The sequence below is a fragment of the Lepisma saccharinum genome, chromosome 8 (assembly GCF_977018435.1).
Source record: "Lepisma saccharinum chromosome 8, izLepSacc3.1, whole genome shotgun sequence".
Taxonomy (NCBI): Eukaryota; Metazoa; Arthropoda; class Insecta; order Zygentoma; family Lepismatidae; genus Lepisma; species Lepisma saccharinum.
In genome coordinates, this window is record NC_139236.1 from 80,855,897 (window position 1) to 81,432,612 (window position 576,716).

General features: G+C 37.2%; 6 protein-coding genes and 1 long non-coding RNA gene across 38 annotated transcripts; all 7 read right to left on the minus strand.

Moving 5' to 3' along the window:
- Nucleotides 1-842: 842 nt before the first annotated feature.
- LOC145991202 (uncharacterized) lies at nt 843-73,013 on the minus strand. Of its 6 annotated transcripts, none has more exons than XM_083127098.1 (26): nt 72,859-73,013; nt 69,322-69,400; nt 59,989-60,030; nt 52,275-52,295; nt 50,543-50,566; nt 48,406-48,447; nt 47,789-47,821; nt 42,124-42,153; nt 40,245-40,268; nt 34,562-34,585; nt 31,993-32,301; nt 22,136-22,162; nt 21,078-21,158; nt 19,614-19,679; nt 18,776-18,826; nt 18,410-18,460; nt 16,599-16,640; nt 14,300-14,344; nt 13,428-13,475; nt 11,830-11,895; nt 10,995-11,021; nt 7,782-7,841; nt 5,784-5,849; nt 2,419-2,469; nt 1,605-1,671; nt 843-1,053 (listed from the first exon to the last, which is right to left on the minus strand). In XM_083127098.1, exons 1-25 carry the CDS (start codon nt 72,898-72,900, stop codon nt 1,649-1,651), a joined length of 1,374 nt encoding a protein of 457 aa, XP_082983224.1. In that variant the 5' UTR covers nt 72,901-73,013; the 3' UTR covers nt 843-1,053; nt 1,605-1,648. The 6 variants fall into 6 exon arrangements, with proteins under 6 accessions (XP_082983224.1, XP_082983223.1, XP_082983227.1 ...); XM_083127097.1 differs by having other exon boundaries at nt 1,602-1,671; XM_083127101.1 differs by lacking the exon at nt 72,859-73,013 and adding an exon at nt 72,505-72,614 and having other exon boundaries at nt 1,602-1,671.
- Nucleotides 73,014-86,304: 13,291 nt separating this feature from the next.
- Nucleotides 86,305-203,349, minus strand: LOC145991582 (uncharacterized). Of its 3 annotated transcripts, none has more exons than XM_083127632.1 (21): nt 203,211-203,349; nt 199,267-199,342; nt 195,793-195,840; nt 185,158-185,211; nt 177,637-177,663; nt 158,459-158,473; nt 157,818-157,841; nt 156,216-156,260; nt 155,836-155,907; nt 154,398-154,427; nt 150,504-150,557; nt 148,826-148,870; nt 148,349-148,390; nt 146,188-146,238; nt 142,360-142,392; nt 125,050-125,094; nt 122,728-122,799; nt 118,577-118,600; nt 89,333-89,575; nt 87,409-87,540; nt 86,305-86,455 (listed from the first exon to the last, which is right to left on the minus strand). In XM_083127632.1, the coding sequence occupies exons 1-20, from the start codon at nt 203,244-203,246 to the stop codon at nt 87,464-87,466; spliced, it is 1,113 nt and encodes a 370-aa protein (XP_082983758.1). In that variant the 5' UTR covers nt 203,247-203,349; the 3' UTR covers nt 86,305-86,455; nt 87,409-87,463. The 3 variants fall into 3 exon arrangements, with proteins under 3 accessions (XP_082983758.1, XP_082983756.1, XP_082983757.1); XM_083127630.1 differs by having other exon boundaries at nt 89,300-89,575; XM_083127631.1 differs by lacking the exon at nt 158,459-158,473 and having other exon boundaries at nt 89,300-89,575.
- A 1,632-nt stretch (nt 203,350-204,981) lies between these two features.
- On the minus strand, nt 204,982-257,085 carry LOC145991584 (uncharacterized). 2 transcript variants are annotated; one of them, XM_083127634.1, is made up of 25 exons: nt 256,960-257,085; nt 255,596-255,680; nt 241,423-241,470; nt 239,462-239,494; nt 239,111-239,143; nt 237,893-237,910; nt 236,689-236,712; nt 236,407-236,442; nt 235,664-235,732; nt 233,216-233,251; nt 227,557-227,610; nt 227,176-227,229; nt 225,999-226,043; nt 224,838-224,879; nt 222,903-222,944; nt 222,076-222,105; nt 221,376-221,423; nt 213,110-213,166; nt 211,591-211,614; nt 211,031-211,072; nt 210,442-210,474; nt 209,074-209,145; nt 207,699-207,776; nt 205,983-206,018; nt 204,982-205,184 (listed from the first exon to the last, which is right to left on the minus strand). In XM_083127634.1, the coding sequence occupies exons 1-25, from the start codon at nt 257,005-257,007 to the stop codon at nt 205,105-205,107; spliced, it is 1,167 nt and encodes a 388-aa protein (XP_082983760.1). In that variant the 5' UTR covers nt 257,008-257,085; the 3' UTR covers nt 204,982-205,104. The 2 variants fall into 2 exon arrangements, with proteins under 2 accessions (XP_082983760.1, XP_082983759.1); XM_083127633.1 differs by having other exon boundaries at nt 210,442-210,477.
- A 4,547-nt stretch (nt 257,086-261,632) lies between these two features.
- On the minus strand, nt 261,633-337,158 carry LOC145991205 (uncharacterized). 20 transcript variants are annotated; one of them, XM_083127114.1, is made up of 32 exons: nt 336,944-337,158; nt 321,149-321,251; nt 319,706-319,738; nt 318,797-318,826; nt 317,256-317,282; nt 314,549-314,590; nt 313,880-313,936; nt 312,785-312,829; nt 312,277-312,327; nt 311,793-311,849; nt 310,610-310,639; nt 309,516-309,563; nt 308,057-308,209; nt 305,705-305,749; nt 303,543-303,587; nt 295,717-296,163; nt 294,604-294,639; nt 290,243-290,278; nt 286,879-286,905; nt 284,382-284,426; nt 283,897-283,917; nt 280,736-280,756; nt 279,704-279,736; nt 279,158-279,217; nt 277,273-277,317; nt 271,433-271,492; nt 269,350-269,367; nt 267,102-267,134; nt 265,083-265,109; nt 264,082-264,114; nt 263,875-263,901; nt 261,633-261,857 (listed from the first exon to the last, which is right to left on the minus strand). In XM_083127114.1, the coding sequence occupies exons 1-32, from the start codon at nt 336,968-336,970 to the stop codon at nt 261,793-261,795; spliced, it is 1,827 nt and encodes a 608-aa protein (XP_082983240.1). In that variant the 5' UTR covers nt 336,971-337,158; the 3' UTR covers nt 261,633-261,792. The 20 variants fall into 20 exon arrangements, with proteins under 20 accessions (XP_082983240.1, XP_082983234.1, XP_082983233.1 ...); XM_083127108.1 differs by lacking the exon at nt 336,944-337,158 and adding an exon at nt 336,800-336,937; XM_083127107.1 differs by lacking the exon at nt 336,944-337,158 and adding an exon at nt 336,316-336,483 and having other exon boundaries at nt 318,797-318,823.
- Nucleotides 337,159-338,808: 1,650 nt separating this feature from the next.
- On the minus strand, nt 338,809-374,104 carry LOC145991204 (uncharacterized). 4 transcript variants are annotated; one of them, XR_014442014.1, is made up of 20 exons: nt 373,949-374,104; nt 372,000-372,093; nt 370,956-371,042; nt 368,161-368,196; nt 366,497-366,598; nt 364,954-365,025; nt 356,083-356,247; nt 354,588-354,695; nt 353,339-353,371; nt 351,446-352,450; nt 350,214-350,249; nt 349,406-349,564; nt 346,815-346,862; nt 346,382-346,453; nt 344,771-344,854; nt 342,839-342,886; nt 342,349-342,382; nt 341,890-341,985; nt 341,018-341,056; nt 338,809-338,897 (listed from the first exon to the last, which is right to left on the minus strand). XR_014442014.1 is itself a non-coding variant. In XM_083127103.1 (20 exons), the coding sequence occupies exons 1-19, from the start codon at nt 373,982-373,984 to the stop codon at nt 341,052-341,054; spliced, it is 2,325 nt and encodes a 774-aa protein (XP_082983229.1). In that variant the 5' UTR covers nt 373,985-374,104; the 3' UTR covers nt 338,809-338,897; nt 341,018-341,051. The 4 variants fall into 4 exon arrangements, 3 of the variants coding, with proteins under 3 accessions (XP_082983229.1, XP_082983230.1, XP_082983231.1); XM_083127103.1 differs by having other exon boundaries at nt 342,349-342,387; XM_083127104.1 differs by having other exon boundaries at nt 342,349-342,387; nt 372,000-372,090; nt 373,949-374,088.
- Nucleotides 374,105-381,006: 6,902 nt separating this feature from the next.
- LOC145991585 (uncharacterized) lies at nt 381,007-399,441 on the minus strand. 2 transcript variants are annotated; one of them, XM_083127637.1, is made up of 16 exons: nt 399,315-399,441; nt 394,487-394,580; nt 393,827-393,913; nt 392,654-392,756; nt 392,202-392,279; nt 391,555-391,629; nt 389,108-389,185; nt 388,049-388,111; nt 387,427-387,504; nt 386,965-387,042; nt 386,472-386,549; nt 386,025-386,075; nt 383,644-383,712; nt 382,954-382,983; nt 382,025-382,057; nt 381,007-381,251 (listed from the first exon to the last, which is right to left on the minus strand). In XM_083127637.1, the coding sequence occupies exons 4-16, from the start codon at nt 392,664-392,666 to the stop codon at nt 381,214-381,216; spliced, it is 762 nt and encodes a 253-aa protein (XP_082983763.1). In that variant the 5' UTR covers nt 392,667-392,756; nt 393,827-393,913; nt 394,487-394,580; nt 399,315-399,441; the 3' UTR covers nt 381,007-381,213. The 2 variants fall into 2 exon arrangements, with proteins under 2 accessions (XP_082983763.1, XP_082983762.1); XM_083127636.1 differs by lacking the exon at nt 392,654-392,756 and having other exon boundaries at nt 399,290-399,433.
- Nucleotides 399,442-415,845: 16,404 nt separating this feature from the next.
- LOC145991586 (uncharacterized) lies at nt 415,846-424,328 on the minus strand. Its single transcript, XR_014442074.1, has 3 exons — nt 423,611-424,328; nt 416,419-416,442; nt 415,846-415,982 (listed from the first exon to the last, which is right to left on the minus strand). It is a non-coding gene; the product is annotated as an uncharacterized LOC145991586 (long non-coding RNA).
- Nucleotides 424,329-576,716: the final 152,388 nt, after the last annotated feature.

Here is a 576,716-nt window from a genome sequence, read left to right on the forward strand (position 1 = left end):
AACAACAATCAGTTTTGGGGCGTCCATTCAAAAACTGTTGAAAAACAACATATTTTTGCCACGAATTCTGTTCGAAACCTATGAAACGAGGTGTCACCATTTTACCCTTAAAATGTTTGAGTTACCTTGCAAGAAGGGAAAACCACATATGATCGAAAATATCACCCATCGACTATCACCCATCGACCCATGCATTTTGGTAAATTGACGTTGCCAGATTCTGAACTTCATGCACTCACGAACCTTTAGCCGCACGCTGTGTTTTGAAGTCTCCATGACAACGAATGATGAAGAGAATCTCTCAACTTACCGAGAGTTAACGTCGCTTATTTTTTTCAATGACTGAAGTGAAAGAAAGCATTCTCTCGGGTTATTGAACAGATAAATTCATGAGAATATTTCGATCTTTGAAGAGACCAAGAAATTTCGACTTCAGAAACTTGCTCTCTATGCTAAGAGGAGTGAAATATTTACAGAACTCACGCCTTTACCAAAATACATAACCGAGCAAAACAAAACTGCATTGATTACTGATTTTTTTATTAAACGCAACATACAGGGTGGGCACAAAGTCGCTTTCCCCAATACATGATGAAATCTTGTTTTGGGAAAAGCGACTTTGTGCCCACCCTGTGTTATGACAAACACTACTTTTTTTCAAATAACAGAAAAAATCATTTATTTATTCAATAACTCATTTATTAATCTTTCTTTGTTTATTATTAGTGACAATGTGTGTCCGCCAGCGCTAAACACAATGAATCAAATGATTTATTAAAATTATGTATGAAAAATACAAATGTAACATAGAAGGATATATGTAAGCAGTAAAGTTCACAGGAAATAATTAAATAAAATTTATTTGTAGCAGACTTAAGAAGTAAACTTAAGAATATAATCAAATTCAGATTCAGGGAGAGATATTTTGTATTTTCAAAACTAAAAGCCACTTTTTACTAGAAAAGTATTATATTAATATGAAACCAACATGTTAATTTCTCGTCTGCGGAGCCAATTCTACACTCTCCTCTTGCACGAATGTCTATGTAATCCCTGAAAAAAATATTACATTATATAATTAGATTTATATAAATATACACTTAGATTACGTTTTTGCTTGTGGTGCAAGACAAAGCCATAAATATAAAGGTGAAGAAATAGATATACTACTAACATATTTAAAAAATTACGTAGATTGTTTTTCCTGTTTTTTTGACAGTTTCAAAATATTGAAAATGTGATTAAATTTTCAACAACAGTGTGCAGTCTTTCTTTTCATTGAATTTCAGTCAACAGATTTGGTGTCAATAACCGCGATTGACTAAAATACTCCTGATAACCAAGAGGTTAACTTTATCTCCTTGTAATCAAAGAATTCCAGATGCGTTTCCCAGTGAGAGCACAATACAGTGATTCGGTTCCCACAATTTATTAGAAGCTGCTTTACAAAGAGAAGACTTAAGTGAACACTTTATTTCTTGTTAATAAAATATTGAAATCATAAAATATATAGCCAAACACGTAATTGATGAATAGAGATTAATGATTACTTAAATTGAAATATATATTGTTGTTTGATGTAAATAATAATTTACACTTACTACCTTCAATTTTCGTGTTATTTCGTAACACATTTTCCACTATTCACCTATCTTGAAAATTCATTTGGATCTGAAAAAAATATGTTTTATTACAACTCAATTGAAATTATTGAAAAATATTTTACAAACTTTATTTCAGAAAGGATGGAAGTAATTGTATATTATACATGCACAACCAACATCAAGGTTTCTCGTTACCATGCATGCATGCCTGCTTTCACATCGTGTAGAAGAAATACTGTACACATTTCGTTGAGTTATACCGAAATTTCTGCAACAGGATTAGATGTGTTTCTTTGTTTCGCTATTGTGAAGTTACAGAGATACATTTTGCATATGCTAACGTGCAAAATGAACTAGGAGAACATTACTAGTTAAAATAAATTCAAAGTTTAAAGTTAAGTCATGTGCATTAGGTCCGATGATGTTTGCCATTGAATGGATATGTCTTGGTTATGTGTTATCCTCCATGGAGGTGTGGTTAGTGTAATACTCTACGTTCTAGGGCCCCTCAGTTTGAATCCTTTGTAAGGCATTTTACCACGTCATCACTAATCTCTTTCGTGGTGATTATGCAAGATGGATATCAGTGCTACGTAAATTAACCAAAATAGGATGAGCAGCAGTCTCTACCTAACTCACTTACACCTTACATTACATTACATTATGGTGGTTTAAAAAATATACTACCATCCCCGAGTTAATAATTTCAAATTTTGTATGAAGATAAATACCTTCTACAACATGTGTATATTAATACATTCACCACAAGTATCCAAACATTATAAAATTTAATCATTATGAGAGAAACACGTACCTTGAAAATTGTCGAATTCGTTGAAGCCCTTCTGAATATCATTCCATATATCTGTGGATATGAAAGAAATATTTTTACTTAACTTAGAATCTGTTTGGGCGAACTAGAAATTGAGATTGTATCTCTACACCCACCCCATATGGTTTCATAGTATGTTGCAATGAGCAACGGCAGTACATGAAGTTATACTATTCAAATGACCAAGTATTATATATACGTATGTATACGTATGTATCAGCCCTGGCCCATATCCATGGTTGAAGTTTTTGCTTGCGATGACGTGTAACCGGCCAAGTGAATGCATCACTTCAATGTGAAGTCACGTGAAATGACAGAACGACAGTGCTGCAGTATGCAGACATTAAACACCAGAACAAGAACACTGTCTAGATGAGGATGTGTACTGCAGGTTGTGGAAAAGGAGACACGATAGCCACTAACGCCGTCAAACGGTTGGGCGGGAACTTTACGTCTCATACCATGAAGAAGTAATAGGGTCTGAGCTGATTATGTCCTTTGCGATTAGTTCACTCAGAATTAATTCACTTCATCAAATGATTTACTAAATCTCATCAATTTACATTGTCGAGTTCATTATTTGTGTTCTTCTTGGTTTAGGTTCAACATCTTCTCCGAAGAGAAAATTATGATAATTTCTTTGTTTTCCTTGTCCCTGTACAACCAGGGTCAAGAAAGTCAGTAATAAGGTGTGTTATATACAGTGTACACCTATAGATTGAATTGTATCTTCTTCAAGTATGATGTATAAAGAAAAAAATCTGCCGGAGAACTAAGTGAGGTGAGTGTACATTTTCATATTACTTTTATACTGAAAACAGAAGCAAAGAAACCTGCGCAGACTCGCGACTCCTGTGCACCGTACTCCAGTGTGGAGGGCAGGGGGAGAGTGGAGCATGCTCTCTTATAGCCCGAGTTGAACGGAAGAGGAGGAAGGTGCGCGGGGACTTTTCGACGAAGGTTCTTTTCCTTGTGGTCGCTCTTATAAGTAAGGGGAACTGTGATTGGTCATTCATCTATTTTATCACTTCCTCATCATCTCAATTTACTTAAATGGCCGGAAGAGCAAAGTAAATTTATCAAATATAAATGCAAACACGTACAGTTTAATAAATAACCAAAATAGAATGAAAAATTAGCAGTTTGTATTTTTATTGCTTTATGTGAATATGTAGGGAAAAACGAGAGAGAATTGTACACCAATGCCAAAAGAAATGGTAGGCGAATTGCCCATCACCATTTTCCTCCAGTCTGTTTTCCCCAATCTGGTGATCACAAATTGAAAGAAGCAGAGGACAACATCTGCTTTCCATTATTTAAAACAACACAGGATGTAGAACAAGAAAAATGAAAATAGCGATGGACAATTTGCCTACTATTATCTATCTCTTCAAGAATAAAAATATATCTAAATTTAGAACCACACTAAGGAGCTTGCTAATGTAATATTTGTTTTATAGAAGATTATTTGTGTCACATTTTCCATTAATGGACATTAACTTTAAAACTTTTCTTTTATTACAAAATACACTACATTACTTCTTAACTTTCTTAAATTATTGTTTTTTTTACTAATTTAATAGATATAACTAGACTTTAGGTTAATTTCCTTGTATTCGAAATTAGACATTAATATTATTGACATATCCCATATCAAACTTCGTGTATATTTTGTGCTTACAAAATATCGACACGAAAGTTGTATTAATCATTTTACACATAGGTAAATTTCTACTGCAGATAGGTAGAAAGGTGGAAAAAATGTGCCCTTGTATTTTAACCTGAGACAGCAGTGGCGTGCCCAGGATTTTTCGCAAGGGAGGGGTTACGTACACTATTTTTGGTAGTCATCCCTCATTTTGCCATATTTTCCTACATTTGACGTTCTTTTTTTTAGGGATACTGGGCCAAAGTGGGGGGGGGGTTATAACCTCCACCAACTCCCCCTTGGGCACGCCACTGCCTGAGAGAATGAAATATTACATCATGCCAAGTTTGCGTGAAAGCAAAGTTGAACAGTATTACATTTCATGTTAGGCAGACTTTGATATATTCGCGGAAACATGTTGTGCACTGAAGAAAAAATACAAGTGCATAGCCTAGTGTAAATATAGCGTACATAAATGCTCATTTGAACTTTTCTTTTCTGGTATGCACAGTATATTATGTTCAACGTACTTGGAAGATGTATCTTGTGCTGAACTAAAATAAATAATAATAACAAGTGGTGTGCGGTATCTCGAAAAGTCGGGACCGGGATCGGAAAGAAAAATTCAGTCCCGATCCCGACTTCAGCAAATGAATTTCCCTACTTTTCTGGATCCCGAGCAGTCGGGAAATACCGAATGGTCATTTTAAAACGATATTAATTCTTGACGTTTGCTACATTGCAATTGTCTGGAACTTACCGGAAATTGTTAGTTTTCATTCCAGAAATGCAAAGACAATCACTTAAGGTGAAAATAACGTGTAGAACTTGAAATTTCCAGAGCCTCGGGAAATTTCCGAAATTTTCCGTCCAGAAAATTTCCCGACTAGTCGAGAAATTGCGAATATTTCCCGTCCCGAATGTCGGGATTTAAAAAAATTACCGTTCCGATCAATAATATTCTGTCCTGCATAACAATAAGTACCCATCGATATTTATTTTCAATTTGTCTGAAGCCACAAAATGTAAATGGGCTTAAATGCTCGTTTCTGGCATGGTTTCCTATCTGCATAGTGCAACACTAGCGCATAGATCTGGAATTCATTTCATGGATAAATTCACCTCTTACAGTCGTTTTCATCACGAGTAAACAACAACGGAGTAAGCTGGTCTAAATGCAGCAAAATTTGGTTGAATTTGACTTTCTAAATAATGAAGTGGAAGGAAATGTATTTCTAAATAAGTAACCTTTATTGGTTTTGACTTTCTACATAAGGAAATGTAAATAAATTTGTTTCTTAATAAGTAAGATAAGTTGATTGTGACTTTCTAAATAATTAAGTGTGTGGAAATTTGTTTCTAAATGTGTAACTTTTGTTGATTCTGACTTTCTAAATAATGAAGTATATAGAAATGTGTTTCTAAATAAGTAACTTCGGTTGAATTTTGACTTTCTAAAAATGAAGTGTAAGGAAATTTGTTTCTAAATACGTTACCTGGTTGATCTTCATTTCTAAATAATGATGTGTAAGGAAATTAGTTTCTTAATAAGTAACGTTGGCTGAATTTCTATATAATGATGAGTAAGTGTAAGGAAATTAGTTTCTAAATAAGTAACCTTTGTTTGAATTTGATTTAATAATGAAGTGTATGGAAATTGGTTTCTAAATAAGAAACCTTTCTTGATTTTGCAACTCACCTTTTAGATCATATTCGTACACGACATAATCATATTCGTCGTCACCTTCTGGTGGTGCTCCTCCTCCTAGAAATAGGGTACAATATTAGTAAGCAAAATATAGGAGGAACCACTTTTAACATTCATTCACTCAACAACCAAGATAGTACATACAGTAAGCTTGCGTCAAGGTTGCAACAAGCTTTTCATGGAAAGTGAAAAGCTTGCATCACGCTTGTATCTAGCTTGCCGTAAACATATCTACAACGTGTTCGAGTACCTTGAAATAAAAAGGGGTCCTGGGTTCGATTCCCGGTGGAGGCACATAGTGATTCGGATCCCACTTTGAACTGTAAGTCCAATCCCGATTAGGCCTTACTGTGCACAAAGTGGACTTAAAACCAAATCAATCAATTAAACACCTTGAAATCAATGAATCTCGGGTTTGATCGTCGATGTAGGCACATTCTACATTAATTCGGAACTCAGTTGAAACTGTTTGGTTTAAGTTGATGTTTTAAGTCCACTCTGTGCACAGTAAGGCTAATCCGGACTGGACGTACAGGTTAAAGTGGAATCCGAACCACTATGTGCCTCCACCGGGTATCGAACCCGGGACCCCTTGATTACAGTTGAAACTGTGCACCGAATCCAAATTAGTCTGTCTGAACAAGAAGTGAATTTAAAACGAATTTCTTTTGTCGTTCTAATTTGATGACAATCATAAGAGGATAAAAAATAATGATTCAGTAAATTATCTATTTGTCGGTTAATGGATGTTTAATTTAGTAAAATTTTATTGTTTACTAACGATGTAACAACTCTATTTAAGAATTAGTAGTTATATGTCCCAAAAAATATTTTAGGAACATGGAAAGTATGATTTTATTTGTTGTTAGAAAGTATTTTGATAAACATTCTCTGGAATTCGAATGAAAAAGATGTTCGATTATCTATCCAATGCAAATAAAGATATTAAAGATATTTCTATATTCCATTAAGTAAATGTAGATGAACAATATGTATTATGGACGTATAAGTTAAGAACAAACAACGGTTGTTCTTTCAATTTAGTTTCTGTAATCTGAAAGAAAGCTGAGAGAATTGACAGTGACCCTTCTGGCCCAGATATGTGAAAATTATCTCTGCCAAATAAGAAAGGAACTGTAGTACCGTCCATTTATGGTCATCTATATCTATCCTCATTAAATTTGTACATTTATTTACATTACATTACATCTCACGCAGCACCAAATTGTGTTATACTTCGTACTACATTACGTATATTTTAGTACTCTACAGGGTGGCTCAAAAAGTCACTTAACACACCCGGTACAAGGCCTCTGCAGCGCGCAACGTGGAAATGGTGATGACCAATCGTTATCAGGCCAAGGGGGAACCACATTGATGCCACCCGCGCAGTTTGCGGCCATCTTGATGGCCGCCATCTTGAATTCAACTTCAGAATTTTAAATTGAAAGGGGGTGATATGATATATCAAATCAGGCTAGAATTTCACGAGAAATGCAATGGTGAAGGTTTTTTCGACGTATCTTTAACCAGTAAAAAGTTATGACTGAATTCTTGTACCAATTTGCTCCTTTTCGAGGTGTTAGAAAAATGCCTTAAAATTTGTTTAGCGCATCGGTAATGCATCGAGATCAAAGTGATGTCTAGGGAGAGAAGTTCACATGCCATTGCACACGATTTTAATCGGATACATCCACGAAGAGCTGCGCATTATGAATGGTTGTCACGAACAATTTACAGTGTGAAGCTTCCATTGAATTAAAAGTCCTTCACAGTGACAAGGCTAATGTTTATGTTCATAAGGAAGTTCCCCCTTGGCCTGGCAACGATTGGTCATCACCATTTCCACGTTGCGCACTGCAGTGGCCTTGTACCGAGAGTGTTAAGTGACTTTTTGAGCCACCCTGTATATACTCCAGGCAAAGAAATGAAAACATATGTTGGAATATTGAGAAACGACATATTGCCAATTTGAATTATTGCACTTACCACCTATCCAGCTCGGGGTACTTGGACCACTACCTCGAGACGCTGATCGCATACCTGATCCTACCGAAAATAATAAATAAGAATAAATATTGACAATGAAAACAGTTATTACACAGAAAAGAAAACTGCACCAAGTTTGATTTATGCATTTTGAATGCGCCTACTTATACAACTCTACGTGAATTCTTGGTTTCAAGGTTATTAGTTGATCAAAACTTCTCACTTGATGTATTTTTAATGTCCTTTCCATTGCATCATTTCTTCATACAACTAGTTTACTTGCCACGTATTATTACCTGCTTATTAATTGATTTCTTCTTGCTAAAAATCTTGAAAACAAATTCTCTCAGGTAGTAATTTCATAATGACAGACACGGAATACATTGCTCCATTTCCCCCACAAGGGAAACATTCTTAACAACAAGATTGACTAATTGTATAATAAGAATTTATATGAACTTAGTTTTGTCTGGTAGAAAGTTTATAAAATATTGAATTTTACTGCATATTCAATACACCTAGACCTTTCTTGAGATCATAGCTTTTATACCATTGTTGCGTTAATTTATGTGTGTACATTGGCAATGTTCTAGGTTTTTTAATGTCAAGACGCATAGCTAATTTATAATCATAATAAGTTATTATTTCATATAAAAGTCCTAAAAATATTGCATTTGTAATTTAATTTCATTAACGTTCATTAAATTATGCATTCACTCTCACTAGAGAAAAATCTTATGAACGGTTTCGTGAAAAACATTGTACTTCATTGATGGAAACTTATACAAAATAATGAAAGCTTGACTGATTTATATTTGCATGTCTTATTTAAACATAACGTAATTTACAACAATATTTCTATCTTAATATAGCTTTCGTAATAATTAATTCTTAATTTTTAACTAAAACACAATTGTAAATATCATAAAAGCAAATTATGCAAACAAACTATTCTTCATCTTATTATTAGTAGTAGTAGTAGTAAAATGTTGCTGAATGTTGCTGGTATTAGTATGTATTCGCATGCCGGGAATTTTTCACCACAAAAATTTTTATCCCGACAGAAGATATAAAATTTCATCCCTGCCAGGAATGTTTTTATCCCCGCCAAAGAAAATAGAATTGAAAATATATGCGTAGTGTACCATTTCTTAACTGGGACAAACACCCCTGAGAAATCATTCAGGAAAACAGTTAATTAACCTTTGAAACAATTGTATCCTGCTTCGCGCCTGAAGTTTTCTGTCCATTGCCAAATAAAGTACAAAGGTCTACCGCAATGGCAAGAGTTGGAGGTACGTACATCACATTTCTTGCCGTACGCCGTCATTGAGTTGAAAACGCAATGGATATTCGGTCAAATTTTCTCGGCGTTACTAGTTCAAGAGCTCTTCTTGTGTGTGGGTTTTTTTTTTTAGAACGTAAATATAGGCGAGTGTGTGACAAGTGAGACCCCTTAAGAAAAGTAAGGTTATTGTGTGAACATTATTTATTTGAGAAGAAACAAACTTTTAGCAGTGTACACGTAGATCAGTTATGAACATTTCCATCTAGCTCAAATGCAAAAAAAAAAAAAAAAAATTATTAGCTTATTGTTAAAAATTTGAAACAAATCAAGTCAGCATGTGGACGCACATGCCACACCGTGTGGAGCAAATGAGATCAGCCAGATACAGAAACTGAACACTGAAACTTGGCAAATAACTTTCACCAGACAAACGTTCTAAATAACTTAAACCATGTGTCCAGATTAATGGAAATATAACTGTCAGGTAACTTTTGTAGGGAGCTCTGGGGGGGGGGGGGGGATGCTGGGGAGTCCATCCGGCAGCAAAATTAAGTGGCAAGAGGAATGAGTGGGCATTCCCCACGACGAAAAGTTTAGCACGCATACTGCTCAATACACATGGAGGAATTACTAACGGTAGTAAAGCAACGAAAAATAACCTACCAGAGAATCGATCAACCTTGGAACAAGTGGAACCGTCTAAGATTCAAGGGGGATGCTTTTATCCCACCTGACAGGTTTTATTTACTCGACCCCTGTATACGAGTCTAACACCGTATGTCAGTATGAGGTTAATAAAGAGATATACAGGGTGAGCATAAAGTCTTTCCCTGATTATGAATATTTATATCTCAACTTCCACGATAGATAGACAAATACAACCTATGGCAATACATCAAGTTTTTTTTTCCATTTCTTTGTTTCGTCTGATTCTTATTCTGATTCCCATATCGTGGCCACCGCGTTCGCCGGACATAACCCCTCTTGACTTCTTTTATGGGGTTACGTTAAGGACACAGTGTTTAGTTCACCAGTTCCTGATATGCAAACTCTTCAGACACGAATACGGGATGCTATAGAGACGGTGACGGAAGAGATGTTGGCAAAGACGTGAAGATAAATTGAGTATCGCCTAGACGTTCTAATGGCAACAAAGGGAAGTGTACTGATGACAAAACATTATGAGTTAAGCTACCATTTCCAACAAACCGCATATCTGTATCTAGCATAGTTCTTAAGCAATAAAAGTTTGTAATCAGGGTAAGACTTTATGCTCACCCTGTATTATGTAATAAATATATTACAAGTTTTAAAAATTATTGACGAAATGGTATGCAGGCTTCTCAATACACCATAATCCTTATAAAGATAGCACATAATATATATATATATATATATATATATATATATATATACACATACACACATCATAATCCTTATAAAGATAGCACATAATATATATATATATATATATATATATACATACCTATAAAATCGTCAATATTCAAAGGAGCGTACAACTGCTTCACACACAGCCTCTCCAGCTTCCATGACTCAAACCAGCTTCTCGCGGCATCGTTCCCTGTCGTGGTCTACAATTTAGCTAGGGTGGACGCACTTGCCAAACCTGCCTCACTTGCCCCACCCTCCCCTACTGTTTCTAAATTACGTCTAAATGCTATCATAAGATTTAATGCCCTTAATACAGTAGAGTTTACTAACTGGAAAAATACAAATTTGCATTCCAAAAAAACCTACCCCTAACCCCCGGAAAAGAAATCACAAATATGACACTGATTGGGGGCATCCCCCACCAAAGCAAAAAGCTCAATTTGCACGCTGGTTTAATCTAATCATCTGGAATCCTTATCGTTGCCAAAAGTAGTAGGAAAACCACATAAAATAACAAAACCACAGTAGCTTACCTGGTCCTTTCTTCGATTTCCCTTTAGCTTCATTTGGTAAAAATAAATAAAATCAAGCATTAGTAATGCAATAGCAATATATTAACACATTGAAATAATTTAATAAAAATTCAGTTATTTCTATTTCTATTATTAATTATGGCTTCAAGCATAAATAAACAATTGTTTATTATGATTTTTGGATGACGTCAGTTTTTCTCGAGCGGGTTCCATTACATTGTAACAGACATATATCATAATTGACATTATTATATTTTTTGGCCCAATCTACCAACATTTCGTCGTACCAATTTCCAGCTCGAGTGGATTTATCTGTTTCTTTGTTACCCAGAGACAGTGTATATTTTGTTTTCACATTCCGATTTGTGTGAATAACATTTTCATGTAATGTTTTCCAAATGGCGTATTAGTTTCTACGGTGCGTTCAGTTTGAGTCGGGGCCGAGATGGCCCGTGACAGCAGACGGCGAGGCATGGCGCAGATGCCGCCTTTTTCGATCCATAACGTCCAGCTAATTTTTAGACACATATCTATAGCATGCAGACAGTTATATTTATATTGCATAACGAGTTGTAAAAGTTGTTCAGATTGGTTAAATTACTTAAAGATAAGGATAGTAATAAGTATAATTTATAGTAACTTGAAACAATTATCATGGATTAAACACATACGAAACTTTCTCCTTTAGTTGGTCAAATTAATTTTTAATTAATTAAAAAAAGGGTTGATTTACTATGTTCTAATTTTTTAACATTATGTTTTTTTTCTACTTCTGATATTCTTAATTGTACTATATTTTGGAGACTTAAAGCTATTCAAGGTTAGCATTACTTACATTGTTCGTCCATTTCTTCTGCGTACAGAACTATCTCCGGATTGTTCATTTCGTCTTCTGATATTCCTGCAAAATAGAAAAGTTATGTTTTGAATTTAATTATAAATCTTAAGATTAGCTACAATGAGTTTGCACTGTACGTTATATTATGAAACTTATTCGAAAATCGCTATAAAAATGTCAAATACCAGTTTGTAATGAATCTAGAGGTTAACACTGGGAGTTAACCCGATTCAAAATTGAAATTAGATTTCAGAGCCAAGGGATACTTGAAGTGCGACAAATCGTATTTTGACCAGCGTAGTGTGTGGCATCTCCGTAATTAGAAACGATGCAAGTGAATTGTTCATTACCAACTCAGGGTGTCTACTGGTCAAGAAAAATCAAGAAATCAACAGGTAGGTCAAAAAGTCAAGAATTTTTGCTATATTTTTTACAGTATAATGAATTTACATTGTTATATACCTGTACTGAGATTTGATAAAATTGAATATTTGGAAATCTGAAATTGAATTGAGTTGTGGTTAAGATTTGTTCACTTTGTTTCTTAAGAATTACATTCTTATGTGGTGTGTGAAGTTTTGTAAAAATATTAAGTAATGTGGCCATTCCCCATCCAGGACGAAGTCTAAAGCATTAATTTTTACATGCATTAATAATTAAAGCAAGTCTGAATCTCTTGCTAAAGTACAGCTTTAGTTTTCATCTCAACCAGCCTTGTGGTAGGGGTTTTCCATTGAATAGAAATAGATATTTTATTAAATTCCAACTATACCTAAATAGGGGGCGATTAAATACACGTTCGAAAAACGTCAAGAGAAAGGAATGAGAGGTCAAGAAAAAGTCATGAAAAAGTCACGAATTTTCGAGACACGCAACTGAAAAGTTTCGCTTGTCTCCATTAACAGTGAAGTAAAATGTAGAACAGATCTCTGTTACATCAGCTGCGCATATCTTTAGGATATAAGGAATAGAAGTATCAGAGAGCTTTAATCTCCATACTTATAATGGTAAAGGAGGAATATGTATAGGGGCAGACTGCGCACATATAGACAAGTTACTACCTAGTTATAGAGGATTAAATCAACAATTCATACGCAAAATACTCATCAGCCTGAACCATTCAGATTCCAGTATGCTGAGTTTTGTTTCAGTCCACTTAATGCACAGTAAGGGCAATTGGAACTGGACCTACAGTTTTAAGTGGAATCGGAACCAATCCGTACTTCTACTGGGTATCGAATCCGGGACTCCTTGATTACGAGACGACGATGTAACCACTACGCCGTCGGAGAGGTCCTTATGTACCACGTGAAAGAGATTGGCAGGAAATGTCATCGCTTACACACACTTTCACTTCTTGAATAATGGGTGCAATTTGATGCTGCAATCCATGGAGGAGTGTTCGTCCTAACGCGCTACGACACCAGAAGTTGCGGGTCAGAGCCCTGGTTAGGCAAGCTTCTGCCAATGTGCTTATCTATTTCTTCAGTTCATCATCCATTTACCTCCTCGCAATTAATCCAAAGGGGTAGAAAAGCGACGTATAGTATGCAGGTAGAAATATCTAGGTGATAATAAATTGTGATCATACTCACCAGTTAGGTCCTTGAAGAAACGGGCCTCAATGGGAGGGCTCTTGTCAACTGTAAGGGAGAGAAATATGCATCAAATTACAACACAGGATGAAGAGAGAAACATGAAGTGTAAATTACTAAATTCAGCCACGGCTACATTGCAATTTACCTTGCTACACTACCATATATGGGTAGAACTAAAATAAGAGTGTGTAAGTCAAGGGATGATCACCAGTCAGTCAATACGAGTCAAGACTTGACCTTGTCCAGTACAACGCCCTATCCATGGCAAATAAAAGCAGGAATATGTTTTGTGGACAACTTGCCTGTAAGATAATAATTAAAATATACATCACTAACCTCTATGTTGCTATTTACGAATGCTAACGTGATGAATTTTATTAATTGAAATCAGAATTAAATACTAATAAATTATTATACCAGTTCCTCTCATTATCAATTTCTTAAAAATAGATAACAAATAAAACAGTGGATAATCTCTGCTGTGTTCAACGAGACAGTACTGCTTTGTTTATTTGCCTTTTGTTTCCTTACCAACCAGTGTGCCAGAAACAACCAGCAAACTTTCACTATCAGTGATACCAACCAATGCCACTACTAAAATACTGGCGCTAAATTATAAGCCTTGATTTCATGGCTTTACTACGTTACATATATCTTTTTGGAGTGTAAAGTGACGCTAGCGCCACGTTATATTTTACTCGTTAATTGAATGGATGAAAGCACACTTGTAGAGTGCTAATTGCATTTCTTATTCTAAAATGATATACGTGATAAGATTTAAATAGTGCGTATAACTTTATTGTGGACAGGGTGTTCAATAATAGTTCATTTCAGTCCCTAAGTCTAACGAATAATTATATTAAACTCACCTCCAGGCATAACCTTTCCATTGTTGATGTCGTAGACCTCATTATCTGCAAAATTATTGTAAAATAATAATATTTGTCATATTTGAAGCAAGTGCATTAGAAAAATAAAACACGTTATGGAAAATAGCAGTCGCTTCTTTAGGCCCACTGAAAATTTGAAATCACCATGTTTTCTGTGATATTGTTTTAATGACATTATGCCTCATGATCTATTAGCATGTTTGTATTTGTCTGTAGACTTGATTGCGAAAAAAGTTGTTGCTTTTCATCTAAAGCGAAAAGAACATTATACCGGTACATATAGCCTATAGCAAAACTACACTCAACTATTGAACATTGTACTACTTCAAGATGTAACATAGCTTACAGCAAGCTGTGACGAGGAAAGTACATGTAAATCTGATAATTCATGTTGGAGAACTATTGTAACTTTTATTTCCACAGAGTGTACTTACAATTGAATAGCGTATACACCTTACGAAGACGAAACTGTTCTCCTTGTAATGGTCCTTTATTGGGACATTCCAGCGTTACAAGTGTGACATTTTACACACAAAATGTAAGGTTCTAGACATGATATTGGATTAAAATATTCATAATGAACTGATTTCATAGAATTATAAAGTACACTTTGTAGCGTATCCTAACAAATGCAAAAAACTTGAACAATGGCATAGGCTGAATGCATGAAAAACATTAACAAAAGTGTGTTACGTGTGTGGCACTTTACAAATGTAGCAAATATTGATTTCATTTGTCTGTGAAGCATTTAGGTAGTAACTTTTACTGGTGAAATGTGCAAATTAAACATCTAAACCATAATGCAATTAAAGACAATAATACGTTCCAAATTAATTCATTTTATTATTATTAACATAGAGTAGGACCACGTTTCGTAGAATGCTCCTTTTGTATATGCCTTGTAAGGTTAAATGCTTATTTTTTTCACCATTTATTGATTTGATTTAATTGTTGTTTAAAATCCACTTTGTGCACATAAAGGCTAATCGGGGACTGGACCTACAGTTTAACGTGGGATCCGAACCACTATGTGCCTCCACCGGGTATCGAACCCCGGACCCCTTGATTACAAGGCGACGACGCACCGGGGAGGCCACATTTATTTTGCAATATAACCGCCAACAATTCTTATACGGGTTGAATAAATTAACACACATCTGCAGAGATGATTATATAAATCATGTCAATGTTCTTATACTTGCATCAACCAACAGATGGAAGTTTTCATTGGTTGGAGTATTTTGAAAAGCGATCCTACGTGAATGTTAAGGAAAGATTTAATTGTAAATAATTGAATTTGGAGGGCAAACTGTTCATTACATTTTGTTTTATGCGTAATGAATACTTTCTTTAAAACCCACTTTTAGGGTTCAATTGTTTTCTATGTTGAATGAGAATGGGGGTATATATAAGTAATATCCGCTTCTTGGTCTAATTAGTACGTTACTTCTGGGTCTTCGGGCGGTTGATCAAGCTATTTCTTTCGAAGTAAGTTTGGTTTTAATTCTATTTACTTTTTGAATGCACCTCATCAATAGATCACCATAATTAAGAATGTTTCTTCAAGTAGATATCAGTCTTTGGGCTACCTTATTCCAATTACGTTCAGCATATCTGCTTTGTTGTTAATTAGGCTGATAGATCAAAAACAGAAATAATTACTATGTGTACTGAACCGTATATCCCATGAGGTATAACTATGATATCGTCCCACCAAGCATTGATACGTGAGTCAATTGGCCAATCAGCATCACTTATCCATTCCTGGTTGGCTCTTACGCAGACATCTTTGCTGCTGAAGAGAGATAGGCGGTAAAACCTTCTAATAACCTTGGGTAAAACAAACAGTGTGATGGACTGCAGTAAATACCAGCTAATTTTGTATCAATGTACGAGCCATAATGCAATTAAAACAATACATCATATGTTCAGTACGTATGCAGCTTCTACCTTATACACTATTAGCACGAGAAATATCATAAAGTGTTGAGTTATTATGGTAAATGTTACATTGTTTCTCGGAATGTGTACATTAAAGTCCACCTTTTCTACACATCATTTGTAGTGTGTAGTATGTTGAGCGTAGTTACATGGTGCAAAACTGTAGAGTAATTGTTGCGTAGGGTTAGTCTTGATGAACGTACATCGAGAACCTTTTTGTAATTTGTATCTGTATGTAAAATTATTATGTTTAAATTGTCACCACTTAATGCAATTTTGTTGAACAATTAATTTGGTGTTTATGTTGTTGTGTACAAGTCCTAGCCTTAATACTTACTTCCTTCTGCATCATGTTTCTGGAGAGCGATGAATTTATGTTCTGAAAGAGAGAAAAAGTATATATTAAATTAGGCAACTGTTCCGATCATTTTATGATTTTTTTTCAAATTATCCTAGCAGAAAGACTAATTATCATAGAAGTTTGGAAATCATTGTCACACGAAATTTGAACCTTCCTTAAAGTAATGAGTACTGTTTGGATTTCGAAAAAAAGTTATTTATGTTTAAAAAAACAACTTAAAAATTACCTTATGCAAAGCATGCGTGCTTCCCATGGACAATGTATTTTCCATTGACAAGCGACTGTAAGTATAGTAGACTAGTGGGAATTAATGTAGAAGTAAATCGAAATCTTAGTAGAATTCATTTAGGGATTTTATTTTAATGCTAAGAGAACCAAACCTGGGCTGTATAACCTAACTACGAAAACATATATTGAACAAAATCTTAAGTAATCGCAAAAACTCCGCAATATGTGTTAACAGAAGTAAATCGAAATCGAACCAGGTTAAAATTGCATTCGTAACATGATGAAATCGCAATAGAACAAAAGGAACTTGGGCCTTAAATTAATTTTAAATTAACAAGGTTTTTAAGTTGCCATAATCTTAAGTTAAAACCAAGTATATATCCCTATCACAGTCCAATAAATGTATCTATACGCTGTCTGTGTTTGTAACAATGTCGCACACATCTTACTGTGAATATAGAGCCTCCCCGATGGTGTAGTGGTAACGTCGACGCCTTATAGTCAAAGGGACCCAGGTTCTATACCCGGTCGATTCACATTGAACAGTGGTTCGGATCCCACATTAAACTGTAGATCCAGTATTAGAGTGGACTTAAAACTACAATTCAACATTTACTGTGAATGTAATCTGGATTAAGGCGTCTGAATTTTTCTTGACAGATCTTTTAACAGAAGTACCAAATAGTTTTTTTTGGAACAGATTGCTTCTTCAGAGCAGTGGAAAAATTCTGAGGATAGCATGGAAATCTGTTAAAACAACAAGTCTAGCGTGAATGATGTGATAATTGAAATGATTAATAAAATTAATTTTCTAACGATAGAGTGAATGAAGACTGACTGAAAATATTTTTCTTCAGCAGACATGAACTATTTCGACCGCAGTTCATTTTACACATCCTTCATCCTTTTGTCTGTATATTTCACTTCTCTCTATCTCTCTCTGTCTTTCATTCTTTCTTCACCTCTCTCATCCTGTACTCTGTCACTATCATTTCTTTATGACTGTCACACTCTCTGTCTTTCTGTTCTCTTCCTTCCTCTTTGCCTCTCTGTTTTTCTGTCCCTTTTCTTTCTCTCATCTCTCTCACACACACAAACACAAACTCTCTCTCTCTCTCTCTCTCTCTCTCCCTCCCTCCCCTCACACGTTTCTTTACAGCTGTCGTTTTCTGTCTCAGTTTATCCTCTCTCACCCTCTATCGCTATCACTCTCTCTTTGTGTGTGTGTCTTGTCTCCTTCACCACTCACTTTTCTCCTATCTTATCAGTTTTTCTCTCGTAGGACATTATGTTTTATTCATTTAATACGTAAATTCTTCTCAGCTAAAAATTTTATTGTATTGCTGAAAGTTTTAACATCACATGTTTTGTGCAACTTGTAACTCGGCTCTGAAAATAGTTTTACGTTTTCTCAACACAGCTTAGTAACAAATATTCTTAATTTTAATCTCAAATTGATTGAAAATAGTAAAGATGAGTGTGTCTGTCACTAGTTACTTTCCACCCGTTCTAGTAACTATATGTTTTTATTATTGATTATAAATTATTAAATTACTTACTTTTGGTATCGTTAGGTGTCCCGATAAACGTTGTTATCTTCTTTGGATCATCTGCCAATAATAAAATAACATCAGGGACAGACTATAAAAAGTTTTGGTACATAATAATATGCATGATCTTTAAATTAGCAAAACCGATTACAGCTAATACAGTAATAAACATAGTATTCTGCTAGTTAGCATTGTAACGTTTTGTAACAAGCTCATATATTTATCTGTAAATATTTTGTATAAAATTCAACAGAAATGACGCATTTAGATCTGTTCTTGAGAATGATTTCTAAAACAAATTGCAAAGTTAGGGATTCTGAATGTTATAATAGTAATAAATTAACATTAGTTAATTAATAATAACTAATATCTTACCAAGTTTTTCCTTCTTCTTCTTTACAACCGTACGAATCTTTACAGATTTATCTGTAAATACAAACAACGTTAAAAATATTACAAATTGTTCAATTACAATAAATTCTCAGTAGCGTACGATATCTTTGATCATTCTTTGACTTCGAAATTTATCACTTATGTAGATTACTTCATACTTTACCGAACTTTCATTTAACTAACTAACTAACTCTCTAGCCTTCTTAAACCCGAAGGTTCATGGCTGCAGCAACACAGGCCTTCCATCTGTCCCTATCTTGAGCAAGATCTATATACTCTTTTCCATCCCTATTAATTTCCTTTAAATTCAAAGCAGTCCCCACCCGGAGATCCGAATGGGGGACTATTTTACCTCCGGAATATTTTACCTTGGGAACATCCATGGCCTCATACTGCTGTTTCTTGACATGTCTTTTTACAGTGCAGAGTTATCAGCTCTACGCATAACCCCCAATATGAATGGAGGACCGCACCTGTCGTTGGTCAGCGGATCCCTCGGATCTAGCTGGGAGGATCACATTGTAGTCCACCAACCATACCCCACTTCTGCCGATTTTGGGACGCTCATAGAGCCATGACAGGACAGCTCTGTAAATCCCAATAGAGCAAAATGTTGACCATTTCACTCTGTTGGTTGACTAACTGCAGTAAACAAGTCACTGGGCGATGAGGTCGTCACATCCCTACGCACAACTTGTGAGTGTTGAACTTTCATTTACAATGTTGATAACCATATCAAAATATATATAGAAACGATTCAAAATATAGACACGTGAAATATGGAGTTTTGATATAGATAGGAAGATGAATGACAACTTACTTGATTTCGCAGGATCATATTGATCTATAAATCTGTGCAGTCCAGGAATATTTTTAATTGCTTCAACTGGAACAGAAGAACTTTCTGTATTATTTCACACATTGGGAAAATATGAATAAGATACCTAACACACATGAATCCTTACATTTCTATGATTTAAAAAAAAAAAGTGTTATAAAATTATGACGAAAGAGCTAAATATTGTATCAATAAGTTAAATGTGCGAACACATTACACATAAATATACATAAATATTCATATTCTCAGAACGGCAGTGTGATAAAATAGCATGATTTACAAAAGAAATGAGAATTTGAAGAGTTAATCCAACGCAACTGTATATAAACTAAATTTGAGAAAATGAACGTAGTGTAATAGAAGTTACACATTAGCAGGCCTGCGCAGTATAATGCTTAGCAGAAGTTGCTGCTCAGTTCTGCACTCTATTTCGTCATCTCATTACATAAACACAATGAGAGTTGAGTTAATAAATATAAAAGGAAAACGGTGCATAACAGTACACCTTTGTTAGAAATGTATTATTTTCTAAATGAAGATTAATATAATAAGGATAATAATGTAATTAAAACCCCAAAAATATTGCTGATTTAATAATTATATGCGAAGTAAAATAAACCAAATCTATCAATCAAAATTATGTATCCCCTAGAATGTAGTAATTGTCAAATTACGTTGCAATTTCCTTTGAAGTAACGGTAAATGAGTTATTTTTCGCAAGTATAACTGAGTTACTCTGAGTAAAGTAATTCAAGTATATCATGCATCAAGACATTATATTTATTTCGTAGTGTGCTTTTGCTTATAAGCTTACGTTATACTTTTATTCATGTGTGTAATTTTTCTTGGTAATTCTTTCATATTTTCTTAAACAATTTAACATTCCCCTTTATGCAATACTTAATGTAGATGTAAACACGGTTAAGTGGAAGTAAAGGCTCCACAGCATTAATTATGAATGAAATACAAGGCGAAACAAATAAATTAATATTATTACTTCACGTTCCAAATATAATGTTTCTCAAGACTAACCCCATGTCTAATGATATAAACCCATGATGTGTTGATTCTAGCAATTACATTCTTCGTTCTTAAACTCTACAAGTGATAACTTAAGTATATCTTGTAGAGAGTGATTTTGTGAATCTATTAAAATACATACATAAAATGCGAATCATATTGTGAGGACTTTATACGTATTAGATATTTCTATGAACGTTTACATTTTAGAAATGTGTAACTTGCAGGGTAAAACTATCTATGAGTGAAAAAAAGAACTTTCGCCATCTCTGAAAAATTTATATTTCTTATAACGAACAAATATTCCGCATCAACTATAATTTGTAACTATGAACTGTTATTTACAAGAAATAGCTGTCCCTGATAACGCTATTAAAATTTTCTTACTGACAATCTCTCCAATGTTAAAATCCCATCCATACTTACCTAATTGTTCTGTACTGACTGTGGCTGTAAGATTTGCTGTTACGTTCGTGTTGATATCCACACGGAAAGGCTGTTCTGGGCCTGTAAATATAAACATAATTAATTACTACACAAAATCTTACTTATTTTGAATTAGTTTGTCACAAAATTTCAGTAATGCGTCTCACATGCAAGTGCCCGTGTGGTTGTCGCTCATATTTACAGAAGACTGGTTTAGTTGTGTTATAGAAAATAAGATATGTGGCCCAATTTGACTATACATGGCGGAAAAAGAGGGTAGGGATGTGTATGGATGAAGAGCATGGATGTCGAGGAAAGAGAAAACGAGACAGGGAACCTTTTCTGCTAGTTGTACATTAAGCATCTACATAACAGAAAACATCAATATGCTGACCAAGGCAGAAATTATTTTATTAAAACATAAACTAAACTTTACGTTTCAACCTTCTAGTAAGGTCTTCTTCAGACTCTACTAAATAAAAATAATAAAATAAATTCTGCCTTGCTCAGCATATTGAGTTTTTGGTTATCATGGAAACAAGGCGTATAATAACAGAAAACATCTTCAGAATTTTGCATGAATTTGTATTTGTTGCAGTTGAGGCAACTCAGCCTCTCACGCCATTCCCCACAAAGTCTCAAAGCCGTTGAGATGAAGTCGGACTTACGCAGGTAAAACATAAAGTAGGGGTGGGGGCAACTACCCCTATACGCAGGCCTACGATAAAGGATTGAAACAGTAGGAATACTTTTCTAGTCTCTTATGCTAGCATAATGTGTAAAAGTTTCCTTTGTTATCACGAAATCCCTAATCTTCATTACCTTATGTGTATAGTGGTTTTAACAAACAAACATTCTATCCTGGTAGTGTGCCAGATAGCAAATATTAAGTTACTTGTTGAAGCAAAAGTGTACGAACAACAGAAAAAAGCATTTATTATATTTACCAATTAATAACAAGTTCAAATTTGCTACTCTATTATTGAAATAGCAACAATGTTTCAAAATCCTGTCCACAATATCGAATGAATTTTGGAATTTATTTAGAGATAACTTACCATAAGGGCCTGGTGGATACCCGTAACCTGAAATGAAAAATAAATGAGAAAACATGTTTTGGTAGTTTTTTAATGTTTCTGTAGGCCGTACACAATGCTGTTAGTTTCTTAGAATAATAAATAAATCTATTAAATGAATTATGATAAATTAATAATAATACTGAGTTTTAAACTGATGTCCGAAATATTTTATACATTGAACAAAGATGACATTGATGTTATTGCTATTTTTTTAAAACAAGAACCTGAAGTTAGTTACTGCAAGTTTATTAATCACTAAGATTTTGAATTAAAAACAGTAGCGAAATTACTCCTGCTTAGAAATCAAACGTCCTGCATCAGCATGTAAATTGCACATTTTAAAATAGATTCCACGGCATCATATTTAAAATTGTGCTTCATAAGTATGAGAGCTTCAATGATCGACATATAATGGTTTGTTAAATGCATCGTCCACTAAACTTGGAATACGAAATTGAACCTTTCCTGTATTATATTCTAGGTTTCAATTTCTAAATAAGTTAACAAGATCATCCACATTCCGTGGCGTACTCAAAGCTGATGCTACCGGGCTTGAGCTCCTCTGGAAATATCAAAGAACCGTGAAGTTTTTGGCTATAATAATTTTGCTGACGCACAAATTCAAATTTTGTGAATCTTTTTGAACGCATACCTCCCCCTTAAAGTCGAATTGGGAATTGTTTTTTAAAAAATTAATTTATACATTTAATACGTAAAAAATATGTGTACGGTCATCAGCAATGAAAGTAGGGCACCTGCATCCCGAAATGCTCGCTTATCTCCAATGCGTCTTGTGTGTTGCCTAACTCTAGGGCGATGGCGAAAGTATGACCATTTTAAAAGTATTAAACGCTATAGCATAGTTAACCTAACCTAACCTAAGTAATCTTCATGCGCACAGTGGTCCAGATGCATGGAAAACCTGGTCAATATTCACTTTTTGGTCTGTGACCTCAGAATGCAGATTTTTTTCACATATTCTATCATTTTAGGGAAGGAACACAATATTGGACAGTATTATGATATTTTAATGCTAATTGTACTCACAATACAGTAAACCACGACTTATGTGTTGTTCAACGTATTTGCAATTTCCATCTTGATCGGTTTCAACATCAGCCAGTGACTGAAGGGAACGTTTACGAAAGTCTAATACGGTCTATCTCAGACTGCTCTGTGGAGATGACTGGATTTAAGGAGTAGACGGATTACATGCATCATATCCCCCCCCCCACCCGCCGCCGCTACCCTAGAATTGGCCCGAGTATGGTGTTACGAATAATAGCGACTTCCTTTCATGCTTGTTTCCGGCATCTTGAGCAGCCGAAATAATCTCTGGACCATGGACAAGTATCTTCTGAATGGAGCTGGCATGTTGATAGAGCGGGAAGTGCTGCTCAATTTTCTGCTTGGTTCCCATCTCAAATTTCACCACGTCTAGGTCCAGTCCACGAGATAGTGCATATAGGATAATGGCCTATAGGAAAGTGCCTAAGCTCATATGACACTTTTCTGTGAGAGCCGTGGTTTCGTTTTTTGATTGCATAACATCCCAGCTTGATATCGTGTATAATCTTGCACAAACTTATCCTAACTTGCCCAGACCTGTACTTGGATTTTGTTGACAAAGGCGTTTTGTCACAGGAAGTGGCGGGACGGCTTACCTTGAGAGAGAGGAGGGAAGGTGAAGCATAAGTGACAAAAGCAAAGGCAAGGGGCCTTTTGTTTGATGATCGCTAACAGGTGCAACGTCCGCGCGCCGGAGCACTGCACACTACACCACGGAGCGGTGCAAAAGTGTACCCATATATGCTAGCTTGTAGCCAGCCGAAGACATGGACTCAAAGTATCTCAGGGCTTGCGGGGTTTAGTATGGAAAGGTCAAAGGTCAACTTGTAAAAGTTTATTTATATTTATACACGCATGTAAATAACCAGTTTAGCACATACGCTCTTAAATCCTCCTCAGTGAGGTACCTGGGCAGTATTAGTATTCTTATCTAATTTAGGGGGGAACCAACTAGTACAGGTAACCAATAGGAACCTGGGTAGCCGTCACGTGCCACGCCGTCTGGGGACAACATGCGAAAGCGTCAATAGCGAGGGACGGGCCAAGGGGCCCGCGGTTTCACAAAGGTGTTGGTGTGAAAGGACGCCGCAAAGTCAATCCAGCTACGACAAGGGAACGGTTCGGTCCCTTGGCATGTCCAGTCAGTAGCAAGAGACGGCAAGGTACAAAGGGTAGGTCTGGAAGCACCCAGGAGACTTGGGCTTGGGCCGCCACGACCCAAGGGTAGCACATCAAGCTCTTATGGGGCAGACCAGGTAGGTAGGAAAACTGCTTTTCTTTTCTCCTCCTTCCTTCTCAAGGAAGCTATTGGATCCTGGTAGGGGAAACTTCCAGACTAGATCTGGGAACCAGGTCTTTCGCAGTCGGCATCTGGCAGTCGACTGAGCTCCGGGCCTCGCTGCTTTGTTTATATACTGTTTGGTGGCAGCACTGAGGCGGGTGGAGAAGATCGGAACTAAGCCGGCTGCAGCGTTGCAAACTCCCTTCAATTCACGAGATGCAACTCGTGCGTTATAAAATATCAAGTTTAGCATTGTAAAAACCACTAGCATGTGGCGATATAAACTTAACACTTGTGTGCTAAACTGAACACGTTACATTAAAGAAATTACAAGATAAAGAGATTCGACAATGCAAGTTACAAATTAAACAACAATTACTGCACAAAAGATAACTGAATGCGTAAACCACGCAGGGTATTTAGCATGCTTTCTTTAACCAAAACGTGTGTGCCATAACAATATATGCTTCATGCTTAACAACAATGCACTCAAAATTAGATAAAAGATACATCAAAAGCGTAACCCTCGCAGGGCATTTCTCAAGCATTAATAATTATATATTAAAGAATATGGCTATCACGCAGGATAGCTACATGTGATGACCACGCAGGGTCGTTACATATGCCCCTCTCTCGGGCAAAAATTTTGAGGAAAATTAAAAAGTTTAAATTTTCAGAAAATTTTTTGGTAAACCAGAGTCTATATCTCTTTTACTTTTTCAATCACTAAGTCTTTTCTTCATTCACTATTTGTCTTCTCCGTTCGGGGGAACACCTGAAGAGACGAAGGTTGTCAAAATTCACTCGGTCGACTGGGTTCTTGGTCGTCGGGTTCAACAGCAGGGCAGTGTTGCTTCGAACATCCGAGGCGACATAGGGGCCAATGTATACCTCAAACAATTTGGCGATAGTCCTGTTCTTAACTTGTGATTCCTGACAAGAACCAAGTCACCTTCTTCTAATTGAAGAGCGTTTCCTTTTTACTTTTATTCTTCTGTATCAACAATTGTTGAGCCTTGCTAGAGTGTTTAGATATGGCTTCGTCGTAGAGATGGTGAAGTAGTCCAGAACTTCATTAGACAGGGATACACGGAATAGCAACCCAAGAGGAAAACACTTTGAAATATCTGAGACAGGGTGCATGGCAAGTTAATCAGCGAACTCATAACCAATAAATTCATAATGAGACACAATATTTGCTGGACGAAGTTCCAAATCTTCCAATCTTCATTCTCCAGTAAAGCCATCAGGAAAAACGGTAAAGAATGCGACTCGTAAAGAACTGTCTCGGCACACTGCTTATATCCAACATCCTTCAATGGTACGAGCTTCTCAAGAATAATCTTCAAATTGCGTCTCAGCACATTTAGGAACTCCTGCTTATGGGAATCAGTCAAAATATCTAATACCTCTACCTTCCTTGAGAGGTCAGCGGATTTATACATCTCAGCCTTCTCTACCTGGGCTACATGGATGTACCGCACAGCTTCAATATCCAGAGGATTCCCTTCCTCATGTTCAGGAGTCTTAACGAAAAACAACTCTGCTGAGTGCATGACTTCAAGAAGATTCGCAACATATTTCTTCAACATAAAAACTGCAGTACTAAAAGATATTCCGCCGAATTCTAGCTCTACTCGCCAACTTCCAAAAACTCGCTTTCTGTGGGTACCAGAGAAATCAACTAATCTTATTTCTGGAACATTTTGTACCTGAATGCCTGGTATTTGATCCTTTAGTTTAGTCCAGACCTTATGACTTAGAATTGAACATTCGCTTCCGGTATCAATTATACAGTTTATCGGTATTTCCATTAATTTGGCAGACACTGCTGGTGATTTATAACTAGTCTTAGATGCTCGTGCTGATTTCAGATCACTTTGCAAATTTATTTCCTCTGTTTCGGACAATTGAAAATTTACTTTTAATTCCTGGATACATCTTAGTGGTCGCTCCTCCGAGGCCCCTTGCCTAAATGGGAACGAAGCACCTAGACAAGGCTCTAGTTTGTTTGACTAGACTGTGACCTTTGGTTATGCAAGAAGTCCCGGGTTGTCTCTAGGGCTTCCTCCTGCTCAGAGGTCAAGTCTTCTCTGGTTGGTGACTGCCTTCTAGTCTGTTCTGCATCTCGAGGTGAGTATCGTCTAGGGGAACTCCCATCCTGATAATTCCTCATATCAGGGAAGCTTCGACCTCTTTCTGGATAAGGTCGATTAAAGTTCCTCTGACAATCCTGTTGGCTGCGGTCCGCTCCTCTCCAGTTTTGTCTTCTATAAAACTTTGGATTCCTCGCAGCATTCCTTTCTCTACCGCTGGTTCTGGTCTCGATGTTGCGGACTTTGAAGCTCTTATTATTGATTCCAGGCTCTTTACTCTTGGGGTCTTCCTTATTTCTCCAGGCATCGGGATCGTCATAGATGTCGAAGTCCTTGAGAAAACTGGTCAATTCATCAACTGATCTCGGAGCATGCGCAAGGCAGAGGTTCCGGATACGATACGGCAGCTGTCCTATTATTAGATTCAGCACTTCACTTTCGCTGAAATTGTCACTCAAGTTTCGATAGGCAGCGTAGATGCTCCAAGCGAAGCTCTCCATATTCTCGTGGACTGGGCGAAAATATCGTCGATTTCTCACAGCAGTTAACTGTCTCTGTTTGGCTTTCTCAGAGGCAAACTCCTCCTTAAATCTTAGGCAAAAGTCGGCATAGTTGACAAAACTATCTATGTTTCCCGCCAGCCAATGTTCAGCCTTGCCTGCAAATACTCTAGAAAGTAACTCAAGTCTATAGTGCTCAGGTATCTGCATAAGCTCGAAACTGACATTGAGCTCTCTAAGGTACTTCTCTGCCGATTGGGCCTCGATATCGCCTTTGAATTTTGGTATGTGGGCGATATCAGCCATCCTAGGCATCTTGAAATCGGCTCTACGTCGAGGAGGAGATCCATCAGAACTGTCTCCCTCTCTAGGTCGCTTGCCTCTATCTGTTCGAACTGTTCTTTCGACGCAGTAGGGACTTTGCACTACTCTAGGAGGTTCAAAGGTGACCGCTTCCGGGTTTAAGCTTCCACCCCGTTCAATAGAATCCGGGAGTACATCTGAAGTGGCTTCGGTTTGCAACTGCAGTCTTTGAAACTTATCCTGCAGCTCACCTACTTTTCTAATTATAGTTCCAGTTTGTTCATGGATCTCTCTTCGAAGGGACACTTCCAGTCTCTTGGTCTCTTCACGGAGAGAGTTCACTTTTTCTCCAGCAGTTGTTACAACTTCTTCCCGGAGATTCCGCATCAATGCGTCAGCAGCCTCCTTCTGCTTTCGTACAGTTTTTTCCATCTGCTCGGTCCTTTCCCCAAGGGTTTTTACCACTGAACTCATTGCTTCGACAGAGGCCTCTATATGTTTAACCCTCTCGGGATCTTCATTAGTAGCTTCCCCTCTAGACTGGACCAGCTCTAAGCAGGTATCTAGATTCCTCTTCATCTGCTCATGCTCTCTTTCTATCTCTCCACGCCACTCAGCTAAGGGCTCTAGTTGTTCTTCTACTACCCTTACTACCTCCTGTTGGCAAGAGATCCGGATTTTCTCCAACTCTTCTCTAACACTATCTCGTTGGTCAACCTTAAGCTGAGAGAAAAGCGTTCGTAACTCCTCTCTACCTTTCTCGGCTTCTAGCTGCCTTCTTTCTTCCTCTTCTTCCTTTTCTTTCTTTCTCTTTTCCTCCTGACTTTCCACCAGGACACGGAGAACTTCTAACTCCCTTTCTCTTTTCTCTTCAGCTTCTCTCTTCTCTACCTCTCTTTTCTCTTCAGCTTCTCTCTTCTCCACCTCTCTTTTCTCTTCAAGAGACTTTATCAGAGTCCTAAACTCCTGTACCTCTTCTTTTCTTTTAGCTTCTTCTTCTGCTTTCTCTCTTGCCCTTTTAGCTTCTTCTTCTGCTTTCTCTCTTGCCCTTTTAGCTTCTTCTTCTGCTTTCTCTCTTGCTCTTTTAGCTTCTTCTTCTGCTTTCTCCTCTTTAATACGGGCTATCTCCTCTTCCTTCTCAAGGAGTCTCCTCTCCTCCATGGATTCGACCACCTGTCTCAGCTCTATCAACTCTTTCTTACGACTTTTCTCTAATTGAGCAGTTTCCCTCTTCCTTTGCCTTTCATCAATCTGTCTACGCTCTTCCTCTTCTTTCTTACGTTCCTCTTTATCTTTCATTAACCACTCCAGCAGCCAATGGTCTGATTGGGTCTTACTTGGAAGACTTGGTTCAAGCAGGGACGCTACCAAGGGTGCTGATAAGCATGTTTTACACCTAGCCTCTGCATCAGTCTCTGAGGTCTCTTCTTGCCCCTCACATCTCAAATGGAAATTCTTGAGACACTGGAAACACTGGAAGGACTCCATCTCGGCTCCAGAATCATCACAGCATGCGAACCCAGTCTCACCTTCTATGGTTTTTCTCCCTCTGCTCCGTAGACTCATTCCGGACGTTTCTCTTTCCATTTTGTCACACGCGAATATGTCACAACACTTTACCTTCGTGAATTCTGTATGGTTATCCCAAACCACTTTACCTTCACTACCTTCGTGAATTCAATAGACGAACACTGTCACTATCACTTGCACTTCAACCAGTGAGCCACTTCTAGTCCATATACGGCTTCACTATGTAACCAATCCGACCCCACGTTTTTACAAGTCGAGTCCTGTGTTTTTGCAAATTCGGGCCCCACGTTGGGCGCCAAAAACTTTTGCAACGTCCGCGCGCCGGAGCACTGCACACTACACCACGGAGCGGTGCAAAAGTGTACCCATATATGCTAGCTTGTAGCCAGCCGAAGACATGGACTCAAAGTATCTCAGGGCTTGCGGGGTTTAGTATGGAAAGGTCAAAGGTCAACTTGTAAAAGTTTATTTATATTTATACACGCATGTAAATAACCAGTTTAGCACATACGCTCTTAAATCCTCCTCAGTGAGGTACCTGGGCAGTATTAGTATTCTTATCTAATTTAGGGGGGAACCAACTAGTACAGGTAACCAATAGGAACCTGGGTAGCCGTCACGTGCCACGCCGTCTGGGGACAACATGCGAAAGCGTCAATAGCGAGGGACGGGCCAAGGGGCCCGCGGTTTCACAAAGGTGTTGGTGTGAAAGGACGCCGCAAAGTCAATCCAGCTACGACAAGGGAACGGTTCGGTCCCTTGGCATGTCCAGTCAGTAGCAAGAGACGGCAAGGTACAAAGGGTAGGTCTGGAAGCACCCAGGAGACTTGGGCTTGGGCCGCCACGACCCAAGGGTAGCACATCAAGCTCTTATGGGGCAGACCAGGTAGGTAGGAAAACTGCTTTTCTTTTCTCCTCCTTCCTTCTCAAGGAAGCTATTGGATCCTGGTAGGGGAAACTTCCAGACTAGATCTGGGAACCAGGTCTTTCGCAGTCGGCATCTGGCAGTCGACTGAGCTCCGGGCCTCGCTGCTTTGTTTATATACTGTTTGGTGGCAGCACTGAGGCGGGTGGAGAAGATCGGAACTAAGCCGGCTGCAGCGTTGCAAACTCCCTTCAATTCACGAGATGCAACTCGTGCGTTATAAAATATCAAGTTTAGCATTGTAAAAACCACTAGCATGTGGCGATATAAACTTAACACTTGTGTGCTAAACTGAACACGTTACATTAAAGAAATTACAAGATAAAGAGATTCGACAATGCAAGTTACAAATTAAACAACAATTACTGCACAAAAGATAACTGAATGCGTAAACCACGCAGGGTATTTAGCATGCTTTCTTTAACCAAAACGTGTGTGCCATAACAATATATGCTTCATGCTTAACAACAATGCACTCAAAATTAGATAAAAGATACATCAAAAGCGTAACCCTCGCAGGGCATTTCTCAAGCATTAATAATTATATATTAAAGAATATGGCTATCACGCAGGATAGCTACATGTGATGACCACGCAGGGTCGTTACACAGGTGAAGACGAGGGTAGAGAAATGCTGCACGATATCGAGCTGGGATGTTACGATTGAAGCCTGTTCGGCCAGCAAAATCTTGGAAGGTCAAAGATTTTGTCAAAAGCAACTTTTCCTAGTTTCTTACATTTATAGTGTATCTTAAGCTGCACTAGGGATGCTAAAAAATGTCTGTGTCTTAAAATCCCTCTTCCTTGACCCTCTGCTTACATTGAAATTGCCCAGATGCCCATCACAACCCAACTTAAGAAGACTGAAGATCTCGCGTATCCAATTGCATTTTACGACTATTTTTGAAAAGGGGCAAGAACGTGCAAAACTACTTTTCGATCCTGAAACTAGAAACATTATTCTAACATAAGATGGTTGAATCTTAACTTGAGCTTGTTTGAGTCGATTTGTATATCAACGAGAAGTATCGAAAGAGAAGAAATCTGTGGCTTCTTGCACTAACTTGAGTTCCTTCACATTAACAATTGAATACTTGGTTAAACCAGATGACAAAATTTTATCCTCATAATTAAAGCTTAAAAATAACAAAAAATAAGTTTCAAACCGAAATTGGCATCCAATAAATGTTTATAATGACACAAAACTAACTACGTGGAAAAGTCCTTTATGCAACAAACTAACCAAGATCATATCATACCCACACTTCAAGTGTTCCTAGCCAACTGAGAGCGACACTTATTGTGTAACATCAGGTAGTTTTCAATAAAATGGACATTTACTCTAGAATTATAAGAGTACCAAACCTACTATTGCAATTTCAATTTTGGAATTTTGGCCAGGTTTTGCAGTCACTTGGACCACTGTGATGCGTGATAAAATATTAAAATTAAAATAAAACAAACGGCTGTGTCCCGCTTTAGTGAATTAACAGGAAAACCGTTAAAATTTGTTAGAATATTTTAAATTCTACTGCATATTCCACCAGTGCATATGTATTCCTCATTTAAGTGAGCACGTGAAAGTTAGTACAATGTAAGCGCTTCTGGGCCTCACCAAATACCTGTGTTATTTGGTGTAACAGAACTCTCCATGTAGTGTTAATGCTTAATTAGAATTGTCGTTCAGCACCATCTCTAGTGTCTTGTTGCACCATTGGCTGTCAAACAACACCAAGTAGAGAGGACTTTAATAGGCGATGTGTTACACCAGTGCCACCAATTTTTTGTGGTGATTCAGTAGTATATGTTTTAGAGTATGGGGATGGCATTATCAGTGACATCACGATAGTGTAGTGGCTAACGTAATTGCTGTGTAATCAAGGAGTTCTGGGTTTCATTTCCGGTGGAGGTACGTAGTCAGTGGTTCGAATGCAGCTAAACTGTAGGTCTTGTATATCTAAGAACATCGTAGACTCAAAACACACTTTGCCAACACAGTGGAGAGTGGTGTTGATCATATCTTCAGTACCAATAAATAGCTTTTCTTAGAATTTAAATGTAGCAATAGTTTGAAGTTTTAAACAAGAAAATGTACAAAACAAATCAGACTCCAATTCTTAGCGAAAGTTTACCTGGTGGTGGATACCCTTCTGGTGGTGGTGGATACCCTTCTGGTGGTGGTGGATAACCTTCTGGCGGTGGTGGATAACCTCCTGGTGGCGGCTGTGGATATCCTCCTGGTGGTGGTGGTGGATATCCGCCTTGCGGTGGTGGTGGATACCCTTCTGGCGGTGGTGGATATCCTCCTGGTGGTGGTGGTGGATATCCTCCTGGTGGTGGTGGTGGATATCCTCCTGGTGGTGGTGGTGGATAATATCCTGGAGGTGGTGGCGGATAATTTCCACCTGGTGGATAGTTACCTCCTTGTTGAGGATAATTTTCTGCAAGGTATGCACGTTGATATTATAAATCCATGATTTCAACAAAAAAATCTTAATTCATCTGATTACACTTTACTATATCGTATGTGTTTGACGCTGTTGTAGCCTGTGTATATGTGGATATTGTACTTAACGTATGGTTCCACAATGCCGGGATCCCAGGTTCGAGTCATCGGCAAAACAGGGATGTGTTTAAAAACATTCTCTCGGGCCAGTGGAGGCTTGTGGTCTGGCTCTATGGGTGTGCACTTTAGTCTCGCGTCCAGAAGTGTTATAACACCCCTGTCAAATACTTGCACCCGTCTTTGAGCACATATTGATGCTTAATATATTGGCAACCCAAGTTTTGATCAACTTTCACTGAAAATGAGGCTATGCTAGTTATATTTCATGATTTTTTTTAAAACTGATTTTATACAAATTTCAAATATTTCGGAAATTATCGAGCCAAACACAAGAAGAGCGATGTTATTGTGCAATATCTAATTCAGCATTCGATATTCTGACAAAATCACTCAATACATAAAAATAACGATCTACAATATCAATACTATTGTCGATTTGCAAAATATTTCATAAAAACTTCCTCCTCCGCTCCGCTGATATTAATGAACAAGGAGAATAACAACATTGGCGTACACCAAAGAAGCCGATCCAACTACCACGTGGAGGAAATCAATTGTAATCTATCTAGCTGTTGTTTTTTTCTAATGACAGACTGATCGAACCAAGCAAATCAAGCGAAATCAAGGGAATAATAAATCTTAAAGAAAATTACAGTACTCACTCAGTTCACACTGCCCTGCTTCGTACTTCAGAATTTTTCCTTTCCTTCCGGCGTATCTGTATATTGCTGCAGTTGCTACAGGCTTTGTAGCTAACTTCCCTCCCAAAATTCAACAACGTTAAATATTAAGTCTCTGCCTTCGATATGTACAGTTTCTCTATTCATCATGAAATCAGTTTGCACTGAAAGAGGTACGAGCTTTTGACAGCGCTAAACAATTTTGCAACTCAGTAACAGAAACACACAATGCAAAACAGCTGGCTCATGGATGTACGCTCCCTCCGCGTTGATAATTCGGCTACTGCGCCACAGAGATCGTTTAATTTGGCCAAGATGCACTAAGCAAAGGCAATATCAGGTACGTTTAAAACACCCGTCTCTATTTCAGTTGTCCTCCTCACCTTCCCCCTTTTCTGTACGGGGGACACAATCGGAGGGACAATCGAAATTTCCCTTTTCTAGAAAAAATCCCTCAATTTGCAATGATGTATGGGTTGGCTCGACTCTGTCACACGATCTCTAATGGAATGGGTTTGCAACACTACATTTGCTCGCACAACGATCGCTGCGTTCAGAGCTTCCGTAAATGATTCAACCTCCCCTCGCACGGCGCTCAAGCCAAAACACCCAATCAGCGTCCTCTACGCGACTGCTTCAACAGCGTCATAGGGAGCGAAACTAACTTTGCGTTCAAGCCCCAAGCGCGCTGCTCGCTCTGTCGTTGCGGTTGATATCACTGATAGCACGTTTCTCCACCATCTCTCGACCAGCCTGGTCGATAGCTCGAGAGAATCTTTTCATTATTAGTCGTCAAGAAAGTTTCAAGTTTTACTTACTATCAAGGATGTGTTGCCCAAAGTAAGCTTGACCAGTTCATCATTCATCCTCATTGTCTCAATTAATTTAGAGAGGTACTTGATCTAAGCAGCAATAAACTAATTTTATATTTAACAGTTTTCAATTCAACATCGGTTTACGAAATGTATTTTTACCAACTAACGTCTCGTTTCCACATACGTTTAATGGTTCACACACACACACACACACACACACACACACACACACACACACACACACACACACACACACACACACACACACACACACACACACAAACATATATATTGATAATCTGAGTTCTCAATCATAATAATATATCCATCCCCTAACACAATCAAACGCAACAGATTTTCTGTACCTATCTTAAAATCTCTCAAAAACATTTTTTTAATGGTTCTGAAGCTTTATTTACGTTGAGATCCTCTTTAAAATGTTATTACACTATCAAAGATGTAACGTTCTAGGATAGTCTCTGCTTGTTCATGCAATTAGACTTTCATATGCATGCAAGTCTAATTTAACAGAAGTATAAACGTTCAAAAATGAAGACGAATAAGGGAAAGCATTCTCTAAGTATTGTAAAATATGAATAATTATAGTATTTGAAAAAAAGAATGAAGGAGAAATACTTACCAGCAGGCTTCTCTGGATTGTAACCTGCATAAGAAAACTGATTTTTAAGTCTCAGTTGTGCAAATACAGGGAATTACAGAATGCAGATAGACCTGAAGCACTTTAGTAAATTTTAGAAAAGAATTAAGTGATATTTTGTAATTGTTTCAAGATTGAAGTAAACATAGTTTAATATACAGTGTGTACAAAAAAGAATATCCTAGTTTTAAATTGTTATAACTTCTTGTAGAATACGTGAACAGTGTTCATCCAGTGTTCATCCATGACTTGAATGTTTGAAATTTTGTTGGTGTTCATTAGTTCTCCGTTTGAGCAGAAGTCCTTCTGTGTTCTGAACTTTGCAATACGTGAATCAGTGATATCTGTGCAGCGTGCTTTCCGTGCGAAGTTCCATGTTGAAGCTCCACTTGCGAAGAACATAAGACGTTGATATAAGCAATTTGAAACTAATACGAACAGCTGTAACCTTAATCACTACAGACATGCTTGTTAGAGTGTGGGAAGAGCTGTCTTATCGTTTGGATGTGTGCCGGGTCAGAAAAGGGTCACACATTGAACATTTGTGAACCAAAAAAACTGTGAGTGTTACTCTTTCGTTTAATATATACATCATTGTCGTACGCCAAATATGTATGAAATAACAGATGTTCAAAACTAGGACATTCTTTTTTGTACACCCGGTACTATACAAGTAATACATTCGGAAAATAAGAATCACTTATGATCAGCAGTTGTAGAGTGAAACTCATAAGTATTACCTAGCAAATTGTCCATCTTCATGTTTATTCTGCTTGTTTTACTTAAGTAAAACAAGCAGAATAAACATGAAGATGGACAATTTGCTTGGTAATACTTATGACAGCTTCAAGAATTGAAGTAATGAAATATTATGTGAAACAAGTTCCTGACAACTATGCACCAGTCCAATTTCTTGCCTTACAAGCATGTTGGATGCAAGAGAACAATTAATGAAATCAGTAATGGACAATTTGCAGAGCAACACTATACTAGCTGTTTGTTCAGAGTAGGACATATTTTGAAACAGAAATCAAGTGTTTGTGAGTAGATTTGTTTCCTACGATAGCACGTAAAATACCATGAAGTGTTCAAAAAATGTACGTGATGCCGAAAACTTGTCAATTTTCTCAGTTTTAAGTATATATTCCAGATAGTGGGGTCGGAACGCCGGAAAATATTTCAATTTCGGCGGAGAACGTGCCCTTTGGGCTACATAAATTATCGAACCTAAAACGTCCCAGTTTTAACCTTTAGCCCTTGTTTGTCTGTAATGGCGTCTTCAAAATGGCGGTCATGACGAAGATTCTATATCTGAAACCTGTTAGTTTATTGCAGTTATTTATCAATCATTACATCTTCTTTTCAATTTTGCAGTTTATAACTGTATTATGATAATAAGAAATTAAAATGACCCACTTTATCAAATAATATTAGATATGGCGCCCAATATGACAGCGAAAAGTCTAAAAATTACGCTTTCAGCTATTTGATCATGTTTTGGATCAAACCTTATGTTGTGGATGTGCCAGAACTCAACAGTAGAATACAAAATAGTGTCAGACTAAGCCAATGAAATAATAGTAGTTCAATTTTTGACAATCTGTATATGTACAAGGTGTTTCAAAAGTCTGACACCATAGGACAACTTCGTTATTGGCAAAAAAAGAAAGAGAGGAAATGCATAACAAACTGAGAGAACTTGGGAGAAGTTAAGACACGAGAATTGTAGTTCCAGCGGATGAAACAGTTTCGGAAGAAAGTGGAGTCATTTTAAACGGCTACAGAGAGGAGATTTTTTTACACTTCGTCATGCAAACTTGAGGACTATACAAAGTGCCAGAGTGCCGTGAAAATTCTGAAAATAGAGTGTGACTTCTTACAAGATCAGATATCCAAGAGACTGCTGCACATGATAGGAACAAACGCTAAGACCATCCAGAAGAACTTGATGAACTGCAAGGCATCGTGAGAGAGAAACAAAGGACTTTAAAATACGTGTCAACAAGGTACTCCTATTTATCAACCGCAAGTAACTTCTTAGGACGTCTAGGAAGTCACTGCCATTTCGGACGATGAAGGTGTAGATGATCCACACTACGTTCCCTCTACGCGGAGAAGACAAAATAGAAACCAAAATTGTTGCGGCGGCGAGGGAGGTCCCATGTACTGCATCCGCAACATTGCCACAGAGCCGTCGTGACAGCAGCGCTATACCGGACAGTGACGGTGGTAGACACCTCAAAGGTAGTTGAGAGAAGCAAGGTGTGGTGACACGGAAAGGCAGCAGAGGTTAAGGTCCCCAGTTGCCCAGAGTATCGCCAAAAGTAGGTCTAAAGATTGGATATGGATATCGACGTCCTCCATGCGTGCCACTGACCCTTTGTCTGTGCGCCAGAGGCTTCTGGAGGAGAAACAGCGTGATGACGAAAGATAGTAACCAGTAACACACGAATCATTTCATTTTTTATATCTTTTTTTTCTGCTGGTTGTGGTCCACTCCACTGCTTCCTTCCTTTTGATGAACGGTACCAGATATCTTTACTTATTCATTGAGACACACAACTTACTCGATACAGCTAACCTAGGGCACTGAAAGCGAAGTCTGCGTGAACCGTTACCCTCTTAATCGTCATTATCGTTGGCATTTCCGATTTGCGCCAACAGAAGATGTTGACTGAGCGCAAATATATTTTAGTGGGGATCTACCTTGATTAGAAAGGGGAAAAATTATGACCCCTTTCGTTTCGATTTTTTTCCCTTTGTTCATATTACTATGCCCTAATGAACAACCTCTATTTCAGATAACATTAGCCACAATTACAGGTTTTGTAGTTGTGTGCTTGCGCGTATGTGTGAGTGTGAGTGTGTGTTTCTGTATACACACACAAACAACACACACACTTCTTATTTGTCTGTAATTTTGCGTCATCATTCTCAATTTACCGAGTACAGTACGGTGTTGCGATAACGTAAATGCCCCCTTAAGGACGAAGCATGTTGCAACAAGGCAATGTAAGTTCTCACTGAGGCTCGTACCAGCGAACAGTCTCAACGGTGCATGCTACGTTGAATTTCCAAGCCCATTATATTTAAAACCTCATATTTCCAACAACTTTCCTCTCTTTCTTTTTTTTACCATCTGCACTAATAACGAAGTTGTCCTATGGTGTCAGACTTTTGAAACACATTGTACATATACAGATCGTCAATAATTGAACGATTTTTATTTTATGGGCTTAGTCTGACACTATTTTGGATTCTATCGCTGAGTTCTGACACATCCGAAACATAACGTTTGTTTCAGAACATGATGAAATAGCTGAAAGCGTTATTTTTAGTATTTTCGCTGTCATATTGGCCGCCATATCTAATATTATTTGATAAAGTGGGTCCTTTTATAATATAATATATATATAATATGAAAATTAGGTGAAAATAAGAAATCATGAATGATAAATAACTACAATAAACTAACAGGTTTCAGGTATATAATCTTCGTCATGACTGCCATTTTGAAGACGCCATTACAGGCAAACGAGTGCTTAAAAACGTGGAGTCTGGGGCTTTTTTAGGTTCGGGAACTTATGTAGAATCCGCCCCCCAAAGGGCACGTTCTCCGCCGGAAGTGAAATATTGTTCCACTTTTCCTTGCTTTCCAACCGCCCCAAGAAGGATAATCAAAGTTCCAGTACATTTCAATGTAAATGTCGTAAAATGACTCTACTCTGCTGAAATTTGTGTTCAGGAAAATACTGTATTTCACAATTTCATCTGCATTACCTATACCAGTTGCTTAAGTGCACGCCCATACTCCAATAAATGAAGGACTCGGGTGTAAAACATGTTAAGTGACATTTTGGCCATTTCTGAGTACAATAAGAAATAAGGTTTCTAGAAGCTATGTAACCGATCTTGACGCACCCCTATAAAAGTTGACCCGCCCTCGCTGGGGGAAAAAAGGGCGGCAAGAGACGTTAACGTCTTTTCTGGTGAACGGTTGATGTGCGTTGCAGAGAAGACAGTCCGAGTCAAGCATTGATACGGTTAAGATCCGTGTTACGTTGGTTATTGGTTTCGCGGGCTGTGAAAAACTGTAATTGAACTAACGGCCATAATCTCAGCCGGAAAGAGATGTAGTGTCTAAAGAATAAACTGTGAGTGAACTATCGGCCTGTGCAGTATATCTACCAGAACCTGAGAAAAGATTACTAAAGAAGAGAGGCTACATGTTTATTATGAACCAACGACAGGAGGATTAGAAGATTGAAGACATCGAGCTCGGTATCAGCTAGATTTGTGCTTTCCCCCCAACTCCCCCTAAGTGTTCAACGTTAGTGTTTTTCAGCGTGTTTATCGCCAAGTGAAGTAAATACCGAAGTAGTTACATCGAAGACATAAGTACTCAGTGAAGTAACCACTAAGTTTGGTCTAATATCTCAACAAATTCACACCGGAAGCTGACTAATGTGTGTATTCCGGAGTCGTTTGTAAACCACAGACGTCAGATGCCTGGGCCTTTAATAAATATTAATACTGTATTTTGTGGTGTATGAATACTTAGATAGTTAAATGTAAAAATTCACTGCTGATCTCATTTTGTGTTGTTGACGTTGTTCGACGGCAGAATAAAACTAGTACTAGTAAAAGCAAAAGCGAAGAAAAAACGATATAGCTATACTGTAGATAAATTGTTTTTGTGTTGTGTTTACCAATTTCACAAGGCTTTACTGAGTCTAATACAAATTGTATGGCATGGCAATTTCACTTGAAAATTGAAGGATGTCACATTTTACTTTGTAACTCAAAAATTACCAAAATGTCACTTACCATGTTTTAAACCCGAGCCCTTCAACTAAAATTGTAATTATCAGCTGCATTAAGTAGTCATGATATGGTGTATAATGCCTTTGTGTAGTATAGTAGTAGATCACCAACGTTCATTGACAATCCCACTTCACAGTGTCAATTTATGCCTCTGACTTAACAGTACCCTATTTCTAAGTTGATTTGAATAAAGAAAAACAACATTCTACCAAACGTGAATGAAAAGTATAAATTTGAAAATAGTTGTTACATTCTACCAAGTTTCATGTTACATTTTTAATATGCAAAGCATAAATTAAAACTCTCACACAATTCAATACAAGGGAGTTTGCCACATGTTAAAGCACAGCCTACCATGTGTATAGTGCTAACCTAATCTACATATCACATGCAAAAGTTCAGTCATATTTTAAAAAAGTTACTGCTTGGTCGTTGTTCGCAAACCCATGGATAAAAAAGAAATATAACTCTATATCTTTAAGTAATAAACTAGAATTTAGTAAATGTATATCGTAAAGAACAAAGGCCAAATTCTGTGCTATAAATTATGTTATTCACCACTTAAAGAATCGACGTTATTTTTTTTATGTAGATATATCTGAATGAAGGCTATATTCAGGTTGCAAAGAAAGATACGTCATAAACAAGCACATAACACCATGTGATAGAACGCCATCCTTCCGGTGATCGGTAACACCTCTGATTACACATCTCTCTCACCATACATGTCAAATACGAGATAACGAATGTTGGCGAAACTTGTATGCTTCATTGCTTTCTTTCCAACCTGATAAATACGTATATTTGAAATGAATATATCCTTTTCCTTTAGTATACTTACTATATGGTTGCCTAGGAGGACCACCTGCAAGAAAGATTGTTGTTGTTGTTTATTAAATAATTTCTGTATTCTTGCTTATTAATAAAGTGTTGCATGTGTGTGGTTTTATTGAATTCATTTTTGAAATAATCATTTCATACACATGTAGAACACCAAAATAGTAAGTACAACTTGAGACTTTTTTTAAACGTTTTGTAAAATCTTTAATACTAAAATCTTAAATAAAATTATGTCGTGATTTCAAAACATAATTTGCTGGACTCAACTGTAAAAAAACAAATAGAAAAAGTATCATGCGAAGGAAATCTTGCAATGTGGAAAACGCTTCTGCGATGAAGCAGACGACGGTAGTGAATGGGAAACTCTGGCCATGTGACTAAAGTTTTCAGTTTTATATGGAACATACTGCAATGAGCGTTTTTTGATAGTTCTTCCGCTCGAGCGAAAAACGGCCGAACGAGCGAAATACACTCGAACTCTCGAACCCAATTAGTAGACGTATTTCCGTAATTTGTCTATGGTAGTGGGCCCTCAAATATGGATCGTGAAGTAAAAGACGAAGTGAAATTGTAAAATAAGCGAACATATCCATCATCTCCATGTTATAATGCAGTTTTGTGTATTTTACCGAGATATGTGTGAAAATGAAATAGATGATTATGGGCTGAAACTACCTAGACTGACATTTTATGTTTCTACGATTATTTTCACATTGAGATGATGTTCGATTAAATGTTATAACTTCATTTTATTATTTCGCAGAATATTATTATCCTTTCCGGTAAGTGAAAAATTATGTACCTGTACTTCTTGCACCGTGATACGATATTTGTAATTGCTTAGGCAGGTCTCTCAGCATGTGTATCCACTTTACGTTTCAGTCTGTAGATATTGCATATTTTTATATGTGCTGTATTTGAGTGTTACATAATATACGAAATTATTATTTAGAATTGTAATTGCATAGAGTGGTTTCCTTCCATATGTGGGTTTTATGTTGATAGTGCTGCTCATTAGGATCTGAAATACGGGACGTTGCCGATCATTCCACTACGAGTGCGGTACGTTCGAGCGTGGGAGATTCGAACGAGTTTGAGAAAGCGAAAGTGGCCCGATGCAGTACTCTAGACATAGGCGTAACTTGGCGGGGGCAAGGAGGGCACTTGCCCCCCTAAAATTTTTAGGTTACCAAATTTAAAAGTTAATGATACTTTTGTTAACCTCTTGGCATGTATTGAAGTGTATTTTTCTTATGATTGTGCAAATATAAGCAAAATAGTTCTGGACTTTATTTTCATGGGATGGAAAACTTATAAATTCTGCCCCCACCTCAACGTCACGTCTCTAGTTTGATTCTGCCCCCCCAAAGTTAAGTCCCAATTGGGTTCTACCCCTTCCCCACAAAGTTACGCCCCAAGTACGATTTGCTCCCCCCCCCCCAAAGTTAGGTCCCAAGTTACGCCCATGACTCTAGAACATACGTACAGCAAATAAACATGAAAATATTTCACATGTTCACTTGAGCATTCACTTTGGCAACAACAAAGGTTATAATACAATGAAAAGTAAGTAATGTAAGCAAATGGTACACACCTTTGCCTACCATTGTGCCGATCCACGTGTACAATTTTTTTTCATGTACGCAGGTGACGCAAGTTATATTAGTTCAACATGAAAAACATGTCTGCTTGCAAATATTTCTACTCGCTTGTCTGGCAGAAAATCATGAACTTCGTTTACTGAATTTAATAGACTTCAAATTTCTTCATTCCACAAAGTAGCATGCTTGTATAAAATTTCTAAGATTTTCTAAAAACGCGATTTCCTAGTATTTTTCGCTTAGTACTGCCAATTAGTATTTTTAGAGTAATATGCTTACCATACTGTTGATCCGGGGTTACACCCGCTCCTAAAAAAATAAATGTCGATAAATTTACAATTTGTAGTAGAGATATAAGAAAGTAACGTTTAAAAATAATGTAAAAATACAGAGGATAAAAATATGTTAATATATGATAATTACAATAATGAAAAATCAATTCTTATAGTTATGATATCATCAAGACAATTTACTGACAACAAAGCAATCTTTATAAAACATTATTGGCAAGACATTTTGCGACATTAACATTATTAATATAACTAGAGATCTATAGATTTCAGTAATTTGAACATGTAATGGAAGAATCTCACATAGTGCAAAATGAACATTTTTTGTATTCTCCTTCTGTAAAAAATAAGGTTCGAGATATTTTTTTCCATAGCAGCTGCCACGAAATAATGCGACTGGGCAGGTGTGCGTTGTTGCCACATATGGTGAAGCCAAAGCGAGCGAGAGCCAAAAATCTCTTGCCCCCAAGTACGATATGGCAATGTTCACAATGAGCGTTGCTTAGTTCAAGCGTCAACCTCGCACCGTAGGCAACAAGATTGTTGTCACCCTGGTCATTTCAACAAGTACTGATATCACAGATAACGAACACTAACTGCAGAGAGAGAACACATATTTTAGAACTCCGAGCAAATGTAGTTGTGAACATGTCCTCCCGCAACGATGTATCAAGAAAATGGCAGCCGCCAAATTTCATGTGCATGAGATTAGCTTCACAACTCAATATTCTACAATATATTGCTTATCTATGTTATGTATCTAAATACGTCATATATTAAAGTTTCCATAGCTAAGTGTAAAATTTTTACATGTAAGGAAAATTCGCTGTTGACATAAATGTAATGCAGATTTTCTTTTTTTTAGGGATGCTTACCTTCTAATGTAACGTAAGTACTGAATCTTTACTTTGTTTTTAGTAAAAATATGTTTATTTTTGTAAAAAATTATTTGAAGCTGAAAATTTAGTCAGCAAATAGATTTGGCAAAGACGTGCGGGAGAATCACGCCCTTATTTTTCTAGCTAGTTTTTCAAGCTGATGATTTTCAAAGAAGTCTCAAGAATTTTTTGCCATGTGCACAAAAAAATATTGTATACATGATCCCATGTAAATATCACTTCCCACACTGACAAATTATTGTAGTAAGTGGGTCTGAGAGTCAGGCTCAGTTGCCTTCTTTAAAAGTACTATGGAAAGTTACTATTAGTGTCTGGTTAGACAATAAGGTTCCGAGACTGTCTAAAATTAATCTGGGAAATTTCTTTGGTGAGTAGGTTAGGCAATCTGGTGCAGTGGTTCTCTCTAGAAGCAATCTGGGAAATTGCTATGATTTGTAGGTTATGCAGTTAAGTTAACCTTTGAACTACTTTGCTGAGTAGGTGAGGCAATCAAGTTTAAGGACTCCCTCTAAATGCAATCTGGGGAATTTCAATTGAGAGTGAGTTAGGCAGTCAGGTTCAATGGACTAATATGGGGAATTTTTATGGTGAGTGGGTTAGGCAGCGAGATTCACTGGCTCGCTCAAAAAATAATGTGGGATATTTCTGTGGTGATCAGGTTAGGCAATCAACTGTAATGTAAATCTCTCTAGAAGCAAAAAAAGGAAAATTACATTTTTGAGTAGATTAGGCAAACAGATTCATTAGCTCACACTTTGAAAGTAATCTGGGAAAATATTACTGTGAGTAGGTTAGCCAATCAGGAGTAGTGGCTGTCTAAAAGTAAGTTGCTATAGTGAGTAGATTAGGCAATCAGGAGTAGTGGCTCTATAAAGGTAATCTGGGAAGTTACTATAGTGAGTAGATTAGGCAATCAGGTGTAATGGCTCTCTAAAAGTAATCTCACAAGTTACTATATTGAGTAGATTAGGCAATCAGGTGTAATGGCTCTCTAAAAGTAATCTGACAAGTTACTATAGTGAGTAGATTAGGCAATCAGGTGTAATGGCTCTCTAAAAGTAATCTCACAAGTTACTATAGTGAGTAGATTAGGCAATCAGCTGTAATGGCTCTCTAAAAGTAATCAGGGAAGTTACTATAGTGAGTAGATTAGGCAATCAGGAGTAGTGGCTCTCTAAAAGTAATCTGGGAAGTTACTATATTGGGTAGATTAGGCAATCAAGAGTAATGGCTGTCTAAAAGTAATCTGGGAAGTTACTATAGTGCAATCAGGAAAGTTACTATTTTGGGTGTGAATGGGGCTCCTCTCTAGAAACAGATACAGGGTGGTCCTTGAATTCCGGGAATTATGCGTGAATTATTGACTCCGGGAATTATGCGTGAATTCTACTTGAATTTTTCTCCGTAGACGTGAAAAATTACAACTTTTTCGAATCCAAATCCTATTCACATTTTATGCAAATAAAAATTATTTCCGTAAAATTTTCTTGCTCGCTTCGCTCGCAATGCCTCCTTTTCTTAGCCTTATCAAGTTCAGAACCGTAGCTAGGTAGCAGCGGCAGTCGGCCCTGGGCGCCGAATGATCTAAATGAAAATAAGTTGTAAGATTGGTTGATTTGTGGTTTTAAGTCCACTTTATGCACAGAAAGGCTAATCGGGACTGGACCTACAGTTTGAAGTGGGATCCGAACTACTGTGCCGTGTGGAGAAATAATAATTGAAATAGTTTGTTCGAACACTAATACTTTAGCACCAACTTCTACCCCCTTTTTGCATAATTTACGAAGATAATAAAGTCATTGATACTACAAGTACTACTACTACTACTACTAATAATAATAATAACAATAATGTTGGTCCCGGCGGGTTCAAATCCTGGCTTGGGCATGGATGTTTGTGACTGTCCATCAGTGACGGCGGCAGGGAAAAGTGACTGGGGGGGCGGAAGGGGGGCGACAAATATTGTTGGGGGCGGGCAGTCGCATTGAAACGCCCTAAAACACTATATATATATATATATATATATATAAATATAAATATATATATATAAAATACTTATATTATTATTAATATCTAATAAAAATAATAACTATTATTATTAGCTATATTCATTATGGTGTTTGTGATTGTCCTTTATTCAGAGTGGGCGTTTACTGCCTAAATAAATTCTTGATTACGAGTTTATCTTTATATGATTCGCTTTAATAAAGGCATTAATTCTTTCTTTTATTCTGTGGACCTACCACAAGTTGTGTTGTGTCTAATGTCCTATTTCAGCATTGAAAGACATTTATAATTTTATAATTCATCGTCTTTCTTGAGATGAAACTACTGATAAATATTCATGTTATAAGATAGGTAATAATATAAATTACGTAAAAAAAAAATTGGAAGAGTTTAATTTTCTTGCAAAATAAAAGTAGGTAACGTTGGAAGAAACTAATCTTCAAGTATTTAAATAACGAAAGTCACTTAGTGAAGTGCAATTCTCCTGTAGGAGAATTCTGCTTTATGGGCTTTGGAGAACACATTGCCCACCTTCGGTACGTCCAAGACTTGACATTTCTTCTCAATAGCAAGGACAGCCGGCATCCGGCATCTTGTTTCGAGCAAATAATTTCAAAGGTTTCAAACACGAAAAGGTTCTTTCACATGCTGCAACTAGAGTGTGAGCCTTGTGAAATGCCAATTTATACTTTCCTAGGATTTCGAAGAAATCTAAATCCATTAAGTGGAGTACTTTCGTTCCATCTTCGTAACGCTGAAGAGTTTCGGGCAAAATCTGCGTTTCATCTTTCAGGGAAATGTTATCACAGAAATAAAAATCTCAAAAGGGTTACGTTTATCTCATAATTCGAGAAATATTCTGACCCTGGTGTACCTCTCACTCTACCACTCCAATGTATGTTTATGCTACACAATTACATGTACCTATGGAGTTCTTGGGGAAGAAGTTCTTCGATTTTGATATATACGAGAAAAAGCGAACCTGCTTCTTTCTAATGATTGAAGAGTGGCAAATCCTAAAAAGTTCTTTTACCTGCCCGCGATACAAATATCTTACTTGTTTCTATCTCGCAATATATTTGGTTTCATCTGACATCTGTGCGAATACTCTCACCTTATCCACTTCTTGGCTTATTTTGCTGAGAATAAATGTGGACATTACGCAGATAAATTTGTTTTGAATATAATTTTGAGTGTAATTTGCATTTTAAGGTTCAATTCTCTTTGGTAATGTTTGCCTAAGACTCATCATCTTGAAAATCAAGTCCCTGAATAGTAAGAAACCGCGAGGCATCCACAAGAACTGACATGCAGTGTCGGCTTTCTTGGATCATTTTTGGTCCCACATTCGATACCCGGTGGAGGCACTTTAAACTGTAGGTCCAGTCCCGATAAGCCTTAATGTGCATAAAGTGGACTAAAAACACCAAATCAACCAACCAACCAAATCTTGAATCACCTTTCAATATATTTTACTAAATAGCGTTGTCACTAACGAGCCACGATTAGAATAGTTTGCCCGTACTACAGATGTGTTTTGTGGTCCTCAGAATGTTCGTGATGTTTCAAAATCATCCACATTCAACGCTGTTTTCCAGTTCTTAAAATTGGTTAAAACTTAGGTTAATCGCGACGATTACTGGACATAAATGAATGAGAAATAGCCTACGGCCAGGTCGGCGCTCGAATCTTGAACGAAAGTCCAAACACACACACACACATACGTGTATATATATATATATATATATATACGAAAACAAATTAATATTTGTTAGTCAAGTTGGTATTATAAGCAGGAAAAGTGATATCATGCAGAATACACCACTTTGAAAAGGTGAAAATCGTCATACTCTTAGAAATGAACTCTCTTATTATTCGATATTTCATTAACTTCAGTTGGGGGGCGGACGGGGGGCGGAGTGTCTGACTGGGGGTGGGCGCCCGCCCCCTGCCCCCTTTGGCGTCGTCACTGCTGTCTACATCAATTTCATCATATCACTCATCCCTATCTTTGCAAATTAGCCAAACGTGGCACAAAAAGCGAAGTAAAATAAAACAAATCAATAATAATAATAATAATAATAATAATAATAATAATAATAATAACAAATGTTATATTATTATTATTATTATTATTATTATTATTATTATTATTAGTATTAGTATTAGTACGTTTATCCTGGCGCTTTCTCCCCGCCCGCTCAGACAAAAATTCGTGGTTGCGCCTCTGATTGTAATAAGAAACTCAGCACCTTAAATTATATATTTTAATTATATTACGTATACCGTTTAATTGAATTATAATTTTTGGATGTTGGAATCGCATAGACCCTTTATATTATTAAGATATTTGTGTGTGGATGTTAAGAGGCGGTAATACGTAAGGTTGAAATAGAGGAAACATCTGCTTGAATTTTTGGAAAGTTCGCCTTGGAAACCGGGAATTATACTTGCATTTTATCATGGTCCTAGAGTAGCCACCCTGAGATATGTATAATATGTCCATTGACGTACGCGTATATTTTACGGTCCCATGTGATTTAAGTTACAAAACAGTGTCTATGAAATTTTAGCGAAAATGTAGTATATCAAAATTCCGAAATGTCACACCCCTGTTGTAGAAACCTAACATTACTGAGTTGCGGCTATATATGTTTTTGTGTTTCCGAAATCCAAATGAAGACAATCCCATAACTAAGTTGTAGATATACTTACTTTCTTTTTAATGTAATTTCAAGCTATACATACCCATATGGTGTGGAGGTGGTGCCGGAGGATATCCTGAAGGAAAGTGAAAAAAAAAATAATAATAATACATTCGTTTTGGTTTTATTATACAATTTTTTTTCACTTCCTACTATTGATCACAAAAAATTTATTGAAAATATGAAAAATCTAAAATACTCACAGAGAACCACATTGGACGTATCTATAATATACTTATAAGGTTAGCTATGTTTGAATAAATTGACGTATCTGAGAATTAGTTTCAATTGGAACTAAATATATGTTTACCTAAATTCGCTTGACTTAATTTTCTTTTAATTTTATATATAGACCTATATATATGTCTATAACCGCGACGAACCAGTGGATACGGCGTCTGGCTGGCAAGCGATAGGCCAGAGTTCGATTCTCAAGGTGTGAATTTTCCCTGCAATATTGCTGCATGAAGTGGCTTTGGGGTTTTACCAGTCTTCCAATAAATTGGTTACGTCATGTGCAAGGGTAGATTTACCTTATGTATGTACGTATATGCATACACATAGACTCAGTTTGGTATTTTCACTTGAAATAGGAAATAAATTGTGAGATTGCACTTAGGTTAATTTACATTATATTTGAAATGAGAAATCGTGTCTTACCACCGTAAAGAGGCTGTTGCGCCAATCCAGCCGGGGGACCACCTGCAAATAGAAACAATAGTGAATTCCTTATATATTGTTGATTCCCAATATGAAACCACAGTCTACCTATAAGATTTTCTTCCAAATTTTAATTCACCATTTTTCCTATTTTCTATGGAAAGCACTCTTTCATATATATGTTTAGGAATGCAGAATTATATGTAAACAAATTATAAATATAGTTTTAAATAATAGACACATAAATAAATGAAATGACTGACAAGTAGTCGTCACGTTAAGTACACTCGTTTACCAGTACTCTTATTTTATGTGATTGTAGACGTGTAAATTATATTGCATAGTAAATAATATTTAAATTTCTTTGAATATTGATAAGATTCTTGCGGATACCTCTAGATATTCACCGAATTATTTTTACGGTTTACAATGAAACGCAATTAAATAAATATCGTAAAAGAATAATCCTGCATTAAAAGAAAATAGACACACACTTCTGTTTTTAATACTATGTAGAAAATACTTGCCATAAGACCCAGGTGGGCCTTTTCCTGAGACGAAAAGAAATTAAGTGTATGAGAAAAATATATTTGTTAACAGTAAAAAACACTATGTAGAATTTATTCTTTCTCGAGGTTTTACTGCTAACAAACGTATTTCTTTTGAAATTATTCAGTTTGTAACAGTGAAAAATTTTTCAGTGCATTGAAGGAATATTAAAATGGTAAGCAAATGGTACTTAGCAAAGTATCTGTCTACAGTTCTTTTGTTTGTGATAACTGATAAGCATTAAAAGTTACAGCAGTTGGGCGTAGTGCTGTTGCAAAATAATTAATATGTACAGTGGGATCCATGAGTATTACCGTGCAAATTGTCCATCTCCATGTTCGTGCACTTTATTTGACCCAATAAGAGCTTCAAGAATTAAAAGAAAACTCAAAACAAACTGTTGGCAACTTCTGCACCAGCATACATAAAAATCCATCGCTTAAAAACACACAGGATGTAAGAGAAAAATTAATGAAAATAGTCATGGACAATTTGCACGGTAATACTTATGGATCCCACTGTACAACGTTAGTACGCGTGCCCGATTCGTTTATCACCCAAATATAATATTTTTATGGCATTTCCAGTGTATTATTATAAATTTAAAATACATTAATAATCTTTCCTACCATATTGTCTAGGAACGGGGACGTTCCCTGTAATAAGATAGTAATTTATTATGTATTGATTAATCGCATTAAACACAGGCATAAGTTGGATGAAATGGGTAATAAAGATGCACACATATAAATCCACAATTTTAGTTTAGAAACGGAAATTTCTTTTGCTAGAGGTATTTTGTGATCTAATGTAGGAAAGATATTCTTGATAATGTTCGTAACTGATTTTCATTTCATGCTGTAGGTTTTAGTGGTGAAAACTAATGTGAGTTGGTACTAACTTCATCCCCGATATGAAGTGCAACCCGTTCATCAACGTACTGATACCAGGGTTCCCAGACGTCCTGGGTTGTAAGGGGTGGTCCCGTATTTAAGTAACATGTCTCGCGTTCCGTGATAACCCTACCCGGGACGTCAATTATTCCGTATTTAGCATGTGCGTAGAAACGCGGCAACAGAATTTCTGTGGAAATGTTCCCTTGGATGTACCTCCCAATGCCCTTTCGTGTAATTCCGCGTCTCTTCGATTAACTCCGGCAAGAGTCATGCTCGGCCCCGCTGCAGCCGAGCATGAAAAATGTTCCCCGGACTGCCCTCGGATGGAATTTTCCATTCGGAGATTCGGGGTGGCGAAAAAAGCTTTTGAAAATCATATTTTCTCTCTCGGCTGCATGCACGTTCCTGAACAACTGACAAACTTTTTCGTTGCCTGTGGTGGTACATTAAATCCTATGAATCTGGACTTTCTGAGTCAAAGTTAGTGAAATAATACTTGATGGAATTTTTTACAGGCAAATTTTAGAGTATAGAAACGTATGTATTGTATATTCGCAATCTAAAGATGTTCTCCTTTAAAGCAATGTGCAGCACATTCCTCTTCACTGATATGTAATTTTGACCATCAAAGTTGGCATTTTTAAGGAATTGCTCATGTAAGGCTAATTTACATCTCTAAAATTAATACTCACCGTAAGGCTGTTCCGCGGAGTACTCTGTAAGAAATAGAATATTACATATTAGAAGTTTCACAACCTTCAATGAAAATGCTTAATTGAGCAGTTCCTATGATACGAAGATTAAACCAAAGTTATATGTTGCGTAGTGTGTTCGCTCCTGTGTTGTGCAAACCATACATTGTCGGGAATTATCTTTCCTTGTAAAACCGTTTCGTTGTTGGTCAGAATAGAAAAAAAGGACGTTTGAGAACATGGACGATACGTATAATACCGTGCGTCCATTTCGATCTGCAGCCGAGAGATCGGGAGAAGCGTGGCGGGCAGCACTGACGGAGATGCCGACATTTGCGGCCTGAAATGCCCGCTTATTTTTATGGACATATGCAGACATTTATATAAATATTGCAAAACGAGCACTAACCTGTGTTATAAGAGTATGGTTTTAATTTTAGTAGCTTAGTGACTGTATGTGCCGATGATTTTGACACGCCCACCTCTTGTGAAACACGGTGTAGAGGTTTGTTTGGAGAACGTTCTAACGCTGCACCAATATCATCGAGTTTTGCTTCGGTTAGAATCCGTCGTTTTTGTTTAGGTGTTTTAAAATTTAACGATACAGTTTCTCGTAATTTAAGGACAAGATGTCTAACCGTATCTCTGTGTGGAGTTGAAACGCATGGGAATTTCTGTACAAATTACCTACACACGTCTCGACACGAGTTTGTTTTCACGTAGGTACGTGTCATACATAAAAAAATCTTTGTTCTAACGTGAATCTTGCGGCTGGCATTCCAATCGTCTCACTGACACGTCACACATACACACTACAATAACACAAACAAGTAACTGCAAGTAACCAAGAATAACACTCTTGCGCACAGTACGAAATTAACACGCTCTTGGTTTACATTGCTCGCCACTATATTTACAACTCTGTCTTCATCTAGTCGCGAAGGAACAAAAAACTCGAGTTCGGAGATTTCGGATTGCAAGGAAGCTCACGAACACTATTGACTTTTAACGGTTTCTTCTACAGCGTAATCTTGATACAGTGTTGCACATTCAAAACCTCCAAACGATCCCCATCGGCACAAAACTCTTTCAAGGATATAAACTTAAGCAGGACGTTACTGGTCAAAACTATGATTAAAATGTTTTATTATCTGTGGCTCTTAACATCGTTTCTAAAGCGTATTTTTTTGCGTATATAAGAGCAGAACTTGGATGAATTACAGAAGAACTTTTGCGTGTTATAACACAGGTTAGTGATCGTTTTGCAATATTTATATAAATGTCTGCATATGTCTATAAAAATCAGCGGGTATTACAGGCCGCAAATGTCGGCATTTCCGTCAGCGCCGCCCGCCACGCTTCTCCCGATCTCTCGGCTGCAGATCGAAATGAACGCACGGTATTTATGATATTAGTGTATTGAGCACTATCCCACCCCACAATCAATAATCCAAAGGTAATTAATTTCTCTGAATTTGAAAACCTCAAATACAAACTTCGTCCAAAAGGGGTCAAACTTACAGTACCTAAAAATTAAGCTTTTCTTATACGAATAGAGGGAACATTTGAAAAAATATATTTAGCAAATAATCCTATTTTTGTAAAACAAATGTTTTTGTTGAAGTTTAAAATGCATGTCAATTAAGATTTAGTGCACAAAAGAAAATGCAAGTACTGAAATAAGTCAGTAAGCGTTGACTGAACGATAGAAAGATAAGCAGTGAATACTTACGTAACTTAGATGGGGTGACACCTGTAAGCAAGAGAGTAAGTTCAGGATTGTTAAAGGCAAGAATAACTAAAAGGAATGACTTTTAAGCACGAAAGATGGCCTCGTCGCAAAATAGTGTGCAATTAAAGATATTTCGTGGCAAAAGCTTGTAGTAAAGATACTAAACCAAAAGAACATATGTAGAATTTACTTTAGCAATAAAGAGTGTGTATAGAAAAGCTCTAGCGAGGAGATACATGAAACGATCGTAGAACAATCAGCATATGTCGAGCACAATAGCTAACGTCAAGGCAATATCTTAAAGCCATAGCGGGCCTTGCTTAAAATCACCGAGATCAACATTTGTTTCAATAATTTTCGGTTGCAGTGTATTCGTAACTGCATAGTTGTTCATAATATATAACCAACTGTTTGAAATTAACTAGTTACTTATTGAGGAATTCTAACTGTAACTAGTTACTTTTGAAACTAAGTAATAGAATTACATTTTTGCTGTAAAAATATCAACAGTTACTTTTATAGTCTCTTTACGACACTTAAAAAGTAAACTTGAAAATTTGTAACATAGAGAAGAGTCAAATTTGGCAAGTCTGTTTCTAACTGTGTGACTTCTTTGGATGCTAAGGTGAAAGGATGTTCGTGGCATTTGCTAAACTCAAGAAGTTGTTTGCAATTCGCTATTTTCGGTAGATTGCTGTATTTGGAACGTGATAGTCAACCTAGAAAAAAAAGCATTATCGAAATAGTGGATATTGTTAAGCTTGGAATGGAATTAGCTTTAATCATTGAAAATAATTTAACTTTTCTAAAAATGAGGTAAAGGTATGTGACTATATACATAGTGAGTAAAAGAAAATTAAATTCCATTCAAGCAAAACAGACTCCTTGTCCAAAATGTTATTTGTAATATTAAAAATAAATTTATAAATAAGTATACAAATAAGTATATGAAGACTTAGAGCCTGCATTACGTGCCATAAACCTGAATTAAACACATATAATTCTTCATATGTTTATTTTATTACAATAAATTGTCATTGATTGCAAGAAAATATCCTATTTTAACACTTTGGGGGTGGCATTTCTTACGTCAATGCAGATTAATGTTTTCTTAATTCTTGCGTTTCACATAGTTATTTAGGTAATCTTCACTCCCGTTATGTACACTTTTACTTAGTTTCTTATCTCTTTGTGCTTATTTTGGTGTCGACACTTTCCCGATTAATGGATTACTTGTAGTTTCTACGCGAGTATTGATAACATTTCGTCGTTTGAGAACCAGACGGACATAACCTTAATTTATGAAATTATAGTCTCTCAACAACATATAAAATATTATCTAACATTCTTTTAGCAAAGACTAACCCCACATGCTAATGAAATTATAGGCGATTATCAATGTGGATTTAAACGTAACAGATCAACTACAGATCAAATGTTTTACATCAGACACGCACTTGAGAAAAAGTGGGAATATAATCAAAATATCCATCAGCTATTCATTAATTTAAAAAAAAAACATATGATTCAGTCAAAATAAATAAATTATACTATAGGCTAATATATTAGTCGAGTTTCGAATACCTAAGAAGCTTGTTAATATGATAAAAGTATGCAGCAGTGAAACAGAAAGTAAAATTCGTGTGGGTATTAATATGTCTGACAAATTTACAATTCATGATAAGTTAAAACAAGGAGATGCATTATCTCCATTGCTCTTTAATTTTGCCTTAGAGTACGCTGTTAGGAAGGTAAAAGAAACTAACGAAGGACTAAAATTAGACGGTGTGACTCAGCTGTTAGCATATGCAGATGATGTAGACTTTCGGTGGATGATGTAAATACAATTAAGAATAATGCTAAGATATTTTTCAAACCAAATAAAGATATTGGTTTGGAAGTTAACAAAGAGAAAACTAAAGATATGTTTACAGGCCAAAACCAAGTGTTAGGTAATAATCAAAATCTAATTATTGATAACAACTTGTTTGAACCAGTTTCCAAATTCAAGTACTTGGAGTAATACTAACATGAAAATTATATTAATGAGGAAATAAAAAGTAGGTTTAATTCAGGAAATGCATGTTACTTTTCTCTTCATAAATTTTTGTCTTCTCGTTTAATATCTAAGAAACTAAAAGTTAAAATATACAAAACAGTAATTTTGCCTGTAATATTAAATGGATGCGAAACTTGGTCCCTTACATTGAAAGAGGAACATAAATTGAGAGTATTTGAAAATAAGATCCTTAGGAAAATATTTGGGCCTAAAAGAGATGAGGAGACAGGTGAGTGGAGAAGGTTCCATAATTTAGAACTACATAATTTGTATTCATTTCCAGATATTATTAGAATGATTAAATCAAGAAGACTTAGGTGGACAGACCATGTGGCACGAATGGTAGAGGAAAGAAGAGTTTACAGGATTCTTGTTGGGAAACCTGATGGCAAGAGACCAGTAGGAAGACCACGACGAAGATGGAGGGATAACGTTGAGATGGACCTACAGGAAATTGGTAGGGATGGAGATGAGTATACAGGGTGATTCTAAAGGTATAGTACAAACGAAAACCACAGATACCTCCCATGAAATAGAGACGAAAGTTCCCCTTCCACTTTGCCGAGAGATGCCTCCGTGAGGAGCTAGACAACGCCGAAAACGTGTGAAAATGAACTTCACACCTCCGTACAGCCAGTACCAGTGAAGATAGAAAGGCGGAACAAACGAAGTCAAAAGGAACACCAAAGTCGCCCATCCGAAAAACACTAGGCGGCAGCTGCGCAACGCATGCGCATGGGGTTCCACAAAGGAAATAGGAGTGTCCCGCAAGACAAGTGAAGGGAAAGAGTAGCGATCGACAACGGTAGGGACAAAAGATGCAATGAAGCATGAAGTAACAATTGCACAGCGGGAAACAAACACATGCAGCGCGTGGGGAGTCCCCAAACACAGTGGGGAGACACCGCAGCAAGAACAAAGCACGGTTCAACAAAAGAGAAAGAGGATCGGACGGGGAATGGTACCTGTCAAGGAGACAACAAATGCGGGACGAGGGATTCCCCGTAGCAGCACCGAGGGGATGTCACCCAGAGGTCGTGCGCCAGAAGGACAAACACAGCAACTACGGGCACAGGAGGTTTATTGCCACGCAAAGGTGCACTTGCAGATAGGAATAGTACGTAGTACGTAGTCGTACCCCGGACTGACGTTGTTACAAAAGTTGCTCAAATTGACGACCACCACATTCAATGCAGGCATTGCAGCGTCGCAGGAAATTCTGGCGAACCCTATCAAAAATCCCTGGCATGGTACACACCTCGGCCGATGCTGCAAGTATCCGCGCTACCAATGTTTCCTTGTCAGGCACCGGGGTCTCGTAGACGAGTGTTTTCACATGGCCCCACAAGAAGAAATCCATTGGTGTGAGGTCAGGCGAACGGGCGGGCCAGGGGACGGGGCCCTCTCTGCCGATCCAGCGCTGTGGGTAGGTACGGTGCAAAAGGGTTCGCACTGTTCCATCAAAATGTGCAGGCGCTCCATCCAATTGAAACCACATACGATGTCGCACGTTGAGGGGTACATCTTCTAGCAGCTCTGGAAGGACTGATGCAAGAAAGGTGCGATAGAGGCGGCCATTTAAACGTGGTGGCAGCAGGTATGGACCGATAATCTGTTCATCGATGATACCTGCCCAGATATTCACTGCAAACTGGGTCTGATGGTGCACCTCGACTGCTGCATGTTGATTTTCATAATCCCACACATGGCTGTTTCGGGAATTGAAGATGCCCTCACGGGTGAATGTTGCCTCGTCCGTGAAAAGCATATGGCGCCAAAAACGGGGATCGTCGGTACAAAACTGCAACAGTCGTTGACAGAATTCCACACGTCGTGGGTAATCCCCAGCCTGCAACGTGTGGACTCGCTGTGGATGATAGGGATACAGCAGATCATCATGAAGGACACGCCACACTGTCGTCTGTGATACTCCCACTGCACGTGCAATGCTACGGGTGCTAGTGGACGGTGTGTCGTCCACGCGAGGAAGTACGTCCTCCTCGACCGCCGCGGTGCGCACATGTCCTGGGTGACCGACATGATGGCCTGCACGTAACACACCCGATTCACCAAGGGTACGGTGCACGTTCGAAAACAACCTGCTGTCGGGTTGTCGCCTCTCCGGATACCGTCCGCAATAAAGGCGTGCAGCTGCTCGGCCATTGCCATCTACAAGGCCGTAGACAAAATGCATGTCCCTCAGTTCTACAAATGTGTAACGTTCCATGGTACGGTGAGGACAGTGCCAATTATGGAATATTGTACTGCAGTGCACAGGTAGCACACACACACACACTGGTCACAACGGCTTCGAAACAACGTACTCAATTGTCGTACGTCAAGCACACCACCACCGCACCGGCTCTTTCACTGACACGCTCCCTGACGCTGCACTTCCAATCAGCCCACACGTCCGCACGGCGCTGTGGTACAATCAGCTGATGTTCCTGAGCCACCCGTGCCTGTGCTCTTCACTACCTGACCACTGCCGTCAGGTGGGGCCATGTACTCTGGGGCCTTGTCATCGTGGAACACATGTAGCGTCCTTCATTCTTGCCCCATTCACCCACAACACGTACTTCGTCCGTCTTGCTCGAGCCGACGGGGAGCACTACGTACGATCGTGTGGTGTCTGTGTACACCAATGTGGGGTAAGCCAGCAGTTGAACAGACGTGCATACCCCCACGTAGCTTCATTACACGATTGTCCCACGCAGTTTATCTGTTCAGCCTTGCTCGGCCCGGTCTCACATCCACGCGGCAGTGTGCGGCTGCGGTGGTGTGAGGCCACGCTTGGTTTCGGAGCGGAAGGCTGCGGCCGAGGAGGGACTCGAGTTGTTCGGCTGGGGTTGCGCTCGGAAGCAAGCAGTCGCGTCAGGTCTGGGAACGGTGGACCTGGTGATCGGGATGGAAACATTCCGACCTCGTCCATTAGTGTCGTCCACCGTACGGAGTGGTGGGGTTCGTACGACACTCCAGCAGCCTTTCGCCCGCTCCCACCCAGCGATGTGCCTCCGGCTTCATTTGTAAGAGGCTGATTGGGCCCCATCACGACGTTTGTTACAACCTCAGTACGGGGTACGTGGTCCTATCTGTACGTGCACCTTTCATTAGCAATAACCTCCTGTGCCCGTAGTTGCTGTGTTTGTCCTGCTGGCGCACGGCCTCTGTGTGACATCCCCTCGGTGCTGCTGCGGGGAATCCCTCGTCCTGCATTTGTTGTCTCCTTGACAGGTACCACCACTCCGCGGTGGCTCAGTCGGTAACGCGTCTGACTACCATGCTCAAGGTCCCGGGTTCGATCCCCGGCCGGTTCAAATCCGGGAACTTTTCTAACGGTGGAAGCGGCCCCGGCGCCTTCCCAGCGTCGAATAACATGGGTACCTGGGGGAAACCCTGGGGGGTAAAGGCGGTCAGGGGCGTGATACTGATCACATCACCCCCACTCACGACCGGATCAAGAAAGTGTGAGGCGTTACCCCCACACCCCCTATGGCGTGGTGCTATGCACAGGGGAACACTTTTTTATACGTCAATATTAATATTATGAAAAAATCTAAAAATGATAAATACAATTGTTACATTTGGTGACGATATTAAAGAGGATAAAGGTGTTGGGAGAGATATTCCTTTCTTTATTAGATTCTTGAATAACATCTCCCTTTGAGTGGTATAAAGTGGACATTGAAATATAACATGATGAGCATCTTCCTGATCTAGATTGCACTTGCACATAGGTGAATTAACTAAATTAATTTTATGTAAATGGTGATTTAAACGTATGTAACCTGATCTCAATCTTAGTATTAAAACTAAAAACTTTTTGGGTATATTAAATGTATAAAACCACGGAGTCTTATTGTTTAAATTTAGTACATTTTTATATGAATGACCCATATACGTAAATTTTGTTTAACCCATATCTCCCAGCTTTCTTGAATATTGTTCTTAACTCTTGGTAACATATCTGTACGTGTATATTCGTTCTGTGATCCATAATTCTTGCTTCTTTATACACTAGCTAAATCATTCACTTTAAATTAACTTACATCAGCCATCAAAATCAATATTTCACATCCCCTAGCAACGAAAACTGAAATCTTAAGGTTAGTAAATGACCATTATAAAGCATTACAAACTTGTCATACAAAACAGAAGTATTTTTAATAATTACCATACACTGAATTAGTGAATTATGTGGGCGCGTAACATTGTAGATAGGAAGTAATGTATTCTTAGGTCTGGCTCTTGAAAAGAGTCAGTACATTCATGGGCGTCAGGGAGGGGGGGAAAGGGGGGCCGTGCCCCCCCCCCTCTCTGGAAAATGACAGTCAACCAAACATTATGCATTTCACAGATATAATTTCATTTTAGCCACAATAATGTGTGTTAATTATTGCATGAACATCATAAATTCAAATGTAAGCAATGTTTTTTTTAGGGAACAACACTTTTTTGGGGAAAATGTGCGGACGTCCATTAGTACATTGGAGATGCGACTCTACCTTACTGCTAAGTATTAGAAATGGACATACGTCGGTCTGACTCCAAATAGAGGAGTTCATTCAAACGAAACTGAAAACCGTATTTTTGGATTAACGTTGCTGTGATTCTCATACGACGATTCTTAATCACATAGTTAATAAGTGGAATGTCTGTCTTCTGTGAAAGCATAGTGAAACCACGCGCAAAAGAACCTGCGCAGATTCGCGTGGCTTCCTTAAATCATATCGCCTACTGAGACGCGGAGAAACGCGGAAACAGTCTTCTATTGGAATCAAATGGTGTAACGCCCACTTCAGCGAAATACGCGGAACCGAAGCGAGGAATTTCCGTGCCAGAAGTCTGCAGCTTTCTAGGGTGGAAATTTTCCGTGGAACCGCGTCTACAACTGCACCCTCGTGTAATTCCGCGTCTCTTCGTTTAGCTCCGGCAAGCGTCATGCTCTGTCCCGCTGTAGCCGAGCATGGAAAATGTTCCACACGGCAGCGTGGTTCGGCGCGGTACGTGAGCGGACTGCCCTCGGAAAGACGCGCGGAATTTTCCACTCGGAGGTTCGGGGTGACGTGTTTCCGGCGTCTCATTGGGCGATAACCTTTATGGCCTGAGTTGAACGGATGGAGGGGAAGATGCGCGATGGCTTCTGACCGAAGTTTCTTTACTTTGTGGTCGCTCTACTTGAACCTAGCAACATGAAAGTGTTCGGAAAGACTTTTTTGAGGGAAATATTCGCTCACTGCCGTAGTGAACCTGATTGGAACTGCGGAAGTCAGAACTACTGATAGAAGAGAAAAATACTGAGCAGTGTTCGGAAGAGAGTCAGATCAGGAAAACCTACAGAAGAAAGGAGATGCGTGTTCCAGGTGAGAGAAGATTGGTTGCAAGATTGTACACGCCTGTTTGCATAAAATGGCACATTTTATAAGGTTGGTCCGTTGAAGTATGTGCCACTTTATCTAAACAGGAGTGTATGTGCTCGTGCAGAAAAGTTCCATCTGCGCATTCTCGAAAGCAAAGTAGTATCGGACTCTTTGTCAAATATATAGTTTTTTATCATGGAAAATTTAGGTCCCGAATTCATAATTACTCGTACCTGGATATAAATATAGGGAGTTCATGCAAGCGAGTGTCGCCTTTCATATGTTTATTGCTTACCGTCAGGGTATGATGGTCCATTGTAATCATAGTCTCCAGTAGCTGAAAAAATAACGAAAAATGTAATTATTAACATATTATTACTTTACATGAAGTCAGGCACATGGGGGCTGAATACCCCCCCCCCCCCAGAAATCCAAATGTTTAGTTGGAAATGGTGTATATTATATAGTAGTAATTTTGTTTACCTCCTCAGCAGGATTAAACGTCTTGTATAATAAGTTGTAATGTACTGAGAAAAATTCAGGGCTTATACCCCCACTTTTTCGCCTTTAGATGGCGCCCCGAAATACAATTCTGGCTACTGACCTGCATGAAGCTAAGTAAACAAGTGGAAAGCCAAGAGCATGGTGCAGAAATAGCGTGTGAGTATTTTACGTAATCAATCATATACAACATATAGTTGTATTCTACTTACGATTCGCCTTGAAATGAACTTCCTATGTTCCAGAATAAGGTACATAAAGTTGTCACAATATCCAATGACGTGTAAATCACTGTTCAATATTTTCTGATATTGCTGTAAGGCGAGATATTTGGTTTTGCCATTTGGGTAGTTCATAAGTATCTGTTGTGAAAATGAAATTCGAGCAAGACAACGAGAGTTGGGGAACAGGTTCTGGATCACGGCAATGATCGTCAACAAGGTTCATTTTTTACGTTGCACCTGTACGAATATCGACCTTATGAAATATCTCCGTTTCCCGTCGGCGGATCTACACGAAATTTGGACCACCGAAGCGGCACGGTATAAATGATATCTGGATTTTAATTTCATTGAGATCAACTGAGTATCCACGACGTAAGGGCGAATTGGTTTTTAATAGGCGATTCATGGATCGCCTACGAAACCCCAAGCCTGACGGCAAAGAGGCGAGGATTTAATCCTCCTGCACCTGCTTGAAGACACGTCTTGACCGCGTTGAAACACAATAGGCTCAAGATAAATGTACCCTCCTGGAAGAGAAGCGACGCTCGTCTTAACGTCTTTCAAACTGAAATTTTCGAATCTGGTGTAAAACTGTGGGACTCCGAATTTTCAACACAGTTTGTCGCGAATCTCGTTGCGAGTGCACCTCTGTGCTGTAGCTCCATCTACAGTGGACTTCGTGTTTCTCGAGGTCCATCAGCGTGTGGCTACCAGTGAGTCGCGATACGTGTACTTCCATCAATCACTAGAGGACGTCGAAGTGAGACGGTGGTTCGGTGAGACCATACGCAGTTACTTTGTTTTGTGAAAAGAGGACTATCAAAAACTATGGCCGGCTAGACGGATAAGAGAAGGAGGGACGTCCCGAGGTCCCAACGCCGCTGTCACTACCAGCCGACGCCAACACTAACGTACCATGCCATGGAAGCCAACGCCGACGCCAAACTCCATCCACCACGACGCTACAGCCCGAACATCCAACGCCAAACTGTAACGACGGCGAGACACCCCGACGCCCGAGAGAGAGGATTCCAAACCGACGTTTGGGAGATGCCCGCCAGAGGATGCAGTGGACCGGAGAGAGAGGCGCCCGAGAACAACCTGAGGGACGCACAACGTGTGAAAGCGACAAGTCAAGAGCGCTACCCGAGGAACGAAAGAGGCTAGCATGACCGACGAACGCCCATCGCCGCGGTTGCTCACCGAAGGAACGTTTCTCGTCACAATAAAACCAAGTGTGATTAACCATACCAAGGAAAGATGCGACATCCGACGACGTAGCAGAGTCTGGTATAGTATACTTCTGTCGATTCACATCCACGTGCGAATGTATTGTTTTCTGTCGACGCCCTACCACAAAAGGCAAAATCGTATTGATTTGAGATTCTCAACGTGACTCAGGATTCCAAACCTAACTTTCGTGTCTTGCATTTCAATAATTGTTAAAAAACTGGTCGTTCCATGTTTAGCCATAATCTTTTAATTGTCTGCATTTAAAGATAAAGCTCCTTTTATTACGTTAATTTTCATGTAATTTGTCAAAGTGTGCTCCATTGTAGTGTTACTACCCGCCCAGTCGTTTCAATAACTCGTCGAAGGTCGACCGTTCACTTTAGTCTTTTATTTGTTGAATATGTATGTTAAATTGCTCAGGTCGTGCAAGTGAGGTATTCTCTATTGTATAGTGATATTGTAATTTTTGCTGGCGCCGATGGTTAATTGAAGTATTCCGGCAGCTGGAGCCTAATTAAGTATTGCATCACTCTGTAGAGGTGTAATTGTTTTCAAAGGACGAGAGAGGCTTGTTGTAATACCCCGTCCTAGAAATTTGGCAATTGTCATACTTGCGGTATAGATGCGTATGTTCATGTGAACAAAAGGTTCAACGACGCCGACCTATCATTCTGATAATTGTTTTTCGAGGGCTGGCGCGTTTTGAACGCACTGAGCACAGGAGCACAGATTAACGACCTAATTCAATGTCAACAAAGGAAAGAGTACGTTGATGAATACGAACCTTGTACGTGTATCTTTCATGTGAGATACCACATGAGAATGAATGAGCGACGTGAATGAAAGAATGAGTGAGGGGGACCTGTATTATGTTCGTTGTGTAAATAATTTTTGATTCCAATACATATATTTTTACCGTTTGTACGAGTTGTCATTTATGTTTACAGGTACCAGGTGTATCAGGTACAATGCTATTTGTGTTTTTATTATTGGAGCCGACAGGTCGCAGGTAAAATTAAAGTGTTATATATCAAGATATTTCATACCGTTCAAGACACGAACTCAACCTGGATCGTTCGCAATTGCACAATCGGCATTTTTGCCACTTGTGACGGTTGAGTTAAAGCAGTTCAGCGCATAAGATTATTGTTCTTGTGCTGATGATTTAATAGTGGCCTTTGATAATACATTGTACCATTGAACGGACGTGACTGTTACTAATGTACAGTCACCAGCAATAAAAATTGGAGATCTAGATCCTGAACTACTATTTTTCCTGCAAGGCGTTGTGTGTGTGTGTTGTCTAACCTTACGGCGATAAGTGGATTTTCATAGCAAATTTTCAATGGCAACTTCATCCAACGCCGTATAATGCTAGGCAACACACATAATCAAAAGTCAATAAGAGTTTCAAAATTAAATTGAAAGAAATGCTTCTATAGGAACAGCAACAGAACATACTAGAATTAAACTGGCACTCAACAAATGACAAAACACTTATATTCTTTAACTGCAACTATTGGATTTTTATTACTATTTAAAGACAACCTTATGTTAACATTCACATTTGTATTTTTTCCTCAGTATTTCTCTACTTATATATATGTATATTTATTACATTTGTATTTTTAATATTTTTTGTTCTTTCACATTTATATTATTTTATGACTAGTATTACTGTAATGAGTATAGCTATTCATAATTGCAGGTATATCGGAAATTCTTTATTTCTCTTTAGTTTAATCATTCATTCCATCTGTATTCATATATTATCATATAAAGAGACTTCCTGGAGTTCTGCTCACAGGTAAACAGGTTGTAATTTTGCTAAGATATAGGAAGTCAAAAAATTGACTAATCAGCGTGGAGGAAGTCTCCACTGGCAACAGGGACAGAAGGGAAAGGTAGAGGGATCACTCTTTGGATTCTTGGAGAATAGTCAACAGCTCTTCGATTTTGTCTGCGAAGAAAGTCAGTGTTACTGACTTAGCCTGACAAGCAAGCCTTCAGTACAGGCTTACACTTCGTTCTATAACTTCATCTCAACTTGATCATCAGACTTCACATTAGACAGGCAATTAGCCTACTCTACCATGTATGATTCAGGTTCGAAGGTTTTATAATCAAAGTGTTAACTGTTTGCCATTTCTAGTTACTTCTAGTTCTTGGTTAGTGTATCTTATTACTTTAGTACCTCTAGCTCCTTACCATCGAGCTCACAATGAGCAGCTTGCTCTACCATCAAGGATAAATGATCGAGTGAGCTACATTCCCATTAAGATCCCTCATACCTAAGGGTATGATACGGTAGCTGCAACCACGTTTTCCCTTCAATACACTCACGTGTTCATTGCTCGAACACTCTCAAGTCACTACTTGCGAAGAGGACTTGTTTTCCTTCGCTTGCTCCAAAGTTTACCGGGACAGGGTGTAGAAAGTCCAAGACTCAACTCTTGCATACTATATATTTTCAAACAAAACCAATGATATATTTCTGTGCTTTCGTTTCGGAATATGTTGCATATCTGTACGACAGAAATGACAGGTTTTCATATAGTTTGGAATGGAGATAGTCATTTTGAAAGAGAAGTGATAACTACAACTTTTCTGTTCATCATATTTATCACATAGGTATGAAGAATAAAAATTAGTGCGATGTGTCTTTTCGATAAAATAATTTATATTGTATATGTATATACATCACAGACAGCAACAGAGAGTCATAACTTACAACAAAGTTTCAAAACACACCAAGAATATTGCAGAATGTATTATTCAAGTGGTAGATATTATGACTTTGATCGTAAACCACGATAGCAGATTGGAAACCAATGATCTCTTGTAAAGATTATGGTAAAAATGTCACCGAGTTTCTCAAGTCAAGAAGAAAGACAATTGAAGACGCTGATGGAAAAGCGGTATATCCCATTTCGCAGCCGAAACAGATATAATGCTGATATCTGATAGGCAGCGTCATCTCTGATCGCAGGATAGAACTAGCAGTGAGTGGAATACGCCTTGCTTGCCACAAACAAGTATCAGGGGCGCCGACTTGTCAAAATTATTGGGGGGGCTCTGATCACTGAAATAAATGAATGAATGACTCACCCTCTCCCTTTTTTAAAAATAAAAATTACGTCTTCGTATAGCAGTTTTTAAGCAGCTAGTATATTCCTCATGCAAATGAAATGTAACATGAAAAACGTTTAGAAAATGTTTCAAAGTCCCTTCATGTCTTCTGTGTCTGTTCATTTGTTTTTTAGATAACAATTAACATTTTTCTTGAAAAGTATCTATTTACATTAAGAGACCAACCTAACAGTTTTATCCCGGCCTCGGTAGCCGAGCGTGTTGGGTGGTCGACTCGACTCGTTTTGATCCAGAGGTCTCGGGTTCGAATCCCGGAGAGAGCATGGGTGTGTTTTAATGTCCGCAACAGACATGTGATGGGTAGTAAATGACCTTAGTGTTGACGTACCCATAAAATAACGAATATTTACAATATTTAACAGTTTTATTTAATTATTTACATAAATGCTAACACAAATCGCAGGGAAATAGTTTTACTTTTTTGTTCTTGCTACAATATTTTACTTTTTAAATTTAATTTTGCAATAATAGAAAAATAGTATGTACACTAAGATATAAAGTGACATACGCAACAAAAACATGTAAACATGATTTAAAAATAAAGCAAAGTTGCTCTACGCAGTGGGTTATTTTTTTATGAACTCATTAACGAGCGGTCTGAGGTCCAAATTATCAAGCACAGTTTGATGTATGTGGAGTACCGCTAATCTGCTTAGTCTCTTCTGCCTCATTGTAGATCTCAAATATGTCTTTAGTCGGCGAATAGCACTGAATGACCTTTCGGCTGTGGCTGTCGTCACTGGCACAGCGCGGAGGACCATTATGAATTTGGCAACTTCAGGCAGAAGCTCCTGGAGGATACTGTCTTCCAAAAGAAACTTCCTCATGTCACGTATGGTAGTTAGAAACACTTTCTTCTGTTTGGCGATATCACCAAGCATGGACATGTGTAAGGAGAGCCTATCGGCATCCAAATCTTGGTGAAAGAATTCTCGCGTTTGCTGAAAGTTTGTTGTGCAACTGTTCACAGTTGAGATGCATTCTTTCTCTACGGCTGTTATTTTTTGTAGTCCTGTAGATCCATGTCCTTGTTTAACACATGATTTTGCTGTGTCACACGTTAGTGTATATTGATTTATAATACTATTTTGGAGTGTAGAACTTGTGGTGTTTGGCAGCATCAGGATTTTCAAGTCTCTTAGGGACGTGACGTTGCCGGGGCAGTTCTGGCTCATCAACATTCTGGCTCATCCCAAACAGTCTTTAACAAGTCGTTGGCTAAATTCATTATGGCTGTAATTAATATATGTATAATAGTAAATAATAATTATATACTTAGTATATAGTAATAAGTCATGTGTTTTGCTGTCTCCGGTCATAGCACCCCCAAAGTTGATGGTTTAGCGGTCTCAGCCCCCCAAAGTTGATGGTCTAGAACATTTCAAATGTGTATTTAAAGTTAAGTTCATGTGCCACAATTCAGAGTAAACTTTACAAGAGAAGAAAAATAATACATTAGATCCTCTTAAGCAAAATTATTTGGGGGGCTCTGCCCCCACATCATTAACATTGGGGGGGCTCGAGCGCCTCTAAGCCCCATGGAGTCGGCGCCTATGACAAGTATACAGAATATGGGTAGAAAAGATTCATCATTTGAAGCATGGGAGAAAAGCACTTTCCACTCTGACCCGAACTAAAGTCTTACTCGTATTTTGTGACTAGTGCTTGTTTTGCGTCTCCACCAATAGGAGAAACCATAGCGGCAGGTGTTGTAGTCCAGTGATAGTTAAACTGAAGAAAAGAAAACGAAAAGTGACACAGAGGCGTAGAAGAATGGAACAGACTTCAATGAAAACAAATGAAAAGAATTGAGAAATATGGAAAAGTAATACATTTCTTGCAAAAGAGTACTGGAGTGTAAAGCGCGTGAAATAATACAACAGGTTGTAGTACTGGTGTTCGCAGGATTTTCTTCGGGAGGGGCTGGAATTATAAACGTTGCTATACTCTACCCCGGGGAGCAAGTTCGCGCAGAAGGTTAGGAAGGAGGTGGGAGGAGCGAAGCAGTACACGCTGATACAAACAGCTGGGAGCTGCAGTCGCTTTCCCCCTCCACGCAATCCCGTTTCCTCGCATGCGTTCATTGGTCGAGCCCCCTCTAGTCACTACTTGCGCAGAGACTTGCTTTCGTTCGGTCGCTCCAGACAATTCCAGGGGCAGAGTGTAGTGCATGGCTGTTTTCTAGGCAGCGGCATACAGAATGGGATATTTCGTATATTAAAAACTTTCCACTCTCAAAAATTGCAATCGGGGGGGGGGGGGGTCATTTAACGAGTGTGCATTTTTTACTGTGGTTTTTGCCGAGTTCTTCACTGTTTTTATTTGAAAATGTTTAATTTGCAAAATTTCGGAGCGGGCTGTAGGCCCTTCAGCACCCTCTGTGCGTACGCCATGTATTGCAGTTTTTATAGGCCAGTATGTCATGCAAGAATGTCCGAAGAAGGCTGCTGAGTTGGGCACCACATAGTGACTGTTATAGAGAATCATATAACTACTATTTTAAACTTTACATGGTGTTATTATTTCGTCGTAAGCCTATTTCCTCTCTTGCAAATAACAAAAAGTGGTTCTGTTTGTGTCTTTATTGTTCTAGCGTACAGAACGTTCGATTATGCCTCTTCAAATTTGGCAAGAATCAACATCAACTGCCACTGCCCGCATTCCACCTGGTGGCCAATATTTGCACTATTTTTTCCGTCATCACTCGCTTCCCCATGGTCTACATAGCCTATGGAAGTTTTAATTCTAAGCACATCGTATGTGTTATCTAACTCTTACGCTACAGTAGCAAATCTTCAGTTCAGTTATCGCCGTAGAGGAAGGCAACACTCACATAACACCGTGTAGGAAGCGAGTGTTTCATGATCTACGTGTCGCATTTTTTTTGCCGGTGGCTTTACATGATCACAGCTCTTCAACCGTAGCGGAGGAAAAATTCAACGCGCTCTTCTCTTTTTATGGTGCTTACACTGTAGCACTCTTTAGTTAAGGATCTATTGTTCCATGAGAAGGAAGATACAAGGTGGAAACGTGTGACAAGATTGAATGCATTTCAAAGCATGAGAAGGTAGTTTCCATTAACGCTTCCTGAGAAATCACGATTTCAAATCGGAAATTTTGCTCTTTGTAGAATATCCTTGAAGGAAAACCTGTACTGTACGCTCCTTCGTAGCGGAGCTTTTAGTACAGACCGCTACCACACCAGCGTGTCCCAGGTTCGATTCCAGGTCAGGGTGTTACTTGTCAGTTCTTTGCGAGTTCGATTTCATCTTCATCTCATCCTCACCGTCGCGACGAGCCAAAATTAGCTGAAAATCGACGCTAAATAACAAGAATCAAATCACCACAACTTCCATCAACGTTAACAACAAGTTTAAATTCAGGCTTGGACATTCCTTTGCCTTTACTCTCGGCATCACGATCATTGGAAGTTCCAATAAGCAGGATGTGGAAATTTTTACTTCGTTCTGTGCTCATAGTAAGTGGTGCGCAACGCGCGAGTGAACTTAGCAGAATTGGCGAACTTTAGGAACACGACAAAGCAGAATAATTGATATTTCAAGATTTATTTTGGTGATATTCTTGCATGCGTAAAGAATATTTTACTTGCATGGTTTGATGAACAAGTGAACTCAAATTATATGGAGCAGGTGAGTTTTGGAGAGCTTACTTTAGTTTTATCTTCAGGATCTTCTTCACTTTTAACACCGAAAGCCTAGAATCGTCCCCAAAATATCGTCTTTCGCCTCAGGGAATCTTCATGTTGTGTTCAATGACAGTCTTTTAAAACATAACAAATTCAAAGTATTACATGACTTCCAATACACAAATGTTTGGAAACAAGGTAGTCTATTTTACATGCAAGCTTATACTCTTCTCTGTTGTGAAATATATTTAAATTAGCTGATTTTATCTGTCCAAAATAATAAACAAATCTCACCCTTTATACGGAATTAATAAAGCTAGGTAACTTGTAGGTATTTTAATTATTAAAGTAGAAGTAAAATGGGAATGATTGTGTATTTTACAAACTTTATGCAGTGACATCTGTTTGAAATAGCTTCAACTATTTAATTATCTTATATTTCATAATTGATTCTATGGATTAAATTTGATTCTTGCAACAATTCTCATTCAAACATGATTGAGCAAGTGGTTGACTTTCGACATTAACGCCGAAGTTCTCAGGTTCGCCCATCAATTTCCTTTAATCGTCACTCATACTTATCGTATCAATTATGCGAAAATGACAAGAAATACAAATACATATGCCCTATCCCAGGAGTCTGTGTAGCAAGCGAACGAAAACAAGTCCTCTGCGCAAGTAGTGACTTGAGAGTGCTCGGCCAGTGAACGCGTGAAGGAGGAAACGCAGCTGAGTCTGCCAGCCATTTGCAGCGGCGCGCACTGATTTGCTCCGCCCACTCTCTTTTTCCTCTGTCATAAGGACGTAGTATAGTTCACCATACTAATAGCAATTATTATTTTCTTTTTTGTAATATTAGTTGCTTCGTACTTACGTTCTGTCGACCGTTGACCAGAAGGACTCGAATTCTTGTCAATTATAGAGATCTGGGTCGCATCAGTGAGGAATATCATCTGGTGATACAGAAAATATTTTTCAGTACAAATATGTTTATTTTAGAATGAAATTGAAATACAAGCATTCTGATTTGACACGCTGTAACGTGTACTATAACTACAACATAAACTCTCTTATTTGTTGAAATGTTGCCGTCCCAAGGATCTGGTGGCGCAGGCATGGGTGGACTGTAGGTACTTCTCAAATTTTGGATGAGGTACAGTGCCTTCCTGAATATGTAAATCCAATTTTTAGCCCCCTCAAATGATTTGACAGACGCAAGTTTCTGCTGTTATTTTCTAATAGCTTAACACACAAGTTTGTATTGTTTATAAACATTATCTTCCTTTGCAAAATAATTCAAACCACTGTAAACTCTACGTATTTGTTCACTTGATCTGTGCTCTTTGAAACAGCTTTCAAGGGGATAACAATTGTTTAAAACAAGTGTGAAACGATGGAATAAGATGAAGTTTAGTTTGAGGAAACCAGGCTGAAAGCTAATGCCTGCCTGCAAAGAATGTTACAATTTAATAAGGAAGTAGTCCATTCGAGTTACGATGTAAATATACTTCAGAAGAGTATACCACAAACCTTCTCCCTTTCAAAATTTTCAAATGGATTTTTTTAAAACTAAATACTGTCACAATTGTCACAAAAGAATTTGTCGAAATTTTACTACTTTTGAAATTATACAAATTACAAAACCATAAGCAGAACTTATATTTTTTACCATTTTATGCACAAATAATTGCATTGAAAATGTCATATTATCAGATAAATTACGTATTTCAATTATTCTGTGATCCTACACAGCCAATTTTATTTTTAACTTGGTATCATGAAAATTATTATTCTTAGGTTTTTTTTAAGGGTCTGAAACGTATCACTAAATGCGCCTCAAATTTAATTAGAACGAAAACGTCAATTTTTTAGAAACGCAAAATAACTAAACGACGGATTGAAATACTCCCATCGATATATGTCACAGAAGGTTATTTCTTCAGTTTTTTACCGAGAGAGCAACACAGATTATTTTCAGAACTTTGTCAGAGTGTTCGGTAAACTATATTTAAACCACCATTCCCCCTCTCTCTCCAGATGGTCTTCTAAAATTCTAGACGAGAACACAAGGTCCTCCGAGACTTGTTGAGACGAGACCGAGATAGATCTCTGTAACGTCAAAACGAGACGATACGTAATGTCCAAAGCATTTGATCTTGATCGAAACTTTGCTACTTAAAATGAATTTACATTACTATGAAACTTATTAAGACATGCCAAGCTAATATCTTGTTGATTTTTTTTTCAAATAAGTCGTATATTTGAATATATATTCTTTACATGACTTCAATATATCCACATTTAAAGGACAGCTTTTAGATTTCGATCCCTCCCGCCATACGGAATTTTCTGCAGATGCCCATGCTTCAAGGGAAAGACACGACATCACAGAGGCCATGCAGAATTAGTCTTTGTCGATTCTGAATACTATCGAGCAGTTTTCCGCGATTTCAATGCGGCTATAAACTATCTAACGATAGTTCCTTCTTGCAGACCGCACTTAGTGTCCGAGCACGTTCTACAACTCATGCATGGCGCCTCTGCTGAACGAAGTGCGCATTGTTTGGTTCAATTATGCGGATATGCAGATGTTTGTTAAATGCTAAGACTGCGATAAAGAAGATCATTGGATGCGTAGGAATTCCAACAGATATATTATTTGCAGTTTCGGACGTTGCAATTTTGTAATATAATTATCAAAGAATCGAAGGTTAATGCCTTGAACTAGGAATTGTTCTGTTACAATAAGCGGTGACATGCTGATTAATATTGCATCATACATTTATAGCCAGGTTCTATTCGGTTTGACGAGAGGAAATAAAAATAAAACTCCGTAGTGTATTGTTTGCAAGAAAGCTATGTAATGAAACCCAGACTATATGCTTTATCCATTAATTGTACGATTTAATGCTCAACAATTGTGAAAGTACGATTTCATTTCGATTACAACCCACTTTTGCTGCTGGCATTATATGATAATTTTTACAACAAACTTTGAATATGTTTCATGAAATTATCTAAAGGGTTAATTTCTGTATTCCTGATTATATCGGGCCTCAGCGCCTTGTAATTAAGAGACTCTGGGTTCGATTTCTGGTGTGTGGACATTTCAGCGGATCAAATTTAAGTAGTAGGTCAAGTCCTAGTTAGTCTATCTCAGCTTACATTACTGACATGGAACGCCAGAGATTTTTTTTTAAATGTACGGTCCGTTGAGGGACTTCGACATATAGCTATGTTTAGTAAGATTTTGGTAGCCCAAGGTGTCTACCAGTCAAGGAAAAAGTCAAGAAAGTAAAAAAAGTCAAGAAATAATGCTGGTTCTCAAGAATTTTTGCTATTTTTTACATTATAGTGAATTTACATTCTTACATACCTGCACTAGGATTTGTTAAAATTGATTATTTGGAAATCTAAAATTGTATTGAGTTGTGGTTAAGATTTGTTCACCTTGTTTCTTAAGAATTGCATTTTTATGTGTGTGAAGTTTTGTAAAAATATTAAATAAAGTAATGTGGCCATCCAGGATGAAGTCTGAAGCATTCATTTTTACATATATTAATAATTAAAGCAAGTCTAAATCTCTTGTTAAAGTACAGCTTCAGTTTTCCTTGTGGTAGGGGTTGTTCATTGAATGCAAATACTATCTATTTTCCTAATTTTGCAACTATACCTAAGTAGGGGGCGATTAAATAAATGTTAAGAAAAAGGAAACGAAGATCAAGAAAAAGGAAGGAAAGTTCAAGAGAAAGTCAAGAATTTGGGATTTGTTATTTTGGTATACACCCTGTAGCCAGAATACTTCCATTCCCGTGACTGATAAAATGCGACAACAATACATTGAGGCACATTATTGTCATCGGCAACTATTTGCATTACACAGGTTTTGATATTCTTGTATTTTAGAATATATTAAACTTCAGAAGATGGTAATTTCAAATATGGGCAATGCCCAACGTTGTATTAAAAGATTTAGTCTTGTTTTCGTAACTATGGCACTTACAAACAGCTAATTCCATCCGCCAATATTAGAGTAACAAGTCTGACTCATATTTACCTTTGTGCACAAGTACCAAATCAGTTAGTTGTTGCTTGGAAGTTGAAGGCACACTTTAGTTCAATCAATATGTTCAAAACGATAGCTCACGTGATGTAGAGTAAGCTCATATCAGCAGCCACTGCGTAAAAAAGGCTATGAATTGACCACCAATGATGGAAAACATACATGTTTTCATTATGGTTCTTCTGCACAGCTTTACACCATACTTAAAACATTGTTACACCTTGATACTTTGTTGTTTCTTTACTCACCTGCGCTTATTTCGTACTTCGCTTCGTTTGTAATGAACCTTAGCACCCATACAATTTCCTATTAAAGCAGCTTATGTACAATAAAGCACTGATCCCTTACCTGCGAGAGAGCCAAGAAGCAACGCATCCATGTTTGCTTCATGTTAGTGCCCTGCTATCACACTGACAAAGAAAGGATATGAGACGACGTTGTCTTTACTTAGGTCATTCAGTGATGGCCATGTGTAACCTTGTCATGCAACACTTGAGTTTATTTTAATGAAAATCTACTTGAAGAACAATAGCTGAAACATTACTTCCAGATCGTAAAGTTCCCATGTTGAACCTTTTGTGTCCACTGTCATTTCTTTTATTGGGCCATAAACTGGCTGCATTGTACAAAACCTGTTTACACTACTTCGCTTATACATCCTGAACATGGTTGTAAAAAATGTGACATCTTCGTGCTAGCTTTAGCACAGAAAAATGTATACATTACAGAAATCCCATTGACTTGTTTTCAAGCAATACTTCTTCAAAGAATTAATAAAGAAAGCGTTTAAACCTTTAGTAGTCTCTGAATAGTTTATGTTCAGTAATACGTCTTTTACTGCCAATTTCTTTAGGGTTCTTTGGGAGTTTTCACAAAAGAAGTTTTTGAAAGGGCATTTTTAAAAAAGCACAATGCAAATAGGTCTTGTTACGTTTGATTTTAAGCTTATTGCACATAAATTTAGTATTAAATTCTTCAAATAACACGCGGTTTATTCTGCAGCAGCAGTAGGTATGTGGACTTTGAATGGACCGTAATGGTAAAATGGAAAATCAGGTAAATAAATGCTCATTGTAAACAAAGTATAATTTTACTGCAAGTACTGAAGTTGGAAAGGACAATTTACCTCGGTGGTAGTACCAGAAATGGCCGTCATTTAGTGCGTACTTCAAAAGGTTGTAACATTTCAGATACTTTGCCTGTAGAAGTCTTTCATACTTTGTGTTGATCATTCAGCAATCGTGTTGTTACAAGGTATCAAAGTTGCTATTGTTCAATTTCGCCTTGAAACTAGAGGAGTGTTAACGTACGTCATTCCTGAGCATTTGAATACTTTCTCTCTGCACTATTATACACTACACTACACTTTTTACAGGAGGTATAATTTAATAACTAATTTGTGAGAATCAAAACAAATGCTTTTCTACAAGAACTACGGGTATATTGATGTAGTGGTGTTAATAAGTGACAAGTGAGGTTGAACGTTGCCCGTTCAATAATGGTCTTATTGTCCTCTACGTGTAACATGCAGTGAAGTAAGTGGGTACTGTACTGGTAGCCTGTTATCGTTTTCAATTGTTTCTTCCATCAGCTTAGTGTTGCCGTTAATATTACAGTTTAAATATTCTAATTTAAGCTGACGCAATGCTAAGAACAATTCTATATCAATCGTCGTAATGTTAAAGAGGTTCTCTCGGCTTATAGACCAGGTGAGTTCTGTTGAAAATACAGAGCTCTCGAGAGCTAACGTCATTCTTATCTTCAGGGAATGAAGTGACGTTTTCACCCGAAAAATTCGGAACCTTCACCAGAGCTCACCTGGTCGATAACCCGACAAAAACCTAATCAGGCGAGTTTCAAGATGTACTTCAGTCATCTTAAGTGGTGAAATACGAAGCGTGCGCGGCTCGGAGTTCAGTTATCGATGAAACCTGCAATGTTACTTCTGCTATGTCTTCTGCATGGTGAAGAATTGTGACCCCATTATCTGCATTATAATGGATTTCGATGCAAGAATATTTCCTATGTTTATCCAAAGTGGTTACGTTCCTGAACTACATCTAATGGCTCATAAATATTTAATACATCATATGTTAGTTCATATTACGAATACTAGAAAGACTATGACAGTGAGTGTTTTTCTGTGTGTGTTTTGACAAAGATAAACGTTGGTTATTGTTTGCTTTGTTTGCGGTGTGAACAGTTGCCATACCGAAGCAACGAAATGTAGAGGATTTACGTTCTTGTAATTTACATGTGGATGTGTTTACAACAAAGGTGCAATCAAAGCTAGTACGTATATACAACAATACTGTGCAAAAGTTATATTCCGATGACATTCAAAATATCTTGACATTTCATGAAGCCTATATGAACAGTGGAGAATAATACTGCCATAATCTTCATATCATAACTTTCTTCCAATAGTCTTCCCGATTGAACATTGACCAATGGTCTCCTCTTTACAGTTGTAATTAATGGGGCAAGTCCCTATCACGGCAATTTAACATCGGTGGCAATTTACAATTGCTTCGAAATTGATTATGTTGCAGACATCATTATCAGAAAAACAAACTATTAATTAAAATTTCAATTTATGCCTCAATTAGAGCCACAACGTTTTGTTGGTGACGCCATATTTCCTTCTTGCAATGTCAGGCAATTGAACTAACCTGAATAGCTACATATGTTAAAATATACAAAACGGTAATTTTGCCTGTAGCATTAGATGGTTGCGAAACTTGGTCCCTTGTAAGGGAGTATTTGAAAAAAAATCCTTAGAAAAATATTTGGACCTAAAAGGAATGAGGAGACAGGTGAGTGTGTAATTTATATTCCTCTCCAGATATTATTAGAATAATTAAATCAAGAAGACTTAGGTGCGCAGGCCATGTGGCACGAATGGGAGAGGAAAGGCGAGTTTATAGGATTCTTGTTGGAGAACCTGATGTGTAGGAAGGCCAAGACGAAGATGGAGGGATAACGTTGAGATGGACCTAAAAGAAATCGGTAAGGATGTAAAAGATTGGATTGATCTTGCTCAGGATTGGAACAGTGTTGCTGCAGCCATAAACCTTCGGCTTTAAGAAGGCTAGAGAGTTAGTTAGTTAGAATTAATCTGCCTAACGAGGCTGAAAAAAAATAAAGTTATCAACAAAATGACGGTTTGACACTGAAACTGAAGTACAGTGATTTCGTATGGAAAGTTTCGTGTCTCATGTTAACTTCCATCGTTACATGTGACTGTGCTTGGGTTTTTGTTATTGTAATTGAAGTATCACGATACAAGAATCGTCCTTTTCATCTCTTCATGTCTTCACTGCCTAAATTAAAGGCAAGTATGTATTTCTTAAGCTATATACGAGAGTTGAACCTATTGCAAATTGAGTCCTCTTGTTCACAGCTGGAGGAGTAAGGGTAATTTTCCGATGACACAAGGGTTCTACTGTCAAATATGTAACTATTAAGTTGAGAAAGAGCCAATATATTTACAAATCTACCAAGATATCTGTAGTTCTTGACCTTGAAGCAGTATCGCTGGTGTCGAATGGAAACCCTCGGTTGTGATTACAGCTTATTTTATTGAAAGTCAAATCAGGACTTTGCATGTTAGGAAGTGGTTGTGTTATCGGAACGTTTAGATGTCTGACACAAATAACTATAATGTGTATGGACACAAGAACGTCCACAGATCGATAAAACAACAAGGAAGTGGAACGTTACTTTACTGAAATATTTAATAAAGAGGGCCTCACTGAAACAGACATTATTGAGATAAAAACAAAAGATGTTCTGGACTGGATCATTAAGGAGAGGGCTGGAATACCACAATCGTGACACGACAAATTGTACAGCCGTTGGAGATCTCTAAAAAATCTCTGAGGAAACTGTCGGCTGAACTTGGAAGCCCAAAGACTACCATGCTGACTCATGAAAACAGACTACATCTGAAGTTCTCTAGCCCCGTGTTTGTCAGTGAGCTTATTGATGTTGAACATCCGGAGAGCCACATACAGACCTTGTGGATCGGTACCTTCGTAAATTCTCATTCTCAAGACATTCGGAGCAATCTAAGGTTGAAAGAAAAGGGCATGTAATCAATCCTTCAGTTTGCACATCGTGCCAGTGCAGAAGTGTTTTGGTGGCATAGTGGTGCACCTCGTGTACTGAGATCAAAGGCTCTGGAATTATGCGACAATCCCCCGCCTTTCCATCAATAAACTCCAGAATTACAACCGGTGCACTTCGATTTTCTTTTTATGGGAGATTTCCTTCACGGTAGATTTACACCAGAAGCAAGAGTTTAAAAGGAAAACACGCTTAATTTACAAGGAAACGGCAGATACGGCACGCACCGTTATTCACAACAATAAGCGAAACATTTCTAATGACTGACAAACAGGCATGTGTGTGTTCGTTTGAGAGCCTGCATGCTATTGTTCTTTTGTCGAATGATTTCCAATAAACTGTGACAATTCTCTCTATTATGTGGAAAATAATGGCAACGTGTTTATTTGAATGCTTTGGAACGGGAAATGGAAGCATAAAAAGTAATAGCGGGAATATTTATAAACACGTATGGAGAGTAAAATTTGGCCACATAATACTAAATAGAAATAATCTCAGTGTACAGAGTGTCAGAGAAGTCCCCCTACCTCTAGATAATATCACATAGTACATATTATCCCTAGATATATGTAACATGGTTATCTATTATAACCTATGTACAGTCACGGACACTTCTGGGTTGTAACGATACCATTAGTTTTAATGGGCTTGTTACAACCCAGCAGTCTCTGTGAGTGTACATATTTAATATTTACATTATAACATACTTGCGAGATTTATATTACGTTACAGCATCGGCGGCGCCAGGATTAATCATTTAGGGGTGCTGAGGGGGTGGTGCGGAAAGAAATTTAGAGGTTGCGATGTTGAAAGTAAATAAAACATGAAATATGCATGCATGTTTTGGCCACTAAATCAAATATAAATCATCTGTTAGGCATTTATGATAATATGCCAATGAAACTGAAGAATATGAATGACTTACTTCATTTTTGCTTGATTTTAGCACAACAGCGGCATGTTTGGAAGTTCAAGGAAGACCAGTGACATACATGGACGACCGAAGGATTTTTTTTCCACGGAGAGACATGCAAGGCATTTTTCCGCTGGGAAAGGGGGAAGGGGGAAAGGCAAACGTGGCATATTTTTCTCCCTGATAGCGTTGCTCTCTAGGTTAAAGAAACACTTCTTCAATGTGAAGTTATCTTATTCTTGCAACGGTCTCATAATAATTAACATAAATTACTGTCAAATGAAATTATATGTGTCAAACATATACTTTTAGAGTTACAATCATTTACCAGGAGAGGCCGTAGCCCCCACCACTTGCCTCCCCTTCTGGACGTCCATTATGACATCTGTATTACGTCTTACACCTCCAAGTAAGTGGACATAGAATGTAAACATTCAGACACACGTTACAGTCTTATAAAATACAAAATATTTTTTTCTTTGACTGTAAAAACACTTTTTGTGAGCCTTTGCAATACATTCTAAGAGTTAGTATTTTCGGTTGAGCATAGGTTTTGAAGGGGGGTGCGAGAGAAAATTAAGAGGTGCGCATACACCCCTTCGCGCCCCCCTAGCGCCGCCCCTGTGTTACAGTATAATAGCAGATCTCCGTGGCTGAGTGGTTATCACCACTACGTCACCAGCGGTCCAAAGTTCGAATCCCGGCCTATGCATGTGTGTTCTTTGTAAGTGTCCTTTCATCATATCATCATTCATCCTCATCTTCGCAATTAGCTAAAAGTAACAGGAAAGCGAAGTAAAATAAACGAAATCAATCAATCTAATAATGTCAAGTGGTGGTAAACGAAACTATCTATTTAATCTTAATGCAGTAGAGACTTTTTAATTCGAACTCCAAGGGGGCACGAAAAATGTCAAAATTATCCAAAATTCGAATTACAGTAAAACCTCGTTAATCCGGACTAATGGCGGATAAGTTGACCGGCTTAACGAAAGTCCGGATTAACTGAAATAACCCTAAAGAACAGTAGAAAGTGCATTAAAACTCCGTTCATAGCAACAAAACACGTTTATTATGGTGTATTTAAAGGGTATAGGCCTAAATACACTATACAGTACAGAACAAAGTCTGCAGGAAACATAATTTCATCAGTGATTAACTGCCTTTTCTTTGGGAAGTTCTCTTGTTGACTTCTAGACATATTTAAAATCTAGCATTCTGTTTTTTGCCTTTTTGCCTGTCCGGATTAAGCGGAGTCCGGAATAACGAGATTTTACTTGAATAAAAACATCACGTCATTAAAGATGATTTCAAGGGGAATAAAAGTGTGTTCGAATTACTGAGTAATTCGAACTATGGAAGTTCGAACTAAAGAGAGTACACTGTATAAGGTTTATTCCTTGCATACACAGTCACAACATTTTTTACAATATTAAGAAAATATGGTTAAATGTAAGTGTCAGAATTTTCCTCGAATTCTTCCCTATTCTCTCAATGAGAAGACAAGACATGCATATTGCCACACTATTGATTATTTTCAAATCTCATTGCAATTTTGACATCTACAAGTTAGTCCATTCACTTGTCCTTCTGATACTGGTTGTCTGCGACACGCTAAAAGGGTTGTTGAAGGTCCAGGAGTTTTAGATAAATTCAATTCCGGTCCAGGAGAGAAAATCAGCAAGCGGAAATGGGTTCTGGACCGTAAAGAACCTTTTCATATTTAAAGCATTTCAATTCGGTCCAGGAACCATTTTTCAATTAAACAATACGCAACTTGGACCGAATTTGTGCGAGAAATAAGGTTCCGGTCCTGTAGCGGAAGCCATTAAAATTTATGGGTTTCTGGACCTTTAACAACCCTGCACACTAAATAGTTGACAATATACAAAATGGACGAACTGAAAGTTCCAAAGATAATTAACACAGAACCTTAATATAATGATAAGGGCTTAAGGGTTAAAGTGTCGCTAGTAAGTGAAATGGATTTTACATTTCTGTGTTCTACGCGTAAATAAACCTGATGTAGTAACAATAACAATACATTTGTACAGATTTCATTATTAAATGTCACCATTCATTGAATTATACAAATGCTTCTTCATACATTAAAGTACCATTAAACTAAAATAATGTATTGGTATTTACACTTGATGCATTTCGAGAATTACAAGATCATGTGGTACACGTAGCGTTGTTATGTAAATGACTTTAACCTTCGTTGTAATTTTGTCATGTGCTACATGTTACCGCTGGTAAACCAACTATTATTTCAAATATTTATATACATTTAGCTTTAATGTGGGTAATTACTCATTATACAGTATTGGCCAAATTATTGGACTCATTGTAAAAAAGAAGCAGATTTCCTTGTTTTGAAAGTGTTCTAACTAAATATATTTGACGATTGTTGTAACTTTTTATGGGATTAAACTGTTTGTATGCTTCGATATAATCTTGTTTCCCACAATCTTTTATTGTGGCCCAAGTATAGATGGCAGCACCATTCTTCGCACATTCGCAAAAATGTCTGGAACAATACGTAGGATTGTTTACCGTGTTATTTACACTATTTGTTTGGTTGTGACAAAGGAAATATTAATTCTGATTGTTGTAAAAGTGTCTTTTATTTGTATCTCAGGAGCAATATGTAATTTCATGAACCACGTGGTTCGAAGTTTCGAAATAAGAATCATAAAGGAATTGTACACAAGCAATGATTAAAATGGGCTCGAAAAGAGCCAAAGATTTATTCCAAAGTACTGACAGTATTTGCAGTGTGTATAACCAGTGGCGGATCCAGAGGGGGCACAGGGGCACGTGCCCCACCCCCCAAATGCTCGAGCAAATTATACTCGTAATATGTAATATACAAAATTAATTTAAAAAAATTGTTATTAAATATGTGTACACTTTTGAAAAGTGGTACACCCCATATATCATTAAAAATTGCTGAGTGCCGAACATCGTTTGAAGTTGGTTCCCCCTGTGCATTGTTGAAAGTTTAAAACGTATTATCCTACCCAACAATATATGCAGGTGGTGCGATCAGAACTAAGCTCCCACTTATTCAACAATGTTCTCATCTTTACTTTACATTGTTTACTCATCTCTATTGGATATAAGAAAGAACAGTTCTCAAGAGTTTGATAAAGTCTTTCACGAAAGTAAAGCACTTGATGAAGAGCTGAATGTTGGTGTATGAGATGAGTCTGAAAATTCCAATATTTCTGAAGAACAATTGCCCCCCCCCCCCCTCCTTCCTGGACAACAAAGTACAAGGCATTGTGAAAATACACATGGAAATGATCGCAGGCATGTTTTGAACAAGAAAATAATTGCACTATTATCATATGAGCAATAGAACACGACTTGTACACCTCCCAAACGACATGTCTGTACGCCACTGACTCAAGCCTCAGATTTCAGCGAAATGCAAGTTACCTTGAAATGACTGTATATTGGAGGCTAATTTCCCTAGACGGATGAATCAAGTACCGATATACGCGGAGTGAACCATAGATTCGGGCTATATACAATTTATGCACATGAGTGTATCTATGGGAACTTTTCCCAACTCCAAGTATTATTATCGTGGAACAAACATTCCGGCCTTTATTGTGCACAAAAATGCTTTTTTTTCTCAAAGAAAGCCGCCATTTCCTGCTTTTTTTATGGATTAACAATAAATTTCCAGTCCTTACGTCGACATATATGTGTTAACAATAATATTTTAAAAAAATCGCAATTCCAGCGAATAATAGCGACATTATGACGTAAAAACTACGAACGTGACAACGTATCTATGTACAGATACGGAGTCCCGGGTTCTCTACCCGGTGGAGGCTCATAGTGGTTCGGATCCCACTTTAAACTGTAGGTCCGGTCCCGATTAGCCTTACTGTGCATAAAGTGGACTTTAAACACCAAATCAGCCAACTATGTATAGATACGTGAGATAACTAAAAGGAATCTGTCAATTTTCTCTACATAAAGTGAGTTTATCTGTGTTTCATTTTTCAACTAATGAGTCCAATAATTTGGCCAATACTGTATATTATGCAAACTATTCAAACGAGCTTCTAAACTAGCATTTAAATAAATTACTTTAAGAACTTAAAGTGTAGTACAGGTACGCCATTGATAATTCTCCATCCCGCCCTTCTGACAACCAGGAGTGTGAGGGAGCCAATGGAAACAGGGTGGTGGGAGAACGATGCTTGTTCCTTTCTGCTTTCTGCGCCGCACTTGGCAGAGACAGTGTTGCTACATTAAGGGAAATTTTCCTTGCTGCAGAGAAATGCAGGTCCAGTTTAGGTAGAAGGGGAAATTTTATGAAATATACAGAAATTGCGTCTGACATTTTACACGCAAAATTTAAGATTCTAGACATGAGATTGGAATAAAATATTCATAATGAACTGATTTAATAGAATAATGAAGTACTTTGTGGTGACTGCTAACAAATTTAAAAAAAACTTGAGTATGATTGCATAGGCTATATGCATGAAAAGCAATAACAAGCGTGCGTTACGTGTGTGACACTAAAAATGTAGCATATTTTGACTTCATTTGTGTGTGAAGCATATAGGCTGCAGATGATAGTAACTTGTATTGGTAAAATATGCAAATTATATGCATTCACAAACATCTAACCCTATATGCAATGAAACACAATAATAATTTCCTTAATTCATTTTGTTATTTACATGGTGTAGCACCACTTTTCGTGAAATGCCCCTATATCTAATAATCTACATGGGGTATATAATGAAAATGTACAATGAATAAGAATTGTTCCGATAAACCAGGTCCCATATTCAGAATACGCCACTGGCGTGCTGTTTGTGTGTTAGTCATTGAGAAAAGTTGGGAACAAATTCCTCTAGTTTTCCTTATCTCACACATCATGAGTGTAACATTTTTTATCACCGTTTGTACGATCTTCATCAGGCACTAAACAGACAGTAAGATGGCGGACATCAAAGTTCCTGACGTTCAGTTTTAGTGGTTGTGTCTTTCAAGGGCATTAAGCAAACACTTATGTTTGGTTCCGCCAATTATGTTTACAGGAGATTTACCACAATGCAAAGACTGTTCGTCCTAGAAGTGAGCAACGCGTTCTGTTTTCACAATGATACTTTGGAGGATGCCAGCAAGAGACAATAGCCGCCATTTTATGGAATTATAAATTGTCCCTGTTGTCACGTGTTGTTAAATTATATAGTTCGTGTTGTGGGAAGCGTAAAGGTCAAAGTTATCATAATTTTCAAGTATATTTATTCTGTAATGAAAATGTTTTGAGCCAATGTAAAAAAAGAACACATGTTATGGTGGCTGTGATTTTGGAATGAATGAATTGGTGTTTAAGTCCACTTTATGCACAGTAAGGCTAATCGTTACTGGACCTACGGTTTAAAGTGGGATCCGAACCACTGTGCCATGTGCCTCCACCGGGTATCGAACCCGGGACCCCTTGATTACAAGGCGACGACGCTACCACTGCGCCATCGGGGAGCCCCTCTGTGATTTTGGGTGTGCCATATGTAATCTCCGATTTTAGTGGGAAAAAAAGTCGAACGACCTTATAGGTGCCAGAAAGAAAATGTTTATCTTAAAAGTACAATTCATTATGTTCTGTAGACTTAAGTCGTCTTTGTGTCTCGTTGTGAATTCCTTGGTGATGCGAGTCCTTGGGCCGGCATAGACTTATATTTAAAGCTATCGGATGTCCTGGTATTAAGGGTATGCCATTGACTGAAAAGTATTATTCCTAATAGCGTAAAATCTGGATAGGCTTCTTTGTAGCACTTGTATGAGCTGTTAGGGCACTGGCGCACGCAGGATTTTTGTTCGAAGGGGGCTGGAATATTAAAGCTGGTGTAGTATGTCTCCAAATTTAATCACGGCAGTATGTATCCACATTTTCGACATACGAAAATCGGAAGGACTGATCCTTTGTACGTATGTTTTCTTTATTTTACTTTAACGTAGGTAAGGTTAGGTTATGTTAGGAATGTTCACTGGTGATAATTAGTCATGTTCTTTGCAAACTTCAGTCACTTTTCTGATTTGCAGTGTTCGCTGAACACTCCTAACCTAACCTAACCTAAACTACGTGAAAGCAAAGTAAAGAAAACATATAAAATTGAAGAACTTCCTACCTATTCAAATGTGGAGACATACTACAGTTATTGTCTTTCTTCTTCTTCCAATTTGGAGATATACTACACCTATACGGATATTATATAGGTGCGTTAGAAAGATGGGGCGGGGCACACTTTAAAAATATTTCATGATTAAAATTTTTAACCTTCGTCTTAAAGGCTTCGTTTTCGCCAAAGACAAAAAATGTAATCGAGGGTAATTTTAAGTTCCAGTTACCATTTTGGTTTTTCCCGAATTCCTTGCTGCTTTCATTTGAAAATTTTGTTTTTCTCAAAATTTCGGGAGTTACTACAGCCCCTCTCTGTGTACCCCAGTGTGTTAGGGCATGCTCCAACAGAGCATATCCGGCATGTCACTCTTGATTCTACGAGTTATTTTATGTCTGTTAGCAACTCGAAAATAAAGGCCCTATGGTTATTCGTGTGACTGTAATTGTCGTTAACATAAGCATATACATCTAAGACTTGAAGATCGGTACGAATAATTTCTTCAATGTAGACGTGTTTAGCAAAATAATCGTAAAGAAAGGGTCTGAGGCTGTCTTAGACCACATAGGATTGATTGATTTGCTTTATTCTACTTCGTTTCTTGTGCCACTTTTGGCTAATTTGGACGAGTTTGATGAAACTGATGAATGAACACTCACAAACATTCATGCCCAGGCCAGGAATCGAACCCAGGACACCTGGCGTGGTAGCGCGACGTGCCACATAGGATTGATGAAATTGTCGATATAGTTTTTGTGTTCCCGAAGTGTCCAACGCCCTATAGTGCTATTAGAACGTTTGTAATGAAAACTGTAACCAGCATGAAATTAGATTTGTTACAGATGAGTTGCAGCATAACTTAAATTTTGATTTCTACACTAGAAAGAAATTATGGGGTAATCTCTAGATCTTTTAATCTGTTATCGTAAGAACTTATCAGTTTTGCATTACTCTCATTGTTAAAAGTTCACTGTATTTGCTGGGATGATGGAGAATGCAATGATTGTGAATTAAAAATATGTAAATATGCATTCAAACTGAGTGAGAAGCCGTTGTACTGAGCCAATATTTCCAGTCAACGCATCACGTGACATCTGTGCGATCAATAATAATACCACAGCAATAAAAATGCAAATGTGCATTTATAAACTGTAATTTCATCCTGTACCTCTTGCTGCAAGATACGGGCCATAATCCAAAAATCGGATTACCCGATTGGAAGTTCCAGAAAGCAAATCGCAGTTGCCATTGTAATGATTTCTGTCGAACAATCGTTTTAGTTTCTCCTACATGTTTATTGTTGTCAAGTTATTATTATCGAAACTCAGAAAGTCGATAATTGCAGGACATTAAAAGTGATTGTTGTATAGTCTCGGGGGCTTTTTATGACGTAGTTTTCTTTCAAGATTGCCAGACCATGATGGTTTGTGATTTTTGAATGGTCGGTATGCTTTTTACGCAGCTGTAATTTGATTTATCTCGCAGTTTTCTTGCGGGAGAAAACGTGCAGAGCAGATCTTTTTTCTGTCCTGGTATAGTGTTTTGCTTCTTAGAGCGAGTCTTTCATGTAAATAAGGCAAGCTTACACTAGCTAATCAGAATAGTGAATACAGGTTCGGGGAATGTAATGAAAAAGTCCAAAGAAAGGAAACAGTTCGAAAAATGGCAGATAATGTCTGAACTGAATAAATTAATATTTAACGAAACAATTATCATGGAAAATAGGACAATCAAAGACATATAATTCTCTTGTAGTACTCCAGTCCAGTATCGATGACTACCCACTTCCCAATTCTTCGCTTTTCTTCCATGAATATTATGCAGAGTTTTCTTATGTTTTCCCAGATTGTGGATTTAAAGGATGGGTTAATCCCTCCCACTTCTTCAAAACTTCTGGCAAGTTGGATTACTGCAAGTTCAGGAACCAAATTCGGTAACTCATTTCCAAAAACGTATTCAAAACTTTTACAAAAGTAAAGTGGAAGACAATGCTCAGAGAACCTTTTCATCTGATCAGAACTTTCAAACATCTAGGATTCCTGATTCCTAGGGTTGGTGGTGGTCAAAACCCCCTTTGGCGAGTTTGCCTAAAAAATAACTCCAAACGCAGGAAAGATGTCAAAATGAGGATTGACTACTAAAATAAATAAACTTAACCCCTCTTCCCCTTTTGAAAATCCTGGGCACGTCACTGCCTGAGACGTGTGCGAAATAAGTTATATTCTTGGAAAAACAGTTCACCGTGACCCTATAACGTTCACTTCTGCCCGTTCTGTATTCAGTATTGTTTCTGGTTAAGACCCAAAATTCCCTTCCTGGCAATTAAATTCCCTGTGTTGTTGGATAATGTTTCATTTCCATTTGACAAGAGTTCAAACCAGGGTCCTCTGGCTCCGTAGCGGGTTACGTCCGCCGTCTCCTCACATATGTGGATTTAACGTACAATCGTTTCCATAAAACGTATGCTTCTGCAGTGCAGGTGACTGTTAAATATAGAATCAATTATGGACGAACCACCCCCCCCCCCCGAATGAAATAAACACAGCCAAAACACAACTCAAATTGTTTTATGTTTATCATAAAATAAAACACATATGGAAGGGTTAAAACTTTTTAAAATAAAGAATTTGATTATCACCTTTATTATTTAAAAACACAATGATACAGTCTACACTCTAGTTGACAAAATAATATCGCTTTTTTCACAAGGGTGCGATTTTACTATTCATATAGCCATTCCGAGATAAATCTGTAAAGAGGAGAAGTGAAGAATATTGTTAAACAATGTTTGTTAGATTAGGTACTGACTGTTGTAGAATATCACATAATTTTCAACGGTTTTATTAAAACGCAGGAAAATGGTATACGTATAAGAGCAACATTGCTAATAAATCATAGGGATTAAATTTCCAATCAAATTGTTGCTTTAAAATTAGCATACTAGTTTTCGCGGTTAAGTGGCGACGATTTTTTCCGCTTTTGCTTACGCACTATACTAAACCTTATATACCAAGTAAAAGTAACCTGTCCTTGCCCCCCCCCAAAGTTTTGCCACCTTGCATCCCCCCCATCTGTTTCGAAACACAATCGCCGCCAATGGTTACAGATAGTGCGCAGAAAAACATATGTTTTAGAATAAAATGGGATCACTTGAAATGTTTCAAGCTACAGCGTATCAGCAACTAGAGAGCGAGTTACACTGTCTTGAGCATCCAATTACAACGCATACGTTCTGGAAGACGATGACGTCAATCCAAAGCAGTATCAATCCTATATCCTCTTAATTGTGGATATAACGATTACTAGGCTCGCTAACTATCTTCACTGGATCATAAGTGCGTGATTTTTAATTATATTGATATTTTTAGTGCTAATTTGTCGCGCATAGCGTTACTTTCATTGATGATCTTGTCATTTCCTTTCTTGATGTACATAAATCTTGTACTTTTATGCAAGACAAGGCTCAGAATGATGAAGAGATTCTCTCGGACTATCGACCAGGTAAGTTCTGGAAAGGTTACCGAGCTTTCGAGAGATGACGTCACTTTTATCTTCAGGTTATAAGTTTCCAGAACTTACTTGGTCGATAACCAGATAGAATCTGTTCATCATTCGTAGCTAGGAAAGTTTCAAGCCTTACTTTAAAATATCATTTGACTGTATAACATCATACATTAACATAAGAAGGAAACTAAGAGATACCTTTATCCTCGGCTCCTATATCTTGACCGCACTGACTTTAAGATTTTGAATTTTCTCAACTTCTTGCTCCTGTTCTAACATGCCTTGGCGTCTGCTCAAAGGTATTCGGTGCAGTCCCTCCGCTACGAATACCTGTGACGTAAGCAATAGTGTACAAATGAGAAAATCTTAGATACTAACATTTTACACTAAGATTTCTGATACAGGACCTAATAACATAGAAAAGAGTTCTCACACGAGCATCAAAGCTTCTTGATTTCTGTTTCTAATAACAATAGGCGATGATTGGTGAAACTAGATCATGTAGTACAATATAATTTTGACAATATCAAGCTCATTATTTATTTATTCGGCGTTTTTTTAGTCAAAAAATATTTCCCTGTTGTGCATTGTACATACAGTAAAACCTCAATAATCCGTACCCCGATAAGCCGGACTTCGCTTAAACCGGACAGGCAAAAGGCAATAAAAAAAGCAGAATGCTGTCACGTACCCGCGTCCGGTTCCTTGGACACCTCATGTATCGTTACCTTCTATATCGGACTCTTTGTAAGGCTAAGGTAACACCTAGTCCGTTGCCAGCGATACAGGTCGGAATTTATCTGTTCTGTCCTCGAACAGATTGTGTTGATATTATCTGATTATATTACGATGATAATTTTGCTGTCTTTTCTAATCTGATCTGGATATCATCAGCTCATGTAATACCGCTATTCCAAGAATGAGGTTTGTGTGGATCTTGACGTTGCTTGATCCTGTGGAAATACTAAAAATCTCGTTAGCGATGAGAATTAGGTACTCCTGGGTGAAGACCCTGGGTCGCCTTATTGCTGACTCTTGCAGATGATTATCAAACGAATGGTCCTGGTCGGGTTTAGGTGAAGACCTCGTCCCCCTTTCAGGTTTCCGAAGTGATCCTCAGACAGCTAAGTCTACGTCTCGAGGGTGAAGACTCTGTTGACGGGACTGTTGGGCAGAGAGCACACGGGGTGAAGACCCTATATGTCTCTGGCTAGCTGTCGAAATTGTCTCGCTTTTATACCCGAGCTTGTTGATATGGTAACTAAGGTGTCTTCAACTGTCTGAGGGTTGCTATGTTGATAATTTAGTCTTCTGCCTCTCTAGCTTTCCATAATTTGTAAGTAAGAGATAATTATTATTCTTTAATTTCTAGCAATCTTCTGAAATCATCATTTTCTTTAACATTTGCAGTATTATTAAATTAACAAAATATAATTTATCTGCGTTTCCAACCAAATCCACAAAATGTCCATTTGGGAAAGAGGCCGTTATATAGGAGCGTCCTGCTTCTTGGAAAACAATAAAGTAACGTTCCTATAGGAGAATCCTTGTTTTACCTATGACAGGAATGTCGAACTTACAGAGAGGTACCTGTCAATGCAAGGTTTTAAATGTGACTAGAAGTCAACAAGAGAACTTCCCAAAGAAAAGGCAGTCAACCACTCATGAAATTCTGTTTCCCGCAGACTTTGTACTGTACTGTATAGTGTATTCAGGCCTATGCCCTTTAAATACACCATAAGAAACGTGTTTTGTTGCTATAAACGGAGTTTTAATGCACTTTCTACTGTTCTTTTAGGTTATTTCAGTTAATCCGGACTTTCGTTAAACCGGTTAACTTATCCCGCCCATTAGTTCGGATTTACGAGGTTTTACTGTATAACAAAGTAGCAATATAAATATAATACCTGCTACAACTAATACCACTGCCCAGGCCAGGATTCGAACCCGATGTTCCAGTCGTGGTAGCGTGCTGTGCTAACCACTCCGCCACAGAGGTCGGCATTGTTGAATTACGAAATGCATAGAAAACAATATACAAATTAACACACACAGTGCAACAACAACTTTCCAGTGCTGGACGCTTAACCTGAATTATGGCTGTGTGACCGAATGAACGCACTTCTCTTTCCGCCGAATCTCGCATAAGGATTTAGTTTTCGAAGATAGGATCCGGCGTTCCGAGCTCCGTATGGTCCCTGCATCCCTCCGTATGTCGCAGGCCGCTGTGTCGAGGTGAACTGCACTGCGTCATGCATGAAGCCGGGATCCGGTGGGTGAGCTAGGGCTTGGGGTGGGCCTCCTACTGGCCCTGGAACGGGCCCCTGGAGTTCACCCATTGGTACATCTCTGCCCCCGTATGAATCTAAGTGAGAGTGGTAGGAAAATGTTGTGATTTATTAATTTGTCCAATTTGTACAAACTATTTCACATATAAACATGGTTTCGTTTGAGCTTACCTTTATCCACACAAGGGGTCCTGGGTTCGATACCCGCTGGAGGCACATAGTGGTTCGGATCCCACTTTAAACTGTAGGTCCAGTCCCGATTAGCCTTACTGTGCATAAAGTGGACTTAAAACACCAAATCAACCAACCAAATCGTTTGAGTTTACCTTTATCCACACAAGGGGTCCTGGGTTCGATACCCGCTGGAAGCACATAGTGGTTCGGATCCCACTTTAAACTGTAGGTCCAGTCCCGATTAGCCTTACTGTACATAAAGTGGACTTATAACACCAACCCAATCAATCAAACACTTGATCCACAGACAGGCTGATTTGGACTGGACCTACAGTATAAAGTGGGACCCGAACCACTATGTGCTTCCACCCAGAATTCCTTGGTTACAAGGTGACGACTTTACCACTACATCAGGAAGGCAAAATGGTATAGTACAGGATATTGAAACATACTACACTCAATTTATTAATTACCAATGTATGGCCAATCTATTCTACAGATACACAGAGGTAACACAACTAAGGAATAAAGTATGTGGAAGTGTTAACAAGAAATCTGCTAGAGAACGAACTGGGGTAGTTCAATTACAGGGTGATTCTAAAGGTACAGTACAAACGAAAACCACAGATACCTCCCATGAAATAGAGACGAAAGTTCCCCTTCCACTTTGCCGAGAGATGCCTCCGTGAGGAGCTAGACAACGCCGAAAACGTGTGAAAATGAACTTCACACCTCTGTACAGCCAGTACCAGTGAAGATAGAAAGGCGGAACAAACGAAGTCAAAAGGAACACCAAAGTCGCCCATCCGAAAAACACTAGGCGGCAGCTGCGCAACGCATGCGCATGGGGTTCCACAAAGGAAATAGGAGTGTCCCGCAAGACAAGTGAAGGGAAAGGGTAGCGATCGACAACGGTAGGGAGAAAAGAAGCAATGAAGCATGAAGTAACAATTGCACAGCGGGAAACAAACACATGCAGCGCGTGGGGAGTCCCCAAACACAGTGGGGAGACACCGCAGCCAGAACAAAGCACGGTTCAACAAAAGAGAAAGAGGATCGGACGGGGAATGGTACCTGTCAAGGAGACAACAAATGCGGGACGAGGGATTCCCCGTAGCAGCACCGAGGGGATGTCACACAGAGGTCGTGCGCCAGCAGGACAAACACAGCAACTACGGGCACAGGAGGTTTATTACCACGCAAAGGTGCACTTACAGATAGGAATAGTACGTAGTACGTAGTCGTACCCCGGACTGACGTTGTTACAAAAGTTGCTCAAATTGACGACCACCACATTCAATGCAGGCATTGCAGCGTCGCAGGAAATTCTGGCGAACCCTATCAAAAGTCCCTGGCATGGTACACACCTCGGCCGATGCTGCAAGTATACGCGCTACCAATGTTTCCTTGTCAGGCACCGGGGTCTCGTAGACGAGTGTTTCCACATGGCCCCACAAGAAGAAATCCATTGGTGTGAGGTCAGGCGAACGGGCGGGCCAGGGGACGGGGCCCTCTCTGCCGATCCAGCGCTGTGGGTAGGTATGGTGCAAAAGGGTTCGCACTGTGCCATCAAAATGTGCAGGCGCTCCATCCAATTGAAACCACATACGATGTCGCACGTTGAGGGGTACATCTTCTAGCAGCTCTGGAAGGACTGATGCAAGAAAGGTGCGATAGAGGCGGCCATTTAAACGTGGTGGCAGCAGGTATGGACCGATAATCTGTTCATCGATGATACCTGCCCAGATATTCACTGCAAACTGGGTCTGATGGTGCACCTCGACTGCTGCATGTGTATTTTCATAATCCCACACATGGCTGTTTCGGCAATTGAAGATGCCCTCACGGGTGAATGTTGACTAATCAAACGTGAAAAGCACATGGCGCAAAAAACGGGGATCGTCGGTACAAAACTGCAACAGTCGTTGACAGAATTCCACACGTCGTGGGTAATCCCCAGCCTGCAACGCGTGGACTCGCTGTGGATGATAGGGATACAGCAGATCATCATGAAGGACACGCCACACTGTCGACTGTGATACTCCCACTGCACGTGCAATGCTACGGGTGCTAGTGGACGGTGTGTCGTCCACGCGAGCAAGTACGTCCTCGTCGACCGCCGCGGTGCGCACATGTCTTGGGTGACCGACATGATGGCCTGCACGTAACACACCCGATTCACCAAGGGTACGGTGCACCTTCGAAAACAACCTGCTGTCGGGTTGTCGCCTCTCCGGATACCGTCCGCGATAAAGGCGTGCAGCTGCTCGGCCATTCCCATTTCCAAGGCCGTAGAAAAAATGCATGTCCCTCAGTTCTACAAATGTGTAGCGTTCCATGGTACACACAAATTCGAAAGAAACGCCCTCCCTTACGGTTATGCAACCCGGAATTTTATATCGTCTAGTTTCGCCTGGTAGAGTAGTTCCCGAGAAGAGCAGTGTTTCCAAACCTATAACTGTAGTGTTTCCAACCCTGTATTGGATGGTTGGTTGTTGATTTGGTGCTTTAACTCCACAATACACAGTATGACTAATCGGGACTGGACCTACAGTTTAAAGTGGGATCCGAACCCCTTTGTGCCTCCACCGGGACCCCTTGATTACAAGGCGACGACGTCACCACTGCGCCATCCAAGCCTGTATTGCTTCGTAGAAGACGAAACCTTCACGTAAACTTCTTCATTCGTGAGTTACATTTGGTTTACAGACTCACATTACAGGACACTCTTTTCCTGCATTGCATGTGTTTTGGAGCATTTATTTTTCCTTCTGCGGAGAAAATTCTGTTATTATTTTACATCTTATTTTTCGTAGCTTCTCTACCATTTATTTGCTAATCGCAACAATGAGGATGAATGATGACTCCATGAAATTGATAAGAGGACAGTCATAAAGAAACCGTGGGGGCTAGATTCATATTATTATTATTACTATTATTATCTTTCTTTTTTTTTACTTTACTTTTGGCTAATCGCAACGATGAGGATTAGTGTATGATAAAATGCATGAAGGAACACTCATAAACAATCATACCCAGGCCGGGACTCCAACCCGGGAATTTCGGCAGCGAGATCAAAAGCCGACGGCTTATCACGCTCGGGCACAGCGGCGGCCAATTATTATTAGTGATATTGTCTTTAGTAGTGTATTTTTCCACCATATTCTTTCATACAATCATGAAACGGATGAAAATTAAAATGTTAAAATACCTGCCTACGTTTTTTTTTCCCTTCCTTTTTTGCAATATAAACACCTACTGCACGAAGCCAAATTGTGGGAATACGAAACAGAACCAAGTTAACATATCTTGACAGTGGAAAGTGTTAATGCAAAATCTAGAAAAGAGTCATTTAACAGTAGCCTGATTGCTTTTCCACTTATTGTATGGGGAGAATTGTGTGCAATGTGTGCGTAGTGGCAGGCAAAAGAGAATACAAAAATCGAATAGAGAGGCAACACTGTCACTGTTCTGCACTGCACAGACAACGCGTCTCGTCAAGTGGGCGGGGCACTGTGGGTGCGAGCGAGCTGCTGTTGCTTCTGCAAATAGAACACTCGCAAACAACTGAATGACGCTCCGCTTAAAATCTAGTCAATCGAGAAATAATTTGTTGAGGAAGTGAATTGAAATATAAACGCCAGAATTTGGTCTAAGCCACCTCCCTTCTCCCACCTTAAAAATTCTTGGGTGAGAGGCTACAAACTATACTAAAACTGAATTACATACAATATTTTAAGACTCAAAGTGACGTGACCTAGAACGTAGTGAAAAATCACTGGTGCAAAATTCAACATAATGACGATAAAATGAAGGTAGGAAAATGGATGTGCTAGAAAGTTTTACATACACACACACACATAGTTAGTTCCGTGTAGAAGATATTTCTTCACATTTTTCTCACCTTGGCTTCCTTGAATTCACGAAACTGTAAAGCCATGAGCTCGTTAATACCCTATAATCACGGAGTTCCAGGTTCGATTCCTGATGGAGACACAACTGCCTAGTGGTTCGGATCCAACTTTCAACTGTAGGTCCCACTTCGGGTAGTCTTTTTGAGCATGAAATGGAATTAAAACAAAATTGGAACACGGCAAACCTTCACAACACACGCGCAGAGGCCGTTGAACTTAATGACTGACAACTATTATATACATCGAACTTTCAGCGAAGCTGGAATAAGGTCTATTTGCCATGCCAAATAGTGTGAATTTTCAGTCTCGTGGTGCCTTCTATACGAAGTGCACGCAAGTTATCTAAAAAAAAAAATCAAATGTGAGGGTGAGTCGAACTATGTTTCATTCAATAAGACTCTTAACTTCAAACATATTTTGCTCTATAGCTGTCGATTTGGAATGGGCATCTAAGATTGGTTGCTTAGCGGACCGGATTTGGAAAAAAATCACGGACTGTCATAGTTCCAATCACACTACAGACATAGAAAAAAATGTTCGCATGAACATGAGAGAAGAGGTGATCTCTTCAAATGTCTCGAAATATATAGATAGAATATATAGTCAATCAAAACGAAAAACAATGGATAATGTCCAATTAAGTCGAAACGCTGTTTGAACCGGTGTTCATTCACAGAGCAGAAGGGTTATTTTGACAAAATTCTGTTTCCCTGCTGGCTGCTTCGGGTAGAAGGGCTTTGTAACGTTGCCGCTTCTTGCCCAAGCGGTAGGCCTAATTCGTTGTTTGGCCACGAGTTCCTTCATAGGTAAACGCGGCTACAGAGGATCACTGCCATAAAGGTGGTTCCCGCGCCGGCTGAAAGAGCGACGGGAATTTAAAGAACCATTGTCACTAACTTCAGACAAACATCTAATAATTTCCTTAGGTTTCGAAGCTGATCCGAAGGGACAACAAATACCAGAAAAACGACATGAATTAAATGATCGGTTGATCGTCCTTCTGTTGATGGATGGCAATTCATATTAACAATAATAATCGTAAGCTTATCATTAGTCAACAATCAAAGCTAATACGCATCTATTGATCAGAAATTACTAGAGTGTTAAAGTTGTTTTTGTACCTTTTGTTATTTTAAGTCGCTCTTCTGCCACTTTCGGCTAATGAGGATGAGTGACGATTAGATTAGATTGATACCATGATAGCAATACTGAAGCCGTGGCTCGAACCCGGAAATTTCGTGGCATCGGAAGTGGACCATTTAACGCGCTTGGCCACCAAAGAGAACCGGCTCTGAGGCCAAGCGCGGTTAGTGGTGGACTAACGATCCAGACACAGAATGTTCCGGGTTCGAGTCCCGGCCGGACCTTTGTCAATTTCTTAATCTTCAGAAATCCCTTCGCAATCTAAGACATAACACTTTATCAAAACTTAATTTCCCTCCCCTCCACCTCAAATTTCATACTCAATCTTCCCAACAAAATTTCCATGCCAATTTTAGACATCCAGTTGATATTGCTCCCTCCAGAAAAGCAATCTAAGACGTAATAGTAATACACAAGAGTTGGGATTCCCTGCCCCCCAAAATAATTATCAATCCCGCTACCTGAAAATACCACTAACTTCATTAATTGCCCACCATAATTTCCCTATCAATCTAAGACCTAATATGTAAGAGTTGGATATCGCCCCCCCCCCAATCAATATTACTTATTACCCGTAACAATTCCCCTGACAATCTACAAATTACTATTTGTATAACAGCAATGGCTAATTGATAACGTAATTGAACTTGTGCCCTGTTTACTCAGTCAAACTTCCATCACAGTCTGCGCCATAATGCCCCTCCCCCTGGGCACCACTGATTTAGAACTGTGACAACGTGAGAGGTGTAATGTAACTAATAGTTAAGTGTTAGGAATGGGTGCATGTGTGCTGCGCATTTGAATTTCATGTGAATCAAATCTGTCAATAATGTGAATATTAATGTTATAGAATATAATATAATGGTGCAGGTGTGTGAAAAAGTAACCATGAGCACCAAGGTATCAATAAGAAAGAATTGGAAAGATAAGTTGCATATGAAGATGTGTGTAATTAGTTTTGTTCTGGGATGTGGCAAAGAACATTGGTTAAACCGTGCGGGGTATCATGGTCAATACTGTGTCCACCCGCCGTTGGATTCAAGCACTGCATCTAGTCGACGAAGCAAGGATTGGCCGAGCAGATGTTTGGTCTTCTTAAACTCTCCCAAACATCAAACACGTGAGCCAGTATAGCTTCCATTGTTCTCAGCTGTCTAGGTTCCCACTCGCTCACCATCAACGCCCAAATGTTTTATATTGGGAGATTTCGCTGGCCAATCTACTCTTGATATTCCTGGGTGCTGATTAGTGTTGCCCACGGGACGAGACGGGAAAGGCTTTTAAAAATTCGAGACGAGACGAGATTGATCATGTGTCCCGAGACAGCATTTCACAGCCTTTCCACGAGACGAGACAGGCCAAAGTCTCGTCTCGTGGGCAACACTAGTGCTGATTAAACCAGATGGTGGTCGCTTTCGATGTATGGACGCTGCTGTTGTCTTGATCGAAACTCACGTGCGGAATCTCATCTTCAAGGTGTCTCTCTCGCACGCTGGGAAGCATGTTGTTTTCCAGCACTGCGACGTATTCCTGCAAATTCATTCTCGAGGACACTTCCACCAATCCATCTACTCCAGACGAACTGATCCATCCCCACACCGCCACGGATATCCTGCCACTCCTAGCATGGGTAGAAATGTTCTCGGGGTCATAGCGAGTGTTGTCGCGCCTCCAAACATAAACCTGACCATTTTCGTCAGACGAAAATACATTCTCGTCGCTCAAAATTACGATCTGCCAAAATTCTTGAGGAGCTGGTAAATATTGTAAAGCAAAACTGATCCGTGCTGCGTGATGGAAATACATCATTGCTTCTTTCTTTGCCGCTCGACGGTGCCGAACTGTTGCAGCATGGCACTCCAGTTTCAAATCTTGGCGAATCTTCGTTGAAGCCATGAAGGGGTTGCCCTCGCTCATCTCAATGATGCCTGCATCTTCTTCCCTGGTTGTCTTTCTCGGCGGCCTTTGTTGGGTCGTGACTTCATTCCTTGGTCCCCTTCTTCCTCGTAACACCGAATGCAACGCCTGACGCATGAATCGTCCACACCAAGGGTCGTAGCAATATGTTGTGCAGCAGATCCGCCGCACAAGAACATGCGGACTATCTTCTCTCTTGTAAATTCCGAAGTGTAAGGCATGATGAAATGATATCGTAAAGGAACATTCGGACCGAAGGGACATGCTGCACGTGGCACATGCCTCTTCAAAACACCTTATCATTGGTGCATGTAGAGTTTCACGCCCATTCCGGTGCAGAAAGTTTCATTTTATTGGTTCCGTTGCAAGTGACATGCTCAAGGCATAGATACGAGTAAAACTGCTGCAGGATCTCGAACGAAGCACCCACCCGGGCTCGAATTAGAGCCAAAGCGTGCTGGCAAAAGGCAACCGTGAAGTTACTGCATCTGAGATTTACGTCAAGCAGGACCTGCGTGGTGTGTGCAAAGAAACTCACGCTTGCTTTAGGAAATAAGGATACTATTGAATCAATGCAATATAAAAGAGTATATACCATAAAATATACATTATTATTGACTCATGCATTCCCTGAAAAAGAATGCATTGTTTTCTCGCACATTTCTGCCTGCAATGAATATAAATGTATAATCTATTAAATTAAGCAGTTGCATGCAGATTTAAAAATATTGATAAGATGATTGAATTGAATTGTTGTTTTTTAAGTCCACTTTGTGCACAGAAAGGCTAATTGGGACTGGACCTACAGTTTATAGTGGGTTCCGAACCACTATGTTCCTCCATCGGGTATCGAACCCGGGACCCCTTGATTAAAAGGTGACGAATCTACGATTGCGCCATCGGGGAGGCCCTAGTCCTCTTACGGAGATAATTCGTTCGGAGCAATAGAAATGCCCTATCAAAACAATTGGGGAATATTATTTTCAATGTGGATATTCTTCAGAAAATATGTTTCTAACAACATAGTGGGGACGTGGGATGAGAGATAGGGACGGAGTTGGAAGAGAGAGAGGGAAAGCACACAATTTTCTGTTCAGTGCGAACCTTTGGGATTGCTTTTTCATAGCGCACCAAAAACACAATACGTATAACCCAAATACAACCCAAACCTTCAATGGCGAAATTGTGAGTCAATCACTCAACTGGAATAAAAAGTACGGATTTAAATCTAGCAGGCCAGAATATAGTTATTGCGCTACCATGTGCTAATCCACTTTTCCCGCGAGAATTGTCATGCCTGAGTGATATGTAGTTTACGTTAGTTGTGAGAGTTGCTTCAATTCCATTGCCGGCCAAGAATAATGATAGCGCTGAAAGCATAAAATACAGAAATGTGCATGTTTGGCGAGCTATGAGGAAAGCAGATCCTTGTGTTTTCTTTTCGAAATTTGCTCATTTTATGTCAACTTTCACATATAGCCAATGGCGACAGAGGATGAATGATGCTTCAGGGAAATTTATGAAGATTGAAGAAACAACGAAAAAGAAAAACTCATAATTATCAGAGGCTAGGACCCAAGAACCCTGGCTACGCAGCATGTTATGATATTTAAGTATATCACGGATTGCTGCTAAATCCATTCCTAGATATTTGTAATGAATGAACCCCCTCCCCCGCTACGAGAAAAAAAAAAGACTATGAAAGACTACAGGATAGTAGTGTAATTGATGATACAACCAGGACCGGAAAGTATGAACCCCCCTCTGGCAGATTTGTCTACACTTAAAACTTGCTCAACATGCCCATATGAGCTTTTTGCTCAAGTGTGGAACCCCGTCTAATCCAAGATTTTTGTAAAAATGCCCTCGGGAATTTCCCGGGAAAGTATGACCCCCCTCAGATTGATTTGCCTACACTTACAAAAGGCACTTCTGTGAGATTGTTGTCTATAATCCTGTCAAAAATATGCCCCTCTTGATATTTTTGGCCACACCTAAAACTACGCCAAACGTATTAACACACACACACCCCCCCCACACACACACACATATTTACTTCCGGTTTAAGTTCAGTTGGGCACCAGGCTCAACTTGTATATCTAGTATTAAGATAATATAATTTTTCTAGAATTGCTCTGTGACTCTCTCATTTCTTACATCATAAACATATGATTTTTCACCTATGAGAATAACACTACATATAGTGTCATCAGGGAGTGTATCGTGGAATTCACAGATAATTTTAATGTTTGTCCTGTCATTAACCACAACTTGTTTTCTTTTTGAAGTGTTGATGACAAACATGGGTCTCTGTGCTTTGAATTCATCTGGTGTGTAATACATGTCAGTATTGCCAGTACTGACCCTTTCGTATGCTGTAAATGCTTCATATAATTTAAGGAAATCATCCTTGGACATGTCTAAATTATAATTTTCTCTAGGAAATACCTCATTTCTGCCATTTTTAAGATATATGTTCTTGATGTTGCAGTTATCAAATCTACTTGAATTTTTTTCCTGATTATTGTGTCTTCCAGTCTGAAACAGTACCACCACAAAATCCGGCATGTCATATTGTATACTGGAGAATGAATTTGTAGCATCAAACTAATAATAAGTACCAGCGGCAGGCTTCTGTACACATTGATATGTATAAAATTGTAAAGGTACTTGTGGATTTTTTATTATATCTGCTTTGTATTTAAGAGCATAACTGGCTTCATATTCAACAACTGGGATTCTTAGCTCCATAGTCTGAATAATGCATTTGCCTTCATCAGGTAGGGTATTGGGCAGAGCTTCCCCTGTAGAGTTTAATGTACTGTACCTCATCATAGCATTATTATCATTGGCAGCTCTTCTAAATGTGATTCTTAAACCACCCTTCCACATAATATCTTTGTAATCTGAGAAGAATCCTGGCAACAGGCGCATAGGGAACAGCACTGTGTGGCTCTTGGATAATATCTTATCACCAGCCTCAAATCCACCTATTTTGTAGTAAGAAGCCTCGGTTTTGGATAATTTTAGTGTGGCCAAAGCTGTGGAGGTAATGCCGGGATAATCCACTCTGTTTATAACAACACCATGCTTTCTGATCTCAATTTCAGAGAACAGATGCGGCACAAAATTGTCTACCAATCTTATATTTGAATTTGCCGGATAATCTGTTCCATCGAGCTTTACAACATCAAATTTGATGTATAGATCTGCTCTGTGGGGGTGTATAAAGCCATCCCCTACATCAAGATCAACCTCAATTTCTGTGTTGGGTTGATTTAAATTTGCAAATGTCCTCCTGTTTGGGGGGAATGATTGTAGCTCATAACTCTCAATATTTTCCATTTTTTTGTATGTATTTTTATTTAAATATTAATCTCCATGATTGCAGTTGTTGTGGCTCCAGCAAAATCAACTAATTCTTCTTTTTCATTAGTGACCATCAATTCAATATTATCTATTCTGTTATGGCACACAGGAAAATATAATGTTGGGGATGGAGTGTAGATGATTGGCTCCATAAATTCAGAATTAGGTTTGAATGTTGCAATGATGCCAGTTTGTTTGTGAGTGCCTATGCCATTTGATTTGGTGATCATACCCTCGGCCACATTACAGTGAATATTCAGAGTCTCTATGGCTAAGAATTTAGGTATATTAATAGCAGTGTGTTTGATGGCTGGTTCAAGTTTTGTGTTGTTCTCAAAGCCTAACAGCTCTTCTATAGTACCCAGATCCACTGTTTCTGTAGCAGATACAATCTCTACTCTGTGAGTGACAGAATTTTGAGTTAATACTATACCTCTGGGTAATTGAGCATTTAGAGTGGACAGATTATATTGCCCTGGAGTGATGACAATTTTTTGATCACCAACTGCAATTTTGTTGTTGTGGTGTGTAATATTAGGGATCAAGTACATGCCATAAAATGCTCTGAGAGCTATTGTTTTGGGATACACAATATCATCATGTAATCTAAGTTTCAATATTGAATTTTGGCTGGTGAGATGGAATACCCCCATGATGTTTTAAATACCACAAGACTTTTTGAAAATTTTCAATTGATGGTTTATTTATTTGAGACATATATCTAAGAACAGATAAACACAAATGTCCACAATTAACATCTTTGAAGTTTTGAACACGGGCATTATTGTAATAAAGATTAGCTGATTTTAGATATTTTACTAAATTTTCAGGTGGAACACCTCCAAATGAATCAAACACAAATGCCTCATTGTTTAAATATTTAAGATAACAAATCCAGTGAGTGCCCTGATTTTTGTACTTATCCAAATTAACAATGCCACACTCTTAGTTGAGTGGTTGTTCTGGTAAAGAATCAGACATGTACACACCTCTAAAAGTTTTGATGCCCAGTGGCTTGATTAAAGCTTCAATATCTTGGTTTGTAAGCGGCTCTTGTTTTTTTTAAACTTATTCATGGCTCTCTTAACACCTTTGCCCTGTTTTTTCATGGCCAGGTTATGGCGCTTCAATTCATCTAATTCTGCCCTATTTTTCTTGGCATCTATTACTGTTTTTGCTATGGCAGCTGATCCACCAGCCAAGCTCCCAACAGCCCCAAGTGCTGCTAAGATGGCCGGGATAGTAAATATGAAACCCCCCACATGTGATTTTTTCCTGGATTGTTGTAATTTTTTTAATTGGGGGGTACTAAGCAACAATTTCATACCATGGCCCTTGGCAATAGAAGAGCTTTTTTTCTTGCGCTGCTTTTTGGTTAAAAGACTATCAATAGTTTTAAGAGATTTAAGACCTGCATAAGGTATTTGATACATAACACCCTTGGCCTTCATTCTAGGTTTATTATATACATATTCACAGCCCCCACCCCAGTTTTTGTTTGGTGTTCATAGCTATGGTGGTCCCCAATGCTGCAATTCTCTCACTCAAAGAAGCATCTTTGCTTACAAATATACCAAATGCAGCCTCTTCTAATTCCTTGTCTGCAACATGTCTCTTGTCAAGATCAGAATGTGTGTTATATGCTATGTCATGGTCTCTACAAGCAGCATCTAGGGGATTAACACCAGGATCACCTCTGTTTAATCTATGGTCCAATTTTGTACCGGGACCACAATACTGATAGCCTGGAATATGTAGTTCAAATGGCAGCTTGTTTATAATGTCATTAACCAACCCCCGGCCCTCAGAAATATTCCAAAATTTAGGTGGTAGAGTATTAATAATTTTTATAAGATATCCAATCCCCTTAGTGTCATTCACTATAAAATTAGACAATTTTGTGCTTATCATGTCCATAATTCCAACCTTTTCATTGTAAAAATTGTGGTTGCCAGCATTTTCCTCCCCAGCTATCACCAATAACCTGTCTACAAGTTTCCTGACATCATCAACCCACACAAATTCTTTAGGCAGGGTGTTGTATTGTTTGATTCCACTACCTGTCTTGATTTGTGACCATATGGGCTTGATTAAATTGTTGTATTTTGCTGCACTGCTAGACTTGACTCTTTTTTGTGTGGGATCATTGTTCTGGTATAGAGCATCTGATTTTATTAATATTTCTTTGTAATGTTCATAATCTTGATCTGTATAGGTGCCAGGCCTTTTCCTAGTCGTCAGTTCCCACAACCCAGGTGTGCCGGGATATTTAACAAAACCACCTCTTTGTCCAAGATGAGATTCTGAATATACAATTATATCATCTCCCATAAATGTTACTCTGAAATTGCCAATTCTATGTATGATGCTACCATCACGCTCTGTGTCAGCATATAAGCCAAAAACCTCATCTTTGTTGTCTTTAGGTGTGCTTAAATATTTTTGAGCAAGAAGACCCAATTCAATAGGATCCAGAGTAGCTTCAATTCTTCGAGGAGCAACAGGACTAGGTGTATGAATACTGGAAAGTGGGGTGATTGGATAATCTTATATGTTCCTTGCAGCTACAGGTACAAGCTCTGTGATTAAATTTTGATTTTGCTCTGCAACAGTTTTAATATTTTTGCCTAATTCACTAATAGCATCAATAATAGGCTGTTCTGTTTGTTTGTGTTGTTCATAAATGCCTTTCTTGTTGTTGGCTGGTATCTAGGATAATAAACAGTTCTGATCAATTTTTGCTCATCAGATGAAGTTACTTCAGAGGGTTTCATGTTGATTGTGGAATGGACCGAATTGTTATATTTATGTAGAAGTTCTGGAAGAATATTAAGCAATTTATAATTACCTTGAAGTGTAAATTGTTTATACATAAGATTTTTTAGGGTTTTGTTGAATCTCTCTACAATTGAGGCCTTGAGATCACTGTAACTCGAATAATGTTTTATTTCCTGGCTTTTAATAAATTGTTGGAACACAGAATTATAAAATTCTTTGCCATTATCTGTTTGCAAATAGCGCGGTGATCTTCCACTCTGATTGATGATTGTCCTGAAGGCTTCTGTAACACATTTTTCAGTATTGGATTTGAGTGGCACAGCCCAGGCAAATTTTGAAAATGTGTCTATGACAGTGAGTAGATACTTGTAGCCCTTGTTGATCTTGTCTAAGTTTTTCAGCTGTCCACTTGCCATCTCAATCAAGTCGCTCTGCTATAAATCATCTATGCCTTTTGTGACTACTGGCAGTCTCTTATAATTATGTCTGGCTTGTCTGTGTAATTCATCAACAATAATTTGTCTAGACATAATATGAAAACAAGAATATTGCAACTATGGGGTGTTCAGCAGCTGATACTGCAGGATTTTCTAAATACAGTTTGTCTCCTATTTGTATATTAAATTCCAGAGATCCATCATCTTCAGCATAAGCTGTTTCTAATGTATTGGGGTCTGTAAAATCCTCTAACTCTACACTGGTGATTTTTGCTTTGTTATCAGCATTTGTTATTGATGAGGTGGGGTAGTGGTGTGCCTGTGGTTGAAACCAATATTTGATCTTGATTGGTCTCAGTGTGCCCCCAACAAAAAACTGGTAATAAAATTGTGCAGGGGACAGCATATATATTTTGCCACCTGGTGTAAATGGTGAATCATATTCTTTGTTGGGGATGCTGTACAATTCAAGAATTATTGTATGTTTAGGATTCTCGATTATGCCTGTTATTTCTTTTTCTGCTGTAAGCAATCTGCTTGTTACAGATTCAAGGTGCTCATTGATAGTCCTAACAATCTCATCGTGCCCAGGCTTGATTCTTATGTCCACAGCAAGTTTCTTGTATTGCTGCACAATCTCTTGAAGCTGGGTGGCAAAAACAGACAGAGCATTTGCTTGATTGGATTCCATGGTCCCTAGCTGTTGCTTGATATTAGCTACAATTGTTGCAAATTTTCAATAACTGCCAATTTTGAATTTTGAGCAGTAAGATCATGGACTTGTCTTCTGATATCCTCAAACAGGGCATGCAGTTCATTAATATGTTGATTAGTTGGTAGAGTGGCCACTGTCTGAGTGAGTTGTTTGATCTCTGTCTGGATATTCTTAATATCTTCTGATTTCAATATGCGATTCACAGCTCTCTTAATATTTTTAAGTTCCTGTGATGTAGGCAGATTTGATACAGTATTTTGCAAAGATTCAAGTGCCAATTTCACATTATTTAATTCAGAAGCATCAGCCACATTTTGCATAGCATTTTGGAGCAGGGCTATATCTGCCTGAGTGGGTGTTGATTGTTGTAAAATTTCAAGCTTTGTTTGGATATCATCGATCAAGTGATGAAAATGAGATAGCTCAGATTCAGTGTTGAGGTTTTCAAGCTTTGTGATCTGTTGCTGGACACTGACAAGTGTGTCTACAATACCAGGCAGGCGGGATTCTAGAGATTCTTGTACATTTGTCAAATCACTTTGCACTGCTGCTATTGTACCCTCAAGATGGGTTATGGTACTTTGAATTTTTCCAAAATCTTCATATGTTTCAAGTTGCAGCTTAATATCGGCAACACTCTGAGTTATTGCACTCAAAGCATCAGAAGATGGCAAGTTGTTCATAAAATTTTCAAGTGTCTCAATTTTTTCTTTAACCTCGGCTATGGCATTGTTCAAGGGGTCCAGATTAGGTATTTGGAGTGATTGAATCTGTTCTTTTAGAGTGGAAATCACTAGATCAAAATCTTCTTGTGATTTTATGCTTTTGACAATTGTTTGGAGCTGTGTCTGGACATTATTTATTTGCTCTTCCAATTGCTGTTTCAATTGCTCAGAGTTGGTGGCCTGGGTCTTAAATTTGGCTTGAAGAGCTGCTACAGCCTCTTCTAAACTTTGAAAATTATCTAATGTGGCCAAATCAGTATATTTCTGAAGCAGCACTTTGAGTTCAGAATCAATTTTAAGAAGAGGGTCCATGCATTGTGATTGTAAATTTGTAATTTCTAATTGAAGACTGGCATTCAGTGTGGTTTGTAAAGCTTGTAAATCACTTCTTAATTTCTTGACTCTGACATCAAGCATCAGAATCTCATCACTGTGATCTTCATGTCTTGTATGGCCAAATATATCATTAGGCATTTTTGTTTTAGTGGTTATTTATTATTGAATATCTGATTCTTAATTCTATAAAAAAGGTATAAGCTTGTCATATGACCCAGGGACCTCAATATATAAGCAGTCACCAGCAGAAACAGTATAAACAGTGCCAGAAATCATGTTTGAGTGCTTAATTCTATAAATATTTCTCCCTACTGAAATCTTGACATTACCCTCAGGGGTTGTAATAAATTGCAATTGACCACCTACAGGTAATTGGTAAAGATTTAAATTATTGTTAAATATGTACAATGTTTTACCTGTTTCATCATCAACATCTGTAAGTATGCTGTTCAGATGAATAATTAACAAAGCACTTAGTTTAGATATTATATCAGAAGAGGGTTGCGGTGTTGGCAGGTCCATAATAGCCTGTTTTTTGAACCCAAATAAGTTCATAGGCATGTTTATTTATTTCAAATCATGCTCTGTAATTGTGCATTGATTGCCATTTTTCAAATCACAATGACCCCATGGTAGAGTATGTATTCCACATGATAAAATGCATCTCTTATCATCATGTGGGTCCAGAGCCACTTTTCTTACAATATTGCTAGTCAATAAGTGATCCACACTCTGAATTCTATTTTCTGATGTTCTGATTGTGCTACATGATTTGAGGCAATTTTTGTAATCCTCAAATTCAAGCTCTTTGTCAACAGTCACTCTGCCAATGCCCTTGGCCTTTTTGGCAACAGCGCCACTACATGTTTCAAAGCTGTACATCTTGGCTCTTAACCCAGCAAATGCCACAATATCATCACCAAGTGTCTCATCTTTTAACTTGCCAGGCACCTTTTTGTTGTGGGGTTTAATTTTTGAATGTTCAGTGGTATCAAAATATTTAAACAATTCAGGCTGTGTTATATCTTGATAAACATCTTCCGTTTGAATATCAAGAACAAAACTATCTGTGTCCATGTACATCAGTTTTACACGATCCTTATAAATAGGCTTCAACACATCATAATACAATTTTAACATGTGTAATTTGGCCAATTCCAATATCACAGCCCCCACATAAATAGGCTTATCAAACTTAAGCTTTGTTTTTTTTCATGTTGAAAAGTGCCATATTCTCATCATAAATTCTTCTGTAATTGAAGTTGGGCTTTGCAATCAATTTTTTGCTCCGGCTGGGGTCAGTAATTATTTTAACATCAATATGTTTTCTGACATTTTCTATTGTTTTGCCATACACAGAATTGACCATCAATTTAAACAAGGTCTTGTCAAATTGGCTCATTGCAGATGTTCGAAGCTCTGTGTTTGTATCAATATATGGCTTCAACCATCTTGAGTGCCTGAACCTCAAAACTTTTCCAACTTTGGTCACTTGAACACCATGATTCATCAGGAACTGGAGGTTTTTGTAATATATGACATAATCCTGTTTCGGCTCTAGAGTCATCATCAATTTCTTCTGTTTAGAGCCAGGTGAACACTTAACCTCAGGAATTGGGGGCAGATCAGAAAATGTGTTGTGTAAATTATCTGGAATTGTCAGATCAACCTCTAAGAACAGGCCATAGTTACTGTCATCAAAATCTTTAAGATCTTCAATATTGAAATTTTCAACCCACTCAAGCCCTGCATATGGCAGTTTATCCATCATAGCATAACCATAGAGGCTGTTGGCATCTACATACAGTATATAATTTGATGGCAGTGCTGGATCATAATCAGGAATATATTTGTTATTTGCTCTGGCATATCTCTGAGAACATTGCACCATGCCTCCTCTTATACATTGTTCCATAAACAGATACATATCTTGATCCTGGATCAGATCCAATTGCATTTTAGTGTTTAAAAACATTGCAGACCATGCTAGGCCCGGAGCACTGTAAAAATACATTGGATCCAGCTTATAATTTTCCATGGAAGATTTTCTGAATGCCTGCAGTATATCAGCTAAGAGGGTCACATCAAGTTTTAAATATGCCTTGTGATAATCACCAAATGTCGCATTTTAAATTGTTCCACATCAATTGGGCATGGTGATAATCATCATCAGTGATTCCAGATGCTCTGATTTTGCTGTAAAACTCTTGTTGTGGTGGCAGAGAACACTCATCAAATTTAGAAAAATCTGTAACATAATCATATGGATATACACCCTTCCGCCTAATTAATTTCAGGTCCTGATTTGGAAACAAAGCACATGTGATTTTGAATTGATCATCAGATAATTGAGTGGCCAGTGTAGCCAGGCTAGCCGATAAAATTCTGTAGGAATCAAGAAATCTTAAGTGAATAGAAACACCATTAACTTTAATTATTTTGTTAATGGCAATATATTTCTCATTATTTTCAGCTAAAATATTTAAATTCTGCTTGTCAAACCCCTCGTACCTGATCAAATGATGAAAATCATAATTGGATGCACCATGACAAAATATAGGAACAAATTTTGGTCTCTGGATCTGAATATTGCAGCTATTACACAGGGCCATTAAGAATTTACCATCTGTATGAGAATGGTGTTTCACCTTGATATTTGCATCTGAAAATTCAGAATCACATACCGGGCATTTTTCTGCATTGTTGAAATCTTCAATCTGATCCTCTGTTAAAGGCAACATAGGTTTTGATTTTAATAAAATATTAGATGCTATGTCATGGCACTCATTTTCTATTCTATGTGCAAATTCTTTGATGGCATCTGCTCCCATGTATAAATATTCTTTACTAACAACCCCATCCTGTACAACCACATAATAAAAACTGGAAGGTTCATGTAGCTGGTATGGTGTAATTGAAGATTCATCAGGATCTGGGCTACAGAATGCAAGAGGTTTGAGATTTGATTCAAAATCACAGACTATATATGCTGGGTGTTTCAACAAGGCTTCAAACGTTTTGAATTTTGCATTTTCACTTGGCATTGGCATCTCCATATGAACAGGTTTATGGTTGCCACAGTATTTCAGATGCTCAATTAACTTGTTTTTAGCAATTTCTGCATTCTCTTCCCGAACCCCTTTCACCATTTTTTGACCATCAAATACAGACAAACATCTTCTGCACAACTTGAATATTCTATGAGTTTTGTCTAGTTGTGTTCTGACTAAAGCTTCAAGATTATGTATCAGAGTGTAATGATTTGTGCCATCCTTTTCAATTAAGAGCAGATCAATCGGAATAGCAGAATCATCATCAAATGTACTGATTCTGAGAGGTGCTATCAAGCAATTGCCACGGCCAGTAGAACAAATAAATACATTAATAGATAATTGTTTACCATTAATATCCCTGGCCTTTTTTTCAAATTTATCAATATTCTGAACAAGCATTGGATATTCTAAACCCTCCATTGCCTCATCAAAATCATTTTCATGTTGTTTATAATAAGTTATTCTCTCAGGATGCCTTGAAACTGGATACAAAGCAGCTAAAATACACCACAAAAAACATTTCTCGTCATTATTTTTTATATTAACCACGGCTGTTTTGTTTTTGATATTGGCAGGTAATGGCACATAAGTGGAACCTTGTAATGGGTTGAATTCAGAAATATTAACATATAACTTGTGAAGATCCGCATAGGCTCCATCCAGACTCTTTTGCTGCAAATTCAGAGTGTTTAATATTCAATTGATCTATCAAACTGCTTATTATTTTGTCTGAATTTGCATTTGAATATACCGGTACAGTTTCTGTTATGTGGGGCTGTGTAAATTTTGTGCCATTTGGCTTCTTATATTGTGTAAACAATTTGAGAGATAGCTTATAAGAGCCATTTTGTGCATTTAGAATTGCCTGCACATTAGGATTTACACTGTTCAAAAAATTCTTAATACCACATCTTGGCTCTGATACAAACCGGTAATCCCTTAATTGGCCATTAAAACTGCTATGGATGGGTTCATAGCGTGGCTGCTTTGCCGGTGAAGCATTAACAGGTGTTTCATGCTTCCTTTTCAGACCAGATGTAGATGGTTGAGGGGGCAATGTTGATAACTGTGCAGAGCAAGTACCTTTATGTGTATATGTGAAGTATTGCATGCTATATTCTCTATGGCATTTAGGGCATATTTTTGTGGGAGTTCTGCATTTGTCTGGATTACAAATCTTTTGATGCTTAGCCCAATTGGGGCTGGATATATTCTTATTGCATTGATTACAATATTTTTGATTTGGCATTTTTGTTGTTGTTTATTATATAAGATTTCCTGGGGTCCAAATCAAAATTCTATGCTTAATAAAAAATATCAGTTGGGTTCAGCAGTGTGATTTGTATGTGTGTATGTGTATGTGTGTGTGTTAATATTTTTGGCTTTGGTATTTTTGTTGTTTGTTTATTATATAAAATTTCTTGGGGTTCAAATCAAAATTCTATGCTTAATAAAAAATATCAGTTGGTTTCAGTGCAGACCAAAAAAACTGCATAACTCTATGTCAATTAGTTCTTGAGATATTAATTATTTTGTATTTAGGAACCACTTTGGCCCCCCTGCCAAAAATTGGCTTTTATTGTATCAGTGTATATTGTTTCTATGACCTTACTTGGGTTATTCCGCCAAATTATATGCTTCAAGTCTCCTATACTTTGGTGGAGCCTGTTCAGGTTCTATCCCCCGCGATGTGGGTTCCACTGCCGATCCAGCAATGGTGAAGAATCTGCACTGTGCTCTGGCTTATATAGATTTATAGAGCCAATAGAAACCCTGCTTATTTAAACCAATCAGAAAACACCACATCATCACATTATGTCATAACAAATTAATCAGAAAACAACACATGCCTAATAATTTATTCCATAATATTAGGTAATAATTTGTTGCAAAACATGATGCAATAGAAATAAACCAGAAATAGGCCACAAGTGGACCGGAAGTGGACCGGAAGTGGGCAGAAATGGGTAGAAATAGCCGAAAATAGACAGGAAGTTGACCGGAAGTGGGCAGAAATGGGTAGAAATAGCCGAAAATAGACCGGAAGTGGACCGGAAGTGGGCAGAAATGGGTAGAAATAGCCGAAAATAGACCGGAAGTGGACCGGAAGTGGGCAGAAATGGGTAGAAATGGCCGAAAATAGACCGGAAGTGGACCGGAAGTGGGCAGAAATGGGTAGAAATGGCCGAAAATATACCGGAAGTGGACCGGAAGTGGGCAGAAATGGCCAGAAATAAACCAGAAGTGGACCGGAAGTAAATATGTGTGTATGTGTGTGTGTGGGTGTGTGTGTGTTAATACGTTTGGCGTAGTTTTAGGTGTGGCCAAAAAAATATCAAGAGGGGCATATTTTTGACAGGATTATGGACAACAATCTCACAGAAGTGCCTTTTGTAAGTGTAGGCAAATCAATCTGAGGGGGGTCATACTTTCCCGGGAAATTCCCGAGGGCATTTTTACAAAAATCTTGGATTAGACGGGGTTCCACACTTGAGCAAAAAGCTCATATGGGCATGTTGAGCAAGTTTTAAGTGTAGACAAATCTGCCAGAGGGGGGTTCATACTTTCCGGTCCTGGTTGTATCATCAATTACACTACTCAGGATGTGAAACATTCACAATGTAATTGCATTACTTTACATCGCTCTTGGCTGTATTCCAAATGTAGTAAGAGTAGTAGGGTTTTTTTGTTTTTTTTGCCAAGGTATAAGTGTATTTGAGCGCAAGGGCTACCTATTTCATCATTTATAAAGAGTTAACTTCGTCGTTACACTAGCACCAGGCACAAGTGCGTCAATTTCTATTTCGGTTATTTTATATCACTCTTCTGCCTCTTGAGTTAATCGCGATAATACGGATGAATTATCAATTTATAAAATTGTGACGGGACAAACTCAGTGATACATTCATGCCTGACCAGAGTTCGAATCTGGAACATATGACCTCGCTTCGCTAAAAAGGCTGGCAGAAATGTATCGGAAAAGTATAGGACCACCAAGAACCGGTTTCAAGCAGCACAGACGATGAAATCATTTACAGCGACTCGCTGTGGCAGTGTTGCTCGTCACCCCCTCCCCCTCGCTCGCAGATAGCCTAGCCTTCTCTGCACCCCACCTGCTGATTCGTTTCAGGCATATTCCGTCTGGAAAGTTTCTGGCACCCCTCCGCCTCCCCCCTTCCAACCGTGGTTAATAAATGAGACCCTTGCACTTTCAAAACCCTTATCGCAAGAAAAAGCTGGCATCCATTTTACACCACCATACAATAAGATTTACACGGGAAACATTTCCTAACATATTTTCTTGATTCGGACTAAGGGCAAATTAAAAATAGTCAAAGGAATTATACACAAGAGAATTAAATTACTGAAAATATGGAAAAGCGCGATACCGAAATCTGTAATGAGTGCGAGTGGAAAATCGAGAAAAAAAAGTATGAAAATATTCGAATAACTAGATTAAGAGAGAAAGTTATCACGGCTCGAACAATGCAAATGAAAAAAAAAACGGGAATACGAATTGAAATATACGACAATCGGAAGTAGGCTGAAGGAAGCAAATTTTAATAAACGTGGAAAGAAAACATAATCAATGGAGCGCTGGTTCGATTCGCGACGGAAGCTCATATTTGTTGTTCGAATCCCACTCTACACTGTTTGTCCAGATGCATTTACACTTAAAACAAACTTCGTGGAACTTTTTCCAAATCACATGTCGCCAAAAATTTAAAAACAAAAAGAATAACTGTGAAGGAAAAATGCCGAAAGCGTTATTGCAAAATGAAAAAAAAAATCTTTACATATTCGTTCGGAAGTGGTAAAAGAATAATAAAAAACTCAAGCATAAATGTTAATAACACTTGTTATTATTACCAGAGACATTCTCAAAATAAACTTGTTGTCCGTTGAAATCAAATCAAGAGGAAAGCAAGATCTCCACCCGGTCGCTTGAATCTCTGGCTAGATTCAAGAGTTGGAAACACTACGCTTCTCGCGAGCTGCTCTTCCTGGCGAAACTAGATGATATAAAATTCCGGGTTGCATAACCGTAAGGGGGGCGTTTCATTCGATTTCGAGTGTACGGTGAGGATAGTGCCAATTATGGAATACTGTACTGCAGTGCACAGGTGGCACACACACACACACTGGTCACAACGGCTTCGAAACAACGTACTCAATTGTCGTACGTCAAGCACACCACCACCGCACCGGCTCTTTCACTGACACGCTCCCTGACGCTGCACTTCCAATCAGCCCACACGTCCGCACGGCGCTGTGGTACAATCAGCTGACGTTCCTGAGCCACCCGTGCCTGTGCTCTTCACTACCTGACCACTGCCGTCAGGTGGGGCCATGTACTCTGGGGCCTTGTCATCGTGGAACACATGTAGCGTCCTTCATTCTTGCCCCATTCACCCACAACACGTATTTCGTCCGTCTTGCTCGAACCGACGGGGAGCACTACGTACGATCGTGTGGTGTCTGTGTACACCAATGTGGGGTAACCCAGCAGTTGAACAGACGTGCATCCTTTTGACTTCGTTTGTTCCGCCTTTCTATCTTCACTGGTACTGGCTGTACAGAGGTGTAAAGTTCATTTTCACACGTTTTCGGCGTTGTCTAGCTCCTCACGGAGGCATCTCTCGGCAAAGTGGAAGGGGAACTTTCGTCTCTATTTCATGGGAGGTATCTGTGGTTTTCGTTTGTACTATACCTTTAGAATCACCCTGTATATAGGAAATAATGAACTCCCTTCCCCTCCCTAGTTGCTTGTAACTTTCGTCGGCTTGAAAATACTTCATTTTCCTTTCAGAGCATAATATTATTAAATAACGGTTATAAAGATTCCCCCACTAAATTTTAAAGTGAGAGTATTAGAGGGGAAACTGCCCCCTCTTGACCCCCCGTGCGCACGCCTATGCAGACAAGTCAAATTTTGTTACACTTTTAAAACGTTGCACATTTCATGCATTCATGATATGTCATCACACTCAAGTATTTTTTTTTTTTGTTAGCAGATGCCACAAAGTACTTCTTAATTCTATGAAATCTCTATTATTTTAATCTAATTGAATGTCTAGAACCTCACATTATATTTGTGAATGTCGCTCACGTAACGCTGGAATGCCACCTTGCCTTTAATATAAATTTATATTCATTTTTGGCAAACAATCCAGATAACACTAAAAACCAAAAGGCAATGCACAATACAATTATATTTTTCAGGGTACCGTGTAAGTTGTAGGTATTTTAGCATGTTTCAGATTAAGCCGCTAAATTATTAATAGTAGTACAGTACAAGAGTACATGCAAAAGTGGAGAAAGAGGAGATGACGCAAAGGGGATATTACTTTCCTTCAATGAGACATGTACAACTAAGCTCTTAATTACAGGTTAGGCAAGATATCCCCTGTGATGCATCGTGCAATGGAGGCATGTAGGAGGTGAGGAGGTACGGCTCCACACATTCTTGATCAGTCGAGGTAATTTCATAGCCTTAACTTCTCAACTACTTGCTGGGTAGAAGACATTAAGCATAGCTTTAATTTCCTGGGAACCAGTGTCCGTCGTTTTCATATGCCTTTGAAGTCGTCCGAATCTGCATGCTACCTTGCAATGTAGCACAGTTGAGGAACACTGTTCTAGGCGAGAGCAGCTGCCTATTCGGACATGACCTGAGTGCTACGTCACTTGGACGCTGAATGAAATTGGCTCGCATCGTCTGCTTCACTTGCTTAGGAGCCATTCCATGTGAAAGTGGACAAACAAGGTTAATTTATTTTTATTCAAAGTATCACTCATTATTTGTGAAATTAAAGGGAAAATTATCCAGAATTTTGAGTTCTTAATACAAGCATGAGTTTTAAATAGCATATGGTTTCAAAATTATTACTTTTTATAGTAGGATTGGGATTTTGTGTATAGTGTCTTCACGTAATTAGCTTCATTACCATAAGAAAGCAAAATTAATTTTAATTCCATTCTAGTTTTCTCATTGATTGTTTAAGCTCTGAAGTATCATACTTCATTTCTGAAACATACCTTAGTTTGAAGAATCTATTTGTGATAATTTTCATAGCCTTTGCATTATTCCATAATTCTACAAAGTTTGCATGGTGTCACACCCGCCACAGTAATATTTTTTAGAAACTAAAAGCAACCAAATGTCGAGTGAAGTTTGCTTTGTAATTTTTTTCCCCAAGTAAACCCCTATATTTCACAGAGTTTTCTGAAAGACTGCGAAAATACCTAAAGCCATGTCTGAGAAGTGTCACCCGTCAAAATTACAAAGAGTGTATTTTCTGTAGCTGAATATTAAGATGGGGAGAAGTTTTCTGAAATTAAATAAAGTTCATCAAGGAAAATGAAAATTCATGAATTCATAGAGTTACATATTTGAAGGTACTAAGAAAACAATTAACTAATGGAAGTAAATTTCTCTGAATGTCACACCCGTCACAATGGAATTGCTTTTAAGCGAGAAAGCTGATGCCAACGCACTCGTCTCTTCTATTTCACCGGAAGATGATTCTGGCGACATTGACCCTGTCAATAGGGTGCACAAGGGTCGACACAAAATTCCCGTACTGTTGTCTGAAATTGTAACGCGATATTGTAAGGCTGATTTATTCAGTGGTTTTGTCGGAAAGATCTCTATCCTGGGATAACTTCCAGCGGGAATCGAACCTGGGTTTCCTTTGTGGAAGAAATGAACACTACCGATTTTTTGTCTTGGCTCTATAGAAAATCCATGGGTACTAATTTGTCATCTTCTTCCTCTTTTTGTGCCTAAAATTGTCCCCTAAATATCAACTCTAAAATGTAATTCACCACTTTGTCTGAAAGTATCAACAAATCTTCACTGAGACTAGTAGATTTCATTAGATACTTTAGCTACATACATTTACAACGAACAAGTACCCCAAGAACGAGTTGGAACGAACGAGTTGGAGTTTTAAGTCCACTTTATGCACAGTAAGGCTAATCGGGACTGGACCTACAGTTTAAAGTGGGATCCGAACCACTTGTGCCTCCACCGGGTATCGAACCCGGGACCCCTTGATTACAAGGCAATGACGCTACCACTGCGCCATGGGGGAGGCCCAAGTACCCCAAGAGAAACATACATATGGTCAATCGACATTTTTTAAAAAAATAATTGTTTGTGTATAGTTCAAATCGGATAACTTTGTTGGTTTAAAAACTGTGGCTATCTTTCCATCATGGCGACAGTGAATTTTAGGTTTGCACAACTTTACGCTACAGCGCCTAGAATAACGTAGTGTGGAAAACGGCATGCTTCTGCGCTCTCTGGCTGGTTCCACTCGAAAATGATCCGCTAGAGGCGCTGGTGTTGACCCCGGTGCTTGGTGTTCGGCTGCTTATAATGGAAGTAAATGGAGTTTTCGCTGCAACGTCTGATTCTTTTACATGAAGCATTTCTATGAATGTGATAATTGCTATGATATTTGGTACAGTGGTCGCGAAGATATTAACGAACATTCTAGACAGTCGACCACGTCCTGTTATCCTCACACTTTCGTTAATAATACGGGAGAAAGAAATACGCGTGGAATGTTCTTGGCAACTAAATTTTTGTGTATGAATTAGGTTCATTATTATTATTATTATCATCATCATCATTTCTTTTAAAGATATACACACTGAAGCATTTGTATTTTTGATATTTACTGTCTCTTTTCTTCCGCTTTAAACTAATCGCGGCGATGATGATAATGATGATTGCATGAAACGACAAGGGGAACCCCACAAAACTTTCTTAGTGCCATCGACATGAGTGTAAGGCAACTTTTAAATCAATGGGACAAGCGACACGAGATGTTCACACTGTCACACTAGTGACACACACTTCCAGACTGTAAAATAGCATTCATTGCACATGAGGGTCCAAACAGCAAACGACGCGTTCATATGGCGTATTCGCGTGCTACTTGTTACTTCGGTCGGAAAGCTCCTTAAAGGAAGGGTGCTCAGACCGAAGCGACGCGCTACAGGGAGAGTTCCCAACTAAGTGACAAGCGACATGGTGCCTTCAGTCTATTAGCAAGCGTTGCTTGCGAACAACAGATAGGCGACACGATAAACCGCACATTACAACAACAGATCTGGGCAACCCGATAAGCCACACGTGTCGCTTTGTCGCTTCTGCGTCGCTCAAACTGGGCCATTTCCTCAATACCTTGCAAAATGTTGCCGTTGTTTGTTGTTCGCACATACGCAATACAATGAGTGTCTTGCTTTAGTGAGATTGCTCACCAAAGCGACAAGCGGCACGCGACATTTATCGCTTGAGGATTTCACCAACCGAACGCTGGCCTGTGCTTCCCGTTATGCCGCTACGATGTGAAATGTTGCTCTTGATTGGCTCCTTTCCAAGCAACAAGTGTCACTTCGGTATGAAAGTTGCCTTGGACCGAATGACCCGTGTCGCTTTGGTGTGAAATCCTCGTATCGTTTGTCGCGTGTCGCTTTGGTGTAAAATCTCCTTGAGGAAACGGTGCAGTCAGAGCTTTTGCCACTACGGTTCGAAAGGCTGCATTGATTTCCGACTGCTCGCTTTCAAGCGACATTTGTGGTTTGTCGCCTCGGTATGAAATATCTCTCAGGATACTATTTATATTCTAATAAATAACATAGAAAAATAAACTCTAATACACAGTCCAAGACCTGACGTCCGGAATCACATTGCGATGTTTCTTCTTTTGTTACGCACGCATGCTATTTATTTATTAATTTTATTTTACTTTTCTTTCCAAATTAATGCCATTTCGTGACTGCAAATCACTCCACAAATATAACTGTTTCCATCAATTCACTTATCGCCTTTCTAGAGAAACAAATCTACACAATATATTCCAAAAACTAACTAAGCCGCATTACTTTCATAACAAAATTAGCACCTGGGTCGATCGCACTGCCATCTACTTGTCATCGTCTCGGGGAACCAGTTTCTTGGGTCGTTTTCCACACTACGTTATTCAAGACGCTGTATTTACGCTATCATCAAGATCTATGAAAGGGAAATGGCTAGACACTTCAAATAAAGCTCGTTCTCAGCTCATTTTGGATTACACTTCATGTTGTTTTAGCAATTTCTGTAAATCTCTTCATATAATTACATAATTGAGTATAAACAGTCACGTGCTGTTATTAAATAAGCACTTCTGAAAGCATCCTTACCAAACGTTACGGGTTAATTCTAAGAAAACCTTTAACTTTTTTGCTGTAAAGTCTATGATGATAAGCTCTAGGATTTACTAATAGATGTAAGTGTAATTAACATTACAGTACAGTTAATATTACTGCTTTGCGTGCAAATTATTTAATAACCGTTGTACTTAAAGGCCTAGTAATTAGAAAAATATATTTAATTTTTGAATCGTGGTTAGGGGTGTTTAAATTTCCTAGATTCTTTTACAATTGGATCAACTCGGGTACAAGATACATGGTGTAATAATCAAATAAATGTTAAATGAAACTAGTATATAAAAAAATTACAAATCTGGACGTGAAGCCAGCCAATACTGTTCATTGTAATATACAATTATTTTATGTAGCACGTTATCAGAAAATTGATTGTAAATTCCATATTGAATTAATAAGCTAAAGTAAAACTCCCAAAAGCGCCATTCGAGAATATTACTCAGAACTTCTCGAAACAGTTACACTTTAAAATGTGATAGGTTCAGTCTAATAGACAGTCATAATCTATATTGTTCATTTTATTATTTATTGGTAACCATGAGCATTGTACTATTTGTTTCCTTTCAATTATTCTTCACTAGTTGCATGTTGGATCCTCAATTCCAGCTTTCTTGCTAAACAACATAATTTTCTTAAAATTGCATTCCATGTTCAGGAATTGTACTTTATCGCTTCGAATAAATGGAATTGCAAGTAACGTTACGAGGAACTATCATTAACTACTGATAGTTCAATACTTTCAACGTGATTATTGATATTGTGAGGAAATGTGACTGTCATTCTCATGTAATATACCTCCAGGTCAATAAATTAATTGCGTCTCATGGAAATAACCGAAATTCTATTTAAAGAACCTTATAAAATTTGTTTCGAAACCCATACTTCAATAAGATAAGGCGAATGTAGGCATCCTAAACCGTCATATGTACTTCAGGACAAACTTAAATAAACTGTGACCTTGTCTCTATTGCAATCTTTCCAATTCTTGTCAGGACACCCTGTGTGTTGGCTGCATATATCTTCACAACTCGTCAAGATTGTAAACAAGATAAGATTCGGGTGTGTGTCTGTTTGTCCGGAGCTGTACAGAACAGATGCAATAAACAAAACCCACGTCTAGACTTGTAAAAAAAGAATGATTTAAGTACATGTCAAAAAAAAATTTCAATAAACAAATTACATAAAGCAAATCTGAAAGAGAAAAACTTAGATTTTAAATTTGAAAACAAGATGTTGACAATTTGTTTGTTTTATGGGCTAGTAATTAACAAAAGTAATACATAATTTTGTCATACCTGGTTCATTATCTTGCAAAACACCTGTAAAAATAAGTACATATACATCATTAAATTTAATTACAAATAATATGAAAATTTTAGAAATGAAACGAACTTGAAAAAATATAACATTCCTTCCATGAGTACGAAATGTAATTCAATAAATATGATAAGAAAGATGGTCGCTAAGAAGCAGTCTATTTAGAAATAGACAAAAGACGAGATTATATTATTGTACCTGTATTATTTACTAATCATGCCTGTTATATATTTATGTTTTGTGTATTATATTAACGATTATTTACTAATCATGCCTGTTATATATTTATGTTTTGTGTATTATATTAACGATTATTTACTAGTCATGCCTGTTATATATTTATGTTTTGTGTATTATATTAACGATTATTTACTAATCATGCCTGTTATATATTTATGTTTTGTGTATTATATTAACGATTATTTACTAATCATGCCTGTTATATATTTATGTTTTGTGTATTATATTAACGACTCGCGCACTTTGGACGTGGCCACGTCTCGTGCGCTCGCCGACTTGGTTCCCTTATTTGAAATTTTTTGAACGTAACGTTATGTGTGTACAAATATTCAAAATATTCAAAATGTATTTTGTTCGCCGACGTGCTTCGCTTATTTGGAAAGTTTTAAACGTAACGTTACATGTGTACGGGCTCTAATATGGAATAAATTTTCAAAATATTATTGCCAATTCTTCTAATAATAAAGTGAGTAAGTAATAACAGTTTCAAGATAGTTAGATTTCTTGTATAAACGAATTCAATAGCGACACTAAATTGAAAAAGCAATATTTACGTCTTTTGTAATTTTCACATTTGTAAATGTAATTGAAAAAAAATGTTTTCCCCCATTCCCCATCAAATTCCTACCTCTCCTCTGTAATAAATTCTAATGCTCATGTTTTGAAATTCGTTACAGTAGTTTTCCGATTGAAAATAAACTTTCTTTAAGTTCCCTAGCAACGTCCGTTTCCATGGACAACAACAAGAACGACAAGCTCTAAAGAATTGTTCGTTATTATACCCCTAAACATTTAGTTAAAACAAGCACGATGTAGATATTTACCCATTGAGTATAACAATATATACGTAATTGTATCTGGACTGAATCTTCTTCTTACGTCTCCCTTGTTTCAGGCACCTTCTGAAAACTATGAGTTCATTAATCTGTGTGCTATTGATCTGTGAGAAATATAATGTAGCTAGACAATTAAGAATTGAAAGAAACAATGTCTTCTGCAAAAAATGCCCGTGTCAACGGTTGCTAAAGACGTGAAAAAAGGGCATTTTCACCCTTAAAGAAGGGCAAAGTCAGCGATTTCTTAATTTTCTGGGCGTTTTGGAACAATTTCATGGGGGGTCGTAATCGGGCATTTTTCGCCTCTGGGGCTTCCTTCATGGAGAACATTTATGTCAGTGAGTCAGTCAGTCAGTCAGTGGTGGGATTGGGGCTTTATAGTTATTGGATAAAGTGTATCAGTTTTATCCTTCTTTTGTTATCGTTGCTCAAAATTATGGGACATTGATAAAATATTTATGAATACTGTACTATATGTAGAATTATAAAAATATGAAAAGTATGAGATCACATTCAGCTAAAACAGACTTACATAAAATAAATCAAAGCAAATTCATTATTAGGTTAGATTATACAGGGTGTTACTAAAGTTCGTTTCCAACGCTTAGGAGGTGATTCTACAACTGAAAATAAACACAAAAGTTCATGTGATGAAATGACGAAAACGGTACCCATTCGGAGTTATTGTAGTGGGGAAAAGTGTGGAAATTGTATGGTTACAATGAAATATTGGCACAACGGCCAAACATATGACCGCGGTGAAGGGCGTTCCACAAAGAAATGCTCTATTCAAGAAAGGACATGGCAGATGTGTGAAGATGATGCGCAAGGTATTCCCCAAAGGAAGCGAATGGGTCTGTTGAAGTCAAGGGGGTAGGGAAGGGTTTAGCGAGATGTGTTATCCACGGAAAGTGATATGTGGAGACCGACAACTAAGAAGAAAGCGAATATCCGTAGTGGACATCACCATTACGTAGAAAAAGAAAGATGGTGGTGGTGCTGTGCTAGGTTGCATATGTGTCGACATGTTGACTGTGTGCAGAGTGGAGGTGCCGAAGGAACCACATCACAGACGATGTTTCACGAAGAGATGACAACGCCGAATCATCGATTGTCTAGTGCGAGCAAACAACCCCGCGGTGTCTGCTATCGTCGCTGCGGCAACATTAATGCGTGCAACGAGATCCTCGACCGACACGACAGGTGTTTCGTATACAAGGCGTTCCATCTCTCCCTACAGAAAGAAGTCCAGGGGAGTGATGTCCGGCGATCTTGCTGCCGAAGGGCGTTCAACAAAGAAATGCGGCATGCTCTGTCCAAAAAAGCACATCTCAGATATGTGAAGTTACGGTGTTAAATTCTGTCAGGGATCCCATGTTAATGTGTGGCGCGTCCTATCCGAAGAGGGAATGTACCCTTTCAAACTCCAAAAGGTACAAGACCTTTTACCTCAGGACTTTGACCCACGTGAGGTGTTTTGCCAATGGTTTTTTGCATCAAATGGAAACTATCAGGAATTTTGTGAAAAGGGTGTTGTGGACCGATGAAGCAATGTTCACCAAAACGGGCGTGTTCAATAGTAAAAACAGTTACGTTTGGGATTTTGCAAATCCACATGCAATTCTCGTGGCACACCATCAGCACAGGTTTGCGGTTAAAGTGTGGTGTGGGATAGTGCATGACCATTTGATTGGGCCGTACATTTTCCCTGTTCGCCTGTGTGGTGGTAAATATCATGCATTTCTTCGTGATGTTTTGCCTGAACTGTTGGAGGACGTGCCGTTGGCACTGAGGCAAGGACTATGGTTCCAACACGATGGTGCACCACCACATTTCGACCAAAATGTGCGTCATTTACTCAATGGCTTGTTCCACAATCGGTGTATTGGTAGGGGTGGGCCTGTGCCGTGGCCAGCAAGATCGCCGGACATCACTCCCCTGGACTTCTTTCTGTGGGGAGAGATGGAACGCCTTGTATACGAAACACCTGTCGTGTCGGTCGAGGATCTCGTTGCACGCATTAATGTTGCCGCAGCGACGATAGCAGACACCGCGGGGTTGTTTGCTCGCACTAGACAATCGATGATTCGGCGTTGTCATCTCTTCGTGAAACTTAATGGCAGACAGTTTGAACATCGTCTGTGATGTGGTTCCTTCGGCACCTCCACTCTGCACACAGTCAACATGTCGACACATATGCAACCTAGCACAGCACCACCACCATCTTTCTTTTTCTACGTAATGGTGATGTCCACTACGGATATTCGCTTTCTTCTTAGTTGTCGGTCTCCACATATCACTTTCCGTGGATAACACATCTCGCTAAACCCTTCCCTACCCCCTTGACTTCAACAGACCCATTCGCTTCCTTTGGGGAATACCTTGCGCATCATCTTCACACATCTGCCATGTCCTTTTTTGAATAGAGCATTTCTTTGTGGAACGCCCTTCATCGCGGTCATATGTTTGGCCGTTGTGCCAATATTTCATTGTAACCATACAATTTCCACACTTTTCCCCACTACAATAACTCCGAATGGGTACCGTTTTCGTCATTTCATCACATGAACTTTTGTGTTTATTTTCAGTTGTAGAATCACCTCCTAAGCGTTGGAAACGAACTTTAGTAACACCCTGTATATGTTATATAATTATGAAGTATATTAGTTTTTATCGTTCCTTTTTATTATGGGAACTTGATGGTATATTTATAAATGATGTGGAATAAAAAAATGGAAAATATGAAAATTGAGCGTAACATTCAATCTGTTTTGATGTATATTATGTAAGTATTTTTCCGTTGCGTCTGATAAAATCTCTTTAGAAACACGTCTCCTCAACTTTCCTAAGTTGCTAAGCAAGTCTCATTTCTACTATATACGTAGAACAATGTAACTCGACCTCAATAGAAAATCGAATTAGTTGTCATATTTCCTACTAAGTGAAAAGAAAGCGCACATGGAGAAAAACAAAGGTTTACTAAATATATTTTTCATGCCAAAATATACATTTCTAAACAACGGAAATAATAAAAATTAAAGCTACACTCTTACGTGGGGCCTCATAGTCATACACTATGTAATCATAGTTCTTGTTTTCCCCTAGATGTTGTCCTCCTTTGTCACCTGTAACAAATTATAATAATAAGTGTCAATATTTGTAGTGTTGCTAAAATATTCAAGTCTTTTCAACGTAAGAAGTTCTTAGCAATGTATTCAAGACCTTTGGTATGCACATCTTCATACTATGCAAGACGACGCATGTAGAGATTTTAATAATATTAATTTCTTAGAATAATATTTGTGATTAATTATAATGGTGACATTTACTGCTGTATCAAGAAGACAAAAAACCTCTGTCACTGCCGAATCTTCAACCTTAAGTGGTCGTGGGTGATGTAAGCAGCTGCTTCCATGTAATACTGCCCCTGTGTTGCCAAAACGCGTCGATAGTTTGTGTCATCGTTAAGGCGAATACCGTACACAGCAAGAGCAGCGATGTAATATTTAATGTTGCTGAATTGCATGGCAGCGAAGGGAAGGAGGGAATTTTTTAATATACCAACACGGGGGCACAAACGATGGGGAACATTTTCATCTGGGGTGTATACGAGAGGAGTAAATGACTGTTGACTTTATTTCCCGAGTTGGATGGGGTCTCTCTCTCTTCTTGGTACGACTGTTTACTTGAATTTTGGGTTTTAATTATTACAATGAAAATGAATGGTGAAAAGATGAAGAAGCAGATAAAATGAAACCCTTATTCCTTACCCAGGATTCGAACACTGGACCATGAACATCTTACAGCCCGTAAATAGTCATTGCCTCCACGATGGCGTAATGGTTACGTTATTGCCTTGAAATCAAGGGATTCAGAGTTCGATATCCGGTGGAGTACACGATTAGCATATCTGTTCATAAAATGAACTTAAATATCAAATTAGAGTACGTAATGTGCCACGACAGCTAATTGTACTGAAACAAAATTAATAATAATATATTAGAAAGCATAGTGACATATATAGTGATTGTTTCCTTAAGTTTTATTGCAGATACCTAATAGCCATGACGTAAAATTACATTTCAGTAAAATTATGTACTACAATATTGATAGAAATGTATAAATTCATTGTTGTAGAAATTAACCTAAGGGATCTAAGATTAAACTAGGTGCAATCATATACAGTTGCTGCAGAGTGTATTTAAAAACATTCTCTTCCCACTAGCCTTCGTGACGTACTGCTTCGTGTAAAGAATCAATGGATTATTAACCTGTAATCCTGGGGAAGGATGGATAAATATTTGAGAGAAAAGCTTCCTCTTTTTACATATATTTTTTATATTTCTAACCTCGAACTTTCTTCACACACTTAGTACAATATAAGCATTTTGAAACCAGAAGAGATTTTCTCTGGTTTTTGACTATGCTTGAATAGGTTTTCGAGCTTTCGAGAAGTGAAGTCAGTCACATTCAGAGACTAGTTAACACGACCAATGTGGTGTGAAGAACCTTGCGTTTGATAGATGGAGAGCGAATCGGTTGCAGCGTCTTCTTGGCAGTCCGCGCTTTTCTGTTTATAATACAGCACGGTTAGTTTAGCGACTTGTAGATGAGAAAAAATTAAAATAAACTTTCGTTCTCAGTCTGACTAAATAGGTTGCTAGGTTTATGGACTTACATAGTTATCATTACTTCCTGGAGAGAAGTAAGTATAAAGTAAGTCAGTGTATGTGAAGATGCGGTACGTATTTCGTGATAACCTGTTTTTTCTTGGATGAGATTGACTGTGTGGTGCACAAACTTTGGGGATGCCCAAGAGAACACTATAATCCAACTGTATTGGAATTGACAACCCGCACGGTTGTTCGTTGCAAAAGGATATCGGTTGCAAGTCTCTTCGTACTTGCAGAGGAGACCTGTGACATGCTGGGAGAGTTGAGTGTGAGTGCCAATATACACTTTACTACCGCGAGAATAGGGCAAAAGCCTTTTTGAGGATGACGAGAGTAGGCATTTTACAATTAACTATAGCACCTTAATGCACACAACTATAAGCCAGAGGTCGACAGCCACAGATGCATCACACCTCTGGCTTCTTCAACAATATCGTCTGTGGTTTCACAAAGGTCTACAATGACTTCACACGGTCTACTGACTATTCTACGTCGGAGACATCAATGTCTTGATCCTTTCTACCACATTTCAGGTCCAGACATGCGAGTGACGTCAGCTCTCGAATTTTCGGGGCCTATTCAAAACTCAACCTGGTCGGTAAATTGAGGGAACCTCTTCAACATTCACTGACAGTGAAAGTTCAAGATGTATTTTGAAACCAGATTTTTCCCGCCTTGTGGATGCAGAATACTAGCTATTACCTTTTGGGCTGTCATAAATCACCAAATCTGGTTGTTTCACGGGGGCTGCAAAGAAAATTAATAATATCAGTGAGAGTGCTTTACTCAATTCATTGTTGTAGTTACGAGTGCTCCGTGCAATATAATGAGAAATAGATTAGAAAAAGATACAAATAACAGATTCGAACTTTTAAAACAAGGCAAACCTACCCTCTGCACACTGCAACATGCCCTGAAGGCATCTTGAGGAGGATGTAAAAGTAGGACTCCCCATATTCATAATCTAAGTCATTTTGTGGAGATAATGTGATCAGCACCACGCTCAAACCGCCTTTATCCCCTTCTCCCAGGTTCCGATTTATTGGGTGAACACTGTGGCTCGAAAGTAGTTGTATTGACTGTACAACCAGGACCGAAAAGTATGAACCCCCCTCAAGCAGATTTGGCTATACTTAAAAAAAGCTCAACATGCCCATATGAGCTTTTTGCTCAAGTGTGGAACCCCGTCTAATCCAAGATTTTTGTAAAAATGCCCTCGGGAATTTCCTGAGAAAGTATGACCCCCCTCAGATTGATTTGTCTATACTTACAAAAGGCACTTCTGTGAGATTGTTGTCCATAAACCTGTCAAAAATATGCCCCTCTTGATATTTTTTTAGCCATACTTAAAACTAGGCCAAGCTGCTTATAAGAGCCACCTATACACACACCCATACATATTTACTTCTGGTTTAAGTTCAATTGGATACCAGCTTCAATTTGTTTATTAAAAAAATGCAATATGCAGAGACCCTCTAGAATTGCTCCGTGACTCTCTCATTTCTTACATCATAAACATATGATTTTTCACCTATGATAATAACACTACATATGGTGTCATCAGGTAATGCCTCATGGAATTCACAGATAATTTTAATGTTTGTCCTGTCATTCACCACAACTTGTTTTCTTTTTGAAGTGTTGATTACAAACATGGGTCTCTGTGCTTTGAATTCATCTGGTGTGTAATACATGTCAGTATTGCCAGTAGTGACCCTTTTGAATGCCGAAAATGCCTCATATAATTTGAGGAAATCATTCTTGGACATGTCTAAATTGTAATTTTCTCTAGGAAATACCTCATTTCTGCCATTTTTAAGATATATGTTCTTGATGTTGCAGTTATCAAATCTACTTGAATTTTTTTCCTGATTATTGTGTCTCCCAGTCTGAAACAATACCACCACAAAATCAGGCATGTCATATTGTATACTGGAGAATGAATTTGTAGCATCAAACTCATAATAAGAACCAGTTGCGGGCTTCTGTACACATTGATATGTATAAAATTGCAGAGGAATCTGTGGATTTTTTATTATATCAGCTTTGTATTTAAGAGCATAACTGGCCTCATATTCAACAACAGGGATTCTTAGCTCCATAGTCTGAATAATGCACTTGCCTGCATCAGGTAGGGTATTGGGCAAAGCTTCCCCTGTAGAGTTTAATGTGCTGTACCTCATCAAAGCATTATTATCATTGGCAGCTCTTCTAAATGTAATTCTTAAACCACCCTTCCACATAATATCTTTGAAATCTGAGAAGAATCCTGGCAACAGGCGCATGGGGAACAATACAGTATGGTTCTTAGATAATATTTTCTCACCAGCCTCAAATCCACCTATTTTGTAGTAAGAAGCCTCGGTTTTGGATAATTTTAGAGTGGCCAAAGCTGTGGAGGTAATGCCGGGATAATCCACTCTGTTTATAACAACACCATGCTTTCTGATCTCAATTTCAGAGAACAGATGCGGCACAAAATTGTCCACCAATCTTATATTTGAATTTGCCGGATAATCTGTTCCATCGAGCTTTACAACATCAAATTTGATGTATAGTTCTGCTCTGTGGGGGTGTATAAAGCCATCCCCTACATCAAGATCAACCTCAATCTCTGTGTTGGGTTGATTTAAATTTGCAAATGTCCTCCTGTTTGGGGGGAATGATTGTAGCTCATAACTCTCAATATTTTCCATTTTTTTCTTGTATGTATTTTTATTTAAATATTAATCTCTATGATAGCAGTTGTTGTGGCTCCAGCAAAATCAACTAATTCTTCTTTTTCATTAGTGACCATCAATTCAATATAATCTATTCTATTATGGCACACAGGAAAATATAATGTTGGGGATGGATTGTAGATGATTGGCTCCATAAATTCAGAATTAGGTTTGAATGTTGCAATGATGCCAGTTTGTTTGTGAGTGCCTATGCCATTTGATTTGGTGATCATACCCTCAGCCACATTACAGTGAATATTCAGAGTCTCTATGGCTAAGAATTTGGGTATATTCATAGCAGTGTGTTTGATGCCTGCTTCAAGTTTTGTGTTGTTCTCAAAGCCTAACAGCTCTCCTATAGTACCCAGATCCACTGTTTCTGTAGCAGATACAATCTCCACTCTGTGAGTGACAGAATTTTGAGTTAATACTACACCTCTGGGTAATTGAGCATTTAGAGTGGACAGATTATACTGCCCTGGAGTGATGACAATTTTTTGATCCCCTACTGCAATTTTGTTGTTGTGGTGTGTAATATTAGGGATCAAGTACATGCCGTAAAATGCTCTGAGAGCTATTGTTTTGGGATACACTATATCATCATGCAATTTGAGTTTCAATATTGAATTTTGGCTGGTGAGATGGAATACCCCCATGATGTTTTAAATACCACAAGGCTTTTTGAAAATCTTCAATTGATGGTTTATTTATTTGAGACATATATCTAAGAACAGATAAACACAAATGTCCGCAATTAACATCTTTGAAGTTTTGAACACGGGCATTATTGTAATAAAGATTAGCTGAGTTTAGATATTTTACTAAATTTTCAGGTGGATCACCTCCAAATGAATCAAACACAAATGCCTCATTTTTTAAATATTTAAGATAACAAATCCAGTGAGTGCCCTGATTTTTGTACTTATCCAAATTAACAATGCCACACTCTTTGTTGAGTGGTTGTTCTGGTAAAGAATCAGACATGTACACACCCCTAAAATGTTTGATGCCCAGTGGCTTGATTAAAGCTTCAATATCTTGGTTTGTAAGCGGCTCTTGTTTTTTTTAAACTTATTCATGGCTCTCTTAACACCTTTGCCTTTTTTCTCCATGACCAGGTTATGGCGCCTCTGCTCATCTAATTCTGCCCTATTTTTCTTGGCATCTATTACTGTTTTTGCTATGGCAGCTGATCCCCCAGCCAAGCTCCCAACAGCCCCGAGAGCAGCTAAGATGGCAGGGATGGTAAATATAAATCCCCCCACATGTGATTTTTTTCTAGATTGCTGTAATTTTTTTAATTGGGGGGTGCTAAGCAACAATTTCATACCATGGCCCTTTGCAATACAAGAATTTTTTTTCTTGCGCTGCTTTTTGGTCAAAAGGCTATCAATAGTTTTAAGAGATTTGAGACCTGCATAAGGTATTTGATACATAACACCCTTGGCCTTCATTCTAGGTTTATTATATACATATTCACAACCCCCACCCCAGTTTTTGTTTGGTGCTCATAGCTATGGTGGTTCCCAATGCTGCTATTTTTTCACTCAAAGAAGCATCTTTGCTTACAAATCTACCAAATGCAGCCTCTTCTAATTTCTTGTCTGCAACATGTCTCTTCTCAAGATCAGAATGTGTGTTGTATGCTATGTCATGGTCTCTACGAGCAGCATCTAGGGGATTTACACCAGGATCCCCTCTGTTTAATCTATGGTCCAATTTTGTACCGGGACCACAATACTGATAGCCTGGAATATGTAGTTCAAATGGCAGCTTGTTTATAATGTCATTAACCAAACCCCGACCCTCAGAAATATTCCAAAATTTAGGTGGTAGAGTATTAATAATTTTTATAAGATATCCAATCCCCTTAGTGTCATTCACTATAAAATTAGATAATTTGGTGCTTATCATGTCCATAATTCCAACTTTTTCATTGTAAAAATTGTGGTTGCCAGCATTTTCCTCCCCAGCTATCACCAATAACCTATCCACAAGTTTCCTGACATCATCAACCCACACAAATTCTTTAGGCAGGGTGTTGTATTGTTTGATTCCACTGCCAGTCTTGATCTGTGACCATATGGGCTTGATTAAATTATTGTATTTTGCCCCACTGCTCGACTTGACTCTTTTTTGTGTGGGATCATTGTTCTGGTATAGAGCATCTGATTTTATTAATATTTCTTTGTAATATTCATAATCTTGATCTGTATAGCTGCCAGGCCTTTTCCTAGTCATCAGTTCCCACAACCCAGGTGTTCCGGGGTACTTAACAAAAGCACCTTTTTCTCCGAGACGAGATTCTGAATAAACAATCAGATCATCTCCCATAAATGTTACTCTGAAATTGCCAATTCTATGTATGATGCTACCATCAAGCTCTGTGTCAGCATATAAGCCAAAAACCTCATCTTTATTGTCTTTAGGTGTGGTTAAATATTTTTGAGCAAGAAGACCCAATTCAATAGGATCCTGAGTAGCTTCAATTCTTCTAGGAGCAATAGGACTAGGTGTATGAATACTGGAAAGTGGGGTGATTGGATAATCTAATATGTTCCTTGCAGCTACAGGTACAAGCTCTGTGATCAAATTTTGATTTTGCTCTGTAACAGTTTTGATATTTTTACCTAATTCACTAATAGCATCAATGATGGGCTGTTTTGTTTGTTTGTGTTTTTCATAAATTCCTCGGTTCTCTGATTTCCATCCCTTAAATCTTTTTACAAGATAATCTCTTAATTTAAGATCATCAATGATTGGCCTTTTCATGGTTATTTATTTATATTTCAATGTCTAGAAAATTGTTGATTTTATTTCTGTATTTGCCACTATTGGGTTTTCTTGTCATATCAATAGTGACAAACCCATAACTGTCCTGGTTCCAGCACCTACTGCAAAACTTGGAAAAATCATTGTAGCTCAAGTCCCCACCTACATATTCATCATGTATGTGTTTGAGGTTGGTATGATCTTGATGAAACACACATATAAAATTGCTGTTGTCTCGGATCAGTTGCTTCGGTATTTTAGAAAAAGTCTGTGCCAGGTAAAAGCAATCAATGTTTTTGTGTCGGCCCTGTGTAAAGAAATTTCTAACCTTGTTTTGATTATCCAGTATAATGTCATCAAACACAACAACAGAATTATCGAGACATTCATGAAGTGGCTTAACATCTGGTTCAAAAGTGGCTATATCCAATCCATCATATAGCTTCATCAGCTGCTGATATTTTAATTGTTCCAAGCTCTTAGAGAAGACATACAAGTGCCTGTTTTTCCAGTCTAACCAGTTGGGTGCCAATAAAAATTATCAACCATTAGTGTAGTTTTACCACAAGCAGATGGCCCAACAATAAGACACCTAATATGATCAGGCAGCAAGTTGCCATTTCTCTTATTCTGTTGTTCAGGTTCTGGCAGCCTTTTTATAACATCCCAGGTGCTCATATTATTATTTTGTTTGCATCGATCCAGCTGTTTTCCGGATGACCTAGCCATTTGACAAATAACTTGTTGCCTTTTCTGCGGATGATTTTTTCTATGAGATATGTGTCAGGCTGTTTAGTTTTGCTGAGTTCTTCTTCATAGAATCTGCCTTTGAGAATTTCTCCTCGGTGATCTTTTATTATATATATGTTAAGGGTCCCGGGTTTAACTTGAACCACTGTAAATAATTCAGTGCTCCAGTTTCTTGTAAAGCCTCTTTTGAATAAGTGCTTATATTTGCTGATTCTTACTTGATCCCCCACCCTGTATTTGGCCTTTCTTGTTGTTGGCTGGTATCTAGGATAATAAACAGTCCTGATCAATTTTTGCTCATCAGATGAAGTTACTTCAGAGGGTTTCATGTTGATTGTGGAATGGACCGAGTTGTTATATTTATGTAGAAGTTCTGGAAGAATATTAATCCATTTATAATTACCTTGAAGTGTAAATTGTTTATACATAAGATTTTTTAAGGTTCTGTTGAATCTCTCTACAATTGAGGCTTTGAGATCACTGTAACTCGAATAATGTTTTATTGCCTGGCTTTTAATAAATTGTTGAAACACTGAATTATAAAATTCTTTGCCATTATCTGTTTGCAAATAGCGCGGGGATCTTCCACTCTGATTGATGATTGTCCTGATGGCTTCTGTAACACATGTTCCAGTCTTGGATTTGAGTGGCACAGCCCAGGCAAATTTTGAAAATGTATCTATTACAGTGAGTAGATACTTGTAGCCCTTGTTGATTTTGTCTAAGTTTTTCAACTGTCCACTTGACAACTCAATCAAGTCCCCTTGCCATAAATCATCTATGCCCTTTGTGACTACTGGGAGCCTCTTAAAATTATGTCTGGCTTGTCTGTGTAATTCATCAACAATAATTTGTCTAGACATAATATGTAAACAAGAATATTGCAACTATAGGGTGTTCAGCAGCTGATACTACAGGATTTTCTAAATATAATTTGTCCCCTATTTGTATTTTAAATTCCAAAGTGCCATCATCTTCAGTATAGGCTGTTTCTAATGTATTGGGGTCTGTAAAATCCTCTAACTCTACACTGGTGATTTTCACTTTGTTCTCAGCATTTGTTATTGATAAGGTAGTTTAGTGGTGTGCCTGTGGTTGTAGCCAATATTTGATCTTGATTGGTCTCAATGTGCCCCCAACAAAAAACTGGTAATAAAATTGTGCAGGGGACAGCATATATATTTTGCCACCTGGTGTAAATGGAGAATCATATTCTTTGTTGGGGATGCTGTACAATTCAAGAATTACTGTATGTTTTGGATTCTCGATTATGCCTGTTATTTCCTTTTCTGCTGTGAGCAATCTGCTTGTTACAGATTCAAGATGCTCATTGATGGTCCTAACAACATCATCATGGCCTGGCTTGATTTTTATGTCCACAACAAGTTTTTTGTATTGTTGCACAATCTCTTGAAGCTGGGTGGCAAAAACAGACAGAGCATTTGCTTGATTGGATTCCATGGTCCCTAGCTGTTGCTTGATATTAGCTACAATTTGTTGCAAATTTTCAACAACTGCCAATTTTGAATTTTGAGCAGTAAGATCATGTACCTGTCTTCTGATATCCTCAAACAGGGCATGCAATTCATTAATATGTTGATTGGTTGGTAGAGTGGCCACTGTCTGAGTGAGATGTTTGATCTCTGCTTGGATATTCTTGATATCTTCTGATTTCAATATGCGATTCACTGCCCTCTTAATATTTTTAAGTTCCTGTGATGTAGGAAGATTTGATACTGTATTTTGCAAAAATTCAAGTGCCAGTTTTACATTGTTTAATTCAGAAGCATCAGCCACATTTTGCATAGCATTTTGGAGCAGGGTTATATCTGCCTGAGTGGGTGTGGATTGTTGTAAAATTTCAAGCTTTGTTTGAATATCATCGATCAAGTGATGAAAATGAGATAGTTCAGATTCAGTGTTGAGGTTTTCAAGCTTTGTGATTTGTTGCTGGACACTGACAAGAGTATCTACAATACCGGGCAGGCGAGATTCTAGTACATTTGCCAAATCACTTTGCACTGCTGCTATTGTACCTTCAAGATGGGTTATGGTACTTTGAATTTTTCCAAAATCTTCATATGTTTCAAGTTGCAGCTTAATATTTGCTACACTCCGAGTTATTGCATTCAAAGCATCAGAAGATGGCAAATTGTTCATAAAATTTTCAAGTGTCTCAATTTTTTCTTTAACCTCGGCTATGGCATTGTGCAGAGGATCCAGATTAGGTATTTGGAGTGATTGAATCTGTTCTTTTAGAGTGGAAATCACTAGATCAAAATCTTCTTGTGATTTTATGCTTTTGACAATTGTTTGGAGCTGTGCCTGGACATTATTTATTTGCTCTTCCAATTGTTGTTTCAATTGCTCAGAGTTGGTGGCCTGGGTCTTAAATTTGGCTTGAAGAGCTGCTACAGCTTCTTCTAAACTTTGAAAATTATCTAATGTTGCCAGATCAGTATATTTTTGAAGCAATAATTTGAGTTCAGAATCAATTTTAAGAAGAGGGTCCATGCATTGTGATTGTAAATTTGTAATTTCTAATTGAAGACTGGCATTGAGTGTGGTTTGTAAAGCTTGTAAATCACTTCTTAATTTCTTGACTCTGACATCAAGCATCAGAATCTCATCACTGTGATCTTCATGCCTTGTATGGCAAAATATATCATTAGGCATTTTTGTTTTAGTGGTTATTTATTATAGAGTATCTGATTCTTAATTCTATAAAAAAGGGTATAAGCTTGTCATATGATCCAGGGACCTCAATATATAAGCAGTCACCAGCAGAAACAGTATATACAGTGCCAGAAACCATGTTTGAGTGCTTAATTCTGTAAATATTTCTCCCTATTGAAATCTTGACATGACCCTCAGGGGTTGTAATAAATTGCAATTGCCCACCTACAGGTAATTGGTAATGATTTAAATTATTGTTAAATATGTACAATATTTTGCCTGTTTCATCATCAACATCTGTAAGTATGCTGTTCAGATGAATAATTAACAAGCCACTCAGTTTAGACAGCATATCAGAAGAGGGTTGTGGTGTTGGCAGCTCCATAATAGCCTGTTTTTTGAACCCAAATAAGTTCATAGGCATGTTTATTTATTTCAAATCATGCTCTGTAATTGGGCATTGATTCCCATTTTTCAAATCACAATGACCCCATGGTAGAGTATGTATGCCACATGATAAAATGCATCTCTTATCATCATGTGGGTCCAGGGCCACTTTTCTTACAATATTTGAAGTCAATAAGTGATCCACACTCTGAATTCTGGATTCTGATATTTTGATTAAACTCTGGGATTTGATGCAATTTTTATAATCTTCAAATTCAAGCTCTTGGTCTACAGTTACTTTGCCAATGCCCTTGGCCTTTTTGGCAACAGCGCCACTACATGTTTTAAAACTGTACATCTTGGCACTTAACCCAGCAAATTTCACAATAACATCACCAAGTGTCTCATCTTTTAACTTGCCAGGCACCTTTTTGTTGTGGTGGTGTTGAATCTTTGTATGTTCACTGGTATCAAAATATTTAAACAATTCAGGCTGTAACATATCTTGATAAACATCTTCTGTTTTAATATCAAGAATAAAACTATCCGTATCCATGTACATCAATTTTACATTATCACCATAAAAAGGTTTCAACACATCATAATACAATATTAACATATGTAATTTGGCCAATTCCAATATTACAGCCCCTACATAAATAGGTTTATCAAACTTAATTTTTGTTTTCTTCATGTTGAAAAGTGCCATATTTTCATCATAAATTCTTCTGTAATTGAAATTAGGCTTTCCAACCAATTTTTTGCTCAGGCTGGAGTCAGTAATTATTTTAACATCGGTATGTTTTCTGACATTTTCAATAGTTTTGCCATACACAGAATTAACCATCAATTTAAACAAGCCCTTATCAAATTGGCTCTTTGCAGATGTTCGAAGCTCTGTGTTTGTATCAATGTATGGTTTCAAACATTCTGAGTGCCTGAACCTCAAAACTTTTCCAATTTTGGTCACTTAGACACCATGTTTCATCAGGAACTGGAGGTTTTTGTAATATATGACATATCCTTGTTTCGGCTCCAGTGTCATCATGAGCTTCTTCTGTTTAGAGCCAGGTGAGCACTGAACCTCGGAAATTGGGGGCAGATCAGAAAATTTATTGTGCAAATCATCAGGAATTGTCAGATCAACCTCTAAGAAGAGGCCATAGTCACTGTCATCAAAATCCTTAAGATTCTCAATATTAAAATCTTCAACCCACTCAAGCCCTGCATATGGCAGTTTTTGCATCATGGCATGACCATAGAGGCTGTTTGCATCTACATACACTATATAATTTGATGGCCGTGCTGGATCATAACACTGGTCTACGTCCATTTTGCTGACTGGAGTCTGATGGTTGTTCTTTAGTAATTCGAGGGTGGTAAATCCAAAACCGAAATCCGTTTTTTTCTATCACGTCAGGTTTCGGAGGAAAAAAGAAAATTATCTAATATTAGGGATGTATATTTAGAGCAATGAAACAACGTAGTCCGTAAAGAGGTCACAAGATGGCAGCACATGGAACATTATAGTGATTATTATTTAAATCAGTTATTCGAACATTGTTAACCTCAAAACAAAGGACAAATATTACTAACTTAGTAAGGAAAGCGTATAGTGCATATTTCGGGATTAAATTGGGTGACCAAGATAAATCCTGGGCACCTCATAAAGTATGCAGGACCTGTGTAGAAAAGAAGGAAAGAAATATGTTAGCGTCTGGAACAACCTTCATGTATCTGGACAGAGATAGGCATGTATTAAGATATTTTCAAAGGGACGAAGAATATGTGTATTGTACAGATGTGAAGGGACTAATTGAAGCTATGGGATGTACGTATAATGCAGAAGAATGGAGGCTTTTTATTGATAGCAAGAGGAGTTTGAAGTGTGTGTTGATACATAATGGCAATAAGTTAGCATCCATTCCTGTTGGCCACTCCGTACATTTGAAGGAAAGCTACGAAACAATGAAAGAACTGCTTCGAAAGAAAAAAAGTATGCAAATGACAGTTGGCTTGTGTGTGAAGATCTCAAGGTCATTTCAATGTTACTTGGTCAACAAGCAGGTTTCACGAAATATCCATGCTTTTTGTATTTATGGGACAGTCGAGCAAGGAACGAACATCGGGCCTGTGGCCTGCCAGGAAAAGCTTTGAAGTCGGGGCGAAAAACATCCAGAACAAGCCGCTTGTTGATCCTAAGGAAGTGTTACTTGCTCCACTGCACATTAAGTTGGAATTAATGAAGCAGTATGTAAAAGCTCTGGATAAGAATGGGGCTTGCTTTAAATACATTTGCTCAAAATGTCCTGCATTGACGCATGAGAAAGTAAAAGCAGGTATTTTGATGGTCCTCAGATAAGGATGCTAATGGAAGATGAAGAATTCTTACAAACAATTAACCACACAAAGTAAGATGTATGCTGTGCATTTTCTGATGTCAATACAAACTTTCTTGGAAACTTCATGGCGCACAACTACGAGGTTCTAGTTGAAAATTTGTTGGTGACGTTTCAAAAGTTAGGAGTAAATATGAGTGTCAGGCTTCACTTCCTGCACAGCCGCTTAGATGTATTTCCGTCCAATCTTGGTGCCGTAAGTGAAGAACAGGGCGAAAGCTTCCACCAAGACATAAAAGCCACGGAGCACCGATATCAGAGGAGATGGAATGAAAACATGATGGCCGACTATTGCTGGTGCTTGCAGCGTGACGTTCCTGAGGCCACGTACTCCAGAAAATCAAAGAAACGAATAATTTTGCCTAAGTAGGTATGCATGTTGTGCTATTCTGTGGTGTATGTTAAGTTTAGCATAAGTACAGGCATCAGGTGCTGACTGTATGTGCTCGTGAAACAAATTGATCAATTTGCCGGAATTACCTAAACTTTTTGTTCATTAAGAACTCCCTATTGAGAAAATAGAAACGTATGTTTGTTAAACAACGTGACGTGATACTCTGATTGAACATCTGACTACTTCGCATTCTCTTTGCAAGTGCTGTTGGAATGTAGCCGGATATAATTTTCTGAAAATTTTGAAATGTGACTTGTCAAACAATGCAACTTAATACCTGTTATCAGCTCCGCCACCTTATGTATAGTCCTATAATTTCATTATGTGCAGATATCTATATGGAAAATTGTTGGAGTTTAACCCAGTATTATAATATTGTGAAAATTTTCAAATGTGATTTGTGAAAAATTGTGACGTGATACACTTTTTCTGACTACATATTTGGAATCAGCGACCTCAAATTATATAGAATCAGTTATAATATGTAAGTCAGCAGAAAAAGAAATTTCATTATGTGCAGATGCAGTTGGAGTTTAGCCCAGTATTATAATATTGTGAAAATTTTCAAAAGTGATTTGTGAAAAATTGTGACGTGATACACTTTTTCTGACTACATATTTGGAATCAGCGACCTCAAATTATATAGAATCAGTTATAATATGTAAGTCAGCAGAAAAAGAAATTTCATTATGTGCAGATGGAAAATTGTTGGAGTTTAGCCCAGTATTATAATATTGTGAAAATTTTCAAATGTGATTTGTGAAAAATTGTGACGTGATACACATTTTCCGACTACATATTTGGAATCAGCGACATCAAATTATATAGAATCAGTTAAAATATCTAAGTCAACAGAAAAAGAAATTTCATTATGTGCAGATATCTATATGAAAAATTGTTGGAGTTTAGCCCAGTATTATAATATTGTGAAAATTTTCAAATGTGATTTGTGAAAAATTGTGACGTGATACACATTTTCTGACTACATATTTGGAATCAGCGACCTCAAATTATATAGAATTAGTTAAAATATCTAAGTCAGCAGAAATCTTTTTTTCATATGTAGACCAGTGTAATCAGGCATATATTTGTTATTTGCTCTGGCATATCTCTGGGAACATTGCACCATCCCCCCTCTTATACATTTCTCCATAAACAGATACTTATCTTGATCGTGGATCAGATCCAAATGCATGTTAGTGTTCAAAAACGTTGCAGACCATGCTAGGCCCGGGGCACTGAAAAAATATATTGGATCTAGTTTATAATTTTGCATAGAAGATTTTCTGAATGCCTGCAATATATCAGCTAAGAGGGTCACATCAAGTTTTAAATATGCCATGTGATAATCACCAAATGTCTGGCAATTTAAATTGTTCCACATCAATTGGGCATGGTGATAATCTTCATCAGTGATTCCAGATCCTCTGATTTTGCTGTAAAACTCTTGTTGTGGTGGCAGAGAACACTCATCAAATTTAGAAAAATCTGTAACATAGTCATATGGATATACACCCTTCCGCCTAATTAATTTCAGGTCCTGATTTGGAAACAAGGCACGTGTGATTTTGAATTGATCATCAGATAATTGAGTGGCCAGTGTAGCCAGGCTAGCAGATAAAATTCTGTAAGAATCAAGAAATCTTATGTGAATAGGAACACCATTAACTTTAATTATCTTGCTAATAGATATATATTTCTCATCATTTTCAGCTAAAATATTTAAATTCTGTTTGTCAAAACCCTCGTACCTGATCAAATGATGAAAATCATAATTGGATGCTCCATGGCAAAATATGGGGACAAATCTTGGTCTCTTGATCTTAATATTACAGCTATTACACAGGGCCATTAAGAATTTACCATCTGTATGAGAATGGTGTTTCACCTTGATATTTGTATCTGAAAATTCAGAATCACATACCGGGCATTTTTCTGCATTGTTGAAATCTTCAATCTGTTTCTCTGTTAAAGGCAACATAGGCTTTGATTTTAATAAGATGTTAGATGCTAATTCACGGCACTCATTTTCTATTCTATGTGCAAATTCTTTGATGGCATTTGGTCCCATGTATAAGTGTGGCTCACTAGCTACACCATCCCGTATAACTATATAACAAAAGCTGGAAGGTTCATGTAGCTGGTATGGTGTAATTGAAGATTCTTCAGGATCTGGATTGCAGAATGCAAGAGGTTTGAGGTTTGATTCAAAATCACAGACAATATATGCTGGGTGTTCCGACAAGGCTTCAAACTTTTTGAATTTGCAATTTTCACTTGGATTGGGCATCACCATATGAACAGGTTTATGGTTGCCACAGTATTTCAGATGCTCAATTAACTTGTTTTTGGCAATTTCCGTACTCTCTTCCCGAACCCCCTTCACCATTTTTTGACCATAAAATACAGATAAACATCTTCTGCACAACTTGAATATTGTATGAGTTTTGTCTAGTTGTGTTCTCACTAAAGCTTCAAGATTATGTATCAGAGTGTAATGATATTTGCCATCCCCTTCAATTAAGAGCAGATCAATCGGAATTGCAGATTCATCATCAAGTGTACTGATTCTGAGAGGTGCTATCAAGCAATTGCCACGGCCAGTGGAACAAATAAATACATTAATAGATAATTGTTTGCCATTGATATGCTTGGCCCTTTTTTCAAATTTATCAATATTCTGAACAGACATTGGATATTCTAAACCCTCCATTGCCTCATCAAAATCATTTTCATGTTGTTTATAATAAGTTATTCTCTCAGGATTCCTTGAAACTGGAAACAAAGCAGCTAAAATACACCACAAAAAGCATTTCTGGTCGGTATTTTCAATATTGACCACGGCTCTTTTGTTTTTAATATTGGCAGGTAATGGCACATAAGTGGAACCTTGTAATGAGCTGAATTCAGAAATATTAACATATAATTTGTGTGATGAACCGCATAGGCTCCATCCTGACTCTTTTGCTGCAAATTCAGAGTGTTTAATATTCAATTGATCTATCAAACTGCTTATTATTTTGTCTGAATTTGTATTTGAATATACAGGTACAGTTTCTGTTATGTGGGGCTGTGTAAATTTTGTAGCGTTTGGCTTCTTATATTGTGTAAACAATTTGAGGGACAGCTTATAAGAGCCATTTTGTGCATTTAGAATTGCCTGCACATCAGGATTTACACTGTTCAAAAAATTCTTAATACCACATCTTGGCTCTGATACAAACCGATAATCTCTTAATTGGGCATTAAAACTGCTATGGATGGGTTCATAGCGTGGCTGCTTTGCTGCTCTAGCATTAACAGGTGCTTCATGCTTCCTTTTCAGACCAGAAGTAGATGGTTGTGAGGGCAATGTTGATAACTGTACAGAGCAAGTATCTTTATGTTTATATGTGAAGTATTGCATGCTATATTTTCTATTGCATTTGGGGCAAATTTTTGTGGGAGTTCTGTATTTGTCTGGGTCACAAATCTTTTGGTGCTTGGCCCAATTGGGGCTGGATATATTCTTATTGCATTGATTACAATATTTTTAACTTGGCATTTTTGTTGTTGTTCATTATATACAATTTCCTGGGATTCAAATCAAAACTCTATGCTGGATAAAAAATATCAGCTGGGTTCAACACTGTGCTTTGTATGTGTATGTATGTGTGTATGTGTGTATACACTTAATATTTTTGGCTTTGGTATTTATATACAATTTCTTGGGGTTCAAATCAAAATTCTATGCTGGATAAAAATATCAGTTGGGTTCAACACTGTGCTTTGTATGTGTATGTATGTGTGTATGTGTGTATACACTTAATATTTTTGGCTTTGGTATTTATATACAATTTCTTGGGGTTCAAATCAAAATTCTATGCTGGATAAAAATATCAGTTGGGTTCAACACTGTGCTTTGTATGTGTATGTATGTGTGTATGTGTGTATACACTTAATATTTTTGGCTTTGGTATTTATATACAATTTCTTGGGGTTCAAATCAAAATTCTATGCTGGATAAAAATATCAGTTGGGTTCAACACTGTGCTTTGTATGTGTGTATGTATATATGTGTGTGTGTGTATGTATGTGTGTGTGTGTGTATTAATATTTTTGGCTTTGGTATTTATATAAAATTTCCTGGGGTTCAAATCAAAACTCTATACTTAATAAAAAATATCAGTTGAGTTCAGTGCAGACAAAAAAACTGCATAGCTCTATGTCAATTAGTTCTTGAATTTTATATTTAAGAACCACTTTGGCGGGAATAAAACTGCCCGGGCGGTTTTATTCCCACAGCTCCGCGGGGCGAGAATCTGAGAAACTGCCCCGCGTATTGATCCGTGCAGAGGAACTGGCCGTGCCGCAGCTCCTCGGTGCGAGAATCTGAGAAAACTGCCCCGAGTATTGATCCGTGCAGAGGAACTGGCCGGCTGCAGGCTTTTTTTCAGCGGCCTTCAGAGGCACTGACCTAGCACAAATACCTGCACAGACATGCATGTCCCAGAAGGCACTGACCTAATGCCATGTATATTGATTTTATATAACAACTTGGACAGATATAGGCTTGATTTTAAATATGAATAGATTACAACAAGCAAGCTGGATGTAACAAATATCAGATTTTGTATAAAAAAATGCAAAATATCCCAGTTTCAATTCAATCCATTTATCTGAATCGAAGAAACCAACAATTCACATATCCCCATATCATTGTATGCTTGCCCTATTAGTACCTCTTTTGCTGTTGTGCTCAATTAATTTTCACTAATTGGCAATTTTCTTGAAGAGGCCTAATAGAACAAGATACGGCGGTATGAGAAATATGTGAATTAAAGATATTTTAGCAATATACGACGTCTTAAGAAAGGCATATTCGGCTCCAAAGTACTTTGTCTAATGCTTACTACCATTCCCTATTACTGGCAAAAAGAGTTAAAAATATTGACATGTTGAAAAAAATTGACTTGTTCCCAAGTGTTCACCGAGTTCAGACATTTGCACATAGATGGCCCTGTTGTTGTTGCTTATCAAATATATATTTTTTTTTGGAATATCTCTAAAGCAGGCAAATTTTGTTTACTGTTTTTTACAATTGGCAATACTGACATGTATTACACACCAGATGAATTCAAAGCACAGAGACCCATGTTTGTAATCAACACCTCAAAAAGAAAACAAGTTGTGGTGAATGACAGGACAAACATTAAAATTATCTGTGAATTCCATGAGGCATTACCTGATGACACCATATGTAGTGTTATTCTCATAGGTGAAAAATCATATGTTTATGATGTAAGAAATGAGAGAGTCACGGAGCAATTCTAGAGGGTCTCTGCATATTGCATTTTTTTAATAAACAAATTGAAGCTGGTATCCAATTGAACTTAAACCAGAAGTAAATATGTATGGGTGTGTGTATAGGTGGCTCTTATAAGCAGCTTGGCCTAGTTTTAAGTATGGCTAAAAAAATATCAAGAGGGGCATATTTTTGACAGGTTTATGGACAACAATCTCACAGAAGTGCCTTTTGTAAGTATAGACAAATCAATCTGAGGGGGGTCATACTTTCTCAGGAAATTCCCGAGGGCATTTTTACAAAAATCTTGGATTAGACGGGGTTCCACACTTGAGCAAAAAGCTCATATGGGCATGTTGAGCTTGTTTTAAGTATAGCCAAATCTGCTTGAGGGGGGTTCATACTTTCCGGTCCTGGTTGTACAGTCAATACAACTACTCTCGAATAATGGTAAGATGCGAAGAAGAAGATTCAAAATGCATTTTTTTTTAAAAAAAATTGAAAGTTAGTTTCAATTAGATAATGACAATTTGAAAGTTATCCTTAATTATCATCCAGATGACAGTATCTAATTTTTATCAAAGGTTATCGGATACTGTAATTTGACACCTTGTTAACTTATATACTCACTAGAAAGACTCAGAACAGCTCTTCCCTTTTTATCTGAAAAGCAAAATAGTCACTGAACATGTTTCTTTAGTGTATAGAGTGGTATACATTTAATGTGATGCTTGTAGTCACACTTTAAATAAGCATGTCAAGTTCATATGGAACTTCCAGTAATGTAGCTATAACACTAATTTCTTGCATTACAGAAATGAATGAATAAGTAATGCAAACCATTATATTTACCCGAAGAAATTGATGTACTTCGTTTTGCGAGTCTTTTATTAGTATGAACAATCTACAGTTGATGTAAGAGATGATTCAAAAAATAAACTAAAGTATGTTATTATGGGTTAAGGAACTCTGTGTTGAGACATGTAGCGGATAATTCAGATGTTTGCACTATTTCTTCACAGAGCCCTCTATGATTAATTAAATAATTATTTAATTAATTTATTTGCCATCTACAGAGAAATGATATCTTCAATTACGTAGGTATTAATATAATAGAAATAATGTAAGTATGAATATAATTGGGTTGCATAGAAATAACTATAGCATAACGTAACGTGATCAGGCAATCCAACAATTAATTGCACGTTCAGGAACTCGGGGCAGTCACATACCTCCATATGGAAATGCATGTTTTACTAAAAGAGCATTTACATATTTAGTTTCCCTTGTTTGCTGGGTGAGAGGGGGGACAACTGGCGTCCATTATAAAGGTCGCGTATGGAAGATAATGGTACGACCCTCTCTGTTGCCATTCCCACCTCTGAAATCCTGCAATATCACTTTAGCATTGTTGTTATCGTCGTGCCAGGCCGTGTATACTGTACCACATCAATCGAATTCGTGCCACCGCTTTCGAATTGCTGCCACAACTCATCTGGTCACTGGCGTACGCAGGATTTTATTTCGGAGGGGGCTGGAATTGTAAAGGTGATATTACATAGGTGCATTCTCGGGCGGGCCATTTCATAAGTATTGGGGATGAGTCGATACCACTTGCAGCCGATATCCACACAGATGCCGATACTCACACATATTCTCACCGATACCAATGCTTGAAAATTGTAATAATTAAGAAATATTGAACTACTTACAATTATATGCAACAGTTTATTATAGTTTTGCTTTAAAACATGCAAGAATTGCATCAGACTATCAAAATGCCTAGGGTACAGCTGGGCTATTCCGTCCACGGGGCTATTCCGTCCGAAATAAGAAATGTGCCCACAGCGCCATATCTTGGCACTCTGGAGTGCTTTTCTTTTTTTCAGTGTGAAGCGTGGTCTACTGACTGCCGCTCGTGTCCGTTGTTCCAGTGCTTTGTGTTATATTTTGGATGGGGACAAAAGTAGAATCTCATGAGGCAAGCGAAGTGCGATGCAATATTGACGTTGTTAAAGAATAGGGCATACGAACTTAAGGTGCGTCATGCACAATAACTGGAAATTTTAACTAATTTCTTTAAAGCTATTAGAACACATGTTATACATTGTACGTGTGCATAAATGTAGTTCGATTTCTTCGTTGCCACCCTGGTTGGGGCGTTATACACAATTGCTACAGGTAGGGATATTTCGCTCAGTAAATACGGGCCTATTCCGTTCAACAAAATTATTTACGTAAATGGTGGTGTAATGTGAAATCGTCAAACAGCATGTTTTAAGTTCTCATTTCAGATGGTTCGTACATGTAGCAGATAAATGCCCAGCCCTAAATGGCCCGAAGAGATGATGAATGGAGCAATAGAGTTGTCTAAGAGATGTGAATATGAGAGGAGCTGCTGAATTGTTTGGAATACCGTACTCCATACTTACAGATCGAGTAAAGGCTTCAGAATCTGGTCTGGCACTGGGAGAAAACACAGAACAGCCGGCCACCCAAGAGCGTTCAACGTCTAGTTTGAAACATTCAGATGGAAGAGAATTTGTCTGTACACCGAATCAAGTTCGTAGAGCAGCATTTACCTATGCATCAATAAATATATATATATTTGACATCCTTGGTGCATGGAAAGCATGGACTGCAGGTAAACACTGGTTTTCTTGATTCTTGAAAAGAAACGATGATATATATCTCTCAGAAACCCAGAAGGACTATCAAAATCGAGAGCTGAGGAAATGAATAAGCAGGCTGCCACTAAGTTCTTCGAGTTGTATGGGAATATGTGAGAGGAGATTGGCCTCACCTGAATGCTGACGTAACTGGTTTGTTCCTTAACAACACTCCTTCAAAAATAGTGGAAGCAAAAGCGTGCTGGGCGGAATAGCCCCTTGACTGGGCGAAATAGCCCCGCTGTTTTTGCGAATTCTGATTTCTGCACTCCTCAAATATATCTTTAATAAGAAAAGATGTATTACTTTTCTTACTTATTTATTTATGGTAATCTGTTCTTAAATAAGGTATCATTATTGTATTACAACTATCGATTTCTTGACAAACGTTTCAATTAATCTACTATGTGTTTAAAGTTGAAATCAGCGGAAGAGCCCTGCTGTACCCTATTATTTAATCACACAATACAGTTTTTTCACATGATATTGGTGAACGATTAACGGAATCTTGAAATTTTGCATAATTTCCAGGAGAATTACTCCGCGAAAGTGTGGCGCTGCATTTTAACGAGCTCCGCAAAATACTAAAGTGCCGGAAAAACTAACGGTCGGTGTCCGTATATATAAACCAACCGATACTTTCTGATACCGATGCGACCGGTTAAAAATTATAATTATTCAAAGACAAAAATGGTAACCGGGGATTGTTTCAAGGACGGGGTTTCAGTTACCACTTTCGTATCTAACGAGTTCTCAAAATTTCGGGAGGGGCTGTAGCTCGATCAGCCGCTCGCCCCCCCCCCACCCCTTGCGTACGCAAGTGCTGGTCCTTATACACCGTTATCTCACGACAAACCCGTAGAACTCACAGGAAATATGGACATGAACTCCATTCCAAGCATGCGCAAGACTTGCTGCGCTATCTACCAAGAGATGGCGGAAGACGTAACTTACTTTTTGAATGACTCTCCCGGTTAAGTTGAAACAAAGTTCTCTGCAATGTTATGGAAGAAAATTCAACTTTAAATATTTTCATTGAAAATTGGTTTGAATTTTGTCTAAGATAAAGTCGTACGCGACACAAGTCTGAATTTTTTTAGTTAGCTATTTCAAACAGACTACTACTTCTTTAAACTATTGATGACGGATATAAACACTTCACTTTCGACAGTCGTAAGTGACAAACCTCCTGACTCTTGACTATCCCGCCATGACAAATGACTAATGAATGTACGAATTATTGTGACACATACGAAGGCAGAGTCTTCTACAGACTGGAACTTCGAGAACTTCTATGAATCCGCCATGACCCAGGTATGCGAGGTAGGTATGCGAATACATAAAAATGTATTTCTTACATTTTGTATGTACGTTATGATTTTTCCTTGTTTTCTAGTTCAATGCTGTTACTAAAGCATCATTACTTTGCCAATAATAACAACAGAGGTATTGTCAGAGAGAAGGTGGTATTGTAGGGTCACCCTGTAGATTGATATGAAAGAATTTGCAATGGCTATTACACTCTTACCTAACTTTTAACATTCCAGAGAGAGTACAGCGAACCAGTGTATAGATTAGAACAATAACTTATCTTGAGTTTGTAAGGATCTATAAATATTTCTGCTCAAATATTCTATTATTGTGTTCACAAATTTGACTTTTGTATTTATATGTTCATCATCGCAAAACATATGCAATTAAAAATAACATTAAAAATAGTTAAAAAAATAATATTAACTAGTTTACGAAGCTGAACAAATTTTGATAGTAAGAAAAGTCTAATACGTACTTGTGACAGCAGGATCACTGAATTTTTTCTTGTATACTGTATTTTTTTCTTCTGAAAATATAAATAATTATAATAAAATGCTTTAAATATTATATTTTGAATTATAACAGTTGGGCTGAAAAGTTCGTAGGCTTACTCATAGATGGCGTTACTAGAATTAAATCCATGTGATTTTTACTTAGTACTAACTTTCAAAAGATATGTGTATAAATTTCACAGCTGCCGGATAATTAGTTCGTGAGATATAGCATTGTGAGTGAAGCAGCTTTTGTTATTGTGAAAAAATGGATAAAAACAGAATTTCGTGTGTTAATAAAGCATTGCTTTTTGGCGAAAAAAGATACTGTTGAAGCCAAGGCTTGGCTTGATAAACATTATTCGGACTCTGCACCAGGAAAATCAACCGTTGAGAAGTGGTTTGCTAAATTTAAACGAGGCGAAATGAGCATCGAAGACGATGCACGCAGTGGACGCCCCAAAGAGGCTGTTACCGACGAAAACATCAAAAAAGTCCACAAAATAATTTTAAATGATCGTAAAGTGAAGTTGATCGAGATAGCTGAGATTATTACATAGCGTTGTTGGAGCGTTTAAAGGATGAAATCACGAAAAAACGGCCCCATTTGAAGAAGGAAAAAGTGCTGTTTCATCAAGACAATGCACCTTGTCACAAATCAATGAAAACGATGGCAAAATTATGTGAATTAGACTACGAATTCCTTCCCCATCCACCATATTCTCCAGATCTGGCCCCCAGTGACTTTTTCCTGTTTGCAGACCTTAAAAGAATGCTCCCTGGAAAGAAATTTAGCACTGATGAAGAGGTAATCGCCGAAACTGAGGCCTATTTTGAGGCTAAAGAGAAATCGTACTATAAAAATGGCATCGAAAAATTGTATGACCGCTATAATCGTTGTATCGCCCTCGAAGGCAACTATATTGAATAATAAAATCGAATTTTGTCAAAAAAATATTTTTTACTATGTTAGCCTACGAACTTTTCAGCCCAACTGTTAAATTAAAATAAAACATGAAATCAAATTTGAAATTTTACACCGAAATCACAAAAAAATGTTAAAAGAAAGTAATATAAGAGAAAAAAAGAAAGTAAAAAGTGATATATTCAGTTGTTAAATTGTAACATTAGAGATAGTAATTTTGTCATTTTTTAAAGTTCTCAAATAAATTCGATGAAATAGTGCCGAGTTTAAATGTTTCTAATTACCATTAACTACTATAGACACAAGAGAACATCACCAAACAATTGTTGCCTGACTTCAATTTTCCCTTACCCTGGTTCTCTCTCTCTTTTTTTTCTTTGTCTGTTTCTCTCTCATACCATGTTGTTCCCACTCTCATTCTCGTCCTTTAATTCTATTTATCTTATTCTGCTTCTGACTCTCATTCTCTTATTTTCACTCTTTCTCTCCTTCCTTATTCTGTTTCCCACTCTCCTTATCCCATTTTTGCTTTCAATGCCTCTTACTCTGTTTCTCACTCTTCTTATCTTATTCCCGATCTTTCTTTCTTTCCTTCTGACACTGCATCTCTCGCTCGTTCTTTTATTCTTACTCTTTCTATCTGATTATCTTATTCTGCTTCTCTCTATCATTCTCTTATTTTCACTTTCTCTCTTTCCTTATTATTCTGTTTCTCACTCTCATTCTCTTAATCCCGCCCTCTCTTTCCTTCTGACCCTGCATGTCTCTCTCATTCTCTTATTCTCGCCCTTTTCTTTTTATTTATCTTATTCTGCTTCTCACTCTCATTCTCTTATTCCCGCTCTTTTCTCTTTCCTACTGATCCTGCATATCTCTCTCTCTCTCATTTCCTTATTCTTGCCATTTCCTTTTATTTTTCTTATTCTGCTTCTCACTCTCATTCTCTTATTCCCGCCCTCTCTTTCCTTCTGACCCTGCATCTCTCTCTCATTCTCTTATTCTTGCCATTTCGTTTTATTTATCTTATTCTGCTTGTCACTCTCATTTTCTTATTCCCGCTCTTTCTATCTTTCTTCTTACCGCTTTATTCTCTCCCTTTCTTTCTCTTTTACTCTGTTTCTCACTCTCATTCCGCTCTTTCTCTCTTACTGTTTATTTCATTTTCTCTTTCCCTGGTTTTTTCTCACCTATCTGCAGCTATAGAGTGTTTCTGTACGTACCTATTATCCCTTGCCCATCCTTTATCTGGACCACATCTTCCTCTGAAAACATAAGAATAATTGTTATTGTTGAGCAATTGCAACAGGCATCAACTATGGCGTAGTGAAAACTCTGTCGCCTTTCAACTAAGGATGACAGCGGTTCGATCCCCGGTGGAGGCACATTCCACAATTCGCCAAACCTCTTAAATGTTGTGACAATAAAATCGATAAAATGGCATTTCACACTAACTTATGCTTTCTAAAATATAATACAGGTGCGTTCTGTTAATGTGAATTTTTTATTTAAGTCCATCTTATGCAGTGATTTGACACATGAAATTTGGTGAAAGGAATTGTCATTCGAATGTGCTACGTCAAATAGAGGCAACGTATACTTTCCTGAAATAGCCAAAATGCTTTGTCGTTAGCATAGACCTCTCTTAATTTTAACACTCTACCGCAGTTGGAGCCAAATGTAAATTATAGATTACTTACTTCCTGTGTTCTTGTCGATTGATTTGGCCACAAGTTTATCGGAAACTGAAAAGAAATTAATGTTCACTAAATGATTTGCGAAATAATTTTGACTGCTAACGGTAGATTTTGTCGGGACAAGATCGGCATAAGCGATATTTTATATATAGGGTGTGGCCATACAAAAGCCACAAATTTTCAAACTTTCTATCCTGTGTGTATGGAGCCATGCGATACACTTTAACCCTTGCTTACTCATTATATTTCTCTGTCTATCTGTTTTTGTCATTTTCTGTTTTCCCGATCGGCGTGACATCTATTTTTAAGAAAATAATATAGCTGACTTTAATGTGTGCAAGTTTGCACACTTTCTAGAACATTCATAATATCAGCTTAGATATAGAGGGAGTGCAAAGCTGGAAGCGTGAGGGTAATGTGGAAACGTCTAATATCTGGCCTGCAGAGTGCTGCACTCCAGCGGGATGCCCGGGAAACAGTTGTAGAAGTTCCTATTTGTTACGGTAGAACACGAGCAGTCAGTCGGACAGTTGACATGGCGACAGTACGTCAAGTTATTATCCCGGATTTGTGAGGGCTCTTTTGAAGAAGTGGGATGTTGAAAACATGATGAAGGCTGTAACAGCTCTAAGGGGAAAAAAGATGGGATTAAGAGGAGCGGTAAAAACGTTCAAAGTGCCTCAGACGACACTGCAAAGATATGTGCATAGCGATATGTCGCCTGAAGATTGCGTTTCTTTAAGTGTAGGGCTTTCCCCTGTCCTTCCTGATAATGTTGAGAAACCCTTGGTGGAGTGTCTTGTTGAAATGGATAATCGCTTTTATGGCCATACTAGATTAGATGTCAAGAGGATGGCCTATCAACTAGTGCAAGGAAATAATATCCAGCATCCTTTTAGCTCAAATGCTGGAGGTAGGGCGGCACAAAAACAAAATCATGCTCCACAAGCCTACAGGGACCCCATTCTCGAGAGCAAACGGGTTCAACAAAGATGCCATAGACAAGTTTTTTGACAAGCTGGAAGCTGAGTATGACAAACACTCTTTTAGTGCTGATCGTGTATACAATGTCGAACGAAACCGGCCTCGGTGTCGTCCAAACCAAGATACCACATGAAGTTGGACTAAAAGGTAAACGTCAAGTAGGCGCCATCACAGCAGCAGAGCGAGGTTCCTTTGTCATAGCTGCATGAGCGCTGGTGGAACTTTTATACCACCAATGATGATCTTCCCCAGCAAGAACTGGACTGATACTCTAATGAAAGAGCATCCATCACCTGGAGCAATCGGAAAATGCCATCCTTCTGGTTGGATACAAACGGAGCTCTACTTACCATTCTAATTTTATAAAATAATGTTCTTATGTAATAGACACCTAATGTAACATAAAATAATTGCCAAACGTTTTATTTTTTTATTTAAAACATTTGATTTACCATAATTACCCGCACTTTTTGAAGTTTTCAAAAAAATGTAGTACAAGCACAAAATATTTATTTATTTATTACATACATACGTTTTGCAATTACTAGTATTAGTTTCATATTCAAAACATTATAAAGTAACTTTAGGTAATTTTTCAAGCTAAAACAACAATAAACAAGTTTTTTATATGCCAAAAACAAAGAGGGTTTCCACATTTTCACCCCCCCCCCTCTACTATATCATCACATATACTTACAACTTTCCTTTTTCGGGCGGCCTTCAATTCTTCTAACTCTCCCATGTCTATTGTCTGCAAGAATGAATTTTTATAGCAACGTAATATCAGTGTTAAATCTTCTATTTAGATCTAGTGCACATCATAGTATCATCATCTACTTGTGACTAACCTATTATGACGGTTCCAAAAATGGGTGCCTTGAACTCTGCAAAATGTCCGCCATTAACCCGCTATCACTTCTTAAGCCAACAATAGGATCATATCCTAAACCAAATCTTCTTCGAACTTTACATTTTTACAGAGACCGTCGTGCGCAGTAGTAGTAGTTATCGCTCTCAAGACTTATATATCATTGCAACGCAAACAGTACACTCCAAAATGAATGAATCATGTCTCAACATTAATCAACGGGCAATCCTTCTAAATCTCAACATGCAAAGAATTCCTTACAAATTATATCAATAAGTAATCTAAAATTTAATTATTCTGGTAGCGGTAGGTCATATTTATAAATTATGATCTTGAATAATGCTAATTAAGAGAGTCAAGGATAAGCAGATAACCTCTGAAATTGTTTATATTTATCTAAATTATAAACTATAATTTTTCTATATCTCTTAATCGTAGATGTTATTTAAATAGTATTTCTATACTTTGTCAAGTATATGTTTGGTATCAACTATATAATTCACAAATGTAAACAACCTATGAATGAAATATCATTTCAAGAATAAATTATGTTTCCAGGTTATATTCCAAAATTATTTCAACTTATTTTCCAAGACTAGGATGTTTATCTTTTCTGGCCTATATTGCAAATAATAAAGCTGAATATAACAGATATATTTTAATACAATCAGATAACCTTTATAATTGTCAAGATTTGCTGTTCACATAATTTAAGTTACTTATTTTCAATAGTTGTGCAATGGTATGAAACTATTTGAACAATGGAGTTATTTATATTATTATAGTAGGTATTCCCTATGAACCGATGGATAATTATCAATTCAAGCAATATGCACACATATCCCAATTATTTACTAACACATAACTTCTGATATACTGCAATAAACACATCATGTGTATTCAACACAGAAAGCAATATTTCTCTACCAACTTATCCAAATCATATTTTCAAATGTCACTTGACATATTTTAATATAATATTATGCACTTTCTTGTACTGCACCTTACGGTTCTACACTGTATTATACTGATAATACAATGTCACAAATCTCTGTATACAATAATTAATAAGAAATTTCGTAGCAGCAAGAATGTGGTAATAACTCTGTTCTTTACTGTTTCAAAAAAGTCTTTCAAAATTAGTAATAATTTTATAAAGTAGTATGTACTTGCAATGAAAAGCACATACAAATTTGTAATAACATGTCCATAATTGTGGTAGAATTACATGTTGTAAGCACTTCAGAGTACAAGTCTTTCTTACTTAAGTTGAGAATGAACTTCCAATTATCATCCACGACAAATATTCATGAAGTATGTTTATATGTTTTTATGCATATATATCATACGAGGGCCACTATTTATATTTTGAGCCTTGGCAACACTGATTGAAGTTAGGCGCGATTTGACGTTTGCACGGAATCGTCTGGCATTATTGACCATAACGTACTTTAAATGTTTTGTCAATAGCTTGATTTGTGTTGTTTATGTTGCCTTGGAGATTGCGCGACAACAATAAAATGGAATTAACTCGTGAACATTTTCGTGCAATGATTTTTTACGATTTTCGACGTGGATTATCAAGACAAGAGTGCATCGATCAACTTACTTCCACATTTGGCGATGAAGCCCCATCCTTTGCCACTGTGAAACGCTGGTATAACGAATTTAATCGTGGCCGCCATTCGCTCACCGACGAGATTCGCGAAGGTCGTCCAAAATCAGTTGTTGTTCAAGAAAACATTGATGCTGTGCAAAACCTAATACTGCAAGATCGTCATGTGACATACTGTGAGATTGAGGCAACCATAGGCATTAGTTCCACCAGCATATATAAAATATTACATGATCATTTAGCTGTGAGAAAGGTATGTTCTCGTTGGATCCCACACAATTTGACAAAAACTCAAAAAGACGCTCGCGTCAATTGGTGCAAACAAATGCTCAATAAATACAATCGTGGTGCTTCAAAAGACGTATAAGATTGTAACAGGTGACGAATCATGGATATATGCATGTGAGCCGGAACGTAAACAGCAGTCGACTATATGGGTGTTTCAAGATGAACCCAATCAAAAACAAGTTGTTCGCGCTCGAAGCACATCGAAACAAATGGTCGCCTGTTTTTTCGGGAAAACTGGTCATGTTGCAACTGTGCCTTTAGAGGAACGTAGAACGGTCAACTCTGAATGGTACACAACAATTTGTTTGCCAGAGGTCTTCGGTCAAATACGGAAAACAAACAAACGCCGTCGGATCATTCTTCATCAAGACAATGCCAGCTGTCACACATCTCGTCTAACAACCGACTTTATGAACAGTCAAAAAATCGACTTTATGGGTCATCCGCCGTACAGTCCTGATTTGGCACCCAATGACTTCTTCTTGTTCCCGAATGTCAAGAATAAATTGCGTGGACAACGATTTTCGTCGGCGGAAGACGCCGTTGATGAGTTCAAAAACCATATTATGGAGGTGTCTCAAGAAGATTGGAAAAACTGCTTTGACAAATGGTTCGAACGAATGCAAAAGTGTATTGACCATAAAGGAGAATACTTCGAAAAACAATAAAGCAGTTTTCAATGCCAAATTCCTGTTTTATCATTGTTAGGCTCAAAATATAGTGACCCTCGTAATGGTAAACAAACTACCAATTCAGTATGCATTCATATATGTATTAATATCCTCGAATGAAACGCGTATTTTACACATTCCTCGCAATTACATACATTTTGATGATAGGACTAATCATCTAGTAGTACAAAACTTCAAAAAATGAATATTGAAAAATATCACCTTCTTATTATGGCTCTTTGTTAGATCGATTCCTTATGACGCTATTCTCGCAGCCATGACAGTCCTGCAATTTTCACTGACGAAATTATCAGTGATATCGCACTTCTCGATCCAATATATCATAACACTTACGTGCACATGTGTGTCGATTCTCCATAATAAAAAACACTTCCAATATATCGATATTAAACACGCCAAAATCTCAAAAAATTGACGCCTCTTGCATAAAACGGAAGACCGGAAGCAGGAATCCACTCTCCTCCTTCCCTGGCGCTCTCATGAGCAATTCTACGTACTAGAGATCTTTCAATTTTAAAAATACAATTTGACAATTTTCTTATAAACAATAACAAGTAATGTATCGGATCATGCTAATTAGTCAATATCTAACCATTTTCTGCACTTTACATTAATTAAATATGTACAATGAAGACATAATTTGACAAATGTTTCCTGATAATTGGTGAATATTTTCAAGTTATTATGTAATATTGATCATAGATGTCGTCATACAAAATGTTACAATGCCATAGACATTTTACGTAGAAGTCTGTTCATGGAAAGGTAAAACATGATTCACATAAGTTGAACTACAATATACTTCTATGTTAGACAAAATATAAATAATACACCATAATTCGTTAACAAGTGAGTACCATATAACGGATACGTTATACTATTATCTTACTTCTGTAAATTATGAGCTTAAGTTTGACTCTGATTAATGAAGAAGATTACAATAACTTAACATTTTAAACTGCACTTGCTCTTTAAGATAATAGAGCTTACTGAACACTGTTTAATGTAAGTGAACAAGAATAAAAAATGTAGACTCCCGTCAAGAGGTGGTTCAAGAGACAGAAATTATTTATGCAATTATACTTCTGGAGCTACAGGCAACTGTAATTTTATAAGTTATGTTCTTACCAGATACAGGAATTTTCTTCACATGGCGAACTGAAAAATAGACGAATGCAATATGAAAGGTTAATTGTGGCATGCAACGTATGACCGGAATTATAAACATTGGTGTTGGTGTTTCAAATATACTTTATTTGTAGAATTGAATACCAGCTTAGAGTATAAATGTGTTAAAGCGCTGAAATGTGTCCTCAGCAAGAAGAATGTCCCACACTTTTTTAATGATCCGCATCTGTTAAACACCCACTTTATTGACAGCGCCAGTCCCTCTAACCAAGAAACCGATCTCATCCTCGAAGAGTGCGAAAGCTTCCTTACAACTACATTTACTGAAAACGGCGACACCTTCTTCTTTCGACCCGTCAAAGAAGTAGAAATTGCACAACTCGTGTCCAAAATCCGTTCCAATTCTTGTGGCACAGACGGCATAAACCTGAAAATGATAAAGCTAATTCTTCGACACATTCTTTCACCTCCGACTCACTTCATAAATTTCTCGTTATGTTATAGTAGTAATTGTATTTTGTTTGTTTTAGTGTACTAGATTTTGCGGGTTAAGTGGTAGAGCAGCCACAGGCTGAACTTCGGCCATGAATAAAGAATTTCTAATTTCTAATAACAACATATTGAATTCAAGGCAATAGTGTTCATCAACTCTATGCGATATAAACTAAACTTAAGTTAGGATGAGTTAAAGTAACGTAAAGTTACTGTGATCATATACATGGGAGCATGAGTTAGTCGCGAACTAACAAGTGGCTTGTTAACGTTAAGGAACTAGAAACTAAGGAAGCGGGTTCGGGAGTGTATTCGACGTAGAGGATATCATTTTGAGCAAGACTTGTGAACTAAATCCATTATTGCATACAAACTGTATTTTATTTAATTCTTCTTTCAATTTCCATTTCATAGTTGCTCTCTACCTGCCCCATTGTTGTTGAACTCTTTTCCAGGAATTTTTAATTTTTCTCTGAACATTAACACGTCATCGGACACCTGATAAAACAAGGAAGTCTTTCTATTAGTTTGTACGCTTAGTGTCTTATTGATTCTTTTTTAGATATTTGCTGTTTTTTGGAAGCAAGTTCATTGAAAATTTAAACATCAAATTAGTTTTGACTTGCTCTTTGAAAATGTTCGGCGCTTTTGACTGTTTGAACTGGAAATTGGGAGTTCTTCTACAAAATCAATAAAAGTGGAATATCTCGAAAATGGACACCCTTAATATAAGGCAATTTAGGGTTCAATTTGTTGTTGCACATTCGCTTTACTATCGTGCCTTCAAAGGAATACGTTGAATTTCAGGTAACCCTGTATATATATATATATATATATATATATATATATATGTGTGTGTGTGTGTGTGTGTGTGTGTGTGTATGTATGTATATATAGTTTGCTACTTATTACGCATACACACATATTAACTAAGTTTTGTACTTACCGGTAACGGGCTTGTTTCCATGGGTCATAACGTCATCAATAGCGTTTACAATTCTACGAGGCTCTGGTTTTACTGAAACAAAGTTCAGTTATTCTTTCAGTAATATTCATTTTTGAAATGAATGGAAACTGTCAACTTTTTGTGAAAATAAAGTTTAAAAAATTGTTTTTTCGCCTGCCATCAGAACAGCTGCGTTTAAACACATTTTGATGAATTAAATATATTCTAAGCTCATAAATGTAACTCCATCTATATTTCAAAAGTTACTTTTGAAGAGCCACATACAAAAACCTTCTTAGTAACATTTACTGACTTGACAAGTCAACATGAAAAATTGAAATAGAGACTAACTTTAGAACGTTAGTCCCATATGTACTTACACTTCTGATTATTCATGTACTGTTCGGTCTTTACAAGATAATTAACTGAAATATAAAGCAGTGCAACGTTATGGAAGGGTGTGGTTAAAAATATTAATTGTTAATAATAAAAACTGATTTTTATAAAATATTAATGCGCGGAAATGTATTTCTTGAGGCTAATGTCGACTAAACAAAGGTTAGTGTAACCCGCGAATTTGTAGGGGTGCACTGAGTGTTGGAGCAAATGTTGGGCTCGCGGTGATTGTGGCTAATAATATTCTTTCTTCTCTCTAACTTCCTCTGCCTCCTTCCTTCTCTTTCTACTCTTGTTTCTCTGTTTTTCACTTGTCTGTAACCCAGGCTTTATTTACATCCTCTGTATATCTTTCTTCTTCTGTTCTTCTCTTTCGCTATCTCTTCTACTCTTTTTCTCCTCTGCCTCTCTCTGTTCCTTTACTCCTTATTGCTTCCTTTCGTTCTGACTATCTCAGGCTCTTCTGTTCTCCTCTATTTCCCCTTTTCCTCCTCTGTTCTCTCTCTTTTTTCCTTCTCGGGATTCGATATAATTTCTTTTTGTCGTCTTCCTTTCTCTGTTTCTCCTAATATTGTTTCTCTTTATAACTTTCATTTCTTTCTCTATTCTTCTCTTTCGATATATTTCGTACTCTGTTACTCTTTTTACTCCACTGATTCTCTCTCTCTCTCACTTACTCTTGTAGTTTACTTTTTCGTTTTAACTCTTTCCTTCTCAATTTTCCCATTTTCTGCTCTGTTTCTCTCTTTTCTCCTCTATTTTGCTTTTTATCCTCTCATTCTCTCTCTTTTTCTCCCTCTCACTCTCTATGTTCTCCTCCATTTTTCTCGTACTCCTCTATCTCTCTTTTATCTTCCTCTTTTCGCCCTCTGTGTATTCTCTTTCTATCTTCTTTTCTTTTTATTTTCTTCCTTGCTCTGTTTTTCCTAACATTATTTTTCTTTATTTCTGTCCTTTATTCTTTTGATCTTCCCCTCTCTATCGCTGTTTCTCCCTTTCTGTCTGTGTGTAAGTGATTCTGAAAACCTTTCACGTGGACCATTTGTCTAGGCATGAAAGTGGGCCTAGACCATTCTACGGTGGACTACAGCCCATGAAGTGTGTTGAACAAGGATATCTAACATTTAGAAATCAATGTTCAGACGAGATCTAGAAGAAAAATTAAAATATTAAATAATATTGATCAAAACATGTTGTGTTTATGAAATTGCAAGTAAATCCTACTTTTACCCAAGTAAATTTTTAAACCAATAACCTAATTATGTATATGCATTTATACATAAAGAAACAAGGAAAGGACTGAACTTTTTCATTACCTAGTACAAAATCACAAAATGTCTATCATAATTATAACATATATCTAATATTTGTGTTGTGTTGAATATAGGTTAACCCTTAAAACTTTCAATTCTCATAAATAATAATCAGTGTCTGAAGAAAATCTTTAAAAGCTTGTTTTATTATTTATTTTCCATCATGAATTGTTAATGTATATTTGATTCGTAATATCAACATTAGAATGAAACGTTTAAATTCACGTCATATCTAATGTACTAGTATATTAATTGAAAGTCAACACTACTCACATGATGGTGCATCACAAATTGGAACTAAAAATAGTCAGGTAATATTAATAAATATTAATTAATAACACACAGACGTCTCTCTGTTTTTCTTTTCCCAAACTGCATCAAAATTTATTAGTTTCTTTTAATATGATTCATATTATAATTGGGTAAAGTCATCAACAAATCTCTTTAAGAATATATGAATATTATTCTCATATTTATTTCGTTTTTGAATGTAAAAATCGTAGTGATAATTGTTTACATGTATATTATGAAATCTATAACTTTATAAGACATTTAAAAATTAATGAATTACCTTACTTCTATAACAGATCACGTAACAAAGAGGAAATAATTATATTCCGTAAACATAATACTATGACTATTGAGACAGTGTAAGACAGTGTTTCTCATTATCTAAAACCCCATCTGTTGGAGGAAAATTAACCACATATTAAATTGAATATACTTAAATTAATTAAATTATATTAACTGTAGATTTGTGGCAAAATAGTGTAACATTCTAACATAACTAGCTAATTATTGCAAGGTTGGATTTGATAATAACACTCTTCTCCAAAGACTGGTAAAATGAATTGATTGAATGCAGTTATAGGTGATTTAAAGTTAAAAGCATGTAGTAAATAGAGAGAACGTACCGTTTCCACCTGCATCTGCAAAAACATTATGGAAACATAGAATGTAATATCTATGTATTTCCACTTCATATGTATTGTGTATTCCTGTTACTAGTTGAAAACCAGCTACGTTTTTTATTTTATATGAAGTTACTTAAGATACACAGCTCGCCAAAGGTAATAAGATTTAAAACGTACACTTTTACTCGTTGTATATATTTACAGAACGTCCCTTATGGTTTATTGGTAGCGCTGAACCCTTGAACAAGTTGTTCCTTGTTCGATCCACTGCAGAGGCACTTAACGGTTCGACCCCCGCAGCAAACTGTAGGCAGACTCCGCTTTAGCATGTCTGGGCATTTAGTGGCATAGAAACAATGTTTTACTTATATACCAAATTGATTAGAAGCGATTCAATCACCTATCTATCTGTAACGCAAGGTACGAGAAGACAAATAAATGAATGTTCTAACAAACACACACACACACACAATGTTTTCTAATTAGAGAAAATAATCACTTTTATACACTAGAGATAAATGTTGATGAACTTTCAAAGCAAACGAAATACGAAGGTAGGTGAGCAAAAGGTGCCAGTAGTTATGTACCCGCGTTGAAGTCGATAAATCAATTGATTGGAAAAGATCGATCAAAGATCAATTGATGATGTAGGTGTGTGGGCAAGCAAGTGTGGGTTTTTGCGTGATGACGTCATAAAAGGGGCGTGGCTTATTTTGTATGGAGGATTTTGATTGGTGCGTGGGCGGGGTTTTGTTTGGTGTGGAGGATTTTGATTGGTTGTTGGTGAGGAGGAAAAGTAGTGGCTTCCGGTGACGGTTTCTCGGAATTGGAGTACGTGTTTCCGGTGTCTGAGGAAAGATGGCGTTGATGAGTTTGAAATTCTGGGAATCGTGATACGTGTTTCCGTTGTTTGAGTTGGTTTCCTGTTGTTAATGAGGAGAGTGATAAGTGTTTCCGGTCGGGAGTTGATTAGGATTTTGATTGGTTGTTGGGGAGGAAAAGTAGTGGATTCCTGTGACGGTTGGTTTTCTCGGAATTGGAGTACGTGTTTCCGGTGTCTGAGGAAAGATGGCGTTGATGAGTTTGAAATTCTGGGAATCGTGATACGTGTTTCCGTTGTTTGAGGAGAGATGGCGTTGATGAGTTATTATGGGGAGAAGGGAACTGTTTATATCGGAATAGGGATTTTCCCTGATTAGCTGAGAGAATGGTGACGTCATAAATTGGGCGTGCGCTCCGTTTTTCTTCGAATTGTGATATGTGTTTCCTGTTTTTGAGGTGGCGTTGATGATTTTGAAATTCTGAGAATTGGGAGGGGGAATGAGATAAGAATGTGCGTTTAATTAGGGAAATAGGATGGTAATTGGCGTTGATGAAATTGTGGTGGGGGAAGTAGGAAATTCGGTGACGGTTGGTTGCTTGGAATTGTGATTTTTGTCGGTCGTTAATTGAAAAGGACGGGAAGGAGTGTTGTGGTGGAGATAGGGGTTTCCGATTGATATGGTATTCTTGGAACGGTTGAGTGATATGTGCGGCGTGTTTGTCGGGCTGAAGATATGGGTTTCCGGCTGTTAATGGGTCTATGACGGTTGAAGAAGAGAAGGGAAACGGTTGGGCGTAATCTTCTAGGAATTGTGCCTGTTTGAAATATGTTTAACGGAAAACGTGATATTGGAAAAAAAGGTACAAATAGAAAGAATAAAAGATAATAGGATCTGGTAACGGTTCTTGTGTGGGGAAATGTTTGTTAGTTTTTGTAGGTAAGAAATGTGGTATCTGTTGAAAATAAGGAGGATAAAAAGAGGAATAGGTGAAGATGGGGTTCGATAAGAGAGGAAAATAATATGTTCAAAAATATGAATTGTTTGTAGGAATCTCGAATGGGTTATGTAACACTCAGGATAAAAAGAATTGGAGGAATATTTACCATTACGGTTATATAAATATTGGGATAAAAGATAAGATGAATAAATGGGGGTGCGACAAGAAAATAATATATGAGGGTTGTTCACAAATGGGGGAATTGCTGTCAATATTATTATATAGTTGTGGAAGTAATTATTGAGGGATATACTACATTTTTGGAAAGGAGTTAAAGTTCAGGGGTATACCAAAAAATATTGGAAAAGGGCAAGGGTGTTATTGGTGGATTTAAAATATTGTGTGGCGGCGGAGATGTTTGAGAATGTTATGTGATATTGAGAGGTGTGTGGATATTAAACACCACCAAGTTTGAATTTGATGTTTTCCATGTGCACACACGATTTCGTAAGAATTATGCAATTCATTTAAGGACACAGCTATTTGACATATAAAAGGTGTCATAATAAATGTTTAAAGAGTCCCTGTTATATCCATAAAATGGTACGAAAATTTCCATAATATGTTCCAAACAGGAAACATCTTTTGTATATTCCAATAACACCCAGAAAATGTTAAAAAAAACAAGCTTTTATTCATATCTAAATCGTGTCCAGATAAGATCCAAATGTAGTCTAAAATGTATTTTTTGTATCCACACAATATCCAAAGTACGTACAAAAATGTGTAACTAAAGTATATTGTCAAGATAAAGTCTACTTGGTGTACAAAACATTCCAAATATGATCTCGAATTGCCCATAACACATCCAATTCTGGATATCCCCTGGGCCTGTCCCAATTACCCTATATGTGCATAAAACTGAAATTAAACAGCAATCGGTCCTAAAATAGACCCCGGTTCCAATCACCCTAAATATACATGAAGTGAAGGTGGACACATTGGTCAACATATTCAGCTTTATTATTGAAAGGAAAAGAAATGCGTCAGTATTCGGTGATTTTGTAGAAAACATACAGAGAGCGGAATATGTACGTTCGCATTTGTCGTTAAGAATTTGTTTCGCCTACCCACCTTTTGTCATTTGTGGCCCCGCACTATGCTAAACATCACCTGCAAGGGAAAAGTAAACTGTCTTTGCCCCTTAGTTTGGCACTTTGCCCCTCTAGTTTGGATGCCCTCCAGTTTTGGAACCTATTCGTCGCCACTGCGAAAAACCTATACTAAAGTACCCGTATTTTAACAAACAATGAGCAAAGTAATAAAAGAGTTTGTAGATGCAAGTAAATGTTATTATTGTATCGAAATAAATAGATGTAATATACGTACAAAATTATCTCCCTCCATCAATACAACACTGTACCAGTAAAGACGTTACGGAAGAATGAAAGCTTTGCAGTGATGGTCACAACACATACATATCAGTTCTGTGTAGGGTTCGGTCATTAACAGAACGGATGCAACTTCCTTGCTGATTATGCATGCCAGAGATAACCAACCACAACTTCCTTTTTGAGTCTGCGGGCAAGAGATAATTTTAATGTCGGTGTAGGGTTTAGACATTATCGGAACGGATGCAACTTCCTTGCTGGCCATGTACTGTTGAAGCGTCGCCAGAGAAGGAAAACTTTGTAATGGTTACAACACATATGTTCGATGTAGACTAATTAGCAGCGGTTATCGTTATCATATAACGATGTCCGTCAGGAATGCGAATTCGATAGAGGTCTATTCATAGAAGCACGACTTCCTTGTTACATCCTGCCACAGATTCACTGGTGTTAAAAATTAAACATTCACAACCGAAAAATGGAGAACGTGCCTGTGAAAACAATTTAGCTAACCGGGGGCTTTTAGTACAGGGCCTACAGTTTTAAAATGTGGTACCGAACACGCCCAAATCTGTAATTAGTTTTAGGATAGACAGGACCGGGGTCCCTTATCTGCAATTAGTTTTACTCGGGGACAAACAGAGTCGGAACAGGGGTTCTTTGAAACTTGAGTACGGGACCTACAGTTTTAGAAAGGGGTTCCAAACGTACAGATTCCGAATGTATAATTATTTTTGAGGCAAAGAGGATTGGAGCTGGGGCTTTATCTGCAGTAAGTTTTACTGTGGGCCAAACAAGGTCGGAAATGGGGGTTCTTTGAAACATGAGTACAGGGCCTACAGTCTTAAAAGTGGGGTATGTGTAGATTCCGAATGTACAATTACTTTACTCTGGGGCAGACAGGACCCTAACTGAGGACCCTTTGAAACTTGAGATCTGGGGAAAATAGAGTCGTAACTAAGGTTCCCTTTGAAACTTGAGGTCTAGGGCAAACAGGGCCGTAACTAAGGGACCCTTCGAAACTTGAGGTCCAGGGCAAACAGGGCCGTAACTGAGGGAACTCTTATTTCACTTTTTTAAAAATGTCGACTTTTTCCAAAAAATATCAACCTTTTTCCAAAAAAATTTCGACTTTTTTTAAAAAAATTCAACCTTTTTTTTAAAAAAAAAAAATCAACTTTTTCAAAAAAAAAATCAACTTTTTTTCAAAAAAAATCTGCTTTTTTTAAAAAAAATTTAAAACTTTTTTCAAAAAAATTTCAACTTTTTTCAAAATTTTTAAACTTTTTTAAAAAATAACTTTTTTAAAAATTCAACTTTTTGTCAAAAAAAATTAAACTTTTTTCAAAAATCTGGAGGCTTTACCGATTCCGGTCACGACGAACCGCGATCGATTGTAACTTCCGAATCTACAATTGCCTTCACTCTAGTTCAATTAGGACCGGCTGGACAGCCCTTTAAAAGTTTTCGGACAGGTTTTTGAACTTTTCAAATTTACCTACAACAACTAGCTGACAATAAACATCACCCACGATTACTATGTAATATTATACAAGTAATTGTCATCTCAGCTCGTCATGACAATGAGGGCCGCCATTTTGGCCGCCATGTTGGTTTTTGTTATTTTTACCGTAGACCACCGTCCATATACTCTATGGAAAGGTCTTGACGTACAGATTCCGAATCTACAATTGCCTTTCACTCTAGTTCATTTAGGGCCGGCTGGACAGCCCTTTAAAATTTTCCGGACAGGTTTTTTAACTTTTCAAAATTGCCTACAACAACGAGCTGACAATAAACATCACCCACGATTACTATGTAATATTATACAATTAATTGTCATCTCAGATCGTTATGACAATGGGGGCCGCCATCTTGGCCGCCATGTTGGTTTTTGTTATTTTTACCGTAGATCACCGTCCATATACTCTATGGAAAGGTCTTGACGTACGGATTCCGAATCTACAATTGCCTTTCACTCTAGTTCAATTAGGGCCGGCTGGACAGCCCTTTAAAGTGTTCCGGACAGGTTTTTCAACTTTTCAAATTTACCTACAACAACGAACTGAGCCCCCTGTACATGGTGTTTTTAAAAATTAAAATAACTGTTGGTAGTATGAATTGTAAATAAAGTAAAGTGTGTAAAATGTTCTGAATTTTGAATCTCTTATTTCACCGAATAAAATACATCATAATACTTATGGAGCCCATTGTACAAGATGTTTTTAAAATGGAAAAAAATATTGGTAGTATGTATTGTAAATTGAGTAAAATGTGTAAGTTTTTCTGAATTTTAAAGCTCTTATTCCGTCGAATAAAATACATCAAAATACTTATGGAGTCCACTGTACATGGTGTTCTTAAAATGAAAACAAATATTGGTAGTAGGTGTTGTCAATAGAGTAAAAGGTGTTAGCCGTGGCCAAGTAATAAATAGAGCGGTGTTTACATACAAAAGTAATGTTATTATTGCGTTGCACTCGGGTGTGGTCCTTTTAGCGTACAGTGAGAACCATGAGTATTACTCTTCAAATTGTCTATGAATATTGTAAGAAATAATGCTGATTTAGAAGCCGTTTTTAATTTTGGAGTTATTATTCGGTCGAATAAAATGCAGCATAATACTGATGGGCCCACTGTACATGGTGTTTTTAAAAATGAAAATAACTGTTGGTAGTATGAATTGTAAATAAAGTAAAGTGTGTAAAATGTTCTGAATTTTGAATCTCTTATTTCACCGAATAAAATACATCATAATACTTATGGAGCCCACTGTACAAGATGTTCTTAAAATGGAAACAAATATTGGTAGTATGTATTGTTAATTGAGTAAAATGTGTAAGTTTTTCTGAATTTTGAAGCTCTTATTCCGTCGAATAAAATACATCAAAATACTTATGGAGCTCCCTGTACATGGTGTTCTTAAAATGAAAACAAATATTGGTAGTATATTTGTGTGAGCCGTGGCCAAGTAATGTTATTATTGCGTTGCACTTGGGTGTGGTTCTTTTAGCGTACAGTGAGAACAGTGAGTATTACTCTTCAAATTGTCTATGAATATTGTAAAAAATAATGTTGATTTAGAAGCCGCTTTTAATTTTGGAGTTTTTATTTGGCCGAATAAAATGTAGCATAATACTGATGGACCCCACTGTACATGATGTTTTTAAAATGAAAATAACTATTGGTAGTATGAATTGTAAATAAAGTAAAATGTGTAAAATGTTTTGAATTTTGAATCTCTTATTTCACCGAATAAAATACAGCATAATATTTATGGAGCCCACTGTACAAGATGTTCTTAAAATTGAAACAAATGTTGGTAGTATGTATTGTAAATTGAGTAAAATGTGTAAGTTTTTCTGAATTTTGAAACTCTTATCGACTTATGCACAGATAGGTTATTCAGGACAGAATGAACTTTATAAACTGAGGTTATTCGCGAGCAGAATGTATCGAAGTAGATTCCGCTTTATGCACGGATAGATTAATCGGGACAGAATTCACTTTATGCAATTAGACTGATTGTGATACAAATATACGAGGCCATGGTAGAAATCAGGTTGTATAATAATAGCAATGGGTTAGGGCCTACATTCTTCAATTAGGATATCGATCAAACTTGGTGCATAAAACGGGTTACAAACATCAGTTCAATCAATCGATCAGCCATATTTTCTACCATGCCGTCGTATATTTCTGTACCGATTATCCTCGGTGCATAATCACGTATATTTCTGTATCGATCAGCTTCATTGCATAAAACTGCCGCGACGGTTGGTCGGGAGTTTCCGGTTTCTTAAAAAACAGATGACGTCGATGAGTCAGAAATTGAATGAGTGATTCTGGTGAGGAGCTGTTTTTTGCGGGCGGTTGTTGATGAGTTTGAAATTCCAGGAATTGGGTGCGGTTTTTTCAGCGTACAGTGAGAACCATGAGTATTACTCTTCAAATTGTCTATGAATATTGTAAGAAATAATGCTGATTTAGAAGCCGCTTTTAATTTTGGAGTTCTTATTTGGTCGAATAAAATGCAACATAATACTGATGGGCCCCCCTGTACATGGTGTTTTTAAAAATGAAAATAACTATTGGTAGTATGAATTGTAAATAAAGTAAAGTGTGTAAAATGTTCTGAATTTTGAATCTCTTATTTCACCGAATAAAATACATCATAATACTTATGGAGCCCACTGTACAAGATGTTTTTAAAATTGAATAATAAATAGAGTGGTGTTTACATACAAAAGTAATGTTATTATTATTGCGTTGCCCTATACTTAGGAAATTTTTCCCTCCATCTTTTCACTGTACTAATAAAGACATTACAGAAGAATAAAAACTCTGCAGTGATAGTCGGAACATATGCACATATTAGATACGTGTAGGGTTGAGTCATTAACGATACGGATGTAACTTCCTTGTAGGGTCTGCATGTCTGAGATAGCAAAACTTCCTCTCAGAGTTTCCTGCTACAGCAGGCATCAGAAAATTGAACAGTTGCAGCCGAAAGAATGGAGAAGGTGCCTGTGGAAATCTGGGTGCGGATTTTATCCATGGTTCCCCTGCAGGATAGTATTCCTTTAGCAGCAGTGAATAAAATTTTAAAAACTGCTGTGCAGATAGTGGTAGGCGATTACACTCATACCACGTATGGGTGTAGAGTAAAGAAGATAACAGATATTGCTAATTTTAGTCCCATGCTTAACGACGAGTTGGATTTTCTGGAAGAAAATCGCTTCCCTGGTATGTACCGGTGGAGTGATTCATGGCGCGAACATAATAGAAAAGTAGATGATGTGATAGACAAAATAATTCGCTCCACCGAACTGGAAACGGCATGCCGTAAATATGGAGTGTTCGATGTATGAATGTGTGTATTTTGTATAGTAAATAAAAGAGTGAATTAACTTTATGCACTGAGGCTATTAGGAAGTAGGATATAGGTAGTAATAGGTAGGTAGGTAATAGGTTAATCGGGAGCAGAATGTATCTATGCGGATTGAACCGATGTTTAAAGTCCGCTTTATGCACAGATAGGTTAATCAGGACAGAATCAACTATATACACTCATGTTATTCGCGAGCAGAATGTATCGAAGCGGATTCCGCTTTATGCACGGATAGATTAATCGGGACAGAATTTACTTTATGCAATTAGGCTGATCGAGACAGAAATATACGAGGCCATGGTAGAAATCAGATTGTATAATAATAGCAATGGGATAGGCCCTACATTCTTCAATTAAGATATCGATCAAACTTGGTGCATAAAACGGATTACAAACATCAGTTCAATCAATCGATCAGCCCCTAAGAGGATTCTACATTTAAATACCATGCCGTCGTATATTTCTGTACCGATTATCCTCGGTGCATAACCACGTATATTTCTGTATCGAGCAGCTTCGCTGCATAAAACGGTTCACTCTTGGTGCATAAAACAGGTTTCAAACATCATTTCAATCCATCACTCAATCACTACATAGGACAAATTATACCAAGCCCTCATATATTTCTGTATCGATCACCCTTGGTGCATAAAACGGATTACAAACATGAGTTCAATCAATCGATCAGCCCTTAAGAGGATTCCCACATTTTCTACCATGCCGTCGTATATTTCTGACGCGTTCGAGGCAATAAGAGAAAGCGAATTTTTAAGGCGCGTAGGCGGTTGTTTCCAACTTTTAAATGTTTATATTGCGCAAGGAATGTGCTATCAGACTAAAATGTGAAGGTACGTGCCAGCATTCCGATGAACAACGTGCACTTTCGGCGACTTGGGTCATCGCCGAAGTGCGTAAAGCTTGCATTTATCAACATTTGTGAATTTTCGGCCGCCATATTGGATCCGCCATTTTGTTTTTGGGAAAAATATTGTCAGATTCGTAATCAGCGGTCCCGAAAACCCCCGGGTACAGATTTTCATTAATATTTATCAACATTTGTGAATTTTTGGACGCCATATTGGATCCGCCATTTTGTTTTTGGTAAACATATTGTCAGATTCGTAATTAACGACCCCAAAAACCACCGAGTAACGATTATTGTCACGATTTTTCAATTCTGTCTCGAGTTATTTGATGATGACCACCTTTTTCGCATTTTTTCCCACTGTGCACCGGTACATACCAGGGATGCGATTTTCTTCCAGAAAATCCAACTCCTCGATAAGCATGGGGCTAAAATTAGACCGATGCTTTTATTTTCACAGCCTCTGAACTACACTTATTTTTGTGTAACCTTTTTCGGCCTCTGCAGAAATTAAAGAACGAACGTTACCATAAATTGCAACTCGAAATGGAGGCTTTTGTATATTGTATCAAGAAAAATATGGTTTCAGAAAAAAGAAGTCCCCAATTTAGTAAACTATTATTTTGAGTGAAGGTTTGAAATAATATTTGAAACCTGTTTTATGCACCAAGGATGAACCGTTTTATGCACCGAAGCTGGTCGATACAGAAATATACGTGGTTATGCACCGAGGGTAATCGGTACAGAAATATACGACGGCATGTTAGAAAATGTGGGAATCCTCTTAAGGGCTGATCGATTGATTGAACTCATGTTTGTAATCCATTTTATGCACCAAGGGTGATCAATACAGAAATATACAAGAGTTAGGTATAAGTTGTCAAATGTAGTGATTGAGTGACGGATTGAAATGATGTTTGAAACCTGTTTTATGCACCAAGAGTGAACCGTTTTATGCACCGAAGCTGGTCGATACAGAAATATACGTGGTTATGCACCGAGGGTAATCGGTACAGAAATATACGACGGCATGGTAGAAAATGTGGGAATCCTCTTAAGGGCTGATCGATTGATTGAACTCATGTTTGTAATCCGTTTTATGCACCAAGGGTGATCGATACAGAAATATATGAGGGCTTGGTATAATTTGTCCTATGTAGTGATTGAGTGATGGATTGAAATGATGTTTGAAACCTGTTTTATGCACCAAGAGTGAACCGTTTTATGCAGCGAAGCTGCTCGATACAGAAATATACGTGGTTATGCACCGAGGATAATCGGTACAGAAATATACGACGGCATGGTATTTAAATGTAGAATCCTCTTAGGGGCTGATCGATTGATTGAACTGATGTTTGTAATCCGTTTTATGCACCAAGTTTGATCGATATCTTAATTGAAGAATGTAGGGCCTATCCCATTGCTATTATTATACAATCTGATTTCTACCATGGCCTCGTATATTTCTGTCTCGATCAGCCTAATTGCATAAAGTAAATTCTGTCCCGATTAATCTATCCGTGCATAAAGCGGAATCCGCTTCGATACATTCTGCTCGCGAATAACATGAGTGTATATAGTTGATTCTGTCCTGATTAACCTATCTGTGCATAAAGCGGACTTTAAACATCGGTTCAATCCGCATAGATACATTCTGCTCCCGATTAACCTATTACCTACCTACCTATTACTACCTATATCCTACTTCCTAATAGCCTCAGTGCATAAAGTTAATTCACTCTTTTATTTACTATACAAAATACACACATTCATACATCGAACACTCCATATTTACGGCATGCCGTTTCCAGTTCGGTGGAGCGAATTATTTTGTCTATCACATCATCTACTTTTCTATTATGTTCGCGCCATGAATCACTCCACCGGTACATACCAGGGAAGCGATTTTCTTCCAGAAAATCCAACTCGTCGTTAAGCATGGGACTAAAATTAGCAATATCTGTTATCTTCTTTACTCTACACCCATACGTGGTATGAGTGTAATCGCCTACCACTATCTGCACAGCAGTTTTTAAAATTTTATTCACTGCTGCTAAAGGAATACTATCCTGCAGGGGAACCATGGATAAAATCCGCACCCAGATTTCCACAGGCACCTTCTCCATTCTTTCGGCTGCAACTGTTCAATTTTCTGATGCCTGCTGTAGCAGGAAACTCTGAGAGGAAGTTTTGCTATCTCAGACATGCAGACCCTACAAGGAAGTTACATCCGTATCGTTAATGACTCAACCCTACACGTATCTAATATGTGCATATGTTCCGACTATCACTGCAGAGTTTTTATTCTTCTGTAATGTCTTTATTAGTACAGTGAAAAGATGGAGGGAAAAATTTCCTAAGTATAGGGCAACGCAATAATAATAACATTACTTTTGTATGTAAACACCACTCTATTTATTATTCAATTTTAAAAACATCTTGTACAGTGGGCTCCATAAGTATTATGATGTATTTTATTCGGTGAAATAAGAGATTCAAAATTCAGAACATTTTACACACTTTACTTTATTTACAATTCATACTACCAATAGTTATTTTCATTTTTAAAAACACCATGTACAGGGGGGCCCATCAGTATTATGTTGCATTTTATTCGACCAAATAAGAACTCCAAAATTAAAAGCGGCTTCTAAATCAGCATTATTTCTTACAATATTCATAGACAATTTGAAGAGTAATACTCATGGTTCTCACTGTACGCTGAAAAAACCGCACCCAATTCCTGGAATTTCAAACTCATCAACAACCGCCCGCAAAAAACAGCTCCTCACCAGAATCACTCATTCAATTTCTGACTCATCGACGTCATCTGTTTTTTAAGAAACCGGAAACTCCCGACCAACCGTCGCGGCAGTTTTATGCAATGAAGCTGATCGATACAGAAATATACGTGATTATGCACCGAGGATAATCGGTACAGAAATATACGACGGCATGGTAGAAAATATGGCTGATCGATTGATTGAACTGATGTTTGTAACCCGTTTTATGCACCAAGTTTGATCGATATCCTAATTGAAGAATGTAGGCCCTAACCCATTGCTATTATTATACAACCTGATTTCTACCATGGCCTCGTATATTTGTATCACAATCAGTCTAATTGCATAAAGTGAATTCTGTCCCGATTAATCTATCCGTGCATAAAGCGGAATCTACTTCGATACATTCTGCTCGCGAATAACCTCAGTTTATAAAGTTCATTCTGTCCTGAATAACCTATCTGTGCATAAGTCGATAAGAGTTTCAAAATTCAGAAAAACTTACACATTTTACTCAATTTACAATACATACTACCAACATTTGTTTCAATTTTAAGAACATCTTGTACAGTGGGCTCCATAAATATTATGCTGTATTTTATTCGGTGAAATAAGAGATTCAAAATTCAAAACATTTTACACATTTTACTTTATTTACAATTCATACTACCAATAGTTATTTTCATTTTAAAAACATCATGTACAGTGGGGTCCATCAGTATTATGCTACATTTTATTCGGCCAAATAGAAACTCCAAAATTAAAAGCGGCTTCTAAATCAACATTATTTTTTACAATATTCATAGACAATTTGAAGAGTAATACTCACTGTTCTCACTGTACGCTAAAAGAACCACACCCAAGTGCAACGCAATAATAACATTACTTGGCCACGGCTCACACAAATATACTACCAATATTTGTTTTCATTTTAAGAACACCATGTACAGGGGGCTCCATAAGTATTTTGATGTATTTTATTCGACGGAATAAGAGCTTCAAAATTCAGAAAAACTTACACATTTTACTCAATTAACAATACATACTACCAATATTTGTTTCCATTTTAAGAACATCTTGTACAGTGGGCTCCATAAGTATTATGATGTATTTTATTCGGTGAAATAAGAGATTCAAAATTCAGAACATTTTACACACTTTACTTTATTTACAATTCATACTACCAACAGTTATTTTCATTTTTAAAAACACCATGTACAGTGGGCCCATCAGTATTATGCTGCATTTTATTCGACCGAATAATAACTCCAAAATTAAAAACGGCTTCTAAATCAGCATTATTTCTTACAATATTCATAGACAATTTGAAGAGTAATACTCATGGTTCTCACTGTACGCTAAAAGGACCACACCCGAGTGCAACGCAATAATAACATTACTTTTGTATGTAAACACCGCTCTATTTATTACTTGGCCACGGCTAACACCTTTTACTCTATTGACAACACCTACTACCAATATTTGTTTTCATTTTAAGAACACCATGTACAGTGGACTCCATAAGTATTTTGATGTATTTTATTCGACGGAATAAGAGCTTCAAAATTCAGAAAAACTTACACATTTTACTCAATTTACAATACATACTACCAATATTTTTTTCCATTTTAAAAACATCTTGTACAATGGGCTCCATAAGTATTATGATGTATTTTATTCGGTGAAATAAGAGATTCAAAATTCAGAACATTTTACACACTTTACTTTATTTACAATTCATACTACCAACAGTTATTTTAATTTTTAAAAACACCATGTACAGGGGGCTCAGTTCGTTGTTGTAGGTAAATTTGAAAAGTTGAAAAACCTGTCCGGAACACTTTAAAGGGCTGTCCAGCCGGCCCTAATTGAACTAGAGTGAAAGGCAATTGTAGATTCGGAATCCGTACGTCAAGACCTTTCCATAGAGTATATGGACGGTGATCTACGGTAAAAATAACAAAAACCAACATGGCGGCCAAGATGGCGGCCCCCATTGTCATAACGATCTGAGATGACAATTAATTGTATAATATTACATAGTAATCGTGGGTGATGTTTATTGTCAGCTCGTTGTTGTAGGCAATTTTGAAAAGTTAAAAAACCTGTCCGGAAAATTTTAAAGGGCTGTCCAGCCGGCCCTAAATGAACTAGAGTGAAAGGCAATTGTAGATTCGGAATCTGTACGTCAAGACCTTTCCATAGAGTATATGGACGGTGGTCTACGGTAAAAATAACAAAAACCAACATGGCGGCCAAAATGGCGGCCCTCATTGTCATGACGAGCTGAGATGACAATTACTTGTATAATATTACATAGTAATCGTGGGTGATGTTTATTGTCAGCTAGTTGTTGTAGGTAAATTTGAAAAGTTCAAAAACCTGTCCGAAAACTTTTAAAGGGCTGTCCAGCCGGTCCTAATTGAACTAGAGTGAAGGCAATTGTAGATTCGGAAGTTACAATCGATCGCGGTTCGTCGTGACCGGAATCGGTAAAGCCTCCAGATTTTTGAAAAAAGTTTAATTTTTTTTGACAAAAAGTTGAATTTTTAAAAAAGTTATTTTTTAAAAAAGTTTAAAAATTTTGAAAAAAGTTGAAATTTTTTTGAAAAAAGTTTTAAATTTTTTTTAAAAAAAGCAGATTTTTTTTGAAAAAAAGTTGATTTTTTTTTTTGAAAAAGTTGAATTTTTTTTTTTAAAAAAAAGGTTGAATTTTTTTAAAAAAAGTCGAAATTTTTTTGGAAAAAGGTTGATATTTTTTGGAAAAAGTCGACATTTTTAAAAAAGTGAAATAAGAGTTCCCTCAGTTACGGCCCTGTTTGCCCTGGACCTCAAGTTTCGAAGGGTCCCTTAGTTACGGCCCTGTTTGCCCTAGACCTCAAGTTTCAAAGGGAACCTTAGTTACGACTCTATTTTCCCCAGATCTCAAGTTTCAAAGGGTCCTCAGTTAGGGTCCTGTCTGCCCCAGAGTAAAGTAATTGTACATTCGGAATCTACACATACCCCACTTTTAAGACTGTAGGCCCTGTACTCATGTTTCAAAGAACCCCCATTTCCGACCTTGTTTGGCCCACAGTAAAACTTACTGCAGATAAAGCCCCAGCTCCAATCCTCTTTGCCTCAAAAATAATTATACATTCGGAATCTGTACGTTTGGAACCCCTTTCTAAAACTGTAGGTCCCGTACTCAAGTTTCAAAGAACCCCTGTTCCGACTCTGTTTGTCCCCGAGTAAAACTAATTGCAGATAAGGGACCCCGGTCCTGTCTATCCTAAAACTAATTACAGATTTGGGCGTGTTCGGTACCACATTTTAAAACTGTAGGCCCTGTACTAAAAGCCCCCGGTTAGCTAAATTGTTTTCACAGGCACGTTCTCCATTTTTCGGTTGTGAATGTTTAATTTTTAACACCAGTGAATCTGTGGCAGGATGTAACAAGGAAGTCGTGCTTCTATGAATAGACCTCTATCGAATTCGCATTCCTGACGGACATCGTTATATGATAACGATAACCGCTGCTAATTAGTCTACATCGAACATATGTGTTGTAACCATTACAAAGTTTTCCTTCTCTGGCGACGCTTCAACAGTACATGGCCAGCAAGGAAGTTGCATCCGTTCCGATAATGTCTAAACCCTACACCGACATTAAAATTATCTCTTGCCCGCAGACTCAAAAAGGAAGTTGTGGTTGGTTATCTCTGGCATGCATAATCAGCAAGGAAGTTGCATCCGTTCTGTTAATGACCGAACCCTACACAGAACTGATATGTATGTGTTGTGACCATCACTGCAAAGCTTTCATTCTTCCGTAACGTCTTTACTGGTACAGTGTTGTATTGATGGAGGGAGATAATTTTGTACGTATATTACATCTATTTATTTCGATACAATAATAACATTTACTTGCATCTACAAACTCTTTTATTACTTTGCTCATTGTTTGTTAAAATACGGGTACTTTAGTATAGGTTTTTCGCAGTGGCGACGAATAGGTTCCAAAACTGGAGGGCATCCAAACTAGAGGGGCAAAGTGCCAAACTAAGGGGCAAAGACAGTTTACTTTTCCCTTGCAGGTGATGTTTAGCATAGTGCGGGGCCACAAATGACAAAAGGTGGGTAGGCGAAACAAATTCTTAACGACAAATGCGAACGTACATATTCCGCTCTCTGTATGTTTTCTACAAAATCACCGAATACTGACGCATTTCTTTTCCTTTCAATAATAAAGCTGAATATGTTGACCAATGTGTCCACCTTCACTTCATGTATATTTAGGGTGATTGGAACCGGGGTCTATTTTAGGACCGATTGCTGTTTAATTTCAGTTTTATGCACATATAGGGTAATTGGGACAGGCCCAGGGGATATCCAGAATTGGATGTGTTATGGGCAATTCGAGATCATATTTGGAATGTTTTGTACACCAAGTAGACTTTATCTTGACAATATACTTTAGTTACACATTTTTGTACGTACTTTGGATATTGTGTGGATACAAAAAATACATTTTAGACTACATTTGGATCTTATCTGGACACGATTTAGATATGAATAAAAGCTTGTTTTTTTTAACATTTTCTGGGTGTTATTGGAATATACAAAAGATGTTTCCTGTTTGGAACATATTATGGAAATTTTCGTACCATTTTATGGATATAACAGGGACTCTTTAAACATTTATTATGACACCTTTTATATGTCAAATAGCTGTGTCCTTAAATGAATTGCATAATTCTTACGAAATCGTGTGTGCACATGGAAAACATCAAATTCAAACTTGGTGGTGTTTAATATCCACACACCTCTCAATATCACATAACATTCTCAAACATCTCCGCCGCCACACAATATTTTAAATCCACCAATAACACCCTTGCCCTTTTCCAATATTTTTTGGTATACCCCTGAACTTTAACTCCTTTCCAAAAATGTAGTATATCCCTCAATAATTACTTCCACAACTATATAATAATATTGACAGCAATTCCCCCATTTGTGAACAACCCTCATATATTATTTTCTTGTCGCACCCCCATTTATTCATCTTATCTTTTATCCCAATATTTATATAACCGTAATGGTAAATATTCCTCCAATTCTTTTTATCCTGAGTGTTACATAACCCATTCGAGATTCCTACAAACAATTCATATTTTTGAACATATTATTTTCCTCTCTTATCGAACCCCATCTTCACCTATTCCTCTTTTTATCCTCCTTATTTTCAACAGATACCACATTTCTTACCTACAAAAACTAACAAACATTTCCCCACACAAGAACCGTTACCAGATCCTATTATCTTTTATTCTTTCTATTTGTACCTTTTTTTCCAATATCACGTTTTCCGTTAAACATATTTCAAACAGGCACAATTCCTAGAAGATTACGCCCAACCGTTTCCCTTCTCTTCTTCAACCGTCATAGACCCATTAACAGCCGGAAACCCATATCTTCAGCCCGACAAACACGCCGCACATATCACTCAACCGTTCCAAGAATACCATATCAATCGGAAACCCCTATCTCCACCACAACACTCCTTCCCGTCCTTTTCAATTAACGACCGACAAAAATCACAATTCCAAGCAACCAACCGTCACCGAATTTCCTACTTCCCCCACCACAATTTCATCAACGCCAATTACCATCCTATTTCCCTAATTAAACGCACATTCTTATCTCATTCCCCCTCCCAATTCTCAGAATTTCAAAATCATCAACGCCACCTCAAAAACAGGAAACACATATCACAATTCGAAGAAAAACGGAGCGCACGCCCAATTTATGACGTCACAATTCTCTCAGCTAATCAGGGAAAATCCCTATTCCGATATAAACAGTTCCCTTCTCCCCATAATAACTCATCAACGCCATCTCTCCTCAAACAACGGAAACACGTATCACGATTCCCAGAATTTCAAACTCATCAACGCCATCTTTCCTCAGACACCGGAAACACGTACTCCAATTCCGAGAAACCGTCACCGGAAGCCACTACTTTTCCTCCTCACCAACAACCAATCAAAATCCTCCACACCAAACAAAACCCCGCCCACGCACCAATCAAAATCCTCCATACAAAATAAACCACGCCCCTTTTATGACGTCATCACGCAAAAACCCACACTTGCTTGCCCACACACCTACATCATCAATTGATCTTTGATCGATCTTTTCCAATCAATTGATTTATCGACTTCAACGCGGGTACATAACTACTGTGCCCATAGCTAAGCTTCTAGGGCAATTTACAAATATCCAATGAGAAATAAATTTATGAAATTTTAAGAAATAACTCTTATAACTAATTAACAACACGTATCTCATAAATATTTTGTAAAATTTCTTGTAACTTTTTTTACAAAAAGAATTACAAAACCGTTACATCTGTTCCCAAGATGGCCCATGGGTACCAAAGATGGCCGGCCCATTGCTTATAGTTTTGTAGAAAATGTTGCTTGTGCTCAAGAAAACATATTTATTCACGTTTATTCATTTTTTATATAATTTATTAGAGAAATTGTTAGTCTCAAATTTTTGATTGGTGACATGCATTATGTAGCTACAGTAACGACGCATAACCGACCTCCGTTCCGGAGTGGTTACTTATTGACCGAGCCTCGTATGTAGAATGATTTCCCCAAGCTTCCATCTCTTGCCATTTTGGATATGGGTTGTCCTAACATTTGGGAACATTCCTGGAAAAATATTTTCTGTAGTATTTAATTCCGGGTTGGAGAACAATTTAGCTAGTTCCACCCTACTAATTGTCTTCGAAATAAATAAAAGAAACACTTCCGCAAGAATGTTTATCACTGAAGCATTTAACATATAAACCCAACATATTAATAATATTTAGTGATTCATGAAAGTCTGTGCAAATTTAACATTATTAGGTAATCTTGAACAATAAAACGTATTTTAATTTTTAAAAAAGTGTAAATTCCAGAGGTGAGTGTAACCTGTTTTCAAGGTGACCCGCCATGGGCCAGCTTAGGACCACCTCTGGACTACGCTTTTCATCAAGAATAGGTATCGTTTGTTGCTTTGACGCAATAACAATTTTACAATGTAACTATGTGATCAAAAATATAATTAAACGAACTTTCAAAATATGTATAAAATATTAACATTCGTTAATTTCAAGGACGTACACACATACATTTCTTTTTAACATTAAAATGACAAAGATAACTAATCTGCTCAATCCCTGACACAATAACTTACATAAAATGGCTGCTGGCAGCCGGAGACATTCCGTTTTCTGCATGGTGCATCAGAGGGAGACTTGGTACATTGATGCAGTGCCATTTGTTATCTGTGTTAAATACTACGTAATATGATTTTCGTGAAGTGGGCCATCTTGGGAACTATGACCACCTTTGGCTCCCCTACCTTAGTTCTAGTTTATGAAAATGGATGTTATTATTTGAAGATTGTTACTTTATATGCATAAATAATGACATCGGTTTAAATCTTACTTGCATATTCTGCTGGAATATATTGTCCTGTAAATGAAATTAGAAAAATATTAATTATGCTATATCGTAGTAATTCGGCGGAAATTGTAAATGTATAAAGAACAACAAATTACTATATATACACATACATACATACATACACATTGAAATGAAATTGAAATTGAATTGAAATGTATTTATTTAAGTGTTGTGAATAGATTTAGGCTACGTCTTTATACAACACCGTGTATTTAACATACGTGCATAAATCTTTTACAGAGTAAGGTTGGCTACATAAAAGAGGCTTATAATAATATATATTCAGTTTGAAATTTAAAACAATATATAAATAAAAGCTTAAACATAATTGTTCTTAAAATATGCTGCATTGTTGTCGAATTTCATGTCTATCCACCGGGACATTTAACTCCACTAGTGTTACCAATTTGTCCACACAAGACTTAGAATTCAAGACTGTACTTGCAATTATTTCACACAAATTTTTTCCAGATTTGTTCTACTATCTATTACACCTGATAAGACATTTTGTATAAACTGATGGCAGAATATATTTCGTCTATATTCAAGGTTACATAATTTAAGATTTTTCTTAGGTTACTGTATTCATAATAGACATGATACATTTTAAAATTATTATACACAAATCAACAAAACGTGCAGGGCCTCCCCGATGGCGCAGTGGTAGCGTCGTCGCCTTGTAATCAAGGGGTCCTGGGTTCGATACCCGGTGGAGGCACAAGTGGTTCGGATCTCACTTTAAAAACTGTAGGTCCAGTCCCGATTAGCCTTACTGTGCATAAAGTGGACTTAAAACAACAAATCAACAAAACGTGCGTTGAATATTTTCAATTAGCGTTGTATTACTTTTGAAATTTAATGGATGCCATATTTGGAAAAGCATATTCTAAGGACGGGCTAACCATAATCGCATATATTAAGATGAAAAGTTCCAAATTACTGCTTGATTCCATTTTCGTGTCAGGTTTCCCATAATAGATCTTGCTTTTTTCACAATCATATTTATGTGTGGCTTAAATGTAAGCTTATTATCATATATAACAATTAGGTCTTTGATATTGTCTACATTCTGTACTGATACATTGTTAACCTTGTAATTATACAGGGTGGCTCAATAAGTCACTTAACACCCTCAGTACAAGGCCACTGCGGCATGGAATGTGAAAATGGCGATGACCAATCATTGCCTGGCCAAGGGCGAACCACATTGACATTGACGCCACCCACACGGTCGGCGGCCATCTTGATGTCCGCCATCTTGAATTCAACTTCAGAATTTTAAATGGGAAGGGTTGTCGTGCGACATATCAAAATGGGCTAGAATTTCACGAGAAATGCAATGGTGAAGGTTTTTTCGACGTATCTTTAACCAGTAAAAAGTTATGACTGAATTCTTGTACCAATTAGCTCCTTTTCGAGGTGTTAGAAAAATGCCTTCAAATTTGTTTAGCGCATCGGTAATGCATCGAGATCAAAGTAACGTCTAGGGAGAGACGTTCGCATGCCATTGCACATTATTTTAATCGGATACATCCATGAAGAGCTGCTCATTATGAATGGTTGTCGCGAACAATTTACAGTGTGACGCTTCCATTGAATTAAAAGTCCTTCACAGTGACAAGGCTAATGTTTATGTTCAGAAGGAAGTTTATAAACAGAATATGCGATGCTTTTTATCTGATAACCCATTTTCGACAGATCAAAGCTGAATGGTTAGTGTTGGTAAGTTAATGGTGTGGCGTGCTGTGTGGAACACGATTGGTTAGTCAATATTCCATCAATGGAACCTTAAATGCTTAGGGCTACTTGGATTTGTTAAATAAACAGTTATTTTCATCCTTGCTTATGGAAGAAGGTACTTTTTACAGAGTTTTTTCAATAGGGAAGAACACCAGAACACTTATGGGAACGTTATGAACCTGTTTTTGTCCAAAGTTGGTTATCAGATGACAAGGGTCACATATTCTGTTTATGAACTTCCTTCTGAACATAAACATTAGCCTTGTCACTGTGAAGGACTTTTAATTCAATGGAAGCGTCACACTGTAAATTGTTCGCGACAACCATTCATAATGAGCAGCTCTTCATGGATGTATCCGATTAAAATAATGTGCAATGGCATGCGAACGTCTCTCCCTAGACGTTACTATGATCTCGATGCATTACCGATGCGCTAAACAAATTTGAAGGCATTTTTCTAACACCTCGAAAAGGAGCTAATTGGTACAAGAATTCAGTCATAACTTTTTACTGGTTAAAGATACGTCGAAAAAACCTTCACCGTTGCATTTCTAGTGAAATTCTAGCCCATTTTGATATGTCGCACGACCCCCTTCCCATTTAAAATTCTGAAGTTGAATTCAAGATGGCGGACATCAAGATGGCCGCTGACCGTGTGGGTGGCGTCAATGTGGTTCTCCCTTGGCCAGGCAATGATTGGTCATCGCCATTTTCACATTCCATGCCGCAGTGGCCTTGTACTGAGGGTGTTAAGTGACTTATTGAGCCACCCTGTAGACTGTGTATTGTGTTTTCCTGGTATACCTTACAAATTTAGTTTTATTTACATTTAGTTGCAATCGATTGTTCTACATCTATTTGTTTATGTAATTCAAATCCTTCTGTAACAAATAACAATCATTAATAGAATTTATTTCTTTATACACCTTGGCATCGTCTGCATATAGTATGGGATTGCTACTTGAGACAGAATGCTCCATATCATTTATGAAGAGCAAGAACAATAGTGGTACTAGGGATGGCCCTTGCGGTCCACCACTCTTCATGTTGGCTATTTCTGAATAAGAATTGTTAATTTTAGCAAATAAACGTTCTGTCCAAGAGGTAGTTCCTAAACCATTTGCAATAACTATCTGCTAACCCAAGTTTATGAAGTATATATAATAATATCTCATTATAGCTAGGCTATACAGTATATGGTGTTCGAGAAAAGACACGTTAAGTCACAAACAGCGATTTTCTGATGCTTGCATCTAAGTCGCACTGAATCATTAAACAAAATATTATAAGTATAATTTTATATTGGGGAATGTGTAAAGATTCTAAATAGTGATGATCCAATATGTATACTACCAGGTCTGCAATGTTTGTTGTTAAAAGAATGAACATAAATAACGATTTGCTGATATTTTGCTCTTTCTTACAAATGTATAATAGTTCTTGATCGTAAAAAATTTAACATGTGCCCTTTAGTTGTTGCCTCAGCCTTTTAAAACTTTAAAAAGATAATCATAGTTACAAAAAATTCAATTATTTATATATATATATATATATTATATATATATATATATATATATATATATATATATATATATATATACAGGGTGTACCAAAAGTCCCATTACCCCCCATTTGAATTGTAGACAAACCTGCAAAATGTTATTTTAACAGCATGCGTATGATGAGAGGATGGTATGCCATTAAATAAGACCAATGACCACCATTTACTCCTGAGGATCTGTGTGCACACCGCCATTTTCATGGCACAGTATTATTCGCCTCCAGGTGCGATGTGAAATCCTCCGTAACATAAGATGTCAGATCTGGATTTCAGGTGGCCATTTTAAGAGAATACCTCAATGATGTGTTCAGAGACAAATGGATTGGACGTGAATCGCCAAATTTACCAGCACCTCTAAAATGGCCACCCCAAAGTCCAAATCTGACATCTTGTGATAATGCGCTATGGGGACACATCAAACAGAAAGTCGCCCATATAATCGTTATCAGACAACGGGGGAACTTCAAGAAGCTGTTCGCAATGCGTTTGCTTCCCTCACGACAACCATGGTACGGAGGATTTCACATCGCACGTGGAGGCGAATAATACTGTGCCATGAAAATGGCGGTGTGCACACAGATCCTCAGGAGTAAATGGTGGTCATTGGTCTGATTTAATGGCATACCATCCTCTCTCATGATATGCATGCTGTTAAAATAACATTTTACAGGTTTGTCTACAATTCAAAGGAGGTGGGGAGGGGGGTAATGGGACTTTTGGTACACCCTGTATACACACACACACACACATACACACACTATGTGGAAGAAAGTCAATGGACACCACATGTAAGCAGATACCATCAGTTCTATTGCAATCAATAGGAGGCCCGTCAGCCTTTGGCAGCGATAACAGCAGCCACTCGTCGTGGTAAACTGGCCACAAGGTATCTTGTAGTACACCGAGTGGGATATTTCCATACCTCTCCATGGTAGCGCTGGAAACATGACAAGTCGCATTACCGTCCTGTAACACACATTCTTCGTTTCCATAGAAACGCCACAACGTGGGGAGCTTGTAGTTGTCGAGAATATCTCGGTAGGACGCAGATGTCATGTGGCCATACACCGGTACCAGTGGACCCACGCCATGCCAGCTGAAACAACTCCAGAACATGATGCCGCCACCCCCATATTTCACTGTGGGCACTACACACTCGGGTAACAGACGTTCTCCGGGTCATCGCCATACCTACACTCTCCCATCTGATCGAAACAGTGTGAAGCGTGATTCATCGCTCCTTAGGACCTTCCGCCATTGCTCCACCATCCAGTTTCTTCGCTCTTTTCACCAGCTTAGTCTCTGCCGTTTATTGTTTTTTTGTTATCAGGGGTTTGTGGGCTGCGGCTCGACCATGATAACCGAGCGCATGGGCCTCCTTGCGAAGTGTCTTGGTCGAAACAGTCAAATTGGTCGCACTTTGAAACTCTTCTGCAATCGAATGCAAGGGACGGGTCCTGTTTTTTTCCGAATCTGCCTCTTCAGCACTCTCCTGTCCCGGTCGTCCAATTTCGTGGGTCTTCCAGTTTGTGGTGCATTGCTGCAAAATCCCTGCAAATTTTCCTTCCACTTCTTGATGACAAAGGCTACAGTTGATTTAGGGACCTGTCGGGCGTCAGCTATGCTACGTATACTCATGCCTCCTATGGAGCAGCCTACTATGATCCCTCTTTCAAACATGCTGAGCTCTTTCCTGTCCGTCATTTTACCAGCGAATGATCTGAGAAGCCTCCTGCTGCCATATATGTACTCTATGTGATCAAAAGTATCCGGACACCCACCTGAAAATAAAGTACAAGTTTGGGTAACCCTCCATCGGCAACACTGGCAGTCAATACAGTGTTGGCCCACCCTTAGCCTTGATAATAGCGTTCACTTTCACAGGCCTACTTTCAATCAGGTGCCGGAAGGTTTCATGAGGAATGGCAGCCCATTCCTCGCAGAGCACCAAAATGAGAAGAGGTACTGATGTGGACCGGTGTGGTCTAGCACGAAGTCGGTATTCCAAAACATCCGAGAGATGTTTTATGGGATTCAAATCAGGACTCTGCGCAAGCCAGTCCATTAGTGGGACGTTGTTGTCGTCAAACCACTCCCCCACAAGCCCTGGCGTATGGACGGGTGCTCGGTCGTGTTGAAAGACACAATGGTCATCCCCGAACTGGTCTTCGATGGTAGGCAGCATGAAAGCTGTTAAAATGCCAACGTAAGCTTGTGCTCTGACATTGCCATGTAAAGCAACAAGGGGGCCAAGCCCGCTCCAGCAGAAACATGATCACGCTCTAGCCCCGCCACCTCCGAATTTCACTGTAGGCACTATACAGGCTGGTAGATGTCTTCACCAGGCTTTCTCAACACATACACCCTACCATCGGATAGCCACATTGTGTACTGTGATTCATCACTCCACACAACGGTTTTCCGTTGTTCTACGGTCCAATTTCGACGCTCCTTGCACCACACGAAACGGCGTTTGGCATTTGTCTGTGTGATGTTCGACTTATGGGCAGCTGCTCGGCCATGGAAACCAAGTTGCCGCACCTTGCGCCAAACAGTAATGGTGGTTGGAGTAGATCCTGATGCAGTTCGGAATTCCTGTGTGATGGTGGCGATGGATGATTGACGATAATGCTGTACGACCCTCTTCAACACTCGATGGTCTCTGGAGGTCAACATGGGAGGTTGGCCTGCACGCTTTTGGGTTGTACACGTCCCTTCACTATAACATTGGAAACAGTGGACAGAGGGATGTTTTGGAGGGTGGAAATCTCACACACAGACTTCCTACACAAGTAGCACCCAACTAACTGATCACGTTGAAAGTCTGTGAGTTACTCAGACCATCCCATACTGCTGTCGCACACTGTCTGCAGACTACTGAGTTAGCTGCCTATGTGTTCCACGAGGTAGATGGCAGTACGGTGTCGCCCTCTATGATAAACACACGTTTCGCGGTGTGTCCGGATACTTTTGATCACATAGAGTATATAACGTGCGTCCATTTCGATCTTCAGCCGAGAGATCGGGAGAAGAGTGGCGGTTGGCGCCGACGAAGATGCCGATATTTGCGGCCTGTAATGCCCGCTTATTTTTATGGACGTATGCAGACATTTATATAAATATTGCAAAACGTGCACTAACCTGTGTTATAATTTATCATCTGTAATTCATCCAAGTTCTGCCCTTATATACACAAAAAATACGCTTTAGAAACGATGTTAAGAGCCACAGATAATAGAATATTTTAATCATAATTTTGACCAGTAACGTCCTGCTTAAGTTTATATCCTTGAAAGAGTTTTGTGCCGATGGGGATCGTTTGGAGGTTTCGAATGTGCAACACTGTATCAAGATTACGCTGTAGACGAAACCGTTAAAAGTGAATGGTTTTCGTGAGCTTCCTTGCAATCCGAAATATCCGAGCTCGAGTTTTTTTCTTCCTTCGCGACTAGATGAAGACAGAGCTGTGAATATAGTGGCGAGCAATGTAAACCAAGAGCGTGTTAATTTCGTACTGTGCGCAAGAGTGTTATTCTTGGTTACTTGCAGTTACTTGTTTGTGTTATTGCAGTGTGTATGTGTGTTGTGTCAGTTATACGATTGGAATGCCAGCCGCAAGGTTCACGTCAGAACAAAGATTTATTATGTATGACACGTACATGAAAACAGACTCGTGTCGAGACGTGTGTAGGCAATTTGTACAGAAATTCCCAGGCGTTTCAACTCCACACAGAGATACGGTTAGACATCTTGTCCTTAAATTACGAGAAACTGGATCGTTAAATTTTAAAACACCTAAGCAAAAACGACGGATTCTAACCGAAGCAAAACTCGATGATATTGGTGCAGCGTTATAACGTTCTCCAAACAAACCACTACGCCGTGTTTCACAAGAGGTGGGCGTATCAAAATCATCGGCACATACAGCCACTAAGCTACTAAAATTAAAACCGTAATCTTATAACACAGGTTAGTGCTCGTTTTCCAATATTTATATAAATGTTTGCATATGTCCATAAAAATAAGCGAGCATTACAGGCCGCAAATGTCGGCATCTCCGTCAGCGCCGCCCGCCACGCTTCTCCCGATCTCTCGGCTGAAGATCGAAATGGACGCACTGTATATACCCGTCTATACTATCGTTTCAGAGTTGAAACCGAGGTGTTCAATGACTTTCTTCCACATACTGTAGGAAAAATTACCTGCTTGTCGCTTGGCACGAAGAACTGCTTGTCGTTTGTAATAATTCTTACATTCTGAAAATAAATGCAGAGAAGAGTATTATTTGGTGTTAATGGTGAAAAGTCACACTGTTTAAGCTTCATATCATTAAAAAGTTTACTGGAAAAATGAACATTTGTAACAGTTAATTTTCAAGGCTGTCCAACTACTGTCTAATAAATGACCACAACCGTTTTTAAGCTATTAACGTCTCTACATAATTAACTGTAATTAGTGAAATTTGAATTGTCCCGTTGCTAAAAATACAGTATTTATAGTGCACACAACTGATATTTATAATCAGAGAAGATAAAGATATTCAAATTTAAATTTGAAAGTGTTTCCTTACATGCTGTAATGCTTTTCAAAAAGCGCATTTTACATGTACATTCACGTACAATAATGTATCATTCTGCGTCAGTGTTTAATATTCTAAGCGGTTACAAATGCCACGCTTACTTTTCCTTCAAGCCACAGCACAGGCGTGACGTCATGTACCCTCGAAAGGAAAGCTGTTACGTCACATTTTTGTAAACTAACAGGCAGTCTATTAGTTATCAACGACAGAGTATTATAAATTTTAAAGTAACTTCGGAGTTATTTTGGTTAACCATACGCATCCATAGATAGAAAATATTGTCAAGAGAGTTTACAATTATAGCAGTCAATGGCGTTAGTGCCTGTTATAATACTACACGTAATAGGTTCTTTAAGAATTCTAGGAAGTTTCATTATTTCGTGCATAAATCAAAATAAAAGAATCACTTTTAACTTGCGTCAAAACGTAGTAAATTATTATTATTTTCTCAAGAGCAGAGGTATTTCAAGAAGTACAAAAAATAATGTATTATATGTATTTAGAATGTAATTATATTTCAGTGTCATCTGTGTAACGATTTGTTGCAAGTAAATTAGCAAAAATCTTACAACTTCCAACTTTGTTGAAAAATAATGCTCCGCTCAAAATACGCGATGTATAATCGCTCATGATTTACGACAGACGGCGCTTATAATCACTTACGAGTCATCGAATCGTAAAAAACCACGCCCCCTAAATGAAGTGAAGGCAAGAGCAGCTGACATGTGCAGGTAGAGGCAACAGTCGTGTTTTGCTTTTGGTTCCGTCGACTACTTTTTCGATACGCTTTTAATGCATCATCGGTAACAAAACTTTGAACATTGACGTTCTATACCATGTTACTTATAACACGCGATGAATTGCAAGCGATCCATTAAATACAGTTCCGGAACATTTGTTGAAAAGACGGTAAGCGCTATTTCTTGAATTACGCTACGTGTTACTGTGTGGAAACGCGGATTGTGAAAAAAGGCCATTTTGACAGTCTGCACTTAGGAGTAAAATTGGCAATCAAAAAAATGTACTACGTTGGAACCCAAGCAAGGCGTACGCTGGTCTACTAGGATTTGACGACCCAAAAAAGGTGAAGGAAGTTGTGCACCCCTTTTTCCAGGACTACGAGAGAGGCAATGTGCAAAAACAAGGTAGGCAACAGTGGTTTTGTTATATTAGTGGTGAATTGATGTGCGATAGACAAAAAGCATGAATTCAATATTCGATGCACGATTCGCGTGAGTTGCTTACGAAGTGCGCCATATTACAGAAATAAAACTTTCCTTTGTCCAAAAAGACGAAAATACACGTAATTGAGAACTGAATACGGCATGTCGTAAAATAACTGTTCATCTCGATATCACGTTACCTGCCCCTCACTTTAAATAGATAAAAGGAAAACGCAAAATACGCGGGTGCAAAATAGTGTATCATATTGGTTATTCTGCAATGTGCTTGCATTCACATTTGTATTAACTGGAGCAACGGTTGGCCTTTTTTTGTAAGACACGTCGCAAAAAGGTACATTAGGTAATCGCGACGAAGTTTCCGCTAACGTCATTTCTCCTCACATTTCCCCCCCTTTTTGGTCCTTTAGACTTGGTTAAAACTTTGTTTGTAATTGAACGAGGCAATGTAACACTTAATTTGGGAATGAGCATCTAATGGGGTAGAACCTTTTGTACGTACCAATAAGATTTTGTTTGTAATTTCTTGGAGACGTTTGTTTCTTTTTCAAAAAGGTGGTTTTCGCCCATTTTTTATGAATCTGTGATCACGAACAATCAGTAGTTATTTATTATTAATGATGTAATGTACGTTTTTTGATTAAGATAAAAAAAATGAAATAAACTTAAAACTTGGACATATACGTGAGTTAAAATAAATTATATGCCTTTTTGACTTACTTTTGATGCATTGTCACTTTTGAATTTGTTGTTGAATTCATTGATTATTACTGAGCAGTTTACGCTTAAAAATCATTGTTGATTGTTAGAATGTCAAAAATGAGTTACACTATTGTTATTAAATTGTTAAAATTGAATCTTTGACTTTCTGTTGATACAATTTACTTTAAGTACCTTCCCAATTTACTACGGGCTAATACTTACTAGTACGTAAGAGCGTGTATGGTACAGTAGTTAGCGATTTGTAGATTGCTTGAAATTGTGTAGTAATAGTTTAGTGACATAATTATTTTGCAGGGTTTGCGCAACGCATTTTTGAAGACTTAATTGGGAATACTGTTTCATCCCTTGGATATTATATGCGTTAACAATTGTTTGGGAATACACTTATGCATGCTGTTACGCTCCCATCTTTAAATCACTCCCCCCCATTTAGATTTTGTGACGTATGCCGAGAAGCACATAATTTCGATCCACGACTCTAGGAAATTGTTGTAACAAAAGAGGTCCAGTTCGCCCCAATAGAATAAAAGCATCCGGCAACTTGCACGTTACAAAATTTCTGGCAGCAGAGCTACGGTTAAAAAATTTTTTTGGGGACAGACACCATAAATTTTTTTTTGAAAGTTGTCAATTATTTTTTTTTCCTTTTTTCAAAAAAAAAAAAAAGAGAACAGTTACAGTTTTGAGGATTTTGAAGTGGGGTTCTTGCCTTTGAAATTTTGTAACGTATTATTAATCGCCTTTTTCTCATTATTTTCTATTGGCTAAATTGTAAAACTTATAGTATCACTATACAGTCTTTAACATGTCTCTTCTAACCAATGTACAACAATGTAATTCACCGCTTTCTACACATTATGTTATGATTCCTCCTACTCCATTTATTAATCCACCTCCCATTCATAATAGTAATGAATTCATATTACCTCCAAATGAAAGTTTTCTCACCAACCACATTCGTTATAACACTGCAATGGATTTATTGCAGCATTTACCTTCTACCGATGGTTCCAATCCTGAACTACTTTTTCAATTTATGCTTATTATCCATAGAACTCTTAACTTACAGCTTTTGGATATTGAATCTTTACTCTTTATTGCATTTGCAAAAACTTTGGGACCATTTAGGGAAATCTGGTATGAGGCCTTATTGGAAAAATTTCCATGGCCTATGTTTCTTCGGCTTATTTGGCATAGATTGGTCCCTCCTACTTCAGTGAGAGTATTAATTGACAAATATCTCTTACGTGGTCAACATCCAAAAGAATTTCTTTCTTCTTACCTGCGTAACGTTTACGAAGCCTTTCATATTTTACCGATTGATTGGTCGGAGGACAGTTTATTATATTCTATTACTATGGGCCTACAATCGTCGACTCGTCTTCATTTGGTCGGGTATCAACGTCCTAGATCGATTCAGGAATTTATGCAGATGGCGAGAGAAATTTGGTCGATGGAACTACGTTCCTATGGTGAATTATATTCCACAGCCGCAATGACAGGCCTTGAAAAGGACGAAGAAACATCCCAATCTAGTTACCAGTCAGACATTGACGTTTCACCTTCTGATATACCGCTAACAAAATCTTCGGAACTACAATCATCTTCCTTTTCTTCAGATTTGAAGGACACCCATCAATCGCCTCAAGTTTTGTCCTCTCCTTTACCTGATATAACATCACTTCCTCAATGCCATTCCAGTTCCGACATTATCCATTTGGATCATCCGTTCTATATAAATGAAAAGTCGGTGCCAGTGATACAAGCTTTGATAAATTCTACTCCTTCCCGTGTACTACTCGATTCGGGTAGTTCTGTTTCTTTAATTGCTAGTGGCTTTTTATCCACTCTTCAGGTTCATCCCACTATTCTTCAAGATCTTAACAAAACGCTTCATACTGTGGATAGTAAACCTTTAACCTTGACTTCTCGTGTTTGTGTATCTGTCAAAATCAATACCTTATCTTGGAAATGGTATTTTTGGATTTCGGATGCCCTTCCGTTTCCAGTTATTATGGGTGCTGACTTTTTATCCCATTCACATGCTAGTATTTCTTTTGCAACCTCGACTCTTACTTTTCCCTTTTTTCGGGAACCTATTTCCTTTACTGGGAAACATCAAGTAAAGGAGATTACAAATATTTCATCTTCACCTCCTTTGGAGTCTTCTCTTGTCACTACACCTGAAGTTGTTCATTTATTGTTAAAGGAATTTCAGGATGTGGTTACAGAACGTGTTGGAGAATGCAAATTGGATCCAGTTTCCATTCCTATTATAACTGATGTACCATTCCGTACAAAACCTTTTCAGTTGAATCCTGCGCAAACAGCCATATTACGTGCTCAAATTGCTGATCTTTTATCACAAAACATTATTGAAGAATGTTCAAGTGCTTATTCATCGCCATGTTTTCTGGTGGATAAGAAGGATGGGGGACACCGCCTAGTTTGCTCTTATAAGCAATTAAATCGTTTAATAGCTTATGACAATTTTCCCCAGCCTAAGATTGAGTTAATTTTTCAGCACTTACAATCTGCGAGGGTTTTTTCATGCCTTGATTTATGTAAAAGTTTTCATCAAATTCGTTTGGATGAACCAAGCAAAAATCTAACATCTTTTGTTACTTCCTTTGGACAATATCGTTACACTCGAGTTCCTTTTGGAATAAATTTGGGCACACAGCTGTTAACACGGGCTTTGGATAAGATTTTGGGCAAATTCAAATACAAGTTTTTAATAAATTATGCTGATGATTTGCTAATTTACAGCCCTGATGAAAATACTCATCTTCAGCATCTTAGATTGGTATTACAAGCATTACGTGAAGCGGGTCTAACAGTAAACCCGTCCAAATCCAAATGGTTACAGACAGAAGTTAAATACCTTGGATATATTCTGCGTGAGGGCCAGCTTGTTTTGGACCCTGAACGTATTTCTGCCATTCAAGACCTCCCTCCCCCTAAGAACGTAAAAGCTCTTCAACGTATCTTGGGATTATTGGCGTATTACGCGAAATTCATACCTTCCTACGCAGACATTACCAGTTTTCTAACCGATAAAAAGAAAAAAGGGACCACCTTTGTTTGGACACATGATGATCAAATTCAATTTGACAAGCTAAAACAGGTGTTCTTGGATCATACGGTGTTGGCATTGCCCGATTTCTCCCGTGAATTTGTATTACAGTGTGACGCTTCTAGTTTGGCACTTGGGGCTACCCTCAATCAACGAGAGCCTGATGGTTCCTTGCGTCCCATTGCTTTCGCTTCTCGTAAGCGTACTGATTTGGAACGGCGCCAGTCAATTTATGAGGCTGAATGTTGCGCCATTGTTTTTGGTCTAAAGAAATTTGAAACATACCTAACGGCAAAGCCCTTCACACTACAAACCGACAACCAGGCCTTATCTTGGCTTCTTCGCCACCCGGAACAATACGGAAAATTCGGTCGATGGTTGTTATATTTGTCCCGCTTTTCTTACCTTGTGGAACACATTCCTTCCCGTCTCAATCCCGTTGCTGATTGCCTCTCCCGTATGTTTTGTCCAGAAGAATTCCAATCAGCTCAAATACCTATAACTTCTTTGGCTTGTGTAGCTCCAAAACTTCAAATTATTCCTTTTAGCAAAACTGATATTATCGATTTGCAACTAAAAGACACCCAGTTATCTCCCATTATTGAAACACTTAAGTCAGGTAGACAGGATAAATATTACGCCTTATACCAAGATCTTTTGGTGTGGCAACCGCCTCGTACGAATTCTTCGTTGGTGGTTGTTCCTCAGTCTTTACAGCATTTAATATGTCGCTATTATCACGACACACCTTGTGGTGGTTCACACCTGGGCGTTAATAAATGTACCAAAAAGATAAATTCTATATATTGGTGGCCTACATGTCGACAGGACATTAAGCAATATATTCGCACCTGCGATGTTTGTCAGAAGGCTAAATTGGCGATTCGTAAGCCCCCCGGCTTTTTGTCTTCGGAAGTTATTCGACACCCTTGGCGTCGCCTATATATAGACCTTGTCGGACCTTTGGTTCGTTCTTCCAGGGGGAATAATTTTATCTTGGTGGTAGTGGATGCATTTTCAAAATGGGTTTCATTGTACCCAATTCGTTCTGCTACATCTATTCAAGTTGTTGAAAAACTCCGTTCCTTGTTTCTTACCTTTGGTGCACCCTGTGAACTAGTTTCTGATAATGCTTCCTACTTTAGGTCTCGTCTTTTAAATAATTTTCTGTTCGAGTCGCAGGTTAAGCATATATACACAAGTGCCTATTACCCAAATCCATCTTTGGCTGAACGCTTTATTCGCAACCTCAAGGCATCACTTATCAGCTATCATTCTGAGGATCATACAAAATGGGATATTCATCTTCAGGCCATTGCCTTTGCATTTAATACTGCGGTTCATGATAGTATTCAGACCTCCCCTTCTCAAATAATATTCGGCCGCGACATTGACGGACCGATGAATTTTCATTGGGAGCTTCAAAGTGACTCAGAATTAGCGGGTCCTCCTTCCTCTGAACGTGCACGTTGTTGGGCACAGGCGTACCACCATTTACAGAAAGCATGGCATACTCGTAAGACGAAGTATGATCCTAACCGACAGGCATCTACATTCAAAGTTGGCGATTTGGTTCTTTTTCGAACTTTTCCTCAGAGTAATGCTCTACAAAAGGTTTCCGCCAAATTACAGGAACGTTGGTCGGGTCCTACAAAAATCTTTAAATTTTTGGGTCCTGTAACTGTATTACTAGTTGATCCTGATACTCAACTCTTTGTAAGAAAGGTTCATATTTCTCATATTAAGCACTACTATATTCGTGATCCACCTGCTTCTCCAGATATGACCCTCAAAGTTCCTATAGCTTCATTGTTTGTTCAAAATACCCCACCACCATCAAATAGCCCTCTTACTCCATTAATTTGTTCATTTTGCCATAAAACTGGACACAACGTAAAATTCTGTAGACTTAGAATTTCCAAAATGCGTATGCAACATTGATCTACTTAAGGGTACTGACTGTATTTGGAATATATGCAACTCATGTTTTGATAAGATATACATAAGAGTGTTATTGTTGTTAATATTGCATTCTACTTATAATAATTTTTTTGGCAAAATTAATGCTCTGTTTTTGATTATTTCAGTGTATTGATATGAGTTTTTCTATGAGAAAATTAGGATATTTATTGTGTAATGTGTACATGTGTTCTTTTTTCATTATATATATATGGTAGTGTCATTTTTATCATATGATTTATATTTACAATTTGCATAAAAAATCAATTTTCATTCCTTTGCATCTCATAATTGATAATATACTTGCTGGTTTTGACTTTAACATTAAAATTTACTTATGTTTGCATATATGTTTCACCGTGGCTTTAGTAACTTTGTAAAGACGCTCATTCCGTAAATGTCTCTGTAACATCAATATTTCCTCCTTCTTTCCTATCCCCTCTTCTTTTCAATATTTTAATTTCAGATTCTTTTTCTTTTCATGTATTTTTTTCGGAGGAAACATTCGTCAATATCTTTTTACCAAATCGATCCTTGGCATATTTTGGGACAACATACGATTATGACTCCATTTGCATCATTTTCTGGTCATCGTGTATGCAACACCTTTGTTATTATGAAGATTCTATAATGGAAGTATTTAAATAATGTATATTCTATGTCTTTTCTTGATTTTTTTTCCAGGACCAACAATCATAATTATTTATATATATATATTTATATTATTACAATGCAATTGTGTGATTTACCATTTATAAACGGGTTTATATAATCAATGTTTGATTTTTGCATCTAGTCATTTTTGAAATTGTAATTGCTTGTTTGGTGCATTTTGTGTATCGGTTATTAATTTTTCATCGTGTATATATGTAAGTGTTCTTATATTCATGTTTGTTGATAATTCCTAGGTTTTATATATATATATATACTATATATAATTTTATTACTATTGTATATTTGATTGTAAATAATTCTAATGCTTGCATATTTAAAATTCATCGTGTATGATTGATTGATACAAACAAGTAAGAGGTTCAAGTTTGTAAAGATGCTCAAGTGGGGGATTTTGTTTTTTTCCATTGCCAGTGGGGGGAGAATTTGTAACGATTTGTTGCAAGTAAATTAGCAAAAATCTTACAACTTCCAACTTTGTTGAAAAATAATGCTCCGCTCAAAATACGCGATGTATAATCGCTCATGATTTACGACAGACGGCGCTTATAATCACTTACGAGTCATCGAATCGTAAAAAACCACGCCCCCTAAATGAAGTGAAGGCAAGAGCAGCTGACATGTGCAGGTAGAGGCAACAGTCGTGTTTTGCTTTTGGTTCCGTCGACTACTTTTTCGATACGCTTTTAATGCATCATCGGTAACAAAACTTTGAACATTGACGTTCTATACCATGTTACTTATAACACGCGATGAATTGCAAGCGATCCATTAAATACAGTTCCGGAACATTTGTTGAAAAGACGGTAAGCGCTATTTCTTGAATTACGCTACGTGTTACTGTGTGGAAACGCGGATTGTGAAAAAAGGCCATTTTGACAGTCTGCACTTAGGAGTAAAATTGGCAATCAAAAAAATGTACTACGTTGGAACCCAAGCAAGGCGTACGCTGGTCTACTAGGATTTGACGACCCAAAAAAGGTGAAGGAAGTTGTGCACCCCTTTTTCCAGGACTACGAGAGAGGCAATGTGCAAAAACAAGGTAGGCAACAGTGGTTTTGTTATATTAGTGGTGAATTGATGTGCGATAGACAAAAAGCATGAATTCAATATTCGATGCACGATTCGCGTGAGTTGCTTACGAAGTGCGCCATATTACAGAAATAAAACTTTCCTTTGTCCAAAAAGACGAAAATACACGTAATTGAGAACTGAATACGGCATGTCGTAAAATAACTGTTCATCTCGATATCACGTTACCTGCCCCTCACTTTAAATAGATAAAAGGAAAACGCAAAATACGCGGGTGCAAAATAGTGTATCATATTGGTTATTCTGCAATGTGCTTGCATTCACATTTGTATTAACTGGAGCAACGGTTGGCCTTTTTTTGTAAGACACGTCGCAAAAAGGTACATTAGGTAATCGCGACGAAGTTTCCGCTAACGTCATTTCTCCTCACATTTCCCCCCCTTTTTGGTCCTTTAGACTTGGTTAAAACTTTGTTTGTAATTGAACGAGGCAATGTAACACTTAATTTGGGAATGAGCATCTAATGGGGTAGAACCTTTTGTACGTACCAATAAGATTTTGTTTGTAATTTCTTGGAGACGTTTGTTTCTTTTTCAAAAAGGTGGTTTTCGCCCATTTTTTATGAATCTGTGATCACGAACAATCAGTAGTTATTTATTATTAATGATGTAATGTACGTTTTTTGATTAAGATAAAAAAAAATGAAATAAACTTAAAACTTGGACATATACGTGAGTTAAAATAAATTATATGCCTTTTTGACTTACTTTTGATGCATTGTCACTTTTGAATTTGTTGTTGAATTCATTGATTATTACTGAGCAGTTTACGCTTAAAAATCATTGTTGATTGTTAGAATGTCAAAAATGAGTTACACTATTGTTATTAAATTGTTAAAATTGAATCTTTGACTTTCTGTTGATACAATTTACTTTAAGTACCTTCCCAATTTACTACGGGCTAATACTTACTAGTACGTAAGAGCGTGTATGGTACAGTAGTTAGCGATTTGTAGATTGCTTGAAATTGTGTAGTAATAGTTTAGTGACATAATTATTTTGCAGGGTTTGCGCAACGCATTTTTGAAGACTTAATTGGGAATACTGTTTCATCCCTTGGATATTATATGCGTTAACAATTGTTTGGGAATACACTTATGCATGCTGTTACGCTCCCATCTTTAAATCACTCCCCCCCCCATTTAGATTTTGTGACGTATGCCGAGAAGCACATAATTTCGATCCACGACTCTAGGAAATTGTTGTAACAAAAGAGGTCCAGTTCGCCCCAATAGAATAAAAGCATCCGGCAACTTGCACGTTACATCTGTTGGCGGATAAAGTACTTTCTCTGGGACGCCTCTTAACCAATTGGACAGAAGAGAAGGGTATTCCATAATTCACAGTTACATTCGCGTAGCTTACACAACAAAATGACAGATATTAAGTGACATGCCACCGGGAAATTAACCTTATGAAGCAAGTGAAACTTTTCGCAAGAGATTCAAGTGTTTACCTCATAAAATACAATACATATATAGATATAGTATTTTTCCAGGTAAATTCATGAATAAAAGATTCAATGTAAAAAGTTAGTAGGCTACATTACAACTTACGCGCAACAATTTTTCGAAGTTTGTCCAATTCTTCATAACCTTCGTTCACTGTAAGAAACGGTAAAGTTTCAAAATACAGTATATGCTGCTTATTAATGATCGCTTATGTATTTCGCATAAGCGTTTACACATATACAGGCTGTCATTTTAATGGCGCCCACGGACCACGGAAACGTATAAAGGACATCAAAACAAACAACTTTTTTCAATAACATTTTTCTCGTTGATGCATCGTTTCGTTCAGTCTTTCAAAAAAGCCCGTTTTGCCGCCTGAATGCTGCCAACCACACACAACATTTGATTGCATTTGTGACGTCATATCCCGTGGTGAAGCGATGCGTTCCAGGGTTGCCAGGAACACACACATTCTGTGAAAATGACATAGCTAAAATCAGCCACATTATGTACCGTAGAACAAAACGAGAAAACACGTTCTTTAACCTAACATGAAGTAAACAGACGATACGAAAAATAGTAGAAAGAAAATAGAATTCAAGTGGAAGTGGTCATATCGAATTTTCTCTCAGCTTACATGTCAAATATTTGCAAATCTAGTTACCAAGTTGGCATCTACAATTTAGTCTATCCACTTCGTCCTTCTGATACTAGTTCTCTGTGACACACTGAACAGATGACAAAATAGAAATGAAAGAACTCAAAATTCAAAAGGTAAGCAACACATAATATAATGTATATTCAGGGCATTATGAGGCAAGTGGCAAAAATGGTTGAAAATACATTGATATAAGTAGTAGTAATACAAGCTCTCCGATGACTGTGTTTATCTATGCACCGGATACACATGTAATGGTTTGCAAATGTGAACAGGGCAATATATTCGCTATTGATTCATCATTAGCTTGTTACTGTGTTGTACGTGTTTTAGCCGTATGTAGACAACAACGTGAACCTCGGATACTTCCGTTATCAGCACAAAAGTACCACAAGGCATCTGGACACAAATCTATAGACTCAACCTTGCAACGAGATTTGCAAATATTTGACATGTAGCTGGGCGTAAACAGCCACATGTAAGCTGCAAGTCCAATAAAATTTATTGTTGTTGATACTTGACATGTAGGCTGAGACAAAATCCGATACTAACACTTCATTTTGAATAAGTTTTTACCATTTCTCATATCGTTGGTTCACTTCCCCCTTCCCCTGAGATGACTGCTGATCTTCTGGCTTGCAGGCTATGATGTTCGGTGGACGCGTTTCTCGCTTCGTTTTACAGCTAATAATGTGGTAGTTTGTCATTTTTCACAAAATTTGTGTGTTCCTTGCAACTCTGCCGTGCGCTGTTTCTTCGCAGGAAATGACGTCACACATTGGATCAAACGTTGTGTTGAGTTACCAGCATACAGTAGGCAAAAGGGTCTTTTTTTGAACGGCTGTAGCGTCGAATCAACGCACCAACGAGAAAAATATTACTGAGAAAAGTTGTTTGTTTTGATGTCCTCTAGATGAATCTGTGGTTTGTGGGCGCCATTAAAATGACACCCTGTATAATAATTTGATGCTTATTTTAGGGAGTGCACCTATATAATAAAATAACTTGAATATTTCTCAGTTAAGTAATTGTACAGAGCCTTCGTTTTGGCTCTGTGCGGAGACAGCGCGTGAACAACTTTGAACAACTCTTACAACACAGGTTAGTACTCGTTATGCAATATAAGTATAATTGTCTACATGCTGAAGATATGTGCGTAAATAAGAGAGACGTTACGGAACAAAAATGCCGGAATCTGCGCCATGTCACGCGCAGGGTTGGCCCAGAGTCAAACGAACGCAATGTATATAATGCCTTAAACAAGTAAATGTCGATGTAGTATAATTGTCTCATTTCTCCGGCCCCTCCCATTTGACCTATTATCTCTCTCCCCCTCTTCCACTGTTCTTTGAGAGTTTTTTTACACCTATAAAATTGAATTTTATAAAGAATATTTAATTGAAAGTATCATAACATAATTATGTTAAATTACATAATTATATCTATATGATAATATTATCTCTCGATTAATTCCGGAACACTTGGTTGATTGCATCGTTACAAAATTTAAATATTGTGAAAATCTTGGAACAAGGTAAACTCCGAGCTCACGATTTATTCCCGATTGAGGATTCCCAACTCAGGAACCATGGAAATTCCAATGAAAATAGTGCCATTTTAGGAACTGGTCAATATCAGTTGGATATTTCAGTGAAATGTCTTACCAACTCAGGAACTGATCTTTACCAGTTGGATATTTCAGTGAAATGCCTTCCCAACTCAGGAACTGATCTTTACCAGTTGGATATTTCAGTGAAATGTCTTACCAACTCAGGAACTGATCTTTACCAGTTGGATATTTCAGTGAAATGCCTTCCCAACTCAGGAACTGATCTTTACCAGTTGGATATTTCAGTGAAATGCCTTCCCAACTCAGGAACTGATCTTTACCAGTTGGATATTTCAGTGAAATGCCTTCCCAACTCAGGAACTGATCTTTATCAGTTGGATATTTCAGTGAAATGCCTTCCCAACTCAGGAACTGATCTTTACCAGTTGGATATTTCAGTGAAATGCCTTCCCAACTCAGGAACTGATCTTTACCAGTTGGATATTTCAGTGAAATGCCTTCCCAACTCAGGAACTGATCTTTACCAGTTGGATATTTCAGTGAAATGCCTTCCCAACTCAGGAACTGATCTTTACCAGTTGGATATTTCAGTGAAATGCCTTCCCAACTCAGGAACTGATCTTTATCAGTTGGATATTTCAGTGAAATGCCTTCAAAACTCAGGAACTGATCTTTGCCAGTTTGATATTTCAGTGAAATGTCTTACCAACTCAGGAACTGATCTTTACCAGTTGGATATTTCAGTGAAATGTCTTCCCAACTCAGGAACTGATCTTTACCAGTTGGATATTTCAGTGAAATGCCTTCCCAACTCAGGAACCATGGAAATTCCAATGAAAAGCAGTTCCATTTTAGGAACTGGTATATACCAGTTGGATATTTCAGTGAAATATCTTCCCAACTCAGGAACTCATCGAAAAGCGAAGTACTTTTTCTGCAAATGGACATGCAGTATATGTACCCAGTATTTCAGGGTACCTTGCAGTAACGACGAGAACCTCTACCAAAATCGGTCCTTAACTCTCCCCCTTCCCTCCCGAGGCATCGGTTTCTGAGTTGGGAACTTCCCACGTGAAAATATAGGTTCCTTAATCGGAAACTTTCGCCATAGTTCCTGAATTTGGACTTACTAAGTTTGGACATTACCGAGCTGATTCATTTTAAACGGAAGAAGTAATGAAATTTGAAACTACCTACCAATGGATTGCAATATAGCTATCAGTTAATATCCAGAGATTCCTAAATTATTATTTTGAAGTTTCATAGGGGGAGACGGCCTTCTATTAAGGTGCAGTTATATTTTTTCTTACGTCACTATTTTCCATGATTTACCTTTATTTAATGAGCTAACCTGAATTTTCTGCGTTCGCAATGTGATTTTCATCACTACTTTGCTTTGTAGGAGCTGCTACGGAAGTGCCAATAATCTGAAATCAATAAACAGCGGCATTATTTCGAGTTCTTGTAAAAATATTAATAAATTTTTGATTATGCATATTAAGCGGAAGTTATATAATTGGTTATATATACATAAATCCAATAACAGTATGTTTTGAGAGAATTATATTTATTTCTTCGGATTTGAAACAATGCAGTGTTGACTGGTTAGTTACTGTCGTGTGTAATTTACATCAGGTTGTAACAGCCTTTACATAAGTGATGAATTGAAGGAGACTGGACTGTATTGATTATTGTGTCCTCGTGTGGATTACGAGTGTGTGCTTTTAGCATATGTGTGTGTGTGATATGACACAAATTATATTAATAACTTGCTGATTGCCTGGCGTTGCCCGGGCATTTATTTATCCCAATCTTGTATTAGACAGGAAAATAATGAATTCTAACTATAGTGAAAATGTAACTAATTTTACATGTGATCGGGATTGTCACCAATTAGCTTAGCGACTCCGAAAACTATGGATTCGACACTAATCTAGGTCATTTGTGGCATTTTATTTTTCATCCCCTCTCACCCCCCATGCGGATAGGTGATGAACTTGGAGTTGAACCGCATTGGGAGTGTCACGAAAACTATGGATTCCATTCGCAAGACAGCCTGAATGTTAGAGAAACACTATTGTTGTGCTGGATTCCATAGAGTCACAGATGTCTGTCTGTGCGGAATTTAATATCGGTCGTTCTTGATTATTTTTACATGCCACACCTTCCCACCCCACCCCACCCCTTGGAGAGCCAGGCGTGTCTTACCTCAAAAATATTCTTTCCAGATTGCAAGTGATACGTGTACCAAGTTTGGTTGAAATTGCTCCAGTTCTTCGAGAGTTATGCCGGAACAAACATATCCACACACACCCACACCCACACACATCCATCCATTTTTATATACTTATATAGACAGATAGTGTCTATGGTCATGCTTTTACCAAAGTTTGTAAGTAAATGTTATTTACGATCAACAAAGGGAGGGAGGGAGAGAGAGAGAGAGAGAGAGAGAGAGAGAGAGAGAGAGAGAGAGAGATAGATCCTACATAATAATATTACTCTTTACACATTTCCTCACAAAGCATTACCATTGCTGTGCCATAAACTAATATATAAACAAAGCATTGTTCGAATTGAAGGTAATGTGGGGGGGGACTTCAGAACTACCTATCAGTAGTGGCCACTAGGGGAGGGGTGTGGTGGCGCACTCCTCCTCCCTTATTTTGGCCTCGCACTATGGCTTCTTAATGCTATGCCTTGTCTACAAGGTAAAAATAAACTGGCCTTGCGCACTCCCCCCCCCCAATAAAGTTTTGGCACCCAATTGCCGTTACTGATTTCGACGTATAAATGACGCGTTGCAACATGGTGTCCTTCCTGTGGCCTCATTTCAGAAAATTGTGTCACAGGAAAATCGTCCCTGTATGTAGAGTTGAAAATTATCCAAAAATGCTTCTTTCGGGATGGGGGACAGCTTTTTTTGTTGGGCTTCTTCAGACTTTTTATCTTTGTTGCAAAATTTGGCATTAAGAACATCAAAACTCACAACTAAATCTGCAAGTGAAATAGGTTAGCCGAAGTTGTCAAGAAGCAAAAATATTAGTTAAAAAAAGAAATGGCATTTTATCACAAAAAAATCTTACATTAAAAAAATCCAGCTTGTTTGCAACTCTGTAGAGCCGTTCACAGCGACAAATAACAATGCTCGTACTGTTTCATTCTTCGTTCGTTCGTTCACACTCAGTCGCTGATTAGAATGGTCTGTAGTTTTGCAGAACATTCACTCAGCAAAGCACCTATCGAGCTAGTCTTCACGTTTTCTGCATTAGTTGCGAACTGAGCAGTCCCTTCCTATTATAACCCTACCACACAAGAAAGTGATTTCTTATCTGTAAGTCCATAAAGGAAATTCTTCTGAAAATATGATTTTTTTTCTCATCGGCTTCAGATGTTTCAGTTAGTGGTACACTCGTAAATGCTTCGTTTTCAGAAAGCTGAAATTCTACATCTTGACACTTTCTCCAGGGTGCTGTTTCATTGAATCCACGACTTTTGCGACACTAGGATTTCTGCCGTCATATGCGACACTGTATGGAAAATATATTCCATGACAGTTGCGACACCGTCATCTGCGACACAAAGTGTAAATAGCTCCCCTTCACACTTCATCCAGGCTTAGGACTGGCAGCATCGTGGAAGCTGGTGTGTTTTTGAAAACCTTTATTAGTTTTCCTTCACATTGGCATCATGGAAGCTGGGTGTTTAAAAGCTGGATGTATTTATCCTTTGTCAATGACGGATTTTTTAGATCCCTTGTCAGTATAGGAGCAGACTGCAATCCCTTGTCAATGTAGAAGTGTTTAACAGCTGGATGTAATAGTCTTTGAAATCTGATAATGCAATGCGTCGTTTCTCTTGTAGTTGAACCAACATCTTACTATTTTCATTCTAATTTCTGAATAGTGTTATTTTATTGGATTAGTTTAATGGATACCGGTGTATAATTGAACTCTCATTAAACAAAAGCTTGGATTAAACAAAAGCTACATTCACAGCACATTTTAAAATCTAGACAATTTAAAACTTGATACTTACTTTTCCTCTGGAGATTATGAATGACTATATCGTCAAATGTGCTTCCCCTGGAGATAATGTCGCTCATGTGAATGAAGGTGGATACTAAATCTTTTCGAGCAAGGCCTCATCTCCAGGAAGCTATCAACTCGCGGCAAGCCACGGCACCTAGCGACCTGTTGAGTGAGATGAGTCAAGGCAAAATGGATAATAAACCTTTTCCTGCTCCCACAAAAATAGGCAATAATTAGGCTGGAGAGTTCAATGAACTAACCGATCTCTAATTATACACAGGTGATGATCAGGCTGGAAAGTTCATACGAACCAACCGATCACTGATCAGTGCACTGGTCATGTGAATGAAGGTCGTTGTGAGGGTGGCTTTATATACTTACAGTTGCTTTGTAACCACCGAAACACGCTGAGACGAGCACCTGCGGGCCTTGAAGACTTGTGTGCAGAACTGCACGTACTCAAATGTCGATATTTCTGGTAAAGAAATTAGAAATCGTAGAGGAAAATCCAAGCAGTGTCGCTTATGATGGGAAAAAACAAGTTTTTGCTTTAGTGTCGCAAATGACGGTATCGAAAATGGAACTCCTGTTTCATTAGTTGGTTATTTTATCACCACAGTTATTTCCTGCCATGCAGAAATTATAATTACGCTAGCACTTTTTCTCTGTAGAATCAATGATAACTGTTTGAAATCTACATCATGGAAAAGATGACCACAAATAACTAAGATGGTACCTTTTTACCATTCTTTTGCATTTTCTATTTCTTTTCAACTGATGGCTGCATTGAGCTCAGGACTTGAAAAGAAATGAACGAAGGCTGGATAATTCTTTATTACTGCCGACACAGACTGATAAGATGTCACCCAACGGATGTCAAACATTTTGTTAAGCTCCATAAGTTTTGTTGCCACTGCTTGACCACTCTCGAAAAGATGCCTTTGATCTTTGGTGTTTTGACTAAAAGTAAAGTACATCCATAAAAGATTTAAAGTGCAATTATTGCATCTTTTTTCACAACATCGTGGGCAGCAAATTCGAATTCAGTGAATGACCGTTATGCTATCCCAAATAACAATAGAACACACATTCAGAGGTAGGGAATTTTCTTTCCCTGGCTGGGAATGAGAATACAAACGTAAAGCCTGTGGGGAAAAGTAGACGAGGGGGGAAATTCCCTGGCTCCTCCCTTTCAATTCGAACACTGAAACGAAGTATTACTTATAAACATGATAATTACCGATAAATACGATTTTATTATTACCTGAGAAATCAGTACAAATCCTAACAACATCTCCATTGGTACTGTGAAGTTGTTCTGTAAGAGAAAGAAATTAGAAATTCAGTAATACATTACCAAAGAAAAGCTGAAACGTACTAATTGTACTTGCACTTATAATCAGTTCTCAATTCTCTTAATTATATAATATCCTGTGGAGGTGTTTGAACATTTTCATAAATATTTGATGATGAAATTAGTTGCACTTCACGTATTCCATAAACACAATTGTTACGAATGAAAACTTCTGAAAGGCATGTTGAAAGACTTGTTAAATCTTACCTAAACGTACACATAACAGATAACAAATGGAAGATATGAATGTAATATAAAACTTGATCTGGAAAGCTCTGACTTTGTCGTTGCTAGTTTACGACTGAAATTAGAACTACTATATTATTGCCCTTTTATTGTTATTATTCAAGGATGTACTAGAGAATAACAATAGTTGCAGTGCTGTTAGATGTGACGTTCATAACCTGAGTTTGGAACTGATTCTAATATAATTGTGTTTGTTATGGTAGATTTCATTGATACTAGTTGTGACGTTGCTAGTAGTAAGGGGTTGAACTTAAAGCCCACTTTATGCTCATACAGGCTAATCGGGACTGGACCTACAGTTTAAAGTAGGGTCCTAACCATCGCGCAGTGTGCTCTTACCGTGGATATAACACATTGATTGCGAGCAGACAGCGTTACCACTAGGCCATCCGGGGTGCTCTACACGGGTGTACGATAAAGTGCTTCGTCACTTCCAACTTCGCACTCTCAACATTTACCTTAATAAAAAAAAATAACATTTATGCAAATTTAAGGTGGTAATAACTGTAATAAAGTACTTTGTGTTCAATGTTCAAGTGGACAGATATGACCAAACTATAAACCTGACCAAGATTGCCGACTGATCATAACTCTCTTTCTTCAATTCATTTCATGTAATTATTAAACAATTTTACAATTGTGTTATCCTGCGAATTTTATTCACAATGATGGGCAGGTATTTAAGTAAGGGAAACGTTCAGTCTTGAGTCACCCGAAAATGACAACAAATATATTATTTATTATTACATGTAGACTCGCATTCCTTTATTATGTATAGCTCCCCACACCGGGAAGCCTAGCACTAGGAAATCTAATATTTAGCAATGCACAATCAAATATGAATGTAAGCAGACACATATAAAACATATTAATTAAACCTTATACCTATTTGCTGGCCATCTGCTAATTAATACAATAAAAAAAGTAGTAGAGACCAATCCCGATCTTTACAATGCCAAAGAAGGTTAAAGAAAAATACTGTCTTAAACTGATCCCTTAAATTTCACCCCATGAGCTTTTTAATGTACTTTTTATTATATATTTTTTACGGGAGTAGGGGGCGGACTTGAAACAATAAATTATATCTGGAATGTTAAGCACTTGCAGTAGTATACTTAACAAGGAATTTACATAAAGGATATCTGAGTAATATCTGAATTAATCTGAAAATTTCTTAAGTTGGATACTCACTACTGAACCTCAATGACCCTACCTTTCATATGCATAAATTTTCTCTATTTGTGGACGAATTTCCCATGGCGTATAACTGTTTGACTACTAAAATCACTGCAAATATTTGTGAATAACTTGAAGATCCATTTGTGGACATTTACAATATTTCTAAGATATTAACCCGGAGAGGAGTTAATTTTTTGTATATGTTTATACAATTATCACAAGAATGTGAATTGAAATGAAACATTTAAAACAAAAATCAGTTTCACTGTTTGTTTATTCATTAACATTATTCTCTACATAAATATGTTTCTAAATTGTTTTACATACATTGTCTGAGCATGCATGTGTTTCATGTAACAAGTAATGTTTTACTTTATACTTAATTGCGTTTCTTAGTATATTCTTTGTATAAGTCTGACAACCGTGAGTTGCTGCTTAGTGGCTGAAGCTTAGCTGCACCTGAAGAATGAAATTGAACATAGAACATTAACAATGAATGGTAATTTCCTAAAATAAGAAAAGTAAATATTTAGTAGATATTTAATCTTAATAATGTCTGTATTCAGCATATGAGGTTCAATATATGCTCTTCTTCGAACAAGAACTTGTCAAGGTACAGATTAGATATATTTACAACGAATAGAATATAAATACAACTTTATAAAATTTGCATTTGTCAGAGGAGAATAAAGATTAAATATGTGTAGCACAGCAAATAAGAATTCAATTCAATAATTGGAATTAAACAAATGTTTTAACATAACTTGATTGTGGATTGTAATTTTTTTTAACGACATACACTGGGAATTAAAAGAAAAATTTGAAAGGAACTTTTCACATCAAAGTTGCGCGTCACGCACGACATGTCACATGGCGTGCCATTTGAAACCTAACATTAAATAAGTAGTATAGGCATAAGCAGTGTACCACATCACTCCGAAGTGAAAACTTTCTGTGTATCAAAGTTCACAATTAAGTTGACATACCAGATGACATGCCAACTGACTCCTTGCAGTTGCTTTATTTAAAAGTAACTCTGTTACCATTAGATGCTATTAGAAGTAAGTTTTACAGTTAATTTAAAAGTAAAGAGATATTTATGAACCAGCAAAACATATTGGATATTTTGAAGTGAAAATCAGCGAGATACTTGCAAGACAACTTGTAAGTACTTGAGTTTGTAAATTTTATGTGGAATAATTAATAGATTGTTCAAGATTTACAACTTTATACATTTCCACTTGTAATTTCTCTCACCTTCTTCTGGCTGTGTCACCATAGGATGATTGGAACCTGTCAAATTATAAGCATAGATTGCTGTTATTATATCCTGTGTGAATGCTTCACCTTGATCATTTTGTTTGATTGCTTTGCAATCATATTATAATAAGACAATTGAAATGAACATTAGCTAATATTGCGTCATGTAATAAATAATAGTGACATAAAATTACTTATAACTTTGAATTGCAGCATTTGAGTTTCCACTGACATCACAATACTCTATATGTTTCTTAACGTTCGTTTTTTGAGGACATTTACAAAGGAACACTCATAACACGACGATATCGTGACTCGACCACTCAACGCATTGGGCCACGCATATGTGTGCGTGTATGTAAATATTTGTATTTGTTAATATACAGTGTGTACAAATAAGAATGTCCTAGTTTTAAATTGTTATATCTTCTTGTAGAATACGTGAACAGTGTTCATTCAGTGTTCATTCGTGACTTGAATGTTTGAAATTTTGTTGGTGTTCATTAGTTCTCCGTTTTCCAGGTTGGCGGCGTTGGCGTAGCAAAGGAATAGAATAGGCGAGATGGCGAGCCCCGAGCAGAAGTCCTTCTGTTTTCTGAACTTTGCGAAATGTGAATCAGTGGTATCTGTGCAGCGTGCTTTCCGTGCGAAGTTCCATGTTGAAGCTCCACTTGCGAAGAACATAAGACGTTGGTATAAGCAATTTGAAACGAATACGAACAGCTGTAACCTCAATCACTACAGACATGTTTGTTAGAGTGTGGGAAGAACTGTCTTATCGTTTGGATGTGTGTCGGGTAACAAAAGGGTCACACATTGAACATTTCAGAACCAAAAAAAATGTGAGTGTTACTCTTTCGTTTAATATATATATATATCATTGTTGTACGCCAAATATGGATGAAATAACAGAGGTTCAAAACTAGGACATTCGTTTTTTGTACACCCGGTATGTTTCCAAATAATTTGACTATTATTACATATATTCATGTACTACTTTGGAAGTTTTATCTGTGTTTTCAAAGAGTTGCATTCTCGCTTCTCGAGGTTTTTCCTTAGTCTTACTCGTTTTGCCTGCAAAAATGATAAATATGCAATGGAGTTATGACATAGATTTTTTAAAACTGTCTCGAAGCTTTCCAAGCGTCGTACAAGAACTGGCATGTTCAGATTGTTGACAAGGAGCTGTTGAAAACTCATTCACTCCTATCACAATACAACCGTACAATCTTCAGCAATTTTAAACATTACTAACATAATGATGAAAGAGTGTTGGACTTAGTTAATTCTTGGTAGAAGTAATGCCACACGTTTCTCTTGCACGATGAAGTATACGTCTTAAGTTATAGTCAGTTGAGTTCAAAAAAGACTTTCATCCCTAACCTCTTCAGAACTCCTGCTCGATAACCCTAAAGAATCTCTTGACATCAGTCCATGAAGATGTAAGTCACATTACGTCAGAACTTTTTCCAGAACTCACCTGCTCGATAACCCTAAATACTGTTCAATTCAGGCACTGAAGATGAGAGTAACGTTAGCTCTTGGAAGCTCGGAATGTTATTCAGAAATCAATTGGTCAACAACGTCACAGAATACCTTCATTCTTGGTCACCAGGAAAGGTTGAGGACATATTTCTACTACATACATAGCCTAAGGTTTGTTTCTTTCATATTGCAAGAACTTTTAGATGAAAGCGTTAAGTAAATCTTTACCCAAAGCCTCTTGAATTCCTTCTGTGCTTCTTTTTACTTTATCTCCAGACTTGCCTTCCTCCTCCTCTGATTTTCCATCTGAAATAAACATAAGAATGATGCAACTAATACTTAATAATATACCTCCTATTTTCGCCGTAAAAGTTATGATTTTATTTTTATCTGCAAGATGGTGCGCTGACAGTGTAATTAAAAATTCACTGCCAGTAAAATTTTTGTAACAGGAGAAAGATATGTTTCATTACATCTATGTGCAAATGTTTTGATGTTCATATTGTGGTATTTATTTCTATATTTGCAGTGTTAAAAACTTCAACGTTTGCTTGTATTTGTACATACATGTATAAATGTGTATAGATTAGTTTTACTTTCGTGTTCTTTCGGAGAATATAATACAGAGCTAATTCAATGCTTGTTAACTTTTGTCTTTTGTGGGTTAATGTATTGGAATATAATCATTATAAGAGCTGTGGTTGTGAATAGAGAAGATTTAATGCTTATTCCATATGCGTAACCTCAAAAAATGTTTTGCAATATGTTACGTAAATGGCATTTTTGCACTCAACTTTTATAACACCATTAAGCCTTGTTTCCATGATTATGAAAAACTAAGTATGCTGACCAAGGCAGTAATTTATTTTATTAAAAACATAAACTAAACGTGACGTTTCAACCTTCTAGCAAGGTCTTAATCAGACTCTCTATCAAGTATCTGATGAAGACCTTGCTAGAAGGTTGAAACGTTACGTTTAGTTTATGTTTTTAATAAAATAAATTACTGCCTTGGTCAGCATACTTAGTTTTTCAACTTTTATCAGAATTTGTAGTCACAAAGACTTCTGGGTTGATAGTCAGTGGGATCATTAAATCGTAGAAATGTCTGTGACTGTATAATAAATGATTATTTGGTTATTCCAGACCCACCCTGCTCCATTTTATTGGTTTTAAAAGGTAGAGATGGCTTATATCCAATACTGACAAGAATATGAACGTCATATACGGTCAGGAGGGAAATACCGTTTTTACGATTACATTGAGAAAGTACGCTGAAATTCCTACAAATTCGCATACAACCTACATGGGATAAACAACCTTGGATTGTATATTGGCTCTTCATTTTTAGAATTATCTTGTCTGCCAAAAAAGAATTTAACTATTTTATGACGACAGAAATTTTCTTCTGTCTGCACAACTACAATACACACTAGCTTCTTCAACATGCATTAATGTGCACTTTAAAGCTTTACTAAAGTGTGCAAATAGAAATTAATATGTTTGTGTAAAGCGTAGCCTTGAAGTTTTATGAAGCAAAATAAATGTTTATGGATACAAAATTTAGCTTTCTATTAGTAACATATGAATTTTAAAATGTCACCTTCTAGCTTTTCCTTATCTTTATCGATGCTTCGACCATTTCGTCTGCCTGGCCATCCCATAAACCGTCGACCTATGAAAGAACCAATAGAATCTTCTTAGAAACTAGAAGAGATAAACTTTCATTACTCTACAGAAAAACATTGGAAATATATAGCATGTTCTACTTCCAATCTCTATTCGTGACAGTAAGAAAATCATGTTTATTTGATTTTCTACACAAAATACTTATTTCCAAATTTCATTAAAATGAATTGGAAATTCATATTCTCTGATAAATTGTGTACTTGTAAATAATCGCTTACTAGAAATACAGCAGTTTGTTTGCTTGGGAGGATGGTTTTCTATATTGCACGCTTATAACTACTCTACGGATTTTTCTTAATTATTTCATTAATCTGTGTTATCAAAACGTGTATATTTACACTTTCAATAATAAGATTAATGTGTTATTTAATACTGTATTTAATTCATAAGAAATCATTGTAATTGCAAATTTTACTGTAAATTGTAACAGTGCATGTATACTATATCTGCAAGGACAGGCCAGGACAAAATTCCTCATATTATTTTTTACTGTAATTATGAGCCTGTGATATATAAATAGTTATATCCAAGCCAAACGTTCAGCTTTCAATATTATCATTTTTTTTTTTTTTTTTTTTTGCAGCAGGCTGACTATTCACCGGAAATTCCTTGAATTCCGGGAATTGTGCGTGAATTCTGCTTGAAAATTTTTCTCCGTAGACGTGAAATATTGCAACTTTCTAATATCCCAATTCCATTGAATTTTATTTATTCATGTCCTGAGACAAGTTTTTCACAGTTTACATTTTATTTTTATTAAGGAAGGAAAAGAAAGCTGCGTGGAAAATAAAACACAATTCTCTCAATCCGTTTGCTTTGTTAGTGTCTTTTGCGGAACAATCTATCTGATGGATGGAAGATTATTGTAAGATAAAATATCTTGAAGTTGATTAGATAAATTTGAAATTCTTAAAGAATTAACAATTTTTCGCAGATTACTATTTCCCGTAACACCTTAAATTATATATATGTACCGTTCAATTGTATTGAATTAGAATTTTTGGATTCATTGGAATCGTATAGACCATATATTGTTAATATAAGTATTTGTGTCTGGGTGGTGAGAGACGGTAAAACCTTAGTTTGAATTTATAGAAAACACCTGCTTGTGCCCTTCAATTTTTGTAAAGTTTGCCTTGAAAACCGTGAATATTATACTTGAATTTTATTATGGTCCTAGAGTAGCCACCCTGTGGAGGTTTGAACCACCTTTTCTATCACGTCGTCATACGTGTAAATAAACAAAACATTTTATAATATCATCAGTGTTTACGTTTAATACCTGTTTGCTTTGAAGGACTACCTGATGGTCTGGCTGCTGAAAAAAATAGAAGATTATTTATTTTAATATTGAGACACTTCGCTGTATAAAGGAAATCTAAGCATGACATAGGAAGCAAATTATTCCATTGTTTAACAGACCCAATGTAATTTTCTTCAACAATTCTAGTTATTCTATGCTTAAAACATAATTTTGCTTCACCTGGAGATAAGTTTTAATTAATTACTTTTGGGCTTTGTTGTCCAGTTCTTCTCTGAATAACCCTGTATATTTTTGTGTCTATGATAGCCAAGAAAAGTTAAAAATCTTTGTATTTCTAGGATTTACATCTTCGTACTCGTCAAGTGGCATCATGACCTCATCTTTTAATCAAGGATTCCCGGGTTCGATACCCGGTGGAGGCGCATAGTGGTTCGGACCCCACTATAAACTGTAGGTCAAGTCCCGATTAACCTTATGTGCATAAAGTGAGCTCAAAAGCAAAGTCAACAGGAATACGTTCAGTGAAATCACTGCTACTTGGTTCGTCTCCAGCTCAGGAACCTTGGAATATATGCGCATTGCACTGTACTGCTACATTAATACTCACCTGAATTGATATATCCTGCTCTACTAGCACTTCTCATGCCCACTGTAATAGAGAAGATACGAATTCTGCATTGCACATTTGTTAATGAAAATAGTGTTAATTTTTTTTTTTTTTAAATAATTTTCATTCAATAGTAGAATTAAGTTTCAAATTGTCATTTTATTTATATTATTTACAAATCAATCAAATACAAAATTTGATGTTGGTTCCTTAACGTCGCTCTTATTTTCGTACAGTGAAAAGAATAAGTAGGCCTACACATAAAACTTAGAAAATGTAACATAATAAGTTTAAGTCGTGAAAATCATGGACAGACGTGAAATAAACAAATACATACAAATTAATGAAGAGAGCTAAATACATTTGAGTGTAATCTGAACATTTTGTTAAAAATTTCAAACTATAGATAAGTACCTATGGAGATAAAAATGAAATTTATTTGTATAAGAGCCCACACGCATTTGTATTACAATTTATATAAATTCAAAATGTAGGCCTAATGAATTTAGAAATATCTGCTTTCACTATAGTAGAACTAATATAATTATAATATGGCTTACTTGTGTCCACTGGCACTCCAATTACTGTGTAAAAGAGCATAATATATATTAATAATTCTTTTTATCTTAAGTACACAGTGTAAATTATTCTTGGTAGCGTCGACGCCTTGTAATCAAGGGGTCCCGGGTTCGATACGCGGTGGAGGCATATAGTGGTTCGGATTCCATTTTAAACTGTATAGTAGGTCCATTCCAGATTAGCCTTACTGTGCACAAAGTGGACTTAAAACACCAACTCAAAACAAAAGAGAAACTCAATTATTCTTATATGAAATGCCAACTTTTGATAATTGTGATAAAATATGCATTGTACGAACTCTCCCTGAGTTCTCTTCAATTGCCTTAATATTGTCACTACATGACTTGCAACTTAATAGTTCATTCATTGGATCTAATTAGATCAAACATGTTATGTGGTTTAAATGTTTTGAGAATTCCAACTATGTGATGAAAGCATGTAGTAAAAGTTTAATCAATTCTACGTGAATTATAAAGTGAACATACCTATTTCTTTGTAAATATCACACATGTATTCCCCGTACCAACCTCGGCGAGTGTGCTTTCCAAATTTTTGTGACAATAGATTTAAAGTCTTTCCGCTTGAAAGGATCTTCATCTAAGGCAGCAAAACCGGTGCACGGACCTCCTAGTGAGAATCGCCATTCGCAAGAAGTTCTGTAATAATCCGCTAAGAGGCGCTAAGAGCACCACTCGCATTTTTGCTTCCACTTCATCTACCAAACAGAACAAGAGATGGCACTGCTAAATTTCAACAGCCGTCAAGCCTGACTTCACAGGAACCATTGCCCTGAAGCGATGGATTGCGAGAAAACCTTCCACCTGCGAAGCCTCGGTTCTGCCTCAGTGCTTCGGCATTGAAAACTGACCGCGAAGGTGTGACTTTTACTAGCGGTTAGGAAACAATAGAATGATGTACATCCATGTAAAGAATAGATTCTGGAAAATATCTTGACTATTATACTCATTCCTAACAGATAAGAGATTACTGAAGAAACAACGTTATAGAAAAGAGTACTTTTTCAAGGAACACTAAAGCAATTTACCACAGATACCTATATTTATTTATGTGTGCTTTAACGGATTTCACTCAAATGCAAAACCACATCCAGAGGTATCTAACAGCAATGAAAATTTCAGGTCTCAAAATTCCCGTCTTTTGATTTACCTGAATTGCTCTCTCTCGAATTGTTATAATCGGTGGGCGTCTTCTATAGCGTAGTAGCTAACGTTGCTGTGTTGTAATCACAGAGTGCAGGGTTCAGTTCCACATGGTGTACATTGCATACTAGTTCGAATCCCAGTTCAAACTGTATATCCACCTCCGATTAGCCTATTTGAGCATAAAGTGAACTTTAAACGAACTTTAACATAATTGATAATGAACTTTCTTGACACCCCTAGCTTTATTTGAAGTTTTATTTAAGTTTATCAATCATGTATACCAAACTCATTACTTCTTTATTTTCTAAAAAGGATCTTAATTTCAAACGTGACGTACTTCCTTCTCCTTCCGGTTTCCACTGGGTAGCTCCCCTTGATGAAGCATCCCCTTCATCTGATCAGAAAAAAATAGAATAACATTTATTTAGTCATTTAATAATTATTTATTTCTAACATGTTTCAGCAGTGATAGATCTGAGGAAAAATGTAGTGGAGAAGTGGTAAAATGTTTTGTAAAAGTGTCTATCGTACGATCCTAGTTGGACACATCCCGACCATGGGCGTCGCCAGAAATTTTTGCAGGGGGGGGGGGGTTGGGCAAATGATAAAAGTTGAATAATAGATAAATAATAAGTATTATTACCACGTTTATAAATGTTATTATACAATATTAAATAATATAAACTGACAATAATATTTTTTTTCGAAATAATAATTATTATTATTATTATATAAACGGGGAGACTTGATCCACCAATCGAGTGAATACCAGCACAACTATTTTTCATTATTTCTTTTGCATTTTATGCAGTTAGTATCTGAAAGCATTTTGATATTAACCTTTGCACGTCTTGTTCAAGAAGAGGCTTTAAATTTTAGGGGGATTTACTTTTTATAGTGTGTTGCGTGACCTCTCGCCTACAACTGTAATTATTAGAATTTTGAAAAGTGTGAAATCATTTGTTCTTTGGATGGAATGGTAGAATATAACCTTGTTCCTGCATTTTTCACTCAATCTTTTGGATCCAATGCATTTTTACTTTGATTATTCTGTTCGAATACTAACTATACTGCTTTTCCGGATTCTCTGGAGTAGCGACGCGCAGAGGGGAAAGCTTGTGGGCGGGGCCAGACTAGGTGGGGAAGGGTGCGGGATGAAAGCAACGAAGTGCTGCGCGGTGTAATGGCCGTAAAGCAAAACGCTTTCTGCTGCCAATTTCTTATTTTATTCTTAACAATGGCCAGTGTATGGTTTTACACAAAGAACAAATATTATTGCACGTTTATTTGTCTTTTGATGATGCTACGAAGAACAGAAAAAATTAAAACAAATTTAACAAATAACCACAAACTATGAAACATCATGTATCAAAATGTGTTTTAAACAAGTCTGAAAAACATGTTACAAACACTTTGTTTTAAACATTTGTAAAAAAAACAAAGCCATGTGTTTTAAACTTTTCAAACAAGTTGTTCTCGAACACATTCAACACTATGAGGCGCTCTCCTGAATGCAGAGTTCCCCTAGACTTGCGAGCTGACATGTTTACTACGGAACTACTGGACCGCGAATGACCCCCCTCCTGTGGATGCCCCTCCCCTCCGCGCATTCATTGGACGAGGCGCACACCTTTCAACATGCGCACAGAACGCGTTCGCGTTCTCTTACTCCAGAGAATCCGGGAAAGGAATATAAATGTACTATTTTTCTGTTCTTGACAATAAGAGTAACAAACTTTCGGCTTTCTTGTATCTTTAAATGAACAATTTCAATTTCCAGGGGGGTCCACCGACCCGTGTGAACCCCTTCCCCTGACGCCCATGATCGCTACACACTTGCTTGTGTGCGTAATGCTAATGCGTTTTGTAGAGAATTAACCATATACCTACCTGCATACGTACATATGTATGTGTGTGTGTGTGTGTGTGTGAATTCTCTCTCTCTCTCTCTCTCCCCCCTCTCTCACACACACACACGCGCGCACGCGCTATTTAGGTGTTCGTGAGTACGCGTCTGCTTGTGTATGGCTATATCTATGCTGTGCATACATGCTCATTATTGAAATACAAATGTGTATACGACAGTGTAAGCTTTCCTGTAAATGGAGACATATTCTCTGTTGGAGGCAAATCAATATTTCAATATGTATATATATAGACACACACACACACACTTATACAGGGTAATCGGTAATTCAACCTATTTCTGGAAAGGGGTAATACTAGAGCACATTTACAACAAATTTGACCCTATGCACCGTGGGTCGGAAATCAATGGGTTTCGAGTTATTGCAGTTTCTAGATTTTCGTGACATATTCCGACTTGCGACCAAAAAACTACTAATTGTGAAAAAACTACTACACCCTGGACATTTAATCGATACGTTGCTAACAGCTGACGAATGAGTGACTAGTGGGGAAAAAATTCATGCCTAAAATTCTCATACTCACAGAAAGAAACAGTCATAGGTGCACACGTCATGAAGAAATTTGGAAATTATCGTTTAAATCGAAGAGGATTATTTAAAAAAATTGGTAACACACTTAGCGTAAAAATTACGGAAAAGACATCCTCGTTTCATAAGCTCTCCAAAAAGATACAAATGTTGTGAACTGGCACAAGGGTTGGGGAAAAAATTTGAATAAATAGCGGAGAAGGCGCGTTGTAGACCTCTTTGTAAAGTGAAAATAAGTTGTCGGTTGTGAGAAATAAAGGAACGAAAATGAATGAAGTATTAATGTTATTTGCCATTCTCATGATTCCAGGTTGTCGGAATGAACTGTTACAAAAACTACAAATCCTGTTAAAATTGCCTCTCCCCGGTTACGTATGCAAACACGCAGCCTGCGGCGTACTTCAGACACAGTTACTCGCGTTGACACTCTGTCCCTTATGTCTCAATTCTCTCTCTCAGCTCTTCTTGGGAATCCACTGGTGTACTGTAGACTAACTCTTTCATGTGGCCCCAAATGTAAAAGTCGCATGCTATTGAGGAGGGAGATCCTGTCAGAAGGATGATTTTTTGTCGTTCTTTACTACATACCGACACTGAAGACCCCCATCACCTGACAAGAATTCTGTGGACGGACGAATCCAAATTCGACCGCGATGGTATTACTAATTTTCATAATGCGCATTTTTGTGCCCCTAAGGGTCATAATCCAAGAAAATCTAAAGGAAATGCTCACCAGAGAAAATTCTCACTAAATGTGTGGATGCGAATCATCCTCAATCATGTGATCGGGCCATTCTTTCTGCCACAAAACCTAAACGGCATTACCTACGAAAACTTCCTAAGGGAAGAATTGACGATGCTGCTGGTGAATGTGCCGCTCGCTACAAGATGGGGTATGATTTACCGACATGATGGCTGCCCAGCCCACTATATCCGGGGTGTGCGACAGTGGCTGGACGACAATTATCCCATGCAATGGATTGGTCGAAGCGGCCGAAACCCTGGCCGGCGAGGAGTCCGGATTTGACGCCATGCGACTTTTGCATTTGGGGTCACATGAAAGAGTTAGTCTACAGTACACCAGTGGATTCCCAAGTAGATTTGAGAGAGAAAATTGAGACATAAGAGACAGTGTCAACGCGAGTGACTGTGTCTGAAGTATGCCGCAGGCTGCGTGCTGGAATACGTAACCGGGGAGGCAATTTTAATAGGATTTGTAGTTTTTGTAACAGTTAATTCTGACAACCTGGAATCATGTGAATAGAAAATAACATTATTATTTCACTAATTTTCGATCCTTTATTTCTCACAACCGACAACTTCATTTCATTTTACGGGGTGTAAGGGGTGATTTTCCACGTAGTACACCCAACTGTCAACCTCACTTCCACGTTAGTACACCCTGGGCTGCGTTTTGCAGACGAACGAGGCTCTGGCGACTGGCACTCTGGCCAGTATAATTTTGTGTGTGTTGTCCTGTTTTTTTGTCCTTGTGTGTGCTGAGGGCCCTTTACAGCATCAGCTTTTAACGGAAGTCAGAACATTTTAAGTTTTTAAGATTTTACTTATTCAACGTTAGAGTTGTTCTTTGTAAAGATAAGGGGCTGGACCCCGTATAATGTGACGGGTGCAAAATAGCCTAAGTGCTGACGCACCCAAAATTTTAACATCAAATCAAATCAAATCAAATCTTTTCATTTTACAAAGAGGTCTACAAACGCGCCTTCTCCGATTTTTATTCAATTTTTTTCCCCAACCGGTGTGCCAGTTCACAACATTTGTATCTTTTTTGAGAGCTTATGAAACGAGGAAGTTTTTCCGTAATTTTTACGCTAAGTGTGTTACCAATTTTTTTAAATAATCCTCTTCGATTTAAACGATAATTTCCAAATTTCTTCATGACGTGTGCACCTATGACTGTTTCTTTCTGTGGGTATGGGAATTGTGCGCATGATTTTTTTCCCACTAGTCACTCATTCGTCAGCTGTTAGCAACGTATCGATTAAGTGTCCAGGGTGTAGAAGTTTTTTCACAATTAGTAGTTTTTTGGTCGCAAGTCGGAATATGTCACGAAACTCTACAAACTGCAATAACTCGAAACCCATTGATTTCTAACCCCCGGTGCATAGGGTCAAATTTGTTCCAAATGTGCTCTAGTATTACCCCTTTCCAGGAATAGGTCGAATTATCAATCACCCTGTATATGGACTGTATCATGTATTTTTTTAGAATTACAATTTTTTTCTGTTAAAATGATTTAAAATAATAACAGTAAATTCAAGACAATAGTTACGACTCTATTAGAAGACAATTTCAATTGCTTGATTATATTAACATGAAGTACCTATAACATTGTAATAAATAGCAATATACGATATTTTTCTATTCATAAGCTGTTATCTTTCCATCATGTACAATGGAATGTAAAGGTTATGATAAACAGAAATGTCATTTTTGACTGTGATATTACAGACTTGAACATGGATTTTTACATTAAAAGGTAAACATAAATTAAGAATGTTTAAAAATTGTCATTAGGGCAAAATGGGCCTGAAAGAGATGAAGAAACATGAAAGTGGTCAAGGTTACATAAAGTTAATCTGCTTAATCTACAGGGTGACTCAAAAATAAAGATCACCAAAAATAGACAAATTACAGATTCTTCTAAGTATGTCCTCCTTCACGCTGAACATGTGTCCTCTAATGTTAACCTAAACTTGAAAAATTGTCGCAATTAATACTTAATAATAATAATAAATAACACATAATCATACCTATGTATACTGATATTATTGTTACGACAAAGAACTTTGCTAATATCTGCACATTCATGGCCTAATAATATCATTAAAAGGCTTTGGTGAGAGAAAATAGTTTACAAAGTCCTTGAGTAAACGTGCTTTCAAAGACAGTTATTGCAAGGATAATATTGAGATGAACATTGTCATAGGTTGCCACGTTTGGATTGAACTTACCCAGGACAAGGACAGATGGCATTTTGTGTCATTGCAGCAATAAATATTTGGATTTAGGAGTGTCCGACGTTTTCCTGGTTGATAACATTGATGTAATACGTGATATTTTCAGCGTAAATAAAAGAACTACTAGAAAAGAGTTCTGGATTACTGCTGGGCAAACATTCACACAAGCACCAAATTGCATGCTGAAAAAGAAAGGGCAAAATACCACTAAGGACTGTTGTCTTGGAAGGAGAAGACAACATGTATGTTTTTCGTGTGCTGTTTATAAGCCCTCGATCACATGTGTATATTTTTTTGATTTGTGGAAGTGTGCGAGTGTAAATAATAAATTTGGCAAAGGTGAGTGGACGTCAAGAGTGACGTCATTGAAGAGCGCTGATTGGTGGACGAGTTGGGGTGCACGTGTAGTTAAATATTTAAATGATTCGTTTGATCTTTATTGGTTTTTGTGCATAACTATTGATAGGTTTTGAACTGATTAGTTGATCATTCCAAAGAAAGTTAATTTAGTTGAAATTTCAAATTACCACTTTCGAGAAGGGAACTTCTCTCTCTCTCTCTCTCTCATGCGAGCTCTCCCACTCAATGTGTATACTTAAGTAAATGTTGAACCCAAAGTATGAAATTAAGTCACTTTTTGGTTTGAATAAATGTATTGATAGAATGAATTATGTTGTCGAATTTTGATTACTGAAAGTTGAGCTACTGTTTGACCGAGCTTTAAGGATCTCTTATGGGCTCAGATTCTGGTAGGAGTTAAGCTCCGAAAGGCGGTTGTATGTTCTAAAATTTCATGACCATGATTTTGTAATATATATTCTGAAAGCAAGACTTAAATTAATATCAACACAGAGTAAATCTCCGGAAATCAGATGAGTGTCGGAAAGATTTAGAGCCTTTAAGATCTACTGTCTCTGCCATTTTGCCTTATTATCCCGAGTAAATTCGGGCAGGTACTATAGAGCATTCCCTGACATTCGCTACGAGACTCGGCGGCAAGCGGTCCGGCGTCAGCGCTTGTCTTTCCCGGTGAACGGGGTCCGCGACAGTCGGTAGAGTCGGTTATTCAAATTACAGTTTTCATATTGTGTACTAACCTTGACTACAGAAGGTGTTGAAAATGATGTCCCTCTGCTACAACACATTCCTGGCATCTCCAAAGGAAATTGGCATTTACACGTGCAAGTTCGTCTACTGTAATTCTCCCGATTTCTCGTACAATACTCTTTTTTAACTCACGGATGGTGTGCGGATTGTCTTTGCATACTTTATTTTTTAGATTTCCCCATTTTTCGTTCGAAGTTTATTATAGTGGTCCTATGTGGAACGGGAACACCAGGAAATTTCGTTGCAAAACGTCGTCGCACTTCACAACTTCTCTTTCCGAAGTAACACTCGACAAGATAAATCCTTTGTTGAAATGTAAACTTTTGTGGTGCCATATTAAGCCACAATCTTCAACACACGACACAACACAACGTCCGAGGGAGGATTGTACTGGCGTCAGTCTGCAACGTCAACAGAAAGAGAAAGAGAGCGAAGGCAGGGAGAGCGAAAAAAAACAGACTGTAGCGGCGGACCCGTTCACCGGGAGAGACAAGCGCTGATGCCGGGCCGCTTGCCGTCGAGTCTCGTAGCGAATATCAGGGAATGCTCTGTAGGTGCACTTTTTATATTATTCGGAGTATAATCGATCCAAAATACTTTCTCTCGTTCATTTTTTTTATTCCGTGCAAACTCGTGAGAGGCGCTCTGCCGCGAAGTACAGTAAATGACCACTTAGATGCAGCATCTTAGATTGATTCTTGGAATATGTAGCAGACCGAGAGATGCGAGAAGCAAGAAGATTGGTAGTGACTCACGTTACTACTGCTCAGATTGCAATGTCCCCTTCTGTGTAAATCCATGCTTCAGAGTTCACCAAACTGTGCTGTGCCTATTTAATATCTAATAATATCGGAATCACAACTGCAATTTGTAGATTTTAAGAACATACCTACGACATGTAAAGGCAGTGTATTATGTTTACGGTTATTATGATCATAAAAATGTATAATAATGAAGAAATCAACAAAGACAGCGGTTAGTTGATTCAATTGTTAAGCTTTATGGCCCTTATTGCCTTCCGTTATTATTTAGTTATTTCTTGAAAATGTAATATACTCTACATTTGCAATAGACATATCGGATGTCCCAGAAGTCTTTCCCTGATTACAAACTTTATTCATATCCGCTATATGCAATATACAGATGTGAAAATGGTGCCAAAATGTTGGAAAACTAACCAAGTTTATTTGTTGCAGGTTTCAGTAATGTGGCTGCAGTGTAGCAGTGTCAGTGCCAAGGAATCCGGAATTAATGCTCTTGACATCGGGTGGCATCTTTCCATACAATGTTTCTTGGACTTGACAGGATTTGGGAATGAAGAAAAATTCCATTTTTTAAATACCAACTTATTGATGGCAGATATTCTAGACGAAATAATTCTGTACATTTGAAAGTTCCTCTGCACTGTTATTGGTGACCGAGTCTCGTGAAACCAGAGGACATGCTGAGCTTTTTCCTGATTTGTGAACATTTCCGGTTTTCTGGGCACTGACACTGCTACACTACAGCCACGTTACTCAAACCTGCAACAAAAAACCTTGGTTAGTTTTCCAACATTTTGGCACCACTTTCACATCTCTACCTTGCATATAGCGGATATGAATAAAGTTTGTAATCAGGAAAGACTTCTGGGACACCCTGTATAATAACAAAGAATTAACGTAATTTGGGTCACAATAATAATAATAATAATAATAATAATAATAATAATAATAATAATAATAATAATAATAATAATAATGTGCCAAAATGTAGGAAAAATGTAAGAACTCCTTCCTTCATCTACATACGTAGTATGTACTTTAAAATATCACACTCTAACTGTTGTAAATAATACATTGTGAATATAAATCCACAAATGAAGAAATACAGATTCATAGAAAATTTTTACACTTTATTACTAGGGGGCGATTCTTTTTTGCCGCGGAGTGTATCTTCATCATTCAAGACACATTTTGTATTTCATGCAGGAAAGTTAAAAATGCCTCATTCATTCCCATATGTAACAATCTTGTTGCGTGTAGAGATAGATTACGCGTACCTTATGACCACCTCTTACCTGTGTAATCATAGATGTCGTAATCGTAGTTACTCTTATTTCCAAATCCTGTGAAAAAAAAATATGTACGTAAGATATAATTTAATTTTTCGACAATATGAACAAACACAATTTTGTGTGGCATCGTATTCAAATATTGTATATCTGAAAAATGTATCGTAATTCTAGTTGCATGGGATCCAGAAGGAAAGGATATAAACATTGTGTACTCGTTCGCAAACGTCTTTCTTCTTCATACTTTGGTTACTGGTTATGGTCTACCATACAATAGTACTCAATAACACTGAAAGGGTTGTTCTGCACGGTCTTAAATGATCTAGTGAGTTAAGTTTTTGAGTGAACACAATTGCAATATTTTCGACAGTAGCCGAAATCATTATCCATCACCCAGGTCCAATGCAATCTTATGAAAGAAATATTTATGACTAAACTTATAAGGCAAATGGAAAACATTACAAAAACTACCTGCAAGTATTTTTTTCGATATTTTTCGTGCTTTTCTTTCTCTCTCTCCCACGGTGTCATTTTTAGGGAGATGAGGGTGGATTTGCCCTTCTAGATAATGAACCCTCACACTTTTGTAACAAAACTTTTAACTCTCTGTGGCATTGTTTACTATCTTTCGAATTAAGCTATGCTCTCGTTGCTGGGTACATAAAACACATGCATCTAAATTAGTGTTAAAATTCTTAGTACTTACCCAAGCTCTCCATCAAAGCACCACGACCCTCTGAAAAGCAACATAGGAAAGACTTAAACGGGGAGTGAGTAAGAGATGAAGGAATTTTTCTTCAAGTAAATTAGAAGTAAGCAAACTAAACATTTTTCGCTTATTACTTGAGATACTTCTGACGAAAATAGCTAGCTTAATTTCTGTCCGCCATTTTATCTAATGCCTTACTGCCTTAGAAATATCAATATAAAGACGGCGTCATCTATTAGCTACAATAACACTAACGTGCTGATTTCATCACAAATGTAAGGTAAGGTAAATGTACCCCTCTGCATGCGCACAGATGCAATGAAGGCATGTGTGGGTGATGTGAAGGTAGAGCTCCACATATTTTTGATCTCGTGATGTGATCAGCATCATGCCCGGCCTCCTTTACCCCCATTGATTTGAGGCTGGGTGAGCCCCAGAGCCGCTTTACGCGGGGACAAGGCCGGAAATATTCCTACCTTAGATCATTCACCCCTGGAATCGAACCCGAGTCTCTCGTATTTCTCTTTTTTTAATTTTATATTTTCTTTAAGACTCTGATAAAACGCGGTGTTATCATCATAAATGTTTGCCTTACAATTGAACGAGAAATCCGCCCTTTAAGATAATAGAAACGCTTTAATATTCATAACTTGTAAATATTTTCTTAAAAAGATGTAAACAATGTATCAGAATTCACTTTCCAACTTAAATATAATATTCAAAACAATGTTCTGTAGATTGTGTTTACAATTTTCAACAACACATTCGGACATTGACCGATTATTAACTATCAAATAGCGTAATACAAAATCAATAATACTTGCTTTTCTTGTCAGGCTCCGCATACATGACCAAATCAGTGTCATCTGCGAAAAGTTATTACAAATTAAAAAGAGATCCACAATTTTGTTACTATTGAATGATAGGCCCATACTGCCGCAAACGTTGAATTAAGTTAATTTACTCTGTAATTTCTCTAACATGCTAAAGATCCACAATTTTTAAGTCTCTTTTGTGTTGAGCTTCATTATTCTGTTGACTACCAATTCCTGATTTGATCGTGCAATAAGGCATTGCACAAAACGTGCTGGTAATATGTGAAGTAGTACACATCGAAAATTCGTCAACGCCTTGAAGCTCCGGGAATACCTGATGGAGGCACACTGACTGCACAGTGTTTCAACTCTAAACAGTAGGTTTAGTCGCGATTAGCCTATCCAGTGGCGGCGATTGGGTTCCAACACTGGTGGGGCAAGTACCTAGGTACAGTTTGCTTGCCCTTGGTATCGTCTCATACCCTACGGTATGGGGATCGAATTCTGGGATGCGTCGCTTAATACTACTTGCTTGGCTATTGAAGGCACTACTGGCCCTATACGAAATATACACAAACAACAGAGTGAAAATACTAATACATGGATTTTACACTCTTCAAGACTGATTTGGCATGATAAGGTAAAAGGTAAATATCTGTCTTTGTCGTAGATGAAAGAATCTGCTCCGGACTAAACTCAAACTCCAGTCCCTTTAGGAGCACTAACTTCCTCCTGATAAGTTTTGTACCAAAAGGCCCCTCATTTACTTTCGATTTCCTTTTTACTGTATTTAGTCCACTGACATTTCCTGACTTCAAGTCATTCACCCATCACATTCCAATCTTAATGATGCCTTTTAGCAATTTCCGCGTACCTGTGTTACTTTAATGCTTGCTCAACACTAATATATCTTGCTGCTAGAATGTAATGTTGATGCTTCCTGACTTTCAAAGATTCCTATCTTACTATTAATGAGTGATATATATTTCGTTATAAGGGAGCAAGCAAGTGCTCCCCACGGTCTCCCTAACCGCCGCCATTGAGCCTATCTGTGCATAAAGTGGACTTGAAACCCTTCTCAAACAAACAAAGCACCGCTCTGTACCTCAAGGCCAATAAGAGGTAGAGGAGTGAGGGAGCGGCTTGCTATGAAATGCAAAAATACTGCTTCTTCTCACGGAATCACTTCCTGTATCTTCACTGTCACAGACGACGAGAGGTTTCCCACTACACGAACGCGACCGACGAAGCCTCCTCCCTCGCTCACTCCCTCCTTTCCGCCCCTCTTGCAACGCTGCTCGCTCTGTAGTCACCTCGTGCATACAAGAGGCAGAGGCGGCAACTTAAGATAAATTTTGGGGGGCAAGGTTGACGTAAGCAATAATTTATGTGTGTAAATATACATAACATATAGGCATCTACGTGAATTGGGGGGGGGCAGAAAGTGCCTTGCCCCCCCAAAGTTGACGCCTATGCGAGAGCGCTCTTTCACAAATACAACGACTTACCAGGGTCGTGTTTAAGCTTGATACATCCCAGATACCTGATGGTATCCATTCATTCATTCAATTATTTCAATGTGATTTAAGTAGTGGCATTGGATGTATGATGTTGAACATTTACTTTGTTTATTCCCGACTGAAAGTGAACTGTTTTTTAACACCACTTTTTGCTCGGATAGACCTATCTGGACTGGTCCTACAGTTTTGACGTGATACCTGAACAGCAGTATGCTATCGGGAAGACCCCATTCCTTCTCGTATCGATAATTCAAATACGTCACTTTTCGACACAAACACATAAATAATTTTGATGAAATGTAAAAACAAATTGTTTTGTACTGCAAAAACAAATTAAACATGTTCCCCGGTCTGCAAAAGTTACTTTCTAATTTTTAAAAATTCTTAAAAACTCAATATTCCTAAAAGATGCTTCAGTCCTTACCACCCTTCAAGAAATCCTTTTTGAATGCATTCTGCTTGTTTACTGTAAGGATAAAAGAAACGGTGAAACTTACAAAATAAGCAGTGCGAATTCAAAAAATTATATATGAGTACCATGTGCGTGTTAAATTTATATAATTATTACTTTACTTTGCGTTTAACATTTCACATTCAGTGCTCCCTCTGTACTTACCTTATAAATTCTGTTAGTGTATAGTAAACAAAAGGTATAATCTTGTATGAAAATCTACTCTCACATTTTCAAGGTACACACTCAAAATTTTCACACTTCTCATTAATATTTCCTCAATATCCCTTAAATTAGTATTTTGCAATGGGTGGTGGAAGTTGCCATTGAAAATTTGCTATTAAAATCCACTTTTGCTGTAGAGTTATGCAACACACATAACATCTTGCAGGGAAGCGAGTATTTCAGGATATAGGTGTCCCATTTCTATTGCAGGTGACTGTACATATCCTCAATATTTTGTCTTAATAACACTAATTTTTAAAAAAAATCAATTTTTACAAGTGAAAGATATTTCCATGTAATTATTTTGCGTGCATTGGATTTATTGTTCGATTGACTAAAATTCTAATGTTGGTATAAGAATAAATGTCGAGAGAAAAGCACTGAAAAAGGGAAATTACATAAAGAAAAGGTGGTGGTTTCAGTGCTTCCGTACTTTTCTCCAACTTAGGAATACAGTGGCGGCGATTGGGTTCCAAATTTGAGGGTCGGCATGGTGCTAAAACTGTGGAGGAGGATAGTACTTTCCCTTTGGCTATAAGCTTTAGCACAGTGTGGGGGCAAAAAAGTGGGGGGCAACTACCCCCAGCCCCCCAAATCGCCGCCACTGTTTGGCAACATAGACACCGTCATACTCTGCTAAACCCCTTACCGCAACAACACATCTTCATGTATAGGGGAAGCTTGTATGAATGCGATAATTTGTAGTATTTGAGAGTATGAATAATTTACTTAACTCTGAAATGGAAAAAAAATGTCGTGAAATAACTATAAAAAAATGAAACGAACCGGAACAGTCCGTTGCCATTTCCACATATTGACGAACCGGAACGCTGTTCCGGTCCGCTCCGGTCAATTTCGAGCCCTGCTATCCGTATCCTAAATGTATGCAACCAAAGATACACAACTTACTTTGTCTGAGCGAAAGGGCGTTGTCGATACTAAACATCACTGTTTCTGAAAAAAAGTATTTTAAAAAAATGTATAAAATAATTTACCCAAGAATTTTTCATTAAATGCTACACACTCAATAGAATACAAAAATATTATTTTGCTCAACACAGGCATGAGAAATTTTGTCTTAATTTTTTACTTTGTATTTTGGGGATGCAGAGATAGGAAATTATAGTTCATTTTTGTCTGTCCACTTTTGATCACAATAAATAACATTAAAACCTGCAACCTTCTTCTTTGTTTCAAAATTACATAAGTTTCCAACTGTAAAAGTGTTTGCTTCTTTAAATTATGTACAATATTTCCTTTTTGTGTCACGTACAGCAGAAATTTACCAAAAAAGGGGAAGGTGTTATTTATCGGCTGGTAGAGTTGACGAGCTATATCTTTGCGGGTGCCTTGGCTACTCCGCGCAGAGTGTGAGAGAGATACGTTTATGTAGTTGCCACCTAATCGCCCTTTGGGTGGTCGACAGCAAGGACAGAACGAAAGAATGATGACGCGCAGCCGGTAGCTCCTCCCCCTTGCTACTGCGCAGCCGTGCCTGGGCAGGGTTCACCCGCAAAGATACAGCTCGCCAACTCTAGCTGTAGTCCCTTTTTCCCCTCTATGCACTCACCACCCTCTCAGGCGTTGATTTGTCGAGCCTTATCGAGTCCTACTTGCGCACAGAAGGACTTGTTTTTGTTCGCTCGCTCCAGAGGTTCCCTGGACAGTGTGCAGGTACCCATTTATAAAACGTTGGGTGAACCCCAGAGCTACTTTGTTCAGGGACATTCCTGGAAAATAAAGGATTTGAAATCAGGCATCCCAAGAAGCCTAATTTTGGAGGGAATTGTATTTGGGAGGTCACAGGTTCCATTTCAGTGTTCGGCCAACTTTGGGTGTCCATGCAAAAACGGTTTTGAGGTACAACCCCGCCTCGGGGTACACAAGGAGGAAATGGTATTAAAGGCGGCCGAAGTTTGATGCTGAGCACATCATATTATCTTAAACTGTGGTCAAGAATAGGTGGAGCCATAACTCCACGTCAAATATATTACCATGGCACTCCGCAATGCTCTTTGGAGAGAAACTTGTTAGTAGAAATTAACATTAAAAAAAAAAATGAAACTAAATAAATAGAAACACATACCTCCAGTTTTAGGATCGCGTCGTTTAACTGTAATGGTGCGCTTGTCTGCAAATACTATAACATATGCACAATAAATAGCAGGTTAATGGTATTACAGATAAATTTCTGCGGAGATATTTGACCAAAAGAATATGTCGTTTTGTAAATATATTTTTAACAGCAACGATAATGAGACAAATTAATATACTGTTCGAAAGTATTATTATAAAATTAAAACATTTAAAAATCCATCAAAAATTAATTTACTTCAATCACAATAAATAAAACATAGAATTTGACATTTCGGTACACTATTCATATTATTCAAAATTAGACAAAATATAAATGGCGTTATATTTACACACATTATTTAACTAATTACGATAAAAAGATATACATTACATTTTTTGTTAGGTCTTTTGTTCATTATGCGCAGTTGTGGGTACGGATCATCATCTGGAACAGGGAAAATATATTTTGTACATCGTAATAATATTTACTACTATCTTCTACCATACAGTATGCCAAAAAGAGTTGCCATCTGCTTGCTTTTCTGGTAAATGATTGATTGAGTTGGTGTTTTAAGTCCAGTTTATGCACAGGAAGGCTAATCGTGACTAGACCTACAGTTTAAAGTGGGGTCCGAACCACCGTGTGCCTCCACTGGGTATCGAACCCAGGACCCCTTGATTACAAGGCGACGACGCTACAAATGCGCTATCGGGGAGGCCCTTCTGGTTCTGGTAATTGAGATAGGGTGCCCGCGGGATTTTCTCGGGGGGTGGGCGGGGGACATAGTAATATTTCCTATCTTAACTCTTATAATAATAATAATAATAATAATTATTATTATTATTATTATTACTATTATTATTATTAATAATAATAATTTACAAACTCGACCAAATGGGATTGTCACCACGATTTCTGAAATGGTTTTCCAACTTTTTAGTAAATAGAAGTTTCTCTGTTAAGATTGGTGAAACAACTTCTTCTAAAAAAGAAATACTTTGTGGAGTACCTCAAGGGTCGCCACTTGGCCCAATTCTGTTCGCTGCTTTTATTAATGATGTTACATTATGTTTTAAATCTATCACATGTTTACTACATATATGCAGATGATATAAAGATTTTTAAGAGTATTTTAACAAATGATGATGTCGCTCAACTTCAAGCTGATCTCGATAGAATGACATATTGGTGCAAGGTTAATGAAATGGAAATTAACTTGAAAAAGTGTAAAGTTTTAAGATGTACTAAGAAAGTTCATTATATAGTCTCCAACTATTTTTTTATCAAAATAAAATCCATGTGTGCGACAGTCATAAAGACTTAGGAATGTTAATAGACTCCTCTCTCATATTCGATGAGCACATTTCAGAAATATGCAAAAGAGCAAAGATAATGCTTGGTTATATATTTTTCTCATGGAAAGTTTTTAAAAAAGAAGATACCTTAATATTCCTGTATAAAACGATAGTTTCTCCTATTCTTGAATATGCAAATGAATTATGGTTTCTGACTGCAACCAGTCACCTTCAAAAAGTTGAATCAGTTCAAAAATTTTTATCAGGTTATTATGCACAAAGTTTAAAAAAAATTACTATGACCAACATTACTCTGAATGGTTAACACAGTTGAATATGTTTACCGTATAAGAAATAAGAAAAATGAAAAGGATAAATTTTGTAGAGAAGATCTTAACTTTCCAAGTTGACAGTGAATACTTTTTGAATAATATATCTTATAAAATTCCCAGATATTCCCATAGGTATATCTCAATTGTCACATGCCTAAACAAGGCCAGAGGTTTAGTAGCTGATCTTGTTGAAACCTACAACTTGAATTTATGTTGATGTATAAGATTGTAGGATCCACTGTTTTATTTTATAATTATGCAACAATTTTTTAATTTTGTATAACCAATTTTGACATAGTGATTAATATACCTGGTTGTTTAATAGTGATCATCACTTAAATAAATATGACTATTATTATTATTAGGACAACACACAGTTAATTGCACAATATTATATAACAATAAACAATTATTAGTATCAGAGATATAATAGATATCGTTGAAAACTGTAACTTGAAGTGTAAATATGCTAACTTGTCATGTTATGTTATTCTACAGCTTATGTATTTTATTCATGTAACTTTGTACTTTTGTATTTGACTTAGTGCTGTATTAGGTTTCATACTGTGCTCAACACTTGAAATGAACGATTATTATTATTAGTAGTAGTAGTAGTATTACTTTATAAATCATAAAAACTAATTTAATTAATTTGGCGTTCTATACTGGATTCTCCTTGCTTTCTTTCCATTTATCGGTTCGTTGAGGAACAGTTCTTTGTCTTCTTGTACTTTTCCACAATGCACAGATATCAGTCATGTAGGATCAAGTCCTGTAATAGGATCATGTAACTTTTCTTTCCACAATACATGGTAAACTATAATCGGAAATACCTTGAATTTAGGTTTAATATGAAAGGCAGGAAAAATCAGGAAAAATGGTTTATGTTGAACACCAATATTAATATTTTCACAAAAACAGTAAATTGGCCATTTTACAAAACAGTCTTTCAATATGGCCAAGGTATTACATGTGATGTTCTCAGTGAGTACTACAGTCTTTACACACGAAAATGTCCACATTTTCAGCATGTGCACATTCCTCGTGACACCAGTTACCACAGCGAATACAAGAAACCCATATTTCACCTCCATGATCATCGCTGTAAAACCTGTTGCAGTAAGTGCACTGTGAATCGTTATCTCCATCTTCTGATTTTTGCTGGGTAACTTTTTCGATCCCTTTCTGCTTTCTGTTACTCTTTTTCTTTGATTTATCCACTTTCTTATCTTACATCTTCCTTATGTGGTCTGGTGACGTCAGGACTGCTGCTCTTTGGCATCTTGCTGTAGCTCTCTTTCTGGGTATTGAAGGAATAGGCATAGAAGCCTGTCCATTATACAAGACTATCTAACAATACACAGTTCCTTTTGTGTGGCTCATAGATGACAGCACCTGTTGCCTTTACAAAGTGCCTTTGCATACTACAATGAGCACATGTTACCGACACAGGACGCTCCCGTTTGCAACACACATCTAACACTAATGCTACGTAAGAATACAAATCACCAAGGAAAACAATATGGCTGTTCTTTACTCACCTTCAGACACAGTTGTTTCATTAAAGCACGCGTACGGCTGAACAAAGCACGGAGCACAACAATCACTGCCATAGGACGGTCGCCATAACTCTCACTAACAGTTCGGTAGTACCCGAACAGATGTCTCTTCAGTCGTCGAGGCACAGCAGTACGAAATATAATTTCTGGCCGTTTTACAAGACTGGCCGTATTACCGGACTTGACCCTATCAGATATCTCGTATATCAGAGATATAATCTTTTGTCCTTCATGTATATATGATTCATGTTTTACGTGCCGAAACTACGGCAAGAATTCAAAATGACTGTCAAAGTCAGATCCCGACTTCGGGAAATTATTTACCGACTACATGTAAACCCGAACAGACATGAAATTTCAAAGGATCATATTGAAAAGAGGTTAATTCGTAGAATTTGCTCTACTGTAGGTGTGCAATGTTTTTTTTTTAAATTAACACTTTTATTTCAGAAGTGCACAAAAAGATACATTGAAGGGGAAATAATGTGTACAATTCGAGATTTTCACCCCATCTGAAAATTTCAAAAATTTTCCGTCTCGCAGGTTTCCCGAATTGGTTGAGAAATGGAGATTTTTTTTGTTTTTAGTCCCTCAAGTCACGATTGTTAATATTTCCTTCCCAATCCCATCCGACCAAAACTTCTCCGTCCCTAATAGTGAACATGATTCTAATGTCTCTTGTGAAAACGTTTTTCCATTATTTTGTTTGGCGTCCCCGATGGCGCAGTGGTAGCGTCGTCGCCTTGTAATCAAGGGGTCCCTTGTTCGATACTCTGTTTAGGCACATACTGGTTCGGATCCTACTTTATACTGTAGGTCCAGTCCCGATTAACCTTTCTGTGCATAAAGGGAACTTAAATCATCAACTCATTATTTTGTTGGACGTGGCAGTTAATTGCTACAACTGACAGCCTGCTAATAGCAGAAAATAATATTGGGTTGGTGCGAATGAAATGTCCGGCCCAGGTGCGTCATTGCCAAAGGCCAAAAAAATCAAAACTACAATACCTGGTTAATCAAAATAGTCGCCGTCTGCAGCCACACATTTTTGTCATCGCTCAGCCAACAATTGGATTCCATGGCGAAAGAAGTCTGGAGTCTGGGACGCAAAGAACTCCTCAACGGCATGTTGCACCGCCCGATCATCAGCGAAGGTCTACCCTGTCAGGAATGTGATCGAGATGCCGGAAGGGTTGGTAGTCAGTGGGAGGGATGTCGGGAGAATACGCTGGATGAGGAAGGGTTTCATATTGCAACTCATGGACAGCCTACACCGTCCTTTGCGCGACATGTGTGCGAGCATTGTCGTGCAACATGAGGACACCATGTCTGTGGACCATTGCTGGATGCTTGCGACGAAGTTTGCGGTGCATTTCATGGAGTTCAGCACTGTAACGATCTGCATTGATTGTTTCACCTCGCCTGAGATGATGAATCGCACCCACCATCGACCACCATACCAGCAACAACACCTTCCGTGGGTGGAGAGGTGGTTTCGGTAACCACCCTGGACGTTTATCACGATCCAACCATTGTCCTGATCGTTTACGATTGTCATAGCAGATCCATTTTTCATCTGAAGTGACAATCCGATGCAGGAAACCATCCCGGTTATTCCTTACACTCAGAGAACTGCACACCTCCAGACGGCGAGTCTTGTTGACTGGTGTCAAATCATGTGGTACCCATGAGTCCAACTTTTTCACTTTACCGATCGCACGGAGCCACCGAACGACAGTGGTATGGTGTATGCCTAACTCGTCTGCAATGGCGCGAACACTTTTCCGAGGGCCCGCTTCCACGGCGTTCCTGAGGAGCTCATCCGAACATGATGTTGGTCGATGGCCAAGGGGTTCATTTTGCAATGCTGTGTCATCGGAACGAAATTTGACAAACCAGCGGCGAATGGTGCGTTCATTTACCATTCCTGGCCCAAATGCACTGTTAGTGTTTTTGGCGGCTTGCTGAGCAGAATGTCCGAGTTTGAATTCGTAAAGACAAATCACTCGTAATTGTGTGTTCTCCATGGTGCACTTTCAGACGACCCTGTTCAGCAACACACTGCCTCCTGACTGTCTGGGTGCCCCACCCTGTTTCCTGGACGTATACAGAGTTTATGACGTTAGACCCATGACCTCAGTCAATCCCTGTGTTGTTTTGTTGAGGTGAGTTTCCCACCAGACATCAGAGCGGACATTTCATTCGCACCAACCCAATATTATTTGTAATACAATATCTCTACAATTTCACCAAGCGAATTACATGAACATTTTCCAGATATTTCAGGTTGGGCAAGAGCCCCCTTTGGCCCTCTCCCCTCCTTGTAATTGAGTATTGCATTCTATATCCAGTGATTTTCCCAGTGGGGTTGCTGGGGTTATAGATCCCCTCTGGTCTCTAGCCCAGTATTCCTTTAAAATGTCTGTTGCTTGAAACTATTATAAACTCTAGGATTGGCTGCTAGTAATATTACGATATGGTGCAGTCACGCCCATATCCCACCATCAAGAGAAGTAAAAACGGAAAAAGTAACAGATGCTAATTACACGTTCTACTGCTACAATAGCAAAGTTATAATATTTTAATAAAATTATCTTCGTATTTTAAGAAATTTATTTTTTGAAATGAATAGTTTTTTTAGTGTAATAGATACTACAGAATTGGCATGCTATTTTTTTTTCAATTCTTACTATTAAAAACTACACAATGTAAAAACTAGATGGTACTGTTTTCTGTCAATGTCTTAGAGGAGAAGAACTTTACCAACGAGGTACTTGCTACGTAGGGTACGATAAGGAAACTTTAAATATATTACTACTGAAATGTATTTTGTAGCTGAAAGATTTCCAAATGATTTACATACCCCCTGGTGGTTTCTTCTTCTTAACAACGACTTTCACTAGAAACAAGTTCAGAATTATTTCAGTAAATAACATTATTGCACGATATTGCATGATATTATTTGTCATGGTCTAAAATAAAATTATTTTGGACAACTTGGTCATATGTTAACACTACTATGGAATGATTTTTTTCAGTCTGTAAGTAATCATTATGAAAGCATGATGATTTATCAGAGCATACTTTCTAAGAAGGTTCCTTGTCTACCAAAGAAAGGATATTTATAATGAGAAAGTGATTTTTAAGGTTTATTGTGTAATATACATTTTGTTAATATTAAGAGATTCATAGATTTGTAGTAAATTTTGTTTTCACATTGTGATTACAATAAAACTGTATGAGGTGAAAAAAATAATTCTAATAATCCTGTGTTTTTTATATAGCAACCTGGATACTTATTACAGGAAACTAAAATGTTATTGATCATGTCTCACCAAATTATCTAGAACAATTTATTATCCCATTTGTTAATATACAGTGTTGCCATATACTGGAATGAATCACTGGACCACATTTTTTGTGATATTAATGCACAAACTCTAGGCAAAACTGGTGATACATGTAGATAAATGCGTAATATAACACAAACCTTATGGAACCTTAAAAAACCATAGAATTTGAGCTCGATCAAATATTAAATAATAATGTAGATTTGAAGAAGGTATTGATCAGATATTTTGCAAGCGTGATGAGTGGACAAGAAGTGGATGTAGTGTTAATGTAGACCAAATAAATCTAACTAGCAAGGAGTTTGGAAAAATGTGTCTTGAAAAATAAGTAGTGTTGTTCTCCCGATTCTATAGACCATCATTTGGCGTCGCCATTGCCACCTGATATCAGGACGTTAGAATTCGCGGACCTCTGTTGTGGAAACGCAGTGAGCTGGCACGTGCAGTGTCAGCATAGTCCCGATGACCTGTACACATCCCGACGACACTCACCACCTGTTATCGTGTCACTCTAGTAGAGGAAAGTCTACATTCTGGCTCGGAAAATGTCGCATGGCATTCGTATCTCAAAAACCGACTGTCTTTACTCCTCATTTAAGACATTTTCCCTGTCAACAAACTGTTGCTTGCTGTTTGCAGACTATTTATTTAATTGCGACATTTTTATGAGCATTGGTTGTCGATTTGTGAATGAATATTGAATTAATGGATATTGTACTGAGTAGAAATCGACGTGTAATTCATTTATTTATTTCCAGTCATAATATTATATTATACGTACTACAGAGCATTCCCTGACATTCGCTACGAGACTCGGTGGCAAGCGGCCCGGCGTCAGTGCTTGTATTTCCCGGCGAACGAGGTCCACGACAGTCGCTAGAGTCGGCTATTAAAATTTCAGTTTTCATATCGTGTACTAACCTTGTCTACAGAAGGTGTTGACAATGATGTCCCTCTGCTGGAACACATTCCTGGTATCTCCGAAGGAAATTGGCATTTACACGTGCAAGTTCGTCTACTGTAATTCTCCCGATTTCTCGTACAATACTCTCTTTTAACTCACGGATGGTGTGCGGATTGTCTTTGTATGCTTTATTTCCCCATTTTTCTTTCCACTTTTATTCAGAACTGACCCTGTTACTCTAAACATTTTTACGAGGTTTAATATAGTGGTCCTATGTGGAACGGAAACACCAGGAAATTTCGTTGCAAAACGGCGTCGCACTTCTCCACAATTCCTCTTTCCGAAGTAACACTCGACAAGATAAATCCTTTGTTGTAATGTAAGCTTTTGTGGTACCATATTAAGCCACAATCTTCAACACACGGACACTACACAACACAACTTCCGAGGGAGGATTATACTGGCGTCAGTCTGCAACGTCAACAGAAAGGGAAAGGGAGGGAAGGCAGGGAGAGCGAAAAAACAGACTGTAGCGTGCGATTGTCGCGGACCCCTTCATCTGGAAAGACAAGCGCTGATGCCGGGCCGCTTGCCGCCGAGTCTCGTAGCGAATGTCGGGGAATGCTCTGTATAATTCACAATATGATATAAATCTATAATATAATTCACACATAAACGTAGAAAACAACGAACATAGATGGACCATTCACAACAGAGAATCTACAATAAACAAAATGGCAATTCATAACAAAATAGTCCATAAAATCACCCACTCCGCGAATCAAACTCCGGTCCCTCGTATATTTATTATTTTATGTCGCTCCTCTACCACTTTTGGCTTACCGCGAGCATCAGGATGTGTGGTGATGAGGTGGAAAATTGACGAAATGACATTCACAAATGAACACCCATAACCACGCCGGGACTCGAACCCGGAAAAGCTCGTTGTAGCCTACCGATAAGACCACCGTGAGATGCGCGATTTTTCATTTCGCAAGATAAATATAGCTAATACACACGGCCATAAGAATTAATCTGAATTTTCGACGATACTTACAATTAAGCTTCTTCTTTACCACCTCTTCTGCAAGGTTCCTAGCATAACGACGTATTGCGTTTGGGTCCACTGTAAACAAAGAGTAACAATCTTATACAGGGCCTTTCAAAGAGATGTGCATGTAATTTAGAGAATTCTTCAATGGATAGAGTTAAGCTGTCCGTACAAGACAGAGCGTTCAAGATCTAACGAAATCGATAATTGAAAGACATTAAGGAATGTTTTATTTGCTAGTATTGAAAGGTTTGAAATTGGATAAAAGAAAAATTTAACAGATTTCATATTTCATCGAAACATGCCAGTGCGCACGGAAAGAAGAACATATAGATTAGCCTTAACAAATATAATAAATAGCTTTCCCAAGGGAGATGTACTCGTATATTAGAAATGCGTAACAAATTTGATGTATTTAATCGGTGTTATCGTAGATTGATTTATTTGAATCGGATTATTTTACTTAGCTTTTCTTCCACTTTTGGCTAATTCCGAAGATGAGGATGAATAGGTGAGATTGACAACACAAGCACCACAGAGGATTGTACTGGCTGTGAATCCAGCGATTAAATAAATTAAATTAAATTAAAATTAAGTAAATGCTGACAAGCACATGTGTCTCTGTGTGGGCTGAGTATTCTCGTCACCTCATATTATAGACTAGCACTGAATGTTTCCACACATGATCTAAAATTAGGACAGTTCCATCCAGTCTGCAACAGAACAGAAGAAATCTTACGTATACTTACAGTTTGTGTTATGTTTGACAGTCACGTGGTACGTAACTGAAACGAGAGTAAAACAGCATGTTTTAAATATGCAATATTCTTTCTACTATTAAATTTATTTTGTGTGGATTCAATTAAATTAAATATAATTATTCATAGGACACTGTTCAAAATGCAGTGAATTTGAAGAAATCGCCATTAAGAAATTACGTTACTTTAAAATATTAAAAAAACATAGATATAATTGAATTATACAAATTCACTAAACTTCATACCTCGTAAATCAAAAATATTGAAACATACCTGATGCTGGACAAACAAAGTCAGCTGAAAAAACATGAAATGTAATTTTAATTTTATCGTAAGTCCTTATATTTACACGCAGAAAATAAAGGATTGTGTAAAATTTCTAAAATGTGAAAGTATATTATTAATTTTGCTATTTATCATCTTCTTTCTCAATACGCATAAAGCGTAAGTGAATAAATAAAGTGACTCGTTGGGCGTGGTGTGTCATCTTCAGGGCAGAAGTCTACCTCTCGAAAGCTTGGAATCTTTTCGACAACTCACCTGGTCGATAGCCTGAGATAATGTTTTTGTCTTACGTCGCCAGGAAATCGTAAAGATTATATCTCTGCATGATTTGCTTTTCAAAATCAGATATTTATAATTTATATTGCAGGTCAATCCATACCAAATGGTCCAACACTAGTTGCTTGACCTTAAAATTGACTGTTTTTGGCTAAACCACCCCCTCTGTTGTAACTTTGTTATCCATGGAATATCAAACTCAAAACTTTTTTTACAGGCACCCCTGACTAAGTATTCTTTATACTGTAAATGTTACAATTTTATTAGGTCCCCCACCAGAGATATTGGACCTCAAATTTTGAAAAAATAAATTAAAAAGGAACGTTTTCAAAGAGCTGTAACTAAAGGAAAAACCCTGTAACAGAGCTCATACATTTCTGCAACGAGTTTGGATGCATATCTTCCTTCTGAAAAAAAAATTTACGGGATTTCTCTACTAAAAAAAAAATATATACTTAGGTTTCTGTTGAAAAGTGAATATCATTTTTGTACCTAAATTTATTCCTTAAGATGGCAAGAAAGAACACGTAAAATGTAGCTTGGATTGTACTGAGAACAGTGTTTTCTGTACCAGCTTTCTATCATTTTTCTTAGCTGAGTTATCAAATGTATCGCAACTGTCTGCAAGAGCCAAAAGTGCCGGAGGCAATGAAACAAAAATGGCCGCCATTTTTAAACGAAATCATACAAAATTATTTTTTAATTATCAGGCGGACTGTTAAATAACTGTAGAATATTGTATGTATATTGTACCGTAACTCCTAACATATTATATTTTCCAATTCTGAATACAATATATTTGTAATATAAAATGTCAAGTAGCATATACATTTTTGGCCTTTGGTAAATACTATGGGGTAAATGATAGAATTTAGATGGTATTAATTATTGTAGCTATTTTCTGTTATATACTTACGTGGAGGTGGAGCTTGCCCTTAAAGACAGAAGAAAGTATAAATGTTTATGATGTCCTTTGTCATACGGAGTGCATTACAATAACTTTGTGAAAGTGAAGTCAGGTTTTCAACAAAATATCAACAACAGGAAGTGTTTAAATCAGTTCAGAAGAGAGAACGTAAATGCACTTTTATTAATTGTAGCAATGTATCTCTTTTCAGATGAAACATTCTTCGTGAATAGCTTGAGTATGTGGCAGCACTCGTCCAAGATAAATTATGTTCATTTTTACAATTCTATATTCCTTAGTGTTAAGTCTTATTCTCATTGGTCCTAGCCTTCTAGGAAATAGATGGTCAGAAATGTGAAAGTATAAAATGGATTGCAACAGAGGGTTGGCATTTCTTCACGTCATTCTGATGTTATATCCACGATGATTTACTAAAACATTAATATTACCTTACTTGGCAATTAAGGTATGCTATATATGTACAGTAAGATTACTTTCGGTACAACTCGAGATGACCGCGCGAGTTGAGTTGAGTTGGCGAGCCTCACAACACCATACAGCGTGACCAAAGAGAATAAGCGATAGGTGCCGAGGTTGAGATGACGTCATCGGCTCACTTGTCAATTGGTGATTTCGGGAGTTATGATTCGTCCCGAAGCTGCAAATTCAGAAGAGCCACAGATATTGCGGAATTAATCTCACTGCACGCATGTTGATTTAGAGCAACCCTTTAATCAAAATGAACTCTATCCAGTGTTGCCATCTACCAGCAGCATATGTGGACTCAAGTGAAAATCAAAGGTCGAATAATACCTAGTGCAGGGGTTCCCAAACTTTGCCGTTACCGGCGCCCTTAGTGCTTCAAGAATTTTCCGCGGCGCCCTTAGTGTTTCAAGATTTTTTCCGCGGCGCCCAAGTCAGAATGTAGGCCTATCTACATGTGTGGTTAGGTGGCTTTCCTTAAGTTAAAAGATAAACACATATTTCAAATACAGAAACATTTTACACATAAAAAGTACTAAATAAGTACATTCATTGGGATAAATGTAATTTCAGTGATAATGTTAGAACATTTCGCGGCGCCCACTTAGAGAACCACTGACCTAGTGTATATTTTTCAACCAATATAAATTTTTAGTAGCAGATGTATCACAAATTTAACATTTGAGCTATATCTATGAAATTTACGCAAATGCACTTTAAATTCCAATTTCTACGCATACTTACGTTTTACAACGTGGCTAATGTTGTTTGATTCTTCTGGAAATGAAAAGTTTTCACATTTAATTGTAGTCGCGAATTCAGCTGAACTAACAATATTCGAAAGTTTGTTGGAAGTCTTCAAATACAATTAAAATAATAAAAAGAAATTCGAGAAATAAGATAACGACATCTATAGATGTCAGTGCATACTACATAGGAACAAACATCTCGAGAAAATAACTCAATTTCAATTTGTATTTAGAATTTTATTAATTTTCGTTCCATGTCTTTGTGCACTTCATTCATGCAAAGCAGTTTACAAAATTATTTGCAAAAATAGAAATGAAGCCAAAGCACGTCCAAAAATTCACTTACCTACGAACAATTCTGTTGAGTTTCTTAGATCGTCTGTGAAAAGATAAAAATTTGTAGTGAAATATCAACTCTAGCCCAGAAGGTGTTAATATTGTTCGTTTTAGATTTGTTAAAATGTGGTACAATCGCACATGAGAAACTTGTTAATATTTTCAAAAATTGAAGTTTGTTATAGTGTTACTGTTATTGTCACTTCGTAGTTGTAAAAATTCCTTACACAAGAAAACATGAACTCGGTATTCTATTTGCTGGTACTATACTGAACGCAAATCCAACTGGCGGGTGACCTCCTGACGGCTATTTCTGGCCCTTTCTGTCGCCCAATCGTCTTCGAGGGTGTCTGGCTCGATGTGTGTCAACAAACTCAGTTACGAAGTAGATGCTGAAGGGTCACATCGCTCTCCCGAAGCAACGTTGCCAAGTCTGATTTGGCCAGTTGTGTATTTGCGTGTTTGTAGAGTGAGTGTGAAAATCCCTCCTGTAGGACCACGTGTGCAGTTGTACCATCAACCACCACTGATTTCTGATGCTGGCAATATCGTTGCCCGAGAACACACTCTCTCTCTCGGTTTACAGTACGTTTGGCAATATATGGTGGACCCAACGCTCGTGACTCGAAAATGCCCGATCTCAGTCGAAGAAAATTCAACTGATCGCTGATTCGCTGTTTCCCAGCCGCCAGTTGGAGTTGCGTTCAGTATAATCATATATTATTTTTTTTTATAATAGCACGACATATGTTCGAATTTTCTTAGTTTATTTTTCTTATATTTGCTGTATTGAGTACTTTAAATATTCAAGGAAAATGGTCAGTTTTAGGAATATAATAACAATAGGTTTGATTAAATTTTAAAACGTATTTTTAAGAAAGTGATGCTAATAGAAATAATATATAAAATTGTTCACTGTTCGTTTATACGTTTCGGGGTAGTAATTTGGAAAAGCTAATAAAAAGTATCATGATGCGACGGTTGTCTGTCTGTCTGTCCATCCGTGTCAACTATTGAGTTCACAGGAACTACAAGAGCTCTAGAAACACACTTTGGTGGACTGATAGTCCTACAAAATGACAACGTACCGGTAATGCATCCAAAATCAAATCAATCAGGTTCTCCGAATCGGTGTGAGAAGCAACAAAAAAAAAAAAAAACATTTCGATATATATGAAACTAACAAATGAAAAAAAAAAAATTTGTGCAAACGAAATTCTAACAAATGCTAGTTAAACGCTGCACGAATTATTACGATTGGTATGTCCGTCTGTCCGTGGAAGATCCAAAATTTGAAAGGCCACGATCGACATTTTTTTTAATGAATCGATATCTCCAAAACCATTCGAACCATAAATATGAAACTTGGTGAGTTTGAAGAACTTTCAGTTTTGTACATGATGCAGTATGATCTTCACGTGAGGCTCATCCATTTTCCTGTTATAATCAACAACGGTAACCAATCTATAATCGTCGATTTCTCAGGAAATACTAAAGATAGAAACATAAAATTTGGCTTACAGAAACATCTAACTAACACTAACGTAACGTGATACAAAGAGACCTGATTGTCTATCTTTGGTAGTCAAACAATTGATAAATGTGTAACCTTAGATATCTCTATGTAAATACATTTACAAACATTCAATTAGGTGTACTGAAATATAAAGTGTCAACTTAATTCTAGAAAGAAAATCCTGTACTTCAGTCTATTTGTCTATTGATGTAAACAAACTATTCGATATTTGATTGTTCGACTACTATTATAGATACAACATACAATTTCGTAAAATGAAATAATACCCGGTGCTTTCACAAAAAGGATATTTATTATTTCCATCAATCTGTCTGTTCATTGTGGTCAAACGTTGCTAAAATTAGTATTAACTTAATATTATTAACAATAGCACAGTGCATAAAGCACATAATGTCAATATATACAAACTATAAAATTAAATATTAAGTTATGACCTGTTGAATTGAAGACAATGTATCGAATTTCTGTTTTTCCAAGGCACACTATAAAAGGAAAAAAAAACATAAATATATTAACATATGTGCAATTATTTAGTGATTATAGAATGAGATTTAATAATATATTACGTTTATGTTTAAATAAAAATAACATGCCAAAACGCTAGTGTAAGAGTCCTTGTACAGCGTGTTCATCAAAGTTGTTTACAACTGCCCACTTAAATAAATAGGGATTATAATTGGCATACAAAAGTAAATTGCGCGCCATATGATGCACCAATTCAAAACGATTATGTCTAAGATTTTCCAGCAAGGCGGTGCACCACCACATTTTGCCAAGACTGTGAGAGGTGTCCTGAACACAATTTTTTTTGTTTAATAAAATTGGATTGGTAAAACTGGTTCAATTACATGGCCTCCTACAGTCGGGACGCGCTAGCAAGCGGCGTGGAACCACCCACTCTGGTAGCGACGCGCTGTTGCCGGATTGACCTACTTCAGGATTTTCGCGAGTCCACAGAAACACGTGTAGGATTAAACATCTTGTTAAACAGTCAACAAAGGGACACTTCCATTGTTCTCATCGAACTTATTTGGGCACAGGTCAAAGGGCTGGTAGCACAGAGGAACACTTTGCCACCTTTTACACCGTCTAAAATTTTGCAATTGACAGAACAGGCTATCGGGGATATGACAGCAGATAGGTGGCGTTCGGCTATAGAACACACAAGGAAGATTATTTCCGAAGCATGGGAAAAGGAGGGAGTTGAAGAGCAGGAAATGGAGGATTTTGTAATTTCACTTGGGCGGGAAGACAGCAGTGACAGTAGTAGCTCAGATGAAAATGTTCCTTTACTAACCAACAATGAAGATGATCTTGGGATAGCGCCACTGCAATGGTAGCCGGTAAGCAAAAACAACTGATTCTTTAACTACTACTTCTGTTCTTTTATTCATTTTTTTATGTTTTTACATACAGGTAGCTCAAAGCATTAATAACACATGTACCAAATGTATCAATAATGTTAAGGAAATCAAGCTATGCCAAGCGTTTCGTTGTAATTTATTGAACTCTGTACTGCCAGAGCCTGTATTCTCATATAGCTCCCAAATTATCTCACTTCACACCCCCACATGTGCCTCCCCGATGGCACAGTGGTAGGGTAAGTGTTGTCGCCTTGTAATCAAGTAGTCCTGGGTTTGATACCCTGTCGAGGCACATAGTGGTTCGGATCCCACTTCCAACTGTAGGTCCATTCCAGATTAGCCGTAGTGTGCATAAAGTGGACTTAAAACACCAACTCAATCAATCAATTCACACACATTCGATTTGTTCTTGATAAATTCTTCTCCGTAATACAGTAACTCAGTTCTGTAAAATTCTGTTTTCGAGGTGAATTTTTGTAGGTTCCTCAAAATATAATTTAAAAACGTGTTAACGAAACGAAGTTGTAAGTAATTTGTTTATACGTAATTTGCCCTAATTTTCAAGAAATACATTTCATTTGTAAGTTCTGAAGCTTCAACAATCGCGGCATGACAAACAAGGCAAAGAGAGGCGGCATGAAATCAAAGGAGAACGATTTGCCACAGTGTTGTTCATAACACAAGACGCATTTTCTTTTGTTGGTAATTGTGATACGATACAACATAAGTAAAAAGATGCCGGTAGCTGATGCTTGCAATGTACCATAATAAAAACACAAGAAAGGAAACTTCAGATCAGGGAGTCGTAACGTAACGAAATGGAACGGTATTTTCAATTACGGTTTCCGTTACGTTACAACCAGAAACAGAATAACTTTTTTCGTGAACAGAAACGTTACCTCAGGTATATGAACATTACGTTACAGGTGTGCATAACGGTACCGAACCATAACTGAATTCTAAAGGAGTAGGTCTTCACGTGACACTTTAACGTTACATCCATTGCCGGCAACCAGTAACGTTACAGGGTAAGAAAGAGGTTCGTCACGTATTGACTAGTAACTTTAGTGTGTGTGGAAAGTGATAGTAACGTTACAATTAACCAGTAACTTAATTGAGGTGACGGCTGTAAAAACGTTACACTCCTTTTTTCAAAGCAACAACGTTATTTATAGCTGGTATCATACAGACGTTCCGATGTGCAATACCGTGTCCGATGCCGTGTTCCGGAGAGAATAACATAGGTCTCTCGTATAATTGTGCTCGTTACTTTTGTAACGTTACAGTTCTTTTCCTCCACAAAAGTCTGTTTCGAAAAAGTGATACACATATCCGTTACGAATAGCAAATACCGTTATCGAAGGCGTTTTCGAAGAAGCTTCATAATTATGATCGGCAGCATATTAACATTACAGTACTTTGACCCCTTGAAAGTCACTAAGTTATAATACGTATTTTCGTTTTGGATGTCAGTGAAAAAATTAAATTGTAAAACAAAACGTTTGAAAACATCAGTAAACAAGATTCGGCGTGACTAAAGTTCTGGTTATTGGAATTTACTTATTAACTATGTATTTATCACAAATATATTTCTTTTCTGCATACTTAATCGCTTTATGTGAATTTGTTCTAATTTGATTATTTATGCAAGATGAATTTTAACATGTACGTTCACTTTATACGATAGCAAAGCAAACGTTTGTTGAGGGAAAACGTTTATCTCTCTCTCTCTCTCTCTCTCTCTCTCTCTCTCTCTCTCTCTCTCTCTCTCTCTCTGTTTACATGTGTTACATCATTTTTTTTTTAAAAAAAATACAGTTGTTTGGCGATGAGAATGATTCGTGCTTAGATTAAGTTGCTGAAGGACGAAACATAAAGGACCAACCATGGTCGAGCCAAAAAATCATCCGTGCCAATCGTTCGTCCACCTAAGCGAGAGGCAAGCTTTCTCCTATCGGAAGACGAAAAATAATTGCTTGTTGCGCGACCTTGAGAAGGCGAACCGAACTGATAGCAGCAGCACCACGCAAAATCGGAAAATCTGAATCCTGAAACTTTGTACACGTGACTTTCGATCACGAAGCATCCGAGTAGACAACGCCTTGGGGCGATATGAAAGGCACTTTTGGCAAGTAGAAAATGCGTAGAAACGAAATGTTAGATGGAATTGTTGTACTAAACAAACGAAACCGCGTTTGTGCAACTGGTCTGTAGCTAGACAGGGCCATTGGACTCTCAAGAAGGCAAGAATTGTATGGAAAGTGATTCTTAAAACTAAGCGAATAAAATGACAGTATATTTTATCATTTACAAGGGCCCTCATCCGCTTACAATTTTGAAAATTACTTTCAGTAATTCTTGTCTTCTTGGACAGGAGGTGCATTAAACTTTTTGGTGTAGAAACAGACAGAATGCCCGCCTACCTACCACGTTTGAAAGAAGGTCATAGACAGACAAGAAAGTAATTTTCAAGAACGCAAGAACGGCAGTCGACATGGATATTGAGCAACGTGTGACTGAGAAATGCAATCGGAACAAAGGACAAGATTATTCAAGAAACAGTAATTTTATAAAACTTCCTATAATTAACTCAAACTCAGTTCATCCTTTTATCCTCTTTTGTTTGTTATACTTTTGTATTATTCATGTTTTATATCGCTTTTCTGCCACTTGTAGATAATCGCGACTATGAAGATGAATGATGATCATATTAAATCTATGAAGGGATGTTATAAAAAAAACAGCCATGCCCAGATGTCTACTCGAACTTGAGATGTTTGGTACCGAGTGTATGAGTGGATTACTAAACGACTTCGGCCTTCGAGGCTACGGTTTCAGTTGCAACATGCAGTATAATTACGTTTCTACTACTCTGAATTGACCAAAGCATGTGGTATGTATCCTTCATTTTACTTAAAAAGCCCCCTTTATACATGAGATACTACAAATAGTTTCAGGCATACCCTTGAATTCTGATTGCCTGGCACTTTTTTTTTTAACTAAGTAATGAAGTGACGTTTATATTCATATTAGGCCTACGACTAGCTCGAACTAAAAACTCTTGTGAAATACTGTGTATATGTTATCCTTGTGAAGTGAGGAACTTCATATTTTGCTAAGAAAATATGTATGAAAAATTATATTTGTAGCTACTACTTGAAGAATTCAAATTATTATTATGATGGAATTTCAACTTACGTACAATCTGCATATAATGTGTTATCGGAGAGGAGTTTTTGTCTCGCAGTCAATTTATTTTTAGTTGAGGAACTCGAGAGTAAGCTGGAAATATATAATGACCCACGTTGTGGTGTGCTGTTCGATTAATCAGAATTGGAGTGAGAGAAATCTGTAGTTAACTTCATTCAACACGTCAATTTGTAACTGTGAATGCAAGTTTTCTTTGATTTAGCAGGAAATCAGTCTGCTATTGTTGTAAGTAATAAATGGAAATATATATATTTTCTGCTCGAGTAGGAATCCGCAGCCGTTATCCAATCAATCAGTTTCTCTGTGTGAAACTTCTGTCTAGGAAAGCTACATACAATTTGCTTTTAATAACAGCAGCTTCAAAATAACCTATCCATTCTTGTCATGCCAAGTAATGTTTGATTTTGATTTGTTATATTTAAATTTGGTTTTATGCCAGTTTTGGCTAATCGCGAAGACGAGGATGGGTGATGAAATGGCAAAATTGATGAAAGGACATCACAAAGAAAATAATGCACAGGCTGTGATCCGAACTCGGAACCTGTGGCGTCGTATTGCACTGTGCTAACCACTCCGCCACGGAGCTCTGCAAAGTAATGTTTGACCATACATTGTTCATGAAATAAAAACATAACATATACAGTGGCTCACATTAGTAATCAAATACGTAGCATCTTGCTGCATTCCTTCACAATATTTGAAAATTAACAACATGTACATAAATATAAACGATGGTGAAATATATATACGCATTTCTTAAAGTTATATGTAACTTTTTTTTAAAAAAAATTGGGTGCGTCAGCACTTAGGCTATTTTGCACCCGCCACGTTATACGGGGTGCAGCCCCTTACCATAACAAATAACATAACTGTAATGTCGCATAACTGAAATATTAAAATATTCTGACTTAGGTTAAAAGCTGAGGCTGTAAAGAGGCACCCAGCACACATGACAGAAAGCAGGAGAACACACAGAATTATACTGGCCATAGGGCCAGTCGCCAGAGTCTCGTTAGTCTGCAAAGAGCAGTTCAGGGCGTACTACGTGGAATGAAGTTGAGGATTAGATGTAATACGTGGAAGGTCACCCCTTACACCCCTGTTACGTTTAAATATTTGAAAATAGTTATTTATGTTTGGGTGTGAAAAAAGAGATCACTTTAATATTCAGACAAATCGTGAAAGCCTTCTGTTTCTGTTAAGCTACGTTTCCATTCTGACAAGTTCCAGGCCCATGACGCGCAACATGTGCAGGCGCATGTTGCGCGTCATTCAGTGCACTGTTTCCAATTCAAAACTACTTCTGCAAAATACGCCTACAACAGCACCGGAGTGCAGGACTTGAGTGTAGCGTTGTTCCATTGTGCTTTAGAGTAGTCAGTGTTTCTTCTCTTGTATTGTAATAATTTGGTAGTGATTTAACTTGTGTAAAGATGAACAATACAACTATGGCGGGTTTTGTGGTTATGGCAGGCGCGTACCATGAACTTGTAAAAATAAGAGGCGAAAACGACCTAGATGGTGGATTAGAAGTTTTCTAGCGAAAAGAAATTCGGAAGGAGCATATAACTCGTTGATGAGAGACTTACGTCTTCAAAGTGGATACGAAAACTTTGTAAGAATGACTGTAAGTGATTTTGCATTGTTATTAAATCTTGTTGGACCACAGATTGTAGTCGCGTCGTCTGTTCTACTCTAGTGCGCATGCCCCAGGAACTTGCTGCAGGCTGTTTCCATTGTCCGCGGCGCATGTTGTGCGTCTTAATTGTTGGGGCAATTTTGTCCCCGGCACTTGCGCCGCGGCATGTTGCAGACAATTTCCATTTCAACAAATGCTTGGCACATGCAGCGTCGCATGCCGCGCGTCATGTTGCACGGCAAATTTGTGGTAATAGAAACGAGGCTCTACATCGTTTTTTTTTTACTGGTCAACTACAGTGCGGGGAAGGAACAATTGATGCTACTTCCTGACTACATTTGTTACCAGTAGCTGCATTGCTCCCTGACTGAAGTACGAGAAAAATGGGTAACAAAAACAAAAATACAACATTTGACGAATGGCAGCTATTTATTTTTACCGTATAACCAAAGGGTACAGGGAAATTGAAAATGTTAAGTAGTATATGTAAGCGTACCGTGGGTGATGCAATAAAACGTAATGAAAAGCAAAATGAGGTAGATTCCGTATCTCAGAAAATTCAACCAAGAGAAATAGGAGAATGAAATGAAGGAGCTTCAGTATAAAAAATCAAGACCCTTTCCTCATCCCGACCCCCTTTCCAAACCAAGAGCTCCGAAAGCAGCTGTGCAACTTGGAGTAGGCATTGGGACTGCTGTACGGTTCAGTAGCGTTTCGTCCGAAAGCGAAATTTCTAGAAAAATGCTACAGTTCGTCTGCGACGGTTTAATGAGTTGCGTTTTGTTCGAGCCTGGCTGATGATGAGTCACACCTTGACTAACCACTGGCAGCGATGGAATTGGTGACTAGTATAACTCGGTTTACAACTTTTAAAACTACATTGCATAGACAGCGGAGTGCAGACTCAAGACAAATTGTCGAGAGAGAGGTCCCGGGTTCGATACCCGGTGGACGCACAAGTGGTTCGGATCCCACTTTAAACTGTAGGTCCAATCCCTATTAGCCTTAATGTGCATAAAGTGGACTTAAAACAACATATCAAATCAAAACAAATCGTCGAGAGGAAGTGAACTTGGATCTAGAAATTTTAGTCATGGCTGATGGCAACACTTTCTTACTATCTGTCAACTACGAAGGTGAGATTTGCAATTTCCAGAGGGAAAGAAATATTAAAACAAAAAAATATATATTTTCTTCGATGGAGCATTTAAGAGTGTTAGCAAGAGTTTGCTTCATTAAACACTATTAGGATGGTAGCCCTCGGACGAAACGCTACTTGGTCAGGTAACCGTAAGTTGCCTGTTCCTGGAATTCGGACGCGAAACGCTGCGCCAGGTGCTGTACACCTGGCGGTTCAGAAAGCGAAGATGAGCATGAGCGACGAATGCTGAAACTGACGAAGGGACACTCACAGAGAACACTCATGTGCAGATCGGGATTCGAAACCGGGACCCCTGGCGTCGTAGTGCGCTGTGCTAACCACTCTGCCACGTAATATTTTTTATTTACTCATTTATAGCTACTTCCTTTTAAACTAACAAACTAACTCTCTAGCTTTCTTAAACCCGAAGGTTCATGGCTGCAGCAACACAGGCCTTCCATCTGTCCCTATATTGAGCAAGATCTATATACTCTTTTCCATCCCTACCGATTTCCTTTAGGTCCATGTCAACGTTGTCCCTCCATCTTCGTCTTGGCCTTCCTACAGGTCTCCTACCATCAGGTTTCCCAACAAGAATCCTGTAAACTCCTCTTTCCTCTCCCATTCGTGCCACATGGCCTGCCCACCTAAGTCTTCTTGATTTAATTATTCTAATAACATCTGGACATGAATACAAATTATGTAGTTCTAAATTATGTAACCTTCTCCACTCACCTGTCTCCTCATCCCTTTTAGGTAAAAATATTTTCCTAAGAACCTTATTTTCAAATACTCTCAATTTATGTTCCTCTTTCAATGTAAGGGACCAAGTTTCACACCCATTTAATACGAGCACTACATACAAAATTACTGTTTTGTATATTTTAACTTTTAGTTTCTTAGTTATTAAACTAGAAGACAAAAGTTTATGAAGAGAGAAGTAACTTGCATTTCCTGAATTAAGCCTACTCTTTATTTCCTCTTTAATATAATTTTCATTGGTTAATATTACTCCTAAGTATTTGAATTTGGAAACTGGTTCAAACGAGTTGTTATCAATAATTAGATTTTGATTATTACCTAACACTTGGTTTCGGCCTGTAAGCATATATTTAGTTTTCTCTTTGTTAACTTCCAAACCTATGTCTTTAGCAGTTTTGAAAAGTATTTTAGCATTATTCTTAATTGTATTTATATCATCCCCTAATAAGTCTACATCATCTGCATATGCTAACAACTGAGTCACACCATTTAATTTTAGTCCTTCGTTAGTTTCTGTTACCTTCCTGACAGCATATTCTAAGGCAAAATTAAAGATCAATGGGTATAATGCATCTCCTTGTTTTAACCCATCATGAATTGTAAATTTGTCAGACACATAAATACCCACACGAATTTTACTTTCTGTTTCACTGGTGCATACTTTTATCATATTAACAAGCTTCTTAGGTATTCCAAATTCGACTAATATATTATATAATTTATCTCTTTTGACCGAATCATATGCTTTTTTGAAATCAATGAATACCTGATGGACATTTTGATTATATTCCCACTTTATTCAAGTGACTTCCTTTTACCTACGCTAAAAAAAGAAATTTTAAAAAATGAATATTAGTCTTTTTTTCAACATGTCCATTGAGAATGTAAATGATCTGTCCCTTTTTTATTTTGTCAGGAAACCTTTAAAGTTTGACATTATAGTTCTTGGACTTTTGTCGCCATTGCACTGAAAGTTTACATCATTGCAAAGGTTGATATATCTATCTACCAGATAGAACACTGGAATTGAATGAGATTAGGTAGTTGTTCTGTAATGGAGATAACACAATTCCATTATAACTTTGTCATTCGGTAAAATAATCGATTACTTTGATTTCACTATTATTCAAAATGTATCTATCTGTTAAAAGCAAAAGTAAGAACCGAAGTCCACCATACCAGCAACACTACTACTTCTAAGCAGCTCCCACAATTGACTGAGGTTAGAATGAAAGTTTGTCTTGTTTTAACCTTTTGACGCCCAAGACCTTTTTCACAAGTAAGCCTCTGTGTACCGAGCCGATTTTGAGCAAAATGCAGAGTTTCAATTAAATAAGTGTAGATCGGAAGCTAATTGTCCTAGAGAGATGAGTGATATACCGTTGTACGCGGAATGAACCAGAGATTCAGACTATATGAAATTTTTGCAAATATGTGGCGAGGGGGAGGGGGCTAACTCTCAAAATTCCAAAATTTCGGGAAAAAAAGTTGTGTTCCCCCACCCTCCCCTCAAGCATGTTCATGCAATAATTAACATATATTATTATAGCTAAAATGCAATTGCGCGATATATATAATTTTTGGTTGACTTTCCTTTTCCAGGTGGTTCGTGCCCTTGCCTTTTTTTCGGACATTCATGCAAAGGTTCTATTTTTATTTCGCGTCTACCACTTTCCGTTAATCGCGATGATAAAGGATGCGATAGATGATGGAAGTGGTATAAAGACAAATGACCCATCCATATTTTCTAATCCGACATTAGACTTCGCAGTGTATTACGCTAACTAATTTGCCACGGGATCGGCTTCTTCGTGTTTGCCTGCTCATCAAATTATTGATTAGTTATTCAAACTATATAGGTAGCAAAGCTATATAAAATAACGAAACAGAAAAAAAATCCACTTGACGTCTTGTAGTACTATCATCAACCTACAATTTCATGCTCTCAAATCCACACAGAAAACTTCTTGTGGCATTAGTTTTACGGAATGGCCTTGGGGAATAAAGATCGCCCATTTCCTGGTTCAGCTCGAAACAATCAGGTGCCTTATCGAAGCTGCTGTTGAGCACGCAGGGTTTCTAACCTACTTCGCCGTAATTCAGTTGTTGTATGTATTGTAGAGCCAACCGCAGATTAAATAGGAGGAAAAATACTTTTTCCGACGGAAAATAAGTTGGCAATGCTGCGAACACCGAGGCATTCTTGATAAGACGCCTGAGGAGGGTCGAGAAAACTTTCCTGAAAAAGCGCAACCCCAGTATCGAAGGTCATGCTACACGTGGATTGGCAACTTTCGGGAACATGCTGTCTGTCTACACAATTCTACCCAAATACCTGTTTGAAAATGAATCTTCTGCTCGCATTTTATTTTTCAAATGTAGTTCTGACATTGTAGTCATTTTGCAATTATTTTTATTTGTTCTTATTTTGCTTTGCTTTTGTCACTTTTATAATTAATCGAAACTATGAAGATGGATGATAAATAGATGAAATTGATGAAGAGACACCTAAAAAAGATATTTACAGACCAGGACTCGAACCCGGGACCTAAAGTGGATAGGTTGGGGGGGTGGGGGGAACCGTCAATAACTCCCGGTCACGAACTGGCTTATAATTTTTGTAATTTCTCAGGAGTATTTTTTGTTCTGTTCATGCATAATGCCTGCTTTCGGAAACTTAATTTATAAGTGACACACTTCGTTCGGTGGGGACAAGCCACGAATTGTTTGAGAGGAGGGACAAATCTCATTCATATACTAGATACAATCATGGACTATACTTGAAATGGCCTCCCCGATGGCGCAGTGGTTGCGTCGTCGCCTAGTAATCAAGGGGTACCGGGTTCGATACCCGGTGGAGGCACAAGTGGTTCGGATTCCACTTCAAACTGAAGGTTCAGTCCCGATTGGCCTTACTGTGCATAAAGTGGACTCAAAACACCAAATCAATCAATCATATACTTGAAAAATGACGTGCTAAACACTACTTTCGGAGATCAGATGGACATGGCAATTTTGATATACAAGATGCACTTTTTCTACTTAGATTGTTTATGTCCAAATTTTATCCTAATAGATAATCTCGCAACAACGCAAAATGTTTAAATTGACTCGAATTCACAATGACTCATATACAGTGTGTTTATAAATGAACGGTGCGGCTTCAAAAATTAATAATAAATCTATTTATTACCTTACACGGACAAAACTTACACCGTAATCAGCAGCAACTGTCCAAGTTTATATAACTTTTTTTAAAATTGGTATAAAGATAGAAATCGAGAGGGGGCAATTGCCCCTCTGTGCCCCCTTGCAGGTGCTCTTGCCGTCTGGAAGAAATAGTGCACGAAAGACGTGAAAACTAAATCCATCTTGAGTATCCTTTTGTCTTGCTACTCTTAGATTCTGCAACCTTTCTTTCTATAGTCCAATGTTTGCCTTCCTTACCTCCTAGAATTGATTTCTGTACAAGTTTGAGGGCTAATCTCCCCTGCCCCCTGTGGTTGTGCCACTGCACCTTCTTCCGCCGTTGTTCCTTTGTGAACTTTCATCGGCTTCAAAATACTTCATTTTCTTCAAGAGCATAGTATCGTTTAATAACCGGCGATATGATTCCTCTACCCTAAATTTCTGGATTAAAGTATAATAATATAGGGGCATGGAAATCTGGAAGGGGGGCGAGGATGGCCACCTCTCCCCTTTAGAAAACGAATGTCAGCTAAAAGTATATATTTCACACGTATAATTTGATTTGTCATAGTAATTTACATTAATTATTATAATGGGGATGCAGGAATGCGATAATTTCGAATTCAAGTGGTGTTTCTTGAGGGGGCAACACTATTATCGGGTTAATATGCAATTGCATATGGCATATTTCTCTGATGTCCATGACGAGGGGGGCATTTTACCCCTCCCCTTGCACCCCGTGCGCACGCCTATTGCTACTCATTTCTACACTAGTTGGAAGCTTTATTCAGTTTCGAGCCAAAAATGTAATTTAATATCAAATCAGGGTTGTTAAACGTCCACGAACCCATAAATTCTAATGGGTTCTATTGGGTTCCGCAACAAGACCGGAACCTTTTTTATCGTACAGTTTAAATTCGATCCAAGTTGCGTATTCTTTCATTTCAACTTGAAACTTAGACCGTCTTGAAATTGATCCGGAAAGAAGGTCCCTGTGCCGTATTTCAATTGATCAGGAGAAAAGGTCCCTGGAACGATCTGAAATACATAAAAAGGCTCTTTACAGTCCAGATCCATTTATGCTTGCTAATATTCCCTGCTGAACCGGAATTGAATTGATTTAAAATTCCTGACCCTTTAACAACCCTGGTTGAAATTCATTTTTTTACAAACAACCATATTTTTCACGGCTATTTCACATTAATCCCATACGATATACTGAGTTATTTTTCGCAATGTTCCAATGAAAGGTAAGAGATTTTGGCTATTCCTTTATCTTCCGTGATGTTAAATAGATTATATTCGTCACGCGCCTATAACGTTACTAGCTAACATTTGTGAATTGTTCTTTCCTTGTAACGTTAACATCTACCATACTGAATTTATTTACGTTCCTTATGCAGATGGTATGTACCCAACTGCATTTTGTTCCGTTCCGCTACAGTGGTTTACATTTTGCTACATTCCTATGTAACGTTAGTTAACCATATTGCCTTTCACTTCATTCCGTTACGGAGGATTGCATTCATTACGTTCCTATGTATACCGTTATTTACTACCATGTTGCATTTCGTTACGTTTTTGTAACGCTAGTATATACCATATTGCATTTCGTTACTACGTTCCTTGTAACTTGTAACGGTAGTATATACCATATTGCATATTACGTTATGTTCCAATGTGCTCATTTCGTTACGTTCCTTTATAACGTTAATATCTACCATAATACATTTTGTTACGTTCCTTGTAACGTCAATCTATAACATATTGCATTTCGTTACGTTACATGGGTACCAGCAGCTGAACCATACTCTTCCTCCTACAAAATGGAACGTAACGTGTAACGCAAATTGGGTACGTTACGACTCCCTGCTTCAGATTCAAACTTCTAGATTCGTTAAATTATCACTTTACGACGGAAATAACATATATTAGCATACTGATACGTAAATGCTTAATTTCGCGTGACGCTCTTTTCCCGAGCTTGCCAACAGCTGACTAGCCTGTCCGTGTGTTTGTGCGAACGTGGCAACGTAGAACCCCCCCAGCCACATGGCAGCCAACGAGGAGACAGAATTTGGTCACGTTCTACCTTTCTGCGTTCTGATTGCACGCCGCTTCTTATCGCGTCCGTACTGTAGGACTCCTGATATGTCGTTCGTGAACTCTTATAGGGGCGTTATGTCAAGGAAAAAGTGTGGCTAACTCTGGATGATTCGAAGACCTGAATAACCAAAGCCGTTGCCACCGTTGTAGGGGGACTTGCTAAGGCGGTGTATGGACAGAGATGGAATAGTTTTTAGATATTGTGAACGCAAGCATGAAGTCGATGGAACACCAAAATACCCTTTTGAGTTGTTGCATCATATGAACCTGAGCATGATTCCGTGCATCAATTACAATTCATGGTATTAAAGTGTGAAATTGAACACAATACTTATGGACACCCTGTATTGTACAACAGTGATAGCATATTGTGCTAAGACGGTATAATTCTGACTTTGAAATATGGTCGTGTTTCTGTCACATCATATCTATTTACCAGTTCATTGATATTTATCATCGTTATCGAATTTTCCGGGTTCGAATCCCATGGGTGTTGGGCATGGGTGTTGTTTTGTGAGTGTATTGCCATCAAATACGTCGTTCATCCTTGATTGCCATCTTTGCGACTAGCCTAGAAGATACAGTAAGGGAAACTTACGACTTCTATAGGTCCTAAAGACTTTCAATAGAATCAATTCAACCCAGAAACGTCCGTGACTGTACAATAGTATCATAAAATGATTAAAATACAAAAATAGAAGAATTCAGACCTCAAAAGCAACGCAGAATATACAAATTGGAAAGGCATAGTCTTTTCAACTACTGTATAAATTTTGATATTCAGGGTGAGTCAAAAGTTCCTTAACACCCCGTATAAAATGTAAAGGGCTTATGCTGGGTACAATTGGCCAAGTTAGGCCGAGAGGTGTGTGCCAAGTAGAGGTCTGCCATATTGTTAGCCACTATATTGAATTCAACTCAAAACTTTTCAATGGAAAGGTGGTGATGTGATATGTGAAATCAGGCTAGAATTTCATGAGAAATGCAATGGCGAAGAGTTTTCTAAATCTTGAACGAGTAAAAGATAAGCGTTTTCAAATCATGGAGAAACAATAGTGTAAATTGATCTTCAAATTTGGATTGAAACTTTTATACCAGCATAGTACAAACTCATATCTATATTAAGGCCAAATAAATCATATATATGTTCCATACACAACATAAAGAAAATTATGTGCCATTCGTATGTTACTTACTTTCTGGAAAATCAGAAGGCGCGATATTTTGAAATATTGTTTCCTCTACATAATTTGAACCATCTTCTTGTGCTGAGAGAAATATCTAGATACAAGAGAGAGAGAAATGTTTTGTGTTATAAAGACAAATCAAAATTGATACACTTTCCACTGCTACCAAAATGTATTTAGAAACATCTATTTTTTCATTTTGTGTCTTTTCAGTTGCTATTTTTCCCAGTGTGGAGCCAAATATGGACCTGCTGAAATGCATTAAATTTTTCTAATGAATTCTTAATTTAATTGTTGAAAGGTTATGAACTATTAGACTGATAATGTTGCTTCGATTTTGTCGATGTAATCTAAATAGTTAATAGTTGGACTTAGAGCGAGACGAATTATTCATTGATCTACGCATTGCCCTTCTCTGTATTCAAGTTTTGCATTGAAAACACACGACCTATCTTTCTAAATTAATTTTGCCTCGACGATTTAACACCCAAATTGGGTCAAATGAAAAGTTTAAAAATTCCATCTAAAAACAATTTACAAAGACTGTGGTAATATTGATAAGTCTGTTTTCCAAAGAATATTTACTTATCATTTGTCGAATAGATATTTCAATTAATATTTTATCTTATCACGTGATCATGTCATTAACTGTAGTTAACATCAGCCGACTCGGTGGCCAGAGATAATTGGAAGACGTCTGATATCCCAGCTGAAGGTCCTGGGTTCGAGTCCCGGTCTGGGCATATGTGCTCTTCGTGTATGTCCTGTCATCAATTTGTCTGTCTCTCGTTCTTTCTTTCTCTCTCTCTCTCTCTCCGAAGTAAAGAGAGAGATCTTCTCCAAAAGTAGGAGAAATGCGACGTAGAACAACAAAAATACGAATACAGAAAAATTCTCAAATCATAGTTCATTTATTTCTTCAATATTTGTGTTATACATCAAAAGTTCCTCTGAATTATTGTAAAACATAAAATAGGTTATCATTGCTAAAAATATATCAACTTGTTTAATAGCTGAAACCGAAGTCTCACAAATATCTGTGGGATGGATGAAAACTAATCAAGTGACCACCTAGGAAAATGTGTATACCTTTTTTTTGTAATTTCTATATTTTCTTCCTCATCCTTATTATTATAATGATTATATGTAGCTTATTAATTCATATTATCCTTTTTCTTTACCACTAATATGTACTGTGTTTGTCTCAATGTCACTGTTCACTAATCCTGTCATTTTCTCTATCTTCATGTTTCCTTCACTCTCGCTTCAACAAGGTTTGGTTGCAAGAGCGGTCCCAAGAGGCCTTCAATAAATACTATTATACATTATCACTATTATCAATGTGATATTACCGTATATTATCGATCACTTACCTTGCAAAATGTGAAGTAACCAAATAACCAGAATAATCCAGTCTTCATAACGCCAGTTCTCCAGAAACGTTACTTCATTCAGTCGTACCTTTTTACACTGTTTTATGTTAGTCTTTTGTTTCTGCCATCGCAAGAAGAAAAATAATTAATATTACGAATCACGAACAACGGGTATTTTGAATGCTGTTCCTGCACTTTTTCAAACATCGTTTTTGTGTACATATCAAAGTGTTAGTTTCACACAACAATATATAAGGTCTTGTGATATTTTTGATGTGTAAAGAAATAGTTTAATTTATACTCTGTCCCGGCAATCTCTGGAGAAAAAGTAAAGTAAAAAAGTAAAGTGCTCCCCTGTGCATAGCACCAGGCCATGAAGGCGTATAGGGGAGCAACCGAACGAAAATAAGTCTCTGCGCAAGTAACGCCGCGAAACGGCTCCACCAATGAGCACGTGAGAGGGAACGGGATTGCGCGGAGGGGCCGACAGCAGATACCAGACTTCGCAGCAGCTTGTACTGCTTCGCTTTGCACACCCGATTTCCCCACTTTTCTGCCACTATGCGCGGCCTTGCTTCGCAGATTCCAGGGATAGAATATAATTCAGTATTCCGCACAGAAATTCAGCAACGTAATTTAATAATACACTATTTTTAGAGGGTTCAAAATAATTATCTAATACTGGTTAATAAGAAAAGTTTTCTTTGCCTTAGGGCCTCCTCGATGGCGCAGTGGTATCGTCGTCGCCTTGTAATCAAGGATTCCCGGGTTCGGTACCCGGTGGAGGCACATGGCACACTGGTTCGGATCCCACTTTAAACTGTAGGTCCAGTCCAGATTAGCCTTTCTGTGAATAAAGTGGTCTTAAAACAACAATTCAATTCAATTTCTTTGCCTTAGATACGGTACATGCAAGTAAGGGTACAACGACTTGTCGGACACCCTGTATATCCAGAAATTTGCATTTTTTGTCCCTTTTTACCAGTTCTTTCACGTTTAAAGTCATTTCTTGCTCTGTCCATTCTTCACCACAATACATACAGTTCTGCCACTTTCATGGTCGAGTCGGCACCTGAAGTTCCGTGTTCGACTCCCGGTATGAGTATGGTCATGACTTTGCTGTGACGCTTCTCTGCTAATCATAACAATGACGTTGAATCCTGATTACACAAAGTTGAGACACTGCCAAAAGTACTGACATGCTAAGGCCAGGATTCGAACCAGGAAACTTACCTTGCGAGATTGTGTGTCGACCACCCAACGCCTGTGAGGACGTGGTTGCATTTCTTTATGAGTATCCTCTTAGTAATTTAAAATAATCACCATTCATCTTTATCATCACGATTAGTCGAAAGTGACAGAAAAACAAAAGAATCAAAATACAATATATATCTTGAAACTTCAAGCTGTTCTTCATCACTTCTTCCTAACTTCCAGGTTTCTTCTCCATACACAAGACAATTTATTACATCTCTTCCTAAGTTTCCAAAGATGAACAAAACAACACGTGTTGTTAAAGATTTCCGTCCCGGCTTCGAATCCTGGCCTGTTGTTCTTTGTGAGTGCCCTTTCATCAATTTCATCACATCACAACTCATCCTCATCTTCGCGATTAGCCAAAAGTGGCAGAAAACTAATTAAAATTAACCAAATCTGCAAGAACAACATAACGATTTATTTTGCTAAATAACGAAGCTGGTGCGATTGTCACTTTTGCTGTGCACAATACTTCAAGCGAAGAGAACGTATCTATCGCAAGCAAATTGCACAATTTTTATAAGTTCTGGTGTGTCTCGGATAACGTGTAAGTAATTATGCTCTCATTTTTGGTTTGTAATTGACATAAGGACGGACTGACAAAAGAAATTGTTGTAGCATCATAATAGTATTGCAGTATCTTTCAGTCCGTAGAAATTGATCCTTATAATTCTGAAAATTTTCGAAATATTTTACAGGTCACGTAATTTATATTGTTGTCTTCCACGAATAAACAGTCAGATCGTCCTGATTTTTCTTTCTTAAACTAATATTTTGCCGCCCTGTCATTCCGCAAATTTTCATCTTTGTATCTACAGCAGTTGGCCAGATATCGATGAATCTTTGTCAAGTTTCGTTGTTCTTTTCCGCCCTTGGCAACAGCCCCTTACAGCAATCCGAAAACGTTAGTACCTTTCCTGATTGACAGGTGGCGGTGTGGAGCATGTGCTTCGAAATTAGGTTAGTCGGGAGAGTCGTCGTCCGTTTGTGCTTCGGGGTCGTTACCATTTTACACTTTTTAACGTGTGTTGTGTAATTACGTAGTGCAAATTAATTGTAACAACTTCGTTAAACTGTACTGTTTGTTTAATTGATTACGTACGACTGAGAAATTACGGTGGAAGTGATTTATTATCGATAGTTCAGAGAGACTTTTGTCACATTTCTGCAGTATCGAACAGAGGTGGGCTGGAACCTATAAGGTAAGTTCTGTTACTAATTGTGCATGCTTTGACGTAAAAATTGACCAATTACACTCATGAATATCGTCACTGAATCAATATTAGTTAAGATTTACGTTAAGGCTACGTTCCGAAAGCAGATTTAATGGCTTTAATGTAATAAGTTCGCTATCTGAAAACAGACTACATTTCAAGCTGTTTGATCGTACAAAAATTTAATGGCGGCCTCCTCGCGAGATTACGAAGATAAGGGAGGTCTGTAATTTTATGAATGTTCGTTGATGCATGTGAGAAGAAACACTGTGCACATTTTTAACGTATTTTCCTCAACACTTTTACTACAGTACTTGGAGGGTATGATGAGATAAGTAGCTTTTGGTGATCGATGCTACGAAATTAGGTCTAACGTTTAAGTTAAAGTTAGTGAAGTGATGTGATCGTACCAAACCGTAAAGAATGGCACTAGCGCAGAACCCAGAACCGCCTAACATCCCACCAACACACTCCCTAATTTTCTTTAACATGGACCAAATTAATGGTCATTTTGAGTCTACATGGACTCTTGCACTCTCCTAAATACGAACTTACTACCTCCAACTGTAATTGCGTCTGATTTTTTCTTGTGAAACTAAATAACGGTGGCGTGTTGTAGAATCCCACAATACGTCCTTCATGAAAAATGCGATGAAGATAGAAATGATCATATTAGCTATGCATTTGTTTTCGTTCGTGGTAGATTTTATAAATATTAACAACATCTCTGAAGATGGTGTTAAGATTTGTCGATTTGTTGCGGTTCTGCAGAAAAACATTTTTGTGAAAATGAAAATTGTCGCCGGGGATAATTTAACTGATAAGTTGCAACAATGCTGGTCTGGAACAATGTACGCCAAATCATTCCATGCAACGACAATTAGAATAATTTTACTTAAACATTATTTTGGAGGCAATTATTGAAACTTCCGGAACAAACAAGATTATTTTCAAATATTTATTGTAAAATATAACAATCTTACATAAAATAAAGGAGTTTGCATTGTGCATAAAATCCCTTGTAATCAATTTTGTATGTTGAACTGAAGAAATTAATATAAAACTACTTGTGGCCGCTTTCCTTTAACATTACACAAATAATGTTAAAAATATTACAAATATTACTACTATTATTGCAAGAATGATTGATTGGGCTAACCATGAAAATATTCCACTACTCAAGGAATACCGTTTTCCTCAATTGTATACAATTCCTTTGTAAGAAAAAGCACCTAGAAGTAATTTTTTTTCTACAGTTTGATATTAATATAAACACATTTCACAAACCTTTTAACAACATTGTTAGATATTTGCTCTCTAATGATTTCACAAATATATCCTTAAAGTTCACTATTTGCATTCAGAAAACTATCAAACATTCCACACGTTTTAAAAAATATTTTTTTTTGGATGATTCTTCTTTTTTTTAATAATATATTGTCTAAATTTATAACAGCTTCAACAGAGTGCGCTGCATCATTTTTATATTTGTTTAATGTATGCTGTAAGATAGTTTACTCCTGTTACATAGTATTTGCCCAATTAAATAAGCCTTTTTACCTGTCGCTGTACTTATTTATGATTTATTTGGTTTAGATGCACTTGGAACAACGCCACAATTGTGAAAATAATTCGTTATGAAATTCTTTATAAAATTATTTCAATAAATACAAAAATTTATATCTTTAAAAATTTGTATGATAATGTTAATCCTCGGACTCGAGTGAATCATCTCGAATTTTAACAAACTCAGATAACTTTTAACACTTTTTTTTATTTAACTTCCTTAGTTGGTATTCGTTGCACTTCTGATTTAATTTTATGTTTATTTTATGAAAATTTTTCGCAGCCATAACAGTTCATTGTTGATTTCCAATCTCCTCTTACAATGAGCTTTTTATAACGAATTTTCAATGCAGACGTCTAAGGCAAAAATTTTAAATTTAAGTTAGGTTTTAAGTTTTTCAGGGAGGGTATTTAATTTTTTGGGGAGTAGGGAATGTGCATAAAACTATACGGGTTGGTATGAAGAAAGGTGTTCTCAAGAGTAAAGATATGTTCCTTAGAAGAAAATTTTATAATAGAAACTTACTATGTTAGCATACGTTTATGCAATTTTTCAATATATATTCATATACGTCTTCATTTGATAGCAATGCTTCCAATCTTAAATTCTCTCAAAATGTAAATTATTAGAAGGAATTAATATATTTGGCAACAAATGATAACTTAAAATATAGGAGCTTTTGTTTTAATTTAGACATCTAATAACTTCAATTTTTGAAACCCAATTTGATTCACAATGTAGCCAGATTACTTCCAACAAGAATTTAGTTATGAATTTGAAAAACCCAAAGCACCATTATCGTGATCTTGACATCTCTCTGTTGTATGGAGATATGACTGGATTGAACGGCTGGTACATTCCTGAAAGACAAAAAACATTTTAATAGTTTTTTTTAAACATATAAATATCCACTCCTCACAAAAAGTTTGGAATATGATTATATTAGGCATTAGGTGATTGGCACGGCCTTTGAGTGCAACAACATATGGTATATGTCTGCCTGCTGAACGTTCTTGTGTTTTGCCAGCGTGCCTATCAACTATTGCCTAATATAACAATGTTCCAAACTTTTTGTGAGGAGTGTATATACATACATGCCTAACAATTCTAATTACTTGTATATAAATTATATGTGAATAAATCACATTAAGTAATACAAAATCGGTATAACAGATGTCACTCCAGTGTAAATTTTGATGAAGGTTTCAATTGATATTTAAATTTGTTAGTATATTCAATTTATTGGCAAGGTATTTTGGGATCATTTTACTGACTTCATAGTTCAGACAGTATATAGTCCACGCTTTTACTTCGTTAACGTCGAAGACCTGAAGAAAGCCACCACCACGAACGAGGGTAGGGATAAATAGCGGGCGAGTAGTTTTCGTCCAATCACGCTCAACCATCAGCCAATGGACGCAGCTGTCATTCTGCTCGTCTACTCCACGTGGAGTCTAAGTCACATGACTACGGATACTTTGCAACTACAATGTGGAGACCGTGGGAAGGTGTTTGTGCGCGAAGGGACAAGGTGGCGTAGAGTAGATGTGGAGAGTATATGTGTGGTAACACTGAATGTGATTGTTGCAGCTGGTGGGTGCACTCCGTGGACTTTAAAGCCAGCCGTTCGTTAACGTAGCTAGCGCGTCGACTATACAACTCGTGTCTGCATGACGTTGCATGCTCTGATAAGTTGTAACCGAATTGCATGCACGTAGATATGCATTAAAGAAGTGATTTCGTAAGAGGACTTCATCCGAATACAGATGCAGGAAGAAATATCGGATATACATTGAGAATTGTGGATGTATGAAATTGAAAACTCTGTAAATCTGTATAATTTGAATTTTTACAGTTAGAAATTGGTTCATTTTACGAAAGATAAAACTCTGAATTCTCCATTCCAATTTGGTTAGTTGTTCCGCTGGGCTCCATATTGATAAATGATCCGCAATAAATAATAAACATTGAAAACCACATTGTAACTCGGTTTCTGCTGGCGTAAGAATGCAATTATGAGAAAATCAATTTATCAAGTCAATGGTCCAAACTGATATAGAATGAAACAGAAAGAGTATCACGCCTATAACCGCTATTCGAACCAAGACTCGTGGTTTCCTAGACATTTACTATGACCTCTCCGTGACGGAGTAGAGCAATAAACTTTTTGTCGCGATAGGTAGCTTACTGGTAACTGATCGTGAGATCAACCAGTACGTTTGTATTTTTTTTCCTTGTTAACGAGCGTGGTTTTTCTGCCACTTTTTGATAATCGCTACGATGATAACGATTGATGATACGATTAAAGTTATGAAGGGACACTGACAAGAGTTCGATACCCGGTGGAGGCACATAGCGGTTCGGATCCCACTTTAAACTGTAGGCCCAGTCCCGATTAGCCTTTCTGTGCATAAACCCAAACTCAAACAAACCTATGCCTACGCCGGGATTTGCACTAGAGGAAATTAGTTGATTTAACCGAGCTGGAGATCAACTGGTACCATCCGGATAAAAAAAATATGTTCACGTGAAAAAGATTAGATGATCGAAATAAGTATTAGAATAGAAAATTGTAGGTAAAAGATAATGCCCAATGAAAAGTTCTATGCATAATGGAGCCGGCCTCTATGAAGTAGTGGTGAGAGTCACGCGCTATAAAGCCAGGGGTCCTACGTTCGAACCTCAGTCAAAACATGGCTCTATCATTGTGTTTGTACAATTTCTTTATCATGCAATCTCGTCGTCGCGATTAACCCAAGAGGCAGAAAAGTTATGTAAATTACTGAATTAGGAATGGATTCAAATGCAGTACATTTTCCACTAACATTGTTTTAACGAAATATCAACAAGTTTGGGTAAAAATTATTGTACACTTACGTCGGTATCCAATCGGCGGGGAATATACTGAAAATGATAAAGTATTATAATGTTATTAATGCTGCTGACTTATTTAACACTATTTCTAACGTCAGTAAGAGCAGAAGGAAAAACAAATTAAATGAGTTTTAAGTCAACTAAACAATTTTATATTAGTACCGTACCACAAATTAGGTGCAAAAGATCACACAAACTATTAATACTTACCAGCTGGCATAGGAATATAATCTCTCATCTCTTCTGCAACAGTGAAGACAACAATTAGAGAATAGATTTCAAGACACCGAGAAAACAGTTATTGACAGTGTAGAAATATGGATCAACCTAGAATACTATGGATAATGAGAGTTCAAATGACTTGTTCAAATTTTAATATTTTATAACATTAGTAATTGTTCGTTCATATTATAGACACTAGTATATACAATATCTTTAAATTATGTATTGCTATATAATTTCCTACCCTTTTTTTAAATAATGTGAAAAATACAAGGCACATTGAATAATTTTATTTTTATGCTTCTTGATGGACGTTACTTTTCTGGTTGTGTGTGCTGGGCTGTCAACTTTCGGTCCTTGGTTCGAATCCGCGATTGGGTGTTTCTTTGTGACTAATCCTCATTTATCTTCATCGTCACGATTAGTCCAAAGAAACAGTTACGTAAATAAGAAAAATACAAGATATGTAAGAACGCGGATTTTTGTAAGATTTTATATTTTTACCTTTGTTTGTAGGTCGAAGAAAATTACAAATATCGACTAAAATCATAGTTAGGAACGACATGCGTGAATTTCAAGTTAGTAGGTAATTTTTTAAAATTTTTCGAGGTACTGTATTAGTACATGTTTTAAGCTTAGGGCCACCTGCCACTTTTGGCTAATCGATACGATGAGGATGAGTGATGATATGTTGAAAATAATAAAGCGACGCACATAGGGAACATCTATGCCCACACCTGGATATGCACTAGAGAACTACATTGGAGAAGAAAACAGATAATGCCCAATGACGGATTACGGACTCTGCCCTACGTTCGAACCTTAGTCAAGGCATGGATGTATCATTGTGTTTGTCCCACCTGTTCATCACGTATCGCGAATAATCCAAGAGGTAGATTTATAGTGATGTTAATTACTTAAATCGAAATACATTCAAATGGAAAACGAAATATCAACAAATTTTGGGTAAATATTACTGTGTAACTTACGTCCGGATCCAACCGACGGGGTATATACTGAAAACGATAAAGTATTATAATGTTATTAATGCTTATTTAACAGTGTCTATTCCTAACGTCAGTGAGAACAGAAAGAAAATGAGAATTAAGCTTGTCAACTTTAAAAAATAAAATTCCGGAAGATTTCTTTAGAGCCTTCGAAGGCTAATGCCCTGAATATCAGCTATGATCTGTTTGTGATCCTGTTACTGTGAATACAAAATTGAATCAACTTGATCAACCACAATTTGTAAGTAAACAAAACAAATTCAGTGTACAGATGAACAGTCTCTTCTTCAGCTGTAACAAATTCTTGAAAATAAAATAACATAAATTTATTTGTAATCTCATATTCCGCTTTAAACTTACTCTTTCTCTGTCAACAATCGAAATAACTTTTCCACGCGTCATTGAACGTGGAGGGATACTTTCTTTTCTTTTCTTGCTACTATGAGATCACGATAACTGTAACGCAATTAATCTCAGTGTAACATACTACGAACTAAACCTAAAGTTCAAATTACTAACCCTGAGACCTTCTGCAAACCAAACCACGTGCATGCAGAAAGCATTACAAACTCATAGAAGTAAAATAATCCACACGAAAATCCAGCGTTGTTACAGGATTCATTACGTAAGGTAAAACAACGGCTAATTTGTAGTATGGGATACGCTGCCGCAAATGACGTCTCACTTTAAACCCAATGCTCTTTCTTTTGTACTTATTCCTTCACCTTTATGGTTAACTCTTTGCACGAGTAATCATTTCCCATAAATTTGGCTTCTTTCTTTCATGCGAATTGAATACATTTTACTTGCATTTTTAGACAAAATGATATAACATGGTAATTTATATTTCTAAGGTTTGATATAGATTGGTTTTTGATTGATTGATTGATCGATTTGGTGTTGTAAGTCCACTTTATGCACAGTAAGGCTGATTGGGACTGGACCTACAGTTCCGAACCACTATGTGCCTCCACCGGGTATCGAAGCCAGGACCCCTTGATTACAAGGCGACGACGCTACCATTGCGCCATCTGGGAGGCCTGATGTAGATAGGAGTGTATTTAAAATTTGTTTGTAGATTTTATGTAAATTGTATCTTATGTAAATAAAATATATAATGGGCATAAACAGTCATATGCAATGCTGTAAGTCCAATAAATATATTGATGATGATGATCAAAACAAGACAAAGAAAGTTCGTAAATTTTTTGCAGTTGGAAACTTTGACAAGCATCCTAGCATCCTAATAACGATTTTTGTTCCACCAAATATAGTGCACTTCGAAAAATAACTCGGTGGCATGGCAAGGCAAGATAAGTGTGAACATTTTGTAGGAATATGCATTGTAACTTTCAATGAGCTTAGAGATTTGTGTACATAATGATATTTTATAGCAATGGTTATTTTCTAGAAATAATCATGTGAACAGCAAGGAAGTAGTGCCACTTTCAACATGGCGAGCTCTATTCGGTAGTCGGCGGTCATGAATCAGCTGACGCGGAGTGATACATCGAATCGGTGAGACGGTTTGTTTACAGAAGGTCTCAGGGTTGGTGATTTACACTTTAGGTGTATAATGTAGCAAAATTGGAAATAGAGAAGTCTCGAGATCTTGACGCAACAATGCATCTGTTTTCGCTTTCTTGTAACTGCAATTCTTGTAGTGCTCTTTCTTACTTAAACAATTAATCATTTTTCAGGAGTCTTCAAAGAATATTGTGAATATTTATTGTTTGGTTTGCCATGACAAATTTCTTCGCTCGGCAAATGCATATACCAAAGGAAAGTTAAAAGATAATAATTAAAATACAGTGAATTCTTTTTTATTCCAACTCGGACACCTCGAATTCCTCCGTAATTCCCATTCCTTTCCGGGAGGGATTGGCAAGCCTAATGAGAAATTAAGGAATAAAGAATTAAATGAATTATAAGGAAGCTAAAAAATATATATATATTAGTACAAATTAAGTGCAAAATATCACGCAAAGTATTAATACTTACCAGCTGACATGGGAATATAATCTCTCATTTCCTCTGCAAGAATGAATATAGCAATTAGACACTAGATTTCAAGGCACTCAGTGAAAAGGTATTAACAGTGTAGCAATATGGATCAACCTAGAATACTATGGATAATGGATTTTTTTTAAAAAAATTAATATTTTTTAACACTAGTAACCGTTTGTTTGTATTATAGTCATTAATATGCACAAAATATATTTTTTATTATATATTACTATGTAATTTTCTCATTTTTTGAAATAATATGAAAGATGCAAGGCATATTGAATAATTGCATTGTTATGTTTCTTGTACGTTACTTTTCCGGTTGTGAATGCGCTGGGCTTACGTACGTATTACCGATGATCCCGGGATCTAGTCCCCGCGTGGGTGTTTCTTTGTCATTTTTATCTACTCGTAATTTATCTTCATCGCCACGATTATGCCAAAGACGTAGAGATAGTTACGTAAAAACGAAAAATACAAAATACACAAGAACTCGTATTTTTATGCGATTTTCTATTTTTCCTTTGTGCCTACTACAACAAATATGCAAGGTCTTCATACGAGACTTATACTCGGTCCCAGCTAACTGTGGAGCAGGCAAATGAAAACAAGTCTCTGCGCAAGTAGTGACTCGAGACGGTTCCACCAATGAACACGTGAGAAGGAACGGGATTGCGTGGAGGGGGAAAGCGACTGCCGTTACCAGCCTTCCCAGCAGCGTGTACCGCTTCGCTCTTGCCACTCGATTTCCTTCGCTTCTCTGACGTTATGAGCGGCATTGCTCCACAGTTAGCTGGGACAGAGTATAGTGGAACTGAATGAAGAATGTTGGAGCTTACCTAGGTAAAAAAAAAAATCAAGAATCAGACTTGCTTTCGTAACATAGATATGTAGATCAAAAGCTAAGTGCGGACTCTTACCCCCAACTATACTTTACATGAGGAATGACAATACATAAAAAATGCACGCCAATTTTTAAAGTGACAAGGTTCCTTACATGCAGTACTAATTCCTGCACATGTTACATTTAATACTAATAGTGACGTTATTTTATGGTAAAGAGAAAGTACACCATGATTAAATATAGAATATAATAATTTTAAAATAATGAAAACAATAACAATGACAAAGGATAATATACATTTTCTGAAGTCGTCCCTTGATTACATTTCATCCCGTTGCTGTGCCAACAGGTATTGCTTGACGCTTCTTTTGAACGTGGAACGAATAGACAGATTTCAGCAAGGTAAAATTTTATCTCATTGTGTTCTAAAGTGAACGTTTATAGGCTAAGTTCATTATCACTAGGGGAAGGATTTTAAGGTGCAAAATTATGGTCTGGAAAGAGAAAAACAAGTTTCTGAAAATGTTCTTAGAAAGGTGCTGATAATATGTCTTTATTCAATGCTCTCTTTTTGTGCGCCTTCTGTATATAATGCGCGCGGACCGCGTAGAGAACTGTGGATCTGCCGAATAGGTTTCGTTGAAGTTTGTGTTTTCTCTCGTGGGTTTTGCTACATTATCTTGGAAACTATTGGGGCTGCAGTGATTATATTATACCATTTTATAGCTCTCGTTCTGCTCTACAAAATGAAATTATAGGGTTTTATGTAGATGCTCAAGAAGAGTGAAAATCATTTATTTGTCTGACCATGTTTTTAACAAAACATGAGAGGAAAGGAAGGAAAAAGGTGCTGAAGCATCAAAGAAGGGGTAAAAATGGAATAAGTGTGATAATCTCACGAAAAGATGCAAGAAAATGTGTTCATTTTACATGATTTCATGTCCTAAAATATATATATATCTCAAACGATCGGTGTGAAAACAGCTATATTTTTGGAAAGGTGCTGAATCTTAAAATCCTTTCCCTAATTATCACCATGCTCCCAGTGAATGGAATTGTGTTGGATAATTTGATCATTTGGTACCCACTACTGAAATTTTACCTACGGTGACTTTTCCTGTACGAAAATTTAATACTTGGAAATGCTTTCCTGGTGTAACATTTACCTAGCCAATAAAATGTAGGTTAATAATGCACCACGACCCCATAAATGTATAAATGAATTCAAGTCTGGATAAACCGGATATCTGTGTCTTAGTTTGTTATACCTATATGATCATTTTACACAAAATATTAAGAATTTATGAAAGTAATTTATTAATAGTATGTTTTTAATAGTATGTTAGGATCATTTTAAGGTTATTTAAGCTACAATGTTTTAGTGAACATTGAAGATACCTGTAGGTTCCTTATGAACTGGAAAGAAAAAAAACAAATGTATTACAATGCGTAGACTATATACGTATATGTATATGTGAATATATATATATATATAATATACAGGGTGTACTATAAGTAATAGCGCAAACTGACACAGTTGAAAGTACTACACGATAATGGAAGCAAAAAAGTTCAGTAAACATGTGTCCGCAAGCGAGATAATTGCGAATGTTTGGTTTTTGTAAACGTCGTCCTACTTGGTAAAATGCTAATAATGTGTGGTTAGAAGCCGTCAAGGATTGCATTTTGTAAACATCGAGTGCTTTACTCCTCTCGCGTTCCGAGGTTTGCTCTTTGTTTACAAAACAGAACATTTCCGAGAGGTGGCGTTGTAATCAATAAACCTCGGATTTTAGGTTTTAACCTATTTTTTTCCTTTGCAGGTATCTAAGAAATAATAAGTTATGTCAGAGTTTCGTTAAGAAACGCAGCAACTGATCAAGTTTTATAGTGCCTAAAATATCGTATTTTGCTTGTTAGAACCTATTTTAGGTTTTTGCGCCTAAATCAAGCCTTTTTCAGGTTTTTATATATTTTTAAAGGTTTTACGGAATTTTTATGTCACACAGAGGCATTTGCTTTTTTTGGTCACGAAAAAATTCTATGACGAACGTGTTTGAAACGTACTCTCTGTCGATTTCCCTTCCTCTAAGTTCATGCTGATTTTTCAAAACTCTAAACAAAGCAAAATGTCTGGTGCCACTGCTACCTGTACAATCCAAAGTGGTCTGATCTGTGTGGTCTTGCTCACTTTCGCGTCACTACGGTGCTTTGTGGCATTCACGCCTTCCAAACTAACATTTCAGCTTTGATGTTTGCACCACTGACTATGTTTTTGTTGAAAGATAATTTTCAGCATATAAGATGATCCTCACAGACAAAATTGCGGAGTCTGACTGTGGATAACATGAAAAAAGATTGTTGCCTAACTATGCGGCGAAGAGTGGATTTTAATACCAAATTCCAATGGTAAGCTCTCGCATTGCCGTAGGGTTAGTATATATTTCAGGATATAGGTGTCTCATTTTCATTGCCGGTGACTACCCAATCAGCATTTAAAGTTTTTTTGAACCTACTTCAGGATTTTTCGAGTCTAACTTAAGATTTTTAGGACCTGTTTTAGGATTTTTAGAACCTATTTTAGGAACGTAAAATAACACTTTTTAGAACCTAAAAATACGAGGTCTAGTAATCAAACAGGATGGATACAACCAGTACAGAGAATTGTACATGCTTGTGACCAATTCCGAAATGAACCGACAAATTCCGAAATGAATTTGGGTTGTTCGAAAGAATTCTAAACTCAATGCGGAGTCGCGTACAGTATTGCATCCAGTTGCAAGGACGACACCTTGAACACCTCCTTTAACGGGTACGAGTGTACAGTAATTGTAACATGTAACATACCAACGTTTGTTAAAGTAAGTACAATGTTCAATAAAAGCAATGAGATCTCCAATGACCCTTCTCACTGTGTTATTAGCATTTTACCAACTAGGACGACGTTTACAAACAATGAAGTCGGTGGCGGTTTGTAATCTCACACATTCGCAAATACCTCGAAAACGGCTCGTTTGCGGACCCATGCTTACTGAGACTGTCTTGCTTGTATTATCGTGTACTTTCAACTGTGTCAGTTTTCGCTATTACTTATGATACACCCTGTGTGTTGTGTGTGTGTGTATATATATATATATATATATATATATATATATGTGTGTGTGTGGGGGGGGGGTGCGTGTGTGTGTGTGTGTGTGTGTGTGTGTGTGTGTGTGTCTTTGAATAGTCGCAAAGCGTGCCACCATGGTAATAGAAAACTTTATCACTTTCCGGCAGAAAAAAAGATTTAATGGCAACCGTGAATTTGTACCTCATGTCTGCATAAATACAGAATAGAAAATGTCATTATTTGAGTTTCCTTGACATTGAGCTTCCAATGAGAGTAACGTTTCTGGGAAGAGCTGCTCATGTTGATGTTGTTGTTCTTGCACGACACATATGTTTTTAATACAATGAAAATTCGTAAACTTTTATTACTTACCAGTATTGTCCCTTAGGAAAACTTCGCCGCCGCTCTCTTTCAATACCTCATCTACATTTACTGAAAAACACAAAAATAATGTCCATTAGGAACAGATCGCAAGAATAAACACAAATATACCCTAAGTACGAAAATTACATTTATGTTTCTACAGCTAAGTTCTTAATGGGTAGCCTGGGCATGGATATTTGTGAGTGTCCATTCATCAATTTCATCATATCATCACTCATCCCCATCTTCGCAAATTAGCCAAAAGTGGCACAAAATGCGAAGTAAAATAAGGCAAATCGAATCAAATAAAAATCTTAATGGTAGTGTAGAAACTTACAGGGTGATCCGTTTGATATGTCTGAAAAGTAAACCGTTATATACAGGAGGTTAATGTAAGTACATATCTCTGAGGAGTTAGTTGTAATGTAAGCAGAAGGGATGTAAGTTTCGAATGAGAAGAGGTTTACATATTTCAACCGTTTGGTGCTAGACAAAGATGGTGCCCTCGCCACAACAGCACGCACAGTGTGTCGTATGGTATGTGACATTTTTGAGTGTTAAATGCGCACTAACGCCGTCACGTGGCTGAAGTCTGTAAATGCCCACTCATTCGAAACTTAAATCCTTTCTGCTTACATTACAGCAAACAGCTCAGAGATACGTACATTAATCTCTTGTACATAACGGTTTATTTTTCTGACATCTCAAGCGGATCACCCTGTAGTATATAGAATATAATATTAATTTTGTCTCTTTCTCTCTTTTGATGATCGAGAACGTTGAATGGTTGACTTATAGTCTCATAATCGAAGATTCCCTGGTTGCCGTACGTGTTTGTGCTGATCGACGTGTCATCAATTTCATTTACTCACCCCGCTCTCTTATCGTCTCGATTAAGATAAATAATTACAAAAACATAGTAAAATAAATTACATTTCTATATCTCAAGCGGATCGTTCCCCCCTAAAATTAGGTTTTTCGTTGAATAATGAGAAAATGGGTTGCAATAGACTACATGGAACCATGATTTTACCTTCCCAGATATTACATTTTCCTTCTTTACACATTTCCACCTTACTGGTCCCAGGGAAGCAAATTGTAAAATATTCCTGGATTACACTTTTTCCATGCATTTTAAGTTCTTTACCCTCATATTTGGACAGAAAATGAAGCTTTATCCCCACAATTGTGGATAAATTTAAAAATGTAAAGAAACAATTCAAACACAGGGTTTTCAGGAGCTAAGAAAAATTTCTTCTTTTGTATGATTTCTTTGAGAACTGGTAGCTGTTGATGAGAGAGACTGTTGGTCTGTGTTGAAGGGTAGGATGAATTTCTCTGATAACATTGTCTTAGGATGAGCCTGTTTTGCGTAAAGTGATGATCATCGGTGGTATGCTGTGATGCCGTAATGTATTGAAGTGTTTCAATGGACAATATTTTGGTGTTCCCCCTGGAATCATTACAAATGGGACTGTTTAATTAGCACACATTGATTAGTGAAATTGACTATCCAGCATTTCTTTAAATAGTACCTAACTTACTTCCTTCACCAATTGAGTCACTTTTGTTTTTTCTTGTATGCAAAACTTAATTGGACAAAACAACAAGAAGAGCAATGTGAAAACATTGAACTTTCCCTACACAGTATTCAAGAGTAAGTTGTAAATTGACCTAAAAAACGTAGGTTTCTAATGTTTATCTGCCCCTCCATCTAAACAGGGGTGTTCATGAAACCAATTCAATGATTGTTTCACAAGACATATACAGAATCTTAGCCAGGAATTCCTAAGCAGGGTTGCTACGCCTCTGGAGAACAGAGAAATGTCAGGGAATTTGGCTTGTCAGGGAAAAATCGGGGAATTTTGCAGATCATCTGGAATTTACATGCATTTTGGAGTCTGCAAGAGAAAAAGTTCACTGTCAACCTAAAACCCATACATGGAAGGAAACCACTCTACGCAATTACAATCCTAAATAATAATTTTGTATATTATGTAAATTATATATAATTTGTATATTATGTTAATTCCACATAATTTAGGAATTTCTATACGTGAGCGCCAAATTTCAGTTCCACGAGTGGCGTCTTGTCGCCGTTTCGACATTGCAAATTGCTCATTTCCACAAGTGGCGCCGTCCCGGTATTGCAAATCGATCACTTCCACGAGAGAGAGAGAGAGAGAGAGTGAGAGTGTGTGTGTGTGTGTTTTTTTTGTGTGTGTTTTTTTTGTGTGTGTGTGTGTGTTTTTTTTGTGTGTGTGTGTGTGTTTTTTTTGTGTGTGTTTGTTTGTTTATATTGTGTAGTAGTTGTGGTGTTTGTTTGTTTATATTGTGTAGTAGTTGTGGTGTGTGTGTGTTTATATTGTGTTATAGTTGTGATGTGTTTGTGTGTGTCTTGTGTAGTAATTGTGCTGTCTAATATGTTTGTGTTTGTCTTGTGTAGTAGTTCCTCCATTCATATCGGGGGTTAGGCGTAGAGCTGACAACTCTGCACTGTAAAAAGACATGTCAAGAAACAGAAATATAAGGCCATGGATGTTCCCAAGGTAAAATATTCCGGAGGTAAAATAGTCCCCCGTTCGGATCTCCGGGTGGGGACTACTTTGGGAGGTCCCTGGACTAAGGATAAGATCTACGTTAGGAATAAGGATATTAAATTAGGCACCTGGAATGTTCTGAGCCTTTACCGGCCTGGGGCATTTCAGTGTACAGTTAATGAGATAGTGAAGTATAAATTAGATGTAGTAGCTGTCCAGGAAGTTAGGTGGCCAGGAGAAGGGAATTGTAAAACTAAAAATTATACTTTTTTCTATGGTGGTACTGAAAATCATAATTTTGGAACAGGCTTTTTCATAAATAATAGAATTATCTCGGCTCTTAAAACAGTAGAATTTATTAATGATAGGATATCATATGCAGTTTTACAGGGTAGGTGGTGTAAAATTATTTTAATAAACATACATGCACCAACGGAAGATAAAGATGATAATACTAAAGATGATTTTTATACAGAGTTAGAACAGGTCTTTGATAAATTTTCTCAGTATGATATGAAAATTCTGTTAGGTGACTGTAATGCACAGATTGGCAAAGAAGAGACATTTAAACCCACGATTGGTAAAGAAAGTCTTCATGAATTAAGTAATGATAATGGTATAAGATTGATTACTTTTGCAACCTCAAAGGATTTAATTGTGAAAAGTACCACTTTTAAACATAAAGATATCCATAAATATACCTGGTCTTCTCCAGATGGTAAAACTCATAATCAGATAGACCATATTCTCATTGATAAGAGAAGGCATACTAGTATAATTGACGTTCGTACACATAGAGGTGCTGACTGTGCCAGTGACCATTATTTAGTAATTGCTAAATTAAGAGAAAGACTCTCAGTGATAAATCATAAGCAACAAAATCTAAAAGTTATAAAATTTGATACAGGAAAGTTTGATGATGAAAGAATTAAGAAAGATTACCAAATTAAACTGTCAAATAGATTTGAGGTTTTGCAGGATTTAAATGATGATGAAAATATAAATGAAACAGACGTAAATAAGAATTGGGAGCACATACGTAATGCAATAGAATCAGCAGCTAAAGAAACTATAGGATACCATAAACCAAGAAAAAGTAAGCCATGGTTTGATAATGAATGTCATAATCTAATAGAAATAAGAAATCAGGCTAGACTTAGGTGGTTAAATAACTCTGATGATACAAATCTAAGCAATTATAATACAGTAAAGCGAGAAGTTAACCGCACGTTTAGAAGTAAAAAAAGAGATTACTTGAAAAGCAAAATTAACGAAATTGAAACAAACAGCAAAAATAAAAATATCAGAGATTTATATAAAGGTGTAAATGAATTTAGAAAGGGGTGGCAACCTAAAGTAAACTTGATAAAAGATAAAGACGGTGATTTTCTAGCTGACCCAAGCGATATTCTAAATAGATGGAAGAACTACTTTAATGACCTTTTAAATGTCCATGTAGGAGATAAATCAGAAGTAAATGAAGTCCACACAGCAGAACCTTTAGTTCCAGAACCTAACTTGACTGAAGTTAAAGATGCTATTAAAAGGCTTAAGAATAACAAAGCACCTGGCATTGATTTAATACCAGCTGAGTTAATTAAATATGGTGGAAATTCATTAATATGTCAAATTCATAAATTAATTTGTTTAATATGGAATAAAGAAGAAATCCCTCAACAGTGGAAAGAATCCATAATTGTTCCTGTGTTTAAAAAAGGTGATAAAATGAACTGCAATAATTACCGTGGAATTTCTCTACTCTCAACAACATACAAAATATTGTCTAACATTCTTTTAACAAGACTAACCCCATATGCTAATGAAATTATAGGTGATTATCAATGTGGATTTAAACGTAACAGATCAACTACAGATCAAATTTTTCACATCAGACAGACACTTGAAAAAAAGTGGGAATATAATCAAAATGTCCATCAGCTATTCATTGATTTCAAAAAAGCATATGATTCGGTCAAAAGAGATAAATTATATAATATATTAGTAGAGTTTGGAATACCTAAGAAGCTTGTTAGTATGATAAAAATATGCACCAGTGAAACAGAAAGTAAAATTCGTGTGGGTAATAATATGTCTGACAAATTTATAATTCATGATGGGTTAAAACAAGGAGATGCATTATCTCCATTGCTCTTTAATTTTGCCTTAGAATATGCTGTTCGGAAGGTAAAAGAAACTAAAGAAGGACTAAAATTAAATGGTGTGACTCAGTTGTTAGCATATGCAGATGATGTAGACTTACTGGGGGATGATATAAATACAATTAAGAATAATGCTAAAATATTTTTCAAAACTGCTAAAGAGATAGGTTTGGAAGTTAACAAAGAGAAAACTAAATATATGCTTACAGGCCGAAACCAAGTGTTAGGTAATAATCAAAATCTAATTATTGATAACAACTCGTTTGAACCAGTTTCCAAATTCAAATACTTAGGAGTAATATTAACAAATGAAAATTATATTAAAGAGGAAATAAAAAGTAGGCTTAATTCAGGAAATGCATGTTACTTCTCTCTTCATAAACTTTTGTCTTCTCGTTTAATATCTAAGAAACTAAAAGTTAAAATATACAAAACAGTAATTTTGCCTGTAGTATTATACGGGTGTGAAACTTGGTCCCTTACATTAAAAGAGGAACATAAATTGAGAGTATTTGAAAATAAGATTCTTAGGAAAATATTTGGACCTAAAAGGGATGAGGAGACAGGTGAGTGGAGAAGGTTACATAATTTAGAACTACATAATTTGTATTCATGTCCAGATATTATTAGAATAATTAAATCAAGAAGACTTAGGTGGGCAGGCCATGTGGCACGAATGGGAGAGGAAAGAGGAGTTTACAGGATTCTTGTTGGGAAACCAGATGGTAAGAGACCTGTAGGAAGGCCAAGACGAAGATGGAGGGACAACGTTGAGATGGACCTAAAGGAAATCGGTAGGGATGGAAAAGAGTATATAGATCTTGCTCAAGATAGGGACAGATGGAAGGCCTGTGTTGCTGCAGCCATGAACCTTCGGGTTTAAGAAGGCTAGAGAGTTAGTTAGAGAGTTATAAGAATTTTCCACGTTTGGCCAACAACTGAAATAGCTTACGTTTCTCCTACAATGATAATTCTTTACATATGAATGTGTTCGTATGGTTATACATTGTGTTAATTTCTTTCACTTTAAATGTAGAAGTTAATATCAAAATTGTATTTGGGATAAACCTCTATTCCTGTTACCCAGTATCATGGTGATTAATTTATAGGAAACTAGTCTTCCAGTTAATTAATTTGAAAATGCACTTACCTGTGTTGTTGGTTAAGATTTCCACGTACACATCAATGTGTTTGCCTAGAAATAAAATCATGACTTTCTGAGAACTTTGACACCGAAAATACCCCTGAGAGGCATTGGTGCATGTACATTACGGATTATATATTGAGAGTACACATATGTATATGTATGTATATATACAGCATATGTATGTATATGGGGCATTCCATGAGAAAGTGTCCATAAACCTCAATTATTAAAATTAAATGCAAATCTGTAACTTTATCCTATCTCGTGAGTGAACAATCTAATATTGTCAATTGCATATGAATTCAAGTATTATGCATAATTAAAGTCGAAGGCATTTTACAAATTGTTCGTTTATTTTAATTTTTTCATTTACTGTTTTGCGTTATATCCCACCCGTGACACTAAAAACAATTGATTTCTCCTATAACTGTTACATTTCCCACACAGTTTCACTAGAATATTCAAACTCCAATTACCTTCTCTCTTTATCTTAAATAATTTATTTTTCGTCATTTGAAAATTCACAGAAATTAAAATAAATTTCTTATTAAGTGAAGAGGCAGTGTTTCTTCTGTCCCACCCGTGACACAAAATTGTTCACTTGTAGCTACAAATCTGTGGAGGTACCTTAAGGGTAGTTATGTTCAATCAACAGTGTTAAGTTTCATATTTTATTGCACAGAAACTGTGTGAAAAATTTTGCTTAACTATCAGTAGAATAGTTACCTTAATATGAAACATGTAGTCCGCGTATGCGACCAGTGACAATGGAATGACCCATATATATATGGTGGAAGCAACCGGATTGTAAACAGAGGACGTTGGAAGCAGCACACATGACATCAGGTGACTGAAGACGTCGCCCTCCGTCAAGCGAGAGATGTGAAATTATGTGATCTTGTCATCTGTGTAATACCAAAACGGTACGTTTCCGGACATGAGTTCCTTATCAAAACTTGATCTACTAACTCCCCTCTACAACCCATAGAAGTGTGTAATATGAATTCTAAATCACCTTGTATATACACACACACATAGGGTGGTGTAAATAAATTGAGTACAATGTTTTTTTGTTTTTTTTAAATCAATGATATAAACAAGACACCAGGCGCTCGCGGATTATTATGACATGACACTGCCAAACTTAGAACAGGGTGAGATGATAAAAGATACTATCGAGATTTCCCTCATCTAAGGTAAAACTCTCTCAATTTGCAATGATTGTGCGTTACTGTCGATTCTTGACATGGTCTCGAATGATACGGGGTTGCAACACTGTACGACCACCAGACCTCACACATTTTCTGTGTAAAGGAAGTGCTTGGAGAGGTCACTGACCTAAGCCAGAAGACCCAACCTTGTTTCTCTACTCGCATGTTGAAAGCAGCGAGAGAGGTAGCTCACTTCGAAAAGTGCGAGCTTCAGTGAACGCGAGAGACGATTGAAGGCAGAAACGGTGGCGAAGCATGGAAGCAAATGAAAGGTGAAATGGCGTGGGAACATTTAATGTTTTGATGTAGGTGTCGTTCAATGTTTAACTGTAATAGAAATTAATTGCATGCAGATTTATTTGCGCGTGCATGTGCGACTAGGCCGAAGCCGCCACTTGTGGACAGACTCATTTTGCACGCGTTAGGACCACGGTGCTTGATAGATGGCAGGTCATTCGCTTGCAGCGTCTTCTTGGCAGTCCGCGCTCTCTGTTTTATAAACCCAGCCCCGTATGTAAATCGAGTACCTGAAGATAATCTCTTACATAGCTTGCAAGTGAAGCATTTATGGATCTCGCCTGGCTAATTTAGTGGTAGGAAATCTTCTAATGGTATTAAAATTATTGTTTTATTCATGCAGATTAATAATAACTACTTTACTGTTAATTGGTACGTACCGTCTTCGCTTTTGGCCTGAGCATTTTTAATCGTTCCCGCCATTAGAATGCTTCCAAAACCTGAAAATACGCCACATCTATTGAGACATACTACGTAATACGAAGATACTGAAAAACAGGACAATTTTGCTGTGTTACATTTGAAACATAACGTACACTGTGAAGCAGAGAAACGATATTAAAATTAATACTTAATGACAGACAAATAATAAATTTAATTACGCTATCAGTTCAACCTTTTTATGTATATTCCTTGCGTCTGAAACACACTGATTTCCTCATTCTGAAATTTCAGTAAATTCCGTAATGAGTGCAGAAAATTAGAAAAAAAGTTTTTTGATTATTTAAACTCCAGAGACATCTTTTGGTGAATCTTAGTACTAATATATAGATTCTTCTCAGATTTTTATAGCTAATAATTGTAAATATCAAAAGTAGTGACCTTATATTTGCAAATTATGAAATGTTAAGTACATTATTCAAATTGTGTAATAAATGTATACGCATTAATAGGTTAGGAAAATTTAAAGCAGTAGTCATCCTCACCTGGTAATTTCTTTAAATGCTCCACAGTAGAGCCTTAAAGAAAAACAAAAGAAAGTTAGTTTAACCTGTAAAATTTTCATGTTAAATCAACACTAATGTTAATACCTATTCAGTGATACAAGTTCCTATTTGAATTTATGACGTTCTTCTACAGAATGGTTGGCTCAATGAAGAGAATAGTACTATTTGCATTCTATGCTACTTTTTTATATTTTTTACTATTTTATGAATTGTGAACAATGAGAATCTCGGATGAATTTACACTTCAATAACTACTTCAGTTATAACTACGAATTAGAGCATTTGCATATCGAAGTGTCTTGTAAGAAAATATTTCGCGAATAATTGATTGATTCCTTAAATAGAAATATAATTTACCAGCTATTTTATAAAAAAGAAGAAAAAAATAAACACTAGGGGTCATGGGTTCGAATCCCGGCCTGGACATGGATGTATATTTGTGAGTGTCCATTCATCAATTTCATCATATCATCACTCATCCCCATCTTCTCAAATTAGCCAAAAGTGGCTCAAAGGGCGAAGTAAAATAAAGCAAATCAATCAATCTGTCAACTATAAAAATTAAACACGGGTTTTTCTTACAGTTCATATTTTTGCACATCACAAAAATTCACACTTTCTTTTTTAATCTACAGGACAGGTTCCCCCCCCCCTACTTTTTGTCACGTTTGTCCCCGCACTATGCTAAACCTTACGTACCAAGGGGAAGTAAACAGTCCTTGCCCCTTCCCCGTTTTGGAACCCAATCGCCGCCACTGAATTGCAAATAACACAGTCAGGGTGGTATTTGCAGAGTGAATTGTCACCCTCTGGTTTCAGCATCCCCCACTCTGGTTACGATTTTTACATCCCTTGAGAAGTGATGCTACACATCTAATTTTCGCCATGCTTTGAATGAAAGTACTGGACGTCCCGGAACCAGAGACGGTATCTCAAAATTGCACATTAATATATTTACTGTTCTGTGATTCTTAATACTAAAGAGCAAAATCCATAATTTAACGTACTTACTAGTTTCTATAGACTGGTTTGCTAAAAGAGAAGATATATATACATATTAAAAAGGGAAATATTTTCTCAGTAGGTGGTGTTCTTTCAATTTATATAATATGCCACATATACGTGTATTATTACATGCAAATTTATCATTCACCTTTGCCCTTATGCATCCATACAAAGCTATCTATATCGTTTACATAAGGAATGTATTATAGTATTGCTGTAGATTCAAAAATATTAGCATAGAGGTTGTGTAAAAATAAAATTACATTAAAAGTAAGTTGAAAGTAACCTTGTTCATTCATTTCTTGAGTTGAAATCGTCTGCACTTACTGAAAACATCTCTTTCAATGGATGATATTCATCGAACAACTTCACCCACAATTCATTGCGTGAAATCACGGCCGCTGCCATATTTCCGACAAACAGATGCGTTGAAAACATGCCGGGTAAGCATTGTGCGTATGGTACGTGCCGAAGTGTATCAAGGTATGATTATTGTGATCATATGAAGAATGTGTTCGCTTTTCTTAACACCGACGAATCTGTTTGCCGGACTCCATGCTTTTCTTCCCAAAGTGCGCTGCTGAGTGATGACGTCAAGTTGAATATCATCCATTCATGAAGTTTTAAAGGGAAAGAATTCAACAGTTTTTTTTTACAAGGGTGAATCACAAGCAGGGGTGCCCACAGGGGGGTTTCATGACGTACCTGCGTCATGGGAATTTTTTCGGGGGACAAAATTTTATACCAATTCTATATATCTTCACACAAAAATGGGGAGGATGGGATCGTTTGATTGACTACCTACCTGTGGGGCGGCGGGAGTCGGCCATGGGCACCGAATGATCTAAAAAAAGTTGTAAAAGAGAGAGAATGCCATGGCGTGCAGTGAAATTATTTGCGCCATATTAAATCAATATTGTTTTCAATTGTAACAATTGGATCTAAAAATGTTCTTGCTCGCTTCGCTCGCATTCTCCTTCTTTTCTGTGAAATAATGTATTTAAATAATATGTGTTGTATATTTGTATTGTATAAGCTTTCAGTACGTACACCATTTAGTGTTAGCTTGTTGCATATGTATTTTCTATTTTATGTCGTTCCATGTTGCATAAGTGTAAACACATATGCTGTACGTGAAAGATACACACGTATATTCGGAATGCATTTATCATTAATTTTCTGCCATTCAAAAATACAGTTTGTGTGCTTGATTTTCATTATTAGCTAATGTGAAATTGACGGTGTTGAAAAAATATTTCAAATCGTTTGTTCCAAACAAATGCTTTAGCACAGACTTCTACCCCCTTTTTGCGTAATTTATGAGGTTAATAAGGTATTTGATAGTACTACTACTTAGTAATAATAATAAAAAGCCATTATTAATGTTATTTTTATTACTATTATTGGTACGTTTCTCCTGGTACTTGCCCCCCCCCCAGACAAAAATTCGTGGTTGCACGTCTGGTATTATATTTTTCTGTAAATTTTGTCTTACAAAATTAGTTTGAGTAATTAATTCGGCATAAACGGTAGAGTGCGTCATGGACCTTGGGGGGGGGGGGGGATGGGCACCCCTGGTCATAAGTCTTTTAATATTTCCAGAAGACAAACAGCGGGCGCGTGTATACGCTGTGAGCGACTGTAAGGACAAGGTGAAACTGGCCCAAGAGGTAGTATGGCACGTGGACTATTGTACACGGAAAGCGCCACTCCGTCATTATCGTCAGTCAGTTGTGAGTGGCAGTGGCGATGAGTGTTCAACAACGTCTGATCCGTGAACATATACGGTACGAGTTCGAACTCGGGGATAACGCTGCGGCAGCAACATTTGTCATGCGAAAGGCGAAGGTGAAGTGAACCACAGCACAGCAGCACGTTGGTTCCACAATGTATCAAAAAGTAGATAATAGATGAGAAGAAAAATAAAGTGGTTTTCATCATGCAACAAGTTAAGAGCATATAGTCAATTGCATGGCCCGTAAAAATTTATAAACAGCAGGCACAACAAATTGTATACGACGGACGTATACACGCTGTTTGGGTTGTGGAAATATTGCAAGACTTATGACCCGCCCTTGTATTTTTCTCTATCCACTTAAAAATTAATAATGACTGATGATGGAAATTTGGGAGATACCGGGTGTCCGAATTGAAACGCCCTAATTTCAAATACTTATATTAAACATAATATACAGGCAAGAACATTGTGGTAGGTGGTATATGGTATATAGCATAGCTGTGGAACTTTTAAATTAATGAATAGTAAGGATTCGTTTATTTTGTATCGTTCCAGGGGGTGAATAGTGAAAATGACAACCGATGCTGAAAAAGCGCAAACTGTGTGTTGGTACGCAAAATTGGGATCCATTATTGCAAGAAATACATTCGTACACAAAATTTGGGAGAGGAATCTCACGTGACGCCGTACGAACGGATTTCTTGGGACTTCGAGCATATTGCATCTGCAATGCGCTGAACGTTTTCCTCTGATGTTGGTGACTCGGCCACCACCATGCCTCTTAGCGACAGAGCCTGTCTCTAGAAATGCTGCTTTCCACGCCTTGATTATCTTGGCATCGGGAGGGCCTCTGTGATACTCTGCACGAAACCGTCGTTGAACTGCAATAATGAATCCCAATTCTGCGTACCACCACACAGTTTTTGCTTTTTCATCATTGGTTGTCATTTTCACTTTTCACCCCCTGGAAACGATACAAAATAAACGAATCCTTACTATTCATTACCTATTTAAAATTTCGACAGCTAAGCTACCATATACCACCTACCACACTGATCTTGCCTGTATATTATGTTTAATATAAGTATTTGAAATTAGGGCGTTTCAATTCGGACACCCTGTATTGTTCCCCCTCGAGACATTGAGGGGATGAAAATGTCACTTCCACCCAAGAGCTGAACTCTTATATTCAATGGAACGATCTCATTGCTGCGAGGTTTCAAGCTGATTTAATTACGTACACAGTAATTTATTTCTATTCTGAATGCATTCTACTATACATACTGAGAACCTCAGAGAAATTAGGTATAACATGCTGAAATACAAGTGATATAAATTTCGTAGGACATTACGTATTTAACATCTTGGAAAATTTTAATTTTACGACTATAATTTATCTTATGAAATATCGGAAAGCTGATATACTTACGCTTCAAGTCTTCCTTTCCACCTAAAATATAAATGAAGCCAGATATAAGTATGAAATGTCTATTAATTACTTGAAAACTAAGGCATTCTTTATGGAAAAAAGGCATTATTAATTTTGCCAACTTCCCACACATGATTGAGTTGTCATGAAACAACTCTTCAAAATGTGTTACAGGAATACGAATACAGATGAATGTAAAAATTACATTGATAGTTTTACAGTGCTTATATTTATACCTTTTATGTAAAGATCATTGCTAAAGGAAACCTTTAAACAGTTTTTGTTTTCAGCTTATCTGCTTTTTAGTGTATAATTTTGAAAAAAAATATCATCAATGCTGTCACCTAGTGACAAAGATGAAAAACAAAAATTAATTCTGGTATTTAATGTTAGACGCGTACGTTATATAACATGTAGCGCACTTATCGGTGGCCGATGTGCGAAATAGTTAAATTGCTAAGTGTTCTAAACTATATAAAACTTACTTGGCGGCTGTGGTGGTGCTGGTGGCTGCAGCGTAGGGGGGAGAGCTGTAAAATCCATAAAATATATTTATATTATAATAGTGTTAAATATCATTACAGTTCTAGCTATACTTAATGTAATGATACTTATAGACTCAATTCTGGCGCATCCAAAAATGTACACACTAGATTGCTTTAATATTACTTTATGATGAGATAGGATAATCGGCATTGTACAGTCACGGACATTTCTAGGTTGTAACGATGCTATTGGAAGACGGTGTGATTATTACAACCCAGAAGTGTCCGTGACTGTAGCTAATCAGAATCCGAACCACTGTGTCTCCACCGGGCGACACAAGCGACAAAGTGAGTCACTAAGCCATCAGGGAAACTTTGAACTAATAAGACTTTCCGGACCAGGGAACAAACATGTCAATAGACATTTTATTATGTATTATTACAATTGTGAAACATGCTGGGTTGTCCCTTTGGCCGTTAGCTCGGTGGAGCTATATCCAGATTTGTCGTCCCAAAATACATTGAATGTTGCTATTAGTATTAGGGCTTCATGCCAAAATAAGTTGATCTTGTATAGAAGAAATAGATAATCCTTCTACAGAATAAATACATGATCCTTCTATAGAAGAAATAGATAATCCTTTTACAGAAGAAATGGATGATCCTAGTATAGAAGAATAGAATAGATAATCTTTATATAGAAGAAATGGATGATCCTTCTATAAAAGAATAGAAGAAATATTTTAATCGTTGTACAGAAGAATCGAAGAAATAGTTAATCCTGTCATAGAACTAAGAAGAAGAAGTCAATATCTTTCCTAGAAGAAGAAGAAGTTGAAAATCCCATTGGAAGAAGAAGAAGTTGAACATTCCATTAGACAGTGGTAGCGTCGTCGCCTTGTAATCAAGGGGTCCTGGGTTCGATACCCGGTGGAGGCACAAGTGGTTCGGATCCCACTTTAAACTGTAGGTCCAGTCCCGATTAGCCTACTGTTCATAAAGTGGATTTAAAACAACAAATCAATCCAATGAATCCAAAAACATTCCATTAAAAGAAGAAGAAGCTGATCATCCCATTAGAAGAAAGGATAAGCCATCCTCTTTCCTAGAAGAAGAAGAATTTGACCATTTCCATTGGAAGAAAGAAAAAAAGCCAACCTCCTTCATAGAAGAAGAAGAATAACATTTTGTATTGAGAATTTTAAGCATATAATCTTTGTAACTGTGAAGGTTTCAGAATATAAATTCTCATCCTTATATCCATTTGCATATATATCTGCTTTCTGTTTTACATTCCTAAGGAAACAAAACACACAACCATGGAGATTAGCCATGATATTTCAGTTTGGCCAAAAGGGACGAAGCAGTACTCTATAATTGAAACTTAAAATATTTTTATAGTCTTTGTAGCTGAATTTTGGCAATTTTTCTAATGATAGTTTGCAAAATATCAGCTGCTATGTTTATCTACAGTTTATTAATAATGACACAATTCACGGTTTAACATGATTAGTATTTTGTATATTTTTCTATACAAAATGTTTGCTACTTTTGCCTATAAAAATTGTTGAATTTTAAATCAAGAGAAATTTAAGTATATTTATAGTTTACATATTACATTTCCTTTCGTCCTATTTTGTTTCCCTTTATTTCCTTTCTTAGAGCCTAATAAACACAATTAAGTGATTACGAAGTTAATGTAACTTTAAGAATAATGATTATGGTATTTAAAAAATCTTTATGTACATTATTCTTTATTTATTTTTTTAAAGTGATTTTAAGAAAGAAATCACCTGATTTAAATCAATTCACCTTGCATTTAAGTCTTCATATATTAATTCATTACAATAATGCCGACGCCCGTGGTGGATTGGTTTGCACAGCGGACTACGACGTCAAGGGTCATGGGTTCGGATGCTGGGCATGCGTGTCCTTTATGAGTATCCCTTCATAAATTTCTTCTAATCATCACTCATCGCGATTAGCCGAAAGTGGCAGAAAAGCTGAGTAAAATAAACCAAATCAATCAATCAATCATTGCAATTAATTATCATTGATTTTACGTAATTTGTTTGCAAGTTACTTTCCAAAAAGAGTAACTGTAACTGAGTTACTTTTCAAAAAGAGTATCTGGAACTTAGTTACTTTTTGGACCAAGTAACTAACTTTTTCAAGAAAAAAACTTCCAGAATACACTAAAGGTAAATTGGTTCCCTCATTTAATGCAAATTCTAAACTGACAATGCTAAAACACACATGAAACTATGTGCATTTATAACATATCATCGTCGCTTCGGAAGTCAAGCGCGTTAAGTGGTCGGGTTTCAAGCTCACCACAGAAGTTTGCGGGTTCGAATCCCGGTCTGAGCATATGCGTTCCTTGTGAGTGTTCGATTATCAGTTTCATCTAAGCATAACTCATCCTCAATGTCGCGATTAGCCATAAATGTGGCAGAGAAGCGACGATGAGTAACAAAAATATAAATATGGAACTTACCAAGAGGTGGGCTGGCCCTTGCAGGTCCTGAAAAATTGGTAAGACTATTGATTGATTGATTGATTTGGTGTTTTAAGTCCACTTTATGCACAGTAAGGCTAATCGGGACTGGACCTACAGTTTAAAGTGGGATCCGAACCACTTGTGCCTCCACCGAGTATTGAACCCGGGACCCCTAGATTACAAGACAGAGACGCTACCACTGCACCATCGGGGAGGCCCGGGTAAAACTATTAATTATATACATAAGTAGTGATAAGCAGTGACTACACCAGAATGAGGGGGAGGGGTGTTGACCGCCACCCCAGCTTACAAGTAAAGTTTGATAAATACGTGCAAATATACTCCAATGAGGGTATATTATATGATACTGCATCTCAGAAAATATTCCTTCCCTATTTTACTGATTCATTTTATCTTCAATAACTCTCAAATATATTTAACTAATCTACATGTTACTGCTGAATGAACTTTGTTCCACGTAATTTAAACAAATATTTCAATATTGTTGTAAGATTGTAACTTTACTGTGAAATCGCCGGCAGGGATGTATCAGCTTACTATGAGGCCTCGCAAGGCGTGGGAAATCTCTCACAATTAAAATACCTTAAAACTTCAGCTGGTCATCATAACAGACACTTGCACTCGAAAATAAACTTCCTTTTAGAATTAAAACTGTATTAAGCTCGAAATTATTACACACGTACACAAATTACAACATTCAGTTTAAAGGACACTTACTTCACCCTTTCTTCTTCTTCATGAACATGTCAACAAAAACCTGTTGACTTTGGACATCGTTTTTGCTATTGAATTAGTTTAAAGTTTTCCTTCTGAAATTAGTCACTCTAATTCACCAGTATTATATGCGATTATATGAATAAATCACTTTTGTCCTTTTGCTGTTTTTTTTTTTTAATATCGTATATAAAAGTCATAATTCAAGCTTATATTTTCGAACATACGCATAGAGAAGCCATATTAATGGAGGAGATAATTTTGATAAAAGGGAAGAGGGTGATATAGGAAATGACATTTTTAAACGTTGAATACCTTTATAGAGTGTGATTTGTTAATTTGATAAAATAGGACATTCTAGGAATAAATGTTGCGCATCAGGATTTTCATTACCACATTTGCAATTTTCTTGAGTTTTGATGTGTATCTTTGCTAGATGTGCTGGTGTACGCACGTGACCCGTCCTTAACCTATTGATAAAAACTATGACCTGCCTTGGGAGTGTGTATAAAAAGAACCATAGTCTTTAGTAGTAAAGTCTGCTATCCATCTACGTATAAAAAGTAAAGTAAAGGGCGTTACCCCCACACCCCCTATACGCCTTCATGGCGTGGTGCTATGCACAGGGGAGCACTTTACTTTACTTTTTATCCATCTACGTATATGTATTACCCACAACCATCATACTTCAGCCATCTGAATCCATAATATCTCACGTAGCAACCAAGATTCAATTCTACATGGTAACCAAAAAAGTTCTTCCCGTTCTAGAGCAGTGATAAACAAAGAGCAATACAGTGGACGGTACGTATCTTTAGGTTTCGAAGTAATCTCCATCAGCATCCAACACCTTTTGCCAACGTTCCTGCAGCTGCACAATACCCTGGTGATAAAACTCGGCGGGTTTGGATGCAAAGAAGAACGTGAGTGCATTCCGCAGGTCTCCCTCATTTGCGAAGGCTCTCCCACGGAGGTGGTTGTCCAGGGAATTAAACAGGTGGTAATCTGTAGGTGCAATGTCCGGTGAATATGGTGGATGGCACAGTGTCTCTCAGCCAAGTTGCTGAAGGGTCTCCCAGGTCCTCTTTGTCACATGTGGCTTGGCATTGTCGTGCAGGAACAGCACACCCTTGCGATTCACCAATGCCGGCTTCTTCTGCCGCAATGCACGGTGCACCCTTCGCAACTGCTGAGAGTAGAGGTCAGCAGTGATGGTCTGACCAGGTGGAAGGAGCGCGTAATGCACCACTTGCCGACAATTCCACCATACAGAGAGCATAACCTTTCGTGGGTGCAGAGGTGGTCTTGAGGTGTGAGGAACAGGGTCACGTGGCGACAACCAATGTTTGGTACCCTTGGGAGTGTCATAGAGGACCCAATTTTCGTCACCAGTGAGCAAGCGATCAAATATGGGTGTGTTCAGGTGCCGAGTGAGCAAGGACAAACAGGCTGTCACTCGTTGTTCCTTGTTGGCTGCCGACAATGTGTGGGGTACCCACTTGCTTAATTTGTATGACTTCCCTATCGCACGCAGGTGCAGTGTGACTGTTTCAGCGGAAACATGGAACCTTTCTGCAAGTTCATCACACGTTATACCACTGTCCTCCTCGATGGCTGCTTTCAGGGCCTCGTCATCCAACACATGTGGTCGCCCACTGGGAGGCTCATCCGAAAGGCTCACATCTCCCGAACGAAATTTCTGGAACCAATGCCTGGCAGTGCGTTCGTTCACGGCATTCTCCCCAAATGCCTGGCAAATGCGGCGACTTGATGCGGAAGCTGACAGGCCCGCTTTAAAGTCATGCAACAAACACACGCGAACAAGCTGATTCGATACCTCAATTTCTCTACGACACTGGACGAGGTATGACTGCTGTGTGTGCGCAACGTGCCTGTATTACTGACAGTCGATGGTCAGACTAACTCCCGATCGCTTGGCAGGCACGTGCGTCAATTCGTTTCCTCTCTGTGAGCGCATGATTAATGGGACGTCAAAAACGGCAAGAACGTTTTTGGTTACCTTGTATCAAGGTTAGTCAATAATCAATGCACATACTACAACACCAAGTAAAACAAATGATGACCTCATTGAATAACATTAAACACTGAAATTGATAAATTAAGTGGGTGCGTATGAAGACTCACTATTATCCATCCACTGTAAGGATGAAGTGAATGATTGATTGAAGTTAAACTTTTGGGCGCGTCGGCACTTAGGCTATTTAAACGCATCACATTATGCAGTGCCTTACCGTAGCTGAAATCATTACGTGTCTCTGAGGACAAAAATCTCCTTAACTAAAAAGCTGAGGCTGTAAAAGGACACTGAGCACACATAAGCAAAACACAACTGTGTTGCTGCAGCCATAAACCTTAGGGTTTAAGAAGGCTAGAGAGTTGGTTAGTTATGAAAGATGGGGAGGGGGTAAGGGCACAGAAAATAGGAAAGGGCGCAAAAAGGGCGAAAGAATGAGGAGGAGAAGTCATCAGCATGAAAAGTTAAAAACAAATGTACTACAAATAACCTTTGTAAACAAATTTCAATTGAACTGCGTTTGGAAATTATGTTTAACAGTACAAGTATATTTTTTTTTTAAAGAAACTGAAAAAAATGTGTAACAACTACCTATGCCTTGTCCTTGTTCAATTCCGCCGCCAACGCCTTAAATTTAAGAATAATTTTGCATTATAAAATATCACATTTTAATACTACAATACTATATTAGTGAACAAGTGGAACTGGTAAGTTTAATATGCTACAAGAGCTACAAACCAAAACTTCCATAGTGATAAGTCACTGGCTACTGTACCTTGAAATTATCAATAACAATAATTAACATAAAAATTGAATTTGATTGGCCTTTTAATGCAGTAACATTTTTATCTTAGATTCTGACTAATGAATATTCACTTTATCTCCCATTATTTATTCTCTGGTGTATACACCCCTCTCTCTCATTCTTATTCCGTTTTTCTCTTTACTCTGCCTTCTGTTATCCTTTCCTCCTCATTGCTTTTATTCCTTCTCTACTTTCGTGTACATTTGTGTCTGAGTAACTTCGTTAAGGGGGGTGGTGAACTGACCCCACGAAAACTTCCACATGTTACCCCCAAGTTTTTCATGGCTTAGAGGAAATGTATTTTTTAAAAAAGATAAAAAATTTGAAAACTTTACGGTAAATTTCTTATATCCGGATTTCTTCAAATTTACAGGAGAAATGACTTACCGAATGCAGTTTCTTTATAGTTGTGGAAGTTCGGGGAAGTGTTTTCTCGCATCGTTCATTGAATTTTGCTGGAAGATCATCTATTTTTCGATATAAATGTGTGACCGATGCACGAAAGCTGTTGCATCCATTTCCTTCCAGCCGGATGTTGCCTGTGTGTGATGACGTAATCACGGTCAATGCCGGTCAGTGTTTCCAAACACGTGTTTTTGTAACTGTCAATAGTTCGTGGGGCTATGCGAGAATGATGTGTGGGGCTACGCATTTTCCTTTCCTAAACTAATTTTTAACTATTCTAACCTAAACGTGACCCAACCTAACCTAACTTTACCGGAAATGGTTCGTGGGGCTATGTATGAATGGTTCGTGGGGCTATGCGTCAATGGTTTGTGGGGCTACGTAGGTATTTTTGGGTGGAGTGGGGTGCAAACACTGCATGCCGAGTACGGTAGTGAAACTGTGACCGCCATTTTGCGTGTTCCCGAAGGCAAGAAGAAACGAAGAAATCTTACTCGATATGTCGCAAATAGAGCTTATTTCCATGATATAAGCGAAATGCCACCCTCAACAATGTCTATCAATGCAGAATACGTAAATACGAATATTGAAATTAAATGAACTAGTAAATTTAATCCGTTTTCCGGATATAAGAAATGTACCATCTTTACATGTAGGTCACAACCGGTTTCGTCCTTGTAATTGTATATAGGCCTATATATATATATATATATGTGTGTGTGTATATACAAGGTAGGGTAAAAAAAAACCGCCGGACACTGTGGCTGAGTGGTTAGCACTTCGCGCTGCGACGCCAAGGGTCCCGGGTTCGAATCCCGCTCGGGCATGGTTGTTTGTGAATGTCCATTCATCAATTTCATCATTTCATCACTCATCCCCAGCTTCGCAAATTAGACAACAGGCACAAAACGCGAAGTAAAATAAATAAAATCAAATTAAAAACCTTAATTTGTTTTTGCTTCTTATCTACTAGATTTCTGTATGCAGGGTTGTACAACTTAGAGTCAGTGCCTGTATACTTCAAGAAGAGTAAGTCTTTGGGGTCCACGTGCAGCCACTGCGAAGGCCTTTCCACCCATCTGCCTGCGAACTGAGGCCATTGTCGAACTTTCTCCTCCATTAGTAAACTGGCTGGTGTGATAACTGATAAGCATGCACAGAGATATTGAATTTTCATTTGCCGAGAAGTTTAGGCTGACAGAGGGCAATAAACCACTCCTCTTCAATGGTGCAAGTGTTTAGAGGAGGCGCCATCTTTAAAATAACAAAAATGGTAGTTTGAAGCTCACTTGATTAGTGTTGCAGCCTTGAGGTCGTTTTGCAAATAACTGTTGATAGCTCATGTAAATTTCAACTGTATACAGTCTTCCCTACAATTTTTATTGAACTTTTTAGATTTTCACTTGACTGTTGTAATATAGCCCTTCCTAATTTATCTATTAACTGCTTATCCCTCCCTATTTTCTCTATTTCTCCCCCATTCCTTCTTTTCTCTTCCTTTCACTTTTATTTTGCTCTATTTCCTTGAGTTTGTCAAGAGAAGCTTGAATTTATTTAACAGGCTCTTCATATACGTATTATAAAACAATGCCAAGGAACAAAAATTAGAATTTTGGAACATATTTCCACAGCCGACCATATTCACGACCTTTGGAATTATATTTTTATAATCTTTTTTGATGCGATGGGCAGGCAATGGAATTTTTAGGTGAGAATTGCCCTGTGTTGTCACCGTGGTAATGTAAATCGTAATAAATAACTGAATTCACAATTACAAATCTCAAATACAAATCATGGTTACTTATGACTCGTATGTTATTAGTTATTTCATTGAATGTCTGGGGGGGGGGCAGGTATGAGTCTCGCAACTCAAACATGATGAGAAAGGAGTTCAGCAGGTAAATCTCCGGTCACTGCCGGGGTCAACGTGGTGCGATTGCGAAATACGCACGGAACAAAAAGGTTTAATTAATTGAGGATTAGTTATTTACTAGACAACAGTGAATCTCTGCCAGTGGTTCGAAGTAGGTTCGAATCCGGCTCTGGTCGGAATTTATTCGGCCTACGTATAGGGCCGGTGGCAACCCACCATCGTGAGGAAATTGGGAAGCTCCGAGTGAGTGAGCGTAACCTGGTCAAGAAGACCTACAATAACGGCTGGGGGTTCGTCGGGCTGATCACCCGTCACCCCAACACTGGTCTGAGACCTCCACGCCATAACAGGTGACGGCGGAACAGCGTGGGAGGGAGACCAGCAGTCGGTAGGTAAGTCAAGGCCCTTCAAGGGCTGTAGCGCTGTGGGTTATGTTACAATAGTTAGAAGCTACTTTAATATTTTAAACCTTTAATCGCTGGATCTGGAAAATAAGAACAATTACGTCCATGCGACTTTGGGACCATGCTGTGGGATATTCCGGATATTCGTGTTTGTACTGATACCATGAGCTTTAAAGTGGGCCAGGGCAAATTTCATTTCGGACGTAGCCATGTGACGTTATAATATGAAGCATGGAACTTCTTTTACATGTGAGGTTTGTTTTCCACTTTTTTTCTCAGAAAGTTATAGAAACAAGAGCGTAATTATTTGTTACAACATCAAAGTTCCACCAGCTCCACTGGGGCAAACTTATTTTTTATTGAAGTGTGTTAAGTTGTGAAATAAATTTGGATACAGAAATACACGCAGTAAAGTTACTTTCATATTTCCACAGAACTTGCATCCGTCACATGGTATGAAGTTTCTGCGGTAGATGGTGCTAGAGCTTTGGCAGATTTCAGCACCATCTGTGACCAAATGAAGGAAATAGATGAATGTTCTTTATGAAAAGGTGTTGTCTATTCGCAATAACAATGCTCGTGCTATTCGCTTCTTTTCACCTTAAGCTTGAACAATATTCTTTTGTTGGAGTAATAATGGGGAGAAATGAGTGACGCTATAACCCAACATGAAAGGGATATGGATGCAATGAAGATTATACTTCATATCTCTCAATACTTAGACTTAGTTGTATACAAGGTCTAACTTTCGAGTAAGAAGACATCAGATTATTTACAAAAGCAAAGATGCCCACACGTTATACAAGACTTGGTCCATTTACGAAACTGCAAAATTTCTTATTGGATTCCAGATAAGGTAGGTGAGCCAGAGGTATAGTCCCGTGTTCCCGAGGTGGCCCACATTACGAAAATCATATTAGAATTTAACATAGCTAACAAGTGGCACTACATTACTAGCCTATGCCCAGTCCGCCTTAGGCGCACCATACAGAAAACTAACTCTCTCAGTCTGCCAGCAGCCATTTTATTTAAGTCATTTTGGAACTCCTGGCGTCGTAGGGACGGTGCCCACCAGTTCTCCATGGATGTGCCATTCCTCGTTACTGTCTATAATGCATGTCAACAAACAAAAGTTTTGACACCAACAATTATCTCTAATAAGATGTAGAAACTTGAATAAACATGAATGAATATGCTTTCTTGAGCACCAACAGCCACATTTGGGATCCTTGGGCCAACTTCAAAACAGATGTAACGGTTTTGTATTTTTTTTTTTTAAAGAAAGTTTCGAGAAATGTTACGAAATATCCATTCCGTACACGTTGTTAGTTAGTTACAGGAGTTATTTCTTATAATTTCAGAAATTTATTTCTCATTTGAGATTTGTAAATTGCCCTAGAAGCTTAACTAGGGCCACCTTTTGTTCACCTACCTTATTCATTAAAATTCAGCGCAATATAAATACCTGGTAGATGTCCTGGCATTGGACCTCCATCGGAACCTATAAGGGTAAGATAAATTTAAGTATCTGTAGTATCTGTAAATTGACTCGTCTTTCTACATATAAAAGTATGAATTGAACATTTAAAACTGAATAGTACGTTTTTTTCAGTCTAAACAATGAGGTACTAATATGTATCAACTTTTATAATATTTGAGTTGTGTAATCAGGTCCGGATTAAGACGAAATTGGGCCTGATGCTGCATACCGTCGATTTTTTCTGTACAACTAACTTTCAAGGTGAAAGTTACCTGTGTCCAGGCGTCCGAAATTGGAGCTCCAAATTTCATTATAAGGTTTATTTTCAGGTTAATATAGCAAAAGAAAACTGTTCAGCTTTCGGAAAATTCTCGTCTGTTTTCATCTGAACCTGTTTCAGGAATGGGCCTAATGCTGCAGCATCGATAGCACCCACCTTAATCCGGCACTGTGTGTAATGAACTTCATCTGTTAATTGCATCTCAATTGTATTGATCGAGACTTACCTATAGCGTAGTTGCCTTGTTATCAATAGGTTCCGAGTTCGATGCTCGCAGGAGGCAGATAGTTGTTAGGATTTCATTTTTAGCCGAAGGTCCAGTCTCGATTAGCTTACATGTGCATAAAGTTGAACTTAAGAAGCAGAAACTCAAATCCCATTTTTTAAAGTATAACAAAATTACTTGTATCTTGTGTTCATTTTATTAAAAGAGAGAACTTAGTTACGGATGAAAATACGAAAATTCTCGATAAGTTTTGTTTGGTGACAAATCTGGGGGAAAAGAAAGGATAAATCAACATGTGTAGTTCTTGATGAAGTTCTTTCGTCTTTTTGACCAGCCGAGTCATGGAGAATATCACAAACATCGAAAGTCACTCTCATCAAGAAATATTTAAACTTTTATTAATATTTTGTAAACAAAATAATGTACATTTGTATATAATGCATAATTTGTTATATATTTTACGTTCTTTTATATCTAAATATTAAACACCATCTATGGAACTGACATTTCCAATTTTAGATCACCTTCTAACGTTACGCTATGTTATTGACAATGGTACATAATAATAAAGAATGTAACTTTTTTTTATCACCTTGAAAATTTTGATGCTCAGGTGATCCCATAGCTTCTGGAGGTGGCTGCATAGGTCCTTGAGGTGGCATCATAGCTCCTTCAGGTGGTGGCATACCTCCTTGAGGTGGCATCATTCCTCCTCCAGGCGGTGGCATAGGCCCTTGAGGTTGCATCATTCCTCCTTCAGGCGGTGGCATAGGCCCTTGAGGTTGCATCATGCCTCCTTCAGGTGGTAGCATACCCCCTGGAGGTGGCATCATGCCTGCATCAGGCGGTGGCATACCTCCTTGAGATGGCATCATGCCTCCTCTTTCAGGCGATGCCATGTAATCTGGTGGTGGTCCCATAGGCCCTTCAGACGATGGCATAGGCCTTGGAGGGGGTGGCATGTATGCTGGAGGAGGTCCCATGGGCCTTTGAGGTGGTGGCATAGGCCTTAGTGGCATGGGCCTTCTAGGTGGCACACCTGGGTGTAGAAGGAGAACATAGTTCTTAGATATTGCACAATCACAATGCTAAATGAAATTTATGGTAGGGTATTAAGCAAACTTGTTTCGACGTCTTTACTATGGAGATTGCATATCTGTGTCCGCATGTTCACGGCTGGTGGTGGCATGGCAAAACAAAACGGTATTTTCTGAGATAGATCACAGAGTGCATTTTCTTACTTTACGTCCTTTTCTACCTCTATAAGTTAATCGCGATGAATGATGCATAAAATTCATGAAGATAACTCTCAAGGGCGCTAGCAGGATCTTTTCTCGGTAAGGGGAGGTGGGGGGCAGAAGTTGTCAATGTGGAGGAACATGGGAGTACTGCCCTTCCCCAGTCAATACAATTTTAATAAAGAATCCCCCACTAGGATAATTTGCTTAGGCATACCCGACCCACTGCATTGTCTCCATGTTGATCCATACTAGGGATGGCCAGACGGATCCGGATCCGGGTCTGAAAGTTTCGGAACTGGATCCGGATCCGAAATGCCATTGAAACGAATATGTATTCATTCGAATGTATTGGAAATGGAAACACACATAAATGTCAGACATTCCATTCCAGGATGAAACCTTTAACACATATAACAAGATAGAAATGTTATACAAAAATTATACAATTGTTCTACAGTTACAGTTTGACAAATTAAAATAAAACATTATAATATATGCAGTGTTATATAATCACAAAGTGTAAGACTAACAACGGAGATTATCTAAGTGTCCCCTCCGATTTCCATGAAATTTGGCAGGCGTATAGTGGGGCCCAAAGGAAGAAATACGTGTTTTTTTGTTTCAGCTAAAAAAACTGTTTTAGGGGGCAAAACCACCTCAAATCTCAAGATGAGGACAAATTGAAGTGAGGATCTGACCACTGTGTCCCTCCGATTTCCATGAAACTTGGCAGGTGTATAGAGGGCCCCAGTGGAAGAAATACGTGTTTTTTTGTTTCAGCTAAAAAACGGTTTTAGGGGGCAAACCCCCCTCAAATGTCAAGATGAGGACAAATTGAAGTGAGGATCTGACCCCTGTGTTCCCCTTCGATTTCCATGATACTTGGCAGGTGTGTGTATAAGCGGGCCCAAAGGAAGAAATACGTGTTGTTTTTTGTTTCGTCTAAAAAATGGTTTTAGGGAGCAAAACCCCCTCAAATGTCAAGATGAGGACAAATTGAAGTGAGGATCTGACTCCTGTGTCCCACCGATTTCCATGAAACTTGGTAGGTGTATAGAGGGGCCCAAAGGAAGAAATACGTGTTTTTTTGTTTCGGCTAAAAACTGTTTTAGGGGGCAAAACCCGCCTCAAATGTCAATATGAGGACAAATTGAAGTGGGGATCATCTGACCCCTGTGTCCCCCTCCGATTCCCATGAAATTTGACAGGTGTATCGAGAGGCCCTATGCCCCCTGTTTCTTCCTATACCATATTTACGTGGTTTCTGGGTCAGATCCCCACTTCAATTTCTCCTCATCTTGACATTTGAGGGGGGGGCCTCTATACACCTGCCAAGTTTCATGGAAATCGGAAGGGGAGACTTAGACCTCCCTTGTAAGTGTATTAATTAATTACAAATCGCGCACGCGCGCACACACACTATATATATATATGTGTGTGTGTATGTATGTATGTATATATATATATATATATATATATTAGCAGGTAAGAATATGTTATAAGCACATTCTTACTTTCCAAAGAAGCGCATGTGGGATGGCAAAACGGATCCGGATCCAAAAGTACCGGATACGGATCCGAGAAAAATTTTAGGATCCGGATCCGGATCTGGCCATCCCTAATCCATACAAGCATCGCCACGCCCCTCCACAAGTTAGCAATTTCCAGCGATGGAGCAGAGTATAAGATTTCATTTCTTTATAACACTATTAAGCTTTGTCATTATGTTTAACGAAACACTCAAAAATGCTGACCAAGACAGAATTTATTGTATACACACTATAAACGTAAGAATTCCATCCTCTAACAGGGTCTTCTTTAGACAAAGATTCACACTAAAAAAACACTGTTGTTTTTCAATAATTTCTGCCTCGGACAGCATATTGAGTTTGCCCTTTCTTGCTCATCAGTCATAAAAACTCATATTTTATCTAGTATTACTATCGGTGATCCGTTCGAGATGTTAGAGAAGTAAACCGTTGTGTACAATAGGTTAATGTACGTATCTCTGAGCAGTTTGTTGTAATATATGCAGAAAGGATGTAAGTTTTGAGTGAGTGCAGGTTTACAGACTTCAGCCGCGTGGCGCTGGCGTTGATGGTAGAAAAAGATAGTAGTCACGCCACAACAGCGCACAATGTATCGTATGAGATGTGAAATTTTCGAGTGTTATATGTACACTTGTACAGCCACATGGCTGAAGTCTGTAAACCTGCACTCACTCAAAACTTACATCCTTTCTGCATATATTACAACAAACTGCTCAGAGATACATACATTAACCTATTGTACACAACGGTTTACTTCTCTGACATCTCGAACGGATCACCCGGTATTATTATAATTTTACAAAACATAAAATCGAAATTGAATTGAAAATTGCTTGTCGTTGTTATCAAGTTCAGGCATGAGTCCACTATTTAAATAGAAACTGGAATCCATTTGCCTCCTTTCCATAAACATCTGGATGAACTGTTTTCTCTTTTTGTACTTTTTCAGAGCGCACAGAATTCAGACAGACACTTTTTAATCTTCTGTCTTTCACGGCACCTCTCATCCATGTTTTCAAACTTTCGAATTATATGAAGGTTTCCAAGATATCTCAGGGGAGCAACCGCCCCCTGGTTCCCCTCTGTGTGCACCGTATCACTGGCACATATTCATGGTGCCTGTGGGCAAACCTGGTGAGCTAAAAGCGGCCGGAGAATTGTGTTGACCACATCAAGTCCACTATGGCCAAGCCGGCCTACTCGGCGGAATGGTCAGTGAAACGCGCTAAGACACCAGGGGGTCCCGGATTCGAATCCCGGCCTGGGCATAAAGGCGAAGTAAAATAAACCCAATCAATGAATAGAAACGACTATGGCCATGATATAAAATATTCGTGTCATCTTCTGCGTTCCTACAGGAAATAAATACACTATTGAGGATGATGGAATATGAGCCTGCATTTTACGTATCGATGTCGCGTAGGAAAAACAGTTCAAAATGTCCCGAGTAAAGACCAGGGTTGTTAAAGGTCCAGGAATTTTATATAAATTCAATTCCGGTCCAGGAGAGAAAATCATCAAGCGTAAATGGGTTCTGGACCGTAAAAAACCTTTTTATCTGTAAATTATTTCAATTCGGTCCATGAATCTTTTTACCAGATCAATTTAAATACGGTCCAGGAAACTTTTTCCAATGGAACAATACCCGACTTGGACCAAATTTAATTTGTGCTAAAAAAAATAAAATGTTCCGGTCCTGCAGCGGAACCCAATAGAACGAAGTTATTAGAATTTATGGGTTGGACCTTTAACAACCATGGTATAGTGCGAACACAAACAAAAGAACCTTCGCGCATCTTCCCCTCCAGCTCGGTCCATGCCGAAGCATGCTCCACTCTATCCCTCCCCCATGTACGGTGCACAGGACAGGCGGTTCTGCGCATGTTCTTTTGCGTGTGGTCCCACTATATTTGATCTCACTTATCGCACCAAACTCAAACACCTTCTTGGTCAAGCTCCGTATTTCGTCTTCCGACTACACTCCGTCCCGGGTATCTCTGGAGCAAGGCCGCGCATAGCGGCAGAGAAGAGGGGGAAATCGAGTGGGCAGAGCGAAGCAGTACATGCTGCTGGGAAAGCTGGTAACTGCAGTCGCTTCCCCCCTCCACACAATCTTATTCCCTCTCACGTGTTCGTTGGTGGGGCCGTCTCGCGTCAGTACTTGCGCAGAGACTTGTTTTGGTTCGTTTGCTCCACAGATTTCTGGGACAGAGTATATGCTAAATGCAGTGTATTAATTATAAGAGATTTAAACCTAAGAAGCCTAACCTAACCACGAAAGCATTCCGCCCTTGCGTCAGAAGATCAAATACGGAACTTGACCTAGAAGGTGTTTGACTTACGTGCGATGAGCAACACCCCCCATAACAATACATAAGTTTTATATCAAGATTACCAGATGGTCAAGATGAAAACAAGGAACAAAATTGCAATGACAGGTTGAAAATAAGGGACACTGTTCTTTTCCCTTCATGTCTTCGATCTGTGAGGTACACTGGCCGTAATTTTATTACTAAATCACTGGCAGTTAGGACGCCAATAATACAGGTGTAGAAAGAGGTGTCGGCGGTAAGAACACAGCGTATATATTTTTAATGGATATTTCTACTCGCCATTTCATCTTGAGAAACTACAAATAGCCCCTATCTAGTTGGCTTCACTTTTTGTTGTAATAAAGTTTATTGCCCCTAAAAAGCAGAAAACTCCTGCTAAGTGTAATGAAAAGATTGATAAATCTACAGGAGGCTCCTGCCTGTGCAATTCCTGCTGACAATGGAGGATATACTGTTCATCCTGTTCCTGTACCACTTTCTACAACTCTTCCTGATAACAGAAGAGTTAGTGATGGTGGCAGTGGTCAAAATCTTGTGTTATTTAATCGTGGGAAGGCCATATCAATGGCTCCGAGTATTAGTGCTACTAATAAACTTCTGAATAGCCCAATTATAATAGGTATAACTATATTATAATAAATGCGTGTGCGGTTACAATAACATTGCAAATTTGGTCATCTCCAATTAGGCTTCTTGGTTGTGTCTAGTTGGTTACACGGTGCAACACCGACTCGTCTACTTCGTTGATTTGGTGTCAAGTAGTGTATTTGGTGTCTGAACCGTTTGCACTACGTTCTGAAGCGGTGCAATGTATGGTGTAGGGTCACGTGGTGCGTGCTACCTAATCATGTGAACGTTTAAAGCAGCAGACAGGCATTTGTTGAATCATCTGAACTTCAACACCGCAATTTCGTGTACTTCGTTCAACGTCATTCCCTTGCACCAGCTTGACACCGGGATGCACCTGCACTGCACCTAGTGTCAAAACGTGCAGCGAACTGGACGGGGCCAATAGGTTTTGTATTTGAAGGCGATGCTTTGTTATGCTTGTGCTCCATTCCCCAAACATGCTGCATTGCATGTCTGCGACCACCTTTGATTATTGAAAGTTATTTGCTGTGTACAAGTATTTGTACCCACCTTTATATTTGTTACCACCCTTAAACCAAACGTGGAGAGCGTGTTTCTCCAACCATTATTTACGAAATATGCACAGTCGTATCGTTTTCTTTGTAACAGGAGAATACTTTACGTTTACCGCTCATCTAGAAACACCTTGAAACAGGGTGGATAAAAATAATGATTTTTATTTATAAAATGGGATTTTTCAAATTTATTAAAAAGAAAAACATGCTTAAATTTGCTTGTATGGTTTTTGGCACTATTACAGATACGTTTTTTTTAAAGAAAATGCCTTTTCTGGTAAATGGCCTTGTAAAATATTTTTAATATTTTGATTAAAGCAAATATAAAAATACATGTAAAAATACTTTTTTTCTGTTTCTGATACTGCATATATATGAACCTACTATGAAAATACTTGTTCAGTGTGTTAATGAGACGAGACAATAATAATTTCAGTAACTTTTCTCCAAGTGAAAATAAAACATTCTGGATGTACTATATAATTGTAACTCAAAAAAATTTTATAAGTTTTTTAGCTGAATTTTGGTGATTTTTAAATGATAGTATGCAAAATATCAGCTGCTTTGTTTATTTACAGTTGAATGATAATGATAGATACTATTTAAGGTTTAACGTGATTAGTATTGTGTGTATTATTCTACACAAAATGTTTGTTATTTTGCCTGTATGCAATTTTAAATCAAGAGAAATTTAAGTGTGTTTGCAGTTTGCATATTATATTTCCTTTCGTATGAGCTTCACCCCATCAGTACATATATTTTGTTTCTTTTCTTAGAGACTGTTAAACAGTATTAAATGATTACGAGATTACTTTCACCAAAAATGATTCTGATATGTACAAAATCCTTATGTACAATATTCTATGAATTATTTCTTTCAAATGATTTAAATCAGTATTTTTTTTAAAAAGTCACCTGATTTAAATCAAAATTTAAATCAATTCACTTTGCCTTGAACAGAGCTTACCACAGCACTCAACACACCACTCTCGCTGAGAAGAAAGGTAGAAGTCACAAACAGCTGGAATTAATATTTTCCCCCACAATGCACATGCACCAGTGTATGAAAAATTGACGATCTAAGCCTTCAGAAACATTGCTGCAACCGGGTAATATGTAATTTTCAAATCGGGACATGTTACGGAAATAAGGAACTATCCCTTAAAATACGGGACGTCTGAGATTTCCATGTTTTGGCTATTTTCTTCCATTTTCGTGTGCAGGTCTGGAACTCACAGAATTGGTGATTTGAGTATCATGCAGGATTTCGCCAGCTGTGTTGACATGCGATTGAACACAAGGCATGTGGTGGCATTGTGGTTTGTTAGAAAGTGGTATTGAAACAGACCCCTTGTTTATTTGAAGTTATTTCTGTTAGTACTTTTGTAGGAAACTGTAAGGTGATTGATTATGAGTTGACATGTGGTTTAGAGATTTGCAAGTCTTCACGGCAATAGGAGAATCGAGTTATACAGTATGTTGTGTTGCAGCCGCACTGGTAATTTTCATTCATCAAATAAACTTCTTTCACTGCGTGGAATTTCTTTGTTTCATCTGCCGAAACGTCAGTTGCTATTAATTTCTTCATTATCGTGGCCTATCACAACTTTTTAAAATTGTGTGTAGTACACTACAATTTACACAGTCTCATATTATTTTAATAATGGAATTTATGCCTATTACATTCTGACAGGGTGGGCCATGGCCCACTTTGACCCGCCCTTGGCGCCACCACTGTTTGTGAACAATAGAATCTTTACAAGTTTGTTACTTATAACTTTACTGGTGCATATACTACATGATTGGGAGCTTCACACAAAGTGAACCATGTTACCTGAAAACGAACCTTAAGATACGTATGTAAATTTTCACACCCGAATATGGTGACACGCTGCATGTTACTTCTTTTGATTCGTTCGTTTTCAGGTGACGTCACAGGTCCGTCACTTTAGTGTGAAATCCCCCTTTAGGTGTTTATAGATGTCTCTTATGTATAACTATATGGCAATAATGCAATTAATATTTCAAATTTATGTGACGAATAATATAACAAGTACTTTGATGCATTCAAAGAGTGCGAAATCATGCATAGCGTGACAATATGTAACTAAGTCCATGCATAATAGTTTAAAAGATCCAAATATTTTACCGTAAGGATAGAAATTGCCCTGCGTTTGATAAGGTTGTCCAGGACCTGTGAAATTACGAATAGATTTTATTGTCAATACTTTTATATTTTGTCTTATTTTTATGTATTATCCATTGTTTTAATTAACATTTAAAACATGCACATTTTTATTGTTTTTTAAAATACTACGATAAGAAAGGTGAAAGCAATCAATATGTTAAAACAGTGGTATTGCCAAGGTAGTGTTGATGACAGCTTATCCCTTACTATTGGTTTAGATTTCCTTAGAAAAATGTCCTTTTATGGACAAAGTTTGTCCACACGGTAAAAAAAAGGCTCAAGTGTTTTAAATGCATATTTTAAATTAATAATATTGATAAAAATATGTGTATGGTCGATTTGTTTAGTTTGTATGTTCTAGCTTATTGCTTTATTTCTAGTTTCTAGTTTATAGTATTCTAGTTTTTCATTACTGCAGCGAATTTCAATCATCGGATATTCGTAGAAGTATTCCATAGCATTTGAATCGTTTTCCCGATTTCAACTTTTAGTTTACTTTGTGATTTACTAATTACATATTTTTAAATATTGTTCTGCATGTTTCTGAGTAGCTTGTCCTTTCCACTATGTTCCAAGGCGTCGTCAGCTGGTGATGGTGGTGGCTAAAACCCCATCGTGATATACGAGAAGTCTTCACACACGAAGGAATCAAGTCAGAGGAAGAAAGCGATAGATGGAGTTAAAAATAGACAGAAAATACACCACTAATACTCGCAAAGGGTGGGACACTACAGTCTACAAGAGAAACACGATATTTTCGAACTTATTCCTCTTTCATGATAATATGGAGAGAATAAGAACAATTACAATTATTACCAAGAAGTAGGTGTCAACATCAGTCATTTTGCTAAGAATAAATTTTTATCTGTGAGCTGAAGAACTCGTGTCCCCTTTGGAAGTTTATGGGTGAATGAATTAATGCATTCTTTTCAGGAGTATTGACGACCTTCTGTTAGCTTTAGAGGGGTAAGTGAAAACTTAGTTTGGTGCTTTAGTATTATACGGACTATCTCCAATTAGTACGCTATACGTACCTAACCTAACTCAAACTAACCTAACCTTCCTATCTAATTAGTTAGGTTAGGTTCCTATGGCGTGCTAATTAGATGTGAAGGTTAGGTTCGGTTGATTTAGGTTAGGTAAGTATAGCGTACTAATTGGATGTAGTCCGTATAATACTAAAGCAGGGGCGTCTCGTAAACGCATGCGGTGCATGCTGCGCATGCGTCAATTGTGGGAAAAAAGGACAGCTTGCTCTGCGACTACATTCATGAGCATTTCTACATTCTAATTTCTTCATATAGGAGAAGTATTTATTTTACACGAGAGCGCTGAATTAAGCTTATATTACATTTCTTGGATCTGAAGTGAGAGAAAGTAATAATTATTTTCCCACAATTGATGCATGCGTCACTTCAGATCCAAGAAATGTAATATAAGCTTAATTCAGCGCTCTCGTGTAAAATAAATACTTCTCCTATATGAAGAAATTAGAATGTAGAAATGCTCATGAATGTCGTCGCAGAACAAGCTGTCCTTTTTCCCACAATTGACGCATGCGTTCACGAGACGCCTCTGTACTAAAGTACCCTTAGTTTTAGTTGTGAAGTGTAGGGATTACATTTTACTACTATGTAAATGTTACATTCATCGTCACTTGTGAGCGATTTCCTTGAATGCGTCAATTCTCATAACATTATAATATACACAACATTGCAAGTGTGTTTAGGTTCATATTTCCCCTCATAAACCTAATATAGAAGTCTAATCATTGTATTTCTCGCAGCTGTAAATTGAGATCATAATTCAGTCTTCATAATCTAATAATATTAGAAGTATCTAAACAGGGTGGTAAAAATACAAAAACAAAATGTAGCTGCAGACACTGCGTTCTTTTTATTTCCAAATTTGTTTACGATGGAACTTATCAGGAAGATATCTGTGAAGATGATTCTATATTTAAGATCTAGTAATTGTATTTAAATACACTTTACAATGAAATATATAATATAGCAAGTCTGACAAATTGAGAATTTATATTGGAGTGTACGGCAGCATATATAGGCACTGACTGTTACTTTAATTTCAACCCCGCTGATTTCCTTTCTTCGATTTTGATTTACCATTTTGCATATTCGGACCCTGTTGCATTGACGTACCTCCTTGTCCTGAAAGTAAATACAGAGAAACATGTAACTCGATAATTGGCAACGATCGCAATTAGGTGAATTATTAAATGGCAACATTTTCTTGTGAAAAGCCATAGTGCATTGCTTAAATTTATATGGAAACCGCATGCCGCTTGAAAAGGGATCAGTCACACTTGGCCATGTGTGTAACGAGTCATCCAACTTCAGGTGAAAAGTTGCATTTGTTTTTTACGGTTTATTTTCAATTGGAATGCCACTTTGCCATGCAGCTTGCCACTCTCACATCTAAGCCTCATTATATTCTTACACGCACTCTTTAATTGGATATTCAGAAATGTAGCTAAACTGATATAGTGAATATTATTATTAATAAACCCAATCAAAAGTACAGATAAAATTTGTGCATGTACCAAAGGTAATCCAATAATTATTGAATTTACATTATTTTTAACACATTTGTTAAAGAGGTTCAAAATACGACAGACGATAATGAAATGGCAATAAATGTTGATTATATTCAACCGTTTGGTAGTGCTACTAGCTCTACTTTTCCACAGGCTATGGTAAACATTCTTACCTATTGTTCTTGTTGTTCTGCTGTTTAATATGTACATATTGCAACACTGTTATTCACATTCAAGTAATGTATTCACTTCATCGGTAACACGTCAAACGCGAAGCGTGACCTTGAATGCGTCCGGGTTGACCCTAATAATGCTCTAAATTTTCAGATAACTGAAGATCAGAAAATTTCTTGCCTGCCATGATCATCGATATTGGACATATTTCTTTATATCGGTCTCGCATATGGAGTATTATATTCTATGTTTTATTTACTTTAAATGGGACTTGTCCTAAATTTTTCTTGTGCGTACTAATTGACCATGAACTTGCCATGTAGATGTAGGCATAATGGTCACTTAATTGCTTTGCGATAGTTTATGAAAATCTAATGTGCAAACGTAAACCACTCGTCAGTTGAAGATTATATTTTTGCATTTCACGCGGGAGCCATCTACTGGTTGTGGAGAATAACCAATTCTTATAACGTCAACACATCAAACAACAATGTTTTATAACCGGCCCCCATCGCGCTACGACGCCAGGTGGTCCCAGGTTCGAATCACGGACTGAGCATGCATGTTTGTAAATGTCTATTCATCAATTTCGTCATATTACTCATCCCCATCTTCGCAAATTAGTCAAAAGTGGCACAAGGAGAGAAGTAAAATAAAGCAACGAAATAGACTATATACTGTCTTTGCAACACATCAAATTACAGTATCAAAATTTTGCTAAATTTTTGCACACGTGATTACTTTTTCATTATTCACTTATTTTATTGCTAGGATATGAAGATTTATAGTAGTATTAAAAGTCGTTTGTTTTGCCACTTTTTGGTTAATCATGACGGTGAGGATGTATGTAAATTGATGAAGCGACTCTCACAAAGAACACTCATGCTCAGGTCGGGAATCGAACTTAGTTGAAGATATCGAAATTCGACCACTTGAAGTGTTCAGTTACCGAGTCAGCTTGTGAGAAGCTTGTGATGGAGTCACTTGCCACATTGGTGTGAAGTTTGTGGTAAAGTGTCATTTGTCACTTTGGGGTGACGTTTGTGGTGAAGTATCACTTGCCACTTTGGGGTGACGTTTGTGGTGAAATATCACTTGCCACTTTGGAGTGACATTTGTGATGAAGTATCACTTGCCACATTGGTGTGAAGTTTGTGGTAAAATGTTATTTGTCACTTTGGGGTTATGTTTGTGGTGTAGTATCACTTACCACTTTGGGGTGGCGTTTGTGGTGAAGTATCACTTGCCACTTTGGGGTGGCGTTTGTGGTGAAGTATCACTTGCAACTTTGGCGTGAAGTTTGTGAATTACCATCTGCTACTTTGGAGTGGAGTTTGTGATGAATTATTACTTGCCACATTGGTGTGAAGTTTATGGTGAAGTGTCACTTGCAACTTCGGGGGTGACGTTTATGGTGAAGTGTCACTTGCAGCTTTGGCGCGAAGTTTGTGGTAAAGTATCACTTGCCATTTTCGTGTTAAGTTTGTGGTGAAGTGGCATTTGTCGCTTTGGTACGAAATTTTTTAGCAAAACTATGGCGAATACGTTGAAAAATTATCATTCGCATATATGTAGCTGTTGGTGGACGGCGTGAATACAATTTAGGTGTCTAGGTGCTCCTACTACACCTCACCTAGCAACACTTGGATCTTACTCTCTTTAAGACAGTTGAATTTTGCAAAACCTCTTCCCAAACTTGCTAATACGTACATTTGTGAATAAACGGTGTCTGTTATGGTTACTATACCTTGTTGATATGGCCTTGGCGACATACCACCAGGGCGATAGTACGGCTGACCTCCTCCCGGGTATAGCGGGCGCTGCTGCATAGATTGTGGCGGACCACCTCCATAGTAAGGGTAACCCATGTATGGGTATGGCTGAGCCCTACCTCCTGGACCTGTTACAAATCGAAAAATTAAGTAGAAGCACATATAAGCGATTGGCAGTGAATTTATCTTTGACATATTTCATTATTTTCCTTTTCTAGCTCCATCTGCTCATTTCCACACTCTCTTTAGCTCCATTCTTGGCTCATTGTTTTCTTACTCTCTTTTCAGCTTGTCCCCTTTTCTCTTTGTTTTCTCACTCACTTTAGCTCTTCTCTTTTTCTCTCTTTGTTTTCTCTCTTTCTTTTAGCTTTCCCCTTTTCTCTTTGTTTGCTTTCTCACTCTTTAGCTCTTTCCATTTTATCTTTGTTTTATCACTCTCTTTAGCTCTTTTCCCTTTCCTCTTTGTTTATTTTCTCACTCTCCTTAAACATTCCCATTTTCTCTTTGTTTATTTTCTCACTCTCTTTAGCTCTTCCCCTTTCCTTTTTGTTTCTTTTCTCACTCTTTTTAACTATTCCTCTATCCTCTTTGTTTCTTTTCTCACTCCCTTTAGCTCTTCTCCCTTTCCCCTTTGTTTGTTTTCTCACTCTCTTTAGGTATTCCCCCTTTCTCTTTGTTTCTTTTGTCACTCTCTTTAACTATTCCCCCTATCCTCTTTGTTTCTTTACTCACTCTCTCTAACTGTTCCCATTTTCTCGTTTTTTTCTCACTCTTTTTGGCTCTTCTCCCTTTCCCCTTTGTTTGTTTTCTCACTCTCTTTAGCTCTTCCCATTTTCTATTTGTTTTCTAACTCTCTTTAGCTATTTTCCTTTTCCTCTTTGTTTCTTTTTCTCACTCTCTCTAACTGTTCCCATTTTCTCGTTGCTTTCTCACTCTCTTTAGCTCTTCCCCCTTCCCTCTTTGTTTGTTTTCTCACTGTCTTTAGCTCTCCCCGAGTTTGTCTTTGTTTTCTCACTCTCTTTAGGTATTCCCCCTTTCTCTTTGTTTTCTCACTCTCATTAGATTTTCCCCTTTTTTCTTTGTCTTCCTAGTTGTTTCACCAAAATAATATATTTTGAAATTTTTATTTAAGATTGTCTTGGATTATTTTCTCGTTTCTTCCTGTTTTCTTTATTTCTTCGATTCTCTTTTACCTTCTTCTACCTTTTCCTTCATATGCCCCCTATTTGTGTATTTTAAACATTCAGTATAACCTTTATATTTAGCATCTGATCCAGAATATATTTTAGGAAAACAAACCAAAACTATATTCTAGACTAACAAAATATTTCTATATTACATTTCGGACTTTGAAAATTTATTCTGTAATATGACTCTACATTAATTCGTCTCATGCTACCATATAAATACACACAATAAATAATAACTACTCACCCATAGATCCTGGTTGCCGTGGTGGATATCCATAACCAGAATATGGAGCTAAATGAAGAGAAATAAACTGTTATGTAACTATGATAATTCATGTACTTGCTAAGTCAGGTTGTCAAATTGATAAAAGATCATGAATTAAATTTTAATGTTTAAATCTATTTGATGCGTTATGGTTTTTCAATTGTCTTATGGTAAAAAAAGTGGATTTAAACAGCACACCCTCCAATGAAGTCAAACGTTTACATTAGTTACATGGATTGAATAAACCTGTTTGCAAGTTTCCTATATTTTTATACCTTAATGCCATTTGAAGGCTTTTTTTATTTAGCAAATTTCAAAACGTTTACAAATATTACTATAAGATCAGCAAGAAGCATATAATTAAGTGGCAATACCTGTGAATGTACATTACTAGGGCGTCTCCGATAGGGTAGGGTTAACGTCTGTACTTTGTGATCAAACGTTCCAGGATTAGGTACTTGGTGGATGCACATAATATCCCCGTCTAGTTTGCTACACTTTTTGACCATCTCAGCACTCACGCGTCTAGTTGGTTACACGGTGCAACACCAAGTCCTCTACTCCGTTGATTTGGTGTCAAGTAATGTATTTGGTGTCTGCACCGTTTGCACAACGTTCTGGAGCGGTGAAGTGTGTGGTGTATGATCACATGGTGCGTGCTAACGAACAAAGTGAACATTTAAGGCAGCCGACAGGCATTTGTTGAATCTTCTGAACTACAACACCGCTTTCCATCTACTTGGTTGAACGTCATTTCCTTGCACCAGCCCCACACCGGGATACACCTGCACTACAACTACTGTCAAGAAGTGCAGCGAAGTATTCGGGGTCAATAGTTCGGATCCTATCTTAAACGGAAGTGCCAGTCCCGGTTACCCTATCTGTACATAAGGTGGATTTAAAACTTACACATTCATTATCATCATTACTTAAATGCTATATCGCAACTACATAAGCGCACTGGAAATAAAGCTTTTTCAAATGCATTATTTTCCACACCTTATCGGCAGAAAAGAACTTAGAGAAAATTAGTATACAGAGTTATAATGAAATATTAAGATTCTGTATCCTACCTGGCCTAGGATAACTCTGTCGATTTCCGACTAAAAAGAGAGAATGTAGATGGAGTTATTACATTACGTATGTTGCCTTTTTGTCGTTTAGATATGCCTAATTAAATAACTAATACTAATTCATCCGTAACAGCTTACCAAACATTTAGATAATAAAAAGAGATCCTGAGCGGGTTTTCTTTCAGAGCAGAAATATCCGGATTTTCTAGAAACATTTAGGCTAGCAACAAAAATTTTAAAGGGGCATAAAATTATCATATTAAGTCACAATGCGTCCTCTAGATATTATGTTATTTCGAGTGCGAATATGATCATCCTAAAAATCGATATTCAAACACTATTCTTATCGATATACAGATCGATATCAGAAATCTACACATAATTCTACATGCACTGCTTAAACTTGTGCTCCAACTCGTAGACACATTAATTTCAACGTGGTATTATCTAGCGTCCGCAGCTACATTAGAAAATAGAAATACTGAATTGAAAATATAAGTTTACAGACGAGACAAAAAGAGTTAGTAACCTTGGTGCCTAGCTAATTTCAGCTTCAGGGCCCAGATACAATAATTCGGACAACATTTTTGCAGCTTTGATCGACAAGTGTACCACTAGCCCACCTTTCGAACTGTGACGTCACAAATCATACAGAAATACAATGGCAAGAATAGTTAACAATTTGACCTACACGAGATACAACTGGTTTAACCCGTGAATTCGCTTCACGGGTAAAGCTGGTTAACTTTGGTTACTTTAGTATTTTCGCAATTTCCTCGTCTGCAACGTCATACTCAATATTTGCAAAACCTGAAAGTGTGGTACACTTGCGTGTGAAAAGTGAAACGATGACCCCCAGGCATTACTATACTAATCAGCATGTAACTTTTATAAGCCCATCATTAACCTTCATTTTTATCTCCGCTTGTGAAATCATGTACTAAAGCATTATGATAATCGGGAAAAGTAAATTTGTAAGTGTATGTAACAGTTGCAAGAGTCTTAGCTTAACACGATATATAAATATAACATGTTGAGATGTGCTATAAGAGAAATTTATTTGAAATGTTATATTAATGTTATTTGGAATTACAGAATTAGGAACATTAGTAGCCTTATACATGTAAAAGGGACACAATTATAACTATAAACTTTCATACTTATCTCTACTCATGATAATTACCTATTGACATTGTTTGAGCATTTTTGAGTTGCATAGTCCCTTGTCTGTTTCCTGGATCTGCAAGAGAAAACAAAATTCTTAAATTGTTAAAAATATAATGATGCATTGTTTATATACTAATTGTTTCTTTCAGAAGGTTTCAAGCATTGCTTTTTATTTTAAAACAAAAGCAAAATATTACAGTATATCCATTTGTCCTAAAGAGTTAACGAAGTAGGCCAAGAAATAACCAAATATTGAGGCGTTTCCCTTCACTGTTGCCAATTCTGGCGAGGACACCCATGTGAACAAGGGGTGACCAACCACATGTCTCTTCACACCCATCAAGAGGAACATAAGTTCCGAGTTCTTCAAGTTCGCCTGGAACTCTATCAATATTTATTTTCAAACGTAGCTTTCTGCGTAGGAAGACATCACATAATTTTTTTATTTCAAAATTTCATATTTTCTCTGCAAACTAATTTTCACTAAATTAAATACTCACTCAAAGCGGAACTCTGCGCATTAGCTTGTGATACTCTAACATTTTCTCCTCCTAAGAAGAAAGAAAATATATAATTATTAACAAATACAGAACTTTTCCGTGGAAGATCTAATCAAGAGAAGTTATGTTCTTGCTTTTCTTGGTCCACTCGAACTATGAACATTTTTAATGTGAACCCATAGAAAGTTCACGATTTTTTAATATTTTCCAAGAATTTCGTATTTGTCATTTTATAAATGAGTGGGTTGTTTCTTGAGGGAGGCAGGCTCCGGAACTATGCAGTCGGCATTATTTAGTAATTTTAGTTTTGTAACCATTGATGCAATCTTACCAGAGATCCCGATTTAATGCGGACAGTCTATCTTTTTAGTCCCTGTCCTGACTTTTTCGAACTGCATACGCATAATTTAATTCATAAATATATTATTTTCTAGACATAGAATTATCATGGCCGTTCAATTGTTAATTTGCAGAATAGAGCACCATTCGACGCACCCTTGACACTTACCGGTAACACGACTCTTAGTTTGAGCTAAACCGGTTCCTCCCTGGCCTGTAAATAAACAAGTTTATTATTATAAAAACAGCCAAGCATTAAGTACTACTTTCATATACTTATTTCCGTTCATGGTAACCAAGTATAAAAAAAAATAAACTTTTACTGCATTAAGGCAGTGCTGGAATTCTCGTCTACAACAGTAAGCTATTCTCAAGTTTATCTCCCCCGTATATAATATAATAATAATAATACAGTTAGTACATTATGTATTATGATCGCTGTCAATTTTGTTATAATTTAACACAGTTAACTGTTGATATGTGGAGGAGGACTGATTTTCGTGGATTCCATTAAGAATGAACAATCGCAGCCACAGTGCATCACATGTAAATATTCTTCATGTTCCACGTTTAGCAATAGGGGACGAGCCAATTGGATCTGTACAAAAGCACAGAATTTCATGTACTTGGCTCGCACCCATACCCCAGGTCAAGATATATAACGGACTTTTACAAAGGGGATCCAACTTTCTTAATTTTTTAAAACAGAGATATTAAAATATAGAACTAACTGATAGCGAAGTAGAAATCTATTTTATTGTAACATCGCTTTCTGGTTTGTTCTTATTCACGCTATCCTTTCTTATTCCAAACAATAAAATTCTTAATACACTAGAAGAAGACTAAACTAGCATCTGGGAAAGACCTGTCAAAGTTAATGCCCACAATTACACCAGATGTAGATGTTCTCTAATAATAAAATCAAAAGCTTGTAGGAAAATACAATAAAAATGTACCAACACGCATTAGAAAGAAATAGAAATAGATTTTCCTTACTTTGAAACATTATGGTCAAAATAGCTTTGTTGATAAATCTAGGTGTTATCAAGTGTCTGTAGTCCGAACTCCCTTAACTAATTCTCACCAAAAAGCTTCCTATAGGCTTGATGATTTCCCGGGAAATGAATCCTGCTCGATCTTAAAATTTGTTTCTGTATGTGTCAATATGATGTGTGTGTGTCTATTATTGAATCTGTATACTTAGTTTCAAAGTCATCAGCAAATGTTGCTGAATGTTTGGAAAGTTTTTTATAATACCTCTTACCCCTTGCAGCCGACAGTGAATTTGTTTCCGCTAGAGTACCACCGTTGCCAGCTCCACCTGCCAGGAAGGTAAATACAGCATTACTAGATTTTACCAGGTAGATACTGTGATATCATTATTTTCCATGGGCAATAATATTTTGTCATACATATAGCACTTTGTTTTAGGTTGTTAGATGGAGAACGTTATGTAGATTACATTACGGCATGCAAGCATAAAATACTTAAGTGTCTTTATGCAAAGGGATTGACAATTATTTATTGTGCAACCAAGATAAGTACAGGACTAATGAATATTACAATTTGCTGTTAAAATTTTTGTTTCATATGGCGTAGAACTATACTATAAATAGTTACACTAACCGTTTTGCAGAGTAGGAGTTTTCTATTTAATATTCGTAATTTAGAGAATTGTACTTTGCAGTTTGTCACCATATGGACATTTTATTACCCTGCTTGCAAGAGAGTTTGGGAAAGGTGCAGCAAACATTGCAAGATAATTGTATATGGTTCTCATAAAACCTATTTAAAAAAAGAACATGATTAATAGGTTTAATGATTTTTGTTTTGCAAATTGTCTCAAGCTTCATTATTATTTTCATTAATATTAAGGGAATTATTTTAGTGAGAGACTATGTTGCCAGTGAAGATCCTTTCCACATTTACTTACCACCCCGGGCTATGTACGCCCCTGAATTTGAACTTGCCATATCTGTAAAGAAAAATATCATTTTTAAAAAAGCATTTAGAATTTCATGTTGAATCCAGAGTAAATATTTGATAGTGGTATACATTTGTCAGTGTCGTATACTGAGTCTTAAGATGTGGGCTATCTCACTATGTCACGTGGTCCCAGGCTATGAATAGAAATAAAATTATCAACTCCTAAGAAATCAGGTTGCCAACTCATAAGAAAACAGGTTGCCAACTCATAGGAAATCAGGTTGCCAACTCCAGAATCAGCATAATCATCTCACTGATATGAATAATAATATTTATAATTTCTGATCGATTTTTCTCCTGAATTTTATTCTCTAGCTTCGCCGATAGCCTAGCCAGCCTAGAATATACGGTCATGAAATTTGTAATTCGCTTTCAACTCTTCAAATCTTCACATTTGTTGGTCTGATTGGGCCAATGGTTTTTCGTAACTTTCAGTGTGTATGTAAGGTTAGAATCTCGGATAAGATATGGGCATTTTTTTGTTATGATCTTGAAGGTGCCTCAAGAATTGTCTTTCTATTTACAGAAGTGTCTGTGTAGCTTTTCGTTTTATTGCTGGTTTTATTTCAAGAATAGAATTTCATTGCAGCATTTATTGTTTGGATGATATCTAAATCTTATATACTTATTATTATCACGTTATTGTTTCTCTCCAATCGACAGGAAAGCAAATTGAGATTTATTACGACTAACTAAGATAGTATCAAGTACAGGGTGTACCAAAAGTCCCATTACCCCCCCCCCCTCCTTTGAATTGTAGACAAACCTGCAAAATGTTATTTTAACAGCATGCGTATGATGAGAGGATGGTATACCATTCAATCAGACGAATGACCACCATTTACTCCAGAAGATCTGTGTGCACACCGCTATTTTCATGGCACAGTATTATTCGCCTCCAGGTGAGATGTGAAATCCAGCCAGGTGGCTGGCGTGAGGGAAGCAAACGCACTGCGAACAGCTTCTTGAAGTTCCCCAGTTGTCTGATAACGATTATGGGCGACTTTATGTTTGATGTGCCCTCATAGCGAATTATCACAAGATGTGAGATTTGGACTTTGGGGTGGCCATTTTAGAGGTGCTTGTAAATTTGGCGATCCTCGTCCAATCCATTTGTCTCTGAACACATCATTGAGGTAATCTATTAAAATGGCCACCTGAAATCCAGATCTGACATTTTATGTTACGGAGGATTTCACATCGCACCTGAAGGCGAATAATACTGTGCCGTGAAAATGGCGGTGTGCACACAGATCCTCTGGAGTAAATGGTGGTCATTGGTCTTATTTAATGGCATACCATCCTCTCATCATACGCATGCTGTTAAAATAACATTTTGCAGGTTTGTCTACAATTCAAATGGGGGGTAATGGGACTTTTGGTACACCCTGTACTTGTCTATTTTACCATTATATTGGTAGTACATGACGAGTAATCGATAAATATCGATTAGGTTTCATTAGTGGCTAGAGCAGATAAATAAACAAACCGAACAAATCGAGAATACGTACGTCGCATCGCAGGACTTGAACAAGTCTCTTAGCGCACACTTCACATTATACCTCGAATAGTACTGATTATTATTAACGGTCGATATTTCACAAAAAATCATACATTTCTCGATGTAATACAGGGTGTCCCAAAAGTCTCCATACGCAATTCATGTTTCTTTTGTTGCAAGTGAACCAGAGAAATGCCATTGGCACGTGAAATCCTCCTGGCTCAATTAGGTTACAGCAACAGACATGTGGCAGAGGAGTTCAACAGGAGGCATGGCCCTGAGACTCATGATACTGAGAAAAACAGAGATATGCTTCATCTGAGAGCTCACATCATCGATGCCTGAACTCATGTGGCTCCAGAAATCTTGCTACATGTTCGGCAAAACTGGCGCGAACACGTTGAACTGTATCTGAGACTTCGTGGCCAACACATTGAGAAGACTCTGTAACAGAACTGAGTAAAGTCCTTTTTCCATATGTATGTAGACTTTTGGGATACCCTGTAGATATCGAAATGTTACTTTTGGATCCATTGTTTTCTATAGAAGACAGATAGTTTGAACAATCGAGCTAATTTGTGTGACGTTGAGTTATTGCTTGATAAGTGAATCGATACACCAAATTGAGCTGATGAATCTTTGCTACCAGTTTTGATATTTCAACGACGCCAGGTGTCCCGGGTTCGAATCCCGGTCTGGGCATGGAAGTTTGGGAGTGTCCATTCATCAATTTAATCATGTCATCACTCATCCGCATTTTTGCAAATTAACCCGAATGTGGCCCCAAATCGAAGTAAAATAAAGGAAATCAATCAACAATCAATCAAGTGAAATTTAATTTTGTTTTGACGAAAGCGGACGGACAAATGGGCACGGCTGTTGTGTAAGGGAACTTTGAGACAGACGCAACACGTGACAGGAGTCGCGTGTTACGTCAGTACGAAATGTTCTATTTATTCCCGAAGGTTCGTTTCCAAGTGGCATGGACCACTTGTTGCTCATCGCATTTTACAACATATTCGGCAAAAGTAATTACTGTTTTCACTTAAAAATAACTCAATTTAACACGTTATTGAACTTTATAATTTAGCTTATTCTACGCCTAATGTTAGTAGAGATAATTCGTCTAAATAGAAAAGTGATTGTTACTTACTCGGCCCTCCATAGCCAGCTTGTGGACCTGAAAAATAGAAAGAAAAAATAAAAACATGGATGAAGAACTACTCTTATTCGACTGCTGTCGTCTCAGTCTGCACACAAACGCTTTTCCTGAGGATTTTTGGGGGGAGTAGAGTGTCCTCAACGCTGGAGAAAATATTGTTTTGTCATGGCTACCATTTTTCGCTTACTGTCCACCTTGCACCCCCTTCTCTCTCTCTCTCCCTGCTCTCTATCTTTTAATTCCTTTTCTCTTTCTAGCTGTCTTTTAATCCTTCCCTCTTTCTTCCAAATTTTCTTTCTTTCCATTTTCTCGCTTTCTTCTCATTTTCTATTTCATTCCATTTTCTCTCTTTCTATTTTCTCGCTTTCTTTTCATTTTCTCTCTTTCTTTCCATTTTCTCGGTTTGTTTCTATTTTCCCTCTTTCTTTCCATTTTCTCTTTCTTTCCATTTTCCCTCTTTCTTCCCATTTTCTCTCTTTCTTCCCATTTTCTCTCTTTCTTTCTATTTTCTCTCTTTCTTTCTATTTTCTCTTTCATTTCATTTTCTCTTTTTCTTTCCATGTTCTCCGTCTTTCTATTTTCTCGCTTTCTTTTCATTTTCTCTTTGTTTCCATTTTCTCTCTTTCTTCCCATTTTCTCTCTTTCTTCCCATTTTCTCCCTTTTTTCTATTTTCTCTTTCCATTTTCTCAGATTCTTTTCATTTTCTCTCTATCTTTCCATTTTCTCACTTTCTTTTCACTTTCTCTTTCTTTCAATTTTCTCTCTTTCTTTCCATTTTCTCTCTTTCTTTCTATTTTCTCTTTCCATTTTCTCGCATTCTTTTCATTTAATCTCTTTCTTTCCATTTTCTCCCTTTCTTTTCACTTTCTCTCCATTTTCTCTCTTTCTTTCCATTTTCTCTCTTTCTTTCCATTTTCTCCCTGTCTTTTCACTTTCTCTCTTTCTTTCCATCTTCTTTATTAATTCCTATTTTATCTATTTTTGTCATCATCTTCTATTCATTTCTCTATCTCTCTCCTCTCTTCAAATTTCTTGTTTTTATATTTGATCCCTTTTCTCTCTCTCTCTCTCTCTCTCTCTCTCTCTCTCCCTCCTCTCTTTCTTTCCATTTGTCCCTTTCTTTTGATCTTTTAATCCCTTCCCTTTCCTTTACTCTCTTTATCTTTTTATTCTTCTACCTCTTTCTTTCTTTCTACTGCATCTCTTCCTATTTCTCTTTCCTTATAGCTCTGATTTGTTTTTCTATATATTCACCTTTCTCTATTTTTCTCATTATTTTATTTCTCTTTCTGTACATGTACTGCTGTGTGGTTCTTGCTTTGCTCCAAATTATTCTGAATAATTTTCATGTAAGGTACTTGGCAAGCAGAAAAGGGTGGGCAAGGAGTATTTCAAGGAGGGCTAGTGTCCACCCTCATCCATCTAGTGTCGATGGTCCTGCCTCTACATTACAACTCCTATAATTATGATAAAAAATAGTTCATGAATACGATTATCGTGAAATAAATTTTAATAAACGTATTGTAGTTACCAGGTACTCCATACCCAGGTGGTGGTCCTGCTGAAAGAAAAGATGACTTCAATTGATGTTCCCTTAACCCGTTACCAATATAAAGTATCTTAACATTACACCAATAGGTGATGCAAATAGCGAGATAAATAGTATGCAAAGATGGATTTTGAAAATTGTTAACGTAGCAGTTATCCTTTATGCATTAAATTAATTTTGTAATGTCTGCTGTCTGCGTCTAAACATTGAAGAGCTTGCATATTGCTCATAAGAATTAGAGAAACATAATTTTGAGCAGCCTCCATGTCCACGCTATTGAACATAAGAGTTACTGATGGACACATTATACAGCTGGCGATATTGTTTATTTAAAACATAATTTGCAATCAAGGGGTCCCGGATTCGATACCCGGTGGAGGCACATAGTGGTTCGGATCCGACTTTAAACTGTAGGTCCAGTCCCGATTAGCCTTAATGTGCACAAAGTGGACTTAAGACACCAACTCAATCAATCAATAGAACATCATTTGCAAGAGGCCGAATCTGTAGTTTTGTACATTCAGAAATCTGTGTGATTTAAAATTTTATTGGTGTAACAACAGTGAAATGTAACATCCGTTACCATCTGGGGTAATATAAAAGTCTTTGGTATATTAACATTTACCAGTTACATACAGGCTGGTCCATACACTTGGTCTATCGAGTTAGAAGCGTGATGTCATCGGTTATGACGCATTTTGAGGAATAATATCCAACTTGTTAAAATTATACGTTTTCTTTCTGAGTACAATGGCCTGTGACACGATACTTCTAAAAGTAATAAACTTTGAAACAACAATTGAATAGTATAAAACGTTAATTTACAGTATAATGCTCAAAGGCATTATATATATACACATTTGAATAGAACAGTATTCTGTAAAGCCTTACCTCCTAGATATCTGACACCAGGCTTCGAAGTACCTATACGAAGTAAGAGAGTAGTAAAAAAATTAAGTGCAAAAATTGTAACATTCCGCCGATTTTAAGTAATCATTCGGGAACAAAGTTATCCTGTATGCCCCCAACTGAGTATCTAGTGGAATAAATGCAATTACAAGGGAGGTTATCTAAGTGTCCCCCTCCGATTTCCAAGAAACTTGGCAGGTGTATAGAGGGTCCCAAAGAAAGAAAGTCGTGTTTTTTTTTGTTTCGGCTGGCTACAAAAGGTTTTAGGGGCAAACAATTTTTTAGTCGAAACAAGAAAACAGGTATTTTTTTCTTTGGCCCCCCTCTATACACCTGCCACGTTTTAGTAAAATCGGAGGGGGACACAGGGGTCAGATCCCCACTTCAATTTGTCCTCATCTTGACATTACTTGACACGTACTTCTTCCTTTGGGCCCCTCTATACACCTGCCAAGTTTCATGGAAATCGGAGGGGGAAATTTAGATAACCTCCCTTGTAAGTGCGTAATCGTAAGTGCCTTTACTCCACTGGACACAACACTACTTTTAGGAAATACACATATTAAACGCACAGCCACGAATACTGACAGAATTGCGGTGGTGCAACATGTGGGAAAAGCCAAGCGAGATCGGGACAAAAGTCGCTGGATCCCGCTCACTCTGTGGCAACGTCAACCGGGCTGCATTGCCTACAGAGTGGGCCAAAAGTCACGAAGGCGTTATAACTGTGAATAACATTCCAATGAGATTTCACAGACTTGAAGACCAAGGATGGGAGATTGTTTACACTTATGTGTGGAATATAATCTCAGGTAGTTGTCCGCCATTATGGGCCTCACAGATACGGGCCCTGTGTAGTACATGATTTAAGTGTACAATTCGTGATAATTTGGTTCAACAAGATGGGGCCACAGCACACAAGGCACGTGCCTCAATTGGGCTTCTGAGGACCATTTTCGGCCATCGCATCATCTCGAGAAACACTGACATCAACTGGCCCTCCTGTTCGCCTGACCTCACTCCGCTTGATTATTTTCTTTGGGCCTTTCTGAAGGAAAAAGTGTATGTGAACACAGCACAAACATTACAACAGCTCAAGGACAATATTCGTGCAGAAATACGGACACTCGGACCAGAAGTGTTGACCCCTGTCATGCATCATGTGCTACACAGCGCCCGTATCTGTCAGGCCCATAATGGCGGACACCTACCTGAGATTATATTCCGTGTAAACAATCTCCCATCCTTGGTCTTCAAGTCTGTGAAATCTCATTGGAAACTAATGATCAATAAAAAAGTTATTCACAGTTATAACCCCTTCGTGACTTTTAGCCCACCCTGTATATATATATGTGTGTGTGTAATCTATATGCGGGTTTGTATGTGTGTGTGTGCACAATATTAAAGCAGGTACACGTTACTTACCGGTATAGTTTCTGCGGTTAGATGTTGGTTGCTTGTTACGGGATGCGGGCTGTTTATCGCAATACACATGGCAACACCACGTGACCAAGAGGAAGATGACGACCTGAATAGAAAAAATATACATTTACATTTTTTATAAAATTTACATTTACTGTACTTTAAAACAGGGTTATATATATTTAATTCCGGTCCAGGAGAGAAAATCAGCAAGCGTAAATGGGTTAGAAACCGTAAAGAACCTTCTTATCTGTAAAGTATTTGAATTCGGTCCAGGAACCTTTTCTCAGTATCAACTTAAATTCGGTCCAGGAACCTTTTTTCCGGCTGAATTTAAATTCGGTCCAGGAACCTTTTTCCCATATGAATTTAAATAATGTCTAGGAACATTTTTTGCGAATCAATTTAAATACGATCCAGAATTTTTTTCCCATTTCATTTTAAATATTGTCCAGAAACCTTTTTCTCAATGCAACAATACACAACTTGGACCGAATATAAATTGTGCGGTAAAAGAGATTCCGGTGCTGCAGCGGAACCCAATAGAACCCATTAGAATCTATCGGTTCCCGGACCTTCAACAGCCCTGCTCTAAAATACATAAGTTGAAATCAGCTTCCTTGCTTCTCAGTTCGCGGCCAGTGTGACTACCGTAATGTAGTGTCGGTTTATTTTCCTTTGGTGCGTGTGCGGTATTAGTCTTGTGCGGCGAAATAAATAGCGCAAGTGGCACTTATAAATGAGAAACGAGTTTAATGAACATTATTTTGTATCACATGTGTCCATATTTTAAAAGTTTACAAGCTTTTCTAATGCAGAGCATGCAATTAGTGGAATCGAAGTACCATGATATCAAAACTGTTGATGATGATAATAATGATAATAATAATAATAATAATAATAATTATTATTATTATTGTCGGCAGGGCAGTAAACAAAAGAAAGCCGAGGAGTCCAAATTTTATAAACCCCCCTCTGGCCAACAGTCCAAGAAGATATTTCATTATCAGGAAGTATGTACCATCACGTTTTTCCACTGCTTCCAGAGCTGTCATGTCATGTCAGAAATCCAGTTTGCTCTCACTCACTACATTTTTACTCTCGGACTTGTCTCCAAGGAACTACGTATCGTTAGCATTAAGCAAATCTCTGCACTTTCCTTAGAAATCCATGATGATCTTCAGCTGGCTCAGTGGGGTTTGACAGCTGAAAGTACGATGCGTGTGCTGCTGAAAAAAGCTCTTGGATGTCACTCAGAAAATGATAAATAAAGATTTATTTCAGCCAGCAACAGTATTACTAGCACTTGAGGGTTCGTCATCGGATGAGAATCAATAGCTGCATATTACTGGGTCCCGCTGCCTCCAGTTTCAATTTCTTCCCGAAGTAGTCACGTGATAGGGTTGGCAGAAAGTTTTTTCTCGAAGTCGTGACTCCATTCTACTTGCGGGTGTAAACAAGGTTTTAAGTTTAGTCAATATGGGACTTATTTCCACAGTTCTTTATCATTTATGTTAATATTACGTCACATGATTTGATTAAAAACACTGTGTAGCTAGTTCTCTAACACACACTACGTATATTCACTGTTTATAACACGGATTCAATTTATTTTCTGTCCGTGATTATATCATAGTTCTTCCGCTTTGGTACATCGGCATTCTCCTCCTCATTTTCACTTACTTCTCACTTGGCTACAATCTTCTTCATGTCACCTGCTTTTCATTTCTCTCACCTGCTGATCCAGCTTTTTTTTTCAGGAGATTTCTCGACATTTTCTTCACCTTACTCGTACTTTGAGAACATGCTGGCTTCTTCTTCTGAGCAGCTGCTTGTCGCTCGACACTCGCCTTATCGACTTTCTGTTACGCGAGACGTTTTCAACAATTGACGCTGGCCTCCGAAAGGGTCTTTTTACTAGGTGGTAAACAGTATAGTTTTTTAAGCCGAGCGGCGACCTTGCATTGTCAGCAATTGGAAAGAGAGAAAATTGTGTGCCACGTAGGAACATAGACTGTTGGGAGGATACAAAAATTAAAAAGATTGCAAAATATGGAAAGAAAACAGAGATTTTAGTTGATATTGAGCAATTTTCATTCTGTGTGCTACTATCGTCCTCATCGCTCTAAAATACGACCATGTTTGGTGTTTCTTTGTTATTTTGTGGTGGCGACCTATATATATTAACAAATGGGCCTGGCACGCCTGCCTCGCGAACAGGGTGCTGGGAATAAGTTAAACAAGATGGCGGCACCCTTGCAGGTTTGCACCAACTTGGAGCTGCAAAGTGTCATTAGATTTCTGTTAGCTGAAAGGTTGAAACCAATCGAAATTCACCGTCAGATGGCAGTGCAATATGGTGAAAGCTGTCTGAGTCGAACACAAGTGTACGAGTGGGCAGAGAAGTCCAAACAGGGTGTAAAAAGTGTTCAAGATTCGCCACGTCCAGGACGCTCTGTCTCTGCAGTCATGGAGAACAACATTGCGAGAGTTGACGAGTTGATACGGGAAAACAGGCGTATTACGGTGAGTGAGATTGCATCAAAGATGAACGTTAGTGTCGGGTCAGCCCACCATATTGTTCATGACGTACTGATGTTCAAGAAAGTGTGTGCGAGGTGGGTTCAAAAACATTGGACACCAGAAATGAAAGACAGGCGAATGGATGTGTGCGGGGAGCTAGAGTCACATTAGCTACCATCAATGGCCTAAAGTTCATCTGCTTACCCCACCCCCCGTATTCCCCGGATCTGGCCCCTTCAGATTATCACATTTTTGGCCCACTTAAAGACGCTCTCAGTGGCTCAAGGTTCGAGGATGATGAGGAAGTCCAGGTAGCAGTGCATGACTGGTTACGCACGTGCCCAAAATAATTCTTTGCACGTGGAGTTAGGAGTGCAGCGCTGGCGCAGGTGCATTGAACTTGAGGGGGACTACGTTGAATAATTATCATGTGTTGTATTCCATTTCGAATAATAGATTCTGTAAAAAAAGATATTTCCGGTTATTTATTGAATGTACCTTGTATATGAACATATACATTAAGTCTGTCAGTATGTTTGTGTATGTGTTCCACTCTGTTGTTAAACGATACCAAGTCAGCCCCCACATTACAATAACGCCGCGTCCACGTACCTGTAATGTGCACTTAAAAAACAACTAAGTTCGCGTTTATTCACTTTGGACAAGTAAGAAACCTAAATAATTTAAACTCACGTTACCAATATTTAGCACACACACATATATAGTTGTAGCCATATAAGCAAACTAACTAACTTACTAAAATGTATGAAACTTGCTTGTGTTTCAGAGTGCGTATAAAATAGCACCACACATTTTTTGTTGGAAATCGATAATGTTCATTACATTTCTGGTTTATTTCGAAATGTATAATTCCGTTACACATAAAAGAATGATTGTATTGGAAATTTCGTTCCATTTAGGTGTCTATAATTTGCAAGTTAATAACGTTGAACTTTACTGTAAGGAATATATTTTACAATCCACTTATACAAAAACTTATGTTGCTTCATTTAACACAGATTGTTTATGTTTGTCCATTGGTATAAGTTTCTGCTAGGAGGTGAATAGGCTTTCTTGTGTTCCTCTAATTTTGCTTCCGAGTTTTTTACCGTGCTATATTAATCGGTGCTTATAAACTATAACTGAATTAAAAACAATTGTTGCTTAAACTTAACAATCGAAAGAGCTTGTTACACTGTACCTGGATATATGCAACAGAGAGACGAAAATGGAGGTTCTTCATCCTCTGTTAAACCAATTAACTCGATCAAGAATTTTAATGGCTGCTTTCAATTGTTGCAGATTCGGTAAGACTACGTGACAATACATTCCAAGGCCTTATCACGTGTGTTTATAAGTGAACGAAAACATTTTTCCCAAACTTGAATTGAGTTTCTTATCACTTATTTATAAATATCCAAAGTATGTGATTAATGCAACGTAACCTTTATGAATTGTTAATTTTTGATCAATAGGAAACTAACAACAAATAGTGCGTTATATATTCTAAGGATCCGTTATTAAAGCATGTATAATGCTTAAGAACTTTTGTCTTTTTTTTACTAACATACGTGTACACACTGAAAGAAGGAAGAAATAGAAAAACATACTATTACTGGGAGTAAAATCCCAAACTTGTCTTAGTGGATAATTTATGGTTACTCTAGCGAAATAATTTATTAGTGGGTTAATTAACTTTGAATTCTTTTCGGAAGACATTGATGGCAGAACGACTTAACTGATACTGTAATCAGGTTTTACGTCTTTGCGATAATAAAGTCTGTCTGAAAACTTCATGTTCAAGGTATGTTAGGAATGTTTCACTGTTTATGAGCTACGAAACACACGTTTTGGTTCCCGTTTTGTATGTCTACTTGCATAGGGATCTTTCATACGGAATTCACAAGCCACACCTTCAGTTTGCGAATTAACGGGGGAGATGCCGAGGAGATTTCCCCCCACAAAAAAAATATCCGCGGCAAAAGAAAATTATTTATATCCCTGCCAAGGATGATTTTATCCTCCTCTAATAAAATTGAATTGAAAGCATAATTTCTTAGCTATGTAACAAACACAATTGAAAAATCATTCGGTCCATTAATGGTTCAACCAAAAATTTCCCTGCGGAAAGTTAACCCTACAACACTACAGTACGTAAAATTTACGTATGCTTTAGGCTCAAATCCCTCCCCTACCTCCCACCTCGCACACACTCACCCCTTCGCCTAGCAGGGCCCCGAGCAATCTGTCCTATGTACCTTGCAATCTGTCAGCCATATGGCAGCACTGTGGTACGGAGGGTGCAAACGCTGATCATCTTTATTTGGTTTGTTGTTGTGCACTGTGTTACAATTTTACGTAGCTCTAGTAAAACGAGAAAAATCTTTCATGTAATTTTGACATTCGTAAATTCGTTTTGGATAGTTAGATTTTGAAAACAAAAGTTTAGAAGCATGCACTATTTTCTTGTAAGACTTTACAATTACATTCGTTCTTTATTTACAGCGTTAAGAATATTATTATTGTTTCTTTATTTACAGCGTTAAGAATATTAATATTGTTTGTTTTTCATTGTTCGAACTTTTCGCCTTCATTCTTAATGCACGTACGGGCTTGTTAATCATTCTCTTGAAAAATTTAGGGTTAAATAAAACCATGTTTATACATTTTAAAATGAAGAGTAAAATTCCAATATAAGGAAAATAAACAAAATAATGTTCACAAAGAATCGTCATTTTGTTTTCATGATGTAGAGGTTGTGTTAAAAATAGATTCCTTCATGTACGTAAAATTTACGTAGCGCTACAAGCCGGGAAGGAATAACCTGGCAGTGACGCCACTCCCTGCTAAGTCAGCGTTGCCAACTACTATGAAAGGAACCATGGCACGAGTAAGAGTATGAGCAGTAAAGATCGCGGTGCAAACTACCAATTTTCAATTTAATGTTAGCACTGCTAGATGTTTATTTTATGTTTCTTTATTTTAATTATTTCATATAATACGGCTTTCAGCAAACCTTCTGCATGCGGAATATTGTGAGATGATAGCCACGACTTCATTTCATCCTTCTGCTGTTTGATGTTGGGACTTTTTTCAGTAACTTGTTGTGGTATTGAGGATTGTCACACACAATAACAAGTTTGGGGGCAGATTGGAAAGAAGCTGTTCTTCGAACTACAACATAAAATTGTTAGTGTTCATCTCCCCATGATAGTCACCAGAAGTTGTTTTTGAAAGGAAGGAACACTAACTTCGCCCCCTCCACAAATCCACTTTCACCATCGGCATGCACAATAATAAACCTGGGACCCTTTCCTGTTGGCACTTTTACCCCCCCCCCCCCCCAATCTTCGTAATCCAGCCAAACTTTGAGGACAGTGTGGTGTGTGTTCACGAAACTTTCATCCATGTGAATGAAAGACCGGCGGGGTTGCTCTCTGCGCAGTTCTTTAACTTCACGCAAAAATGATCGCCGCAAAGCAACGATGCTGTTTCGTTCAAGGAGTAGCTTCCTGCTGTTTACGCTGTGCTCTTTAAATTTGAATCCTAATTTTCTTATGATCATACGCAACGACCAACGCGAAACCTTAAAATTAACATTTTCTTGCAGTTCCTTCATCAGTTTATGTACGGTGACAACAATGCCTTTCGTGTATAAATCATGGATTGTTCGGCGCTCAACTGCTTCATTAAAAGAATCCAGATTTGTGACACGTTGCTGGGCGTTAGGTCGGTTTTTACCCGCCGTTGAAAAAGGTTTCCCGCTTGCAATCGCAACACTTTTGTCTTTCTCTTTCAAAATTCTCCACACAGATCTTTCACTGACACCTGTCGCCACGGGCGTTCTGTGAACAGCTGTGGTTTTGTTTTCATCGCAATCAAAATACTTATACACATTGAAAACTATTTCTCTTGCATCGCTGTGCAAGGGCTTACCTTTCTTTACTCCACTGCTCATTGTACAACAACGACAAAACCAGCCAAAAAAAACTCCCTAACAAAGAAACAAAATAGCCTGCAATCCCTCGCTCTTAGCTGCGGTTTGTTAGACTATTGTAGCAGTGTGGGGGTTTGCACGCCTGCATCACCCCTCTCGGAATGATTTCGATTGGTTTGCACGTCACCTTGTCGTCCGCTCTAGCGAATGAGCCTTCGCTTCTGGAAGGAGAGGTGAAGGTGGGAGATGACGTCACTGCCAAGCTATTTCTTCTGCGCTGTAGTTACACTGTAATATTGGAACACAATAGTGTTCTAGGGGGGACACCATTCTGCACCTGACCAACCTCACCGAGCCGAGACAACAGCAGCCTGTTTTTGCCACTTGAGGTTTCGTGGCACAGTGCTAATATTTTATATGTATTCACAAGAAACTTGTAGTTACGCAAAGTTTGAACTTGGTCACGGGAATTTTGTCACGTTTTCGGAGTTCCTAGTTCGATAGTTCTTTTTATGAACGAGTTTGGGTTTTCTTGGAATGTGAATATACCGTAACATCTGAATATACCGATATCGTGCATAACTTGTCCAAACTTTCCCAGACCTGTAGCTGGATTTGGCCGAGAAAGGGTTTTTCCCAGAGGAAGTGGGGAGACGCTTACCTTGAGAGGAGGTGAGTGAAGGTCAGGCAAATCCAACAAAACCTACCCTACCTTACTACTTTAGTTTAGTTTACTGATTGGTAACACAAACTTTCATACTCAAAAAACCTACTTCCCAAAAGGAAATCACGAATACGCCACTGAGTGGACATCCCCCTCCCCCACGGCTCCAAGCAAAAACCTTAATTCGCACAGTGGCTTTAACTATGTAATTGTTCAAACGTGGAGCATTGTTGAAAGCAGACACATTGAAGATAGTTCATTACCTGGAATTGCTTCTTCCCATTCTTTGTGACTTATGAGTTATGATACCTAACATATTCGTGACTAAATGCAAGATCGTCCCAATTGTCTGTCGGTTGACCAAGCGATTTCAATGCTCGTAAATGTTGCACCTGGCTGCCTAAGAGTCGTTTCAAAGCTGTAGCCGGTTCCTTTTCAACAGGCGGCAGATCAAACATTGCCCTTACATGTTGTTTACATTGTATCGTTTTTCAAACAGCTTCTCTTTTCCAGTTCCGTAATTTTGCGTTGAAATCTTCAGCGCTTGAAGTGCTAGAACGCAAATAGTGAATTTTCTGAACTGCTTGCAATGAAGAATTGTTGTGAATTAACGATTGAAACGTGTCAGAAAAAGACAATCATTCGTCACAATGTCCATGAAATAGTGACAAATTTGTCACCGGTAATTTCACTGCAATATTGTCCTGTGTATCTTTCAGGTCTTGATTGTGTTCTTTAGTGCCGCTAATTCAAAATATTCATTTTCGAAGTTTTTCCCTTTTTAATGCTTTCTATTTCCATGATGACTCATCTTGTAAACGTTCAATTTTCGATTTAAATTTTCGAAGTCGTTCCATGTTCAACAAATATCTCGTACCGTAAGGCTAATTGTGTGATTCCATGTTCTTCTGTGAGGCCATCAACGTTCAAAACTCCATTTTTGTTATTTTAAAGATGGCGTCTCCTCTACACAGTTGCAGCAGTGAAGAGGAGTGGTTTCTTGCCCTCTGTCAGCCTAAAACTTCTCGGCAAATGAAAATTCAATAGCTCCATGCATGCTTACCACACCAGTAAGTTTACTAATGGAGGAGAAAGTTCGACAATGGCCTCAGTTCGCAGGCAGATGGGTGCAAAGGCCTTCGCAGTGGCTCATAAGTGACTGAACGTGGACCTCAAAGACTTATCCTTCTTGAGGTATACAGGCACTAACTCAAAGTTGAAAATATATGTAGATCACCAATAGGTCTGTGCTAAAATGCAGCAAACGTGTGGAACCCTACATACAGAAATTGACTAGATAAAAAACAAAAACAAATCAAGCCTTTCATTTGACTCTCGCTTATTTAAGAACAGCCTATAATTATACGATATATGATATTCACATCAAACAATAATGAAGGTTCGGCTTAGGTTCAATTTGTGGCAGTTAAACTAATCGGGACTGGACCTTAAGAGTGGATTACGAACCACTGTAGCTCTACCAAGGAACGAACCGAGGACCTTTTGATTATAAGGTTATAGCATCAGTAGATTCTTGTGAAATAGAAGCGGTTCTACGTTTCAATGTATTTGTATCCACGGTGATTACTGAAAGGAAGGGTTAAGCTGGATAATTCATTTCCACCAAGCGAAACTGTCACAAACATGGGAAACATTTGACTCTCGCTTTGTGTCTATCATTGACTTGTAACCAAAAAGCCCCGGGTTCGATTTCCGGTGTCGACTTATTTAAGTGTCTAGTAAATCTAGTGCCGATTCATGTATATTTGTGCGGAACTTTGTTTTATTATTGCTGGAACATAATGATATTAAAAATGAAATTACAAAATATTTTGGACTCTACCTTCCCGGAATCCACCTTTACCATTCCAGCCTCCTCCGAAAGAAATCATTCGTAGGCCAGTGATTACTAACGAGGCAGTGTCCAGCAGAAAAAAAAGTTGTTCTCCCTTGACATAACCAACTCCCTTCCAAAAAAACTGGCGATGTGTGCTAATATGTAGCATTATGTAGAGAACTCTATAAAACTTGCTGATGGCCATTTAAAAGTAACTTTATTTTGCAGAATGTAATGCACATATAGAGAGTTAAGAAGTAAACTACCAGAATCTAAAATTGATCGAAACGAGAACGAGTAAAACTTGATTACATGATCTAGCATGATCCATAACATGTGATATGAAAATCAAATCTTACCTAGATTCACAATCTGAGGCTTTTCTTTGCACAATTGAAATTTTATGACTGGATGCAATATTTTCCCAACACAAGCATTAATGAAAGCATGTCAGTGTTAAAATTAATGATGACTTGGAAATAACATGAGTAATGACTCAGATAAAAAAAAAAACAATGTTCAGTTCTTACCTTACAATATGGATTTGAAATTACCATTCCTGCTCCGATGGAAAGACGAAAATTTGAAATGCACGAGTGTTTTTGATGACAAAAACGATTCGAGTGACTACCTTTTTCTTTTATTTCGCAATTTGCTTGTCTTGTTCTGATTTACTCGTGGCCGTTTCAATTGTCGCCTCGTGATTGGCGTAACTCACACGCCTCGTGATGTGATTGGCTTCACATTCGTTAATTTGTCATGTGCTTTCAAACCGTTTATTCAATTAGGAAAATGGCTGCCCCCCCCGTTAAAGCAGACATAAAAAAAAACTGTTTCCAATTTCATTAAGAAGCGGACGATGACGTCGTGAGGAGCGATTGCAATAGAAATTTTATTGATTTTTTTTATGCAAAAAGCGCAGAACGAGAAGGTTGTGGAACTATTTGTCTCCTTCAGATCAGAAACGTGGTTGACAAAATGGACGTAGGTGCCCGCAGAATTTTTTTCGTGAGGGTGGGGGGTAAGTATGGTAATTTGTTTTTCGAAACGGTGCCCCCTTTCGGAACAAAAAGAACACTGCTCAAATCATCAGTTTCGTTTTACTTTGGTTTATTGTACGTCGCTTTTATGCCACTCTTCGCTAATCACAACAACGGGAATGAATTGTAATAATACAGGGTATCTACCAGTCAAGAAAGTCAAAAAGGCCAAGAAAAGGTCAAGAAATGAACAAGTAGGTCAAGAAAAAGTCGAGAAATTATGCTTGTGGTCAAGAATTTTCTGCATTTTTTACAGTATAGCTGTACTGGGATTTGATAAAACTCAATATTGTGAAATACACAATTGTATTGAGTTGTGGTTAAGATTTGTTCATTTTGTTTCTTAAGAATTACATTCTTGTATGCGTGAAGTTTTGTAAAAATATTTAATTAAGGAAAGTGGCCGTTCCCCATCCAGGATGAAGTCTGAAGCATTAATTTTTACGTGCATTAATAATTAAAGCAGGTCTAAATCTCTTGTTAAAGTACAGTTTCAGTTTTCATCTTAACTGGCCTCGTGGTAGGGGTTGATTAAATAAATGTTTAGAAAAAGGAAAGAAAGGCCAAGAAAAAGTCAAGAATTTTGGATTTGATATTTTGGTAGACACCCTGTCATATGACATGAGCACAAATAAGCACGGATGACACCACACAAACCACACAGAAGATATCCCGACTCTAGTTCCAGGTACCACACTTTCGTTGGCCTGCAACATTCTACGTATAATTAAGGCTGACCTTTGGGTACTCGACCCCACCAGTGTCACTTACACGCGTATTTGTTGTTTGATTGTTTGAATCAGGGGTGCCCATCCCACCAAGGCCTATGACGCACCCCCCCCCCCCCCCATGTGTCTCCACCGGGTATCGAACCCGGGTCGCTTGAATTTGCATTTTTGTTATTTAGAGTCAGTTTCCTGACACTTTTGGTTATCGTGACAATGAGAATGAATGGTGATTATATTAAAGTTATTAAGGAACACTCATCTGCCTCCTTCCATCTCAAGAGATATTTCTAAATAGAGTTCTCAAGTCAACCATATGCCATTTACAATGAATACCATAAATTCGCCAGAGGTCCCGGGCTCGAATCCCGGCGTGGACATGGGTGTTCTTTGTGGTACCAAAATATTTAATTGCTATTTCATTTTCTAGAAATGTTGGCACATGCCAAAAAAAAGTCCTCAAGTATAGAATCCCAGTAAGCATTTCCACTTCCATTCGGCATAATTCGCACGTGACAGTTACTCGGAATGATATTATCTATCTTTATCAATTGGGAAAGACGTTTGCAGATCTAAATTAAATTTCAAGCTCTTACTATGAGGTAATTTTCAATATTTTTTCGGTCGGTGGCAATTTTTTAAAACATGGCAGCAAGGGAATCAAATGACAAAGTTAAAACGATTTTTTTTTTTACTCTGCGTTGGTATTTGGTGAACCAGTCTATACCTCTCAAATTGCAAATGGTAGATATTTACAGAGGTTATAATTTCATTTATGTAATTGTACGTGGGGCTAAAATGGCTACTTTTTCGCGTACAACTCTTATGTGGAATGAAAGAAGGCAATTTCGTTTCCACAAACCTCTAACAACTGAACGAATTATATTAGTACATCCTTTCGAAGGTTAACAAAAATTATTCAGGTAATTAAGCTTCACGTTTTTTATAAAAAGATTGGAAATATTTATGCCAGCATATATATTCCAAAACGATCTTCTGTGTATGTTTACAGAGGGTTTAAGTAATAATATAATATATTAGTGAGAATAATGTTAAGATTCAAACACCATCTGTTATGAAAAAGATAAACTTACTAGAAAATGTACTAAAAGCCACACTAGATGCCAAGCAATGCTGCTTGATAAATGTTGCACGTTATTAGGATTTGTTTATGTCATAGTTAAGAATCCAAAGAATATAAGTGGATATGATTACAGTGTGTCGCAATATTTTAAGTAAATGAAATAGAACACAACTTTTAAGTGAAGTCAGATTGCTACAGGCAATGTCCCACAAATTGTATGAAACTATATTGTTTTGAAATTCGTATTTTGTTGCTTTGTTTCACGTATCTCACCATTTCATTGCATTCTTTACAATTACTCTATGTTATAAATTCTACTTCACAACCACTGTTTTCTTTATTGCAGCCAGTTTTACACTTCGAGGAACAAGTCAATTTTAGTGACCTAAGTGACAAAAAATTTAACCGGAAGTTCTTTAACATTATAGCAATTACAGATAAAATTATTTATTAAATTATTTCTTCTAATAAAGATATAAAATACATATTTTACATGTTAATCAATAGTTATTATATTTATTACTGCTTTATTGGAATTATTCAGTGGAATCCTCTGAGAGACGGTATGATGCAAGGTATATTTTATACTACCTGATTACCTGGCGTTGCCCGGGAATTTATTTATCCCGAACTTCTATTAGACAGGAAAGTAATGAATTCTAACTATAGTGTAAAATGTAACTAATTTTAAATGTGATGTGGAATGTCACCAATTAGCTTAACAACTCCGAAAACTATGGATTCGACACTAATCTAGGTCATTTGTGGCATATTATTTTTAACCCCCTCTCACCCCCATACCGATAGGTGATAAACTTGGAGTTGAACGGCATTGGGAGCGACTCCGAAAACTATGGATTCCACACTAATATCGGGCGTTTTCGCAACACAGTGTCATATCAGCCTGAATGTTAGACAACTCGAGAAACACTATCGTTGTGCGGGATTGCATAGTCACGGATGTCTGTTTGTGCGGAATTTAATATCTGTCGTTATCGATTATTTTTACATGTCAACCCCTTCCCAGCCCACCCCTCGGGGTGTCTTACCCCATAGTATTTATTTCGAGATTGCAAGTGATACGTGCACCAAGTTTGGTTGAAATTGCTCCAGGCGTTCGAGAGTTATGCCAGAGCAAACACACACACCCACACACACACACATACATCCATTTTTATATATATAGATACTCGTATAGATAGATTTCGCACTCTTGTGGAATAGAACAACTTTCGGACAGGATATTCGTTCATATTTTACCACCAATTTTATAATTTTTTAATTAGTATTTGACTGTGTGTTTAGGTTTAAAATTTCCCTTCTTACCATTGTGCTTTGAAGGGTAAAATTAGAATCATGACCATACTAAATAAAAAATGTGCAAAATTGGCTTCAAATTGTTTTTTGTAGATCACTAAGTGCAACTTGAGTTGAATAATTTTCAATGGCATTTCTTAAGCATCACTTTTGCCCCTTCAGCGTCTCATTTTTGTGCGGTCCCCCTGGACTTGCGGCTCCTGGGATAGCCTAGTGAGAAACCTTTTGTGTTGAAGTTATGAATTTAGTCAATCATTATAGCGGATTCCATTGATAAATTTTAGTTTTCAATTCGTTAAACGAGTAAATCAGATAAATAATAATAATTGAGGCGCGGACTTAGGTGTGAAAAACCCTCCCAGCATCTCTCCCCACATTCGCCAAGAGGAACAGATATTACACATTTATAATAATATATAATAATACAATAAAACAAAACATTGTCAACCTCCCCAAATTTCAATAATCACAATTTGATGACTATTGAATTAAATGTGTGATTGTGACTTCGAATCAGTTGCGATCTGGAATCACAGTTATTAGGTCACAATTCAGTGATTTCCCGTTGATATTAATCACAATTTAATGACGATTGAATCATAGTTGTGATTGTGATTTCGAATGAGAGTTGCGATCTGGAATCACGGTGATTATGTTCCAATTCAGTGATTTCCTGGTGATGGTAGTCACAATTTCATGACCATTGAATCATAGTTGTGATTGTGATTTCGAATCACAGTGATCAGGTCATAGTTCCGTGATTTCCATAAAATCACTACATTCGACTGGCTTGGGAGAATATTTGCATCAAACCAACTCTTACCTGTATGTAAGAATATCCTACTTCCATTCCTTTCTTGCTTACACATCCCAAGAGAACCGTGTTTCATCCATTCATACCAGATAATGCACAATGCCATATAAAGAAGGCGTACGCGTATCATTTGCGCTTCTTCATTATCAGTAAATTTCATGACGATTACACCTTCTGTCTTGGACAACGGTTTTCAATTACGTGTGTTACGGGAGAGTGTGTTCACTTGCACAGAAGTTCGTGTCTCGCTTCATGCACGCGTTCTGATTCGTCAGTATAATGGGGCATGCATTTCCCATATTCCTTAATCATTGTTTGTCCTGTGTAGACAATTCGACCGTTATTTCAGCATGACTTGCATCAGGTTCTCATTTACGAATGCTTCTCGAAAACGAAATAGCCACTATCCATTGTTGGGTTGTCAAAAATTGAACATTACAGTGCGCTTTAGTAAGTCTTACATCACTTATCTGTCTTTTTTTCCTTCAATATAGCGGACATGTATCACTATGGATCTTCAGGTATCAGTGACATCATCTTTTGTGTAGAGGCTTTTTTTGTCTGGTGTTTGGTTCTAAGAAGTAGTTTATTGTGCTCAAAATTTGTACTCCCTTGATACATTCACTGGCGTACGCCGAGGGGCCTGTTGGGGCTACAGCCCCCTCCGAAATTTTGAGAAAACAGTTTCGAATGGAAGCAGTAAAGAACTCGGGAAGAAACACAGTGGCAACTGCAAACTACCCTTAAAATAACCAACCCTCTATTACAATTCTTTAGAGTGGAAAGTTCTAAATATATGAAATATCTTATTGTGTATCTCACTCCTTCGTACAACACAGCGAAGTACTATCCACCCTTTTTTTATACAAAAAAAAAAAATCAGTTTAAGTACAAGAACGGTGTTAAATTGTAGACTATTTAAAAATCCAAGCAAACTACTGAATATCTTGTTTGAACTGGTGTCATGCAAGAAAAAATATATATTCAATATCATATGAATATGTTTACAATTGAAAATACTTTCTCCGGTAGTGTAGTGGTTAATGTTGTCGGATTGTAAACATGTGGTCCCGTGTTTGATCCCGTTGGAGCTACATGGCACATAAGTTCGGATCCCACTTTTTTTTTTGTGCAATTGTAAAATAAAATTTCGATCTACATATAAGGGGTTGATAACCAACACGACCAAGTTTCGTTTGCGGCAATATACCAGCTTAAGGTATACTTACGAACGTATACAAGGACTGAAAGACGCATCCTTTTCTGTTTGTTGTAAAGGCATCACCTGTGTAGCACCGTAAACGCATTTCACAAAACACCAGGGGCCGATCCTTTTGACAAAGGTTTACTTGTGACAGTCATAGCATTGATGACAAGAAGATAACCCAACAACCCGTAAACGATCTCATTAGGACAAGAAAGCATTCATATTCGTATCCAGAAAGCAGATGTACCCAAGTATCCAATTTTGACATTATACATTTACTAATTTGCTCATCATCTTTATATAATTAGGTTGTCAGTGATGAAACGTACCAGTTTTAATGCTCAGAATCACCATTTTTGCATTGAGCTTTGAAGAGCTTGTAAAATATGAGTTGAACTATGGTCGTGGGCCATTATGCTTATATAAGATCATGAAAAGCATGTTGTTACTGCTGAAATTATTGGTGTTTTTGTCTCAAATTACCATTGTTAACTACAAGCACTTACAAGATTGCAAATGTTCCGTTGCAGATAGCACAATGTAAGATTCCTTAGCATGCTGGTGGACATGTAAGCTGGACATGTACAAATTGCTGATTCACACTCTTAATGTGCAAAACTATGATTATATCTGAACTATAATCAACTTACATAAACACGAGACGATGCATCTGTCATTGGCGTCGAACCAGCGCTGCACTCACAACGAACAAAATGGACGTTTGTTCTCTCATGTCTCTATTGAAGCACAGGTAATAGCCCACGAGTTAGATATTAAATGCAGTCAGTTCACAGTCTCCATCCTTTAATTGTCGTAAATAAGAATCCCACTCGTCAATCTGAAGTGGATATTTTAGATAAATTTATGACCCTTTCTTCCTTGTAATATTTTCTTGGATCGTGAATTGATTTCGACACGACTTTCGTCCCCTTGCACGGTTGTTAAATGAAGAAGTGTTCCTGTGGCTACTAATTCGTTTGGTCAATTGCCCGTACCGTAATCAATATGAGACGTGTTCCGCTCGTTTTAGAAGCACGCTGAAGCTTTTGTTCTTTTTGTCATGTAAACATAATGACCACTCTTTTTTATTAACATCTCAAAGCAGATTGTGTAGGCATCATGTTGTTTTGTACCTGGTGCAGGCTCCACGTTACTAGGCCATAGATTAAACAATGCCTGTTGACCGACGGCTCGCTATAGTTAATTGTTTCCTTGCTGGATGCAAGTCTAGTTGTTGGTATAGAGTGTTTTGTTTGCAGGTGTATTAAATGCTGACGTTTTTTTCAGTAGAAAACAAAATAGAACCAACTTTATTGGTACGTTGCTCTTAATCATTGGAGTGTATTGTATGTCCGTTCTACGTTACTGATTTTTATGGCTCTTACCTAACATACCTTTACATGAGAGTTCACTTGGTAAATATGGCATTTGTGTAAAACGTAGTGTATGAAATATACTGTAGCTATCTCTGTTCCCTAGCCCATCATATATTTTACAATAAGAAACAATGGGAACACTGTTAAGCCTTGTTTCCATGTTAATAAAACATTAAAATGCTGATCAAGGCAAACTTTTATAGTATAAAAATATACATAAAATTGTAACGTTTCCACCCTCTAAAGAAGAAGAAGACCCCGTTAGAGGGTGGAAACGTTACGATTATATGTATATTTTTATACTATAAAAGTTTGCCTTCATCAGCATTTTAATGTTTTAATAAGAAACAAATTAAATTTGGCTGAAATTTACAACTGTATATTTCTGCCTACTCTTTGTGTTGGAGAAAATGTTATTATTGCGACACTCATGTATGCTAATAGCCTTAGACAAAATGTAGTTTATAATAAAGTGATAAGTTCAATTCAATTATAATAATCTTAATATTAATACAGAGATATATTTGAACAAGAGTTTCGTCACTGTAAGTCGAAATTTGAAACATTTAGTCATAGATCATGCTACCATTTCCATAGAGAAATTAAATGTAGCTACATTGTAGTTTATCAAGTATTCACGCATATCGGTCATTGTATTATGATGAAGTAATCATGTCAGTGATCGGATGCCATGTGTGAGATGTAGAAGTATAATTAAATTTCATCTGTTTGTTAGTTTGTAACAAGCTTAAAAGATGTGGTATTTGTTTGTGAATGCAGAATAATATAGGCTAATAGAATTCCGCATTCCTCGATCTTTATAGATATACATATGTAAACTATGGCAACGGTACATGAAATACAACGTAGTTAGCAATTATTAACCAGCACCGTTGTCTTCTAACTGCCCAGGTTGTAACTGCTTAAGTATTTACTAAGCACATGTAGCTTTTTGTGCTTATAATTGACAAAAATGTTGATTCATAACTTGTTTTAAACAAAGGTTTGTAAATAATCACATTTATCACATTGAGGCATCCGCTGAAAATATCACAATAAATGTATTATCAACATAACATCGTTAATTTATTTAGCATGAAAACCTGGTTAAGGGTAGGAAATAAAAAGCTGACAAAGTCTACAAAATATAAAAAGTGTACATTTATTTTAAACATTTAAAGTTTATAGACAACTTCTTTATGAACATCGTGCCTCATCTCTTAAGCTCCTGCAAATTAAAAAAAAACAAGAAATTTTTTTGAATGAGATCACAAAAATATAAATTTGTAAGTATATAACCTTGAAGAGTATGTTTAGCATTGTTCTCTAAAATATGCTTTAAATAACTTTAATATTTACAGGTGCGGATTTGGAGGACGTGGGTTAGGAACATCGTGAGACACCCTTCTGTAGAATTTCACCTCTAACATTTAGACCAAGTTATGCCAGATGATTACTTACGATTTCCCTATTTTGTAGTATTTGAAATGTTTATTTTTCATTTTGTGTAAACAATTTTTTGAGAGATACAAATATAGATTCTTCTCCCTGCAATAGCCTACTATACAGAGTGATTCAAAAGTCCCTGAACACCCACTATAAAATGTAAAGGAGTTAGACTGGGTACAAATGGCCATGATAGAAACAGGTTAGGCCTAGGAGAACCATATTGGTGTTTTTCAAGCGGACGTCCGCCATATTGGTGACCACCATATATAATTCAACTCATTCTTTTAAATGGGAAGGGTGTGATGTGATATATCAAATCAGGCTACAATTTCACGTGAAATGCAATGGTGAAGATGAAGGCTATTTCAATCTATCTTTAACCAGGAAAAAGTCATGACTGCATGAGTCTTTCATTTTCAGGTGTGCTCAAAACCTGTCATGGAATGAACATATTTATAACCTAACCAAAAAAATTAAGCAAATTATGTTTTTTATGATGAGGGTCTTAAGGAACGTATTATTTCTAAGAGACTTATGAATTGTTTATTTTGGACAAATGCATCCAGTACTGACATATCGTCTCTGTTTTCGGGGAAGTTCATCTAAATTGCAAAATTTATTATTTGGCAAAAAGGAATTTTAAAAATCATGAAAAATGATTCATTCTATGCCAGAACAAAATACATTTTTAAAGAATTTCAAATATTAGCATTACCTTCCATGTATATACTGGAAACTTGTGTTTCATTCATTAAAACTTTAACATATTTTCAAAAAATCAAAATATACATGGCCATAATACTAGAGGCCAAAATAAAATACATTTAAATTCAGTTCGCACAACAAAAACACAAAATTTCATAGGATACCAAGGTTTAAAGATGTATAATAAAGTACCACAAGAAATAAGAAGCTACAATATGAAGAAAGTTTAAAAAGCAATAAGCAAAATATTGATGTCAAACCTATTTTATGATGTAAGAGAGTCCCTAATGTTTAAATTTTGATGGACATTTGAATTATGGATTTTATTTAAAGAAAGGAGATATTTTATTACTATATATATATATGAAGGTCCCTTAGCATGTATTAGTAAAAATATGGTCCTGTTTTTCACATGTACCAACAGTAACTGTCCTTTTATAACTATAATCTGTGCTGTTTTCATCTTTATATAGCAATGTATGCTGTAGCAGTATGACAATTTTTTTGAATGTGAATTGTATTAACCGTTGTGTTGCTTTACTCTTTTTCATCTAGCATAACCTTATAATTTAGATACTTAGTTACTCGCATAAGAATGACCTGTTCAATATCATTGTACATTCTGTACTATATAAGATCAAACGAACGGAATAAATCTTATCCTCCCTCATAAGCTTGTAAATGTGGAGCTTGCTAACGGGACCTCCTAAGAATTAACGCTCATGAGAGCGGGAGAAATAGCGGTGGAAGGACGTTGGGTTATTGTACACAACAAAAAGCACATGCCTGGAAACGTAGCTTTAGAGCTCTAGAGTAGAGTTTCTTCCACGAATGTTGTATTCCAACTTAGACTGCCTCCCCCCCTTCCATCATACACTTCTCGAAGACGATTGGCAGATGTAAATAGAATTCAAGACCATCCGCCAGAAGCAAAAGTGGTCAGTAAAATCATTTGTGGAAGTTATAAGCCAGATTTTGGATGGCAAGGCACATATACTTCCCTCCACCAAATTCCTCAAGTTAGATATAGACCCTAATATATCAATTAATTCAATCTTGCCTCACTTATACGTACAATATTTAGAGTCTGCTTCAATGTAAGATACTATTTTGAACTTTACGATTTTAACAAAGAAGTCGGAACGCTTATAAAAAAAATGATGATGAAATTATAAATAAGATTCAGTTAGTTACCTGGTGTAGATACACAGGTTGTGTTCATTGCTCATCAGCCTGAAAAAAATATAATGCTGGTTCAATATTTCGCCACTGTAGAAAAAAAAGTTAATTCATATTTTGCTTTAAGTTCGAATGAGGACCACGATTAAAGAATATCTCCAAAGCACTATGCACCAGGGCTGTAGTTGAGGATATTAGAGTACACCTTCTGCTAAAATACCTTCTACAATTTCACTAAATGAGGACATAATGTTAAGAAGGTCCACTGGTTGACCAGATTCAGCGTAATGAATATGTGAAGACATGGCTGCAAAACCACCACGCTGGAAATGACAGTAAGTCAAGGATTTGTGCAAGACGTTCATGTGACAAGTATGGCAATGTATTAAAAGAGGTATTTCGGAGTGTTTTCGAGTAGACTGGTAGAAGCAGCTCCAGAAGAAGACTGCATTACTCAATGTGAGTCGTGCGGTCTGATATCTTGTTGAGCTATACATGGAGTAGTGCATCAAAACTATATAATTTTACTTTGGAAATTGACAATCTAAAAGAGAACGTATGAGAAATTTAATGTTAAATTTACTTTGAGCAGTCACCAAAACCTGGACAAAAAAAGCTGCAAAATATAGAGAAAAATCGTTATTCATGTGTTCTTTGAAACCGCCTGCTTTCACACCATTAAGTTACTTTCATTAGGGTCATTTAATTAAACGTATCTTTGTCAACGAGTGAATATTCTTACAGATACTCATAAAAGTGAAGAAAATAATGTAAAAAAGCTCTCTCTGGTGGCAACTTCAAACAATATTCTCAACAAATCTTTTTTTTATTTAAAAAGGAAATAAGTAAAAAGCTGCATAGGTTTTTTGCTATTATTATATACGTACCAGCATTATAATACTGTCTATATGCGGGAGCAGTTCCTGCTGTAGCTGTTCCTGTTGTACTTCCACTACCTGCAGTTGCTTGACGCTCTTCAGAACCTATTTGCGATATAATTTAATTGGTTTATTAATTACAAAACATCTCATTATATCTATTATCGAATAAAATTAGTTATCTTTGGGGTAATATTAAGGTTAATCATTCCATATCGTTGCAAGAGAGATGGGAACTGCTATTTTAATTAAAAAAAGGAAACACCTGGTTTCAGAAGGATACAGAATAGGAGATAAAAATATATAGGACTAGCTTTGTATAATTCAGAGAGACCATAAAGTCTAGAAGTAATTAATTGATAAACGAACGTTGTGGAATGGGCACAGCGGTCAGTACCTGTTACTTACAAACACTGATAAGTACATTTTATTTAAAAACAAACAAATTAATTGTAATTATAAAGTTACCTGAAGGATTCATGTCGAAAATCTTCTTTTGCATCTTTCCTTTCCAGCAATGAAAAGTAAACAATATATTACTTCATTAACAAATATATTGCGACATATTAAGTATCACCCATCTGCTAATGTTCCGTTCATGCTTTTGTCTTTTGAAAAATAAAAGAAACGGTAAGAATTAAGTTGATTGATATGTGGGTTATGAGCGAGTATTTGTAAAAATAATATCGAGATATTTTTACAAGTTAGGCTGAGAGAAAGATACTGAAAGAAAGAAAATTTGTTCTCAGAAGAATGTCAAATGATATAGACACCAAAATAACTCATTTGGTAACAATATTAAAAGTAAGCTTAGGCGATTATGATTTCAAATTTTGTGCAATGGCTATATTGATTATTATTATGTTGGATAAAACGAACATTAAAAAATATTTATGCTTGAAGTTACACTGTACTTAATACGCAAATAGTATTTCATTTATTTTTTTGGAAAAATTACCATCTGGACCAATGTTCATTACTTGGATTATTCCCTTGCCGTTGGCACCTGAAAGAAAACATTTTATTTAGAAGAAACAATTTTGTTTGCATTATAGTATACAATAAATTTATACGGTTGTCTACACACTGTCTGTGGAGCAAGGCCGCACATAACGGAAGAGCAGGGGAGAAAGCGAGTGAGCGGAGAAAAGCAGTGCGCGCTGCTGCCAACTGTTTAGCTGCAGCCACGTTTCCTCCTCCATGCACTCACTTCCCCTCTCACGCGTTCATTGGTGGAACCCTCTAGAGTCGCTTGCGTAAAGACTTGCTTTCGTTCCCTTGCTCCACACATTCCCGGGACAGTGTGTACTGACCATTTATTGTGGTCTGGATTTTTATGTCAACAAGCTTACGGTGATGAAAATTTGTCATTGTTTATTATTATTTTTTTCATACTAGAAAGCATCGGATATTGTTGAATAAAGATTGCTTATGGGTGAAAACAAAACTGAACAGCTGGGAAATATTTTGCTTATTTTGTACAGGGGTGACCTTTAGCAGAGACAGCAAACTGTTTGAATTCTTCAAGTATTAAGTTTTCAGACTAGAACTGTTATATGACCAGAATCAGACTCAAGTCGGTGTCATACTCCTTCAAATAATTGATGTGTAAGCAGACACTGTTGTATGTGTTTTTAATCTTTTTGAACCGTAGTTATACATGCACAAAAGGTAAAGCTACCCTTGTTCATTGCCATGGAGGCATATGAGGGGTATGGAGGTAAGGCCCCACACTTTCACGATTCCAGCCATTTGTGGAGGTGGTATGATCAGCACTAGACTTCGGCCACTTTAATTTTATCTCTCAGGGTTATTTCGCGGTAAACTCCAGAGTCGCTCCTTGCATGGAGATTTACTGGTCAAATTATCCACCCCGGGTATCGAATCTGGGTCTGTCGCATGACAGTCAGACGCCCCACCGACTGGACCACTGCAGATCTTTTAAACGTAAGTATTTCTCAGTCTTTACTTCGACATTGTAAACTATATTGTTTTTATTGAATATTCCTTGACATCATTTTTCATGCACATAAAGATTTTGAGTAAATTAATTGCAATTGTAAAAACTAATTTTGAAATTATAATTGCGTTTTTGAATAATTTACCTCAGGCACTTAAGGTGAATATTACCTTGACCTTAGAGTTTATACCCTGTTCGCATTGTTACTTCCTTCCGTAAATAAAATAAGATTTTTTTGGCTTATGATTGAATGTTCAGTAACCAAAATTACAACATTGCAATATATTAGCCAATGTAATAGCGTAACGATGTGTAGAATCCTTAAAATGTAAAATACAACGAACTACAAATCCCAGACATTTAGCCATCACCTTTCCAGACAGGAAACAACTAGAAACATCTGAGGAATGTCTTGTCAGACATTGCCGAGCTTCCTTGATCGCCATCTTTGGAAACAGGTGTAAACAATCGCAATCAAGGAAGAGACTACAACTAACTGAGTCGGTATTGGGTAAATTCGATTGGAATAAATGTCTGGGAGCACGGGGGGTCAGGGGCAGTCAATCGAGCAGTGAAGTACGAGCATCACAGAAAGGCAGGAAAACGATTTGGGCGAAACTGTGTTGAATCGAGTCTCAAGTCAGACTCTTTGTACAGTCTCGAGCATAACCTCCTGTCGCAGATCTTCAGCTCCTGTGCGGAGACACGTATACCTTTCCATAATAGCCCTGTTGATCCAGTCTGTAGGGGTTTAAAATTCAGGCGTTGTGTGTTGCCACCTCTCGCACCTTACCATCAAGCTTACCATGAATATCGAGTTGCTCAATAAACGAAGATGAGTGATCAGTGAGCTACATCAACCTACTTGGATCCCACATACCTAAGGGTATGATGAGATAGTATATGTTTCGCATTTTCTTCTCTAAGTACCTGTGGATGTTATCGTGTGTGTTCCAGTTAGACCAGCGGGTTTATTAAATTGAATTATTTCCGTCTGTCCTTTACCATTAGTATCTGTTCAAAAGAAAATAGCAATAAGAAAACATTTGAAGGATCAATTACTACTAGAAAAATAGTATCATACAATTTTAAGTTGACATTTTTCATGGTTAAATTTTATCTGTTATCCATTATGATTACATGCTAATACAACTAAAATGTAGTCCTCAATTTTGCGATAAGTAATATCAAATTATAATGTTTCAACATAATGCATGTAGAAGTCTTTCAGTACCAGACATTCAAACTTTTGTGATTACAATTGCAGAATAATTAATTGAAATAAGAGTTGGAAACAAGTATCTGCTACTTAAAAAAAGCTACATTTATGCTTTATTAAGAAAGGGAAATCAATGCTGATAAAAAATATATCGAAAGTAGAAAGGATATTGAAAACAAATTAACAGAAAAATTCTTCGTCTAGTACCGGACAGACATTTCGTTAGCTGATTTATAGTTTGAAGACCTACGTCTATGTTCCTCAAAACACAAAAAATTTCAAGTTGAACATCGTACTTGCACTTATATTTTATGTCTTGCTCTGATTTATTCGATATTGGTATATAATACAGCAGTAATCAAAGGCCATGGAATTTGCGGTGATACTAAAGCTATTTATGTGCATTGTATTTTTGGTGAGATAGCAAAATTCATGGAATTTATTTTTATTGGCTTGCAATAGGTCATAATGTCAAATGCCGTTCTGATGTTAAAATTCATGACATCGTCCATTGAGAATGCAATTGTTTTATCTCCAAATTGTAAACAAACCGAAATATATTGGATGTTGTCTATTTAAGATGTAGCTAATTCTTTCATCTCTGCAATCGTCTGAAGGCTACATACAACCCATATTGATATATTGAGAGTCTTTTTAGTCGATGTGCAGAATTTGAAAACAGCCACAAGAGTGCACTCTCCAAGAGCCAATGAAACCTTACGACAATTTCCTCAACCATCCACAAGCGCCATCCGAGTACGATAAAAACCACTTGCATTCTAACCTCAGTCACTTCTGGGAGCTGCTTAACAAAGTAGTTGTCTTCGGTTCTTACTTTTGTTGTTAACAGACAAAAATTTGGAATAGTATTGGATTGGAATTAAAGTAGTTGATTAATTTCCCAAAATATGAATTATTTACTTTCTTACAAAATGACAGATTTATATTGAAATTGTTCCATCTCGTTTCTAGAATGCAGTGTTATATCTGGTAGATAGAACACTAACACTCTCAAATCATAACTGGTGTTGCATGCAATTATTCTATCTGAAATTTCAATAAAAATTACAGCATAAATACCTAACCAAACAACTACTTCTTTTTAGCGAGGCTTCAATATATCATCCTTTACAGTGGCACAAATTTTCAGCACAATGGTAACAAAGCTCCGATAAATATATCGTGTCAAATTGTAAAGGGCTCTTCTGAAAATTGGACATAGAACATTTACATTCTCAGTGGACGGCATGTTGATTGTCATTTGTGTCACAGCACTTGATCACTAAGAACGATTAATAATATTAATTACACAAATTATATACTTGTGGAAGTAGATGTGATGATTCCTGTTGAACCACCTCCTTGCTGTGCCATTTGTTGAATGTTTCCCATAGCTGGAAAAAAGATCCAAATCAAAACACGTAATATACTTGTCTATTTAATTATTTAACTTTCCTACAGTTTGTACGCCTGTCGCCTTTAATAAGAGGTTAGGTTTTATGGGAATACTATTATTTTCTGTCGATAGTAAATAAATTTAGCCTAATATTTATACAATTCCTACAATAAATAAAGCATTATCACTAAATCACCGTGGCCCTCAAGGGCTGTTACTCCACGGGTTATTATTATTACTAAATCAGTAAGAATTTTTCTGGAAGTAGATAAACTTTCTCAGAAGGACAATAATAACAAACGTTCTTGCACTTGTACCAATATCTACAGCAAATTAGATTTTAAGACTGAATTTCTCACCTGTATTTGCCATTGATCCAATGGCATTGTGTATCCCGGTGAACATTCCTGTGACGTGATAAAGATGAACACGTACTTGTTAAAACGTGTATAGTTTTCAATAGTTTTAGTGTATGCTAATCAAATAATGTTTCCTAATCATTTGTCTTTTGTGTTTAAAGTAGAATGTGGATTAGTAGAGTGTACAAAAGAATTCACCAGTTTTGTAAAGTGAAAGTTTGAAATAAGTGAATCAAATTATGAATTTCACAGAAATAAATCACAGACTGAAAAAAGTGTCCAGTTTAAATTATTAAAACGTTTTCGAGGAAATTCATGTTTTTACTGTCAAGCATATCCAAATGGTGTTGCATCTGACTATAATTACCAAGCAAGTACATATGTGAATATAAGCTTGTGCGAGGTAAATGTGCTAGAAATTGGGATTGTAATATAACGTACAGCCTAGCCAAATTTTAACCATAGCGGGATAACAGTATATGTATTGGAGAAGGGAAGAAAATCATAAACGAATTACTCATTTTCCTTATTGTTAGTGAGAGGTTGGGTACTCACGAATTTACGGTACTAATCATGTTTCTGAATTGCAGTTTGCTGGATATCTCTCTTAAACTCATCCGGTCTCGAAATGTGGGATTTAGCTTTTTCAAAATAGTATATTTATGAAATATATAAGGCTTACTTTAACATGAGTTTAAAGGATCAAAACAATGTTAGTGGTGATGTTTCTAAACGCTTGAGCTTACTACGGCTATTGTCACTATATTATAACACTTGTTATTCTTTGACACTACATTAAAGAATTTACTGTTTATCGGGCACTACTACGAGAAAACAAAAATTATCCATTACTTACTAAATAGAAGCTAAACTACCTGCAATAAGTTAATGTTACAATTGGTTAAAAGAATCGTCAGCTAAAAGGATAAGAAGAAATCATGTACCTGTTTTCACGTTTGAAACCTAAACACTTTTGACATGTAATTCGCAGATAATGAGCTCAATATTGAAGCTATTGTTTCATTTAAGAAAGCAAATCACTTCGATGTTTGAGGTTCCTTTCTATTGTTTCAAATCACGCCAGCAGCGCTGTTCCTGAGATATGCTTGTAAATGGTGCACAGCTCCGCAAAATAAGGAATGATTATATAGCCCTTTAAACTTCTATTGTGATTAATCTGTAACAAGCTTTCTCGAATTGGCATTATTTTCTACAAGTCGTACAAAAAAGAGCTTTTGTCTCTGTAGGAGACAGCGTGTAGGAAAGTGAGTAATAATGCCACCATTACGTGAGGACTTGTGTCAACACGTCATTATTGAGCAATCTTTAAGTGTGTTCTAAGTGTTGGTACAAGAGTCATTACTTAAGTCATCTAGTTTAAGTGATGACTGTTTCATGTTAGAGATTTCAAAAGCTCATTTTTGTTAATTATTTTAACACTCTGCTTTGAAAATTCATTAAAATTGTCTCTTTACTTTCACTGAAGAGAGTTTTTACACTAACATGTAAAGTTGATCATGGCGTGAAACTTAAAGAAAGAGAATGCCAAGAAGAATAATAGTAGTCGAGCACTGCATGTGAAGTTATTCTGTAGAGCTCCGGTGTAAAAAGTGTACTTGTTTCTTAAAGTTTGCCTTCATGTGTCATGTCAGCGTGATGGCAAAGGTCCCTTAGAAGCAACAATTTTTGACGACGCATTTTTCAAATTGGATGCTACTTCCGAATAGGAACTGCATCTTTTCTGGAATGTGACGTCACACTTAAGTCATTGATGTGCAGTGAATGTTTCTGGACACAACATTATGAAATTTACAGCCCATCCACCAGGCATTCTCCACTCACTTTTTTCAATTTGGAAATGGGACGTTACAGTCTACGTGTCTTCAGTCTAGCCCCTTTGAAACTTTGTGTTAAAATAGTTGTTATAAAGTATTTGATAGTTGATAAAAAGATCCAAAATTTGGAAATGTTCATGAATATTACTAAGTTTTATGTCAGTATTGGAAGAATCTTTCAAATTTGCAAACACAAAACCCTAAAAATTTAATTGAGATTTATTGAGAACTTTTAATCTTGAAAGTGATAACTCTTGAATTTCTAACTTGAATCAGTTAGTTTGGTAATTTTTATTTAAAATAAAACCTGGGAATAGTTTAGAGTTAGTAGGGTCCATTATATTTATTTCACTTTGTCACTTGTAGATCCTTCTTTGTGAATGATTTGTTAGGGGGGCAGTTGCCCCCCACTTTTTGACACTTTTGCCCCGCACTATGATAAACCTTATGTACAAAGAGAAAGTAAACTGTCCTTGCCCCCCTAGTTTTGGAACCCAATCGCCGCCATTCCTGACTGTAATGTCCGAACTTAACATTCATGGGTACATCCTTTTACCTGTAATAACTTTGAAACATTAATTATAATATTCTGTACGCTAAACTTTAATTTCTTTCTTAAATACATACGTTATTTCTGAGCTGATCTACTCTTAAGTTTCTCAAAATATTTTAGCACCAAATCACATGATAAGTATAGAAATCTGCAAATATATATTTTTTGAGAGACGTCCAGAAAACTATATTTAAAGTTTATACCTGATCCAAATCCTGGTAAACCGCCACCAAATCCAGGTAATCCTCCGCCAAATCCAGGTAATCCTCCGCCAAATCCAGGTAAACCTCCACCAAATCCAGGTATTCCTCCAGAAAATCCCATCATTCCCCCTGCGAAACCTAAACCTCCTAGCAGGGAACCTAGGTTAAATTGAATTTTATTCGCTTTGAACATAAACATGTATATAAATAGGCCTATATATCCTTAAGCAATACTTGATATCATTTCGACAAACAATGACAATATTTTAGCAAATAGGTATATATTTTTTTGAAATTATCATTATACATGGATATACGTAAATGATTTGATTTTTATGGTAATAAAACACAAGTTGTATAATATCCACAAAATATTTTAATTTTTAATAATTCGCAAGTAGTGTAATATCGATATACATTAGTGTGCAGCTTCCTCACAAAATATAATAGTAGATAAGCCTATATTGTTCTAAGTTCTCCTAAATTGTGCTGATGATAGTGTAAAGATTGTATGTTTGATTTACTGAAAATTGTGTTTGTGTTCCACAAATTGATATTGTGTATACTATCGTGAGGAACATGCTCATGGCCAATTTACCTTGCATTGTGGTGAAGGTTTGCTTCAAAAATAAATCCAAAATATATGTGTGGTATTTTAATACTATTTTATGCAAAAATCCAGTATTGACTTTCTCAAAAATATTTTACATTATTTATAAATTAAATTAGAGAATCTTACAAATCAGGAAATTTTGAAATTCAATTTCTTATGTCTTAGCTTGAAGAATTATATGATTGTATAATTTACCTCTTGAAGTAGATCCCATAAATCCACCACTTCCAACTGCAAGTCAGTGAATTAGAAAAATTATAACAAGAATATGACAATGTGTAACTTTATTATAAATATATATATGCTATAATTTATATAATTTGGTCCTTGAAAATGTTGCAAATAACGATACTTATATATGTGTGACATTGCATTTTCATGCTGCACAAAATCATTGATTTCATGCATTCTTATTGTGAAATTTTGAGGTGTCTTAACCATGTTACAAAAAAGCTTCTCTTATCAGTATTTTCATTGGAAGCTATTTGTTGCATGTTTTCTGTGCATTCAATTTTATTCTTAAAATATATTAAAATCTTAGCACCAACATTACAAACAGTATTTTATTTAAAATTTCTTACCAGCACTTTCTGAAATCAAAATGTATATTATTACATTCACAAAACATATTTAAAGTATTCGGAATATGAACAAATATCTCACAATGATTGAGATATATTAAATCATTGATTTAAATTATTATCCTAATATTTTTCCGTCGTCGCCTTGAAATCAAGGTGTCCCGGGTTCGATACCCAGTGGAGGCACATAGTGGTTCGGATCCCACTTTAATCTGTAGGCCCAGTCCCGATTAACCTTACTGTGCATAAAGTGGACTTAAAACACCAAATCAATCAATCAATTATCATAATATTTTCCAAATAGATTTGAGTGCTTAATTCGTACGTTGAGAATATCGCATGCAAAAATTTAGTTTGTTATTGTGTGTGCCTGAAACATTTAGTGACTTCAACAATGTGGAAGAGTTAAAAAAACAGTGAAATGAATGCACAAAGTTAACGAAATTTCCAGATACAACTACAACCTTTTAACATGACAAATACATTCGTTACCCTGTGGAGGCATATACTAGTTCGAATCCTACTTTAACTTCAAATCCAGTGCCGATTAGACTAATGCTTAAAAGAAATAAAAAATCAATTTATGTGTTATTATTTTCTCAGTATTAGTAATACACATAGAAAAAATCAGAGATGAATGTATGTAACAAGTTTTATGTTCTGTATCTTTACACAACATGATTTTATTATAATTTCAAGTTCTTACATTTTTAATACCTTATGTTTGATAATTAAAATATTTAATATTCTTAATGTTGATAAAGATATGACAATCAATTATCATATTTAGAATTGATTATTTAATGATTTAATTAACACCTATGATAGTACTGTTCAGTTACTTACATCTTTGTCCTCCTTCAAGGGCCATGTCACCTCCTCCAGCAGTGCTTTCTCCAGTTCCACTTTCCACACCCCCTCCAGTGGGAACCATGTCTCCCCCTCCATTCATGGTTGTCATTCCATTTGCTCCAGTCTGCCAACTCGTTTCCCCATTATTACCACCATTGTACTGGTTTTCTCCTCCTGCAGATCCATATGTCCCGCCACCAACATCAAATCCTGGTTCACTATAATTCGGTCCACCTTCAGCAACATCCATACCTGCTCCACCGTAACTCGGTCCACCTTCAGCAACATCCATACCTGCTCCACCGTAATTCGGCCCACCTTCAGCAACACCCATTCCTGCTTCACCGTAATTCTGTCCGCCTTCAGCAACACCCATACCTGCTCCTCCGTTATTCGATCCGCCTTCAGCAACACCCATACCTGATCCACCGTAATTCGGTCCGCCTTCAGCGACACCCATATCGGCTCCTCCGTAATTCGGTCCGCCTTCAGCCACGCTCATACCTGTTCCCCCGTAATTCGGTCCACCTTCAGCAACACCCATTCCTGGTCCACCGTAATACGGTCCACCTCCGGGAACACCCCTTCCTGGTCCACCGTAATACGGTCCGCGTCCGGCAACACCCATTCCTGGCCTTCTGTATTTCCATCTACCTCTACCACGACCCATACCTGGTCGTCTGTAGTTCCACCCATTTCTGGCAGCACCCGATGCACCCATTATACCTCCACCAATACCCAGATTTCCTCCAAACCATCCAGAACCAAAAGCTGCCATTGGGTTTAACATTCCAGGAACACTACCTCCAGCAGAAAGGAACATTCCTCCACCAACTGATGTGCCGCCATCACCATTGATATATCCTCCTGTAAACTGTTCAGTATTTCCTACAGGATATTCTGAAGGATAATTAGGATCTATGTTGGTTTGGGGACTGCCCGGTTGAATTTCATATGGCTGTCCCACACCACTATACCCTACAACTTGATTCACAGATCCTACGCGAATAGAAGAAAGAAATTATTAGATTGTAACTTAATTATCTTAAACTCAAAATTGACTTAAGAAGTCTAGACTGTCAACAGCTATATTCCTTACATAATAACAGCTTAATGTGATTCATGATAATGTAGTTACCTCACCTTATAAGTTCAGAAATCGTCTTAGATATGACAACAGAGAATTTGAATCAGCAAATTAGTGTTACTATATCTTGACACTATTTAATGTTATGGAGATGAACTTTATCAAAGTAAATTACAGTGTGGGCATTGCAGCCGCGCATGCGCTGGAATTTTTAATTCTTAGGTATTGCAAGACTCGCATTCAGTCTTTCCTGGAACGTTGGCCGGTTCAGACACGAATTGTGGCAATGCAAGCGTTCATCCGAACACGCTCCATTCAGTAGACCCAACGGGCAGTGCTCATAAAGGCATCAGGACACAAGAGAATACGCCTCAACTGACACGGATATTTTTGATTCTGACAATGCCATTTCATCATTGTTCTATCCACTTCAATATGCTGTGCCACTCTGTCACTGGTTGATGACGATCCTCATTAGCATTAGACCCTTGCAATGTCCCCTATGTGCATTCAATGAAATTTCTTCGATTGAACGTCTGCACTTCCGCGATACATGTCTGAACCTGCCACCGTTCCAAGACAGACTGAATGTGAGTCTTGTAGCTGGCTAAGCATGGGGGATTCGGGCAGAGTTACCATCTGGCAAACAATATTCGCCACTCTGTATTTTACGTTTACCTTTTTAGATTGAGAGTGTTAATGATTTCTCACAGTTATTAATATATATTGTATAATGTTGATTATATTACACCCGCTCGAGATATATAATGTTAAACATATTCTGTACAAAGTATATTCACCTTGATTTGGGCCTGCTCCAAACATGGGTCGTACTGTAACATGAAAATTGAATCAGTAAGAAGCTCAAACATTAAAGTTCTGAAATGATTTCAATGCCCTAAATTATGAGTTTTAATTTTACTTAAGGTAATCTTTGAGAATTACGTATTGTATGTAATCTACTGAAATACATTCTTCATGAAGATAAGAGATGGTGTCCTTGAAAATCGTAAGTACAATACATTTTAAAAGATATATTAAGTAACACATTTTCTCTTATTAGCGTTTATATTCAAATCAAGTTTGAAGTAAGTAATGCATAACTACACTATATAAGGATATTATCAAAAGCTGCTTCATAGATACACGGCAAGGTCAGTTACCAAAGTTTTAGAAAAAAATTTCGAGCTCTCTATAGTAAACCTCATTCTTGTGTTCAGAAACTTGAGTGTAGTGGATGTAGTCATTCTGGATTGTTTGTATAAGGGTAGGTGGGGGACTAATCGAATAGAATTCTTGGTAGTCCATACTTTAACCCACACATACACAGCACACAGAAATCGGATCTACATTTTCCGTAGCATTTCAGTCGCTGAAGATAAGAGACTTAGGTCTTTATAGCTCAGAACTTTCTCAAGAACTTACCTGGGCGAAAAACCGTAAAGGTCTCTTGATTTTAGTCCCCAAATATGAGAGTGACTTTAGCTTTCCAAAGCTCGGAATCTGGTGGATAGGAAACCTGTTAGAATCTCTTCATATCAACTTGAATTGGCTCTCCAAAACTAGGAACATTCTCTACTACTCGCATGGTCGATAACACGCGAGAATGTCGTCATGAAAATGACACTGATGTTAGCTCTTCAAAGTTCGGAATCTTCTCCGGAACTTGCCTGATCGCTAACCGGAAAGAATAATTTCAGTATTTTGTTTTCAATTCCAAAGCTAGGAATTTTCTCCAGAACTTACTTGGTCGATATGTTCATTTCAGTCCCATAATTTGAGAGTCACATATATATCTATAATCCTTGAATCTCCTGTAGAACTCGTCTGTTCGGTAACAGACAAATCTCTTGATTTCCATCACTGAAGATGATATTAAGGTTAGCTCTCCAAAGCTACGAATCTTCTCCAAATTTCACTTGGTAGACATCCTGAGAACCTCTCTTCAACAGCTTTATTATTCGCGGAAAGTTTCAAGATGTTCTTTGTGTCTCTTAGTTGTTTAGACTGTGATATAACTACTAAAATTACATTCTACCAAGTACTTACTGTTATTAGATAAATCTCCAAATTGATTTACGGCAAATGCAGCTGTATTGGCAATATTCTTGTTAATATTGTCTAAACTGTTCTGAGCATTGTTCATAGCTGCCATACCTGTAAACATATTTGGAAACTTTAGTGGATACAAATACATAGACAAGCGAAGAAACACTATACAATAATTTGCTGCCTGCAGCCAAAGAAGTTAGAAGAATTAGAATCAATAATACCTTTTTACATTAAATTTGATATGTCGTTACATATTGCCTAACTCTACAGTGATGAGCGACCTTCAATAGCATATCGTCGTAGAGTTATGCAACACGTAACGCCGAGCAAGGAAGTAAGCAAGCATTTAAGGATATGTGTCTTTTTTATTGTATATGAGTGTACGTACCTCACGATAAGAAGATTTCCATAACTGAAACATTTTTTAATCATCCGATGTTGAGTGTTTAAATCCAGTAGTTGACAAAAATTAACAAAAATCAGTAATAAAGTACTTCAAAACCCTTCTTTTAGCCCATAAAGTATATGAAAATTTACTAAGTTAGGTGTAATTTAAGATTATTTATAATAATCTGTAATTTGCCACGCATCATGACTTATTTTGCGAAGAAACTTAAATTGGACATTTTAAGAAAATAAAATATTTTGAGATTTTCAACATTTTCAAATATTTGTTTTCAAAGCAAATATCAAAAAATGTACTCTATATAACTTAACTTTTTGAAAGTCAATACAGCATCAAAAATTTTGAGGTGATAATTTTAATATAAGTTGCGTTAAGAAACGAATCATCATCATCCTTTGCCATTTCCTGCCTCTGGCTGGGTAGGCATAGAAGTGAAGCCTCTCCATTTTTGGTCTTCCACCACTCCTCTCTATCCACGGTGTTCCAATATTGTCCTCTTCTCCTAACACTCTCATCTATCTGCTCTTTCCACCGACATACTGGTCCCCCCCCCCTTGACATTATTTCCACTCATTGGGCTCTTACTGGTAGTCTTTCTGATTTCTGATTCCACCCTCTTCATGTGTCCGAACCATCTCATCTGTGCCTGATCTATCCTGTCCTTAAGCTTCACCACCCCCACTGACTTGTCAGATCTCCTCATTAAAAATTTCATCTCCACTGCCTGCATCTTTCTCTTGTCTCTCTCTGTTATTGTCCAAGTATCTGATCCGTACTTAAATATTGGCACATAATGTGTTATATATTCCCTTGTTGCATTTCATAGGTAAATCTCTGTTTCATATTAATCAAATCTCATTTTTTTTAAATCAACATAAAGTGAAAATTTCTAAGTGTGATCTGAATGTTGTCAAACTTAAGGCAAATATGTAATATTTGGTGTACCATTAAATTGCGAGTGAACAAGTTTCAGAAGATAAATTTTACATTAAAGTTATTGATACTTCAAATAAATAGTTGAAGGCAAAGTAAGTTTTATAAGTATTAGTTACAATGTTAATTTTGTTTCTAAAATGAAATACTTACTGTTACTAGCCACAGCTTCTGCTTGATTTGCGGCAATATTAGCTATATTATTAATATTATTTACCCCTTTCACTACTTTTTTATTGATTTTGTTCAAACCAGTTGTTAGAGAGTTACCAAACAAGTTTATGCTGGTAGTAATCTTCTTTCCAATTTTCGTTAAACCTGTAAATATTTTTAGAATATTAATACATGTTATGTATTTAACACAGAAATCTATTCCAGGGAACAAAACTTGTTTACATGAAAATAATTCAAATTGTGTATGGAATTTTCGTGTGAACTAAAGTGTGAATTGTATCACTTTTACGCTTGCAAACTACCCTTCAGACCGAAATTCGTAGCTGAATGATGTGAAAATGCCAGTTTCTTTCAGTTTCAAGTGGTGTGTTGGCTAAAACATAAGGCATGCGACATTTGCATGAAAAGTTCCTTGTCGAATGAAACCAACTTCTAATGTTAACGCAAACGATAACAGATGAATCAGATCGAATTTCTCCTCTGAATTTTAGTCTCTGAAGATAAGGAGACGATATTTCTCGGAATTTAGAAATCTTCTCTAGAACTCACCTGCAGTGGCGTAACTAGGCCCTTTGGGGGGATTCAGCTCCTCAATCCCTCGATAAGCCCCACCAAGTTTTAGCTATTATGACATACAGTATTTCGAGAAAACAGATTTGAACAATTGTTAATGCAGGAACATACCTCTAGATACATATTCTGGGAAAGAATCGTTTCGTTGTGACATAGTTTTTTTTAAAACACGATCTTAAATCTTACACGTCATGTCTTTAGCTGCCAACAGTGCAAACGATCGCCGTCATTTGTTCTATTTCCACAACGGTTCCTACGCGAGGAAACGGGATTCGCGTACGAGCGCTCGTGGTGATAGGTTCACTAGTAAAAAGCGGTGCATATCCGAAGGAGCAGCAATTCGCGAGTGATTGGTTCAATTTCGACGACTTTATTGTCAAGTCAATTGCTTATAGAGTGTAGTGAAACGATTCAGTGTATTTTTTCCCCTTGGTGTGTAACCTAGCCAGCGACCCATTAGATCACCGTGGCTTCCGGCGGGCAGCCGGTTCCCACCCAGGATGCCGAAATGTTGGACCCGAGAGAGAGGACGGCTGCGGAAGGATTAGTCGACCTGGCCACAAAGGAGTTTCCATCAGACCAACATGATGATGACATTCCCATGACCGACTCTGTACAACGCTCAGGTAAACGGACACTGGACGAGGTGAGTAAAACCGATCGCAATCAAGAGAATATGTTCCGCCCCACTCAACCGGACCAACGACCCCCAACTCTTTGGTATTCGACCGACACCACCGGCCCATTTGTGGTCCTCTTAGAAGGACAGAACCAAAACATTGGTAAACTTTCTAGTGGCAGCCTAGGTAACAAATTCCGGAAGGCCAACATTCCAGTGTGTCTAGTGGAACAATGTGGCAAAAACAGAGTACGGGCCACTTTCAAAACAGCAGAACAAGCAAACGCTTTCGTCAGGAACGGGACCTTTTTGGACTCCCTGGGAGTCCGAGCCAAAATACCACATAGCTTGATTCAACGGGAAGGGCTAGTGTATGGGATAGAATTTGACGTGACAGAACAAGACATCCTTGATGGCACCGATTCTCCCTTTCGGGTTACTTGCGCTAAACGCTTAAAGAAAAAAATCTGGCGAGAGGATGGCAATTTCCAACTCGTGGACACAAAATTGATCTGTCTCTCCTTCCACGGCAAACACCTGCCCGAAAAAGTGCTGATAAATAAGGAAATCTTCACAGTCAAACCGCGAGTTCGATCGGTTTTGCAATGCTCTGGCTGTTTCCGATATAATCATTCCCAGGTTCAATGCCGGTCTAAACCACAATGTGCTAACTGTGGCCAAGAACGACACGGGGAAGGATGCTCCAAACCCCCTCACTGTAGCAATTGCAAGGGCCCACATGGGGCACGCGACCGCCAATGCGATTTATGGCAAAGAGAACAAACTATACAAACTCGTATGGCGGAAGAAAATATTTCCTATTATGAAGCAAAGGCCAAACTTTTTGGCACCTTCCACCCACCCCCAACTCGGGAAGATATTTTGAATCCCATGCTAAACAAGCGTGACTTTCCCAAATTGTCCCCCACACCCACCTCGACCCTCTCGAACGGAACACGCCAACTCGGCGCTTGGGATAACCCCTTTCATACATTACAGAAGCATTTGGTTTCCGACCCTTCCCCCCCAAGTGGTCGACAGACCGCCACGCCGCAGGCAGTGGAGACAGTTCGCTCAAAAAATAAAATTCCTCCCCGCCGCTGGACTAGCAAGCCTAATAATCCCGTGCCCCATTCCTCCTCGAAGGAACAACATGCAGATCTACAAGTCAAGGCATCCAGCACCAACGTTGAAAAAACAAGAACAATTTCTAGTCATCGACATCGGAAGATGAATTTACCCCCTCTCCCCCCATCGGGCGTAACGCTCATCCGGCCCGGAGGGCCCCCCCGGACCCGGCATCATCGCCGCCTTCGGAACCACTGCAAGTTCACCATTCCGACCAACAAACGATCTACAAATCACTCTTGGACCTCATAACGACCTTATGGGCATCAGTGCTCCAAATATCAAACATACGCGAACAAAAGATTCTCATCCAGCAAATACAAGCCCTCACGACCCAACTGTTATCAATAATAGCAGGCTGATTACCTATCCATTTTTGTTTCTCTTTCCTCTTCGTTTTTTCTCCCCCTATTTTTTCGTTTTCTTATCCTCTCGACAAAAAGAAGATATTACAACGGAAGCTCGCCTATTCCGGCATAGACCGCCCCAGGAGCCTTTTCTCCTTTGTTTATTTTACCTGTTTTTTTTTTGTTTTCCCTCCCCCTCCATGGCATTTCCTGTTCTTATTCAATGGAACGTCCGCAGCTTTTCGGCCAGAAAATGTGAATTACAGAAACTTGTGGCGGATTATAAACCGCATCTCCTTAGCCTACAAGAGGTGAAAGGAACTCGATACGAGAACTACAGACTCCCACATTTCATCTCTTACGGTCCCCCTTTCCCCGCAACACAACGAGGTGTTGCTATTTACGTCCATGAAAACCTTCCACATTCCCCCCTCTCTCTCCCCTCCTCCCTTCCTTTAATTCATCAGTTTAATGTCGAAATTGTCGCCGTACGCATTCAGTTTCATCAACACCTATTCACACTCCTCTCCCTCTATATTCCTCCCCATCACTTTTCGCAGAATATCCCTTTATCCACCCTCACCGACCTTCTCGCCTTACTCCCAGGACCCTATCTCATAACCGGTGATTTCAATAGCCATAACCAACTGTGGGGCAATGTCCAGACCGATAGATTAGGTTACAACATTGAAAATTGGATCTTTGAGAACGACTTTATTCTAATGAATGACGGTACCCCCACCCACTACCCACACAATGGTTCCTGCCCGACTGCCATCGATTTAACAATAGTGTCCCCAAACCTCTTTTCTCATATCAACTGGACAAACGATTTAGACTTACGAGGGAGTGATCACACGCCGATATTTATTTGTTTACCAAATACCTTTCCGACTACAGGCGTGACTGACATCCCTGTCCGTCGATGGACACGCGAGTCTATTAATTGGAATACCTTTCGTTCATATTTCCTTAAATTATACTATACGGACGATATACCCTCTCACCGGACAATGACGTATACCAAATTCCTCCAAATGATTACGTTAGCGCTTGATCGGAGCGGTACGCGCCAAAAATTCTTTTCCATTGACCGATTCCCTAAGATTCATTGGTGGAACAATCAGTGTGCCGCCATCAAAAAAAAAAAAAAAAACCGCACTCAAAAAATTTTATGCCAAACACCCCACGCCCGATACATGGCTGGAGCTCCACAAACTACAGACGCTCGCAAAAAATACATATACTAAAGCTAAACGACTGGCATGGAAACTCTTCTGCCAGTCCCTCGATGTGACTATCCCCATAGGAGCCATTTGGCGTAAATTCAACTCCTTACGACACCCCCATATTCCCCGCCCCCGACCGCTCAATAATGCCTGGGAAGCGGAATTTATGGACCTCCTCACACCCCCTACGGTTACCTTACCTCCCCCATCCCTAGCCCCGACAAACTTTTCCTTTACAGCAGATTTCCCTGCTGTTACAATTTCGGAACTTCAACATATCCTAGAGAATACCCCCTCTACTGCCCCAGGATATGATGGCATCACTTACGACACCCTCAAACACCTCCCAGAACAAGGACTCAATATCCTCACGGCAATCTTCAACTCTGTTTACCGTAGGGGTAAAATCCCGCGAGGCTGGACCCAACATGTTGTCATTCCAATATTAAAACCGACGAAACCAGCTACCCATGCGACGTCTTACCGTCCTATTGTTCTTATACCTGTAATGGCTAAATTATTCGAAAAAACTTTACAACACCGAATAACTTGGAATTTAGAGAAACGAAACTTTTTTCCTCCCTCTCAAATGGGTTTTCGAACCGGACTCGGCAGCCAAGATGCTATCTGTACTCTTATAGTGGCAATTCAGAACAGCCAAATCTTGCGACATTATTGCTTTAGTTTATTCATAGATATTGCTCACGCCTACGATTCGGTCCACATTCCCATATTATACCAAATACTTAATACTCTTCACATTCATCCGGGGGTAGCCCAATTAATATGGCACTTATATCACGAACGAATATTGGTTTTTTGGTTCTCCCATAACGTTACGGGACCACGAATAATTCGGAGTGGTGTCCCCCAAGGCTCCCCACTCAGCCCAATTCTTTTTAATATATACACACAATACTTGCATCAAACACTAAATTCTAATCATCATATACTGCAATATGCTGACGATTTTTGTTTTTACAATAGCACATCAGATGCCACTCGAGGCATCTTAGACCTACGCAAATTTATCATTCAATTAAGTGATCAATTAGCGCTCCGCGGCTTATCATTTTCCCCGGAGAAATCACAGATCATTATTTTCAATCCGTATACGCTTACCCGCTATCCCAATACGTTAACTCATTTACATCAAATTCCGGTGGTCCAAACCTGTAAATACTTAGGTATCCATTTCGACCGTAAATTAACTTGGCAACCGCATCTTACATATTTGCACACAAGAGGGAAAAAATTGATCAACATTTTGAAAGGGCTTGCCACTACCAAATGGGAGGGCCACCCCTCCATTATGTTATTATTTTATAAGAATTGCTTCCGCTCACTCTTCGACTATTCGGCGCCCGTACTGGGAGGGATGTCTGATCGCTGGCTCCAAAAAATGGATATCTTACAGCGACAGGCACTCCGACTTTGCCTCGGACTAATGGCATCTAGCCCCAATGTGAGCGTTTATGGAGAGAGTACTGAACTGCCTCTCTCCTTCCGATACCAATATTCTACCACGAAATACATCTTGAAAACATGGGAACGACACCCTCACCCCTTCAGTACCGTATTCGCTATTCAACGCCAACTGAATGCAACTCTAAACCTCGATCGCTCTCGCCCTCGGCTTTTCTTTTTATCTTGTTATAATATTGATAGCGACGCCTACCATCTCAGCTTTACCTTTACATCCCCTTTGATATACACTCTCCCAATACTCATCGCCCCTCTCCCTCATATTAACTTTACTGATTTCGGTCGACATGAATATTACAAAGAACTCTGGCCCGACCATATTTTTATCTACACAGACGGGTCCAAAAATGCCGACCGAGTTGGATGTGCCTTTTATGTCCCCCAATACAATGTTGTACGCCAATTTTCCCTATCGTCAGAAGCATCTATCTATTCGGCAGAGTGCTATGCCATTTATCAGGCCTTGATACACGCTCGTGAAGCACAATACACGCAAACTTTAATTCTCACAGATGCCCTCAGCGTATTATTCACGATCGCTCGTTGCGGTAAGGATGCTTATCGGTTGCAACTCTTTCCCATCTTAATCTTACAAGAGTACTTTCACCTCCAAAACAAAGCCCAACGCGTACAGTTTACCTATGTCAAAGCGCATAGCAATCTTAATCCTCACCAAGACCTTGTGGATCATTATGCCAAAACAGCTGTGGACGTTCCTTTCCCCTCTCCAATCCGACTCGCCTATACTGATCTTCTCCCACGGGTCAAAAAAAAAATTCACTCTCAGTGGGAAAATTGGGTTCATGACGCAGTGGCAAAAACCACTACTTACAAATGGTTTTATGATAAACTCCCTATTCGACCTTGGTTTCATCATTTAAAAATGCCCCGTGAAGTGATCACCTGTATCCTACGCCTTAGAACGGGACATGTGACCACAAACGAGCATCTGGCACGCATTCACCAAACTCCCTCTCCCAATTGTACCTGCGGAGAACATAAACAAACCCCCACCCACTTATTTTTCCAATGCCCGCTATGGAACACACAACGCCAGGCACTTTTCCACAGACTCCTTCGACAAAAGGTTGCTTCTCCTTTCTCCTTGCCCACTCTACTTTCATCTCCTTCCCCCTCTACTATGTGGATTCTCTATGGATTTGCCCGACAGTGCGAACTTCGCTTTTGATTCCCGCCCTCATCATTACTGTATTATAGTGACAGTGAAGTGAAGCGTAAAAGAATATTGTACTGTTCATCTTAGTGCGCGAACTCCTAGCCCTCAATGTTCTCAGACCGTTGCCCAAGACTGCTATCATTTAAGCGGTGAGGGGCATGAAGAAGAAGAAGAAGAAGAAGCGAGGAAACGGTAGTGGTGCGTTTTGTGTTACGGAGTTTGTGATATTGTGCGTTTGTTATCAAAGCTTTTTGTGACATTTACTGTTGTTCGTACAACAATGGACAAATTTATTATTCGAAGTAAGCGCCTGAAATCGGAAGCTTTAAGCGAATGCAGCACAGCCACATATTGTCTCGATGAATATAAGGTACCTACTTCAACTGCACCAGCTGAATCGGAAACATGTCCTCCCACATTTGTACAGATATTCCTGAAGTTGGAAATGTTTTTGATATCCTCAAGTGCTTGTATACCTACTTTTCTACGTCCGGAATAGCTCATACACGGTTTGTAGAAATACATACAGAGTTAAATGTTCGTGCAGAACTAAAAAATCTAAGTAGCACTAGATGGTTTTGCCAAATAAGGTCTCTACTTGCGGTGAGAAAAACTTATGATGCTCTTTTGAAATATCTGAGGAAACCATCAGATTCAGCAGATAAATGTACAGCCCTAGGCCTTTATGAATTTTTGAGAAAATTCTCAACCATGATGTCTCTGTTTATTTTCATTGAGCTTCTGTCCATAACAGAAATTCTCAATAACAAGTTGCAGTCACGAAACCTTGATATTGCGGAGGCAATTGCAGGTGTTAATGCAGTGCTTGACACTTTACACGGTATGCGAAATGAAGAATATTTTAACTCTGTATACAAAGAGGCAGAGTTATTTGCGAAACAGAAGGTAACTCTCAATGAAACAAGTGTTGAACATTATTCAAAAGTTCACAAACGTGTTCACACATTACCATCATCACTGAAAGACCACGTTGTAAATGAAACCCTGGGGCACAAAACTGATACCGATAAACCTGCATTCTGCGGACTTTTTTACACTATCATTGATCGAATGATAAATGAGCTGGAAGGTCGTTTTAAAGATAAAGCAACTTCCAGTGTTCTGGTTGGAATTCAGCATATGTCACCTTCTTTACTTACAACAAATTTTGATTTGTTTTTGAACACTCAATTCTTGAGTGGTTTTTGTGACAATTTTCAATTACAAGTGCCGATGGTTGCAAAAAATTACCTAAAGAACTTGACATACACCATCACATCCATAGTACATTTAATGAACGCCATTCCAAAAGACATGTTTCCGAACTTATGCAGAATGTTGCAAATTGCAGTGACAATTCCTGTGACATCAGCATCGTGTGAGAGGAGTTTTAGCTGTTTCAAGAGAATCAAGACATTTTTGCTTAATAGTGGGCCAACACAGACTTTCCTCACTTGCAATACTGGCCATAGAAAAGGAAGAGTGTCATGAATTGTGTGTGGATTGTGTTATTGATAATTTTGCAAGAAATTCGAACCGCAGAGTACAGCTGATACATAAAGACATAGTTCACCAGCATTAGAAAAACAGGACAGGAATATCCATCTGTTTTTTATAAAAGTTAATGCAGTAAGTCTATGTTAGTTTCAATTCCTTATGCTTTTTATGTATTTTTGTCTTATTAATCACTTTGCTATTTTCAAACATTAAAAATATTTACAATAGTAGTAAGTCATGTATCTGGTTGCAGCTCCCCCAAAGCAGATGGCCTAGCGACGCTACTGCTCACCTGGTCGACAACATGATAACATCACTTCAGTCCCTGATGATGAGAGCAACGCTAGCTCTCGAAAGTTATTTAAAGTTATGCTTGGGGGAAATTGTGGTTGAATGTTTCACCAACATGTTACGAATCTGAGTGTATTAAGTTCAAACCCGTGCGAGATATGAATGTTCCTTTTGTTCGTTCATTGTAATGGTACGGAATAAACTGGGAAAGTAAAAGAGTTACAGCCCAGAAGATTTTGAATTAAGGCGAGTGTTTCAATTTTAGACTTCTTGTAGTTACTCTGATATGAAATTTAAAATGTGAATATTACATTATTGTACGTACTATAGGTTATGAACAATTTTAATCATATTGGCAAATTGTAATTGACACTTATGATCAAATTGAACAAAATGGAGAAAAATTGCAAGCGAGAGAGTAATATTTGTAATGCATTGCTCTTACCTGCTGAAAATATTAGTTTACAGTTTATGTGATTTTCAAAAGGGTGTATATCCACTTACCACTGTTAAAATTCCCGAATCCAAAACGTAAGGGGGAAACTGGAGCGCCGTAACTTCCTTGACGCCTCACACCTAAAGAAATGCATGATTTTAGACCCTCTGTAACACAATGGGTGACGCACAAAGTATTAAGTATAACTTCCACTATCAATACCTCGGACACTATTTTTTTTTTTTACATAATTTCATTGTTATCAATTCCGATTACACCTATAGGTTCAGTCCCAGATGATGTATTTGTGCATACTAAAAGGAACTCAAAACAATTTTTAACACCTATAAAGATATATTTTAATGGTACCAACTTGATCCTACTTACATACAAGAAATTTCTGCAGTACCAGTTTCCTGATCTGTTAAGACCATAGAATATCATTTCCACGAGTGTATAACGTGATATCCTGTCTATCGACTGTGTGATTGTCCAGGGTGTGCGGTGCTCAGTTCCGCTGTAGCTTGTGGACGAAGTGAACCGTACATCTGTGCTCCGTCGGAAAAATTTTAAGTGTGAAAGTAGAACGGCGTATCAATGTGAAGTTTCTTATCAAATTCGGAAAATCCGCCACAGAAACTTATGTTTTGTTGAAGGAAGTGTACGGAGATTAGTGTTTATCACGCACTCAATTGTGTGAGTGGTTTCAAAGGTTTAAAGAGGGTCGAGAAGTGATCGCGGACGACTCGCATCCTGGACGGCCTTGCACATCGAAAACGGAATCAAACATTGCAAATGTCGGTGAATTGATTCGAATTGGGTACCGGAAGGTCAAACTGTCAACCAACAATATTTCATTACGGTGCTGACGAGCCTTCGTGAGCGAGTAAGAAGACGACGATCTGATTTGTGGAAAAGCAAGTCATGGATTCTTCATCTGGACAATGCCCCTGACCACACTGCATTGTCAGTCAAGGCTCTTTTGGCCAAGTAAGGAATCCCAGTGTTAGAACATCCATCCTATTCGCCGGATCTTGCTCCGTGTGACCTTTTTTTTTTATTCCCAAAGGTCAAATCAGCACTGAATGGAACCAGATTTACGACCGTAGAATCTGTGAAAACGAAAGCGACGGAAGTCATGAACATGGTTTCAGAATATGATTTCCAGCACTGCTTCCAGCAATGGAAGATTCGTATGGAGCGGTGTATCGATAGTGCAGGGGATTACTTTGAGGAGGATAATATTCGTATTGTACAAAATAACCAATAAGAGATTTTGTAGCAACAGGCCGGTTTTTTTCTAGTCACACCTCGTAGTTTCATTTTTCTCTTAACTCGCTTAATAGTTCACGTTTGAGGAGACATTATTTAACAAGATATTCTCTTTGGAGTGTTCCATCCGTTTGCACATGCGCGACTCAGTAACAAGCAAGCAACAAGCGGCACATGCAGCTTGGAATGTTACTTCGGTAAGAAAGGTTATATTTATTTCTGAACCTTCGTTTCCTGCAGATTGTCGCCTGTCGCTTGTCACTTCGATCTGAAAGCTCCCTAAAAGATGTTTAGTGGTACCTATTAATAAAGAGGAAATTAATATATATGTATCAGTACCTGCACCATATCCACGTTGAGTTCCTGGTGCTGCACCCACTGCGCCCCTGGGTCCTGCTCCACCAAAGCCAAGATCGACATTTTGTGCACCACTACCTGTCACTGCAAAATATCCAATGAAACCATGGTTGTAATTGGGAACTGTTGAATTATTAAACTTCCATCCAATCAATAGAAGTAAGAAGTATTGAATATATATATATATAGCACATTAATCTCGCAATCAATGGTGTTTATTAGGCTCTTAGATCCTCTAATGTTTTCAAAGGAAAAGCATGGGAACAAAATATTGATGGGGTGAAGATCATATGAAAGGAAACTATAACACGTAAACTGTAAACACACTAAATTTCTGTTGCTTTAAAACTCAAGAATTTCCATAGCCAAAAGTTACAAATATTTTGGGTAGAATAATATACAAAATACTAATTACGTTAATCCGTTAATGGTGTCATTTTTATTAAGCTCTAAATAAACATGGCAGCTGATAACATTTTGCGATCTAACATTTAAAAAATCTACAATCACCAATAATCAAGTTTAAATAAAGCATAATCGTGAAATTCCCCAATATATGGGCTAAACAACGCATGCCCTAAATCGAAGGGAAGGAACAAGACTGTCAAAATTTTGACAAAACACTAGATCGAGAAAACCTTTAACTTCTATGGAACTATGAATGCACTCTTTGGCCACAAGCAGTTCTTTTGATATGCAGCATAGCATTCTATGTACAGACTATTTGTACTGAACCGAAAAACAGTACGTATATTTAAATTGATATTAAGAAATCCGATTTAAATGAAAAAATGAACAAAAGTTATATTTTAAAATGAAAATCATTATTTTTATCCGCCCTGTCTACAGACACCACCTAATCAATAAAAGTAAGGAATAGGGAAATGGTGAATTTATAGAATATAATTTAAGCTCCATAAAACCATTCAATTAAACTTACACAGATTATTTCATTTAAGCTTGTGAAAGACCGATCAGAGAGTAGTTAAATAGTGGAGCCTAATACGAATTAAGATTAACGAAAGCAGATAAAAGGTTATTACTGTGTGGTACGGAGAATTCGTTATGACGCAGTGTTAAAGACCCCAAAGGAATATTTGTAGGTTTTGCTGATGAAAATGCAGATGGCACTGCTGATAAACTCTTACAACAGATCGTAAAAAATGTGAAACAATTTAATTAAATTTAAATTTTTATTCTCCGTAATTCATTATTATATACAGTAAACCATATTTTTCAATATTAATGTGCAAATGCAGTTACCTGTTAGCTACATGTATTCCTATACTATATTACTTTAAAAAGATGTACTTATGAAAATATTTTTAAATATGTGTTATAAAAATATTACAAGACAAAGTACATAATAGTGTAACTGGTTCCATTATGTTGCTAAAAATAGCAAGTTCAACTGCTAAATTCTAATTTATTAACTTATAATAGCTATACTTACAAATAAGAGTCTATGATAGACCACGAATGTAATTCACATGAGTGCATGTAAAATTCTCGTGTAACGTTGAAAAATAAATTGGAATGATAAGAGTGCATCTTTTATGTAGGAATGATGTAGTACATGAGCAGTGTACTCGAGTGTGTATACAAACGACATGTTTCCCTACTCGTATATAAATAATGTACCTTACCTCCACTTGCTTGTGATCCCATACGGAGTGTGCTACCTGGCAAATTTAAACACACGTAAGAACACTTGCAATTTTTTCTAAGTACTTATCAAAAACAATACATGATTAGGATGAATGAAGTCTAACATGGAAATGTGGCTACAGGATGTACATTCTTGCTTCTTTTGTTTTTTAAGACTACTTTTTATGCTCAGATAGGCAAATCTGGAATGGACCTACAGTTTAAAGTGTGATCCAAACAACTGGTCATCGGACACCGCAACCTACAGATTAAGTCATGTAGATGACAACGTATTAAGATACAAGATATGACGTATATGCACCGCATCTTACGCTTATGGAGGTAGAAGGCACTGGCGTATGTAGGACTTTTTCTTTTTTGGCAGGGGCTGGAATTGCTTTCTAGGGGGACTGCTACTCAATATGGCAATCGGAGGTCAAAGGATTTACCGCTTTGGTTTTTCCCCAAGTTCTTCACTGCTTTTAATTGAAAATTTTGATTTTCCTGATTTCGGCTGTTGCCCCATCAGTCCACCTCGCCCCTCTGCGTAAGTCATAGGTTGATAGTATATGGTTTAGCTTGTACTACTTAGAGGGTAAGTAATGTGCTTACATAGAGGACAAATTAGCAGCTTAAGACCAATTGGACGCGGCGGCTACGTGGTGGAGTGGTTAGCACAGCGTGCTACGACGCCAGGGGTCCCGGGTTCGAATTCCGGCCTGTGCATGGGTGTTCTTTGAGTATCCATTCATAAATTCCACCATATTATCACTTATTTCCATGGTTACTTTCCTTGGTCGCGTATAGCCAAAAATGGCAAAAAAGCGATCGCCAAAAAACAAATATTAAATCGCATTGGACGTTAGGGGCGGGGGTGAAAGTAATTATCGTTTAATAGTCTATCCTTTTGGCTACGTCAAGTGGACACTGGCTTACAAAGATGCCTTATAAAATGACAATGGCACTAAATTACTGATTTTGTCACTCGTTTTATGATATGTAATGTTGAAGTTTAGTGACTCTGTGCTCAACTTAGCCCCTACAGTGTTGGGAGTTACAGTATAAAGGCCCCTCACATTCTCCGTGGCGCAGTGTAATCAAGGGGTCCCTTGTTCGATACCCGGTGAAGGCCCATAGTCACGGACGCCCGAGGATTTTTTCTCAAGGGCGGCAGAGGCACAGAAACTTTTATTGTTGTTATTATTATTACTGCTACTACTTTTGTTGTTATTGTTATTATTAAGAAAACTGCTTTTACTTTTGTTATTATAATTATTACTACTTGTTTTTTTTAAAAATTACATACATTTGAAATTTCCATATTCTGTATATCTGCATATAATATATTCTAAATATAGTGTAAAATAAACTAAGCTTAAATGTAATCCTACTTCAAATAATAATAATAATTGCTGTAACTTGTGGCCTGTAAGTCGCAGAAAACAATATATTTTGTTGAAAAATATCACTACAATTTCACCATTCGAATTTCATTAACTATTTCCAGAAATCTTAGTGGGTGCAAGTTCCTCCCTGGCCCCTCCCTGCGACCGCCCTTGCCCATAGTTGTTCAGATCCCACTTTAAACTGTAGGTCCAGTCTTGATTAGCCTATCTGTGCATAAAGTGGGCTTAACAAGAACAACTGAACTCAACATTACAGGAAACTATACATCAGTTTACAGTGACGGCGATTGGGTTCCAAAACCGGGGGGGGGGGTTAAGGTGGTAAAACTTGGGGGGAGCAAAGACCGTATATTTCCCTTTGTGTATATACGATTTAGCATAGTGCAGGGGCAAAAGTGGCGAAAAGTGTCAGTCAGTTTAGTTCTAGATAATAACTACCAAATTATAATACGATAACCTTACGTATGTCACATAGGCCATTTTCACGCTTTAGGGCCGATAACATTTATAGTATTTGAGAAATGTTCATTTACCTTCAAGATTACAAGTGTGTTTCATGGTTTAATGAACTGATTCCGTTAATCAAAATTAACAAGTACACTAATTGACTAATATACCTGAGTCATTCTTATCAACAAGGAGGCATTTTAAACATGTTAAAACAGGAATATCACGTAATTGATGAAGATGAATCTGATTTTCTTTGTCCAGAACGTCTCCCATTTGTATCTGAAAGGTATATGATTCATTTTACCAACGAGTGTTGAAGATTAAACACCGTATCTATGACAGTTCAAACAATGGACAACGACACATTGTAATTATTTACAGGGTGATTCAAAAGTCCCTTAACACCCCTTAGTTAGACTGGGTACAATTGACAATTATGTAAACAGGGGGAATCATATTGGTGTTCCAAGCGGACTACTGAATTCAATTCAAAATTGTTAAATGGGAAGGAGGTGATGATGTGTCAAATCACGCTAGAATTTAACAAGAAATGCAACGATCAAGGTTTTTTCAACCTATGTTTGATCATGAAAAGTTATGACAGCATGATTTTAACCAATATCTCATTTTCTAGGTGCGAGAAAAGAGTGCAACTAAATTGCTAAAAATACTAAACACTAAAAAGAATTGTTAATGATTTAATGCATTTATATTTGAAAGAGCAAAGCAGTAGTTGTATTACCATTTTCAAAAAGTAGCGTCGTCGCCTTGTAATCAAGGGGTCCCGAGTTCGATTCCCGGTGGAGGCACATAGTGGTTCGGATCCCACTTTAAACTGTAGGTGCAGTCCAGATTAGCCTTGTTGTGCATAAAGTGGACTTAAAACAACAAATCAATCAATCAACCATTTTCAAAAAGATCTGCTGACGTTACAGTACCTGTAAAATGTCCAGTTTCACGTGTTCGTCGCTTGCCAGCCATCTCTCCGTCATCTGCCTTATTATAATCTTCTTCACTGTCGTTTACTATAAATTGAGAACAAAAACGAAACTAAATCTGGTAAATGATACTTCCTGCACAAAGAGACGTAAATGTAAGTACTATGACATCGAGTAGGTAAAATTACTCTTCATAACTAAACTTTTACCTTACAATGTATCATGAGAAACCCTTTAGAAAAAATATAACAAATTTCAAACATTTATGTAGAAGTTTATTTGTAGTTTATTAATATAGTGGCTATTATATTGTTATAAAATATTACAGTAATTATAAATATTACAACGGTTTGAAAATTAAATATTTTTCACGATAGATGTAATTATTACATAAGTGCACTATTATTTGTTCTCTTCACGATCAAGATGAGTGGCTAGAAGGCGACACACATTAATTTCAATATAATAAAAACTACTGTAGGCCTACTTACTTGTAGTGACTAAAAGTGTACATTACTATGATTTTCAATGCGATCTTTAAATATGCTAGATGTCACTTCATGATAAGGATTGATTAAACTTCATTAAATATTATTGTGCTGTAAATTCAAGGTATTTCTACATAAAATTGCATTTTCTTGAATGTTTATACATGCATAACGTACATTTGGCAAAAGATACATTTAGTATCTAAACAAAATGAATTTTATAATTTTCATAAAAATAGTTCGCCTCTGATTATCGGTTTCTCGATTTAACTATTTAACTATGAATAGAAAATACTTTTCGATGTGATCTTCATACACAATATTTTCATTTCGAGATTTGTAAATTTTTGTGTAATAAACGTACGTCAAACAATACATTTCAGTGTTTAATTTTAACGGATTACAGCACGTGATTATCATAGCTAGTTGTAATAACTCATACTTATTTAAGAAATATCATGCTTTTGTACTTTTGATACAATCTGCTGATTAAAACAATAACATTTACGAATGAATGACATGAATGCGAGACGAAAACTTTTGTTGCAAGTCTTACCCCATTGTAATTCACCATCCTTGAAATTTTCCAAGTCTTCTCCCTTTCTTTGGGCTATTGTTACGGCTTCGACACAGAAGAATATCGTCACCTGCTGTATTGAAATTATATGAACCTGAATCACATATTTTAAACGGTAAAAATCCTGGAAATTTAAATAATTTAGCTACGCTGTTCTAAGAGAACAATTCCTGCAACGATACGGTTCATTGACGTTTCCTGGTGGAATATTTGGAGCTTTTTCACAATTAGACATTTCAGTCAATTAGTTCATGAAATATCATTCAGATAATTGTTGATCGTACGACTGTATTTTTGAGTAGAAAGAACCTTTTGCCTGATAATATTAATTGTAACACATGAAAATCTATTTATGATCAAATTTAAGTTTACAAATAATGATTTTGAATTTTAGAATTTAAATTAAAAATTAATCTCATGTTCAATGTAAAAATAATCGGGTGCTCATCTTAGACGCACTCAAAGGAACTTTATCACACCATTGTATTATGTGGTGTGCGGGTAGAACCGCGATGGTCCGGTCGGTTGGGTGTCTAGCTGCAACGCGAGAGTTCTGATTTGATTCCTTGGGTGCGTGATTTCAGGTGGGAGTCTTTCCAGCAATGTTCTCTCGTGGAGCGGCTCTTGGGTTCACCCAGCCTCAAATAAATGAGTAACGAATGAGGAAACCTGGAAGGAGGGCTTAAAAACCGTCGGAGAGTGGTACTGATCTAATCACCTCCTTGAGCCCTCCCTACCTCTACATTCACTCCCCACCCACCCCACGAATATGCTTTCACTGCTGCAATATATAGGCTGTTGCTTCAACATTTTACACCTCATAGCGGTGTGTTTGGTTCCTAAGTCTAAAAATTGGATTAGGATTTTTTTTGTCTAGTTGCCACTTTTGGCGAGTAGACAGCGGTTGCGTTCGACGGACACAATGGTTCCCAAAGCGGCTCACTAATATCTCACTTGATGCGTTTGTTTTGTCCGCTGTCCTTACAGTTTCCATATTTGCCTGCCAAAATAGGTTCACAAATATGTAGAGAAGTATGATAAAATATGTAATTTTCGAAAAGGATAATAATGTATGAAAATTCTTACTAACGTTCTACTTAGTTTGGCACAACAATTGTACTGTACTTGCTATACACTGAACGGATCGTTTAGCGATTGAAATTTTTTACAAGTAAGATATAGCTATCTCAATTTTCTGACAACAATGAAAGTGACAATGTAATCCTCATTTTCATGAACATTAAAAGAGAGACAGCTTTGAGACAAAGTAGTTAACAAAATATTAGGGATTCGAAGTATATTTCAAACGCTATTTATTTATAGAATTTAATCTCTACCAAAGTAAAGATTAATGTTCATAATTTTCAGACACCGGTTCTTTTTTTCTCTAGTTGAGGTATAATTTGACGACTAAGTTTTTTAGTTTGTCGAGTAAGTTTTCAATTTTAGTTATTCAATTTACTGCAATAGCAATCAAATTACGATGACGCCATTCACGATCTCATATATTGTAGACATGCTGTAATTGGCACTCAGTTCGGGCTTTCATAATTTGTTATAGGTTGAGTGAAGATTATATGTGTATAAACAATATAATTAATATAATCATATCAGAATCATATTAATATAATTGTATTAGAAGAAATTATTGTAAATAATATCAAATAGTGTTACTTTTTACTTATTTTTTGTTAATTTGCTATTAATTTTTGTGTTATTTTGTTACTTTTAATTATTATTATTATTATTATTTTGCTTTTTCATTGTTGACAATTTCAGTGGAAAAATGGCCACCTGTACTGTATCTGGAATTTTATCAATAAATAAATAAATAAACATAATTATATACGTAATATATTATATATAATGATATGCCTTTAGTTCAAATGTAACACAACATTTAAAATAAACGGAAATATAGAACTCACCTGAAGAATAAAAATGTACAATAGTGTTCTTGTCATTTCTAACCCTACATAGCATTGGCTGTCTGCATGCTTATATTTTATTCTTTTATGTCACAGTGTTTGCAATTCATTGTGTTCCAAGCTGCCAGAGAATTACATTATCACTGATTCTGACTGAATTAAACATTAATATTAAGACCTGTGAAACGTAAACATTTTTGGAAACATTTTCTCCTTACGTTTGTGCTTACATAACAAGTAAGAAATCTTGGTTGAGAAACTTCAGCAGCGTTTGAGTGGTAGAATGTTACAGAAGTAAATTATAATATAATTCTGTACTTCACAAGCTCCAAGTAGACTTCTAGGAGGTTGAAGATTTTTCGTAATGTTGTTACATATTTCTGTCAATATTTTCCAAGTAACGTTGAAAGTACATTGTCTATATTTCACGCAGACTTTTCGCGCCACTGTTATTTTATTTGGTTCAACGGTTTGCAGTTTAAGATATATTATCGCGAAAATAAATACACGATAGTTTTTTTTTACTAGGTTTCTAAATTTGAAATATTTTTCTCGGCCTTCTAATGCTTCGAAGGGATAGCCAATAATAGAATTAGTTCAAAGAGTAGGAAAAGAGAGGACTAATATATTTCGATCTTTCGTTGTAATCCCTTTTTGCTTTAGTGAAAAGTATAACTATCACTCTCAATTGTGTTGATCTTTAACTTTGTGAAAATTTTAAATAGTTTCTTATACTTTCTCTCAGCAGTGAGTATTATGTGCTTTGTTACTGTTATGTCGAGGAAACAGTATATTCGGTTATGTAAGATAAATCGGGGTATTAAGGACCACCAAATTGCTATTTAATTGAAGAAATTCATCAGGAGCTGTTCAAGAAAACACAAACAGGATGCATTCTGGAATGTATATTTTCTAGTTTACATTAATGACAACAGAAACGAGTTGGAATATAATGCAAAGGCAAAAACAACAATGAATTGAAAGATAGGTTGCATGGTCCCAATTGCCCCTTTGCTGGGTAATAAGGACCATGCAATGGGGTATCAAGGACCGGTCCGCATTTGAATGGTACGTCCTTCTTTTTCAAAACACAATAATCTTGAACTACGTCACACAAGTTTCGTTTGTTCATTCAAAAAAAAAAAAAAAAAAAAACATTAAGGAAACAGAATGAAGCACTCCTCTAATTGTGATCCTTCTGCAGCTGTTAGTGCAGTAGACGTTCCAGGATGCGCTTTTAACTTCATACAGCCGCTCAGCAGTTCTTTATGGCGTTTTCGCGCGTCTGCCTTTTGGCTGGTTCTGTTTCCCTGTCTTAACTACGTAGCTTACACGCCATTTGTGTGCAGAGTGCTATTTACACACAAAAAAAGGATCTCAGGCCGTGCACACGGCTGGTGCGTCTGCCGCTACGCATTTCTTTGTGCTTTTTATGAAATTCTAGCACACGTTGCTTAATGCTCCGTGGTCCTTAATACCCCGGTTTACCTTAGTGTATGCTAGTAACACTTCATACGTTAAATTAATTGAATGCGAAACACAGTTAACAAGTATTCCAAGCAACGAGAATCTAATAGCTGATCAAAGCAGGTAGTAATACTATTGTCTGCCTGACTAGTTACTTTAAACCATATTTTTTTTATTAGCACACAATCTTGTAATAGTTGAATTGATTTAAATACACAAGGTTGACTTCCACTACAAAAAAAGAATTACTTACAATAATCCAGATTACTTACAGCAACAAAACTCGATGCGAGATCAGTTTGGAGAATGTAACACAATTCTTCTCTCCCAATTCAACATTTTTCTACTTAAGTACTGGGATCTAGATACACTTTCAATCTAACCACATTTTGACTCGAAACACATTAGCTTGGAAATTTTCTAAATCTATGGTAGCCAAGCCAAGTGTTGTTTAATTGTTTGCTGTTACAATTGTTGTGAACTTCCCGTTCGATTAAATAAAGAGAAAGCTAAAATGAATTGGACGAATTACTTTCTGATATTATAATTATCCTTTGAAACCATATTTATTTATTTATTTATCCTTCTCAGACACACGTCTCTAATTACAGAAGGTAGTATTATAATATTTACATTTACAACTTGAACACATATACACCTAACACACATCCTTTCTTTCTCTCACGATCTCTCCCTCTTTCCTCCTTTACATACAGAAACACACACACACACACATGCACATAATACATAGCAGATATACTGTAGGGGAAAGTGGGGCACTTTGCAACAGAGGCACGTTGCAACAGTGCTTTTTCTGTTATGTAGGATGGCTCTACTGCGTTGCGCTTACTGTCGTTCCAACACACGTTGGTAGGTGTCTCTGATGAACCGTTCGTTACGCCAGTTTTTCAGATGTTGTCAGAGTGAAGGAAGAAAGAATAATTTTGAGGACGGTGAGTAATTTTTAAGAATCTCTTACAATTTTTAATACGCAATTCCTATAAATGACCACAGCATGCGACTTGTGGTCAATTGAAAGCATGTTTATTGAAGGTGTGGAAAGTGATATTGCTTTTTATGTTATGCAATTTTTGTGGAGGCAAGAATAGCTTTTGTAATCAAACATGTCGGTGAGGCAAGTTGCAATAGATGTTGCAACTTACCCCACAATGTTGCAAACTGCCCCATGACAGACCAGCGCTTTAATAAGATATTGAATGGAATTGTTCACTGTCCCGAATGTGATAAATCGAAATATGGTTTATTGTTTACTAATTTTAAAATCTTTTCAAGTCAAAAGAAAAATGCGATCGCATATATTTAGTCCTATATTCAGTAACCGACACTCATTTTGAATTCTCACTTATTTATTCTTATACAAAATTACACGCACGTCAGTACGGCAAGAAAACACTATATTTCACCTAGTAGTGCTAGATAAATACGTAAATTGTGAATGAATTTTTGTTTATAATCATGTGCATGTAATTTCTACTAGCAGCACGAAACATTAATATTGTTATGCCTTCTGATATGGTCTCTTTCGTCTTGCAGATTTATTTTTAAAAAATTGTTCCTTCTTATGTTCCCGCCGAAACTATTGTTGTCGAATTGATTGTTGCCGTATTATTATTATTATTATTATTATTTCTATTGTTTCAGGTAGCCTGTAAGATGAGGAACTACAAGAGGAAGACCCAAAAGGAGACTACACCGCCTGATGTGATGGATAGAGCAGCAAATTTAGTCCTGGAACACGAAGATGACAAAAATGTCAGCTTAAGACAAGTGGCTGCAGAGTTCAACATTCATTATTCAACCCTCTCAAGATACATACAAAAGAAGAAATTACAAGAAAGTGGTCCTCGTGAGGGACAGAACATAAGCTGTGGTTATGCGAAGCCGTGGAAAGTGTTTTCAGAGGAAGAAGAGAATATCTTCAAAATGTACTTGCAGCGTTCCAGTTAGATTATGTTTGGATTAACACCACAGGAAGTGCGAAAATTAGCTCATCTCTATGCAGTTAAGTTTGATATAAGTGCTCCCTCATCGTGGTCGGTAAACGGAATATCTGGTATTGAATTGTTCAGGGGATTCCTACAGAGAAACAAAGATATTTCGGTGCGTTTGCCTGAATCAACTTTCTTAGCACGAATGTCCAGTTTCAACAAAGAAAATGTGCGATGTTTTTTGACAAAGTTTCCGAAGTTCTGTCCAGAAACAATTGTTCATCCTCAAGAATTTGGAACATGGATGAAACTGGTGTCACAACTGTCATGAAACCAAATTAGGTTGTAGCTCGAAAAGGAACAAAACAGGTTGGCATAGTGAGCAGTGCAGAAAGAGGTGAACTTGTTGCAGTGGCAGTTAGTGCTCAAGGGACTTTTATACCTCCAATGCTAATATTTCCACGTAAGAACTTTCGGGACCATTTCATTCGAGATGGCCCAACAGACTGCATTGGAGCAGCTACTGGTTCAGGTTGGATTATTGAGGAAACGTTTGTCCAATTCATTCGACACTTCATTTCTCAGGTGAATCCAAACGAAAACTCCGCTGTGCTTCTTTTCATCGATAATCACTCTTCCCATCTCAGCTGTGAAGCTTTAGATGAATGCAAAGATAATAATATTACTCTCTTGTCATTTCCTCCACACTGTTCGCATCGACTACTACCGTTAGATGTCAGTGTTTTTGGTCCATTTAAGAAAGTGTGTGGCCGAGCAATTGATTCTTGGCATAAGAATCATCCAGGAAAAACTCTTACAATTGACGACATACCACAGATAGTTAAAACAACATTTTTGAATACAGTTACCCCTACCAACATAACTTCAGGTTTTGTTCAAACAGGAATATTTCCCTTCAATTCTGAGGTATTCCAAGAAAGCGACTTTGCGTCGTGTTTCGTTTCAGATCAACCAAATCCAGCAGGACAGGTAGATAGTAGGCCTCCCGTATCTCATAGTGATGACATAGTCCAAAATGCCAGGTGCGATGCACTGCCAACTAAATCATCTTCAGGTGATGTTCAATGTGAACCTTTGCATTCGCAAATTGAATGCCGGGTGCAAGTGGCACACAAATGTCTTCAGTAGTGAGTAGCCTAAAGTTTCCTTCTCTCCTGAAAATGTTCGTCCATACCCAAAGGCTGAACCCAGGAAAACGACGAATCGTAAACGTAAACGAAGTGCCATTCTAACACACACACCTGTAAAAAAGGCTTTGGAAGCTGCAAAGAAGAGTAGTGCAAAGGGAAAGGGCAAGAAGAAAATAAGAGTGCAAGAAAACATTACTCCAAAGTTCTTGCAAAGAATAGTCCCATTGGCTGTGTGGGGAGAGAAATCCTTATTATGTGTTCATTGATTGCAAAGAGTGTCATTCTGACAATGCATAATCAGTGTTGCAACGTACCCCAAACACTGTTGCAACTTACCCCATGCATGGGGCACATAGCAACACTCGGACCTGCTTTAAATTAACAGAGTTTTCTCACTTGAGGTTCAAAATTAAAATTTCATATTTGTTTCTTAAGTAGCCAAAAGATGTGCCATTTCATAGCATATTTGTAACTTGTTCCAACTGTAACAGTTTTTGAATAAAAAAAAATTAAACTGAAAAGTGTTGTAAAGTCCCCCCCCCCCCTTCCCCTACATGTATTCATCTTGCTGACAAGAACAACTGCAAGAACAAGAATTTTCAGATATTACATATATATTTCACCTGAATGATACAAAACAAGCATCACATCCTACTGGTACCAAATATCATTACAGCAGACTTCAATATAACAGATCCACACCTTGTAATAAATCCATTATTTTATAATAAAATCACCTTAACATATTCATAAATTTTGCCTGCGTCATACCGAAATCCAAGTCCACAAAATGATTTGAGATCTTGATATAGTCAATAGTCATTCTTTTGTAGTGGGTAACTTTTATATATTTGTGTTCTCGGAATGATGTACGTAAATGTCCCAGTCTCACATTAAATAATATTTTTCTAGTATAGTACAACTATCAATCTCGCGTAGTAGAAAGGGAATTAGATAAAAGCTTTTTTATTGCTTTTTAATTGACATTAATGGGTTTTTAATTCATTATCGAGGGGTGACGCTATTGTTAATTAATCAAGCGGAAAGTGTAGGGGGAGGGGGAGGTAGATGAGTCATGAATGACTCATGCGCACGTGGGAGTTTGGAATTAATGGTTTTCCATTAGTGCACAATAGATACTATTATGTATCCCGTTTTCACCCTAACCTAACCCAATTGTTGTACTTTATATATGAGTTTCAGCCGGATATGAGTCACGGATGATTCATACAGACGTGGAGCTTGGCCTTAAGGGTTTTCCATTAGTGCATAATATATACTATTATGGAACCCGGTTCCGACCTATTCTAACCCAAGGAACCCAGTTCCGGCCTATTCTAAGGCAGTTTATGCTTTTTTTTATACGCGAGGATGAGTCAAGGCTGATTCATGCAGTCGTGGGAACTTGAAGTTAATGCGTTTTATTCACTAACGAGGAGACTGTTCCGGCCTATTCTAAGCCAACTGATGGCGTCAGGCGAGATTTGCAATTGGTGATGACATCATGACCCCCCATTTTGCGTAGCTGGCGACTCATATTTGGTATAATTAAGGATCTGGATTTATCCGGATTCAACCGGCTCCGAAGTGATCTGGGGTAGAAGATATTATAACTCAATATATGGCGTTACCCTATGTTCGCTTTAAAGGCGAAGAAATTGAACTTTGTAGCCTATATGAAAACGAAGTATACGGGCTGAATGCATGTTATTAATAATAATTGCTCTTAAAAAAGGCAAGAACACGTCGAGAGCAGAGTCCCCTAGCGGACGAATTTGCACCAGAAAAGAAGAATATTTCCCTCTTCACCCCGAACCGCGAGGGATCACTGCCGGCCGAAAGGAGAGAAGAGTCCATTTTTAGGTTCCCCCTCATTCTTCTACCGGAGCTGAATGGGATAATGTCGCGTGCCGCCAATATTTTATCACGCTTCTATTGATTTTTTTGAGGATCCAATTTTGTTTTGCGGAAGTAACTTAGGGGGGTTTTCTTCCTCCTTTCGTAACATTGTAAAGACTATTTGACCTAAAGCGTAAGGAATTTGACTGAAATAGGAACAATCCTGCCCAGTAACTACAGGTTAAAGTGGATGCGATCCACTATTTGCCCTTATTTCTAGGTTTCGAACTACGAACCCTCTGATTATTGCTTTATAAACTACAGGATGGTTGTTAATGCGTATTTTTTTACGTAAGATTGACCAAATTTTGACTCTTAGGGCCAATATTTCATATTTTTCGCGTATTTTTACTCAGAAAACGCTATTTGAACGATTCAAGCAAGAGTTTGTACTGCAATTTAGACACACACAAAGTGTCTTTCTTCAACTTTAGCTGAAGTTTAGGCTTATTTTAACTCAAATAACACTATTTATACTATTCAAGCAAGATATTTTAATATATTTGTAACTCGCAAAGAGATTTCTCATTTTTTAACTTATTATTTTACAACATTATGTTAATTTTCTTACAAAAAAAACTATTTATACTATTCAGGCAACATTTTTTATTAAATTTTGGGCTCGCAAAGAGAGAACGTACGGATAACGTACGTTTAGAATTAAATAAAATACAACATTTAGCAAAGAAAAACATGTGATTTCAAAATATACTTATAATTCAATGCTGATTTCTTACATTTTGTTAATTTGTTTACATAAGATTTGCACACACGTTAGGTATAAATGAGTTAATACTCCTCAGATAAGTGGTTGTTCATTCGGGTCATCTTGAAATGCTGAGAAAAAATTGAAAAATAAAGAAGTATTGAACATTTATTACCTTTAATTCATACGTACTTATCAGTTGCCATTAAACCAGTTTACTTTTAGTCAGGAAGAAATGAATTGTTTTACGGGACTCCTTTTTGAACATTTTCTCTGGTAGAATTACATCACTTACTGTTTACACACACACCTCTTGCTGATAACATTGAAGTACTGCTTGAGATTTGTATTGATTTTTTTCCCACGTAAAATAAGCATGATACATCTGGTTACTCTCACTTCAGTCAGTCCCCTCCCCCTCCATGCATGACACTAAAGAATCTATCAAATCGCTTTTCATTACACTTTCAACATGAAAGTATTTTATGAATTACATTTTACAAAATAAAAACGAGAGTGCTTAAAAAATGTAAATGTGTATTTCCAACTTGTCACGATTAAGAAATTTTTTATACATTAGATTATGATAGTAATTTAAGGTTACAATACTGGCTGTTGAATTAAAATTTTCTGGAATATGTCAATATTAGATTAAGAATCAAAGCACAGAACAAAATCACGAGTGCCATCTCTACTAATATGATCTTATCTTACTAATATAAATATTTTTGTTGGACAACAAGATTTTCAATTATTCAAATAACATGATCATCTCAAGAATTACAATAATTAACTTAAAAATGTTCGTAATTATACATTCTTAAATTTTTCATTTCATCACAGCCATACGCAATAGAGGGAATGATAAATGCAGGAAGGGAATTTTTAACATTAACATACTTACGAATGAAATTCGGAGAATATATACTGCCGTATCCTAAAGAAATGAGAAATGATATATTCAATTACTTTGTTAACTAAGAAAAGTTAGATGGTCGACAGCCTGGACTGTAAGTTGCTTCGGTCCTCCCTCCAAAACTCTAGAAGGGCCCGACAGTGAAATTCCAAATTTAAATCCGGAAGGATCCCACACTTCGGTTAGAATGTTTCATCTATCATCGCCACTTGCGCAAAAAGGACATTCTCTTATCGCAGTCGAAACCACAACGAATGGTTCCAGATGGTTGTCAGCTTAAAAATATTGGTTGCAGCCATAGTTTCACCTCTTTGCTTCATGTACTTTCAGCATTGAAGGAAGAAGAATTGTTTCAAAGTTTCAATTGAATAAAATTAGAGATATTTACTACACAGAAAAATGCATGCACACACATGCATGTAAATAAATAAATAAACTCATGACAACATTCTTAAATATCTCAAGAAGCGGGTTTTTTCCACACTTTTCCAAGATCACGGAAATTCTCCCAAACAATTGGATAGTGATTTTTTAAGGTATTATGGACTACACCATCCCACACAATCGAGTACGTAAACCATTCCAATTCTTTCCATGATAGACCTTTAATTTACCTCGGATGCCTGTTCTGTCTCTTACTTTCATGTTTTCCAAGAACCCTATATACTTTTCTATCCTTTTCTGTGCATGCTGCATGGCCTGCACAACAAAGTCTTCTTGATTAAAATATTCTACTAATATCAGGGGATGTTAATGTCCAATTAACATTACATGCTAATAGAGAACCATTGTCAATATCATTCCGAGAACTATTATAGTATAATTACTACAATGCATATCTTAATCGTCAGACTATTCAATATTATATGCAAAGATACAATATCTTTGTATATTATATATGCAATTAAATATCTTACCTGGATAGGGACGCTGGAAGAAGTTGAAAGCTGTAACAAACGAATAAACTGAATGTAATTGCAGAAACAAATGAAAGTGAAATTCACCATCTCGTCGGCAAATATATTCTTCATCCTCATTTCCACGATAAAAGGAAACACAACCAACCGGAAAACAAATGCTTGTGTTTAGAATCTTTGATTGGGATCGTTGTGTGGAAGTTCTAAATTTTGGGAGCTTTGATGTTCGTAGATTTTTCTAATTTTAAAACTAAAATATCGAAGCGAACTTACATTAATTCATCGTACTTAGCCAAATATACATTAGATGTGAGACGGTATAAGATGGAAGATTATTAATTGGAACTGTTATTTAGAGGACTTCATTGATGGCGTAATGGTAACATTCCCAATTTTGGAATATTGTTAGGTTCGTTCCCCGAAGTAGGCGCATTGTACATGGATCCCAATTTAAACTGTAAATCTAATCCACATTAGCCATACTGTGTATAAAGTTGACTTAAAACACCAATTCAATCAATCAACCAATCAATTTAATTGGTTTTTCTTCACGGTTCGAGGAATTTCCAATTGCACCTTTGGTATTAATTTACTCTCTGTCCAGCTCTAAGTCCACCACTTTGTTACTATCTTTTACAAGAAAGTACACCTCCATTTCATAATTATTTAAGTTAAGGAAGATATACTTACGCACTCTCCCATAGAAATTATTGCTTGGCGGCGCGTATGGATATTGGAACACAGGTGCGTTTTCTTCAACTGAAAGTAATAAATTGTACCATTAATTATTCAATATATTCGCAATTCTTTCGGCGTAAATATGTGTGGAAGACATGTGAACTTCTATGTCCATAAGTGGAACTTTTATTTACATAGAGATGATTGACCTGTGTCTGTATAATTCAGATAGGTATATTCGCTCGTGTGATACAAGAGTTTACCAATCGGCTTCCCCGTTGGTGTAGTGGTAAAAGCTCTCGCCTTGTAGCTAAATGATCCCAGGTTTGATCTTCAGTGGAGATACATAGTATAGTGGTTCCTATCTCAGTTTAGACTGTAGGTCCATTCCAGATTAACCTATATGAGTATAAACTTGGGTTGAAGCATATTTGACTTTCGTTGAGTTGATCTTCTAGATTCTGCATTTTCAGTGCAACAGGCGTAACAACAGCTAATAAAAGTTCCCATTGATACATTTTTGTGTGTATTTTGATGAACTTAAATTGAATAATTAGCAGTTTATGTAATGTAATGTGTAACTGAAGTCAACATGTTTGTGTCAAGTAACACCGTTTGGGTTCTGCGTGTGTGTTGTTAGCATTGTACTAGTTTTCAGTGTATTTTGTGTGATACGTGTTGCGATTTCTATACACCACTAAAAATTGAAATTCCAAAAAGTGGTGCCAACTTCCAGCACCAAACTCTACTTCCATATGCACAATCTCGTTATTAATTAATGTTTATTCCTCTTGGTTTAATTTCTCTTGAATTTATTGTTCATACTTAGCATATTGTAATATAGTTCAACAATTGTTCTCGTTGTTTAGAAATTACAGTCTAATTCTTGCTCACTACCTTTCTTGAAGTCTCCAAAGTAATGGTGCTCACATCTCTTATTATTCCCGTAAGCTCATTAGTACTTTTATGGCTCGTCATAGTTTTGTTCTTCCAGCACAAGAATTTTCATTGTTTCTTCACTAAGAACGGAGAATTTCCGAAATAACTGATCTTGACAACAAAAATATGATGACGGAATATCGTATTGATATTAGTTGTACCTTTAATGGATAGATGGTAGTGTAGAACATCGTGAAATCTCAGTTTGGAAGAACACCGTGTAAGAGAAAGTAATAAGTGCGATTGATTAGCTGTTTCTGTGACATTTAGTGGCATTAACACTCACCATGGGTGTCTCCTATTGAAGATATAAGCAAACACACATAAACAATTATTATTACATGCTTTCAGTGTATCTACCTAGCCGATGCTGTACCTGCCTGATATTAAAGCATCCGCATAACAGCAACCAGAGGGTATGAGGACTGTCCTCATCTTCAGAAACTTAGGGCTATCACCCTATCAGGATCAAGACGACCACTGCTATGATATCCCCGCGATGCACAGCATCACCAAATCCAACCTGTATAAACTACAAGTTCTCCAAATTTTTCCCAGCGAGAATAAAAAGCGGGAACAGCTGATACACCAGCAACCAGTAGATCGAGGAGGACCTGGACTTGAACCTTTTGAAGACTTCTTCACCCAAGAAGTTGAATGATTATGAGCAGCATTAGAACACGTTCCAATCCTGTAGTCAGAAGAATTGGCACAGGGATGCTGGGATCCCCCAGGAGGCCTCTATGTTCCTGGTAACAGCTTCATTGCAAAGAGTCCTTCGGTCTTCGTAAGGACCACAGACTCAACACCTTACAGACTCTCGCCCTTTTAAGGACCATAGACTCAACATAATATGGACTCTCGCCCTTGTAAGAACCTCATACTCAACACAATATGGACTATCGCCCTTGTATGGACCTCAGACTCAAGACAATCAGGACTCCCTTGTGAGAACCATAGGCTCAAAACAATATGGACTCTCGTCCTTGTAAGAACCTCAGACTCAACAAAATTTGGACTCAAGCTCTTGTAAATGACTTCAGACTCAATACAATATGAGCTCTCGCACTTGTAAGGACCTCAAATATGGACTCTCGTCCTTGTAAGGACCTTAGACTTAACACAAAATGGACTCTCGCCCTTGTTAGGATCTCAGACTCAATACAATATAGACTCTCGTCCTTGTAAGGACCTCAGACTCAACACAATATGGACTCTCGCCCTTGTACGAGGCGCAGTTATCGCAGAATTGAAACTGCAAGTGAAAAGTCAGTTAACAAGTCCAAACCGATGGAAATCAGGGAAACGAAGCTCAACAACATTCACCAAATAATCAGTTAGTCAACATATGACCTTAATTGTTTCTGAAGGGAATTTTTGCACATATGGAAATCAACCACAACATGACGACACATAAAGAAACCTTTACTGTTGTAATGTAAAATGTATATTACCTGGTTCCACTCTTTTTCTGTGGTTCTCTTCTCTCTTGGGGATTGGAGGTCCTACAACATGACAAATTAATACGTCATTTAAAGTACGTATACAATAATTAGTACATATTCAGAAGATTAAAAGTTCAGGAAAAACAGGTAGTTGCAACATAAGCATGTCTATCAAATATTGATAACATTGTTATTGTCCCAAGTGCTGACATAAATCTTTATACCAGAACAAAGAGTGAAAATTATATACGAAGTTATTAATATTATTAAATAATACATGTGTGCAATAACATACACTCTGTAACGGCAGTTGAAATTTTATTTCTCATTGTGTAATATTACAATTTTCATTCGAGATATAACATGCATTAAATATAATACTTAAATCCATATATATCATAGTCAATTACGACAAAAGTGTATAGTGTTTCAGAGATTTATAAAGTATATTCTTACTTGTATCTGGCCACTCGTCCAAGATTCTCAAGCACAATGTTTTATCTTCTGGACGTGGGGAAAGAAATGCACATGGATCTGTTTCAAGAAAGACATTGCACGTATTCACTTGTTTAGTTAACATGTTCTTCCTTAAAATACTTTTATTGTTGAGAAAGAATAAATGAAAATCTTAAAATGCCATCCTTATTCTTAAATTTACAATTCTGTGTTTACTATTAGTTATGACTAAAGTAGACCCTAATGCATTCTGAAGTAACACATCCACAATATACTTTTTTTTACAAATTAGTATTTAACCATGAACATATTCAGCCGATGTACATATTTTATTTAGTTTTAAACGAACAACAATCAACGAAAACTGAGTATATCATAAGTACACGTTCAACACATAGGGTTATAATAGAGACATTATCAAAATATTTACACAAGTACAAGCAAAATCGAAAAATATTTAAAGTTTAAAAAAGTTAAGGATAACTAATATTACCATCAATTCTCCGTCGCTCCAGTTCATAAATGCAGCTTTTCAAAACGTTAACATCAGATCCTAATATATTCCAGGGATCTGAAATTCACACACACATTATAAGACTATTGACACAATCTGAACAAATTGTATTCTGTGTGTTAGATTAATAATTTTTATTATTTCTGTTATAAAAGTAAGTAAAGTTTTATCTATTGACGCCTACAATGTAAACAGTATAGCACTACACAAAATGATTAATGTTTCAAATTTGTTGTATCTGATTATACATTTTTCAAGATAATAAAGACACCAAACACTGTTATTAAAATATGTTTAGTTTTAATTTATCACAATTGCAAAAGCTTACATATTTTTTTGAAAATATGAGGACATATAATAGGACACATTATTCTGAAAAGGAGATTTTTTTTAAAAAATATTGTTATGTATACAATATTGTATTTCATAGACACAACAAACCTGGATGTATAGAATTCCCGAAATCAAGAAGGCAACTTTTTATGGCATCGATGACAGAAGTTATTGTTTTCCAAGGATCTGAAAGCAGATATAACATTATATATAGATAATATAAATGTGAAAATGTGTTACATTAATTATATTTGGCTTGGTGGTCCGATGCAGTTGAAAATTTCACATTAATGTCTTCGAATAAATAGCACTAAGGCTTACTCAATAGAGTAAAGCCATAGTGTGATGTTAATCACACCACCTTCTCTTTGCCTGAGATCGAGACTTTGTAAAGCCATAGTTTCACATCTCGTACGTGCAACATTATACATCTGATAGATAACATGAAGGTGATGTTTGATAAAAATGATTTGATAGTTTTTTTAAAAAAAAAATATCAAAATTTGGTCTCTTTTCAGTTAAAACTCAAGTCATTGACTGCCATTATATGTTATTACACTTACTATTTGCATTGGTGCCCGATGGCGCAGTGGTCGATACCCGGTGGAGGCACATAGTGGTTCGGATCCCACTTTAAACTGTAGGTCCAGTCCCGATTAGCCTTTTTGTGCATAAAGTGGACTTAAAACACCAAATCAAATCGAATCAAATATGCTAGAGAATTCCATACCTTCAACGCTTTTTGCAACTCTTATTTCAAGTTCATTAATAAATGTCGCTACAGGATCTCCACCTAAAATTTAACAACATATAAAACAATCATAAGTATGTTTATATAATAATTTAAAGCAGGAAATTACTAAACGTTATTGAAACGAATTTCTTTACTTATAACAGTTAAACATTGGAAATTAATCTTTAAAAAAAATAATGAAAATTTGGTTGGTGAAATTTATAAGAAACTTCGAATATTTTCACAAAGTAATTTTGACATATCCTAACATTTATTATTATTATCAACTACGCTCAAATAGAATGCTTAATTCTTATTGTTATAATGTACATAACTTGATTTTTTTATGGTACGATAATGAATTGCAAATAAGATAATGTTACTATAATGTTAATGTTACGATTTAATATGACCATTCAGCTGCCTTAAAAATACTACGACCGTTTAAAAAGTTTTAACGGCCATTAAACAAATACTCTAATTAATGACATTTTTAAGATTCAATTTTTCAACATGTATTTATGATGCACAGTAATTTTAATTCATTATCCATCCTTATGCATTAATATATTATTCAAATTGAAAAAAACAAAACAGTTTGGTTCAGTTTTTGTAGGTAGATTGTTAAACTTAAAGGGTAGAAGATTGTTAAAATTACGGTAGCTTATAACAGTGTTGGGAAGTCATTTCAAACATTACATTGTGGCGTGTCATGGCCTCCTGCAAGGCCAGATCTCAATCCTTGTGCCTTTTAATTGTGAGGGTTCCTGAAGGGAGAGCTCTTCAAGGCTTCCTTCACACAATATCTCTCGTAAACGAAATCAGTGGACCAACTGCAATCATTAGTCGATTGTTGAAACCGTTCTCAAGAACATGTGTTTACTTGTTCACTCAGTGGCCGAATGAACATAGCCAAAAATGAATTTTAAACTCCCATGAGGAAAATGTGCAAAGTTTATGCCTATATGCTAAATACGAGTGCTTTACGAAGAAGTTAAAACGATGGCGTTTGAATTGAAACAACCTGTACATTGTCTTATATGATGAACATCTTACCTCCTACACGAATGTCATTTAATATTTCTTTGCAGCGAGATCTTGATTCAGGACCAGTAGAAATTAATTCACATGGATCTGGAATATACGTATTTCTCAGAATCAAATGTACAACTTACATTTAGAACACCATATAAATGAAAAAAAAAAAAAGAATTATTAGTTAAGTTTTCTCTGAAGACTGTTCAATATTTGAGGACATTAATTCAAACTAAATTTTCACAAACTACACTATAAATTATTCGCTTCCAAATACATAATAGGCTCTTCGATGGAATAATGGTAACGCTGTCGCCTTGAAACAAATTGTGCCGGGTTCTGTATCCGGTGGAGGCGCTTTGTCTTCGACTGTGATTAATAAAATATTGCAGGAATGAAGATTTCATCTTGAACTTATGTGATAGAATGGCGAACACTTTGAACGAACTCTATAATTCTACTTCTTTTCCTCGCATGAGTCTGGACTTGTGGAACACCCTGTACTTTATAAGCTGAACATAGCTACTGTGACGTGGTCGTTGCGTTCAAACAAAAATGCTATTTTGAAAGCAAAAAATCTAAAAGTTTAATAACCACTAAGCCAACGACCACCTCACATCAGCATTGGCCATTTTAGAGAAATGGAAGGTCAACTAATTAATTCTAAATGTGCGAGTAAAATACAAAGGAGGAGAGAACCCACCTTTTCTTGTGTATGTCTCCATTACCACTGGTCGCTCTCGTGACAAACCAGCGTTGCCAACCTCTCAGCTACGAAAAGTGCTGTTCGAACTGTGAAATTATGCTAGAATGCCACACAATTGTGCTAGGACAGTATTATTATTATTATTATTATTATTATTATTATTATTAACAATATATTTTGTTACTATTTTCAGATGTTATATTTTATCCCACCCTAAGAGCTATTTATTTGAAGTTTTTTTTTTTTATTTTTGCCTTAGTGTCTCTGGGAGTAAGTACGACAATAAGGGCAAATGAAGAACTGATGAAATGGTCTATGGACTATGGGATGGAAAAAATATTATTACATGTCCATACCTTACCAAAGGTCGAACTAGAGCATGTGGCTCAGTAAATTTGTAAAAATTCTTCACATATTTTATCTAGCAGATGGGGAGAGGGAAGATGACATGACACAGTTAAGCGTCCTTACCTTACTGGCGGGGTGAGGGGTCGGTGTATAATTCACAAATATCTTTCATATACTACTGCATTTTTTTTTTTTTTTGCGTTATATGGAAGGACGTATTAACCCATTTCCATATCCAACAACACCTTGCTAGACACACATACTTTTGTGATAGTTCTTTACAACTTTCAAATGCTCATACAATGCATTTCTATGTAAACTAACATTTTTTCCAAATAAAAAAAGGAAAGGAAAGGAAAAAAGGTACTCACCAAACGAAAAAATAAAAACTACCTCTTTCGCACTCCTTTCTATATTTCTGAGCATACGACTCCCATTTCTGCTTTTAAATCCCCACAGTCTTTTTTTTTCCGGGAGTTTCACAGTTACTTCTTTTGCTATTAGTACTCATTTTTCGAAACTGTTCCAAATATATTTTATATAAAAAAATTAAAAAGCAGGAAAAAACACTCGCAGATACACTAAAACACACGCTCAAAAATACACTGAAAGACGCACGCACGAAGAATTAAAATCATAGACAGGAACAACGCTTTCTTCGCCGCGGGAGACTGCTTCCGAAATGGTAAGACATTAAGTCGGCTGAACCGAACCTACACAAGCTGAAGACAAAGATGGTCAAAATTTGCCGACAAAGAAGGGCTCCACATGAGCTTTATTTGTCAATCCAACTTTCTACTAAGCATTCCTCGCGAAAATACAGGCACCGCAAATGGCTGACCCCTTGTGTCGGTGCTAGGAAAGGACAAAACTTTGAGGGTGGCCGCCCCAACCCTCCTCTTCGATCTTATGGCATGAAGATGCGGAAGAGATGAAAGGCGTTGGTGGGGGACGGGATCCCTAGGCCGGTTTACTCTCTTTTGTTGGAAACATGTCCACTCCTGAAATAGAGATGTTCAGTTACTTTTATTTTTACTTCTTCAGAGCACTTTCCTTTGAGTTCAATATCAATCGACGGTTGCAGATTATGCTAGATTTGGCTGTTATGCCAAATACAGGGTGCTAGGTGTCAAAGACGGTTAAATTATGCTAGGTTTAGCACTATTATGCTAGGGTTGGCATCGCTGTCAGACAAACCTCGGCCGCTACGAAGAGTAGGGGGCGTGGCTTCTCAGTGGAGTTACATAATTGTCCCGCTAGGGGAAGCAGGGTTGCCGGTTTTAGATGCAAGGCGTCGAGACTCGAGCGTGTTATACATAATGACACAAACATAACATCCTCGTAAGAAATTAAAGAGGAGAATATGGTGGAGCTTTAAATGATATAATCTATAAGCAAACACCACACTACCTACCTTCAACATGTTTGTATAAATCATGAAGGCAGTTCCTGAGATACTTATCATTTTCAGCAATACTCTGCAGAGGATCTAGGCGGAAAGTATAAAATATAAATTTATTAAGATTGCGAATAAGGCACACTTCAAGTTTGAAACACACATTTTGACAATTTTGGTGAAAGCATTCTTCTCTGATGTTATGCTGACAAAACATTATTCTTAGGTAATGTGATATTGTTATTTACATTTCTTCGGTAAAAAAAAAAATCACTGTGGTGACCTATTTGCAATATGTTCGTCTTGACAAATTTAATTGTACATAACTTGCAATTCTTTTATGAGAATAAAATTAAAACATCATTGAATAGATCTAAAAATATGAATTAAATGTTTATAGGACTTGAATTTATGGCAATTTCGGTGGCATGAATGTAATATTTACAAATCTCAACACAATGTAACATGTAATTTAACATAAAAATTATTTAGGAATGAACGATCTGCTATTAATATATAAGATAATCACTTAATGAATAATGCTACCAGTATTAAAATGAACTTTAAACAAGACTCCAGAATTCAAAGAACGCCACTAAAAGAATTTTGTTTGTGTAGTATCATTATATTAAGTAATTCTAATATGTACTAAACTCAGTACTTACTTGGTATATTTGCTTTTTCCATGTCCGTAATGCAGCGTTTCATTCCGGTGATGCCATTTTCAATAAATTTCCACCTGTCTGAGAACAGAAGTGGAGTAAAAACATTAAAATAACTTAACTCGCAGTATAGTCGTTCTAAGTATAGATAAACACTAATTATAGGTTGTAATTACTTGGCTATTTTACTTTCCATGGTTAGCAACACCTAAATACTACAATATTTCCCAGCAAGCACACACACATATTTATTGGTCTATCATGTATATTAATTGCACTAACTTACAATTTGTTTTTATAATATCATCTTTTCAAGCATGTAACAAATTTAATGCCAATATTATATGTCTCCATAATTTGTATTTGTATTTCTAATTTGGTATCGCATTCCTGCCACTTTGGGTTAATCGCGGCAATGAGTGATGATTAGAGGAAATTGAGGAAGGGACACTTACGAAACACACCCATGCCCAGGCCGGTACTCGAACCCGGAAACTTCTTTGGCGAGTCGAAAGTCGGCTACTTAGCGCGCTCCTGGTTAAACATCATCACTTTTTGCTTCCAGAATGTTCGGAAAGTGTTGTGATAATGTAAAACAGAAATACATTGCGAATAAGATCTTGAGGTGCTAGATATATATTGTACAGTCAACGGCAAAGATAATGGTAGGCAAATTGTCCACCTCCATTTATATTACTTTTTTATTCTACATCCTGTGTTGTTTTAAGGACTGAAACTATGTTGGTTCGAAGCTTATTGACGTCATTATTTCAATTCATTCTCAACACATTGTGTAATACGGACAGAATTAAAATGGTGGTGGACAATCCGCTTACTGTTTCTTTCGTCGGTGGGTGTACTAGAATATAGACGCTTTACTTAATGTTGTTTGAAGTTCTCTCAAGGGCACGCATAACTTCGTCACGGTAACTTGTACAATCTCCTTTTTCGGTTGACTTATGAGACTCCCTTTCTGCGACTCAAATTACGGCTGAACGGTGCCTTCTTATGACTTGACAACACAAATATGTTATTTCTGTTGCTTGCAATAAATATTCTCCAACTTAAATTCAATAATTATCAACTCAATAATAACATCAATGACAACAGCAAATAAATTAAACGTGATACCCAGAAAATAAACAAGGCGTAACAACTGTGGTAGTTTATCTATTTGTACATCGTGTATTCAAATTATGAAAATCTTCCCATGTTATTGCATTGCAGTTGAGGTTGTGTTTCTTTTGTAACATATACTGCTGGACAAAAAAAAAACGGACACTTGCATTTTTTGTGATAACGCATACATTCTGATTCGAAGGTTAACTAAATTATTGGAAATATATTCAACAGAAAACAAACTTTGAGGATGTTCTACATACATTAATAAGTTAAATTAGAACAAAAACGAAAGTTACAGAAAACTACCAAACTAATTCATAAGTAATTGCAATTCAGATGTCAAATATTAAAGTGTCCGGTTTTCTTTGTCCAGCAGTATATGTCCTTGAATAAACTTTGTTAGAATGAAAATTTTGCAATCATATTTATAGAGCTTGAGAATAACCAATTTTAATTTTAGGTTGTTGAAATATGAAAACTAATAAATTAGTTGACTGTTTACTTACTTTGAACTGGCCTTGTTCGCAATACGTTAAGAAACACTCTCGCTACATTTGGTGCACTTGTAGGTGGGTTAACCTCTTCACTCTTTCCTGAAATTATTAATTGTAGTTAATATTTTTTAACAACGAACCTACAATCTATAAAAAACAAATGAAATTATCAGTTATCCGTAATCACACTAATCAAAATTTTATTTACATTGTATGCTTTACTAATAATTTGAAAAGCTTTAGTTTATGGTAATGATTGAATAATAAGTGATAGGTTTCTTTAATTGGTTCCTTCTACGTTATTTCGAATTACTTATTTCAAAATACACTGTGAAAAATTTACAGTATTTTTACTACGAAATCACAGGTAACAAGTACGCCACTCATGTAACCGTAAAATTATAGTTGTCTGCAGAAAAAATAACAAATGACGTCAGCGTTCCTCGCGTTTCATTCGTTTGCATAACCGTAGGGGAAGCATTGATCGGGTAACTTTTGGGGAAGGGTACACAGGTTAATATGATAATAATAGAATACGCAGTTAAATGGACACATCAATCTGTAACAGAATCGTTGTATTTGTGTAACACTGTAAGTGTAAGTGATAAAGTGAAATGTAAGATGAGCAACGAAGAAATTGTTATAATCTGAAAAAACATTGTGAATACTTACTGTTCGTTTGTGGCGACTGGTCCACTTCGTGCGCTACTCCTGTTTGACTGAAGTCTGCTCCTAGAGTTGTTTGTCCCCGGGATTCAGCCAGTAACTTGATAAAAAGTAAATGTGTTGAGGTTGCAGCATGTTCCAAATAAGGTATTTAATGATTTGAATATGTATACATACATACATTTATATAATATTATATATATGTTGAAGATGCAGCTTGAGTCGGCGAAAATTTGACTTTTTTTCACTGTCTGGGGAGTGTTTCCTTTCTCCTTCTTTGCTTTATATATATAATTCGTGTGTATGTGTGTCTACATAATTTTTACCAAAATTAGAGATATTACTATTTTTGTTAGTTTTGGCTAATAGCGACAATGAGGACGAGTGATGATTGGATGAAATTGCTGAAGTGGCACTCACGAGCGAGTGGGGCTCGATTCGGGTAACTTCGGTGGCGACATCGAAAGTTGACAGCTTAAAAATGCTTAAAATCAGGGGGTGCTCGTTGCTATGTGAAATACGTATGCATTACGTCATCTGGGAGGATCGGGTTTGACGGTGCTCATTGCTATGTGCAGTAAGTTTGGTGCGGGGTACATTTAGCTACTAACACGTCGCAAAAATCGGAACAAGCAGGTTGTTGATTTTGTAGCGTTCCATTTATTTTTATTGTATTTTTGTACTTCTAGACTGCAATCATGTCTAATTGTGCTGTAGCAAGCTATGAAAACTATAACCAGAAAACTAAAGGAACTGACATAAAATATCATAATTTCCAGTCGATAATTGCGTAAGTAAACAGTGGATTCATGCTTGTAGACGAAATGTAAAAAATGCAAGTGTGCAGTGCCAATTATTGTGAAGAAGACTATGTGCGAGATCTAAAAGCAGAATTTCTGTATTTTCCACCAAAGAACGTGCTGAAGCCAACTGCAGAGACATCGCTAAAATTACATCCAATTACTTTAGTACCAAATAATCGAGGAAATGGTGTAGTTCTCCTAAACACTTATCTTCACAATATGCTTCGCTTGTAGGACGTGATGATAAGGTTTGCAGAGCTGTACGCTACAAAAGACACGCAATAAGGAAACGTGCCCTAAACAGGCTAAAGACTATGCTGCCAAAAAAGTGAAAAATATATAGACGTTGGTATATACACAAACTGCAAGCAATGTTTCGTTGTTGGAAAACATATTCGATCTATTACAAAGGAGAAATACACATCTGCATAATGAAGCAAATAAATTAAAGATTACAAACAACCTCTTTCAACCGCTTTAACCAAATAAAAAAGTTCAAAATCTAGAACGTAACCTAACCGACAGTACTACAAGAGAAGACATCAATATCTTGAAAATGTGTTCAACTAGTGCGAAGTACGTAGTGAGCCTAACTGATTTTATTAAGTACATTTTATGTAAGTCGGATTTATAATTATTAACAATTTCATTTAACACAGACCGATGTTGATTGTGATTTGTATGTTCACATTATTGTGAAAAACGTTGTCGGAGATGGGCATTTCGAAGATCGTGTACTAACTTTCACGCTATTCGAAATGAAATTCACTTAGTACATCTTCAATTCGAGTTACATAGCGTTGTATGCACGATGGTAAATATTGCATAAGTGAATATTACACCCATCATTAAAATGTTTGCAACTTTGTTCAATTTTGGTATTTCACAAATATATTGTGAATAATTTTGTACCCTTGTACTCAATATAAACCAATGGATGTTACATTATTTCTTTGTAGTACATTTCTGTCAAAAAGAGCAAGATATAAGATTAGTGTAATGGAAGTTACTTAGTTAATGTACAAATGTGTGTCGCATATCAGCCTTGGAGTATATTTTCGGGTTATACAACTCAGACACACTTGGGAATGGAAATGGAAAATCTGCGGACAAAGTCCTTTAACGAATAATAATTCGTACACTTGCACGGTCAATCATTGTGAGTTCATGTAACTTTTCTCCTTTATTGTTTAATTAAACTAAGATATTTTCATCGATATTCTCAAAGCGTTTCATTTACCGTGTGATCAAAAATCTATTTCTATAGGCTTGAATTAGTAGTTTAAGACATTTAAGTTTGATGTTCCTAGTACTCATCAAGTATTTCGAGTAGGTTAACTTAGTTAAATTAGTACTTGTACACTTTGACTCATCTTCAGCACGCGTTTGTATGTAAAGTTCTTAATACGAAAAAATACTTTTTAGAACTATGACAACGATAATATGCAGCTAAATTTGAACCAGAGAAATTAAAAATATCTGCAAATTACAAACTGGAATTGCGTTTTCAAAGTCTGAAACTACTATCTTACAAACTATTTCATCATTCTTCCTCCACATAAAACTTTTCAAAAAATTTTTGCATGTGGAACTTTGATTATTATTGTAAATTATTGTACAGTAAATAAATATATGAAGAAGGTTGGGAATTCTTTCGAATTTAGAGTAAGTATCAAATGCAGAGTAAAAATTTATCTAGATTGTATATTGCTTCTTTCACTTGATAACTTCAAAAATAAAGTTACATTGTGGTGAATGGTAAGGATTGGATTTTAAGTATATCAGTATAATTTTAATACTTTCTGATGTTATGTAAAATCTGAAATGTTCCTGGAAATGATTGCAACGTTCTGAATGAATAAGAAGGAACTATTTAGTCAGAAAACTAAATATTAGGCATTTGTACTGCGTTGTGTTAAATTTTGTAAATAGATTATACCGGACTACTATCGCATTAGAAATTACGGTTATTCAAGTTTGGACTCCAATTAAAAGTTAATCAGTAGAACCACATAAAAACGAGTTACATCAAAATTCAGCTTATTCAATTCTGTGTCAATCTATTGTTACCAATTTATTTTTTATTATGCCTTCTATTTTTATTATCGTGAGAACAAGATAGGATTATTTTTTAGTTTGGCAAACTATCGCTCTCTTTGAGATTCTATAAATAAAGAACGGGTGTTTTTTTATTTATAGATTATATATTATATAATTTATTTATTTATTATCCAAACTCTAATATCCATAATTTATAATCCGATAGTACTCCTGTGACTTTCTGTGAGCCCGTAGTACCTCGGAGGCCTCTGTCTATCTCCTTGGCGTAGTGCTTAGCACATTGTGCTTCGACGCCAGGGGTCCCGGATTCGAATCCAATCGGGCAAGATATTGATTTGTCCTTAATGGGAAAATTGAGAATTTAGTAAATGTGATAGTACATGTGAAAACAAATATTGATTGATTGATTTGCTTCATTTGACTTCGCTTCTTGTGCCACTTTTGGCTAATTTGCGAAGATAGGGATGAGTGATGAAATTATGAATGAACACTCACAAACATCCATGCCCAAGCCAGGATTCGAACCCAAACCTCTGGCGTTGAAGTGCGACGTGCTAACCACTACGCCAAGGAGGCCGGTTTGTGGAAACAAAGAAAGAGATAGAAGGGGGGGGGACTATCTCTTATGGGTTTTCCTTTCATATTTAAAAAAGACAGAAAAGCAAAAATAAACCAAATCTGTCAATCAATTCTTTCTTTGTAACTCTTTCACTATGCAATTCTTCTTTAGCATGCAACGTTTCTTATTAAAATCATAATACGATTTATGAAATGATGAAATCTGAAATTCTAATTAGAACACGGACAACCTTCTTTGTAATATATCGATGATGTTTCAGAAAAATGAATTTTTACAATACTTTTGCATGTGCAATTTTCCCCTCTTTTAAAAGTAGCATGTTTTAATTATGTTACTAATCATTAAAGGAATACCTCAATACCATCCCGAAGTATGATAATTAATATTTACCCCTCAAAGTAATGAAACACTTTCCCTCTCTGAAACTCGCATAGAAATGATAGCGGCCGTTTGCTTCTGCCAAGCCCCGAACGAACATAACCGAAGGGGCACCGAGCATAACCGATCCTCCCACATGACGTCACGCGTTCGTGCATGATCGGCAATTTTCGGATGGCGCTACCTTATAGTATATTAAGTTACCTTGGCTTAAAATGAGTCCCGTCGTCAAGGCAGTTATCATTCGGCTGGGTACCTACTAGGTGCCATAGAGAAATACCAGTGACACGTATGGGAAAAAATGAGGTTTTGAGAAAACGATATTTAATGGAGCTTTCGAACCGAAGTGACAGCGGCAAAAGCAACTTCAAAAGCCAAAAAAATTGAACCTTTTGTATGGGAGTGACATGACATGCTGCATATGTCGCTTGCGTGTCACTCGGATTAATTTGGAATACGAGAACACTGTTTCTCATCTCCCTTACAAACACTTGCATAGTAGACTTAGTAATAATAAAAAAATGAATATTAGAATATGTTGCAAATTGAATCTAGTATCTATTGTAATCTATTGTATTGATATTGGTGCATATCTATGTGTTTCGTACTTTGTACTTACGTTACGAACGAAATGCAAATAGCTTAAAATTATTACAATTAAGTACGAAACTTGTTCTGAATGCAAAATACCCTATATGCATGTGTTCTATATATATGTGATGTAAGCTGTGAGAGAGTGGGAGAGAAGGAGGAATAGAGAGAGGAAGAGGAAGGTAGGAAGAGAGAGAAAGAGAGAAAGGTGTATGGTGGGTATGTATGAATATGCATGTTATAAATGTATAATACATATTATTATTCTACCTTCTGCAATTTAATATTTCTCTCTCTTGAAGGTCAGTAAGTAACAAATAAATAATATAAAGTTATTTTCGATGGATATAAAGAAAGTTTATCCTATCCTGAAAGCTTATGAATACAACGTAATACCTTAATAACCAGAAAAACGACATACATGAAGTGTTCCATACTGATGTAATCCACGACGTTTATAACTTTTTTTCACCACTCAGCTGTTGTGAATAAATGAAGCAAAATGTACAATGGACTAATGTGAAACATGGCCCATTTCTCGTGATGATATTGAAAAAGAATGTATTTTAACCAAACAACATGGATTGATATGAATGGGCGTTGTACAAATATTAATTTTCCACCTCAAATATTTTTGTACGAAGGCAAAATGGTCGATTGTCACTAGCAAAGATTTTGCGAATGCTTACTTAATATTCGAAGAAACAATGGCTGTGAAGAGAAATATTAAAATTTCGAACGAATATGTTCGCTTTTAATACACTCGTATTAATAGAAGTTGGCTGGAGAAATACCCGCTACTATATATGTATATGTTCATAAATATACATATATAGTATAGAAATATAGCTACTATAACAACAAAATTACTATCGATTCGAAAATATTTAGTGTATAATTATACTTGAATTTTTCTCCCCCTTCCCTCCGAAAGTCATACGAACACTACGACACTGTCCCTTTATCTAATTCACCAATCCATATTTTATAATGCCACCTTTGCTTTGGTTAGGAATTCGATAACTCTGTCATATAGATGTCTCAATTCAAAACAAATCAGACCTGGTTTGAATACTTAAATTTATGTTCCTTCTTCAATTTTATCATTTTTATACATAACATTTCACATGATCCGCATATAGTAATATTTATTGGTACTATTACCTTGCTTCAAGTTGTAGAATAACCTAATAATATTATTAGCTTTTTTAAAACTACCTCATATCAGACAACTAAATGCCTACCTGTACCGATATGTTCATATATCGGTCACAAAAGTTATATCGTAGCGACAGGGCATGGTACGATATACTTGTCATGATTCCATTCAAAATGTTCGTTCCTGAAAACCCTTAATAATTTCATACTCTCCATGATTGTTATATTCCTATTAATTAATTAATATATATAACTTTTAACATTTTCTTTAATTTGTAATGCTGAATCGAGGTATCAATAACATGCAAGATTATTACTTCCCAAATCTCTCTTAAAGTCTTTATTTCCCGTTGTTTAGATATACGATAATGTCAGTTAAATGCCACAGTGAATATTTCAATTATCATTCTAGGCTGTACTTCGTAAGTACAAACGAAGACTTTCATATATTTATATCCATATATATTTTTGTACTTGGAGTACTGTTACTTTCATTGTGGTAAATACCGTGAGAAAGATCAGATTTAAACTGTTTTGTAATTTCCTGGACATTACACTATAGTACTTTTTCTTATTTAGTTGGAATGTTGTGTTCTTCGTTTTTTAAATTGTCAAATATTTATGATGTCACAGGCAACTAATATTAGATAGACAAACAGACTAACCTTAATACGTCCACCTGGCAACATAAATTTACAAACTGAGAGATTTATCAACAAGCTAAAAATAGCATAGCAACAAGTTGGAAATATTGACAATAATGCCGGTGTGTATTTAAGTTTGCAAATTATTGTTAAGTGCGTTCGCGAAAAATTAACGTTTTATTAAGGTAAAACGGGAAGTTTTGTTTACCACATCTGGTAATTACCATAGTATTTTACTCACGACGTGAGGAGCGAGAGGTAAATTCCTAAAGAGACGAAAAGGTACGTAACATCTTACGTATACCTGTGTATACGTGTATCATATGGTAGGCCTCATTCAATACGATGGATTATCAAATCGAACAGTCTTGATGTGGTGTTCAATCTTGTGCATTAATTTTCATCGTAACTTCTGTTAACGTTTAGTTATGTCATGCCAGACATAAACGACAATGCCAAGAAATTATTGTGATGTGGAATTTCTCTACGCTGTACATTGTTTTTCGTGTAAAAGGTTCAGTTCAACTTTAATTTTGACTTTTATGATTTTTCAAGACGTGATGAAAGAAGATGGAATTCACTCAAAACGCATGCATTCTCGCACACGTATATTCATTTCATGGCTCGGGTACCCTTTTCTACACCCTAGATTTTTCGCACATTTCAAATATTCTCGTTACAAAAATTAGTTCTTCATAATAAACGATGTTTCTAAATAGCGCGGAAATTATTTTTTTAGATCTACGTGCTACGAAACTTACGTTTTTTATGAAATTAAAATTCCTTGCGTAACGTCAAAAAGGTTTTTCACAACTTTATCATGGCGAATGATGCATTCATGTCACAGGCGCAAGTCTGAAGATTTCGGATCATCGATTTATGTCACAGGAGAACGTCTGATTTTTTTCTTTTTCTTCTTATGATTGACTTGTGCAATAGGAACATTTGCGATTGCGATATGTTCTTTGTGTGATATATTGGCGGATTGGACATTTCAGACATTCGATTTCATTTATGCGACTTTAGAAATTGAAAATAATAATATTTTTTTGGCAACTACATGCCGTAAAGGGGAGGGTTGTCTTTTCTAAATTACTTGTGGGATGGGATACTTTGCGACTTCTAATTTTTATGATGGGAAGGGAGTGGAGGTTGGTATTCTGTGGAAAAGGGCAACAAGGACTTTCAACGTAGGAGTTACTTCATTTTTGGACTTACAAATTGAACTTCGACCCACAATTCAATACCTGGCCTTGGTAAAAAGAGGTAAGTTACCTTCTTTGGTTTAATTTTAGCCGGGTAGCCTTCATTTTTTGAATCTTCATGTGTCAATGCGGAAAACAGTGAGAAATAGTGTTGGGGGCAGGTGACTTCGGCCAATTTCTAACATGCCTTTAAAAGGGACTCTATAGATACAGGCGGGGCCGCGGTAGCAGTAGGGGGCGGTAAGTCAATTACCCCAGGGGCGGAGCCCGGAACCAGTGGGAAATTTTGACTCAACAATTTGAAACGACAAAATCGCAACTTTAAACGGCTGTACAGTCGTAATTACTCTTTCCGCGCTCCAATTTTTTTTATTCACAAATAGGATCACATAACCTACATAATGAAAACATTTTTTTTTTTCAAAATTCGAGGGTGTAGAATAGGGTACCCGACCCCCTTTCGATACCGTAGCAAGAAGCGCTGAAAAACTTTCTGCACACTCAAAAGTGTTCCCCTGTGCTTAGCACCACGCCATGAAGGCGTATAGGGGGTGTGGGGGTAACGCCCCACACTTTCTTGATCCGGTCGTGAGTGGGGGTGATGTGATCAGCATCACGCCCCTGACCGCCTTTACCCCCCAGGGTTTCCCCCAGGTACCCATGTTATTCGACGCTGGGTGGGCGCCGGGGCCGCTTCCACCGTTAGAAAAGTTCCCGGATTTGAACCGGCCGGGGATCGAACCCGGGACCTTTAGCATGGTAGTCAGACGCGTTACCGACTGAGCCACTGCACACTCGTCCTTCTTAAATATTTTGATTTCACTCCACTTGTCTACCTCTGGACACATATTCAGAAGATACTCATTTGAATCTATAAGTCATAATTAGGGCTAGGAAGTTGATGACAAATCATATTATTTTTCTTGGCTTTGAAGACAATGTTAAGCGTCATAGTAGTTCGTTTCACTTCAGTTAGAATCCGAAATTATTGTATTTATCTTGCATTTTTTTCCGGCCCTTTTTTGTTTTTAAGTTACTTTTCAGTATTTTTGTCGTTTTATTACATTTTGTATAACTTTTAAAGTTTCTTTTTTCTCCTTCCCAGTTATTTCATGAATTTATAAATGCATTTTCTAGCATAACGTACATATTTAGATTCCCTAACATGGTATTTTTAGTAAGTACGCCATTAATCGTAAATGGTTAATGCAAAAGCACAATATTATTTTCAACTCAAGTCGTTAGCAATGGATCTTGTGTAATTAATTATGGTAAATTAACTTATCTTCCAGCAAACATAAAATACTTTTGGCGAAGCCTACTTGAGTTTCCCTTGTTGGCTACTATTAGAGAATTTAATGTAACTTTGAGATTAGAGCCTCATTCTTGGTCAGGTGCTTACAGTACGTACAAAGTGTCATAATCGTACGGTACCCTATGTCAGTATATCTGGAATGTAAAACAGATAGCATGTCGTCAGTGGCGATGATTAGGGCGAGCGAGGGGGCGGCAGTTGTCCCCCACTTTTTACCACTTTTGTTCCAGCATTATGCCAAACCTTATCTACCAAGGGAAAGTAAACTCTCCTTGCCACACACTCAGTTTTGTCACTTTGTCCCCCTCCCCCACCACCGGTTTTGGATGGTGTCAAAGATTCCAGCAACATCGCCAGAAAACATTGTTAATTTCATAGGAAAGGTATATTCATAGGTTGATATAGTAAGGATATATAACTAATATGTTGAAATGGCAATTTTTTTGCCATCCAATGTTGTGGACCTTTTGCAAGATAGATTTTAGAAAGAGGGTCAAGCTCAAACGCAACTTATATATCTCCTTAGATTGTTTACAAATTGCATTAAGTTGGGTTTTCTTTGTGTAAATTTACTCACATATTTGTCACATTAATTTCTTCTGGAAACAACCATCAACACTGTCAAGACAATTGCCACTGTTTGGAATGGGAAAGAAAATATATGCTAGGGCAGAGGTTCCCAATTTTTTTTGTTTCACGGCGGTCTTAGTGTTCCAAGATTTATCCGCGGTGCCCAAGTCAGGATATTGACCTATGTAACACTTGCAACGCTCAGTTAGTGTGGTTAGGTTGCTTGGCTTTAGTTAAAGAATATACACAAATTTCAAATTCAGATAAATTTTATATGTAAAAAGTACTATATAAACACATATTTGAAAAAAAAATCATATCTAAAACAATGTGTAGACTAAGTAAGTGTCATTTCAGTGAAAATATTGGAACATTTCGCGGCGTCCCTGTAAGTCAGCCACTGCGCCCCAAGCCTCTGCGGTCCACACTTTGGGAACCACTGTCCTAGGGAACAAATACTTGCTTATAAATAGGAGAAAATAAAATCCTGGCTCAGTACAAACTCTTTATTGCTACTAACCAAATCAATACAATTGTTTGTAATTAAAAATAATATAGTCAAGTTGCCAGATTTATACTAAAAGTACCATATTGAAATGGCAATTTTTGTGGTTGCGAAATAATTTGGACAAATGCTTTATATTAATTAATTTAAACAATTGTTTGTCTCTTTTGTTTTCATGGAAGACAGACGGACATGCAATTTAGTTAATGTGTGTTAAAGGTTTTAATTGCAAATTTCTCAAATCATTTATTTCATAAGAATTATTGGCAATGTAAAATATAGAACACTTGTTAGTATTTCTGGCCACACTTGAAGTCCAAAGAGAAATTTCTTTCACTGGCAACATTTATGATTTTCGGTACTGGGCTACTGGAAAGATATACGGATGATTTGAAGTTATAATAACAAACATGTAATTCAATATTTAAATACACCGAGGTTAGTGAAGTAGGTAATACATCCAGGGTGTTTTGTATGACCAAAAAGTAAAAGAAAGGAATTACTATGTCTGAAATTACATAGTAATGAAGAAGCATATACACATCACATTATGTTGTCCATAGGAGGAAGTGCATGTCCGGTAACGGTAAAAATTAGAGCGACATCGGTTAAGTACAATGAAAAGGAAGAACTGCGCCTTGTCAACTTCAGAATTCAAGTTCGTAGAACTGGGAAGCGTGGTTATTTATACGGCAAAATTGGAGATTGAATATGTATCTATCAAAATCATGGATAAAATATGATCTCATGTTCTGTCCATTAGCTGCTCCTGTGGAAGAATTTGTAACTTGGTTGCGGGGTGCATTGATTTAAATCAGGTGATTATTTTGAAAAAAAAATCTCTGATTTAATTCACTCTAAATAAATAATTTATAGAATAATGTACATAAGGATTTTGTAGATATCGGAGACACTTTTGGTGAAAGTAATCATTTAATGGTGATTTAGGTTCTAAGATAAAAAATAAAGGAAATATAATATATATACTGATGGTGTAAAGCTCATACGAAAGAAAATGTAAACACAGGATTTTTCTTAATTTAAAATTCAATAATTTTATGGGGAAAAATAGCAAACATTTTGTGTAGAAAAATATACAAAATCCTAATAATGTTAAACCATAAATAGTGTCAATAGCATTAAACTGTAAATAAGCATTGCAGCTGATATTTCTGGAACTATCATTAAAAACATCTCAAATTCAGGTACTAAGACTAAAAAATATTTAACTTAGTATTTTAAGTTAGAATTATAGAGTACATCCAGAATGTTTTATTTTCACTGGAAGAAAAGTTACTGAAATTATTATTAGTTTCATTAACAAACTCAACAAACATTTCCATAGTAGTTACAGTATCAGAAACAGAAAAATGTATGTTTATGTATATATTTTTTTTGTTTTAATCAAACTGTTCAAATATTTTACAGTGCCATTTACTAGAAAAAAAACATCTATAAAAGACACTTATCTATGTGTATGGTGCCAAAAACCATGCAAGCAATTTGAAGGAAGTTTTTTTAAAAATAATCAAAAGAATTGATTTCAATAAAAATCCCATTTAAATAAAAAAATTAACAAAAATGATTTTTTAAATAAAAATCAAGATTTTTATCCACCCTGCTTGGTTGCTAATACTCTGGTCTCCCTGTCGAATGGGCAACATAACGTACCATGAAGCCAGAGGACCCAGGAACTAATACAGGATATGACATGAGTGTATCATTGTATCTGTTCCATCACCCATTGCATCAGGATGTCCTCATCGTCACGATTAGGTCAAGAGCGACATAGAATAACCGAAATAGAAGCTACTAGAACGGCCATCGTCTGCTTTTCAGTCGGGGACGAACAGTTAAAAGGTAAAGATGCTATCCATTACTTATTCCATTCGTATTTGTATTATAATTTTACTTCGATTATTCTGCCAGTTTTTTGCTAATCGCGACGATGAGAATGGTGATGATTATTATAATGTAATCGATGAAGGGAAACACAAATAGTACCCACCAGCATCTCTCCCTTTCGGATATTTGAAATGATAAAGCGGAACAAATGAGAGAACATTAGGAACTAACAAACAGGAAGTGAAACTTGACAGTTCTTTATATGTTGAACGTCCTCCTTTTTATAAAAATTAATTCTTGACACATGTAAGACCTATTCTTGAAAATAGTGATTCGATTTAAAATTTCTGTATAACTTTTGCTGCATACGCATACTGTTTGAACCTCCAACAACCAATGGACAATCTCACATGCACTGAATACATCCACCTTCCAGACAGGCAGCGTAGTACCATGTCAAGTAGCAAATTTGGCGGCTCAAGATGAGCCAACTACTTAGTATAAAATGATGTGGCCGTTGTTTGCCTAATCAGATGTGAGGGTGCACCTCCTCCCTCACGATTTTAGAACAGACTGTAATAAAATCATCTTGCTATCTTACTAAAATAGGAAATGTAATTGAGCATTGTAATGGCCTTGCCCAATAGAAGTTTTAAATTCGAAAGTACAGGGTGTATCAGAAGTCCTTTACCACTGCTTGTAAAATCAGCAGTGATGTATTTTCATGGAATTGATATGGGCAATACATAATAGGTCTAGGGGGACACCTTGTAGAGTATGTTACGCGGATGGCCGCCATCTTGAATTCAACTTTTGTATTTAAAATGATAGGTGGGTCATGTGATACATCACCATAGGCTAGAATTTCGTCAGGATGTCAAATCTGAAATCATATTTCATGTAACTTCATTTGGTAAAAAGTTATTGGCAACTGAAAGTAATGTTTACCTTTTACAGAATGTGCTCCATATGTTGTCCGTGTTGGGCAATGCACGTGTGCAGACGCTTTTTTCAATGTCTATGGACACCGAGCAAGGTATCTGGTGAAATGTGCTCAAAGGCAGCCATGATATGTTATTCCAGATGACGAAGATCACGAATTTTCACACCATAACCTTAACATGTCCCTAGGTAGAAGTCCATTGGCGTTAGGTCTGGTGATCGGGCAGGCCATTCAACGGGCCCACGTCGACCAATCCATGCCCCAGGAAATTGTTCATCCAGGTACTGACGCACCTGGACGCCATAATGGGGAGACGCACCTTGTCGAAAAAACTTGGGAAATGTATCATCTTCCGACATCAGAGCTGGCAGTATCTGTTCCTGTAGCATCCCCAGGTATCGTTCCGAATTCAAATTTCCTTGAATGAAAAAAGGACCGATTATGCGTGTTCCCCACACGCCTGCCCACACCATAATCTTCCCTGCACTGGTCATTTTGGAAGGATCTGTCCATGCGGGGTTGTCAGGCGACCAATAGCGCATGTTTTGCCTATTCACCTCCGCATTTACGTAGAAGTTCGCTCCATCGGAATGGAGTATCTGCATAGCGACGTTTGGATTCAGCCGTACTTGCGCGATAGCCCACTCGCAAAACTGCATTCAGTGATATAGATCGTCTTCGGAGAGGTGTTGCTGCATTTGCAGCTTCTACGGATGCTACTTGTGCCCCTGTAGCACCCGGTACACTGAACTGTGTCTCATAGAACATTGCACTGCTATACGACGTGTGCATCGCTGCGGTGACGTCGAGAAGAAGGCCAACACTGCCGTAGCTTGTGCTTCATCCGTGACTGTCCGCGGTCGTCCACTACGCGGTCTGCCCATGACCGTGCCCGTCTCTTCGAATTTGGTTAATAACTGTGCCACTGCAACATGTGACCCAGGGTGACGTTCTGGATGACGCAGGTTGCAATCGGCAGCCACTGCACGGGCACTTCTCCCACCCCACAGTTTGACGATCTGGATGCGTTCCTCAGTTGTTAACGGCATGGTTCAAGCCTGCAACAAACAGGTAAACATCACTTTCAGTTGCCAATAACTTTTCACCAAATGAAGTTACATGAAATCTGATTTCAGATTTGACATCCTGACGACATTCTAGCCTATGGTCATGTATTACATTAAAAGTAACTTAAAGTTACTGTGCTTTGCACCACGCCATAAAGGCATAGGTGAAGTTAAGACGTACACTTTCTTGACCATGTCCGAAGGTGTGGGTGATGTGATCAGCACCACGGTCCTGGCCGCTTTTACCCACCCAGAGTTTCCTCATGGTATTCACTTTCTACACCCAACGACGAAAGAAACAGTAGGCGAATTGTCCACCACCATTTTCATTCGGTCTTTATTACACAAATGTGATGGACAATGAATTGAAATAATGACGTCAATAAGCAGAGAACAATGGCTGCTTCGAACCAACATAGTTTCATCCCTTAAAACAACACAGGATGTAGAATTAAAAAGATATGAAAATAGTTGTGGATAATTTGCCTACTATTATCTTTGCCGTTGACTGTACGACGCTGGGTGGGCGCCGGAGCCGCTTGAATAGGTGCAAAAGAACCCCGCCAGGAATCGAACCCGGTCTCTCGTATGGTAGCTGTGCTATGCACGAATCATTTTCGTTTTTCATATTTTCGATCGACATGCGTCCACCATAACAACTATAAAAATCTGGGGGAGCTAGAGGAGAGGCTGAGGTCTGTTTTGGGGGTTTGAACCCACCTAGACCCCCTGTAGCGCTGTTCCTGGACTACAATGGGGATAAAATAAGTTTTTTTCTTTACTACAATGGGTATTTCAACGGCAGCCTCTTGTTTTTCTCAACTTATTTCAGGATTGCAAACAAGGGCTTCAATTGGGATAGAAGGGTTTAAGGCGTTACTGAAACCATGTGCCTGTGCCACTGTTCAGCCGTACTGGTAACGTCGCCGCCTTTTAATGAAGAGGTCCAGGGTTCGATACCTGGTGGAGGCACATAGTGGTTCGGATCCCACTTTACCTGCAGGTCCCGTGCCGATTAGGGCATAAGTGGACGTAACACATCAATTCAAACTCACTAACACAGTCACGACATTAAGTTTTACATACAATCTAGACAACTAAGAAAGTTTCCTTCATTCTGTCCGCAATTCAGTTCGTTCCTATCGTGTGTTTCAATGTTGTCCATAACAGACCGAGCTAGACTTGATCTGCTTGTAGAACCTTCGAAACATTGCCGTTCATGTGTTTATTCCTTGTGTTTGTGTTCAAGCCAGAGGCTGGAAGCAAACAACGACTTTGCCTCAGTGGTAGAAGCAAGTGTGTTTTGTTTCTTCCCTACGTGAGTGATATAGCCGTGTTCCGTGACGCAATGCACGCCTCGCGATATGTGTTCTAACTAAAGTCACATGAAGCAGAAGTGAGGGTTTCGTGAGAAATGTGCAGTTTGTAGAAATGTGCGTTGCTTTGTGTTGTGTGGAAATCGTCAGATTAAACTTCAGCTTGTAAGGGTTAGTGAGAGTGCCCGATCAAAGTGTGTTCCTCGCGTCATTATAGTTTACGAACACTGTAAATGTTTATTGTGTAAGTGTCTTATGTCTCATATCCGCCATGTAAAGTTGGAATGTGGAGAAGGATGACATATGTCGACGAGTAAAGGTACCTTGTCTACATTATCTTACTCTTACAAGTTAGTAACGTCGTCGCATTGTATTCAAGGGGTCCCGGGTTCGATACTTGGGGTAGGCACATGGCACGGTGGTTAGGATCCCACTTTAAACTGTAGACCCAGTCCCTATTAGCCTTTCTGTGCATAAAGTAGACATATAACACCAATTCAATCAATCTTACAATTTAAGTAGTGCTCAATTTGTGTAATGATTGACGCTGCCGCTTTGAGATTAATTATTTGGGGCCTTCGACCGACTGTACGAGCTTGACAATGACGTCGAATTCATTTTTTGATTGATATATTTGGAAGTTTTATGTAACATAAACATTTGTATAAGGGTGCCGAGACCACAAACAAAAAAGTTATTTGATTCCAAAGTATGGCCCACGTAAGTAAGTAAGTATAAAAAAAAGACAGCTCAACCAAGTCAGACTGCCATAAATCATCTATGCCTTTTGTGACTACTGGTAGTCGCTTATAGTTATGTCTGGCTGGTTTGTGTAATTCATCAATAATAATTTGTCTAGACATAGTATGTAAACAAGAATATTGCAACTATAGGGTGTTCAGCAGCTGATACTACAGGATTTTCTAAATATAATTTGTCTCCTATTTGTATATTAAATTCCAGAGAACCATCATCTTCAGCATAAGATGTTTCTAATGTATTGGGATCTGTAAAATCCTCTAACTCTATATTGGTGATTTTTGGTTTGTAGTCAGCATTAGTTATTGATAAAGTAGGGTAGTGGTGTGCTTGTGGTTGTAACCAATATTTGATCTTAATTGGTCTAAGTGTGCCCCCAACAAAAAACTGGTAATAAAATTGTGCAGGGGACAGCTTATACAGTTTGCCACCTGGTGTAAATGGTGAATCATATTCTTTGTTGGGGATACTGTACAATTCAAGGATTATTGTATGCTTAGGATTCTCGATTAGGCCAGTTATTTCTTTTTCTGCTGTAATCTACTTGTTACAGATTCAAGGTGCTCATTGATAGTCCTAACAATCTCATCATGACCTGGTTTTATTCTTATGTCCACAGCAAGTTTTTTGTATTGTTGGATAATTTCTTGAAGTTGCGTTGCAAAAACAGACAGAGTATTTGCTTGGTTGGATTCGATGGTCCCTAGCTGTTGCTTGATATTAGCTACAATTTGCTGTAGATTTTCAACAACTGCCAAATTTTGAACTTTGAGCAGTAAGATCATGGACATGTCTTCTGATATCTTCAAACAAAGCATAAAGTTCATTAATATGTTGATTGGTTGGAAGAGTGGCCACTGTTTGATTAAGCTGTTTGATCTCTGTCTGGATATTCTTAATATCTTCTGATTTCAATATGCGATTCACTGCTCTTTTAATATTTTTAAGTTCCTGAGATGTAGGCAGATTTGCTACAGTATTCTGCAAAGATTCAAGTGCTAATTTCACACTATTTAATTCACTAGCGTCAGCCACACAACGCATAGCATCTTGGAGCAGGGTTATGTCTGCCTGAGTAGGTGTCGATTGTTGTAAAATTTCAAGTTTTGTTTGGATATCATCGATCAAATGATGAAAATGAGATAGCTCAGATTCGGTGTTGAGGTTTTCAAGTTTTGTGATCTGTTGCTGGACACTGACAAGAGTATCTACAATACCAGGCAAGCGGGATTCTAGAGTTTCTTGTACATTTGTCAAATCATTATGTACTGCTGCTATGGTGCCCTCAAGATGAGTTATGGTACTTTGAATTTTTCCAAAATCTTCATATGTCTCAAGTTGCAGTTTGATGTTAGCTACACTACGAGTTATAGCATTCAGAGCATCAGAAGATGGTAAGTTGTTCATAAAATTCTCAAGTGTCTTAATTTTTTCTTTAACCTCGGCTATGGCATTGTTCAAGGGGTCCAGATTAGGTATCTGTAGTGTTTGAATTTGTTCTTTTAGAGTGGAAATTACTAGATCAAAATCTTCTTGTGATTTTATGCGTTTGACAATTGTTTGGAGCTGTATTTGGACACTACTAATCTGCTCTTCTAGTTGTTGTTTCAATTGTTCAGAGTTGGTAGCTTGAGTTTTTAATTTGGTTTGAAGAGCTGCTACAGCTTCTTCTAAATTTTGAAAATTATCCAATGTTGCCAAGTCAGTATATTTCTGAAGCAATAATTTAAGTTCTGAATCAATTTTAAGAAGAGGGTCCATGCATTGTGATTGTAAATTTGTAATGTCTAGTTGAAGACTGGCATTGAGTGTGGTTTGTAAAACTTGTAAATCACTTCTTAATTTTTTAACTCTAACATCAAGCATCAGAATCTCATCACTGTGATCTTCATGTCTTGTATGGCCAAATATATCATTAGGCATTTTTGTTTTTTGATTTAGAGGTTATTTATTATTGAATATCTAATTCTTAATTCTATAAAAAAAGGTATAAGTTTGTCATAATATCCTGGGACCTCAATATATAAACAATCACCGGCAGAAACGGTATATACAGTACCAGAAATCATGTTTGACTGCTTACTTCTGTAAATATTTCTCCCTACTGAAATGTTGACATCACCCTCGGGAGTTGTAATAAATTGTAATTGACCACCTATAGGTAATTGGTAATGATTTAAATTATTGTTAAATATGTATAATGTTTTACCTGTTTTATCATCAACATCTGTAAGTATGCTATTGAGATGAATAATTAGCAAACCACTTAGTTTAGATATTATATCAGGAGAGGGTGCTGGTGTCGGCAGGTCCATAATAGCTTTTTTTTTAACCCAAAAAAATTCATTGGCATGTTTTATTTATTTCAAATCATGCTCTGTAATTGGGCATTGATTACCACTTCTCAAGTCACAATGACCCCACGGTAAAGTATGTATGCCACATGATAAAATACATCTCTTATCGTCATGTGGGTCTAGAGCTACTTTTCTTACAATATTACTAGTTAACAAGTGATCTTTACTCTGAATTCTATTTTCTGATGTTTTGATTAACCTTTGTGACATGAGACAATTTTTGTAATCTTCAAATTCAAGCTCTTTATCTACAGTATCTCTGCCAATGCCCTTAGCTTTTTTGGCAACAGCACCACTACATGTTTTAAAACTATACATTTTAGCTCTTAACCCAGCAAATCCTACAATAACATCGCCAAGTGTCTCATCTTTTAACTTGCCAGGCACCTTTTTATTGTGGGGTTGAATTTTTGAATGTTCACTGGTATCAAAATATTTAATTAATTCAGAATGTGATATATCTTTATAAACATCTTCTGTTTGAATATCAAGAATAAAACTATCTGTATCCATATACATTAATTTTATACTATTACCATAAAAAGGTTTCAACACATCATAATATAATTTTAACATATGCAATTTTGCCAATTATAATATCACCGCCCCTACATAAATAGGTTTATCAAACTTAATTTTTGTTTTTTTTCATATTAAAAAGTGCCATATTGTCATGATAAATTCTTCTATAATTAAAATTCGGCTTTGCCACTAACTTTTTGCTCCGGCTGGGGTCGGTAACTAATTTAACATCACTATGCTTTCTAACATTTTCTATTGTTTTGCCATATACTGAATTTACCATTAATTTAAACAAAGTTTTATGAAATTGGCTTACTGCAGATGTTCGAAGTTCGGTATTCGTATCAATATATGATTTCAACCATCTTGAGTGCCTGAATCTCAAAACTTTGCCAACCTTGGTCACTTTAACACCATGATGCATCAGGAACTGAAGGTTTTTGTAATATATTACATAATCCTGTTTTGGATCCAGAGTCATCATTAGCTTTTTTTGTTTAGAATTAGGTGAACACTTAAATTCAGAAATTGGGGGCAAATCAGAAAGTTTGTTGTGTAAATCTTCAGGAATTATCAGATCAACTTCTAAGAACAGGCCATAGTTACTGTCATCAAAATCCTGAAGATCCCCAATACTAAAATTTTCAACCCACTCAAGCCCTGCATATGGCAATTTATCCATCATAGCATGCCCATATAAGTTGTTTGCATCCACATAAAGTTCAAAATTTGATGGCAGTGCTGGATCATAATCAGAAATATATTTATTATTTGCTCTCGCATATCTCTGAGAACATTGCACCATGCCTCCTCTTATACATTGCTCCATAAACAAATACATATCTTGATCTTGGATTAAATTTAACTGCATTTTAGTGTTTAAAAACATTGCAGACCATGCTAGGCCTGGAGCACTATAGAAATAAATTGGATCTAGCTTATAATTTTCTATTGAAGATTTTCTACGAGGGCCACTATTTATATTTTGAGCCTTGGCAACACTGATTGAAGTTAGGCGCGATTTGACGTTTGCACGGAATCGTCTGGCATTATTGACCATAACGTACTTCAAATGTTTTGTCAATAGCTTCATTTGTGTTGTTTATGTTGCCTTGGAGATTGCACGACAACAATAAAATGAAATTAACTCGTGAACATTTTCGTGCGATGATTTTTTACGATTTTAGACGTGGATTATCAAGACAAGAGTGCATCGATCAACTTACTTCCACATTTGGCGATGAAGCCCCATCCTTTGCCACTGTGAAATGCTGGTATAACGAATTTAATCGTGGCCGCCATTCGCTCATCGACGAGATTCGCGAAGGTCGTCCAAAATCAGTTGTTGTTCAAGAAAACATTGATGCTGTGCAAAACCTAATACTGCAAGATCGTCATGTGACATACTGTGAGATTGAGGCAACCATAGGCATTAGTTCCACCAGCATATATAAAATATTACATGATCATTTAGCTGTGAGAAAGGTATGTTCTCGTTGGATCCCACACAATTTGACAAAAACTCAATTGGTGCAAACAAATGCTCAATAAATACAATCGTGGTGCTTCAAAAGACGTATAAAGATTGTAACAGGTGACGAATCAAGGATATATGCATATGAGCCGGAACGTAAACAGCAGTCGACTGTATGGGTGTTTCAAGATGAACCCAATCCAACAAAAGTTGTTCGCGCTCGAAGCACATCGAAACAAATGGTCACCTGTTTTTTTTCGGGAAAACTGGTCATGTGGCAACTGTGCCTTTAGAGGAACGTAGAACGGTCAACTCTGAATGGTACACAACAATTTGTTTGCCAGAGGTCTTCGGTCAAATACGGAAAACAAACAAACGCCGTCGGATCATTCTTCATCAAGACAATGCCAGCTATCACACATCTCGTCTAACAACCGACTTTATGAACAGTCAAAAAATCGAATTGATGGGTCATCCGCCGTACAGTCCTGATTTGACACACCTGTGTGGGTGTGTGTAGGTAGGTGTAGCTCTTAAGAGCATCTTGGATTAGTTTTATGTGTAGTTAAAACAATATTGAGAAAAGCTATCTTTTTAACAAATTTATAAACAGCAAGTTTAGCAAATTTAGGTTTAGCCACATCAATTTGAGGTGGTCATCTTTTCTCGGAAGCTTTTTTTTACAAAAATCGTAGGTTTTACACAGTAACAATAAAATTTTATAAACATTTTGCCTTAGTTTTAAGTATTTCTATTCAGTCGAAAACCTCTTCATTTATCGGCTTTATATTAAGGCCTTTTAGACTACTTGTGTGGATATGATTTTATTTCAAATATAATTTTGTGTTTTATGAACATTCGTGATCTTTCATAACGAATGAAATCACTAGAAGACTACATGCTCCTATTCATATACTCATCTTATATCTTATCTTTAACGGATTGTTTTTCATAATGTAGTATATATGTTTTTTGATTTACGTATAATAATGATACATTCTCAAAATCTTTCGATGACATATAGCGAGAGGTGTTGACACACTTGCTATACACTAGTCCTTCTTTATATTTCTCATTAATCGGCACTTATTGAGAAGAAATTTCTTTCTGTGTGTAAGTCATAATATTTGATGGAATCTTCGTTTCTATGTACTTGAATTTCTCTTTAAATGCTCTTCAGTACATAACACCAATGAAAAAAAAATATTTAAGCTGTTTACACACTTTAAATTTTTGTATCAACTTAGTTGTGACTAATTGAAACAGTATATATATGCTCAGTTCTTTAATTGCAGAATTAATTGATACAGCTGTATGTGAAAAGTAGTGATACAATAAACTTGGTGATTAAATGGTGCAGAGTAATCCAAAATCCTAGTTCAATGTCATCGCTTGCTTGGTGGAGGTTCCTGTAAAGAACGGATAAGGGCGAATTAGTTAAAACCAAAATGTTTGCTCGTCACAAACAAAATTCTGAGGTGTGTAGAAAGCATAAATAAAACATAGTATGGCATTTGAGAGCATCAACATTTGGCATGTTGGATTATAGCACCAAATTATTCAATGCGTCCACATTACTACATTACGACCGAACTCTCTAGGTGGCATTTTGAAATATGAAGCCATCATTACTTACTTTCATTGATCTCCTTAGCGCTCAATTACTTGTATTAATCTTTTTAACGCTCATTATCTCGAGAATAAGTGGATCAATTTTAACGATAAATGGTTTGAAGTAAAGGGGACAATGGGAATTTTTGTAAGCTTGTAGCATTTAATGAATGATTAGAATCTATGTAATTATTCTTCCTATTTAAAGAAAAGGATAAAATTAGAAGTAATTACATTTTGTGGAATCCGGTCGAGCACCTGCAATTCAAACAAACACGTGGCTGTAATTTAAAATTATATTTAGGTCTTTCTTATTCTAATTACGGATAGTTGTAAATAATTTTGAATTACGTGGCTTTCTAAAAGGATATTTCCATGTAATATTCGTAATTGGGGTGAGATTGTTCATGGAGACCTATTTCAATGAGAACTTTTAAGTAAAAGTCATGGAATCATGTTTTTGTTGTGCTACAAAAGTTTTGTGTGACGTCATTTTTGCATATCGTGCAGTGTTTCATTTTCGCAAAGTACGGTGTATGTATATCTTAAAGAATTGCTTTCTGCTGCTGTCCCCGTTCACTTATGGGAAATTTACGAACAGCGAGGAACTATGTGTACTCTCCCTAACAGAGCCTTACTTGACAATTCCGTAGTGTGTGACGTTGTGCCACCCTGTCGACAATCAATCTCACAACTGATCGAACACAGCGAGGTAGGAATATGATTACATATCAATCAGCAGGTAAAGGCGAGAAAAGAACATTCGGGTAGCAATACTATTAATTGATTTTGAAAATCCCTTATGACTTTTCCCTGAGAATAGTCTGTCGGATATGTAGTTGTCTAATATATGACTAAGTTTTCGTAAAACATGTTGACTGATACATATGGTACTGATATAGTGCATTATGATGTAACTACACTTACATTAGAACAAAATAGCATGATGTGTTGTGAAGTAAAAAATATTCACTGATAAAATGGCTAAATATGACATCTAATGAAATATTAAATATATATTTTTGCATACATAGCACGAATGCCACAGAATATCGAGTTCAGGATCACAGTTGAAACATATATATTATTTCCTCTGTAGACATACTACCATACCACCCTTCATTTTCTTAATTGGCCTCCCCGATGGCGCAGTGGTAGCGTCGTCACCTTGTAATCAAGGGGTCCCGGGTTCGACACCCGGTGGAGGCACATAGTGGTTCGGATTCCACTTTAAACTGTAGGTTCAGTCCCGATTAGCCTTTCTGTGCATAAAGTGGACTTAAAACACCAACGCAAAAACAAGATATTTGTTGTTCATTTTCTTAATGCATTTAGTCAAGCTTGCAACTTACAAGGGAAGGTATCTGACCTCCTGACGACAATCGTCAAGAAACTTGCAGGGGAAAAAAGGAGCAGGTGTAACGTTTAGCATTTATAGTCCCTCACAGTCCCGAGAACACTTGGTAGAAAGCGGGGTGCGCATTTGCAAGATATGCGACCAGAGAAGGGAAAACTGAAGGGAGCTGTGAGTTTGAGGCAGTCCAATGCCAACAGGCACCACGTTGCACATGGAAAGTCCGCTATCGTCCCTTGTTGGTTTCAAGGAGCTGATCATCTATGGTATCCTTTGACCACTGTTGGATGTTTATTGATGCTCCTCTCCGCATGGTTAACATATTCTTAATTATTATTCTGTCTAAATAAATGTACAGAATGTTTATTAATTTGGAATGAATTTGGGTGTATCTTTGCTCGTGGTGTGTTTGGGTTAGTGATATTACAATTAATTTATTTTGAATGATATAATTGGTTTTTTCAAGTTATTATAATTTAATCATTTTAGTATCATTCTTGAAGCTTAATATGTGGATTCAACAATAGAAATCTGCAAATTCAGTCTTTTCTGGTCATGTGGGTTGAAGTAAGGCAAATATTGATTAACGTTTGTTATGTTATTACATGACATCTTAGCTTGGCACCAGAACTCAATGGTGACAGTGGTTTGTGTACATATCGACTAACGTTCACATTAAAGAACCTGACGTCCAACGGGCGGCAAGATGACGAACTTTGTTCCTGTCATATATGTTACAAATAGCCTAATAGATCCTTACATAAAAATTGTTTCTCTTTTAGCAACTTGTGAGTAACAAATTGTGAATCACAAACTGATAGACTTCGAAAATTATGAAGTAAGTCTACTGAAGTAAGTCAATCCTCCCCGATAGCATAGCGGTAACGTCGTGGACTTGTAATGAAGGGGTCTCGGATTCGGTTGAAGCACATGTCACAGTGGTTCGTATCCCAATTTATACTGTAGGTCCAGTCCCTACTATCCTTCCTGTGCATAAAGTGGACTTAAAACAACAAATCAATCAATCAATACTCAAGTAAGTCACTTCTACCTTGAAGATGAGAGTGGCGCTAGCTCTCGAAACGTTGGAAACTGTTTGATAGCTCGAGATTCTTCATGTTCGAAAATTGTTTCAGATATAATATATAGCTCATATATCGGATACATTTGATGACATTAAGAGAACTGTCATCGTCCCAAAATCATGTGTTTTAAATCAAAGGTGATAAAGTCCCGCAGAAAGCCATACTTTTTTAAAAAATGAATTACAATCTACGATTATGCTTGGCCGATAATATTCTAATGTGAATATGTAAAGACTAATGTAGATCTAAGATTTCCTGCTACAGCCCAATGTTTGTCACATACATGTGGTGCTGACATATGTTGCAAATACAACTACAGTATGGCTTGAAATGAAGTACATAGAAAGTTGGTAACATTGTACATTATTGCTTCCGTATCAATCCCTAAGATTATATGTTTATTTTATTAAGTCACTCTGAGCGCTTCACGTTGACCAGGGCATTCACTTGTTTTCCTCAGTTGTCTCAAGCCTCTGAGGCATGTTTATAATGCACAGTGTTGCGCTATGCAAACCTCCTGAGCATTCACGAAAACAGGTAGTTCCTTCTGTTTATGGAGTCAGCGGTTTGCGTAGTGGCAATTAATAACACGATTCCGCATAGAGGAAAAGCTCGAAGGCCTAGTAATATAGAGGTGAGACAAGCTGAGAGGGGACTGACTTTTGGGATTGAGTTGAGAGAGAAGAGGTGGTCAGCAAGGCAGGTCAGAAGTGGAACGACGCTTTGGTCGACGAATTGGAGAAGCTTACAGAGGACTTAGCTTATTTGATTCAGCTTAATACTTCAGATAGACAGGTAATTATCCTAACACCCAGCCATGATTCAGGTTCAACGGTTCACAAAACCCAACGAGTGACCATTGTCTTTTCTGTAGTTTAGTTCCTTAGTGTGATTTTGTACCTTTCGCATTGCCAAGCGTTAACTCGTCACGCCAATGACGAGTGATCTCATCAGAGGATGAATGATGAGTAATTTACATCACCCATTGATTAATTGGTTAACAGTTTAGGTATTCATAAGATCCCACGAACTTTAAGGTTCGTTACGTTTTGGAGATTAGCGGGTCTTTTCATTTTTTTCAGAAATGAAAAGAAATTGTTAACCTATTTAGAATTCAACCCCACCCCAAATTTCGTTACGTGGTGAAGATTTGGGCTTCCCATCCATTTCCTCGGGAATGCGATGAGAAAATAGAATGTTATCAAGTTGAGGTTTCAACAATTAGTTTTAAATTCAAACCCACCCCAAAATTTTGCTCACTCGTTTAGTTTTTTTTGGTATGTCCTTGCCACAATTGATTTTGAAAATACATAGGGCTTAAAGGTTTTTAACATTAATGGGGGGAGAAGAATTTATATATGCCATGATAGATGTCGAGCTTTCACCTTGCTGATGAACTCGATGAAACTTTAGACCAGTTATTAGATATAGCACGAGGAACTACAAGTTTTAATTTAGATGTCAGCGGTCCAACTGCAAGTTCCACTCCCAAATTTAAACGTAGCCCAATATTAACTAGACGCATTCAGCGACAGTTATTAGAACAACAGGAAAAGGAAAAGCAATTAGAGTACCAAGGTCAGGATATTAGAGATTTAGGCCCAACACAATTTGCAACTATGGCTCAGTCTCAGTTTGTTCCCCCAACTATTCTAGAGGGTATCCCATTTCAGGGGATAGCCGGGGAAGACGTTTCGAAATTTTTAGACAAAGTAGATAGCCTTGCCATCTTAAATGGTTGGAACAGCGCCAGAAAGCAGGAATTATTCCCAGCTCTCCTGGCCGGACCAGCGTTACGATGGTACCAGATTGGAAAGATGTTCCAGAAAATCAAGATAGGTCTTACGAGGATATACAACAAAAATTTAAGGATGAATTTACAGGGTCCTTGGATCAACTCCAGATCGAGGAACAAATTCGATACAGGTTGCATAAGGAAACTGAGCCAGTTACAAATTATGTAAGGGACAAGCAGATACTTTTACTTAAGGCAGACCCCAAAATGAGCATTCAACAGCAGAGTAAACAGATTATATTAGGACTGCAGGTGGATTACATGAAGGATATCCATCATAAAGAGTATGAATCAGTGCATGGGTTGCTTAAAGATTTAAAATCCTTCGAAAAGCATCAGTTTTTGATGAGGCAGCGCAAGCTGAAAGAGCTGAGGTGCGAAGATCAAAGGGACAGTTTATTCCTTCCTTTGCACAGTGCACCAACACTTTGTCAACAGCAGCAGAATTTATTGCAGAATAACAATCTGGCTACTGCTGAGTCTGCACAATCGCGACCTACTTCTGGGATCGAAGCAAGATTCAATGCCTTGCAAAAGGAGGTCGAGCAATTGAAATTAGCTAATAATCCTCCAAGTAACAAAGCTCAAGTCCAGGCTCAGGAAACTGGTCTGGAAGCAAGATTAGCGAGTCTTACTTTTAGACTGGATAGCATTGAGGATCAGAAACAGCACCCTGGCACCGACTCATCTAGTCAGAAACAATTTAGAGACCCATGTTATAGAGAGCATTATCAGACAGGAAATAATTATAGAGGTTCCTACAGGGGTAACAATAATAGACGACCACAGTACAATAGGGGGTATAGGAATGGACGCCCTAATAATAATAACAATTCAGATCGCAATAGGCGATATGGCAATACCCAACAATGGCGAGGAGGTGGAAACTTCCGCGGACAGAACTCGCGGGGTTCCTCGTCTTCAGCAGGGCGAGGCCAGGAAGACAGGGAAGAGCAACGGGGGAGACCACGCTGCTCTATTTGTAATTACCCTAATCACTCGGCAGCCACTTGTTTTCAGAACAAGGAGGCTTTAAACGAGCAGTAACTGCCCATAGAAGAGACGTATGCGCACATTTTGTTGGAAAACAAATTTCAGTCTCTACTTTCCCCTATGAGGAATTAATTTACATTAACGCAGTGTTAGGGGGACAACGTCAGAGGTTTCTTGTGGATTCCGGAAGCCAAGTATCAGTTACTAATGATCGAGGTATTCCTTCAACCGCCAAACGTTTTAAAATTCATACGGCCATAAGGGGAGTAGCAAAAGAACAAATTGAAATTAAAGAGATTGTCCTGTTAACATTTGCAATAAACGGCCGCAATTTTACCCATCCTTTTCGGATGATTCCAAATTTTGAACATGGGACAATCTTGGGAAATGATTTTTTAAGAGCTCATAAAGCAAATTTGGATTTTGATCAAAATCGACTCACATTGAGGAGATTTGGTACTCCTCCGCGGAACCAGTTAAGGACGGAACACAGAAAAACCTTTGACGTATCCATAAAAGTTGCTAGTCTGATCAGGGATTTATATGTGCCAGAATTTGTAACTTCCAGACAAATTAGAATTAAACCTAGGTCTCATTTGTGTATTCCTGTCAAATTGACAAATTCTAGTAATCAGAATTTAACTTATTTAGAACCAGATTTACAGTTTCAAATGGACACAGGCTTAATGGTGCCTCGAGCCATTGTAAATCCGGAGTAATTTTTAATTTGGATTACTAACCCAAATTCTTACAAAATTAAAATTATGAAGTGGCACGCTTAGGTACCGCAGAGGCATGGCAAAATCCAGTACCAGCTTCGCGTCATATTGCAGATGACGAAGGACCTAACGTTATGGTGACCAAGGAGACTGGCACCATGACAAAACCAGTGCACGACATTACTAAATTTGACATTAATCCAGCATTAGAACCCGATCAGAAGTTGCAACTTAGACAATTACTAGAGAGGTATGTAGATGTGTTTTCTTGGTCCGAGCAGGACATTGGTTGCGCCACTAACTACACGCATCGGATAAAGTTAAAGGACGATTCTAAATTTCACGTCCCAGCCTACTCTATACCTGCACCTGCGTAAGGAAATTAATCAGCAAATTGACAACTTGCTAGAAGCAGGGGTCATCAGTCCTACGACATCACCCTACAATTCACCAGTTTTTCTTGTTAAGAAGAAATCAGGAGCTTATCGCATGGTGCAGGATTTTCGATTACTTAATGCTAGGTCTGTTTTCGATGCAGTTTCGATAGGAAACATTTCAGAGATATTGCATAATATGGCCGGTAAGAGCTACTACTGTAGTGCCGACCTGAAACAAGGATTTTTTCAGATACCATTAGCGGAAGAATCGAAAAAATACACTGCCTTTACTATACCAGCCAGGGTACAATTTGCCATGAATTTTACACCTATGGGACATGTGACATCTCCCGCGGCGATGACCCGATGTGTTCAGCTCGCTACAGTGGGTATGAATGATAATAATTTTGCCTTTTATATTGATGACATGTTTGTATTTGCTAATACATTTAACGATATGTTGGTGAATTTAGAGAAAATATTCCAATGTTTACGATCTGCCGGATTGAAATTGGCTGTACCTAAATGTTCATTTGGATACTATGAGACAATTGCCTTAGGCCACAATGTGGGCAGATATTGGTACCGTATCGGCGATAGGATCCTGTCATCCATTAAGAATTATAAGATTCCTACCACCACAAAAAAGGTTAAAATGTTTTTAGGTCTTTGCAGCTACGTAAGGAAGTACGTCAAAAAATTTTCTGACAATGCATCACCATTACAAGGTTTAATTGGTAAAGGCAAGAAATTTACATGGGGTCCTGAACAACAATCGGCATTTGAGAAATTAAAGGAAGCACTAATTACTGCACCTGTTTTGTTACCTTACGATCCAGCGAAGAACACCAAGGTTTTTACCGATGCTTCATCTCATGCGGTCAGTGGCGTATTGATGCAGCCCAATGCAGAAGGAGTAGTCGTTACGCTACTGTGTTGGACGGAATGCACTTGGGATATGTAAAATATACTGACTGTTACGTTGTGTGTGCAGTATTGTTGTTGTGTTGATACATACAAGTGTTGAATCAGATGTTGTGTTGATACAGGTAACGTTTTTCGATAGACTTACATTATACTTACAATATTAAATAAAACAGTACCTGTTCTGCCTTCCGTTAATATATTTATCCTAGGCCTGCCTGCAATATAAGAACCAGAGCATTAAAACGGGTGATGAAGTACAAATTCACGTATTCCTTCCTTAAATCACTTGAGCTCCGTACACATTTTTCAAATATATTTAGGATATTAAAAAAGGGTAAATTATCGATAACATGATGACGTAGTGCGAAGTTAACTGCTACTCAACCTCCAGTTGAGGAACAAATCGCACATTGAAAATCCGTCACTAATCCATAATCTGGCGTCTCTACATATGAGCTCGCAAAAAACTTTCTTCATACGCGCGCGCAAAGGTGCATATGTGTATTAGAGATAAACATTATGTGGGTTTCATTTATTTTAAAGTTCTTTTGCTAAATTATTTTTAACATTAATTGACATTAGCTACACTGTACTCATTATGAATATTAGTATACGTTGCCTCTCACGAATTGTTAGTTTTTTCTGTTTATTATATTTAACTTTAATGTTTCGGTCTATAAATTACTGTCATCTTTACTTACCACAGTCTGAAAAGATACATGGAATTTCAAGTTAGAACTCAGTTTCTCGCAATAACGAAAAGCATATTTATTATAGGACGGTATTTAGCACAATATCTCATTGAACCTCATATTTCGAAACGTTTATGAATTCTGAATTCTAGCTAATACATTTAAACATATTAATTCGCATTTGCCAGTTACTTCGCTTACATAGTGAAATAATAGTCTATTCTTCAATGGCCAACTAATCTTTTTGATATCTAACTACCAGTTGGAGTTTACCTGAAGACTTACTCAGCAACGGGTTTTTCAATGTGAAAATAAGCGATGTTCAAGTAACTGTGTGTTGATCGCTTGATAATCGTGAGGGGAATTAATTTTATAATCTGCCATTTAGATGTATCAATTCAAATCTACTTTCTCCTGGTATGGAAAGGTAGAACTACAATAAGGTTCACGCAGACAGGTTATTATTATTTTTTAAACGAATTGTATGTGAGGGAAAGGCAATTACTATACAATTGGCTATGTTACTAAAACAGATCCATCTCACAAACCGCAAGATGATCGTATGTTACGTAGTATAGACATTTATGCTTTCTTACACAGCAATGTAGGAAACACGAAATTCAAATATCTCTTCTGGTCGTGCAATCACTTGAGCTCCGTACACATTTTTCAAATACATATAGGCTATTAAAAAAGAGGGTAAGTTATCGATAACAGCAACAAAAAGAAAGAGAAATAGTAGATTAGAAGCAGGAGTCCCATGGGTGTCCGGTAGGGGAGCAAGGGGGGCACGATCTCCCCATGGAAAATCAAAGTCAATCAAAAAGTACATGTTTGGCACATGAAATTTGAATTCAGTGACAGTAATATACGTTAAAATTTCATAGGTGTTTCAGGAACTTAACTTCAAACTGAAGGAATGTTTTTCGAGGGCTCAAAATTGTTATGGGGGGAAATGTGCCTCGTTTGGCCCCCCTGAAAAAAAAAAACTTGCGGTCGTCCATGGGGACTGCAACTCGTGACATGTAACGTAACGCGCTCTCATACTACCGCATATTTGACACTTGCAGAGCCCTCTTCGAGATAAGACAAAGTTTACAAAGTAAAGTCTAGCGACCAATTCCTTTTACTATGGGCATCAGTAGAGCTTTGAGAAATTGTCTTTCGCTGGAAATTGCCAGGTACTATGATGACCATGGGATAAAGCACGGATTAAGATAACTGCTACTTAACCTCCAGGTGAGGAACTAATCGCACATTGAAAAACCTGCACTAATCCACATTCTTGCGTCTGTACATGTGCACTCGTAAAACTTCGTCTATACGCGCGCGTGCAAGGGTGCATATGCGTAATGCAGTTCATCATTTTGTGGTTTTCATTCATTTTGAACTTCCATTGTTAAATTCTTTTTAATATTAATTGGCATTAGCTACACTGTACGAATCCTGCACATTGGTGTTCGTTGCCTCTCACATATTATCAATTTCTTCTATTATATTATCTTTGATTTTTCTGCCCATTAATTAATGTCATCCGTACTTACCGGTTTCTGAAAAGATACAAAGAATTTCAAGTTAGAACTTCTTAGAATATCTCATAATAACGTAGAGCTTTTTCATCCCCTATAGCTAGAATAATTTGCATGACCATCGCCCACCTACTACATGTTAATTCATAATTTGTTTCTCCCTTCTATCCCGAAAAGTAACTAGAAGAAGAAAACACACAACTATCGGCATTTGCACTTCAAAAACTGTAGATTACTTATAAAAGTGATAACACACTGGAAGAGAGATCATTGGATAGAAATAGGAAAGAAATCTGAAGTGCACAAAATCCCCAAGATTAATTAATGTTAACATTTTACTCATACACTTTATGCCCTGCGCGACAAAATAAAGTGTACTGGCTATTAGTGCAAGGCGATAATGCCCTAAGCTTCAGCACCCACTAAGTGTTTTCGACCCCTTCGAAGTGTTAAACAATTAAAAGTAAAATCAAAGAAATTCTCACAGAATAGATAAAAGTCTAAAATTGCGTGTAACACTTAAAGTAAATGCACAAGTGTTCGAGGGCTTAGTCACCTAAATAATCGCTTATATTTTGTTTGTATTACCTTATTTAAAAATAAAATTATATCATAGACATCAAATCTATTGTAAAGTTTCAAAGAATTTACTTGTTGTTTCATTACAAATTCAGGACATAACGTTTGTTTTGATAGCGTGCAGATAATATACTTGTATTCGACACCCCCATCAAATGAACTACTCTAGTATTCGACATAGTAGTCGACATCCCTTATTCGTTCTTGAAATATAATACAAGTCTATTAGTAAGCGAAGAATATAAAATATTGCTTGAAACAGAAAAACATATAAAAATTGTAGGAGCGTTTGATGTATTTGTATGCCAGAAACGCAACTTTCTAAGACTAAATTCCTAAAATGACCAAAAATTATTAAATATGCATAAATCCCTCCGTAGAATTCAAAATGCTTGACTGAGATACTGTTTTCGAACATAAACACAAATAATTTCTTTCCTTGTATCACAATTTCGCTGCTGTATTCCCTTTGAAACTGGCACCTTTTCAAGCTCGCGGTTTTGAGACTTGCCGCAAAGTACAAAAAAATTGTTACTCGAGAACTAATTGATGTAGAGAGATAAAATTGGTTTTGTTTTCTTCTTGAAGATAGGGCTTTAAACTGATGTAAAATTTGTACATTGTGCCTCCCAATAAATCGTGTTAAAGCAAGAAGAAGGATATCTTTCTCTAAAACGGCCCCTGTGGACCTTCGATAGACCGAAGTAAGTAGAAGAAATGTTGTATATAGCTGTGGTACATTTCTACACCCGTGCAAAATTTCGTTGAAATCAGACTGATACTTACTTCTTGATTAAAATATAGCATTATTATATGAAGCAACGGTGTTACCAGCTTTTGTACAATGTCCAGAATGTCACTATAGAGGAGCCCAAGTTAAGAGTTCAGTATGGGCTGTTATGGCCTTTTAGTTTTGAGATCCCCACCCTCATTCTGTCAAAAACAAAAGTCGTTTACATGCGAAGAGAAAATAATAAATATGCAAAAAGGAGAGGAAATGTAAGGTTTTGATGGTCTATACCTTCTTTTACAATTTAGAACATTCAAAATATGCGCTTTCCTTTCTTATGTTAAGCGCGATTTGGGGAGTCAAAAATAACAGCCGTCCGCCTGTTGCCACTCGCTGCAAGCACGTGTTGGGAAGAGAGAAGGGGGTGGGGAATGGCCAGGCAAATGTTCGTGAATAGGTTTCCGTCTTGGGGCCAGGTGAAGAAATGTATTATTTGTGTGTGGGCTTTCTCGTTTTGGGGAATTTTTCTCTGAAAACAGGCATATTGTATGCATTGGCGGATCTAGCGGGAATACCCCCGGTTCACTTGCTCTTCCCAAAGGATGACTAACTATTATAAAAAGTTAGATAGCATTATATTAAAAGAACATAAAATGATCGAGCAGTTCTTTTCCAGATAGTAAAGTTTGAGGCAAATGCATAAATAGGGAATAGATTTATGAGGTACCTAAGTAAATTTAATCTGGGACTTGTTGCTTGCAAGGCCATAACGTTAACTGATGTACACAAAGCGAGAGCATTTTAGATTGAATATTTCCAATGTCTGTCCTTCCTTTCTGTTATCATTGTTCACACAAATACAACAGAACTTCATCTATTTCACACCTCTAGTAATTGATTAATTGAGTTTTAGATTCACTTTTCTGCACAGATATGTTAATTGGGACTGGACGGACTTACGGTTTTATGTGAGATACGAACCTTTAAATGCCTCCACAGGGTATGGAACCCTAATCCCTTAATTAAAAGGCGACGACCGGGATGCTTTGGTGTATGCCGGTATTATAATGAACACTGTTCCGTTTCAAATGAGACAGTGCACCGAAAAATGTGAAAGAGGCCTTCCCGATGGCGCAGTGGTAGCGTTGTCGCCTCGTAATCAAGGGTTCCCGGGTTTGATACCCGTTGGTGACACATAGTGGTTCGGATCCCACTTTAAACTGTAGGTCCAGTCCCGATTTGCCTTTATGTGCATAAAGGAAAGAAAAACACTGTGATAAAATAGAGAGCAAGACGTATGAAAAGTATATTCGGAAACAGTTATTTTCAAATCTTCCTCCACTGACCGTCATTATTGTGGACCAACAGCTGCAAGAATGAACAGCTTCCCACCAAGTCATGCATTCTTGTATGTTCCTGGTCAAAGCAAACTATTGTAGGTGCCAGCACCCATGTTGTGACTCCACGCTTTTGATGGGCAATTGTTCTCCCATATTTAAATATAAGGGGAATTTGATGCTGAACGTGCTACTATTACATTAAATTGCAAGTTTAATTTCATCTTGACATCGGAAATTATGTCGGAACATCGGTGTTGTGAAACTATGAATTTTAATAATACGATCGTCAATAACAGAAAAGATATCGGAACTAAAAATAGCCTTAAAATTTGCACAGCACTTGTTTACGTCACTTTGAATTTTCAAAATTTAAGTGCTTTATTCTTGTGAATCTGGTAAAGAATAATACATAATAATTCCACGCGACTGCACTTTTTTATAGCTAGTTGTTATTAATACCCGACTTATTTTTTTTTTCGTGATATCATGCTTTTCCTCATGGCTAGTAAATATGGTTCTCTATTTTATACATACACATTTATCGAGTAGAATAGTTATTACAAAAAAAATGTTACATTCTGTTTCATATCTCGCAACCACTAGGACTTTCTTATTTACAGGAATTATAATCTTAAAAGGACGAAAATACGAGGGGAAAATGTCTGCTTCATACAAAGAAAACATATGTTAATATTAAGTTATCGGATAGGGCATAGTATATAATAATAAATATTATGCGCTTATCCACTTAATACATTTTCTCTTTGTAATTTGGGTAGTTTCCCCGATTCCTACTCCCGCTGTTGAATTGCACATACTCGCAAGTCGCCTCAAGAGGAAACATAAAACCGTAGTGCAAAAATCTATTTTTTTAATTATAGACCCATGGCAGCTAGGGACGACCAAAATAACGTCACGTTTAGTGCTCTTTGTGCATAAATATACTATATTTAGCCCGTCTGAGCCACCCTGCCGTTGCGCTTTAATATATTAATTCTTAGGTTCAGGACAACGTAATTTTCAGAAACTTATGACTTGCTACATAATCCTAAAGCTTTGCAAAACAATTTTTGTTATCGATTTACACGAGAAATTCTTACCTTCGTTGAAAATAACGTTTGAATAGCCATCCTATCGCGCTCCAATGTAAAGCTTAGGGCAACCAGATGACGAACGAAATTATTTAGGGACACAACAGGTCTAGCGCCTCTAGTAGAAAAGTTTACAAGTGAACAGCCCCGTTGACCACTAACTTTTGTTGCGGCGTGTACTACAGCAGACGCTCGATGCGCGCTGGAGCTTTCTTGTACTGCGCACCATGCGGCAACGCTGTTGCCATAAGCCCCATACTGAACTCTTAACTTGGGCTTACCAATAGTAGCACTGGCCCCATCGACACTGGATGCACCTAATTTCGGGAGAAGCACGACAAAAGACCACTGTATGAGGAGGATATGTAAAGCTCGTTCCACAACTTTAGGAAAACACAACAGTTGCAGAGTACGGAAATTTTGCGTGATTACGAAAAATTTCGAAAATCGGGCATTAGCCCTCGATGCCTCCCTAGACCCATAATTGTCGGACATTACTTAAAATGTTGATGTTTACACATTCTTATAGTTAGAATTTAAAATGTTCAAAAAGATGCAGTGGTCAGCAGTTACATCCTGTTATCTTAATTTTATATTAAAGTAACGAAAGGGAAGCAAAGGCTTCTTTCAAATGGCGCTTGTTAATAATAGTAACAATGGGTGTATTGTTTTGCAATTCGTGTGTGCCGTACCTTCATATCTATGGTACAGATTAAAAAAGACCGAACTGAAATATCATGTGTAGATTTCAAAAAATGGCGCGTTAATTGCAACCGTGCGCTGCTGGTCGAAATATCGACCATCAGGTCGCTAAAGGCTTCCGCAATACACTCTCTGTCCTTAAAATTTACCAAAGGAACGTTTTATCTTTTTCTGTAAGCCCGGATTTTTGGGGTGTAGTTTAGTACGCAGAGTCAATAAACAACACCTATAAGAAATCATAACGGTATCCCCTAAAACGCAGTGGTAGCGCCGACGCATTGTAATGAAGGGATCGAGGATTGGGGCATATACCACAACAGGTGTGTGGGGAGAAATTTGTCTTTGCTCTTATTTGATATTAAAAGTCTTGGGTCACCATTCAAAATATTTAGCGGAAATTACATTTTAAGTATTACACCCAAAATTAATATTAGTGATAGAAGTTCATTCATAACTGTAGACAAGGTGCATATGTGTATTAGAGATAAACATTATGTGGATTTCATTTATTTTGAAGATCTTTTGCTAAAGTATTTTTAACATGAATGGCATAGCTACACCGTACTCCTCATGTATATTAGTATTCGTTGCTTCTCACGAATTGTTAGTTTTTTCCGTTTATTATATTTAACTTTAATGTTTCGGTCTATAAATTACTGTCATCTTTACTTACCACAGTCTGAAAAGATACATGGAATTTCGAGTTAGAACTCAATATCTTGCAATAACGAAAAGCGTAATTATTATAGGTCAGCACAATATATCATTGAACCTCATAGTTTGAAGCGTTTGTGAATTCTGAATTCTAGCTAATACATTTAAACATATTAATACCCATTTACCAGTTACTTCGCTTACATAGTGAAATAATAGTCTATTCTTCAATGGCCAATCAACCTTTTTGATATCTAACTACCAGTTGGAGTTTATCTGAAAATTTAATCAGCAGCATGTTTTTCAATGTGAAAATAAGCGATGGTCAGGTGACTGTGTGTTCATTACTTGACAATTGTGAGGGGAATTAAATTTTTAATCTGCCATCTAGTTGTATCAATTCTCTCAAATATACTTTCTCCTGGTTTGGAAAGGTAGAACTACAATAAGGTTCACGCAGACATGTTATTATTATTATCTTCAATGAAATGCATGTGAGGGAAAGGCAATTACTATATGTACAATTGGCTTTTGTACTAAAACAGATCCATCGTACAGACCGCAAGATGATCGTATATTACGTCGTATAGACGTTTATGCTCTCATACAGAGCAATGTACGAAACACGAAATTTAAATATCTCTTCTGGTCGTGCAATTTCGTGAACTCCGTACACATTTTTCTAATATACAACCTCTGACAATAAAGTTCGGTGAATGATCCAGAATATCGAAAGTAGACGAATTCTTATTGAAACCTACCTTACTGTCCTTCGTAGTAGTCCCCACACATGGCTATGCACCGTTGAGAACGGCTGTACATGTCCTGGAAACTTTTAGAAATGTTTTCTTTCCGGATTGTGTTCAAGACCCTCGTCACGTTCCGTTAGATGTCCGGAATATCCTCAAAGCAAGGTCAAGGCGTAAAATTCACGCATCAATACGATATTTATCACTTTCTTTGACAGTGATGGCATGATCCACAAGGAATTCCTGCCGGAGGGAACAACAATTTTTCCGCCTTGGCCTTCTTCCGACGGGGTGATGCAGGAGAATGCCATTCCATGCTTTGGCGTTTCGTTTCAGGGTCGTACCTTACACACCAGCTCTCATCCTCTGTAGCAATGCATTGCAAGAAATTTGGATCTAAATCCTCCAGATTACTTTCTCTTCCCACGCCTCAAAATCGCTTTGAAAGGTCGGAGATTTGAGGATATTCCGGACATCCAAAGGAACGTGACGAGAGTCTTGAACACCATCCCGAAAGAAGACTTTTCTAAAAGTTTCCAGGACATGTGCAGCCGTTCTCAACGGTGCATAGCCATGGGAGGGGACTACTTCGAACGACAGTAAGGTAGGTTTCATTAAGAATTCGTCTACTTTCGATATTCAGGATCATTCACCGAACTTTATTGTCAGAGGTTGTATTTAGGCTATTAAAATGAGGGTAAATTATCGATAACAGCACAAAAAGAAAGAGAAAAATAGTAGATTAAAAGCAGGAGTTCCATGGGTGTCCGGAAGGGGTGCAAGGGGAACACGATCTCCCCATGGAAAATAAAAAGTCAATCAAAAAGTACATGTTTGACATATGAAATTTGATTTCAGTGACAGTAATGTACGTTAAAATTTCATAGGAGTTTCATGAACTTAACTTCAAACTGAAGGAATGTTTTTCGAGGGCTCAAAATAGATATTGGGGAAAATGTGAATTGTTTAGCACCCTGACGAAATGAAAATTTGCGGTCGTCCATGGGGACTGCAACTCGTGACATATAACGTAACGCGCTCTCATGCTACCGCATATTTGACACTTGCAGAGCCCTCTTCGAGATAAGACAAAGTTTACAAAGTAAAGTCTAGCGACCAGTGTTCTTGGTTATTCCTCTTAGTATGGGCATCAGTAGAGCTTTGAGAAATTGTCTTTCGCTGGAAATTGCCAGGTACTATGATTACTATGGGATAAAGCACGGATTAAGATAACTGCTACTTAACTTCCAGGTGAGGAACTAATCGCACATTGAAAAACCTGCACTAATCCACATTCTTGCGTCTGTACATGTGCACTCGTAAACCTTTGTCTATACGCGCGCATGCAAGGGTGCATGTGTGTAATGCAGTTTAACATTATGTGGTTTTCATTCATTTTTAACTTCTATTGTTAAATGCTTTTTAATATTAATTGGCAATAGCTACACCGTACGCATCATGCACATTGGTGTTCGTTGCCTCTCACATATTATCAATTTCTTCCATTTATTATATTGACTTTGATTTTTCTGCCCATTAATAAATATCATCCCTACTTACCGGTTTCTGAAAAGATACAAAGAATTTCAAGTTAGAACTTCTTAGAATATCTCATAATAACGTAGAGCTTTTTCATCCCCTCCAGCTAGAATAATTTGCATGACCATCGCCCACCTACTACATGTTAATTCATAATAAGATCCTCCTTTCTATCCCGAAAAGTAACTAGAAGAAGAAAACACACAACTATTGGCATTTGCACTTCAAAAACTGTAGATTACTTATAAAAGTGATAACACACTGGAAGATAAATAATTGGATATAAGTATCAACCAAATTTGAATAGGAAAGAAATCTGAAGTGCACAAAATCCCCAAGATTAATTAATGTTGACATTTTACTTATACTCTTTATGCCCTGCGCGACAAAATAAAGTGTACTGGCTATTAGTGCAATGCGATAATTGCCCTAAGTCTCAGATCCCACCAAGTGTTTTTGACCCCTTCGAAGTGTTAAACAATTTAAAGTCAAATCAAAGAAATTCTCACAGAATAGATAAAAATCTAAAATTTCGTGTAACACTTAAGGTAAATGCACAAGTGTTCGAGCGCTTAGTGACCTAAATACTGCTTTTATTTTATTTGTATTACCTTATTTAAAAATAAAATTATATCATAGACATCAAATCTTTTGTAAAGTTTCAAAGAATTTACTTGTTGTATCATTGCAAATTCAGGGCATAACGTTTGTTTTGCTAGCGTGCAGATAATATACTGGTATTCGAAGCCCGCATCAAATGAACTACTCTAGTATTCGACATGGTAGTCGAGATCCCTTATACTTTCTTGAAATATAATACAAGTCTATTAGTAAGCGAATAATATAAAATATTGCTTGAAACAGAAAAAAACATATAAAAATTGTAGGAGCGTTTGATGTATTTGTATGCCAGAAACGCCACTTTCTAAGACGAAATTCCTAAAATTACCAAAAATTATTAAATATGCATAAATCCCTCAGTAGAATTCAAAATTGACTGAGATAATGTTTCCGAACATAAACACAAATTTCTTTTCTTGTATCACAATTTCACTTCTGTATTCCCCTTGAAACCGGCAACTTTTCATGCACGCGGTTTTGAAACTTGCCGCAAAGTACAGAAAAATCGTTGCTCGAGAACTAATTCATGTAGAGAGATAAAATTGGTTTTGTTTTCTTCTTGAAGATAGAGCTTTAAACTGTTGAAACATTTGTACATTGTGCCTCCCAATAAATCGTGTTAAAGCAAGAAGAAGGATATATTTATCTAAAACGGCCTCTTTGGACCCTCGATAGACCGAAGTCATTAGCAAAAATATAGTATATAGCGGTGGTACATTTCTACAACCGTGCAAAATTTCGTTGAAATCAGACTGATACTTACTTCTTGATTAAAATGTAATACGTATTATTTGACACATCGGTGTTACCAGCTTTGGTACAATGTCCAGAATGTCACTCGTAGCACCCGCCCAATGGACACTGGGTGCACCTAATTTCGAGAGAAGCACGACAGAAGACCCCTGTATGAGGATATGTAAAGCTCGTTCCACAACTTTAGGAAAACACAACAGTTGCAGAGTTCGGAAATTTTGCGCGATTACGAAAAATTTCGAAAATCGGGCATTAGCCCTCGATGCCTCCCTAGACCCATAATTGTCGGACATTTAAAATGTTGATGTTTACATATTCTTATATTTAGAATTTAAAATGTTCAAAAAGATGCAGTGGTTCAGCAGTTACAGCCTGTTATCGTAATTTTATATTAAAGTAATGAAAGGGAATCAAATAGCGCTTGTTAATAATAGTAACAATGGGTGTATTGTTTTGCAATTCGTGTGTGCCTTACCCTCAAATCAATAGTACAGATTAAAAAAGACCGAACTGAAATATCATGTGTAGGTTTCAAAAAATGGCGAATTAATTGCAACCGTTCGCTTCCGCAATACACTCTCTGTCCTTAAAATTTACCAAAGGAACGTTTTATCTTTTTCTGTAAGCCCGAATTTTGGGGGTGTAGTTTAGTTCCCAACACCTATACGAGTTCACAAGGGTATCCCCTAAGGCGCAGTGGTAGCGTCGTCGCATTGTACTGAAGGAATCGATGACTGGGGCATATACTATAACAGGTGTGCGGATAAATTTGTCTTTGCTCTTATTTTAATATGAAGAGTCTTGGGTCAACATTCAAAATGTTTGGCGGAAAATACATTTTAAGTATTACCCCCAAAACTAATATTAGCGATAAATGTTCTTGAATTACAAAATTTGAATGTTTAATGTATGTCAATGAGATGTCGATTGGATAAACAACTGCAGTCATACCTGTAGACAATTTACAGTCTATAAGTTTAGGACAAACCATGTAGTTATACAGTTTTGAAAATGGTGATTTTTTCTGTGTATGACCATCTGCGAGCAAATAACGGGAACCTAAAGTCAAGATGGTCACCTTGACTGAGTCAGTACAGATGTGTAGCAGTGATCGTCTCGGTACGTGGGGACATACTAAACCATCTCCCACATATTAAATAATGTTAATAATAATAATAATAATAATAATAATAATAATAATAATAATAATAATAATAATAAATGGGTCGTGAAGTTCTTTGACACGTAATATACAGCTAACTCTGTTGATACGTATTCTAAGTTCACCAACAAGAAGAAGAGATTGCAGTCTATTTAGTGGTCACCTGAAAGAATTTGGATTTCGAATTGTGTCATTATTGCCCCATTGTTTCGTAAATCGATCTTTTTATGAGCGACACTATCTGTTGAATTTATGGAATTATATAAAATTTCAGGAGGGAACGTTGAGGGGCCCATACCTACTCCCCCACACACAGAATCTGCGGCGTCACGAGGGCCGTCCCTTTAATTACATGCAATTACAATATAAAACACACTACAAGATCTCGAAAGAGCAGGATCTAATCTATTGTTAAAAGTTCATGATAATTTGATACGCTTTGTAGTGTGTAGATAGTTGTTTCTAGTTAAACAGGCTGCGATCTGCGAAATACAGTGACTGGGAACGGTGATCACAAAGATTGCTACATTTTTACATTTTGTCATTCACGATCGAGCTGGAAAGTCGTGAATGTCAACTGGAAGCAACTTGGTACCAACAGGATGGAACCACTGCATGGACACATTGATGGAATTATTCATAAATCACATCATTTTGCATTTTTGTGAAATTCTTTGGACATGAAGATTACCAGACCTAACATCTTTTAAGTAGATGGAATTACATTACAATAATCTAGCAGTGAGAACTCGAAAGATGGGTTTACTTTCTTATAAACGTTAAAGAAATATTTGCTAATGTTTATTTTCAGTGTTAATTGGCCTTATACCTACAGGTTAAGAAATAGAATCTTATCCACTAGACGATATATATCCATCAGGGATCGAACCCACAATCATTTACTTACAAGGTGACAATATTTCAATTACATTATCGAGGAGGCCGCTTTGTAGTAATATCCTAGCCTCTGATTAATAATTATATGTATATCGTATTCAAGTTCCAACTTGATCCATCGGATACGATGTTAGACAGCGCTCAACTAAATACTACAGTGCAATATTTTAAAGAGACAAAGTCTAACAATTATCATACTCCAATTGATATATGGTAATCATAAGTAAATCTACAAAGGGGGAATCTGAGATGACTCATCACCACGTGAAAGCTATCGCTCGTATCACCCTCTGCTTTATTATTATTCTATTAACATTAATAATACCATCCTCTTTAATTAATATTACTTGTATATGGGTTCAGAATAATATAGTTTTCGGTCAATATTTTGATACAAGATGTTAAGAGCCTATTTTCCAATATTCGATCAACTTCTTGGTTACCTAACTACTGTTGGAGTTTATCTCCAGTCTTGAGAAGTAGCGGGGTTTCATTAATACGCCATTTAGATGTATCAATTCTAATCTAATTTTTCCTGGTGTTAGAAGGTAGAACTAAGTAAGGTGTGGTTGCCAAAGTTTATGTATTTTTCGAATCTAAGGAATGTAAGAGGAAATCAATTACTACACATTTGCCTTCATTACTAAGACATACCCCTCTCACAAGAGGCAAAAAACGTAGGGGAAAATGGGGTAGCCCCGGACATGTTCACACAGTGATGTGCTTCTTCGTAAGAAGATGCAAAATTGTTTTAAAACAAGCCTGAAATATTTATTTGGAATGTGATCTTTATTGACAAATCAAAGTTATCGAAAGAAATACAAAAAGAAGTACATAAACAAATGACAATACAGATCGCTACATTTTACATATTTTCACATATTGGCGGGTACCACCGGACACTTAAGATAATTGAAAAAAATCATATTCTACACTTGGAAGTAACAATAAGAACACCTACCCAGGAAGTTTACAGTGATCACATGTGTAATGGATATCATTTGATTCGATATCGGTGCAGTTGTCATGGGCCCAGCCATCGCAGGATTGACACTGAATCCAGCCTTCATTGAACGTTTCACCGCAAATGATGCATTCAGTTGTGCTATCCTGTTCGTCTGGTCGTATGTCCTCTTTGTTATTGTCACAAGCAAGCTGATCGTGGCCCATTAGCTTCTTGCGTCCTTTCTTTGCTAGTACATGTGTTGGGTTCACCTTTCTTTCAAGTTGCTTCTTATATGGTGAAGATATAATCTCACTCATTGCAGTTCTTCTTGTTCGTGACGCTAAACGTCTCTTACGATTTTCTGGTAATGGTGATAACTTTTCATTAATGGAGAGCCCTTTGCTAGTTGATGGACGAGGAGATTCAGGTTCCTCGGTGTCATGTAGATAACGTGGATCCACTGTAGACGACGGAGAAGAAGCAGCCCCTGTTGCCTCCACCGCTGCTGAAGTTGAAGGTTCTGGGTCTTCACAGGTTTGCGGAGTGTAACATCTTTCAACGCGAGTCACGTTTGCGGGCAGGTAGTCAATGTCTGTGAATATATTACGGTTGAATGGATATATTCCAGTGCACGAAAATCCATTGAGAGCAATGTCCATGCGACACACCTTACGGTATGCCTCTGCAACAAGGTGTGCTACATCATAATCGGTTATCTTTACTCCAGCATTCTTGCGCATCCACATCGAACAAGCTTCATTGTATGCTCCTTTAAACGGTTTCATAAAAGACCTGTCAAGGGGCTGAGTCTTGTGCGTGGTATGTGGAGGAGTACTGAGCATATGAATACTGTGATCCCTCGCATATTGGATCACTTTCAGATCCTTATGACTGACTGCAATGTCCGTCAACAAGTAGCAGAACTGGAACGCTATCACACAGTGTCAAGAACTGCTACATTTTGTCCGGTGTTACCCTCCAATTGCCTGTCCGGCGCTACCCGACACGTACCATTCGACAATAACATGCCTCATACTATCACACAGTCAAATATATACTTGCGGTTTCACACACGATTTGTTCAAACCCTAACCAGCACACTGACAACTATTTATGTTTCATTTACTTAACTTTATAATAGCAATGACCTTCCTTAAGTTACTTCGGGACGAACACCGCATACGCCGAAACAGAGCGGCTTGCAGTACGTCCGCTATTCTTCACCGACCAACTCCTACTACTTGCACGTGCAGGGTAGAACAAAGTCCTTTCTTTTTCTGCTGATACAGTATAGCTAGTTCATACCGCAGTTTCGGAACTCACACTGTCCGATGGTACCCGATGTCCGGGGCTACCCGATTTTACCCTATTACACAGAACAAATATTGATGCTCCCTTACAGAGCAAAATAAAAAAGACGAAATTCAAATAGCTCTTCTGGATATGCAATCACTTGAGATATGTAGACATTTTTAATTTATATTTCGCTATTATAATAATTGTTAATAAATGATCACTGCAACAAAAAATAAAAACAAATTAGAATCAAGACTCGAATTTGTGACCCTAAATGGAACACTCAATCCATGCGACCGTCTATAACCACTACACCGATTTGATATCATCTGTCATCCACAGTGCGTTTCTTGACCTTTTATTGTGGACATCAATAGAGCTTTGAGAAATTGTCTGATGGAGATGGATCTTTTGATGAGGTATCCATATTCGCTCGAAATTGCCAGATAGTATGATGACTTAGGGCGAAGTTAACTGCTACTCAACCTCCTGTCGAGGAACAAATCGCACATTGAAAAGCCGTCACTAATCCATATTCTGGCGTCTCTGTATTCATGTGCGCTGGCAAAAACTTTCTTCATACGCGCGCGCGCAAAGGTGCATATGTGTATTAGAGATAAACATTATGTGGGTTTCATTTATTTTGAATTTCTTTTGCTAAATTATTTTTAACATTAATTGGCATAAGCTACACCGTACTCATTATGCATATTAGTATTCGTTGCTTCTCACCAATTGTTAGTTTTGTGTGTTTATTTTATTTAACTTTAATGTTTTGTTCTATAAATTACTGTCATCTTTACTTACCACAGTCTGAAAAGATACATGGAATTTCAAGTTATAACTCAATTTCTCGCAATAACGAAAAGCATAATTATTATAGGACGGTATTTGGCACAGTATCTTATTGAACTTCATATTTTGAAACGTTCGTGAATTCTGAATTCTAGCTAATACATTTAAACATATTAATACTCATTTTCCAGTTACTTCGCTTACATAGTGAAATAATAGTCTATTCTTCAATGGCAATCAACCTTTTTGATATCGAACTACCAGTTAGAGTTTACCTGAATTCTTACTCAGAAGCGTGTTTTTCAATGAGAAAATAAGCGATGGTTAGGTGACTGTGTGTTGATCGCTTGACAATTGTGAATGGAATTATTTCTTTTAATCTACCATCAATTCAAATCTACTTTCTCCTGGTATGGAAAGGTAGAACTACAATAAGGTTCACGCAGACAGGTTATTATTATTTGTTAAACGAATTGCATGTGAGGGAAAGGCAATTACTATACAATTGGCTATGTTACTAAAACAGATCCATCTCACAGACCGCAAGAGGATCGTATATTACGTAGTATAGACGTTTATGCTTTCTTACACAGCAATGTAGGAAACACGAAATTTAAATATCTCTTCTGGTCGTGCAATCACTTGAGCTCCGTACACCATACACATTTTTCAAATATATTTAGGCTGATAAAATAAGAGTAAATTATCGAAAACAGCAACAAAAAGATAGATTAATAGTATATTAGGAGCAGGAGTCCCATGGTTGTCCGGAAGGGGAGCAAAAGAGTACGATCTCCCCATGGAAAATAAAAGTCAATCAAAAAGTACATCTTTGATACATGAAATTTGATTTCAGTGACAGTAATATACGTTAAAATTTCATAGGACTTTCAGGAACATAAATTCCAACAGAAGGAATGTTTTTCGATGACTCAAAATTGTTATGGGAGAAAATATGCCTCGTTTGGGCCCTCTGAAAAAAAAAAAATAGCTGTCGTCAATGGAGACTGCAACTCGTGACATATAACGTAACGCGCTCTCATGCTACCGCGTATATGACATTTGCAGAGCTCTCATCGAGATAAGACAAACTTTACAAAGTAAAGTCTAGCGACCAGTGTCCTTGGTTATTCCTCTTAGTATGGGCATCAGTAGAGCTTTGAGAAATTGTCTTTCGCTGGAAATTGCCAGGTACTATGATGACCATGGGATAAAGCACGGATTAAGATAACTGCTACTTAACCTCCAGGTGAGGAACTAATCGCACATTGAAAAACCTGCACTAATCCACATTCTTGCGTCTGTACATGTGCACTCGTAAAACTTCGTCTATACGCGCGCATGCAAGGGTGCATATGCGTAATGCAGTTCATCATTTTGTGGTTTTCATTCATTTTGAACTTCTATTGTTAAATGCTTTTTAATATTAATTGGCATTAGCTACACTGTACGCATCATACACATTGGTGTTCGTTGCCTCTCACAAGTTATCAATTTTTTCTATTTATTATATTAACTTTGATTTTTCGGCCCATTAATCAATGTCATCCCTACTTACCGGTTTCTGAAAAGATACAAAGAATTTCAAGTTAGATCTTCATTTCTCACAATAACGTAGAGATTTTCATCCACTCCAGCTAGAGCAATTTGCATAACCATCGCCCACCTACTACGTACATGTTAATTCATAATAAAATCCTCCTTCCTATCCCGAAAAGTAACTAGAGGAAGAAAACGCACAGCTATCAGAAGTTGCACTTCAAAAACTGTAGACCTACAAGTTATGAAATAGCTCTAGCTCTCTCTCTCTCTCTCTCTCTCTCTCCTTTCCAATCTCTCTCTCTCTCTCTCTCTCTCTCTATCTCTCTCTCTCTTTCTCTCTTTTCCTTCTTTCTAGAGAGAGAGAGAGAGAGAGAGAGAGAGAGATTCCTTCTTTCTCTCGAGAGAGAGAGAGAGAGAGAAAGAGGATATTAACCACTAGACGTTATATGTCCATCAGGGATAGATCCTACAATCATTTAAATACAAGGTGACGATATTACCATTACATTATCGAGGAGGCCGCTTTGTAGTAATATCCTAGCCTCTGATTAATAATTATATGTATATCGTATTCAAGTTCCAACTTGATCCATCGGATACGATGTTAGACAGCCCTCAAATAAATACTACAGTGCAATATTTTAAAGAGACAAATTCTAACAATTATCATACTCCAATTGATATATGGTAATCATAAGTAACTCTACAAAGGGGGAATCTGAGATGACTCATCACCACGTGAAAGCTATCGCTCGTATCACCCTCTGCTTTATTATTATTCTATTAAAAGTAATAACACCATCCTCTTTAATTAATATTACTTGTATATGGGTTCAGAATAATATAGTTTTCGGTCAATATTTTGATACAAGATGTTAAGAGCCTATTTTCCAATATTCGATCAACTTCTTGGTTACCTAACTACCAGTTGGTTTTTCCCCAGACTTGAGAAATAGCGGTTTTTTTCAATGTGTAAATAGGCGATGGTCAAGTGAGTTTGTTGATCACGTAACACTTGTGAATGGAATGAGTTCCATTAATATGCCATTTAGATGTATCAATTCTAATCTAATTTCACCTGGTGTTAGAACGTAGAACTAAGTAAGGTGTGGTTGCCAAAGGTTATATACTTTTGCAATGAATGGAATGTAAGAGGAAATCAATTATTACATATTTGGCTTCATTACTAAGACATACCCATCTCACAAGACGCTTAATAATTTTACACAGTAAAAATATTGATGCTCCCTTACAGAGCAAAATAGAAAGACGAAATTCAAATAGCTCTCCTGGCTATGCAACCACTTGAGATATGTAGACATTTTTCACTTATATTTGGCTATAAAAATAATTGTTAATAAATGATAACTGCAACAGAAAATAAAAACAAATTAGAATCGAGACTCGAACTTGTGACCCCAAAACGAAACACTCAATCCATGCGACCGTCTATAACCACTACACCGATTTGATATCATATGTCATCCACAGTGCGTTTTTTTACCTTTCATTGTGGACATCAATAGAGCTTTGAGAAATTGTCTGGTGAAGATGGATCTTTTGATGAGGCACCCATATTCGCTCGAAATTGCCAGATAGTATGATGACTTATGGCGAAGTTAACTGCTACTCAACCTCCAGTTGAGGAACAAATCACACATTGAAAAACCGTCACTAATCCATATTCTGGCGTCTCTACATGTGCGCTCGCAAAAACTTTCTTCATACCCGCTCGCGCAAAGGTGCATATGTGTATTAGAGATAAACATTATGTGGGTTTAATTTATTTTGAAGTACTCTTCTAAATTATTTTTAACATTAATTGGCATAAGCTACACCGTACTCATTATGCATATTAGTATTCGTTGCTTCTCACCAATTGTTAGTTTTGTGTGTTTATTTTATTTAACTTTAATGTTTTGTTCTATAAATTACTGTCACCTTTACTTACCACAGTCTGAAAAGATACATGGAATTTCAAGTTAGAACTCAATTTCTCGCAATAACGAAAAGCATAATTATTATAGGACGGTATTTAGCGGTATTTGAACCTCATATTTTGAAACGTTCGTGAATTCTGAATTCTAGCTAATACATTTAAACATATTAATACTCGTTTTCCAGTTACTTCGCTTACATAGTGAAATAGTAGTTTATTCTTCAATGGCCAATCAACGTTTTTGATATCGAACTACCAGTTGGAGTTTAGCTGAAGACTTACTCAGCAGCGAGTTTTTCAATGTGAAAATAAGCGATGGTTAGGTGACTGTGTGTTGATCGCTTGAGAATTGCGAGAGGAATTAAATTTTATTCAGCCATCTAGATGTATCAATTCTCTCAAATATACTTTCTCCTGGTTTGGAAAGGTAGAACTACAATAAGGTTCACGCAGACATGTTATTATTATTATCTTCAATGAAATGCATGTGAGGGAAAGGCAATTACTATATGTACAATTGGCTTTTGTACTAAAACAGATCCATCGTACAGACCGCAAGATGATCGTATATTACGTCGTATAGACGTTTATGCTCTCATACAGAGCAATGTACGAAACACGAAATTTAAATATCTCTTCTGGTCGTGCAATTTCTTGAACTCCGTACACATTTTTCTAATATACAACCTCTGACAATAAAGTTCGGTGAATGATCCAGAATATCGAAAGTAGACGAATTCTTATTGAAACCTACCTTACTGTCCTTCGTAGTAGTCCCCACACATGGCTATGCACCGTTGAGAACGGCTGTACATGTCCTGGAAACTTTTAGAAATGTTTTCTTTCCGGATTGTGTTCAAGACCCTCGTCACGTTCCGTTAGATGTCCGGAATATCCTCAAAGCAAGGTCAAGGCGTAAAATTCACGCATCAATACGATATTTATCACTTTCTTTGACAGTGATGGCATGATCCACAAGGAATTCCTGCCGGAGGGAACAACAATTTTTCCGCCTTGGCCTTCTTCCGACGGGGTGATGCAGGAGAATGCCATTCCATGCTTTGGCGTTTCGTTTCAGGGTCGTACCTTACACACCAGCTCTCATCCTCTGTAGCAATGCATTGCAAGAAATTTGGATCTAAATCCTCCAGATTACTTTCTCTTCCCACGCCTCAAAATCGCTTTGAAAGGTCGGAGATTTGAGGATATTCCGGACATCCAAAGGAACGTGACGAGAGTCTTGAACACCATCCCGAAAGAAGACTTTTCTAAAAGTTTCCAGGACATGTGCAGCCGTTCTCAACGGTGCATAGCCATGGGAGGGGACTACTTCGAACGACAGTAAGGTAGGTTTCATTAAGAATTCGTCTACTTTCGATATTCAGGATCATTCACCGAACTTTATTGTCAGAGGTTGTATTTAGGCTATTAAAATGAGGGTAAATTATCGATAACAGCACAAAAAGAAAGAGAAAAATAGTAGATTAAAAGCAGGAGTTCCATGGGTGTCCGGAAGGGGTGCAAGGGGAACACGATCTCCCCATGGAAAATAAAAAGTCAATCAAAAAGTACATGTTTGACATATGAAATTTGATTTCAGTGACAGTAATGTACGTTAAAATTTCATAGGAGTTTCATGAACTTAACTTCAAACTGAAGGAATGTTTTTCGAGGGCTCAAAATAGATATTGGGGAAAATGTGAATTGTTTAGCACCCTGACGAAATGAAAATTTGCGGTCGTCCATGGGGACTGCAACTCGTGACATATAACGTAACGCGCTCTCATGCTACCGCATATTTGACACTTGCAGAGCCCTCTTCGAGATAAGACAAAGTTTACAAAGTAAAGTCTAGCGACCAGTGTTCTTGGTTATTCCTCTTAGTATGGGCATCAGTAGAGCTTTGAGAAATTGTCTTTCGCTGGAAATTGCCAGGTACTATGATTACTATGGGATAAAGCACGGATTAAGATAACTGCTACTTAACTTCCAGGTGAGGAACTAATCGCACATTGAAAAACCTGCACTAATCCACATTCTTGCGTCTGTACATGTGCACTCGTAAACCTTTGTCTATACGCGCGCATGCAAGGGTGCATGTGTGTAATGCAGTTTAACATTATGTGGTTTTCATTCATTTTGAACTTCTATTGTTAAATGCTTTTTAATATTAATTGGCATTAGCTACACCGTACGCATCAAGCACATTGGTGTTCGTTGCATCTCACAAGTTATCAATTTTTTATATTTATTATATTTACTTTGATTTTTCTGCCCATTAATTAATGCCATCCCTACTTACCGGTTTCTGAAAAGATACAAAGAATTTCAAGTTAGAAACTTCTATTTCCCATAATAACGTAGAGCTTTTTCATCCCCTATAGCTAGAATAATTTGCATGACCATCGCCCACATACTACATGTTAATTCATAATAAGATCCTCCTTTCTATCCCGAAAAGTAACTAGAAGCACACAGCTATCGGCATTTGCACTTCAAAAACTGTAGATTACTTATAAAAGTGATAACACACTGGAAGAGAAATCATTGGATAGAAATAGGAAAGAAATCTGAAGTGCACAAAATCCACCAGATTAATTAATGTTGACATTTTACTTATACCCTTTATGCCCTGCGCGACAAAATAAAGTGTACTGGCTATTAGTGCAATGCGATAATTGCCCTAAGCCTCAGATCCCACCAAGTGTTTTTGACCCCTTCGAAGTGTTAAACAATTTAAAGTAAAATCAAAGAAATTCTCACAGAATAGATAAAAACTAAAATATCGTGTAACACTTAAGGTAAATGCACAAGTGTTCGAGTGTTTAGTGACCTAAATAATCGCTTTTATTTTATTTGTATTACCTTATTTAAAAATAAAATTCTATGATAGACATCAAATCTTTTGTAAAGATTCAAAGAATTTACTTGTTGTTTCATTGCAAATTCAGGGCATAACGTTTGTTTTGCTAGCGTGCAGATAATATACTGGTATTCGACACCCCCATCAAACGAACTGCTCTAGTATTCGACATAGTAGTCGACATCCCTTATACTTTCTTGGAATATAATACAAGTCTATTAATAAGCGAAGAATATAAAATATTGCTTGAAACAGAAAAACATATAAAAAATGTAGGAGCGTTTGATGTATTTGTATGCCAGAAACGACACTTTCTAAGACAAATTTCTTTCCTTTGTTCACAATTTCGCTGCTGTATTCCCGTTGAAACCGACACCTTTTCTAGCTCGCGGTTTTGGGACTTGCGGCAAAGTACAAAAAAAATCGTTGCTCGAGAACAAATTGATGTAGAGAGAAAAAATTGGTTTTGTTTTCTTCTTAAAGACACGGCTTTAAACTAATGTAAAATTTGTACATTGTGCCTCCCACTAATTAGTGTTAAAGCAAGAAGAAGGATATCTTTATCTAAAACGGCCTCTGTGGACCCTCGATAGACCGAAGTAAGTAGAAAAAATGTAGTATATAGCTGTGGTACATTTCTACAACCGTGCAAAATTTCGTTGAAATCAGACTGATACTTACTTTTTGATTAAAATATAATATTATTTGAAGCATCGGTGTTACCAGCTTTGGTACAATGTCCAGAATTTCACTAGTAGCACTGGCCTTATGGACGCTGGATGCACCTAATTTCGGGAGAAGCACGACAAAAGTCCACTGTATGAGAGGTTATATAAAGCTCGTTCCACAACTTTAGGAAAACACAGCAGTTGTAGACTTCGGAAATTTTGCGTGATTACGAAAAATTTCGAAAATCGGGCATTAGCCCTCGATACCTCAATAGACCCATAATTGTCGGACATTACTTAAAATGTTGATGTTTGCACATTCTTAAATTTAGAATTAAAATTTTCAAAAAGATGCAGTGGTTCAGAAGTTACAGCTACAGCGTGTTATCATAATTTTATACTAAAATAATGAAAGGGAAACAAAGGCCTCTTTGAAATTACGTTTGTTAATAATAGTAACAATGGGTGTATTGTTTTGTAATTTGAGTGTGCCATACCTTCATCTCTATAGTACAGATTAAAAGAGACCGAACTGAAATATCATGTGAAAGGTTGAAAAAATGGCGCGTTAATTGCTGCCGTGCGTTTAAGTCGAAATATCGACCATATGGTCGCTAAAGTCTTTCGAAATACTCTCTATCCTTAAAATGTACCAAAAGAACGTTTTATCTTTTTCTGTAAGCCCGGATTTTGGGGTGTAGTTTAGTACCCAGAGTCAATAAACAACACCTATACGAGTTCACAAGGGTATCCCCTAAGGCGCAGTGGTAGCGTCGTCGCATTGTAATGAAGGGATCGAGGACTAGGGCATAAAAAGTTGTGGTGAGAAAGTTGTTTTTGCTCTTATTTTAATATGAGATGTCTTGGATCACAATTCAAAATGTTTGGCGGAAATTACAATTTATTTATTAGACTCAAAACTAATATTAGTGATAGAAGTTAATGAATTACGAAATAAATTTTTTTAATGTATGTCAATGAAATGTCGACTGGATGAACAACTGCATTCAGACATGTAGACAATCTACAGTCTATACGTTTAGGACAAACCATGTAGCTATACAGTTTTGGAATTGTTGATATTTTCTTTTCATGACCATCTGCAAGCAAATAAGCGGAACCTAAAGTCAAGATGGTCACCTTGACTGAGTCAGTACAGATGTGTAGCAGTGATCGTCTGGGTTCATGGGGACCCACTAAACCATCTCCCATATATTAAGTAATGTTAATAATAATAAATGGGTCGTGAAGTTTTTTGACACGTGCTATACAGCTAACTCTGTTGATACATATTCTACGTTCACCGACAAGAGACAAAACACACTACAAGAACTCGAAAGAGCAGGATCTAATCTATTGTTAAAAGTTCATGATAATTTGATACGCTTTGTAGTGTGTAGATATTTGTTTTTAGTTAAACAGGCTGCGGTCTGCGAAATACAGTGACTGGGAACGGTGTACACAAAGATTGCTACATTTTGTCATTCACGAGCGAGCTGCAAAACCGTGAATGTCAACTGGAAGTAATTTGGTACCAACAGGATGGAGCCACCGCATGGACACATTGAAGGAATTATTCCTAGGTCATGATTTCGCTTTTTTTGTGAAATAATTTCGGCTTGAAGATCACCAGACTTAACATTCTTTAAGTAGATGGAATTACATTACAATAATATAGCAGTTAGAACTCGAAAGATGGGTTTACTTTCATATAAACTTTCGCAAAACTTTGTTCATACGCGCGCGCGAAAAGGTTCATATGTGTATTGGCGAAGTTCTTTGCTAACATTAATTGACATTAGCTAAACTGTACGCATTATGCATATTAGTATACGTTGCTTCTCACGAATTGTTAGTTTCTTCTGTTTATTATATTTAATTTTTATGTCTCGGTCTATAAATTACTGTCATCTTTACTTACCACAGTCTGAAAGGAAAAAATGGAATTTCAAGTTAGAACTCAATTTATCGCAATATCGAAAAGTATAATTATTATAGGACGGGATTTAGCACAATATGTCATTGAACCTCATATTATGAAACGTTTGTGAATTCTGAATTCTAGCTAATACATTTAAACATATTAATACTCATTTGCCAGTTACTTCGCTTACATAGTGAAATAATAGTCTATTCTTCAATAGCCAATCAACCTTTTCTAACTACCAGTTGGAGTTTGCCTGAAGACTTACTCAGCACCGGGTTTTTCAATGAGAAAATAAGCGATGGTCAGGTGAATGTGTGTTGATCGCTTGACAATTGTGAGAGGAATTAAATTTTTATTCTGCCATCTAGATGTATCAATTCAAATCTACTTTCTCCTGGTTTGGAAAGGTAGAACTACAATGAGGTTCCGCAGACATGTTATTATTATTTTTTAAACGAATTACATGTCAGGGAAAGGCAATTACTATACAATTAGCTTTTGAACTAAAACAGATTCATCTCACAGACCGCAAGATGATCGTATATTACGTAGTATAGACGTTTATGCTCTCTTACAGAGCAATGTGGGAAACACGAAATATAAATATCTCTCCTGGTCTTGCAGTCACTTGAGGTACGTACACATTTCTATTTACATATTTACATTAATCCTCAGGTGCATTACACAAAATCAATCCAAAAGTTAATTCAGTAAATGCACGCCATTCGTTTGCACCATTCACGCAGAGTTGGCATAGCTATTTCTTCGGGTCCACCCTCAACTTATTCATAATTTAAATAACAATGCAGCCGTTTAGCCATACTAGTAGGCAGCATTCTAGTTCGTTTCCTTACGCTACATCATACTTTACTTTAGCTCGCTAGGTAGTATGATGCGTTCTCTGAATATCTCACGTAGCTATGTAAAAGTCTTGAAATGAGAAACTTGGTGATTTCAGCAGGGGTTTTCTTGTGCTCTAAATACTAATTTTTATTCGCCATATCAATCAATTTAGTGAAGGGCAAGGGGGAGGCAAAATTGACGGCCAAATGTACCTGCAGGGGGAATCACCGCCCACAACTTCAAATTTTATGCAAATAAAAACACCTTTCGTAAAATATCAAGTTCAGACCCGTTGCTAGGCGCCGAACGATCTAAATGAAAATAAGCTGTAAAATTGATTGCTTATTTTGTGGTTTTATGTCCAGTTTACGCACAGAGAGGATAATCGGGACTGGACCTACAGTTTAAAGTAGGATCTGTTCCATGTGCCTCCACCCGGTATCGTACCCGGTACCCCTTGATCACAAGGCGACGATGTTACCATTAGACCGTGGGAGGCACAAAAGTTGTTAAAGAAAGAATGCATTGACGTCCCGTGAAATTATTTGCGCCCTATTAAATCAATATTGATTTCAGCCTGTAAAAAAATTGGATCCAAAAATGTTCTTGCTTTCTTCGCTTGCAATATGTCTTTCTTCTCTGTAATGCATTGTAAATTACCAGAGAGAGAACTAAGACTTGTCTTCATTGATTTTGTTTTAAATGCCTGAACGATTGTTTTGAGGAAAGGGAGCGTGCACATTTCGAGAGACTATTTATGTCATTTTTGCTGTTGATGAATGAAACTTTGAATACGCACACAATTTAGTGTACACATCGCTCCATGTTGCATATATATGAAACATAACTATACCGTGCATGAAAGTTATACATGTTAATGTAAAAAATAATTATATATGGAATGCATTTGTCAAGAATTTTCTGTCTTTCAGAAATAATTAGTTTGTGTGCTTGTTTTCCATTATTAATGTGTTATTGAACATGTTGAAAAAATAATTCAAATCGTTTGTTCGAACACAAATGCTTTAGCACCAACTTGTACCCTCTTTCTGCATAATTTACAAGGGTAATAACGTATTTGACATTACTACTACTTGTAATAATAATAATAATAATGTAGGTCCCAGGTTCGAATCCTGGCTTGTGCATGGATGGTTCATCATATCCTCACTCATCCCCAAATTTGCCAAAAGTGGCACAATAAGCGAAGTAAAATAAAGCAAATCAATAATAACAATAACAATATAATAATAACATTATTATTATTAGCATTTTTATTTAAAATAATAATAATAATTATTATTATTATTATGGGTAAGTTTATCCTGGTACTTGCCCCCCCCCCCCGCCCCACCTCCCCAAAATTTCGTGGTTGTGCCTCTGATTAACGCCCTAAACACCGAGAATGTGAGAGGCCAGAGGTCACCATTGGGTAGATGTTGCCTCAGCCATGAAATGTTTCTCCTCGTCGTCGTGAAAGTTGGTCAGAACAACTCTTTTATAGTAACTCGGTTGGCAGTATAAGTTCCTCTTGCAGCCCTGTAATTTTCCACTGCAACTCTCAATTTATTTGAAAGCGACAGCTCCCTCAACTGGGTAGCTCAACATGGGAACATGTAATATTTAACAAAATCGTAATCAAATAAGTATACTTGCAATCACAAATAAAACATATTATTTTTATTGACCTTTGTATAAATTAATAGCTGTCCAGCAATTAGGTAAACAACAAGAAACAGTAAAGATCAATCACGATGTATGTGTCTGTGCAGTACAATTTATGTATAAGAATTTTGCAACTGTATAATGGCATTATTCCGTTCTGTTTTTTTTATTATTTATTTTGAGGTATAACTTGAATTGGCATTGTATTGTACAACGTTCACCACCAAATATTTTAGGAAATTACATTTCATTCTAGGCACCCAAACTATACAATGCATTCGTGGTTGCATATAGAGTTAGGCTAAATTATAAGGTTGCCACATGCAAAATAGAATGTGTGAAGTACACGAAAGGAATAAAAAGAGTATTATGTATTTAATACAAAAAAATTCAGTGTTATATCGCAAATTTTAAGATACTTTCTGAAAGAGAGGAGACGAAAGGAGAAGACGAAAAGAAGAGGAGGAAACAAATGAGAGGATAGAAGTGGAGAGAAGTAGAAATTAGAGAAAAGGAAAGGTGATGTGATGGAAAAGGGAGAAAAAAGGAACATGAAAATATGAGGCGAGAGGAACGAGGCTTCGATGAACTCGAAGGAGGTGGTGTACTGGTTAGAGTTATTGACGAGAATGCAATATGTCCCATGTTCGATCATCGGTACGAGATGTTCTATATTTATTCTTTCTCATAGTATTAAACAAGAGCGTCATGATAATATATGTGATAGCAGTCTAGTGTTATATAGTATATGGAATTTCCTAAGGAAGATAGACTAAGTAAATGAATCAATTGATAAACGTTCAAAGGGTAATTTTCATATGGAAAATGTGTGATGGGTTCATTTCATAGACGATGATGCCCGTCCTTACAGAGCTGTGCTGGTGGACTACATACCACAGGACAAGGGAATGAAGCATATAAGTGGTCCGCATGCTTACCGGACATAAATCGCATTTAGCATGTAGGGTGGAATGCGATTGGCAGACGCATTGAAGCTAGGCATTATCTCTTAGAGCTGATCAGAGCTGTTTCAGCCATGTTCCCTAGAAATGTTACATTATTTTGGAAACCAACGGATGAAGGACGGATTAACTTACCTGCTAGTCAGTCTCTAGTTGAGGAGCTAATCGCACGCCCATATACAGAAAATGTCAGTTATCTCCAGTTATTCGCTAAGCCGAACATTAATCGCAGATTGAAAAATCCGGCTATAATCATCACGCGTCCTAGCCTTGTAATCAAGGGGTCCAGGGTTCGATTCCCGGTGGAGGCACATAGTGGTTCGGATCCCACTTTAAACTGTAGGTCCAGTCCCGATTAGCCTTACTGTGGACTTAAAACAACAAATCAATCCAATCATCTCTCGTCTATATACGTATGTGTGTGTGTGTGTGTGTGTGTGTGCTCGCGAAGTTTGTCCATAATGCGCGCACGCGAGTATGTACATGTGTAAAACTGTACACCTGAACAACATAGGGATGATGTACGACTTAAGAGAGAAAGAAATGCAATATTTAAACACACGAGAGAAACAGGACATGACATAGAGTGGGATGAGGCTAAGCATATAGGAAGGGAGAAGAAAATGCTAGTGAGAAAATGGAAGGAAGCCAAGGAAATAGAGAAAAAAGGTGAAGAAGACACAATGAACTGGAATGGGGGATTGAAGTTAAACAAAGAATGGAAGAAGATGTTAGAAAGAGTGGAAAGGACAAGAGAGAAAGAGGAGAGGAGAAGGAAGAAAAATGAAGGGAAAAGAGCGTGAGATTAAAAGTCCAACCACATTCTATATGGAAGTAATTGTGTTTAGCCTTTTAGGTGAAAGTAAAGTTGGAAAGTGAAAGTCACCTGCTAGAAAGTTCCAAACAACTTTCTAAATAGTCTTGAGGGAGTAATGTTTGGGTGTATATATAATACCCTGTTTTTGTATCTTGTTGCTTTTGTACTTTATACAGAGTCTGAAGAAGACCTTGCTAGAAGGTTGAAACGTTACGTTTAGTTTATGTTTTTAATAAAATAAATTACTGCCTTGGTCAGCATATTTAGTTTTTCATGTACACCTTCGTGTGAGTTTTCCAGAATCAAAACACACTTTCCATACATTTAGAACATCCTTTACAAAATTATTTATCACTTTAAATGCCATTATACTGTACGCATTAAACATAAATATATTCTTTTACCATCCGTAAATATTAGTTTATTATGTTCATTGTTTAATTTAATTTAATTTAATAATTTCCCTTCAGCTGACAAGACTCTAATTACAGAAGGCAGTGTTAAAGTATTAAATTATTCATCTGCAAGAGTTAATTTCCCACCAGTTAATGTCTAGCATCTCTACTTACCGGTAGCTGAAAAGGATACATGGAATTTCAAGTTAGAACTTTTTTCCCCACAACTTTGAGCATAAGTATTATTGTGATGTACTTGACACACTTGTGTCTCATTGCATCTTAAATTTTGAGCATTTGTGAATTGTGAATTCTAGATAATACATTTAAACACTTTTAAACTGAATTACCAGTTACTTCGCCAACACAGTGAAATATATATGCTCTCCCTCCTGTAATAGTTGGGCATTACTCTCGCCCTCAACTTTAGTTATATGAAATAGACACAATACTATAATCAGAATTGTTAATGTTTGTTTTAAGTACCTTTAAACACACATAAGCAATTTAGACCTGCAGTTACATGTTTTGATTATTAAAATAATGGTAAATAAATGATAACAGCAACAAAAGAGAAAAACAGCTAGAAGCAGGACTTCAACTCGAAACACAAAACGAAACACCCACTCAATGCTACGGCCTATAGCCACATCACCAACTTGACACTTGTAGTGTCAGGTTCAAGATTGGACAATGTTCAAGTCTGGTGGAGATAGGACAATGTCTGGCGACCTCTGTCCTTTGCTTTACCTTTTTCTGCGGGCATCAATAGAGCTTTGATAAACTCTCTGGTGCAGATCGATCTTTCGATGAGGCAGCCATGTTTTCTCGAAACTCTCATTTACTCTGGTGACTACAGTTATAAAACACGGGTAAAGTTAACCATTGGTGAACCCTCCAGTCGAGGAACTAGGCGCACAATGTAAAATTAAAGTTTTAACCTTAATTTTTCGGTCCATTAATTACTGTCACCTTTACTTACCTTAGGCTGAAAAGAGACATGGGATTTCAAGTTAAAACCTTATTTCTCTCAATAACGTAAAGCATAATTATTATAGGGCAGAATTTAGTACACTGCATATCACCTCAAATTTTGAGAGGTTTATGAATTGTGAATTCTAGCTAATACATGTAAATACAGGGTGGCTCAATAAGTCACTTAACACCCCCAGTACAAGGCCACTGCAGCGCGCAACATGGAAATGGTGATGACCAATCGTTATCAGGCCAAGGGGGAACCACATTGACGCCACCCACACGGTCGGCGGCCATCTTGAAGTCTGCCATCTTGAATTCAACTTCAGAATTTTAAATGGGAAGTGGGTCGTTCGACGTATCAAAATGGGCTAGAATTTCACCAGGAAAACAACTGTGACATTTGATTTCACCTAACTTTAATTGTTGCAGAGTTAACAATACCACAAAGTTATGGCTCAATAAGTCACTTAACACCCCCAGTACAAGGCCACTGCTTCATGGAACGTAAAAATGGCGATGACCAATCGTTGCCTGGCCAAGGGGGAACCACACTGACGTAACCCGCATGGTCAGCAGCCATCTTGATGTCCGCCATCTTGAAATGAACTTCAGAAATTTAAATGGTAAGGAAGTCGTGCCACATATCAAAATGGGCTAGAATTTTACCAGGAAAACAACTGTGACATTTGTTTTCACCTAACTTTAAATTTAAGAGCGATTTCCGCATGGGAGAGTTACACGTCCGTTCCTTTTTGCTTAAATGTTTATTGTTCAAATAATCTTTAGTATGTGATTATGTGGTATTTATTGTTAGATCAATCACTGAAAATGTCCGGATATTGACTTACCGGTATGTACATATCTTGTAGTATTGATTGGCATGGGAATTACGATTGTGTTTTGTCTTTACATAAAAGTTTAAAAGAGTGATGATGTGAATTGATCGTGTCAAGAGTAGCATATTTTCTTTTTCACTGATCTGAACGAAAATGCCACTAACATTTGAGGAACAGATTGCCATCATATTGATGTCAGGGGAGAGAAGTACGCGTGACATTGCCGCAGACTTCAATAATCGCAATCCTGCAAGACAACCGGTGTCACATGTGGCCGTCAGCCAGTTGCTGGCAAAGTTTCAAGATACTGGATCTGTGGATGACAAGCCGCGACATGGACGTCCGAAAACAGCCACGGATGAGGGTACTGCTTTAGCGGTGTTGGCATCATTTGCAAAGTCCCAAACCCGTAGCACACGGAGACTGGCGCTGGAAAGCGGTGTCAGCAGGGGTTCAATTCAAAGGATTGTACGTGACCACCACTGGCATCCGTATAAGATACAGCTGCAGTATCACCTTAGTGAGGACGATCCAGACAGGCGTTTGCAGTTTTGTGAGTGGGCTATAGCACAACTGCAACGTGACCCTGCCGTCGGTAGCAAGATTCTGTTCAGTAATGAGGCTAATTTTTATGTGTCGCTTGAAGTGAATAAGCAAAATCTGCGGTACTGGTCACCCGAAAATCCACATTGGACAGATACCAGCAAGGTGACGGGAGTCGGGGAGCTAATGGTGTGGTGTGGTACTTGGGGTTCCCGACTTGTTGGTCCATTTTTCATTGAGGGCAACTTAAATGCAGAGGGCTACTTGCTTCTGCAACGGGAGCAGATCTTACCATCCTTACTGTCCGAGGATGGGAGCTATCCTGAATGGTTCCAGCAAGATGGTGCTCCACCGCACTATGGGATGATAGTCCGTCAGTACCTGGATCAACAATTCCCTCACCACTGGATTGGTCGCCGAGGGACTGTGGAATGGCCTGCACGCTCACCTGACCTGCACCATTGGACTTTTACCTCTGGGGACACCTGAAAGCCATGTTGTATGCTACGAAAATCAGGGATCTGGCCCACTTGCGCACACGCATTGTGGATGCCTGTACTGCAATAACTCCTGAGGTTCTTCAGAATGTGGTAAGGTCATGGGAGAGACGATTACACGTGTGTGTTGCGCAAGAGGGACGTCATATTGAGCATGTGTTATAACTTTGTGGTATTGTTAACTCTGCAACAATTAAAGTTAGGTGAAAACAAATGTCACAGTTGTTTTCCTGGTAAAATTCTAGCCCATTTTGATATGTCGCACGACCCCCTTCCCATTTAAAATTCTGAAGTTGAATTCAAAATGGCGGGCATCAAGATGGCTGCCGACCATGCGGGTGATATCAGTGTGGTTCCCCCTTGGCCAGGCAACGATTGGTCATCACCTTTTTCACGTTCCATGCAGCAGTGTCCTTGTACAGGGGGTGTTAAGTGACTTATTGAGCTATAACTTTGTGGTATAGTTAACTCTGCAACAATTAAAGTTAGGTAAAAACAAATGTCACAGTTGTTTTCCTGGTGAATTCTAGCCCATTTTGATACGTCGCACGACCCCCTTCCCACTTAAAATTCTGAAGTTGAATTCAAAATGGCGGGCATCAAGATGGCTGCCGACCATGCGGGTGCTGTCAGTGTGGTTCCCCCTTGGCCAGGCAACGATTGGTCATCGCCTTTTTCACGTTCCTTGCCGCAGTGGCGTTGTACTGGGGGTGTTAAGTGACTTATACCTTCGCCCGCATCGTTTTAACTAGATATATAGAATTACATCACAACACCATAATCATAAGTACTCAAAGTAATAGGGTGTACGTACTTCAACGTTAAATGTTAAAAATAATGTGATAGAGTTTATTTTAATTCCCTTGCACTTGCAGTAATGAAAAAGGATCTTAACCACTAGACTGTATAGTTGCAGAAGGGAAACAACAAGCAACGGCCACATTGCAAGAGACGAAGTTACAACTACGTATATTGATGAGGCGGAATTGTAGTAAAATACTGTTATTTGATTTAATACTAATTCTATATCTCTAAAAATTACAAACTGATCTATAAGAAAGCTGTTAAGACCGTGCGAAAACAAAAATGCTATAGCAATATTATAAAGAAGCATAGTCTGGTAAGTGTTGTACTCCAATGGAAATACATTGATAACACTGTTCTACGGAGATTTTCTTACCAAAGTGAAAGTACACAATCATTATTATTCTGAGGATACTGAACACGGAAATGACATTAAAAAAGTTCGATTGACTCTCATTTTGGCGTAACAGAAAGGGGTGGGAGCACTTTCAAGAGACCCAGCTCAACTCAAGTATATATGGCAACACTGCTGACTGTCTGGCACGTCGCATTCCACTATATCACGCCATCCTTTGCTGTTTCAGATTCCCTCAACATTGGCCAGTTTGCATTCAGTTCTGCAGTATCTCCAGTGTATTGTTAGATTTTGAATATGCAGTACATACAGCGTCGCGGCAACACTGCTGGCTGTTTGGCAAAGTCGCATCCCAACAACAACACTTCATTCCGACATATCATGTATTCCGGGAAGTATTTCACCACATTTGGCTGCTAGCGACCACAACAAAATACCTAACTAACTAACTCCCTACCCTTCTTAAACCCGAAGGTTTATGGCTCCAGCAACACAAGCATTCCATCTGTCCCTCTCCTGGGCAAGATCAATCCAATATTTCCCATCATTACCGACTTTCTTTAGGTCCATATCAACGTTATCTCTCCATCTTCGTCGTGACCTTCCTACAGGTCTCTTACCATCAGGTTTTACCAACAAGAATCATGTACACACAGGGCAAATTAAATCACCTAATCAGGGACTTAGAACGTCCCAAGATTGAAGCCGAATTGTTGGCCTTACAGTTGCAAGAATGGAATCACCTGGCGGATGATGTAAAGGTACTACTCATGCAGACAAACAATTTCTTCCATTTCTCGAAATAAAAAAGGACCTGAATGTGTGCCATGACAAAAGCTTCTTTGAATCAATGAATATATCACATATGATCGAGGACTAGCTACTTTTTATCAATTCCTCAAATTTCTCCCTTAAAGCAGTTTTGCTGCACAACGCTAAGGTTCTAACTTCAATTGCTGTTGTACATGTAGTTGACGTTAAGGAAACTTATGAAAATATGGAAGAAATTCTTCGGTGATGATGGGTGAACTGCATGTAATGCATCTCGACAAGTGTGTAACCAGGATGTAACAGGATGTAACAATTTCCACCAAAAGGGACATATTTTGCTTTTTTGACGCGGATTTCATGATCAAAACCGCAGAGGAATCATCTTGATCGTATCGTCGGGAAACAATATCATAAATACATGATCCAATTCCGAGATGTCATTTTGATGCATAGAGCTCACGGTGGAATGATGATGATATTATTCCTTTTCATCTCAATGGTTTGCATACAGCAGAGATAAAATAAAATATATTTTTATAGAATGCTGTGACAGCACATCGCGATTTCAATCTGCGATTTGCGATTTCAGGCTAGCGAGAAAATGTGAAATGTCTGATCATACAAGGCTCGATCAATTCGATGTCTCTTGCTCGGTGGATGGCTCATTTTGAATAGTTCGCGAAATTGATATGATGTAAATTAAATATGGAGAGAAAATGATATTGTGATTTATATCAGTGTGGCGACAGACCGGGAAAAGTCAAGGAATGGGAAATGTAAAAAAAACGTCAGCGAAATGTCAGGGAATTTTGTCTTGATTGACTTTTTTTTAATGCGATGGAATGAATGTGCCAGCGTTTGCTATCAAAGATGTGGTTATGAAGTGCTGCATGCGAACAGAACTTCTTGTTGCTAAGTCTCCGCCTCAACTTTTAGACCCCTTTTATGCAAACCACAACCATGGCGCCAGAAACCAGTGATAGCAGGACAAGAGGGGAGAGAGAAATTTCCGGAGAGGCAGAAAATGTTTATAAGCCTCTAAATATTACGTGGCAAATGTATTGAACAATCAATCTTTTTCTCTGTATGGGAGTAGTAAGAGGACAGAACTGTTAACTTTATGTACAAGAATTTTGCAAGATGAAAAACATCTGTGTTTTTTTTATTTATGTTGAGGTATAACTTGAATTATATTGTACAACGTTCACCAAACATTTTAGGACAATGGAATTTCATTCTAGGCACCCAATCAATACAATGCATTGGTGGGTTGAATTTAGAGTTAGGCTCAATTATAAGGTTGCCACATGCCAAATAGAATGTGTGAAGTTCACGAAAGGAATACAGAAAGGTATTTTACATTTAATACAAAAAATTCAGTGTTATTTCGCAAATTTCAAAATACTTTGTGAAAGAAGTAGAGTTCTCGTACTTTAAGTCAATCGATTAGCTACTATCTCATCCCTGATGGGTCTACTCAAAAGAAAAGAAGAGAGGGAAGGAAAAAAATGGAGAGGAGGCGAAAGGAGAAGACGAAAAGTTGAGGAGATGAGATGAGGCGGGAGGAACAATGCTTCGATGAACGCTGAGGAGGTGGTGTACTGGTTAGAGTTATTGACGAGAATGCAAGATGTCCCAGGTTCGATCATTGGTACGAGATGTTCTTCCTCTTGTCTTTCTCATAGTTTTAAACAAGAACGGCATGATATTATATATTATAGCAGTGTAAAATGACCACAGTGTTTATATATCTGGAAATTCATAAAAATAAATTTATAAATAAATGAATTGATAAACGTTCAAAGCGTAATTTTCATGTGGAAAATGTGCGATGAGTTCATTTTCATAGACGATGATGACCTCCTCACAGAGCTGTGTTGGTGGACAATGTACCACAGGAGAAGGGAATCAAGCATATTTAGTGGTCCGCATGCTTACCGGACATAAATCGCATTTAGCATGTACGGCGGATTGCACTTGGCAGACGCATTGAAGCTAGGCATCATTTCGTTCAGAGCTGTTTGTCATATTCGCTCGAATATGGTGACCACCGGAAGAAGGATGGATTAATTTACCTGTTAGTCAGTCTCTAGTTGAGAAGCTAATCACACATTTATATACAAAAAAATGTCAGTTATCTCCAGTTATTCGCTAACCAAAACATATCTAGATCTTGTCCAAAACGGGATATCGAAAACATATCCAATTCATATTTAGATCTTGTCCAAGACTGGATATCCAAAATACATCTAATTCTGGATATCCAATACATAGCTAGAACTTTATATTCAACAGTGACCATAAAGAAGATCTGTTTCGGATATTAGGAAATGATCATAGTATTTCCGTTATGTATACTTTTTCATACTTTATCGTGGAATAGAAACAATAATTGCATTGCAGCATTAGCATATATAAACTTATTTACCTGTTACTTAGTAATTTAAGTTTTTTCTACTTAGAATCAGAAAATTTCGATTTAGCCTTACGAACGCTACTACAATCGATACTACAATCGCGTCAATCCTGCTTTGTGTCAAGCTGGAAAACCTGTTCCTTATATTTAGCATAGACAGTAGCTATGAACATCATTTTCAGTTCGTGTGTTTTTGGCCTGAGGCCTGAGTGAATCAGAAGCTTGTGACCGTTTTCCTTGTTCGTGAGCGTCTTGTTATTTGCTATTATTAGCGATTGAAACTTTTTAAAATCTTTGAATAAGAAACGCTACAATACTGTTGACTTGTAGGTAAAAATTAGAAAGTGTACTGGAAAACGAAACATTACAGAGACAGAATGTTCTTGTCGGTTTGGAATGCGGACCTTACAAATTCCATTGCTTGCCTCATCCGTGGACAGGTACCAGCCTGACAGACGGATCTGAATCGACAGGTATTGGAATTTCTATAGCGAAGCAACCGAGCCTATCTGAGAAGGTCGGAAGGAAATTTCGAGATCAGTTTTGGATTTGATTTGAGCGAGTCAACATCGTGGAAGAAAGATCGCAGGTATGTACCTGGAGGACGGAGGCGTCACTCCGAACTTATAAAGGTCTGAGCCTATTTACAGAACCTCACGCTAGCCACTTTTCTTCAAATAAGGGAAGGAAGAAACAATACAATGCAAACAAGAATCGGGTCAATGCTCGCTTATAGCATCACAAATCTCCAAGGAATACCTAGGTATTCATCGGATATTATAAGCAGATCTCGGATTATAGGTTTTTAACCTATTTTTTCCTATGCTGGTATATAAGAAATAACAAGTTATGTCAGCGTTTCATTAAAAACGAAGCAACTGACGAAGTTTTATAGTGCCTAAAATAACCTATTTTGCTTGCTATAACCTATTTTAGGTTTATGTGCCTAAAATAAACCCTTTTTTTAGTTTTTTATATACTTTTTAGGTTTTACAGGATTTTTGTATCGCACAGGTGTATTTATTCCGTTTCGTGATTATATAATTCAATGACTGGCGTGTTTGAAACGTTTTCTGTTCATTTCTCTTCCTCCAAATCTATGATGTTTTTTAAAGCTCTAAACAAAACAAGATGTCTGAAGCCACCGTTAGTTGCAACAGTAGCGTCGATTACCCATACTTTTTGCCTCCCGACTATGGACTCTTTAACGGTAAACCTTGCTTATTAAGATAAAGTAAAGTGTCCTAACCTCCTTCTTTTCCCAGTTTTGGCACCCAATCGCCTCTACTGCCAAAAGTCAAACTTCTGATACGTGTGGTCTTGCTCACTTTCGCGTCACTTCCGACCTTTTTTCGCATTCACGCCTTGAGAAGGCATTCAAATTTGCACTACTCTGATTATGTTTCTGTTGAAAGATAATTTTCAGCATATAAAATGATCCTCACAGACAACGGGCGGAGTTTCACTGTGAATAACATGAAAAGATTCAGGGTGGTCACTAGGACCATAACAAAATATAAAAATTCCCTATTTTCAAGGCAAACTTTCTAAAATTTCAATGGTACAAGCGGATGTTTTCTCTTTTCCAACCTTTCGTATTCCCAACTCTCACCACCCACCCACCCACACAAATATATTAAAAATGCAGGGTCCATGTGATTCCAATTCACCCCAAAATTTACCCAATCAATTAAAAAAAATATCCTATTTTCAATAATCTTCCGTCTCTCAGATGGATTGTTCTTCAAACTACACTAACAAAGTAAACGGGTTGATAAATATCTGTTTTATTTTCCTGCAGTTCTCTTTTTCTTCCTCAATAAAAATAAAAATTATAGCTAAACTCAGGTCATTTATAAATGTGTATAAATTTAATGGGATTTGTATTTTTAAAAGTTGTGATTAGTCATGTCTATGGAGAAATAAAAATTAATAAAAAAAAGTTTTTGCTTTAATGACATATTGTACGTTGTGAAAGTTTGAGTGGTGGCACAACGTACGTATTGCTTATTCTAAACATTTCGTGAGTCAGGACGAAATACCTCGCTTTGTAATTAAGGGTTCCACATGCACAGTGCTTTGGATTGCACTTAAAACTGTATATCCAGTCCCGAATACCCTACCTGAGCATGAAGATAATCTAGAATAAGTTTTTATAACTTCTGATTGGAAATCGAGAGAAAAGCACAAACAAGAATGAGAAAGACCTCGCTACACAGGAAACGATATAAGGCTGTGACAATTCTCGACTCGTCGCATCGCGATATAATCCCTACGTGAAATAAAATGTTTCATAGACATTAAATTCATCAATTTGTGAATTTATCAAACGGGACAAGACTAATTTTTACCTATATATTACGTGTATTTAGAATTGGACATTAATTGCTTAAAATGTAATTTTGATATCGAATGTAACACAAACGCCATTTTAAGTTAAACTCTAAGGCCAGATTGTAAGATAATCACATTAATCAGATAAATGCACGAGATAAATGAGACTCACTGCAGGTTCTATGGTTTGCCAGTTGGCTTGTCAAGAGCACTGTGATACTTAGACTTGATCTAATTTCTTGCATTTTTTTCTGAACGAAAGCAATGCACTAGGGGTTACAAAGGAAAATAGGTTTAAAACTTCTAAGTGATATCTCTAATCAGTTAAGGTAGGTTTGTGGCATTGAACCCGCTCTCACATTCGACTGTTGATATTGATAGATTGGATTCACAAGATCTTTGGAGTGAGATGGAATTGTTTGATTGATTGATTTGGTTTATTTTACTTCGCATCTGCCACTTTGGCTAATATCGAAGCCGAGGAGGAGTGATGACACTCACGAATAACACCCATCCCAGACAGGTATTTGAATCCGGAAACTCTGGAGTTGTACAGCACAATGCTAGCCATTCAGCCAAGGAAGCCGTCGAGGTGGGAATGTGTTTTGGATTTTGTTAATTGCGAAAACCTTTATCTGTGACGCGCACATGCTTTTGCGTACATTAAAGTTCACCTTTTCACATAAACGAGGAATTGGCATGTCACCCTAAAACTCACGCATGTGTCTGCATTTAATACCTCTATATACGGAATTAAACTTTGGCCAGTTCTTCATATTGTCCACCAAAGATTTAAAGTAAGAAATTAACTTTGGAGCGTGTGGTTTTCCTTGCTTACTCTGAGACCTGAAGGATTTCGGTTTTGTACTTGAAATGAATGATACTGTAGTATTTTCAGTGCTTGAAGAGCGTCATTAGGTACAGCTAATTTATATTACAAAGAAATGCCTTGTCAAATGTTTTACAAATATTCCAAAGTAAGATCTTTTGCGAGTTCATCGGCATCCAAACCAAACTCACTTTTTTATATAATACAACGTCCTCTAGATGTCTGAGAAAATACCGGCTTCTAAAAAGCATTGGATGTGGTACACATCAGCCAAAAATTGTTTAAATATCTTTTATGTGTAGCTATCCGACTTTAAAATTAAAATGAACTGAACTGAATGGAAATTTATAAGTGTGATATATTCAATAATATGGTTTCTATATCCAGTGGGTTGGAGATGATTGACTATTCCTGTTTGGGATGGCTCAAGATAGAGGACGAGGAAATCCTTCTTACCGCCTTTAATCTCACTCTGTATTAAAATGAATATATTTATCTTTGTTTGCAATTTTCACATTTCGAACTCTTGATTTTCAGTTAAGATAAATTCAAAATAGCCTAGAACAAGGTCTACTTCGTGTGTTTTGGAATTGTTATCTAGTCTTAACAGCTGTTTTTAAAATAACAACAAATTCTAAGAAAAACAAATAAACAAATATTATTTATGCATTAAAATAAAAGGAAATTCGTGTTTACTGCTCTAAAATGGAAAATTTCCCATGCCTTCACATTATACTTAGGTATAGGCAACTGTGAAGTAGTAGGTGTGTGTGTGTGTGTGTGTGTGTGTGTGTGTGTGTGAATGTATGTGTGTATGTATGTATGTATGTATGTATGTATGTATGTATATACCGGGTCAGTCACCTAAAATTACCACCGGAAATATTTCGTGAATAACAATAAATATTGAAAAACTGTTTTCCCAGATATATAGGTATCAGAGAGGCTCATGAAATTAGTGGACACAATAGGTTCAACTACGTTAGGAAGTACGATTTTCAACACAAACTTAGTTTTTTTTAATGGAAACCCCATTTTATTTTCAGCTCATTTGAAAGTACGGAAAAAATCATTAAGAATGGCGTTTGTTTTATTGTAATACGTCAAGTAGTTCTCAAGTAATTGTAACCTGAACTTGACACTTGAAACAAACACCCTTACAAGTTGATTCGTGTGTCGTAACATACATATCCCCCTTTTGACGCCATTCGTGTATCGTCACAAACATGTTACTCTTCTTCATACTATGCGTTGTACTTAGGAAAGTTGTTAAGTTCCAACAACTGCGGGTTACAATAAAATGTGTAGTTTGTACATAAGTAAGCTTTGACAAAATATCAAAAAGGTTCTGATACATCTTTCTGAGTTAACAAATAATTGTTAATTAAAAAGTATAAATTTCAAACATTCCGCCATCAGTTACATACATAAATGTTAGTACATCAACATCTTTCTAATTTTTAATTGGGGTTCATTTATTTACGTCATAATTTTTAGTACATTGGAACAATCAATTCTTCTCGTTTGGTCATGGCAAATCTTTAAGTTTTCAACTTTTAAATTTTGCAGCTTGTACATTTTTTCCTTCAAATTGATTTATCAAATTTATCAAATAAAGCAAGGGCGTAACAAGATGTTTGTGATAGTGTACGTACATCAGAACTGTTGTTGAGAAAATAGTATTTTCAGACTCTGAAAAGGCCGGGATGATACTTATCTATGGCAAGTGTAGGAAAAATGCAGCACATGCGTGCAGGCTGTATGCGCGACGACATTTGCGCTCGGCTCTGCTCAACTTCAGGTTACAATTATTTGAGAACTACTTGACGTATTGCAATGTAACAAACACCATTCTTATTGATTTTTTCCGTACTTTCAAATGAGCTGAAAATAAAGTGGGTTTTCCATAAAAAAAACTAAGTTTGTGTTGAAAATCGTACTTCCTTACTTAGTTGAACTTATTGTGTCCACTAATTTCATGAGCCCCTCTCATACCTATATATCTGGGAAGACAGTTTTTCAATATTTATTGTTGTTCACGAAATATTTCCGGCGGTAATTTTAGGTGACTCACCCTGTGTATGTGTGTATGTGTGTATGTGTGTGTGTCTGTGTGTGTGTATGTATGTATATATATATATATATATATATATATATATATATATATATATATATATATATATATATATATGAGGCTGAATTTTGTACCCCCACCAAATAAGAAACGTTCTTGCGCAACTGGGTACGTCCGTTCGTGTGTGCGTGTGTACGGGAGAGAGAGAAGTGCATGTTACAAATGTGTACAAATCTATGAAATCCCCTTAGCTTCTTAAAAGTTTTTTACTAATAAAAATAAGTGATACGCCCAGATAATATACAAATGTAGTCTAAAAAATGCATTTTTCGTATTCATACGATATCCAAAGTGCTTAGAAAAATTGTCTAAATCAAAGCATATAATGTCCAGATAACGTCTAACTTCATGTTCATAACATGTCCAAAAGTAATCGGGAAACGTCCATAACGTATCCATTTCTGTATATCTCCTTGATATCTTGTATGCGGACAAATGGATATCCAGGAAACATTCAATGGAGGTTGATTGGATATTCCTGGATATCTATTGGATATCGGCTTGAAACTTTCGACCCGAATATCCAAGGGATATCCAATGGATGTATTTTGGACATTTGTGTGCTCTATGGGCAGTAATTGATCCACAAGGTTCGTCACATCTTTATAGTCTTTAGGATACATGAATTTAATGTTATTTCGGTTTAATATGTTTTATTACTTTTTCTAGAAATTTTAAAAATGTTTCGAAAATGGGACGATATGATGAATATAATGGAAGTAGTATTAAAAATGTGACCCAATAACTATTTTCACGTTCATCTGGTCTAACACTTCTACTAAGTAATTATTTGGAGGAACTGACAATAGCATATCGTGATCAACAATTCTTCTTGAAAAGAAGGAATTTGAAGGCGCAGACATTCGAAACCAGAGTTTCCTTCCAATATTCCAAATATTTTTAGAAATTACAAGTGATGATAACAAAATGAAATGTAGAGAAGTAGTATCTATCTGTCAACTATGATTTTAAATAAAATCGAAGAGATCTTATAATTACCATAGACAAGGCCATGACTGGGTCTGTTAAAATGTTGAACGAAACGACGAAGAGAAGACAAAAGACGATCTGTAGCAGCATCTTGGTTCCTGTAGAAGGTATGATGTTTCCCAACCATCTGGCTGGTATTTATTGAGATCACCTCACAGGAAACTATAATAGTTTCCCCCGGAACGTAAAACGTTTATAATATTAGGCCGAAACATTCACGATTGTAGATGAGATATTCAATTGAACTAATCGCTTATGGACGTGGGAATACATTACGAGCTTATACTGCAGGATATTCAAAATGACTGACATTAGTGATTCCAAGTACCATCATATATCATTTTGCGTCATTCCTCTATTGCAAAATACAAAAAGGATGGGCCAACGTGTACAGTCAGAGAAAGTAGTTTTGTGGGCCACGTAACCTACGATTTCGTAACATCTTAAAGCTTGTTGTCTATGCAACCCAAATAACAAAATTGTCGCTTAGATTTGCCTGTGAACCTGGATTCTCTGGAACAATTGAGTATTGACAGCAGCGTGAGTCATTCCCCCAGACCCAGCTACAACAAACAACAGCTGGATGCCGTGAGACCTCCAAAAAAAGTTTCAGGAATTGGTTTCTTAACAACAGCTACTCGTAAGGAAATGTTATCTTTACTGATATTAGAGTCATTGTCAAGAAAGTTCACTGAAGTGGTGGTTTTCATCGAATCATCATCGCAAAACACACGCTGTCAACTCAGAACTCCTTGAAAAAGATTAGCGTTGAAAAATACTACTTGACAAATCATAAGACGAATCGATATTTTTTAGTCCCAACTTAGAATTTTGTGTAAGGCATGGACCATCATGTCCTATCATACATTTCATAACTTCATTAATTATCCTCATCGCTTTAGTTGACGCAAGTGCTAGAAAAGCAATATAAAATAAGCAAAATTAAGAAATTAATAATTGACATTTTCAGCGATCTGACGCAGCTACTCAGTTGCATGTAGAAATAGTTTATCGTTTATTTAATGGAGAACCAAGGGCCCCTCGTTCTGCTTTATTGTCATTTTACCTCCACTTGTCCTGCTGCGATTAACCTGATGTTGATTAATGCAATATTAGTTAAAACAACCAACCAATCAAACAATCCACAAAGTGCACCAAAGCGGGGCGTATTATTACGTAAATTATGTGATATTATGCTAATATAGAATTTAGTAATACATTGGGAATTTTAGGAATCCAGTTAAGTGGCTGCATGATTCATGCACATATGTTATGTAACCGCGATATAATCAAATTGTACGAAGCGGTGTCTACTCGACACCTACGTAAAGTGTCGGTCCCTGTGGTGGAATATGTGGCGAAAAGAAGGCTTTAAGATCAAATTTGGTTTGTTATTGTTTTTATTAGAAATTCCCTCAATTTTCTTCCTCTGTAGGTTAATTATTCATGGCGACTATTTATTATTACTTTATACACATGAATGAACATACACAAGGAACCCATTTTGGTCGGGGCTCGAACTCGGAACCTTGCTCGGCGAGAAATGTAAATTCTCGATAAGGCATTAGTGTCTTATTGGGAGTTGTTCCTCTACTTACCTAATTTTATCTCGAATGCATTCCTTTAATATACAAAAATAAATCACAACTACCTAACAATAAATATGATATTGTATTTTTACATGCATATGTTTTTCGACGGTTAGAGTGTGAATTCACACCTGTTTTATTTAGAATGTTTTTTGTGTTTCGTGTGTAGTTAAAGATAGGAAAAAATCTTGTGGAATGATTACAGTAGGACTATAAGAATTGCGACCGTGACGGACTGGTTAGCAGAGTGCCCTGCGATGTCTGGTGTCCTGGGTTCGAATCCCGCCGTGGGTATGGGTGTTCCGGGCGAGTGCCCCTTCATTCATTTCATCATATCACTGATCCTCATCGTCGCGATTAGCAAAACGTGGCAGACAAGACACGCTAAATAAGAAAAGGAAAAGTGGCTATAAGAAGCATTCTTATTTCCGGACGTATACTACATTTTAAAGTTGTGTCTGGGCTCCGGAAGGAATTTGAAAGAAATGACAAATGTCTTAATTTTGGGCATCACGTAACTTCAAATTAGATGGAGAAACAGAAAATCTGAGAAGTCTGAGCTAACGTGGTTCCTTGGAGAAGTATGCTTAAAACAAAGAGTGTGAACGGTTGCTACTGAATATTTGAAAAAAATAATACATTTTCCAATCACAGCTCAGAAATTACTTTCCGATTTTCTAGATCCCGAAAGGTCCGAATATATGTATAAAAATACTTACTTTGTGAAGTTTTAGCTATACCATATGTGTCGGTAATTTCTTCAATATTTCATTACAGAAATTACATAAACACTCCTTGGAGAAATAACGCCCACAATTCTGTTTATTCCCAGTGTATAGAAGTCTATTACATTAAATAGCCAAGAACTTCTTCCCAACTTTGTTTACGAAATTCTGAACATTTTTCCGTTCCGAATGAATGGATTGTACCCTCTTCCTGATCCCGTCTCGATAAAAAACGTTCCGTCTTCCATACACAAGTTGAAATCACATACGGCCGTGCTATTAATTAACAACACTGTTAAGCCTTGTTTCTATGTTAATAAAGCATTCAAATTCTGACAAAGGAAACATTTATTGTATCAAAAATAAAATAAATATACACAAAATACGTAACATTTCCACCCGCTAACAGGGTCTTCTTTAGACAGATTCACACTAAATTCTTAAATTAGTGTGTTTTATTTTAGTTAATATTTCGTGTGAATCTTGGACTGAAGAAGACACTGTTAGAGGGTGGAAACCTTACGTTTTTTTAGTGTATATTTATTTTATATTTTATACAATAAATTTTATCTTGGTCAGCCTTTGAATGTTTTATTACTTAGCAGTTGGGGAATTTTGAACTCGACAGTTAGTTCACTTGAACATTAATATTTGAGCTGAAGAAATGTCATATTGTCGTTATATGCTAATATGTCCTAGTAACCTTTTATATTAACTGCAAGTGCGTTTGGGTCCAATATTTTGAGAAAATATGTCCTACTTTTCGCTGAAGAGTGATCTGATAGCCCTATGTATGATGAACACTGCTTTCGCTTAATTTCTAATATAATTTATTCCAGCATTTCTTTCAACTTCTATCTCCTTGTTATTACATCCATTTCTTACACGACTTTTTCTTCGTGCTCCACTTTGGGTTCAGAAATGTTTACAACACCCCATCCCCCGCGTGTAAAGGGCAAAGAACATCACTCTGGAAAAAGACGATAATGTATACAACTTGTTCACTACATATTAGTTTACGAAAATATTAGAATATTAGCTTGATATAACTCTGGATTATAACAATTCCATCAGAAAACGAAAAAAAATCCTGTTTTATACACATACAGGAACGAGCGCAGGCTTGTTGTGAATCACTCTGCCTGAACGAAGGACTGTTTGCTTGCTACAAGCCTCCGCCTTATCTTCTGACCAAGGAAACACGGAAATTTTCGCTAAGTTTTTATTTCACCAGGCTAATGGTGAACATTTACAGGAACGTAAAGAGTAGTATCGTATTCCATTGGAATTAGATTTCGTGATTTTTGAAAGATATCATAACAATATGTATATCTCTTTTGTGACCTACACTGAACTTATGTTAGTTTCATTGACATGTGAAAGCGGAGATTTAGAGATACTTTTTCCTTACGATTTCTACACAACCGAAGAGTGTGGTGAACTTGAAACCACTTATTGTTCGCAACAACGATATATGTTACAGTCATTACAATATACATCGCAGAAGACGTATTTATCACATATAAATGGTCTCTAACCAAATATACCTATTACATCACGGGAAGTGTTTTTTAAGACAATTCTACCATGTATCCAACGTAACCAATATTCAGATTGATTCCAGGCTCCTAGTTGGGTTATTTTGCGTCGCATTTTTACCTCTTGCGATAATCGCGACGATGAAGATGATGGGTGATGATACAATTGCAGTGCTACATCGAACCTGGATTTTCTGGCTTTGTAGAGAGTTACGGTCATTTGTATTTTTATTTTCATTTGGTGTTTTAAGTCCACTTTATGCACAGTAAGACTAATCGGGAATGCACCTACAGTGGTATGCGAACCACTACGTGCCTACACATTACTTTAATATTAGATATTTGCATACTAAGATGTAGAAAGTGCTACATTTCCATTGTGTGGAATTGAGAGTTATTTCGGATACAAAGATTCGCAGAAAGGGGTAGTGTAAAGGAATCACCTCACATGTTTGAATTATCGCCCCCTCCCCCCACCACACAAACACAGAGGATATCGGCCGTGGTTTTTATAACGAAATATAACATGGATGAATTGTGAAAAGAATAACTGGAGCCTATTCACATCCCTACGGAACTTGGAAGAAAGTCCACTTAGAGATTTGAAAGTACTGTTCCGACAAGATCGCGACGAATAGTAAATTAAAAAGCAAGGTGCTAGCTTGTGCTTTGCATCAAACCATGAAGGAGTGTAGGGGGTGTGGAGTTAGGGCCCAAACTTTCTTCACCACGGCCGAAGGTGTGGATAATGTGATCATTACCCCCCTGAGTTTCCTACAGGTACATAACCCACTTTATACAACGCTGGGTGGGCGCCGGAGCCGCTTGAACCGGTGGACAAAATTCCAATTCTTCCACGTCGGTGATCGAACCCAGATCTCTCGCATGATAATCACACGCCCTAACGACTGAGCTACCGCGGCACAAAGGATAGTAGTCTTTGTAATTAAAGCAATAATTATTTTAGCGTTTCATTCAACGGTTTTAGGTGAATCATTTGTACATGTAACGTGCAGCTCTTGTCGATTCTTCGACTTGGCTTGAGAACAGACGTTTTCCTGACGAACGTCATTCCACCTGACAAGTCACTTGACTTTCCTACGTTTCCTGTGTGTGTTTGCTATTGAATGAAATACGAGTAGCTCTTGAGACAGACAGAATTACCCGATCACCTAAAGGTGCAATGTGTGTTGCCTACCTTTCCGGCATTATTTACTGCCATTAAGGTCTTATGGGAAATAACTTTTTTCCACCGCTGTACGTGAAAGAACGACTTCGGTAATTGATGTTCGTATAATGTTACATTGTGTTAGAACTTCTGTCTATGAATAATACACACATTGAAATATCACTGTAGATTCATTGGTTGGGTCACCAACGTTGAGATTTAAAAAAAAATGTTCTATGGAATCAAGACATGAGATTGTAAGATACGATTTGAAACATAGGAGAAGCATGGTTCACCTTTCAGATGGGATTTCCTGGCCAAGTATCGAAGTGGCGTTGTGTGAGTGAGATATCTCATTTCCTGAAGAGGCATTCAACAATTCAGAACAAACATTTAAGAGCACACCTACATACCCGTGTGCGTCATTCGTTCTGAAGGTTAATGAATATCTCTTGTGTTCCCTGTGAGAGGAATCGGATATATAATCTACTTTATTTAATGAGAAAGTCTCGATGCGGCGGTATGTAAGTGGGATGAAACATTTCCTAACTAGGCGGGAGTTTTTAGGCATACAACAGATCCGAACATTAATTTAATAGCATACTTCCACGTGGAGGACAAATCCATGTGCGTCATTCGTTTCGATGGTTGATGGACAGACATCACATAAGCAGTTTGTGTCCGAAAGCGGATTTGTCCTCAATTTTATTAGGAGGAAATGGCAATGGGCTGAATTAGCTTAAATATCCATTTTTGTCTTAATGTCGTTATATCTTCCTGCTGTTGTAGTTATCTAAAAGTCCCTGATTTGTACACACGTGGCACTTGCTTGTATGAAACTCTCGTAAACTGAGATTGAGGTACGGGCTTTGGTAATAAACATGAGATATGGATTACCACAGCCACAAACAATGTAATCTTCAAAGGGTGCGACAAATCGTGTCGCTTTCTTTTATCTAATCCTTCTCCGATAACTGGTCTGATTTTATTGTACTCTCCCTATATTTCCGACTGCCACTATTCCAACCAGGTTCAGAGCCTCTCCGATGGCGCAGTGGTAGCTTTGTCACCTTGTAATCAAGGGGTCCCGGGTTCTATTCCCGGTGGAGGCACATAATGGTTCGGATCCCACTTTTAGCTGTTGGTCCAGTCCCGATTAGCCTTAATGTGCACAAGGTGGACTTAAGACAACAATTCAATCTATCCAAACAGGTTCACCACGGGAGTATCCGTACATTTTAGCAGACGTGATCTTTCTTTAAAAAATCTTTGTCAATCGGAATTTACTTCAATCGGTAGCTCAGAAACGGCACGGTATGTCAGAGAACCGTGTTCGAGTTGCCAACACTTGACATTGTTTGATTCGAATTTGCAAAGAAATATATGTTGACCAACATAAATTTGTTTATAAGTAGGCGAAGAGAAAAACTACTTTTCATAAGCACCAACTTTTGTTCATAAGAAAAATAATCATTTTGTCTGAAAGTATAAATAATCTTGTCAAGTTACGAGATGTACAATAAAAGCTACCATATATATTGTGTTGGTGGTTGCGTAATAACTCGACCAAATGTTTCAGACTAATTTAACAATTCATTTATTTCTGTTTTCAAGCAAAACACGTAACGATATAATTTAGTAAATGTGTGTTTTACTGCAATTTTCTCAAATCAATTATTTGCATAAGAATTAGATACACTGCAGGATTTCTGGCTACAGTTAATGTCCCCGTCTATGCAAATTCGAATTTCCTTCACTCGCCACATTTCTTCTTTTCGGTACCAGGGCTACTGAAATTATAAACAAAGAATTTGAAATTATATTAGCACATATCCATTTGCCGTTGTTTCTCCACGTCACTTCTTGCTACTTTCGGCTAATCGAGACGATATGGATGAGTGATGAAATTGATAACGGGACCTGCAGACATACGCCACACTCATCACTAGAACCCGATTTTGCTCTAAATGACTTTTCTGTTCCTGTGCAGCGATCCATATGTTTACTTTCAATCATAAAATCGTTACAAGGAGATCCTATTATTTCCTAAGATTGCCTACTGCAAGAGTTAGGTTTCATTTATAGAATTAGAGCCTATAAATTATTAAAATCGTTAAGATAAGGGACAAAATGTTTTAAGCATAGGTCTCCGGTGGGGAGGCTGGAAATAGATAACACCTCGAAATTGAATATTTTACACATATAAATTCATTTTAGTCAGAGTAATTTGCAAGCACTTTTACAAAAAATGACAACTGCAGGTAATTCTGATACAGTTCATCACGCACGATAATTTCAAGTTGAAAAAGTGTTCGGGGAGAACCTTGCTTGTCTCCATTCCCATTTAGGCTTAGGGCCTCCCCGATGGCGCAGTGATAACATTGTTGCCTTGCAATCAAGGTGTCCCGGATTTGATACCCGGTGGAGGCACATAGTGGTTCGGATCCCACTTTAAACTGTAGGTCCAGTCCCGATTAGCCTTACTGTGCATAAAGTGAACTTAAAACACCAAATCAATCCAAATTTTATCGTTTTCCTTTTCCCTGGTTTTATGGTCACGTCGTCACAGAAGTATGGGTGGTATTGGACTGACATCTGTTGACAGGTTATTAAACTGAACGACTTGGCATCCTTTACATTATTGTATCTGCATTTGATATGGTAATGAGATCAACCTGTTTTCTATGATCGAAGACACAGTTACGTATACAAATGGCCTTTGTTAACCTGTAGTAGCACAATTTTGAATTCGAAAATTTCCAATTTCAGAATGATCTATTTGTCTTGCATAGTTTTGTACAACCTTATAAATAGTTTCGAATCCGAAGGACAACTGCTAGAGTAGCATTTTTTAATTTGAAATATTGAATGACAGCTTCAATATTTCAAATTATAAAACTGTGAGTTATGCAATTGACGGAAAATTGATTAATTTTGCTGTAAATCGTTCAGAAGCAGGAATGTACTTTTAATCCTGATAACTACATAAATACCAGGCACGTTTTAGATGGCTGTTATGTAAAAATATGTAATTTTAGTTGGTTATTTTTAATTGTTACATTCTATTGTTATTTTCTATTGTTATTACATTCCAATGTAAAACGGCCAATGCTGTATTTGGAATCCTCTGTTAAATGAATAAAAATAAATTCTCTAAAGAAGGGGAAAATTAAATGTGCGTAATAACTGTAGTTTTCAAATCAGATTTAGGGTTTCATTCACCATTTAAGCAAAAAAATGACATTTTATAAATCGCTTCGGATCCAGAAATGTGCCTATTTCTTGTACCAAAGTATTGATATTTTATTTCACCATAAATATGTGGCTGGAATTATGGCTAACTTGCTAAATTGGAAAAAAAAAAAAGGAATTACATCAAATATGCCTGTCGAATGCACGAAATTCTAATTCGAACAGACAATTAATCATTTTATGACTGCTTTTTAGTTACTACAGATTTTCTGATTCCAAAATAATAGCTTTCACATTCGTTTCATAAATAAGATGCGAAACTTTATACGAAATTTACTTCCAAATGTTATTCAATATTTAATATCATACGTAAAACAGTGTAAACCTACATAATGTGTATAGCAGTACCCCTTTCTAAAACTTATTTCTTTAATTTTACAATTTGCGACTGATATTCAAAATTTCAAAGAAACTGAAGGAGAAATAGATCGTACTATGACGATTGATGTTGATTCTTTCCTGCTTCTCCTTTGGGAGGTGAGTTGATTTGAGGCGTCTTCGCATACTATTTGTACACGTGCACCGTCTAAGCGTGTTCTTTGGAGTTAATTTTGTGGCACATGCCACTTCACAAATTGTCTCCAGTTTTGAACAATCTGCGTTTACGAACACACCTCGTGCTTCGCATTTCGGACTTGTTTTAAATTTTAACATTTATTCGCAAAGTAGGTCCTGACCTCGGCAAGTCCAGCGACTAACGCTTAACTTTGAATTAGAATGGTGCCACCCACACTTCTGAAATTGGGTCAATGTTTGGAATAATGTGCTTTTCGTGAATTTCTCGTGCTTCGCCCTTGTGAGTTGAGGTTCATGTTTGCACGTATTATTCAGGTATTCTTCCTTTATATGACATGAATTTATTAGTGTAACTGTCCCATCACCCATTCATCAGGACATCCTCATCGTCACGATTAGACCAAGAGCGACATATAATAATCGAAGTTGAAGCTACTACCACGGGCGTCGTCTGCTTTTCTGTCTGGGAGAGAGAGAGTTAAAAGGTAAAGAGGCTATCCTTGGGTTATTGCATTTGTATTTGTATTATTATCTTACTTGATTTTTCTGCCACATTTTCAGATAAGCATGAGTGATGATGATATGATGAAATTGATGAAGGGACACTAACAAAGAACACCCATGGCCAGGACCCCTGCCTAAACTACTATTGAAAACAAACAGAAGTTTGACAATGTGTATCTGGTTTTAAAGTATTGGGCTCATTTTCAATATTATTCATGTTTCAAGAGCATGAATCAAATAATGTAACTAGTAACACAATATAGTAGCCTATAATTGATCTTTGTTTTGTTCTTCTGAATAGGACTATAGTGGGGATAAAATATTTTTTTCTTTACTACAACGGCTATTTCAGCGACAACCTTTTGTATTTGTCAAATTGCTTGAGGATTGGGAACAAGGGGTACAATTCCGATCGAAGGGTTTCAGGGGATACTGAAACCCTGTGCCTCCTGCACTTGTGCCACTATTCCCTAACACAATCACAACATCAAGTTATAAAAATAACCTCTTGCATCTTTAACACACAACAAAGGAAGTTACCTTCATTCTGTCCGCAATTTAGTTTTTCTTCTCTTGTGTTTCAATGATGTCATCATAGCAGACCCAGTTGGACATGATCCGCTTGCAAAACCTTCGAAACATTCCGTTCATGTCTTTACTTTCCTTGTGATCGCTTTCAAGCCAGACAGCGTAAGCGAACAACGACCTTGCCTCTGTGTGTTGTGGGTTCTCCCTGTTAGAATGAAGTAGCCGTGTTCTGTGACCCAATGCACCGAATTTCCTCGCGATCTGTGTTTTAACCAAAGCCACATGAAGCAGAAGTCAGCGTTTCGTGAGGAAAGTGCAGGTTGGAAAAGCGTGCGTTGTGTTGTGTTGTGTTGTCAAGCCCAGCTGAGGTCGAAAGGATCGGTGTTGGACCTAGTACCAGATTACGTGCCCGATCAAAATGTATAATTCGCGTTGTTGTAGTTTGCAAATAAGTGTTATGCGTGTATGAGTGCCTTACGTGTCACATCCGTCATGTAAAGTTTACATCTGGAGAAGGATGACATCTGTCGAAGAGTAAAGGTACATTGTCTAATTTATCTAACCCTTATATTTTAAGTAATGCACAATTTACACGCCAAGGGCTTCTATCGTGTAATGATCAACGTCACGATTTGTAGGGGCTCTTCCTCGACTGCACACACTCCATTTCCTTTATTTTACTTCGCTTTTCTGCCACTTTTGGCTAATCGCGAAGGTGCAGAGCATAGACATACTACTACAAGATGTTACAGCTGCGGGTTAAAAATGGTTGACAGTATGGCGGCACTGGAAGGTCGTTTCCTCGCGACCAACGACGGCAGCACCGTCGGGGAAAAAACAGAAGACGAACGCTATGCGCAAGGAGTCGCGGATTGCTCGAAACGACAAAACACTATCGTGTTCCGTACCATTCGCGTTCCGATACTTTCTAACCGCGTTCAGCCGATTTGCGCGTATAATAAATTATACGCGCAAATTGACTAAACGTAGTTAGAAGTGGCGGAAATTAATTATATGCAATGATTTCGTTTAATTACAAACTTTTCGCATTAAAATTGATTTCTATCAAACAAAAATAATAGTATACGAAAATTATATGGAAAACGTACTATTACCAAAACTTCCTGAAATTGCATTATTACTTTGAGCGGAAATATATAATTTCCTCTAAAAGCATTTTTTTAAAAAATCTTCATCATACGAAAATAACAGTCTTAAAATAGGTGACTTTTTTTTCTTGAGTGGAGAAATGGAATGAAATAAGTATACAAGAATTCAGAATGATTTATGTCATGCTAATCCATATTTGCAAAAATATTTTTTCCCTGATTGATCCTTCGGCTATGCAGGATTGTATTGCAAGATTTTACACAGATCAATAAAAAATATTTTCTTTGCCACACATTAAAACGGAAAAAAATGACTGTGTACAGCAACTACGCTCCATTCGATAATAAAAATTTCAATAATGTCAGGGATCAGATCCAGTGGCGTGACCAAGGGGGGTTGGTGGGGGTTATAACCCCCCCCCCTTTGGCCCAGTATTCCCTAAAAAAAAAGAACATCAAATGCAGGTAAAGATGGCAAAATGAGTGCTGACTACTAAAAAATGTATACATAACCCCCTCCTTTCGAAAATCCTGGGCATGCCACTGATCAGATCACATACCTTAAGGCACTGATTAGAAATAGGTTAGTCTGTACAGAAAAAATATAATAATTACTAAGAGAATTCTCGGAAGTTTTCTCAAAAATCAAATAAATAAGAAGTACTAGGTTGAATGCTACGAAAAGGTTCAGCCTTTAACACAAATTTACCGTCATGACAATGACCACTAAGTTGAAGTGAAATTACATACCTTATTGTAGCAAGTGCAGCAGCACCTACTATACATACTATATGCTTGAAAGAAAAGTATGAAAACATTTTGGAAAATTAATTGTTGTTCCTTGTAGACTTCTTTCAACATTTAAAGCAATTGAAAGAATGAAAACCGGTAATATTGAAAATTAATATTTCTACTATAAAAATACACAGAAAATATTAACAAAAATAATATCTACATATACATATATATATAAAATAATATCTACAATATCTCTTACATAAAACAGCTTATTTAAAAACCAAATACTCATCATTTACTAAATAGCTGAACATGAATGAAGAAATGTTGATTTATTTCCCTCCACGATGAACTTTCTGCCAGCTGATACGAGACTTAAACAGAGAAGTGCCATATTTATTACACTTCCCACGTCCAAGTCCCATACCGGACTTTGCATTTGTATCTCTTCTATCTTGATGTGTGCATAAAACATGCGCACAGGTGGATAATTCCTAGAAATTAAATAAATGCTCTACAGTGCTGTACAGTGGGATTAATTTTCTTGCGTTTTCATGTTCAAATACTATTAAAAAAATATGTACTGGGAACTGCCCAATGGGTAACATAGTTTCCCTGGTGACACTAACATTTCAGTAGCCAACATGCTAGAGTGCTCACCACATAAATGAGAGTACACTTTGCAAAAATAAAGTCGACCGAAGCTATGGCAAACAAAAATAATGTACTCACTTTAAGAAATGCATGACTTCATTATCAACTTTGGCTGCTTTATCCTAAGGACATACGAGCACCATTACAAAAATGAAAAATTCATATTGGACCTTGCTACTCCATACCTCCTTTCTGTAGTTATTACGCATAGTTTTATAACATGAGCAACTAGTATTTAATGAAGTACAGCATAAACAGTGTGCAGCAGAGACTACTTACTTTCATACATCTCACTGGACTTGATTAATCTGTTATATCAGTAACTACTGTACTGTGTGTATCATGATACATGAATGTTACTGAACACAAAAATGTTCATCTTAAAATAGATAAATTGTGGAAATGATCACACTCTGAAGTGTTGTTTTTTTCCAGAGAAAGGTTTCTCCGAACCGAAAAGTTATTCCCACAGTTGTTTGCAGTACTGAAAGCACCTTTTCATTCTCTTGTATAGCTTCTAAAAAAAACTTCATACAATGGGAACCATGATTTTCAGTAATTATTCTCAAAATAAAAAAAAATGTGCAACTACATTCATGAGGTGTTGGGACGAGCAGAACAAGTTATTTTCAGCAGGTTTTTTTATTATTATGGTAACAGTTTCATACATCGGAGACACATTTCTTCACTTTTACAGAAGAAACTACTTACGGAAATGAGTTTTTCTAAGGTTTCCAACGTTAGTCAAGGTATTTTCTTTCATCGTGGTATCTATTTGACCGGCAAATCATGTCAGTGTTTCCAACCCCCCTTTTTTTTAACTATGCTTGCCTAACCTAACCTTATCGGAATGGTTCGTGGGGCTATCCGTCAGCAATGTACAATTTGTACACGTGACGAACACAATAGTAGGTATTTTTCGGTGAAGAAGGTTGGAAAACACTGATATTGGAAAACAAAAGAAGCGATATCATTCACCAAGTAAGCGATATCGCACCGTTACGTGCATTCGATAGCACTTAGATAAATGCGTAGAAAAAGTGTTTGTTTTTGTGAAAAACGCACAATGGCACGTTGAACTATGTTCCGCAATACGCAATTGGTAGGTACGAACCATGCAAAACACAAAATATCTGATTTTAATGTGTCTCCGATCTATGAAACTGGTACCTTTATTATTAAGTACAGATGCTATTATATTTCACACATTGTCAATTTTTGCAAATTAAAAATGCTGATTATTGATTATTATTACCACTTTTTAGAGAGAGCAGTGATATCACATGGTATAGATGATTATTTTTTGAGACATAGAACCTAACACGCAATGCAAAACAAAATCTTACAAGAGAACGTGAATGTTTTATAAAATAATTCCCACATTATGAGGAATCATGAATTTAGGTGAAAACGAGGTTGACCACTTGGTGAAAATAGTAACTGAAAATATGCTGCTTTCAATACAAAGTTGCATTTACCTCAAATGATCCTTAAGGATTAGCTACATACAAATAAAAAAGGCTGCGACTATTTTCACCAGGTGGTGAGAATAGCATGTAGGATTATTTTCACTAGCAAAATAATTACCGGAATCATAACATAAGTAGGTTAGGATCATTATGTTTAACTATCTGATTATTTCCGCGCGTGTGTATAATTATAAAAGTAAGAGAACCAAACCTGGTCCACCTAAACCACTCAAGCAAGCAAGCAAATACGAGAGGAATTAAAAAAATAAGTTATTGCAGAAGCATAACATCACAGATTAAGTTATACACATGGAACTTGGCCCTTACAGAACAGTATATAATATTATTACCATTTCATTAAAATTCCTGAGTTTTTATTTTACACAACAAATGATACACAATTACAATCAGAAAGTTCGATTTCGATACTGAATGCAAGCCTGTAGTGATGTATGAAATGAACGGAATTTGGTTCGCGTTTGGCGATACTTCTTTATCACTTTTGAAAAAAAAAAAGCTTTGATAAGTATTACGCAGTGATTTCATACAATGTTAAATTACGATTTCATTAACTACATTAGGCAACACTTACCGCATCCCCAAAATAATATTCTAATGACAAGAATCAGACGACATAATTTCAAAATTTAAGCAGACTGGTCGGCCGGATGAAGCTACTTATCCAAATTAAAAACTAAATAGTGTGTAGATGAAAGAGTTGTAGAATACGTACATTGCTGGTGCTATTTGTAAATATTACACGTATTCTACTCACATTCTCGCAATAAAATGTAGTACAAGAAAAGGTTCGTGAATATGGACAGGAATTTGACTTCAGCCGGTTCGCGAGGAACAGTAGAAACACAGAATACTAACTACGGTCAACCAATCTCCCATAAGACTGAAACAGCCCTGGTGCAGAGGAGTGACGATGCATTTAGTGAAGGAATTCTCACAAAGAACACCCACTCCAAGGCCGGTGTTCGAACCCGAGATCTCTTGCGTCGTAGCGCGCTGAGCTAACCACTCCACCACAGAGGTCGGCTACACCCCCATCCCCTCGAGAATTACGTTGATTTATTGTTTTTTATTGATAGAGTTCCATGTTTTGCTGCAACATAAAATGTGGGACAAGACGCGACAAAGATAAATAACAGAGATATTTGATCCCAAAGTATGGCTCCCGTAAGTTAAACTGACTCCAATCTCGGAATGCTTTCGCCGCTTTTTACTTGAAGTAGAAAATGATTATATTGAACCTAAAAAAAAGTCGAAATTTGTCAGCATCAAACCTAGCACTCCCAACTTAACAACGTAAATTTATAGACACTAATAAATCTAACATCTCTGACGGTGGTCTCACTTCTATTTATGTTTTGTAAGTCTTCCGTTCTTCGAGTTTGATTTATCGTATAATACCTTTTAATGTAAAACAATATTTACCGTACATATTGATTTTGGTTATTTATATTTTGTGTTCATGCAACGGTAGTCAACCTCCCGTCTGTTGTTGTTTTCGATTATCGTGTTTTGGCTCTATACACTTACTCACAATGTTCTTTGTACAGATGAAGTGTGAGAAGTAAACAAAAGCAAAAATTACAATAAGCCTTAGTACATTAGATATTCTCCCTACATGTAATTACAACACGTATGGTGGTATTTACAACAGTTTGTTCCCCCACAAACTTCATAAATAACGAAAGAATGTTACATTTTGCTATTTTGATGTCACATTTCTGTTCGTACAGTTGCAATGAAAACAGAAAAACAGACATAAAATGTTACGAAATCAGACAGTTAAATAGACAGATGCATAACCCTTGGCTTTAATAACTGCTTAGCATCTACTGCGCATAGAAGCGACCAAGGTCCTGCAGATGTCTGGGCTATTACCTCCCATTCTAAAGCTACGGCCCTCTTCAGATCTTTTTTCGAATTGCACTCATGTTTATGGACACGTTTCTTCAAAACTGTCCATAGATGCTCAATCGGATTCAGATCTGAACTTTGAACTAGTGTTTTCAACTGCTTTGGTACATTCAAAATGAACCTATCCCTGTCCAGTTCAGCAGTAGTTTGCTGTCATTTTTCTGTTGGAATGTGAACACACGTGGCAACCCCATTTGCTGGGCGCTATTTTCACGTTAGTCTTTAGGATATTATTACAGGCATGTTTGTCCAGGATTCCACCAATGACTTGCATTTTCCCAACTCCTTTAGTCGACGTACAGGCCCAGAGCATAATGTATCCTCCACAATACAACATTGTCCTGCGTATTTGCCTTCCTCCACACTCTGCTCACACCATCTGATCCGTGCAGGTTTATTTTGGTATAATCGGACAAGATGACGTTGTCCCAAAACTCGTGATCCTTATGTAAATGCTCTTTAGCAAATCCGACTCTGTCGATACATTTGCCCTTTACGAAGAACATTGTGAGTAACTGTATATAATTATGCGAATCCTTCTGGCTGGGCTGCTTCAGGCTAAGGTAACAGAAGTCCTTTATGTCACAATAACATTTTCTAGCGAGCTTAAAAAAAAAAAAAAGAAACATAACATACTATTGATAAACTACGAAAATTTGTTTAACTTTTCAGCGGCGACAGAGTCGAGGAGGGTATTGAGGGGTCTTGAGTTCTGTTCCCGTTAGAAACGCATTGCACAGTCAAAGCTCTAGGTGTAAATGTTTTCGCTCAGGTAGGTAAAGGGAACAGTTTACAGTTTAGAGCAGGATGTGAAGCGCTGTGTAATATTCCTCCACACAGATCGAACTGGGGCCCCTTAATTACAGGGTATCATGAACTACCACGCCGTTGGTAGGAGCCACAGGCAAATAGGGAGAAACGCTGCGTCGCCAGGGGTCCCGTGTTCGAATCCTGGCTTGGGCATGGACGTTTGTGATGTCTATTCATCAATTTTATCATATCATCACTCATCCCCATCTTCGCAAATTAGCCAAAAATGGCACAAGAAGCGAAGTAAAATAAATCAAATCAAAGCAATCAAAGTAAATAGGGAGAAAAAAGGAATGAGGTTAAATTATTGACGCTTTATTAAATGAATAGTATTGTCTATTTAAATGAAGCAGGTCTAGGATTTTCGTGCTATTTTGACTCTCAAAATTCAGATCTTTTGTTCTAAGAGTCACATAAAGTTTCTTCTTTACTGATCAATTAACAATAGTTATTATGTATGAGATGTTAATGACGATATGAAGTACATGGTATCGAATAATGGTTAAAGTTCAGGGCCGTTTTGAAAGTTTGCAATTTTCGAAATCTGGAATTGCATGTTCAGCATAATTTTAGCAATGATCATCTATTTTAAGTACTATTGTACAGTTACAGACACTTCTGAGTTGTAGTATCTCATTCACTTTCAGTTGGGTTGATATAACCAAGAAGTGGCCGAGACTATACCGACGAGTCTGTGTATGCCCTAGTAATTACGCGCAATATGCTGTGTAAAAATCTCACTGGATAAATGACGGTCAGCGACCGTTAATAACCGTTGCCATCCAATACCGTAAAAATAGTCTTGCCTTTTTCTGAAGCACTAACGGTTATTGCATTATAAACCTAATTAATGTATTTTTATGAGTTATGTTTTTTAAGTCTACTTTATGCACAGATAGGCTAATCCGGAGTGAACATAAATAACTACTATATGCCTTAAACGGGTGTGGAACTTGAAACCTCTGGATTACAAGGCGACGGATTTACTTTTGCAGCATTGGGGAGGCTTGTGTAATTTTAACGGATCAGTTTCAAACCAATGTATTTGTGGTTCACGAAACTGCAATTTAGAATCACTATTTATCATTATATTAATATATAACAAAATATTCTTATTTGAATAAATAGGTTCCGGACACGTCTTTCTAATTGAACAGGCAAACTGCGAAATTTTAGAAATAGAATATTGTACATTTGATGTTAGCTCCTAACAGTGTATCGAACAATAACTCATTGTGTGTTATCAAATAGAACCGAGAAACAAATAACTTCAAAATGGTCATTCCCAGGGCTTAAAGTGATCAGTTACACTTGTAGTCCTTTCAAGCAAATCAGTTTCTTCCCAGAGCTCATTTGCCCTTCCTGAATACCATTGCACTAAGGTTTCCAAACTACTTCGTTCCACGTTGCCCTTAGTGGTTAAAGATTTATCCGCGGCGCTCGAGTCAGAATGTAGGCCTATCTAACACTTGCAACAGGCCTCCCGCACTGGTGCAAAAATCCGAATAAGGGTAATTTCGGAATTCATTTGTTCGTGCATGAATTAACCAGCTACCAGTCGGCACCACCATCGATGCTAAATCCTAATTTTCTCATTAAAAATTTAGTTTATGTATCTATTAATCAATGATGATCACTTGTACGTGATTTTGTATTTTATTAAATGCCTTTCCCTTCTTAAACATGTATAAGTAAAATCGTATTTTTAAAGTCACTAGTTCTACATGACGTAACATCGTTCCATATGATCTGTCATGGACGTACACGAACTATTTTAATAAGGATGTAGAAGAACAAAAAATAAAAACAATGGCTTATTGTGTAGATTTTTATTGTAAAAACTGTCAGAAGAGGAATCCAGAGCTGTGTTCGTGTTCTGTCATATCCTGAAAGGTTAGTTATTTATGAATTCTGTTCGCTCTTTATGTAAAAATAATTTCCATAAAGTTAGTTTCCACGGAGAATAATTCCTAGCATGTCTTCGTATTCTGTATTTTGCTTCATTTAAGTAAAAGGACATGTGTTAAAAAAAACGTCTGAAAGATTAAAGGTTCGATTTTGTAACTTAATGTTATTTATAAGTTACACAGGAGGATAGGAAGCCAACGAGAATAGTAGGAATGACTTGAAGTTTGTTTGAAGTTCGGAAAAGCTCATTTGTGCATGTTATAATGCAGAAAGTTGCAAGTTATCGCGCTCCTATTCGCTTCTGCATGAAGTTTATTTCTTCTAGCATTTAAATCTTTGTCAACATGTACAGGAGATGAAAAAAGCGTGTAAATATTAAAGCAATGAAACCTAAGGTAACTGTTCCTATCGTTCTATGATTTTTTTTAAAAAATCTCTTAGCAGGAGACTAATTATCGTAGAATTTTAGCAATCATTGTCACACGAAATTTGAACCTTTCTTAAAGTAATTAGCACTCTTTGGAGTGCTTTTTTTTAAAAAAAAATATTTATGTTGAAAAAAGAACTTAAAAATTACCTTACGCAAGCTTGCACGCTTCCCAAGGACAATGTATTTTCCATTGACAAGGGACTGTAAGTATCGTAGACTAGTGGGAATTAATGTAGAAGTAAATCGGAACCTTAGTAAAATGAATTTATTTATAATGCTAAGAGAACCAAACCTGGCCTGCCTAACCTAACTACGAAAGCATACATTGAACCAAATCATAAGTAATCACTAGTTTTGGAAACGAAATGAGTGTAACTAACCTACATGTGCAATATATGCAAAATATTTTACGAACATTTACACATGTGTTACTGTAAAGAAAAATCCTTTCTCACTGGTGCCACTTGAGGAAGATTTTGTGTTTCAAATAGCATTTTAATCTATGTTATGTGTTACTCCTATTATTAATAATAATATATTTTGTTGATGGAATCATCTAATTATACCTGTAGTTAATATTATTGCTGTAATAGCTCTTGTTGTTGGTCATGGGCTTTGATCTACTAGATGGTATGGGTGATTTTGATTTGTTGACATATTTCCTGTCCTGGTATCTTCTTCAGAAATATGTTGTGTCATAACATTTTTCTTGAAAGCACTCCCGGGAATAGATTCTATGATCCATTTAATGACAAAAATTGCATTGTTAGCCAGTTGTAGGTTAGGCAGTAAGCTTCAGGGACTCTTTCTAAAAGATAATGTGGTAAAACTTTGCTTCATATGTTAGGAAGTTTAATGCAATATCTATAATATTTTTTTATTTGCATTACCACACACTGTATGGTGCCATAAGAATTAGTTACGATGAGAAATAATGTGAAAATTGAGTAAAAATAAATCAATTGAATGGTGACAAGCTCATAAGATTTTGCGCAATTGTTGAAGAAGCTATCATAGAATGGACCCTTATACATTTGACACTACTTTATTCAACAGATACAGATAGTGATCTAATGCATATTCATTTTCAGTAACTTTTCTTTGTGTTGACACGCTTTGACCTTAGCTCACTAACAACTCTTGCATCTTGGAATTTATCTTTTTTGAGTGACATAAAATGCAGAATGCTTTGTCTTGCATAGTTATATGTTTCTAAAATAATTTTTCGTCTTTTATTTTTCTCGTAGAGCTGAGATATAGTTGGAGAAAATATGGCGAAAGGACTTGAGGCACAAAACATACAAAAGTTACAGAGTTTGTGGAGACAATTTTTCAGAGAAAATGTTTATGAATTCTAATAGAAATAAGTTAGTGCATGATGCATACCCAGATGTAGAACCAAGTAAGTATATTGCATTTCTTATGGAATAACATTGTCATCAGTTATGTGGCTCATGCATAAGAAATTGTATTTTCCCTTTTCTGCATTAAAAAAATATATGCTTTAGAGATAAATTTTGCTTAAAGTACATAACACCTAACAACACGATACATTGCTTGAGGATGTTAGAAACAAATGTATTTAATGTTTCACTAAATATTCCAAGCAGGATGGATGAAAAAGATATGATTTTCAGCTAAACAGTCCTTTAAAATATTTGAAAAGTTTGATTAAAGGAAATAAAATGCACATATTTTTCTGTTTGAGACTGTACATATGTGAACCTACTATGGAAATGTTTGTTGAGTGTGTTAATGATGCTTTAATTTCAGTAACTTTTATTCCAGTGAAAGTCTGTAGGACTTCAAAGAGATTATCATACCTTATGCAAAATATATTAATTACTAGTGATTCAATAAATATATATATACCTGAATAACAACGTGTTTGTTTATTTTCCCTTACATTTGTTATTAGCAATAGAATATAATGTTTTACATTTCCACGGTATGAGTATTAAATCATTAAGAGTAATGTACTTACTCTGAAACTGTTCTCTTCTTCTGGAGTATTTCAACATGTAAATTCATTCTTGGTGAAGTATAACATGTCACCATAGTGAGTGTCCGACCAAGAAACCTATCAGTATGACACAATGGTTTGTCTAATGGAATTTCATTAACAATATTATGATAATATTCAATACAGTGGAAATTATTTGATGTAGGGTTTTAATGATTTCTTATAGTCTTTTACTTTATATTCCATATGTTTAATGCTAACAATATAATTTATATGTGTAATTGGAAGTAAGATGCTTGAAATAAATTTTGGGACTTGTAGGCATAATGACCATATTGGGCCATTCAATGTATGTGAGGAAGAATCCTCTTATCTAATATCCTTACTTGAGTTTGAACTGTTCTTTTAGGTCTACTTTATGCACAGAAAGGCTAATTTGGTTGAAACAACCGTTTAAAGTGGGATCCGAAACACTATGGGTCTCCACCGGGTATCGAACCCATACCTGAGTTAAAAAAATGGGTGTGAAGAGCCCCTTGAGAAAGGTTGAAGGTGAAATGTTATAAAGACTTGCAAAGGATATACTCAAAACTACGAACTTCCTCAGAGACAGTATAAGAGCCCAGCTCTTCTCAAAAAGGTAATGACATTTCTTAAAGTATTGTCATTATCTCCCAACCTGGTCAATAATTGGTAAGATCAAAAGTTTGAGGAAAGTATAATCTACACATTAGGTAGGAATAAGCCAATCACTTAACATTTAGACATGACACATTGGATGGTCTAGCCCTTGCAGCAAATCATCATGAGTGAGACACCTATGTTCAATACGAGGCCAAGTTAAATTTACTTCTTGATGGAAGGGATGATATGAGAAACATGCACCAATGATCGACCTGATAGTGTGAAGCTTGAAAGAATGATTATTTATTAACTCTTTATGTTCACTTTGTTTTAGACTGACTAGAAACATGTGTGACATTATTTAGAAGTAACAGGGATTTTGTCAATATGGCATCCACTATGAGTGAAATGTTGCTGTTCATTGGTTCATTTCCAAGTGGCATATGTCACATGTCACTTTGGTGTGAAATACTGTTGGTTTCTTTGTCATCAGCTGGAAATTTACACATTTCTTTTGTTTTTTAATTAGCTTTAAAAAATTCATGTGCAATATTTATTCTGAATGCATGGATTGTATCATCTTTAGTACTGTATTAAGTATATGAATATATAAAATACATATCTGTGCAGGATAAGATCTTTCAGTGGTGTATTTTTAATTCCATTGTGTGTGCGTTTAGGAGTGGGGTGCTGGGAGTGTGCTTATCTAGCTTGATCCTACATACTCAATGACTGCTTTGTTTTCTATTCTAAGACATTCATATTTCGAGTCCAGATTTTTGTGTAACTATGAAATATGTAATGCCATATGATGAAATTGTAGTCAATATGTAGAGTGGTTCCAGTAAGTAACTTCGAACAAAACTCGCTTGTATGACATACTCCTACTCCCATTCTAGATTAAAAATTAGGGATTTTTGACAAATACTAAAATGAATAAGCATGCAGTGATTAGTTAATAATATATATTACAAACATTCACACGTTTTTAGAAATTGGTTGAAATTACTCTCATGCAAACCAGAAAAGTGAAATTTCATATAACTTCGATTGATTGATTGATTTGGTGTTTTAAGTCAACTTTATTCACAGTAAGGCCAATCGGGACTGGAACTACAGTTTAAAGTGGGATCCGAACCACTATGCGTCTCCATATAGGTACAACTTCGAGATGGGGTGGTTGCTATATAGGCATTCTAGGTTAACTTGTGTAAGGTGTAACCTTTTCTTACTCTATTTTCCTATAACTATTCATTATCACCATCATAGTAGTTTTTACAGAGAAATAGACAGATAGAATTAAAACAATTACAATTTTATTCCAGAAATTATTCTGTTTGATAACTTCCCCAATGAGCTGTGTCACTCATAACTATTATTTTATTCTATTCTCTCATGGCAGATGGCACTGAACTAGTTTCTATGTCGTATTGTCCAAAATACTATTTCATCTACAGAACACTGAATGTAAGTTGTGATAAAAATTAACTGTAGTGTAAAATATTTACTTTCATCTACAGCATAACATAACCCATGGTTCTACAGAATAGTTTCTCAATCTATAGGGTGCGACCAACTCCTGGGTCCTGAGGGGACATTTGGTGGGTCGGGAAGTTGGGTTCGAAACTTTGTTAACTGGATCTTAAAAACCTATTACCTTAAATTACTTAGATATATTGTCTTAACAATTTAAATTCAGGCCGTGTTGTTGTAAAAGAGCAAATATATGATTATAGACTAGGTGCACACCCCTACAAAGTAATTCCGCTTGTTCCCATCTTATGGGTCCCATGAAGTGTAATATCCTTCAAGGTGGGTCCCCGACTGAAAAAGGTTGAGATCCACTGCTCTACAGCCCTGGAAGGTCCTTGGCCTATCAACTGACTGCCAGTCTGCCTCCCACAACTCTACCTAGAGGTGTGGAGATCTTCAACCAGTAATGGGGTGACGTAGGGTCAGCACATCGAACCCTCAGCTGTTATAGGAGATTTTCCAGACTGGGTTACGCTACTCACTTGTAGGTCCCCAATTTTTTTAGGATGGTGGTTAAGTTTGGAAAAGAAGTACTGACTGACTATATGTATATATATTTTATTCCAGTATATTTCATACCTACAAGCCGCCAGCTGATTTGTAATGGTTTCGTTAGATGAATAGCGTTAATGTTCCATCAGTAGTTTTTAATATACGTTTTATGATTTATTCTTATTTCCTGAGACAAAACCTTCGAATCCTGTCTTTTGTTTCCCTGGCATTTTCAGCATCAAATCCCCCCCCCCTCTCAGGGTACTCCACTGATATCAATTGCAGAGAAAGTGGATGCATTTGTCTTTCGGTTTATGAGGCCATAGACAGATGAATGGAATTTTCTACGTTGGTAAATCAGAAGTGTCTACATCTTGCGATTGAATATGGTAGACCTACACAAGGGAGAAAATTACAGTGACGGCACCAGAAACAGTTGCTGGTATTAAGTATGCTGTATCCTGCAGATTGCCACCCACGTTAAACTGTGCAGCAATTGTTATGAAGAGAAAAGACAATTTGGGAAATGTTGCAACATGGCTCGAGCGCCCTTTAGAACACTTTGGGTAGCGCAATGATCTGCTCACCCCACCCTTCCATTCCTGCTTTTATTTTCTGCTAATAATTCGGGACATATCTCGTAAGGTCGTAGTATTTATTTTATTTAAGTTCATAAAAATGTTCTACAAGGATAAATACCATTGTTCGGTTAATGCAGGGGTCCTGGGTTCGAATCCCTGTTAGAGCTTTCTTTGTGTCATCAATTTTTCATAGCATCGTCGCGATTAGCCTAAAATTAGAAAAATGCGACGCTAAATAAACAACGACGAGGGAGGGGTAAAACGCATTGATCTACGAACAAAGTAATCGCCGTAGAGTTTACACAAGATAAAATCGCGATTTGCCCAAAATGTCAGAAAAGCAAAGCATAATAGGGAGAATACGACATAAAAATACTTATTACCACAGATAATACGCGGACCATTTTTCATGCACAACGGAATGATTTACGTGTTGGAATTTCAGGAACTTGAAATTATTTTCGTATGTTGTGCTTCTGGGCTACTTATTCTGTATATCTCGTAATTATAACACCATTAAGCCTTGTTTCCATTATTATGAAAAAATATAAATATGCTGACCAAGGCAGTAATTTATTTTATTAAAAACATGTTTATGTTTATGTTTTTAATAAAATAAATTACTGCCTTGGTCAGCATATTTATATTTTTTCATATCTCGTAACTTAGATGTAGAAATCATTCAAACGTAACGTGCATTAACTGAACAATGGTATTTATCCTTGTAGAACATTTTTATGCACTTATATAAAATAATTAATTCGACCTTACGAGATATGTCCCGAATTATTAGCAGAAAATAAAAGCAGGAATGGAAGAGTGGGGTGAGCGGATCATTGCGCTGAGACGCATTCAACTGTCACTGCCAAGAGCAAGATATGATTGGCGGAGAGGTTGCTATGACAACGCTTTACGTTTCGAAACAGCCGTAGGGTGGCTCCACATGTCCGGTTTGGTATACGCACAGATTACAAAGGAGAGATAGGAAGTAAGCGATCTTATTAATCTGTGCTTGCAATGCTCAGTTAGTGTGGTTACTTTGCTTGCCTTAAGTTAATAAATAAACACATTTCAAATTCAGAAACATTTTACATGTAAAAGCACTGAATAAGTGTCATTTCAGTTTAAACCCTGCAAACCAGCTACGGCGCCCCACACTTTGGGAACCGCTACACTATGCAATAGTCCATCCTTTGTTACATTACTTCTTGTAATCAATAGATGAAGAGGGAAAGAGAAAGTTCGTGCATGTACTAACTTTGTATCCTGTCCGCAAATTTAGAAAAAAATTATATATTTTGGTGAGTGCTATTAGTTTAAGATGTAAATGAGAACCTAATTTCCTGCAAACACAGAAGTGATAGCTTTTGTGTTTGTTATATATTTACTATGTAAGTAATAATTGTAATAATAATAATAATAATAATGAGTACTTTATATTCTGGCAGTAGCAGCAGTACCATCGCAACGACATCTTTTGATAGAATAAAACTAAAATCATTTTATTTTAACGAAAGAAATGTGTATGTATGTGTGAGTGTACATGGATGCACGATCATTTATGAACGTAGCACAACACTTAGAGTATTTCTTAGGATTAACACAATAACAAATAATAATAATAACAAATGAACTTGAAGAATACAGAAATAGTTTTTCCCAGAAAAGACGCATTGATTGTGGTGATAATAATAATAATAACAACAACAACAACAGTAATAATGTCATTATTATTTTAATATGCAAATATTAATTAGTAGTAGTTTTAGTAGCACTTGTGTCTATTTGTGGTTGGCGTTCCCGTCCATTGAATGAAACCACTTTTAGCACAGTTTTTGTCGGAGGACAGTTCGGGAACCTACAACAATTTGAAGGCTTTGTTTTATAGGAATGCGCGCACTTAAACCAGTTCCAATTAGCCGTACTCTGCATGAAGTAGACTTAAAAGTCGAACTCAATCAATCAACCAACGACAATGAAATATGTAAGGTAATTCCGTCACACTATTTTGGAAGAAATTAAGTATCAGAATTTAAAAACGATTTCAGTTGTTGTGTCCTAGCATGATGGAAATGTTTTGAACTACTTTTCCTAATGTTAATATTTCAGACAAAAGTTATTAATTCACGAATATTTGAAAGTGTCAGCATGTGCCTGCTAAAAGGTTTCCATGGAAATAGTTCCGTCACGTAGATATAGACAGAATGATTTGTCTATAGTACATCCAGCTAATTTACATGTTTTCAAGCTTGGAGTTGTACTACATTGTGTCAGTACATATCGCACGACAAATCACATATTGTCCTTTACATGTAAGTATAGGATGGAAATATGTGATTATATAGTTGTCCAAAAGGCAATTCCGCCACATATGGAAATGCCCATACATATAACAGATCATTTTTACTAATCTTGTCGAAAAGTGTGATATCATGTAAAAATAATGTCAGTTATTAATAATTATGGAACTAAAAGTACAGTCAGTCTTATGGAATTATTATGTTTCATTCTTTAACGGACCCACTCACACCGTAGTTGTGAAAATTCCAACCACGTAAATAAACTATGCAAATTTTAACGTGTTTTGAGTTCGTATGCGATTTCGGTTGTGAGTGACCATTTTTTATTAATGTATTTTACAATTTAGTTTTTCAACACTGATCTATCATGTTTCAACATCATTCTGCAGGTTAAAATAAATTAAACTTACAAATTAATATTATGACAGCACGTCCAGCATCGAATTCCCCATGAATTGAAATGGGAGAATAGTTGTCTGTCTGGAGCACAAGGACTCAACTATCGTGCAATCACCTACAACACAATTAATCACTTATTAACTTTGCTTTGCCTGACCAGCACCATTTCCCACAGTCGGGAGAGCCCTTCCACCACTCTGTTCATACAGCAATTATATCTCGTTGCTTCTGCCATCAATGGGACAAGTAACGAAGTACGTACATTGAACGAAAGTCAGTTCTCGGAGCGAGCACTCCTGCCATCTACGGGGAACAAACTGAACCACTTGAATGTGATGGCTACTTTCGGCTCTACGTTATTCAAATACGTAGGTGAAAATTGACAGGAATGGATGAATGGTTTCATTTATCTTCCGTCGCATTGCTGTCACTCTTGGCTAATTGCGAAGATGAGGATGAAAGGTGATAAGATGAAATAGATGAAGGGACAATCGCAAACACACATGGACAGCACCAGGGGTTTATCCAGGATCTTTCTCTTGGGGGGTGTAAGTTTGGGGATGTTAAGTGAATATTTTGGACCGTTTCTAATTCAATTTGTTCATAGATGTTTTCAGAGATGAACCCATAGAAAAGATATGTCAAATACCTGAAAAGATGGAAAATAGATTTTTGTGATAATGTTAACATTTCAGTCTAACATTTCGAGTATTGCTTTCCGATAATGTTCACTACTTGATTTAATCAATCGTTCGACAAGAGACAAGAGATGACATTGTAAAACAAAAAAATTAAACATATTATTACCAGAAATCATTTCATGCAATTCTTAAGCTAGTTATAAAGAAATTAGGAACACTTGCGCAATATTCTCTAACTGTATTTGTATGGTTCATGTCGTAGGTGTAAGTCAGAGTTCATCTTAGGGGGTGCTCAATTCATGAAATATCAGTGAGAATGCATTGCATGGGTCTGCGCGCACGCTTCCATATTTGAATACAGATATAATATGATTCTTAAATAAAAGAACACACTGCGTGCGAAGCGAGCAAGAAAATTTTTAGAACCATTTCTTTGCAAACTGATATTGCATATTATTAATTAAACATAGCGACAATGCTTTCATTTCACAATATCCCACGTTGTTTACTCTTTACAGTCTTGCTTTGCTCGTTCGGCGCCCCCTTTACCTCAGCACATGCCTCCTGCCTCCTCCTGTTCTAGCTTCAGTTAGAAAATATGCATATATATAATTTTAATAGTTCTATGTTGCGAGTGAGTTACAAATACTGCTGTTGTTTTCGAATCTCTATTTAAACAATGATTCACAAACTGAAATAAAGTAATGAAACTATATATTTAGAGCATGGTTATGAAGACTTTAAAATATAGTGGGAAGTTGGGATGCAAGTTGATAGATGCCTGGTATTGCTTTTGAACGAAATCGGTCAAGCCATTTCATATTGAAGTCCTATACCCATACAAAACTTTGGAAAATACTCCTTACGCTGTTCAGAGTTTATCTTTAAAATACTGGACGAGAGACTCTAGGGAATTAGGAGTAATGTGTATCTTTGCCTTAAAAGAAAACGAAAAAAAAACATGTGCTAATAAACGTATGGCATGTTAGCTGCAATGGGAAGGCATGGAATTTTCACTTCTAAATGGAGGTAATGTTTTATTTTGAATTATTTAAAAATTGAATAGCATTTATTTCACTTTCCAGCACAAGGAACACATTGAACCAAACAATTTTTTTATCTCCAAGTTTTCCAGCAGGCAGTGAGTGGCAAGCGCCATCGTGCCCCCACTGGTGCGCCTATGGTCAGATATAAATTTGGGACGTAATGTAAATTAAATTTATTTTTATGTATAATTCTTCATGCTTCCTTTGGTTCCTCTTAAAAGTTGCAAAACATTAAATATGTCATTATGTCAGGGAACAGACTACATAAAAAGAGGAAGACAATTTTTACTAAATCTGTATCTTTGCAAACTGACAATAACTTTAATTTAATAGGATGCCAGTAATTTCACAGGATACCACGACGTTAACGCTTTTATATTTTTATCTGTCTTGCTTCTTCGACACCCCATTTGTTTTTAGCTCCCAGGCAACCACCTCGTGCGAACCCCCCCTTTTTTACAACTCTCTTTCTAATATAATACAAAGGTAAAAACTCTTAGAGCCACAAAAATGGTCACATACATCAACTATAGACGTGAATGAATCACTTAGACTCTTCATGAAATACTTGCCGTTTTATATCGAATACTCTGTCAGTAAATTTTATTTTGGTACTTTATGAATATCCGTTGGGAGAAATTATACCTACATATAGTGTCACTACTTCTCTACTCACCCCTTTCGGTTTCTTTCTGTCCGATTTCATTCTCTTTTTCAAAATCCCGTATCTTCTTCAACCACTTTTGCAGTCAATTTTCAGACATTGTTACACTAAGCAGAACGACAACACACGACCTGAGATGCTACACTGAGACTGACCTAAGGCATTTGACCGTTCTTTTCTCTACCACTCCAAAATCATCCATCTCGCCCAAGTTACAGAAAATAGTGTTGCTAACCATAGTAACACAATTCACTATAAGAAGTCAAACCTGTACCTTTGAATATCTTCCCTTATCATACATTTTTCACATGAAAGAATCGAAAGGAAAATGCAACGAAATGTAAATTTAATTGACTCAGGGGTTCAATTTACAAATCTGTAACGTATTTAAGAAATATTTATTTAGGTATTCAAACGCTGAATGTCAACACTGTGTGCGGTATGTGCTCCCTGGAAGGAGGGCGAGAGGTCAGTTTGACATTTCCAGATGGCAGTGTTCCTTCCAAAGCCTTGTCAAGGAAGCTGGTGTTTCCAGGAAATGACCATGCTGAACATTCCACCCTCTTTCTTTGACACTTTGGTCGTAGTTGATCGAAAGGTCCATTGGACTACGCTTCTTGTAGAGCTACAAATGGTTCCTTTATGTTGAAGTATTGTTATTCTATTGTTGATATAAACATCCATACTTACACCCCTTACGGGGGGGGGGGGGGGTGTTCCACGTTTATGCTTGGGGGGGTGTTCGTCAAAATTTGGGAGGGTGTTGGGGATGTTAGGGGTGTGTGGATAAATCACTGGACAGCACAAGAGTCCTGTAGATGACAAGAACGTATTTCCCTATCGCTGCTTTACCTGTGTGAAATTGTCTCTGTCAATGGGATCTCTTGCCATTGAAACACCGCTGTTTCTGATTGGCAGAGACAGGTGATGTACTACGTAGACATTTAAGCAAAAAAAAGAAAATCACATCCTTTGTGTATGCCAAATCATCAGCGACAGCTGGTGGGTCCGAATTACATAAAGGGCTTGTAGGATGAAAATTGTGTAATAGAGAAAATTACATTAATAGTTATACACAGTGGCGTCGCGTGCGGTTCACATACGAGTGTTTACAATAATGTTTTTGTACTGAATGCAGATTTACTTTTCTCCCTTGTAACTTCAACTTCAATTAAAAAAGTGAAATTAACAGTTCAACTTATTTTCAACAATTTTCCCCCAAAATCACACTATATTTGAAGTATTAAAAGAAGGAGCTAGGAGAAATTGTCCCTTTTCCCCTTAAAATCCGCCAGGTTTAGGGAATTCTAGCTAAAGTTTGCAACTATGCAGCACATACCTTTTAGAGTCCCCCTAGACATGGCTTGTATATGCTGCACTTTGATGCCGAATGTAAGAAGTATTGCCGCTTGCATCAGTGTTCGCACAGGGAAGTGAACAACTTCGGGGTATAGTGGCCAACTGCCTCTTAACTGTCAGATCTATACAACACGCACAGGAATTCTGTTCAACGCCCTCCGTGGAACACTGTAGATGTTTCCAACTTTCTAGAAAAGTAATCAGACGTGAAAGAAGTCTTGTCCGAGTAAATTGTTTGTATATACTCGTACATCAAACAAAGTATTTTTTTAGAATAAATATACGTAGCCTATATGTGTGTCTGCATTTAATATGTACGTAATTTAAGTCCTCCTTGTCCTTGTAATCAAGGGGCCCCGGGTTCGATACCCGGTGGAGGCACAAGTGGTTCGGATCTCACTTTAAACTGTAGGTCCAGTCCCGATTAGCCTTTTTGTGCATAAAGTGGACTTAAAACAACAAATCAATCCAATCAATATGTACGTAATTTAAGACATATACATGAGTGTTCACGTTATCGTGCGAACATTATCAGGCGACGTGCCTGGTCACACATACTTATTAGAAACAATATTTTCGAACAAGTACGTCTAATTATCTCTATTAGACCATTTTTTCTACTAGCCCTTCACCTAATTCGCACTAGCCAGCCGCCGATGCTTATCATAAGGTAATAAATATGCTGGTAAAAAAAAAGGCACCATCGACGTCATCGATAAAAACAACAGACACCATTGTTGTAGCACTGTCATAGACAATTGCACACAAGTAAAACAGCGACAACGGAAAAGATCAGGCGAAGCAGGGATGGCTCGCTACCTCGGTTGGTACAACAACATCGTGGTATTCCAGAGACCTGGTTCGAGTCTTCGTCAAGCCTACATTCTTCGCTTAAATTTCTATATTTCTACTTCTATTTGTTAGCATTATGCAGTTGTTTTTCAATATTTGTTTCCGTTGCTAAACAGACTCACAGAGCAATCAAGAGTTTAAATACCGCATTAAGTTACCACCTGGTATTTCTTATTATGCTTCAAATTAATTTGCTGTTATTTAGATTTACAATATTGCCACTTATATGCTATATCAGGGTGGCGAAAGACCTGGAAAACCTGGAAAACCGGGAAAAGTCAGGGAATTTGAGGTGTCAAAAAAAGTCAGGGAAATGTCAGGGAATATCGTCTTCATTGACTTCGAACACTCTTTTGACGAAAATTGTTATAACTCTGGCACTATGGGAGCAATCTACTTCGGATAAGTTTTGTTTTGCAGCTAAAACATCAGCGCATGCAACCGTGTACAATTTAGAACACCGGACCGAGGAAGGGGGCTTGGGGGGGGGGGGCACGTCCCCCCGAATTTCAATGAAAAAAACAAAAATCTGTAGTTTGCCCCTCTTCTCCCGCTATTTTGGGGAGAAGACTCAAACTTTAGTATTCTTTTCAAAGAATGGACATTTATCAAGAGAATGAAACATGTTTCATGTTCTTGGGTGCCATACAAGTTGAATAATAAGCCAAAATGTAATGTTTTTTTTTAACAGAAAATAGGTAATTTGCATTTTTGGAGGAAAATTGTTATAACTCGGGCACAATGGGAGCAATCTACTTCGGATAAGTTTTGTTTTGCAGCTAGAACATCATAGCATGCAGCCGTGTACAATTCAGAACGCCGAACGGAGGAAGGGAGTTTGGGGGGCGCGACCCCCGAATTTCAATGAAAAAAACATAAAAATCTGGAGTTTGCCCCCTCTTCTGCCGCTATTTGGGAAGAAGGCGCGAACTTTAGTATTATTTTTAAAGAATGAACATTTCCGAAGAGAATGAAACATGTTTCATGTTCTTGGGTGTCATACAAGTTGAATAATAAGCCAAAATGTGATTTTTTTTTTTTTTTTTTTTTTTTTTTTACGAAAAATAGGTAATTAGCATTTTTGGAGGAAAATTGTTATAACTCGGGCACTATTGGAGCAATCTACTTCGGATCAGTTTTTTTTTCAGCTAAAACATCATAGCATGCAACCGTGTACAATTAAAATCGCCGAACCGAGGAAGGGTTTGGGGGCGTGACCATCGAATTTCAATGTAAAAAACAAAAATCTGGAGTTTGCCCCCCTCTTCTCTCGCTATTTTCGGAAGAAGGCGCAAACCTTAGTATTTTCTTCAAATAATGGACGATTCCAAAGAGATTGAAACTTGTTTCATGTTCCTTGGTGCCATACAAGTTGAATAATGAGGCAAAATGTGAAACTATTCGGAAATGTGTCATGGATATGTTGCGGAGAGGGGGGGGGGAGGTTGGTCATCAATATGAATTTACCTAGGCTTGCTCCAGACCTGTGTCAGAGTTTCAACCCAAACAGAAGAGTATGGGGGTCCAAAATGCACATTCATTTCGTAATCTGCACCATGATACCATATGGTTTCATCGGGCCAGAACGACCTTACTCTGATGATACCATATAATATCATCGGGGGAGTAAAGGTTAAGCCTCTAAATATTACGTGGAAAATGCATTGAATTATCATTTTTTTTCTTGTCCGTATGGGAGTAGTAAGGAGACGGAACTGTCAACAGATGGAGGGGATGGGAGCGGGTGGCGCCGTCCGATAGTTGTCGGACGTCTTAGTAAGGCATTTTGTTGGGCAAACTGAAGGAATATGGAAACAAATAGGTTTCATTGAAACATACGATTTTTGTCGAATATCAGCACCCGACAAAGTATCTCACTACAACATGTGACAGAAATTGCATGCATGGGACTCTTATGATTTTTGTTCGATGTCTTCGGACTGCAACATCCAACAAAAATCGTATGCATAAACAAGAAGAGCTTTTGACTGCAAATATGCTGCTGGAATCTTGTTACTCTTCTGGCTCACTTCACCTCATTTAATGTAGCAGTGCTTTCATCCTCCTGACGTATTACTGGTTTCGCACAAGTTAACATAAGTTTACAATCACATTAGATATCAAGAACAATTCAACAAAACTGGATATATATTGAATACTATAACGAAAAAGTGAAACATAAATCTGAATTGGTGAACGTTATAAAAATTGGCAAGTGCATGCTCCCAACCTCAAATTTACTGTAGCACTAGTATTGCAATGAAATTAACGCCACTCTCTGTTCTGTGTGTTTAAACTCGTGAGAGATGGTCATTAATCTCTCACTGAGTAAGGTTAATGTCCAATATTATGAAATAAAATACTAATAAAACACGTAAATATTTTAATATCATATTTACTCGAATCATTCCATCATAAAAGCAAATAACTTTCTTCAAGAATTGACTTTTTTATGCCAGCCCTGCTAAATTTTCACTTTCCATCTACTGATTTATACGAGGGGTGGCCAGAAAGTAATTTCAGATTGATTTTTCGCAAACGCCAAAACCGTGAAAAATGTTAATTGCTGCGAAGTTATGTTTAGGAATGTGCAGTGATGTCTGGACACATTTTTCGCCCTTTCAAAATATCGAAATAATGCGAATTTGGCATAAAATGTGAATTGTTGGCGTTTTTAGCATTTTTTTAAAAAGAAATGACCTAAAACAACGAAAAATTCCATGAAATCCAACATTCTTGTCTTTTCTAGGCCATGTTTGTGTACATAGAACATGCAAGTTTTCCAACATTTTACTCAAGAGTAAACTTTAGAGTTATAAGTACATGGAATAATTCTGACAGCCACATAAAATCATGTATTTCCCACGAGTTTTTCAACTTCTATCAAAACCATTTGCATCACAGAGCAAAGTGGCAGGGTTCTAACAGGAGATGGAGTGCGTATCTGCCGTCACACGGGAGCCACATCTTCAGTATTTGTCACGCGAGATGTGTTTTGAATTACCAATCTAAGTTCGCACCATCGGCATTTGTCGAGCGAGAAATAATGGAGATCAGTCGTTAGGGCGTCTGACTACTATGCGAGAGACCCGGGGTCGATCCCCTGCGGAGGAGAACCGGGATCTTTTCCACCTATTCAAACTGCTCCGGCGCCCACCCAGCGTCACATCAAGCGGGTACATGGAGGAAACTTTGAGCGATAAAGGTAGCCAGGAGCGTGGTGCTGATCACATCACCCCCGCCTTCAGCCGTGATCAAGAAAGTGTGGGGCCCTAACTCCACACCCCTATACACCTTCATGGCAAAGTGCAGGGGAGCACTTTACTTTTACTTTTACTTCCTCAAAAATCTGTTCCAACATATCAAACAGTCACAAAAATACATAGACCATGTGACCTACAATTTAAAATAATAGTTTAAAAGCACAATGGAGTATTAAGTTTCGGTATATTTGGCAGATAAATGTTCTAAAACAAAAACGCGAATTTTGAGAAACGTAATACTCACAAGTAAAAAAAAAGATAATACCAATTTTTGGTGCCATAATATTAATTTTTTGGGTGCGTCGCCACTTATGTTCATTATGCACGCTTCAGTATATATGAGGGAAACTCCATTATCTAAAACCCTTACCTTAAAATTCCAAAAAGGTGTATGGAAAATAACTTTCCCAAAATAACTTTCGAGATATCAAACTCTCACGAAGAGGCGTAAGCCATGTGACTTACAATTTGAAACAGTAGTTTAAAAATAACATGAAGGAATAATTTCAGATATTTGCCAGAAAATGCGCTAAAATGAAAATGTGAATTTTGAGAAAAATAACTCGGTATAGTAAAAAATAAAAAAATAAGAAACTACACCAATTTGAAAAAAAACAACAAAATATCAAGGTCCCTACTGATTAGGCATAAATAAAACATGAATATCAGTTGTAATTTATTGTACTTGTATTAGTAACAGATTCTTAACCTAATTTTCGGCATAATCACCAACGTTGTTCTGGCATTTGTCGTAGTATGGCACTAAATTTTCTATGCCCATGGTGTATGCGTCTGACAGAAAAGGCTGGAACTATCTTTACCGCACTGTAGCTGTGAAATCCTTGCCCTACCAGAAACCTCTTCAGTTAAACAAGGAGATTAAAGTCGGTACATTCAAGGCCAGGGCTGTACAGGAAGTGGTCCAAGATCTCTCACGCAAAGGGCCCGTGTGTACTCAGCTGTATGGGGTTGTGCACATTCAATTGGCCTTCCGTGAATTGTCTGCCATCATCTGACCATGCACGACGTCCTGTCTGCACACCTCACACAATTGCTGGTGGCTCTGTGCTAAATTCTGAGAGTGCATTGTAGGCTAGGCTCGGTGGTAGACTGTATGACAGCTGCAATCTTTAACCTAGAACTGTCCTAAAACGGCTGCATTGCAACTGTACCAGATTACTGCTACATGCAACTTTTTCCTGCCTGCATGTGTGTGTGTCTATCTCTGACCACCAGTGCTGCGTATAGGCACCATTGGAGCTTTTTTCAGGATGCCCCTCGTATATGAACTTTGAGAAGCTTTTATTATTAGAGTGTTCCTGTTTTAATGTATGGTTAGCTAAATCAGGTACCTATACAATGCAATTCTATAAATTCCTTGCGTTAAATTTCTAATACCTACATACCCTTTTCGACAGCATTAATGGTATAACTGCATGTTGTCAGTTTCACAGTACTTCACTTGGATATACTGCACTGCACTGAAGCAGAAATCCCATTGATAACGTAAGGAAATATGGCACTTTATTTTGTTCGAATCAATTGTTTCACTTATATGCAAGAGTTAAGTTGTTTGCTTTACAGAGAAGAGAGCTTTATGCATTGAAAAATGAGTCCGCACTCATGGTTCTTGCAAGCAGAGGGTTCCAAACCTCAGTGGAAATATCAACATATAATACCGAGAATGTATAAGGAGACTGATAAATTACAAATTGTATTTCTTAATCAATCACTCTTCACTCTAATTTCATTTAGTCGTATCTTTAAAAATAATCAAGTATTTTATTTTAAACTTACTGCGTATGACAAAATTCCGTAATGCTTCCTTAGCTTGTGAATTGTAACAATTTTCCAAAATCACTATTTTGCAGTTTGAATTCAAATCATAGAGAATAGAGAAATTGAGTCAATTTCATAGAAGATAATATTGGTACTTAACAAATCCATACCTGGATCTGTATGACTTTATTATTTCCATTTGCAAAAACATCGATTTAGTTTAGTTTGTAATTGTCAGGGAAAAATGTAAATTTTGTCCTGGAAAACCTGGAAAAGTCAGGGAATTTCATTTCTGCTTGTTTGTTGCCACCCTGTATATGATATTTTAATTCTCTTTGTAGGTTTTGGACCACACTGAACCTAATCGAGGAGAGAGGTAAGTAAAAACGAAGAGACATACATTTGTGTCGATATATAATTATGAATGTGTACTATTGTAACTTTTATTGTGGAGGATACCATGAGGTGAATCACATTTAAACTGTGTTCATATGCACCTTGTATTTATGTATGTGTATCATACGTATCCAAGATGGCCGTTTATTAAATCGGATATTCCTGATGTGATGCTCAATTTTATATTTAAGGATTAGATAATTCACGTCCGACATAAACATCAGAACCAAAAATGACTGTAATGTGGAATGTCTGTGTGCCGTATTTTCTTGTGTGGATATGATTTAATTTCAAAATTTTGTGATTTTTCATGACGAATGAAATCACTGAAAAGACTACATTCTCCTATTCATATACTGATATTATCTTGAACGGATTGTTTTTCTTAATATAGTATATATGTTATTTTATTTACTTATAATAATGATACCTTCTCAAAACTTTGCGATACCGTATAGCGAGAGGTGTTGACAAAGTTGCTACACACTCGTCCTTCTTTATATTTCTGATTTATCGGGACTTATTTAGAATAAATTTCTTTCTGTGTGTAAGTCATCATATTTAATGGCACCTTCGTTTCTATGTACTTGAATTTCTCTCTAAATATTCTTGAGTACATAACACGAATGAAAAAAAAACTTTTAATTTTTGAACCAACTTAGTTGTGAATAATTGAAACAGATAATCTTTCATGCTCAGTTATTTAATTGCAGAATTAATTGATACAGCTGTATGTGACAAGTATTGATGCAATAAACATAGTGATCAAATGGTGCAGAATAATTCAAACTCGCAGTTTCATGTCATCGCTTGGTCGAGGTTCCTGTAACCAACGGAGAGTGAAAGGTAAATTAGTAAAGACCAAATTCTATACCATTGCTCGATTCTATACCATTGCTCGATTCTATACCATTGCTAGTTATCGTATTACACGAGGTCTCAAACAAGATTCTGAGGTGTGTATAAAGCATCAATAAAACATAGTATGGATTTTGAGAGCATCCACATTTGGCATGTTTGATTATAGAACCAAATGTTTCAGTGTGTCCACACTACTACATTACGGCCGAACTCTCGCTGGCATCTTGAAATATGAAGCCATCATTACTTACTTCTGTTGATCTCCTTAACGTTCAATTACTTGTATTGATCGTTTTAACGCTCATTGTCTCGAGAATAAATGCATCAATTTTAACGATGATTGGTTTGAAGTAAAGGGGTGACATGTCCTTCCTGGGAGCTCCCTTGTGGTTTCGCCGAGATCGAGAGAGACTTATGAACAGTGTTATTTTTAGTTGGGAGAAGCTTGCCCTTGCACATTGTAATTGTGTCGAACTGCTGCGTTGGTGCCGTATTTGTGTTTGATTAACACGAACACTTAACTCAATGTAAGAAGCTTGACGTGGCGTGTTTGGCTCACCAGGGGATCGTGTGTATGTGTTTTGGTAGAAATGAAGGGACATATTCCATACGCAGTTTTAAGCACGCGATAATTTATGTTATTGTTTTTGTGTAATTTACAATCTAATATTTGTGTTGCAGATTTCGATTTATTTCTGTATTGCATTTACTTTCGAAATCTTTGAGTGACGTCAGACTGTTGAAGTATACGGTCCCACCTAGTATATGTTAATCTTGTAGCTGACGTCACATTAATATTTTTTCTGGTATTCTAGTAAAGTTTTGAGTTATTTAAATAATGTTTTAATTGTAAAATGCATTATATAATTGTGTGCTGATAATGTGTCTTTTGTGCATTTTGTTATAATGTATTAATGTTTTTTCACGGTTTTGCATATATGATTTCCACTCCGATACTAGTCGTATGTGGCGACGAAAAGAGTATAAATACGGGGCAGTCGACCCAGATTCTGAACCATTTTTCATTTGTAATTTGAAGTGCATAAATGTCTGATGTGCTCTGCTTAGTTTCTCCTTGGTGTTAGTTGGGGTGAGGCTCGTGCGGAGGACCGGTGTAGGGTGCAATATACCTTACGGCCCTCTTGCTATACACAACTCGTTGTACCCTGGCACCCGCGGAAGAGTTTGTAGTTGCTTATTTGCCATTTTGAGTGATTATTTCAATGTTGGATTTTGACATGTGCATGGTCCCGAGATGCCTTGGTGCTCGTAGGGGTGAGGTTCGTGTGGACTAGTGTTGGGTGCAATACACTCTACGGGCCTCTAGTTTGTACACAACTCGTTTTCGCCCAGGCGCTTTATAGAGGGTCTCTGCGCGGACGACTTTGTTTTATTTCTTGTCGTCCGGTCACGAACCCTAAACCCTTGTCGAGACCGCTGTCTCGGGGCGTGATATTCTCTACATGTTTTTACATTATTTTGTCATTGTGTGTCTATTCTGACTGAGTTGATATATTTTGTGGACATTATTTTGCCTTTGTGCCCTGATGTACATTTTTATTATGAACTGCATAGTCGTAATAAATAGATTCTGAACTTATATGTTAAATGAAAGTTCTGAGTTTGTTTTGGCTGCAAATCTTAATATTTTCCCGTGCCCTGAGAGGTGTCAATTGTATACCATCGTAGAATCTCATGCTGTTCATGTATTAATATATTGACATTATTAGTGCTACTACGTTTCCATTGTTGAACCTATATTGGCGAGTATGATGTGTCAGGGGACAATGGGAATTTTTGTAAGCATGTAGCATTTAATGAATGATTAGAATTCATGCCATTATTATTTGTTTTTAAATATACAGGATAAAATTAGAAATATTGATTACATCAAGTAGAATCCGGTCGAGCACCTGCAATTCAGACGAACATGTAGGTGTAATATAAAATTATATTTCAGTTTTTATTATTCTAATTACGGATAGTTGTAAATAATTTTTAATTATGTTGCTCTCTAAAAAGAAATCTCGATGAAGTATTGGTAATGAGTGTGAGACGTATATCTATGAAGGCACTAGGTTAAGATGCCATGGAATCGTGCTCTTATTGTGCTACAACAGTGTGGTGTGACGTTATTTATGCATAACGTACCATTTCTTTATGGTGTAACGTTGTGCCTACCTGTCGACAATGTCTCACAACCGATCGAGCACAGCCAGATAGGGACATGATTATAAAGCGACGACGCAATCGAGGAGGTCAAATTACCCATTCAGGTAGCAATAGTATTTATAGATTTTTACAATCCCTAATTACTTTTTCCCCCTGAGATTAGTCTGTTGGAAATGTAGAGAGACTGATAGACTGTTTCCGTAAACTATGTTGACTAATAATATAGGTGGTATTGGCATACTTCTTTATGATGTAAATACACTTACATTAGAATAAAATAGCATGATGTGGTGTGAAGTAAAAATACTCAGTGATTAAATAGCTGAACATGAGATCTGATGAAATTTTAAATATATGCGTATATATATAGCACCAATTCCCCATAATATGGAGCTCAATATCACAGTTGAAACATATTTATTATTTCCTCGGTAGAGACATACTATCATACCGCCACCCTTCATTTCCTTAATGCATTTAGTAAAATTTGCAACTTACAAATGAAGGTGCCGGACCTCCTGACGACAATCGTGGGAACAAAACAATAGGTTTGACGTTTGGCATTTCACAATCGCTCGCAACCCCCAGAATAGGGGTAAAAGGTGGGGTGCGAATCTGCAAGATATGGAGGGAGAGTCGGGCAAATCAGTAGGAAGCTCTGAGTTTAGAAACAGTCCAATGCCAACAGAGATCACGTTTCACATTGGAAAGTTGCACATGGGAAGTCCGATAGCTTCCCTTGTTAGTTTCAAGAAGCTTTCCTTTGACCCCTGTTGTATGTTCGCTGTTGCTTCTCTCTGCATTGTTAACCTTTTTTATTTTTTTTATTAATGCAAACAATGATTATTATTTTGGAATGAATTTCGGTGAATCTATGTGCGTGGTGTGTGTGTGTGTGTGGTGTAGTGATATTACAATTTAATCATTTAACTATCATTCTTAAAGATTAATATACATTTATTTGATAAATAGATTATTGTTCAACAATTGAAATCAGCAAATACAGCCGTACACAAGATTTTCTGTAACTATGGTTTGAAGTAAGGCATATATTGATTAAGGTTTGTTACACGACTTCTTAGTTTGGCATCAGAACTCAACGGTGACAGTGGTTAGTATACATATCAAATAACGTTAATATTAAAGAACTTGACGTCCATCGGGTTGCAAGATGACTAATTTTGTTCGTCTCATACATGTTACAATTAGTCTAATAGATCCTGGCATAAAAGTTATTTCTCTATAAGCAACTTGTGAGTAAGAAATTGTGAATTGCAAACTGATAGACTTTGAAAATTGTGTTTCAGCAAAAACGTGTAGAACACATATCGGATAAATTTGGTTATATTAAGGGAATTGTGTGGCCGCGGTGGCTCAGTCTGTAACGCGTCTGACTACCATGCTAAAGATCACGGGTTCGATCCCCGGCCGGTTCAAATCTGGGAACTTTTCTAACGTTGGAAGCGGCCCCGGCGCCGACCCAGCGTCGAATAACATGGGTACCTGTAAAGGCGGTCAGGGGCGTGATGCTGATCACATCAATTCCACTCACGACTGGATCAAGAAAGTGTGGGGCGTTACCCCCACACCCCCTGTACGCCTTCATGGCGTGGTGCTAAGCACAGGGGAGCACTTTACTTTTTTTTAAAGGGAATTGTAAAAGTGTTATAACCATGTGTTGAAACGAAAGGATATAAAGACCGTGTAGATTGTCATACATTAAATAAATTAACATTGTAGAATGATGTTAGGCTGATAAAATATTCTACTGGGAATGTAGAAAGACTAGTACAGAACTGCGATTTCATGTTTCAGCCCAGCGTTTATCACATGCTGGTGGTACTGACATATTTTGTAAATAAAAATATAGCATGATCTGAAATAAAGTACATAGATAGTTGTTAACACTGTACATCGTCTGCACTGTGTGGAAACGAGGAAGTGGATCTACAGTGCGACATTGGTTCTTACAAGGAACAGCTACAGTGAAAGGTCATCTTCAACTGTCTTGATTATTCGAGAAAATTTGTTGGCTATTGTTTAGTTGCTGTTTTCAAGCACACGGATGGACTATCCGGGACTGGACCTAAAGTTTAAAGTGGGATCCAAAAATATATGGACCTCCACCTGGTATCGAACCAGGGACCTAGGCCGTTTGTTGTCGATCATTATTTCCGCTCATGCAAAAAGTTGGGCCTATAAGACGGTTGCGCTTAGTTGGAGGATATTTGTGGAAACGTGCTCAAAAGTTCACTAAACATGCAAATCCTGCCCAATGCTTGTAAACTTGCAGGGTGGTGGCTATGATAAATTTTCGGTGTTTGACGGACGACACTTGGATGTAGGATAAGCCGACTGTTCCATTGTATGTACACTATCTGTTGTAGTGTCGATACAAAAATGTGTTAATACAGGTTATATTTTTCATTATACTTACATAATACTTACAAACAGAATTAAATGAAATAGTACATTTTCTGCATTTCGGTAGTATATGTTATTTTCGGCCCATCTGTAATATAAGAACCAGAATATTAAGATGTGTTATGAAGCACAAATCACGTATGTTTTCCTTAGACAGGGGACATCTCGTGATATATTAACTACATTAATACCGTGCCATGTACTGTATCCAACTGCTAGAATATGGAGTTACATACCACAAAATTGCAATATGTTTCACAATTTCAGAAAATACTTGAATAATATGCTACACAACATTCTGATATTGCTTTTACTCCTTAAGAGCTGAGAAAAGCTTTGGTGTAGGAACTGAACAAAAGTCCTCAATAGCAACTACATACAGGACGGAGCATTTTCGGCTACCTAGTTTTGAGTTGGACAAAGGATGCGACAAGAGGAGTAGGGGAAGGAAAAAGGCTTGCGATGAGTTCTTTGCGACCTTGGATTTCTGTAGCCTGGAGCGCCCGCACAGAAACGTATGTATATATTTTTAAAACAGCCTGCGGTTGGCCAACCACAGTGACTGGGGAATGGGAATGCTATTCACAAATAGTGCTACATTTTGTTCTTTTTGAGATGGAAAACCGACATTGTCAACTGAAAGCAACTTGATACCAACAGGATTGAGTCACGGCATGGGCACATTGAAGGAATTCTTTCCAGGACACATCATTTCGCGTTTTGGTGACATGCCTTGGCCTCAAAGATCATCAGGCTTAACTGCCGCAGATTTCTTTCTCTGGTGCTATTTGAAGGGCAAAGTGTTTGCAACCAGAGAGGAAACTGTTGAAGAACGTAAGGCAAGTATCAGAAAAGAAATTGTGACCTTAACTCCAGAAATACATGTGCGTGTTATGCAAAGTGTTTAAGATCATCTGGCGCAATGCATTGCTAAAGAAGATGTGCATTTGTAAGACATTATTTTTCACACAATGTAGCTAATTCAGGAAATGTCAATGCCAATGTACAAATTATGTATTGCATTAGTAAAATGAAAGTGCAATCCATTGTGAGAGTGTATGTTATTTTAAAAGTAGGAAGACGAAAATGTCCCACCCTGCATATTTTTAAGTCAAGCCCTTATAGGTGACTGCAAATCCTGCAATAAAACCATTGACAACTATTGAAGTAAAATTGAGATATATGATCCGTAAGTACATTATAACACAGTAAATTTTAAAACCGTTTGCGAATTACTTCCCTTGCAATAGTCTGAAAATTTTATCTTTCTCCAACATTTACTCAATATCCCCGCCCACATCCTTTAAGTAATGGAATTACAATACAATACTCCAACGATAAGCACTCGAAAAAACAGGGTTTACTTTCATATAAATGTTAAAAATTAGTTGCTAAAATTTATTTTCAGTGCTAATTGGTGTTAGACCTATACGTTTAGAAATAGAATCTTAACCACTAGACAATATATACCAATCAGGGATCGAACACGCAACCATTTAATTACAAGGTAACAACATTACCATTACATTATCGAGGAGGGCCGCTTTGTAGTAATATCATCGTCTCTGATTAATAAGTATTTGTATATCCTATGCAAGTTCCAACTTGAACAATATAAAACCTTGTTATACTGAGCTCAACTAAAAACTTTAGTGAAATATGACAAAGAAGCATAGTCTGACAAGTATCATACTCTAATAGAAATCGATAAATCCTAGGTTCCTCCAAAACAGGGCGAATTTGAGATGACTCGTAGCCGTGTATCACCCTAAACTTTATTCGATTCTTGTTCCAGTAACAGAAGTAACACCATCCTCTTTAATTAATATAGTTTTTCCTGCGGGTTGGGAATAATATAGTTTTGGGCCGCCATTTTGATAATAGATATTAACAGCCTATTTTTCAATATTCGTTCAACATTTGGGTCACCTAAACACCAGCTGGAGTTTACCGTCAGACTTTAAGCAGGCGCGGGTTCTTTCAATGTATAAATAAGCGATGATCAGGTGACTAGTGCTGATCGCGTAACAATTGCGAGGAGAGGTGTTTGATTACTCCCCAATCTAGATGCATCAAATCAAATCTTTTCTCCTGGTGTAAAAATGTAGAACTACAATAAGGCATGTATTGTTGCTAAAAATTACAAAACTCGGGCACGGGTATTAAATACAGTGAAATACATGCAAGGAGTAAGGAATTTCTACACATTTGACTTTCTTTTCTCCCGGATGGCGCAGTGGTAGCGTCGTCCCTTATAATCAAGGGGTCCCGGGTTCGATACCCGCTGGAGGAACAAAGTGGTTCGGATCCCACTTTAAACTGTAGGCCCAGTCCCGATTAGCTTTCCTGTGCATAAAGTGGACTTAAAACATGAAATCAGTCAATCAATCGTGACAAAACGTAAAGCGCTCTCCAGGCTACCGCCTAAAACCACTTCACCAACTTGACACTTCAAGAGCTCCCTTCAAGACATAACAAAATTCACAAAGCAAAGTCTGGCGACCACTGTCCTTTGTTTTTCTTTTTACTGCGGACATTAGTAGAGCTTTGAGAAATTGTCTGGTGGAGTTCGATCTTTTGATGAGGCATCCAGGTTCGTTTGAAACTGCCAGTTACTCTGGTGGCCACGGGATAAAGCACGGGTTAAGTTAACTATTACTCAACCTCCAATTGAGGAACTTGTCGCACATTGAGAAACTCAAAGTTGCAGTTCATTTATTCCCCAAACCGAAATTTAATCGTATATTGAAAGAGAGGCATTAATCCATGTTGTTGTGTCGTAAAACGTCGTCCATGCGTGTGCGAGGCTGCATATGTGCAAAGCAGTTTATCATTATGTGGGTTCTATTGCTAAATGCTTTTTAACATTACATGGCATTATCTACACCGTACGCATTATACATATTGGTATTCGTTGCCGCTCAGGAATTTTTAGTTTCTTATGTTTATTATATTTAACCTTAATGTTTCGGCCCATTAATCGCTGTTATCTCTACTTACCGAAATCTGAAAACATACATAGAATTTTAAGTTAGAATTTTATTTTCGCCCCGAATTAAAAATGAACTGTGAAATACTGTGGGTGGAAGTTTCAGTGACCGGTGCCAAGAATCATCTCCTTGGCTCTTAAGATAGGCCTCATAAAGACATTCCTTTGTTCCTCCTCGAAGAATGTCGAGATTCATTACTTGCGGCAGTTACCGTGGGAGACGTTGCGCTTTTCGGCGACGTCAACCTCTCTATTGTCTGGCAAGACCCTGTGAATGGAACAGCAAAGTGTACGAACGACGCATGGTTTATTGAAACTTTCATCTGTGGTTTAAACCTGAAACAACATAATTTGTTCAACACCAGGAAGGACAGCAACCTGGATTATGTTCTGTCCACCCTAAACGATATTAGTATCACGCCACGTAATAACCTCCTGGCCTCCAACCACGACAGTTTGGATGTTTCTATTCTCATCCCCCCACTCCCTAGAAGAGGTCATCGCCCCTCCATCCAGAACAAACGCTACCTGTGGAACCGAGCTCCGTGCGAGGAGATAAGACTTTCCCTCGACTCCTTCCCCTGGGGCTTTTTAAATTATCGCCACATTCATTGAAAGGGCAGCTAAAAAAAATCCTCCTATGTGAAGAATCACTATTTGTAGACGCAAATAAGTTTCAACTTTATCCATTGGAGACTTGATGAGAAAGAGAGAAACACTAAAGTATTCATATAGAGAACTAAAATCTGAAATTTATTATTCTCTAATTAAAATCAAGTAATCCAAGGTACTTAAAAAGGAAGCTGAGTCAGAAACGAAACATCACCAAGTGTGAACCCTAAAATAACGAAACTAGTTTTTTCTCGAATAGAACCACAGCTTTCGTGCTCACCTTAGTGTGTGTTCATATGTAATGCAGATCACTTGCTTTATAAGATCTTTGCAACTATTAAATCACATTTTTCATTCAATGTTTTTCATTAATTTTTAAGTTTTGTTGTTAATCGCTTTATAGTATTATCGACATAATGATGTACTGATTACGCATAATAATGTTCATTACCGTTTTGCATAATTTAGTTTTGTTTATTATATTTAACTGTAATTTTAAGTTTGAAAATATCTGCTTACCGGATTCTGAAAATAAACATGGATTTTAAATATTTAACTTACTATTCACGATACTATGCATTCAATTCATATAGTGTGGTAACACTGTTAAGCCTTGCTTCCAAGTTAATGAAACATTAAAATACTGATCAGAGCAGAATTTCTTTTATATGAAATATTTACACTAAAAATGTAACGTTTCCAGCCTTTAACAGGGTTATCTTCAGACGAATATTCACACTAGATTTGAAAATTCGTCTGAAGAAGACCCTGTTAGAGTGTGGAAACGTTACCTTTTTGGAGTATATATTTTTTATACAATAAATTCTGCCTTGGTCACTATTTTAATGTTTTATATGGTGTGGTAAACAGCTAAATGTATCTTAAAACTATCGTAGTGGAACCTTAGTGACTTGTGAATTTTTTAAAAATTATTTAGACACTCTTACACAATAGTATATAAATACCTACCTCCCCCCTTATCTAACTTTGGAGACCACTTTCTCGCGCATCCCTTTAATTGGAGGCAATTTCAATACAATATGAAAACTATAATCATTCAAACGAACAACTGCTACATCATGTAGAATCGAAATATATACATATAAATATTGCATTCCGTGCCTATATTCCGAGACAGGAAAATCGTTCCTGGACCTATCATTTTGGATTATGATAATATCGAGTATGGAATTGAGAAATCCGGTAATCGCACTCCCAACCCGTTTTTTTTAACGGGTGGCAGTGTTATCCCTACATTCATCGAGGAGGTTGCTTATTTAATAAACTTCTCCGATCTGAATAATTACTATATGTAGTCCCTACACAAGCTCTGAATTACGTAATCCATCTGAAACCTGATTAAGCAAGGCTCGAATATACAGTCTAGATAAACGTTACGCAGAATCACAAATTGGCAAGCATTTCACTCCAATTTGAATTTACACTTTAAAAATATGCAGCTGATTTGCAACCAAAGATACTGGTAACATAACACTCCGTCGGGAGTCAGTTAATGGTCTTTGTTTTTTGCTTGGTTACTCAATTTGCTAGCAAACCACACAAATTGCGGAAGCCTTTAAGGTTCCCTTTGATGTTATGTTACCCCAAATAAATTTCTACACCACAAATGGTGGCAATTCACGGGCCTATTTTTTAGAGTGTAGTATCCAAAATGTCCCTAAAAAGTAGTTAGCAAGAGATGACGTATCACCAAGTGGGAATGTTAAAGTAACAATGACAATTAATTTCGAAAGTAGATCACAGGGGTTCCAAATTAAATTGATGAAAAACTATTTTACGAAGAATGTTTAAGCTACCATTTTGTAATAGAACTAGGTGAGTGATAGATGACTGATCACCATGTGTGATTTCTTACCCGCGCAGTTCCATATTTTGTATTCTACTTAATTAGTAATGGAAACACTTTATTCTTTTATTACTTACATGCAGTGAAGCTTTTAGGAAAATCGGAACTTAGGACAGTTATTTTGACTGTCCTAACTCAATATAAACACCAGATAAATATTGCAGAGATTCACAATATGGCAAGTTTTTAACTCCAATTTGAATCTCCACTTACAAATCTGCAACCGATTTGCTACCAAATATACTGCTAACATGACACTCCGTCGTGAGTCAGTTACTTGTTGTGTTTTGGTGTTTTGTCACTCCATTTTCTAGCAAACCACACAAATTGCGGAAGCCATTAACGCTCCCTTTGGTGTTGTGTTTCACCAATTAAAGTTCTACACCACCACTGGTGGCAATTCAGTGAAATATTTTTTAGAGTGTAGTAATCCAAAGTGTCCCTAAAAAGAAGTTTGTAAGAGATCACACATCACCAAGCAGGAATGCTAATTTAGCATTGAAAATTAATTTCGAAAAACGAATCACAGGGGTTACAACTTAACACATTGACTGCCGTGTGTATGATATGTCATACACATGGCTTCTTGCTTCTGGGCCACGTGTATGCTACTCCATACACAAACAAGAACCTGATTCTTGGCCGCGTGTATGGAAACGCATACACAGTTCAAGCAAAACTATATGACTGTTAAATAGCCGTGGCGTACAGCTAAGATGGGGCAGTAATAATTTTAATTTCTGTAATGTCTTACAAGAGTAAAAAAATCTTCAAAACTTTATTTACGCTTACGTATTCTTTTCACTAGTACAAATGTATTGACAACTAAAAAAGAAGGGTAAATCTGTAAATACATTTTTTCTGGTTGGAATTCACAGCAAACGATTATACATTATGGAATACATTGCTAGTACATCATAATTCTTACAAAAGATTCGTTATATAATATTTCTTTGTAAACTTATGTTCCTTGTAGATATATAGATAGATATAAGGATGACATATTTTATACCGAACACTTTGGAAGTTCAATGATTTTTGTTGAAACACTCCCGTCCCGGCACATAAAAGGATTTTTTGGACATTTGTCAAATATTGTCTTCACCCACCTGGCAAACGTCCTCCCTGTCGAGTCAGAATTTCCACTTCTACCATAGATTTTGTAGCAATATTCACAGCGTCCTTGCTTCTTTCTTCCATTATCCCCTACTTTGTTTATCAAGTGATGAGTTTGAGTTTTTCTGCCTTGTTGCACAGGTAAAGTGAGTTTGCTGTCCAGGAGGTAATTGTCCAGAAAGAATATTTAGGATTACAAGTTTCCTGAATTCATTTATGTGTATGTTACTGGACTGGATGCAGTCACTGTAGAGAATGTAGGCATTCACGAGAGCCGTTCCCCATATAAATTCAATAATAACTTTCTTGTACCATTTTGTAGTCTTTCGCAGAGCATTCCCATATGAAGCGAATTGATCACTTACATCAATGAAGGACTTGCTAGTAGTGTAATCAATAATTGCGGTAGGCTTTCTAATTCCTGAACCTTTCTGTTACAGTTACCTCTTCAGCAGAGTGAGCTGTAGATAGGACTAACACATCTCTCTTATCTTTCCACTTCAGAATAGTCACTCCTTCCTGAGTTTCCATTCCTACAATATCACCTTTCCTAAATTTATCTTGAACAACATCTGCTGGCAAATATTTACGGTTAGACATAATTGTACCGATCAGATGGGTATTATTGTCAATGGCAATGTAAGCAAGAGGAACGGTGGTGTAATAATTATCTGTGTAAAGACGCCGGCCTTCACCGAGAAGATCTCTTACAAGCTGTAACACAACAGTTTCAGGAACTGACATGTTACCGGCCGTTTATATTTCCAACATAAAGAATAATGTTCCATGTATAGCCCCTGCTGGCACACAACTTGAAAACTTTCACTCCGTATTTATTCTTTTTGGAAGGGATGTACTGCCGAAATGAAAGTCTTCCCGCCATGGTATCATACTTTCGTCGACACAATTTTTTTTCCCCCTGGTGTGTATATTTCTTGAAATTGTGAAATGAGTTTGTTGGTGATGTTCGTAATTTTATGTAATCTATCATTAGGGACAGCACGTGAATTGTCTGCAAAATGCCACATTCGTAGAAGCAGTTCAATTCTGTTTCTACTCATTATACTTCGGGGAAGAGGAAAATCAAACAAAGTACTAGTGCTCCAGTAGTCTGATAATTTTGGTACTTTGATCACCACAAAATTTTAAAACAGCGTTATATTCGGAAAGAACAAGACAAAATGTGGTAACACAAAGCGAATAATTACGTGTATGAAATCATATACACGTGGCATACAACGTCAAATTGAAAACCTACGCCGCGTGTATAGAAATGCATACACACCACAAAAACCTCAACAATGGGCTTAATTTCAATTGTATTGAGATATTATGGATACACATTTCATTCACAGTCGGTCAGTAACAAGAAAATCGGATTGGCCCAGAAGAGATACATTTTCAGTTACACGGTGGCAGTCAATGTGTTAAATATCTGGTAAATTCTTTTACTATGAATGTTTAAGCTACCATCTTGTAATAACACTAGGTTAGTGATATGTGACTGATCCAAATGTATGAGGTGCTTTTCCACTTTGCCTATTCTAATTTATTAATAAAAGAAACTTCTTACTCTTTAAAAATTTACATGTAGTGGAGCTTTCAGGAAAATCGGAACTTGTGACCGTAATTTTTATTAAATACATTAATTTATTCTATGTAGTTGCTTGAACGAATTCAGATTTTCGGTCTCGCATTGTCCTTGATACTCTGTGCTTATGTGTCCCGTACACTGAGAACCTTTCCTGCAGGGTAATAAATTATCGCCACATTCATTAAGGGGGCAGCCAATGAAGTCCTCCTCTCTGAAGAATCAATATTTGTATACGTAAATAAGTTTCAACCTGATGCATTGGAAACATGACGAGAAAGAAAGAAGCAGAAAGGTAGTGTTATAGAGAACTCAAATCTGAACTTTATTGTTCACTAATTGAAACCTAGTAATCCAAAATACCTCTAAAGAAGTTAAGTCAGGGACGAATCGTCACCAAGCGTGAACACTAGTTTTTCTCGAATATAACCACAGCTTTCGTGCTGACCTTAGTGTGTGTTCAGAGTATGTAATGCAGAGTACTTGCTACATTTTAAACTCATTTTTCATTCAATCTTTATCATTAATTTTTAACTTTTGTTGTTAATCGCTTTATAGTATTATCGACGTAATGCTGTACTCATTACGCATAATGCGAGCAACATTCATTATGGTTTACCATATATTAGTTACTTTTAATTATTATATTTAATTGTAATTTTAAGCTTGTATAATTCTGGTATCTCTACTTACCATACCCTGAAAAGATACATGGATTTTAGAGATTTAACTTAATATTCACAATACAATCAATACAATTCATATAGTGTGTTAATAACAGTTAATTGTATCTCATAGTATTTGGATGTGAGTCGCTAAGGATTTGTGATTTTTTCAGTATTATTTAAACGTTCTCACACAATAGTGTAAAAATACATACACCACTCTCTTGTGTAACTTTTGTGAGAACCTTTTCGCGCATTCCTTTAATTGGAGGCAATTTCAATTCAATATAATGACTCTAATCGCTGAAAGGAAGAATTGTTTCATCATGTTAAAATCGAAATTTGTACTTATACATGTTTATTTATTTATTTATTTTATTTATTAAAATTTTCAGTACAACAGAAGCCATTTTAAACCAGAACGAATCAATTGTAAAAAAAATAGTCTAAAATTAAAAACACAAAAGAAAGGATAACATAAAATAAACAAAAATAAACAAGCCAAGACAGTACCAAGGTAAATAGATCAGTTTCACAAAAGCATTACTAATGTACAATTTTTATTATGTTGCTATTAAAATATGAATATGAAGTGAATATATCTATTTGGTTTAAGATGATATTGAACTGATTCGGTAGCCTATTGAATAGTGATCGTTGTATGAGTGAGATTCCGCCCGACCCTGTGGCCGAGTGGTTAGCACATCGCGCTGCGACGCCAAGGGTCCCGGGTTCGAATCCCGGTCGGGCTTGGTTGTTTGTGAATGTCCATTCATCAATTTCATCATTTCATCACTCATCCACATCTTCGCAAATTAGCCAAGAGGCACAAAACGCGAAGTAAAATAAACTAAATCAATCAATCAATCAATGAGTGAGATTCTGGGAGTTGTAGAGTGGAAAAATCCCTTACTCCGTGTTTCATGTCTAGGCACTCTGAGTGAGAGTTCGTAGAGTGGGATGCTGCATCTTAAGTCTCCATTTATGATCTTGTATAGCATTTTCATATCTGTAACGTATCTACGAGTTTTTGGAGTATTAATTTTCAGATTTTCAATCAAATCTCTCTTAGGCATGTGTCTCAGAGCAGGCACTCTATATCGTACGATGGAGAAGAAGAACCCGAGAACACTGTCGATGTTGGAGGTATGAGAATAGGCAGCCATGTTCCAGATTGGTGATCAATAGTCTAGAAGGAAGGACAAAAATGTTTTGAAGTAAATGGAAAGTTCTTTCGGGTTATTGATTTCGGTGAATCTGTAAAGTAGGCCTAGCATACGCATTGCCTTTTTTGTGATGGTTGATATTGTGATTATCGAAATTTAGTTTTGAATCTATGAGGATACATAGATCTCGGTGTTGTTCTTCGTTTACTAGAGGGAGGTTTGTGAGTGTATAATTACCTTCATGGATGTTTTGTTTCAATGGAATTTGTTATGTGAGAGCATTTAGAAGGGTTTGTGGACAGTTTCCATCGCTTACATCTGTAAACCGACGGATTCAGTTGGAAGAAATTAAAGTAAAATGTACACTAATTAATTATTTCAATAATGTCAAGGATAACTGCACTCACGCCATAAGGAATAATAATAATATCATAATAAATATTGTCTCAGGGATCGTGTTTATGCAGTTGGACCTTTAAAGCGAGGTAGATTTGTTTATACAGTTAGATTATTCAATCCTGTAAATTACGTAACACAAGAACATAGGTTTGAAATCTATATAATTAAATAAAATCAACTCACATTATACAAGCTGCCCTCTTACGCCCAAACCACACACTCATTCACATATTCATCGGCAGATAATACAATACTAATCCTACTACAAATACTTTACTTTCCTGGAATAATATCATGGTTTAGCTTTCAGTTAAATACGGTGGTCAGCAACTTTTCTTACTCAAAGCAATGTGATTTTTAAGACTGATAATTACATTTACAATTAATCAAATGATTATTAATTATTTAGAGTTTGGATCAATTATGAAATAACATTCTCAGTTCACAAATGAATCATTACGGCGAAATGTTAGTACGTGAAGAAGAAAATGTTTATGTCTGTTGGGTACGGAATATTGTGTAATCCAATATTTAGAATCACGCGCCGATATTCTGGATCGATCTCCGACGTTCATAAAAATGCTTTTCTCACCTTACGGCTGGACTTGGGTAATTGCTACCTGGGATGTCATCTTCGACGAACACTCGATTAACGGAATCACTTTCACTTCCAGAAATTAACGTACGGTTGTTAACCAGTATTCCTTTCATTCTTCCTTTCTCTGGTGTAATCTTAATTGAAGCCAGGATCTTCCGTTCGCAGAACAATGGATTGGCATCTCAACAATGGATTGGTATCTCAACAATGGATTGGCACCTCAACAATGGATTGGCACCTCAACAATGGATCGGCACCTTAACAATGGATCAGCATCTCAACAATGGATCGGCACCTCAACAATGGTTTGGCATCTCAACAATGGATTGGCCCTGGGTAACACTAGATCACACAGGGCGGGCCTCAGCTACTGGGCGGGTCGCAGGTGTCGGATAGCGAATGGCCATCAGATATGATGGTTAGCTGCGAATAAAGCATAGCCAAATAAGCAGTCCCGGACCGAGGCGGCAATACTATCAGGGTCTGGAGAGAGTGATCTGTGGCAGGATCACACCATTTAAAATCCAGAAATGCCCAAAGACAGCACTGTGATATGACGGTTATTGTCATATGGTATCATAAAATTACAAGAATGTAATGAATGCTGAGAACATTTAAATATTTACTTACGTCCGTAAACCGGTACATTACGAAGTTCAGAAAATAACGCTAGATGGCACTATTTGTAATTCATTATAAATTGTAAAATTCTTAAATCACATTGTATGTGAATGTTATTTCGAAGTTAAATTCAAAGTCATGGTATTGCAAGTGCCTTTATAACAAGTTTTAATCTCTTCTTGTTGAAGATCTCATTGTCATAAAATTTACCGCCAAAAACAGTTTGCTTTCGCTATGCACAAGGACATTTTGATGTGACGGCGGCTGCACGCAAGGACCATTTGCAGTGATGGCGAAAGCCTATAAAATTTACAGCGTAATATTTTCCATTATTGTGCTTGAATAAAATAACTATAATCAATTAAGTCTTCATTACATTAAGATTATTAATACATACATATATGAATATTTGTACTTAATATTATGTTCAGTAAAACTTCTGGTGTCACGCGGAAAACGTGATGTATAAAGAGGAAAAAAGGGGGACTGGACGTGGAAGTATGGTGTGGAATGGATGGGAGAAAAAAAGGAGAGAAATAACGGAACCATGTGGGAAGGAATCCTTGATTAACTTACGGAAGATAAGTGTTCGACAGTGAAGGAATGTACTGCACTTTGTACAACAGGAGATCGGCCGTTGGATCGAGCAATTGATGGAAGTAAGGTGATGCGATTAGGCAGTTCCATGACAAAGGTAGGGTGTGAAAAGGATGACGTGACCCACCGTTTCAGGAGGTAAGCTGCAGCAGTTTAATCACTTTTCATGAGCTCATGTTTATATACTTCAAAGGTAGATCTACCTAAAGTACGTTTCGAATAAAGCATGCTAGCGTGTGTATCTAGTGTGGAAAATAAATCGAAAATTTAGCGTTCCGTATCTCGTGGTTGACAGCTAATGGCGGGCGATGCCGTTACATGTAAAAATGGAGTTTTCTCCAATAATTTGAACATGATCTGATACAATACATCCAGAGAACCTTGAATAAGTGCTTATCCTTATAATTTTAAATCTGGGTAGTAATCAGAGACAAAAGGTATTTTATTGCGTCTTAATATTTGAAGGTCACATGTCGTAATGCAGGCATGTAGTAGGCAGAAAGACGAATTAGTGAAAATTTTGCACGGTTAGTAAGAGATGTGCAATTGCTTGAAATTGTCTGTGTAAAATTGTCTGGGTTAATTATATAAACTTGACGAATTATAACCATGAATGAGGCAATGTTGCCAAATCAGACACACGGTGAAGATATTTAATTCTAATTCAGCTGTTCGTACTAAATTAAGTTACGAGCTGAGTGCAAGTGAATATATAAACAGCTCCTGTTAATGATCAGGGAGAGGTGTAATTTCTCATATGAATAAATGTTTAATTATTTCGAAACTCCTATTTCATTCTATATATGCTTACAAAAATCGGTATGTGATAATTGCATGTTAACATATTTTAATATTGTGTGTTTTCTTTCAGAGGGAAGAACTTTGTGTGTCTTGCCAACGTAACTCATATTATTTCATGCTTGTAATTGGTATGGCTATCAGCTAGGGAAAGGTCAGGTTGTTGGGTTACTACAAAATTTGGTATTCCGTTAGACAGGTTTGAACGGTATGGAAGTGGACGGGATAAAACATGTAAACTGCATCACATACATTTGTACTAGCTCTGAATTTGATATCCAAGACTGAATTATATGGTGGCTGACAGGCATATTCTTATTTGAATATTGATTTTATTGAGTAAACTTATATTGTTCACATAAAAGGAATCCCTTTCGAGGTCAGTTGTCCTCCACAGTATATAACAAATCAGCGCTGCCGGCGTTACTAGGTAAGACTCGTGGGAGCTATCTGAAACATAATTTTGAAGTTGCTGTAATTTTGGTGTTGAGAGGATTGTTTGGATGCTCTCATGACGTGATTGGTGCAGGTGGCCCTCGCCTCTGATTACGGAGATATTAATTGGGTTCTGGACCATCGTAAAAGATCATGTAGACTCAATGGTTTAGTTGTTGCGGTGGGGAACAAATAAATCTGAACAATAAGTTTGAACAAATAAATCTGAATAATAAGTTTGAACAATAATAAAAAAAATATATAAAAAAAAATGGGAACTGAAGAGGAACCTGTTACTTTGAATACCGTACTGGCCTTTATCAGGGAAAGTAGTCAAGCGTCAAAGGAAGGGACTGAGTTAATGAAAGCAGAGCTGTTGGCTCACACTAGTGAACTGGTGGGCAGGCTTCATACTGACTTAAACGAAACTAACCGATCTATGGCAGAGTTGAAACTGGACACGTTAGAGACAAGTGAGGGATTGCATGACCTGACACTGTGTGTGTCTCAATATAGAATTGAGTGCATGAGTAGGGCAGAGGGATTGGAGAAGAAATGTGATGCCATCGCAAAAAGGTTGGACTTAGAAGTACAGGGTATGCAAGTTTCCATTGACCAACTGAAGTCTTATAGTGAAGCTAGTATTAGATCTTTAGAAGGACGGATTGTGGATAAAGTTGTAGATATGAAAGTTCCATCAGTCCAGATCCCTAGGGTGTCTCAGGTGGTAAAAGCTGTCAGTGAAAGTGAGTTGTTGGAAATAAAAAGGGAGTCCCCTTCAACCTCACGGCCGGTGGTTAATATTTCTTCTGAACATCAGGGTAGTAAGGCTTCGGTGGTAAATAATGTGCCCGTAGAAGTTATGGTTACGTTGCGATCTCTTGAGGAGTCGATGGAAAGGGTTGATCAGGTTCTGGCCAGATGGGAACGGCGAAATACCGGTAATGGTCGTGACTTTGGCGTAAAGCAGAGTAAAGTTCAGGTTATTGATCGGGAAGTGCCGGATTTTGTGGGAAGGAAATTTGTAGATAAGGCTACGTCCACAGATGATTCCGATACCGTACCTGGTAGGTTGAGTAGTACAGTGAAGCCACTGGCGGGCATCAGCGATTCCTGTGCAGAATCTGCATCTGACACTGACAGACCGTGCAAAAAGAGTTTCGTTTCAAACAGGAAAGGTTATATTAAAAACAGGCATAAAAGGTCTAAGATCAGTAGGTTTCAGGGAACAGGAAATGATGAGGAAAAGTCGAAGTTAGGGAAGGTGGATCAAGTTGATCCTAGCATTACTCTTGGTTTAGCTCGAGGGAAACAATTTAGTATCAAGCCTCAGGACTTATTAAAATTTCCCAAATTTAACGGCTTGATCACTGATATAACTCCCACTGAATTCGTTGAAAAGGTAGAGGAACTCTTGGAGTTGTATGGAGTTGACCAAGCTCAATATATAAATTATGTTCCAAAACTTCTAACAGAAAGTGCAAAACTTTGGTTTTCAGAAAAGAAGTCCCAACTGATTTCTTATGACCTATTCAAAACTGAGTTTATCGGTCATTACGAAAGCTCAAGGTGGCGAAGTTCCTGTCTAGCTAAGGTTCTGAGCTCACCGTATCAGAAAACATCTGAGGAGAGCGTGTTGCTTTATTTCTCCAGGAACTTCAGGTTATTGCGTTCCATCCAACCTAAGGCTGAGGAGTCCCATATTGTGGCTCAGCTTGGCGCGCTCTTGCCGTAGAAGTTAAGGGAACATTTCGTAATGAAAGGCGTATCGTCTTTTACAGAGGCTGTACATGTTATCGAAAATTTTGAATCACTTAAGGATGCAGTTGTCAAAAAGGAATGGGTTCTTCCCTCCAAAAGTAAAGGGATAAAAGGGGAAATAAACAAAGTAAGGGTTAAGTCGCCGAGTCCTGAAAATAAGGGTAATCTTGACTCTCGCTTCCCAAAGAGTTCACCCAGGGGTTCATGGAAAGATTCTCAGAATAGTCCGAAGTCCAAACGGCACGTTTCAGGCAGGGGTTGTATGTCTTGCGAATCTTCGTTGGGAAACGAGGAGGAACTCACATCGTAGGAGGTGATGTGGGTTTGTTTGCGGGTAATCCTCCCAAGGATCATAGGCCTTCGACATATACGCGAGTTTGTAGGGAAGTAGAAGACAGTTATCGAGGAATGGATCCGATGTTTGAAGACAAGCTGTTGATAGGAGACAGTTTGTCAGTCAGGTTAGCGCAAACAGTTGGAAATTACAAAATCACGTTTGACGAAAGAGGCTGCCGAAAAATAGGTTGGGCGGTAAGTGGGCAAACCACTGGGCAATTGATTGACAGGCTTCGTTCATGTCCGAGGTTGCCGGACGCAGTGATTGTTTTGATAGGAACAAATGATATTCTTCAATTCAAAGTGGTAGAGGCCATCACAGAGAACTTGTTGGAAATTTTGAAACTGTTGGGGGAGCGTACAAAAGAAGTTAATTGGTTGACTTTGCCACCCTTGGCGCGTATCATGCGGGACAAAGACTCAGGCATCTGGCGGAAATGGCAGGGAGTCAATGAATTTATAATGTCGTTTCATAATGGTGAAAACGTAAAGGTTCATGATATTGCTTCTCTGTTCTTTAATGATCAGGGAGCAATTAAGGGAAATTTGTATGAAGAATATTTGGGTAATCCTTCCCGTGGTAAGATAGACAAGGTACATTGTAATAAGGATGGGATAACACAAGTTATGAATTTCCTTCAAAGAAAGGGAGTGTTCAAAAATCTAGGTAAGGTGAACTCCATCTGTGGTACTCAGTTCGTGGTAGAGGCGGAGGTTCACGCCATTGAGGAGTATCCTAGTGATAGTCGACAAATATTTAAGACGGAAAACCGTCAGAGGTCCCTTACCAATGGGCAGGGGGTGAGGGCGTAAGGTTTCAGCCTGCCATATTATTTGTAAATATTGTTGACAGCAGTGAGGAGTGTGATTTAGATGATGCCATGAAATTAGTTACCCTAATCAATGCTGGTCCGCAAAGTGGTGCATCGGCTTTGATTGACGTTACTATTTTAGGAAGGCCATATGTAGCCCTCTGTGATAGCGGTGCTGAGGTCAGTCTCCTTGAATACAATACGTGGAGATCGGTTTCGTCTTTAAGTTCTAGGCCCAGGTTGGAGTCTGCCTCCAACATCAAGCTAGTGGACTACTCTGGCACAAAATCAAAATCAGTTGAGGGTATCACTAAGTTGTATATTAATTTGGCGGGTTATGAATTCTATGTTCAATTAGTTGTCGTAAAAAGGTTAAGTGTACCTATAATTTTAGGTTTAGATGTCATTTATGGTATTGAAGGGGAATTAAATTTTAACAATGATGCGTTCTTCTATCGAACTCCCAATGGTAGGGCACTCCTAAAATTTACTCCGCTTGTTGAAACAGGCAGCATAGAGCAGGATGTGTCAGTTTCTAAGGCGGTATTAAAAGATGTAATTTCAGGGAATGATGGGACTAATTTTGCTGAAAAGGTGAAGGACACTCTGAATTTGGAGGTTAACCTAAGTTCACGTTTCATTGATATGATCCATAATTTTGAACCGATGTTCTCAGAGAAACCGGGTTTATGTGGTGAGTATGTTCATCGAATGGAGTTGGATACCAGCGTGCCAATAGTTGCTAGGAATTACCCAATACCTTTTGCATATAGGGATAAGGTCAGGGAACATTTAAGTCAAATGTTAGCATGGGGAGTAATTGAACTCTCAGTTTCTGAGTATCGTTCGCCCCTGCTAGTCGTCCCGAAGCCAAATGGGGAAATTAGACTGTGTGTGGATTTGAAAAAAATAAATCAACACGTCAAACCTATGCAACTCACGCCAATGAAGATCAATGATTTGCTGACGTCCTTCATTGGTTGTCAATTTTTCACATCGCTAGATTTGGGAAATGCGTACTGGCAGGTTCCGTTGCATGAAGATAGCAGAAAATATACGGCATTCGCATTCGAGGGGATCCTCTACCAATTTAAAAGGGTTGTATTTGGGTCGGTCAATGGTACGGCAGTGTTTGTCGACGTTATGAATCGGGTGCTTGGGTCATTCCTAGAATTCGTAGTGGTGTACGTGGATGACATCATTATTAAGTCAAAAGATTTTGAATCTCACCTCAGGCATGTTAGTCTGGTGCTTGAGAGATTGAAACGTGCAGGTTTTACTTTAAAATTAGAGAAATGCAAGTTTGCGGTTACGGAATTTAAGTTCTTGGGTCATGTGGTCACGACAAAAGGGTTTAAAAAGGATCCCTCGTATGTTGAGAGCATCGTTAATTAGCGTAGACCGGAAAATTTGAAACAGCTTCAAAGAGTTTTAGGGTGTTTCAACTGGCTATCCAAATATATTCCCAATTACGCACTTGCAGCACAACCTCTCTATGAATTATTGAAGCATAAGTCTAAATGGCATTGGTCAGGGGAAGCGGAGGAAGCTTTTAAGCTCCTCAAGACTTTAGTCGTTCAAGAAGTAACGTTGAATTATCCAGATTTTGACAACAAATTATATATCCAAACGGATGCATCTTTAATTGGAATTGGTGGTTATTGTTTCCAAATTGTGGATGGCAACATCAAGCCGTTAGGATTTGTTAGTAGATCGTTGAAGACGTACGAGAAGTCTTACACGTCCACAGAAATAGAGGTTCTTGCCATATTGTTTACGATAGAGAAATTTTCTACGTTTCTCAAAGGCAGACAATTTGTCGTGGTGTCAGACCACAAGTCGCTCACGTGGCTCGAATCGGCTCACTCTTGGAACTCTCGTTTAACGAGATGGTTCATACAAATTCAGCAATACTCCTTCAATGTGTATTATTGCAAGGGGGCGGATAATGTTTTAGCGGACACACTTAGTCGAAATTTTCCAAACATTCCGGATTCTCAGTTCTTGGTGAACGTATCTACGGTTATGAAAGCTGCTCGAGAGTTGTTTACCAAAGAAGAATTGATAACTTTGCAGCACAAGGATATAGATTTGCTGGAAATAATCAGTCACCTACAAGGAGTGGTTCAAAAGATAAATGCTCGTTCTAGGTCCTGGAATCAAACTTACTGTTTGAATGGTGGCGTGCTCTACATCAAAGACTTCCATGACAATTCTCGTCACAGAATTTGATAGGAAAGGTCTTAATAGCTTGTCACGATGACATGGGGCACTTTGGAGTTGCCAAGACTCTTGCAATGATCTATCAGGCATTTTATTGGAAAGGCATGAAGTCTGATATTAAGTCGTACATTAAAGATTGTGATATCTGCCAACGCACCAAACCTAATAAGCATCCGGCCAAGTTCGTTGCTAGGTCGCATGTCACAGACAAACCAGGCCAGTTGTTATTTATCGATTTGCAAGGTCCCTTTGCACTAGGACCAAGCCGTGAAAGATTTCTTTTTACCGTGTTGGATGCGGCCACGAGATATTTAGTAGCATATCCGGTCGTTAACAGTAATGCGGCCACAATTGTAAATAGATTAACCAAAGTATACTTTGTTCATTTAGGTGTACCACAAAAGATAATGTCTGATAACGGACCACAGTTCAAATCTAAAAATTTTCAGGATGTCATGAAAAGCTGGGGAGTACAACTCCTGTACACTCCTGTGTACCACCCGTGCTCAAATTTAGTGGAACGGTATCACTTGGAATTAAATCGGCTGATGAGGGTACTATGTATATCCAACCATGCCAAATGGCCAGAAAGGATTCCAGAAGCCCTTAACTTCCTCAATGGTTCAATCTCCTCTCAAACGGGTTATTCACCAGCTGAGTTGAGGCTAAACATGCAAAAGAGTTTGACAAAAATACCGTTGTTGGGAGCAGAAAGTTATGGCAAGTTTAGGCAGTATCAGCAAAAGGCGAGAAAGATTGAAAGTACTTCATATCTTACTTACTTTTGATTATTAAATTTAATTGTAATTTTAAGCTTGTTAATTTCTGGTATCTCTACTTACCGAACCCTGAAAAGATACATGGATTTAAAAATTGAACCTAATATTCACGATACTATAAATACATTTTATATTGTGTGCTAGACAGCTAATTGTATATAATTGAACTTTGGATGTGAATCGCTAGTGATTTTTCCAGGATTATTTAAACACTCTCACAAAATAGTGTAAATTCTGTAACTTTCGAGAAAACCTTCTTGCTCATTCTTTAATTGGAGGCAATTTCAATACAATACAATAATCCTAATCATTAAATGAAAAAGCGCTACATCATTTTAAATCGTAATATGTACAGCTTCCGGTCAAAAAAATGGGACACCAAGATCCTGAAATGCTCGCTAGGCCGCATGGCCTTATGTGTGTTAAAGAATTCGACGGCGTTCTCTTTACACTCAAGTGAGAAACCTAATATGAACTTTGAACTTTGGATATGAATCGCCAGTGATTTTTTCAAGATTATTTAATCACACTCACAAAATAGTGTAAAATACGTACACCCATTTCTTCTGTAACATTTGGAGAAAACCTTCACGCAACTTCTTTATTTGGAGGCAATTTCCATACAATATAATAATTCTAACAATTAAAAGAAAAAGCGCTACATCATTTTACATTATTTTATCGAAATTATGTACATATACATGTTTCATTCTTTGTCTTTATTCTCGGACAAAGAAAGAGATTTTTGGAGTTATCCTTTTGAATTATGATGTTATGGAGTATGGAATTGAGAAATCCTGAAATCGCACTCCGAACCCTTTGCTTACCGGGTGCAGTGTTATCCCTACATTCATCGAGGAAGTTGTTTATTAATAATGATAATTTGTAGTCCCTGAATCAATCCATCTGAAACCTGATTAAGCAAAGCTCGAATATACAGTCTAGAGAAATGTTACGGAAATCACAATATGGCAAGTATTTCACTCCAATTTGAATCTACACTTTAAAAATACTGATTTGTTATCAAAGATACTGGTAACATGACACTCCGTCCTGAGTCAGTTCAGTGAAGTTGTTTGGTGCTTCTGCTACTCCATTTGCTAGCAGACTATACAAATTGTGGAGGCCTTTAACGCTCCATTTGGTGTCGTGTTACACCAATTAAAGTTCTACACCACCATTGGTGGAAATTCAGTGCCCTATTTTTTAGAGTGTAGTAATCCAAAGCGTCCCTAAAAAGTAGTTAGGAAGAGATGATATATCACCAAGTGGGATTGTTAAAGTAGCATTGACAATTAATTTAAAAAAACAATCACAGGAATTCCAACTTAAATAGCTGGTAAATTCTTTTACTAAGAATAGAACTAGGTGAGTGATAGGTGACTCATCACAATGTATGATTTTTTAAATATGCTGTTCCACTTTGTCTATTTTATATTATTAATAATAGAAGCTCCTTATTATTTAATAATTTACATGTTGTGGAGCTTGACAAAAAATCGGAACTTATGATCGTCATTTTGATGAAATATATTAATTTTATCCATGCAGTTGCTTGAAGAAATACAGATTTTTGGTCGCGCATGGTCCTTGGTACTCTGTGCTTATGTATCCGGTACACTGGGCACTTTGCCTGCAGTGTAATAAATTATCGCCACATTCATTCAAAGGGCAGCTCAAAACATCCTCCTATCTGAAGAATCATTATTTGTAGACGTAAATAACTTTCAACTTTATCCATTGGAGACTTGATGAGAAATAAAGAAACACTAAAGTATTGCTATAGAGAACTGAAATCTGAAATTTATTGTACTCTAATTGATATCAAGTAATCCAAAGAACCTAAAAAGAAAGGTGAGTTATAAAGTTACCAAAGATACTGATAACATAACACTCCGTCGTGAGTCAGTTAATTGTCGTTGTTTGGTGATTTCTTGCTCCATTTACTAGCAGACCACACAAATTGCGGAGGCCTTTTCGCTCCCTTTGGTGTTGTGTTACACCAATTAAAGTTCTACACCACAAATGGTGGCTATTCAGTGACCTATTTTTTAGAGTGTAGTAATGCAAAGCGACCCCAAAAAGTAGTTAGGAAAAGATCACCAAGTGGGACCGTTAAAGTAGCATTGACAATTGATTTCGAAAAACAATCACAGGTATTCCAACTTAATTGCTGGTAAATTCTTTTACGAAGAACAGAACTAGGTGAGTGATAGGTGACTCATCACAATGTATGATTTTTTTTTAAATATGCTGTTCCACTTTGTCTATTCTAAAATATTAATAATAGAGACTCCGTTCTTTAATAATTTACATGTAGTGGAGCTTTCGAAAAAATCTGAACTTATGACCGTCATTTTGCTAAAATATATTAAATTATTCTATGCAGTTGCTTGAATAAATACACATGTGCGGTCGTGTATGTTTATTGGTACTGTGTGCTTATGTGTCCGGTACACTGGGCACCTTGCTTGCAGGTTAATAAATTATAGCCGCATTCATTAAGGGGGCAGCTGATAATATCCTCCTCTGAAGTATCACTATTTGTAGACGTAAATAGGTTTTAACTTGGTCTATTGGAAACTTGACGAGAAAGAGAGGAACACTAAGGTATTTTTATAGAGAACTAAAATCTGAAATTTATTGTACATTAATTGAAACCCAGTGTTTCAAATTACCTCTAAAGGAAGGTGAGTCAGGAACGAATCGTCACCAAATGTGAACCCTAAAATAACAGAACTAGTTTTTCTCTCGAATAGAACCAAATCTCGAACCCTGTGGCCGAATGGTTAGAATATGGCGCTCCGACGCCAAGGGTTCCGGGTTCGAATCCCGCTCGGGCTTGGTTGTTTGTGAGTGTCTATTCATCAATTTTGTCATTTCATCACTCATCCCCATCTTCGCAAATTAGCCAGGAGGCACAAAACGCAAAGTAAAATAAACTAAATCAATCAATCAAAAGAATAGAACCACAGATTTCCGGCTTACCTTAGTTGAGTTGAGTTAAGTTGGTGTTTTAAGTCCACTTTATGCTCAGTATGGCTAATCTGGACTGGTCCCACAGTTTAAAGTGGGATTCGAACAACTTGTGCCTCCACCGGGTATCGAACCCGAGATCTTTTGATTACAATGCATTGACGCGACTTATCTTATTGTGTGTCCATATGTAATGTAGAGGATTCATTTTTCATTCCATGTTTTTCATAAATTTTTACTTTTCTTGTTAATCGCTTTATAGTTTTGTCGACATAATGATGTACTAATTAAGCATGATAATATTCATTACGGTTGAGCATATTGTAGAGATATGGAGATTATTAAACCGAGAAAACCTCGTCATGTTAATATTCACACTTGTTTATTTCCTGGAATTGTCCGACCAGCGGGTGATCCCAAGAATGCGCTAACTTGTAACTTCCGTTAAACAAGGAACTGAAAGGCAAACGCGTGGATCAAAACAAGATCTACCGTGTTCGAAAGGTTTAACAACCTTTCGAAGCCTAAGATGATAAAAGGGAGCTCACTCCCTGAGCTCGCTCTCATTTGAACTACGCTTATCATCGACGCTGCTCTCCTTTTGGATTTCGACTCTAATCGACGCTCACATGGATAATATTAGTCTCTGATTACTTACAACACAGTAACACTACTGAACTACGACGACGGACACGGAGTTACGGCTGCCTAGCATGCTACAGGTCGCAAGGGATTGCTCGGTTTGGTGAGCCAAGGGTCGAAGGATAGAACCTTGTCACCTGTCACGATTCGGTCTGCAAGAAGCATCTGGTCAAGAACATCACACACCTACCAGGCATGAACAAGCGTGAATAACCTTTACATCAACTTTCCATATCTCTACCCTCCTAATCGGAGCAGGTTCAGCCAACAGATACAATTAAGCTCTACCTAAATGTATAATTGAAACTTCCCTGTGACCTCAGATCCCAGGTAAAACGGGATTACAACATGGTGGAGGTGCTTCAGGCCCTTTTTGCAATTGAGTACCCTTCTGTACGAATTGCTTTACATTAAATTAGTCCCTCCACCCTCCCTCCCACTTTGGGAGCATTTTTTAAAGTACATTTTTAGTAATTCCAACTCATACTCCCACAGTACTCTTAAGATGCGTCAGACCCAGTGACAATTTTGTATATTACCCTATAAAATACCACCCCTCTTTTCTCTTTTTATGCCGAATCCCCCCCCCCCCTTCCAACAAAGTCTAGTTCTTCTGCATAACATGTATTCAAGCATCATTCACACAGGAATGAGAACACTTGCTTATACTTATTTGACAAGCGATATATTAATGACATAAATAACTGCATACCCATACTTTCATTTGTTCTTTGGTCAGCACGATGAACCTTCGTTTATGAATACGTCACAGATAGCATTGCACGAACACCTAGATTCCTCCCTCGACCAAATCATAGAGTTAGCTACTGCAATCACGGCAAATAAAATAAATTCACGACCTTTCTCCCCAATTCCCTCCCCTCCACTAACACGGTTAAGGTCTGCTAACAGAAACTACCCTCAATTTGTCCTTGGACTGGAAACACCCAACAGAAACCGATCCCAGCCCTTAGCAAGTACTCCAGGTGACGTTCCTACTCCCTCTAACACTATTAATAGCCCTGATAACGTAACTGTAGAAACTCCCACCACTAACATGGCCACCCCAATCCCAACTGCATTATACCCGGCACCATTTAGCGGAAATGACCCAAAAGAGATTGACTCATTTTTTCTCAAGTTTCAAAATGTAGCACACGCCGCGGGATGGTCGGAAGCTAAGCGTAAGGAGATGTTGCCTTTATTTTTGACTGACACTGCATTAACTTATTTTCATGACATACAGAAACGACCCAATTTTGTAGACCTGACGTACACCCATATCAAAAACGAGCTAAGTACTTTATTTAGGGACTCGTACCTATCAGCGGATCCCGTAAAGATAATTTTAACAAGGAAGCAAATGATTACAGAGCCCATTCACACCTATGTTATTGCTAAGAAGGCATTGGTCCAGCAATACTTCCCGAACGCCACTGAAGAACAAACTCTCTCTTATATCATCACGGGACTGAGAGCCAAATACATTGGCTGTTTAACTAATAAGCACTTTGCCAAAACAGAGGAATTAATTGCCCACCTACAAAATTTCGAACGCCAGCAGTTATTGATTAATTCCCGTATGATGGAGGAAAAGTTTGAAATTGACCAAGCAATAACACAAGCAAGCTTGCAGCAACATACATTGACCCAAACGCCACTTCACAGCTGTTCTCATGCACAGGTTTATTCCCCCTCCCAGTTAATCCTCACAACCCGAGTCAGCAGTTTGTACCATACAACCAGTGTCCATCTCCTTTCCTCCCACCATCGGCTCATCAAGTCCAAAGTCTGAAATTAAATCCCCTTCCCGTCAATAATTCACACGCAATGTATCATGTACCGAGTTCTGACAGTGCTCACTGCGCGGCGCCACCAGCCGTAGCCACAGTGGAACACGCTCAAAGTGCTACCTCTAGTGATGAAATAAATAAACTTTCGTCACAAATGTCGAACATAGCCCTCTTTTCACAGGAACAAATGAACACAGCATCTCTTTTTAATTTTTGCTCAAATGTTTTGGAATTTGCGAAAACGGCTAATCAAAACGCACATGACAGAGGGAAAAGAGCTCACAGCAAGGGGAATAATAATTCCTCTTCCTACAGGGGTAATAATTATAGAGCTAATCATAGAGGAAATTTTAGATCAAACTCTCGAGGCCAATTCAGAGGTAATAATAATAATAGGTTTCAACGTCGAGATCAGACTCGCAATATGGGTAATCGCGACGATGCAAAATACATCAGCCTGTAAGTTCTGTGGTCGTTATAATCACGAGAGCGATAACTGCTTTTACAAGCCACAAAGAGACAGTAGTTTAAACTAAAATCGTCTTCGACTTGCAGGAACGAAATCGAGGATAATAGTAGATTAGACAAAGTTCCTATCATTGAGAGAAATGGCCTATATTTTATCAATAGTAGCATACCAGGGAAAGAAGTAGATTTACTTATTGACGTGGGTTCCCAAATATCCATTTATCCCTCCCACCTCCTTCCTACTGAAAGAAAACATACAAGGTGAAGTCCACAATCCAAGGTGTGTCCGGATCAAAACTGAGTGTGTCTGAAATTGTAGTTCTTCCTATCATAATTGGAAAGCGTAAATATTCGCACCCATTTAGAATTGTAGATTCAACAAACGTCCCTCCCCTTTTAGGAAATAACTTTTTGCAAACGCAGAGGTGCGAAGTGTCGTTAAAAGACAACACAATAACTCTTCATCATTTAGGACGTACTCCAAATTATAGTATTTTGAGGTCAAAGTACAAGACTCACCAGGTGTCGCATGACATATTCACCCAAATTGAAAATGTAAATGTGTATGAGGGAAAAGCTACCCTTTCAAACACAATTCAGTTAAGTCCACGATCAAAAACTTATATCAATTTGAAACTCACCACTACGACACCTAACACCCCTAAGCCTGTACTTTTTACCCCATCTGTTTCCCTTATGACCCAGCATCCAGTAGTCCTTCCCAATGCTACAGTAAACCCTCAGTCACCTGTTATTCACATACACAACCCTACGGAAACCACAATCACTTTGGAAAGTGACACAATATTAGGTGAAATATCGACCTGTGAAATTTTAAGTGACGTTACTTCCGTTTGGGAAAATAAAAGCGAAGATGTCGTATTTTCATACTCTTGTAATGAAAATAGCACAGTAAAACATCAAATAAGTGAAAGTCAACAGAAATTTGACCCCTCCCTTCTCACAGTTAACCCTGATATTCCCCGAGAAGAAAGAGAAAAAATCCTAAAGCTCGCATACACGTATGCAGATATTTTTCTCTGGCCAGTGGATAAATTGACTAAAACCAATGTTTTGGAATATGACATCAAGCTGACAGATGACACCCCAGTGTATGCCAAGACCTACCCTATACCCTTTCATTACAGAGAGCCTATGAAACAGGAAATTATTAGACAAAGGTGTTATAGAGCGCTGTGAAGGGAGTCCCTATCGACACCCAGTCCTATTAGTCAAGAAACCCAATGGGACTTATCGTTTTATTTCTGACCTCGCGACTTAAACAGAGTAATAGCTCCGATTTCCTTACAATCCCCAGACATAAAAACCATCATGACAGAGATGACTGGTAAGAAATACTACTCAATTTTAGACATGTCAAGTGCATTTTTTCAGATTCCATTAACAGAGCGATCTAAGGACATTACCGCCTTTTCTATTAACAATCTTGGCAGTTTTAGATATTACTTTTTTACTTTTAGATATTACTTTTAGTTACTTTTGATTATTAAATTTAATTGTAATTTTAAGCTTGCAAATCTCTGCTATCTCTACTTACCCCACCCTGAAAAGATACATGGATTTTAAAAAATTGAAGTTAACATTCACGATAGCACCAAAACAAGTCATATAGCGTGTTAAAAACAGTTGATTGTATCTCATAGTAATTTGGATTGAGTCGCTAAGGATTTGTGAATTATTCAAATTTATTTAAACATTCTCACACAATAGTGTAAAAATACAACATTTCGAGCACATTTCTCATTCAGTGCCTTTCATACATTTTTATATTTTGTTGTTATGAGCTTTATAGTTTTTCGACATAATATTGTTCACATTACGCATAGTGCGAGTCATGTTCTTTACAGAAAGCATATACAGGGTGTTTCGTACGTTCGTTTACAATGCTTGGGAGGTGATTGTACGAGTGAAAATAAGGTGGAAAGTGCATGTAACAAAATTCCGGAAACGGCTTTGTTGCCGAGTTATTGACGTTTGAAACGTGGGAAATGATTTTCCGAAGTGAATAATGGCAAAACGGTTGGAGAGATGTCGTCGGTGTTGGGCTGTCTACTAAGAAATTGGGTACGCTCTTGTAAAAAAATCACGCGGCAATGTTGTGCAATATCGGCGCAGGGGATTCCCCAAACGACGCGAACGAAGATGTTGACGGGAGTGGGGTGGGTGTGTGTTCTGCGTGAGTTGGAATCGACGAAAATTCTCATGTGTTGAATGGCACCAGAAAATAAAGAAAATTTCCTGAGCGAAGGGCACCATTACGTAAAAGCGAAAAAATGAACTGTCATAGGTTGCATACCGTGAAGGGCAGATGGGTGTCCGTGTGATCTGACGTTAAGTACCACATTTTCCGCTAGGGGCTCCAAAAGTGCAGGTTTCCTCATGAAGAAGCGCACGTCTGTGCCATTCGTGCTTCAGGTGCTGTGCCAGCAGCAGGTTGTGCAACATTCACTGTTGAATGGAAAGACGTGAGGTTCTTGGACAGTAGTGTTGGGCAAACATTTGACCTAGCAGTGTTACGTGTTAATTCTTAGCCACAGCCCATCGTGTTCTGTGGAGTGTACTAGTGTTAACGGCCATAAACACTTATAACCCGGTGTAAGGGATGACTGCATACACGTCCCAAGAGCTGGCAGACATGCATCTGATTTATGGGGAGGCTGGAGGTAATAGCCGTACTGCAAGGTGTCTGTATGGTGCACGTTTTCCAAATAGTGTGTTACCATCGCACACCTTATTTCAAACTGTAGACACTCGGGAAACAGAATCATTGTTGCCACCTCGTCGAGAAGTTGGACGACCGCGAAGTGTGCGAACACGACGGTTTGTGGAAGATGTGCTAACTGCAGTGATGGATCATCCAGGCGCCAGTACGCGCGCACTAGCCCTCGAAGGAAACACCTCCCATGCGAATGTTTTTCGAGTCCTGGCAGAAGAGGGGTTGCACCCGTACAAATTGAAGATAGTGCAAGAACTTTTACCTCGGGACTTTGGCCCACGTGAGGACTTTTGCCAATGGTTTGTTCATCAAATAGAAAATATCCCCAATTTTCAGAATACGGTAGTATGGACTGATGAGGCTATCTTCACGAAAACTGGTGTGTTCAATAGTAAAAACAGTCATGTGGGGGAACATCAAAATCCACATGCACTGGTAGTGGCACATCATCAGCACAGATTTGCAGTGAATGTGTGGTCCGGGATACTGCATGACCATTTGATTGGACCGTAGATTCTCCCTGTTCGCCTATGTGGAGCCACTTATCAAGCATTTCTCAGTGAGGTTTTGCTGAACTACTAGAGGACGTGCCCTTGGCACTGAGACAAAGACTGTGGTTTCAACATGACGGTGCACCCCCACATTTCGATCGTGCGCCATTTCCTCAATACCGTATTCCACAACCAGTTCATTGGCAGGGGAGGTACTGTGGCATGGCAACTTCGATCGGCTGATATTACGCCATTGGATTTCTTCCTCTGGGGAGAGAAGAAACGCCTCGTTTACGAAACACCTGTCGTATAAGCTGAGAACCTCGTTGCCCGTATCAATGTAGCTGCAGCATCGATAGCAGAAACGCCGGGGTTGTTGGGTCGCACTAGACAATCCTTGATTCGCCGTTGTCGCCTCTGCTTGGAAGTACATGGTGGACACTTTGAAAACCGTCTGTGATGAGGCTCCCTTCACATCTCCATTAAGCATCCTGTGTGCCCTTCATGGTATGCAAGTTATGACAGTTCATTTTTTTCCCCTTTTACGTCATGGTGCCCTTCGCTCAGGAAATTTTCTTTGTTTCTTGATGCTATTCAACACATGAGAATTTTCGTCGATACCAGCTCACGCAGAACGCACACCCACCCCACTTCCGTCAACATCTTCGTTTGCGTCCTTTGGGGAATCCCTTCCGTCGACATTGCACAACATTGCCGCGTGATTTTTTGACAAGAGCGTACCCAATTTCTTAGTAGACCGCCCAAAACCGACGACATGTCTCCACCCGTTTTGCCATTATTCACTTCGCAAAATCATTTTCCCACTTTTTCAAACGTCAATAACTCGGCAACAAAGCCGTTTCCGGAATTTCGTTACATGAACTTTCCACCTTATTTTCACTCCTAAAATCACCTCCCAAGTGTTGTAAACGAACTTACGAAACACCCTGTATAAGCTACTTTTAATTGTTTAATTTAATTGTAATTTTAAGCTTTTAAATTTCTGTTATTTCTACTTACGACACCCTGAAAAGATAGGTTTTTAAAGATTGAACTTAATATTCACGATACTATAAATGCAAGTCATATAGTGCTAACAGCTAATTGTATCTCATTGAACTTTGGATGTGAATCGCTAGCGATTTGTGAATTTTTCAAGATCATTTAAACACTCTCACACAATAGTGAAGAAATACAAACACTCCTCTCTTCTGTAAATTTGGAGAGGACCTTTCTCCCAATTCCTTTAATTGAAAGCCATTTCAATACAATATAATCACTCTAATTATTAAAACGAAGAAGTGCTACATCATGTTAAAATCGAAATATGTACATATGCATGTTGCATTCATTGCGTATTATCGAGAATGGAATTGAGAACTTCATTAATCGCTCTCAGCCCGTTTGTTACCGGGTGCAGTGTTAACCCTATATTCATCGAGGAGGCCCTTCATCTAATTAACTTCTCTGATGTGAATAATCATACTTGTAGTCCATAAACAAACTCTGACCTGATCCATTTGAAACCTGATTAGGAAGAGCTCTAATATAAACACCAGGTAAATGTTTGAGAGATTCACAATATGGCAAGTAGTTCAGTCCAATTTGATGTATACTTTAAAAATATGCAAACAATTTGCTACCAAAGATACTGGTAACATGACACTCCGTTGTGAGTCAGTTAATTGTCGTTGTTTGGTGGTGTGTTACTAGCAAACCACACAAATCGCAGAGACCTTTTGACTTCCTTTGGTCTTGTGTTACACCAATTAAATTTCTATACCACAAAATGTGGCAATTCCGTGGCCTATTTTTTTAGAGTATTGTAATCCAAAGCGTCCCTAAAACGTAGTTAGCAAGAAATGACGTATGACAAAGTGGGAACGTTAAAGTAGTATTGACAATTAATTTCGAAAAAAAATACAGGGGTTCCACCTTAAATTGCTGGAAAATTATTTTACGAGGAATGTTTAAGCTACCATTTTGTAATAGAACTAGGTGAGTGATAGATGTCTCATCACCATGTATGATTTCTTATACGCGCAGTTCCACATTCTCTGTTCTAGTTAATTAAAAACAAAAACACGAAATTGCTTGCAGGCTATTAAATTAAAGCAACATTCAATAAGGGGGCAGCTAATAAAATCCTCCTATCTGTAGAATCACTATTTCTAGAATATATAAGTTTTAACTTGATCCATTGGAAGCTTGACGAGAAGGAAAGAACAACTAAGGTATTTTTATAGAGAACTAAAATCTGAAATTTATTGTATACTAATTGAAACCTGATAATCCAAATTACCTCTCAAGGAAGGTAAGTCAGGAACGAAACGTCACCAAAAGTGAACCCTAAAATAACACAACTAGTTGTCTTCCTCGAATAGAAACACATGTCGAACTCGGTGGCCGAGTGGTTAGCATATCGCGCTGCGACGCCAAGATTCCCGGGTTCGAATCCCGCTAGGGCTTGGTTGGTTGTGAATGTCCATTCATTAATTTCGTCAATTCATCACTCACGCCCGTCTTCGCAAATTTGCCAAGAGGCACAACACGCGAAGTAATCAGAGGAATCATTTTTTATTCCATGTTTTTCATTCATTTTTAACTTCTGTTGTTAATTGATTTATAGCTTTATCGACATAATTCTGTACTCATTAAGCATTATAATAATTATTACGGTTCAGCATATATTAGTTACTTTTGATTATTATATTTAATTGTAATTTTAAGTTTGCAAATCTCTGGTATCTCTACTTACCCCACCCTGAAAAGATACATGGATTTAAAAAAAATTAAAGTTAATATTCACGATACATCAATACAATTCATATACTGTGTTAAAAACAGTTGATTGTATTTCATAGTTCTTTGGATATGAGTCGCTAAGGATTTGTGAATTATTCAAGATTATTTAAACATTCTCACACAATAGTGTAAAATTATTTTCTTCTGTAACATTGCTAGAGAACCTTTTCGCGCATTCCTTCAATTGGAGGTAATTCAATTAAATATAATGACTCTATTCATTGAAACGAAGAAGTGCTACATCATGTTAAAATAGACTTTTGTACATATATATTTTGCATTCATTGCCTATATTCCTTGATAGGTAAAATGTTTTTGGAGCTATCCTTTGGAATTATGAGGTTATCGCGTATGGAGTTGAGAAATCCAGTAATTGCACTCCTAACCGTTGCTTACCAGGTGCAGTGTATTCCTAATATTCATCGAGGAGGCCTCTTTTCTAATAAACTTTTCTGATGTGAAAAATCACAACTTGTAGTTGGTAAACAAGCTCTGACTTGATCGATCTGAATCCTCATTAGGAAAAGCTCGAATATAAACACCAGATAAATTTTGCAGAGATTCACAATATGGTAAGTATTTCACTCCAGTTTGAATCTCCACTTAAAAATGTGCAACTGATTGGCAACCAATGATACTGATAACATGATACTCAGTCTTGAGTCAGTTAATTGTCGTTGTTTGGTGGTTTCTTACTAGCAAACCACACGAGTTGCAGAGGCCTTTGGTGTTGTGCTACACCAATTAAATATATACACCACAAATGGTGGCCATTTTTTTTTAGAGTGTAGTAATCCATAGTGTCCCTAAAAAGTCGTTAGCAAGAGATGACGTATCACCAAGTGGGAATTTTAAAGTAGCATTGACAATTTATTTCGAAAAAAAAATTACGGGGTTTCACCTTTAATTGCTGGAAAATTATTTTACGAGGAATGTTTAAGCTACCATTTTTTAATAGAACTAGGTGAGTAATAGATGCCTCATCACCATTTATGATTTCTTACCCGCGCAGATCCACATTAATGTAGTTCATTAATAATGGAAACACTTTATTCTTTAATTATTTACATGTAGTGAAGCTTTCAGAAAAGTCGGAATTGATGACCGTCATTTTGAAAAAAAATATTAAAATAATTCTACGTATTTTCTTGAATAAACACACATGTGCGGTCGCGCATGTTCCTTGGTACTGTGTGCGTATGTGTCCTGTACACTGGGCATCTTGCTTGCAGATTATTAAAATATAGCCACATTCATTAAGGGGGCTGCTAATAAAATCCTCCTATCTGAAGAATTACTATTTGTGGACGTAAATAAGTTTTAACTTGATCCATTGGAAACTTAACGAGAAAGAGAGAAGCACTAAGGTATTTGTATAGAGAACTAAATTCTGAAATTTATTGTACACTAATTCAAATCTTGTAATCCAAATTACCTCTAAAGGAAGATGAGCCAGGAAACGAATCGTCACCAAGTGTGAAACCTAAAATAACATAACTAGTTTTTTCTCGAATAGAACCACATGTCGAACCCTGTGTCCGAGTGGTCGTAGTCTGTCTCGAGCAGTGTTCCGGGACGGTTGTGTTTGTGCGTCTCTCTAATAGCTCGAAGTCACGTAGCGCGTATTACTCGCGAGTCCGGTTGAAGTGAAACAAGACGACGCTGCCAACATGGTAATCAAGAGATTGAATACACTAAAACTGAACTCCAGTCAAGTGCGAAGGAAACCGACTGCGACGGAAATACACCATTGGATTAGCAAGACGATGAAATTGAAACCGGAACAAGTAGTAAGTATTGCAGGAGACAATTATAGACGTTGTATCTTTCTGAAACTACTATCGAAAGTAGTGTGTGAACAGTTGTTGCTGCAGTCAAACGGAGAGTATAAATATAGTGACGAAGACGGGGATTGTCCAGTGCTTGTTACGTGGGCGGATGCAAATTACGTGATAGTTAGAGTGCACGTTGTACCGAGTGAACTGTCCGATGACGCTATTCGACCGGTGCTGAGTACGTACGGTCAGATAATATCCCTGGACGATGAACGGTATTCCAGTGATCATATTCATCCGGTAAGAACTGGCCGAAAAATCGCCAAAATGAATCTAACTCGTGCGATTCCATCGTACGTCCCAATCAGTGGCGGACGATACTGGGTGACATATACCGGTCAAGACCGTACTTGCAGTTACTGTGACCTTAGTGACAATTTTTACGTTACCTGTCCGTCCCGACGTCGTCATATTGAGAAACCCGACGATACGTCCTATGCCGGGGCGGCGCGTCCTGTCCCGAGGAATGTGCCGGCTGCTGAGAAATAAGATGACCCCGACACCCACTATACTACCTGTGCACCTGAAACGCTCCGGAGACCAGGACAATGAGGGCAACGTACAAGCTTCACTACAGGATGTACCTAAAACTACCGAACCAGATTCCACTTTATCACCCAGTGTAGAAAACAAGACAACAGCAGACGTTCCTATCCCCGTCAGTGTGGATCAAGTGAATGTCAAGCAAGCAGCCCACGTAGCAGAGAAGTATGGGGAAGAAACAATGGACGTTACCCTAGAGGTGCCCCATAGTCCAATGCAGCACGCAGATGATGATCATGCAGTTGAAGGTGGGAACTCCGGGACGGCGTCCCCCGCATCAGGAGCTCTGCCGAAAACAACGAAGGAACCATAAAAGAAGAAGAAACGCAGTCTCCCTAAGAACGATACGGCGTCGACGCGGCGGCAAGATGGCCCTCATCGTTCGGTGTCTCCAGTGTCTCGGCGACTGCGTAGAGCGATGAGTGCGACAAGAGAACAAAGTGAGAAATCTGGCGGCGGCTCTGATTGGTCGCTTGAAGTAAATGAGTGATATACGAGTATGTATAACATATCATAGTTATGATGTGTGTTGTCCTCTTCACAATGTTATTATGGTTATGTTTGTCGTATGTCTTAGTGAATTTGAAAAAGGTAACTAGTTTAATGTCAGTAACTGCACATAACATTCCCAACGGGTACAATATCACAGAATCCCACATGACGACACCCATATATCATTTTGCAACAGTAAACATTAACAAGATGAAATCTAGTGTCAAGCATCATGCATTCTTAGATTATATTAAGCAAAGTCACCTGGATGTAATTTTCCTGTAAGAAGTCGGGACCGATGATTTCTGTCTGACCAGTGAATATACCGTGTATAACAATTTAACTCAGAATTCTCTAGGAGCCGCCATAGTTGTGAAAGAAGGCCTACATATATCGGAAGTTTACCATCACCCGTCTGGTCGTATCACATGTATCCAAATAGGAAACATATGGTTTTGTAATGTTTATGCACCGTCAGGTACCAACGCTAGAAATACTCGGAACATATTTTACGCTACAGAAGTGGCGAAGGCATTCGGTGGCTCCCGTCAAAATATTGTGCTGGTGGGTGATTTTAATTGTACTCTAAGAAGACAGGACCAATATCCAGGATTCCATACATCACCTAGCTTGAAGGGTTTAAACTACACGATGTTTGGGTGGCTAAAGGTCCGAATATAGATGGATACACATACACATGTGCCGACACAGCGAGTCGGCTTGATCGTTTTTACGTTAGTGCACACATGATTAGCAAAATATCTGCGATTAGAATTTTCCCAACGTGCTTTAGTGATTATGTAAGTGTCCAACTCGATATGAGTTTGGATGTATCTCAGTTGGACAAGGGCGGAGATTTTGGAAGTTCAATGTACGGTTATTGGAAGATGAACAATTTCGTACCGAATTTAAACAAAAGTGGAAGAAGTGGGAAGAAATGAGCTGGCGTCAAACTGACATTATTATGTGGTGGGACACTTTTCTAAAACCTTCCATTAAATATTTATGTTTAGCATATTGTCATGAAAAATACTCAGACTTCAATAAGAAATATAACTTTTACTACAGAGTTCTTCACGAACAACCAACACAGCTAATACAAGGGAATCCAGTGCTTCAAGAAGTGAAACGAGTGCAAAGAGTGCTGCTGAGCATGCACAGAGAGCGTATGCAAGGTTACAATGTTAGGAGTCGTCTTTATACGTTCGACACACAAGAAGAAGTCTCGCTGGTGCAGGTGTTAGCAGAGACACGCAGTGCACAGCGAAAGAGGATAACGTGTCTCAATACAGCCACGGGGAGACTAACCGAACCCAAGTTAATACGAAATTACTTACGGGACTTTTATGCAGATCAGTTTAAAGACAAGGAAGATCAACGCTCCCATAGCCCTCCACTTGGAGGGATGGACCTCCCCATGTTCACGGAAGATGACCGTCGCTATTTAGAACAGCCATTCTCAAAGAAAGAAGTGTACGAGTCTGTTCACAGTGGGAAAAGAGGTAAAGCTCCGGGAATCGATGGTGTCCCGATAGAATTGTTCCAAACCTTTTGGACAACGGTGGCTCCACTGTTCACACGCTGGCTCAATGCTGTGTTTACGAAGAAACGCATTGGAAGAACGAGTCTCACGGGTGTTATGGTTTTGATTCCCAAAATATCTCAGCCCAGAAAGCCATAAGACTTCAAACCAATCACATTACTATGTGCTGATTATAAAATCCTTGCACGTTTGATCACCCGAAGGTTGCAAAATTTTGCGGATACTTTATTAGGGCCGTATCAAGTGGTAAAATATTTCACATTCTAACTAGTGTACGTGACATTATCACTTCAATGCAAGATATTGAACGTTCTCAAGCTGCTTTTGTGGCGTTAGATTTCAAAAGTGCCTTTGACTCCCTCACACATCTTTTGACTGACTTACTATCTTTTCCAATACTTTGGAAAAGTGGGATGTGGTGATTTCTTTGTACAATCTATACAGAGCTTATACAGAGAAGCTCGAGTTCGGTTATCTATCGATGTTTTTCTGTTGCAAGCCTTTTCTATTCAGCGTTCTGTCCGTCAAGGATGCCCACTTTCCTTATTTGCATTCTGCGCAGCTCTGGCTCCATTTTTACGAATGATGCATAAAAAACTTCAGGGACTCAGGCTTCTTGGGAGAGACCACAAAATATGTGCGTAAGCAGATGACGTGACCGTAATCGTGAAAGATCGGCTAGACTTGACTCGTATGGAGGCAGTACTTGAAACGTTACGAAAGCAGACGGGACTTAGTTTGAATCTTACCCCTAGGGTGTAACCCCACTCTGTGGACTGAACCTGTAACTATACCCATTGTAGATAAAGTGACAATTTTGGGAATAAAATTCACTACGACCATCACAGAGACTGTCTCCAGAACTTTTACAACTATTCTCCCAAAAATCCTGGCAGTGTTGAACATGAAACGTTATGCCTCCCAGCAAGTAAAGGAGGACTGAACTTGCGCCAAGTTGAGAGACAAGCCTCAGCCTTGTTTCTACAACGGAACATTGAGTTGCTCCTGCATACCCTGATAGTTTAACAGCAAGATTACTACATACTCTGATAGATTAAGTGGAACTGCTGGTTTGAGTTGCTGTTTTAAGTCCACTTTGTGCACAGTAAGGCTAATCGGGACTGGACCTACAGTTTAAAGTGGGATCCGAACCACTTGTGCCTCCACCGGGTATCGAACCCGGGACCCCTTGATTACAAGGCAATGACGCTACCACTGCGCCATGGGGGAACACCCATTTATCCAGGGAAGATCCCTTCCCACTACAACTATTTGAGGACAACTCTTGTCGAATTTTACTATCTCCTAATCGGTTCACCTCACACGAATGTCTATGGCATGACAGTGAAATTTTTCTATAACCAATTGACTTGCAGGTTACACCACCAGCCACGAATTGTGCTTCTCCGAACTAATGTAGTGTGGTCAATCGTATGAAGAAATATATCAGCATCTCATCTTTCTAACCGCGTTCGATCTCTGTAGCACCTAGTAGTTCACGATGCCATTGCGACCGGTGTTCGAAAGTGGCGATACCAAATGACTGACAGTGTTGTATGCCCCAATTGTCATCAAGCTGAAGACACTTTACGAGATCGCCTCGTAACATGTCCCGCAACGGTAGATCAATGGAAGTATTTGTGTAAATGCCTTGGTACTATATGTAGAACATCGCCCGATACATTTACTGTAGATCATTTATTCTTACCAGATTTTGTGTTGCTCCCTCTTACTAAAGTATGATCGGTCCAGTTTTTAGTATCTCAATATATTTATTATATTTTAGGACATAATTCAGTGTCAATGCAAATTTCGCTGCAATATCACTACAGTGAGGATTATTACCAGATGGACTAAGCTAAGCGCAAAACACTCTATGCAAATTTCTTGCAGGCCCTTTTCATGTAGATACACATAATTATGTTATCTAGAGCTGATATATGTGTAATGTTATCATAGGATCATGCAAGTAGTCACAACATCATAAAATAAAGAATATTAAAAAAGAAAAAGAAGTGGTTAGCATATCGCGCTGCGACGCCAAGGGTCCCGGCTTCGAATACCACTCGGGCATGTTTAGTTGTGAATGTCCATTCATTAATTTCGTCAATTCAACACTCATCCCAATCTTTGCAAATTAACCAAAAAGCACAAAACGCGAAGTAAAATAAACTAAATCAATCAATCAAAAGAATAGAACCACAGCTCTCGTGCTTACGTTAGAGTAAGTTCATATTAATGCAGAGGACTAATTTTTCATTCCATGTTTTTCATTCAATTTTAACTTTTGTAATAATCGCTTTATAGTTTTATCGACATAATGCTGTACTCATTAAGCATGATAATATTCATTACGGTTCAGCATATATTAGTTACTTTTGATTTTTATAATTAATTCTAATTTTAAACTTGTAAATCTCTGGTATCTCTACTTACCGCACTCTGAAAAGATGCCTGGATTTTAAAAAATTGAACTTAATATTCACGACACCATCAATACAATTCATATAGTATGTTAAAAACAGTTGATTGTAACTCATAGTACTTTGGATATGAGTCGCTAGGGATTTGTGAATTTTTCAAGATTATTTAAACATTCTCTTCTGTAACTTTGGAGAGAACATTTTCGCGCATTCCTTTAATTGGAGGCAATTTAATTCAATATAATGACTCTAATCATTGAAACGAAGAAGCGCCACATCTTTGTTAAATCGAAATATGTACATATACATGTTGCATTCATTGCCTATATTCTTTGATGGGCAAAATATTTTTGGAGCTATCGTTTGGAAATATGATGTTATCGAGTATGGAATTGAGAGATTCAGTAATCGCACTCCGAACTTGTTGCTTACCGGGTGAAGTTTTATCCTAATATTTATCGAGGAGGCCTCTTTTCTAATAAACTTGTCTGATGTGAAAAATCACGACTTGTAGTAGGTAAACAAGCTCTGACTTGATCGATCTGATTCGTAGATGAACACTGATGAAACACTACTGAAATAAAACTTCTTTCCGATAGCGTACTACTCCTCGCTGTAACTCCTTTTGTAACGTTCGGTAACAACTATTCACGCCATAACTTTCTTATTTCAACAACTTGTAGAATTCCGAGGCACCGACTGTGCACGCGATAGATTTCAGATACCGACTGCGGATAAGAAATATTCTCTCAAGCTATTTAAACGAAATTCGAACTTCGGCCGTTGAGAGACCGCGTCTCTCAATAACGGTGCTTTCAGCGTAAGGCTGTGTTTGCAGTATCTTTCCTGCGCTTCCGGAAGAATTCGTATCAGCTGATTTTTACATCCGCTGAAGATCGCAGGTGGCGTTTGCTTGAAAGAAGCTCTTTCCAGCTTCTTTCATACTCGGGCTCTTTTTATGAAATGATTAGACAATCGGACTATTGCGCCGGAGGTGCCGGATTCGAGTCATGCCTTCGGCATGATACGAACCTGATTAGGAAAAGCTCGAATATAAACACCAGATAAATGGTGCAGATTTTCACAATATGGCAAGTATTTCACTACAGTTTGAAACTCCACTTAAAAATGTGCAACTGATTAGCAACCAATGATACTGGTAACATGATACGTCCGTCGTGAGTCAGTTAATTGTCATTGTTTGCTGCATTATTACTCGATTAGCTGGCAAACCATAGAAATTGCGAAAGCCTTTAACGCTCTCTTTGGTTTTGTGTTACACCGATTAAAGTTCTACGCCACAAATTGTGGCAATTCAGTGGTCTACGTTTTAAAGTGTAGTAATCCAAAGTGTCCCTAAAAAGTAATTAGCAAGAGATGACGTACCGTCAAGTGTGAATCTTAAAGTAGTACTGACAATTGATTTCGAAAAAAGAATCACAGGGGTTTTAACTTAAGTAGCTGGTAATTTTTTTTACGAAGAATGTTTGAGGTACCAATTTCTAATAGAACTAGGTGAGTGATAGGTGACTCAACACAAGGTATGATTTTTTAAAGGTGCTCTTCTCTAAGGAGAAACTCTTAATTCTTTAATTATTTACATGTAATAAAGCTTTCAAGAAAATCGGAAATTATTCCATGTAGTTGCTTGAATAAATACAGATGTACGGTCGCTCATGTTTAGTGGTACTGTGTGCTTATGTGTCCGGTACAATGGGCACCTTGCTTGCAGGGTATAAAATTATCGCCACATTCATTCAAAGGGCAGCTAAAAAAATCCTACTATCTGAAGAATCACTATTTGAAGACGTAAATAAGTTTCAACTTTTCCATTGGCGACTTGATAAGAAATAAAGAGACACTAAAGTATTGTTATAGAGAACTTAAATCTGAAACATATTGTACACTAATTGAAATCTAGAATTCCAAATTACCTAAACAGGAAGGTGAGTCTGAACGAATGATCACCAAGTGTGAACCTTAAAATAACACAACTAGTTTTTCTCGAATAGAAGCACAGCTTTCGTGCTCACTTTTGTGTGTGTTCATATGTAATGCGGAGCACTTGCTTTATAAGATTTTTGCTACATTTAAAACATATTTTTCATTCAATGTTTTTCATTAATTTTTAACTTTTGTTGTTAATCGCTTTATAGTATTATCGACAAAATGCTGTACTCATTACGCATAATACGAGCAACATTCATTACGGTTCAGCATATATTAGCTACTTTTGATTATTGAAACTAATTGTAATTTTAAACTTGTAAATTTCTGGTATCTCTACTTACCAAACCCTGAAAACATACATTGTTTTAAAGATTGAATTTGATATTCACGATACAATAAATACAATTCATATAGTGTGCTAAACAGCTATTTGTATAATCAATGAACTTTGGATGTTAATCGCTAGTGATTTGTGATTTTTTTAAGATTATTTATACACTCTCACACAATAGTGAAGGAATACATACACCCTCTCTTCTGTAATTAAGAGACTTTTTTGCGCACTCCTTTTATAGGAGGCAATTTCAATACAATATAATAACTCTAATCATTGAAACGAAGAAATGCTACATCATGTTAAAATCGAAATATGTACATATTCATGTTGCATTCATTGCCTATTATCGAGTATGGAATTGAGAGCTCCAGTAATGGCACTCCGAACCGGTGTATTACCGGGTGAAGTGTTATCCCTATATTCATCGAGGAGGCCCTTCATCTAATTAACTTCTCTCATGTGAATTGAATAATCATACTTGTAGTCCGTAAACAAACCCTGACTAGATCAATCTTAAACTTGATTAGGAAGAGCTCGAATATAAACACAAAATAAATGTTTGTGAGAATCACAATATGGCAAGTATTTCTCTCAAATTTGATGTACACTTTAAAAATATGGAACTGATTTGCTACCAAAGATACTGGTAACATAACACTCCGTCGTGAGTCAGTTAATTGTCGTTGTTTGGTGGTTTGTTACTAGCAAACCACACGAATTGCAGAGGCATTTTTGGTCACTTTGGTGTTGTGCAACACCGGTTAAATTTCTACACCACAAATGGTGGTAATTACGTGGCCTATTTTTTTTTAGAGTGAAGTAATCCAAATTGTCCCTAAAAAGTAGTTAGCAAGAGATGACGTATCAACAAGTGGGAATCTTAGAGTAACACTGACAATTGATTAAAAAAAATCATAGGGTTTTCAACTTAAGTAGCTGGTAAATTTTTTACGAAGAATCTTTAAGCTACCAAATTGTAATAGAACTAGGTGAGTGATAGGTGACTCAACACAAAGCAAGATTTCTTAAAAGTGCCGTTCCACTTTGACTGTTCCAATTTATTAATAAGAGAAGCACTTTTTTCTTTAATTATTTACGTGCAGTGACGCTTTCAATAAAATCGGAATTTTTGACTGTCATTTTGATAAAATATGTAAAATTATTCCATGTAATTTCTTGAATAAATACACATCTACGGTCGCACATGTTCCTTAGTACTGTGTGATTATGTGTGCCGTACATTGGGCACCTTGCCTGCAAATAAATAAATTATAGCCACATTCATTCAAGGGGCAGCTAAAAAAAATTCTCCCCTCTGAGCAATCACTATTTGAAGACGTAAATAATTTTGAACCTGATCCATTGGAAACTTGATGAGAAAGAAAGAAACACTAAAGTAATATTATAAAGAACTGAAACCTGAATTTTTTGTACACTAACTGAAATTTAGTAATCCAAATTACCTCTTAAGGAAGGTGAGTCAGGATCGAATTATAACCAAGTGTGGACCCTAGAATAACACAACTAGTTTTTTCTCGAATAGAACCACAGCTTTCGTGCTCACCTAAGTGTGTGTTCATATGTAATTCAGAGCACTTGCTTCATAAAATTTTTGCAACTTTTAAAACACATTATTCATTCATTTTTAACTTTTGTTGGTTATCACTATAGATTTATCGACATAATGCTATACTCATTGCGCATAATACGGGTCACATTCATTACAGAAAGCATATATTAGTTACTTTTGATAATTATATTAAATTGTAATTTTAAGCTTGTAAATTTTAGGTGTCACTAACTTACCAAACCCTGAAAACATACAAGGATGTTAGAGATTGAATTTGATATTCACGAGTCAATTAATACAATTCTTATGGTATGCTAAACAGCTATTTGTATCTCAATGAACTTTGACCGTGAATCGATAGTGATTTGTGATCTTTTCAAGAATAATTAAACAATCCCACACAGTAGTGAAGAAATACATACACCCTTCGCTTCTGTAATTTAGAGATTTTTTTCGCATTCCTTTAATTGGAGGCAATTTCAATACAACATAATAACTCTAATCATTGAAACTAAAATGTGTTACATCACGTTAAAATCGAAATATGTACATATACATGTTGCATTCATTGCCTGTTACCGAGTATGGCATTGAGAACTCCAGTAATTGCACTCCGATTCCGTTGCTTACCGTGTGCAGTGTTATCCCTATATTCATCGAGGAGGCACCTTTTCCAATAAACTTCTCTGATGTGAATAATCATATTTGTAGTTCGTAAACAAGCTCTGACTTGATCCATCTGAAACCTGATTAGGAAGAGCTCGAATATAAACCGCATATGAATGTTTCAGAGAATCAAAATAAGGCACGTTTTCACTCCAATTTGAATCTACACTTTAAATTTATGCAACGTATTTGCTAGCAAAGATACTGGTAACATGACACTCCGTCCTGAGTCAGATAATTGTCATTGTTTAGTGTTTTGTCACTCCATTTGCTAGCAGACCACACAAATTGTGAAGGCCTTTAACGCTCGCTTTGGTGTTGTGTTACACCAATTAAAGTTCTACACCACCACTGGTGGTTATTCGTTGTCTTATTTTTTAGAGTGTAGTAATCCAAAGTGTCCCTAAGAAAGTAGTTAGCAAGAGATGACGTATCACCAAGTGGGTATGTTAAAGTAGCATTGGCAATTAATTTCCTAAAGAAATCACGGGGGTTCCAACTTAAATAGCTGGTAAATTATTTTACGAAGAATAGAACTATATGAGTGATAGGTGACTCATCACAATGTATGATTTTTTAAAGGTGCTCTTCCACTTTGCCTATTCTAAAATATTAATAATAGAAACTCTTTATTCTTTAATAATTTACATGTTGTGGAGCTTGACAAAAAATCGGAACTTATGATCGTCATTTTGATTAAATATATTCATTTTATCCATGTAGTTGCTTGAACAAATACAGTTTTGGTCGCGCATGTTCCTTGGTACTCTGTGCTTATGTAACCGGTACACTGGGCACCTTGGATGCAGGGTAATAAATTATCGCCACATTCATTCAAAGGGCAGCTCAAAAATGCTCCTATCTGAAGAATCATTATTTGTAGACGTAAATACGTTTCAATTTTATCCATTGGTGACTTGATGAGAAATAAAGAAACACTAAAGTATTGTTATAGAGAACTAAAATCTGAAATTTATTGTACTCTAATTGATATCAAGTAATCCAAGGAACCTAAAAAGAAAGGTGGGTTATAAAGTTACCAAAGATACTGGTAACATGACACTCCGTCGTGAGTCATTTACTAACAAACAACACAAATTGCGGAGGCCTTTTCGCTCCCTTTGGTGTTGTGTTACACCAATTAAATTTCTACACCACAAATGGTGGCAATTTAGTGGGCTATTTTATAGAGTGTAGTAACCCGAAGTGTCCCTAATAAGTAGTTAGCAAGAGATGACGTATCACCAAGTGGGAATGTTAAAGTAGGATTGACAATTAATTACGAAAAAAAAATTACGGGGTTCCACCTTCAAATGCTGGAAAATTATTTTAAGACGAATGTTGAAGCTACCATTTTGTAATAGAACTAGGTGAGTGATAGATGACTCATCACCATGTATGATTTCTCACCCGCGCAGTTCCACATTGTCTATTCTAGTTAATTAATAATGGAAACACTTAATTACTTAATTATGTACATGTAGTGAAGCTTTCAGGAAAATCAGAAGTGATGACGTCCATTTTGTTAAAATATATTAAATTTTTCTATGTAGTTGTTTGAATAAATGCACATGTGTGTCTCGCATGTTTATTGGTACTATGTGCTTATGTGTCCGGTACACTGGGCACCTTTTTTGCAGTTTATTAAATTATAGCCACATTCATTAAGGGGGCAGCTAATATAATCCTCCTATCTGAAGAATCACTATTTGTGGACGTAAATAAGTTTCAACTTGATCCATTGGAAACTTGACAAGAAGAGAGAATCACTAAGGTTTTTTTTATTAGACAACCAAATTCTGAAATTTATTGTAACCTAATTGAAACCTAATAATCCAAATTACCTCTAAAGGATGGTGAGTCAGGAAGGAATCGTCACCAAGTGTGAAACCTAAAATAACACAACTATTTTTTTTCTCGAATAGAGCCACATGTCGAACCCTGTGGCCGAGTGGTTAGCATATCGCGTTGCGATGTCAAGGATCCCGGTTTCAATCCCACTCGTGCTTGATTCTTTCCTGTTTGTGAATGCCCGTTCATCAGTTTCGTCAATTCATCACTCATGCCCATATTCGCAAATTAGCCAGTAGGCACAAAACGCGAAGTAAAATAAACTAAATCAATCAATCAAAAGAACAGAACCACAGTTTTCGTGCCTACCTTAGTGTGTGTTAATATTGTAGATGGCTAGGGATGCGGGTGCAGAACGTTTGGTTCCTGGTGTAATTCACGTCCGGTTTCCTCCGTCTCTGGAATGCTCCGATTTGCAGAGGAGAAATCCACAGGAAACTGATGTTGCAGAGTACAGCGGAACTGGCTACTATTTAAGCGAAGGGTGCCCTGTCACCGGGGCTTATTTTCAGTTGTAATTAGTTGGTATATCATTGATAGCAGCAGCCAGTGCCGCCGCCAGGAAGCAGAGGTAAGTGCTGGCGCATCCCTCAGCCACCTTCCCTTCTCCTGCTACTCTTATTTGGTTAGCTCAGTAAACAGTAAAACACCATCTGACCTTATCTCATTTCTCCCGAATTAAGTTACCCTATCAATATGGTAAAGTAGACGATTTATGTGGTGGAGGCTTGGCTTCCCGGTTTTAAAACCTTTCCTCTCTTTGGCCCCCCTCCCAATTGGCATGTCTATTTCCATTTGCCAAGCAATGAGTGTTCAATGGATAGGCTCAATTAACTCGAAGATGAACTTAATCGCACCCTCGATGAACTTCATTCATTAGCTGTTTCGTCTACCCCCATCAACCACACCAATCGGCGAATCATTACTAGATCTTTATGTAGGCAAATACAGGCTACTCGAATCGATGCAATAGCTGATCCGCACTGTCCAAACAACCCCGAAGAGTCCTTAGGGCATCAAGTAAATTCGTGCGACCTTGAGGTAAACATGTCGAATAACGCATCCTTTGAAACGCCCGCATTTTTTAGAAAGTGCCCATCAGTTCTTTTTGAAGTTCGACAAACTGGCGGAATTTCACGGGTGGAACGAAGAGCGAAAGAAATCGGCTCTGGCGTTAGCGTTGAAGGGAATCGCCCTGGAATGGTTTTCTGGCATAAAGCTTTCCTCGAACTTTGCTACGTTGTCCTATAACGATCTCAAGGACAAATTAAAATACACATTCCAGGAGACGGAGGAAACGGGACGTGAAGTACACCAGGAAGAAAACGTTCTGCACCCACATCCCTAGCCATCTACAATATGTAATGCAGAGGCATCATTTTTCATTCCATGTTTTTCACTCATTTTTAACTTTTGTTGTTAAACGCTTTATAGTTTTATCGACATAATGATGTACTCATTAAGCATGATAATATTGATTACGGTTAAACCTATATTGGTTACTTTTGATTATTATATTTAATTGTAATTTTAAGCTTGTAAATATCTGGTATCTCTACTTACCGCACCCTGAGAAGATACATGGATTTTAAAAAATTGAACTTAATATTCACGATACCATCAATACAATTTATATAATGTGTTAAAAACAGTTGATTGTATCTCATAGTACTTTAGATATGAGTTGCTAGGGATTTGCGAATTTTTCAAGATTTCATAAATATACTCACACAATAGTGTAAAAATAGTTTTATCTGTAACTTTGGAGAGAACCTTTTCGCGCATTCCTTTAATTAGGATAGGTCATAGAACAGCCACAGGCTGAACCTCGCCCTTTAATAATGAAAATTTTAGTTTGAATTAGAGGCAATTCAATTCAATATAATAACTCTAATCATTGAAACGAAGACGTGCTACATCATGTTAAAATCGAAATATCTACATATACATGTTGCATTCATTGCCTTTATTCTTTGATAGGCAAAATGTTTTTGGAGCTATCCTTTGGAATTATGAGGTTATCGAGTATGGAATTGAGAAATCCAATAATCGCACTCCGAACTCCTTGCTTACCGGGTGCAGTGTTATCCTAATATTCATCCAGGAGGCCTCTTTTCTAATAAAATAATTTGATGTGAAGAATCACAACTTGTAGTCTGTAAACAAGCTCTGACTTGATCGATCTGAAACCTGATTAGGTAAAGCTCGAGTATAAACACCAAATAAATGTTGCAGAGATTCACAATATGGGAAGCATTTCACTCCAGTTTAAATCTCCACTTAAAAATGTGCAACTGATTTGCAACCAATGATACTGGTAACATGATACTCTGTCGTGAGTCAGTTAATTATCGTTGTTTGCTGCATTATTACTCGATTTGCTGGCAAACCACTCAAATTGCGAAACCCTTTAACGCTCCCTTTGGTTTTGTGTTACACCAATTAAAATACTACGCCACAAATTGTGGCAATTCAGTGGCCTATTTTTTATAGTGTAGTAATCCAAAGTGTTCCTTAAAAGTAGTTAGCAAGAGATGACGTATCACCAAGTGGGAATGAAAAAGTAGCACTGACAATTAATTTCGAAAAAAAATCACAGGGGTTTCAAAGTAGATGGTACTTTCTTTACGAATAATGTTTGAGCTACCATCTTGTAATAGAACTAGGTGAGTGATAGGTGACTCAACACAAGGTATGATTTCTTAAAGATGGCGTTCCACTTTGTCTATTCTAATTTATTAATAAGAGAAACTCTTTCTTCTTTAATTATTTACATGTAGTGAAGCTTTCAAGAAAATCGGAATTTATGACCATCATTTTGATAAAATATATAAAATTTCTCCATGTAGTTGCTTGAATAAACACACATGTTCGGTCGCGCATGTTCCTTGGTACTGTGTTCTTATGTGTCCGGTAGTGGGCACCTTGCTTGTAGCTTATTAAATTATAGCCACAATCATTAAGGGGGCCGCTAAGAAAATCCTCCTGTCTGAAGAATCAATATTTGTAGACGTAAATATGTTTTAACTTGATCCATTGGATACTTCTCAAGAGGGAGAGAAGCACTGAAATTTATTGTACAGTAATTGAAATCTAATAATACAATTTACCTCTAAAGGAAGGTGATTCAGGATCGAATCGTCACCAAGTGTGAACCCTAAAATAACATAATTATTTTTTTCTCGGAGAGTACCACATGTTGAACCCTGTGAGCGAGTGGTTAGCATATCGCACTGCGACGTCAAGGGGGCGGGGGTTCAAATCCCGCTAGGGCTTGGTTGGTTGTGAATGCCAATTAATTAATTTCGTCAAATTCATCACTCATCCCCATCGCAAATTAGCCAAAAGGCACAAAACGCGAAGTAAAATAAACTAAATTAATCAATCAAAAGAATAGAACCACAGCTCTCGTGCTTACGTTAGTGTGTGTTCATATGTAATGCTGTGGACCCATTTTTATTCCATGTTTTTTATTCATTTTTAACTTTTGTTGTTAATCGCTTTATAGTTTTATCGACATAATGATGTACTCACTAAGCATGATAATATTCATTACGGTTCGGCATATATTAGTTACTTTTGATTATTATATTTAATTGTAATTTTAAACTTGTAAATCTCTGGTATCTCTACTTACCGCACCCTGAAAAGATACATGGTTTTTAAAAAATTGAACTTAATATTCACGATACCATCAAAACAATTAATATAGTGTTTTAAAAACAGCTGATTGTATCTCATAGCACTTTGGATATGATTCGCTAGGGATTTGTGAATTTTTCAAGATTATTTAAACATTCTCACACAATAGTGTAAAAATACTCTCTTCTGTAACTTTGGAGGGAACCATTTCGTGCATTCCTTTAATTGGAGGCAATACAATTCAATATAATGACTCTAATCATTGAAACGAAGATATGCTACATCATGTAAAAATCGAAATTTGTACATATACATATTGAATTCTCTGCCTATATTCTTTGATCGGCAAAATGTTTTTGGAGCTATCCTGTGGAATTATGATGTTATCGAGTATGGAATTGAGAAATCCAGTAATCGCAATTCGAACCCGTTGCTTACCGGGTGTGGTGTTATCCTAATATTCGTCGAGGAGGCCTCTTTTTTAATAAACTTCTCTGATGTGAAAAATCACAACTTGTAGTCGGTAAACAAGCTCTGACTTGATCGATCTGAAACCTGATTAGGAAAAGCTCGAATATAAACACCAGATAAATGTTGCAGAGATTCACAATATGGCAAGTATTTCACTCCAATTTGAATCTCAACTTAAAAATGTGCTACTGATTTGTAACCAATGATACTGGTAACATGATAAGTCCGTCGTGAGTCAGTTAATTGTCATTGTTTGCTGCATTATTACTGGATTTACTGGCAAACCACACATATTGCGAGAGCCTTTAACGCTCTCCTTGGTTTTGTGTAAGAATCTTTGAGCTACCAATTTGTAATACAACTAGGTGAGTGATAGGTGACTCAACACAAAGCAAGAATTCTTGAAAGTGGCGTTCCACTTTGACTGTTCCAATTTATTAATAAGAGAAGCACTTTATTCTTTAATTATTTACATGCAGTGAAGCTTTCAATAAAATCTGAATTTTTTACTGTCATTTTGATAAAATATGTAAAATTATTCCATGTAATTGCTTGAATAAATACACATCTACGGTCGCACATGTTCCTAGGTACTGTGTGATTATGTGTGCCGTACATTGGGCACCTTGCTTGCAAATAAATATATTATAGCCACATTCATTCAAGGGGCAGCTAAAAAAAATTCTCCCCTCTGAGCAATCACTATTTGAAGACGTTAATAAAGAAAGAAACACTAAAGTAATATTATAAAGAACTGATTAAATTACCTCTAAAGGAAGGTGAGTCAGGATCGAATTATAACCAAGTGTGAACCCTAGAATAACACAACTAGTTTTTCTCGAATAGAACCACAGCTTTCGTGCTCACCTAAGTGTGTGTTCATATGTAATTCAGAGCACTTGCTTCATAAAATTTTTACAACTTTTAAAACACATTATTCATTCATTTTTAACTTTTGTTGGTTATCACTATAGTTTTATCGACATAATGCTATACTCATTGCGCATAATACGAGTCATATTCATTACAGAAAGCATATATTAGTTACTTTTAATAATTATATTAAATTGTAATTTTAAGCTTGAAAATTTCTGGTGTCACTAACTTACCAAACCCTGAAAACATACAAGGATTTTAGAGATTGAATTTGATATTCACGAGTCAATTAATACATATGGTATGCTAAACAGCTACTCGTATTTGTATCTTAATGAACTTTGGCCGTGAATCGCTAGTGATTTGTGATCTTTTCAAGAATAATTAAACAATCTCACACAGTAGTGAAGAAATACATACACCCTTCTCTTCTGTAATTTAGAGATTTTTTCGCATTCCTTTAATTGGAGGCAATTTCAATACAACATAATAACTCTAATCATTGAAACTAAGATGTGTTACATCATGATAAAATCGAAATATGTACATATGCATGTTGCACTCATTGCCTGTTACCGAGTATGGCATTGAGAACTCCAGTAATTGCACTCCGAACCCGTTGCTTACCGGGTGCAGTGTTATCCCTATATTCATCGAGGAGGCTCCTTTTCCAATAAACTTCTCTGACGTGAATAATCATATTTGTAGTCCGAAAACAAGCTCTGACTTGATCCATCTGAAACCTGATTAGAAAGAGCTCGAATATAAACCGCATATCAATGTTTCAGAGAATCAAAATAAGGCACTTTTTCACTCCAATGTGAATCTACACTTTAAATGTATGCAACTTATTTGCTAGCAAAGATACTGGTAACATGATATCCGTCGTGAGTCAGATAATTGTCATTGTTTGGTGTTTTGTCACTCCATTTGCTAGCAGACCTCACAAATTGCACCGGCCTTTACGCTCCCTTTGGTGTTGCGTTACACCAATTAAAGTTCTACACCACCACTGGTTGAAGTTCAGTGGCCTATTTTTTAGAGTGTAGTAATCCAAAGTGTTCCTAAAAAGTAGTTAGCAAGAGATGACGTATCACCAAGTGTGAATGTTAAAGTAACATTGACAATTAATTTCCAAAAAAAAAATCACAGGGGTTCCAACTTAAATAGCTGGTAAATTCTTTTACGAAGAATAGAACTATGTGAGTGATAGGTGACTCATCACAATGTATGATTTTTTAAAGGTGCTCTTCCACTTTGTCTATTCTAAAATATTAATAATAGAAACTTCTTATTCTTTAATAATTTACATGTTGTGGACCTTGACAAAAAATCGGAACTTATGATCGTCATTTTGATTAAATATATTAATTTTATCCATGTAGTTGCTTGAACAAAAACAGTTTTGGTCGCGCATGTTCCTTGGTACTGTGTGCTTATGTATCCTGTACACTGGGCACCTTGCTTGCAGGGTAAAAAAATTATCGCCACATTCATTCAAAGGGCAGCTCAAAAATGCTCCTATCTGAAGAATCATTATTTGTAGACGTAAATACGTTTCAATTTTATCCATTGGAGACTTGATGAGAAATAAAGAAACACTAAAGTATTGTTATAGAGAACTGAAATCTGAAATTTATTGTACTCTAATTGATATCAAGTAATCCAAAGAACCTAAAAGGAAAGGTGAGTTATAAAGTTACCAAAGATACTGGTAACATGACACTCCGTCGTGCGTCAGTTAATTATCGTTGTTTGGTGGTTTCTTGTTCCATTTACTAGCAAACAACACAAATTGCGGAGGCCTTTTCGCTCCCTTTGGTTTTGTGTTACACCAATTAAAGTTCTACGCCACAAATTGTGGCAATTCAGTGGCCTACGTTTTAAAGTGTAGTAATCCAAAGTGTTCCTTAAAAGTAGTTAGCAAGAGATGACGTATCACCAAGTGGGAATAAAAAAGTCACACTGACAATTGTTTTCGAAAAAAAATCACAGGGGTTTCAACTTAAGTAGCTGGTAATTTTTTTACAGGGAATGTTTGAGCCACCATCTTGTAATAGTGTTTCCTCCTTCCCTTATTTTATTATTTTATTACCGGAATATAATTATAGGGTGAAGAAAAGGGCTAAGCGAGAGGTTGTGTAAATAGGCTCAGACCTTTATAAGTTCGGAGTGACGCCTCCGTCGTCCAGGTACATACCTGCACTCGATCTTCCACGATGTTGACTCACTCAAACCAAATCCAAAACTGATCTCCAAATTTCCTTCCGATCTTCTCAGATCGGTTCGGTTGCTTCGCTATACAAATTCCAATACCTGTCGATTCATATCCGTCTGTCAGGCTGGTACCTTTCCACGGATGAGGCAAGTAATGGAATTTGTACGGTCTGCATTCGAAACCGACGAGAACATCCTCTCTACGTAATGTTTAGTTTTCAAGTACACCTTCTAATTTTTACCTACAAGTCAACAATAGAACTAGGTGAGTGATAGGTGACTCAACAAAAGGTATGATTTCTTAAAGGTGGCGTTCCACTTTGTCTATTCTAATTTATTAATAAGAGAAGCTCTTTATTCTTTAGCTATATAAATGTAGTGAAGCTTTCAAGAAAATCGGAATTTATGACCATCATAAATGTGTGCTTATGTGTTCGGTAGTGGGCAGCTTTCTTGCAGCTTATTAAATTATAGCCACATTCATTAAGGGGGCAGCTAAGAAAATCCTGCTATCTGAAGAATCACTATTTGTAGACGTAAATAAGTTTTAACTTGATCCATTGGAAACTTGATGAGAAAGAAAGAAACACTAAAGTAATGTTATAAAGAACAAAAATCTGAAATTTGTGTACACTAATTGAAATTGAGTAATCTAAATTACCTCTAAAGGAAGGTGAGTCAGCATATATTAGTTATTTTTGATTATTATATTTGATTGTAATTTTAAACTTGCAAATATTTGGTATCTCTACTTACCGCACCCTGAAAAGATAAATGGATTTTAAAAAATTGAACTTAATATTCACGATACCTTCAATACAATTCATATAATGTGTTAAAACAGTTGATTGTATCTCATAGTACTTTGGCTATGAGTCGCTAGTGATTTGTGAACTTTTCAAGATTATTTAAACATTCTCACACAATAGTGTAAAAATACTCTCTTCTGTAACTTTGGATAGAACCCTTTCGCTCATTCCTTTAATTGGAGGCTACTCAATTCAATATAATGACTCTAATCATTGAAACGAAGATATGCTACATCATGTTAAAATCGAAATATGTACATATACATGTTGCATTCATTGCCTATATTCTTTGATTGGCAAAATGTTTTTGGAGCTATCTTTTGGAATTATGATGTTATCGAGTATGGAATTGAGGAATCCAGTAATCGCACTCCGAACTCGTTGCTTACCGGGTGCAATTTTATCCTAATATTCATCGAGGAGGCCTTCTGTACATTGGGCACCTTGCTTGCAAGTCAATAAGTTATCACCACATTCATTCAAAGGGCAGCTAACAAAATCCTTCCTTCTGAACAATCAGTATTCGAAGACGTAAATAAGTTTGAAATTGATCCATTAGAAACTTGATGAGAAAGAAAGAAACACTAAAGTAATGTTATAAAGAACTACAATCTGAAAGTTTTGTACACTAATTGAATTTGAGTAATCCAAATTACCTCTAAAGGAAGGTGAGTCAGGATCGAATTATAACCAAGTCTGAACCCTAGAATAACACAAGTAGTTTTTTCTCGAATAGAACCACAGCTTTCGTGATAACCTTAGTGTGTGTTCATATGTAATTCGAGCACTTGCTTCATAAAATTCTTGCAACATTTAAAACACATTTTTAATTCATTACAGAAAGCATATCATAGTTACTTTTGATAATTATATTTAATTGTAATTTTAAGCTTGTAAATTTCTGGTGTCTCTACTTACCAAACCCTGAAAACATACAAGGATTGTCGAGATTGAATTTGATATTCACGAGTCAATAAATACAATTCATATGGTATGCTAAACAGCTATTTGTATCTCAATGAACTTTGGACGTGAATCGCTAGTGATTTGTGAATTTTTCAAGATTAATTAAACATTCTCACACAATAGTGAAGAAATACATACACCCTTTTCTTCTGTAATTTAGAGATTTTTTTTCGCATTCCTGTAATTGGAGGCAATTTCAATACAATATAATAACTCTAATCATTGAAACGAAGATGTGCTGCATCACGTTAAAATCGAAATATGTACATATACATGTTGCATTCATTGCTGTTACCGAGTATAACATTGAGAACTCCAATAATTGCACTCCGAATACTGATGACGTATTACCAAGTGGGAATGTTAAAGTAGGATTGACAATTAATTACGAAGAAAAATTACGGGGGTTCCACCTTCAATTGCTGGAAAATTATTTTAAGACACGAATGTTTAAGCTACCATTTTGTATTAGAACTAGGTGAGAGATAGATGGCTCATCACCATGTATAATTTCTCACCCGCGCAGTTCTACATTGTCTGTTCTAGTTAATTAATGATGGAAACACTTTATTCTTTAATTATTTACATGTATTGAAGCTTTCAGGAAAATCTTATGACCGTCATTTTGCTAAAATATATTAAATTATTATATGTAGTTGCTTGAATAAGTACACATGTCTGTCGCGCATGTTTATTGGTACTGTGTGCTTATGTGTCCTGTACACTGGGCACCTTGCTTGCAGCTTATTAAATTATAGCCGCATTCATTAAGTGGGCAGCTAATAAAATCTTCATATCTGAAGAATCACTATTTGTGGACTTTAATTAGTTTCAACTTGATCCATTGGAAACTTTACAAGAAAGAGAGGTTAACTAAGGTATTTTGATAGAGAACTATAATATGAAATTTTTTGTACATAAATTGAAACCTAGTAATCCAAATTACCTCTAAAGGAAGGTGTGTCATGAACGAATCGTCACCAAGTGTGAATCCTAAAATAACACAACTAGTTTTTTTTTCTCGAATAGAACCACATGACGAACCCTGTGGGCGAGTGGTTAGCATATCGCGCTGCGACGCCAAGGCTCCCTGGAGTTTCGTGGAAGCCTTCATAGAGAGCGGAAGCCGAAATTAGTTGCTCCGTGAAGGTCAGTGAGAAGTTAGTTGCCTTCAGAAAACAACGAGCGGGAGTGTTGCTTGTGACGTTTGGTGCAGTTGGCTGGCGAGTAAGTAGAATTGGAAAAGTACTTTAGAATAGTAAAAAGATGAATATCATTAGACAAAATACCAGAATCGTTTTCCTTTCGGGGCACCGAGGCCGTCGGCGCGAGAAATTCATGACTTTAAACATGGAAAATTTCAACTCCACGTAGATGAGATCTTGGGAATGCAAATACCTACGCATTTTCGATGTGTTTTCGTAAAATTTATCAGAGAAGCAATAATGACGCGAATATTAGAGAAATGTGGTCCGGAAACAAACTTTTGCTATGATAATGGTGAATCTGTAAAAGTGCTTTTGAGTGATGCGGGGAGGGAAACAAAGCGGTTAGAGTGTTTAACTTACCACCAGAATTAGATGATGACTGTGTGAAAGAAACAATGGCGGAATTTGGGAAGGTTGAATGTATAGACAAAGAAATGTGGTCTGAAAACTTCAAATATCAAGTTTACAACGGTGTGAGAATAGTGAAAATGGAACTAAAAAAACAGATTCCGTCGTTCATTACAGTAAAATCTCATCAGTGCAATGTGATATACGACGGACAGCCGAGAACGTGCAGGGCATGTTGAAAAGATGGACACGATAGCTGGCAATGTGATAGTCGACAGATAACAACGCTTCGTGTGAATGGAAACCGAGAGAGAAATTATAGTGATGTAATGGTGGAAAAGTTGAGTTCCTCGAACGTGAACAATGAGTTCCAACCAGATAATAATCAAAACAAGTCGGAATGTCTACAAGAGGTGATAAAAGAACAAAATCAAGATAAGGGTATAAAGAATGTGCCAAGTGACACCCGCCCGGTGAAACTGTTCCCACCGGTAACTACGGAGACCTCAAAGGAAGAACACAACCAGAAAATCTTATCGATGGACACAAAACAACCGGGAACTTCCCACCTAGACAAACAAGAGGAAAAAGGACGAGAAGAAATGCAGGATTACCGGATGCAGGACAAAGAGAAGTCAGTTGACCTTCCTCCCATTTCAACGGCAAAGGACAACGTCCCAAAAGAGGAGGACAAGAGACCATCGAAAGACTGTGAGCTGGAAAGTGAATTGAATACAGAAGAAGAAGGTGACGAAAGTGCCACTTCAGTGTCAATGTGGAAAAAATCTCATCTGATGGGTGCAAAAAAACGGACGAAGAATACTTCGAAAGGTAGCGAGAACACAGTGACGAATACGAGATCAGTGAGAGAGGTAGGAGGTATGAATAGAGTAATGAACAGACGAAGTAAACCCTAAAAAGGGAAATTTCATTTGATGTTTCATTTGTTATTTGTATAATTATTTTTTTCAACGTTATGAGGGTAGATCGCAAAGTACTATTAACTGTGTGGTACATTATTCATTTATTAATGGTGTATACCACTCGAATATGTACTATTAACATTAATGGAATATTTTCGCCAGTAAAATGTAAAATGTTAGAAGAATTTGTAAGGGTATAGACGTTTTGGTTTTGCAGGAAGTTTGTATGTGTGACTTCCCATCAATATATGGTTACGAAGCCATAGTTAATACTGGTATAAATGGCCGTGGTACAGCAATACTTGTTAGAAACGGCCTAACCATTAATAATGTAACAAATTTAGTAGATGGGACAGGCATTAACTTTCAAAGTACTAACTACACTTTTGTAAATATTTATGCGCCATCAGGGAATCAAAACAGACGGGCACGTGAACAATTTTATAATCAGGAAATATTATATTTTCTACCGTTAAATGAATCTAAAATAATACTTGGGGGTGATTTTAATCAGGTATTGAATCACAGCGATTGCATAGGAGCTTATCAAAAGAGTCCAGCACTTGCAACATTAATTGAAGAATTGCATTTGAAAGATATATTGGTTACAGAAAAGACAGGATATAATATTTACATATTTTAATAATAAATCTGGATCGGGAATCGATAGGTTATATACAAATACAGATCAAATAAAAAATATAACATCCATAGAAGCATTGCCAGCGCCCTTTACTGATCATATGGCAGTAAAAATGGCAATTAACCTGGAAGAAACAAAATTAGTCAGGGGCCCTTCATATTGGAAGCTAAATATACAGTTATTAGAGCCTCCACAACCACATATCAATCAAATATTTGCACAAAAATGGACTGAATGGTGTAAACAACAAAAGCATTACAGTAATCATAATGACTGGTGGGTTCGATATGTAAAGCCAAAATTAAAAACTTTTTTCTGCTGGTATGGGAAAGAAAATGCAAAGACAGACACGGATTGATCAACTTTTATTAACAGTGTTTACACGAGGCATGTCAAGGGAAAGATGTCACTAAAAATTATTGTACAAAGCCACACAGCAGTATAAAGCCAAAATCTTAACACTCCAGAGGCAACAAATGAAAGGCATAAAAGTAAGAACCAATTCCAAGAATTTAATTCAAGATAAAAGAACTTCGATTTATTAGAAGTTGTATTGATACTATTATAAGGACAACAAATGATGAGCCCCCCTCAGGCAGAATTGGCCACACTTAAAACAAGCTCAACATGCCCATATGAGTTTTTTGCTCAAGTGTAGCACCCCGTCTAATCCAAGATTTTTGTAAAAATGCCCTCGGGAATTTCCCGAAGCTACAGTGTACAAATGATGAGCCCCCTCAGATTGATTTGCCCATACTTACAAAAGTTGCATCAGCCAGATTTTTGTCCATAAGCTTGTTAAAAATAGGCTTTTTTTGATTTTGTTTTGGATATACTTGAAATTAAGCCAAGATCCTCATAAAACCTACACAACCTACACATATTTACTTCCGGTTTAAGTTCAATTGGATACCAGCTTCAATTTGTTTATCTAATATTAAAACAATGTAATATGCAGAGATTTTCTAGAATTGCTCTGTGACTCTCATTTCTTACATCATAAACATATGATTTTTCACCTATGAGAATAACACTACATATAGTGTCATCAGGGAGTGCATCGTGGAATTCACAGATAATTTTAATATTTGTCCTGTCATTAACCACAACTTGTTTTCTTTTTGAAGTGTTGATGACAAACATGGGTCTCTGTGCTTTGAATTCATCTGGTGTGTAATACATGTCAGTATTGCCAGTAGTGACCCTTTTGTATGCTGTAAATGCTTCATATAATTTAAGAAAATCATCCTTGGACATGTCTAAATTATAATTTTCTCTAGGAAATACCTCATTTCTGCCATTTTTAAGATATATGTTCTTGATGTTGCAGCTATCAAATTTACTTGAATTTTTTTCCTGATTATTGTATCTTCCAGTCTGAAACAGCACCACCACAAAATCTGGCATGTCATATTGTATACTGGAGAATGAATTTGTAGCATCAAACTCATAATAGGTACCAGTGGCAGGTTTATGTACACATTGATATGTATAAAATTGTAAAGGAATCTGTGGATTTTTTATTATATCAGCTTTGTATTTAAGAGCATAACTGGCTTCATACTCAACAACCGGGATTCTTAGCTCCATAGTCTGAATAATGCACTTGCCCTCATCAGGTAGGGTATTAGGCAGAGCTTCCCCAGTGGAGTTTAATGTACTGTACCTCATCAAAGCATTATTATCATTGGCAGCTCTTCTAAATGTAATTCTTAAACCACCCTTCCACATAATATCTTTGTAATCTGAGAAGAATCCTGGCAACAGGCGCATAGGAAACAGCACTGTGTGGCTTTTAGATAATATCTTATCACCAGCCTCAAATCCACCTATTTTGTAGTAAGAAGCCTCGGTTTTGGATAATTTTAGTGTGGCCAAGGCTGTGGAGGTAATACCCGGATAATCTACTCTGTTTATAACAACACCATGTTTTCTGATCTCAATTTCAGAGAACAGATGTGGCACAAAATTATCTACCAATCTTATATTTGAATTTGCCGGATAATCTGTACCATCGAGCTTTACAACATCAAATTTGATGTATAGATCTGCTCTGTGGGGGTGTATAAAGCCATCCCCTACATCAAGATCAACCTCAATCTCTGTGTTGGGTTGATTTAAATTTGCAAAGGTCCTCCTGTTTGGGGGGAATGATTGTAGCTCATAACTCTCAATATTTTCCATTTTTTTTGTATGTATTTTTATTTAAATATTAATTTCTATGATTGCAGTTGTTGTGGCTCCAGCAAAATCAACTAATTCTTCTTTTTCATTAGTGACACTCAATTCAATGTTATCTATTCTATTATGGCACACAGGAAAATATAATGTTGGTGATGGAGTGTAGATGATTGGCTCCATAAATTCAGAATTAGGTTTAAATGTTGCAATAATGCCAGTTTGTTTGTGAGTGCCTATGCCATTTGATTTGGTGATCATACCCTCAGCCACATTACAGTGAATATTCAGAGTCTCTATGGCTAAGAATTTAGGTATATTAACAGCAGTGTGTTTGATGGCCGCTTCAAGTTTTGTGTTGTTCTCAAATCCTAACAGCTCTCCTATAGTACCCAGATCCACTGTTTCTGTAGCAGATACAATCTCTACTCTGTGAGTGGCAGAATTTTGAGTTAATACTATACCTCTGGGTAATTGAGCATTTAGAGTAGATAGATTATATTGCCCTGGAGTGATGACAATTTTTTCATCACCAACTGCAATTTTGTTGTTGTGGTGTGTAATATTAGGGATCAAGTACATGCCATAAAATGCTCTGAGAGCTATTGTTTTGGGATACACTATGTCATCATGTAATTTGAGTTTCCATATTGAATTTTGGCTGGTGAGATGGAATACCCCCATGATGTTTTAAATACCACAAGGCCTTTTGAAAATCTTCAATTGATGGTTTATTTATTTGAGACATATATCTAAGAACAGATAAACACAGATGTCCACAATTAACATCTTTGAAATTTTGAACACGGGCATTATTGTAATAAAGATTAGCTGATTTTAGATATTTTATTAAATTTTCAGGTGGAACACCTCCAAATGAATCAAACACAAATGCATCATTTTTTAAATATTTAAGATAACAGATCCAGTGAGTGCCCTGATTTTTGTACTTATCCAAATTAACAATGCCACACTCTTTGTTGAGTGGTTGTTCTGGTAGAGAATCAGACATGTACACACCTCTAAAATTTTTGATGCCCAGTGGCTTGATTAAAGCTTCAATATCTTGGTTTGTAAGCGGCTCTTGTTTTTTTTAAACTTATTCATGGCTCTCTTAACACCTTTGCCTTGTTTCTCTATGACCAGGTTATGGCGCTTCAATTCATCTAATTCTGCCTTATTCTTTTTGGCATCTATTACTGTTTTTGCTATAGCAGCTGATCCCCCAGCCAAGCTCCCCACAGCCCCGAGAGCAGCTAAGATGGCAGGGATAGTAAATATAAATCCCCCCACATGTGATTTTTTTCTAGATTGCTGTAATTTTTTTAATTGAGGGGTACTAAGTAACAATTTCATACCATGGCCCTTTGCAAGACAAGAATTTTTTTTCTTGCGCTGCTTTTTGGTTAAAAGGCTATCAATAGTTTTAAGAGATTTAAGACCTGCATAAGGTATCTGATACATAACACCCTTGGCCTTCATCCTAGGTTTATTATATACATATTCACAACCCCCACCCCAGTTTTTGTTTGGTGTTCATAGCTATGGTGGTCCCCAATGCTGCTATTCTCTCACTTAAAGAAGCATCTTTGCTTACAAATCTACCAAATGCAGCCTCTTCTAATTTCTTGTCTGCAACATGTCTCTTGTCAAGATCAGAATGTGTGTTGTATGCTATGTCATGGTCTCTACAAGCAGCATCTAGGGGATTAACACCAGGATCACCTCTGTTTAATCTATGGTCCAATTTTGTGCCTGGACCACAATACTGATAGCCTGGAATATGTAATTCAAATGGCAGTTTGTTTATAATGTCATTAACCAACCCCCGACCCTCAGAAATATTCCAAAATTTAGGTGGTAGAGTATTAATAATTTTTATAAGATATCCAATCCCCTTAGTGTCATTCACTATAAAATTAGACAATTTTGTGCTTATCATGTCCATAATTCCAAACTTTTCATTGTAAAGATTGTGGTTGCCAGCATTTTCCTCCCCAGCTATTACCAGCAACCTATCTACAAGTTTCCTGACATCATCAACCCACACAAATTCTTTGGGCAGGGTGTTGTATTGTTTGATTCCACTGCCAGTTTTGATCTGTGACCATATGGGCTTAATTAAATTGTTGTATTTTGCTCCACTGCTAGACTTGACTCTTTTTTGTGTGGGATCATTGTTCTGGTATAGAGCATCTGATTTTATTAATATTTCTTTGTAATGCTCATAATCTTGATCTGTATAGCTGCCAGGTCTCTTCCTAGTCATCAGTTCCCACAATCCAGGTGTGCCGGGATATTTAACAAAACCATCTTTTTCTCCAAGATGAGATTCTGAATATACAATCAGATCATCTCCCATAAATGTTACTCTGAAATTGCCAATTCTATGTATGATGCTACCATCACGCTCTGTGTCAGCATATAAGCCAAAAACCTCATCTTTGTTGTCTTTAGGTGTGCTTAAAAATATTTTTGAGCAAGAAGACCCAATTCAATAGGATTCTGAGTAGCTTCAATTCTTGGAGGAGCAACAGGACTAGGTGTATGAATACTCGAAAGTGGGGTGAATGGATAATCTAATATGTTCCTTGCAGCTACAGGTACAAGCTCTGTGATCAAATTTTGATTTTGCTCTGTAACAGTTTTGATATTTTTACCTAATTCACTAATAGCATCAATAATAGGCTGTTCTGTGCGCTTGTGTTGCTCATAAAAACCTCCGTTCTCTGATTTCCATCCCTTAAATCTTTTTACAAGATAATCTCTTAATTTAAGATCATCAATAATTGGCCTTTTCATGTTTATTTATATATGTTTCAATGTCTAGAAAATTGTCGATTTTATTTCTGTATTTGCCACTATTGGGTTTTCTTGTCATATCAATTGTGACAAACCCATAACTGTCTTGGTTCCAGCACCCACTGCAAAACTTGGAAAAATTATTGTAGCTCAAGTCCCCACCTACATATTCATCATGTATGTGTTTGAGGTTGGTATGATCTTGATGAAACACACATATAAAATTGCTGTTGTCTCGGATCAGCTGTTTGGGTATTTTTGAAAAAGTCTGTGCCAGGTAGAAACAATCTATGTTTTTGTGTCGGCCCTGTGTAAAAAAAATTCTAACCTTGTTTTGATTATCCAGTATAATGTCATCAAACACAACAACAGAATTATAGAGACATTCATGGAGTGGTTTAACATCTGGTTCAAAAGTGGCAATATCCAATCCATCATATAGCTTCATCAGCTGCTGATATTTTAATTGTTCCAAGCTCTTAGAGAAGATATACAAGTGCCTGTTTTTCCAGTCTAACCAGTTGGGTGCCAATAAAAAATTATCAATCATTAGTGTAGTTTTACCACAAGCCGATGGCCCAACAATAAGACATCTAATATTATCATGTAGCAACTTGCCATTTCTCTTAATCTGCTGTTCAGGTTCTGGCAGCCTTTTTATAACATCCCAGGTATTCATATTATTATTTTGTTTGCATCGATCCAGCTGTGTTCTGGGAGTCCTAGCTATTTGACAAATAACTTGTTGCCTTTTCTGCGGATGATTTTTTCTATGAGATATGTGTCAGGCTGTTTAGTTTTGGTGAGTTCTTCTTCATAGAACCTGCCTTTGAGAATTTCTCCTCGGTGGTATTTTATTATATATGTGTATCGGGTCCCAGGTTTAACTTGAACCACTGTAAATAATTCAGTGCTCCAGTTTCTTGTAAAACCTCTTTTGAATAAGTGCTTATATTTGCTGATTCTTACTTGATCACCCACCTTGTATTTGGCTTTTCTTGTTGTTGGCTGATATTTAGGATAATAAACAGTACTGATTAATTTTTGCTCATCAGATGAAGTTACTTCAGAGGGTTTCATGTTGATTGTGGAATGGACAGAGTTGTTATATTTATGTAGAAGTTCTGGAAGAATATTAAGCCATTTATAATTACCTTGAAGTGTGAATTGTTTATACATATGATTTTTTAGGGTTCTGTTGAATCTCTCTACAATTGAGTCCTTGAGATCACTGTAACTCGAGTAATGTTGTATTGACTGGTCTTTAATAAATTGTTGGAACACTGAATTATAAAATTCTTTGCCATTATCTGTTTGCAAATAGCGCGGTGATCTTCCACTCTGATTGATGATTGTCCTGAAGGCTTCTGTAACACATTTTCCAGTCTTGGATTTGAGTGGCATAGCCCAGGCAAATTTTGAAAATGTGTCTATTACAGTGAGTAGATACTTGTAGCCCTTGTTGATTTTGTCTACGTTTTTCAGCTGTCCACTTGCCAACTCAACCAAGTCGCTCTGCCATAAATCATCTATGCCTTTTGTGACTACTAGCAGTCTCTTAAAATTATGTCGGGCTTGTCTGTGTAATTCATCAACAATAATTTGTCTAGACATAATATGTAAACAAGAATATTGCAACTATGGGGTGTTCAGCAGCTGATACTGCAGGATTTTCTAAATATAATTTGTCTCCTATTTGTATATGAAATTCCAGAGAGCCATCATCTTCAGCATAAGATGTTTCTAATGTATTGGGATCTGTAAAATCCTCGAATTCTACACTGGTGATTTTTTGTTTGTTATCAGCATTTGTTATTGATAAGGTAGGGTAGTGGTGTGCCTGTGGTTGTAGCCAATATTTGATCTTGATTGGTCTAAGTGTGCCCCCAACAAAAAACTGGTAATAAAATTGTGCAGGGGACAGCATATATATTTTGCCACCTGGTGTAAATGGTGAATCATATTCTTTGTTGGGGATACTGTACAATTCAAGAATTACTGTATGTTTAGGATTCTCGATTATGCCTGTTATTTCTTTTTCTGCTGTAAGCAATCTACTTGTTACAGATTCAAGGTGCTTATTGATGGTCCTAACAACATCATCATGGCCTGGCTTGATCTTTATGTCCACAACAAGTTTCTTGTATTGTTGCACAATCTCTTGTGGCTGGGTGGCAAAAACAGACAAAGCATTTGCTTGATTGGATTCCATGGTCCCTAGCTGTTGCTTGATATTGGCTACAATTTGCTGTAAATTTTCAACAACTGCCAATTTTGAATTTTGAGCAGTAAGATCATGGACCTGTCTTCTGATATCCTCAAACAGGGCATGCAGTTCATTAATATGTTGATTAGTTGGTAGAGTGGCCACTGTCTGAGTAAGTTGTTTGATCTCTGTTTGGATATTCCTGATATCTTCTGATTTCAATATGCGATTCACTGCCCTCTTTATATTTTTAAGTTCCTGTGATGTAGGCAGATTTGATACAGTATTTTGCAAAGATTCAAGTGCCAATTTCACATCATTTAATTCAGAAGCATCAACCACACCACGCATAGCATCTTGGAGCAGGGCTATATCTGCCTGAGTGGGTGTTGATTGTTGTAAAAGTTTAAGCTTTGTTTGGATATCATCGATCAAGTGATGAATATGAGATAGCTCAGATTCAGTGTTGAGGTTTTCAAGCTTTGTGATTTGTTGCTGGACACTGACAAGGGTATCTACAATCCCAGGCAATCGGGATTCTAGAGTTTCTTGTACATTTGTCAAATCACTTTGCACTGCTGCTATTGTACCCTCAAGATGGGTTATGGTACTTTGAATTTTTCCAAAATCTTCATATGTTTCAAGTTGCAGCTTGATGTTGGCAACACTCCGAGTTATTGCACTCAAAGCATCAGAAGATGGCAATTTGTTCATAAAATTTTCAAGTGTCTCAATTTTTTCTTTAACCTCAGCTTTGGCATTGTTCAAGGGGTCCAGATTAGGTATCTCCAGTGATTGAATCTGTTCCTTTAGAGTGGAAATCACTAGATCAAAATCTTCTTGTGATTTTATGTTTTTGACAATTGTTTCGTGCTGTGTCTGGACATTATTTATCTGCTCTTCCAATTGTTGTTTCAATTGCTCAGGGTTGGTGGCCTGGGTCTTAAATTTGGCTTGAAGAGCTGCTACAGCTTCTTCTAAACTTTGAAAATTATCCAATGTAGCCAAGTCAGTATATTTTTGAATCAGCAATTTGAGTTCAGAATCAATTTTAAGAAGAGGGTCCATGCATTGTGATTGTAAATTTGTAATTTCTAGTTGAAGACTGGCATTGAGTGTGGTTTGTAAAGCTTGTAAATCACTTCTTAATTTCTTGACTCTGACATCAAGCATCAGAATCTCATCACTGTGATCTTCATGCCTTGTATGGCCAAATATATCATTAGGCATTTTTGATTTAGTGGTTATTTATTATAGAATATCTGATTCTTAATTCTATTAAAAAAGGTATAAGCTTGTCATAGGATCCTGAGACCTCAATATATAAGCAGCCACCAGCAGAAACAGTATATACAGTGCCAAAAATCATGTTTGAGTGCTTAATTCTATAAATATTTTTTACTATTGAAATCTTGACATTACCCTCTGGAGTTGTAATAAATTGTAATTGACCACCTACAGGTAATTGGTAATGATTTAAATTATTGTTAAATATGTACAATGTTTTACCTGTTTCATCATCAACATCTGTAAGTATGCTGTTCAGATGAATAATTAACAAAGCACTTAGTTTAGATATTATATCAGAAGAGGCTTGTGGTGTTGGCAGGTCCATAACAGCCTGTTTTTTGAACACAAATAAGTTCATAGGCATGTTTATTTATTTCAAATCATGCTCTGTAATTGGGCATTGATTGCCATTTTTTAAATTACAATGACCCCATGGTAAAGTATGTATGCCACATGATAAAATGCATCTCTTATCATCATGTGGGTCCAGAGCCACTTTTCTTACAATATTGCTAGTCAATAAGTGATCCACACTCTGAATTCTATTTTCTGATGTTCTGATTGTGCTACATGATTTGAGACAATTTTTGTAATCCTCAAATTCAAGCTCTTTGTCCACAGTTACTCTGCCAATGCCCTTGGCCTTTTTGGCAACAGCGCCACTACATGTTTCAAAACTGTACATCTTGGCCCTTAACCCAACAAATGCCACAATAACATCACCAAGTGTCTCATCTTTTAACTTGCCAGGCACCTTTTTGTTGTGGGGGTGAATTTTTGAATGTTCACTGGTATCAAAATATTCAAGCAATGCAGGCTGTGTTATATCTTGATAAACATCTTCTGTTTGAATATCAAGAACAAAACTATCTGTGTCCATGTACATCAGTTTTACACGATCCTTATAAAAAGGCTTCAACACATCATAATACAATTTTAACATGTGTAATTTGGCCAATTCCAATATCACAGCCCCTACATAAATAGGCTTATCAAACTTAATCTTTGTTTTTTTCATGTTGAAAAGTGCCATATTTTCATCATAAATTCTTCTATAATTGAAATTAGGCTTTGCAATCAATTTTTTGCTCAGGCTGGGGTCAGTAATTAATTTAACATCGGTATGTTTTCTGACATTTTCTATTGTTTTGCCATACACAGAATTGACCATCAATTTAAACAAAGTTTTATCAAATTGGCTCATTGCAGATGTTCGAAGCTCTGTGTTTGTATCAATATATGATTTCAACCATCTTGAGTGCCTGAACCTCAAAACTTTTCCAACTTTGGTCACTTGAACACCATGACGCATCAGGAACTGGAGGTTTTTGTAATATATAACATAACCCTGTTTTGGCTCCAGTGTCATCATGAGCTTCTTCTGTTTAGAGCCAGGTGAGCACTCAACCTCAGGAATTGGGGGCAGATCAGAAAATATGTTGTGTAAATTATCTGGAATTGTCAGATCAACCTCTAAGAAGAGGCCATAGTTACTGTCATCAAAATCCTTAAGATCTTCAATATTGAAATCTTCAACCCACTCAAGCCCTGCATATGGCAGTTTTTTCATCATAGCATAACCATAGAGGCTGTTGGCATCTACATACAGTATATAATTTGATGGCAGTGCTGGATCATAATCAGGAATATATTTGTTATTTGCTCTGGCATATCTCTGAGAACATTGTACCATGCCTCCTCTTATACATTGCTCCATAAACAGATACATATCTTGATCTTGGATCAGATCCAATTGCATTTTAGTGTTTAAAAACATTGCAGACCATACTAGGCCTGGCGAACTGTAAAAATACATTGGATCCAGCTTATAATTTTGCATGGAAGATTTTCTAAATACCTGAAGTATATCAGCTAAGAGAGTCACATCAAGTTTTAAATATGCATTGTGATAATCACCAAATGTCTGTCATTTTAAATTGTTCCACATCAACTGGGCATGGTGATAATCATCATCAGTGATTCCAGATGCTCTGATTTTGCTGTAAAACTCTTGTTGTGGTGGCAGAGAACACTCATCAAATTTAGAAAAATCTGTAACATAATCATATGGATATACCTTTTCGCCTAATTAAGTTCAGGTCCTGATTTGGAAACAAAGCACATGTGATTTTGAATTGATCATCAGATAATTGAGTGGCCAGTGTAGCCAGGCTAGCAGACAGAATTCTGTATGAATCAAGAAATCTTAAGTGAATAGGAACACCATTAACTTTAATTATTTTGCTAATAGCTATATATTTTTCATCATTTTCAGCTAAAATATTTAAATTCTGCTTGTCAAACCCCTCGTGCCTGATTAAATGATGAAAATCATAATTGGATGCACCATGGCAAAATATAGGGACAAATTTTGGTCTCTGGATCTTAATATTACAGCTATTACACAGGGCCATTAAGAATTTACCATCTGTATGAGAATGGTGTTTCACCTTGATATTTGTATCTGAAAATTCACAATCACATACCGGGCATTTTTCTGCATTGTTGAAATCTTCAATATGTTTCTCTGTTAAAGGCAACATAGGTTTTGATTTTAATAAGATATTAGATGCTATGTCATGGCACTCATTTTCTATTCTATGTGCAAATTTTTTGATGGCATCTGCTCCCACGTATAATTTTTTTTTACTAACAACACCATCCTGTACAACAACATAATAAAAACTAGAAGGTTCATGTAGCTGGTATGATGCAATTGAAGATTCCTCAGGGTCTGGGCTACAGAATGCAAGAGGTTTGAGATTTGAGTCAAAATCACAGACTATATATGCTGTGTGTTCCAACAAGGCTTCA

Coding starts and splice junctions, on each gene's coding strand:
- LOC145991205 (XM_083127106.1), bottom strand. CDS start 336,393: ATGCGTTTACGGTGCTACACAGGTGATGCCTTTACAACAAACAGAAAA. Junction 313,937..314,548: donor GGCGTACATAGCCCGGGGTG/GTAAGTAAATGT, acceptor CCTTCCTGGCAG/GTGGAGCTGGCAACGGTGGT. Junction 309,564..310,609: donor ACAGAGTTATCCTAGGCCAG/GTAGGATACAGA, acceptor CTCTTCATTTAG/CTCCATATTCTGGTTATGGA.
- LOC145991585 (XM_083127636.1), bottom strand. CDS start 399,328: ATGGAACACTTCATGTATGTCGTTTTTCTGGTTATTAAG. Junction 386,550..386,964: donor GGAGCGACGGAGAATTGATG/GTAATATTAGTT, acceptor TTCTTGAAACAG/ATCCATGTGCATTTCTTTCC. Junction 382,984..383,643: donor TAATTTCTATGGGAGAGTGC/GTAAGTATATCT, acceptor CGTTTGTTACAG/CTTTCAACTTCTTCCAGCGT.
- LOC145991204 (XM_083127103.1), bottom strand. CDS start 373,984: ATGACAAGAACACTATTGTACATTTTTATTCTTCAG. Junction 372,094..373,948: donor TGTACATTTTTATTCTTCAG/GTGAGTTCTATA, acceptor ATTTCAATACAG/CAGGTGACGATATTCTTCTG. Junction 371,043..371,999: donor GGATGGTGAATTACAATGGG/GTAAGACTTGCA, acceptor CTCAATTTATAG/TAAACGACAGTGAAGAAGAT.
- LOC145991582 (XM_083127630.1), bottom strand. CDS start 203,246: ATGGAGATGTTGTTAGGATTTGTACTGATTTCTCAG. Junction 195,841..199,266: donor TGCGAACGCAGAAAATTCAG/GTTAGCTCATTA, acceptor CGTTTCTTACAG/TGAACGAAGGTTATGAAGAA. Junction 89,576..118,576: donor TTTGCAAGATAATGAACCAG/GTATGACAAAAT, acceptor ACTCTCACTTAG/ATTCATACGGGGGCAGAGAT.
- LOC145991202 (XM_083127098.1), bottom strand. CDS start 72,900: ATGAAGCAAACATGGATGCGTTGCTTCTTGGCTCTCTCGCAG. Junction 11,022..11,829: donor AGAAGAAATGGACGAACAAT/GTAAGTAATGCT, acceptor TACCAAATGAAG/CTAAAGGGAAATCGAAGAAA. Junction 5,850..7,781: donor TACCCCGAGCTGGATAGGTG/GTAAGTGCAATA, acceptor CCCTATTTCTAG/GAGGAGGAGCACCACCAGAA.
- LOC145991584 (XM_083127633.1), bottom strand. CDS start 257,007: ATGAAGACTGGATTATTCTGGTTATTTGGTTACTTCACATTTTGCAAG. Junction 222,945..224,837: donor AAAGGATTTCTTGAAGGGTG/GTAAGGACTGAA, acceptor AACTTTTCGCAG/ATGACACTGATTTGGTCATG. Junction 213,167..221,375: donor CGACATCTATGATTACACAG/GTAAGAGGTGGT, acceptor TTTTCTGATCAG/ATGAAGGGGATGCTTCATCA.